We start from the raw sequence: 486,945 nt of genomic DNA on the forward strand, positions 1-486,945 counted from the left end.
TCATTTGGTCTCCCACTGCTATAATGGGGACACTAGATATATAGAAGTGAACGGGACCGCTAGCCTAGGTTCACATGCCAAATTGGCACTGTCTGAACAGATTTTCAAAAGGTAGTTTCTGTACTACTATTGGCGTGCGATTTCCAAAAACTTCTGTGCAGCAACCTGCACAGATGTTTCCGAAGTCCGGACTGGCATGCAGAGGAAAAAAAATAAAAAAAATAAAAAATTAATTAGTAATCCTGGGATCAATGTTTTTTCACAAGCACAGGCCTAGTCAGAAGCTGGTTAAGCCAGTGTTTTTCAACTCCAGTCCTCAAGGCACACCAACAGGTCATGTTTTCAGGCTTTCCATTATTTTGAACAGGTGATTTGATCAGTTTCACTGCCTTAGTAATCACCACAGTCGTTTCACCTAAAGGAAATCCTGAAACATGACCTGTTGGTGTGCCTTGAGGACTGGAGTTGAAAAACACAGGGTTAAGCTACTGACAAGGCCTGGGCTTGAAATCATGGGAGGGGGTACCCACCACACACACCAAATGTCCATTGCCCTTCTAGTCATCACATTGTGGTCAAGCAACCTCTGATGAAGGGGGTGCTCTTGGACCCCCAAAACACATTGGTACTTTTGGATTGTCCCCCTGAATTGCTGGAATAAAGTTCTATCTGGACCTCTTAGTGTTGTGGTGCTTCACTTTCCCATTTTGTTACCTTTACAACCAAGGAGACCATGGCGATCCCTTAAGATAGCAATAGGAGTGCGATAACTACAGGTCCAGTGCTCCCCCCCCACTTTCCTCAAAAATTTAAAATATATATATATATATATATATATATAAATAAATATATATAAAATTTATTTATTTCAATCACACACCCCCAATCTCCATGAAGTTAGGATTGCACCCAAACTTCCGATATGAACCTCCATGAGGTTGGGATTGCACCCAAGCTACAAATGGCGTAAACTGGACTTAAAAAAATTATATATATATCTATAGAAATGTAGTTTCCCCGACTCCTTTGCGGGATGGAAGATCCCCTCAGGTGTGTTATCAGAGGATGTATGAAAAAGGAGGATTACTTACAAGGTTGACTTCTCCACTGTAAAGAAAAAGGGAGGCTGTATTGTACTTCTCTACCAAAAACCAGCAATGGACCATCAACATCCTAAATATGACACAAAAACCAAGGCACTATAATAAACAAAGGCGTTTTTATACATCTCAAGTGCTTTCATGACACATCCACAAAGCCAAGACCGGCATCCGAAAAGTAAATTGTTTTCTTCATACAAGAAAGCAATAAAACAGTATTAAGGATTCGCATGTAACTTTCTCACATCCAGGTACAAAAAACAGGCACATTTTGCGGTACAGTCTTTGAAACACAACAAGGTGTGCTCGCTAGGAGACTATAGAACCACAAGGTTTCCTGATCAGGGTTGCAGAGGTAAACCGTTTGGGATCATGGGGAAAAGCACATGGATGGTGGACCGATCTCTCCGCTAGGTCATCTTTGGCTCTTTGTAGTTGGTTCTTAATATCGGTAGTGTTCAGGTTTGAAGGGTCCCTCTTTGTCTAGGCCGAGGTACTTGGCTTGCTTGTCGGAAAGCTTAGTCAGTTTCACTCCAAGTTTATCGAGATGGGCAGCTGCCACTGCTTCATCAAGCTGCAAAAAGTAACAAAATCGATTAGGAGATACAAAATAACACAACCCATCAAGTGCCCCACGTTTCCAAGCCAATGGTGTGCAATTTCAGCAACGTAGCCAGCTGTGCATATTCATTTGGTCCCATTTAATAGAATCCCCCCCATTACCAATTCCTGAACAAGCTATCCAATACATGTAGTGGGACTGGAATCAATGCTGCATGAGTTAATACAGCAATAGTTGTCATCCCCCCCCCTTAATTATGTTAAAACAATTATAAGGAGCCCTGATAGTGCTATAGCTTGTCCTATCCACAATTACAATTTCCGCACATTTATGTATCCATACACTATTTCCCCCCCCCCCCCCCCCCCCAAGCTAACATTTCTAGTTCCCAGCCAATCTTATAAGCCTGTGTGCAGCAGCGCCTCCCAATACTTACCTGAGCCCCAATGCAATCCATACTAGCTCATTCTGCCTTTGTCTTGCAGGTTGTCTTTTTAAAGAGGGTTTACTCCCTCTTTAATATCACTTTAACAACTTAACCCCCGGACTGTATTGCTGGTCAAAGACCAGAGCACTTTTTGCGATTCGGCACTGCGTCGCTTTAACCGACAATTGTGCGACGTGACTCCCAAATAAAATTGGCGTCTTTTCCCCCCCACAAAGTTTTGGTGGCATTTGATCACCTCTGCGGTTTTTAGTTTTTGCGCTATAAACAAAAATAGAGTGACAATTTTGAAATAATTATATATATATATATATATATATATATATATATATATATATATATATATATATATATATATATATATATATATATATATATATATATATATATATATATATATATATATATATATATATATATATATATATATATATATAAAAAAAAAATTGTGCTATAATAAATATCCCCCAAAAATATATAAAACATTTTCTTTCCTCAGTTTAGGCCGATACGTATTCTTCTACATTTTTAGCGAAAAAGATCGCAATAGGCATTTTGATTGTTTGCGCAAAAGTTATAGCGTTTACAAATAGGGGATATTTAAATGGAATTTTTATAAAAAAAAAAATCTCTTTTTTTTTACTAGTAATGGCGGCGATCAGAGATTTTTTTCGGGACTGCGACATTATGGCAGACACTTGACACATTTTTATAGCGATCAGTGCTATAAAAATGCATTGGATTACTATAAAAATGCCACTGGCAGTGAAGGGGTTAACACTAGGGAAGGGGTCAAGTATGTTCCCTGGGTGTGTTCTAACTGTAGGGGGGGGGGGGTGGCCTGACATGGGGAAAGGACTGATCTTCTGTTCATACATTGTATGAACAGAAGATCAGCATTTCTCTCCCTGACAGGACTGGGAGCTGTGCGTTTACACACACAGCTCCCGGTCCCCGCTCTGTAACCAGCGATCGCGCCGACGTATAGCTACAGGCTCTCGCGCAGGGGAGCCGAGGCGCCGCTGTATGGCGGCTGGTCGGCAAGCAGTTAACACACATCCACTGAATGCACTGCAGCAGACCGCTCTTGCTCCATTTTCAAGGTCCCCCCCCCCCCCCACCTTTCATTTATACAACACATGATTATGTCGCCTTTATGTGCTCATTTAGACCATTACAAAAGATTGCATTACACTTCCCAAGCAACAATTCACGCAATTTTCAATTTTTCTTTGAAACCGCCAGATTCAGCTGCTGTTGAGCAAGACCATTCAAAGCCCTCTAGACTGCTTGGCAGCAACACAAAGGCTATTTCAAAAGCTAGTAGGGTGTTAGCAATTAAGTGGCTATGGGCTTTAATGCAACATGCATTACATGTGTGCTATAGGCACTGCATGGGGGGACAATGTTGACGACAACAATTTCCACCACAACCTGTTCTCCAATTTGATTCCCTTTCATTTTAACACACGATTAGGTTGCCTTTATGTGTTCTTGTTTAGATCAATAAAAAACGGTTGTAGAATATTTCTTAAGCAATGATTCAGGCCATTTCCTATTTTTCTTTAAACCTCCAGATCCTGCTGCTTTTGCACAAGACAACTTTCCTAGTCATTGCTTCGCCTTCCTACGGCGGCAACACAAAGAGGCCACGTAAAAAGTTAGTGGGGAGTCAGAAATTAAGAGGCTATAAAAATAGGAGGTTGAAATATTAAAATTCCCCATTGGCCATAGCAAATATTGAAGCAAAAGCTGACACTTGCCAGACTAAAGTGCCGCTGCCTTTGGCGTTAGAAAATTTACAAGCTGGCCACTAATTGTCAAGGCATGCCCCATTAGAAGGTCCTGCAAGGCAGTTATAGGCTCCCTGGTGGGAACAGCGACACGTGATCATTCCAAGTCTGCGGTGTAATTCAAAAATAATTGAAACCACCATGTTGTATCACCTCGTAGGTTTTACAACCATTATCACACCTTAGGCATTCAGGCAAGGTACCTTTGTACCACTAATGAGGTGTCAGTTTTTGGCTAAAGGTGTTCTTACATCAAGTGCTGACCTAATCTTACCACACAATCTAATTCAGATCAGTTATGCTTGCAACACAACTACACAAAAATCACCTGTAAATTTACTATACTATGTAGCCAGGGCCATCTTTAAGGCAGGGCAAAAGGGGGCAGCTGCCATGGGCCCTGTGACTGCTGAGGGGCCCAAAGCAGCTTCCTCATGCTTGCCAACTATCCCAGTTTAAATTCCCTTGTCCCTTATAGTTTTAGTCCTTTGCCGTGTCCTGATATCTCAGTGTGAAGTGCTGCTACTGATGCTGCCCAGCTCTGCCCTACTGTGTACAGAGGACTCACCTGCAGACCCTGTGTTTACATGTGAATAACTGTTATATGTGTAAATAAAGGGGCATGTCCCTCTGCAGTTAAGAGATGTGCTGTAACCGCTAGTAACCAATCAGTGAGCAGTATTTCTGTACAGTAATCTCTAGCAACCAAGAAGAAATCCATGTGCTGTAACCTCTAGCAACTAATCAGTGAGCCGTAATGTGTGCTGTAACCTCCAGCAGTCAGTAAGTGGCAATTATATGCTGTAACCTCTGGCAACAAATTGTAATAACTGCCTGGTCTAAGTCTAGCTGAAATGTATTGTACGTCTCAGAGCAGGTGGAGAGCAAAATTGCAGGCGTGTTGGGGCATGATGGGAACCTGTATCCAGGGCCGATCTGCCCTATAGGCTCACTATGCAAGCCGCTTAGGGCCCCCTAAATTACTAGAGGCCCCGCCTGGTATGAAGTCATTTTCAGCCCCTCAACCGCTTCTCAAATCATTGGCTGCATGGGAGAAGAGGTAAGAAGTCAGCACCCCCCGCTTCTTTAATATGACATGTCACCGTCGGCAGCGCGCCCCCCCCCTCCCCCCCATGTCATTTTGCTTAGGGCCCCAGGGAGGTCAGGATCGGCACTGACTGTACCCAAGTATACAGAACAGCACTATTTGAAGTCCTTAACAATTCTCAAAACGAAGACAACTAGGCTTTCTGCAGATTTCCAAGTTCCCGCTATGGACATTGACCTCTTTGGCACCTACCTTTTTGGGCAGGAAGTACACCCCTACAGGATATTTGTCAGTGTTGGTCCACAGTTCAATCTGCGCCATGACCTGGTTAGTGAAGGAATTGCTCATGACGAAGCTAGGGTGACCCATCGCACATCCCAAATTTACTAGACGACCTTCAGCGAGTAAGATAATGTGGCGTCCATTTTTCAGGAGGTACCGGTCCACCTGTAGAAAGCAAAGAATTCATTATAAACCTCTTCAGATCCACTTTAATTTGTAAAGAGGAAATCAACACAAGCCGCTCCACACCCAGCCTAAACTATATAGGGCAGGGGGGCCCAACCTTTTGAAGCGCGAGGGCCACTTAAGCGGCTTAGTAACTGGTCACATGTCTGCTCTGCATATGCAAAGCAGACACGGACACAGCTGGATTGGAGGTAGGACACAAGTCCGTTTACATCTGCCACTCTTTGGAGGTGACTGGAGGGTTCAATTGGGTCGGACTGACCGTGTGAAAAGGGCCCATGGCTGCTTTCACACTGATGTGCTGTGGTTTACCCGCACCACAGGTGCAACGCAATGTATTTTTTGGCTTTTCTGCACTTTGCAATAGACCATTATATTCTGCAGGTTTGGTGAAATTTCAGAAAGCTCACCAAACTCGCAGGTAACAGAAGTCTATGGCTCAGTGCAGGCAACCCACAGGTGTGCTGCTCTGCATTAGCGGGTTAGTTTGAATGCAGCCCAGTAACCACTGCAGAACAGATATGCCTAAATATACACTGATTTTAGTAATAAACTGACCTTTAATAACAGTATTCTATCCCAGGCCACATCAGAGGGCTACGCAGGCCACTGGTTGGGAACCCCTGATATAGGGCGACTAGGTACTTGCAATAGAAGTGGTTGTAAACCTCAGACATGAACAGAGCACATTCCTCTATAGTGAATACTTGTCTCAATTAAGAACACACTGGGGTTGATTTCCCAAGACTGCAAAATCTGGTGCAGCTGTGCATGCTAGCAAGCTTCCAACTTCAGCTTCTTCAATGAAGCTTGGGGGGGGGGGGATCTATTTGTGTGAAGGAATTGAGAATTGTTTGGGTACAGTGTTGCATGACCACGCAATTGTCATTCAACTGACCGTGCTAAAAATTGTCATGAAGGGGTAAAAGTGCCCAGTAGGCAAGAGGTTAAGGTCTTTAGTGTTACCGGTGGGCAACAAACAGGTGCACATTAAAAAAAAAAAAAATTGATTTACATTAGTTTGCATGGTCATTCACCCTGGGAAAGTGCATACACACACACTCTACAATTGCAAACCATAAATTGCCCATTAGATGGAGCCAAGTATTATAGAAAATTTATATAATCCTTAGCGCAATCTAGTGGCCAAATGTGGTACTTACACATGCGATTACTGCATGTGCCTATACCATGGATTTAATAACTCTAGGCACAGGTGTCAAACACAAGGCCCGCAGGCTGAATCTGGCCCTCATACCTCTCCTGCAGCTCCAGTCCTCATGACCCTGTACTTTCTGCTTTTAAGCAATACATCCAGCTTTTTCCCCAGCAGCATAAGGAAAGGTAGGTGCACTGTGATGTAAGGGAGAGGGGGGGGGGGGCGGGGACTCATCTTCTGATGGTGGGGTGGTTTTTAACATCCAATGTAAGGGAGGGGGAGAAATACGCTGAACATCTAATCTTTACAGATACAACCGGCCCTTTTGAGGGCAATCATAATGCTGATGCGGCCCACATTGAAATACAGTTCAAGGCTCTAAGGCTACAGCATTAATACATGGCTATGGTTTACCTGTGGCTTGATGTTCACTTTCTTAGCAGCGTTGTCATTCAACCACTTCACGTCGAGTTCACAATCAAAGTGGCCAATGTTGCAAACAATGGAATCATCCTTCATCTGTTCTAAGTGCCTGAGGGGCAAAAAAAAGAGGTTAGCCAAGTTGTGTACAATTGGGGGGGGGGGGGGGGGGGGGAGTGGAGGGGTTGCAAAGGACTACAAAGACAGTGTGCAAGGATCACAACGCAGCAGCAAAATAGTCAAGAAATAACCCCACCTCCAAGCTGGGGCTGTTTGGCACATGTCTGGAAGTCAGATTTACCTACACTAGGGGGGAAAATGGGCCATACATCTTGATTCTTATAATGAGACCTTGGACTCTTGGCAAAGGAGTCAGGACTGGAAGACAAGTCCTCTCACCTGAACCTCTTGGTCCATGTTCCGATACTCTGATTTTCCAACATGGGCCACAAGTGACAGACTCCTCATCCACACCTCCGTGATGTAGTGTACCCTTCTCCTTCCTCTGTTCCCTTAATCCTTTTATTATTTCAATTAAACCCGTACTTAAAAAAAGTACCTACAGGCAAGCTTGTACCGTTTAGGACGCTGCCGCCATTGGCGCATGCAACAGCCCACTTGTGCAGTTTCTTCAGTGCCCGTGATGTCACGTCATCTTGGCTCAAGCCAATCACAGCGTCTGAGCCCGCGAACCCTGAAGTAACTCCAGGAAAGATGTTGGCCCTGTCAACAGTGCGCCGGTCCAAGGTAAGCATTTCACACTGAGCTAGCATGCAATGGTTGCAGGTTGTATGTCCGCATGCGCGTGTTTACAACACCTTTTCACACTGGGGCGGCAGGAAAGCACTGCTATTTTTAGTGGTGCTTTACTGTCAATTTCACGGTGCTAGTCGGCCGAGAACAGGTTAATTATAGCCATGGTGCCCATTGATTTTAATGGGCAGGAGCGGTATACACACCGCACCAACGATGCCGCTAGCAGGACTTGCTGTCCTGCTAGCGCACTGCTCCAGTGTGATAGGGGTCTAAATGTGCACCCAGGTGCACCCAGCACACCTCTGGTATTGGGGGGGGGGGGGGGTGGAGTGCACATTTTTGTGAATCCCATCTTCCGGTAGCAAGATCTTCCTGTTGCAAAAGCCAATGCTGCCCAACCAAGAAGCTATATACTCCTGAGATCACATGAGCAGTGCACCGTCACAGTAATTTTGGTGTACAAGTGTCATGCACCTTAAATATTTGTTTTTTTACTGGCGTCATTTACACCAGAGCTTGCTTTTAAAAACGCAAGTCTTTGCGGTTTCTTACCTGCCCTCTACAATGTCGGTGCACCCTGTTGTGGTGACAAAAATGTTCCCTTCTTTGCAAGCTTCATCCATTGTTGTGACCTCATAACCTGCAAAATAAAAAAAGTTTAGTCTTTGAGATGACAAGTAGAACCCTGCTGACATAGGGGCAGATCCACAAAAGAATTACGCCGGCGTATATCTTGATACGCCGCGTAATTTCAAATTTTGCATCTACAAAACAAGATACGACTGCATCTCGGATTGATCCGACAGGCTTACGTCTTAGTACTCCGTCGGATCTCAGGTGCATTTTTTCTAGGTGGCGTTTCCGTCAATTTCCGCGTCGAGTATGCAAATTAGCTAGTTACGGCAATCCACGAACGTACGTCCGGCACTTTTTTTTACGTCGTTTGCATTCGGCTTTTTCCAGAGTATAGTTACCCCTGCTATATGGTGGCGTACTCAATGTTAAGTATGGCCGTCGTTCCCGCCTCGCATTTTAAATTTTTTATGTTGTTTGCGCAAGTCGTTCGCGAATAGGGACTTGCGTAGAATGACGTCACCGTCGTAAGCATTGGCTTGTTCCGGTTTAATTTCGAGCATGCGCACTGGGATACCCCCACGGACGCCGTTCAAAAAAAATAAATAAAAAAAGCGTTGTTTACATCCGGTCACAACGTATTTACATAAAACACGCCCCCATCACATCCATTTGAATTCTGCGCCCTTACACCGCAAATTCATTGAGGATTTAAAAAAAAAAAAAAAAAAAAAAAAAAGTTGCGGCGTAGTGTATCTTAGATACGCTACGCCCGACGCAATAATGCGCTGATGTACGTGGATCTGCACCATCTGTGTTTTGTTTCACATCATTTAAGTTTCCTTTGCAAGATTCAGGTTGACCGATTCCTCAGAAATACCCATTGACAGCCTTTACAAAAGGCAGTATTCTGGGCTTTACCAAACTACTCTAGTCTTAAAAATGCTACACCCAACATACCTGCAAGATTCATGCATTGGGATGCCCACACAGAACTTTAAGGGGCTGTAAACCTAGATAGATATATCTATACACACACACACACACACACACACACACACTAACTAGCGGCCGGTATCCTGACGAAAATGTTCCCCCGGCGGATTAGGACCCTAAGCGCCGCGCCTTCGCAGTACGAACCTCAACGAGCCTCCAAAAATAGCCGAACACGTAGAGCTGAGAGACAGCTCTACACGGCGCATGCGCAATGAGTATCACATGTGCCGCACGCTCCCGATGCTAGTGCTACTCTGCAAGGGGCGGAAGCGATTTTAACAATAAAGTACACGTCTTAGCGGGGCTTGTTGATGGGCGGATTTGCACATTTAACTCAGATGGCCAACACGCCCCGCTAAGACGTGCACGTGTTAAAATCACCCCTGTCCCTTGCGTGCGGGATATGTGATAGTCATTGCACCGTGTAGAGCCGACTCAGCTCTACATGTTTGGCTATTTTCGGACACTCAGCGCCACGCCTGCGCAGTAAAAGGGTCCACATCGGGCAGAACACCAGCCCCCACCCCCGGAATTTCCCACGGCAGAGACACTCTTCCTCTGCCCTTGATTCAATAGATTAAAGGCAGCACAGCCACTGGCTCCTGCTGCCATCAATCAAATCCAATGACGTGGGCCAAGTTCTGCATTTGTCATCTATGGATGCTGAATGCACACTTCTCCTGGGGGGGGGGTATACAATGCAGGGGAGGAGCCGCTGAGGGACCCCAGAAGTCGAGAATTGGGGCCACTCTGTGCAAAACAAACTGCACAGTGAAGGCAAGTATGACACAATTTTTTTTTAATAATTTAAAGACGAAGCCTTACAATCACTTTAATGGCATCCCAGTATTAGCCTAGTTAAATATTGAGTTGGCCCACCCTTTGTAGCTAAAGCAGCTTCAACTCTGGGAAGGCTGTCCACAAGGTTTAGGAGTGTGTCTATGGGAATGTTTGACCATTCTTCCAGAAATCGCATTTGTGAGGTCAGACACTGATGTAGAGAAGGCCTGGCTAGCAGTCTCCAATTCATCCCAAAGGTGTTCCATCAGGTTGGATTGCATGGATTTTAGATTCTGTACATAACATTATTAAACCATTCAGAATTTAAAGTTGGCGTGTTGTATGGTCCTCACCTTCCATGGCTGCCTGCAGAGCATTGATGGGGTCTATCTCGGTGACGATGACACGAGCACCAAAGGCTCTTAAAGCCTGAGCACAACCTTTTCCAACATCACCATACCCGGCAACCACCGCGACCTTCCCTGCAATCATCACATCAGTGGCTCGCTTAATGCCATCAATCAGAGACTCTCGGCAACCGTACAGGTTATCAAATTTGCTCTGAAAACGTAATTTTTAAAAAGAATGCATCAACAATGGCAACAAGTGAAGTCTTCACCACAACCAATCACGCACCAATTCAGCCTTTAATAAATCAGGCAAAGAGAAGGCATGAACCTACCTTTGTCACAGAGTCATTGACATTGATGGCGGGTACTTTTAAGGTCCCATCAGCTTTCATTTTGTAAAGGTTGTGCACGCCTGTGGTCGTCTCTTCAGAGATTCCCTTAATTCCTACAGGAAAGAGAAAGCATCAAGAGATAGGTCAAGGTCATAGAGGGTGACAAAAGGCTGGCAGGTCTGTAGAGTTATGGTGGGCTGCAGTCTGATAGCTGAGATTTTTTTTTTATTATTATGTGAAACAAGTATATAAAATACTAAATACATTTTTATATCGGTGTGTTTTTCTTCTAACTAAAAAAACAAAAACAAAAAAACAAACAAGGTATAATCCACCTGGATGCACAGAGTAGTTGCAAGTGGTGCAACGGATCGTGACCGATCTGTGATCCGAACGGGTCAACCTGTTCGGATCGCCACACAACGCGATCCGCTGCCTCAGCCTTAGGAAAGGCTGCAGCTTCGGCCTAGCTCTGGATAGGTCGCCCATCTTGGTACACCCAGCAGCTGACTAGGTGCGCGCGCTGACGTCATCACCCCTCCCTCAACTGCTCGTGGATCTTCTAGCCGGCTTCTATTCTGCAAGAGCGTGTCAAAATTACAGCGAGTTTTGGCAATGTTGGACTGGATATTACAGCGATGAGTGGGGGCAATGGTGGATATATTACAGTGAGTGGGGGCAAAGGTGGATATTACAGTGGGGGAGTTTATTTTTTATTTGCGGAGCCGAAAAATGATCCAATCAACGATCCAGTGAGTTTTTTGATCCGTTGCACCTTTAGTAGTTGCTATGATGTGTACGGTTTTACCAACACGTCAAAGTTAGCGAAATGGGGCTTAGGCATAAAGATTATTTATTTTTTACCCTTGGTGTGAAGGGGGTCAAGTATGCATACAAGGGGCTAGATTCACATACCTTTAGGCGGGCGCAGCGTATCTCCGCTACGCCGCCGTAACTTTGAGAGGCGAGTATGGTATTCTCAAAGATTTTGCCACCGAAGTTACAGCAGCGTAGCGTATTAGGGCCGGCGTAAGCCCGCCTAATTCAAATGTTGAAGCTGTGGGCGTGTTTTATGTATATTAAGTGTGACCCCACGTAAATGACGTTTCGGTCGGACGCATGCGCCGTTCGTGGACGTATCCCAGTGCGCATGCTCCAAATGACGTCGGCAAATAGTCAATGCTTTCGACGTGAACGTAAATTATGGCCAGCCCCATTCACAGACGAGTTACGCAAACGACGTAAAATATAAAAAAAATGACGCGGTTCGACGTCCATACTCAACATTGGCTGCGCCATCTTTTTGGTGGTTTATCTTTACGCCTGAAAACCCCTTACGTAAACGGCGTATCTTTACTGCAACGGCCGGGCGTACGTTTGCGAATAGGCGTATCTAGCCGATTTACATATTCTAGGTGTAAATCAGCATACACGCCCCTAGCAGCCAGCGTAAATATGCAGTTAAGATACGACGGCGTAGGAGACTTATGCCGGCCATATCTTAGCAACATTTAAGCGCATCTCAGTTTGAGCATACACTTAAAGTTGCGACGGCGGGGATTCCGACTTATGACGGTGTATCTGATACGCCCGTGGTAAGTCTACCAGAATCTGGCCCAGTATGTCTACCCCATTATACAGCTCAATATAAAGAGTGCAAAAACAGTGCCAAGGTAATATAAATAAATTCAAATACCCCATGCCCTCAACTAGGTGTTGGAATCTCAAAACAATTACAAAAAAACACACAAATGTGGATGACAGACTTTAGGTAGTCACTCCATTTTTCTCCGTAGTACCATTTTAATCGTCTAATTTTTGCCTAGAGCTCAGAGATATATATATATATATATATATATATCTCTCACACCCTTTACAGCACTGTACCCATCAAGTCATATTACATGAGAATAGTAAAAACCAATATAATAGCCTTTCCTGGTTAACAGAACACATTTTATTGTAATTTCATCAGCTAATAAAAGCCATCACCTAAGCATGTATTTAACAGAAAAAAAAGTCTGTGCAACACTTCCACCTAGTGGTAATATTATAAACTGCAACATATCAATGCAAATGGATTGTCAGTCTAATCACCTTTCAGCAGCTCTGGATGTTTGGTGTGAACAAGGTTTGTGAGATCTCCTCCATCGTCAAGGATCATGTTCAGTGGTTTTCCATCGGAAAAATATATGGTTTGCTCAATGCACCAGATGTACTCTTCATCGGTCTCCCCCTTCCAGGCGTACACTGCATGGAAACAGCTGGGTTATACACAATTCCACTTTTGCTAGATAATTAAATTAGAACTGCAATTAACAATGGATCAAGCAAGTTTCCCCCCCCCGTCTGACGGCAGAGCTTGAAAAAATGCCTCGTGTCTGGGGGGGTAGGGAATGTTAAAATGCGCTCATTTAGGGGACGTTCACAGTTCTGCGACTTGAAGCAATAACTAAACTTCAGGTCTATGGGCCTCAACTCGCATCAAAGTCAGACCAAAAGTAGTACAGGGACTACTTTGAAGTTGGTGCGACTTGAAGTTGCAGATATGAATGGTTATCATTGGGAATCAGGGGGTACGACTTGTCATGCGACTGATGTCCAAAGTCACAGAAGGCTCACGCGTGTGAAAAGGAGCCTAAAGCCTCGTACACAATCGGATTTCCATCGGACAAATCCGTGGAATTTTGTGCAAAGGGCATTGGCCGTGAACTTGCATACAGACGTCAGAAAGTTTTCAGCCAACATACACAAAACTATGTGGTTTTTCAGCTTTAGTGCCACCCTTTGGGCAACTTCTGTCAATGTTGAGCTATGGTTAGCATTGGTTTCGGAGCATGCACGTTTGGATTTTTTTTCTTCGCCGTACAGATGATCCAATCGGCACACATTTGTTGTCGGAAATACCGACAATTGTCCGATGGAACGCACAAACCGTCCAATTATCTGACAAAACACAGTTGTCAGAAAATCCGATCGTGTGTGTACGAGGCTTTAGAAGGATTATGCGCAATTGCAAACCATAAGCCTCGATTCACAGAATATCTTCTCTGCCTTACCTGGGACCCCGGTCTTGGCAATGGCTGCAGCAGCATGATCCTGGGTGGAGAAGATATTGCAGCTTGACCACTGTACCTGGAAGAATAAAAAAAAAAAAAAAAAATTATTGTACAGGATCAGGGAAGGTAAGGTGCACGATTATTCGGAGACCGACAACCTGTATGCAAAGTTCAGTCAATGGAAAGACATATCAGCCCTAGACACAGAGCAGCACAGTGACCCATAATGCCATGCTTTCTGCACGGTCTAAACATTTAAAAACTGCTCAGAATTCTGAAATCTGGTTCATGCCTAGCCTTATGAAATGGCGACACCTAGTGGTGAAAAATCAAAAGTGCACAGGTCCAAAGTTTAAAGTGGAGGTTCACCCGAAAAGTTAATTTTTACCCTTAGATTCATGCTCATTTTGTCAAGGGGAATCGTGTAGTTTTTAAAAATGAAGCAGTACTTACCTTTTTAGAGAGCGATCTTCTCCGCCGCTTCCGGGTATGGGCTGCGGGACTGGGCGTTCCTATTTGATGGAAGCCTGTCAGAAGACTGTCACATACATCGCGTCACGATTTTCCGAAAGTAGCCGAACGTCGGTGCGCAGGCGCCGTATAGAGCCGCACCGACGTTCGGCTTCTTTTGGCTACTCGTGACGTGATGTATGCGACCGTCAGAAGCCTGTCAATCAAAATAGGAATGCCCAGTCCCGAAGACCATACCCGGAAGCGGCGGAGAAGATTGCTCTAAAAAACGGTAAGTACTGCTTAGATTTTTAAAAAACTACCCGATTCCCCTTGACAAAATGAGCATTAATCTAAGGTTAAAAAAATTTTTTTCGGTGAACTCCTGCTTTAAGTCATTATTTTAGTTTAGCATTGAGAAAAAGAAAAAAAAAAAAAAAATCATTGGAGGAGTCTATTGTCGGAAACTTTCAAGGACAGGTTTGCCATACTGTTTCAATAGCAATATCTGAATTTGGTTCTCTCTGCACTTCAGGAATCGGTTTTGAAATTAGACAACTTTCTCAAAACCATCTCGTGTTGCTTCAGTTTCCTCTACCACCACAAAGTCCAAAGGCTGAGGAATCTCCCTCTCTCCCCTACCTAGTTGCTCATGAAAGACTCCATAGTAGATTAAAGTCCATTAGTGCAGTTTACTGAGGTAGTCCCGTGAAGGGAAGAAGCACAGGCGCCTCAAGTGTAGCTGTATGGTACAAATTTATTTGAAGTAAATCAGAACTACTCAAGATGTTAAAAGCCGAGTTCCACCCAAAAGTGAAACTTCTGCTCAGACTACCCATACCCCCCCCCTGTGCCACCTTTCGGGGGGGGGGGGGCTACAGATACCTTTGACAGGTATCCTTTCCCACTTCCGGGAGTCTGGGCCATGGCCCCCCTCCTCCACCGGCCCAATAGGAGAGAGGAGCGGGGTCTCATACATGTGCAGTAGGGTTCACGGCGTGAAGCCAAAAGGCTACACTGCCGGTTTCCCTTACCCAAAATGTCAATGGCAGCTGATGGAGACATCAGCTGTGGTGCCGACATTGCTGGACTCCAGGACAGGTAAGTGTCCCATTATAAAAGAAGGAACCGCCGCTCCAGATGATGTACCTCAGTGGTGAATAAAATAGCCCAAAATCCAGTGGGTGCAGGCAATGCACAGAGCATAAATGGGAGAAAATAAATTTTCTCCCATTTATGTCCCATTATAAAAGCCAGCAGCTGCAGTATTTGTAGCTGCTGGCTTTTTATATTTTTATCTGGCAGAACACCACTTTAATCAGGCATGTATGGTCGCAAGTGCACTGAGAAGAGTCCAGGTTTGGGGGGGCACTGTCATCTGTCAGGGTAGGTAGGCAGTCAGCGCCGGTGGAACTCACTGGAAAGACGAGGACGACATCACTTCCTGGTTGCAGCATGAGGATGTGTAGGCTTTGACAACACATTTGAAGAGCATGCGCTTCTTCCTCAGGCCGTGATTTAGCCATATTGGAAGAGGGCTATATGAAAGCACAGCTATGCAGACATTGGGACATACTCCACCCTGGGGTGTTGACCCGTTATAGGACAACACACCCCCAGGCGGAACATGTCCCAACATCAGCATAGCTGCACCCTGATATAGCCCTCTTCCAATATGGTTGCATCAGAGGCTGAAGGCGCGCATGCTCCGCAAACACGTCGCCGAAGCCTACATGTCCTCCCACTGCAACTGGGAAGTAGTTTTGCTTTTGTTTTATCTTACAATTAAACACTCATTATACAGAGAGCACTAGATTGTCTTCATTTATGTTTGTGTTGGAGACAAAGCTCAGGACCTTGATCAACACCTTTGGTATGCTGATCGATTGGATGTTCTAAGTAGTTATACTGGGAATGAGTTACATGCAATGTGACCTAAAATAAGTCGAATCAGTGAGGTGAGAGGCCACTGTGTGCGGTGGAGGGATTTCTGGCCACGTTTGATCCACATTGCATGCCGTCATTTTCATTGTGCCTTTTCACAATCACTTGTGGACCGTTTCTTCTCATGGACATTTTATATTAGTGTTTATATTTAGGTTGCGCTGCACTGCTTTTATGGTTCTATTTGAGGGATTTTATATGAATTTACCTTGAGTTCTGGCTTGCAACCATAATTTACTGTTACATATTTTTCAGCGCCAAATTATTTTCCCATTTACGGGTCAGAGGAGGAGCGTCTGCGGGACAGAGATGACAGTTACTCTTTAAAAATTATGATTTAAATTGAGCCTTTTTACTTGCGATTTAAAAATCGGCTTGATTTTAAAATCAAACCCACCCTGTCTTCCAGTGTGCTGGAAACCCCAATCCAAAGGCTCACTCACACCTAGCAGTGGGAGTGGAGAGGAGCATAAAACCCCACAGTTATGCCATGCCTTTACTGTCCATCCAACCGCTACCCCCTTAGCAGCGCAGGCAGTGGCCACGTGGGGGTGTATACATGCCATGGGAATGCTCAAATGCATGACAGTTTGGGGGGTTAAAGTAGGTGGTAAGAGCAACAGAACGCCTCAATACCCGTCAAATGCTCTCTGAAGAGTGATCCTAATACAGATCACTCTCAAGACAGCTAAGCTAGTGTGAATGAGCCCATACATTTTCCCCAGAGCTCAGCTGTAAATCCAGGGCGTTGGTACCGAGACCTTAACCACTTAAGACCCGGACCTTTAGGCAGGTAAAGGACCTGGGCAGTTTTTGCGATTCGGCACTGCGTTGCTTTAACTGACAATTGTGCGGTCGTGCGACGTGGCTCCCAAACAAAATTGGCGTCTTTTTTTCCCCACAAATAGAGCTTTCTTTTGGTGGTATTTGATCACCTCTGCGCTATAAACAAAAATCGAGCGACAATTTTGAAAAAGATTCAATATTTTTTACTATAATAAATATCCCCCAAAACATTAAAAAAAAAAAAAAAGTTTCTCAGTTTAGGCCGATACGTATTCTACCTATTTTTGGTAAAAAAAAAAAAAAAAAAAATAAGTGTTTATCGATTGGTTTGCACAAAATGTATAGCGTTTACAAAATAGGGGATAGTTTTATTGCATTTTTATTCATTTTTTTTTACTACTAATGGCAGCCATCAGCGATTTTTTTCGTGACTGCGACATTATGGCGGACACTTGACAATTGACATTTTTGGGACCATTGGCATTTTCACAGCAAAAAATTCATTAAAAATGCATTGTTTACTGTGAAAATGACAATTGCAGTTTGGGAGTTAAGCACAAGGGGGCGCTGAAGGGGTTAAGTGTGACCTAATTTGTCTTTCTAACTGTAGGGGGTGTGGCTGTAGGTGTGACGTCATTGATTGCGTTTCCCTATAAAAAGAAACACACGATCAATGACGGCGCCACAGTGAAGAACAGGGAAGCTGTGTTTACACACAGCTCTCCCCGTTCTCCAGCTCCGGGGACCGATCGCGGGACTCCAGCGGCGATCGGGTTTGCGGGTCCCGGAGCTTCGGACCGGGTCGGGGGCGCCCGCGACCCACAGCTAGGCACTTAAGAGGACGTGCTTGTGCCCAGCTGTGCCATTCTGCCGACATATATGTGCAGGAGGCGGTCCTTAAGTGGTTAATAACTCGCTTCATTGCACTGTATAAGCAGTATGTACCTCGGCTCCCATTGCAGTCAGGGTCTCGATGAGCACAGCTGTCTGGAGAGTCATGTGCAGACAACCAGCAATCCGGGCCCCCTTCAGAGGTTTGCTCTCCGAGTACATCTCCCTCATCTTCATCAGGCCAGGCATTTCGTTTTCTGCAATGTCGATGGCCTTCCTGCCCCATTCTGCCAGGGTGATGTCAGCTAGAAAAAAAAAAAAGAGATTTTACTGGACATGATCCACAACAGTAGCTGCTCAATGAGCAACACCAAAACAACTGCAGGTTTTAGGTTGCATTCACATCTGCGCGTTTCCTAAATGCACGATAAGCTAAACAAAAATGCAGGTTGTGCCATGCGTGTCAGAAGTGCCACTATTTGGGTGCCATACTAAGCAGATTTTGCTTCTTAAAGCGGAGGTTCCATAAAAAAAATTTTTGCTTTAAACTCTAGCTTACAAAAAAAAAAAAAAATTTTCTTACTCATCTGGAAATGCCTGTTGCTATGCGGTCCCACGAAATCTGCCTTTGAATCCACCTAGGATTCTGACATCATCTCCCTCTAATGCTCCTGGGAAATGTGTGTCATCATTTCCCAGGATGCAGTGTGCTGCCCAATTATCACTCCCCATCCAAGACTTCCAGGAAGTAAGTGCTTGTAGGCTTCACAATGCCCACAAGCAAAATGACAACGGTGTAGATCTACTTTTATAAACTCTTTTTTGAATATCTATGCGGATCGGCGGCGGATTGTAAAATAGTAAGTGACCAGATTTATTAAAAAAAAAAAAAAAAAATGCCAATTGTGGTTGGAACTCCGCTTTAACAAAATAGGCACTGTAAAAAAAAAAAAAAAAAAAATGGCTGATGCCCCAAGACCAACAAGGTTCTGCTGCTGCTTGGGGCATTTCTTGTGCCTAGGGAAGCTCATTCAAGTGAACAGGATGCCCCTAGGCAGGATCACATGGGGGGGGGGGGGGGGGGGAGAAAAAAAAAAAAGCAGAGTGTACGTTACCGCTACGCTCAGGTGTGAATGGAGCTTTAGGGTGTACAGCACAAAGTTCACAGCTTATAAAGCACACAATACACATTAAATTATTAAAAGTACGAGATCCAATTCAGTAAAATTGATGAGTACAAAATCTTCATTCTACCAATACACTGGTTATAGGCAGGACAGTGTACAGGAGAGGCGGGACATGTTAAGATCGCTGTGCTGCGATCTTACCAGGAAGTGGGAGTGTGTACCTGTCAAAAAAAAAAAATCAGGTACCTGCTCCACCCTCCCCCTCCAAAGTGGCATTGGAGGGTGCAAACAAGCAAAGCTTCCCCTTTTGGGTGGAGCCCTGCTTTAATTGATTTTCAATATTCAAAGTAAACTAAACCTCACCCACGTCTTATGCCAAGGAATCACTTTGAAAAACACCCCTCTAGCATTTACACTCGTGGCCATCCTGAGTAAGGGCAGATGATTCATGTAGCATTTATTACTTGGAAAACCATCTGCCCTTAGCTCAGGCATGCAGGCAGGGGGTGTGCTCAGCAGAAAAAAACCCTCCTGAAGACTCTTGGGATGGATGACATAATTTGCCTAGGCGTGGAAACCAGGAAGTAAGGCTCTAGTCACACCAAATTTGCTACAAAAGCTGCACGACCGGTCTTTACTACAGAAAGTCATACAAAGACAAGGTGCAGTGGTGGTTTTCAAATGAGAAAACACACACAGATTAGAGTGCTGCATGATTAAGCGTTAAGAATCGAGATTCTTTCCCTGGTGATCTTGATTGCAAGGCTTTGTTATTTAAAAAAACATGTCATACTTGCCTCCACTGTACAGCGACCTGATCCTCCTCTTCTGGGTATCCCTCGACAGCTGTTGCAGCTCCTTCCCGCATCGTATCTCCCTCGCATCGCAGCTCCTCCCTGCACCCTTTAACAAATAATTTCCCCGATTCTATGCAGAGTTCTCTGCTCAAGCTGACCCACCCTGTTGATCACCGCTGAGTGGGGAGGGGCTTGTCGAGCGCCACTGTCTCCTATGTAGAGATCGGACAAAAAGGACAGCATGTCCATTTTCATCAGATCCCACCCGATCATAACGCCATCAGTCTGATTTTAGCGGATTGGATGTCAGCTGACATCCAACGCTCCATAGAAGCATGGAGCCGCCATACGGGTCTGCTGAAAAAACCGACAGGCGGACCTGAACTGTCCGGCAAGTGTGAAAGGGGCCCAAGAACATACATACATACTTTTTTAGCAGAGACCCTAGAGAATAAAATGGTGGTGCAATATTTTAGGTCACCATTTGCTCAGAGGTCTTTCAAATGCAAATTCTTAATGGCCCTAAATTGCAGCCAGCATACACACACACACATTTGCTCATGGGGCCAATTGCAGTACAAAAAGGGCACAAAGCTCAAATATGTGCAGGAGCTTCTTTTTTTGCACGCATTGCCTTTAAAGGGTCACTAAAGGAAAAAAAATTTTTTTAGCTAAATCACTTTCTTTTACCTTACTGCAGTACTGGTTTCATGTCCTTATTGTTCATTTTTGCTTTGAAGTTGCTGTAATTCTGCTCTGATCTCCACACTTCCTGGTTGTCTAGCTCCTTATAACCATCGTACTGGGAGCTTTTCACTGTGGTCTAAGCCGTCATTACTGTGTGTCTAAAACTCCTCAGAACCAATCAGATTCATTTTAAAAACAAAACACTGCCCTGGATTTTTTTTTTTTTTTCTGTGGGTCTCTTTACTTCACAGAAACATGAATCCAGTTTAAAACCGAAAGTGAAACTGCAGGCACATTATAGGATTGAATTTAATCATTTTTAAAAGGAATCAGTTAACTTTTATGTCTCTATACCCTGTAAACAGTCATTTCAGCAAAAAAAATTTTTTCTCCTTTAGTGACCCTTTAAAGGCAGCTCATTCAAAAGGATGGGACTGCCCTATGTGTGTTATTGGGGGGGGGGGGGGGGGGGGGGCTGACAAACAGCCTACATATGAGTGCAGCATTAGCACACCCAGCAGATTTAAAGCGGAGTTCCACCCAAAAAAAAAAATGGAACTTCGGCTTTTTGGATTGCCCCCACTCTGATGTCACATTTCAGGGGACAGGAGGGGACAGATACCTGCGCAATTCAGGTATCTGCTCCCACTTCTGGGCATAGATCACTGCGGTGACCTACGCCATGTTTGTTACCTACTCCAACCTTGCGGCTTCACTTCCTGATTCCCTTACTGAAGTTGGTGGCCACAGCACGGATGAGTGCACACATGTTCTACTAGAAAAGAAAGCAACCCACTACCCGTATGCTGAAATTGTCTCCGCTCTGCTCGCACACAGCCCCGCCTCCTCCTAACCCCACGCTGTGATAGACAGAACACATCTCAGCATTAGACCCGTATTCTGTCTATCACAGCGTGGTTAGGAGCAGGCGGGGCTGTGTGCGAGCAGAGCGGAGACAATTTCAGTGTGTTTTTTACCGCGTTGCACCACTAGTCATTATCTGCAATTTATGTTGTTTCGGCATTTCCCCAAAACAGCTATTTTCGGCCGATATGCATCGGTGCATCCCTAGTAATTAGGTGATGTTCAGAACTAGACACCAACTGCATCTGTATGTGGCGGTTTCACACCCATGTGAAGAAAGTCTATGCCAACATCGGTCATGTGCAGGCACAACATATACCCCCCTCTCGCCACGGTGTTAAGCTCAGAGGCTACTGAGGCAAGTGAGAGACCCCGCACATGCGTGGGGTTTTGAATGCAAGCACACGCTCTTGATGGTGCATCATCAATGGCCTGAGAGGCGGCTGAATCCTCACAGCAATGAGGTTCCATTAATATTTAATTACATTGCAAGCTTGATGCTGGTTTCTCGTGTATTTGCAGATGTAAGTGGAGCCCAACGCCCTCTTGGGTGTAACAAACACGGGCAAAAATGATAATTTCTGCAAAATGCATGCAGTGCCTTTTTTCTAAACAGCACCACAAACCAAAAAAAAAAAAAAAAAAACCACATACACACCAATCACGAGCATTCGCAAAACGCTCCTGGCTTAGGTCCAAAAGGGAGGACAGATATAAGTTTTCCAGGCAGGCTGCTGGAAGGGCAAAAACTGCTTACAGCAAGGATCTTCAAACTACGGCCCTCTAGCTGTTGCGGAACTAGAAGTCCCATGAGGCATTGTAAAACTGACATGACTAGGCATGATGGGAATTGTAGTTCCTGAACTGGAGGGCCATAGTTTGAGGACCCCTGGCTTACAGCAATAGCAGGTACATTACTCAATATCATTCCATAGCAATGCAAAATGATTTGATCTACTGGCACTCCTTAAAAAGCACAGGCAGTCTTTTTTTGGCCAACAGTGATAACCCATAACACATTTCTATAAAAAACAAGAACTGTAAGCCAATTATCCTAAATCCAGAATACAGCTTACATAAAGCAGGCAGCCGCGAGCTAATCTCTTGTGTAAGAAAGGTTAGTCTGGAATGCTCAGCGCAGGTCTGCTCTAGTGCTGCTGCCAGATCCTGTTACAGCGTGCCAAGTCATAGAAGCTGCCGGGTGTGGAGCATGCTGGGAAGTGTAGTTTCAGACACAACAGAGCAGCACCCAGCTGATTGTCTACAACACTACAACTCCCAGAAGCCTCTAGGGGGCAGAGCTCGAGTTAGCAGCAGCAGCGTGGAGTCCACATGAAGCAGAACACAGCCATGATTACATCAGGAGCATGAAGACTACAGAGCGGCTCACTGCCTTGTCACCTTCCCTGAGGGGGTCTGTGCAGAAAGCAAAGATCAGCCCTGGATCTCTTCCTTCTACAGCCCCAGAATGGAATCTTCCATCATTGTATAATAAATCATAATATCCCTTCTTCAGCCATATTTTCAAATACAAAGGCATTTCATAATTTAAAAATATTAATTTAGTAAAAATGTATATATTTAAAAATATTAATATATATATATTTTTTTTTCATTGATTGCCCTCTCTATCAGCATCTCTATGGCTGGGCAATTACATAAATCATAGCATGGATCATACATAAAGCACTTTGTAATTAGTGTTACATATGCACACCCATATACTCACTACTAGGGGTCATGGGCAGAATGAAGTCAATACAGATATCCATGCTACACACACACACACACACACACACACACACACACACACCACACACACACACACACACACACACACACACACACAAATTTTCAAACCTCCAAGAGTTGACGTTGAGGCCTCTTACACACTTGTGCAACTGCACCGCCACGATTTCTGCGGCGACTTGAAGCAATTCCTGTGTAATCTTGAGGCCTATGGACCTCAAGTCGCATCAAAGTCGAGCCAAAGTAGCGCAGGGACTACTTTGAAGTCGCACAGATCTGAACGGTACTCATTGGAAATCATGGGATACGACTTGTAATGCAACATTGCAGTCCCAAGTCGCAGCGTGAAAGGGGCCTTAAGGGGGTTGTAAAGGGCCCTCTGATCCCTCCTGTATTGATTTGTATTGTGACTGTACTGTCTTCCCTGATGTAAAGCGCTGCGCAAACTGATGGCGCTATATAAATCCTGAATAATAATAATAATAGTTTTTTCACCTTAATGCATCCTATGCATTAAGGTGAAAAACATCCGACGGTACCGCCCCCCCCCCCCCCCCCGAACCCCCGTTTTACTTACCTGACCCCTCGAAAGTCCCGCGCGCGTCCACGTGATCCTCTTCGGTTCCCAGCCTGCCCGTTGATTGGCTAGGCTGGACGGATTGATCGCAGCGCAGCTATTGGCTGGCGCTGCTGTCAATCACAGTGGATGACGCGGCACGCCGGGTGATACAGTCGGCGGCTACGCCCGCCGCTGTATCACGGGAGCGCGCCCGCAAAAGCTTTCCACCATGCGAGCTTGCATAAAGGTGGAAAGCTTTTGCGAGGAGGAGCCGCCGAGGGACCCCAGAAGACAGGGTTAGGGGACACTCTGTGCAAAACGAGCTGCACAGTGGAGGTAAGTATAACATGTTTTTTTTTGTTTTGTTTTTTTAAACAAAGTTTGCCTTTAGTGACCCTTTAAGCATGTGGCTAAAGTGGGTCAAAAACCCTAAAGGGGTTGTAAAGGTACAATCCCCCCCCCCCCCCCCAAATTGCTTCCTTTACCTTAGTGCAGTCCTCCTTCACTTCATCCTTTTGCTTTTAAATGTCCTTATTTCTTCTGAGAAATCCTCACTTCCTGTTGTTCTGTCTAACTCCACACAGTAATGTGAGGCTTTCTCCCTGGTGTGGAGTGTCGTGCTCGCCCCCTCCCTTGGGCTACAGAAGAGTCAGGACGCCCACTAACACACAGCTCCTTTATCTGCAACGTAGAGAGCGTCCTGACTCTTGTAGTCCAAGGGAGGGGGCGAGCACGACACTCCACACCAGGGAGAAAGCCTCGCATTACTGTGTGGAGTTACAGACAGAAGAACAGGAAGTGAGGATTTCTCAGAAGAAATAAGGACATTTAAAAGCAAAATGGAAGGATGAGGTAAGTGAAGGAGGACTGCACTAAGGTAAAGGAAGCCTTACCTTCTTGTAAGTGCGTTTTGTACAATGTGTCATTAAAAGAACCTCTTTAATACTGCACTTAGGTGGCGCTTCCTTTCTCTACCCCTCTTGTTTACCACACAGTCAGCTCTCTGAGGACAGCAGCCGCCATTGAACAGCCAAATCACCTGCATTTTTAACCATTGAACTGCCTGTTACTATTATTTCTAATGGACTAATCATCACCATACCCCTACCTATACATGCACTTTGTATCTGCGCTGACAGTTAGCCCTCCTATGTGATCCGATTCATGTCCGAACTGTAAGTTCGCAGTGTGATATGCAAGCTGAACTGGGGGGTGTCCTTAAAGCGGATGTCCGCTGAAAAAAAATTATTAAAAGTCAGCAGGTACAAATACTGCAGCTGCTGACTTTTAATATCAGCACACTTACCTGTGCTGGAGTCCAGCGCCGTCCGCAGCAGAGGACGAGCGATCGCTCATCACTCTGCTGCCCCCCCCGCCATCCTCGGTGAGGGAACCAGGAAGTGAAGCGCTCCGGCATCACTGACCGGTTCCCTACGGCGCATGCGCTAGTCGCGCTGCTGATTGGCTCCCGCTGTGCTCTGGGAGCCGAGTGTTCCCAGAACACAACGGGGGGGGCAGGAGGTGACGTCCTGCATGCAGAGTGGCCGGAAGTGGGTGCAAATACCTGTCTTTAGACAGGCATCTGCACCCCCCTCCCCCCTGAAAGGTGTCAAATGTGACACCGGAGGGGGGGAGGGATCCGATCAGCGGGGGTTCCACTTTAGGGTGGAGCTCCGCTTTAACATTGTATGACACTCCCCAGCAGTTGGCATATGGCAGTGTGATCTGCTATGCATGTCGGGTGCGATGCAGGAACCCGCCGGAGCCCACGAACCCGCAGTGAACCCAGCCTAAAAGTGGTAGTAAACCACCAAAAAAAAAAAAACCTGCAAGACAATAACATAATGTGCATTGCATACTAGCACATTATGAAATACTTAGAACCAAGCCCCTGCAGCTCGCCCGGTCACCGCCGAGGGGGGCCGACATACTCCTTGTGTTTTTTCCGGGTTCGTGGGCTCACGGGCTTTGAGGGGCCAGAGTCGCAATGTCACGCCTGCAGGAGTCCTGTTCCGGCAAGAGCCGGCAGCATGCGCCGGTGACATCGGCAGCTGCATGAAGGGTTAAAATCTCCTAAACCGTACAGGTTTAGGAGGAGATAGTCATTTTCCCTACAGGTAAGCTCAGTGCCGATCCGGACCTCCCTGGGGCCCTAAGCAAAATGACATGTCACATTAAAATTTTAAAATTGAGAAGCGGGGGGGGGGGGGGGGGGTGCTGCCTTCTTAACTCTTCTCCCATGCAGCCAGCTGAGGAGCATGGTAGGGGGCTGAAAATGACTTCTCACCAGGCAGGGCCTCTAGTAATTTTGGGGGCCCCCCGCAGCTTTGCGGGGCCCTAAGCAGCTTGCATAATGAGCCTATAGAGCGGATCGGCCCTGGGTAAGCTTTATTATAAGCTTACCGTACCTGTAGATAAAAAATGACCAAGTGGGCAATACAACCACTTTAATGCAACAAATCCTCGGTGGTGCTGCAGCTCCCCCTCCCCCCCCGAGCCCATCCAAGCCAGCGATGTGCACGAGCGCAGCAGCTCCCACCACTGGACAGATTTATATCAACAGGAGAAAGTGGCCCCCACTGCTGTCAATCAAATCTGGCAACATGGGGGGGGGGGGTCGAGTTCCACCGTCTGTGTCTATACACACAGCCCACTAAGGTGCCCCCAGGGAAAGTGGCTTTCCATTGGGGTACCCAATGAAGAGGAGGGGCCTTACTAAGCGGCAGGGGACCCCAGAAGAGGAGGATCGGGGTTGCTCTGTGCATAACGATTGCACAGAGCAGGCAAGTAAAACAGATCTGATGAATCTCAGCCCCCCCCCCCCCCCAATTATCTGATGAATCTATCCCCCCCCCCCCCCGATCCAATTATCTGATAAATCTCTCCGACACCCCGCCCAATCTAATTATGTGATGAATCTCCCCCCCAGATCCAATTATCTGGCGAATCCCCCCCCCCCCCCCCCAATCCAATTATCTGATAAATCCCCCCCAGATCCAATTATCTGATAAATCTCTCCGACACCCCGCCCCCAATCTAATTATGTGATGAATCCCCCCCCCCCCCAGATCCAATTATCTGATGAATCCCCCCCCCCAGATCCAATTATCTGATGAATCTCACCACCCCCCCTCCCCAGATCCAATTATCTGATGAATCTCACCACCCCCCCTCCCCAGATCCAATTATCTGATGAATCTCACCACCCCCCCTCCCCAGATCCAATTATCTGATGAATCTCACCACCCCCCTCCCCAGATCCAATTATCTGATGACCCCCCCCCCCAATTCAAATATTAGCTGAAGAATCTCATCCATCCCCCGGAGCCAATTATTATCTGATAACCATCATCCAATCCAAATATTATCTGCTGGTCACTATTCCAATTATCATCTTCTAATGCAGATCACTGATGAGCCGTCACTCCCTCCCATACTGCACTTATATACACACAATAAGTACAATGTCCGGATTGGCTGGTCTGTGCCCCCCACTGACAGCCATGCTGGTTCTTGTAGTTGGATTGGAGCAGAGGCCAGTGACAGATCGTGCAGCTGTCCCCCATTCTACACCCCACAACCCTCCTCCGTCTGGATCTCCAGCATAGACCGGGCCGTCCCCGGTACAGCGTGCTCGGTGCCCGGGCCGGTTCTTACCAACTTTGTATGGCAGCTTGTCAGACATGATGATGATCGGCGGAGAGATCCAAGAAGCACCACGAGCCGCTGAGCCAGCAGAGGAAAAGGAGGCGTGCTGCTCAGTTCCCTTTAAGAATAACCCGCTCTATGCCATATAAGGTAAGGTAAGGGGCGGGGACAGGACCATCTGACCGCCGGCCGGGGCGTGTCGCCGCGTTGATGGGCAAGAAACCCAGCCAATCAGGGAATAAGGGAATGACAGGCAGGCCCTCAGTGGTGGAGGCGTCTATTGGCTGAGCTGTGGACCTTGAGGCCTGGTGACGTCACCTATCAGTGGGCAAAGGTGCCGAGGAGATCAGAGAGTGTGTGTGTGTGTGCCGATTAATGATTGTTCATCTGTAGTCCCCGGTGGGAGCCAGGGAGGGGTGACATGCCATGTGCTGCTTCTCTTCTTCTAAGCACTGTGGTGGCTGGTGCCAGGGTTGCCAACCTCCCGCAGCATTTTTTTGTTGGTGGGCACATTTTTTACTGGCAACCTGAGAAATTACAGAACTCCTATTGAAAACTAAAACAGTGGGCCAGATTCAGGTACCGCTGCGCACTTCTTACGGAGGCGCAGCGTCCCGTTTTTGCCCTGCGCCCCCGCAAATTATCTGCGCTACGCTTCATTCACGAAGCAGTAGCCACGTAATTTGCGTGGGTGCTCCTCAAAAATGCCCGGCGTAAGGGCGCGTAATTTAAATGATCCCGTAGGACGCGTGGATCATTTAAATTAGGTAGTGCGCATGCTCCGTCGGGAAACTTTCTCGACGTGCATTGCGGCAAATGACGTCGCAAGGACGCCATTTTCTTCAAAGTGAACGTAAATGGCGTTCAGCGCCATTCACGATTCACTTACGCAAACAACGTAATTTAAACTTCGCAACGCGGGAACGACGGGTATACGTAGCATTGGCTGCCCCTGCTAATAGCAGGAGCAGCCTTACGCGAAACCCGACGAACGGAAACGACGTAAACTGCGTACGCAGGGCTCGCGTAGGGTAGTGAATCGGCGTTGGTATGCAATTTGCATACTATACGCTGACCACTACGGGAACGCCCCCTAGCGGCCAACGTAAGAATGCAGCCTACGATATGACTGGCATAAGAGCCTTATGCTAGTCATATCTTAGGCTGCAGTCGGCGTAACGAGGTTCCTGAATCAGGAGCATTCGAAACGCCGGCGCAAGTAAGCAATTGCGCTGCGTAACTATGGTTACGCAGACGCAATTGCTTTTTGAATCTAGGCCAGTGAATATTTGAACAGTATGTAGCGCTACCCCCGCAGGTGCCGCTGATTTGTTGTTGGGATTGGCATATTAAAGTGGAGGTTCACCCAAAAACTCAATTTTTAACATTAGATTGAGGCTCATTTTGTCTAGGGGAATCGGGTGTTTTTTTTTACATCGAAGCAGTACTTACCGTTTTAGAGATAGATCTTCTCCGCCGCTTCCGGGTATGGGCTGCGGGACTGGGCGTTCCTATTTGATTGACAGGCTTCCGACGGTCGCATACAGCGCGTCGCGATTTTCCGAAAGTAGCCGAATGTCAGTGCGCAGGCGCCGTATAGAGCCGCACCGACGTTCGTCTTCTTTCGGCTAATCGTGACGCGATGTATGCGACCGTCGGAAGCCTGTCAATCAAATAGGAACACCCAGTACCGAGCTTGTTGGATCAGAAGATCAGTGCCCTGATTATCAGTGTAGATGTTCCCCTGTCCCGGCTCCAGACACTCACAGCACCGGAGCTCGCGAACCTGGAAGCTGCATACTAGCACATTATACTAGCACAGTGTCTTACAGTTTTTTTTTTTATTCTGCCGCTTTAAGTTTTGACAAAAATAAAATATACTGGAAGCTGATTGGTTTCTATGCAGAGCCGCACCAAATTTTGCACTCCCCAGTTTTAGCAAATCAACCCCTTGGTGTCTTCCAAGAGTGTTTATGCATTTCAAGGGACGCACTAAAATGTTCATTTACAGGAAAATCTTGTGCTACTAGTATGGTGCAACTGAAAGATAAACCACTTAGAACACTGAGCGTAGATAAAGAGAATGCTGACCTATGACATGCATGACGTTGCAGTAGCAAAGTGCACTGCTAAAATAAATCTGTCTCCAAGGATATGTGAAGCATTGTGAAGCATAGGGTGACCACGTGTCCCGGATTGCCCAGGACAGTCCCGCATTTTGCAGGTCTGTCCCGGGCACCTTCATACAGTGTCCTGGAATGAAACTGACACCCCCCCCCCCCCCCCCGGCCAATCTCATGCCCTCAAAAAAGGCCGCCACATCACCGCTTTACTCACTGACAGTACTTGTCCTGGCCGGGAATGTCTGGAGGAGCACAATCCCCGCCCCCTGTTTGTGATTTTAGAAATCATAAATCCCACCTCTTGTGTCCAATCACTGTGCTGTGATTCGTTACAGCACAGGCTGATTTTTGGGAAGGGGGGGTGTCCCTGAATTGTAGTTTGGAAATGTGGTCACCCTAGACATAGGCCTAGTACACACGAGAGGATTTATCCGCGGAAACGGTCCGGAGGTCCGTTTCCGTGGATAAATCCTCTGGCGGATTTTGATCTCATGGTTGTACTAACCATGAGATCAAAATCCCTGCGGAATTCCGTCCGCGGTGACGTGTCGCGCCGTCGCCGCGATGATGACGCGGCGACGTGCGCGACGCTGTGATATAAGGACTTCCACGCATGCGTCGAATCATTACGACGCATGCGAGGGATGGATTCGGACGGATTGATCCGGTGAGTCTGTACAGACCAGCGGATCAATCCGTCGGACTGGATTCCAGCGGATCGATTTCTTAGCATGTCAAGAAATTTTGATCCGCTGGAAATCCATCCCCGGGGAAAAAAATCAGCGGAAAAATATCCGCTGGATCGTACACACCAGGGGATCTATCAATTCCAGCAGATCGATCCTCTCGTGTGTACGGGGCCTAACAGGAATATATTGTAACTGAGGTTTGATAATACAAAACAAGCCTGGCGGGAAAGCAACCCGACCGGGAACACTCACAGCATGTAACAGCGATGTGTCAGAAGAGGTAGGACCCAGGTATGCCAACAGCATCTGTCTCAAGGGGTGGAATGCAGCATGGTCAGTCCGTACCCAAATGGGGAGGCTTCTGGATGGAACGTTAAGCACTTTCCCTGCCAGATGGGTGACCTGTCTCTACTCTAACCACACGTGATATGTGCCCAAGCCTGGGAGCTAGGGGCTTAAAAAGACTCTGCTTGATCCAAGATGGATGCCAGAGTTACATAGGGCACTAGCATCCAATCGGATAAATGTTTCCTGTGACCCAGGAAACCATAGAGGAACTAAGTTCCACTTGACTTCCTCTCCCTCTGCATTGTAGCTGTGGTTGAGTGCCACCTGCAGTGAAGAAAACAGACTGCACCTGCTTACATGCATAACATACATGCATTTATAATCTTATAGGTCTGGTGCTTTAATTCAGTTTACTTGTCAAATTACTGCTTTAATGCAGGGAACAGCATCAATGACCTGTTTAACCACTTGCTTACTGGGCACATAAACCCTCTTCGTGCCCAGGCGAAATTTCAGCTTCCGGCACTGCGTCGCTTTAACTGACATTTGCGCGGTCGTGCGACGTGGCTCCCAAACAAAATTGACGTCCTTTTTTCCCCACAAATAGAGCTTTATTTTGGTGGTATTTGATCACCTCTGCGGTTTTTATTTTTTGCGCTATAAACAAAAAAAGAGCAACAATTTAAAAAATATATATATATATTTTACTTGTTGCTATAATAAATATCCCAATTTTGTTTTTTAAAAAAACAATTTTTTTTCTCAGTTAAGGCCGATACGTATTTTTCGACGTATTTTTGTAAAAAAAAAAAAAAATCGCAATAAGCGACTGGTTTGCGTAAAAGTTATAGCGCCTACAAAATAGGGGACAGAATTATGATTTTTTTTATTATTTTTTTTTTTTTACTAGTAATGGCGGCGATCTTTTTGGGACTGCGATATTGCGACGGACGTATCGCACACTTTTGACACAAATTTGGGACCATTCACATTTATACAGCGATCAGTGCTATAAAAATGCACTAATTACTGTATAAATGTGACTGGCAGTGAAGGGGTTAACACTAGGGGGTGAGGAAGGGGTTAAATGTGTATCCTAGGTGTGTTCTAACTGTGTGGGGGGAGGGGGGTGACTGGGGGAGGTGACCGATGCGGTGTCCTTATGTACAAGGGACACAGATCGGTCTCCTCTCCTCTGACAGCACGTGGAGCTCTGTGTTTACACACAGAGCTCCACGTCCCTGCTGTTACCGGCTGTGTCACTGACGATCGCGTGTACCCGGCGGACATCGCGGCCGCCAGGTACACGCATCGGCTTCCCAGCGATGCGCAGGGACAGTGTTTACCCGCTGCGCGCGGGTAATGCACTTCAAATGACGTCCAAAGACGTCCAGTTGGCACCTGAGAGCCGCGCTGTTGACGTCTTTTGTCTATAGCGCGGGTCTCAAGTGGTTAAATAAATCACATCCAACTGAGAACTAGGAAATTATGGTGAAGATAAAGCAGAAGATACCTGTGTCAATAGATTTTGTGTTTTCCATCTGCTTTCTGTCACACTAGTGAACATCTCTGGACATTGAGCTCTAATGATACAATACACGTTTTTACTGATAACCAGGTATTTTTAATAGCTGTGGAACTCAATTATCAAGATACCAGAGAAAACACGGTCTGGTGCTTAGCATCATGTTTTTACTCCAGGCAGATATATAAGAAGCATTTAATCCAGTTATATGTTCATTGAAAATCATGAAATATATTTTAATGACACCTGCAGAACTGGATCTTTTACCCCCTGACAAAGCAGAAAAGGTTCTCCCGTGGTCTAAACATAAATTTGACATGTACAGAACTAAGCCTGGCCCTATGCTTGCCAAAAAACGTAATTCTATTAGGAAATTGTACAAACGTATCCGACTATGAGATCTCAGTGGTGACCACACATCTGAGCCCTCTAAAATAGTCTCTCAATTTGGAGATTTCTGAGCTTCTGTATATGTCAATCCCAGCTCGTTCTCTCCCTCTAAAGCCTCGTACACACGATCGGACTTCCATCTGACTTTTTCGGGGATTTTGGGCCGAATGGGCGTTGGCATGCAGACGGCAGAACATTTTCAGCCAACTTTCACCAAATCACATGGTTTTTCAGCTCTTTACCGCCACCCTTTGGGCAACTTCTGCTATTGTTGGCTGATGTTTAGCATTGGTTCTGAGCATGCGTGTTTGTACTTTGGACTTTAGTCCGAGAGACTTGTGTACACACGAGTTATCCTCCATCGGACATTTGTTGTCAAAAAGTTTGAGAGCATGCACAGCGAACATTTGCCATTTGAAAAAGCAACAATTGTCTGATGGAGCATACAGACGGTCAGATTGTCCAATAAAACAGGTGCATCGAACCATTGTTGTCAATAAGTCCGATCGTGTGTATGGGCCTTTAGGCTGAACACTTTTTGTCAGCACTTATGCCTTCCCGCCCTCTCTGAATCGGCCTCTGCAGCCCTTGGTGAGGACATTCCTGAGTCTCGAGTATCTGCAGCTATTGAAGCCCTTAAGCCTTCTAAAGCCCCAGGCTCAGATAGTTTTGTGGGACTATTAAAAAAATATTCCCCCTTCTGGTCTCTCATTTGAAAGCTCTTAAAGCGGAGTTCCACCCAAAATTGGAACTTCCGCTTAGTCCACTCCGCACCCCCTTACATGCCACATTTGACATGTAATTTTTTTTGGGGGGGGGAGTGGGGGCTTCAGGAGCAGTGGGACTTCCTGTCCCACTTCCTCCTTCCGCCGAGGGGCTGCTAAGGCAAATAGCCTAATCGTCTTTCTGCAGCCCCTCCCTGTAGGCGATCACCTGGGACACATGACAGGTCCCAGGCGATCGCCTGTCCAATTGGATAACGCGGCGTGGCTCGCGCTCACGCATGCGCAGTGGGTGCCCGGCCGTGAAGCCGAAAGCTTTCACGGCCGGGTACCCACACTTGGAATGAGGACGCCAGCCGGAGAGGGGGGGAGAATAGCGGAGCCCTGGCCGGCGCGTCGCTGGAACGTGGAGCAGGTGAGTGTCTTCATACTTGCCAACTATCCCAGTTTGAATTCCTTTGTCCTGTGATGTTTTAGTCTCTTGCTGTGTCCCGATATCTTAGTGTGAAGTTCTGCTACTAATGCCGCCCAGCTCTGTCCTGTACAGATGACTCACCTGCAGACCATGTGTTCACATGTTAATAATCTGCATTGATCTGTATATAGCAGCGGCATTAATATGTAAATAGCTGCAGACCATTGATATGTAAATAGAGACGGCATTCATATTCCCCTGAGGTCATATCCACCATAACTTCTGCTGAATGCTGCCCACTGGGGAGGTAAAGGGGCATGCTTTAAAGTCCCGCCTACAACTGTGGTCATTAAGCCTAACATCAGGCTGTTCTGCAAAGGTAAGCAAATTGGAGGTGGGACCCTTTTTCAAGGCAAGGGTCTCTGTAGCAACCAATCAAGTCATGTGCTGTAACCTCTAGCAAATAATCAGTGAGCCATAATGTGTGCTGTAACCTCTTGCAACCAGTCAGTAAACGGTAATGATACACTCTAACCTCTGGCAACCAATCACAATCGCTGCCTGATCTATTTATTCAACTGATTTTGAGTCGAGCTGCTATTTATTGTATGGCTCAAAACAGGTGGAGAGCGGAATTGCATGGTGTGGGGGGGGGGGGGGGTTTGGGGGTTGGGCAAGAAAATGTTTGCCCAGGGTCCAATCAATATTAAAGACGGCCCTGACGACACCAGTTCAGACCTATATTTCTGTTGAATGTTGATTTGAAGTTATTAAGTAAGATTCCAGGCAACTGAATTAACAAGTACCTCTGTGCCTTAGTACATAGGGACTAGGGATGAGCCGAACACCACCCCCCCGTTCGGTTTGCACCAGAACCTTCGAACGGACCGAACGTTCGCGCAAACTTTTAGAACCCCATTGAAGTCTATGGGACTCGAACGTTCGAATTCAAAAGTGCTAATTTTAAAGGCTAATATGCAAGTCATTGTAGTAAAACGGGTTTGAGAACCCGGGTCTTGCCCCAGGGAACATGTATCAATGGAAAAAAAAGTTTTAAAAACTATCGTTTTTTCTGGAGCAGTGATTTTAATGATGCTTAAAGTGAAAAAATAATTTGAAAAATTCCTTTAAATATCGTACCTGCTGGGCATGGGCGTCCGCTCCATAGGGCAAGGGGGGTCGTTTGCCCCCCCTGGAATCGCCAAGGAGAGCCAGGAGCAGGGCCGAACTGACCCTGGGGCCGATTTAAGCAGTGACTGCAGTGCCCCCCTCCCCTCTAGTTGTCCCTTATTTAGAGTGCCTGTCCCTCTTCTGGAATCAAATCCATGTGTCCCTCATTCCAAAAGGTTCCTCTTTTAGACCTGAAATAAATATACTGTCAATATAGTGTAGTGTTTCAGTCAAGGGAAAGCGGTGCTGTATAATGTAAAGGGGTCCAGTGGTGCAGGGTGCTGTGTAATGTAAAGGGGTCCAGTGGTGCAGGGTGCTGTGTAATGTAAAATGGTACAGAGCTGCAGGGTGCTGTGTAATGTAAAGAGGGCCAGTGATGCAGGGTGCTGTGTAATGTAAAGGGGTCCAAAGCTGTGGGGTGCTGTGTAATGTAAAGGGGTACAGAGGTGCAGTTTTGGAGAGGGGGTACACAGTAGTAACAAAGATATTGAAAGATGCAGGGGACACAGTGGGGTGTTTTTAAATTTTAACGTGGGGGGGGGGTCGCAGAAAGGCTAAAAAGCGACTGTGTATCGCCGCTGCCGAAGCGCCCCCCTCTGGAAAAATTTCAGCGGATGCCCATGCTGCTGGGTGTTACTATAAGCAAAAAAATATTTAAAACTGCTTTAATGTAATGTCTGCAATATGCATGAAAATCATTGAGAATTTTTTTTTATATAAAAACTCCCATATGACCCCTTTTTCTCACTTACCTGAACCTGCTAGAGTTTGGTGACTGATGGTTTATCACTGCAATCTATGCCAGCCATGACCAGTTCCCCTTTCGTAATGTTACCACACTGCTCAGGATCACACACAGATCCATAGTCTGCTCAAGATTGGCCTCTCCTGCACATGGACAACCTGGGTGCCGGCAGGGGAGGGCTGGGCCAGGGGGCAGGGTGGCAATTGCCTCCCAGGCCGCCCTGACTTGTGTTCAAAATGTCCGGCAGCTGCTGCCCGCTACCATTTTTTTTATTCTGGTCTAGGAAGTTGGGCCGGGGGCATGGCCACGGCAGCCGCCCGATAGCTGTTGCATTCCGGGAGTTGTAGTCCAAGCTCAAGCTCCCGGTGGGTGGAAAACAGAGCTGTGCAGAGGAAACTACAACTCCTGGAAACTGGATTTTTGGAAGCAGGCAGAGGCAGGGTGTGCCAGGGAGTCAGGACGCAGGGCTGGGTGCTGGCTGCAACGTGACCCCAGGGCCAGGAGCATTACCCCCCCAGGAGGCTGTGGCATGCAAGGACCTGCTGAGATCACTGAGGTGAGACCCTGAAACCCATAGCTGACCCCCCATCCCTCCCCATACACCCCATGTAACCTGCCCCAGTGATCAGGCTGCATTGATGGCCACTGGAGTTGGCTGCACTGGTGAGGCTGCATTGAAAAACCAGATGGGCCATAGATGGTGAGCTGATTTGGCGGTTCAATGGCCACTTGACTGAACTTGCCCCCCAGGCCTAAGGCTGCCAGCCCTCCCCTGGGTGCCGGCCATAACAGTCTGTCTCCACTTTTTCATTGAAAATAGGAAAATATCAGCCACACTTTAATTAGCTCTTCTTGCTGTATTTTTAATAATCAGTGCATTGACTGTATACAGTAATGTCTCAAACCCAAAACCAGCCTTCCTAGGGAAGATCCCTATCCTTGTGAACAAGCCAGGAATGGCGAAATGCATCAATAAAGGCCGGTTTTGGGTTGGGGACATTACGGTATGCTGTCAATGCACTGATTATTTAAAAATACTGCAAGAAGAGCTAATTGGAGTGTTCCTTTTATCTCACTGCTGCAGTCTTCTGGAGCCTGAGAGGGCCCCACTGTTGGACAGCCAATTAAAGGTTTACACATCATCAGGCAGTGACTTGCTCACCCGAAGGAGGACCATCCCACTCTGTTGGATGGAAGATAGAAAACTCGGGGCCTCTATACCATGTATCCAGGTTTAGGTAAGGAAAAGGCTTGCAGGTATTATTATTATTTTTTCAATCCAGGCTGCTTTTGTTTAAATTCAAGAGATAATGAAAATATGTTTGAAAAAGACCTATTCAATAAATAGCCTGCAAACATAACTTTGGCTAGACAAGGGCTGCTAAGCCCTTGATCCCTAGATAATATCACAACACTCACCAAAATAGAAAAACTCTGCCGAATAGTTTTAACACAACGTATCCTGAAGTAACCCGTGATATTCTACTAACAAGCTCCAATGAAATCCAGGCAGCTGATCACTCCCTCTTCTGTGTTAATTTTTTACCTTTGTACAGAATTTAAGAAAAACAAGGAAGAAACATCTGATGACAATACAAGGAACTGTTTGGGATTTTTCAATTTGTATTTGTGAATTTTCTTTTTCTTTCTCTGTGTCTATGGGATCTCTAAACTTTGGTCTGCTACAAAATTTCATCTAGTGTCAGTGGCACAGTTGGTCTCTGCTTCCTTCCATAGTCTCTAGAGCAGGTCTGATGGGGGCGCTTATGTAAGAGGAGGGTCTCATGGCGACCTGATGTAAAAGGGACTATGATAGAGAGACACTGGTGTAGGAGGTAACTCTGATGGGGACCCGGAAACCCTAATGTAAGGGAGGACTCTGAAGGAGACACTGGTGTAAGGGGAGACCCGGATGGAGACTCTGAATTTGATGGGGACACTGATGGAAACCCTGATGCCAAGGGGGACCATACGAAGAAGACACTGGTGTAAGGGGGGGGATGTGTTGAGGACACTGGTATAAAGGGGGAATTTGATGGGGACACTGGTATAAGGGAAGAATTTGATGGGGACACTGATGTAAGGGAGGACTCTGATGGGAACCCTGATGCCAAGGGGGACTCTACGAAGAAGACACTGGTGTAAGGGGGGGGGATTTGTTGAGGATACTGCTATAAGGGGGGAATTTGATGGGGACACTGGTATAAGGGAAGAATTTGATGGGGACACTGATGTAAGGGAGGACTCTGATGAGAATGCCTTTTTAAAGTTTACTCTTTTGTTCTGAACCATGCCCTGCTAAGTAAAGTAAATCAATTAAAACAAATTAATATGTAAAACGTATGCATTCATTTGTAAAACTGATCTTTTTTTGGGCCTGCAAATATTTGAGAAATGTATGATGTGGCCCTCATACTGAAAAGTTCGGAGATCCCTGGATCCCTGGTCTAATCAGTCAGTAGCACAGCTGTCAAAAAGCATTTATTTTGCTATTTTAAGCAAGGAATTCAAAGCCACTGTAGTTTCAGCACTGATTTAAAAAGAACAGCACTGAATTCCAGCCAGTATGGGCTGTGAGATGGGAAGAAAGGGGTTATATAATCAGAGAAAGAACGATATGATTAAATGAGAGTAAGAAAGATTAGGATCGAATAAATATCTTTTCTGGGTTTACAGGTTCAAAATATAATAGATGTCAGAAAAAGCTGCACATTGGCCCAGAAGAACACAAGGGGAGCAAAGCATGATGGGGGGCAGGTCTTCGGACTACGGGCAGATAGCCGATGAAAACGGTCCGCCGGACCGTTTCCATCGGATATGTCCGCTGGTGGTTTTTGATCTGATGGCTGTACACACCATCAGATCAAAATCCCTGCGGAAAACATCCGCGGTGACGTGGCCGTGCCGTCGCCGCGACGATGACGGGGCGACGTGCGTGACCCTGGAAGGTAAATACTTCCACGCATGCGTCGAATCATTTCGACGCATGCGAGGGATGGGGATCGGACGGACTTATGCGTCTGTACAGACGACCGGATAAGTCCGGAGGACAGGTTTCCAACTGATAGATTTCTTAGCATGCAGAAATTTTTATCCGCTGGAAAACCGTCGGCTGGACAAATGTCCGCTTGAAAATGTCCGCTAGGCCGTACACACGACCGGATCTATCTGCTGGAACTGATCCGCGGATGGTTCTAAAGCTAAAATGTTTTTTTACTTTAAAGAGTAACTCCACTTTTGTTGAGAAAAACAAAACATTCCCCTCTAGGTGATCTATGTACATTACAAGGATTTAAAAAAAATTGTTGCAGATTCCTACCTTTTATTATTCAGAAGAAATCCCTGTGTGTTTGTCTGTGTCCATGTGGGTAAGTGAGTCTAATGGGAGTGGTTTCATAATTATCCATCAGCTGCTGAACCTACAGGGCTCTAATGAGGAAAGCTGATGGGCCTGCATCCCTTTAGACATGATTTCCTATTGGGAGTATCTCACCAAAAAATGTTGTTGCAGGGGATGCCTGAAATCTGACTTGTATCTTAGCGCAGACTTCTGGGAAAATCAGGGAGCCAATCACACAAGCAGGAAATTATGTTTCTGGGTGGGGTTCACACGATTGGAAATTCCGACAAGAAAACCGTGGATTTTTTTCCGTCTGAATTTTGGCTCAAACTTGTGTTGCATACACACGGTCACACCCAATTCCGACCATCGAGAACACAGTGACGTACAACACTACAACGAGCCGAGAAAAAATAAGTTCAATGATTCCAAGCATGCGTGTTTTTTTTGTGCGTCGGAATTGCATATGGGCAAATGGAATTTCCGACAAGAACTTTTCCCATCTGAAAATTTAAGAAACAGCTCTCAAAGTTTTGCACAAAAAAAAAACTGTAGTGTGTACCAGGCTTAACCCTCTTGTATTGAACTGTATTATACTGTATCTGTATTGTCTCCCTTTATATTGTAAAGCAGTGGGCAAACTGTTGGCACCATAGAAATTCTGAATATTAATAATAATTATTTGTTATTATTATTTTCCTAAAAAGACTCATTTAAAAAATGTGCTCCATGAAAAGAAGACAGTTAAATCTGAAGTTTAGGTATGACAATTTTTACATAGTTATATTGGTCCAGCTTCGACCAATGTACGTATGGATGTGTCATACCTCTGGGATCCCCAGGGAAGATGGAAATCACTCTAGTAGGCACTAGGCATTGAGGAAATGCAGTGTTCCTTAAATGCCACCTGTGCAGCATGAGCGACCTCCTGTGTTCACAGTGCAGCAGGACATCCATTCAGCACTGGATCCAGAAACTACTGGAAGTAGAAGCTAGCGGTACCTACTACAGTGATTTCCAGATTCCACTGAACCCCACAGGTATGGCACATTGACAATATATATATATATATTTATATATATAATAATTGTGTGATTAAACTTACAAGAGATATATATACTAAACAGCGCTCAAATGTATGATGAACACACACATACAACATAAATATAGTGACAAATCAATAAATAAATATTAAATGTCCAAAAACTAAATAGGTGAACCCGTGAATAAATAAAGGTGATAAAACTCAAAAGTTCATAAATGGTAAATAATCTTGTAATCTTCAAAATCTTCCACCACACCAGCAGTGATCAGTGAATCCTCCACCCATCAAAATGGTCACTCACCAGAACGATTTGCCTCACACTCTCGTGTTTTGGCAAAAAAAGCATAAGAGATTTTCCAAATCAAATATAGAATTTTCCAAATCACAATCGCACAGCTCCGTCTACACCAAAGTGATTGGATTGGCTCCACATGGAAATTAAAGAGAAGTGCACAATAGTGTAATATTGCAAAGCAGTTTAATAAAACACCACATACAAGTCTTCAATGGTTAAACTCACAAAAAGAGCCAAATTAAAAGCAGTGATCACAGCAAACTCAAGATTCTCTCCTCATCCTTCAGCTGATGAACTATGGCCTCGGCGGGCCTGCACACAGCTTGAATGAGTCTCACCACTCCACCGCACTGCACTGCAGAGATCCCCAGTCTTGAAAAACCTCCTGCTCTCGTCCGCTGGTTACAAACGAACCGCAACCAGGGCCGGCCCTATGATGGGACCGGGTGGTACCATGGATACCAGGCAGCACTTTTAGGGGGGCAGCATATTTTTTGTGCTATAAATATATATATTTTTTAACTTTTTGCTATAATAAATATCCCCAAAATTTAGAAAAATAAACTATTTTCTTCAGTTTAGGCCAATATGTATTCTTCTACATATTTTTGGTACCAAAAAAAAACAAACACAATTGGCGTACATTGATTAGTTTGCGCAAAAGACATTGTGGCCGCCGGCAATTCACAGGTCCCTTTATACTCCTGGATACATGTATAGAGCCATGGCAGGTCCTTTTATACGCCTATATGCATGTATAGAGCCATGACAGGCCCTCTTTATACATCTATAGAGCCATGACAGGCCCTCGTTATACTCCTTTATACATGTATAGAGCCATGACAGGTCCTCTTTATACTCCTATATACATTTATAGAGCCATGACAGTTCCTCTTTATATTCCTTTACATGTAAAGAGTCTCGACAGGTCCTCTATATACATGTATAGAGCCATGACAGGTCCTCTTTATACATCTACTAGCTGAATACCCGGCGTTGCCCGGTCTTCCTATCTTAACCTTTTGGGGAGGAAAATCATAGTAATATAAATATACCCATCTTTTATATAAGGGTGTAGGTAAGGGTTAATTTAACTGTCATATATTTTTATTTGGCATATAAGTAATATGTGTACCAGGTATTATTGAAATATCTCCAGACGTACAGAAGTTATGTGGGAACATACATTTCCCATTGATTTGCATGGGACTTTAAACAAAAACCCCGACCCTCACAAATAGGGGTAGTTAAGGGATAAATTAACTATCCTATAGTTTAAGTGGACATATAAGTAACATGTGACCAAGTGTTATCGAAATATCTACAGCCGTTTGGAAGTTATGAAGTAACATGTATTTCCCATAGAGTTGAATGGGACTTTAAAGAAAAACCCCGACCATGGCAAATGGGGGTGGGTAAGGGTTAAACCACCTATCCTATGTTTGTTGCTGACATATAAGTAACGTGTGCCACGCCCCAGCTATCATTTGAATCTGTGAACCAACGTGACAGGAAGGTGTGTGTAGCTTTTCGTTTGTAACCAGCGGACGAGAGCGGGAGGTTTTTGGGTAGCAGGGGGATTGTTAGACGCAGAGGGGAGGGAGAGATTGTGGGGTGAAGGGGGATTGTTGGACGCAGAGGGAGAGATTGTGGAACGTAGAGGGAGGGAGAGATTGTGGGACACAGAGGGAGAGATTGTGGGACACAGAGGGAGGGAGAGATTGTGGGACGCAAAGGGAGGGAGAGATTGTGGGACGCAGAGGGAGGGAGAGATTGTGGGACACACAGAGGGAAGGAGAGATTGTGGGACGCACAGTGGGAAGGAGAGATTGTGGGACGCACAGTGGGAAGGAGAGATTGTGGGACGCACAGAGGGAGGGAGAAATTGTGGGACGCGGAGGGAGGGATTGTGGGGCGCAGGGGGATTGTTGGACACAGAGGGAAGGAGAGATTGTGGGAAGCACAGAGGGAGGGAGAAATTGTGGAACTATAGGGAGGGAGAAATTGTGGGACGCAGAGGGAGGGAGGGATTGTGGGAACTGTGGGACGTTGAGGGAAACTGTGGGACGGGGGTACTGTGGGACGTTGTTCAGTGATGTACCCTGGTACCAGCCCAGGCTGGAGGGAGAGCAGAGACCATTAGCCATTGACATGACACACACATATATACTGTATATATATATATATATATATATATATATATATATATATTTATTTATTTATTTATTTATTAATTGGATATTTCGATTACTTTTTAACACATCACAGGCAAGCGTGTACACTCCAGTACACAAAGATTTTGCTGTTTTGACACAACAGCGGACAATGAGGAAAAAGTAGCCACCGCCATGGAGCTTATAGGGTGAAATACAGTATTTGAAATCCGTGACAATGATTTGATGCTGAATTTTTAAAGCATCAGGAAGCCTGCTGATCTCACAAGTTTGCTAATCTGACAGAACACAGCTGCTTTAAAAATTCAACATCAAAACGGTCTGAGAGATTTCAAAATACTGTATTTCACTCTATAAACTCAGTTTACTGGAAAAAATAAGTGTGAAATGCAAGACTTGGCCGGGTGTAAAAAGATGTCCGCTTGCCACCTTCTGACTGAAGGCTTAGGCCCCATACTCACGACCAAACATGTCTGCTGAAACTGGCCCGCAGGCCAGTTTCAGCAGACATGTTTGGTCGTGTGTGGGCGCGAGCGGGCCGAATTCCAGCAAACATTTGCCCGCCGGGCCTTTTCCCAGCAGACAAATATTCCTGGACTTGTTTTAAAACAGCCCGCTGGAATTCAGCCCGCTCGGACATGTACGGTCGTCAGTACAGACCTACCGTACATGTCCAGGCGCCCGCCGTCCCTCGCATGCGTCGAATGACTTCGACGCATGCGTGGAAGCATTTTAAAGGCGGGCCGCCCACGTCGCCGCGTCATTGTCGCGGCGACACCGCGTCATCGACGCGGCGACACCGCGGACACGCCCCGCGTATTGTTTACGCGCGGACTTCTGTACGATGGTGTGTACAACCATCGTACAGAAGCCCTCTGGCAGACATGTATGGTGAAAACGGTCCGACGGACCGCTTTCACCATACATGTTTGTCCGTGTGTACCCGGCCTTACTGTCGACAAGTGCGGGTGTACCAAGATGGCCGAGATGGAACTTCACTTCTGATGCATTTTCTGATGGGTAGCAGTTTTCTGAAAGGACACAGGTAGCTGGTTTTCTTCAGTTGATTCTTTCTGTCCTCAGTAGGGGAGCCATTTTGTTGTAGCAGGAGGCAGCAAAATCATTACGAATAAATAGTAAATGGGAAACAATGAATACAAATAATAAAAAAACTAAGAAAAGAGAACGAATAAAAACAAACAATCCAAAAATATAAATACATAATAAATAAATAAATAGCAAATACAGTGGGGAGAACAAGTATTTGATACATGCCGATTTTGCATGTTTTCCTACTTATAAAGCATGTAGGTCTGTACTTTTTATCATAGGAACTCTTCAACTGTGAAAGACAAAATCTAAAAAATCCTGAAAATCATTGTATGATTTTTAAGTAATTAATTTGCATTGTATTGCATGACATAAGTATTTGATACCTCAGAAAATCAGTACAGAAACCTTTATTTGCAATTACAGAGATCATACCTTTCTTGTAGTTCTTGACCAAGTTTGCACACACTGCAGCAGGGATTTTGGCCCACTCCTCCATACAGAGCTTCTCCAGATCCTTCAGGTTTTGGGGCTGTCACTGGGCAATATGGACTTTCAGCTGCCTCCAAAGATTTTCTATTGGGTTCAGGTCTGGAGACTGGCTAGGCCACTCCAGGACCTTGAGATGCTTCTTACGGAGCCACTCCTTAGTTGCCCTGGCTGTTTTTTTTTGGGTCGCTGTCATGCTGGAAGACCCAGCCACGAACCATCTTCAATGCTCTTACTGAGGGAAGGAGGTAGTTGGGCAAGATCTCGCAATACATGGCCCCATCCATACTCCCCTCAATATGGTGCAGTCATCCTGTCCCCTTTGCAGAAAAGCATCCCCAAAGAATGATGTTTCAACCTCCATGCTTCACGGTTGCGATGGTGTTCTTGGGGTTGTACTCATCCTTCTTCCTCCAAACACGGCAAGTGGAGTTTAGACCAAAAAGCAAAAATGTTGTCTCATCAGACCACATGACCTTCCCTCATTCCTCTTCTGGATCATCCAGTTGGTCATTGGCAAACTTCAGACGGGCCTGGCTTGAGCAAGGGGACCTTGTGTGCACTGCATTTTAATCCATGACGGCGTAGTGTGTTACTAATGGTTTTCTTTGAGACTGTGGTTCCAGCTCTCTTCAGGTCCTGCCATGTAGTTCTGGGCTGATCCCTCACTTGCCTCATGATCATTGATGCCCCACAAGGTGAGATCTTGCATGGAGCCCCAGACTGAGGGAGATTGACCGTCATCTTGAACTTCTTCCATTTTCTAATAATTGCACCAAAACAGTTGTTGCCTTCTCACCAAGCTGCTTGTCTATTGTCCTGTAGCCCATCCCAGCCTTCTGCAGGGAAAAAAGGCGTCAAAAAAGGTGACCTTTGCTAACACAGAACCGTCTCTCAGCCAATCGGCAGGCCCGGATGTAAAACCTGGCACATGATTGCCTGAAGGCAGAAGTAATCCCATTTGGTGCCAAGAAATACAGGAGGAAGACATGCACAACTCGCCGCCTGACTCACCACCATGATGGGGGGTAGATGTGCTGATTATCAGCCCAGCCACAGCACCTCCGATCACCGCGATGCGCACCCCTGTGGGCACATACTGGCTCTGTTATCTTGATCACGTCATATGACGTGCAATCAGGATAAGTAAACCAATTTACTGCCGTCTTTTTTTTGCTATATGGCGGGCGGAAAGTGGTTAATAATATATATATATAGGTAATATATTGTTATTGTTTGCACTAAAATGAATTTGTTCCTTTTTTCTACTGAAAACATGAGTTTGATGACGGATTACACTAATATTGTGCAACCTAAAAAATTGCGGTCAACATTTTATTGCACATAGTCTCTTCTGCTTTCAGAATATAAAGTATATATATATATATATATATATATATATATAACATTTTTAACTCACAGGATTCATTCATCAAGCTTATTTAAGTATTTATTATTAGTAAGCACCATTTCACCCCCCCCCCCCCCCCTTGATAACTTGATACCAGTGTGTGAGAACCTAATTGTTGTGGCTGCTACTGTATTTATTCTTTTCAATCTATCTATTGGTTAACCTAGTTTTATTAGTGCCCTGGATAGGCTGGTTTTGCGCATTGGTTCCCCACATCTATATATATACACACACACACTCTGTATATATTGTATATACAAATAATGTTTTGGGGGTTTTAGTAGAAGGCCTACAATGTGTGGTTTACCACATATGCAAAACAAGATAAAATTTCCCCTAGCATCAAAAAAGTTAAAGCAGAAGTAAACCATTTTTTTTTAAACCTGCAAGGCAATGACATAATGTGCTAGTATGCATCGCATACTAGCATATTTTGTGAAACTTACCTTAGAACAAAGCCCTCCAGTGGTAAGCTGTCACTGCCGAAGGCACTTCCATCTTCACCCGGTCTTTTTTCTGGGTTTGCGAACTCCGACTGTGTGAATAGTCAGAGCCGCGGAGAGGTCTAGAGTTGCCACCCCATCCCTTTAAACCCAAACACATGAATTACACAGGTTCTGAGGCTAATTTAATGCACTCAAGGCCCCAAGTGGGTTTAATTACCACCTTAAGACCCCTTTCACACCGAGGGCGTATTGCAGGCGCTATAGCGTTAAAAAAAGCGCCTGCAATCCGCCATCAAACAGCTGCTCCATTGTGAAAGCCCGAGGGCTTCACACTGGAACGTTGCGCTAGCAGGACGGTAAAAAAAGTCCTGCTAGCCGCATCTTTTGAGCGGTGAAGAAGCAGTGTGTTTACCGCTCCTCCACTGCTGCTGCCCATTTAAATAAATGGGACAGCGTGGCAATGAGCTGCTTCAGCAGCGCATTGCGGGCGGTTTTAACCCTTTCTCGACCGCTGTTCGGGGTTAAAAGTATCGGATGAAATGCGCCGCAAATCCGCCTAGCGTCGGCGGTAAAAATAGCGGCTTTTTACCGCTGATGCTATGGCCGGCTCAGTGTGAAAGGGGTCTAAAGCTGAGGTCCGCCCACCCCATGAAAAATATAAAGTCAGCAGCTACAAATACTGCAGCTGCTGACATTTGATATATGGACACTTGCCTGTCTAGGTAACCAGTGATGTCGGCACCCCAAGCCGATCCTCGGATTAGGTGTCGGGTGCAGCCGCCGCCATTGCTGGTAAGGGAACCCAGCAGTGAAGCTTTGCGGCTTCACAGACGGTTCCCTACTGCGCATGTGCCTGGCGGCAGAGAAAGGAGGAAGGGGGCCGAGCTTTGTCATAGTGCCGTCTACAGAAGTGGGGAAGGGGATCTGTCAAAAACCTGTTGCCCCTGAAAGGTGCCAAATGTGGCACTGGAGGGGGGGGGGGGGGAGAAGACGAATAAGCGGAAGTTTCACTTTTGGGTGAAACTCCGCTTTAATTAGCCACAGAACCTGTGTAATTAATATGTGTTTGGTTTTTAAAGGGATGAGGTGGCAACTCTAAAGAGGTTACTCCTGTGCGCTGGAGCCGCCGTTTACGGCGCAGGACTCTGAAGGAACGGCATGGGTATGCCAATCATTGTCGGTGATGTCACTGGCTGCATCTACTGTAAATATCTCATAAACGGTGCATGTTTAGGAAATATTGTTGTTTGTTTTTGTTATTCGTTATCTGGTATTGGGTAGGGTGACCAGACATCCCCGGTTTCCGGAGACAGTCCCTGGATTGAGGATGCCTTCCCTCGACCAAGTCTGTCCCCGGTTTTGTCCCCCGATTGGATTTGAACAAGGGCTGGGGCAATTTCAAAGACAGTCAGCACACCCCTGCTTCACCGCACCTATTAGCTTAGGGGGGTATATTTTTTCTATTATCTGTGCCCCTTTCTGATGATCATATGCTGGTCAAAACGGAGAAGGGACCATTTCTTCATGCCCATTCAGCTTCACTCGCATGTTCTCCTGCCTTGGCTCAAGTCCCGGCCAGTCACCTGCCTGCTTATCTCCTCGCCTTCCCTGGTGGAGTGAACTTCCTCTGATTCCCACCCAGTAGTAGCCGTGGCCCGGAGCATGAGATATGAGAGGCGGCGACGGGCAGAGAGAGGCAGCTGAGCTCAGCTGACGGTGTCCAGAAGCAGGAACAGAGGGGAAGCGGATCTGATCGCGGGGCTGCATATTTTTAGCACTGATCACTGTATTAGTGTCACTGGTTCCCCCACAGTGTCACTTAAGTGCCCATTCACACCTAGGCGTATATACGCCTGAAGCGCCACGCCGCAGCAGCCCCTGATACGCTGGAGGGGTGAGTTTACATTGTCGGCTATGGAGATGGTTCACATCTCCACGCCGAAGCCGACAATGTTGATCACCCCTCCTGTGTATGTTACCGCGGCGTATTTTACCGCGTTTTGTCACGGCAAATCGCGGGACAAAACGCTGCAATTTGTCGCGGCAATTCGCGGTAAAATACGCTGCGTTGTAGTGTGAATGCAGCCTAAGTGTCCGATTTGTCTGCCACATAATAGCAGTCCAGCTATGAGTCGCTAATTGCCACCATTACTAGTAAAAGAAATGTCCCTGGATTTCATTTAAAAAATCTGGTCACCTTAGTATTGGGTCTCTGTGATAGAAGGAGCACTGGGCACACAGCAATACCCAGAACCACCTGAAGGTCTCACCCACTTACTCACTATCCACTTCAATCAATCACTACTTTTTATTTTTACAGACTAAACTTTATTAAAAAACCAAGCAAACCCCTCTACTTCCGGGTGTGAAACTAGTCCACAATACGCAGGCGCTGGGATTTCCTGCCTTCTTCAACTAAAACTTTATTGGTCCCGTACACCCTTCGCAGTATTGTCCTGTGCGCATGCGCTGTACACAGCCCCTTTTTGGCTGTCGTTTCCTCCTCACACCGGGCGCTGCCATCTTCACCGGGGCGGAAGAGTCGCGGAGAGCGAGGTGTTGGCTTGAGGTCGCCTGCGGGCCCCGGCCGAGTCGTGTCGGGCTATTCCCAGACTCAGGTAAGACGGCCCGGCCTCTGGAGTGTCCTGTTGTTATGGTGAACTCTGTTACCTCAGTGTGGGGGGGAGGGGGGCTCTCTGCCTGGCTGCTTTCCTGTCACAGCACCCCAGTCATCGGGCCTGAGTGTACAGTTATGGTTGTCACCTGACTGGGACCTTCCCAGTGCTCGTACAGTCCTCCATGGCTTCACGTGTAGGTCTTCTTAGTACTGAGCAGAGTGGGTGAGGGTTAGGCCCTCTGCCAGGTTATGGTTGTGTGTCCCCAATGAGGAGATTTACCCCATTATGTGACCTGGTGACCACTGAGACAAAAGGTGATGAGAAATCGCACAATTTGTGAGGGTAACTGACAACGCTAAAATAGAAATTATCTTCTCTTAGGAGAGATTTCCCCTCATTTCCTGTTCTCCAGGAAGCAAAGTGACGTCCCCCCAGGCAGGACCTGAAGGGAAATCCCCCCTCAAGCAGGACAGGAAGCGAAGGGACGTCTCCCCGGCAGTACAGGAAGCAAAGGGAAATAATCCACTAACTGGAAAAGGAAATCTACATTTTCCCAACATAATTTTACAGGATGTAAATAGAACTCTCTCCAGTAGGACAGGAAGTAAAGAGAAATATTCCCAACATTCATTTTACAGGAAGTAAGTAAATAGAAATCTCCCCTGCAGGACAGGAAGCGAAGCGAGATTCCCCCTAACTGGACAGGAAGTAAAGAGAAATGATCCCAACATTCATTTTACAGGAAGTAAATAGAAATCTCTCCAGCTGTGCAGGAAGCAAAGGGTAATCTCTCCAGCAGGACAAGGAAGTGAAGGGTAATCTCTCCAGCAGGACAAGGAAGCAAGGGGAAATCTCTCCAGCAGGACAGGAAGAGCATAGAACTCTCCCTGGCAGACAAGAAAGGGAATTCCCCCTCAAGCAGGACAAGAAGCGAAGGGAAATTATCCTCCAACTGGACAGGGAAAAAAAAAAAATTCAACATAATTTTACAGGATGTAAATAGAACTCTCTCCAGTAGGACAGGAAGTAAAGAGAAATATTCCCAACATTCATTTTACAGGAAGTAAATAGAAATCTCCCCTGCAGGACAGGAAGCGAAGCGAGATTTCCCTTAACTGGACAGGAAGTAAAGAGGAATGTTCCCAACATTAATTTTACAGGAAGTAAATAGAAATATCTCCAGCTTTACAGGAAGCAAGGGGAAATCTCTCCAGCAGGACAGGAAGAGCATAGAACTCTCCCGGCAGGACAGAAAGGGAAATCCCCCTAAAGCAAGACAGGAAGCAAAGGGAAATTATCCCCTAACTGGACAGGAAGTAAATAGAAATCTCTCCAGCAGGACAAAGAAGCAAGGGCAAATCTTTCCAGCAGGACAAGAAAGGGAATTCCCCCCCTAATGCAGGACAGGAAGCAAAGGGAAATAATCCTCTAACTGGACAGGAAAAATAAATTTCCTCAACATAATTTTACGGGCAGTAAATAGAAATCTCCCCAGCAGGACAGGAAGTGAAGCAAGATTTCCTTTAACTGGACAGGAAGTAAAGAGGAATGTTCCCAACATTCATTTTACAGGAAGTAAATAGAAATCTCTCCAGCAGGACAAGGCAGTGAAGGGTAATCTCCCCAGCGGGACATGAAAGGGAATTCCCCTCAAGCAGGACAGGAAGCAAAGGGAAATTATCCACTGACTGGACAGGAACTAGACCTTTTCCCAACATAATTTTACAGGAAGTAAATAGAAATCTCCCCAACGGGACAGATGAAGCGAATCAAAATGTTCCTAACATTTTACTGGAATTAAAGAGAAATCTCCCAGCAGGATAAACAGGCGAAGGGGCATCTCCCCAATGAATGTGTCAGACTGAAGTATCATGTTTGCAGCCATGCCCCTGGGTGTTGATAAACCTCCTATATTTCTGGGTTCGACAAAATCCGGGTGCCCGGAATTGCGACTAGAATTAGCGACCTGGCGCCCGGGGAAGGAAGCTTAGGCCTGCAAAGCCGCGCTCTCAATTTCCTGTGTCTCCGTGCGCCCCCCCGCCGCTCCGGCCTGTAATTGGGGCCGCGGACTTCTACAGGCCTATACTTCCTTTCTGTGATCTGGCGCCATCTTGTGGTGGCCGTTGGCATGACAAGTAAACAAGCAATTCTAATGGTGCTTCCCCAGTATTTTCATTGCCATCTCCTTCCCTCTAATTAGAGCCCCCAAACGTTATATATATTTTTTATGCTAACACCCTAGAGCAGGGGTCTCCAAACTACGGCCCGCGGGCCACATCCGGCCCGCCAGGCCATTTATTCCGGCCCGCAGTGTGAATCCTTAGTTCCCCTGTTAGTTGTGAAACCTGCGCTGCATATTCGCCCCAGGCAATATGCAGCGCAGGTCCCGCAATCCCTCCCGGCGTCTCACTGTGTGTGTTGGCTGCTGGCTGGGACCACGGCATCCCAGCAGCCAATGAGGTGTTTAGGGCAGACCTGTTGCCGCCTCCCTGCTCCCGCCTCCCGCCTCGCTGTTAACCAGTAACGAGTGTGTAATACCAGCGGGGCGGGAGTCGGGAGATGCAGCAGGTCTGCAGTGCACAGCCAGTGACGGAGAGTGGAGACACGCTGGACACATGCAAGGAGGGGGGCTGATACACTTGTGTGGGGGTGGGTTGAATGGCGCTGATGGGGCACAAACATCTGGGGGCTGATGACTCTGATGGGGACACACGTGGAGGGGGTTTTTCAGACTGATGGGGACACAAATTTTGGGGGACTGATGACTCTGCTGGGGACACACGTGGAGGGGGGGGTTGTAGACTGATGGGGGCACAAATGTTGGGGGGCTGATGACTCTGATGGGGACACAAATGTGGGGGGGGCTGATGACTCTGATGGGGACATACATGTGGGGGGGGGGGGCTGATGACTGATGGGGACATAAATGGGGGGGGGCTGATGACTGATGGGACATAAATATGGGGGCGGTGATGACTCAGATGGGGACATAAATGTGGGGGGGGGGGGGGTGATGACTCTGATGGGGACACAAATATCTGTGGGGTTTGATGGGGACACAAATGTGGGGGTGCTGGTGGCTTTTATGGGGACACAAACATGTGAGGAGGGGGGCTGATGGCTCTAATGGTGACACAAATATGCAGGCGGGGGTGGGCTGTGATGGGGACACAAATGTGCAGGGAGACTCGGATAAATGATGGGGGGGCTCTAATGGGGACACCAATTTTTGGGGATAGCCTGATGAGTGATGGGGACACAGATGAATGGGGACACAGATGAATGGGGAGACTGATGGGGAAACAGATGAATGCGGAGACTGATGGGAACACAGATGAATGGGGACACAGATGATGGGGACACAGATGATGGGGACACAGATGGATGGGGAGACTGATGGGGAAACAGATGAATGCGGAGACTGATGGGAACACAGATGAATGGGGACACAGATGGATGGGGACACAGATGATGGGGACACAGATGATGGGGACACAGATGAATGGGGACACAGATGAATGGGGACACAGATGAATGGGAAGACTGATGGGGACACAGATGAATGGGGACACAGATGATGGGGACACAGATGAATGCGGAGACTGATGGGGACACAGATGAATGGGGACACAGATGATGGGGACACAGATGATGGGGACACAGATGATGGGGACACAGATGATGGGGACACAGATGAATGGGGACACAGATGAATGGGGACACAGATGATGGGGACACAGATGAATGCGGAGACTGATGGGGACACAGATGAATGGGGACACAGATGAATGGGGACACAGATGAATGGGGACACAGATGAATGGGGACACAGATGAATGGGGACACAGATGAATGGGGACACAGATGAATGGGGACACAGATAAATGGGGACACAGATAAATGGGGACACAGATGAATGGGGACACAGATGATGGGGACACAGATGAATGGGAAGACTGATGGGGACACAGATGAATGGGCACACAGATGAATGGGGACACAGATGATGGGGACACAGATGAATGGGAAGACTGATGGGGACACAGATGAATGGGCACACAGATGAATGGGGACACAGATGATGGGGACACAGATGAATGCGGAGACTGATGGGGACACAGATGAATGGGGACACAGATGAATGGGGACCCAGATGAATGGGGACCCAGATGAATGGGAAGACTGATGGGGACACATATGAATGGGGACACAGATGAATGGGGACACAGATGAATGGGAAGACTGATGGGGACACAGATGAATGGGAAGACTGATGGGGACACAGATGAATGGGGACACAGGTGGATGGGGAAACTGATGGGGACACAGGTGGATGGGGACACAGATGAATGGGGACACAGATGAATGGGAAGACTGATGGGGACACAGATGAATGGGGACACAGGTGGATGGGGAAACTGATGGGGACACAGGTGGATGGGGACACAGATGAATGGGGACACAGATGGATGGGGAAACTGATGGATTGGGACACAGATGGATGGGGAAACTGATGGATGGGGGACACAGATGGATGGGGAAAATGATGGGGACACAGATGAATGGGGAGACTGATGGGGACACAGATGAATGGGAGACTGATGGGGACACAGATGAATGGGGAGACTGATGGGGACACAGATGATGGTGACACAGTTGGATGGGGAGACTGATGGGGACACAGATGAATGGGGAGACTGATGGGGACACAAATGAATGGGGAGACTAATGGGGACACATATGATGGTGACACAGTTGGATGGGGAGACTGATGGGGACACAGATGAATGGGGACACAGATGAATGGTGACACAGATGATGGTGACACAGTTGGATGGGGAGACTGATGGGGACACAGATTATGGTGACACAGTTGGATGGGGAGACTGATGGGGACACAGATGAATGGGGAGACTGATGGGGACACAGATGAATGGGGAGACTGATGGGGACACAGATGATGGTGACACAGTTGGATGGGGAGACTGATGGGGACACAGATGGGGACACAGATGAATGGAGAGACTGATGGGGACACAGATGAATGGGAAGACTGATGGGGACACAGATTATGGTGACACAGTTGGATGGGGAGACTGATGGGGACACAGATGAATGGAGAGACTGATGGGGACACAGATGAATGGGAAGACTGATGGGGACACAGATGATGGTGACACAGTTGGATGGGGAGACTGATGGGGACACAGATGAATGGGGACACAGATGAATGGAGAGACTGATGGGGACACAGATGAATGGGAAGACTGATGGGGACACAGATTATGGTGACACAGTTGGATGGGGAGACTGATGGGGACACAGATGAATGGGAAGACTGATGGGGACACAGATGATGGTGACACAGTTGGATGGGGAGACTGATGGGGACACAGATGAATGGGGACACAGATGGGGACACAGATGAATGGAGAGACTGATGGGGACACAGATGGATGGGGAGACTGATGGGGACACAGATGATGGTGACACAGTTGGATGGGGAGACTGATGGGGACACAGATGAATGGAGAGACTGATGGGGACACAGATGGATGGGGAGACTGATGGGGACACAGATGATGGTGACACAGTTGGATGGGGAGACTGATGGGGACACAGATGAATGGGGACACAGATGGGGACACAGATGAATGGAGAGACTGATGGGGACACAGATGATGGTGACACGGATGTAAAGCCTCATGCACGCTGGAAGTTTAGCCCCGCTGCATGATGCTCCAGCGTTTAGGTGCCAGCAAAGAATAGAGGAGCACCATTCAATCTTGCTGTCAGCAGTAAGTCAAATTCTATTCTATTCTTCTTCTACTGTGGATTTATTTATAAATTATGTTTCCGGCCCGCGAATATGTGTAAAATATAGAATGTGGCCCTCGAAGTAAAAAGTTTGGAGACCCCTGCCCTAGAGAATAAAATGGCGGTCGTTGCAATACTTTCTGTCACACTGTATTTGCGCAGCGGTCTTACAAGCGCACTTTTTTGGGAAAAAATACTTTTTTTAAATAAAAAAAATAAAACAGTAAAGTTAACCCAATTTTTTTTTTTTTATATTGTGAAAGATAATGTTACGAGTAAATTGATACCCAACACGTCCCGCTTCAAAATTGCGTCCGCTCGTGGAATGGCGACAAACTTTTACTCTTTAAAATCTTCATAGGCGACGTTTAAAAAAATTCTATAGGTTGCATGTTTTGAGTTACAGAGGAGGTCTAGGGCTAGAATTATTGCTCTCGCTCTACCAATTGCGGCGATACCTCACATGTGTGGTTTGAACACCGTTTACATATGCGGGCGCTACTCACGTATGCGTTCGCTTCTGCGCGCAAGCTCGGCGGGACGGGGCGCGTTTTCTGGCTCCTAACTTTTTTAGCTGGCTCCTAGATTCCAAGCAAATTTGTCAAACCCTGATCTAATCTTTATGCTGCTAGCATTAGGAAATACTGTTGGAAGGTATATTATATTTACTTGTTTTAGATATTTTTTTCTACATTTCTTCAGTTACTTCCTGGTTTCCATGCCTAGACAAATGATGTTTCACATTCCAGGAGTCTTCAGGAGGAGAGGGGCTGAGCTTTCTCAGCTAAGCACACCTTATTGCCTAAGCTAAGGGCAGATGGATTCCGAAAAGTAAATGCTACATTACTCGTCTGCCATTATGATTACCACGGCCATAAATGCTATTGTCAGGGATCTTCAAACTGGCCCTCCAGGTGTTGCGGAACTACACGTCCCATGAGGCATTGTAAAGCTCTGCTAGGGGGTGTTTTTCAAAGTGATCTCTCGGCAAAATAAAGCATGGAGACATGGATGAATGGATGGATGGGGGAGCCTGCTTTGAATATTAAAAATGAATTAAATGGTGTTTGTGGTGCTCAGATACAGTGTAGTAGTTCCACTTTACTACCTAAAGGTCCTATTATGGGGAGACATCCATTTCCCAAGCTGAATGAGCTGATGTCTTCTTTAATGTTCCACAAGCTTTTAAAGTTTTTATACTTCTTGAGGGACAGCGCTTACAATTCAGAGGAAAGTATGTACATTAAAATTTTATGTGAATAGATTGTGTAGTACTCTGTGATTCCCAGGACACTGAGGGGGGGGTGACACGTACAGATATTTTGGCTCAGCTGCAGTGTCCCCAGGAATTATTTAAAAGATTGGAAACAATACACCCATGTAGTACTTTTAGGAGCGGCTGTGTGCTTCTGTTGACGGTCGAGTCTTCCTGGTCAGCCATGCTGGTGTTTTCTACAGTATAGTAAATATGTGCTTGTCATGTAAACTCAGTGTTTATGACATTATTAATGTTGTGTGTAATATGAAGATGGTTAGCTGGATGCAGCTGTTTTATCATATTTGTATTGGATTGATTTTTAAACCTTTATTGCCTTTTTTTATTTGATTGTCTCATACTCAATTATTCTCTTTCTGGGAAGCCACGTGATGATTATTATTATTATTATTATTATTATTATTATTATTCAGTTGCAATACAGCACAAAAGAACAAACATTTTTCTGTCATATTGCATCTGGATTATTTATTTGGACTTTACCTCTTTTCCTCCTTGTCATATGAACCTGCCACTGTGCTATTACTCTTATTCTGCTCCTCCCACGCCAACATTTTGATTAGTAGACTTCATCAGTGGCTGCCCCCCCCTCAATGCCCGCTCACTGATATGTCAGCGCCAGATCTTGCACATACACTGTACGAGATCTGGTGCTGTTTGTACCATCAGATTGTATAGTACGTGGCCATCCTAAAGCGGAAGTAAACCCATTATTTTAAAGCGGATGTGCCATGAATTTTTTTTTTAAAAGCCAGCAGCTACAAATACTGCAGCTGCTGACTTTTAATATTAGGACACTTACCTGTCTTGGAGTCCAGCGCCGTCCGCAGCAGAGGACGAGCGATCGCTTGTCACTCTGCTTCTCCCCCCGCCATCCACGGTGAGGGAACCAGGAAGTGAAGCGCTCCGGCTTCACTGCCCGGTTCCCTACGGCGCATGCGCGAGTCACGCTCGCTGCGCCTGCCGATTGGCTCCCACTGTGTACTGGGAGCCGAGTGTTCCCAGCACACAACGGGGGGGGGGGGGAGGTGGTCGGTGGGAGGTGATGTCTGCCCGAGACTGTTGTGGCCGGAAGTGGGTGCAAATACCTGTCTTTAGACAGGTATCTGCACCCCCCTTCCCCCTGAAAGGTGTCAAATGTGACACCGGAGGGGGGGGGGGGTGGGCTGGTTCCGATCAGTGTGAGTTCCACTTTAGGGTGGAGCTCCGCTTTAAGGCCCCTTTCACACTGGAGCGGGAGGTGCGGTGGCGGTATAGCGCCCTTATTTTTAGCGGCGCTATACCGTCGGAATTGCTGCAGTATTCGGCCGATAGCGGTGCTTTTTTAACCCCCGCTAGCGGCCCGAAAAAGGGTTAATACCACCGGCTACCGCGGTGTCGTGTTGTCTTCAATGGGAAGGAGCGGTGGAGGAGCAGTAAACGCACCGCTTCTCTCACCGCTCCAAAGATGCTGCTGGCAGGACTTTTGTAGCGGTCCCGCCAGTGCATCGCCTCAGTGTGAAAGCCCTCGGGCTTCCACATTGAGACTGCAGGGCAGGAGTTTTTCAGGTGGTGTTTAGGCGCTATTTTTAGCACTAAACCGCCTGAAAAACTCCTCTGTGAAAGGGGTCTAAGTTTCAAAAAACGGTTACATTCAAACTGTCAAACCATCCAATGGCTGGTGTCCTAACTGATCACATGAGCAGCATCATAGCAGTTGAAGATCACAGGCCAAGATGGCAGCTTCCTTGGCTGAAGACGATGGGAAGGCTTGCTTCCATTTTAATGTCACAATAACAATCTGCTTTAGACCTACTATCAACTATGTATTGGAGGGGCCTTCCTAGGGGGCAGCTATGAGGCCCTTACTATGTCAGTGGTGTCCTGATGTACCAAGAAGGGGGATTACAGTAAATGTAAGTAACAGAATATTAAAGAGGAGCTCCAGCCTCCCCACCAAAAACGTTCAAGTCAGCAGCTACAAATACTGTAGCTACTGAGTTTTACTATTAGGGCACCTACCTGTCCAGGAATCTCGCTGGGTCCTCATCCCAGCTTATTCTTGAATTGGCTCTTGGATACTGGCGCTGTCATCTTGGGTACTGGCGCTGCCATCTTGGGTAATAGAAACCGACTGTACAGACTTGCGGCTTCACAGCCAGTTTCCCAATGTGCATGCGTTTTCTCATTGAGCCGGCTGATCCGAGGGCCAAATGTCTGGCTGAGTTTGCGGCTGAACTTGGCTGGAAGTTGGAGCGGATACCCCCCACCAGAGGCAGATAAGTGGAGCTTCCTCTAGCTCACTTACTGCTTAAAGGGGTTGTAAAGGAAAACATTTTTTTCCCCCTAAATATCTTCCTTTACCTTAGTGCAGTCCTCCTTCACTTACCTCATCCTTCCATTTTGCTTTTAAATGTCCTTATTTCTTCTGAGAAATTCTCACTTTCTGTTCTTCTGTCTGTAACTACACACCGTAATGCAAGGCTTTCTTCCTGGTGTGGAGAAAGCCTCCTGAGGGGGCAAGCAGGAGTGTCAGGACACTCTCTACTTTGTAGATAGAGAAAGGAGCTGTGTGTTAGTGGGTGTCCTGACCAGTGCTGTGGAGTCTGAGGAGATTTTGGGTACCTGGAGTCGGCAAACAATGCACCGATTCCTACTCCTACTAAATTTAGATTGGAATTAAAAAAGCAAGTTTAAATGTCCCAATTCACAAAAAGTTATAATTAATGACTTCTCTACTGTAAGAATAAAGACCAATGCATACAGTGCCTCACGTAACCGCAAAACGAACACATTAAGTGACCGTGAAAAAGCATGCTTTTCATGTGCTTCACTATATGGCACGCAACGCACAATTAGGAGCGACAATACTTATACATTCGCATATTACTACAGAGGAGTCGGAGTCGAAAGTACAAAAAACTGAGGAGTCGGAACATTTATCTATCGACTCCACATCCCTGGTCCTGACACTCCTGCTCGCCCCCTCAAGAGGCTTTCTCCACACCAGGGAGAAAGCCTTGCATTACTGTGTGTAGTTACAGACAGAAGAACAGGAAGTGAGGATTTCTCAGAAGAAATAAGGACATTTAAAAGCAAAATGGAAGGATGAGGTAAGTGAACGAGGACTGCACTAAGGTAAAGGAAGCTATTTAGGGAAAAAAATTGTACCTTTACAACCCCTTTAAGCAGTAAGTGAGCTATATACATTTTCCTTATTCTCTGTGTAAGTTTCATGTATCTTCTTTCTTGGCTTCATCCCCAGCCAGAAAACCCCTTTTCCATATATCATATCTATCTGGGTCACATCACCCCTGCCCAGGCAAAGTTTGCAAACATGACATGTCTCTACAATGGCACCAGTGGTAAAAGATCTGTGCCACCATAGCAACGTATAATCTATTGGGCCTTGGGCTAGTGATGTAATTGTATGTATAATTTTAGAAAATGTATATAATGCTGACAACAACCAGTATCATTGGATTATTTCTTTCTGAATTGTCTTTTTTTTTTTTGTTTTTTGTTTAATGTTGGATCATTTGCAGCTTAAAGTAGTTGTAAAGACAGAATGTTTTTTTATCTTAAAGGATATGTAAAGGTTCATTTAAAAAAAAAAAAAAAAAAAGACCAAAAAGAAATCATGTCATAATTGCCTCCAGTTGGTTTTGCACAGAGTGACCAGATCCTCCTCTTCGGAGGTCCCTCAGCGGTGCTCCTGGCTCTCTCTCTTTTTGAGTGCCCTGTTGGAGAGCCGCTCTCCCTCGGGCACTGATGCATGCACACTCCTGTGTCCTGCTGCATCCATTGACACAGACGGCAGGACTCGGCCCCGCCCCCCAAGTCATTAGATTAATTTGCCTGACAGCAACGTTGGCCAATGACTGCGCTGGGACTAGTGCTTGGTCATAGCTGAGTTATGACTAAGCACTAGTTCCAGTGCGAAACGCATCAGCAGCCAGGTTTTATTTTTATTTTGCTGTGACTTGTAGTGCTGTCCTTTTAAAAAAGTCTACAATTTGTTCAGAGTGCGGCTGTCCAGAGACCATTTTTGTTCCTACCTCAATGACTGCGCTGCTATCAATCTATCCTATTAGGACCTGAGACACCGGCTGGAGCTGTTGTTATTGTCCCTCGATGGAAAGATCTAGTTTGGGTATGTAAACAGGGGGCTGCATCACAGGAGGTTTTTCATAGAATGCATGATTAAGGTGAAAAACCTTGAGGGTTTACAACCCCTTTTAAAAGAGAAGTATGGGTTTGGGGGTTTTTCCTCCATCATTCTTGTGTAGTTACATGCAGTATCAGCCCGATGCTGCATCAGTCCCCCAGCACTTTTTTGGGGGGATATTTATTATAGCAAAAAGCTCTATTTTTGTTTATAGCTCAAAAAATAAAAACCGCAGAGGTGATCAAATACCACCAAAATAAAGCTCCATTTGTGGGAAAAAAAGGACGCCAATTTTGTTTGGGAGCCACGTCGTACGACCGCGCAATTGTCAGTTAAAGCGTTGCAGTGCCGAATCGCAAAAAGGGGCAAGGTCCTTAACCTGCATATTGGTTCGGGTCTTAAGTGGTTAAATAATAAACATGGAGGTCGGACTTATTTGGTGCCCAAACAAAATTTCAAAGAGTGGGGGCTACTGAACTCGGTACAAGTTAGAGGTAAAGTCGAGTATGGAAACATATATAAAAAAAATTGAAAAAATGTTATTAATACACAATCAATAAAAATGTTTTGGATGAAGGTACTACAGATCTACATATTGCATATCTTTACTAGAGGCTATATTGTAGTTTTGTAAATAACAAACATGTTATACTTTGTTGAAGCACCTTTTAATTTTATTACAGCGCTTAGGCTTTTTGGGGATGAGTCTATCAGCATGGCACATCTTGACAATATTTGCCCACTCTTCTTTGCAAAAACATTCCAAATCTGTCAGATTGTGATGGCATCTCCTGTGCACAGCCCTCTTCAGATCACCCCACAGATTTTCAATCCGATTCAGGTCTGGGCTCTCGCTGGGCCATTCCAAAACTATAATCATCTACTGGTGAAGGGATTCCTTTGTTGATGTAGTTGTCTGCTCTGTAGCAGAAGCCTAAGGCCCCTTTCACATGTGCGGACCGTATGTCCGCATTTTCATCCATCCGTTGCGGATGAAAACGGGACATACATTGGTCCCTATGTGATTGCGGGTGTCAGCGGATGAACAGCCCCGTGTGAAAGGGCCCTAAAGGTTTTGTGCCAATATTGACTGGTATTTGGAACTGTTCAGAATTTCCTCTACCTTGACTAAGGTCCCTGGGTTCCAGCTGAAGAAAAACAGCCCCAAAGCATGATGCTGCCACCACCATGCTTCACAGTGGGTATGGTGTTCTTTTGGTGTTGAGCGGCGGTGTTTTTGTGCCAAATATTTCGTTTGGAATTGCCTGTAGAAACTATAGGACTTTTTTTTTATTTTTTTTTCTATTTTTAGACTGTGTTCTAATACTTTTAAGATATTTCTAGTGGTCAGTGCATGCTGGCTCCAAAAATAATTGCTTCTAGAGGAGTTTTTGCTCAATGTTATCCTGTGTCCATGTACATTGGGACATTTAGAGGCACATTTTTAAAGCGGTTGTATACCTGCAGGACAAAAAAAAAAAACCTGTAAGGCAAAGGCATACTAGCTCATTATGAAATGCCTAGCTTAGAACGAGGTATCGATATCTCATCTTGGTCCACGCCGAGGGAGCCGACGCCCACGGCGTGTCTTTCGGGTTTGCGGCTCTGGAGTTGCGATGACGTCACTCCCGTGTGTTTTCTTCCCGGCAAGGTATGGCAGCGCTGGCCAGACCTTCAGCCGGGCGTTCACAGCGCATGCGCCTCTGTCGTCAGCGGCTGCATGCAAAGTGAATATCTCCTAAACCGTGCAGGAGATATTTATTATAGGCTTACCTGTAGGTAAAAGTAAATAATTTGGGTATTATAAACTCTGCATTTAGAGGCAGAAAAAATCCCTTCTGGTTTGCATTTGTGATTGGAGTTTTCTGGCAGAAAAAAACGCCAAACGCACCTGAAGGGAACTGGCGTATTTTTGCAGTGTGCATGTAGCCTAAAGCTGTTTATGGCATACAAAAATGTTCAATTTACTCCCAAATAGCGGTGTTTGTTTTGTACCTTTTTTCTGTTGAGCAGGCTGAAGCCTGTTTTAGTTGGGACAGAACGCCTCTCCCTGGGCGTGATTAGATGTGCTTACATCATGAAAGTAGTCGGCAAAGTTTCACTCCTGTCATGTCGCTAGCAATTACCACCGGCTTTGCGAGAAGGGAGAATCGGGTCTTCCCTGAGCAGCACCTTCTAAGGATGACACAATAAGGTTGTGAACTTCTTTTTTTTTTTTTTTTTCTCACCTTCAGTCTTCTAAAATGTTTTTTTTTAAATGCAGATTTATGATTGGACAAGTGAAAGTACCTGTAAAAGTGTTTGATGTTGAGGTGTGCGTTGCCATCATTTTTGTTTCCTTAACTCCTCTTTCCCTGTATTCAGTGTTACATATAAAGTGTTGCTGAACTTTTTTCTTTTTTTTTTTAGTATACCTATATTCTGTTAATTAAAGTCTATCACAAAAGGTAAAAAGCAAGCTCAGTGGTGCCTGGACGTTCACATGGAAATAAAACTGGCTGCTGCTGTATTTAGCACAGTAAATTTAGCCGGTTCAGCAGGGGCCAGCTGAATTTCGATCCATTTATTGGATAGCTGGTTGTACACAAGTCAATCTATCGATCGTTTTGTCTACATCCAGACTGCCAGGTTTTTCCCAAATAAATGATTAGTGCTGCTGGCTTTAGTTGGCAACATTAACAATTTTATTCTGCCAGTAGGGAAGGCTTCCTGCTGTCAAAATGCAATACCACAGCGAGAAGGATTCCTCCATTCACATCGAATGTGTGGGTGGGGGAAATTTTGGATCCCGCCCCCCCCCCCCTTTTTTCCCCCCACTTCAACACGCTGGTTTAAGGAATTAAAGTGATTACTAAAGTCTGTTTATTTTTTTTTTTTATAAATAAAATTAAGTTATACTTGCCTGCTCTGTGCAGTGGATTTGCACAGAGCAGCCCAGATCTTCCTCTTCTCGGTTCCCTCTTTGGCGCTCCTGGCCCCTCCCTCCTGCGGAGTGCCCCCATAGCAAGCAGCTTGCTATGGGGTTACCAGAGCCGAGCCACCTTTGCTGTCTCAGCCAATTAAGATGGGATTAGGGGGGCTGAGGAGGGCTTCTGCACACTGAAGGTTTTTTATCTTAATGCATGAAGATAAAGAAAATCTTCTGGCTTTACCACCACTTTATGTATCGTATATGCAAGGTGTTTTACATGCAAAAGGATTTGTATGTCTAAAGAGAAGCAGTGATGAGTTTGTCTTTCTGTCGTTTTGCTCCCTCCTATCGGCATTCTCCTTGTACTACAGCACATCTGATTGGCTTCTTGTGCTGCTTCCCTCCCCCCTTTTTGATCTCTGCTGTACATTCAATTGCAAGAGGTTGCAGAGTGCTGCTGAAAGCTATGGATGCACACAGACTGGACCATTAGCTGTGGCAAGTTTTTATGCAACCAGAAATACATCCTGCGCACAATCTGTATGGCAGCCAGGGCTGGTCATCGCCCCTAATTGCATGTAGCTGATTGAGAGATATATATATATATATATATATATATATATATATATATATATATATATATATATATATATATATATATATATATATATATATATATATCTCAATCTCTATCTCTCAATCTATATATCTCAATCAATGTGTGTGTGTATATATATATATATATATATATATATATATATATATATATATATATATATATATATATATATATATATATATATATATATATATATATATATATATATATATATATTATTTTGAGATTTGTTTTATAGCCGAAAGTAAAATATATTATGTATATATGTATGTGTGTGTGTGTGTGTGTGTGTGTGTGTGTGTATGTATGTATGTATGTATGTATATATATATATATATATATATATATATATATATATATATATACACACACACATATATACATAATATATTTTACTTTCGGCTATAAAACAAATCTCAAAATAATATAATGTATATATGTGTGTGTGTACATACACACACACACACACACACACACACACACACACATATATACATATATACATAATATATTTTACTTTCGGCTATAAAACAAATCTCAAAATAATATTTATATATATATATATATATATATATATATTTATATTTAAAAAAAAAATTTTGTTCACTAGGTTTTTTTTTTATTGAATAGCACCAAAATGAAGCTCTATTAGTTTTGGGGGGAAAAAATTGTATAAATGTTTTTTATGGTACAGTATTACATGACCGCGGAATTGTCAGTTAAAGTAGCGCAATGCTGCATAGCAAAAAAATGACCTGGTCGTGAAGGGGGTAGAAACCTTTTGTAGCTCAAGTCGGTAAATTGACCCTTAAGATGAATTTTGTGATCACCTACATTTCTTCTTCCCCTATTTCACGGCAATGTGATCAGCTGCTTGTGGCCGCAGCAGCGCTCTCTGGTTTAAAATAGTTGTAATGTCACGTGACCAACAGTCACGCCATTTGTTGGGGGTTGTTTTGCGATTATTTACTTAGATAGTGGATTGATTTTTGCAAGTGTACAATGTCATTATCATCCACTATTTGTACCTGGCAAGGCAGGGCATTCAGTCTAAAGGTGATTCTGTTGCATATTGATCAGTCTTGCAGCACAGTATTGGAACAGCAAGTTACAGGGACACTTAGGGGTGGAGACATTCTACTGACCAGGATAAAGGGGTGGCCGTTTTATAAAGGCTCATGCACACGCAGCGCAAACAAGCTGCTCCTACCAGCGTTTGAGCTTTTTTTAAAGGTCTCCTTTTTCTCTGCCTGAAAACCCCCCTCTGTGTTACCCTTTGTGTCCATGCACACTGTGGGCAGTTTCAGGAGTTTACAGGCAGAAAATCAAACTTGGGTTTTTGAGAAGAGCTTTTAAGCTGAAAAGACGCATAAGCATGCAAAAACGTTTTTTTATAAGCGTTCATGCTTCTTCCCCCCCCCCCCCTTTTTTTTTTACTACACATATACAGTGTATCAAGAAAATAGTGTCTATCTATTTAAAGCCCTGTGAGGTACCAGAAGTTCCCAGTTGCCCTGCTGTAGAAATTCTGTGGTCAGTTGTTGTACTTTGGCCATTTTTGTTCTGGCCAAATGTTTCTTAATTTAGACTGGCCACAAGAATTGGCCAAAGGAAGAAACATTTGGCCACAAAAACTGGCCAAAGTAACCAGAAATTGCTGTGGCCAATTTTTGTGGACAGTAATAAAGTACAGTTGTAGACTAGAAGAAGACGAAAAGTGGACCTCCAGCTGTTGCCAATGGCTGCTCTGCTCTCAATCCATCCGCTCTAGCCAATCAGCGGCCAGGTTGAGCGGCGAAGACGATATCGGGACCGCTCGGGACTTTTGAGAGGTCAGGTAAGTATAACGGGGGCTCGGGGGGGGGGGGGGGGTCAGCATTCAATGTTTTTTCACCTTAATGCATAGATTGCATTAAGCTGAACGTTTTTTTTTTTGTTTACAACTCCTTTAACTACCCGCCTGTCTTGCAAATCCAATGTCATTCATAAGCGAAGTGTACCAGCGGGTTGGATGAAAAACGGCTCACAGGTTCCTGCATCCATGCAAGTAATGTGAACGCTGTGTTATTGTATTCTGACAGCGGGGACGCCCCTTTTGACAAAAGACAGTCTAAGGATTAGCTTCTGTTGAACAGACAGGGGAACACACAGATAGAAATTCATTTGCTTCTTGCTGAACTGGCCCTATTTTGATATGTACACCAAGCTTATACTTTTTAGATCTTTTGAATACCAGGCAATTTGGGTTCAGTCTAGTTTCACTTGCAACATACGTGTTTCATGTCAGTGACTCAGTCCAGTGACAGCGTGACAATTAGTGTTTACTGAAGTAGGTGAGTAGTGGAAGCTTACATATTTCTTAGTACATGTGTCCTCTGAAGTACAACTTCAAGTGATACTAAAGGTTCGCTTTGTTAACAAAAAAAAAAAGAAAGTGTCCTACTTGCCTCCACTGTGCAATTGGTTTTGCACAGAGTGGCCCCGATCCTCCTGTTCTGGGGTCCCACGGCGGTTCTCGCGGCTCCTCAACGCAATAGATATCCCCCTCTGGGAAGCTCTCTCCCGAAGGGGTTACCTTGCGGGCGCGCTCCTGTGTCATACACTTGGCGTGCATAGCCGCTGTGTGTATGACTCGGTCCTGGTGCTCGCGTCATTGGATTTGATTGACAACAGCGGGAGCGAATGGCTGCGCTGCTATAAATTTATCCAATGAAGAGCCGAGAAGCAGTGGAGAGAATGACGCGGGATTGCGCCCGCTAAAATTTGGGGCTCAGGTAAGTAAAATTTGGGGGGCTGGAAGGTGCAAGGTATTTTTTTTCACTTTAATGCATAGGATGCATTAAGGTGAAATAGCACTAGGGTTTACAACCCCTTTAAGCCAAAACTTTTCATATTTTGGATAGGGCTCTGTTTTTGTCGTATCCTATATACTAAAGCAGACCCTGCACAGAAAAGCAAGGTCCACTTATGTTTCTGTGGGTTTTACATCCCTTTGTGTGCAGAGTCGTGCAGAAAAATGCATCCTAGCTGCATTCCACACAGTTCTGCTCTGTAACTCGCAACAGCATTTTGGTGCTGATTTGCTTTCTTTGTGCCCTTGCAGAGACCTGCATTTTTTTTTCTAGTGCACATGGTTTGAATGAGCGGTTAAAGCATTTATATAGATAATTAAAAAAAAAATTACAAACATGGTATACTTGCCTGCTCTGCAATGATTTCCCTGCCAGCGATATCTGCTCCTCCTGTTCTGCCCCCAAAACATGCAGCTTGCTGTGGGGGCAGATGTGCCCTCAAGCTGGGCTATGTGTATCCATAGACGCACACAATATGTCTTGATCCCACCCTCCGCTCTCTCCTCACTAATTTTGACTGACAACTGCTGCCATCAGAGCCTCTAGTGAGACCAGGAAGAGGAGAGAAGAATGCAGCAGAAGGAAGGGCACAGCACTGGATCAAGACTAGACTCGTGTAAGTGTTTAGGAGGGGGCACTTGGGGAGCTGCTACTCAAATGTGTTTTTTTTTTTTTTTTTTTTTTTTACCTTAATGTGAAGAATGCATTTTGATAAATAAATAAACATTTTACCTTTTTTAGAACCATTTTAACCACTTAAGGACCCCTCACTGTATATATACGTAATTTTTTTTTTAAAGATGGATATCTCGGTAACGGCAGCAGCCGCTGCCACAACCGAGATATCCATCTTTTCAGTGAGCGGTCCTCTAAACGATAATGGTGGTCTCCGCGGCAGATTCGCAGCGAGATTACCTTTATCGGCGGCGGGAGAGGGGGCCCCCCTCCCGCCATTCTCCCGCACCCGCCGCGGCTTACCGGAGCCGTCGGCAGTGACGGAGGCGATGAGTCCCTCCTCCTGCTTGGCTGGGATACGAGTGACCCGTCTCCATAGCAGGGCGGAAGCGACGTCCAAACGTCACTTCCGCACATGCTTCTTAAAGGAACATTTTCTTGTCATTTTTTTCAAATGACAAATTTTTTTTTGCATATTAGTCTAAATATGAGATCTGAGGTCTTTATGACCCCAGATCTCATATTTAAGAGGACCTGTCATGCTTTTTTCTATTACAAGGGATGTTTACATTCCTTGTAACAGGAATAATAGTGACCCATATTATTATTTTTTTTTTTAATTAATAAAATAAATAGAAAAAATAAGAAAACAAAACATTTTTTTTAAAAAGAGCCCCGCCCTGATGAGCTCACGCGCACAAGCGAACGCATTCGTGAGTAGCGATCGTTAGAGCAATAATTCTAGCCCTAGACCTCCTCTATAACTCAAAAGATGCAACCTATAGAATTTTTTAAACGTCGCCTTTGAAGATTTTTATGGGTAAAAGTTTGACGCCATTCCACGAGCGGGCGCAATTTTGAAGCGTGACATGTTGGGTATCCTTTTACTCGGCGTTACATTATCTTTAACAATATAAAAAAAAAATGGGCTAACTTTACTGATGTCTTAATTTTTAATTAAAAAAAGTGTTTTTTTTTTTTTTCAAAACAAGTGCGCTTGTAAGACCGCTGTGCAAATACGGTGTGACAAAAAGTATTGCAATGACCGCCATTTTATTCTCTAGGGTGTTAGAAAAAATATATTTTATATAATGTCTGGGGGTTTTAAGTAATTTTCTAGCAAAAAAAGTTTTAATCTTGTAAACGCCAAATCTGAAAAACAGGCAAGGTCCTTAATTGGTTAAAGTTTGCCTAAAGGCAAAACATTTTATTGCTCCCCAAAGTAGCTTACGACTACGCTATTTACTTGACTTCTTTCCACTTGCAGTCCACAATGGTTGCCTTCCTGAATTTGCAACGATTAATGTGGCACAGATCTTCTTTCATTACCCAGGTGACATCAGCCCTTTACTAGGACTGCAGTTTTCACCCTGGTATTCTTAGCCCTTCCACAATGACATTCCTATACTGGGGAAACTGCACAGAGAAAAAGATTCTCCATTGTGTAAACAGAGGTGGAGCAAATGACAGTGGGAAACGTAGTTTACTTTGACGCGTCACATGTGTAATTTTACATTCCATAACAGGACCTGTGTGCCAGGGCGACTGCACTCCCAAGTGACGTCATCCTTGGGACCTCTCTGTGATGGGTAATAACATGCTTTCCCCAAAGCAATATAATGCCTTATACTTACCTGGCAGGGGAGACACCATGATCATGAAGGCGGTTCTCCCAGGGCGAGGCACGGCTATTGCACACTCTAGGCCGTGCTGATCGTGGTTGTCTTCCCTGCCGCTTCTCGGCCTTTTGGCTGGGACTGGGTGTGGTATCTGTCCTTATCAGTTGTCAGCGGAGCGCTGAAGCACCTCCTACATGGGGAGGGTGGATGCAATCCAATGACGTCATTGCACCTGGAAGGATGGTTTCAGCAGGGACTACGCCGTGCTGCCCGACAGAATACTGGGGGCCGGCCCATGGTTGAGTCTGAGCCATCTGGAAGGGTGCTCCTGGTGAGGATGGGTGCTGTGCTTGGTCTTGGTCTTTTTGCCGAGTTCTAGTCTGGCCTTCTGGCTGGCTGGTGTAAGTGCTATCTCTGTCGGCGATCCGGTTGGAGGAGCTGGTAATGCCCTGTGGTAGGACAGGGCAGAGCCATGCAAATCCGCTGGGTTGACGGAGGGTCTGGAGGGGCTAGTATTGGTGGAGGCTGCTAACTGGAGCGGCAGTTCTCCCCAAGAAAACCTTGAAGGGCTCTCTAGCTGACGGGGGTGGAGGGCTGCACTGGCCAGTCGGGGGGTCGGATATGGAACGAAAAGCCTATGGTGCATGTGCCCCTGGAGTGGCAGTCCAGGGGTATCTGAAGATCACTGTGTGTGAGGGACACATTGATTAAAGGATACCACGGTCACTGCACCAGATACACGCTTTTTTTAGCACCTGCCTCCTGGGCCGGGCCTTTTGGCTAGGACCGGAGGAATTTTTTTATTCCTGGCCGGAGGGCCTGGTCATTGTTTCACCACAATGGCCACTTCTTTCACTCTCCTCTCCACTATCCCTTCCCCCACTTTAATTTTATTTAAGCCTGTGTTTGTCACTTTTTTGTCTTTTTTTGTTGTGCACGTTTTGTCTCACTGTGTGATTAGTAGGGTGCGGGTCCTCGGGCCAGCCCTGAACGTCTTGGGAGTGGGTGGACATGGCCTTCTGGCTTAGTTCGCCTGCTCTCATGGGGTCTCCCTTCGGGGGAGCCCCACCTAGTACTGGGAGGGTTCTGTTTCGGCAGTCCCTCCGAGGAAGTTGGGTCCGTGTCGGCTTCGGTTGCTCGGACCACAGTACCTCAGTCCCCGTCTGGAGCCTAACGCCCCGGGGGATCAGGGTTATGGGTCCCTCTTCACAGGAGGACCACTTGACGTTGCACCCGTCTGCACGTTTTTGTGAACACTCTTTATGTGTGTGCACATTTTTTCTGCACCGGGTGGAGTTTTTTTGGGTGTGTTCACACGCCATAGGCTTTTCAAAAAAAAAAAAAATATAATGCCTTATGCACACTGGACGTCTTTACAGCTGCTGTTTTTGGCTTCAAGCACTAATAAACTGCAGCTAGTAAACTCTCCAGCATGTTATCTTAGGTGTCCATGCACACATAGGCTGTTATCCGTGTGTTACCAGAACTAGTGTGTTTTTTTTAAGGGCTTCCGGTGCCCTCCGCCGCTTACTGGAGTTGGGTTCTGTCCCTGCCTGGGTATGTAGATGAGTGAGGGGAAGATGGGCCCCCACCCATCTCCATATCGCTGCAGGGTGGAAGTGACGTCAAAACACCACTTCCGCCCAATGCTCTTAATGACATAAAAAATAGGAATGAAAGTGACCCAATTTTTTTTAAGTAAAATAAATAAGAAACAAAAACTTTTTTTTTTTTTTTTTAAAGCGCCCTGCAGTTCTAACCCTAGACCTCCTCTGTAACTCAAAACATGCAACCTGTAGAATTTTTTAAACATCACCTTTTGTCACCATTCCACAACTTTTGAAGCGTGACATGTTGGGTATCAGTTTACTCGGCATAACATCATCTTTCACAATCTAAAAAAAAATTAGGCTAACTTTACTGTTGTGTGTTTTTTTGTTCCTCCCCCCCCCCCCCCAAAAAAAAGCGCGCTTGTAAGACCACTGTGAAAATATGGTGTGACAAAAAGTATTGCAATGACCGCCATTTTATTCTGTAGGGTGATTATATTTATATATATATTTATATTTATATATATATATATATATATATATATATATATATATATATATATATATATATATATATATATATATATATTTTGTTTGGGGGTTTCTAAGTAATTTTCTAGCAAAAAAAACAAAACAGTTTTTAACTTGTTAATACCAAATCTCAGAAAGAGGCTCGGTCCTTAAAGGGGTTGTAAAGGAAACCATTTTTATATATATATATAATATATATATAATATATATATATATATATATATTAGTGTCCAGTATGCATGGGGCCTAACTAGTACTACGTGTTGTTGTTTTTTTTGGGGTTTTTTTTGCGTGCTGAACTTGAGGTCTATAGGACCAAAAAAAATGCACGCACAAAGACACACTTGTGTATTATTTTTCCCAATACATGGCAGGTGTGAAGGAGCCATATATAAAAGAATGGTGATTCTCTTTTGGTGCATTTATTGTGTGTTGGGCAATATGAGTTTTTTTAAAGCACATTTTGTAGGCTGTGTGCCTTGGGCCCTTTGACACGGGCGACTCCGCTTGCAGGTGGATGACGGGGTACGTCTCCACTTACTGAGCAGAGCGGAGACCGACCCAGTCCCGCTTTCCTCTATGGGGCGATTGAATGAAAAGAGAGCATCTTTCATCCGATCCGCCAGACGGATGGAAAATAGGACCACCATCCGCCTGGATTTGCCGCTCCATAAGGGGTGACTGGAGCGTACAATCGGGTCCGCCTGAAAAACTGACAAACGGACAGCCTGTGTGAAAGGGATCTAAATGTCAAAGCTTATGATATTGTCACTGTGAGCATCTTTAAATGGTGATACGTCTACATGGCTATTATTATTTTCAATAACATTTACGGTGTTGAGTGACTTGGCCGGGTGCATTTCCTACTTTGGCCATCTTGCTTCCAAAACGGAAAACAAATGACTAATTCCACAGCTACAGTTAAATGTACAGACCCGTTTACAAGCAAATGCCCAAACAACCAAACGCAATTCCTCTTTTATTGTTCCAGCTGCTCTCAGTCCATTTGATTGGTTGTAAAAAGTAGGTAATTGGCCAATTGGGACTAATTTTATGACCTTTAAGCCTGTGGAACTATTTTAAATGGAGAGGGAATACAACAATGACGTACTCTAGCTCTGGAGTCCTTGTTCTGTGTTTATTGACTCCTATGCCAACTGACAAATAAAGCAGACATGAAGGCAAACAACTAAATCCAAACAAGCAAATATGTATTCCAGTGTCTTTGTAACCTGTGCAATAAATTGAGATCTCAAACAATGTTATCTGCTTTAACTATCTATTGTGAACTACGAAACACACACACTCCTAATAGGACAGTATGGTGAGTAAGTGTTGTCACCCAGGTTCATCAGGTGAACATAAAGGGGAAAATGCCTGAATAAAAGAACTGCAGCTGCCACATCTAAGGATTGGTGGTAAGCTGCAAAAAAATAAAATGTTTTTTTTTTCCGTATGTTTTAATGGCATCCTGCACCATGCAGTGTAATTTTGTGGTCCATAGACTTTAATGGATGCATCTACATGCGTTTTTTGAGTGCGACTTGTGCTGGTTGGTTGGTGGAGGCACTTTCCAGGAGCAGGGATGAGTCGTCTGTTAACGAGCTGCCACCCATCGGTATCCTAACAGCGATGGGTCATGCCTGCTGTCAGCAGAATGTAAACAAAAGGGTCGACATAAAAAAATGGCGTGCGGACGTTGCGAAAGGTCATGCAAGCAGCATCTTTGGTGCGGTTTGGGAGCGCTGCAAAACTAAACTTGTTACCCTTTCTTTTTTTGGCGGGGGGTTAAAAGCCCCCCTCTAGCGGCTGAAAAGCGCCACAAAAACGAGCGGAGCTTTAGCGCTAATGGACGGGTGCTGCCAGTGTGAAAGGGGTCTTAAAGCTGAACTCCCGGATAAGCAAATATTGTCTAAATACAAGAGGCATTATATTCTTATTTGAATCTTGGAGTGTTCCTCCGGATCTGTGCAGTAATCCAGCAGGCAACTTTGCCTCTATTAATAAAGACCGGTCACTGCTGCTCTATATCCATGGGTAGAATGACTAGTCTTCTCTCCACCCCTCATGTTCTGCTCTGCACATGCTATGTGCAGCACAGTGATGATTGCATTTTTGTGTGTGTATAAAAAAAAATTATATATATATGTGTGTGTGTGTGTGTGTGTGTGTGTGTGTGTGTATTTTTATCCTTTAGGTCCCATGCCCAGAGCTCAGCTTTAAACATTTTTCTTTATATTTTTACAATCATTTATTGATCGGCACCCTCTCTAAGCATCTAAATATTGCTGGTGACTGTGTCCCTAGGAACCAGATTTTTTTTCAACAATGTTTTGCCACAGGGGAATTCTTGACTTGTTATGGTATTAAAATGCCAGCAATAAGAAAATAGATTTTCTGTTTTTCTTTCCACTGTGTGATACTTGTAACTCCTGATTTTCTTGTTCTTGCTGGTCTCTGCAACAGGTCACTTTCTGATTCTTTTAACAGTAAGAAAAATTTGAACTGATTTTCTAAAAGACTGACTTGAGCAACTAAAAGATGTGAATTTAGTTAATAGAAAGAGAGTTGAAATGATTAGACAGATTATATCAAAACAGTAAGGCCTGGTTCACACAAGTGCAGTTTCTGATGCAACAGAATCGTTTTATGATTCGGTGATGTATTTGCTGTTTATTTGAAATAAAAGACAACCTACACGTTTTTTTTGGAGTGCGGCTATCCATCTTTCATCTACTTTTCAGAATCGTGCCAAAAATGACAATAGAATTTTTTTTTCTTTTATGTTGCATCAGCACAACATGGCACATTGTTGGAAAAGGTGCCGGTGCTAATTTGGAGGAGTTGCTGCACAATTTTGGATGATAGACTTCAATGGAAATGCACCAACAATGCATGTACATGTGGTTTTGGTTCATTTTTGTCCAGTGTTTTGTGGTGTTGCTCAATCAGTTGCTCATCCCTGCTGTCATTCTGGGATTCCTGGCTGACAGCAGAATGTAAACAAAGGATCCTGCCTTACAATAAAAAAACAAAAGCGGCATCTGAGTCCCTCCACAATCCATACCAGGCCCTTCGGATCTGGTATGGATTGTATATTTTTTTTTTTTTTATTGCATTTTTGAACAAAAATAAATGAACATAAACAACATATCAGTTAGTGCTTAACAAACATACGTATGATTGGCATGCAAAATGTACAATTCATGACTTTAGATATGCATACTCGGGACACAGCATGATACCCTAGTATGTCAGACGTCTCCTCAATATTTGGAAACCAACTATTCCTAATCCGTAACTTATCAAGCTCTAGTAGGTTCCGCTAGCCACGTACACCAGATTTTATCATATTTCAAGGGGCAACCTCGATTTTCAGATGTATCTTTATACAGGGGAAGGCTCTCGTTTACGAGGCGCTTCCATTGATCCAGAGAAGGTAACAGAGGTTTCTTCAAGTGCATAGCTATATTTTTTCAAGCATAAAAGAATAATGACCTAATCAAAGTTTCTCTTTGCAACAGTCGGCACCAGTGTTTCTATCAGGCCCAAGAGGCACAACTCCATTGTCATGGTACTGTGATCGAGGCAACCAGACTGATCAGATTGGTATGGATTTTAAGGGGTAACCTATACCCAAAAACAGTCACGAGGTCCCCCTAAAATCCATACCAGACCCTTATCTAATCATGCAGCCTGGCAGACCCCTGGCGCACACCTTCCCGCCTGAACCCCATAGGATACATGCCTTCAAAGTGGTCATTGGTCAAATATGCACATGCCATACACGGTCAGAGTGACCGTGTCCCTTTTTTTGTTTACTTAAGGCGGTTGTTCACGCTGGTGGGGAAAAAAAAATCATCAGCTACAAATACTTAATAAAAGGATAGATGCTTATCCACAGGTTCAGCGCTGTCCTCGCCTGGGCCGGTTCTTTGACTAGGCTTCAGGTTCCTGGCAACAGCATCTTAATTGTGGGCAGCCAGATATGCTGTTTTTGGATTCACGACCGGCTGCCCACTGCGCTGAGCTTTGGAATGGTCCTGCAGTCGTCTTAAACTTGTGACTCAGAAGGCTGCGGAGAAAGAGGAGAGGGGGAGAACTAGGTACCTGCTTATTCCCCCCCCTCCCCCCCAAAAAATGATATACTAAATATGAAAGAGTTGAGTTCCCCTTAAAAAACCATACCAGACCCAAAGGGCATGTTTTTTATTTTAATGGCTTGATCGTATGAGGAATCCACAAAAAAAGTCATTCAGGAGCACCACATGCTATCTCCAAGGTCATTAAAACGCCAGGCATAGCAGTAAAATACTTTTTTTTTTTTTTTTTTTTGGCATAAAATTGAATATTTCATATATATTGCACAAAAGGTTAAAAGAAGTATTGCCGGCTTGCCAAATCGGAACAAATCAGTCTCATGGTATGTGGTATTCTGGTGTCTGCCAGGGCTTTTACCGCAGCTAACTGTGGACCGGAAGTTACGCCGGTGGTGACCCAAATGTGACGTCACAAGCTACTGGAAACACTCCAAAGGAAAGCCGCTGGACGTGCAAATTGCTGGATGGTCTGACAGCAATCAATAGCAAGTAGATGGATCGAAAAGAACAAGCCTGGTTGTCTTGCCTACCCGCCCCTTCGTCAGGTCCTGCCCTGAAACATGTAGTCAAGACAACCGGTTGTTCTTATCCTTTAACTAAAACTGTAAACTTAGCCTAAAAAAAAAAAAATCAAAGTCTTTGAATTCTTAACCTAGTGCTAAAGGCAGGATATTTTTTACCTTAATGCATTCCCAGCATTAAGGGCCCTTTCACACGGGGCGGATCAGTAATGATCTGCCTCCGTGTGTCCGTAAGCTCAGCGGGGATCGCTCCGTTTATCTGTGCAGGGACCGTCCTGTCTTTTCTCCGCTCTCCCCTATGGGGGGATCGGATGAACACGGACCGTGTGTCCGTGTTCATCCAATCCGATCCGCAGACTGAAGAAAAAATAGGGTTTTCTTCCGTCTGCAAAATCGGATCTTTGCGGAGGCGGGTGATTACAGATGTCACCGGATGTTCATCCACTGACACCCGCAATCACATAGGGACCAATGTATGTCCCTTTTTCATAGATGAAAAAGCCGACATACGGTCCACACGTCTGAAAGGGGCCTAAGGCAAAAAAATATCCCAATAGTTGTATTCCCCCCCCCCCCCATATTCTTATCTGAGTCCCATGTTGATCCAGCGCTGGTCTGTGTTCCAGCCATTGGTTCCTGCTGCTCTCAATCGAATCTTGTGAGGAGGGAACAGAGCCAAGTCATGCTGTGTGCGTCTATTGATGTGGGGAGCAAGCCCACAGGTGTGTCCCTGTTGCAAATGGCTTGCTGTGGGGGGCACACACATGAGAGGAGGCGTCAAGCACCAGTGGGGAACCCCAAAAGGGGAGGTTTCTGGGCTGCTCTGTGAGATGCCTTTGCACAGAGCATGCAAGTGTAATATGTTTATTATTTTAATGAAAAAAGAAAAAAAACTTACCTGGGTGTTATTACAGGAATCAGGAGATCCCCTCCCCCCCCCCCCACCACCACTGCTCCGCCAGGGTCTCACGTCCCACTGGGAGACCCGAGCCACCAGCTGGCGCATTTGCCGGCAGGCCTGGAGTGTCCAATGTAGTAACATGGAGTATGTCGCTTTTTTAACCACTTCAGCCCTTCAACCAGTCCACTTTTTGCGATTCGGCACAGCGTCGCTTTAACTGACAATTGCGCGGTCGTGCGACGTGGCTCCCAAACAAAATTGGCGTCCTTTTTTCCCACAAATAGAGCTTTCTTTTGGTGGTATTTGATCACCTCTGCGGTTTTTAGTTTTTGCACTATAAACAAAAATAGTGACAATTTTGAAAAATAATATTTTTTTGGCTGTAATAAATATCCCCCAAAAATATATAAAAAAAAAACGTTTTTTTTTCCTCAGTTTATGTATTCTTCTTTATATTTTTCATAAAAAAAATCGCAATAAGCGTTTATTGATTGGTTTGCGCAAAAGTTATAGCGTTTACAAAAAAGGGGATAGTTTTATGGCATTTTTTATTAAAAAAAATTGTTTTACTAGTAATGGCGGCGATCAGCGATTTTTATCGGTACTGCGACATTATGGCGGACACGTTTGACACATTTTTGGGACCATTGGCATTTTTATAGCGATCAGTGCTATAAAAATGCATTGATTACTATAAAAATGCCACTGGCAGGGAAGGGGTTAAGTATGTTCCCTGGGTGTGTTCTAACTGAAGGGGGGTTGGACTGACTTGGGGAAATGACTGATCTTCTTTTCATACATTGTATGAACAGACAATCAGGCATTTCTCCCCCTGACAGGACCGGGAGCTGTGTGCGCCCCTATTGGCTGCTCGGCGAGATGACGTACTATTACGTGATCTCGCTCAGCAGAGCCGACCTGCCGCCGTAAAACTGCGGTGGCTGGTCGGCAAGTGGTTAAATCGCCCCATCCCTCCGTGCTCGCGCGACAAAGAAAATAAATACATAGGTCGTGCCCCCAAATGTAAACGGTGTAGTGTTCAAATCGCACATGTAAGGTTTTGCTGTGATTGTTGGAGCGAGAGCAATTATTCTAACACAAGACCTTCTCTGCAACTCTAAACTGGTAACCTTAAAGCGGAGGTTCACCCATGGAGAACACATTTTCCCCTTAGATTCCTGCTCGTTTTGTCTAGGGGAATCGGCTAGTTTTAAAATATGATCCGTACTTACCGTTTACGAGACGCATCCTCTCCGTCGCTTCCGGGTATGGGCTGCGGGACTGGGCGTTCCTTCTTGATTGACAGTCTTCCGAGAGGCTTCCGACGGTCGCATCCATCGCGTCACGATTTTCCGAAAGAAGCCGAACGTCGGTGCGCAGGCGCAGTATAGAGCCGCACCGACCGGCTTCTTTCGGCTACTAGTGACGCGATGGATGCGACCGTCGGAAGCCTCTCGGAAGACTGTCAATCAAGAAGGAACGCCCGCTCCCGAAGACCCATACCCGGAAGCGACGGAGAAGATGCATCTCGAAAACGGGTGAGTACAGCTCATATTTTAAAACAAATAGCCGATTCCCCTAGACAAAACGAGCATCCAGCTATGGGGAAAAGGGAAAAAAAACACAAATGGGTGAACTCCCGCTTAAAAAAAAAAAAAAAAAAAAAAAAAGCGTCACCTATGGAGATTTTTTAAGTACTATAGTTTGTCGCCATTACACGAGCGTGTCATGTTTGGTATCTATTTACTTGGTGTAAAATCCTCTTTCTCATTATACAAAAATGTTGGGCTAACTTTACTGTTTATTTAATTTGTATGTGTGGTGTGATGAGTTCTTCTTTTTTTTTTTTTTTATTACAAATTGCGTTTTTTGAAAGACCACTGCGCAAATACGATGTGACATAAAATATTGCAATTCTCTAGGGTCTCTGCTAAAAAAAATCTCTCTAATGTTTGGGGGTTCTAAGTAATTTTCTAGCAAAAAATACTGTTTGTGTTTTGTTTTTTTTTTTCTCTTTTTTTAGCTAGTGAACAACAAGTGTCAGAAATAGGCTTTATATGCAGAGAATGCAATAAAGTATAGAAAACAAAATAATCTTTGGATTTAGTACCACTTTAATGCTCAGACCTTTTTTTTAATTTTAGATTTGTCTGACCTCCTTTCAGCATGCAGTTTTAGTACATATTCTTCTAGCTTTTCTGATACCAGAATAGAGAAATGGGCAATCACACAGAGTTTAGAACACTGTTGGTAAAAAAACGCATGAATAAATCATTATGTGGCCCAGGCAGAGGATCAGGTATCCGTCTCATGGTACGCTTTTCTAGATAACTAGCGTACTAATAAATGTTGTTGCTTGCTAGCTGTAGATCTGTCTTTCTGTGGATATCCTACCTGTAGAATTCAGATGGCAGCTGGTTAAACATGTAGGATCTCTTTTTATGAGAGGTCATTCTACAAGATGTAAAATCTTATATAGGTTTTAACATGTTAATCTGTAGCTGAACATCTGACGAACCTGCTATGAAGGTTCTTATTCAGGCCATATTTGTCTATGTGACATTGCCCTGTACACCTCTTCTAATTTTGCACCTGCAATGTTGCCTTGTCACACAAGCCTCTGTTGGTGACTATAAGTGGCCACTTCAACATAAATCACACAGGCGTGGTCCACTTTTTTTCACCACTGGGAAACCCACCCGGAGAAATTACATTTACAGTTATCACTGGAATTCATGTAAAGAGTGGCTGCAAAGTGGGATAGCATGCTTTAAAATTGCCTGCCAACAATTGTGTGTTGTCGGATTTTCCGATCCTGTGTACACAAGTTCATTGAACAAAACTCCAAAGTACAAACACGCATGCTCAGAAGCAATGCTCACCATAACACAACATTAGCAGAAGTTGTCCAAATAGTGGCGCTAAAGAGCTGAAAAACTCACATAGTTTTGTGTGCAAAATAAGTTCCTGGCCAACGCCCTTCGGACAAAAGTCCTACACTTTGGCCTAGATTCACATAGGGCGGCATTACGTTGTTTGGGCGTAGCGTATCTTATTTACGCTACGCCGCCGCAACTTAGAGAGGCAAGTGCTGTATTCACAAAGCACTTGCGTCCCAAGTTACGGTGGCGTAGCGTAAATCGGCGTAATTCAAAGTAGGCAGGTCGTGGGCGTGTTGTATTTAAATTAAGCGTGACCCCATGTAGATGCATGGCCGAACGGAGCATGCTCAGTATCGCGTCGTATTTACGCCCAAAGATACGCCGGCTCAATGCCTGTGACGTGAATGTAACCTACGCACAGCCCCATTCACGTACGACTTACGTAAAAAGATAGGCTTGTTCCGACGTCCATACCTTGCATGGGCTGCGCCACCTAGAGACCAGCTTTATCTTTATGCCGACGTATGATCTTGCGTAAACGGCGTAACTAATTGCGACGGGCGTTTGTACGTTCGTGAATCGGCATATCTTGCTCATTTACATATTAGACGCAGAAATCAACGGAAGCGCCACCTAGCGGCCAGCGTAAATATGCACCCAAGATACGACGGCGTAGGAGACTTGCGCCGCTCGTATCTTGACAGAATTTATGCGTAACTGATTCTATGAATCGGGCGCATAGATGCAACGGCGGCCATTCGGACTTACGACGGCGTATCTGGAGATACGCCGTCGTAAGTCTTTGAGAATCTGGGCCTTTGTCCGCAGAAAATCCGATCGTGTGTGTATGAGGCTTTAGACCAGGGATCCTCCAACTACGGCCCGACAGCTGTTGCGGAACTACACATCCCATGAGGCAATGAAAAACTCTGACAATCACAGACATGACTAGGCATGATGAGAATTGTAGTTCCCGCACAACTGTAGGGCCGTAGTTTGAAGACCCGTGCTTTAGACTAATTTTTCCTTTTTGCTCCCTTGCAGCTCTTTCTTGCACAGCAAACTGGCACTTCCAGATATAAGGGAGCATGTGACCTGCTCCCCAGTGACCGTGCCCAGGCCTGGCAGACAATTTGACCTAGGAAGTGACATCCCCCTGGGTTGCTAACACAGCTGATTTTTGGTGCCAAATGCAAAGGATGAAGAAGCAACAAGCGAGCAGAGGAAAGGGAGTATAAAGGTGGACAGGGGATTTTGTTTGCAAAAACACTGTCCATTGAGCCGGTCCACACAGGGGCGACTTGAGATCAGACTTGATGTCGCCCCAAGTCGCGTGACATTAGAAATTCAATGGAAGTGAATGGGCGCCGTCTTAATGTACACTACTGAAGTCACTCCGACTTCAGAAAAGGTTCCTGTACTACTTCAATCCGACTTCTAGGCGACTTGTACCCATTGATTTCAATGGAAGTCGCCTCCAAAGTCTGATCACTGTCTTGACTGAAGCGACTTTCCAGGAAGTGAAAATAGTTTTTAAGGGCAAACCCCTCCCACAGAGCAGATTATTATTTGATTGGCCACTGGCTTTGTCTGTCCTGGAGGCGAATTAAGTCGCGTTGTAAGTCGCGCTGCTGTTCGCGCTCAAGTCGTCTCCAAGTTGCCTGTGAAAGTCGTGTTGCCCCAGTGTGAACCGGCTCTTGCCCTACGTGGGCAAGTTGACAGTGTAAGCAAACAAGTATCCAACACAACATTAATCTGAGAGTCTTTCCTTTATTGTAACAACCTTAAAGGCAATTTGCTAGGGCCGGTACTGTGCTGGAACACGCACTATTATGTGCCATTAGGAAGTACTGCACATGTGATTCACTCTTGTGTTTTGTCAACATTCCTCCAGTATCCATTTCAAAATAATCCGGCATACCTGGCCTGTTAGACTAAATGACAAAACATTTCAGCGAGAGGGCATTCCGACTAGGTGAGGTTTCTATGCAGGCTGGCACATTCACCAATTGCATTTTTATATGACCTGTTTACGAGCTGAAAAACTGCAGAGGGCATTCTTGCTGCAAAGGTTAAAGATAGCTGGGTACAAGCAAATAAATGTTTTGCATATTTTACCTCTTATTATACTAATTTTATGTGCTTTATTGAAGTAGAATTATGTATAATTAAGACAAATATAAGGATTAGATCCGGGAGAATGCACATCTTTGAACTTGTGATCTCAACTGTCAGTGACTAAATAAATACTAATGTTGGTCATGAGCAGCTTAAAATCTTCTCGGAAAAGTTTTTACTGGACTTTGCCTCATACATTGTACTGTTCTATGCTGTGAGATAGCCAGGTACAAGGGAAGCATGTAACCAAAGGGCGGAGATTTTCCTTCTCCTCCTGCTATTGGCTGGTCACCATGCAGGTCATTTCTCATTGGAGTTTTGAGCTACAACCTCCCCATTGCCTTCCTAATATCTTATCTTAAAGTTGACCTCAACTACAGCAGACACATGAGCACAGCTATATAAAACCTTGCCATTACCTACAGACACTACTGAGTAATAAAAGAAAACCTGTAATATGTCAAACTTACACTAATAAAGCTGAACAAAGGGCGCTAAATAAAAAATATATATATATATATATATATATATATTTAGTGTGTGTGTGTGTGTGTGTGTGTATACTTTTAAAGGGGCTGTAAAGGTAAAAAAAATAAAAATCCCTAAATGGCTTCCTTTACCTTAGTGCAGTCCTCCTTCACTTACCTCATCCTTCCATTTTGCTTATAAATGTCCTTATTTCTTCTGAGAAATCCTCACTTCCTGTTCTTCTGTCTGTAACTCCACACAATGATGTGAGGCTTTCTCCCTGGTGTGGAAAAAGCCTCTTGAGGGGGCGAGCAGGAGTGTCAGGACGCCTACTAACACACAGCTCCTTTCTCTATCTGCAAAGTAGAGCGCGTTCTGACACTCCTGCTCGCCCCCTCCCCCATCAAGAGGCTTTCTCCGCACCAGGGAGAAAGCCTTGCATTACTGTGTGGAGTTACAGACAGAAGAACAGGAAGTGAGGATTTCTCAGAAGAAATGACTACATTTAAAGCAAAATGGAAGGATGAGGTAAGTGAAGGAGGACTGCACTAAGGTAAAGGAAGCCATTTAGGGAAACTTTTTTTTTTTTAAGCGCCCTGTGTTCAGCTGTATTAGTGTAAGTTGCTCTAATATTCTTACTTTCCTTTTTTTTTTTTTTTTACATTTTATCACTTTTATTCCTATTACAGGGAATGTAAACATCCCTTGTAATAGGAATAGTGTGTGACAGGTCCTCTTTATGGAGAGATGTGGGATCTATAAGTCCTCACCTCTCTCTTCCAGACTGAAAAGCCTAAGATAAAAAAAAAAATGAATAATCTTAGGCTTTCCTGCCAAGTCCCTGACACTGTTTGCTTCTGCCTGGATTTGATGCCATAACGTCGCGCCCTGGCCTCCGAGAGTCATAGAGACTGCCAGGGATCCTCTGGCCCTTTACTCTATGGTTAACTTCTGGCATTGGCGGATTGCTTTCTTCAGCTCACTGAGCGCGTGGGGGGGTGGGATTGAAAGAGTGACGTTCCGCTTTAAGGATTACTGATAATTTTTTTGTAAAAAAATAAATAAAATGTAAAGTCTAACTTGCAGTTTTTCCCCCTCGGTCCCTATACAGGTACACTTTATTTGGCTATGTTCTCATACTGGCATCAGCACCCCCACATATTGTCTGCTCACATGCCTTCACTGTTGTGCCCGAAAGCGGTGGTATGGGAGATTGGACTGCATTACAGTATTTAATTGGAAAGAGCTGTAGAAAGCTGATAATGGACACGCCTTTAGAATGTGCGCATTTTCTCCCAATAATCACATGTTACATGGCACACTTCAGCCTCTGATTCATGTAGTAGGAATACTAAGCCGCCACGTGACATTGCCAGCATACTTATCCCAGGTAACTGTGTCAGAGCTCTAATAATTGGCGCGGTCATACTGCTACCCAGCAACTTGTCCTCTGGCTCTGTGCATGTATCTGGAACAAGTAATCATATTATGTAGTGGTCTCGGAACTCACGTTTTCTATTATTGAATTTTACCTAAACCCTAGCAGTGAGCCTCTCTTATTTTCAAACATTTGATCTGTTAAATATACCATTGAACATGTTTTGGTATATCTGTTCAATAAGCAGAAAATGTAATTCTTTATGTGAGAAATTCAGAGCTGTCATGTGTGCACTCCTATGTTATCTGAAGGCACATCTTTAGCCTTTCCATCTTGGACCACAGAGCAATTAGTCTTTATGTTGTAGGGAACAGAAGAGTGGGAGTGTTTGATGACTGAGCAGGGCTGACACCATTCAGTCCACAAAATGTGATGTCGGTCCACAATGGGACTACTTTGTGCATTTCTAATAGATCATCGGGTATACTTCTGTACTTGCAGGATCTTTAAAGTGGAGGTTCCATCAAAAAAACAATTTTGCTTTAAACTCTAGCTTACAACTAAAAAAGAAAAAAAAAGGATTTTTTTTTTTTTTTACTCATCTGGAAATGCCTGTTGCTATGCAGTCCCACAAAATCTGCCTTTGAATCCACCTAGGATTCTGACATCATCTCCCTCTAATGCTCCTGGGAAATGTGTGTCATCATTTCCCAGGATGCAGTGCGCTGTCCAATTATCACTCCCCATCCAAGACTTCCAGGAAGTAAGTGCCTGTAGGCTTCACATTGCCCACAAGCAAAATGACAACGGTGTAGATATAGTTTTATAAACTATCTTTTTTGAATATCTATGCGGATCGGCGGCGGATTGTAAAATAGTAAGTGACCAGATTTATATTATGAAAACGCAGGATGAAAGGACATACATTTAAAAAATGCTAATTGTGGTTGGAACTCCACTTTAAATCCTGTGTGTGTGTGTGTGTGTGTGTGTGTACACTATACATTGCCAAAAGTACATGTTTACTTGCTGCCTAATGGAGATAGGCTGAAAACCCCCCTGTTTGGTTCGCTCACGAATCCCCGTTTTTTTTTAATTTTTTTTATGGGAACCCCATGTCAAAATTAAAAACAAAAAGGCGTGCCTCCCCCCAAAATCTATACCAGACCCTTATCCGAGCATGCAGCCTGGCAAGTCAGGAAAAGGGTGGGGGGGAAAGGGGGGAGAGATCAAGCCACTCCTGTCCCAAAGCACCCATCCCCCCCATGTTGAAGGCATGTGGCCATGGTTCAGGTTCCATAGTCGGGTCCTTCTCGGCTCTGTTTACTTCCTGCAGGGGGTCCTTCCTTTGGGTGTCTGTGCAACTGCCTGGGAGTCATGGAAAATTGTTGTCAGCAGAGGGATTATGTTGGACCGAGAAGGGTACTGCCCGCCAAGGGTTAACATGCAACCCTGGACTAGTACCCTTCACTCAACGTCAGCAAGGAACCTGGGAACGACACAGGTGAGTATAATCGGCTTTACCAGATAAGTAAAGCATAATACCGGGCGGAACGCGTTAAAGAGGGCGGAAATGGGTGATGAGTAAAAATTTTGATTTTTGAGTCAGGCTTTGAAATTCAGAAGGACCTGATGTGGCATACTTGGGTCCACCAAAGGAAAATATATCTCATTTTCAGAAATTGGGTTATATCTGTGCATTATATAATGTACCGTACTTCTCTCCGTCAATGGGCAGATGATTCTGTAAAAGCCAACCTCGGCAAAGCGAAAAATATTTTCACGCCTACATATTGAAGCACAATTCTAGCCAGAACCATTTTGTCTCTGCTGGAAAGATGCGTTTTAACCTCCCATGTTGCTGTCTTTGCATATATGCTCTCCAACTACAAAAACACACCTAAAATGTTCACTCGATCTGGGGGGGGTCATTAACTTAACATCAACACCACTAGCAGTTCACAGATTCCAGTGCGCACTATTGTGCAATTCAGGTGTAATGCGGGAACCAGCACTGAATCGCAAGGTTTCCATGATCGCACCGGGACTTTCTGCCAGTGGAAGATTTTTTGCCTATAGGTTCAGTAAATATCACTTAAACGTTTAGGAGATATTTACTTGTGAAGCTGCGTCACCCGCACATACGCTCTGAAGGAACGGCAGTTTACTGCCACTTTAAGTGTTTTATAGACCATAAGGAGGAAGTGGCCACTGTGGTGCCACAAAATGCATTGAAGTTTTTATAATCTTCCATAGTCGGTAAATATCTGGGGGCAGATCCACAGAAAGAGTACGCCGGCGTATCTACTGATACGCCGGCGTACTTTCAAATTTCCTGCGTCGTATCTTTGTTTTAAATCCTCAAAACAAGATACGACGGCATCTGGGTTAGATCCGACAGGCGTACGGCTTCGTACGCCTTCGGATCTAAGATGCAATACTTCGGCGTCCGCTGGGTGGAGTTCTCGTCGTTTTCCGACGATCCAGAAACGTACTCGCGGCCGTCGCATTCTCTTACGTTGTCTCTAGTCGGCTTTTTCCGGCGTATAGTTAAAGCTGCTGTTTTGCGGCGTATAGTTAGACTTGCCATGTTAAGTATGGCCGTCGTTCCCGCGTTTAATTTGAATTTTTTTTTTTGTTTGCGTAAGTCGTCCGTGAATCGCGGGATGGACGTAATTTACGTCCAAGTCTAAACAATGACGTCATTTCGCGCAATGCACGGCGGGAAATTTAGGGAAGGCACATGCGCAGTTCGTTCGGCGCGGGGGCGTGCTTCATTTAAATGAAACACGCCCCCTACCCACCCAACTGAATTCCGCGCCGATTGAGATACACTACGCCACCGTAACTTACGACGCAAAATCTTTATGGATTCGAACCAAAGCCAGGTAAGGTACGGCGGCAGAGCTGCGATCTAAAAAGAGGACACATAACTTTGCCTTGAATGGGTAGAAATGCCCAATGTCTGTGCTGGTCTGGGTATTCCATTTTGAAGTCTTTTATATATATATATATATATATATATATATATATATATATATATATATATATTTATATATATATATATTTATATTATAATTTTTTTTTATTTGTTTTTGTTAATACACATTTGTGGTTCTTTAGTGAGCACTGTAGCCTTAAGCTACTCTGTGGTGTAGATTAATCTGGGTTTACACAGTTCAACAGTTCATAGGTTCTGCCAATGTGACTTGTGCCCGGTAATATGCCAGTGACTCATCCACTCCATCAATATGCATACGGTGCAGGTGGCAGCACAGTCAATATTTATTCATGGCAAGTTTGTTTTTTATTTTATTTTTATTTATTTTTTGTCCTCCTTTTCAAATGGTTGGACTTGCTGTAAATCTCCTGTGCTGTGTGGTTTTTTTTTTTTTTTTTTTTTTCCAAAGTCACTAAAATGTTATCTTTATGCTCTGTTCACACTGCTGTCACATGGTAGCCGACTTGTGGGACCCCCAATTCGCATTACATGTCAGGTTCAATGTTTCCCTATGAGAGCCATCTTAGCTGATGCTACACAAGTTGCTTTGACTTTAGAAAAGGTTCCTGCACTAATTTGGTCTGACTTGGGTGCGATTTCAGCCCTTGTACTGGCTCCTAAATGGCATCCAAGTCGGAAGAAAGTCGCAGGCAAAGTCATTCGACTTTGTGAACAGTGTGAACTGAGCGCATGTTTGCATTTATATTTATTGTAAGCTTAGGAGACACAAACCACCATCGGAGAACAATTTCTGGTAGTGATCAGGTGCTACAGTCATAAACTGTACATGTACACAAAGTCTCAAAACCATTCACAGAAAGCATAAAACATGAAGGGGGTTGAAGCTTGTTGTGTATCCAGTACACACATTTGAGAATTTTGCTACCGCTGTATATGCTCAATATCCCACCAGTCAGCGTGTCACAGATTATACTGTATACAAGAGATCTGTTGTATCATGCTGGTTTCACTGATGGGTTATGTGTTGACACCTTATTGACACTGTTATATTTACAGTTTAGTGCCTGCACACGATTGGTCTTTGCTCCAGGTAATTAAATGTATTCTGTGCTTACATGCTGTAAACAAGACCTTTGAAACCTATATCAAATGCTAGTACGCACCAATGGCAAAGGTTGGTGGTTTTAATTGCTTCTTGCCTCTAGTGTATAAGGATTTGGGCCCCTTTCACATGGGCTGTTAGTTTTTCAGGCAGATCCATGCATCTCTGTGGACAGTCGGGTGTAAACTAACTCGTGTGTCTGTTTTATTACCAGCCTTCCTCCAGGTCCAGTTGGGTCCACTAAAAAAAAATGTGAGAGGACTTTGTCCTCTTCCGCTTGGGTGAACTGGAGTGAAGGACAGTGGGGTCAGTTTACTTCTGCCCGCCAGTAGAGCAGAGTCTGTGACCGCTCTGCATTAACTGAGTGGATATAGATATGTCATCCACCTGCTGTGCTGCAAACAGCACAAGGTATTGGCTCACAGATCCCTTGCTGATGAGAACAGAGTCTGCCCAAAAATCCTAAAAAAAAAGTTTTTTGTTTTGTTTTTAATACTTACCAGAAATAGCGGTTGCTATGTGGAAGTCTGTAATCTGCCTCTTCATTGTCCGCAGTGGATCATCTTCCTCCATCCTAGTCGTGGTGTCTTCTGGTGAATGGGGCGCGCTGCCTTCTGGGAACTGTGTGTACCCCAGAGAGCCCATTCACAAACGGACAGTGAAGCCGCACGGCTTTACTGACTGTTTCCCTTACTGAGGATGGCGGCGCCGGGGACTACTAGGATCCAGGGATTGGCCTCAGGGGGGGGGGGGGGGGGCGCTGACATTGCGGGCGAGTAGGACAGGTAAGTGTCTCTCTCTGCCCCCATAGCAAGCCACTTACAATGGGGGAACATGTGTGAGCTTGCTCATGAGCCATGATGCGTATCCATAGATGGCTTGGCCCCTGCCATTCTCCCTTAACACTGGACTTGATTGACCGAAGCAGGAGACAATGACTCCTGCTTCTGTTCTGTGAGACCAGGAACAGAGAAAGTCAATGCTGCAGAGAGGCACAGCGCTGGATCCATACAGGTCTCGAGTAAATATTTATTTTAATTTTTTTCTTATCCTAATGCAGATAATGCATCCTCAGGTCTTCCGTAGGGTTTATTTTTGGGTATTGCCATGTTTTTTTACCTCTGCTTGCACACATTTTATGGTAAATTAATAAAGATATCATATTTTAATATATAGTTAGTCCGTCATTTTTTTAGATGCATTTGTGTAAGTACATGAATTTGCTCTGTTATTGACCACATGCAATCGCATATACAGCAGGGCTCAGATGGGCATAAGAGCACAAAGAGCAAATCAGTTGGGCTTTAGTGCTGATGTGCTTACAGGGATCGTGCTGATAGGTGGAGAAAGCAGTGTCAGAGATGAGCTCATTGGACTAATGCTTCTCATTTCACTGTCCAGTCACAGGGTGGGAGAGGGACAAGACCTGTTATTTGTGGAATAACAGCAGCAAAAAACAAATGTGGTCTTGTTTCCTAGGCAGACAGAGCTTTGTGAATCTCATGACTGGATGGATAGAAACACAAATCCTTTAGGAGGTAGAACCACTCCTTTTTATATGAAGTTCATCTGTGTTCTTTGCTGTATACCCGGGGGGTTCAAGTTGGCAGAATTAGTCATGCGTCTGATCGCTTGTTTCTTTTTTTCTTTTTCTTTTTTTTTGGAGACTGCACCAACTAGTATTCTGATACTAGCGTACTTAAAGGCATTCCCATTTATGACGGGTTCAACAAGCGGAGTCAAACCCCTTTTTATATGTGGAACTCTTATAAAAAAAACTCATCACCAGAGAAAGGAAAAGAAAGCTATAAGAATCCGGAGGCCAGCATCTATTAAAAACTAAAATATCTGTATGGGTGGACTGACCTTTATCTTTTTTATTCATCCTACTGTAACTGTGACTGTAAAGTTTCATCAGATTGTTCTAAAACTGCTGTAACATGCTTGTTTTTAAACATGTGATTTTTATTTTGTTGCTCCTACAGACATATTTGAAAAGGGGAAATGGATGGTGGTGTCCCAAAACCAGCTGCAGTAAATGGCGTCACCATGAAATCACAGCTTCAGGTTACAGGTTAGTGTTTTTAATGTTTGCTGTAATTGCATTTCCACACTGTTTTCTCCCAGCGTTTATCATAAGTAGACTGCTCTTAAAGCAACTCTTTCACCTTAAAGTGGTTGTAAACCCACTTTTTTCACTTTTACCTACAGGTAAGCCTATAATAAGGCTTACCTGTAGGTATAAAGAATATCTCTTAAACCTGTACGGTTTAGGAGATATTCCCCTCACAATGCGCCACTGATTGCAGCGGCGCATGCGCAGGGGGGAATCCACGGCAAAAGGACCGGCAGCCGCCGGACCTTGCTGAATTTGAATTTAAATCACACGTGCGGGAGTGACGTCATCGCCGCTCCAGCCAATCACAGCGCTTTAGCGGCGATACCTGGAAGACACGCCGGAGCAAGATGACATCTCGCTCGGCGTGGACCAGGTAAGTGTTCTTCACCTCATTCCGAGGTAAGTATTTCATAATCAGCCAGTATGCGGTGCATACTAGCTGATTATGCCTTTTGCCTTGCAGGTTTGAAAAAAAAAAATGTTTTTATGCGGTTTACAACCACTTTAATAAAATGGCAAGCAACCTGCAAAAGGAGACTGGCCATGGATGAATCGATATTTGGCCAGTTCAGCAGGGACTGGTTGAGTTTCCATCAATCTAAGCCCAGTCCGGTTTGTCAGCAGTGGATCTTCGGATCAACTGCTCACAAATGGGCTGCTGGAAAACTTTAGTTGGATCAGCACTGCAGCCTATAGATCACAGTGCCGATCGGTGTATTTTGACAGCTGAGAAGTTCAGCTGACGACTCTGCTGTCAGAATACAATGACACAGTGGGGAGGATTCCCCCCATCTATTGTGTGGAGGGGGGACTCTGTTCAGTCTTTTTTTGGCCTACTAGCTAACTAGGCATGAAGTTTGCACCATGTATGGCCTGCTTAAGGCCTCATTCACACTAGGGAATGAGGGCAGATAGGCTACCTATAGACACAGCAGCACTGTGCTATGGCATGTAGAAACTGTAATTAGCTGCAGCCAGTTTGTGTGCAGCCGGAAATGCTGTCCCTGTACATTGCCTGCGTTAAGGGCTGGTCAGAGTCCCTGACTGCATGTAATGGCTCATTTGAGACATTACATGTGTACAGCAGCAGTGCCTACCAACTAATGGGTAACTACACTGCTGCTATTTACAAACACTGCGCAAGAGGATTTTACTCTGCCAGCAGGAATCCAAGTCTGTGCAGAGTCCCAATGCCAGTGGCCACCTGTGTATATGTGCCCTAAAAGTAGATTTTGTATGTCTATATTGGGCCTTTTAATTTGCATGTTTTTAAACATAGCTGTTTAATCAAAGGGGCTCATCAAAATGCAAACTTACATTTTTATCAGTTTCTCTGGATTCCTGATTGTGGTGACACAAAATAATATTTCAATATGCAGTGCTGTGTTGCCCACTACAGAGTGCTTGTTGATTAAAACTACCTTTTGTATATCTGAACAATACATATGTTGAGCAGCGATGGCAGCTGTAACCCTGCCTTTAGAGAGACCTGTGTGCCAGTTATACAAAAACTCCATCTCTGTTCAGGAAGAAGTGTCCTTGGAGAGAACATACCCATCCCCCCCTCGTATGTTTTTTTTATAATTTCTACGGTGCTTACGGAAAGTATTAACAGCGTGACACTTTTTCCACATTACAGCCTTTTTCCAAAATGGATTCAATTCATTATTTTCCCTTAAAATTCTACAAATCATACCCCATAATCCAGGGCTCGACAAATCCCGGGCGCCAGGTCGCCATGGCGACTAGAAATGGTGTCCTGGCGACTTGGCTTGGAAGGTGGGCCATCTGGTGGTGAGCCGTTGGTATTAAAAGTTATTACCACCAGATGTGTGAGCTGGCGCCATCTGGTGGTGGCCGTTGGTATTACAAGTTAAACAGCAATTCTAATGTAATTTTTCACTGCCATCTTCTTCCCTCTAATTAGAACCCCCAAACATTATATATATTTTTTATCCTAACACCCTAGAGAATAAAATGGCGATCGTTGCAATACTTTCTGTCACGCCGTATTTGCGCAGCGGTCTTACAAGCGCACTTTTTTTGGGAAAAAATTACACTTTTTTTAATTAAAAAAATAAGACAACAGTAAAGTTATCTCCATTTTTTTTTTTTTATATTATGAAAGATAATGTTACGCCGAGTACATTCATACCCACCATGTCACGCTTCAAAATTGCGTCCGCTCGTGGAATGCCGACAAACTTTTACCCTTTAAAATCTTCATAGGCGACGTTTAAAAAAAATCTACAGGTTGCATGTTTTGAGTTACAGAGGAGGTCTAGGGCTAGAATTATTGCTCTCGCTCTACCAATCGCGGCGATACCTCACATGTGTGGTTTGAACACAGTTTACATATGCGGGCGCTGCTCACGTATGTAGTCGCTTCTGCGCGCACGCTCGTCGGGACGGGGTTGCGTTTTATGGCTCCTAACTTTTTTAGCTGCTCCTAGATTCCAAGCAAATTTGTCAAACCCTGCCATAATCACAACGTGAAAGAAGTTTGTTTGAAATCTTTGCAAATTTTTTAAAAATAAGAAACAAAAATCACATGTACATAGGTATTCACAGCCTTTGCCATGGCACTCAAAATTGAGCTTAGGTGCATCCTGTTTCCACTGATCATCCTTGAGATGTTTCTACAACTGGATTGGAGTACAGCTGTGGTAGATTTAGTTGCTTGGACATGATTTGGAAAGTCACACACCTGTCTATATAAGATCCCACAGTAAACCGTGCATGTCGGAGCACAAACTAAGCCATGAAGTCCAAGGAATTGTCTGTAGACCTCCAAGATACAATCATATCGAGGAGCAGATCTGGGGAAGGGTACAAAAAAAAAAACATGACCCGAAGCACACAGACAAGACAACTCTGTGAATGTCCTTAAGTGGTCCAGCCAGAGCCCAGACTTGAACCCGAATAAGCATCTCTGGAGAGACACTGAAACCGCCCAAAATTTGATGCTACAAGCTTGGCACACCTTACTCAAAAGGACTTTAGGCTGTAATTGGTGCCAAAGGTGCTTCAACAAAGGCTGTGTATACTTGTGTACATGTGTTTTTCATAGTTGTCATTATGGGGATTGTTTGTAGAACTTTGAGGAAAATGTAATCCATTTTGGAATAAGGCTGTAACATACAATGTGGAAAAAGTGAAGCACTGTGAATACCTTCCAGATGCACTGTAGCTACAACAAAGCATGGGAATTGTATTCACAGGGCTGCATGCTTCACATGAAGCAATGAAAGAGATGCCATATATGCCAGGTTCAGGAAATAGGCAAATGTAGTGGCTGAAGCTAAGCAAAAAATACATGCATACTGTACACAATAGAAGCATTTTGTTGAAATTACTATACACTGAGTCTTCACTTTTATTGCTTTGGAAGCTGCGACCTCCAGATGAATCTTCCAACAGCTGAAACTTTCAGGCTTGTTGGAGTCAACACCCCCCCCCCCCCCCCCCATCTTCTTTTTTTTATTTTCGTAGGCTGCTTGTCTTTTTTTTTTTACTTCAACCAACTGTTACTTTAAGTACATGTGTCTTGCTCATTCCTGACAAATCAACACATTTGCTCCCCCATCAGCAGCTCATAAACTCCGTCCTTACACCCCCCGACCCTGTGCTTGCCTGCCAGTAGCAAAGAAAAAATCCTGGTACTACAGGGTATATAGGGTAGCATATGACTCACCCCCCCCCCCACCATATGATATCCTTGGCGTTTGGCAGATGATCGGTGTGCCAACATTGTCATATGGAATAGGAAAAGGTGTCTTCAGCACTGTGTAAGCTCCAAATCATGACTTTACACAGTTCACAAAAATGGATAGTCTTTGTTTCTCCCTAAAGAAATGCATACATAACCTCTTTAGGGATAGAAAAAAGATAATTGGCAGTCAGTTTTTTTTATGCTGTCTCCACTATGTGAAAAAAAGTTAGCGTAGCAAAGATTATGTGAGAACTTCTAATTAGTAATAGGTTGAATCTGGTTCCATTCCCCATCTGTTGTTCCACTGGAAGTCTGCGTTGTGTTTTGAGGGAAGCCATGCGAAAAGAATCATAAAATGTGGGTACAGACAGGCTGTTAATGCAGGATTACACCTCGCATTTTAATGACATAGAACAAAAACAATGATGGTATAAATAGATTTCAGAGAGTAGGATATATAAAGATCATAATCTGGGTTGGCACAGGTGACCCAAAAGATGAAGCTCCAATTGTTTTTCCGGTTTCCCTTTGTGAAGATACCGGTGTTATGCCGATGAGTGTCCCCCCAGCGGATTATGGGGCCCCCCCCCATACTGCGCAGGCGCGGTGCTTCGCTCCAAAAATAGCCAAACATGCGGCGCCTGCGTGGAGCTCGCTGTAAGTGGCCGGTCGACCTTGCTTCGCTCAGATGGCTAGCTTTGCTCGCTCAGCCTCCTGGCTCTTTTTTTAACATCCTCCATGTCCACGGGGATGGTAAGGAATGAACCTGGATGTCGGAAGGGTGCGCAGGCGCCGTCTAGCTCTACATGTTCGGCAGTTTTCTGAGGCAAGCGCCGTGCCTGCGCAGTATGGGGGGGGCATAATCCACCGGGGGACCTTTTTTTCGGCAAGGCACTGGCACCCGACGCCGATTAACAAATTGGCTAGGGGTGCCAACACTGTGGTATCCCTGGACAGGTAAATGTCCTTGTATTAAAAGTCAGCAGTATTTGTAGCTGCCGACTTTGAATTTTTTTGGTGTGTGTGTTTGTTTTTTGTTTTTTTTAGAGGCTGGAACTCCGCTTTAATAAAATACCTAGGTGCTTGTCTGGAATGCTGATCCTGTGGTTTAAGTACTTTGGGCCAGATTCATCAATAGATACGCCGGCGGATCTCCCGATCCGCCGTCGTATCTGTGAGACCCGACGGTCGGATCTGTGAGATCCCACGGTCGGAGCTATGCGACTGATTCATAAGAATCAGTTCCGCATAGATCTCCCTTAGATCCGACTGGTGTAAGTGACTTACACCAGTCGAATCTTAGGCTGTAATCTCCCGCCGGCCGCTAGGTGTCGTCGCTTTGTTTTACACGTCGCATATGCAAATGAGGAGAACCGCCGATTCACGTCCGTACGCCCGCCCGTCGCTCTTTTTCAACGTCGTTTGCGTTCGCTTTTTCCGGCGGAGAGCTACTCCTGCTATATGAGGGGTAGCTAATGTTAAGTATGGCCGCTGTTCCAGCGCCGAGATTCAACATTTTTACGTCGTTTGCGTAAGTCTATCGGGAATCCCGATGGCCGCAATTGACGTACCCGCCGCTAACAATGACGTCCTAGCGACGTCATTTGGAGCATGCGCACTGGGCTTTTTCGCCGGCGGTGCATGCGCAGTTAAATCGGCGCGGGAACGCGCCTGATTTAAATTGTACACACCCCCTAGCCACGGAATTTGCATTCCGCCGGGGGGAGTTACGATCCAACGGTGCAATTTGCGAGGTAAGTGCTTTATGAATCATGCACTAGCCTCGCTAAATTGCACCGGCGGATCGTAAACCAGGTAGATCTAGCGGATCTAAAGATCTGCTGAGCTACATGAATCCGGCCCTTTGTGTCTAACCTGAGATAACAATTCTAATTGTTCATGTTGATACTTTTATAGTTTGGTAGAAGTGTTACATCCAGAGGAATAGTGTGACAGCCAGGCAACTAGCTGAGGGTAGCCAGCAATTCCTCTGACAGGTTTGCTTTAAAAGCTCTGGCTCTGACTGACGGGTCATTTTGCACTAAAAGATGATGCTCACCACTTATGCTACTGGTTTCCTCAATGTGAGAATTTAAATTGGTCTTGTTGTTGCTGTGGTTTTTCTCTGAATATTTTCCACGTTCATGCAGTGGAAGGACTGGGACTTTGTGGTTTTGGTGGGAAAAGCTGAGAACACTGATGGGGCATCTTGATACGAGGATGTCTTAGACACCTTAGGAAACATCTGTGATATCCACATTGGATATCCTTTCCTTTCCTTCTGTTCTTTCTCAATTGGTGCCAGTTATATTAATATTTTTTTTTATTGTTTATTAAATATTTGTGTACCATCCACCTTGTCCATTGCTATAAAAGTTCTAGAAATATTTTGCTTATCATGCTTGTATTGAGCTTCCGTTTGTCTCTTCTTAGAATCTGCATTCTTGATTATATCCAATGGTGTTGCAATCCATTTGTAATACTTGCTTTTCTCCCACAGTCATATCGGCTAAGCTGAAGGACGGCAGAAAGAACTGGTTTGGTCCAAGTCCATACGTGGAGGTGTCAGTCGACGGTCAGTCCAAGAAAACCGAAACCAGAAATAACACTCACAGCCCAAAATGGAAGCAGCATCTCACTGTGTAAGTGCTAACCTATAGTTAGGAAGGAGTGTAGACTGGTGGGTCAATGGCATTTTAATGAGTGCAAATAGAAATACATGTTAACCAGTGTCAACAAAGCTTAAAGTGGAGGTTCACCCGAAAAGTTAATTTTTAACATTAGATTGAGGCTCATTTTGTCAAGGGGAATCGGGTAGTTTTTTTAAAATCGAAGCAGTACTTACCGTTTCAGAGGGCGATCTTCTCCGCCGCTTCCGGGTATGGGCTGCGGGACTGGGCGTTCCTATTTGATGGACAGGCTTCCGACGGTCGCATACATCGCGTCACGATTTTACGAAAGTAGCCGAACGTCGGTGCGCAGGCAACGTATAGAGCCGCACCGACGTTCAGCTTCTTTCGGCTACTCGTGACGCGATAGATGCGACCGTCGGAAGCCTGTCAATCAAATAGGAACGCCCAGTCCCGAAGACCATACCCGGAAGCGGCGGAGAAGATTGCTCTCTAAAACGGTAAGTACTGCTTAGATTTTCAAAAAACTACCCGATTCCCCTTGACAAAATGAGCATCAATAGAATGTTAAAAAAAAATTTTTCGGGTGAACTCCACCTTTAAAGCTGGATTTCAGATATGATTTTTATTGCATGGTTACAGCCTGCACCAATGCAAGTATGTATATTTCATACCTGAGCAATCGCTGTCAAAGCTGCACTGTAGTGGTCATGGCTACAATGATTGCAGTGATATTCCGGACCGTGTGCACAAGATGAAATGTCAAGAAGGTGATGTCACAATCTACATTTCATGCAATCAGTGATCGCCTTGTATTCATTGAAAAAATACAGGGTGTTCTGTAAATGGCAGCAGTACTGAGCGAACGACACTCTGTGTTTACTATGCACAAGGGAACGCCCTAGGCACATGACCTGGTTGTTCAGTTCTGCAGCTCGCACAGCGATCACTCAAGTATGAGATATGCATACTTATTATGTAACTATGCAATAAAAAATAAGTCATACCTAGAGTTCAGTTTTTTTAATATTTGCTCTAATTTCGCCCATCTGCTTTATAGGGACTTAGTCATAAGTATGAATGTATCTTAATGACCATGTCTCTCTTAAAATACTATACATGGTGGAATAGGATCTGCATTGTCATGTAGAGTTGGAAGCCCCAGTAGAATCTTGAGCATCAAGTATTGGTTATGTCAGGTGCCAGTGTGTCTCTGCTGATAACTGGGGTTCCACCTATAGGCTTCTATTATCATTTAGTTGTGTTAAAGTGCCCTTCCTGAATTCTTAGTATAGTGCAATGTTTTAGGGCATATTTACTATAGAGGTTATGGAAAATCATGCAAAGGCTCAGTGCCTTTAACATGGCTTGGTTATGGAAATTGCATGCTGAAAAAGCTATTTTTTCTAGTAGTCCTTTTGTAAATTTTTTTTGCATCTAAGTCTAAATATGAGATCTGAGGTCTTTTTGACCCCATATCTCATATTTAAGAGGACCTGTCATGCTTTTTTCTATTACAAGGGATGTTTACATTCCTTGTAATAGGAATAAAAGGGATCCATTTTTTTTTTTATTTCTATATTTTTTTCAGTGTAAAGATGTAATAAAATAAAAATTAAATAAGAAAACAACAAAAATATTTTTTTAAAGCGCCCCGTCCCGACGAGCTCGCGCGCAGAAGCGAACGCATACGTACGTAGCGCCCGCTAATGAAAACGGTGTTCTAACCACATAAGTGAGGTATCACCGCGATCGTTGGTCTAGCCCTAGACCTCCTCTGTAGCTCAAAAGATGCAATGTATAGAATTTTTTAAACGTTGCCTATGGAGATTTTTAAGGGTAAAAGTTTGACGCCATTCCACGAGCAGGCGCAATTTTGAAGCGTGACATGTTGGGTATCATTTTACTCGGCGTAACATTATCTTTCACAATATATAAAGAATTGGGCTAACTTTACTGTTGCCTTTTTTTTTTTATTCAAAAATTATTTTTTTCCAAAAGTGCGCTTGTAAGACCGCTGCGCAAATACGGTGTGACGAAAAGTATTGCAATGACCGCCATTTTATTCTCTAGGGTGTTAGAAAAAATATATATATAATGTTTGGGGGTTTAAGTAATTTTCTAGCAAAAAAAAAAAAAAAACAGTTTTAGTCTTGTAAACGCCAAATCTGAAAAACAGCCAAGGTCCTTAAGTGGTTAATGCATTAAGATAAAAAAACCTGTGTTCAACAGTCCCCCTAATCCTTACCTGAGCCCAGTATCGATTCAGCAATCTTGCATAAGAGCTTAGGCTCTCTGGGACTCTCCCTCCTGATTGACTAAGAGACACAGCAGGTGCCATTTGCTCCCTCTGCTGTTAGTGAGCGAATGAGAGAGAGAGAGAGAGAGAGGGGGCGGGGCCAAGCCACGGCTCCATGTCTGAATGGAGACACAGAGCAGCGGCTTGGCTCAGGTGCCCCCATAGCAAGGTGTTTGCACATTAAGCCAGTGGGGGACTGCATCAAACACTTCCTCTCCGGCATTAAATCTTGCAAGAGACAAAGCACAGCCTCCAAAAGTGCAGTACTGTATAATTTATTGGATAAAGACACTGAATCTACTTGCATATATTCAGAAACGGAGCGCTTATCACATCAAGTTACAAACACCGCTACTTGTCCAAAGCTCTAGCAGGCGGGTGATGTCAGCTCAGGCTCCTCCCACAAAGGAAGATGCACCTGTCTGTGCTGTATAGAATGGATGGAGGAATCGTCTAGGTTTTTTTTTTTTTTTTATTAATCCCACACCTAAGAGGGAATGTCACCTCACTTTGGAGACCTTTCCTTTCACTTTCTGTTATGTCTTTTGGACAGGAAGTGAAGGGAAATCTCCCCTATAGGATACGAATCACAAAACAAAAATTACGGTTTTCATTTTTCCCTGCTCTATCCAAACCCTAAAAAAAGTTTAGGCTTTACATACCTTTTAATACGTTGCTATTTATGCATTTGGGAAATCCTCATTTCAAGAGCTACAGCCTCCAGCAGTAACCTGATGTTGGACACATTACTGGGTGTGTTCTTTGCGTGGTCCACCACTGCACTGTAGTTCTGCCCACCAGCCTCTACTCATTACCTCCTTACTCTCTTATCTGACATCGAGGCCTGCAGGAGAAACCACAGTGTGCTATGAGAGATGCAGGCAACCAAAATTTTCAGAAATGTTTGATTTTAGGATTCTGCTGCTGGAGGCGGCGCCTCGTGACGATGACGTAAAACATGTCAAAGTGACTGGTTGGTAGAAAACTTTGTACACTTTAACCTGTATTATCAATGTATCTGATATACGGTTTATAACTGCTATATTTATAATGATGCATCATCAACTACTATAAACTGCTGATAACTGCTTTGGTTTATGCCTTCTCTTCTTGTTTTGCAGGATTGTTACCCCATTCAGTGTGTTAAATTTTCGGGTGTGGAGTCACCAGACTCTAAAATCAGATGCTTTACTTGGTAGCGCATCCCTGAACCTGCATGAGACCCTGCTTGCAAATAACATGAAATGTGAGTATGAGACCCTACAGATCATGTGCAAAATGTGTCTGGTAGAGATCTCAGTCTGATTCACCCTTTCCACATTTTATAGCTTGCCCTATAATGCTGTAAGTCGGACCCTATTAAGTTGCTGTGGACAACAGTCTTTATTTTGGATGGTGTATTTATGAAATGTATGTAGCGCCCCCTTGCTTTTAGCATGGGCACTACGCTAAAGTTAGTGGGGAATGGGAGAGTTACTTTGCTCCCGTTCGGTGTTTGTCTAAATTTGGGACTTCTGTCATTCCAGAAATGTCCACTGGGTCAGTCCTGTGGTCAGGGGGTGCGGTGCCACCCCTGGCCAGCAGTTGGCGCCAGAGGGGTTCTGACAGAGCAAGTTTTCCCCAGCAGCCAATTAGAGGAGTTTTTCCCTCGCGGGGCATGCTGGGGGAGAGTATATCTGTGACAGGGGTCATGTGTTAAGAAATCTTCGCGGGTACGCGCATCCATGGACCCCGCCGGCGCGGCACACCTGGCCAAAGCTGAAAGCTGCATCGGACCTCATCCTGAGGGAAAAGGGGACCCCAGTGCTTCGCTGTGTTCCAAGGCCTGTTGAGAGAATCCCAGTCTGGGATCGGGTGTCGGGACCACTGACAGGTATGCTTGCTGTCATCCGGGGCCCTATATAGGAAAGTCTACTGGGAGGTTTCTCTCTCCTTATTCACCTAAGTCCTTTATTGAAATTGGCCTGTGGCAGAGGCCCTAGAGCCAGGTCTGTGAGAGAGACCTGTTCCTCCCAGCTAGTTCAGAGTGACACTTCGGGTGCCGGGCCTGTCATGGGGGTCTGTCCAGCGGCACTTTACCCACGCAGAGTGGCGACGAGTTACAGAAAAAAATGGTACTATACAGAGCAGTACTGACTGCTCCATTTGATATCCAGGCCTGATACCGCAAGGTTCTCTTTCTTTCCTTCGTCAACCTTGACCTTCCCAATTTATGTTGATGTTGGCCATGTTTGGCCTGGACAATAAAGCATTGAAAAAACTCTTTATTGGATGTCTGGACCTTCGCTCACTTCCGCTGTTCTCACAATTACACCCCTAGACACCGCCAGGGTAACTTAGTAGGCCGATCCCACAATCAACCAGCGGCTCCTTCGGGGGTGAGCGCTACACGTACTTCAAATAAATTAAAAATATTTACCCATTTTTACATGTCCATAATAAAAAGGAAATTAATCTGAGACCAAAGGAGTTGTAATGGTTTCCCTAGACATCATACTATTGCCTATCAGCTACGATGGATTACGTTTTAACAACTGGGTTGTGTGTGGTGTACCTTTTTTGAGTGCTTTTTTTATTGGGATGGTAGGCTTGTATTATCTTTTGTGTGTGTGTGTGTGTGTGTGTGTATGTATATGTATGTGTGTGTGTATATGTATGTATGTATGTATGTGTGTGTATATGTGTATGTGTATGTGTGTATATATATATATATATATATAATCTGAAGTATGCCCACAAAAAGTGTATAAATGCCTGAGTAATGTGTAGATCTATTCATCATTGATTGTGTAAACACTGAGTCAGTCTATGGGACTATTTACACCATACCATGCATTACAATGCACAATATTGCAATGCAATGTTATTGCACTTCAATGCACACACCTACAGTGTGCTGCAATGCATGTTCACTAAACTGCATAATAATGCACAGCTGCACAAGTTCTGTCTTGTGCTTCAAATAGTCCTGCATGATTGGGTGTATTGACAGCCAGGGCTGCCATCAGGAGGATACAGGCATTACACCTGTAAGGGGCCCCGAATATCCCCAGCGGCCCGGCCGCCCCCTCGTTCGCAGGTCGCGGCTGGACAGAGGAGAGGAAAGATGACACTTCCTTTTGGTTCTCAGCGTGCTCGGCTGGAGAGAGGAGAGGTGAGATGGCACTCAGCAGCACCCGTCCCCAACCCCCCCCCCCCCCCTGTTCTCAGTGTGCTCGGCTGGAGAGAGGAGAGGTGAGATAGCACTCAGCAGCACCCGCCCCTAACCCCCCCCCCCCCGTTCTCAGCGTGCTCGGCTGGAGAAGTGAGATAGATGACTCCTCTATCTAGGAATGCACCTTGTATGTAGTAGACTTATGTAACAAATCTCTATACTGTGCCACAGATTCCCCAATAAATGGTACTCCCTATAGTGGCAACCCTTTCTGCTCCTCCAACTTCCCTGTGTAATTTACACAGCGCAAATGAATGATAAACAACCAATAGTGAGCTCTAGATGCTAGTGTAAACCCTTGACATGTATTATGTACACAATTTAACGTTTTGAGGTAAGTATTTCATAATCAGCTATTATGCGGTGCATACTAGCTGATTATGCATTTTGCCTTGCAGGTAAAAAAAAAAGAAAAAATTATATATGCGGTTTACAACCGCTTTAAGTGAAACATTCAAATTATCAAACTCCCCATAAATCATCCCTATGAAAGTGTACAATAATCAAAAGTGAGACTGATAAATTGATCTCTCCGTATCACCGTAAACGCTTCCCAATGACACTGTGGGCAGCTAGATGCATTGAGGCGGGGACCGGGTACGTACGGGCATCTTGTTGATGGGGTGAACGGTGATACGGAGAGGGTCCACTGCTGGATCCTGCTAGTGCTGGCTTGGGCACAATTGTGTGAGCGGTACATTTTATACTTTCTGTTGCTGTAATAAATGGGTTGCACTATGATCCTGCTTTTTTGTGGTTTACTCCTACATCTGAGGAGGGAGGTACTCTCATCACTACCTATGGTTAAGATTTCTAGGGGCTCTTTCACATGGGGCGGATCAGTAATGATCCACCCAGTGAACCTCCACTTGCTCAGAGGGGATCGATCCGTTGATCCCCGCTGAGGCGGCGGATGACAGGGCGGTCCCCACACACTGTGTCCTGTCCCCTATGGGGAGAGCGGATGAACACGGACAGTCTGTCCGTGTTCATCCGATCCGCAGACGGAAGGAAAAATAGGGTTTTCCCAGTCTGCAGAATCGGAGGAATGCGGAAGCGGGCGAGATCGGGTATCTGCGGATGTTCATCCGCTAACACCCCACAATCTCATAGGGACCAATGTATGTCCCTTTTTCATCTGTACACGGTTAGATGAAAAAGCGGACATACGGTCCGCAGGTGTGAAAGGGGCCTAATGAGCGTTCCAAGACCCACTTCACCCAGGATCTAGGAATATGGTGAGTCATAACTGGATAGGGGGTCGTGGTGTGCACACACGGAGGAGCACTGAGTGAAGACAGCCAGGGGGTTATTTACTAAAGGCAAATCCACTTTGCACTACAAGTGCAAAGTGCACTTGAAATTGCACTGAAAGTGCACTTGGAAGTGCAGTCGCTGTAGATCTGAGGGGGACATGCAAGGAAAATAAACGGCATTTTAGCTTGCACATGATGGATGATAAAATCAGTAGAGCTTCCCCGCATTTCAGATCTACCCCTCAGATTTACAGCGACTGCACTTCCAAGTGCACTTGTAGTGAAAAGTGGATTTGCTTTTCGTAAATCACCCCCTCAGTCTCCTTTGCATGGAGTGTGTAGACGGCACGCTGGAAGGAAGTTTTACACACAGACTTTGGCACTATTAAAGGACTTTTTTAAGTTCATGCACTTTATCTGTTTTTTATTTATCAGTCTCACTTTTAATTATACTGATTATTGTACATCCTTTATAGGGGTGATTTATATGGAGTTTCTGATGTAGCAGACTTGAATCTTCATGCGTAGTGTTTCCCCCACTTTTTTTTTTTTTTTTTTTCTTCTTCTCCTTTTACTACATACTATTTATCCGACTCGTGGAGGAAAACGTTTCATGTACAGCGCTGGTTATGAAACGCGACAAGCTCGGTTTGTCTATTCATAGTTCCTGCTTGTCCCTTAAGATAACATCATTCTAATTTCCCAGTAGTCAGCACTTTCCTTGGTCATGTGACTGGATGTCACACCACTGGAAGATAAGCTACAGAAGAGTAAACTACAGCTGCAGGATTTACATGATTCATAACTCGGCTTACAAATTAACTTCATCAGTAGGTTTTAAAAAAAGAATTTAATCATTAAATGTGCCACTGAATGCAACAGAACTGCCTAAATGTGACTAAGGTCTTATGCACACTGGATGTTTTTCGAACTCTTAAGCCTAGTACACCCCACTGGGTTGAAGGGGGGAAAAAAACTGACCGCTCTGGAGGGAGCTGCTGTACTAACAATCCGATGATGGTACAGCGATCTCCCCCCTGCTGTTCTATTGTGTTTTGATGGGGACGCTACCCCTTCCCACCATTATCTGAGGGTGCTGATCGGGAGGCGGTCGGCTGCTGCATTTCAAGTATGCTCAGTTCAGCCGTCTTCTGTGGGAACGGCTGCCATACGCGCATCTGGATGTCGTCCGACATTTGGTCCGCGTTTACTAGGCTTTAGACTCCTTTCTTGGTGGCAGCAGAGTTTTGGCAGAAAAAATACTCGACACTTGTAAACTCTTGTAAGTTGTAACGTGTTTAGGTGCATCAATCGCTTGAGCACTAATTTATTTCATCGGCCATAATAAATATTTATTTTGGCTGTTCAAATAAATAAATGTGCAAGTGCTAAACGCCCCCTAGTGCTTAGGCATGTCAAGCATTTTTTCTACCAAAACCCTGCTGCTTCTGGACATGCGCTGGCGGTGACATTTTTATGTTTTTCTTTTCCCCTGCCTCTAAACGCCTATGTGTGCATGAACACGTAGGCTAACATGCAGGGTGTTTAGAGGCAGGGGAAAAAAATGCCAAATGACCCTAGTAGGAGCAGAAAAAAACATCCAGTGAGCTTGAGGCCTTCATATTGGCCTCTAGTCCCCTGTACAGCTGTAGGCCAATCAGGTGTGCCGAATGCGAATGCTGGCAAGGTATATACCAATGAGAAGAGAGAGCTGAGCAGAGGGATGCTTCTGTTTCATTGTCCAGTCATAGACGGGGGGGCATATAGGTGACCTAGCTGCATTGCTTCAGTGGCCAGAATTATTTTCTTCTGCTTGTCTGCACATTTTGTTTCCTTTATACAGCTATCCGTGCTCATAGAATCCATGTACTGATTTTGCCCCTTGAAGATAGTTGGTTGTAGATTTAAAACATTTATTTTTTTGTTCTCAGTGGAAGAAGTGGTTGTGAGTTTACAGCTACAAGGTGATCGGGAAACAGTCGGTGACTTATCGGTGTGTCTTAATGGACTGCAGGTTGATCCGGAGATCTTAACAAACGGTGATGTCACTTTTGTATCGGGTAAGAGTTGTATTGTATCTATAATTACAGCGGCTTGTATGGGGTGGGAGGTGTTGGGAATAAAGTTAAAGTGGATGTAAACCCGATTCATGAAATTTGAGCTGGGCATATATATCTGCAGTGTTTTGTTATCTCTCTTCAAAGAGCCATGTCTCTTAGCTCTCTCCTGAACCGTTCCTCTGCCATCTGCCTGATAACTCCTGACAAATTCTCAGACACATCAGATAAAAGCAGCCTGAAATTTCTGTCAGGGGAGGTTGCTAAAATTGATTTGCAGGGAGCTGACCCTGTTACAAAACACCTCAGAGAGTCTCTGCAATCAGCAATTATTTTAGCTATCTTGGCTGTATGCCCCGACATCACACTCTGTGTTAAACAGGAAGAGAAAATCTCCTAACAAAATCTGATCTTTCTAAACTGTATATAAATGTAAAGACAGCAGATCTAGATGTAAAACCTATGTAGGGAGATTTAGTTCATCTCTGTGTATCATCTGAGGCTGTTCACTTCACTGGGTGTATGGAGGGTTTACATCCACTTTAAAATATAACTCCAGTAGAAACCTAAATAAACCCAATCCTGCTCCCACCCCCCATTCTAAGCCTATTCTATCTACCCTATAACCGGAAAGATGCCTATACTTGCCTGAACAGACAGGGCTACACACAGTTCAAAATAGTTTTTGTATGGCCAGCTTTACTTGGTGACTTTTAGAGTATTCATGCCAGTCGTGTAAATAAATGGCTATTCAGGAGGTCAGCAGTTGCAGCTCCATTATTTTTTTTAGTGACAAAAGCAATAGCTTTGGCTATTCAATGATTGCTTTCACTTCCCGAGCAATCCGTGTAGCTCTGGCAGCCAAAGAAAATACTTGGTATTTCTGAGTACGAAGGTGCTCCATGTAATTATACTGGTGCTTGGTATTGGCTGAGCAATGTCGCATGTGGTGGAGCAGTTCAAATGCAGATACTCAGGACAAGGGATGTCTTTCTTCACTCACAGTGGCTGAACAAAGAGGTGGGGAAGCAAATGAAAGTTGGGTTTGTGCAGCTGGGCATTGGGGTGAACTTGCTATGTTTTCCTGCATGGGTAAAGCACGTGATTACTTTAATTCTTTCCGAGTCATATGTATGCAGATCAAGAGAACTCTAGCATTACAGGACAGACACGTGGTAAGCGTTGTATGTAAATTTCAAGAATAATAATTTTGAATAAATAAGATTTTAAATACGGTTTTTATTTTTCATAACCACTTTGCCCTTTTTCTTGGCTTGCATGGCCAGGGCTTTAGGATGGCTTATAGTGTAGTGACAAAATAACTACTTCTTGTGGAATGACAGCCTATGATATGATGCAGTGACTATGGGACCTTGAAAGCATGCCATGCAATGCATGCATAGTCCATGCACAATCCTCATACCAGTTGAGTGCCCAGCATTGGAGTCTGTACCTAGCAACCCTCTTACAGGAATCGCCAGACGAAATACAAAACTATCAGAATCGGCAAGCATTTAGAAGCCTTTAAAATATGAAATTTAGTCATTTGAAAGGTTCTATTTTTTTTGTGTTTATAATTTACGTATCTGTACACCTTCAACTGATTTTTAATATTTCGTGTTTTCGTACTTGGTTCCACAGATAATGCCAGAACTCAGACTGACCCAACTTCTACCAGGCAAGTCTTTTTAGTGTATCTTTGACATGTTGGGTGTTTATGTTTGCTTGACTGGAAAGTTTTAGGCCTATTTTTGATCAGTTGGGCTCCATTTACACCTGGGCATTTCGGGAACACAGCAGAATTTTGCCCACAATTTCAAAACGCAAAATCCAGCTTTAGGTGCCATTGCTTTCATTGCCACCTAAAACAGTGCGGTGTTGCCTAAATTTTTGCACAATTTGTCGCATGGAAATCACGGCAAATGGCATGAAGCTTATCACCCAAAAAAAGATCCTGCTCTTTTTTTGGGCGACCAGCTTCATGCAATGCTATTTGCCAGATTGCCATGCATTAAATCGCATGATAATCGTGGCAAAACTGCTCCACTTTTTTGGTGCCATTCAAAATAATGGCCCCTAAGCCTGCGTTTGAGATCACGGGCAGAATCGGTGATTCTGTTGCAAACCGAAAACGCCAAGGGGTGAATGGCACCTGCATGATCGCATGACACAATTCCATTCCTGACTTTTCTACATCTTTCTGTTGCAGAGTGATTGTTTTTATAGTGTGAGTTTTAATTGAACAGCCACAAAATTCAGTTATGTTAATTTCCCCACTGATTACAAATCAATGGAAGGGTCTTTCCTTGAAGAATACGCAGTCAGTATGGCTTGTGGGAGAAGGCAGGGGCACACCCCAGTGTGGAGGAATGTCACTATTAGGCTCTCCAGGAGATCCTAAAGAATAAATCTATAAATGTGCTACCTAAAAGTTTTCATATCATATATTTTTTTTTTTTTTCAGTATGGATACTGCCGATGGTACAACTCCTAATGATAACATGTCAACCAATGGCACCAATTCACCATCTCTGTCCAATGGAGGCTTCAAACCTAGCAGGCCCCCAAGACCATCACGGCCCCCTCCACCAACCCCTCAGAGGGCATCCATTTCAGGTATGACAGTTATGGCTGGTCTTGGCTTTGTATGCAAGGCACCATCATTTAGGGGCCAACACAGCTTCAATGTTCTCTTTTTCCAGGTAAACTTTATGCTGGTAACATTGCTTCCTGACTGTAAAGCTGGTCATACACTATACATTCTGATTGTTCAACCTTCTTTAGTCCTAACAACTATGTGGTGAAAGGGCCTGCCTGATTGAATACAGCGTGAATGCATTGTTTGTCCGCATGCACCGATTGGCCATAACATTATGACCACTGACTAGTAAAGTGAATAGCATTGATTATCTTGTTACCATGACATCTAAATGTCAGTGGGACATATTTGGACAGTAAGTGAACATGTGTCTGTGTTAAAAGCGGAAAAAAATGGGCAAGCGTAAGGATTTGAACAACTTTGAGAAGGGCCAAATTGTAATGGGTAGATGACTGGCTAAGAGCATCTCCAGAACTATAGCTTTTGTGGGATTTTTCCAGTCTTCAGGAACTATCAAAAGAGGTCCAGGGAAGGAAAACGGATACATTTGCTACAAGTGTCATGGGTGGCCAAAGCTCATTGATGTACGTGGGCAGCAAAGGCTGGCCCATGTAGTCAGATCCAATATTAGAGCTGCATGGTTCAAACTGCTGAAAAAGTTAATGCTAGTTCCCATAGAAAGGTGTCAGAAAACAGGGGGTTGCAAAGCCACAGACTGGTCAGGGTGCCCCTGCTGACCTGTGTCCAAAGCAGCTACAATGGGCATGTGAGCATCAAAACTGGACCATAGAGCAATGGAAGAAGGAAGCCTGTTGTGATGAACACAACGTGTGAGGTGTTGCTTTGGCCTCCAATGTTTCCAGGTCCAGTTGAGCATCTGTGGGATGTTCTGGACAAAAAGGTCTATGGAGGCCCAACCAAGCAGCTTACAGGACTTAAAGGATCTGCTACTGACGGCTTGGTGTCAGATACCACAGCATATCTTCAGAGATCTAGTGAAGTCCATGCCTTGATGGAATATGGTGGGTGGCCATAATGTTATTGCTGTTTGTATAATATCTCCAGGCTCCTACCATGGTGAATGGGAGGTCAGGGCACTGGGGATTGTTGCAGTATATACACTGTGCTCAAAAGTTTATGGACACCTGACCATCACATCTACATTAACTGGTTTAATATCCCATTCTTGAGCCATGGGCATTAATAATGGAGCTGTAACAGCCGCCACTCATTCAAGAAAACTTTTTTTTTTTTTTTTTTTAAGATTTTCATGTCTTGTGAAATCTGTGCTCTTTCAACCAGTATTTGTGGGGTCATGTACAGATGTTGTACAAGAAGACCTGGAATTCAGGCTTGGTTCACACTGCTGCGATGCAAGAATCCGTGCAAATCCAGTACGGGTTCCAGCATTGCATCTCCCCTGCAGGCAGATCACACTGCCCTATGCGAACCGCTGCAGGTGTCAATACAAAGTTAATGACACCCCCAGATTGGTTTGCATATCGCAGTGCGAACTATCAATTCAGACAGGAATCGGATCACATGGGTGTGAACACCCATGCTATCCAATTCTAATGTGGACCAGAAAAAGGGTCCTGCACGACTTTGGTCCAAATGCAATGTGAATTCAGCCATACAATCTGAACCGATGCTGCATCCACCTAGGTAAATATGATTGGGGGAAAAAGACTCCATAATCCACGTTTAATGTAATTGTCAATAAAAGCCTTTGACACTTGTGAAATGTTTGTAAATATACTTCAGTATACCTTAGTAACGCCAGACAAAAATCTATAAAAACTCAAAAGCAGCAAACTTTGTGATAATAATGTATTTAATGTCCTTCTCAAAACTTTTGGCCTTGGTTGTAGTGTATGAGCAGGCTAGTAACTTGGGGGATGAAAGGTTATAGTTCTGCATGGGCAAAGCATAGTTTCACTTGGGACAATACATTATTTTCAACACCTCCGTTTTATAGTTTGGCCTAGATCCTAAATGGTTGTGTCGTTTTTCCCAACTGAAAAAGGAAACGCACATAAGAGAGTTCGGGCTACACCCCAAGATAAATAAGAATGATGTGGGAAGGTTCCCCCAGGGGGCTTTATTGCAGTAAAATAGGTCAAAAGTATGAAAATTATATAAAAATTACAGATACATGTCAGTTTTAAAATATAGACTGTGGTTGGAAGGATACAATAATCATGCTATAATACAGTCAAGCAACCATATGATCATACAGCAGAACATGAGTGGTTGAACTGCATAAAAGTCCCAACTGTGCCATGCCCTTCATACACAGGGCTTGACTCCTTCCATCTCCTTTTCTCCCACACCTTTGCTTGATACACTTACTCAAGCTGAATCTACCTAGGGGTTTATTTCAACAGCCTACACACAGTCGATATCAAACCTTTTTCCATAAATTTCCTCTCCTTTCTGTCTGGGGAGCTTTGGGGTGATGTACTGCAGAATGGTCAGCTGCTTTTGCTCTCTCCCACACATAGTGACATCTTTTTATTCTGCACAAAGTTTTTAGTGACACATCTTTTTATTCTGCACAAAGTTTACTGTACACCAAACTTTCTTTATAAAATCAGGCTTGGGGAGAATTCACATGGTACCAGATACAACCACCCACACGGCTATCTCATACTTATTATGAAGATGCCCAAAACGCAAAGGGTATTGGATTGGGGTTATTAGAACATTAAATGACTTGTATGCTCTTACCCCTGATACTATTGTGTGTATCCTAGGGCACATCAAATCCACTGTGTTGGATGACAATTTAACCTTAGCGGCTAACCATCCAACCGGTTGTATGCTAATGAGAATTTGAACTGTGTGTGTGTGTGTGTATGTGTGTGTGTGTGTATATATATATATATATATATATATATATATATATATATATATATATATATATATATATATATATATATATATATATATATATATATATATATATATATATATAGTGTGTGTGTATGTATATATATATATATATATATATATATATATATATATATATATATATATATATATATATATATATATATATATATATATATATATATATATATATATATATATATATATATATATATATATATAGTGTGTGTGTGTATATATATATATATATATATATATATATATATATATAATTTTATTTATTCTTATTTGAAATAAATATACGTACCTCCTCCGCAATGCATAACTTCATTGTAGTATGGACTACATGAAATTGTTTTTTTTTTTTTCTCTAGCATCTCCCAATGGTGTCTTTCTAAACAACTCGGATGCTTCAGTGAACATACCAGGTAGCAGTGTGGCACCTGAAACAGACCCACCATCTACTGCAGTACCCGTGTCCAGACAGATAGCTCCAGTCAACATTGATAACCAGAGGATTCCACCTGTCACCCAAGGGGCGCTACCGCCTGGGTATGGAGATAAATTGCATGTTTGCATTATTGTAGGCTGTATAAGCTATTAGACATTTGTTCTCTCTACTTACCTGTTTCAGAAGAAATATTAAAGTCCAACTTCTTTTTTTGTTTTCCAAAAAGAGTTGGAACTTCTGTCAGGTTTCTTTACTGCACAACAGTCTCATAACCACCAATGATATTGTATGTGCTTAGCCAACGGTGGCTAGTCAATGGCCAATGTGAGAAAGCCAGCACATCATGTGAATGAAGCAGTTTTTCCTGACCGTCCATAAGAGACCTGACCAAAGTTTTGGAGACGTGGTGGTCCCCTTTATCACGGTAATCTGTGTGTCTGAAATATTGGTCTGGTCCTTTTATAGAACCCAAAGTGGACTTATACCTACCTTCACTCCAGGTCTGCGCTGTCCCAGAGCTCCCCGCTGTCATCTTCAGCTGGGTGGCTTCCAGGTACTGATCTCCAGACACTTCACTTGGTCAGGCCGTGGTGAATGTCACACCTGCACGCACAGGTGTTCAGTAAGCTCGGCATTGCCAAAATTCTGCACTGACCTGTTGAAGCTGACTAAGCACAGGTTTCCACAAGAAAGTTGGCCGAGGAAGTACACACTCCTGGCTTCGCCTTCTATAGTAGCAAGGATTGAGTTAAAAATGCTGCTGCTGATGTAAGCCTTATTTCAGTGGCAGCAAAAGGTTAGTCTAGGTTAAAATGGCAAGTTTCGTCAATAAATTACCGCATTTATCGGGGTATTGCACGCTCCGGCGTATAGCGCGCACCCCTAATGTAGACCTGAAATTCCTGTAAAAAAAAAAACATTTTAATACTTATTTTTGGTGTCTTGCCTGGCGGCCTTGTCCGGTCCGGCGTCCCTCTGCGGCCTCAGTGGTGTTCTCCCGCACTGTCTGAGTCGAATCCCTGCGTCCCGCTCTGTGTTTGAATGCCGCCGCCGACATATACCGGGCGCAGTACACTCGGGCACGCTCTGCTTCTCGCGCATAAACGTCACAGAGCGTGACCACGAGCGAAGCCGAGCCTGGCCGAATGTACCAGAGTGTACTGCGCTTCGGTGTATGTCGGCTGCGGCGTTCAAACTGAGCGCGGGTATCGGCGTATATCACGCACCCACGATTTTCCCCTTATTTTAAGGGGGGAAAAGTGCGCAGTATACGCCGATTAAATACGGTAGGTAGTATTTTTGTCTCTAGTGACCTGTGACTCCTAGCTTTCCTCCGTTCCAGCACAGCAGCCTCTGCCAGTCACTTTGGCACCCAACACTTTTGGGAGTGTTGTGTGTTTGGAAGAACTGCAGCCTGTTGACAGACACATAGGCGTCTTACATTTAGGGAAGTGTCAAATTTCAGTGAGGCAGTAGCGCTAAAACGAAGGGGAGGCAAGAGACGCAGACAGCTGGAGAGTGCATATAAAACCATGTATATTGCAAGGACCTCTCCATTTTGGAGAGACCTCCAATATTTTCAGTTCTGGTTAAAAGTACCTTTCCAAAAAAAGTCAGATGGAACAAAAGCTGAAAGTGGTCAAACCTTTTGGTTTGGGATGGATTTGGGGCTTGTAAATGCAAATGGTTTCATACACACCCTGAATAAAATGGTGGTTTTATTTTATTTTTCATACTTAGAATGTGGCATAGTGAGCCGCATACTTTGTGTTTGTTGTTGACTGTTTTATTGGTGTTTTTCCACAGTTGGGAGCAGCGTGTAGATCAACATGGACGTGTTTATTTTGTGGACCATGTTGCAAAAAGAACCACATGGGATCCACCAGAGCCTCTCCCCCCTGGGTAAGTGTCTCCATATACTAAATATTATTTTTCAAAAGGGTAGATAAATGCCCTTTAATTGTTCGGTTTTTTTTTTTTTCGTTTTTTTTTTACATTTACCCATACATTTCCATGGTCTGCTTATCAATATCATACTTGTTAATTGTTTTTTTTTTTTGTTTTCTTTTTTAATTGCCATACATTCATTTAATATTACAATGGTGGCACAATTTCATTCAGCTATAGCAGTGGCATTCATATGCGAGCATATCTACCAGGCTTCTTTGCAATATGCCTCAGAACCTAAAATGCTAGCACAGGGGTATTGAATTAAAATTCAGAGGTCAGGTTAGTAAAATTTTCTTCCAAACATGTCGGTAACCGTGGTGCTTTTTCGCATGTGCCAAACAGCATGTTGCTGCAGCACCATGCAGCTTGGTTCTGCATGATTTTGGAAAAAAAGGTCAAGGACTTTTATGTTTGTGTTTTTCTTGTGGTAGTGAAGCCCATTAAAATGGACTGACCTACCCACAATGTGTGCACCACATGCACATGCCGAGGACATTAAAAATCCCCAACTTTTTAATGACCTTCAATAAAAGGTTATTTTGATTAAAAAGAAAAAATCTTCCTAGTTATCTAGCTAATTAGAAAAATATATTTTCTGTCTGATGCCCTTGGCTCACATGTGCAACAAACGTTTATATCTAGGTGGGAGCGACGTGTAGACCACATGGGTCGGATCTACTATGTTGACCACATAACACGGACTACCACATGGCAGAGACCTACTATCGAATCTGTTCGCAACTACGAACAGTGGCAGCATCAACGAAACCAGCTGCAGGGAGCAATGCAACAGTTCAATCAGCGTTTCATTTATGGGGTAAGTATCATAGCTACATTAACCATAGAGGGATCATTGTTGCTTTGATATCTTTATTATAATCTTCTCTTCACTACTACAAGAGTTTTTTTTTTTTTATTTCTTGTTTTAGAATCAGGATTCAACACAGAACAAGGAGTATGACCCACTTGGACCATTACCTGGTGCATGGGGTAAATATCCTTTTTAGTTCTATATATAAAGGTGCTCATTTATTGAAACATTATTGGCTGCTTTTGATCACCTTTTGACTTGTCTTTGATTGTTCTAGAAAAGAGAACTGATGCCAATGGCAGGGTATATTTTGTCAATCACACAACGCGGACAACTCAGTGGGAGGACCCGAGGAATCAGGGGTAAGTTTATACGTCTGAACAGGAAACGCAGCCAATAACTAATGGAGGCGCTACACTTAACCAGAGCATTTTTCTGTTTTAGCAATCTTTTATTATATTCTGTAGTTTAGCCCGGCATGTTTTGTCTTTTTTTTTTTTTTTTGGACAGCTCTTGAATAAATTTGCCTGCAATTTTGTATACATATATTTTTATTTCCTAGGTTATTAGTAATCAATAGTAAAAAAATGCAATATCCTGTAATTATTTTATAATGCCAGGATGTAGGTAATTTGCACACCCCCATATATTTACTTTAAAATATAATGCCTCAAAAAAGTCTCCTGAATAAAATCTAGCGCAATTTTTTTTTTTTTTTTTTTTTTAAGGTAGTGGAATTGTGAAGGTCAAAGTGAACGTATGCACTTTAGTTTAGGAGACCTTTAGTCCCCTTTTTGACGCACGCAGCTCTGCCCAAATCTCCATATGAACAGGAAATTCTGTGGCATCACATCTCTTCCAACGTAAACACAAATCTGTGCTGGCAGACAAGGGCATAAGAGAAGGGAAACAATGATATTGTTTTATTAAACCTTTACACTGGTGTAGCATATAAGATACTGATTTCTGTCTTTCAGGCAGATGAATGAAAAGCCATTACCAGAGGGCTGGGAGATGAGATTTACAGTGGATGGTGTCCCCTATTTTGTTGACCACAATAGAAGAACCACCACCTACATTGATCCTAGGACTGGAAAGTCTGCCCTGTGAGTATAAGACCCAAGAAGAAAAATCTAAAAGCATGCCAGTGCTTGGATGTGCTAGTTTGTGTTTTTTTTTTTTTTTTGCTGCTCCTGCATAAATACATTACATGAGTAAGCATTGTAACCCTAGAACAGGATGGCGTGTGATGCACTTGAATGTTTTTGAATGCTACACCCTATAGTCTTGGGCACAAAAATATGTTTAACCACCTCAATACTGATGAAGTATTGGATTGTTAAACTTAAATGTGCACACAATGTTTGTGTGCGAACAATTCCTGTAAGTTCTTGTGCACTGGAAACTGCTGTGCTATGTCTTATGTTCATTAAAAACCTTTCTGATTAAAAAAAAAAATAAAATATGGGCACTTTCACCCCCTTCCTGCCCAAGCCATTTTTCAGCTTTCAGCGTTGTCACAATTTGAATGACAATTGCGTGGTCATGCAACACTGTACTGGAATTACATTTTAATATTTTTTTCCTCACAAATAGAGCTTTCTTTTGGTGGTATTTAATCACCTCTGCGGTTTTCATTTTTTGCGCTATAAACAAAAGAAGAGCGACAATTGTAAAAAAAAAAAGCAATATTTTTAACTTTTTGCTATAATATCCCCTAAAACTATATATAAAAAAAAAAAAAAAATTCCTCAGTTTTGGCCGATATATGTATTCTTGGAAAAATATCAGAAATAGTCGATGGATTATTCTGATCCAAGCGCTCAATGGAAAGATGAAAGACTGTTTAACGCAGTAAAAAAGCAGCTATTATAACAAAGAAGTACTAAAAAAACAATGTATTATTAAACGATATTAACAAGACACTAACAGCGCTGAAATTAGCCTTTAAATTGGCTTATGAGTCAATCACCCATGTGTACTGCAAATATTACTTGAATAAATGAACTTTGGACTATGTGTATAACGGTGGATGCCCCAAATCAGTAATTTACATGGATTCCTTCTCCTCAAAGTCCCATTAATAATAGTCCATACACTTCCTCAGATACCGATTCTCTCAATCTTATTGAAAGAAATCTCAAGGTGTACGCACTGATCTGCTTGAGTGCTGATAAGATCTCTCTGCGATATCCCCCTTAAGATTTTGTACTCACCAGAATGTAGTAAGTTTAAAGCATTGGATACAACCGCTTGCAGTGATCACACATCGGCTCTCCTCCTCTGGTGTATGGTGGTGATGATCTGTATGCTATGAGATGTGTAGCTTGGCAGACATGCAGGGAAGCAAAAGAAACTTTGCATAGTGTAAAATCCTTTTTATTCCAATATTATACCCCTGCTACCCGCTCATGCTTACACAATTAAAAGTAAAATAGGCTTGTCATATGGGCTGCTGCCTCTGTTCACTCAGAAATATGGCTTCAAGGTTTTGGCTCAAAATTCCCTTCGTAAGTCCCGGGTAGAAGCGAAGCTGCCTCACAAGCTGAATCGTTGTGTAGCCACGCCCTTATATGATATATCGATATGTATATATAATACATATCGATATGTATTCTTCTACATATTTTTTGTAAAAATCGCAATAAGCGTATATTGATTGGTTTGCGCAAAAGTTATAGCGGCTACAAAATAGGGGATAGATTTATAGCATATTTTTTTTTATTAGTAATGGCGGCGATCTGCGATTTTTTTTTAACATGACTGCGATATTGTGGCGGACACTTTTGACACTATTTTGGCACCATTCACATTTTATACAGCGAACAGTGCTATAAATATGCACTGATTACTGTATAAATGTGACTGGCAGGGAAGGGGGTAACACTAGGGGGTGATCAAGGGGTTAAATGTGTACCCTAGTGAGTGATTCTAACTGTAGGGGGAGGGGACTGACTGGGGGAGGGGACCGATCGGTGTCCCTATGTACAAGTGACACACATCTGTCTCCTCTCCCTGACAGGACGTGGATCTCTGTGTTTGCACACAGAGATCCACGGTCCTGCTCAGTTACTGGGCATTCACGGGTGCCCGGCGGCCGCGAGTGCCGCGGCGTGTGTCTGCACGCCCCCTAGTGGCTCGGGTGAGGACGTCCTATGACGTTTTCCCGGAACGAGAGGCTTATCGTCCCGCCGTCATTTGACGGCGGGGGGGTAGTCTAGTGGTTAAGTATTCGCATGCAGATTTAAAGTTCGTCTCAATTATTCCCCGTAGTTAAAATGGAAATAAGTCGGTTGAATTTTTATTTTATTTTTTGTTATCCATCCTTACCACCTTCTCTTTTTTTTTTTTTTTTTTTTAATCTATGCAGGGACAACGGGCCACAGATTGCATATGTGCGAGATTTTAAGGCAAAGGTGCAATACTTTCGGTTTTGGTGTCAGGTAAGTACACATACCCACTAAAAATGAATCCATGGCTTCAGTGATGTGTTCACTAAAAAATACTTTCAAAATTATGTGGCCAACATCTGGCATTTATAAGTCGGTGGAGGTGCTGTATTGGCTTTTTCCAATTTTAACATTGGGTGGTTCTATGTTTTTTTCTTAGCAAAGCAATAATTTTTTTGGCATAGAAAAAGATGTAAAAACAAACTCATTGGTGGCCCAGCAGGTTTAAAATGCTGTCCCTGTTGTGGAGCCTGTAATGTTTTGCAAAGTTCTCTCTACCTACCAGTGGCAGGAACTTTATGATTGGAGAAGATGCTGGTCACATGACTGACATTTTAATTGCAAATCTCAACACTTTAGGCCTCATGTGGACTGAGCATTTAGCCTTCATGTGTGAGACTCTGGCATTTTGGTGCTCTGCTGCTGGCAGCCTGTTAAACTATGAGAGGCTGAAAGCTGCTGCGACTGGTCTGGGCTCAGAGTGGTACAAATGCTTAGGGCAGTATGCGCACAGGGAGGAATGCTCAAGATGCAGACTGATCGAGTCCATAAAGTTTAAAAAGGCTCCCGGCAGCAGGGCTGGATGGGTGTATCTGTGTCCTCTGCCAGCACCTAAACGTCAGTTTCATGCACCAGGGCTGAACACCCAGTGTGCATGAGGGTTTTACAGATTTGCTTTTGTTTTAAATCCGCTGTTTGTCAGCATATCATTGCTTTATGAATGGACCCCTTAACGTCGGACACATTTTAAACGTCAGAACCAGTGTGATATTTCAAGCTTAAAGTGATTGTAAAGGTTTGTGTTTAAAAAAAAAACAAAAAAAACTTGTTATACTTGCCTGCTCTGTACGAGGGTTTTATCTTGGCCTGCTTTTCTGGGGTCCCCCAGTGGCGCTCCTGGCTCCTCCTCCGCATCAAGTGCCCCCACGGAAAGCTGATTTCCCGGGGACAATGATGCAAGTGCTCTCCTGAGTCCTGATGTGTACCCCCCCCCCCCCCTCCCGGCTTCTGTGTTGCTGGATATGATTGACAGCAGTGGGAGCAAATGGCTCCTGCTGCGATCAATCTATTTAATGAGGACCCCAGACAGCAGCAGGAGCTGCTTGGCTTGTGCTCGTCGCTGGAACGATTGGGTTCAAGTAAGAAAAAGGGGGGCAGCTGCACCACAAAACCTCGAGACTTTACAACTCCTTTAAATACAATTTTATATTCTAAATCACAATGTAGCAAATCTTTATGTGCTGAACGTGCCATTACAGAAATCCATTTAATATTTATGTATTATTTTTTAGCAACTGTACATGCCGCAGCATGTCAAGATCACTGTCAATAGGAAAACTTTGTTTGAGGATTCTTTTCAGCAGGTATGTGGCCACTTGTTTCACTTTTTTCCTTCTTTTCTTTTTTTTTTCTATCACTTTAAAAAATGTTGGCACTTCTTTTGTGAAATATCACCAATGCATTGAAGCAGCCTTAAAGGATAACTTCACCTTAAGGCCGGATTCACACTAGTGCGGTGCGAATTTCAGCTCTCTTATCTCTGCAGAGAGATAAGAGAACTGTTCAGCAGATCATCTCCGTTTTAGATGCGAATTTGGAGACCTGGCAAAGGGGAGGGGGGAAGTTTGAGGTGAATGAGAAATCCTGAAGAGAAATGAACACATCTGCGAATCAGATGCGTTCCCATAGAAGATAATGGGCCTGAATTCGCACCTGAGCCGAACCGCAATGCCTAGAAAAGGCACCCGTTTTTTGGCAGTGCGAATGCATCACACATATGTGAACCAGCCTCAATGAAAACAATGTATTTTATAATGTTATGCAAATTGGATGCGGTTTAAGCCGCAACCAATTCGCATAGGTGTGAATCCAGCCTTAGGCCCAGTTCACATTTTTTCTGCACTAAAAATGCATGCACAGTTTTTTCCATGTATTCCAATGACTCTAGTTCATACCATGCAGTCAGTTTCCGGTGCAGAAACTGACCGGAACTGACTGTATTGGTGCAGAAAAAAAACGGAACTACATGGAACTCCATCTCATGTGAACTTTTCCTTAGTGAAATTGTCTTTTACTACAGCCATGCAGTCAGATTGGTACTTGCATGTTAATTTAGTAGACCAATATTTTTGTCATAGTTCCCTCAGCTGCATGTTTTCAGTAATAAAAATTAAATTCAGTTTCAATTCAGATGACTAAAATACAATCAAAACTAAAATGGCATTTTAGTCAAGACTATGACTAAATTGAAAATTTTACATCAAAATTAAAGCGGGGGTTCACCCTAAAAAAAAATTCTAACATTACATTGAGCTGACTTCTGACATTGACAGTACGCTGAACCTTCTTTTTTTTTTTTTCGTACGTACCGTTTTATCGCTATTTTACCCTTTCGGGTAGTGAATCCCGCGGGAGTGGGCATTCCTATTCACAGGCTAAGTGATTGAAGTATGACAAAAGCTTCCCATCGGCGCATACGGTGCGTCACATGTTGCCGAAAGAAGCCAGACTGCGAGTCCACTCTATACGTGAGCACCGACGTTCGGCTTCTTTCGGCAACTCGCGAATCGCCGGTGGGAAGCTTTTGTCATACGTCAATCACTTAACCTGTGAATAGGAACGCCCACTCCCGCGGGATTCACTACCCGGAAGCCGGGGGGTAAAATAACGATAACACGGTATGTACGGGAAAAAAAAGATCAGCGTAGTGTCAGAAGTCAGCTCAATGTAATGTTCGAATTTTTTTTTAGGGTGAACCCCCGCTTTAACAGTAGTCAAAAGGCAATATTCGTGTTTCTTTACAAAACTTGGTTTTATTTATAAAGATGGTACTCGATACTGTTTTTATTATTCGCAGAGAACTGATGCCATTGCCCTTATTGTCTGAATAAAAAAATGTTATTACTGCCAATGGAGTTTACAGTTTTTTTTATATTTTAAAGTTGCACTTCTGTTTTAAAATAAATGTTTGTTTAGGACACTGGAGATTTTAGTTGACTAATAAATGACTAAAACAATTCAGATGACTAAAATACAACTAAAATTAAAATGCCATTTTAGATCAGACTATGACTAAAACTAAATCTAAATGTGATGTCAATCAATACTGCCTTCAACCATGATCTTACCTCTGGCATTGACCCAACTGGCCCCTCTTCAGTCTGCCCTATTGTTATCGAAGGGTGAACCATACTGCTGGAGGCTGCTGTGAATTTGACTACCCATAGACATTTAATGCAGAAGAGACGTAGTATGCCTCCTGTGCAATTTTAAAATGACCCTACCCCGATCTGCTAAAAAAAATGTTTTTGCCTGTGTCCAAGTATGAGCAATTTCCTATCGTTTGCTGTCCAGACAGGAAGGTGGGGGAGAGGGGGGTAGGGGTACTCTCCCCCAGTAGGGACACAGATGTCAAAAGCCTAAAATAATCTCTCCCAACCTTTTATCAGTTCTACAGAAAATAAAGGCTTTGGCTAGAACCAGTCTTTACCTTCACTTAGTAGACAATGTTTTCTTTACATAGTAGAACAATGCATGAGTAGTATAAATAGATGTTAGGGCTATCTCACGTTGCCATTTTGGACAATTTTTTTATTTTTTTCATATAGATAATGAGTTTTAACCCACAAGATCTTAGGAGGAGGCTGTGGCTTATTATTCCTGGAGAGGAGGGTTTGGATTATGGAGGAGTGGCAAGGTAATATCTGTGTGCGCGTGCATAATATAAGTATATATTTGTGACTGTTTATTTAACACCCGGCTTATCCAATTTCATCCACAGGGAGTGGTTCTTCCTTCTCTCCCATGAAGTTCTGAACCCCATGTATTGTCTGTTTGAGTATGCTGGGAAAGACAACTATTGTCTGCAGATAAATCCTGCCTCTTATATTAATCCTGATCACTTGCGCTACTTCAGGTTTATCGGCAGGTTTATCGCCATGGTAAGTCTACTGATATTCTGCTTTATCCTCTTATGCATCTGTAATTTGTACTTATCCTGTAGATTTTGGGAGTTCACCAACAACAATTTTACTTCTGGCAAAAAATACAAAATACATACAATGAGACATGAAATACTGGGGGGACATACAAAGATGTAGAAGATACTTATTAAGTTCTAAAAGTGTAAAGCTGTATCTTTACCAGTTTTTTTTTTTTTTTTAACATGCAATGTATTTTTCCCCAGGCTTTGTTTCATGGCAAATTCATAGATACTGGTTTCTCGTTACCATTCTACAAACGTATACTTAACAAGCCAGTGGGGTTGAAGGATTTGGAATCTGTGGATCCAGAGTTTTACAATTCCCTGATCTGGATAAGGTAGGTTTATAAGGTTGAAGCCCTGTACTTGAACTGCAGTTGATGTAAATGTGTGGAGGGAACTTTTATTATGCTGATGAAGTGTAATTATGCTGGACAGCCACACCTTTCTGAAAATGAGTTTGGTACTGGTATGGAAGGATTCATCACCTTCATCTTAGAGTGATTTAAAGAAAATAGACCTGACGCTACCTTGTTACCAGTGGTAATTTGTACATAGGTTGCGACTGTGTTATTTACTTTTCTTGTCCACCTATAGGAAACCAGGAAAATGCCAAGGACAAATATAGGGGGAGCAAAGAGTCACCCCAGATTCACTGAATACCGTGGATATAAAAAGTCTACACACCCCTGTTAAAATGTCAGGTTTCTGTGATGTATAAAAAAAATGAGACAAAGATAAATAATTTCAGAACTTTTTTCACCTTTTTAATGTCACCCATAAGCTACAACTCGGTAAGAAAACAAACTGAAATCTTTTAGGTGGAGGGAAGTAAAAATAAAAAATAAAAATGGTTGCATAAGTGTGCACACCCTTTACTAATACTTTGTTGAAGCACCTTTTAATTTTATAACAGCACTCAGTCTTTTTGGGTATGAGTCTATCAGCATGGCACATCTTGACTTGGCAATATATGCCCACTCTTCTTTGCAAAAACACTCCAAATTTGTCGGATTGCGAGGGCATCTCCTGTGCACAGCCCTCTTCAGATCACCCCACAGATTTTCAATCAGATTTGGATCTAGGCTCTGGCTCCAAAACTTTAATCTTCTTCTGGTGAAGCCATTCCTTTGTTGGTTTGGATGTATGCTTTGGGTCCTCTTCATTTTCAGCTTTTTAGTAGAAGCCTGAGGGTTTTGTGTCAATATTGACTGGTATTTGGAACTGATTATAATTCCCTTTATCTTGACTAAGGCCCCTGTTCCAGCTGAAGAAAAACGTCTCCAAAAGCACGATGCTGCCACCACCATGCTTCACGGTGGGTATGGTGTTCTTTTGGTAATGTGCAGTGTTTCTGCGCCAAACATATATCTTTTGGAATTATGGCCAAAAAGTTCAACCTTGGTTTCATCAGACCATAACACTTTTTCCCACATGCTTTTGAGAGACTTCAGACGAGTTTTTGCAAAATTTAGCCGGGCTTGGGTGTTTTTCTTAAGAAAAGGCTTTGTCTTGCCATTCTACCCCATAGCCCAGACATGAAGAATATGGAAGATTGTTGTCACATGTACCACACAGCCAGTACTTGCCAGATATTCCTGCAGCTCTTTTAATGGTGCAGGAGGCTATTGGCAGCCTCCCTGACCAGTCTTCGTCTTTATATACATTTTGGACATTCAGATCTTTGTAATCTCACTGTTGTGCCATATTTTCTCCACTCTGATGACTGTCTTCCCTGTGTTCCATGGTATATCTAATGTCTTGGAATTTTTTTGTACTCTTCTCCTGACTGATACCTTTTTATCAGTGAGATTCCTCTGATGCTTTAGAAGTTCTCTGCGGACCACGGCTTTTGCTGTAGGATGCGACTAAGAAAATGTCAGGCAAGACCTATTGGAACAGCTGAACTTTATTTGGGGTTAATCGGACAATTTAAATGAATGCAGATGTGTACGGACTCCTTTATAACACTAGTTTGAATATGTTTGGTTAATTCTGAAAACCATTTATAAGGGGGTGTGCACACTTATGCAACCATATTATTTTAGTTTTTTATTTTTACTTCCCCTTCCTAAAAGATTTCAGTTTTGTTTTTCATTTGAGTTGTATGGTTTATAGGTCACATTAAAGGTGGAAAAAGTTCTGAAACAATTTATCTTCGTCTCATTCGTATTACATCACAGAAACCTGACATTTTAACAAGAGTGTGTAGACATTTTTTGTATCCACTGTAAGTAAAATGCCCATCACTTTGTCCCACAGACCAGCAAAGGGGAACCAAACCTGAAGTTTGGTTGATTAATGGTAAAAATAGAAATCTTTTAACCACTTCTGGACCGCCTGCCATCATTATACGTCACTACTTTGAAGAGGAATACCGTTATGGTAGTAGCTAGCTACCATAACTAGGGTTGTCCCGATATCGATACTAGTATCGGTACCGATACCGAGTATCGGTACCCGGGCAAATGCTCCTATGCTTCACCCAATACCTGGGCAGTAGTTGGGTGATTAGTGTGGTGGGAGAGTTACAAGCACTGATCACCCTGTATAGATTTCAAAGTCTGACAGTCGATTCTTTCTCTCTCCCCAAACCCCCCAACCGCGCGGCTTTCAGCGGTGATCGGTGCTTCTCTCCCACACACGATCACCGCTGACTGTCCCCGTATCCTCCAGTCCCCCTCCGTGCTGCCGCCCCCCTCGATCTGTCAGGATGGAGAGCGAAGTTGGAACTGGTAAACCCGGCTCCTTCGTTTTCTTAATGGACATAGTCGGTGATCACGGACTCTGTCCCTTCACATAACTGAAACATTGTAACCTCCTGTGATTACGATGTCTCAGTTAATGAATGAAGAGGAGCTGCTGTCTTCTCTCCATTCATTTTTAGTGCAGCGGAGGCCCCTGAGAAAGGGAATGGGGAATGTATGTCCCTAGTCCCTTTCCCTGTCTCAAAGGGGAGATGTCAGAGGTCTGTTAAGACCCCTGGTATCTCACCATAGCCCTCCAACAGGGCTGATTAAAAAAAAATATATTGCAATAAATAATAAAAAAAAATTGTAAAAAATAATAAACAATAAAATTTAAAAAAAAAAAAAAAACACACTGCCACTGTCCATTCCCACCCCCCCTTAAAAAAAAAAGAAAGCATCGAAATAAATTGTAAATAATAAAAAACTGACACATGTGCCACTGTCACATGGGATTAAATAAAAGTATTGGTATCGGCAAGTACTTGGGGGGAAAAAAAGTATCGGTACTTATACTCGGGTATCGGGACAACCCTAACCATAACCCCGGTATCCTCTTCAGGAGTTTGCTTCAAGATAAAAGTGGTGTCTGTGGCGGATTCGCAGCAAGATTACTTTTATCGGCAGCGCGAGAAGGGCCGCCGCTCTCTGGTGCCCTCCGCCTCCGTAAGCGTTGCCTCTGGTAAGCGACAATCGCGTCTGCTCCCTTGTGTGACATGGAGACAAGGGGTAGATTGCCCACCCGTCTCCATATCATTGCAGGATGGAAGAGGCGTCAAAGCATTTTGGAGCCACGCATGACCCCTTCCTCAGACATGCAACCTCACATGCCTGACGAAGAGGTTCTGCGTGGCTCCAAAACGTTGCACTTTCTTGTTTTATGATGTGATCATACTTCAATTAAAAAAAAACGTTAAGACTCAACTTGAATATCCGTGGTGTGCTAGCAAATATCTACATTGCTCTTTGCTGAGGTACAACGCTCCCTCCTGCTTAAGTCCGAGCTAGGAACCTCCAATAAGGGAGTAATGATTTTTTTGCTTATTGCAGAGTTTGAGGTATGACTCAGCAGAGGGGGTATGTTGGAGCTTTGCAGAGATATCACGGTTTCCACAAAGAGAGCAAAAGTCCTTTTCATTACACTGGCAGAGAATAGGGTTTTCTTCTCAGGCTTTAGCTGTTTTCAGCATGATGCCCCATACTGAGAAAACAGGGAACACAGAGTGTTGGCTTTTATACGGAATGCTAAAAGCCAACACTCTGCGTTGCTAGTAGCTCTAAAATGCAGCTGTCCGCTACAGCTCAGATCCTGCTTTAGAGATCCCACGTGGTGATCACATGCAGGCTGGAGGCCTCAATAAAAAAAAAAAATGTTTTTTGTTTTGCAAATTTAGTAATGGCTTTATTGTCAAGTTAACTCCAACATACAGACACTGCAAAATTTTCAGGTCATCTAGGCATCAATGAGCTCTGGCTGACAAATGGTTTAAACTGATCAAGCAGGATGTGATATGAATTCTAGAACTGGGAAAAACGCGTATGTAGAGAGTCCGAGGGCCGCACACCCCAAGAATTGCAAAAACAAAAATGGAAAGCTCCCCCGGGGTTTTTTTTAGTGACCTAGGGCCATATTCTGAGTAAAGTTACAATGGAGTATCTCAGGATACTCCATCGTATCTCTCTTTTTTGGCCAGTGTATCTATGCGAGTGATTCTTGGAATCATTTTCGCATAGATACTCTTAAGATCCGACATGTGTAAGTCACTTACACTGTCGGATCTTAAATGTAATTACTCCGCCGGCCGCTAGGTGGCGTTTACGTTCAGGTCTCTTGTTTATGCAAATGAGCCTGATACGCCGATTCCCGAACAAATTTGCGTCGCGTAACCGTCATTTGCGTAGGCGTAAGTTTACCCCTGCTATATGCGGGGTAACCTTACGCCAGTCCCACGTAGGCCATGTTAAGTATGGCGTCGGGTCCGCCTCGTGTTTTCCCGTCGGGTACGTCGTTTTACTAAGTCGTTCTTGAATACGACTTTACGTCAATGACGCACACGTCGGCGTCATTGACGTTTTACGCCGAGAACTGGAGCATGCGCACTGGGCTATTTTAAGCCCTGGCGCATGCGCAGTTCGTTAGAATCGGGGGCGCGCTTAATTTAAATAGAAGCCGCCCCCTTGGATTTACGCGGGGATACGCCGGGCCAAATACACTACGCCGCCCCAAACTACGGAGCAAGTGTTTGGGGAATACAGCACTTGCTCCTGTAGGTTGGGGCGGCGGAGTGTAAATGGCTTACGCGCCGCCCGCCGAAAATGTAAGAGAATATGGCCCCTAGTGTGTAGGATTCAAAAGATGAAAATTAATATTAAAAGAAAATTAAAACTCTTTCCTTTTATTATACAATGAATACACGATAATTGGATTATAGTAATCCAACTGTCTTTTATTCATTGTATAATAAAAGGAAAGATTTAAAAAAAAAAAAAAATTATATTTTCATCTTTTGAATCCTACACACTATGTCGCTAAACCCCCCCCCCCCCCGGGGGGAACTTTCCATTTTTGTGATATGAATTCTATCCTATATTGTGTTGGTGAAAGTTGTTTCTGTACTTTTGTTGTTAATGAACCTGGCTGTATTGTTTTCAGGGAGAACAACATAGAAGAATGTGGTCTGGAGATGTACTTCTCAGTGGATAAGGAGATTCTTGGGGAAGTAAAAAGTCACGATCTGAAGCCAAATGGGAGCAACCTCCAGGTGACCGAGGAGGACAAAGAGGAATATATCAGGTAGCTGTTGCCATTTGTAATAAAAATCTAGGATGCATTATAATGTTGTATACAATGCACTCAGTATAGTGCATTCCTGAACATTACTGATCTCATTAAGTTTTATTGTGTTGGATCTGCTCCCGTTCTCTGTAGGCTGGTGGCAGAGTGGAGACTGTCTCGAGGCGTAGAAGAACAGACTCAGGCTTTCTTTGAGGGTTTCAATGAAATTCTTCCCCAGCAGTACCTGCAGTATTTTGATGCCAAAGAATTGGAAGTAAGGCTTGTTAATTACAGCATAATACCAATGTACCGTTAGTAGTTCAATTATTAATAAATCTTTTATATTTTATTCCTCAGGTTCTTCTGTGTGGTATGCAGGAAATAGACCTTAATGACTGGCAAAGGAACGCCATATACCGGCACTATACAAGAACCAGCAAGCAGATTGTTTGGTTCTGGCAGGTAAGAAAGCTGTGTTTTATTTATTTTTTAATAGCCAAGAAATAGGTTTGAGTGAATTGATACATTAATTGGGTGAATCTGATGTTTAATACTTGCTAGAGACAGAGCAAATTTCTTTCCTGCAACTATGAGTTTCAGGAAAGATATTTGCTAGATTTCCCCATCAGCACAGAGTGTTGACAAGGGGAATCCCTCCTGCCGAGCCATTGTGCTCTCCTGGCGAGGGAAGCTGTCCCCACCAGGAGAACAGTGATGATTGCTACTTGGCTATAACAGCTGCTAGCAATAACCACAATAATCTGGTAAGCTGGTCATACCCAAGTTGATCTATCAATAAACTTGGATACATTCAGCCTGCCCATACATGGTTCAAATCTCATCTGGTTACTGCTAAACCAGGTGATATATAGGAAAAGTCTAAGGCCAGCTTAACCCTTACCTGTGAATTGCACTAAGGTTGAGATGAAGCGTCATGCACAGCTTCAGTTTAAACTATACATTACCATTTATGTTGAATGAATTGGACACACCTAATGCATGTGTCACACTAGCAAATTTTGTAACAGCTACAGAATCCTTGTCATTGGTGTTTTTTGTGGTTAGAAAAATTAACTGCAGTCATTAAAGTCTGTGTTGCAAAAATTGCAAGTGATTTGTAGTACCTTTACTGGCCGTTTGATGCATTTGAAGCAATCGCCAGAATCGCCAACTAAAAGTATATTTCCACTGTTGCAGTAAAAATTGAGAAACGCCCACTATGTTGTCATGTGTTCTTGATTAAACGGCATACCTAAAAATTATTTTAGATATGTAACTTTATAGTTTTCTGTAGAGGTTGTTTCTGCCAACTATTCTGAACAATTTGAGGGACAAAGTGGGGACATATGTAGAGAATTGGGAGAAGATGGACAGCCGCACTCCAAAAGAACTTCAGAAAGTTGTCTTTACAAAACAAAACACAGCCACAGACGGGGACAGCCGACATATTTCGCACTATGTTAGTGCTTAGTCATGGGACATAGTTTCCTCTCCATAACATACCCCACTTTTCAGTACACAGACCAGAGCATGTATATAAAACAAAAATGTATCGTATATACTGGAGTATAAGCCAAGTTTGTGTACCTGCATTCTTGACAGGCGTCCATTTTTTTTTTTAAGTCGCAGGTTCCTCCTGGCGTTACGTTTCGTGATAGGCGCTTGACACTGTTCCGCCTATCACGGAGGTTCTCTCATCCTCAGTTTCCCAGCAGAGACTGTGTTCAGTGTTTCGCCAATCACGGATGTCCTCTTGTCTGAGGATAAAAGAATGTCAGTGATTGGCGGAACACTGAACACAGTGTCTGCTGGGAAACTGTCCGAGGACCTCCGTGACAATTGGAACACAGTGTCAAATGCCTATCGCGGAACGGAACGCCAGGCGGAAGCCGCGACTTTTAAAAAATGGATGCCTGTCAAGAATGCATGTACTCGGGCACAGAGTACCATATGGCACAATGAGACTGCAATGGGCACAGGGAGACTGCAAAGGGCACAGTAAGGTGTGCAAATGGGCATTGTTGACCCTCTTTTCCGCTTACATTAGCTGCTGCATTCTCACCCTAGGCTTATACTTGAGTCAATACGTTTTCCCAGTTTTTTTGTGCTAAAATTCAGTCCTCGGCTCATACTCGGGTCGGCCCATACTCGAGTATATACAATATTTAAAGTGAAGCAATACCCTATTTCACTTCTAGGGGGTCAGGAGCTTTAGTGGGGGGGGGGTTAAGGGCTGTGTAGGGGAGGACCATGGGCTGTAGTGGGGGAGGGGGATCAGGGCGTGAAGTTTATAGTACTGTACAGTAATCCACTTGCGTTTTTAGGTAGCATCTCTGTGCTGGCTGACGGGAACTTTGCCTCTTCACTGGTGACAGTTACGCCTCTTCCAGGCCATGCTGCGTGGCGCTGGATTTCTGTACTTGTGAGGTACTTTATGTACACTCACGGGTATGTCCGTACTTGCGAGTGTACGTAAAGTGAGTGTACTTAAAGCGGGCTATGCCTGTACTATCCGGAATCCTAGCCAAGATCTTTAACCCTTTGTTAGGACAGATGGTGTTGAAATCTAGTTTACACCTGATGAGGAGATCGGTCAGCACAGGGCACACAGGATTAATTATGGTAAGAAAAAGAAAGAAAAAAAAAACAGGAAAAGAGGGAAAAAAAAGAAAAAAATAATCATACATTTAACTAAAATGAATAGAAACCACTTGTGATGCGATACCATAGAGGAGATGATATCGGCAAGTGAAACGGGGGCCAGGAGGGTGGTCCTCTCCTCGTCTAATAGATCCTTTTTATCCATGGTTGAGTCTGAAGTGGAAAAAAAAATGGTAAGGATCACCTCCAAAGCCCCCTCTATAATTTTACATAAGGGAAAACTAGGTAGCTAGTTTAGAAATGTTAAAAGTACATCAAATGTAAGCAGTAACTTGTAAGTATTGTTGTGCTGTGTAAATAACAACATGTTTCAAATGTAAAGTACAGGTGGTCCCCGGGTTACAAACAAGATTGGGTCTGTAGGTTTGTTCTTAAGTTGAATTTGTAAGTCGGAACAGGTAAAAAAATTTAAATGTAGCTCCAGCCAAAAAAAAAAAAATTTTAACACCCATGTAACATTTGTTTTGCTGTCTGCCCCGTTCAGAAGTTTTCATCTCGCTTTCTGTCCCAGTGACTATTGCATTTAAAAGATTTTTGGGTTGTTGAGGAAACAAGAATTGGTGGTAAAGCTTTAGAGGAGACACCTTTTTCCCATGATAACGTCTACAGGAGTGAAGTTCCCTTCCTAGGGGTAGATTTCCTCTCACTTCCTGTTGTCTCCTTCCGTTTGTAAGTCAGATTGTTTGTAACACGGGGACCGCCTGTAGATATTATTCCAATTCGGCTGTAAAAGAGGAAATGCATTTAAGGAGTTATCGTATGTGATACAATTGCTAGTGACCATGGCACACAACCGATTTGTAGCTGCTTGGATAAAAATTGTATATAGCTACTGAAAAGACTCTAGATCCAGAAACAAATGGTCAGGGAGAACAGAGATTTGTAGCTGCTATAAATCTTCTGCTACTGTAACATGGCCCTAATAATTCCATCACATATCAGTCTCTGAGTCCATTTATTTACCACTAATCTGATATACACAGCCTTGAATTGTGTATTCATTTCATCAGGAGAACTTATTAAGAAGAGATATATGATGTAAATTTTATTGTGGTTTTTTTTTTCTCCCCAACAGTTTGCAAAAGAGATTGACAATGAGAAGCGCATGAGACTCCTTCAGTTTGTTACTGGCACTTGTCGTTTACCAGTTGGAGGCTTTGCTGACCTCATGGGTATGTAACTGAGCAGTAGTCAGGTGCAAAAATATAACTGCCAAAGCTGTACATTATATTTTAAAGTAAACTGAATACACTTGTTAAAAGATCTGCTGCCTTTTGGCAATTATTATTAATTAGTTAAAGTGGAGTTCCACCCATAAATATAACATTACATCAGTAGTTTTAAAAAAATGTCAGTCCTTTATGAAAAAAAACATTTTTTTTAGATGCCTTCAAAGTGTTGTTGCTAGGCAGAATAGTTAATCTTCCCACTTCCTGCACCTAGTGCTTAAAGCGGAGGTTCACCCAAAAATCCACTTTTTGACATTAGCTGTAGCATACTGCTAACATCTGCAGTATGCTGGTTTTTTTTTTTTTTTTTTACTTGTACTTATCGTTATATGAGCCCTTGTTTTCCGGCTCCGAGCGGGGAATCCTGGGGGGAATGGGCATTTGTAAGCGAAGAGGAGTTGATTGACGGCTGCTAAGGCGCGTCTTGACCTCTGTTTAAGCTTCAACTGCCATGATGCTGCACATGTGATCAGTTATGACACCAGCCATTGGATGGTTTGACAGTTTGGTTAAGAGCACAACCAATGTGACAGTTAGCTTTCCCGGCATGCCAGGAATGTAACTGCTTTTTCAAACTGTTAAATTGATTGGGTTTACTTCCGCTTTAAGGATGCTGGAAAGTTCATTTTGAGGGTGAACCTCCGCTTTAATGCTTCCTAACCTACACAGCACAGACTCCTGGGAATGTAGTGGGTGTAACTTTCCAGGAGTCTGCATTCCCCAGTCTCAAAGAATCATGTGACTTGGACAGCACAGGTGCTGAAACCTGATCTGACACTGCTTGTGCAGCACTGAGCATGTGCGAGATTTGTAAGGCTGAAATCCAGGAAGTCATACAGTCTGGCTTCATGATGCCCACACTTAAGATGGCCCCAGTCAATTTCTATTTTATAAAGTGTCTAAATGCTGTAACAACCTAACAAAACGGACCTTAGTTTACAGACTAACTTTACTAGAATACATTAAGCTTGTGTATTACAGGGGTATTTATATTTAAAAAGTGAAATTGTGGACGGAACTCCGCTTTAAGTCTTATGCTGCTAATCTTTATAACGAGTTGTTTATTATACAACTTTATTGTACAGTCACATGGGAAGCTGAGGCAATTCTAAGTGAATGAAAATGAGACTTAAAGTGGTTGTATATAGATTTTTTTTAACTTTTACCTACAGGTAATCCTATAATAAGGCTTACCTGTAGGTAAAAAAATATCTCTTAAACTTTTACGGTTTAGGAGATATTCCCTTTGCAATGAGCTGCTGACTGCAGCGGGGCATGCGCACAGGGGATACTCGGCTGAAGGCCCGGCAGACGCTGGACCTTGCCGGAAAGAAGTCTCCCATGCGCGGGAGTGACGACATTGTGGCTCCAGCCACTCGCAGCGCTGAAGCCACGATACCCGGAAGACACGCCGAGGCAACATATCATCTCCCTCGGCGTGGACCAGTTAAGTTACCAACACCTCGTTCTAAGGTAAGTATTTCATAATTAGCTAGTATGCTGTGCATATTAGATCATTATGCCTTTTGCTTTACAAGGTTAAAAAAAAAAGTTCAGCGGGTATACAACAGCTTTAATGGGGTTGTAAATGTTCATGCTGTTTCACTTTAATGCATCCTATACAGTAAGGTGAAACAACATCTGACAATTACCGGCCCCTCGTTTTACTCACCTGAGCCCTGGAAAGTCCCGCGTCACGAACACGCTCTTCCTTTGCCCGGGCTTCTCGGCTCTTCATTGGATAGAATGATGGCAGCGCATTGGCTCGCGCTGCTGTCAATCGAATTCAATGACCCGGAGGGCAGGGCTGAGTCCTATACTCGGCGGCTATGGACGCCACCAAAAGAAAGCTCTTGAGGGGGGAGGACACATTCTATTTATAGACGGCATAGAATGAACACACAATTGTCAGTTACAGTAACGCAGTGCCATATAGCAAAACATTGCCTGGTCATGAAGTGGGGGGGGGGTAAATCTTCTAGTGGTCAAGTGGTACTTTTTTTTTTTTCTCAGAGGGCTTTTTCAAAGTTTGTCGGCGAGTCTCCTTGCTGCCAGCTCTGTACCTTGTGGTTGTTGGCTCCTGCTGTGTTGTGTTGTCTTTTGATAACCATAGTATTCTGAGTATTCTTTTGTCATGTGTTAAAAAAAATATATGTGTGTGTATGTAATATATATGTGTGTGTGTGTGTATGTATGTATGTATGTATATATATATATATATAATATATATATATATATATGTGTATATATATATATATATATATATATATATATATATATATATAATCTCAGTTTTAAAAAATGTATAAACTTTGAAAATAAAGTAATAAAAATTCTCAAAGGTATTTTAACTGGACATTTAGCTGCTTTTTAGGGCTGTGCTTAGAGAAAGTAGTTTTCTGTGCTTTCAGAATCTAATTAGAAACTCTAAATGTGGCTATACTCATCTAAACACGGCTAAACCTGCTTTATAGCAACAATTTCTAAACATAATGAAAAATCCTTTGTAGTTGACACATGTCTTTATCAATGCTGCGTATGTCTTCTATATTTTAGGGAGCAATGGTCCTCAAAAATTCTGCATTGAGAAGGTCGGGAAAGAAAACTGGCTGCCCAGGAGTCACACATGGTAAATACTAAAGGAGTGTGTACCAGTCTAAAAGAGTTTTAAAGTGCACCTGTTATTGGGCTACTTTTTGCTGGCTTGTTTGCCAAAATGCTAGTTTTTGATCAAAGAGAGTGCATTTTTTTTGGCTGGAGTCCTGTGCAGGGGGCATGCTGGACCTTTGTAGATGTGACTATTTGCGAGAGTAACAGTCTAGATCTCCAGGGTGCTGCATGCATAGGGAATTTTAGCAAAGGCTGCAGCACTCTAACACAATAAAATAGACGGATCACAGTAATAAAAAAGCCTTTATTTTCATAGAGATCTTTTATTGAATGGGGTCACAACCTAATTCTTGTCTCTCCTTCTTTTTTTCTTTTTTTTCAGTTTTAACCGCCTGGACCTCCCACCTTACAAAAGCTTTGAGCAGTTGAAAGAGAAGCTACTGTTTGCAATAGAGGAGACGGAAGGATTTGGACAGGAATAAGAAGCCCTCCACATATCCTCCAGGCACAATGCTGCAAGTGTGAACACTGCTGATTCCCGTCCCTGGCCTCTTTCCACCTGTTCAAGCCGAGCAAGCATCCATTTTTTTAATCTGTTTCAATTACATCTTTCCAAACATCTCCTTTCTAATGTAAACTTCACACACGTCTCATACCGTGAAATATGACCTGTCCATCTGAACAGACAAGTGCACCAAGGTGTAGATTTTTTTTTTTTTATCAGTCTTCCAGCCATGCCACGATTTCCTCCTGTGAATAAACTCTTTTTACATTGACAATGTTACGCCACAGGATACTCACAGCCCATTGAGCTGTATATAGCCATATTTATTATGCACTACGGGAAGGTGTCCTGTGGAGTAATAGGAGACAGCAAATCATACCAAAAGCGGCACAGAAGATTTCCCCTGGAAACTAGGAAGTTGTCTTCACATCTACAGAAGGGTGCAGTTCCACCCTCTTGGATGTACATCAGGTCAGCAGATGGTGCTCCCCGTGAGTCAGCTAGAACTGATAACAAATGTTGACGTAGTCAGTGTAAGATAAAAAAAAATCCTTTTCCCAAGCTGTGGTTTCGGAAAATGGCAGTCAATATTATAAAAGATTTGTACGGTGAAGTAAATGATATAATAAGTAACATAACGTAAACCAAACCTGTTTTATTTAGAAGGCACAGTGGCCTTTGATCTGAAATGAATTGTTCTTTCTGATCACGGTTCTGTTATTGTCCCCATGAAGAAGTGTTCCATCATGAAGTAAAAGATTCAGCTTATAGGCTCACTTCATGAAGCTTTACATAAGGATATGGATCTTGATTTACAACCATGTGGACTGTAATTTTGAAATCTCATTGCATTCGGCTGAAAATCACTGTTGCTTTTTGAAAATAGGTTTCTTCTCCTGGTGTTTTAGCTGTGTGAATTTTGCAAATTGTGTCTTAATTATTTCTCTAGAAGGATTCAACACTGACTTCTGACATGCTGACCTGTACATTAACTGTGAGACTGCTTAAAGGGAGCATGTTAGAATATAAATATGGGAGCTGCCATTGCTGGGGCTGTCATTCTCATCTTTGCTGGCCTGGAAAAATGGGGGCAATATATTCAAAACTCCTGACCTGTATGCTTATGCTTAGGCAGGTGACTCGATAAAAAGAACGTGTACACTGTTTTAAACCTTTAAAAAGTAACGCTCTGCCTTTAAGGGCTCTTTCACACGGAGCGGACCGTTTCTGGGTCCGCTCCGTGTGTTCGCCAAAGCTCAGCGGGGATCCCGGCTGAGCTGTCGGCGGATAGGGCGGTCCCCGCACACAGTGCAGGGACCGCCCTATCTCTGCTCCGCTCTCCCCTATGGGGGATCGGATGCAGACGGACCGTCTGTCCGTCTGCATCCGATCCGTTCCGCCGAACGGAAGAAAAATAGGGTTCCTTCCATTCGGAAAAGCGGATCCCGACGGACGCTAGCGGATGCTCCATCCGCTAGCGGATGCTCCATCCGCTAACGGACGCGATCCCATAGGGATTCATTACAAGTCCGTTAACGGACTTGTAATGAGCGGACGAACGGTCCGCTAGTGTGAAAGAGCCCTAAAGCAGACAAGGAAAATGTCTGATATTACCTGTATGAACCAGAAACAAATCACATGGTGCTCTGGATTGAGACAATCGTACACTAGAGAGATGTATGCTTTGTTTATATTTCATGTCTAAAGTTTACAACCACTTTAAACATGGTCCAGTGGCAGTTGGCAGAGCTTAGCTGAGAATTCAGGGGAACGCAGGCCGTATTAACAAAGTAGAACTAAATCAGAGAGGGGCACAGAAGAAGCTTTTCTAATAAAAGTATTATCAGTTTACTGTTAAGCCTTGTACATACGATCGGCTTTTCCGACGGGAAATGTGTGATGACAGGCTGTTATCGGAAAATCTGACCGTTTGTATGCTCCATGGGACAATTGTAAGATTTTCCGCGGACAAATGTTGGATGGCAGGCTTTAAAATTTTCCACGATCAATTGTGTGTTTTTGGAGCGTGTGTACAAAAGTCCAAAGTACAAACACGCATGCTCAGAAGCACAACATTAGCAGAAGGTGCCCAAAGGGTGGCACTAAAGAGCTGACAACCCACATCGTTTTGCATTTGTTGGCCAACAATACTTTGCCGTTTGTATGCAAGACAAATTCCTAGCCAACGCCCTTCGGACAAAAGTCCTACGCTTTGTCTGCAGAAAATCCGATCGTGTGTACAAGGCTTAAGGCTCTCTTTCAGAAGTTTGGATTCTCTGCATTAAGGTAAAAAACCTTTTTCATGCAGCTCTCCCCAAGTCCACCTAAATACTTACCTGAGCCTGATACTTGGTCCAGTGATGTGCCCGAGAGCAGAGGCTCTTTGTTCTCTCTATCCTCATAGGCTTGAACTCAGATAATGAGAGCAGGGCCGAGCCGCGCACTGTGTCTTATGGACACACAAAGCTGGCTCGAGAGCCAGCATGCATAAAGTGCCCCCATAGCAAGCGACTTGATGCGTGGGGATAGGTGCCAGGATCCCCGCCGGGGGACCTGGGCAAAGGAGGATCAGGATCAGATTCAGACCATTGCACAGAGCAGGCAAGTATAACATGTTTTGTTTTAAAAATAAAAATCTGCCTTTACAATCACTTTAACCACTTCCTTACTGGGCACGTATACCCCCTTCCTGCCCAGGCGAAATTTCAGCTCCCAGCACTGCATCGCTTTAACTGACAATTGCGCGGTCGTGCGACGTGACTCCCAAACAAAATTGACGTCCTTTTTTTCCCACAAATAGAGCTTTCTTTTGGTGGTATTTGATCACCTCTGCGGTTTTTATTTTTTGTGCTATAAAACACTATTTTATACTTTGCTATAATGAATATCCCAATTAAAAAAAGAAAAAGTGCTATAAACAAAAAAAGAGTGACAATTTTGAAATAAAACACTATTTTATACGTTTTGCTATAATAAATATCCCAATTTAAAAAAAAAAAATGTTCTCAGTTTAGGCCGATACGTATTCTTCTACATATTTTTGGGGGGGGGGGGAAACGCAATAAGCGTATAGTGACTGGTTTGCACAAAAGTTATAGCCCCTACAAAATAGGGGACATAATTATGATTTTTTTTTTTTTTTTTTTTTTTTACTAGTAATGGCGACGATCTGCGATTTTTTTTTTTTTTTTTTTTTTTTATTGGGACTGCGACATTGTGGCGGACACATAGGACACTTTTGGGACCATTCACATTTAAACAGCGATCGGTGCTATAAATATGCACTGATTACTGTATAAATGTGACTGGCAGGGAAGGGGTTAACACTAGGGGGTGAGGAAGGGGTTAAATGTGTACCCTGGGAGTGATTCTTACTGTGAGGGAAGGGGACTGACTGGGGGAGGTGACCGATCTGTGTCCCTATGTACAAGGGACACAGCATCGGTCTCCTCTCCCTGACAGGACGTGGAGCTCTGTGTTTACGCAAAGAGATCCACGGTCCTGCTCAGTTACTGGGCCATCACGGCCCGCCGGGCATGCGCATCGTGTTCCCAGAAACACGGCGGGGGCGCGCCCCACTAGTGGGGGTGAAAGACGAGTACGTCATATGACATCCTGTCAGAACAATAGATCTATCGTGCCGCCGTCAATTGACGGTGTCCGGTAGTATAGTGGTTAAAGTTGCTTCCCCTTCTCTTCAGCTGTGGGTGATCCTCGATGATGCAGAAAGCAGCAGCACTGATGTCGTCCAATCATAATGTTCTTTGAAACATCATTGTATGTGAGCGCAGAGTGCTCTGGTGGGTTCCTGTGCCTGGGCGTCATTCAACCCAAAAGACTAAGAACATCTAGTGGCAGCAATGAATTTCTGCTGGGAACAACCGTTTTGGGACTATTTAATACAGAAAAAAAAATTGACTAGATCTGGGGTTCAATTTGTAAAGGAAGGATGAGATGACGGCCACTGAGCTTGCATCCTCAAAACAAGTCAGCAATGGTAGCTCTACTCTAATAATTAAATCTAATGAAGGCTAAAATTCTACTTTAAACGGCCCCTGCGATGAGCCATCATTAATCTTGGAACTGCTTGTGAAGTGTATCTCTTATTGACCTGAAGCTTTCAAATGACCAAAAGTTGACGGTGCGCTGGAAGAATTTTTTATTTTTTTTGACCATGCTAGAAAACGCCATTGCACAAAAACACTTGTTTGTAACAATTTAAGCCCAAAATGAAACTTAATTTTAAATTGGCTAAATAAATTCCAGGCTCATCAAACGAGGTGTTCAGTGTCTTAAGCCCCATACACACCATCAGATTATCTGCAGATTTTTTTCTGCAGATTTACCAAAACCATATAATATGAGGTCAAACCTTAAGAGTTTCAATTTGTATGCAATCAGGCAGGCCCTTGTACTACATGGTTTTGGTAAATCTGAAGACAAAAATCTGCAGATAATCTGATGGTGTGTATGGGGCTTTAGGCCGGGTTCACACTATTGTGAATTGGAATCTCCACATCCAATTCGCAATAGCAGGAGAATGTGAATGGCTCTCTATGGAGCCGTTTAACGTATCTTCGATGCAGCTCCGGTGCAAATTTGCACAGGGGCCCTGTGCGCCTTAAATTTAGGCTGAAATGGTGAACACACAGGACCCCTGCTGGGAGCCACATTAGCATCCAGTGTGAACTGAGCCTTAACGTTTTGCTTTCTTTCTAAAGCAGACACACCCGGAGTAGAAAACCCTGTACCCTGCCAGCAGCTGCAGGGGGAGGAGCCTTGCTCTCTGTGTGAAATCGGTGGTTCCAATGCAGAGGTCGGAAATTCCGCTGAATCAGACTTGGGTTCCTCACGCGTGGTGGACTTCACCCTTTGATCCACTTGCTCAGCAAGGGATCTGTCTGCTGATTTCTACTGAGCAGGCAGATGACAGGTCTGTGTCTGCTCTACTTGTACAGAACAGACACAACCAGCTCTTCTCTATGGGCAGTTGCATGTAAACAGACTGACCTGACTGCCATCTGATCTGCTGGATGTTTTTAGTGGATTGGATCGCAGGGGTAAACGCACATGTCCCTTTTACACCTGCTGCTCCATAGAGGAGAATGTAGGTCAGGGATATGCAATTAGCGGACCTCCAGCTGTTACAAAACTACAAGTCCCATCATGCCTCTGCCTCTGGGTGTTATGCAAGTGGCTGTCAGAGTCTTGCTATGCCTCATGGGACTTGTAGTTCTGCAACAGCTGGAGGTCCGCTAATTGCATATCCCTGATATAGGTTCTGATTGGGTTCATGTGAAAGGGGCCTTTATAGCTCTCCAATAGACAAAGCTCATGCTCCCTGCGGCTCTGATTCTTCGTGGAGCAAGTTGGATCCCTGCAGAGAGATCACTGCTTCCCCACAAAGAGCCCCACTTCACAGCAGCTGGCAGGGGAAAGGCTTTACTACACAGGCCAGCCTGATTTATGAGGACTGTGTAAGATTACGGATGGAATATTTTTTAGGTAATTAAAACTGAAAGTTTAATTTGGGCTTTACTTTGCTAAACCACTGAGATTCTCACATACTACACTAGAGGCTTTGCCATATCGGCTCATTTAAAGCCAGCATGAGTAAAGGAAATCTATCAAACCATTTTTCTTCTTAAATTTTAATAATTTTGCACATTTGCATTCAGAATCTGCCCATATGGTTTTTCTCCTTTTATGTATAGAAGAAATCTGATGATTAGTTTACTGTTGCATAGATTGAAATCCATTTTTACGTTTGTTAGAAATTGTTAATCTATTATGTGAATAAGTGCGTGCTTTCTATGTTAGAGGACCATTTTTAACGACTGCTGGTTTAAAACATTACGTAAGCTTTAGGTGTCACGTCCCACGGTCTGTCCCTAGGCGTGTCCTGTGTATTCTTGCTTGACATTCATCACCTGTATTCTGTGCATGCTGACAAAGCATGCATGTGACTTTGTGTTGTCAGTGTAACATGGCTGAATTTACAATCTCTCCTTTTTACCATGCATGGTGCACCTTAACGGCTGGCATTATAGCAAATTCATATAGCTTTACTACACGTTGCAATCAAATTCATCTCCTTAAAGGGGAGTTCCACCCACAATTTCACTTTTTAAATATAAATACCCCTGTAATACACAAGCTTAATGTAGTCTAGTAAAGTTAGTCTGTAAACTAAGGTCCGTTTTGTTAGGTTGTTACAGCATTTAGTTAGTTTATAATCTAGAAATAGACCGTGGCCATCTTAAGTGTGGGCATCATGAAGCCAGACTGTATGACTTCCTGGATTCCAGCCTTGCAGATCTCGCACATGCTCAGTGCTGCACAAGCCGTGTAATAGGTTTCAGTCAGGTTTCCATAGCAACAGGAGTGTCAGAGGAAGTTGCCGCCCTTCTCTATGCAAATAGGCTATTTGCAAGGACTACTGGGATACATGATGCCTATCCCAGAAACCCTTGCGAATAGCCTTGTGACTTATTAGCCTAGGCTAATAAGGAGGAGGAAGTAATGAAGGACTACAAAATAAAGGTATTTACAAGCAGCAAAATAAATAAAAATTGTCCATTCTGAACACTATGAGATTAGGGCATGCAGCACAGACAAACATAAAAAAATGGGTGGAACTCCACTTTAAAATCTACCCACAGCTATTTAGTGCAACAGCCTGTCTGATTGGATAGTTTAGTTAAGCCTAGAACACAAGGGCCGGATGTCTAGCATCATCGGCCGGTTCAATAGAAACGGGCCGGCTTCTGTCAATGGGGCATGACAAAGGTCTGCCGATCTGCGCTCTCGGCCAATGTCTGAGTGTTCTGGTGGGAGGGGGCGGGGGTGTCCCCCTTTCAGAACACAATAGCACAGCAGAAGAGAAGGATGTACTAACATTGCATGGTTAGTACAGCAGCTCCGATGCAAGCAAAGTGGCCAAGAAAGAGCTTCTTGGTAATCCAAGCTAAGAATCCATTTCCACTCCTTACCCAATGAAAAGAATGCTTTAATGATGGAAGAGGAAAAGTCCTTGAATATACGGATGCCTTCAGTGCCTCTTTGTCCCATTTGCCCTCACTTGCGTCTGTCTTGGTTCAGACGGAACTGAGCTGGTAAAACACTTTTAAAGTGGTTGTAAACTCTTAAGCCCTGTACACATGATCGGTTTGTCCGATTGAAAACAGACCGATGGACTGTTTTCATCGGACAAACCGATCATGTGTGGGCCCCATTGGTTTGTTTTCCATCTGTGGGGAAAAAAAAAAACATGTTTTAAATTTTTCCTGTGGATAGAAAAAAATGATCGTCTGTGTGGAAGTCCATCGGTCAAAAATCCGCGCATGCTCAGAAACATTGAACTTCATTTTTCTCAGCACGTCGTAGTGTTTTACGTCACTGCGTTGGACACAGTCAGATTTTTGACTGATGGTGTGTAGGCAAGACTGATGAAAGTCGGCTTCATCGGATATCCGACGAAAAAATCCATCGGATTAGATTCCATCAGATATCCGATCGTGTGTATGAGGCTTTACATATACCCAGTGAAGTGACTGGCCTCAGGTGATACACAGAGATGAAAAAAATCCATCTACATAAGTTGTACCTGTTTATTTGCAATCCTCTTTTTTTTTTTTTTTCTTTACATCCACTCTAAGTCCAGCATTTATAAGCTTGTCTGAGCTGTCAGTAAAAAAAGGGGGTGGGTAGAGTTAAAATTCCACTTGGAGCTGATTTGAGGGAAGGGACACCCCCCCCCCTCCCTTTCACACAGCACCCAGGAACAGAGCTGGGGCTGTCAATCAGCTGGAGCTCCCTCCCCTGTCACCATTTTTCTCTTGGTGTCAGGAAAACTTGTCATAAGTGATTCATGCTGATAGTAGAGGAACGAAGCAGCAGAGAGAAATTACACTTGGTGCCCTTAATTGAGACACGTGCGCACTATAGAGGGATATGCTTTTGTTTATATTTCATGTCTGAGGTTTACAACCACTTTAAGTTCTATGAAGATTGCACCTGCCAGTTTGTGTTTTTTCTTTTCTTTTGGGTCGACATCAGAAAAGGGACAGTAGGACAAGTTCTGCTGCCTTGTGTTCCTTGCTGACTTCAGGTCTGGACTGACAAACGTGTGGCTTGAGCACTAGTGTGTCTGACACTATGGAGCTCAAAGAAGCCCCTTTTTCTAATTAAATATCGATATTTATTAAATGCACCTTCTGCACTTTTTCCCCAGGTGAAATACTGTGTGGTTTCCACATTTATTGCACCGTATTTACCGATGTTTAGCATAATGTGCGCAGTTTTTTTTTTTTTTTTCTTTTATGCGGTGCTACCATTTATGCTGCTCTTCACACTGGCAGGTGCTCATCCTATAGGATTACTCTTTTAGGACACAGGCATACTGTAGTTGTTGAGTCACATGACCTCTAAACACAAGCATGAGTTAAGCGCAGTACAACAGACCTAAACAGCATGTCGGTGCATGTCTGAGCCAATCAAAACACTCCATTCCCACACCATACTTGTATCTCCAACTCGCCATTAGGCTGCATTCACACCTGAGCGCCGGTCGTTTTTTCCGAAGTTTTTATGCTTATTTGCGCGTTTGCATACAGCGTCGTCCGACGTTTTTGTACTTCAACGTTTTTTATTTTAGCCAATAGGAAAAATGATCATCTTTTCATCACTTGTTGCTATGTTGGTCGATTTTTTTAATCTTCTACCTGGGTGAAAAGTTCTATTGATTAAAGCGACGAAACGCTTGTTGTCGCGCTAGTCGCTTGAATCGAGCGTTTCCATTACTTTCAATGGGAAACGCTCAAAAACGACCAAACCGCCCGATACGCGCGACAAAAAAGGGTCCGGAACTTGTTTGAGCTTCAGTCGTTCGGCGTCAGGCGTATTGGCGTGGAGATGTGATCCATCTCCGTAGGGAATAATGTATTTTTTCCCCTCTTGCGTATTTGAGCGTCGCGCTTCAGGCGACAAAATGCTCAGGTGTGAATGCAGCCTAAGCCTGTGGAACTGTTGTGTTTTTTTTTTTTTTTTGAAGGTGTGTTTTTTTTTTTTTTTTTTTTTTTTTTCTCTTTCTTTTCTTTTTTGTGTGTGTGCGTCTTGTTACCTTTAACCTTTTTAAACTCGCCCACTAATTGTTCCGATTTAAGCTGCATCTAACCTATTTTACCAAATGATGTGAAAAACAGTTGTGTAAATATTAAGCAGGGCTTTGCATCCATGTCCGTTTTTTTTTTTTCTTCTACTCCGCTCTAGGTCTTTAACCTCTTTTTAAGTTTTAAGGTGCATATCTTATAACGGAGAAGGGGGACTTCTATGATAAACGTCTAACTTGTAAATCATTTGCAGATAATATACAGAGGCTCTCCACCCTATATTTTTAACACAAAGCTATAATTAATATGGACATCTCCCTAGTTCTATAGGGTAGGCTCCTACACTATTTTTATGACCGATGACCTAGGAAGACTTTAATTGCTTGTAAATATATAAATATAAATATATATTTGGGTTTTTTTGCCCCAAAAAGGGGCGGGGGTTGGGAGATGGACTTTTTTTAACCCCTTAATTGCAAGATTCCGTCTTGTAGGTGAGGTGTTGATTCCTTTTCAGTAGATTTTTAATTGGATCCCTCTCCCTGCTCCCCTTTATTGTATGAAATACTGTCTGATTAAGGAAAACAAAAATCTGTTGGAAAACAATATACCAATGTAAAAAAATAAAATTAAAAAAGATTTTTGCTCAGTTTCACTGTGTTGTATTCTTTGTTTTGCTTTGTGTTTTTACTTTGTGAACGGGTATACAGCCGTGGCCAAAATTTTTGAGAAGGACATAAATATTAATTTTCACAGTCTGCTGCTTCAGTGTTTTTAGATCTTTTTGTCAGATGTTACTATGGTATATACCAGGGATCCTTAAACTACGGCCCTCCAGCTGTTGTAGAACTACACATCCCATGAGGCATTGTAACACACTGACATTCACAGACATGACTAGGCATGATGGGAATTGTAGTTCCTGAACAACTGGAGGGCCGTAGTTTGAAGACCCATGGTATATGGCCCTTTGCTAGCCTTTATTCGGCCCTTGGGGCTCAATTCCTTCCACTGATATGAGGCACTATTCCTCCCACTGACACCAACAATAAGACACTATATCTTCCACCGATCCCAATAATGGGATACTATTCCTCCTACTAATAGGGGGAATACTCCTCCTATTGACCACCAACCCTAAGGGCATATTCATTCCCACTGATGCCGGGCCCGTGACATTTTCTGCCCCTGCTGGGCACACTCTCCGGCCCTCCTAAAGTTTAAAGGATAATAAAGTGGCCCTTTGTTTGAAAAGTTTGGAGACCCCTGGTATATACTAAAGTATAATTACAAGCATTTCATAAGTATCAAAGGCTTTTATTGACAATTACATGAAGTTTATGCAAAGAGTCAATGTTTGCAGTGTTGACCCTTTTTTTCAAGACCTCTGGCATGCTGTCATTCATTTTCTAGGCCACATCCTAACTGATGGAAGCCCATTCTTGCATTATCAATGCTTGCAGTTTGTCGGAATTTGTTATTGTTTTTTTTTTTATTATTCACCCGCCTCTTTGACCAAGTTCTCAATGGGATTAAGGTCTGGGGAGTTTTCTGGCCATGGACCTAAAATGTTGATGTTTTGTTCCCCAAGCCCCTTGGTTATCACTTTTGCCTTATGGCTCCATCATGCTGGAAAAGGCATTGTTCCTCAACAAACTGTTCTTGGATGGTTGGGGGAAGTTGCTCTTGGAGGATGTTTTTGTATCATTCTGTATTCCGTGTTCTTCGGCAAAATTGTGAGTGAGTCCACTCCCTTGGCTGAGAAGTAACTCGGCACATGAACGGTCTCAGAATGCTTTACTGTTGGCATGACACAGGAGGACTGATGGTGAAACCCTGTACACACGCTCTGTTTTCTCGGCGGTAAAAAGACCGCCGAGAACCCGGCAGGAAAACTGCCATGGAGCTTTGGCCGGGAATCCCGGCCGTGTGTATGCTCCATCGGCACTGCCTCGCAGTGTTTCCCATAGGAAAGTAGTAGATCTGGCGGGGAAAAAAAACACCGGGAATACGACGAGAAAATGGAGAGCAGGTTCTCTATTTTCCCGACGGGATTCCCGGCTGTTTTCCTGATGGGGAAAACTGTGAGGAAGCATACACACAACTGTTTTTTTCCAGCCAAAATCTCTCCTAGGAGTTTTCATGCCGGGGAAAACCGTCCATGTGTACAAGGCTTAAGGCTCACTTTTTCTTCTCCGGACAAGGTGTTTTCTGGATGCCCCAAACATTTGGAAAGGGAATTCATCAGAGAAAATGACTTTACCCCAGTCCTCAGCAGTCCAATCCCTCTACATTTTGCAGAATATCAGTCTGTCCCTCATCTCTTTCCTGGAGAGAAGTGACTTCTTTGCTGCCCTTCTTGACACCAGACCATCCTCCAAAAGTCTTCACCCCACTATGCGTGCCGATCCATTCACACCTGCCTGCTGCTGTAATTCCAGAGTTAGCTCTGCACTGGTGGTGCCTCAATCCCGCAGCTGAATTGTCGGAGACGGTCTTGGCACTTGCTGGTCTTTCTTGGGTGCCCTGAAGCCACCTTCACAAATGCAGCGAAAAAGGTGTTTTTATGTGATTAACCACTTAAGGACCCATTCACACCAATATACGTCGGCAGAATGGCACAGGTGGGCACAATCGCGTACCTGTACGTGTCTCTTTAAGCCCAGCCGTGGGGTCGCGAGCGCGGCGGCGGCGGCACGCTCGCGACCCGGTACGAAGCTCTGCGTCCGCGGGACCCGATCGCCACCGGTGTTCACGCGATCGGTCACCGGAGATGAAGAATGGGGAGAGGTGTGTGTAAACCAGGGATCCTCAAACTACGGCCCTTCAGCTGTTGTAGAACTACACATCCCATGAGGCATTGTAACACACTGACATTCACAGACATGCCTAGGCATGATGGGAATTGTAGTTCCTGAACAACTGGAGGGCCGTAGTTTGAAGACCCCTGGTGTAAACACACCTTCCCCGTTCTTCATTGTGGCAGTGATCGTCTGTTCCCTGATATAGCGAAAGATGATCACTGACGTCACACATCCAGGCCCGCCCCCCCTACAGTTAGTGACGCATATGAGGTCCGGAAAGTATTCAGTGCTTCACTTTTTCCACATGTTACAGCCTTATTCCAAAATGGATTCAAATCATTTATTTTCCTCAAAATTCTACAAATAATACCCCATAATGACAACATGAAAGAAGTTTGTTTGAAATCTTTGCAAATTTATTAAAAATGAAAAACAAAAAAAATCCCATGTACATAAGTATTCACAGCCTTTGCCATGACACTCAAAATTGAGCTTGGGTGCCTCCTGTTTCCACTGATCATCCATGAGATGTTTCTACAACTTAATTGTACTCAACCTGTGGTAAATTTATTTGGACATGATTTGGAAAGACACACAGCTGTCCCACAGTTAACCGTGCATGTCAGAGCACAAACCAACCCATGAAGTCCAAGGAATTGTCTGTAGACCTCCGAGACAGGATTGAATGGAGGCACAGATCTCAGGAAGGGTACAGAAAAATGTCCGCAGCATTGAAGGTCCCAATGAGCACAGTGGCCTCCATCATCTGTAAATGGAAGAAGTTTGGAACCACCAGGACTCTTCCTTGAACAGGCCATCCGGCCAAACTGAGCGATCGGGGGAGAAGGGCCTTAGAAAGAGGACCAAGAACCTGATGGACACTCTGACAGAGCTGCAGTGTTTCTCTGTGGAGAACCTTCTAGAAGAAGTACTATCTCTGCAGCACTCCACCAATCAGGCCTGTATCGTAGAGTGGCCAGACCGAAGCTACAACTCAGTAAAAGACAAAACAGCCCACCTGGAGTTTGCCAAAAGGCACCTGAAGGACTCTGACCATGAGAAACCGAATTCTCTGGTCAGATGAAACAAAGATTGAACTCTTTGGCTTAAATGTCAAGTCTGAAAGAAACCAGGCACTGCACATCACCTGGCCAATACCATCCCTACTCAGTATGGTGATGGTAGCATCATGCCATGGGGATGTTTTCAGCAGCAGGAACTGGGAGACTAGTCAGGATCGAGGGGAAGATGAATGCAGTAATGTACAGAGACATCCTTGATAAAAACCTGCTTCAGAGCGCTCTGGACCTCAGACTGGGGCGAAGGTTCATCTTCCAACAGGACAATGACCCTAAGCACACAGCCAAGATAACAAAGGAGTAACTACGGGACAACTCTGTGAATGTCCTTGAGTGGTCTAGTCGGAGCCCAAACTTGAACCCGATTGAACATCTCTGGAGAGATCTGAAAATGGCTGTGCACTGACGCTCCTCATCGAACCTGATGGAGCTTAAGAGGTCCTGCAAAGAAGAATAGGAGAAACTGCCCAAAAATAGGTGTGCCAAGCTTGTAGCGTCAAACTCAAAAAGACTTGAGGCGGCAATTGGTGCCAAAGGAGCGTCAACAAAGTATTGAGCAAAGGCTGTGAATACTTATGTACATGAGATTTTTTGTTTTATTAAAGCGGGGGTTCACCCTAAAAAAAAAAATTCTAACATTACAATGAGCTGACCTGTGACACGGACATTATGCTGTTTTATTTCGTACATGCCGTTTTATCTGTATTTTCTCCCCGGATTCCCTGTGGGAGTGGGCGGTCCTATTCACAGGGTAAGTGATTGCCGAAAGAAACCGAACGTCGGGTCGGCTCTATACGGCGCCTGGCAACTCGTGACGCGCTGTATGTGCCGGTGGGAGGACCATCAATCACTTACCCTGTGAATAGGAACGCCCACTCCCGCGGGGAATCCGCAGAGAAAATACAGATAAGACGGTGTGTGCGAAAAAAATAAAAAAAAAAGACCAGCATAATGTTCGTGTCACAGGTCAGCTCATTGTAATGTTAGAATTTTTTTTTAGGGTGAATCCCCGCTTTAAACAAACTTCTTTCATATTGTCATTATGGAGTATTGTTTGTAGAATTTTGAGGAAAACAATTAATTGAATCTATTTTGGAATAAGGCTGTAACATAACAACAAAATGTAGAAAAAGTTGATGCTGGTTCCTATAGAAAGGTGTCGGAACACACAGTACATCACAGTTTGTTGTGTTATGGGGCTGCATCATTGCAGATGGGTCAGAGTGCCCATTGCTGGCCTGTGTCCAGAGCCCAAACCACCTACAATAAGCCTCAAAACTGGACCATGGAGCAATAGAAGAAGGTGGCCTGGGCTAAATTCAAGAGTGATATGTAACCTCTGAGGGTGTGAAAGGTTAACACTTTTAAGGGGGCGTACCATCATCCATGATATAGATATATAAAACTTGGTTCCAAGGTCCCCAAACCAAAGAGCCAAGTGGGGTTTTTTTTTTTTTTGGGCCATTGTTGGACTATGACGGTACTAGTAATATATGTAAGTAGTGTACAACAAGAACAAGTGAATAATAATAAAAAACTATTTTTATTGAATAAAATGTCGATAACGACACAAGGGGGATACAGAGTTAAAAAATACACAATATACGACCAACATAGCGCCAGTATAGTAGTCCCCAGGAGGGGGAGAAGCATAGTGGGTTGAAAGTCATAACAGGACATCTTAACTAGTTTCGTGGCTACACGCCACTTCATCAAAAGAGTCTAAAGTTAAAAATGACATAGGTCAGACAATAATACATGAAACAACAAATACAAAAAATATACATTGGGGAAAGGGAGACTCGGCTGCTCACCTAAAACCCCCCCCCCCCCCCACATAGGGCCAGCGGGGAGGGCGGCCACCACCTCGGAGGGTCCCGTGTGACGACCATGGGGCACGTGTATGGGCGAATGGACCTCCTTCTCGGATATATAGGGTGAAAGATATAATTAATATATGAGGCCCAGGTTGTGACTAAGGAAGGTAGGTGCAGCACACGTGATGTAGACCAGTGGTGCAAATTCACAATGAGGAGGTTTGAATGGTGATGTGGTGTGGTGATAGGGGAAAAAAAGGAGGATAAATGAGGGAAGAAAAGAGGGAAAGGCAAGGCGAACAAAAAAAGGGGGTGAAAAAAAGGTGAAAAGGGTACCTTCAATACAAGGAAATGTAGTGCAAATAGGGGGCCCCGTGAACGGAAGCCCGGGTAGGGATTTCTCGGGCCACTTGTAGCCTCCACAAGGAGGAGTCCATGGTACTGGACCCCAGAGGGAGGGGGACCACATAGGGTCCCATGGTGCCGTCAGGGGGTAATGACGCCTACCAGTGATACCTAGGTAGAAAAAATAAAAAAAAAGAATTAAAAGTGATAGTGGTGGAGGAAGAGGAGGGGGGGGGGAGAAGGGCGGTGTGGAGTGGTGAATAAGAGGGCTGAGAGCAGGTGAAGAGCTCAGGGTGAAGAGTTAAGTGTCTTACTGTGAGCCAGGTAGGGCCACAGGAATCCCAGGGTCCAACATCCATTGCACAGAAAGCAGGTGGATGCCTGCTTTTGAACCCCCGGGCCGGAAAGGTGATGAACGTGGTGCGTGCATGACGTAAGCACGATGGTGCGTGCGTACGCCATGCAGAGGTGTCTCGCGATGTGAGGGCGGAAGTCCAGGGGGAAGATCTCCATTTGTTTTGTAATAAAAAAAAAAAATGTAATTTTTTTTATTTTAAGATTTTTGAAGGTGTTTTCCCGCCTCCCCAGAAGTGTGTGAAAGCCCCACTGCTGTTGTTGCCATGTTAGTGGTAGCAAAGGAGCTTCCTATAAAACTCCAGTTAGATATAAAAAAAACTCTGAATATTTCTGCACATGCTCAGATAACATTACTGCTGACAGGCTGGGTTTCTAGAACACAAGAGGTCTCTTCTGTCAAATGTCCCCCCTGCCTGTCCAGTGGCAATAGTATCTGAGCATGCGCAGCTCAGACCACATTTACAGCCTGCTCTGTGTGTCGCGACAATGTGGCTTCTGTGCCCATGCGTGGGAGTGATGTCACTGCGGCAGGAGATATGGAACCCGGAAGACCAGGCGAAGATGGGAGCGCCGGGGACCAGGGAGAGCCGTGACGGCGCGGTGCTGGAGGGTTTCGCTTGCAGCAGGTAAGTCTGTTATAATGTCTCAGACATGTGCAGAGCGAAAAAATCCGATTCCATTTGGTATTTACATAAATTTGTTTAAATTTTGTTTTCGGAATTTGTTTTGTTCGAATCGATTTGAATTTTCCGAATTTAAACTTTAAAAGATGGTTATATTATTTCTGTTCCATTCTATTGTTTTTTTCTATTCTAATTTCTGTTCTTTTTTTCTGTTCTATTCTATTTTTTTTCTATTTTCTATTCTGTTTTCTTCTTTTTTTATTCTTCTTTTTTCTGTTCTATTCTATTCTTTTCTATTCCACTATTTGTTCTGCTTTATTCTTTTCTATTATATTTTCTGTTCTGTTTTATTCTTTTCTATTCTATTTTATTTTCTGTTCTGTTCTTTACTGTTCTGTTTTATTTTCTATTATATTTTCTGTTCTATTCTTTTCTGTTCTGTTTTTATTATTTTCTATTATATTTTCTGTTCTATTCTTTACTGTTCTTTTTCATTCTTTTCTATTATATTTTCTGTTCTGTTTTATTCTTTTCTATTATATTTTATCTTCTGTTCTGTTTTATACGTTTCTATTATATTTTCTGTTCTATCCTTTACTGTTCTGTTTTATACGTTTCTATTATATTTTCTGTTCTATTCTTTTCTGTTCTGTTTTATTATTTTCTATTATATTTTCTGTTTTATTCTTTTCTGTTCTGTTTTATTTTTTTCTGTTCTGTTTTATTCTTTTCTATCATATTTTCTGTTCTATTCGTTTCTGTTCTGTTTTATTATTTTCTATTATATTTTCTGTTCTATTCTTTTCTGTTTTATTCTTTTCTATTACATTTTCTGTTCTATTCGTTTCTGTTCTGCTTTATTCTTTTCTATTATATTTTCTGTTCTATTCTTTTCTGTTCTGTTTACTTCTTTTCTATTATATTTTCTGTTCTATTCTTTTCTGTTCTGTTTTATTTTTTTCTATTATATTTTCTGTTCTATTCTTTACTGTTCTGTTTTATTCTTTTCTATTATATTCTCTGTTCTATTCTTTTCTGTTCTGTTTTATTCTGTTCTGTTTTATTCTTTTCGATTCTATTTGTATTTATTCTATTTGAAAAACATTTTTCTTTCTATTATTTATTCTGATTTTTTTTCCGATTCCATTCTTTTCTATTCTTTAATTTGGAATGGATCGAACATGTCTAGTGCATACTAGTACATTATGACCTAAACCCGCAGGGGGGGGGGGGGGGGCTTTTTCTTCTGGTGACTTTATTACCACTTTAATACTTACATTGATTTATTTGTTTATACAAGCATGTGAATCAGAGTTGCTATCAGCCCTCGTCAGTCTGTACAGCAGAGCTCAAATTGGGAGAGGAAGAAGCATCACAATCGGCCAATCTGATGTTCTGCAGTGCAAGCAGCATGCTGATAGGAGCAGAATGCAAAGTGACAGAGATGTGCTCATTATTCAACTGTTTCTCTTTTCACTGTCCAATCATAGACAGCTGAGGGAAAAGACTTGGAAGTATTACTGAAAGTGTACCTAATGAAAAACCTTCCCCCCTTTTGAATTGAGTACGGGAGGGTTATAACCATCATTTATACATTTTTTGTGGTGGGGTTGCAATCTGTGTCCCATTGTGGAGATTCTCTATCACTTCCTGTCCCATAGCCACAACAGGAAGTGAGGAAATTCCCGGTTATCCACAGAACTAGTGTCCCCATTGGAAGATTTCCCCTTACTTCCTGTTCCATAGCCACAACAGGAAGTGAGGGAATTCACGGTTATCCACAGAACTCCCCATTGAAAGATTTCCCCTCACTTCCTGTCCCATAGCCACAACAGGAAGTGAGGGAATTCCCAGTTGTCAGCAGAACTAGTGTCCCCATTGGAAGATTTCCCCTCACTTCCTGTGTCATAGCCACAACAGGAAGTGAGGGAGTTCCCAGTGATCCACAGAACTAGTGTCCCCATTGGAAGATTTCCCCTCACTTCCTGTTCCATAGCCACAACAGGAAGTGAGGGAGTTCACGGTTATCCACAGAACTCCCCATTGGAAGATTTCCCCTCACTTTCTGTCCCATAGCCACAACAGGAAGTGAGGGAATTTCCAGTTATCAGCAGAACTAGTGTCCCCATTGGAAGATTTCCCCATCACTTCCTGTCCCATAGCCACAACAGGAAGTGAGGGAATTCCCGGTTATCAGCAGAACTAGGAAGATTCCGCTCTATTGCTGTTCTGCTGTCGAATTAAAATTTGGGATTTTCTTTCCTAAATCTCTGGCCAGAAATACAGCTCTTTGGCAGGTAAAACAGCCTCCTTCCTGTTGTGCGTCTGCCTGAAGCTCAGCTTTAACTGCGCCCATTTTGCCAGTGCCTGTGTCAGATCAGCTTTAGGGAGTGCGCGGTGGCTTCGACAAAATGGCTCCTGCACCGAAGACGCATGCTCTTCCAGCGAGCTGCTATTGGCTGCTTGCTGCCCAGCTGTAAGGGGCGGGGCAAGCGAGGGTTTGGTCGCTGGGGGGTGACGCCACTTTGTGCGCATGCTCGGTTTGATTTGGTGACACCGGGAGACAAGGCGGCGGACATGGTATGTGATGGGATGCTTGGTGGGAAAAACGTTACCGGGAAGCGTCTCAAGGAGCCTGGGGAGATCTTACATGACGGGAGGGGAGAGTTACTAGGGGTGGTGACGTCAGCTGGCTTTATTCTATGATTGGTTCCCAGCTATATGAAGCTGCTGCTTTATGTCCTGTGTGTATTGTCATGTCATCGCATACAGAAGCTGGGCCAGTGCGTTATTATTTATATATAATTTGCCCTTCTCATATATATATATATATATATATATATATATATATATATATAATGTGTGTGTGTGTGTGTATGTATGTATGTATATATATATATATATATATATATATATATATATATATATATATATATATATATATATATATATATATATATATATTTTGAACCTCCTCTCATTTAAAGGGGAACAATATGGGGGACAACACTTGGTTGCCATGCTACAACTTCCCTGCAGAGTGTTTACTTCCTGTATATCTAACTGTGTACATGGGGGGGGGCAGCCATATTTGTTTTTGTCTGACCCCTCTTTATCTAAGTCTAGGTTCACACCTTGTGCATTTTCCCGACATGCACAGAAACGCGCTGCCCTTTAACAGACATGCGGCGGTGCCATTAATTGTTAGTCTTGGATCGCTTCTGTGGGTGGCGCACTCTCCCGGACTCTTCAGTCCCATCGCGGAGCTCGGGAATGCCGGTGGCGACGGCTGCCCTGGCGCTCCCCTTTTCTCTGCGACGCTCCAGGTTGTGCTGCCTGTCCTCATGTACATTGCAGAACTTTTGGGCCTGCATTGTACATGATGGAAGTACCGTCCAGAGCACCAAGGGGAATCGGTCGCACAGCTGACAGGCTTCATCTACGAAGGAAAGAGCAGAGGGACCACCTCACCAGTTAGCTGCTGCCCTTTCACTGTCCAATCAGAAGTCTGGGGGTTTGAAAGGGGACAGTGCCATATTCTTAGCTGTGTGGCAGAACTGTGGAAATCTTAGGAATGGATGGACAGAAATTCATATTCTTTGGCAGGTAAAACAGTCAGAGTGCAGAGAGCAGTGACATCTCTCCTTTATCATGTATGATCATTTAGATCTGAGCACTGCATCATGGGAAGAAGTCGCATGCCTCGATTTGGGGACCATGTTTAGCATTGTTTTATACTTTGTTTTGCAGGCGGACGTTGAAGAAACATTAAAGAGGATCCAAGGCCAGAAAGGTGTACAAGGAATTATTATTGTCAATGCAGAAGGTGAGCGGACAACCGGGGAAAGAAACAAGAAAGTGTCAATGTTTTGTTAAAGCGGAGTTCCACTCATCTTATTCCACAACTGGGACCTTTCTGCGGGGGAGGGGGGAAAGGATACCCGTCTTTGACAGGTATCCTTTCCCACTTGTGGGAGTCCCTTCTGCGGAGCTGTGACGTCACTGCGGGGCTTCCTCCTCCTCCCCCTGCTGCCGGGCCAATTGGAGAGAGGAGCGGGGCCTCGCACATGCGCAGTAGGGTTCCCAGCTTGAAGACTATTTTATCTTTATTTTTTGGGGGGCGGAACACCGCTTTAACCACTTGCTTAATGGGCACATATACCCCCTTCCTGCACAGGCAAAATTTCAGCACTGCGTTGCTTTAAATTAAAATTGCGCGGTCGGCGACATGCCTCCCAAACAAAATTGACATCCTTTTTTTTTCCCCACAAATAGAGATTTCTTTTGGTGGTATTTGATCACCTCTGCGGTTTTTATTTTTTGCGCTATAAACAAAAATAGAGCGACAATTTTGAAAAAAAAAACACTATTTTTTACTTTTTGCTATAATAAATATCCAATCTTTTAAAAAAAAAATATTTTTTCTCAGTTTAGGCCTATACGTATTCTACATATTTTTGTTAAAAAAAAAAAAAAAATCTCAATAAGCGTATAGTGATTGGTTTGCGCAAAAGTTATAGTGGCTACAAAATAGGGGATAGAATTATGATTTTTTTTTTTTTTTTACTAGTAATACGGCAATCTGCGATTTTTGTCAGGTCTGCGATATTACAGCGGACACATCGGACACCTTTGACACATTTTTGGGACCATTCACATTAATACAGCGAACGGCGCTATAAAAACGCACTGATTACTGTATAAATGTGACTGGCAGGGAAGGGGTTAACACTAGGGGGTGAGGAAGGGGTTAAATGTATTCCCTCATTGTGTTCTTACTGTAGGTGGAGGGGGACTGACTGGGGGAGGTGACAGATACTGTGTCCCTATGTACAAGGCACACAGCATCAGTCTCCTCTCCCTGACAGGACGTGGAGCTCTGTGTTTACACACAGAGCTCCACGTCCCTGCTCTAAAACTGCCGATCGCGGGTACCTGGCGGACATCGCGGCCTCCAGGCACGCGCATCGGCATCGCGGTGACGCGCCGGGCGCGCGCCCCCTAGTGGCCGGAGGACCTGAGGCCGTAAAAAGACGGCCTCCTGGATTTATAGAGCCACCTTGAGGCCGTCTTTTTACAGTGGCCCGGGTCTGAAGTAGTTGATGAATGTGTTTGTTGGCTACAGATCTCTCTCACAGGCCATTTCTGCATTGCTGGAGAGCGAGTTTTATGGCCTTGGGACTTTTGCTGTGAGCAGGGTGGATATAATTCAATGATTTAAAAAAAAAAAAAAAAAAAAAATCGGATTTGTTTTGATTTAAATCGATTTTTTTTAATTCAATTTCTTTTTAATAAAAGGCTTTTGAAGTAAACATCTATTTACATATATTTTCTATTTAACCACTTCCATACCAGGCACTTACGCACCTTCCTGCCCAAGCCACTTTTCAGCTTTCAGCACTGTCGCAATTTGAATGACAATTGCGCGGTCGTGCTACACTGTACCCAAATGAAATTTTTATCATTTTGCTCCCACAAATAGAGCTTTCTTTTGGTCTGCGATTTTATTTTTTTAAATTCTGCGATTTTTATTTTTTGCGCAACAACTAAAAAAAGACCGACATTTTTGAAAAAAATGAATTTTTATTTAATTTTTTTCTGTAATTTTTTTGGTAAATAAGTATGTTTTCTTCTTCAATTATGGGCACCCATGAGGTGGCACTGATGGGCACTGATGAGGTGGCACTGATGGGTGGCACTAATGGGCACCGATAGGCGACGCTGCTATGCGGCACTGATGGGCACTCATAGGCGGCACTGATGGGCACTCATAGGTGGCACTGATGGGCACTCATAGGCAGCACTCATGGGTGGCACTGATGGGTACTTATGGGTGGCACAAATGGGCACTGGGCATAGATGGGCACTAAGGGGTGGCACTGATGGACACTGGGTGGCACTGATGGACACTGAGGGGTGGCACTGATGGCATTGCTGGGCATCATTTGAGTCAGTGCCCATGTTGCCAGTCAGTGCCTATTTGTGGGCACTGATTGGCATTGATTGTGTTTGTTTTTTTTGCTGTATTGAGCACCTGGGGGGCACTCCCTGGTGGTCCAGTGTTGGCATCCGAGGGGGGGCTGCGCTGATAAACAATCAGCGTGAACCCCCCTTGTCGGGAGAGCCGCCGATCGGCTCTCCTCTACTCGCGTCTGTCAGACACGAGTGAGGAAGAGCCGATCATCGGCTCTTCCTGTTTACATCGTGATCAGCCGTAATTGGACACGGCTGATCACATGGTAAAGAGCCTCCGCCGGAGGCTCTTTACCGAGAACGGAGATGCAGGGTGTCATACTGACACCCCGCATCACCGATCGCCGCGATGTGTGCCCCCACGGCAATAGACGTCCAGTCAGGATTTCACAACCACTTCCTGGATGTCAATTGTATATTGACTGGGCGGGAAGTGGTTAAGATACATTAATAATTTAGTTAAACAGGAAATGGAGTTTGTAGATGCTATAACTTTTACTCAAACCAATCAATATACAGCAACAATAATAGACCTCCACCATGTAAAAACATATCCCCCAGCAACCGGCATCAATAGACTTTCCAGCACCCCTTGCCGAACGGCGTTCCTCCACGTTCCCGCTGAAAAGAAGCCCCGTGGTGTAAACAGGGGTCTTACAATCTGAGGCTGTAGCTGCTGCTTCCAGAGAAAAGAGGACAAGACCATGTTTGTTCACAGCGCTCCACCTTTAATTAGAAACAACTTTCATTATCATGATTTCTTTTCATCTGCTTCTCAATAATGCATGTTATTTCTTTTGTAGGAATTCCCATTAAGAGTACTATGGACAATGCAACCACCGCACAGTATGCAGGTCTAATGCATCATCTAGTGACAAAATCCAGAAGCTCATTGCGGGATATTGACCCCCAGAATGATCTGACATTCCTCCGGTTGCGATCAAAGAAAAATGAGATCATGATTGCGCCAGGTAAGATCTCTACATAACATGCATCCAAGGCCGATCATACTTGGGTACGAATTTCACACCATTAGTGGGCTACAGCAACGGCCGATTTTGTCTATTGAATTTGAGTGACCGGACATGTTGGAAATTCTTTGAAAGACGAACGGTTTTCTCTAATCAATGATGGGAGAATCGTGTGAGAAATATAACCGGAAAAAGAAATGCGCATGAGTGCAAGAAAAAAAATATTCCCGGAAAGAAAAGAAAATTCCCGGCCGCGAAAATTCTTTTCTGTAGCAACGTGAAATTAAAGGCTTGGTTGGTCAAATTTTTAAATCAACGGTCGTGATTTACCGTATTTATCGGGGTATTGCGCGCCCCGGCTTATAGCGCACACCCCTAAAGTGGACCCGCATTCCTGTAAAAAAAAACATTTTAGTACTTACAGTTTTGGTGTCTTGCGCGGCGGCCTCGTCGGGTCCGGCGTCCGTCTGCGGCTTCGGTGGTGTCCTCCTCGTCGGGTCCGGCGTCCTTCTGCGGTGTTCTCCCCGCGCCGAGTTTGAACCACTGCGCCGGCATATACCGAGCGCAGTACACTCGGGTATAGTCGGGCAGGCACGGCTCCTTTCGCGGTCACGTCCAGGTCGTGACCACGAGAGGAGCCGAGCCTGCCCGACTATACCCGAGTGTACTGCGCTCGGTATATGCCGGCGCAGTGGTTCAAACTCGGCGCGGGTATCGGCGTATATCGCGCACCCATGATTTTGCCCTGATTTTCAGGGCAAAAAAGTGTGCGATATACGCCGATAAATACGGTATTTGAATCACAAATGCACGATTTTTCTGATTTTCAAAAGTATTATTTTTATTATTATTTTTTTTTTTTTTATTTAAATCACAAATGCACAAATTTTCTGATTTTCTAAAGTAATATAATTTGGAATTCGACCCATGTATGGCTTGCATTAGTCTCGTCAGAGATTCTGCTTTTTATTTTTTATCTATGGTAACACTTTTTTTTTTTTTTTTTCTGAGCAAAGGAGAACCCGTTAATTTTATTTAAATTTTGTATTGTTTTTGTCTATGGATTGCATAATAATTAACCACTTCAGAAGGATTTGCCCCCTTCATGACCGGGCCATTTTGTCGCTTTAACTGACAATTGCGCGGTTGTGCGACGTTGTGCCCAAACAAAATTTGAAGTCCTTTTTTTTCCCCACAAATAGAGCTTTCCTTTGGTGGCATTTGATCACTATATATATATATATATATAATTAGTGTGTATTCATCTGTTTAGGCCTGTATTCTTCTACATATTTTTGGTTAAAAAAAAAATCGCAATCAGCGTATATTGATTGATTTGCGCAAAAGTTATTGCGTCTACAAACTATGGGATAGATTTATGGACTTTTATTTTTTTTTGTTATCGTTTTTGCTAGTTATGGCGGCGATCTGCAATTTTATTTTTTTATCGGGACTGGGACATGGTGGACAAATCTGCCCCCAAATGACACTATTTAGGGACCAGTGACATTATTACATTGATCAGTGCTATAAAAATGCACGGGTCAAAGTAAAAATGACACTGGCAGGGAAGGGGTTAACACTAGGGGATCAAGGGGTTAATTGTGTTCCCTTGTGTGTGTTCTAACTGTAGGGGGGATGGGCTCACCAGGACATGACAGAGATCACTGTTCATGATGACTGGGAACAGAAGATCTTGGACATGTACCCTGTCAGAATGGGGATCTGCCTGGTTTACACTGGCAGATCCATGTTCTGCCTCTGTACTAGGTGATCGCGGGTCACCGGCGGACATCCCATGCGCCCGCCTGAGCCGCCGTTCAGGTACAGCGATTCGCACAGGAGAGCCGACCTGCTGCAGTGTATTTGCGTGGTTAAAGCAGTGTTACACCCAAAAGCAAAACCTTTTATTATATTGCAGCTTACCAATTTTTAAATGCGATGGCTGCATTTGTATTGTGTGTTCTTTTTCTTTCTCTTTTTTTTTTTTTTAGGCTTTCTCTCTTTTATATTTTTACCTGGTGATCTAGTCAGTTTGTTTTTCAAAAGAACATGCTCTCCCACAGATGTATCAGTTACAGGGATGAGACAAACCATTTAACACTGATGGATGCTTATAATGATCAGATTTTGTTTTATTACTATGTAAAACCTTTATCCCTTTAAAAGGAGAAAAACTGTTGTAACCGCTCAGTGTTAGCTGGAGTTTGGCTTCAATTTGTTAGTGTATCTAAATCTGCTAGTACATTTAACACTCCCCTCCCCCCAGGCTGACAATTCTGCTGTCCAAAGGTGCCCCGCTGTGCTCATGGAATGTTTAGGAATGCCTCGAATTGCCCTTTAACAATAATCGTTGTGTTTATTTTCAGATAAAGACTACATGTTGGTGGTCATCCAGCAGCCGTCGGAGTGATCACGCCATTGGTCGCAGCAATCCTCCTTTTTTATTATTGAGTATGCCGCCTCCTCCGTATTTATTGGTTTGTGGACCTGCCTAGAGCAGAATCTGAATGGTGAACACCAAGACCCCCCCACAGATCACGACTACATGTATGCCTACTTCTCACACCTGCTGTCCTGGGTACTCTTTGCAGAGAGGAATACAGTACATTGGCCTGCTGTTCTATAGCACTGGTGCTCGTCTCCGGTCCTCGGGGCCCCTAACACTGTGCATGCTTTTCTCTCCCCATTACTAATGAGAACGTGTTGCTCTGTTATGCTGAACATGCAGTCTCTTTTTATATTTGATCTGTCCAAATTACCAACATTTGTGTAAATGTGTGGGGTTTACTCATTGTGTATGGATTTAGGTCTTTTCACTACTTGTTTCTAGTTTTTAACGCCGGCCCTTTAAAGTGTTTTGTAAAGGCTTGTTTATTATTTAAATAATAAACGTATCTGCTCTATGCAGTTGGTTTTGCCCAGGGCAGCCCAGATCCTCCTCTTCTCGGGTCCCTCTTCTGTGCTCCTGGACCCTCCCTCCTGTTGAGTGCCCCCCACAGTAAGCAGCTTGCTATGGGGGCACCCGAGCCAAGCTGCAGCTCATTGTGTCCATTCAGACACAGAGCGGCTGTTCGGCCCCGCCCCCTCTACCCCCTGATTGACTAACTGACTTTGAGTGACAGTCAATGGCGCCACTTCTGTGTCTCAGCCAATCAGGAGGGAGAGTCCCAGACACCCATGGGATTCTTGCTCTGATGTCAACTCCCATTTTTTGGGGGAATTCTCCTTGTTTTCTGTCTCTTTATTGCGGGGACACAGACAACGATAAAAACTCAACTAACTCTACGACACTCTAAAAATTCCTTTTACATATACTTTACATACCAGAATACATCTAGCCATTTTCAGCTCAGTCCAGTGGGATATGAAAATTCCAATTGCATGTGAATAATAAAGATCTGTATCCTTGTGTTAAATCTTTGTGAATTGAGCCTGCAGTCCAGATGCCAATGGTTATACAGATAAGCTGGGTACCTGTGCCCCAGTATAATGAGAGACATGCACTGTTAGAGGACACTGAGGGCCAAACTGAGTACCAGTGTTCTGTAGTATGGAACCCAACAAGTCCCATAATAAATAGCTGTACTGGCTGGGTGTGTATTGTGCTTTATATAGACTGTAACCTTATTAATATATTAAAGAGCTTCTGACATTTTTGTAGCCGGCTTAAGTGCATGGGAAAGTCTTTATATAAACCGATGTCCATGATGAACTGGCGCATGGACTTTGTTAGCGCTGCATTAAACACCTGTTCCATTATATCTCCGATTTTATTTTTTATTTTTTGTGTATGATCATTTCAATATAGGGGGCGCTCCTACTAAGACAAATATAAAGTGCAACTGTGCAATAATATATCAATTCGTATCTATAATCCATATTCAAATGATCATACTATAGTGCAAACAATTGAAAACATACAAAGATGACTTGTGCAAACCATTTAGCAAAAAATCTGAAATTTACACACACTTAAAGAATAAATCTCCATAGGCAACGCTTTGAAAATGTTTACAGGTTACCAGTTTAGATTTACAGAGAAGATCTAGTGCTAGAATTGTTGCTGGCACGCTAACGCACGCGGCGATACCTCACATATGTGGTTTAAACAGCGTGTCGGCGGGACTTATGTGTGCGTTCGCTTCTGCGCGCGAGCTACCGGGGACAGGGGCGTTTAAATTTTTTTTTTATTATTATGTTTTTTACTTATTTATTTTTTTACACTTTTTCTTAATTTTTTTTTTTTTTTTTTTCACTTTTATTCCTATTACAAGGAATGTAAACATCCCTTGTAATAGGAAATGTGTGTGACAGGTCCTCTTTATGGAGAGATCTCTCCATAAAGAGGACCTCTCCTTCAGGCTGGAAAGCATGAGATCGGTGAAAAAAATTTCACCAATCTCATGATTAGTGTTGCTTACTAGCCGCAATCGCAGCTTTGTTCACTTACGGGTACCCGGGCGTGACGTCATCACATCACGCCCAGGCCTCCGACGGTCATAGAGATGACTGGTCATCTCTATGCTTCCTGCCCCGGACGATTCTTTCTCGGGCCCCCGATGGCGCGGGAGAGCCCGGAGAAGCCCCGGATGGCGGCGGGAGGGGGGGGGGTGTCCCCTCCCGCCGCCTATAAGAACGATCAAGCGGCGGAACCGCCGCTATTATCATTCTTATGTTGCACAGAATCGCCGGCACTAACAAATGATATCTGAACGATGCCTCTAGCTGCAGGCATCATTCAGATATCCCCCCACAAAGCCCAGGACGTCATATGACGTCCACCCAGGATGGGAGATCCCATATGTGGACGTCAAATGACTATGGGCGGGTATTAAAGTGGTTAAAGAAATTACGGCTAAAAATCTGTGCAGACAGCACAGACGTGTGTGATATTTGTCCAACAAATTCTTAGGCCCTAAGATATCACTTTTTAACAGACCTAACCTTTAATTGGACTCCATATGATGATTTGGGTTTATTATTATTATACAGGATTTATATAGCGCCAACAGTTTGCACAGCGCTTTACAACATCAGGGAAGACAGTACAGTTACAATACAATTCAATAAAGGAGGGATCAAAGGGCCCTGCTCGTTAGAGCTTACAATCTAGAAAGGTTTATTAAGTCTAAATGAATGTACTTTGCCTATCCCTAAGATTTTGGATACAACTTCATTTCTCAAACACTGCTCTGAACTGAAGATCATTTTAGGCAACACTTTTTTTTCATGAAGTTGAATATTTTAATACCAACAGAAATCTGACTCCATCGTCAGTTATATTTAGATATCACGTGCAACTGTATTCTGTTAATGTCAAAATAACGCAGGTCTATTTCACTATTCCACGTCTGTTATATTCACAAATCTACATTATTCATGCAACCCTTGTCTCGCGCTAAGGGGAATCGCGTTATACATTTCTATATTTGAATTGTACTGAGTGCAATGACCTTCATTTTCAAAATAATGGGTCGGATTACTGTTCTTCAAACTTTAAGGGGGAAAAATATCCTGGTGTCAGTGGGAGTAAACAGTGTAGGAATAGTGCCCCATCATTGGGGTCAGTGGGAGGAATAGTACCCCATCATTGGGGTCAGTGGGAGGAATAGTGCCTCATCATTGGGGTCAGTGGGAGGAATAGTGCCTTATCATTGGAGTCAGTAGGAGGAATAGTACCCAATTGTTGGTGTTGGTGGAAGGAATAATGCCCTGTCATTGGTGTCAGTGGAAGAAACAGATCCCCATCGTTGGAGTCAGTGGGAGGAATAGTGTCCCATCAGTGGGAGGAAAAGTGCCTCATCATTGGAGTCAGTGGGAGGAATAGTACCTAATTGTTGGTGTTGGTGGAAGGAATAATGCCCTGTCAGTGGGAGAAACAGATCCCCATCGTTGGAGTCAATGGGAGGAATAGTGTCCCATCATTGGAGTCAGTGGGAGGAAAAGTGCCTCATCATTGGAGTCAGTGGGAGGAATAGTACCTAATTGTTGGTGTTGGTGGAAGAAATAATGCCGTCATTGGTGTCAGTGGGAGAAACAGATCCCCATCGTTGGAGTCAGTGGGAGGAATAGTGTCCCATCATTGGTGTCAGTGGGAGGAATGGTGCCCCATCATTGCTGTCAGTGACAGGAATAGTGTCCCATCATTGGTGTCAGTGGGAGGAATAGTTCCCCATAGCTGGTGTCAGTGGGAGGAATTTTCAAAACAACGGGCCAGATTACTGTTCTTCAAACTTTAAGGGGGGCAGACTGTGGCCAGGGGCACAGAACATTTCCTGGTGTCAGTGGGAGTACACAGTGCCATCTTTGGTGTCAGTAGGAGAAATAGTGTCCCATCATTGGTGTCAGTGGGAGGAATTGTGTCCCATCATTGGTGTCAGTGGGAGGAATTGTGTCCCATCGTTGGGGACAGTAGGAGCAATACAGTTGCAACAACTATTCCCCAAGGGCCGAAAAAAATTACACAAAGGGTCCCGGGACACAGTTTTCATCCTCTCTATTTGTACCCTAAAAGTGAAAGAAAATGCCAAATTTTGGATTGTCTCCAGAACAGGAATAGAGAGGACATTTTCCAGTAGGGACACAGGTTGATGACCAGGGATATCCTCACTTTGAAAGGAAGTCCTTTCATTTTCTGGCTATGGGACACAGGTGGAAAAAATAACTGACAATCATTATAACCCTCCCTCTATCCAAAATAAAATTGTGTTCAGTTCTACTTTAAAGATTAGATTTTGTGCCATGGACATATTAGAAACTTTTTTTTTAAACTTTTAGGCCCCAAATGCCCCACGTTGAGGACTACCACATGCCCAAGGATGTGTCATCAAGCCGGCCTAGATTGACAGTAGAGCTAAACAGAAAAGCACTCAACTGCACTTTATTATATAGACGCTCTTCTATACAGAAGAAGGAAAAGCCAATGTAACACAAGAAAAGGAAGGACACTACAGCCGTGGCCAAAAGTTTTGAGAATGACACAGGTAGAAATTGTCTACTGTCTCAGCTTTTATGATGGCAATTTGCATATACTCCAGAATATAACTTGTATGACCCAATAATTTAAAGAGCCAAGAATGTTATGAAGAGTGATCAGATTAATTGCAAAGTCCCTCTTTGCCAGGCCTGGATTTACTCCCTTTGCTACCCCAAGGCCGGGTCCTTCAATTCCGCCCCCCCCCCCCCACCAAAAAAAACCTCAAAGTCCCCCAACCCGTGCCCATCATTGCCACCTCACTGTGCCCATCATTGCCACCTCACTATCATTGCAGCCTTACTGTGCCCTTAATCGCAGCCTCATCATCACTGCTGCCTTACTGTGCTCTCATTGCAGCCCCCCTCACCATCATTACAGCTCCTCTCACCATTATTACAACCCCCCTCACCATTATTACAGCCCCCCTCACCATCATTACAGCCACCCCTCACCATTATTACAACCCCCCTCACCATAATTACAGCCCCCCTCACCATCATTGCAGCCACACCTCACCATTATTACAGCCCCCCTCCCCATCATTACAGCCCCCCTCACCATCGTTACAGCCTTACTGTGCCAAACAATGTAGCCTCACCAGTCAGTGTGTGCATTATGCACATCGGCATCTCCTGCTCCTGCTGTGTTATGGAGCTCACTATGAAAAGTATGGGCGGGCTGTGATAAAAGTCCCACCCTCCTCCTAGGAGGAGGGTTGGACTTTTATCACAGTGAGCCCGAACTTTTCACAGTGAGCTCCGTGATACAGCAGTCTACAGCTATGTGTTACAACCAGCACCGCCCCACATCCACTCCACTGCCGCCCCAAGGCCTGGCCTCATGGCCTTGTCGGGAATCCGGCCCTGCTCTTTGCCATGAAAATGAATTTAACACCATAAAAAACATTTCCACTGCATTTGTGAAGAAGGTTTCAGGATGGCCAAGAAAGTCCAGGATGCGCCAGGACCGTCTCCTACAGTTTAGCTGTGCGATCAGGGCACTACAAGTGCAGAGCTTGCTCAGGAATGGCAGCAGACAGGTGTGAGTGTATCGGCATGCGCAGTGAGGTGAAGACTTTTGGAGGATAGTCTAGTGTCAAGAAGGTCAGCAAAGAAGTCACTTCTCTCCAGAAAAAACATCAGGGACAGACTGATATTCTGCAAAATGTACAGGGATTGGACTGCTGAGGATTGGGGTAAACTCATTTTCTCTGATGAATCTCCTTTCCGATTGGGGCATCCAGAAAAATACCTTTTTCAGAGAAGAAAAGGTGAGCGCTACCATCAGTCCTGTCTCATGCCAACAGTAAAGCATCCTGAGACCATTTATGTGTGGGGTTGCTTCTCAGCCAATGGAGTGGCTCACTCAAAATTTTGACTAAGTACACCGCCATGAATAAAGAATGGTACAAAAACTTCCTCCCAACCATCCAAGAATAGTTTGGTGACGAAGAATGCCTTTTCCAGCATGATGGAGCATCTTGTCATAAGGCAAAAGTGATAACTAAGTGGCTTGGGAAACAAAACATCAACATTTTGGGTCCATGGCCAGGAAACTCCCCAGACCTTAATCCCATTGAGAACCTTTAGTCAATAAAGAGGCGGGTGAACAAAAAAAAAACCCACAAATTCTGACAAACTCAAAGCATTGATTATGTAAGAATGGTCTGCCATCAGTCAGGATGTGGCCCAAAATTTGATTGATAGCATGCCAGGGCGAATGGCAGAGGTCTTAAAAAAGAAGGGCCGACACTGCAAATATTGACTCTTTGTATAAACTTCATGTAATTGTAAAAAAAAAAAAAAACGTTGACACTTAGGCCCCTTTCACATTGGAGCAGGAGCCGGGGTGGCGGTATAGCGCCGCTAAAAATAGCGGCGCTATACCGCCGGTATTGCCGCAGGAATCGGCCGCTAGCGGTGCGGTTTTAACCTCCGCTAGCGGCCGATAAAGGGTTAATATTGGCCGCTAGCGGGGGTTAATACAGCACCGCTAGCGGTCGATAAAGGGTTAATACCACCTGCAATGCGCCTCTGCAGAGGCGCATTGCGGGCGGTATTGCCGCGGTTTCCCATTGTTTTCAATGGGAAGGAGCTGTGAAGGAGCGGTATACATGCCACTCCTCTCACCGCTCCAAAGATACTGCTGACAGGAGATTTTTTTCTCTCCCGCCAGCGCATCCCCTCAGTGTGAAAGCCCTCAGGCTTTCACATTGAGTAGGCAGTGAAGGAATTTTTCAGGCGGTATAGCAGCGCTATTTTTAGCGCTGTACCGCCTGGAAAAACTCCTCAGTGTGAAAGGGGTCTTATGAAATGCTTGTAATCCGTATAATACGCGCCGGCGTATAACACGCGCCCCAATTTAAGAGGGACGTTTCAGGAAAATATTTTTTTTTTTTAATAAACCACTTTGAAGCAAAATTATGGTATCTGAGCATCAATGCAGCCTGATCTGTACCCATCTGCAGCCTCAATGCAGCCTGATCTGTGCCCATCTGCAGCCTCAATGCAACCTGATCTGTGCCCATCTGCAGCCTCAATGCAGCCTGATCTGTGTCCATCTGCAGCCTCAATGCAGCCTGATCTGTGCCCATCTGCAGCCTCAATGCAGCCTGATCTGTGTCCATCTGCAGCCTCAATGCAGCCTGATCTGTGCCCATCTGCAGCCTCAATGCAGGCAGATCTGTGTCCATCTGCAGCCTCAATGCAGCCAGATCTGTGCCCATCTGCAGCCTCAATGCAGCCTGATCTGTGCCCATCTGCAGCCTCAATGCAGCCAGATCTGTGTCCATCTGCAGCTTTAGTGCAGCCTGATCTGCAACATTGCTCCTCACTGCAGCCTGATTAGTGCCCATCTGCAGTCTATACATTTACCAAAATGCCCTGCCTGTTCAGTGCCCATCTGCAGTCTTACCTTTCATTGTCAGATCATCCCTGCTGTCTCCCAGGGAAGAGGGGGAGCGAGCGCCACTGAATTACATAGAGCCGTGATCTCCTTCCTGTGTACCCGGCGCTCCGTCACCACGGAGTGGCTGTGCACGACAGAGTGCCGGATACACAGGAAGGAGATCACGGCTCTATGTAATTCAGCGGTGCTCGCTCCTCTTCACTCAGACAGCATGGAACAGCGTATAACACGCACACGCGATTTCCCCCTGATTTTAAATACGGTATACTTCAGTATATCATAGTAACATCTGACAAAAAAAATCTAAAAACACTGAAGCAGCAAACTTTGTGAAAAATGTATATTTGTGTCATTCTCCAAACTTTTGGCCACGGCCGTACTCATCATGTGACCAGATGGAAGACACGTGGATTTAAGGTAGCCATATGTGAAAAAATGATTCTCATGCAATAATTTCCATTCTGGCAGTCCTTGCCTGCCAAACTTTGAATGGAAGATACAAATCTAAATAATGACTCTGATTTTTTAAATCTGATTTGTAGGCTATTGGCCATTAGTGGGATGAGTCACATATCATCAGTGTTGGAAATGCGGCTTCTGTTTACAGAGGTAATTATCTGCATTATATACTTGTATAGTGTCAATAATTTTTCTTGTTGTGCAATGCACTATACTTATTATCTATAAATATATGATTGCTTTGTCAGCATAAATGTCTGCTAACCGAGGTAAATTGGGTGCCTGGAAATGTTGTGATATGGCAGAAAATATGGGACAGATTGCCTGGAAATGCAGCCAGTGGCCCCAATTGAGTTCCAGTAATTACCTCCTTGTTATACAAATATGTGTTGTAAGATAGAAAATATTACTGGAGGTATTCTGAAATAAGTGGGCCTGTGTACATAATCATAAGTTGGGCCCCTTCCTCAAGACTAAGCTATGACACTCTATGCATAACTCCCAACTGTCCCTTATTTAGAGGGACTGTCCCTCAATCAGAACAAAGTCCCTCTTTCCTCCTCATTTGTCCCCCATTTTGGTCTGATCTATATACAGTGGAACCTCGGTTTAAGAGTAACTTGGTTTGAGAGCGTTTTGATTTGCAAGCCAATTTTTTTTAAAATTCTGACTCAGTTTGCGAGTGTTGTCAAGCTAAATTGTCCTGCAGTACTTAATTTGGCCTGTGGTATGGGGGCGCAGAACCCGAGCAGAGACGGAAATAGGCCTGCAGTACCTCAGTTGGCCTGAGGTACGGGGGTACAGGAGCTGAGAAAAGCCGAAAATTGGCCTGCAGTACCTCATTTGGCCTGAGGTACGGGGGTACAGGAGCCAAGAAAAGCCGAAAATTGGCCTGTACTACCTCATTTGGCCTGAGGTACGGGGGTAAGGACCTGAGAAAAGCCGAAAATTGGCCTGCAATACCTCATTTGGCCTGAGGTACAAGGGTACAGGAGCCGAGAAAAGCCGAAAATTGTCCTGCAGTACCTCGTTTGGCCTGAGGTATGGGGGCGCAGAACCCGAGCAGAGCCGAAAATAGGCCTGCAGTACCTCATTTGGCCTGAGGTATGGGGGTACAGGAGCCGAGAAAAGCCAAAAATTGGCCTGCAGTACCCCATTTGGCCTGAGGTACGGGGGCGCAGAACCCGAGCAGAGCCGAAAATAGGCCTGCAGTACCTCAGCTGGCCTGAGGTACGGGGGTACAGGAGCCGAGAAAAGTCAAAAATAGGCCTGCAGTACCTCATTTGGCCTGAGGTACGGGGGTACAGGAGCCGAGAAAATCCGTAAATTGGCCTGTACTACCTCATTTGGCCTGAGGTACGGGGGTACAGGAGCCGAGAAAAGCCGAAAATTGGCCTGCAATACCTCAATTGGCCTGAGGTACGGGGGTACAGGAGCCGAGAAAAGCCGAAAATTGGCCTGCAGTACCTCATTTGGCCTGAGGTACGGGGGTACAGGAGCCGAGAAAGCCGAAAATTGGCCTGCAATACCTCATTTGGCCTGAGGTACGGGGTACAGGAGCCGAGAAAAGCCGAAAATTGGCCTGCAGTACCTCATTTGGCCTGAGTTACGGGTGCGCAGAAGCCGAGCAGAGCCGAAAATAGGCCTGCAGTACCTCAGTTGGCCTGAGGAACGGGGGCGCAGGAAACAAGCCAAAGTGTCCTCTGGCCTATTCGGCCATTTTCGACCCACGCTGTGGGGCAGGAAGTGAAGGGAAATCTCCACAATGGGACAGGGATGGTAAAAAATAAACTGACAGGGGCTATAACCCTCCCTCACTCTGTCCAAAATGTCTGATAATTTTATGGAGAGGACTAAGAAGATATAACCATGCCAATGGTACAGCAGAAAACATATAGCACAGTGAGGAAGGTTTGTGGTCCAGGATGATAGGACAGTCAAAATTTGAAGCGGCAACCCCCCCCCCCCCCCCACACAGTTGCGGAATGCCGGTTGCCCACATACTGGAAGCAGAGCGGCTGTTTTAAGGGGGTGCTAGACTAATTTGCCTAACCGTGCAGTGCAAGCCGGTGGGGACTTGTTTCATGCCGCCCCCCTGCAAAGTGCTGCCCTAGGCCTGGGCCTTGTTGGTCTAGGTCTGGACACAGCGTTGCCCTCCCTCTCATGTGTCTCGCTCTTGGCTCATATCCATTATATGCTGCCTCGCTAAACAATAGTTTGCTGTGTGAATTAATAATGAGGCCCTCCTTTGTGGCGATGGGGCGATAGTGAGATTCAGGGGGGGGGGGGGGGCAGAATGGACCTGGTCACCTGTTTCAAGAAACGGATATTGACATAGCTGAGGGTCTCCAGGCTGTTATGATGATGTGCAGATACACGGGTCACCTCATGGAAGGATTTCCCTCCAGTAATGTGACTCAATCTGCCTTCTTGCTTCGTTGACCTCCCCTGACATCTACACCTAGTCAGTCTTTGGCCACCTGCCACGTGACAGATGGGACATGCAGGAAGTGATCCCGGACCTGGAAGGTGAAGCCATTCAAAAGATCACAAGTTTCTGAGAAAGGAAGCACCCAAGTGAAGGAAAGTGAAGTGGGATGAATTTTGGGGATGTTGCAATCAACCGTATTTCAAATTACACGCCAAATATGGGTGGTCTAAAACAGGGGCCTTCAAACTGCTGCCACTGTCGCCACTGTGCCCATCAATTGTCGCCACTGTGCCCATCAATTGTCGTCACTGTGCCCATCAATTGTCGCCACTGTGCCCTGTAAAATGCTGCCAGATTGCCCCCTCACCCGGCACTTAGCTTTCTGGGGTCAGCCATCCTCCTTCCACGGTCCCTCAATGTCTTCTCCCACCCTCGATGACGCTTCAGCCAATCAGGTTACCGGTAACCAGAACCGGTGAACCTGATTGGCTGAGACGCCTGTCAGTGTTAGCCAGGGAACGCACCCCCCTTGCGTCCCCTGGTTAACTATTTGGAAGCCGATTACAGCCTGAGGGGCCGCTGGCTCTGATAGGCACTTCCCAAGCCAACCAGCTGCCGTTATTCAGGTGGCCGGCACTCACCAGGGCGCAATGCATGAATCTATGTATTGTTGATCAGTGGCGGTGCAGGAGAGAGAGGGGGCCACGCTCCTGCGCCCTCTATGGACGCACCGCCACTGGGCGGGAGGCCTGGGAAGAGCGGAGGGTGTTCCCTCTCGCTCCCCTGGGATAACAGCTGAGCGGTTTTTAGCCGCATCGGTTGTTATCCTGAAGAGGCGACCGCTCCGCTCTAAAAATACGGTACCGGAAGATGCCTGCAGCTGTGGGCATCGTCCCGGTATAACCCCCTAAAGCCGAGGCCGCATATGTGCGTACGGGCGGCGGGAAGGGGATAAAGTGTAATTTTTCAACAAACAATTGCGCTTGTAAGACCGCTGCGCAAATACGGTGTGACAGAAAGTATTGCAACAACTGCCATTTTATTCTCTAGGGTGTCTGAAAAAAATATATATCTATATATAATATTTGGGGGTTCTAAGTACCGTATTTATCGGCGTATAACGCGCACTTTTTTCCCCTTAAAATCAGGGGAAAATCGTGGGTGTGCGTTATAAGTCGATCCCCGCTGTCTCTGAGCCGCTAGCCTAGAGCCGCAGCCGAGTTTACTGTGCACTCGGCTAGGCTCGGCCACGCTCGGCTCCGCCCGCAGCCACGTGAGAGGAGCCGAGAGAAGCCGAGACAAGCCCAACACACAGGAAATCCGGCTCCTCTCGGCTCGCGCCAAATCCAAAAACGAACACTGGACATGCTGGACAGAGACGGACACCTGGATGGAGGCCTCAGACGGACACGTCCAAAGCCGCAGACGGACCCCGCGCAAGGCCGCAGACGGACGCCGGACAAGGCCGCCGATGGACGCAGGGCAAACATTTACGTTTTCTTTTTTTTCCCTCTCTAAACTTGGGGCGCGCGTTATACGCCGGTGCGCACTATTCCCCGATAAATACGGTAAGCGAGTCTGAAAATTGGCCTGTGACCGACTCAGTACAAGTTAAAATCTTTTTTTTTTTTTCTAGAAAATTACTTAGAACCCCAAAACATTATATATATTTTTTCCAGACACCTTAGAGAATAAAATGGCGGTCGCTGTAATACTTTCTGTCACACCGTATTTGTGCAGCGGTCTTACAAGCGTAATTTTTTGGGGAAAAATACACTTTTTGAATTATAAAATAATACAACAGTAAAGTTAGCCCAATTTTTTTTTTATACATTGTGAAAGATAATGTTACCCTGAGTAACATATACTGCCGCCCTGCCGCCCTGCCGCAGTATATGTACGTAGGGCGGTCCTTAGGCGGTTAAGAAACAATGGGCCAGATTCACAGAAGAAGTACGCTGGAGTATCTGCTGATACTCCGGCGTACTTTCAAATTTGCCGCGTCGTATCTTTAGTTTGAATCCTCAAACCAAGATACGACGGCTTCTGGCTTCGATCCGACAGGCGTACGGCTTTGTACGCCTTCGGATCGTAGGTGTAATACTTTGGCGCCCGCTGGGTGGAGTTAGCTGTTTGCGGCGATCCACGAAGGTACGCACGGCCGTCGCATTCTCTTACGTCGTCGCTAGTCGGCTTTTCCCGGGTGTATAGTTAAGGCTGCTATTTCTTGGCTTATATTTAGACTAGCCATGTTAAAGTATGGCCGTCGTTCCCGCGTCAAATTTAATTTTTTTTAATTTTTTTTGCGTAAGTCGTCCGTGAATAGGAAAGGACGTAACGCACATCGCCGTTCAAAAAATGAGGTCGGTGCGACGTCATTTCGCGCAAAGCACGGCGGGAAATTTCAAATTGGAGCATGCGCAGTACGTTCGGCGCGGGAACTCGCTTAATTTAAATGATACATGCCCCATTTGAATTAGGCGGGCTTGCACCTGACGGATTTATGCTACGCCACCGCAAGTTTACAGGCAAGTGCTTTGTGAATCAAGCACTTGCCCGTAAAACTTGCGGCGGCGTAACGTAAATGCAATACGTTACGTCGCCGGAATTCTACGTGAATCTGGCCCAATATATCTGCAGCCTTGCACCAATGTAATATTTTATTCTTCAGGTTAGTTTCATGTTTTGCTCGAGCTGGGAATTATTTTATCTTTGCAGAATCACTTGTTCCGAGATAACAAAGCATATGAAATAATTGTGAGGTAAATAAATAAAAAGGCGAGATGGCAAAGCATATGAAATAATTGTGAGGTAAATAAATAAAAAGGCGAGATGGCAAAGCATATGAAATAATTGTGAGGTAAATAAATAAAAAGGCGAGATGGCAAAGCATATGAAATAATTGTGAGGAAAATAATAAATAAAAAGGCAGTGCCCCGATGGCAAAGCATATGAAATAATTGTGAGGTAAATAAATAAAAATGGAGTGCCCCGTGTGAGGATCGAACTCACGACCTTCAGATTATGAGACTGACGCGCTACCTACTGCGCTAACGAGGCGCTATATGTTGCAATGAACCTGTATATTTTAGAGTTTTACAAGCAGGAATATATGACTTTTCTCTGTTATATAGTTTGAATTCTTATTTTTTTTTTTTTCATTAGAACTATTTATTCATTTCATCTATTCCCCTTAGTTTAAATGCAATCGGTTTATTATACTTTATACTGCCTAATAATAAATGTGACACTTTTGCTTCTCCTTACATTCGTTTGAAGAGCTGGGTGAGCGTTCTGATATAAGTAGCGGATGGGTTGATGGTATATTTATATATACACGGTTTATTTATAATATGGTTATAAATAGGATTAGATCGGTTATACAACAAGCGTTGGGGAATGGAAGGTTGTAAATCCGCAGAACGGCCATCAGGTGGCGGCAGAGGCCGGCTCCGCTCCCCGGTGACGTCATACGGTTGGGTACATTGTCTCCGCACAGAGGGAGATCAGAGAGTCGGAGGTTGTCACTCGGTGCTGGTCGGGGGAATCGGGACGAGGAGATCGGAAGGGGTACAGAAGAAGAAAGTGTTGAGCCCGATCTGAGGAATCGGCCGGTGTGTGAGCGGAGTCGGGGCTGCCTTCTCAGGATGCCGTCAGAGCGGCCTTTTAAACACCGGAGGAGCTTCGGTGAGTCTGACACGTCTGGGAGGATTAGATTGTTATTGTTGTTCCCTTCTATTCTACACATCATGCATCCCTCCATAACAAATCATAGGAATCTCTCCGATCCTCCTCTCTTTGTCTACCAGGGATCCTAGGGGGAGGGATGTTGCCCCTAGCAACCGATTTGCATACATCCCTCATCATCACAGCTGATTGGTTGCCATGGGCAACAGCAACCGACTCACTGGGGGGTGAGCTGGAGTAGCAGCCAATCCGCTTCCAGCTTTTATTTTCAAAGCCTAAACTGAAGAAGCTGATTGGCTGCTGCTCCAGTCTGAGGCTGGCCATACAAGCAAGAGAAAACCAAAGAAAAAATCGGGCAGACCGATCATTCGACTTTCGTATGGCAACAGTCCATTTCTATTACAAGAGCGAAAGTAAACAAACTATTTTTTTTTTTGAACAAAGTGTTTTCTATTTGTTTGTAGGTCAGTTGTTGGGGGGGGGGGGGCACCATATGCTCGCTGGAAGATTTCCAATCCAATGATTGGGCCCATTGAATGTTGGCTGGAGGATTTCCAATCCAATGATTGGGCCCATCGAATGTTGGCTGGAGGATTTCCAATCCAATGATTGGGCCCATTGAATGTTGGCTGGAGGATTTCCAATCCAATGATTGGGCCCATCGAATGTTGGCTGGAGGATTTCCAATCCAATGATTGGGCCCATCGAATGTTGGCTGGAAGATTTCCAATCCAATGATTGGGCCCATTGAATATTGGCTGGAGGATTTCCAATCCAATGATTGGGCCCATCGAATGTTGGCTGGAGGATTTCCAATCCAATGATTGGGCCCATCGAATGTTGGCTGGAAGATTTCCAATCCAACGATTGGGCCCATTGAATGTTGGCTGGAGGATTTCCAATCCAACGATTGGGCCCATTGAATGTTGGCTGGAGGATTTCCAATCCAATGATTGGGCCCATTGAATGTTGGCTGGAGGATTTCCAATCCAATGATTGGCCCATTGAATGTTGGCTGGAGGATATCCAATCCAATGATTGGGCCCATCGAATGTTGGCTGGAGGATTTCCAATCCAATGATTGGGCCCATTGAATGTTGGCTGGAGGATTTCCAATCCAACGATTGGGCCCATTGAATGTTGGCTGGAGGATTTCCAATCCAATGATTGGGCCCATTGAATGTTGGCTGGAGGATTTCCAATCCAATGATTGGCCCATTGAATGTTGGCTGGAGGATATCCAATCCAATGATTGGGCCCATCGAATGTTCGCTGGAGGATTTCCAATCCAATGATTGGGCCCATTGAATGTTGGCTGGAAGATTTCCAATCCAATGATTGGGCCCATTGAATGTTGGCTGGAGGATTTCCAATCCAATGATTGGGCCCATCGAATGTTGGCTGGAAGATTTCCAATCCAATGATTGGGCCCATCGAATGTTGGCTGGAAGATTTCCAATACAACAATTGGGCCCGTCGAATGTTGGCTGGAGGATTTCCAATCCAATGATTGGGCCATCGAATGTGTGTTTTTTTGTTTTTTTTTATATTTTATTTTATACTTCTCCATGGCCAGCGGACCATAGATTTGTACAAATCCCCCAAAAATTTGTATGAGGCCAAACGATCATTCAATATTTGAATGGTTAAGCTTATTTCAACTTTCGACTTCCACTATTTGACCCCAAAAAAAAGCCAAACGATCGTGTTTTTTTTTCTGTACAAACTATTAGTTCTCTGCGTCTCATTCTGCAGATGGGAGGACAATGGGGCTCTCCTTGGGCCAGATTCACGTAGAATCGCGGCGGCGTAACGTATACGTTACACCGCCGCAATTTTTCATCGCAAGTGCCTGATTCACCAAGCACTTGCGATGAAAACTACGCACGCGGCCTCCGGCGCAAGGCGGGCCAATTCAAATGGGCGTGTGCAATTTAAATTAGACGCGCTCCCGCGCCGGACCTACTGCACATGCTCCGTTTCCTAACTCCCGCCGTGCATTGCGCGCCGTGACGTCATTTTCTTGAACGGCGACGCGCGTAGCGTACTTCCGTATTCCCGGACGGCTTACGCAAACGACGTTGATTTTTAAATTTCGACGCAGGAAAGACGGCCATACTTTAGACAGCAATACACTTGCTGACTAAAGTTAAGGCACCAAAAAAAAAGTGTAACTTTGCGACGGGAAACTTGACTACGGACGACGTAGCGAACGCGAAAAACCCAGTCGTGGATCCGCCGTAACTCCTAATTTGCATACCCGACGCTGGTTTACGACGCAAACTCCCCCCAGTGGCGGCCGCGGTACTGCATCCTAAGATCCGACAGTGTAAAACAATTACACCTGTCGGATCTTAGGGATATCTATGCGTAACTGATTCTATGAATCAGTCGCATAGATAGAAACAGAGATATGACGGCGTATCAGGAGAAACGCCGTCGTATCCCCTTTGTGAATCTGGCCCCTTCTTCTCAGACAAGGCCGGACACTTCTTTGTTCCCTGGGATCGGTGTTCTCATGTGATCCAGGTTGGCCTCGGCTTTCTCGGAATCTTATCATGGTAAGGACTATGGTTGGGTTGCAGGGACCGGAGATGGAAGCTTCAGCCCTCGGTGATTGTTGAGTATCACGAGTCCCTTGTTTACCATGTCAGATGTTCTTCTGCTCGTTCCAAAGTCTCAGATTTGGTCACCAGAGGTCAGAGAAATGTTGATTGCTCAATGGGGCCGCCCATGTAGGAGAATACTCTGATGTTGGTGCTCATGCAGTCTTTCTGAACCCTTTACCCCGGAGGAACCCTTTTCCGGTCCTTGGGAACCCAAACAATAAATTGGTGTGATTAGTACATTGTAGATGCAGGGGGGGAAAAAAAAAAAAAAAAAAAAAAATATATATTTTTTTTTTTTTTTTATATATCAAAAGCAAATCATTGTAAGCCACCCTGTTGCTTTATATCCCTATTCTCCAAACTATGGCCCACGACAACTGTCCGTGAAAATACACCAGCTGGCAGCAGTCTGTATGGGAATATGGAGATCAGAGCATCCCCTGCCAGCCAGAGAGCCGTGACCTTTCCCCAGTCTCCACTGCAGTTTCCTCTCCCCCTTGCCGTGACGCATTACTAGAACCGCAGGAGTCCTAGCAACCAATTATGTGTTGCCTTGCTCCTGCTATTTACAGGAGAACTGGAGTTCCTTTCCAGACCCGCTCCACCTCCTGGCTTCTGTCCCCGGTACTCTACACCTATAGCAGTAAGGTTGACTCTGCTGTGATGGGGCACACATAGATGTAGGCGAGGACTGTGCTGGGCACGCATTAACGCAGGAGGGGGTTTGTGATGGGCCCTCCTGGATGTTAGGCAGGGGCTTTGATGGGCATATGATGGGCACTCCCAGATCCTGGGTGGGGTTTTGCTGGGCACTCCCATATGTTGGGGGACGGACTTTAAGTGCTCCCAGATGTGGGGGGAGTGGCCCTCTGGGCACTCCCAGATGTTGGGAGAGGGGGGGGGGGACTCTGATGGGCACTTCTAGATGTAAGGAGAGATTCTGGGGGGCTCAGATGGGCACTCGCAGATGTTAGGGGGGGATTCTGATGGGCACTTCTGCACATAAGGAGGAACCCTGATGGGCACTCTCAGATGTTCGGTTGGGTAGGAGACATGTTTAGACATTAATGGCTGTGTGTTGAGTTATTTTGAGGGGGCAGCAAATTTACACGCTGTACACTCACTACTTTACATTGTAGCAAAGTGTAATTTCTTCAGTGTTGTCACATGAAAAGATAGAATAAAATATTTACAAAAATGTGAGGGGTGTACATAATTTTGTAACATACTGTAAAGCTGGTCACATGTAAACAAATGCCGTTTATCGGCACTAACTTTTCTCAGCGCTGAGTGAGGAAAGCCGATAATCGGCTATCGTGGGACATTTACCCTGATAATCGGTACCCATCAGTGCAGCCTCATCAGCGCACATCAGTGAAGAGAAAAAATTACTGTATTTATTGGCGTATAACACTCACTTTTTTTACTCTGAAAATAGAGGGTAAACTGTGCCTGCGTGTTATACGCAGGGGGCTGTGGAAAGTTTTTTTTCCTGAAACTTCCCTCTTAAAGTTAGGGGGGCAGATCCACAAAGATCTGCCCCGGCGCATCGTATCTGAGATACGCTACGCCGCCGTACCTTACCTGGCTTTGGTTCGAATCCATAAAGATTTTGCGCCGTAAGTCACGGCGGCGTAGTGTATCTCAAGCGGCGTAACGGCGCGGAATTTAAGTTGGGCCGGTAGGGGGCGTGTTTCATTTAAATGAAGCGCGTCCCCGCGCCGAACGGCGCATGCGCCGTCCCTAAATTTCCCGCCGTGCATTGCGCGAAATGACATCGCAAGGACGTAATTTTTTTGGACATGGGCGTAAATTACGTCCATCCCGATTCACGGCGCAAACAAAAAAAAAAAATTCTAATTAAACGAGGGAACGACGGCCATACTTAACATGGCAAGTCTAACTATACGCCGCAAAACAGCAGCTTTAACTATACGCCGGAAAAAGCCGACTAGAGACGATGTAAGAGAATGCGACGGCCGCGCGTACGTTCGTGGATCGTCGGAAATAGCTAATTTGCATACTCGACGCGGAAAACGACGAGAACTCCACCCAGCGGACGTCGAAGTATTGCATCTAAGATACGAAGGCGTACGAAGCCGTACGCCTGTCGGATCTAACCCAGATGCCGTCGTATCTTGGTTTGAGGATTCAAACTAAAGATACGACGCGGGAAATTTGAAAGTACGCCGGCGTATCAGTAGATACGCCGGCGTACTCTCTTTGTGGATCTGCCCCAGGGTGCGTGTTATACGCCGATAAATACGGTACTTTTTTGATTTTTTTTTTTTTTTTTTTTTTTTTTTTTTTTAAAAACCTGAATGAATAAAAAGGGTTAGGTATGCTTTTCGTTTATTTAGCAAAAAAATGTAAAAACCCCAGTGGTGATTAAATACTGCCAAAATAAATCTCTATTTGTGTGAAGAAAATTATAAAATCTTTCTCTTGGGCACCATGTTGCATGGCTACGCAAGTGTCTTTCAAAATGTGATGCCGCTGAAAATTGGCATGGGCAGGAAGGGGGTCAAAGTACCCAGTAGGCAAATGGTTAAAAAAAACTGGCTCCTAACTTTTTTTAGCTGGCTCCTAGATGCAAATTAGTCAAGCCCTGGATTAAATATGTATTTCCTGAATGTGGATAAACGCTGATGCACAGAAGCTTCGGCATATTCAAGATCATGGCCTTTCACTTGTATGGCAAACTGTATGCAGCTCCCCGGGTGTCGGAAAACGCCTGGCACTTTACGCCCCCAGCATATTTTTAGCCTACCGTGTTTCCCCGAAAGTACGCCCTACCCCGAAAATAAGCCCTACCTGGATTATTGGGCGGGCTGCAATATAAGCCCTACCCTGAAAATAAGACCTAGTAAATCTCCGTAAAAAAAAAAAGTTTTAAAATGCTGGCTATTGTCTCCGGTATATTTAAAACAAACATTTGCACCCACCACTGCCCCGCCGGAGGTCCTCTTCTCTCCTCCCGGCTGGTTTCTGCTGCTGCTTCCTCTTGTGCGCGCGTCAGCCGGGTATCGCAGCTATTCTCTTCCCTCCCCCTCCTACCTCCAGATGCGGTCTTCAGCGCACTGACGTCAGCGGCAATGTCGGCTCTTCTTTTTCTTTCTCTCCTCTCGCTGACGTCTGCGCCCCCCTCCCTCTTTACTGCACGGAGCGGGCTGACGTCACCAAAGCCGAACTCTTCTCTCTAATCATCACCTCAGATCTCAGTGAAGAATAAAATCTGTTAAACTGGTACCATACTTTTACCGTTATACCAGTAAAAAACTGCTCTGAACCTCATTCCGGTACAGTAACAGAAATAATGATCTAAAAAACAGACTCCTGACCTGACAAGAGGGGGTGGGGGGGGGGGGGACAGAGGACACAGAATTTTCAGATTTTAACAGGTTTTTTAGAAAATAGAGAGGGATAAATGACACAGCATAAACACTGGGGCAGATTCAGGTAGCTGCGCCCCTTCTTACGGCGGCGCAGCGTAAGTTTGAGAGGCAAGTGCTGTATTCACAAAGCACTTGCCTCCTAACTTGCGGCGTAGCGTAAATGGGACCGGCGTTAGCGCGTGTCTTTCAAATGATATTGAGGGGGCGGGTTTTATACCAATTGGGTCGACCCCGCGTATTTTACGTTTTTTTACGAACGGCGCATGCGCCGTTCGGGAAAAAATCCTAGTGCGCATGCTCGAAATTCCGACGCAAATCGTCATTGCTTTCGACATGAAAGTAAATTACGTCCAGCCCCATTCAAGGACGACTTACGCAAACAACATAAATTTTAAAATTTCGACACGGGAACGACGGCTATACTTAATATTGGTTGCCCCTCATATAGCAGGGGCAACTTTACGCCGAGCAAAACTAACGTAAACGTCGTAACTTCACTGCGTCGATCGCGCGTACGTTCGGGAATTTGCGTATTTAGCTAATTTGCATACTCGACGGGGAAAACGACGGAGGCGACACCTTGCGCCAAAAAAAAATTGCATTTAAGATCCGAAAGCGTAAGAGCCTTACGCCTGTCGGATCTAATGGATATCTATGCGTAACTGATTCTAAGAATCAGTCGCATAGATACGACGGCCCAGATTAGGACTTACGATGGCGTACATTGCGTTGCGCCGTCATAAGCCCTTTGAGAATCTGGGCCTGTGTTGTTTATCATGCTTTAAAGGAACAGGATTTTTATTAATGCAACAACCAGTCAGACAGACTTGAGACCTTTTGCGCACTTTATGCCGTAATGTACATACCACAAATAAGCCCCACCCTGAAAATAAGCCCTAGTGTGTTTTTTGTGACTAAAATTAATATAACACCTGGTCTTATTTTTGGGGAAACACGGTATCTTTATCCATGCACACGAGGCCTTGCGATCTACCATGGGTTTACAGTCAGGAGGTTTCTGGATTATCTAGATATTATAGACATTGTTTATGTCCTCTACATGGGATCACTGGGTACGGCACAGAAAACAACCCTGTCTAATCCGGTCCTCATAATCTGCCGTCAGAAAGATCACTAGGAATGTGGTAGAAATTGGGCCCGTCTAATGATCTCCTGACCATCTGCTTCTACAGAGAAGTCATCTTTCAGCCCTTGTATTTACCAACAGGCGGCATAATTGCATCATTGGGGTTAATGATTGTGAGCGGTGTGATAAATATACTGAAGGACGGAATGTTTTCTCCCAGCAGGTGATGGCTAATAACAGGTGTCCCCGTCACGTGATGTTTATTCCCTGGTCACATTGCTGTACTCTATTTCCTGTGATTCATCAGTTATGGAATCTAAAACGGTTAGATTAGTTTAGATTGAATAACATGTATACATTTCCAGTACTGAGAACCCAGTGAGAAAGCCACCTGGCATGCAGTCCTGGACCTAGGGCTACTTATATCTTGGGGTAAGTGCTTGTAAATAGGTCAAGTGGAACACCGGGCAGTGCAAAAACTCTGGAGGTTTTAAGTCGGTCCATCTAAAGCAGGGGTCTCAAACTGGCGGCCCTCCAGCTGTTGCGAAAACTACAATTCCCATGAGGCTTTGCAAGGCTGACGGTTACACGCAGGACTCCCACAGGCAGAGGCATGATGGGACTTGTAGTTTTGCAAGAAAAAGGAGGGCGCACCGACCTAGTGCATTACTGATATAAAAGTTTTTATGAAAATTAAATAAAAACAATGGCCCGGATTCAGGTGGATCGGCGCATCTTTCTGCCGGCGTAGCGCATCTCATATGCGCTACGCCGACGTAACACAGAGAGGCAAGAACAGTATTCACAAAGCACTCGCTCCCTACGTTGCGCCGGCGTAACGCAAATTCGTCTGCGTGAGCCCGCCTAATTCAAAGTAGGTGGAAGGTGGGCGTGATACATGTAAATGAACCGTGACCCCATGCAAATGAATGGCCGAACGAACGGCGCATGGGCCTTTCCGTGGACGCTGCCAGTGCGCATGCTCAGAATCACGTTGGAACGAACGCCTAAGATACGTCGAATCACTGAACGTAACCTACGCCCAGCCCTATTCACGTAGTACTACGTAAACAACGTAAAATACAACGGCTGTACCGTCGTCCATACCTTTGCATGGGATGCGCCTCCTATAGGTGGAATAACTTTATGCCGGACGTACGCCTTACATAAACGGCGTATATTACTGCGACGGGCACAAGTACGTTCGTGAATCGGCGTATCTCAGTCATTTGCATATTCCAGCGTAAATATGCCCCCCGGAATACGATGGCGTAGGACACTTACGTCGGTCGGAGGAATCCAAATTTCAGGCGTATCTTGCATTAAGAATCCGGCGCATAGATACGACGGCGCATCTGTGCACTTACGCGGCGTATCTAGAGATACGTCGGCGTAAGTGCTACGTGAATCCGGGCCATAGATACTACGCACAAACAAGCATATGTAAAGGCTTTTCTATCAGTCGAACTGCATCCCTTGGCACCTGCAAACAGGACCTGATGACAGGAGGATCAGATAGTGCCCTGAACGGCTGACGCGTTTTTCAGGGGCGCACCCCTTTCTTCAGAGTCTAAGCGGTCAGTGGCTCCTCTCTCCTGTGTGCCCCTATATATGCGCAAGTGTGACAAGTTAGCGCTGATGAATATTTTAGTTCTAGGGAGGTGCATAATCTAAACCCAACAACCTAAGAAATTTTCGTATGAAAGGCCGGAATCGGCTGTGGAAGTTGTGTACACGCTTTTAGAAAATCATACGATCGTTCCTCGGATGAGCATGTTCGCCTGATTTTCTTAGCGTGTATGAGCCTTAAGACTGGGATGCCAATAAATTGTGCGTGTAAAGGCACAATACTTTTGGCAATATAACTAGATGAGCAAACACTGCAGCTGCTGACTTTTTTAATATTGGTATACGTACCTGTCCCCGGATCCCGCGACGTTGGCACGTCAGACGATTATTTATTTATTTTTTCCTCAGTCGTCCACATAGAGGTCTCCTGGACAAATCCTGGGTAAAAAAGTTAGTGCCGATAACGGCATTTGTTTACATGTGACCAGCTTTACAGTATCTTACAAAAGTGAGTACACCCCTCACATTTTTGTAAGTCCATGCAGACTCGTGATATTTTTTATTTTTTTGTTTATACTTAGAATAAAGATCGCGATTCTCACAGAGTAAAATCTTTCACATTCTACCAAAAAAATTGGGCTAATTTTACTGGTGTGTGTGTTTTTTTTTTTTTTTTTTAATTCATTAATTTTTTTTATTAATTTAATGCAAGTAATTGCATTTGAAAGACCGCTGCACAAATACAGTGTGACATTAAATATTGCTATATATATATATATATATATATATATATATATATATATATATATATATATATATATATATATATATAAATTTTTTTTATATTGTGACAGGAAGTCAGGTAAATCTGTGGGTGTTGTCACAGACATACATTTCTGCCTTGTTTAAACAATACACCAATTGTTATTAGGCGTCGGCTGCAAACGTAGCCAGAAAAGGTCTAAGAGCGTTGGAAGACTTCAGCTGTTCAGAATGAGGCAATTAGGGCCTCTATAAGTAATCGAGAGGATTACCACTGTTTTGCTGCGTCCTGAGGCTTTCTGAGTGAAAGAGAGCAGTAGCTGAAAGTCTTCTGAGGAGGTGAGGAGGATTGATTTTTCTGTGTGATAAAAATCAAAAGACTATTTGTTTCTTCTGCTGTATGACCAGCAGTGTCTGCCCAGCACTAGGCTGTGCCAGACTCCATAGATAGGTTCCTGTGTGGTGAAGGTAGACGCCCCAAGTGGCTAGGGTTTATTTTATGTTTGATTTTGTTTATGCTGTTTTGGATGCTTGCACTTGTTTCCAGCAAGATGGAAGAATAAACCAAAACCTTTGTTTTCAACCGTTTTCGACTGCCTGTCTGTATAGATTCAGTGTGTACTGAACCCATCCAAGGGGTCACACACCCCACTACCGAGCTAACCCCTTAATATAAATATATATATATATATATATATATATATATATATATATATATATTGTTTTGGGGGTAGTAATTTTCTAGCAAAAAACAAAAATTAAATGATGATTTTTAACTTGAAACGTTCCTCATTTACACACCAAAGTCTATTCCTTTGATCTAAAGGAAAAATTGTTACAATGTTTATACTTGGTTCCACTGCTAAAGAATGTTGTGATACTTGGCAGACTGCTCGGTTTATTTTTTCCTTTCTTTTGAGGGCTGGGGCTTCAGCAGAGAATTCTCTACGTAGAAAGAATTGGGAAATACTTTGTCAAGATCGCAACAGGGAAAAAAATTGCGGAAATTATTAATCGTTTAGTTCTACTGTCCATACATGGTTCGACTCTTGGCCGTTCCCTGCTGGTCCCCTTTTCGAACCGTCTATGGCCGGCTTAACAAATTTAGTTTGGCCCTCCAGGTATTGACATTAACCTCCCCTTTTATGTGTCAGCCTTGCACGGTTGGTGGTGAGTTCTCAGACACCTTAATGAAGCCTGTTGAAAAAGGTAAGCCAATATCTATTGTTGGTGACCTTTGGGATACATTATCTTCTGAATCCCAACACCGTAATGGGGAAAAAAAGGGACTGTGGTAGGACAGTTGTGCATAGGTATACAAAAGCTCTGATAAAAGGAATGATAGCAGCTGGCTTGCAGGGCTTTACTGGGAAGGGGAGGTCTTTTTTTTCCTTTTTTTTTGGCCTGGAGCTTGACATCTGGTAAGCTTAACCACTTAAGCCCCGGACCATATTGCTTTTTGCGATTCGGCACTGCGTCGCTTTAACTGACAATTGCGCTGTCGTGCGACGCGGCTCCCAAACAAAATTGGCGTCCTTTTTTCCCCACAAATAGAGCTTTCTTTTGGTGGTATTTGATCACCTCTTCGGTTTTTAGTTTTTGCGGTATAAACAAAAATAGAGCGACAATTTTGAAAAAAAATTATATTTTTTACTTTTTGCTGTAATAAATATCCCCCAAAAATATATAAAAAAACTATTTTTTTCCTCAGTTTAGGCCGATACGTATTCTTCTACATATTTTTCGTAAAAAAAAAAAAAAAATCACAATAAGCGTTTATTGATTGGTTTGCGCAAAAGTTATAGCGTTTACAAAATAAGGGGTATTTTTATGGCATTTTTATTAATATTTTTTTTTTTACTAGTAATGGGGGCGATCAGCGATTTTTTTATTTTTTTTATATTTTTTTTCGGTATTGCGACATTATGGCGGACACTACGGACACTTTTTGGGACCATTGGCATTTTTATAGCGATCAGTGCTATAAAAATGCATTGGATTACTATAAATATGCCACTGGCAGTGAAGGGGTTAACACTAGGGGGCGGAGAAGGGGTTAAGTATGTCCTTGGGTGTGTTCTAACTGTAGGGGGGTGGCCTCACTAGGGGAAATCACTGATCTTCTGTTCATACATTGTATGAACAGAGGATAAGCATTTCTCCCCCTGACAGGACCGGGAGCTGTGTGTTTACACACACGGCTCCCGGTCCCCGCTCTGTAAGGAGCGATCGCGTGTGCCCGCCCGCGATCGCACCCATAGGTGCGCGCGCCCCTAGTTGCCTGCGAGAGAGCCGACGTAGAGCTACGGGCTCTCATGCAGGAGAGCCAACCTGCCGCCGTAGAATGATGGCGGCAGGTCAGCAAGTAGTTAAAGGGTTTGTAAAGGTTAGTGTTTTTTTTTTTCCACCTTCATGCATGAAGGTGGGAAAAAAAACTGGAAAAGCGCCCCCCCCCCCTCGTTTTTAGTTACCCGAGCCTGAATCTGCTGTGCGCTCCCCCAGGGTCCTCTTCTCTTCTGAGTCTGGCTGTCGATTGGCTAGATTTGCTAGATTCATAGCAGCGCAGCCGTTGGCGGGGGGCGGGCCGCGTTATACAGTCAATGATCTATGGCCGCCGGCTGTATCACGTTGGCGCACCCACAAGCTAACCCCCTTGGGAGACAGCTTCCCTAAAGGGGGTTGGCTGATGCGGGGAGGGGCCAAGACAGCCACCGAGGGATCGCAGAAGACCAGGATCGGGGCCACTGTGTGCAAAACGAGCTGCACAGTGGAGGTAAGTATAACATGTTTGAGATTGAAAATATATATATATATATATATATATATATATATATATATATATATATAATTTTTGTACTCACCGTAAAATCCATTTCTCTGAGTTCATAGACGGACACAGCCTTCTTTGACATTAGGGTTATGCTTCTCCTGGTAGGAAGAAGCATAACCCTAATGTCAAAGAAGGCTGTGTCCGTCTATGAACGGAAGAGATATATATTCTTAAACAAAAAAAATGGTGTCTGTCCCTTTTTAATGAAGCCTGTTGAAAAAGGTAAGCCATTATCTATTGTTGGTGACATTTGGGGGAAAAAGGGACTGTGGTAGGACAGTTGTGCATGGGTATACATAAGCTCTGATAAAAGTAATGATAGCAGCTGGCTTGCAGGTCATTGTGGCTTTACTGGGAGGGGGTCATTATTTATATTTTTTGGTCTGGAGCTTGACATCTGATAAGCTTAACTCCATGTGGTAAGCCTGTTGGGTCCTCTTGTAGGTTGAGCTTCTGGTGTAGTAGCACTGCCTGCAGAGACCATAGCCTTTGTTGGTGGAAAAGAGAACAGGGAAAGTTGCAGAAAAATGAGCACAGCCGGAATGACTTTCTTGGTTAAACTGGGACAATGAGATCTGGTCATGGGTTACTTATTTACAGACTGTTCAAGTACATTGCTTGCTGTACATGTTTATCGGCACTAGGGAATCTGTTATGAGGTTTCATATGTGAATCGGGAATCTTCGTCCCTTCAGAGGTGTGTAGCTGGAGGTTCTGGACTTTTAACGGGGTCCAGAATAATTGGCATTCCCATAACTTAAAGTGATACTATAGGTTCAATGTCATACTTGCCTCCACTGTGCAGCTCGTTTTGCACAGAGTGGCCCCCGACGCCGTCTTCTGGGGTCCCTCGGCAGCTGTCTCGGCTCCTCCCCACATCAGATAACCCCCTCTGGGAAGCGTTCTTCCAAGGGGGTTACCTTGCAGGCGCGCTCCCGAGTCCAGCATTTGCGTCCATAGACACGAATGCCGGACTCGGCCCCCGGCGGCCGTGTCATTAGATTTGATTAATAGCAGCGGGAGCCAATTGCTGCGCTGCTATCAATCTATCCAATGAAGATCCGAGAAGCCCGGGCAAAGATGCAGCTCGTTCTCGACGCAGGACTTTCGAGGGCCCAGGCAAGTAAAACGGTAATAATTATCAGATGTTTTTTTCACCTTCATGCATAGGATGCATTTAGGTGAAAAAACAGGAAGGTTTACAACCCCTTTAATGATATCTGGAGATGTTTTTCCAGACTGAAGTTTCAGTAATTCATGGCATTTATGTTGTGTCTATGACCAGTGTGTACAGATGACCTCCAACCAAAGCTTTTGTCTTAGGTCGTTTGCGTTCGGCTTTTTCCGGCGTATAGTTAAAGCTGCTATATGGTGGCGGACTCGATGTTAAGTATGGCCGTCATTCCCGCGTCGAAATTTTAATTTTTTTACGTCGTTTGCGTAAGTCGTTCGCGAATAGGGATTTGCGTAGAATGACGTCACCGTCGGAAGCATTGGCTTGTTCCGGTTTAATTTCGAGCATGCGCACTGGGATACCCCCACGGACGGCGCATGCACCGTTAAAAAAAAAAAAACGTTTACGTCGGGTCACAACGTATTTACATAAAACACGCCCCCATCACAGCCATTTGAATTCCGCGCCCTTACGCTGCCAAAGATACACTACGCCGCCGTAACTTACGGAGCGAATTCTTTGAGGATTCGAAAAAAATCTAAGATACACTACGGCGGCGTAGTGTATCTTGGATACGCTGCGCCCGGCGGAAAGATGCGTGGAGGTACGTGAATCTGCCCCAAGATCTGTAGGAAGTGAAGCGGAGGAGGGATTGACTGCAGGGACTTTTCATTTGAGGGTGAAGATCCACTTCACGTTAAGTGTTACATAGCAGCAAAAATGAGAGACATTCTAACCTTTCTCTCCTCTATCCAAAAACCCCAAAACATTTAAAGGTAGAAGTATTCCAGACTTGGGCATCTTCCATTTTAAAGTCCATTCGGCTATTTTTTTTTTTTCTTAAAGCGGAGTTCCACCCAAAAGTGGAACTTCCGCTTTAAGCACTCCTCGCCCCCTTGCATGCCACATTGCATTTTTCAAAACACACTCGAATGCGTAAAGTGTAGGGGCCCATTTACACTGTAATCCCCATGTTTGGTGTGCAGTTCTACATGCGCATTTACATGCATTTTTAATGTGTTTTGCAGTGTGTTTTTGTCACGTTTTGGAGTGCGTATTTTAGACATTATTAATTTTGTTGTGTTGCATTTATGTGCGTTCCTATATGTTTACATGTGAGAAAAAATGCATGTTGAATTTTTTTTTTTACTACGCACATACAAGTGTCACATGGGCTCATTGAAATATATTCCCTCCCCCTTCTTTTTTTTTTGTTTTTTTTTTTTTGCATATGCGTTCGACTGCATTTAAAAATGCAGTCAACTGCATCTGGTGTAAACATTCCCTAAAAGCAGTGGATTTCCAGGCAGGTGTGACCCCAGATGTTCCCATTTAAGTCTGAGGAGTGTGTTTTAGTTAAAGGCGTGTTATGTAATTTTTGAAGTTGAGACGCTGGCAGTTCTATTTGTGACCCCAGAGTCAGTTCGGCCGTGACACGGCGTTCAGGGTTTTTCTTAGAACCTTGCAGTGTTTACACCCGAATTATACACAGAGAACATGGCTGCCCTCCAGGGCATGTCCTTCCTCCAGCAGAACATGACGCCCTCCTCCTCCCTTCCTCCCCTCACAGGCTATTTTCATCTCCGGCTCTCCTCACTTGTTTGTTCAACACGAGAGCCGTTCCATCTATTAAATTCTATCTATAGCCGCAACACTTTTATTCAGCTTCATATAGATCACAGAAGGGTTCGATTCTCGGCCTTGTTTTCATTGCTGTCTGTGGCCTCGTTGGGAAGATTTCTCCTCACGTCCTCTGTCTGTGACGGTCACCAAGACAGGAAGTAAGGGGCAATTCCCAGCGGGGACACAGACAACAATAAATGGCTTACAAAGGTTCTGGCCTTGTCCTGCTCTAATTGCAGAGACCTGTGGAGCCTCAGGAAGTTATTATAAGTACCTCAACTCTTTTCCAACAAGGCCAATTTTTATTTTTTATTTTAATTTTTTTAGCTAGAAGATAAATTTAACTCTTTCACTGCCAGAGCGTTTTTGTAATTTTTTTTTTTTCCATTTATACACACATACCCATGTCAGTCCCTGAAATTGTGTGCGCCCCGTGAAATGGCAGCAAACTTTGGTACCCTTAGATTGTTTAGACCCTACAGGTCACTTCTAATGACTGTAGCAATAATTAATGATTTCGATGAGTTGCCTGTTTTCACAGAAAACTGATAGCGTATACACTAGGGTAAACCATATAAGTGGACATTGTTAGTCCACCTGCTAGCAACGAACAACATGGTCGCCTCTAAGGGGATGACAACTTTTTTCCTCTGAAAAAAGTGATTAGTGTATCCTCTATTAGATACGGCACCTCATCTGATCTGATGGTGTTTTGGTATAGCGCTTTTGGGGCGACTTCTGGACTCCTTCCCGTGATTGCATGGACACCCAAGGGCTTTGTTGTCCACTGACACCTAGCCCGCCCTCTAGCCACGCCCTGTGTCGTCCCCTCCTGTTTTAAAGCGGGGGTTCACCCGAAAGACAAATTTTTAACATTAGATTGAGGCTAATTGTGGGAAGCACAATCGTGTTTTTTTTTCAAATCCATGCAGTACTTACCGTTTTAGAGATAAATGTTCTCCGTGGCTTCCGGGTATGGTCTGCGGGACTGGGCGTTCCTATTTGAACTCGTGACGCGCTGTATGCGACGGTCGGAAGCCTGTCAATCAAGTAGGAACGCCATTCGACAGTCAATTAATTCGTTGACTGTTGAATGCTGAAGAGTCTGATGGAGGCTGCAGTGCTGGAGCCGATGAAAGGTTCCAAGGCTTGTACGAAGCAAAAGATTTGACGGTGCCCTGTGTAGAGAACTACTTTGCTGTGAGGTTCTGTAATCGGGAGCGGTGATCAGCGTCGTGTCACACACAGCCCATCTCCCTACATTTAGAACACATGCCTAGGACACACTTAACCCCTTCAGTGCCCCCTCCTGGGTAACCCTTTCACTGCCAGTCACATTTACACAGTAATAAGTGCATATTTATAGCACTGATCGCTGTGTAAATGTGAATGGTCCCAAAATAGCGCCAAAAGTGTCTGTGTCCACCATAATGTCGCAGTCGCATTAAAAATCGCTGATCGCCGCCATTACTAGTGTAATTTTTTTATTTTTTTATAAAAATGGCATAAAACTATTTCCTATTCTGTAGACGGTATAACTTTTGTGCAAACCAATCAATAAACGTTTATTGCTATTTTACCAAAAATATGTAGAATAATACGTATTGGCCTAAATGTTTGTTTATATTTTTGGGGGATATTTATTATAGTAAAAAAAAAATGCTATTTTTTTTTTTCAAACTTGTCGCTCTTTTTTTGTTTTATAGCGCAAAAAATAAAAATCGCATACCACCAAAAGAAAGCTCTATTTGTGGGGGAAAAAAAAAACGTCAATTTTGTTTGGGAGCCACGCCGCACGACCGCACAATTGTCTGTTAAAGCGACGCAGTGCCGAATTGCAAAAAAGTGCTCTGGTCTTTGGCCAGCCAAATGGTCCGGGGCTGAATTGGTTAAAAGCCTTCTCTGCCTTGACAGCACCTGACCCTGCACTGGACAGGAATATGTGACCAGAGGCTGCAGTCCTGCCCAGAATCACTGCTAGAAGGCTGCTGAATCTGGTTTCATTAGGATTTGTGGTTTCTTTGATGAAAAGTAAATTGAACGCATTTCCACAGCTGCCGTGTAAAGATGAATATTAAAAAAACAAAAATTAAGATTTATTGCTAATGCAAGCCTAAGCCTGCAGGCTAAATGTTATTAAAGTCACGCTAACCTATTTTCAGCTATTACTGTAAGATGCACTCAGCAGGTGGGACGGCGTGTCTTCCTTGTGTTTTCCCGAAATGTGATGAGAGATGAGAGATCTGTATAATGAGTTTTCAGGGATGGTTTACCTTCTTAACCACTTAAGACCCGGACCTTTAGGCAGCTAAAGGACCCGGCCAGTTTTTGCGATTCGGCACTGCGTCGCTTTAACTGACAATTGCGAGGTCGTGTGATGTGGCTCCCAAACAAAATTGGCGTCCTTTTTTTTCCCACAAATAGAGCTTTCTTTTGGTGGTATTTGATCACCTCTGCGGTTTTTATTTTTTGCGCTATAAACAAAAATAGAGTGACAATTTTGAAAAAAAAACAATATTTTTTACTTTTTGCTATAATAAATATCCCCCAAAAATATATATAAAAAATGTTTTCCTCCGTTTAGGCCGATACGTATTCTTCTACCTATTTTTGGTTAAAAAAAATCGCAATAAGCGTTTATCGGTTGGTTTGCGCAAAATGTATAGCGTTTACAAAATAGGGGATAGTTTTATTGCACGGCGGGGGACACAAGCATTGCATGGAGGGGGACCGGAGCAGAGCACGGTGGGGGACACAAGCATTACATGGAGGGGGACCGGAGCAGAGCAGGGCGGGGGACACAAGCATTACATGGAGGGGGACCGGAGCAGAGCAGGGCGGGGGACACAAGCATTACATGGAGGGGGACCGGAGCAGAGCAGGGCGGGGGACACAAGCATTACATGGAGGGGGACCGGAGCGGAGCACGGCGGGGGACACAAGCATTACATGGAGGGGGACCGGAGCAGAGCACGGCGGGGGACACAAGTAGTACATGGAGGGGGACCGGAGCAGAGCACGGCGGGGGACACAAGTAGTACATGGAGGGGGACCGGAGCGGAGCACGGCGGGGGACACAAGCATTACATGGAGGGAGACCGGAGCAGAGCACGGGGGGGGGGGGGGGGGGACACAAGCATTGCATGGAGGGGGACCGGAGCGGAGCACGGCAGGGGACACAAGTAGTACATGGAGGGGGACCGGAGCGGAGCACGGCGGGGGACACATGCATTACATGGAGGGGGACCGGAGCGGAGCACGGCGGGGGACACATGCATTACATGGAGGGGGACCGGAGCGGAGCAGGGCGGGGGACACAAGTAGTACATGGAGGGGGACCGGAACGGAGCACGGCAGGGGACACAAGCATTACATGGAGGGAGACTGGAGCGGAGCACGGCGGGGGACACATGCATTACATGGAGGGGGACCGGAGCGGAGCAGGGCGGGGGACACATGTAGTACATGGAGGGGGACCGGAGCGGAGCACGGCAGGGGACACAAGCATTACATGGAGGAGGACCGGAGCAGAGCACGGGGGGGGGGGGGGACACAAGCATTACATGGAGGAGGAGCGGAGCATGGCGGGGGACACAAGTAGTACATGGAGGGGGACCGGAGCGGAGCACGGCGGGGGACACAAGCACCACTGACAAAAGTATCGGATTAGGCATCGGAGCATTTGCCCGAGTACAAGTACTTGGGCAAATGCTCGGTATCGGGACAACCCTACCTAAAGCCTTACTACCTCGCTGCAATGCGGCCCTATTCACTTAAATGGGACTCGTTTACTGGGAGGTAGTGATCGCTGAACACGGCAGGAGTGTAATTCCTTTTGCAGAAAAAGGATGAGATTTTGGGATGGTAAAAATGTGGCTGAACCCCTCTCCCAATCACAAATGTAAACAAGCCCCAAGAGTCAGCCCAGGCCTGGAGGTGATTCTAATATCCACCAATATTGCCTGCAGCCCCCCAGCTTTGAGAACATCTGGCCGCGCTCTAACCTGGAAGATGCATTGCCTATTCAGCTCCAAACATCGCCCTCTAGTGGTAAAAGTGATGTTTTACTTTAAAGTTCCAGTTAGTCCAGCTAGTGCAGATTTTTTTCCTTTGTTCCTATTGTGTATCTTTCCTGCTCAACTATTTGTACAGTTGCCAATGTTTTTGTCTTTCTTCTTTTAGCTGAAAGATGCGCAGAAGTTCTCCAGATCCGCGAGCAACATCCCAATAAAATCCCTGTAAGTAAACAAATCGTACTAAAGAGAACCTGCCGCTGTTTGTAAACCCAAAGAAAAGCCTACAAAGAAAAGGGTCCATTCCTACCCCTCCTACCACCCATGCCACCAATAACTGCTGATTTCAGGAGCTCCGCTGGCTAATAAGTCTTCTGCATCCGTCGCATCCAGGAGTGTTGGATTCCTGCTCCCCCGCTGCTCGCTGTGGTCGCTTCATGCGGACCCTACATCACTGCAGGACACAGTAGTGACCCCGAGTTGGAGGGAGGAACCACAGCGCGCAGCTGGGAATCCAGGCATCTGGCATACCCAGAAATGTGTTCGGTGCTGAAGAGGTTAACAAAAGTAAGGAAAATAGCTGCTCAACCCTATGGACTTCTCGGAGTTGGAAGAACCTGTGCTCTGACTGGAGAACAGTCCATGCAACAAAGTAAAGTCGGCAACCAGGCATCAGCCTTGGATACAATTATTATTATTATTATTTATTTATTTATTTATTTTTGGCTACGTGGTGAGTTACAGTTCAGAGGGCTAACAGGTTTCGGCTACAGAGCCTTACTCCTAGCTTTAACCACTTGACGTCTGGAAGATTTACCCACTTTCATGACCAGACCACTTTTTGTGATTTGGCACTGCGCAGCATAGCCGCCTTGCCTCCCTATATGCAAGTCATACGATCGGCAATCAGTTAAAGCGGTTGTATACCCAATAATTTTTTTTTTTTTGTACACCTGAAAGGCAAAAGGCATAATGAGCTAGTGTGCACCACATACTAGCTCATTATGAAATACTTACCTTGGAACGAGGTGTAGAGAACTTACCTGGTCCACGCCAAGCGAGATGTCATCTTGCCTCGGCGTGTCTTCCGGGTATCGCCGCTCCAGCGCTGTGATTGGCTGGAGCGGCGATGTCGTCACTCCCGCGCATGCGCGTGGGAGACTTCATTCCTGCAAGGTCCGGCGGCTGCCGGCCCTTTAGCCGAGGATTTCTGCTGCGCATGCGCCGCTGCAATTAGCGACGCATTGCGAGGGGAATATCTCCTAAACCGTACAGGTTTAGGAGATATTCTTTATACCTACAGGTAAGCCTTATTCTAGGCTTATCTGTAGGTAAAAGTGGTAGTAAAGACTTTACTACCACTTTAAGTAAGACTCTGTAGCCGAAACGCGCTAGTCTTCTGTGCTGTAACTCGCCATAAAATCAATAAAAGATTTGTAACCACAGATGATGCCTTGTTGCTAAAGAGCTTAGCCAGCGTACCTCCTGAAGGCTACACGGGCAGCAGAGAAGGGTAAAGCTAGCCACGCATTGTTCATATTTTGGTTTTATTTTTTTTATTTCAGCCTATAGACTGAATTCAAAAATACTAACAGATTCCTCCATTTACAGAAAAAAGGAATCCCGGGACACTGTATTCTGTCAGTGGGACTGGTCGACAATTTTTTTTTCCAACATGTCACTTGAGCACAGATGGCCATACACTGCTTAGACCTTGGCTGGTACCTGCTGATTTTTTTTTTTTTTTAACAAAAAGGTTTTTATTTATATAAAACAAAAAGAACAAAGAAACAGTTGCCAGACATTGTTCATACAGAAATCAGCAGTAATTGCAGCAGCATACCTGCTGAAATTTTAATTGGTGTATGGTCAGCTTAAATGTTGGATAGCATGCTTTAAAATTGTCCACCAACAAATGTGTGGTGTCGGATTTTCCGATCGCGTGTACACAAGTCCGTCGGACAAAACTCCAAAGTGCAAACACGCATTCTCAGAAGCAATGCTCATCATAACACAACATTAGCAGAAGTTGCCCAAAGGGTGGCGCTAAAGAGATGCAAAACCACGTCGTTTCGTGTTTGTTGGCGCCTTGCAGGCAATTCTTTGCCGTTTGTATGCAAGACAAGTTCATGGCCGACGCCCTTCGGACAAAAGTCCTACGCTTTGTCTGATGGAAAATCCGACCGTGTGTACGAGGCTTTGGACCCACACCTCTGGCCCTAATGCTGACCTCACATGCTACAAACAATTTTAATTTCCACCAAATCCACAAAAGTGAACGAGTTCTACTTTCCTTTTTCAATCTGTTTTAACTGATCACATTGAAGGCAAACCAATCAGACTAGTTGGACTGATTATTTTATTTTTATTGACTGAGGTGGTTACATTGCAAAACTCATTTTATAGCTGAAAACAAATACCCTTTGCAGTGCAGAAACCCCCCCTCTAGTAGGACTCGGGCACAAAAATAATACCCACTGGGGTAGATTCAGGTACATTTGCGCATTTTTTACGGAGGCGCACCGTTTTGCCGCTGCGCCTCCGTAAATTACCTGCGCTACGCTTGATTCACGGAGCAGTAGCTCCCTAAATTACGTGTGCGCTCCTGCAAAATGCCCGGCGTAATCGTGCGTAATTTAAATGATCCCGTAGGGGGCGTGGATCATTTAAATTTGGCGCGTTCCCGCGCCGAGCGTAGTGCGCATGCTCCGTCGGGAAACTTTCCCGACGTGCATTGCGGTAAATGACGTCGCAAGGACGTCATTTGCTTCAAAGTGAATGTGAATGGCGTCCAGCGCCATTCACGATTCACTTACGCAAACGACGTAATTTTCAAATTTCACGACGCGGGAACGACGGGTATACGTAGCATTGGCTGCCCCTCCTAATAGCATGGGCAGCCTTACGCAAAAACCGACGTAAACTGCGTACGCAGGGCGCGCGTACAGTTGTGAATCGGCGTTAGTATGCAATTTGCATACTCTACGCTGACCACTACGGGAACGCCACCTAGCGGCCTGCGTAAGAATGCAGCCTAAGATATGACGGCATAAGAGCCTTATGCCAGGCATATCTTAGGCTGCAGTCGGCATATCGAGGTTCCTGAATCAGGAGCATTCGATACGCCAGCGCAAGTAAGCAATTGCGATGCGTAACTATGGTTACGCAGACGCAATTGCTCTCTGAATCTACCCCAATATTTTTGACCTTGCATGCACATTCCAGTGGCATTGGAGGCAATAGACTCAAATGTCGTGTCCTGAGGTTTACAGACCAGAAGCGCCTCGGGCTGCCTCTCTGAGCTGCACACAGTATATTTTCATAGCCACTTCCAGGAAATTTGGTTTGCTTTCTGAATGGGAAATGTTCCACCAGCATGATGTCACCCAACACACGTCCAGCCACTGATCTGGTGACACATTCTGCTCCTCTCTCTGTTTTCTAGGTCATCATCGAGCGATATAAAGGGGAAAAACAGCTTCCTGTTTTGGACAAAACCAAATTCTTGGTCCCGGATCATGTAAATATGAGCGAGCTGGTGAAAATTATCAGGTAAGCATGAGAAATATCACCAATGTCACCACTGAGATGCATTGTATACAATGTTTGTCAGATTTGTGAAGATTTACCCCCGACCAGGTCATTTTTGGCGATATGGCCAATTGTGCGGTTCTGCGACACTGTACCCAAATAAAATCCATGTGCTCTTCTTCTTTTTTTTTTTTTTTTTTTTTACACAAATGCAACTTTCATTTGGTGGTATTTGATCATGCTACGTTTATTTTTTTTTGTTTGCAGTTTAACCACTTAAGAAATGCCTCCTGCACATATATACGTTGGCAGAATGGCACGGCTAGGCACATGCACGTACCTATACGTGCTGTGTTGTCCAGCCGTGGGTCGCGGGCGCGCTCCGGGACCCGATCGCCGCTGGAGTCCCGCGTTCGGTCCCCGGAGCTAAAGAACGGGGAAAGCCTTGTGTAAACACGGCTTCCCCATTCTTCACTGTGGTGGCGTCATCGATCGTGTGATCCCTTTTATAGGGATACATAATCGATGACGTCACACCTACAGCCACACCCCCCTACAGTTGTAAACACACATGAGGTCACACATAACCCCTACAGCGCCCCTTGTGGTTAACTCCCAAACTGCAGTTGTCATTTTCACAGTAAACAATGCATTTTAAGCTGTGAAAATAACAATGGTCCCAAAAATGTGTCAAAATTGTCCGAAGTGTCCGCCATAATGTCGCAGTCATTATTTTTTTTTTATAAAAATGCAATACAACTGGAAACCAACCGATAAACGCTTATTGCGATTTTTATTTTTTTATTTTTTTTAATTTATTTTTTTACCAAAAATATGTAGAAGAATACGTATCGGCCTGAACTGAGGAAAAAAACTTTTTTTTAAAATATTTTTGGGGGATACTTATTATAGCAAAAAGTAAAAAATATTGCATTTTTTTTTTCAAAATTGTCGCTCTATTTTTGTTTATAGCGCAAAAAATAAAAACCGCAGATGTGATCAAATACCACCAAAAGAAAGCTCTATTTGTGGGGAAAAAAGGACGCCAATTTTGTTTGGGAGCCACGTCGCACGACCGCGCAATTGTCAGTTAAAGCGACGCATTGCTGAATCGCAAAAAAGTGCTCTGGTCTTTGGCCAGCCAAATCCTCCGGGGCTGAAGTGGTTAAGTGGTTTAAAATGCATGTTCACCTTCAGACATATTTCCCAAAAAGCCCCCTATGTAATTCCATATTCCCTAAATAAAACATACCAGCACTCACTTTTCAATTGCAGCACCTGCCGCCCCATTACATATGCAACTGTGGAGGAGGGGTCGGGGGTCGGTGGAACTATACAAAAAAAACGCTGACCTGGGAAGCCTGTATTTTTCATGACGGGTGTACTTGAATCATATGAGCTCCAAAGCCATTTTTACATTTCCGTTACTAAATCTGCAAAAACTTTATTACTTTTGAAAAAGTTAAATTTTATATTTTCATTGGTAGAGTGCTAAATTATCGTGTAAACTGTATGGAAATAATTTTTTAATATTTAGAAAAAAAATAAGGTATGCATTGTAAGGAAACTTAAAAAAAGGTTTTATGCATTGTAATGTATTAGAGTGTGTTAGTGATAACAAGGGGTTAAAAGTAGGGTTGTCCCGATACCGATACTAGTATCGGTACCGATACCAAGCATTTCCCCGAGTACTTGTACTCGGGGGGGGGGGGGGAAATGCTTTGTCCTTCACCCGATACCTGACTGTCCCTGTATCCTCCTCCAGTTCCCACATCCGTACCGCTCTCCCCCTCCGCGTTTTGTGTCCCCCTACATGCCGCTGCTGTCCTCCGTTCTGCTCTTCCCCTCCATGCTCCGTGTCCCCCCCCTCCATGCCGCTGCTGTCCTCCTCTGTTCTGCTCTTCCCCTCCATGCTCTGTGTCCCCCCTCCATGCCGCTGCTGTTCTCCTCCGTTCTGCTCTCCCCCTCCATGCCTCTGCTGTCCTCCTCTGTTCTGCTCCCCCCCCCCCATGTCACTGCTGTCCTCCGCTGTTCTGCTCTCCTCCTCCATGCTCTGTGTCCCCCCTCCATGCCGCTGCTGTCCTCCTCTGTTCTGCTCTTCCCCTCCATGCTCTGTGTCCCCCCTCCATGCCGCTGCTGTTCTCCTCCGTTCTGCTCTCCCCCTCCATGCCTCTGCTGTCCTCCTCTGTTCTGCTCCCCCCCCCCATGTCACTGCTGTCCTCCGCTGTTCTGCTCTCCTCCTCCATGCTCTGTGTCCCCCCTCCATGCCGCTGCTGTTCTCCTCTGTTCTGCTCTCCCCCTCCATGCCTCTGCTGTCCTCCTCTGTTCTGCTCCCCCCCCCATGTCACTGCTGTCCTCCGCTGTTCTGCTCTCCTCCTCCATGCTCTGTGTCCCCCCTCCATGCCGCTGCTGTCCTCCTCTGTTCTGCTCTTCCCCTCCATGCTCTGTGTCCCCCCTCCATGCCGCTGCTGTTCTCCTCCGTTCTGCTCTCCCCCTCCATGCCTCTGCTGTCCTCCTCTGTTCTGCTCCCCCCCCCATGTCACTGCTGTCCTCCGCTGTTCTGCTCTCCTCCTCCATGCTCTGTGTCCCCCCTCCATGCCGCTGCTGTCCTCCGTTCTGTTCTCCCCCTCCATGCTCTGTGTCCCCCCTCCATGCCACTGCTGTCCTCCTCTGCCCCTCCATGCTCCGTGTCCCCCCTCTGTGCCTCTGCTGTCCTCCTCCGTTCTGCTCTCCCCTTCTATGCTCCGTGTCCCCCCTCCGTGCTGCTGCTTTTCCCCTCCGTGCTTGGTGTCACCCTCCATGTCCCCCTCTGTGCTCCGTGTCACCTTCCATATCCTCCTCCTCACCCCCCCCCCCCCTGTCAGGATGGAGAGCAGTGGTAGGAGCCACTAAACCCGGCTCCTACCTTTTTTGAATGAACAGTGTCAGTGATCACTGTGTTTACGATGCTTCAGTTTATGAATGGATAGGAGCCTCTGTCTCCTGTCCATTCATTTTCAGTGCAGCTGAGAAAGGGACTGGGGAATCTGCGTCTTTACTCCCTTTCTCTGTCAGAGGGGAAATGTCAGAGGTCTGTTAAGACCCCTGATATCTCATCTCACCAAAGCCCCCCCAACAGGGCTAAGAAAAAATATATTGCAATAAATAATAAAACTAATTTAATTGTAAAAAAATAATACAAATTAAAATAAAAAACACACTGACACCATACACCCCCCCCCCCTAAGAAAGCATTGTAAAAAAAAAAAAAAAATAGTAAAAAATGTAAATTTGTAAAATAAAAAAAAATACTGACACATGACATTAAAAAAAATGTATCGGTATCGGCGAGTACTTGGGGGGGAAAAAAATATATGTATGGGTAGGACTATGGCGGGAAACCTCAAAACCTAGTTTTTATTTATCTATTTTTTTATTTATCTTTTTTGTTTTGTTATTGGCATCTCCTGAAAAGTGTAGCTAACTACGATATACTAGTGTATTTTATTTACATTTTAACAAGGTTTGACCATACTAAGGGCAGCTTTGCTACATAGATCCGCTATCAAACTGAAAGGATGTTTACCTAACAGGAAGATACTAGGGTGTATTTCTTAAGTCTTTAACTGATTAAAGAGAATATAAAGTGTTTTGTGTGTGTGTGTGTGTGTGTGTGTGTGTGTGTGTGTGTGTGTGTGTGTGTGTGTGTGTGTGTGTATATATATATATATATATATATCGTATTTATCGGGGTATTGCGCGCTCCGGCGTATAGCGCGCACCCCTAAAGTGGACCCGCATTCCTGTGGGAAAAAAGTTTTTTGTACTTACAGTTTTGGTGTCTTGCGCGGCGTCCATCGGCGGCCTCATCGGGTCCAGCGTCCGTCTGCGGCTTCGGGTGTCCTCTTCGTCGGGTCCGGCATCCTTCTGCGGTGTCCTCCCCGCTCGTTTCCCACGCCGAGTTTGAATGCTGCACCGGCATATACCGAGCGCAGTACACTCGTGTATAGTCGGGCAGGCTCGGCTCCTCTCGCGCTCACGTCCTGTACGTCCAGGACGTGAGCGCGAGAGGAGCCGAGACTGCCCTACTATACACGAGTGTACTGCGCTTGGTATATGCCGGCACAATATTCAAACTCGGCGCGGGTATCGGCGTATACCGCGCACCCACGATTTTGCCCTGATTTTCAGGGAAAAAAAGTGCGCGGTATACGCCGATAAATACGTTTGTGTGTGTGTGTGTGTATATATGTGTGTGTGTGTGTGTGTGTGTGTGTGTATGTGTGTATGTGTGTGTGTATATGTGTATATATATATATATATATATATATATATATATATATATATATATATATATATATATATATATATATATATATATATATATATATATATATACACACATTTTTTTTTTTTTAAATAACATTTATATATTTCTTTCATTAATTTTTCTTTTTTTTTATTGCTTTTCAATCAGATACATGTGAAAATATTGCATAGTAATACTACATTTTAGTACTTGCTGTTGGCAAGCTTCAGACAAAAGCAGTAGCTTTGCATTGACTAATGTGCATCTATGAAATGGATCTAAAGAGCAAGAGAGATCAGAATACACACACTATATGGAATACGTACTCACCCAATGGGTTCAATATGTACACTAATAGGGGGAGATTAAGGCCCTGTTCAAACCTGAATGATTTTTCTGCTTGTAGCTCTAAAACGCTCAACAAGCCAAATCCTGTTCATTTCAATGGCCCCTGTTCACATCTGAGCATTCTGACGCATGATGCAAAGTGTCAGTCGCTCTAATAAATGAGCTTCTTTTTGGCGGATTACAAGCGTTTTTGGCCCCATAGACTTCAACAAAAAACAGCAGCTCTCCACCTCTACATTCCTCTCCCCCTCCTCCCCCTTGTGCTCTCTAAAACGCTCAAATAAAAACGCCATAAATCGCTATGCTCAGGTGTGAATGCAGCCTCTGGTGCAGCTGTGCATAGTAACCAATCGGCTTCTGAGGCTGGGTTTGCAGTCTGGAGCCCAGTTTTGGGCAAAATTTATGAAGAAAAATTACAAATTTTCTAAAACATTTTTTTACCGAAACAAAGAAATTATTTTTTTTACAGAATTTTTTTCCTTTTTTAAAGCGCAAAAAATGGTGATTAAATGCCACCAAAAGAAAATTTGTGTGAGGGGGGGAGGAAACAAAAATGTAATTTGGGTATGGCTGAGTAATTGTCATTCAAAATGTGAGAGCACCGAAAGCTGACAATTGGTCTGGTTATTAAGGGGGTTTAAGTGCCCAGTTGTCAAGTGGTTAATGTCTAAACCGCTGGCAACAAAAGTGAGTACACCCCTAAGTAAAAATGTCCATATTGGGCCCAAAGTTTCAATATTTTGTGTGGCCACCATCATTTTCCGGCACTGCCTTAACCCTCTTGGGCATGGAGTTCACCAGAGCTTCACAGGTTGCCACTGGAGTTTCTTCCACTCCTCCATGATGACATCACGGAGCTGGTGGATGTTAGAGACCTTGCGCTCCTCCGCCTTCCGTTTGAGGAGCCCCACAGATGATCAATAGGGTTTAGGTCTGGAGACATGCTTGGCCAGTCCATCACCTTTACCCTCAGCTTCCTTAGCATGGTAGTGGTCAGTCGTCTTGGAGGTGACCAGTATGAGAGAGTGAGAGCGATAACACTAAATTTAACACACCTGCTCTCCATTCTCACCTGAGACCTTGGAACACTACCGAGTCACATGACATTGGGGGATGGTTAATTGGGCCCAATTTGGACATTTTCACTTAAGGGTGTACCCACTTTTGTTCCCAGTGGTTCAGACATTAATGGCTGTGTGTTGAGTTATTTTGAGGGGGCAGCAAATTTACACTGTTATACAAGCTGTACACTCATTACTTTACATTGTAGCAAAGTGTAATTTCTTCAGTGTTGTCACATGAAAATATATAATACAATTTTTACAAAAATGTGAGGGGTGTACTCACTTTTGTAGGATACTGTATGTGTCTAATTAGCTCAGAAATCTCTGTAATTGATTTAATTCCTGTGATCGTCGGCTCCATCTAGTGGCCAGAAGGAGGTATTGTATTCAACAATACCTCAATGCGAAAATATATTGTATTTTGGATATATTGCAGTAGATTGAGCTGATGATCGTAGGAATTCATCCATTAAAGAAATTACAGCCAAAAATCTGTGCAGACAGCACAGTTGTGTGTGTGTGTGTGTGTGTGTGTGTGTGTGTGTCATTTGTCCAACTCATTTTTAATAGGCCCTAAGATATCACCTAACCTTTAATTGAACTCCATATGATGATTTGGGTTTATTAAGTCTAAATGAAGGTAATTTGCCTATCCCTAAGACTTTGGATAGAACTTCATTTCTCAAACACTGCTCTGAACTGAAGATGATTTTAGGCAACACTTTTTTCTTGATGAAGATGAATATTTTAACCACTTAAGGACCGCCTCCTGCACATTTATGTCAGCAGAATGGCACGGCTGGGCACAAGTACGTCCTGTGCTAGTACCCACCTGTGGGTCGCGCGCCCGCGACCCGGTCCGACGCTCCAAAACCCGCGGACCCGATCGCCGCTGGAGTCCCGCGATCGGTCTCCAGGGCTGAAGAACGGGGAGAGCTGTGTATAAACACGGCTTCCCCGTTCTTCACTGTGGCGGCAGCATCGATCGTGTGATCCCTTTTATAGGGGGACACAATCGATGACGTCACACCTACAGCCACACCCCCTACAGTTGTAAACACACTTCAGGTCACACATAACCCCATCAGCGCCCCCTTGTGGTTAACTCCCGAACTGCAATTGTCATTTTCACAATAAACAATGCATTTTAAATCCATTTTTTGCTGTGAAAATGCCAATGGTCCCAAAAATGTGTCAAAATTGTCCGAAGTGTCCGCCATAATGTCGCAGTCACGATAAAAATCGCTGATCGCCGCCATTAGTAGTAAAAAAATAATAATTAATAAACATGCAATAAAACCATCGCCTATTTTGTAAACGCTATAAATTTTGCGCAAACCAACCGATAAATGCTTATTGCGATTTTTTTTTTTTTTTTTTTTTACCAAAAATAGGTAGAAGAATACGTATCAGCCTAAACTGAGGAAAAAAACGTTTTTTTTAAATTTTTGGGGGGATATTTCTTATAGCAAAAAGTAAAAAATATTGAATTTTTTTTTTTAAATTGTCGCTCTATTTTTGTTTATAGCGCAAAAAATAAAAACCGCAGAGGTGATCAAATACCACCAAAAGAAAGCTCTATTTGTGGGAAAAAAAAGGACGCCACTTTTGTTTGGGAGCCACGTCGCACGACCGCGCAATTGTCTGTTAAAGCGACGCAGTCCCGAATCGCAAAACCTGGCCGGGTCCTTTAGCTGCTTTTCGGTCCGGGTCTTAAGTGGTTAATACCAACAGAAATTATATTTTAGATATCATATGCAGCTGTATTCTGTTGCTGACAAATGGCAAAACATGTGAGGGGTGCACTCACTTTTGTGAGATACTGTATATAACTAAAATAAATAAATGTGTAATAAATATATATATATATATGTGTTACACATAGTCTTAGAAAAATGTTTTATGTGTGTGTGTATGTATGTATGTATGTATGTATGTATATATATATATATATATATATATATGTATGTATGTGTGTGTGTGTGTGTGTGTGTGTGTGTGTGTGTGTGTATATGTATATATATATATATATATATATATATATATATATATATATATATATATATATATATATATATATACACACACATTTTTTATATTGTTATTATTATTTTTCTTTTTTTTTTCTTTTGTGTGAAGTATGCTTGAGATTTAAGCATTTTGTCCTAATCTTTCCCTAACCTAGACGTCGACTGCAGCTGAACCCAACTCAAGCTTTCTTCCTGTTGGTGAACCAAAGGAGCATGGTCAGCGTCTCCGCCGCCATCTTGGACATCTATGAGCAGGAGAAGGACGAGGACGGCTTCCTCTACATGGTGTACGCATCCCAGGAAACCTTCGGCTAGTTTCACTCGTCTGATTTTCCCCAGTGTGTGCATTTCCACGCGTGTGCTGATAGGAGCATGTATGTGAATCTGTGCGCACTGCCATCAATGTTTGCACACGTTTTTTCTTCTGTAGTCCAACCAACACTCGTGTTTTTATTTTTCCTTCAGTACTGTGCATAGACATTCCACATGCCTTGGCACGCCTGCGTGTCTGAATCATTATTCACCCGCAAACACTCATTCCTACATACACCTCCGATGACATATCACACGTATCTCCTACACTACTCACTGTACACAATCATTGTAATGCTGTCACGTTATAATTATATGTATTGCCTTCCACTGTAGGCCGCAGGAACAATAAGTTAGGTCTCATCTGAAACCAGGACTATCTGTGTTGGGTAGGACAGCCAATCGGCTGTGTTTTTTGCTTTTTTATTTTGTGTTATTGTTTTCATTGTCTAACCTGTTTAAGCATCCTAAATGAAGGAATACTGTTGCTATGGGCAACACAGATGATTCACCTTTCATCCATTTTCAGAATAAGGCCTGCAGCCATATTAAAGTGTATCTCCAGCCTTAACCTTTTCCATTAGTCTTGAATAGAGTGGGATGGGAATTGGAACCCCTGGCAGGTTTTTACTGTTAACTGGGGCTCCATTAGAGAGATTTCCTCTTACTAAGCCTGCTTACACAAGGGCATGTCAGTGCGGTAAATCCAGGTGGTTGAGGTGCAATTTTTAACCACTTGCTGACCGCCCACTGTACATATACTGCGGCAGGGTGGCTGCTCTGTGCCAGATCACATAGCTAGTATGTGATCTGACATTTCTGGGTCTGGGGTGCACGCGTGTGCCGCCGCTGCCCCGCTCCCACTGCACAGTGGGAGAACAGCAGCAAGTATCGTGAACTGGATGTCCATCGGCACCCGCCAATTATTCAGTACAGGGGCAGAACCACGATCTGACTATGTAAACAAGGCAGATCGTCGTTCTGTGTGGAGGGAAAGGCGTTGAGCCTGTGTTCCTGCAAAGCAGGGACACGGATCTCTGCCTTCCCTTAGTGAGAAGACCTCCCCCACAGTACACAAGTGAAGGCTAGGAACACATTTAACCCTTTGATCGCCCCTGATGTTAACCCCTTCCCAGCCAGTGTCATTAGTATGGTGACAGTATTTTTTTAAGCACTGATCATTTTTATTTTTTTTAATTGACATCTGTGCAGAAACCTACACATATGTTTCTGAAATTGCCCTCGAAGTCGGGACTGACATGAAGGAATGAAATTGTGCGAGTTCCGCAGTCCGTGTGAATCATCAATATTGCAGTCTCCCTATAAGTTACTGATTTCTGTCAATACTAATGAAAAAATAAATCCCATAGTTTGTAAACACTATGGGCCAGATTCTTGTAGAATCCGCGGCGGCGTAGCGTAAGCCATTTACACTACGCCGCCGCAAATTACTGGAGCAAGTGCCGTATTCTCCAAGCACTTGCTCCGTAATTTGCGTCGCCGTAGTGAAAATGGCCCGGCGTAAGGCCGCGTAATTCAAAGGGGGCGGCTTGTATTTAAATTAAATTAAGCGCGCCCCCACGCCGATCGAACTGCGAATGCGCCGGGCGTTAAATTTTTTTTCCAAAAATATGTAGCAGAATACATATTGGCCTAAATCTTTCTCTTGGTTGGTTTTGAAGAGTTGCATTCACTTCCTGTCTGTGGAAACCATTGTCACCAGAACAGGAAGTAAGGGAACAATTCTCTAACGGAGCCCTGGACAACAGTAGAGAGATTTGATGGGGGTAGAGTCCTTCACCAGGCCACCCAAAAATATAAGGATTTGGCTGGGGACACACACTTAAAGCAGTGCCACCCACGACAACCTATCAAAATTCACAATAGTTGTCGCTGTACAACTGCTAATTGTACTTCACACCCCACAAAGTGTTGTGTTTTTTTTTTGTTTTTTTTATAAGCCAGCAAATGTTTATAACAAACGCCATACCTGTATTCTCAGCCTTTTTTGTGTCATAAGAACTTTGTGTACTTGTACCCACACCCACCGTCTCGTGAAGTTACCCGAGGGCCTTACACACATTCACTTCCTGTTTTATCCTCCATTTATGACATATCGGAATTCTAGAAGGCACCAGGCGTTTTAAACTGGAACTTGACGCAGGTTCTGAAATCTCTGAAAGATGTTGTAGAGCAATTTCTGCCAATGTTTATTCGATGTGAGCGCTCTGTTGCCAGGTGGCCTTGCCGTTTTACAAAACGCTGAGAGATCATTTTCCAGCAATACGTTCGATTTGGAACTCATTCAGGTTTACACACCTTTTTTGCATGTCGTTATTATTATAATTTTTTTTTTTTTTTAATTGGCCGCTAGTTGGCCTCATGAGTTTTCCGTTTTGCGTGGTAAAAATTTAAGACAAACCTTTCGAGGGGCACATTTTAATGGTTTTGTACAGGTTCAGAACCCCCCAACCTTGATGCTTGTTCTGTTCTGAAATGTATGAATTTTATGTAGCGTTTTTAACTTTATTTTTTTTGCCGATTCTTACAGGTTATTTTACATTTACTAAAACTTACTGTGTGTATCTATAACCAGCAACCCTCTCAAAATCTGAAAAATGTATAAAAAAAAAAAAATTATATGTGTATAAAAGCTGATGTGTATATACAGAGGGATGTTCCATGTGTATAAAGATTAAATACAATTATGTGGCAGACCATTTCTTGCGAGTCTGATTTTTAAAAATTCCACAATTTGCTATTTTTTTGGGCTGAAAACTTTGCGGGTTCATTGCCAGAAATGAGGAACAACCCATAATGCAGTGCAGAGCCCTTGGGTCCCTTTCACGGGGGGCAGATCCATTGGACGGACTCTGCTAGCTCAGCAGTGAATCGCTCCATTGATCCCTGCTGAGCAGGCAGATGACAGGTCCGTCTCCGCTCACTGTGCAGGGACGGACCTGTCAGAGCCTCGCTGTTCTTTATGGGAGATCAAATGAAAACGGACAGCCTGTACATTTTTTTTTTTTTTTATCCGATCCGCTGGATGGATGGCGAACGTATCGCCATCCGTCTGTTTTGAGCGGATCTTATGGGATGGCAGGCAGGTGTCAGCGGACACATTTCTGCTGACTTGCGCCTGCCCATAGAAGTCAATGGGTGGCCCGCTCAGATCCACCTGCAAAAACGGACAAGCTGATCCGAGCGGGCCGATCGTGTGAAATGGGTCTTGGCCTTGGTCAGCTGAGTCACGTAAAGCCAGTATTTTAAAGCTGAACGCCTGTGGAAAACAAAAATGCCTTTTTGTAGTGGACCACACTGCAATGGTTGCATGCCCATTTAGGTCTAGGGCAGGGTTCCCCAAACCTTCTAAACAAAGGGCTAGTTTAATGTCCTTCAGACTTTGTGGGGGCCGGACTGTGACATGTGAGTAGAAAATGCCCTGGCATCAATGGGAATAAAAATTACCCATCATTGGCATTAGTGGGAGGCATCGTGCCCCATCATTGGTGTCAGTGGGAGGAATAGTGCCCCATCATTGATGTTAATGGGAGGAATAGTGCCCCATCATTGGTATCGGTGGGAGGAATAGTGTGCCATCATTGGTATCAGTGGGAGGAATAGTGTGCCATCATTGGTATCAGTGGGAGGAATAGTGTGCCATCATTGGTATCAGTGGGAGGAATAGTGTGCCATCATTGGTGTCAGTGGGAGGAATAGTGTGCCATCATTGGTGTCAGTGGGAGGAATAGTGCCCCAAGGGCCAGATGCAGAAGGCAAGCAAAGCCCCCTTCAGTGCCTGGCTTTATTTCACTGCAATCACTCCCCAGTCAACAGTTGCTGAAATAAAATCTCATCTACATACAGTAAGAACAGCATTGTTTACAAGGACTAAGGTCTGACTGGCATCTGAGAGTGGAACAGAAAAAAAAAAATAACCTTTGTACAGTGCTAAGCAAGACTGCATACTATAAACATTGCCCGGGTGCATACAATGGTTTCTTCTTATTACAATTGTTTTAGATCTTAAAATTGTCGCTGAACTGATTTTTCAAAGTGACCATTTTTTCACCATGGCTGCACCAAATTTAAAATTACATTTTTTTTGTTAAAAAATAAAATAATTTATACCAGCCTTAAGTTGGCGTACAGAGACAGGCAGAGTGCCTGTCTCTGTACACTGTCTAGCAGAAGGCATGTTTGCCACTGCTACCCCCTCCTCTCACTGGTTGTCAAGGATGCTGTTGGCCTTACAGCTGACAGACTCCTAGCAACCAGTGATGCTGACAGTGGGTGGTGCCCGATGAGAAAGCTGGTGGAAGGTCTGTTTTTTTTTTTTTTTTAATAATAATTTAACCGCTTGCCAACCGCCTCGCGCAGATATATTGCGGCGGAATGGCCCAGCTGAGCAAAACCCCCGTACGGGTACATCATCCCCTTTAGGCGCTGCCATTGGGCACCCACTGTAAACACACAAATCCCTGTTCTGTCAGGAGAAAGGAGACCTATCATTTGTTCCTACTAATTACGAACAACGATGTGTCTCCTCCCCTAGTCAGTCCTATCCCCATACAGTTAGAACACACATGAGGGAACACACGTTTAACCCCTTCCCTACCAGTGACATTTACACAGTAATCGGTGCATTTTTATAGCACTGATCGCTGTATAACTGTCAATTGTCCCAAAAAATGTGTCAAAAGTGTCCACCGCAATACCGCTAAAAAACAGATTGCCACCATTACTAGTAAAAAAAAAAAAAATATATATATATAATATGCCATAAAGATTTACCATAGTTTACAGACGCCATAACTTTTGCGCAAACCAATCAATATGCGCTTATTTCGATTTTTTTTTTTTTTTACCAAAAATATGTAGATGAGAAAATATATATATCATTTTCTTGTCTACATATCTTTGGTAAAAAAAAAAAAAAAAAAAAATCAAAATAGGCGCTATATATGTGTGTGTGTGTGTGTGTGTGTGTGTGTGTGTGTGTGTGTGTGTGTGTGTGTGTGTATATATATATATATATATATATATATATATATATATATATATATATATATATATATATATACATATACATATACACACACACACACACACACACACACACACACCTAAACTGATGAATACATTTTTGTTTGTTAAAAACATTTTTGGGGATATTTATTATAGCAAAAAATATATATATTTTTTTTAAATTGACGCTCTTTTTTTGTTTGTAGCGCAAAAAATAAAAACCGCAGAGGTGATCAAATGCCACAAAAATAAAGCTCCATTTGTGGGGAAAGAAGGACGTAAATTTGGTTTGGGGACAGCATTGCATGACCGCGCAAATGTGATTTAAAGCAACGCAGTTCCAAATTGTAAATAGTACCCTGGTCAGGAAGGGGGTAAAATCTTCTGGGGTTGAAGTGGTTAATTTAATATTAAAAATTAAAATGTTAGTTACAATTTAACAAGAGAAAAAAAAAAAATATATAATATATATATATATATATATATATATATATATATATATATATATATATATATATATATATATATATAACATTTTCTATATTTTAATATCAGATAGGACAGCCAAATATCACCTTCTGTTAAAGCGGGGGTTCACCCCAAAAATTTTTTACCATTACATTCAGCCGAGTTGTCCTAATGACAATCGGCTGTTTTTTTTCCCACCGTACATACCGTATTTTCACCGCCGCTTCCGGGTATGTCTTCTGCTGGACTGGGCGCTCATATCTGATTGACAGGCTTCCGATTGTCGCATACAGCGCGTCACGCGTTGCCGAAAGAAGCCGAACGTCGGTGCGGCTCTATACGGCGCCTGCGCACCGACGTTCGGCAACTCGTGACGCACAGTATGCGACGGTCGGAAGCCTGTCAATCAGATAGGAACGCCCAGTCCCGCAGAAGACATACCCGGAAAGTCGGTATGTACGGGGGGAAAAAAAACAGCCGATTGTCATTAGGACAACTCGGCTGAATGTAATGGTAAAAATTTATTTTTTGGGTGAACCTCCGCTTTAAGTACGGGTTTTACTGAAATAGTAATGTATTTAAGAACATCGTGTTTTGTGGCCCCTTACACTAGGGATCGCTTTCATGTTGGGTGCCGTCTCAACAGAATGGTAACAGGTCAAGTGATTGAATGAGCCTATCCCTGTAATTATAGACGTGTTCTGTTACTAGAGATCATTAACCTTTCTGCAGCCCTTACCTTCACAAGCCTGCATTAACCATTACCGTACCACACCCGTCAAAGGCCTATATGTAACAACATACGACAATATAACCAAACATGTAAATGTATTTTATTGGGATTTTATGTGATAGACCAATGGTCTCCAAACTGCGGCCCTTTGCTTGCCTTTATCCGGCTCTTGCGGCACTATTCCCACTGGCACCAACAAGGGGGCACCATTCCTTACACTGATGCCAACAGCGGGGAACCATTCCTTTCACTGACACCAACAGTGGGGCATTTTTCCCTCCCACTGACACCAGTGATAGGACACTACTGTATATCACCCACTAATACCAATGATGGGGCACTATTCCTCCTTCAACTGACTATAGGCACTGTCATTTTATTTATTTTTTGCTGGGGAAATCTCTACTTTTAATGGCTATAGTCTGACCACATTTCAGTCTGACTTTGGGGGCGACTTGAAAGACATCTGTGCGGGGACATGCATCCTGCAGCCCCCCCCAACCCTTTTCTTACTTGAGCCCAATCCGATTCCGTGTCTCTCTCCTTATTGGACAGATTGATAGCAGCTGCCAATCAAATTATGTGACATGGGAGTGGGGACCGAGTCCTGCTGTCTGTGTCAAAGAACACAGCAGCAGGACTCAGGAGCGGGTGATGAGGATGGTAACCTTTTAGCCACGTTCCAACCGCTGCACGCAGATTTACGTCGGCAGAATGGCATGGGCAGGCAAATGGGAGTACCTGTATGTCCCATTGAATTTGACGCCTAGCAGGCGCACGCCTGCAAACTCGCAGAACGGGGAGATGCTTATGTAAACAAGGCATTTCCCTGTTCTGCCTAGCAACATGACAGGGATCTACTGCTCCCCGTCATCGGGAGCAGTGATCGTTGTCATGTTGTAGCGAGACCATCCCCTTTACAGTTAGCATCACTCCCTAGGACACACTTAACCCCTTGATTGCCCCCTAGTGTTTAATGCCTTCCCGGCCAGTGTCAATCTATACAGTAATCAGTAGCCATTGATAGATCTGATCGCTGTATAAATGACAATAGTCCCAAAATAGCGTCCGCCATGACATAGGGGGGGGGGGGGGTCAGAGGAAGAAACCATACCATGCAAGGGGGGGGGGGGGGGGGCAACAACTTCCTTATGTGAATTCCAACTGCATATTTAGCCGTTTGCCTGCAGGTCACCTTTAAAGGGAAACTAAAAAAGAAACGATGTGCAAAGATGGAATTTTTGAACCTATTTGCAGCATCATCATCATGACTATCCACTCATAATAATGTGAAAGCAAAATAACAAGTCTCTGGTCTGCCCTCGCATATGTCTTTATTCAGGTCCCACATCCCACAAATAAATAAAAATGTAGAATTTTAAATCAAATAAAAAATTCAGTGCAGACAGGTACTCTTAAAAAAAAAAAAAAAAAGCATGATAGACATTTTCCAGAGGCCATGCTACTCACAGCATATCAGAAATCCACCAGCAGAACTTGACACACCGGACACCGAGGGGTGATGTCACTGGCCCTTATCAACCAATCACACTCAACTCCAGTCCCCTAGGTCCACCAATAACTAGTCACGCATCTTTATCTCCAAGATCTAGGGATTCCTATAGAACAGAATCCTGTGCTCCTCCTTGTCATGGTCTAAATATATGACATTAACAACTTGCCGACCAGCCGCCGTCGTTTTAAGGCGGCAGGTCGGCTCCCCTGCGTGAGAGCACGTAGCTATACGTCGGCTCTCGCACAGGCCACCAGGGGCGCGTCCCCGACTCCCGGGCACACGCGATCGCTCGTTACAGAGCGGGGACCGGGAGCTGTGTGTGTTTCGGTCCTGTCAGGGAGAGAAATGCTGATCTTCTGTTCATACAATGTATGAACAGAAGATCAGTAATTTCCCCTAGTGAGGCCACCCCCCCTACAGTTAGAACACACCCAGGGACATACTTAACCCCTTCACTGCCAGTGGCATTTTTATAGTAATCAATGCATTTTTATAGCACTGATCGCTATAAAAATGTGTCAAAAGCGTCCGAAGTGTCTTCCAAAAAAAAAAAAAAAAAAAAAAAAAAATTGCAGATCGCCGCCATTACTAGTAAAAAAAAAAAAAAAAAAAATTAATAAAAATGCCATAAAAATACCCCCTATTTTGTAAACACTAACTTTTGCGCAAACGAATCAAACGCTTATTGCAATTTTTTTTTTAACGAAAAATATGTAGAAGAATACCTATCGGCCTAAACTGAGGAAAAAAATGTTTTTTTATATATTTTTGAGGGAAATTTATTATAGCAAAAAGTAAATAATATTATTTTTTTTTTCAAAATTGTCGCTCTATTTTTGTTTATAGCGCAAAAACTGAAAACCGCAGAGGTGATCAAATACCACCAAAAGAAAGCTCTATTTGTGGGGAAAAAGTACGCCAATTTAGTTTGGGAGCCACGTCGCACGACCGCTCAATTGTCAGTTAAAGCGACGCAGTGCCGAATCGCAAAAAGTACTCTGGTCTTTGACCAGCAATATGGTCCGGGGGTTAAGTGGTTAAACTCTTGTAATAAAAAAAAACCGCACCATATATGGCTGGCTTAACAGACCGGGTTATGCAGATAGAGAGTTTTGACTTTTCTCAGATTCTCCCGACGTAAACACTTGATCCAGGTCACTGACACAAAGTATTAAGACATAACAAACAAGCAATTAACATTTTCGAAAGGGGGGGTCAGCAATGACTGTCCCCAAGTTTTACTAATGAGATGCCAGTCCTGGAGCAAGAGCTTCTTAGAAGAGAATTAGACAGTGGCGTCAAATTATGACAGCTTTATTTGTAAAAAGTACCAGGTTCTCTTTATCACTATTATGAAACTAGTTGATTATGAGCCAACTCACTTATTGAAAAGTCTCTGGAATGGTCTGGAACCAGCTTTAAAATCTGCTGAGGATCTATGAGTACTGTGAGGGTTAGCATGCCATTAACTGAGATCTGAGAGTGGAGAATGCAATTGTTCTTCGGCAAATCAATGCAGTACACGTTATATCATTAAACACACCAATACTGTAAGTGTAGGATGTTCAAGAGCAGGGGTGTCAAACTCAATTCCATTGTATCTGGAGTGCACTACATAGAGTGCAGGGTTGTGGAGTGTTGCATACAGAGCTCAGGATTATGCTACGTACAGAATGCAGCGTTCAGGAGTGAACCATGTACAGAGTGTAGGGTTTAGGAGTGTGCAACTCCTTCCCAAAAGCTTCCTCCCATCTCTCTCTCTCCTATCTTGCTTGTCTCTAGTACCTCACCTATGTAGGCGGCTCTGCCTCGCCTTGCAGGGAGAACGCTCTCTCTCAGATTCTGGAGATCTGTCCCGCCCTAAGTGTGCGCAGAGATCTGTTAGTTGTGGGAGAAAAGTTGTCCCTTGTAAACACAGAAGACTTTTGTGTTTACAAGTGACAGCAGGACATGGGAGGTGAGAGTGAGAGATGGCAGAATGGGGGCCCACCAGGTTCCAACTGAAAAACTGGGTGCAAAGGGCCACATTGACAAGGCCTGGAGTGCTGGATTTGGCCCACAGGCCTTGTGTTTGTCATTCAATACATTTGACAATATAGTGTGACGCCTGCCTTTACACACATATGAACTTTAATGGCATCTCAATCTAAAGCAGGGGTCTCCAAACTGCGGCCCTGGGGCCAGATGTGGCCCTTTGCTTGCCTTAAAGCGGTTCTCCACCCTAAAGTGGAGTCCCGCTGATCGGAACCCTCCCCCCCTCCGGTGTCACATTTGACACCTTTCAGGGGGGAGGGGGGTGCACCCACTTCCGGCCGGGCAAAAGACGGGCATTCCGTCACCCCCCCGTGGTGTGCTGGGAACACTCGGCTCCCAGCACACAGCGGGAGCCAATCGGCGGGAACGGCGCGACTCGCGCATGCGCCGTAGGGAACCGGGCAGTGAAGCCGCAGCGCTTCACTTCCTGGTTCCCTCAGCGTGGATGGCGGGGGGAGCAGCAGAGAGACGAGCGATCGCTTCGTCCTCTGCTGCGATCGGCGCTGGACTCCAGGACAGGTAAGTGTCCTAATATTAAAAGTCAGCAGCTGCAGTATTTGTAGCTGCTGGCTTTTAATATTTTTTTCCCATGGCACATCCGCTTTAATGCGGCCCTTGGGGCATTATTCCATCCAATTTAAATGGGGCATAATTCTTGTTGCTGACACCAATGGGGCACTATTCCTCCAACTGACACCATCAATTCTTTCCATTAACACCAACGATGGGGCACTAGTCCTCCCACTGTCACCAAAGATATGGTATTATTTACTCCCACTGGGCAGCTGGACATTTTTTTACTCCCAATGGTGCTAGTCTGGCCCCCCTAAAGTCTGAAGGACCGTAAACTGGCCCTTTGTTTAGAAAGTTTGAGGACCCCTGGTCTAAAGGCTCGTACACACGATCGGATATTCCAACAACAATTGTCCGATTGACGTGTTTTTGTCAGATAATCCGACCGTCTGCTCGCGCCATCGGACAATTGTTGTCAGAATTTCAAACAAATGTTGGACGGTCATTCTCTCAAATTGTCCGACGACAAATGTGTTCCGTTGGATTATCCGATCGTGTGTACACAAATCCATCGAAATAAAATCCACCAGGATTTTTATTATCCCTCGACGCAGAGAAAGCCTTTGACAGGATAGCCTGGGATTATATGCATGAAGCACTAAAAGCTATAGGACTACAAGACAGAATACTTCAATTCATTCAATTATTATACTCATCACCCACGGCTAAGGTCAAAGTTAACGGCGGACTGTCAGAGGCTTTCTCTGTGTCGAATGGAACAAGACAGGGATGCCCACTTTCTCCAATAATTTTTGTACTCATATTGGAACCTTTTTTATGTAAACTCAGAATGAACACGGATGTCATGGGCATCACTATAAATGATAAAACTTATAAATTAGCTGCTTATGCAGATGACATCCTATTATTCCTATCTAGTCCCATCACTACTATTCCCAATTTATTAAAGGACCTTTCTCTATTTTATAACATCTCTAATATGAAAATTAACTTCGCCAAATCTAAGGCTCTGAATATTTCTCTGCCAGGTTCTGTTGTATCACTTTGCCAACAAAACTTTCCTTTTAGTTGGGAAAAGGAATGCCTGACTTACCTAGGGGTTAATTTAACGCCTAACGTGAAAGACTTGTTTGATAAGAACTTTATACCACTACTTACCACAATTAAAGCTGATCTACTTAAGTGGGGCTCGAATTTCTTCTCATGGTTTGGGAGGGCGGATATTATTAAAATGAACGTTCTCCCAAGATTTCTATACCTGCTACAAACTATACCAACGAGAGTTCCATGCACATTCTTCAGGACCTTCAAACGAATGTGCCTGAAATTCATTTGGAACATGAGACAACCTAGAATAAAATGGGATAAGCTCATAGTCCCCAAACTTTTGGGGGGAATAGGTTTGCCGGATTTACAAAAATACTATTGGGCATGTCATTTGACCCGTATTGCAGACTGGCATCTACATGCACATGTAAAAGATTGGGTTAACCTGGAAGAATCATCTTACTCGCAACTTATCCCCCTAACACACTTGCCTTGGATTCATCCCAGTAAAATCCCTAAAAGAGTTAACTCCCATTTAATCACTGGAAACACATTACGCATTTTCAAATCTCTTTGTAAAAAATTTGAAGTTTCATCGGTATATGGTCCTATGACTCCTTTGCTTCACAACCCAGAAATACATTTGGGAGGATATTATACACAGCCTACTGGCCCGTGTCTGAATGACACATTAAGAATTAACATGCTTTTTAAACACGGTGCCACTGTATCGTATGAGTCCTTTCTTGCAGATCACCCAGACGATAATATATCTCAACATGATTTTGAGATTATCTGTCAATTTGCGAATAAACCACACCCTGGCTACAACTGGCACAGACTGAAAACCCCATTTGAAATTTTATGTCTGAAAAAATCTCCCCAAAAACATTTGATTTCTACACTACATTCTTTATTCTACTCAGGATTTGATATAAAAACTGATATATCTAATCTAAAATGGGAGGAAGAATTAAATATATCTCTCTCTTCGGAACAGTGGGAAACAGTGTTCCGCAGGATACACAAGGGATCTCTGAACGTACTTACCCAAGAAAACGGATACAAGTTGTATTCACGATGGTACAGGACTCCCCATGTCATTAATAAATTTAGCCCAAATGTATCCCCCTTGTGTTGGAGATGTAATTCGGAGGTAGGTACACTACTCCATATATGGTGGGATTGTAAAAACATCAAACCATTTTGGGAACAAGTCCACGATATGATATACAAAATCACTACATATGCTCCGGATTTTAACGCTCAACAGTACTTGTTGCATCATTCTACCTTGCCAAATTCGGTTTACAAAAATTCAATAATCTTACACCTAATAAATGCAGCTAAACTCTGCATTCCCGCAAAATGGCTTCAACCTTCTCCTCCATCTATTTCTGACTGGTTGAGAAAAACCCAACACATAGCAAATATGGAAGATTTGATCAGTCAATCTTCGGATTCCTCCGAAAAGTTTTACAAAAAATGGGCATGCTGGTTGCAATTTATAGACTCTGGAGAATTTAAAAATATGTTAGACAATTGATATTGTTAGTCTGATACATGAATCTCTTTATATTAATTTAATTTCTTATAGGAATATAACAATCGGATATATTGTCTGTACACAATGAGCTTTTCCTTCTGTGCTCTTTGGTCATTACCCTTCTTAACATGGATAAACATTGTCTTTTTCTCCCCTTTCTCCCAATCCCCCGCTTTACCCTCATTGTTTAGAGTGTTAGATTACACTGTTGTTAAGCCTCCACAGTATAGTATTTACAATGTTCTTCCTCATTGTTTGTACAATATATCTCTTTTTTGTTGAAAAATAAGATGCTATAATATGTTGTGTTAATCTGTACTTATACATTTTGAAAACCTAATAAAAATATTTGAAAAAAAAAAAAAGAAATAAAATCCAAAGTACAAACACGCATGCTCCAAACCAATGCTAACCTTAAGATAACATTAGCAGAAGTTGCCCAAAGGGTGGCGCTAAAGAGCAGAAAAAATATGTAGTTTCGTGAATGTTGGGTGAAAAAGTTCTGCCGTCTGTATGCAGAACAAGTTCACGGCCAACGCCCTTTGGACAAAAATCCACGGATTTGTCCTATCGTGTGTATGAGACTTTAGTCCGTAGGATCTAATACTGAAATGGCCTACCCAAAGTCCATAAAGACATGGATGAGCGAGTTTGGGGTGGAGGAACTTGACTGGCCTGACCTCAACCCGATAGAACACCTTTGGGATGAATTTGAGCGGAGACCGCAAGCCAGGCCTTCTTGTCCACATCAGTCCCTGATCTCACAAATGCGCTTCTGGAAGAATGGTCAAACATTCCCATAGACACTCCTAAACCTTGTGGACAGCCTTCCCAGAAGAGTTGAAGTTGTTATAGCTGCAAACGGAGGGCCAACTCATTATTGAACCCTACGGACCAAGACCCCATTAAAGTTTATGTGTGTGTAAAGGCAGGTGTTCCAATACTTTTGATAATATAGTGTAGGTGTTCTAGAGCCAGGGAGGGCATCTCAGCATTGAGGTCTTTTTTTTGGCTTCGACAGATAAAAGCAAGCGGGTGAGGCTTTCGGCATCTGCCCAAAATAAAAAAAAAAAGACGTGGCCTATCCTTTTAAAACCAAAGTATACCATAGCATGGGTGAGAATACATGGGAGCGTTTGGTTCAGGGTGAATGACATGTAAATTAAAAATAGCTAGAACTGCTTGTCCTTTGCTTTTGAAATCTAAAAAGGCACTGACCCAATCAGTACCCACAGCTGACCCGTCTGTGCCTACCATTCATCAAAACATTGTATTGCCTTGCATTCAATGCTGGCTCTGAATTACAGCTTACAAGTATTTTGATCAGTTGTTGTACCAGCCAAAAACATTTCAGCCGCTCCTAGTACAGACATAACAGCTACTGTGAACACATACAGTGCCCAAGGTAAATTATTTAGTCCATGACCTTTCTGTTAAAAAAAAAAAAAATAATTATTTAGTCCACAGTGGCAGACAGCAAAGCCATAGGCAGCAGAGCAAATATACAATATCATTTATCCGGTTGTTTCTATACATGTATTCTGCAAAGCAGCTTTGTATTTTCAGTTATTTGGCCATTTAAAGCGGTAGTAAAGTCTGTGTTGTAACTTTTACCTACAGGTAAGCATTATTTTTACCTGCATTTAAAGGAGGATGTCTGCTGAAAAAAAATATATATTAAAAGCCAGCAGCTACAAATACTGCAGCTGCTGACTTTTAATATTAGGACACTTACCTGTCCTGGAGTCCAGCGCAGTCCGCAGCAGAAGACAATTGCTCGTCACTCTGCTGCCCCCCCCTCCATCCTCGGTGAGGGAACCAGGAAGTGAAGCGCTCCGGCTTAACTGCCCGGTTACCTACGGCGCATGCGCAAGTCGCGCCACGCCTGCCGATTGGCTCCCGCTTTGTTCTGGGAGCCGAGTGTTCCCAGAACACAACGGCGACGGGAGGTGACGTCATGCCCGCAGTTTACCCGAGACTGTGTGGGTGCAAATACCTGTCTTTAGACAGGTATCTGCACCCCCCTCCCCCTAAAAGGTGTCAAATGTGACACCGGAGGGGGTGATGCGGTTCCGATCAGTGGGAGTTCCACTTTAGGGTGGAGCTCCGCTTTAAAGTGATTTTAATGGTTGCCATTTTTTTTTTTTTTTAATAACAAACATGTCATACTTACCTGCTCTTTTGCACAGAACAGCATCAATCTTCTTTTCAAGTCCCCCGCCGGCAGTCCAGGCTCCTCCCCCCTGCCAATAGCAAACCTCTTGCTATGACGGCGCTCCCGAGCCACACTCCTGCGAATGGACATTGCACACCGCACCCTGTTCTCTCCTCATTGACAGCAACATGAGCCAATGGCTCCAGCTGCAATGCGAGTCAATGAGAGAGACCAGAGAGAGACCCGGAAGGGTCACTGCTCTCACGCACATCACTGAATCGAGATGGGGCTTGGGTAAGTATAAAGGGGGGAGGAAGTACACACAGGTGTTTTATTTTTTTTTTAACCTTCTATGCATGGAGGTATAAAAAAAAAAAAATCTGCCTTTAAAACCACCAAGGCTGGATTCACATCTATGCATTTTTAGTGCTTTTTGCACTACAGAACGTGTTCCATAGGAAACCATGTTAAATGGACTGTAGTGCAAATCTGCAAAAAGCACCAAAACTGCATAGGTGTGAATCCAGCCTCTTATATTTTGTAATCCCAGTGAGGTTTTGTGTTCAAGGGTAACCGTTTCCAATACTCACCAAAACTGCCTATAGACTTTAGAGCTAGGATTTCAGTTGCAGACATCCCTTTCTGCCATAGTCAGCTCATGTTTGCGTTTGCTCCTAAGGGTCCATTCAGACTTTTGCATTGCAGCAACATGCATTTTTGCACCTTACATGCCTCCAAATTCACTGTCATTCATTAAAAGAGAAGTATGTTTTTTTTCTCCCCCCTAGAGTCATACTTACCTAGGTGGATGCAGCATCTGTCCCCCGCCAGCTGCAACACTGAGAACCGAGCGATCCAACACCACCGATCACGCAGTCATCAGAGCTCCCTGAGCAGAGAGCGGGGGACTGTCACCCACTCTCTGCTCCTCCACCCCTGTGCTCATTGGAGCACTGGGCTGTGGAGGGGACGGGAGCGGCCAGCTCAGGCTGTCAGCGGCTTGCCGAGAGGCTGAGCCGGGTGTCGGTCCAGGCATGTGGACAGATCCCAACTTCATTGTCGCAATCTTTTCCAAGCCTGGACCGGCTCTGTGGTGTCAGCCGACAGAAGCCTTCAGCCCGCTGTCTGCTGAAAATGGGTCACAGGGGTGCAAAATGAACCTTGTTTGGCTGTACTTCTTTAAAAACGACACACTATAGAGTAGCAAGCAACAGACCTGCACTGCATCACATCAGTGCATTGTGTGTGTACAAAGTTACCCTATTGAAGTAAACCTGTGTTTTGAAAATGCAGGGGGAAGTAGCAGATTTACCAAACAGTGGGCCCAGCAGCTGCTTACTTCACCACTTCATTCCTAGAGCAAAAGAAAAATATTTGCTGCTTCCAGCTATGAAAAAAAAAAATCACGTGATTCCCTGCCCTACCAATCCTGTGCTGTATGACTGGCTGTTCATGCTGTCACATTGGGGCAACCGAAAGAGAAGGGAGCATCCACCTAGTACATTACCTCAATAGAATTTATTTTAAGAATGTCAATCTCTCTCCCCCCCCCCCCCCCCCAAGCAAGCACTTGGGAGGTGGGGTCTGCTCATACAGTATATGAGTCCAAGCTCGACCCCCCAACTCCTTGGGGGTGGAGACATTGCAGCTGCATGTGTATATATGAACATTGTAAAAGTTAGTGGGTTATTCACTACCCTGCTTCTGATGAAGAGGGCTCACCCTTGTAATGCGTCAGCCATTTTAGGACGCCTCCTGGTCTTCGGCAGTGCCGATGGACTTGATTAGACCTTCAGGCAGTCTATCTCACTTGCTATGATATGCGTTTACACATTATATTGCGAGTATATTTATTGCTGGTTTTATCTTGAAAAATGTGCACTTGGTTGGCGCTTCCCTTCTCTTTCGATTGTTTTTAAGTCTGAGGATACCCATTGTCCTGAGAGGTCAGCATTGGCGTTAAATGATTTTACACGGTGTACCTCTGGGTCTACCACTGCGAGCGCAGGAGAATGCTTGTATGTCACATTGAGACAGAGTTCCTAGCTTATGTAAGCTCCAAGTCATGACTCACACAGGGCTGCCTCTGATTCTTCCTGGTGGCAAGGCCACCACAGCTGTACCCATTTTTCCCTGCATGGGCGATGCACAGGCTTGCTTTGAGAAAAACCATATAGAAAATGGGCTGTCATTTTCCAGAAGCATTCTCTACACCCAACTTGGGATTTGTCCAGCCATGCAATAATGCCGAGTTACCATTTTAGAGATTATTAAATGATAAAAGAAAGGGGGGGGGGGGATAGTTCAGGCCTCTCCTTGGTTACAAAACTAAAATGAAAGATGGGAATCTGGCTTAGAAAAGACCCGTTGATGACATCACCAGGTGCCACATTGCAGCAACAACTGTCCATCAACCTCCATCCCAAACATGCTGCACTGTATTGCATCTGTAGGATTTTTCATTCATAAGAAATTTAGTACTGGGGCTTAAAGGAGCCTACACAAAACCGGCTTCATACTGGACAAATGCACTTGTCTGCTCATCGGCTGCCTACTTGCCTTTTTTATTCATACCATTTTTTTTCTTCTTCATCAGTGCTTCATGCTTACCAAACAATCATATTGCAACATGTTTGTTAGAAGGGGGCAGGATGAGATCCATGCTGAATAACCTTGTCAAGATTCACTGTACTGTTAAAAAGTAGTAATAAAGAGTTCTCCCGCTTGTCCTTTAAAATGTTGCGGAGGGACAGGCTTGAGCTGTGCCTCTCTGCTCCACAGGAGGGCACTGCCCTCCATCAAGCCACTTCCCTGATCCGAACATACAAAGTTCCCCCCATGGCTTTATTTTAAAACGAGAGTGGCTTCAGTTCCATCCTTCTTGGTTAGGTAGAGGCCGTGATGGAGGTGGTATTCTCTCCGAAGGAAGGCGTAAAAGTAATCGGACACCAGGAGAATCTGAAGGAGGAAAAACACAAGTGCGTGAAAAAACGATTTTACTCCACGGTCAATGAAATTAAACGTTTAAAAATCGGCTCATAGTTTGCCTTCCCTGGTTCCATCTCACCCCCTTCAACAACATGCCAATAAAATATTGAATAAAACCTTTCCATCTTCATGTAACAAATAAACAAGGACTGCACACCGGAAGAAAAAACCTGCACCCAATTTATACCCAGCTGCTGAACACATAGATCCATTCACATCAATCAGGTTGAAAAATAAACAGTGAAAGCACAGCACTAGGTGTGAGACTGCTCAAAACCCCAAACGTGCAAAATTTTTACCCAAAAAGTTATTTTCGCAGGAGCTACCGGTAACGGCACAAGCGAGCCGTTTCTTCAGTACACATGTGGCGAGGACATTGGCGGATAACGTTAATATCTCCTAAACCGTGCAAGTTTAGAAGAAATTCATGGCACCTACAGTTAAGCCTTATTATAAGCTTACCTGTAGGTAAAAGTGGTTCTACAGGGTTTACAACCACTTAAGGACCTTGGGTGTTTTTCAGATTTGGCGTTTACAAGACTAAAACATTTTTTTTTGCTAGAAAATTACTTAAAGCGGATGTTCCACCCCAAAAATATATTAAAAGCCAGCAGCTACAAATACTGCAGCTGCTGACTTTTAATATTAGGACACTTACCTGTCCTGGAGTCCAGCGCCGTCCGCAGCAGGGCACGAGCGATCGCTCGTCACCCTGCTGCTCCCCCCACTATCCACGGTGAGGGAACCAGGAAGTGAAGCGCTGCTGGTTCCTTCACTTTTTTAAATTAAAAAAATAAGACATTAGTAAAGTTAGCCCAATTTTTTTGCATATTGTGAAAGATAATGTTACGCCGAGTAAAATGATACCCAACATATCACGCTTCAAAATTGCACCCGCTCTTTTACCCTTAAAAATCTCCATAGGCGACATTTAAAAATTCTATAGGTTGCATCTTTTGAGCTACAGAGGAGGTCTAGGGCTAGAATTATTGCTCCTGCTCTAACGATCGCGGTGATAACTCACTTGTATGGTTTGAACACCGTTTTCATATGTGGGTGCTACTCACGTATGCGTTCGCTTCTGCACGCGAGCTCGACGGGGCGCTAAAAAAAAAATTTTTTTTTTTGTTTTATTTATTTTATTCTTTTTTTTTTGTAAAAAATAAGGATCACTTTTATTCCTATGACAAGGAATGTAAACATCCCTTGTAATATAAAAAAGCATGATAGGTCAAAAAGACCTCAGATCTCATATTTAGACTTAAATGCAAAAAAAAAAAAAAAAAAAAAATTTGAAATAAATGACATTTAGAAAATATTTCTTTAAGAAGCATGGGCGTAAGTGATGTTTTGACGTCACTTCCGCCCTGCTATGGGAACCATCTCGCCCTCACTCGTATGCCAGCCGAGGAAAGGACCCGATCGCCTCCGTCGCTACCTACTGGCCCTCTCCTGCCGCCGATAACGGTGATCTTGCGGCGAATCTGCCGCGGAGACCACCGTTATCGTTTACAGGACCGCTCACACTAAAGATGGATATCTCGGTTGTGGCAGCAGCTGCTGCCGTTACCGAGATATCCATCTTTAAAAAAAAAGGACGTATATATACACATGAGCAGGTCATGTATCTGTCCATTTTTATTGCTGTCTGTGCCTCCATTAGGGAGATTCACTCTCTCTAAAATTGTCCCGTTTATCATTGAAAGTGAAAGAAAATCCCAAGTTTTGGGTTATCCTCAGTAAAGTAAGAGGGCAAAACTTCCAATGGGGAAACTAGTTCTGGTGTCCTAGGGGGACTCCAAGAAATTCCCTAAATTTTCAGGGATTTCTACTCACTTCCTGTTCTGAGTATGGGAAAGGTGAAATCTCCCCAATGGGACACAGAAGTAAAAAAAAAAATTATAATAATATCCGACGGGCGTTATAACCCTCCCTCGCTCTATACAAAAATCAACAACAAAAAAAAAAAGTTTTTCCTGTAGTTCTACTTTAAATCCAGTGGGCTGTAAGAAAAACTTAACAGCCTATTATCTGGTTTATAGGAGATTTCTAACTGGATGGCTGGAGCAGATCGTCAAATGCGTGCTAGATCTGCTAGCGCATACAGGAGTTGTGATCTAAGCCAATCTGGGACTATGCTCCGTGACAAGACTTACCTGGCCCACGTTAAATGACAGTGTGATGGCATAGAAGAAGTTTGAGTTGGCGCTGCCCGCGTATATCCACAAGTGCCAAAGAACTGGAAAGAGAAGTGAACATACCACCAACATGCAAGAGACTATGAAGATGTTCCGCAGGACTATAAAAAAAGAGAAAAAAAAAAGGTAAAAAACAGCACAACATTGAGATAAAACATATATACATAGAGATAATACACAATATAAATGGTTCTCTGTTCTGCAGTTGATGCATTTCTTTGACATTGAATGCGTATAGACAGTAAATGAGAGGCTGAAGGCGATCAACAGGATCGAAATACAAATCAAGGGAAAAAGGCAGAAAAGTAATAAGAAACAAAAAAAGACAGTGCGAGGAAAGCCAATCAGTGGCATCTCCTCGCAGGGGAGACCTGTACAGGTAATCATAAGCCCATCCCAACATGCCAAGGTCCTAGGAGTAGTCCTGGACTCTGAACTCTCCTTCCAGCCCCACGTCCAATCACTGTCCAAATCTTGCCGCCTCAACATCTCCAAAAATACGCCCCCTCTAACCAATGACACAACAAAACTCCTAATTCACTCCCTGCTCATCTCTTGCCTCGATTACTGCAACTCCCTCCTCATTGGCTTACCTCTACATACTCTAACCTCCCCTTCAGTCCATCATGAATGCTGCGGCCAGACTCATCCACCTTACCAACCGCTCTGTGTCTGCTGCGCCGCTCTGTCTCTGCTACTCCCCTCTGTCAATCCCTCCACTGGCTTCCGCTCGCCCAACAAATTAAATTCAAAATACTAACAACTACCTACAAAGCCATACACAACTCTGCCACCAGCTACATCACTGACCTAGTCTCTAAATACCAACCTAAGTGTTCTCTTCGTTCTTCTCAAGACCTCCTGCTCTCTAGTTCTCTCATCACCTGCTCCCATGCTCATCTCCAGGACTTTTCCAGAGCCTCTCCAAGCCTATGGAACTCCTTACCCCAATCTGTCCGTCTATCTCCTTCTCTATCAGCTTTTAGAAGATCCCTGAAAACCCTCCTCTTCAGAGAAGCTTATCCTACCCACACCTAACAACTGTATTTTCATTTTCGTTTCCAATATTTTTTATTAAGTTTTCAAAAAAAAAAAATGAGGAGAGGGGTATACAAAGAAAATTGGGGGGGGGGGAGGCACTCACAGTCAGCATCTGGAGGGCCATTCAACAAATACAGATTATTGCAAGTATACACATAACAGTTACATATCTTGTGTCCATGAGCACTCCCTCTAGGGCCATCCCCAAACATGGACTGTATTTTCATTTTGTTCATCTGATCATCCCCCACAGCTACTACTCTTTGTTCCACTTAACCCTCCCTTCTATATTGTAAGCTCCAATGAGCAGGGCCCTCTGATCCCTCTGTATTGAATCTGTAATGTCTTCCCCGATGTTGTAAAGCGCTGCGCAAACTGTTGCCGCTATATAAATCCTGTATAATAATGGCACTGATCATCAGTGCAGCCCCAGCAGCGCAGCCAGTCAATGAAGATCTGTGATGCCAAATTGCCACCAATTTGTGCCCATCAAAAATGCCAATCTCTGGCCATCAGCGATGCTAGTCAGTGCCAACTTTCAGTCACCGTCAGTGCCTGCCCATCAGTGCCGCATATTAGTGCCGTCCATTAGATGTCATTTGGGTACAGCTTTGCATGACCACGCAATTGTCATTTAAAGTGTGACACAGCTGAAAATTGGCCTGGGCAGGAAGGGGATGAAAGTGCCCGGTTTTGAAGTGGTTAAAGCGGTTGTATACCCGCATTTTTTTTTTTTTTACACCTGTAAGGCAAAAGCCATAATGAGCCAGTATGCAAGGTTTAGGAGATATTCTTTATACCTACAGGTAAGTCTTATTATAGGCTTACCTGTAGGTAAAAGTAAAAAATGTCAGTATACAACCACTTTAAGATACAACATTGCAGTAAGCTTGTCAGAGACTTACATCTGGACAGGTGGGCCCACATAGGTAGCAGAGCCATGTAGAGTGCCACATCTCCCACCGTAGGGTATGACTTGAAGATGCAGATAATGGCCAGCTGTACAAATATCAGGAACATAGGATGCTCTCTACAATAAAAAAAAAACAACAGAAACAATTGTGAAAATCAATATGCAAAGTTGTAAATAGTCTACATCAACCACTCAAGGGGTCAAAAAAGAGGCCGTGTTCAAACTGAACAAGATTGAAAATGTTTGTGGTGGGCAGACCAGGTTCATCTTGGCTCTGATAAGTTAGAACTGGTAAAAAAAAACAAAAAAAAAAAAACAGTAAACTGTCGGCAACTTACTTTAACTTGATGGTCAGAGGCACAGTGTAAAAGAACACATTGATCTGGAAGACGCACACAAAAAACAAGCTGAAATGTTCAAACATCTCTGCGAAGAAGTACCAAAACAAGCCAATATTTGGAGTCAAATCCGGGACAGAGAGTCTAAAATGGTAGATAGAAGAGATAAAGGTCACATATACACATCTTGTGAATTTGTCATCATTCTCTACAACAAGCTGGACATGAACACTAAATGGTGGTCAGATGTGCAGACAAGATTCGACCACCCTAGATCATGTAAACTCTTAAATGGCAATACCTCGTGCACTCTTTTGCATGTATGCCATGCCAATTCTAAAATTGAGAATCTCTTAAAAGTGGAAATAAACCCACCTATCCGCTTGTTAGCCATGGAAACTGCCATCTTAGCTTCTGTTCAATCTGCAACTGCCATGGTGCGGCACATGTGATCAGTTATGACACCCGCCATATGATGGTTTGACAGTTCGGTTGAGAGTACAAACAAATGTGACAACAAGACCCCTTTCACACTGGAGCGGTGTGCAGGCGCTATTGCGCCAAAAATAGCACCTGCAAACCGACCTGAAACTGCGTTTGCTGTTTCTCCAGTGTGAAAGCCCTGAGGGCTTTCACACTGGAGCGGTGCGCTAGCAGGACCTGGGCATGTATGTCTGTCAATGTCTGTCAATGGAACTGCTTCTCTTGTATTTATTGATAAAGTGACCGCTGACAAAAGAAGCAGGATGCATTCTAAAGTGTTTCGGGCAATATTATTTAACAAGCAGGAACTGAAGACAGTTGCAGTAGAGGCCTGGCAGAGCATCACTAGGGATGAAACCCAGCGTCTGGTGATGTCTATGCGTTCCAGACTTCAGGCTGTAATTGACTGCAACGAATTTGCAACCAAGTATTACAAAATGAAAGTTTGATTTATGATTGTTAATCTGTCCCATTACTTTTGGTCCCTTAAAAAGTGGGAGGCACATATACAAACTGTTGTAATTCCCACACCGTTCACCTGATTTGGATGTACTGTATTTATTGGCGTATAACACTCTTTTTTACCCTGAAAACAGAGGGTAAACTGTGCCTGCGTGTTATACGCAGGGGGCTGTGGAAAGTTTTTTCCTTCAAACAACCCTCTTAAAGTTAGGGTGCGTGTTATACACCTGTGCGTGTTATACGCCGATAAATACGGTAAATACCCTGCAGTTAAAGCACATCTTGTTTGTTTAATTTCAAATCCATTGTGGTGGTGTATAGAGCCAAAAAGATTAGAATTGTGTCGATGTCCCAGTATTTATGGACCTGGCTGTAGGTTGAATAGGGAATAACATAGCATTTGTCACTTTACTGCCACATAAGCACACACAATTTGGCTTACATTATACAAGCAGTGCCACATCCACTTCATAACCCCCAGTTAAAGCGGAGCTCCACCCTAAAGTGGAACTCACGCTGATCGGAACCCTCCCCCCCTCCGGTGTCACAATTGACACCTTTCAGGGGGGAGGGGGGTGCAGATACCTGTCTAAAGACAGGTATTTGCACCCACTTCCGGCCACACAGTTTCAGGAAAACTGCGGGCATGACATCACCTCCCCCCCCCCCGTTGTGCTCTGGGAACACTCGGCTCCCAGAGCACAGCGGGAGCCAATCAGTGGCGCAGCGCAACTCGCGCATGCGCCGTAGGGAACCGGGTAGTGAAGCCGGAGCGCTTCACTTCCTGGTTCCCTCACTGAGGATGCTGCGGACGGCGCAGGACTCCAGGAGAGGTAAGTGTCCTAATATTAAAAGTCAGCAGCTGCTGTATTTGTAGCTGCTGGCTTTTAATATTTTTTTTTTCATGGCACATCCCCTTTAAAGTTCAAGGCATGCATGAAAGATAATTACAATTGCTTTTGCCCTCAACTGAACTGTCAAGTCCTCTTTAACGGCTGGAGCCAAAACTGATCACATTCACAGCAGCTGCAGATCGAACAGAGGCCAATGTGGCAGCCTCTGTGGCCGGCAAGTATAGAAGGGTTTAGTTCCTCTTCTAGTACAGTAAATGTTGCATAGGAAAACAAAAATATGATGCTCACATGAAGCCATAAATAGAGTGGATGAAGTCCCAAGAGTTTAACAAGAAGAAGGAATGACAAATTAAAACTGTGAGGCAGCCCAGGTACAGCGATGAATACTGAAAAGTGAAAAGCCAGAAATCCGTACTGGACATCTTCACTGGAATGAACTGTCTCTAAAATAAAACAAAAAACATATACATGTTAGTACCAGCTTAATCTGCTTGTGTTACTATGGTCATAAATGGTATCAAGTGGGTACCTGCAGTAGATATAGGAGTGCTGAAGTAAACAGTGTGATTGGGTACAGGGATTGGTATGTAGCCAATGACAGGAACACAGCGCTGAGAAGCGGACTACCTAAAGAAAACCAGACAAAAAAGTAAAAAAAAAAATTATGTGCTAAAAATGTTGCCAATGTAGTAAAATCTAAACACTAAAATGTAGAATAGACTGCTCCGGTCTTAAGGTGTATTATTAAATATGGTCACATTCCCGAACCCCCTACCTTCAAACTGCCCTCCATTTACCCGATTAGCAGGGTATTTCTCCTGCAACCTTCCATTTGTATATTGAATTTGGTGTGGATGTGTGTGGCTCCTCCCACACAGTCCATTTACAAATGGAATCTGGGAATGGAAAGACTACATGTCCCATCTGACTCAGGCAGAGGGACTCACAGATCTCAATGGAACACTAGTGCTGACCTTGTTGAGTCTACATTCAATATTGCCCCACAGGGCATTTGTGTTTTTATTGGCGCCGCATTTTTTCTTTATACTTTGTTTCACAGTTTTTCCATGTTGTGCTGGCAGCCTTACACATTTTTTGATTCACATTTTTCCACCAACACATTGTAATATAGCGCACTATTATTTATATTTTTATTCACTAGTGCAGTGATGTCACGAATGAAGAAAAACACCCAATCCAAAGAGTGGGCAAAGTCGGACTTTGAGGCACGTGGAAGTATAAAAAATACGATTTATTACAATAGATATAAAATGTACAAATAACAGTGGTATATTGGAATGTGGGTAAATTACAATCACAATACAACCATCTGGATCAGAATTGTATGGATAGTGAGTAAATCCTATTGAAGTCGCCTACGCGTTTCACCGTGGGGGCTTCTTCAGGACGAAAAAACAGGATTTGTGCTGATATACAGCTATTGTTTCACAATCTGATGCACTACAGTGGGTACATCCATCCAGGAAATATCCAATATTGAACAGAGTATCTGCCGATGATGTGAGATGATTAACAAGTCACTTTTAATGGTATCGGGGAGGGTCATCAATAGTCCAGGCCATGTGTGTCTAAGATGACATCAACGAATGAGTGCTTCAATCCATGTATATGGAAGGGCAGGCATAAGGAAGGGGGGTGTAGGTCGAAAAGCAAATACCCCCTGGACAGTCCACCGGGGTACTTAAAAACTGGGGCAGGGAGCAGCTCAATAACTGAGAGCCTAGGATAGCCAAAGTGTCCTAAATAGCAGGGATCGTCTGATAAAATGCTTTTTAGCAGCGCAGCGTCCGTGTATGCCCCAGGGTCACAGCCTGTGCTGTGTCACCACACTTGCTGTCCACTAATTACTTCCTCCAGCCCCATAAATGGTAGGTCTGTACCTCCATACAGACATAGGGCCGAGATGTAAACAACGCAGAAGCCTGTGCACTGCACCCCCTGCGATGATCTGTAGTCTTTGATGAAAATATTCAATAAATGCACATTTTTATTTTATTTTTTTCTTAAATCAGGAAAAAGGGAAATTCTGCAAAGATTCTAAAAAAAAAATGTTTCTTCCTATATCAGCCCCAGAAAAGTAAAATCTATACAAACGAGACTCACCTTTCACAGTAGCCAAGATAAACAAGGCAATGATCGCATTATTGATGGCACAGGTAGATTTGGCCACGCAGGATAAAATAGTATATGGATTCAACAAGTAGCTGCAAGAAAACAAACTTCAATTAATTTCAGCTTTTTCACCGATTAAGCATTTAAAATAGATCATGGGGGTATAGGTATGATCAACCTTCAGAACCTCTGGCCTCTACCCCCGTGGTAGTCACATATTCTGTTAAAAAGTTTAAGGTTTTTCAACAATTTTAAACAGCACAAGATAAGTGCCAATGAGGAGGTGAAAATGGAATGGACAAGTAGATATCGAAGGAAAAAGGGCCAAGGAAAACTCCAAGCTCACTTACCGACCAGCCCCACAGACAACCAAATGAACCCAACAGTATGCATTAAAAACAGGGATTTTTTGCAATGGCCGGTGGCTCTTTTTGCAAAGATGTTGAAGACATCAAAATAAGGAAGACACTACAATAATATCAGATAGGAGTGAGTATAGCTGGGTCTGCACCTCCTACAATATAGGGGATGAGATAACTTAGGGCCACTTGTCAAGCAAGCGAGCAATAGGACTGAAGGAGCAACAAACAAAAAATAAAAAAAAGAAAAGAGAGAAAGAGAAAAGAGAAGAGAGAAAGAGAAAAGAGAAAAGAGAGAAAGAAAAAAGAGAAGAGAGAAAGAAAAAAGAGAAAAGAGAAAGAAAAAAGAGAAAAGAGAGAAAGAAAAAAGAGAAAAGAGAGAAAGAAAAAAGAGAAAAGAGAGAAAGAAAAAAGAGAAAAAAGAGCAAGAAAAAAGAGAAAAGAGAGCAAGAAAAAAGAGAAAGAAAAAGAAAAGAGATAAAGAAAAGAGAGAAAAAGAAAAAAAGAGGTGATCAAATACCACCAAAAGAAAGCTCTATTTGTGGGGGAAAAAAGACGCCAATTTTGTTTGGAAGCCACTTCGCACGACCACGCAATTGTCTGTTAAAGCGACGCAGTCCCGAACTGTAAAAACCCCTTGGGTCTTTAGGCAGCATTTTGGTCCAGGGCTTAAGTGGTTAAAGGGGCATTAAATACTAGGATTGCATTACATACAGAGTGCAGAGTTCAGGGGGGTTACACACAGAGTGCAGAGCTATCACATGTAAACACAGAAACCAGACGTCTGTGTTTATAAGTGATTGTGGTGAGCAGGCACCAAAGGGTCTGAGCCAAAGGTGGTGGAACTGAGTTCCCCCTGAAAAAAAGCCCTGCTTATGACTTGTACAGCGGTATTGTTACAGAACAGTCAAACAATAGAGAGACTGCAGGTTAGGAGACACCTATGGCAATACTTTGTTACAAACAACCAAAAAAAGGTGTGGTTGTTAACTTTACCCAAACCGGAAAAACCTACGTTAGATCTACCGGTAACGGTATTTCTACGAGCCTTCCAGGACGGCACACCAGAGAGATAAGGGCTCCTCCCACAGGAAACACAATCAATTGACAAGTTTGTTATAAGTTCCCACCCACCCCCTTGCTCCTCAGTATTTAATAAAGTAATCTTGAACTGGTTCACAAGGGGCACCCCATCGGTACTTACCATTTAGCATATAGCTTACCTTTCTTTACATAGGGTGGGTAGTAGGCCTGCCGTCCTGGAAGGCTCGTAGAAATACCGTTACCGGTAGATCTAACGTAGGTTTTCTCCTACGCCTTCCAGGACGGCACACCAGAGAGGATATAAAAGAACTCAGGCCTACTTTAGGGTGGGACCCTTGCCTGCAAGGTCTTTCTGCTAAATGTCAGAGTCTGACTTTGTTTCACCACCTACACTACCTAGTGTGTGATGAAGGTATCCTAGCTGGATCATGTAATTGACCTGCAGGTCCGCTCCACCTATGTCCCTGTCTCCATTTCGGATGCAGGACCTAGGTGGCATGTGCTCTTAAAGAAAAATCTGAGAGCCTGTGAATTATTTAAGATAGAAGGATTGGCTGTGCCAATATTCTAGCCATCGTGGTCAATAATGTCTGCAATTGCTGCATAGGATCATCAAAAAGTTTAATCAGAGATTTGTTCTGTGGCACAAGGAACTACTCTGATCGACCAAGAAAAAACATCTGGTTACAAGCCAGTGGTCTGTTCAGGAGAATGGTTTAGAAAAAAAGGGTCTCCTGACGGACAATCCTTGTGGGTCCCCTTTCTTGTCCGCCATAGTCATGGTGAAACAAGGAAATCAACCCACTCAAGGATACTAGATTATGGAAAGCTTATTTCCTGGACTCAAATGACTGGGCAGGTATGTACCCAAGTAGGGCATTTGGTGTGTTCCTGCACCTTCAAGGAGGGGTGGTTCCCCTTCAGTTCACCTGCCCCCCTCCATTCATCAGAATGCATGTGCCTCTATAGAGAGGACACCTACTGGTCAGTGTCAGGTCCACAGGATGTCTTGGCGTGGCTCACTCCTGCGCCCGTCCCACTTGTGCCGACCAACCCCCTGTCTCCAACGCACACTGCTAGACAGGTCAAAAACGGCTGCTATGCAAGCCTGTTGGCAAGTAAGTCCAATCACCCCCTGGTCATTTCCAACTTCTGGTTCTCTTCCCATCTGAATGCTGACATGTCAGATGTGAATCTGTTCTATATCCCCCAGCTCCTTATAGTCCTGCTGGCAGATGCGTTAAACTATGCATGAAGGAGCCTGGTAAGAACTGCGAGTAACCACTGCATTTTTTGGCATATAAAACAAAAGGTATCAGGGGAAGCAACTCTCCACAGCACCCCTGTGCACAACCCGCAGGCACAATTCGCCCTACACTCTCAGGGCAAATTACGTGAGTGCCGCACGCCAACCAAATACAATATTTTGTAAATACACGGCGTCTGAGTGCATAATCTACTCCAGGCACCAGAAGTGCCAAGTTAAGCAGATCCCTACCATAGGGTTAGTTCTATAGTAGGAGTAAGAAACGAATATTGGTTAGTCACATCCAGTTCGTCCAATGGGGTGACCTGAAGGATACATACCGAGCTGTAAATTTATCGGATTGGGTGAACTAGTCAGATAAGCTCTGATGTTGTATCCTCAAGCAACCAATTTCTAACAGCGTAACCCCTCTTTTTTATAACCATGATAGGTGATTTTTATGACCTTCTTCTAGTGTCCTATAACCCTACTGGGTTCCGGTCTAGGGCATGTCTCTGGCATGCCTAGATGTAAAGGACTGAATCTTTTGCCATCAGAAATCCTGTTCCTTCCATGTGTATGGAAAATAAGGTCTGAAATAAAATGACAGATATATAATTAATATCACAGATCTACAGGTCATAAATCTTAAATTTCTGAAGGGTAGCCAGCTTAGGTTTAATATGGAACATTAAAACAGGAAGACACACCCAGCTTTCACTGTTATATTTTCTGATATACAGTCACCTGTAGGACAAAGAAGACACAAATCAAACTTAGAATGTTGTGTATTTCTAATATGTAATAAGATACCATGTAACCTAAGCAAAGGGAAGGGACAGAGGCTCCAATGTGAGCTTCTGATGCTTAATGGGTTAGGGTCCTTCATCCAACTTAAAGGACAATAGCAATTATGGCGTTTTTTTGAGTAATTAAACACAGAAGACACGGGCACCTTCCAATGCTGTGTTTTTCTGATGTACAGCAAACTAAGGTAATAAGTTCAAAAACAGGAAGACAAGGACAGCTTCAGTGTTGTGTATTCCTGATACCGACCGCAGTACGGTCCTATAACCAACAGAAAAATTACTAACACCTCTTGCGTATTTTCGATGGTCAGGAAAAAGCAGTCGCATAGCCAGTATGACCACACCAAAAGACATATGTGCCCCCCAACTGTGTATTGCTGGTGCTAGACCACCTGCAGTCATGACCAGAGAGTGGCACCAACACACTTCAAATCATTAACAGGGTATGGGACCTAAGACAGAAACGTTACCAACAATAACATTGTGCATTTCTGTTTAACAAGACAACCCCGTCATATACCCGGCAGAAATGTCACTTAGTAAAAACTCAATGCTGTGCGTTTCTGCCAGTAATGCTGTGTATTTTTTGATTAGAGAACCTGCACAGCTATACCACAGAATGTTGTCGGCCACTCAACAGAAAAGTCACTAGCCAGACGCCCAATGCTGTGCGTTTCTGAATAGCAACAGTATACAGTTACTGAACCCACAGAAGTGTCATTCCCAGCAATACAATGTTATGCATTTTTTGATTAGAAACTTGTACAGTTATATGACCAACAGAATGTTGCCGACCACTTAATGTGTTACTTAATGCAACCTTGTAGGGTCATCTAATCAACAGAAATGTCACTAGCAACTGAAAGCTTAATTCAGTGCATATCTGCATAGCCACCGTGTACGGTCACTTAACCTACATAAATATCCACTACAATATTGTGCGTTTTCTTGATTAGCAAAATTGTACAGTCATATAACCAGCAGAAATGTCGCTATCAGTCACTCAAAGACATGTGTTTCTGATAAGCAGTAGTGTAACATTACATAGTCAATATTATGCATTTCTGATGAACCATAGGATATTTATATAACAGAAAAGACACAAGATAAACTTCCAATGTTGTGCGTTTCTGACTAGCAACCTTGTAAAGTCGCATAACCCACAGAAATATTACTATCAGTAAACTATGTTGAGCATTTCTGAATAGCAATGGTGTATGGTTATATAATAGAAGTGTTACCAACATTTCAATGTTATGCGTTTTGGTAAGCAACTGTGTGCCATTACATAATCAACATTATGCATTTCTAGTGAGCCATAGGATAGCATTTCTGATGCGGTCAGGCCAACAATCTATCCTAGGCAGAGCCTGAACTCCAGATACTAATCCTTCCCTCAGTGGAGGAATATGGTAGTTCCAATAATGGAAGTCTGAGGTGTGTGATCATACCACAATAGTGGTAGCTGCTATTTTACCATGCATAAGTCTGAGTAGTTGTAGCTGATCCATACACACAGGTGGGAGCGAGTCCAGGCCTTTAAGGTCTTAACGAGCACAGACCCAGCGATCAATTAGATCTCTAATGCAGAGGTGATCACAATCTTAGGCTGGAGGCAATCAGCCACCTGTAGGGCTTCATACTAAATACAGGCTAATTTTCATAGCCTTAACACAGAGGTTTGCAGAGAAAAAACTCTTAATTAAGGGTTTCAGGCTCACATTTTCTGCTTCTCATACAGCCCTGGTGGTTTTGTTGCCTAAGCCACCAGAGGTTTATTGATTAACTCTTATACACTGATAGATATAGTAGCAGTGTAAGGAGGAGATGATAGGCAATCAGACACCTGTTGGAACTTGGGAAGATGTTGCCTCTAATAAGCAACCTCCTCAAGGGTAATATATATACATTTAAGATGTCCCTTATGAGTGCCTGTCCACCCCCCTTTAAGAGTTTAGGAGGTAGGTTTTTGCTGGGCTAAAAACCTCTAACAGCACCATTGTAAGCTGTCAGGTTCATGGCAGTTGGCTCTAATCCTTTAGGGATTAATGGAGTGGATAAAAAAACCACCACCCTGGATTGAGCCTTGCTCAGGCCTTTATATGAGATTATTCTAGGGACTTCTATAAGGTCCTCAGAGGCCGATTTTTTTCCCTGCAGAAGTCCCCCCAGATCCACTAGGGTGAATGGGGCGTCCTATTCTACTCGGCTCCCCCTTAACCTCCCTGTCTTCCTTAGTTTCCTTTACTGGACTAGAGGGAATGACTGTGAAAGTGGGGGGAAGGGCACTAGATCCCATTCAGACAAGGCCTTCCTGGGAGGATGTGTCCTCTCTAGGGATAAGCTCCTCTATGTCAGACCTTAAGTTACTGGCTGCCTGGTGGCTACACGGAAAGTTTTTAAAAGATTCTTAGCAAAAGGGCTTTGGGTGGGAATTTATCCTTACAGTACCCACACATTTATTTTTAGAGTAGCTTTGCCCTGTAGCGGCAGGAGATTGTTTATCTGGGTCTCCTGGGCTCCGCTGGGGAGATTAAAGACAAGAGATATACACTTTACTCTGTCCTCCCCTAGGACTGCAGGTTTGTACTGGGGAGGGGAAAGGGTGTTGAGAGGTAAACTCCAGCCTGTTCTGGCTGGCTCCGGGATCCCAGACCCCTGAAAGCCAGGAGCTCTCACTCCCTTTCCTCCTCCCTTTCCAAGGGGGATTAGTACTCACCACACCCCGACCTGGATCTGCCTGCAGTCACATTTGCCTTCCTCTCCTCCTGTTCCATGAGGAGGTTGGCTGGGTCCTTGGCTTGCCGGTACCTGTGTTAGGGTTTATCCGCCGCCGACCCCACCGCTCCACGCTGCTCTCCACGCCGAAGCGTCACTTCCGGGTTGCCCTGTAAGGAAACGCCCACGCTCCGGTGGCGCGGTTCCCGTTTCTCTCAGAGAGAGGCTTGGAGCGCAATGCTCCTTAGTGGCAACCCCCCCAGGAAGGAGAGAGCAGTATCGTGGTGGCTTTTTTGCAGAGGGACGATGGCTTTTTCACCACAGCTCAGAGCGCCCATGCATATCTTTGTGGCGACCTGTGAGCGACCGAAGCCAACAGGTTTAGTTCAGCTCTCCCCGGCCTCCCTGAACCTGCCTCAACAGGGGTACCCTTCGACCTCACCGTCTCCAGGTAATATAAAACAACAAACGTGCCGCTGTGTTCGGGAGAAACACAATCAAAATACTGGGGAGCAAGGGGGTGGGTGGGAACTTATAACAAACTTGTCAATTGATTGTGTTTCCTGTGGGAGGAGCCCTTATCTCTCTGGTGTGCCGTCCTGGAAGGCGTAGGAGAAATCCAGCTCTAGGTGAAGATTGGCATGTTAATAAAAAACGGTCATAAGAAAAATATGGAAGCGGCCAATGATGATGTCACCTGAAAATACAAACTGCCTGGCTTGAATACTCTTAGTACACACGATCGGACATCCCGACAACAAAATCGTGGATTTTTTCCCCTGACGGAATGTTGGCTCAAACTTTGCACATACACACGGTCATACAAATGTCGGAAATTCCAAAACGCCATGAGCGCGGTGATGTACAACAAGCCGAGAAAAATGAAGTTCAATAGTCAGTGCGGCCCTTCTGCTCGATTCCGACCATGCGTAGGATTTTTGTGCGTCGGAATTGCATACACGATCGGAATTTCCGGCAAGAACTTTTGTTGTCAGAAAAGTTGAGAACCAGCTCTCAAACTTTTTTTGGTCGAAAATTGACAGAAAATGTCCGATGGAGCCTATACACGGTCGGAATATCCGACCAAAAGCTCACATCGAACATTTGTTGTTGGAAATTCCGATCGTGTGTATCAACTGGGAAAAGTTTACAACAGATTCGGCTTCTGACGGCTCTCGCTGCAAGCCGATTTTGGGTCAGTGACTCAAAGTACTGAAACCAGATGGTAAAAACCTTCATTGAAACACCGGAGTCCTTCCTATGCCTTCAACACACACTTTTTGTTCACACATTTTCATTATATACATAGAAACAAGTAGGCCCAATGTTGTCTCTAGATTCTCCCACGCATTAAAGGGATGGTGGCAAGCAGGGCCAGTATGACCCATACCGCTAAGCTCAATCACTAAAATCTCATGTTAACCCCTTTCTGCCCAGCCATCTGTAAGGCCAGTTTACACCACAGGGAGTCCAAAAAAAAAAAAATGCATGGTAAGTAGGTTATATGGTTTTCATTGGCATAGTTTACACTAGGGCTTGCAGTTCCAGGAAAGAAAGAAAAAAAAAAAAAAGAAGAAGAAAAAAAAGAAAGAAAGAAGAAAAAAAAAAAAAAAAAAGAAAAAAAAAAAAGAAAAAAAAAAAAAACAAAGAAAAAAAGAAAAAAAAGAAAGAAAGAAAGAAAGAAAAAAAGAAAGAAAGAAAGAAAGAAAGAAAGAAAGAAAGAAAGAAAGAAGAAAGAAAAGAAGAAAAAAAAAGAAGAAGAAGAAAAGAAAGAAAGAAAAAAAAGAAAGAAAGAAAGAAAGAAAGAAGAAAAAAAAGAAAGAAAAGAAGAAAAAAAAAGAAAAAGAAAAGAAAAAAAAAAGAAAAAAAAAAAGAAAGAAAAAGAAAAAGAAAGAGAGAGAGAGAGAAAGAAAGAGAGAAAGAAAGAAAGAAAGAAAGAAAGGCACTGAACTGCATGAAAACCGCACATGCAGAAAAGCACCGGGAACGCATCTGGACTGCGTTTCTACAGTGTGGACTAAGCCTTAGGCTCCATTCACACTTGTGCAAACTGAAAGTCATGCGACTTATACGCGACGTGAAGCAATACTTGTGTAATCTTGAGGTCTATGGACCTTAAGTCGCATCAAAGTCGGACCAAATTAGTGCAGGGACTACTTTAAAGTCACACAGATATGAACGGTACTCATTGGAAATCATGGGGTACGACTTGCCATGCGACTTTGCAGTCCCAAGTCGCAGGACAAGTGGCACAAGTGTGAATGGGGCCTAAACTGGGCTATTATGCTCGGGGGGCAGGAAGGTCTACCCAATTATGTAAATACTGATCAGCTGCCACAGTGGTCACATCATCAAGAGCCAGTCTTGCTGGCTCCAGATAATTATTAGAGATCAGGTGATGCCTTCGACTGCTCAGTCACTGTATTAAGAGTGTACTCCCATGGACACATATGAGACACATATGAGTGGTGTGTGACCGTTACAGCCAACCCGCTTTGCTGCTGCAAATATGTGTTATGTGGGTGCTTTAATATGTGAAGCAAAAGAACCTGCTGATGCTGCAATGAACGTCTTTGCTCAAGCACTTCACACTATGCAAAGACAACCGTCTTCCAATTATGGTTCTGCATTGCCAACCTGTCACATGGTAGAGACTCCAAACAGCAATGCCAACATTGTGAAGGCGTGGTCTGCTTTCCTCGCTATCAACAAAATATGTAAAAAGGCAACGAGGATGTGCAGCCAATGCTTGAGCAACAGCACTTAGAGGGGAAATGGATAGAGGAAATTAGCAGCACTAAGATGCAAAAAATAAAATAAAAATTGACGGAATTTAAAAAAAAAAAAAAAAAAAAAAGGCAACACCATACAAAAAAAATACAAAAAATAGGATTTCAATCTACTTTATGTTTTTGACAGAATGTGCAAAGATTTAAACTTATATAAAAAAATACTGTATATACTCGAGTATAAGCCGAGTTTTTCAGCACATTTTTTTGTGCTGAAAATGCCCCCCTCGGCTTATACTCGATACACCTTTTTGCGCCTGATCTCCGGGACTTTCTGGACCCCAAACTTGGCACACATGTAGCCCCCCTCTTCCTCTACACGTGTGCAAAGTTTGTTGTCCGGAGGACCTACAGCCCGGGAGCACAAATTTTTCAAAGCCGGCACCCCTTCCATAGACTCCCATGTTAAACGGTCATTTCTCTGGTGACTTTGAGGACCCGGTACCAGCCGGTCGTAAGTCCCCTGGCACACATGTAGCCCCATTTCTCCTCTAGAAGTGTGCACCCCTTTTCAAAGCCGGCACCCCTTCCATAGACTCCCATGTTAAACGTCAGTTGAGGCATGGACACAGCGAGGCATGGACACAGCGAGGCATGGACACAGAGAGGCATGGACACAGAGAGGCATGGACACAGAGAGGCATGGACACAGAGAGGCATGGACACAGAGAGGCATGGACACAGAGAGGCATGGACACAGAGAGGCATGGACACAGAGAGGCATGGACACAGAGAGGCATGGACACAGCCTCGCTGTGTAAGTTTTCCCAGTTTTTTGTGGTACAATTAGGTGCCTCGGCTTATACTCGAGTATATACAGTAGGTCTATTTAAAGTAGTTCTAAAGGCTGAAGGTAAAAAGAAAAAAAAAAAAAAAAAAAAAAACACACTTCAGTGTTCTGCTTCTCCCTCATAATACTTAGCCGAGCCTGATCCCGATCCAGAAATATTTCACAAGAGCAGAAGCTCTCCTTGGTCTCTGCCTCCTCAGAGGCCATCACTGCCATCAATCACAGCCATTGAGGTGGAGCGTGGCCACGCTCTGTGTCTCAGACAGAGGCGGCTTGGGAGCGAGCACATAAGTGCCCTCAGAGCAAATAGCTTGCAGTGGGAGCACTCAGCAGGGGGGGGGGGGGTTGGGGATCAGAGTTTACGAGTGCCAGCAGGGGAATCAAGAAGAGAAAGATTGCACAGAGCAGGCAAGTATGATATGTTGGCTATTTAAAAAAAGTGTAAAGAATTGGGTCAGATCTATATAAAGAAAGACTTACAATATTGCCACTTTTAGTGGAATATAGTACATTTCAGTCGGTACTCTGAGGATTTCTGCGGCTCCTGGTGAATACTTCTTAAGTTCCAAGTACAGTTTCTGCTGCTTGAACTGTGAAGAAAGTAACAAATTTGTCATTAAATACACAATAATATTGATAAATGACCAGAACAGAAATCAATGACCTAAAACAGAAGGTAAAAAAAAAAACATAAATTTGGTCAAGCTGTGCAATTCTTTCAAAGGAATTACCGGTAAGTGTATTTTTACATACTAGCAAAAATGACTGGAAAGCTTTAAAGTAGACCATTAGACTTACCCCTATATTATAGATGAGCTCATCCCCACATGCAGCAGCCCTTGCAACGTACCCCCATATACTTGAGGCTGCTTACAGCAACAGAGCCACCCACCAAATGTGACATGCTGTTTAATTGCTGCAGCCTGTGTATGGCCCCAAGCAGTTGCATCTCCTTGTTCAGGTTGGGGAAGGGGGGGCTCAACTGCCTGCTTTTACTTTCCTCCCACCCAAAGGTGAACAAGCCCTTACACACATACATACATCTATTGCATCAGGAATAGTATTTCCTTCCAACTATATTTTCCATGAGTAGTGGCAATCAGCCAATCAGATAAAAGCTTCCATTTGTGACTGCTGCATTTTGGTAAAAATTTCAACAAAAATGCACTTTCCACAGGGTGCAACATATACGTAAAACAAACCTAAACTGCATTAGGAATGCACTGCAAATCTCATGCATGACATTTCATGTCATGGCTTTTTGCGCCATGACATGAAACATCAGAAAAAAAAGGTAAGATCTTGTAACAACTGATATAAAATAAGTGCTAATATTCCATACGTCCTGACGAAGATCCGGTGGGTGGGACGAAACATGTAGATGGACGGGCCCATATCTCCGTGTCACTGCTTGCCTTAATTATTCCGATCCCATTTTACCTGCTCGGACTAAGTGCTCCTGTGAACCAGCCAGCACCATATTGGGGGGGGGGGGGACTAGCTTCCAGCAGAAGGGATACTTGGAATTACTGTCACCACAGTCTGAACCATCAGCATTGCAGAGGGGGATCGAGTCTCCAGAGCGTGCATTTCTCAAGGATTAAGTTGAGACAGATATCACAGATGACGGCTGGTGGACATTAGGATTAGCCTACACCAGTGGTTCTCAACCTCAGTCCTCAAGTACCCCCCAACAGGCCATGTTTTGGGAATTTCGCTTAGATAAAATAGCTGTCCAAAATACCAAGCCATTGACTCAGATTTAAAGCACCTGTGCAAGATGAAGGAAAACCTGCAAACATGGCTTGTACTTGAGGGCAGGGTTGAGAACCGCTGGCCTACACCACATAGACCCCAGATGTACATGTATAGGTCATATCAGCTGTAGTTATACTTTGGGTTAGGTTACCCAACTCCACAGGACAATCTCTACACCAGTGTTTCCCAACTCCAGTCCTCAAGGCACACCAACAGGTCATGTTTTCAGGCTTTCCATTATTTTGCACAGGTGATTTGATCAGTTTCACTGCCTTAGTAATTACCACAGCCGTTTCATCTGAGGGAAATCCTGAAAACATGACCTGTTGGTGTGCCTTGAGGCTGCTCTACACCACAGGCCGGACCTCATGCCTGGAGAGTCTTCAACCCTCTAGTTTGTAGATGGCAGGTTTGAACGGCTTCTACAATCTTTACCTTAGCTTCACCACCATGACTGCATTTGTAGTTCAGCAGCAGCATACATACCATATGAGGCGATATCCACCCTCGCTGTCCATATGCTCATTGGTACCTGTGACGAGATCCTTCCTCGCCCAGGTCCTGCTCTCCCGACACTCCTCTGCTACCAGTGAGTCAGCTTGCAGATTGCAACGTCTGATGGTCCAGTCATCCAAGGTTCCGGGATCCGAATTACAGCTATGTGCCATTCGGACCCATTAAGAACAAACACCAGGCAGGCTGTATGTAAGTTCCAACAGGACTCTTTATTTCAAGTACACAGCACACTTTTATACAGAATTTTGGAACATCCCACTCCCAACAACCGCTTTCCTATTGGTCAATTGTAAAGTATATCCAGTCTTCACTCAAGTCCTCCTTGACCATGCAAATGAGGACTTGAAATTGTCAACAGGGATTGGTCCAATAGCTTGGATAGAAAGACTTGTGTATTGAGACAGAAGCCCCAGGGGGTAATCAATGTACACAATAACCCGGGCTACTTAATTACTACCTCTGAGAGGTTACATTGCTTTAGACAATAGAATGCTAATTCAATACAGCTGACAGGAGGCTTCTGACCTTTAGAACAATAAACACATACATCTTCACACATACATTCTAGATTCAATTAACCTTCAATCCATAGTTTTTTTAGCCAGACGGAGTGTCTCCGACACCCGCTCTTAGCCTGCAGAGCACAATAAAAGGTATTTCTCTAGCTGGTTCCACTTAGCATTTCAATAGCCGGTGTCCTTGCATTGAATGTCCCTCTCCTGTGTAACAGATGTCAAGTAGAAACACTTTAATATCTTAAGATCCATGACAGTACCTTACACTGTTTTACTAATACATGTTCAGCAACACCTTTACCTCCATACTGCGGATCTTGTGACCGTTTTTTCCAGCAGGTTCACTGGCCCTGAACGGTTCATTATCTATTTCCTTGGGCACTGAAGGATTACCTACATCTGGCATGGATCAAATGTTGCCTTTTATTGGTAAAAGTTTTCAAACACCACACATCGCAGCAAAAAACAGGGGCATGCAACTGACGCGTTTCACACTATTGGTTAGTGCTTACTCATGAGTAAGCACTAACAAATAGTGTGAAACACGTCAGATGCATGCCCCTGTTTTTTGCTGTGATGTGTGGCGTTTACATTTTTTTACCAATAAAAGGTAACCGAGGGTTTTTTTCAGAGTGCGGCTGTTCAAACATTTCTTTCTACATTTGCTTCGTGCATTGCCGACACCTGGGTTTCTCTGAGAGGATACAGACATATCCATATACCCATCTGGGGCGGTGACTATAATTTCTCTGGCCTGGATCAGTATGGTTCTGTCCCCTAGGAATTCAGAACTCCATTCACCCATTGAGGTTTTAAGATGGGGTCCTGGCTCCTCAGGGGACGGGGATCCCTTTTTGGGAGGTTTATTCACCAGCTCCCACTTGAGTGATATATGTACATTAGGTACTGTAGATGGTTGGGAAGGGGTTTAGTCCATGGGTCTTCAAACTCTAGCCCTCCAGTTGTTTAGGAACTACAATTCCCATCATGGCTAGTCACGTCTGTGTTACAATGCCTCATGGGATGTGTAGTTCTACAACAGCTGGAGGGCCGTAGTTTGAGGATCCCTGGTTTAGTGGGTTAGGCAGGATCTCTGGGCAAGATGCTGATAATTACCGTATTTATCAGCGTATACCGCGCACTTTTTTGCCCTGAAAAAAGACGGACCCGACGAGGCCGCCGATGGACGCCACGCAAGACACCAAAACGAAGTACAAAAAAAACTTTTTTCCACAGGATTGGGGGCCACTTTAGGGGTGCGCGGTATACGTGGGAGCGCGTTATACCGCAATAAATACGGTATATGTGGTTTTTGATAAAGATTTTTAGAGAAGTTTACTCAACAGGGTGTGTGGATTGTACTTTTTTGATCGTTGTTCTGTAGATTACCACCCTCCACATTATGGAGGTGAGCACCTCTCCCCCCTCATAGGAGTTACTAAGCAAGGCTCCCAGGACTATCCTTGTTTTTGCTAATGTTCCATTGCCTAATAAACTTTAAAATACAGAATCATAGCTTGTCTCACAAACAGGCAATCTTGAAGCTATTAACAATTTATATGCTGTAAAACATTTATGCCAAGGTAGTACAGTCCATGAAACAAAGGATAGTCAAAAAATATCTTACCGATACTTTGTTATATTCTTGAACAGCCAAATAAAGTGCAAAGGCTGTAAGTGCATCTGTAAACTGAGAAGAAGCAAATCGGGTTGAGTAAATTAACATTCCATGTACTAGAAAAATGTTTGCTTACAAAATTTTAACTACGGTATATTAGTTTATACTACATTAAGGCTGGGTTTCCCTGCATCCAATTCGCATGACAAGAGACCGACTGGCTCTCAATGGAGCCAGATCACAAATCTCAGGGGCAACCGCGGAGCACACAGCAGAATAGTTCTGTGCTTCTTTGGCTCCATTTCAGGTCCGAATTCAGCCAAAAATTCTGACCTAAATCGGATCTCCAAATTCTGAATGGGGACGCACCGGACTCCCTGCTGTGCCCTGCGGCCGCATAGTGTAAACCCAGCCTGAAGTGGTTGTAAACCTCCGACATTAATTATGAACAACACGGTCCGCCTGAAAAACTGATAGGCAGATCTGATCGAATCGCGTGTGAAAGGACCCCAAAACGTAAATTGGAAGGGGACCCAATATTACAGATGAACAGTGTGATACAGAATTGCCACTTAAAGCGGGGGTTCACCGCGGGAGTGGGCGTTCCCAATCACAGGCTGCGATTGGCATGCTTCCGACCGGCGCATACTGCGCGTCACGAGTTGCCGAAAGAAGCCGAACGTCGATGCGGCTCTATACGGCACCTGCGCACCGACGTTCGGCTTACTGTCGGTCTCATAGGTCGGCTCCATGCAATGTTAGAATTTTTTTTTAGGGTAAACCCCCGCTTTAACCTTTTTCTGACATTTCTTACAAATAAAATCAATATTTTTTGCTAGAAAATTATTTAGAACACACACACACAAAATATACATCCACGCACATTTTATTTTTTTGCAGAGACTCTAGAGAATAAAATGGTGATTGTTGCAATATTTTATGTCACACTGTATTTGCGCAGTGAAAGATGTTACGCCGCAAAATTGGTTCTCATTTTAGCCAGAATCGTGCAGCTCTACTGTCGGGGGAGCAGGTAACTGTCCCCCTTTTGGAAGATTGCACCACATCGCTATCACTCGGAAGTTCAGGCCTCCTCTCCTCCTTCTCCTGCCGCTCCTAGTCTTGCCTACTGTGCATGCGTGCTTCATGCATGCACAGTAGGGAACTGGCTGTTGAGCTGAAAGGTGGACCCGGGAAACAAGATTATGTATAGGTATGTGATTTTGCACTGAAGGGCCACCCTACCCCAGTATATATGCATGCGGCTGTCCGGAAGTAAAAAAAAAAAAACATTTAAAGCCCCATGCACATAAGTAAACAATTGTGCCAATATCATGTGACATAAAAAAAAAAAATGCAACTACTGCCCTTCTATTTTTCAGTGTTCTGCTTTCAGAAAATATATACCGTATTTATCGGCGTATAACGCGCACTTTTTCCCCCTTAAAATCAGGGGGAAATCGTAGGTGCGCGTTATACGCCAATGTCATTTTCTTTTACCATTGGGGGGGCGGGGATGTCGTGCCGGCCGTCCCACCTCTCCCGGTCTTGGGACAGCCCACCGGCGTACTAAAAAGATAAAAAAAAAAAAAAAAACGATGCGAGTCCCTTCTCTCCTCTTCTTGCTCCTCCTCCCCCTCCGAGTGTAGTTTCAGATTGGAGGAGGAGAGTGGTCACATGAACACATCAGAGGAGAGCGATCATGTGACCAGCCGAGGGAACACAGTATGTATGAGAAGGGACTGGCAGTGCTTTTTTTAAAACTTTACAGTACGCTGGCAGTCTCCTGGGAGTGCAAGGGGGCTGTGTACTGTGCAGGGGGAAAATGCTGTGTAGTGTATGGGGGGGGGGGGGGTTACGTAATGTGCCGAGATCTGTGCAATGTGCCGAGATCTGTGCAATGTGCAGGGGGGCTTTGGAATATAAAAGGGGCCGTTGAAAGTTTTTTTCCTGAAACTTCCCTCTTAAAATTAGGGTGCGCGTTATACGCCGATAAATACGGTAATTTGTGGAGATTTTTAAAGTGTGCAAAAGAATGCAAAAAAATGTTATGGCAGCGAATGATATAATGCCAAAAGCTCACTTACCATATACACGATTTCTACATAGTCTACAAGGAAATGGAAGAGATAGACGATGAGAGGAGTCTGTAGGAGAAAAGACAGTTTGGAGTAATTAAAAACATTCAGATTTTCCGCATGACAAACTAATAATTAAAACAAGGAATACAGTGACTGTGGCCCTAGTGATTACTTCCTAAAAATAGTACTTAGTATGTTATGGTGTTATTTGTTCTTTTTGTTTGTGCCTACAGTTTATGTTTTAGATAAAAGTAAAGTTATATGCTGGGCTACATTACTTAAAGCGGAGCTCCGCTGAAAAAAAAAAAAATATTAAAAGCCAGCAGCTACAAATACTGCAGCTGCTGACTTTTAATATTAGGACACTTACCTGTCCTGGAGTCCAGCGCCGTCCGCAGCAGAGGACGAGCAATCGCTCGTCACTCTGCTGCCCCCCCCCCGCCATCCTCGGTGAGGGAACCAGGAAGTGAAGCGCTCCGGCTTCACTGCCCGGTTCCCTACGGCGCATGCGCGAGTCGTACTACGCCTGCCAATTGGCTCCCGCTGTGTACTGGGAGCCGAGTGTTCCCAGAACACAACGGGGGGAGGACGGGAGGTGACTTCATGCCCGCAGTCTGCCCGAGACTGTGTGGCCGGAAGTGGGTGCAAAAACCTGTCTAGACAGGTATCTGCACCCCCCTCCCCCCTGAAAGGTGTCAAATGTAACAACACAGGGGGGGCGGGGGAGGGTCCCGATCAGCGGGAGTTCCACTTTAGGGTGGAGCTCCGCTTTAAAGAGACACTGTCACCAGTCCAAATGTTGGATGGATTATTGTAAACAAAGAGCATGGAGGCTGTATGCAGGAATGTGGCTGCCAGTTGCAGCTTCAGTGCCATGTGTTCAGAAGTCGTCCTTTCTGCATTCAGCCTTTGCAATGTCCCCTTCACAACTAATGAATACTGATAGGCTGCACTGATGGGCTGCACCAGTGGGCACTCATGAGGCACTGACAGGCTGCACCCCACCTCTCCACCCTAAACAATTATCTCCTCCCCACCCTAGGTTTTTTGAGATGAAGAAAAAAAAAAATCGGCCTATAATATCGGCCGCAAAAATCGGCAACACATATCGGCCGCCCCGATTTCCAAATATCGGCAACGGCCAGAGAAAAACCCATATCGGTCGAACTTCAATATGAACGGTACTCATTGGAAATAATGATGTACGACTTGTCATGCGACTTTGCAGTCCCAAGTCGCACAAGTGGAAACCCAGCCTTAAACTCTCATATCCAGCAAACACTCAAAATTACAGATACTCACTTCATGAAAGACATCTCCTGAGTATGGCGACACACCAAGATCCAACAAGGCCATCCCCTCCACAACTGGAAAATAAAGGGTACAATCAGGAACTAGAATACAGACTAAACTTACATTGGAACCAATATCTGTCCACATCCTATCAGTCTGGGTGGAATGTCTGGAAATTCTACAACGCGTCAGGAGGTGTGGTCATTCAAAGATGGCTTCTCCAGTCCTGTGCGCAAATCAACCTTTTGGGGTCTAACCACTTAAGGCCCATTGCTGCCATTCGTTTATAATTTTAGCATAGCACCCAACTAAAAAGTCAATATAAAGGAATATTAGTGGTAAAAAAAGTGAATTTAACCACTTCCATACCAGGCACTTACGCACCTTCCTGCCAAAGCCAGCTTTCAGCGCTGTCGCACTTTGAATGACAATCGCGCGGTCGTGCTACACTGTACCCAAATGACATTTTTATCATTTTGTTCCCACAAATAGAGCTTTCTTTTGGTGGGATTTGATCACCTCTGCGATTTCTATTTTTTGCGCAACAACTAAAAAAAGACCGACATTTTTGAAAAAAAATAAGTTTTTATTTTTTTCTGTAATTTTTTTTGTAAAAACGTTTTCTTCTTCAATTATGGGCACCGATGAGGCGGTGCTGGTATGCTGCACTCATGGGCAACACTCATAGGCGAGACTGATGGCATTGCTGGGCATCATTTCAGTCAGTGCCCATGTTGCCAGTAAGTGTGCATTTGTGGGCACGGATTGTTAAAAAAAAAAAAAAATTGTGCCCATTTTTGCTCTATTGAGCACCAGGGGGCACTCCCTGGTGGTCCAGTGTTGGCATCCGAGGGGGGTGCTGCGCTCAAACAATCAGCGCAAACCCCCCCTGTCAGGAGAGCCGCCGATCGGCTCTACTCGCGTCTGTCAGACGCGAGTGAGGAAGAGCCGATCAACGGCTCTTCCTGTTTACATAGTGATCAGCCGTAATTGGACGTGGCTGATCACATGGTAAAGAGCCTCCGCCGGAGGCTCTTTACCAAGATCGGAGATGCAGGGTGTCAGACTGACACACCGCATCACCGATCGCCGCACCCCCACGGGCGCGCGCCGACATGTAATCCTGCAGGACGTTAATAGACGTCCAGTCAGGATTTCACAACCACTTCCCGGATGTCAATTGACTATTGACCGGGAGGGAAGTGGTTAATTAAACTTTTTTTGGGTTAATTCTCCTCTAAAGGGGTGCGACAGGGGGCGTGTCCTATGTCTACATACGTTTGCTAGAAGGTGTCCCTCTTTCCCCATCTTTAAATGGAGATCATTGCAATATTTCATGTCACACCGTATAGGAGAATTATTTTGGGGGAAAAAAAAAAATTGCAAAAAATAAACCCAGCAAAGTTAGCCCCATTTTTTTGTAAAACGTGAAAGAAGACGTTACGCCGAGTAAATAGATACCCAACATGTCATGCTTCAAAATTGCACATGCTCGTGGAATGGCAACAAACTACAGTACTTAAAAAATCTCTATAGGCTATGATTTTACTTCTGTATGGGTGCCGAGTGTTTCCCCACCAGCTTATGTCTCTCCGAGGTTCCAGGGGGGCGATTTGCCGGCCAGACGGTATTCTACCCCTTTGTACTAAACCATGAAGAAGCTGAACTACACCGAACTCCCCATTTGTCTACAATCCTATGAAGAATCTTTCAGGGGGACATAATATAATCAATGTTCAAAATAAAACATCGGATGCCAGGTGTGCCAACCCATAGAAACCAAGAGTTCTGATGCCAAATCAGGGATTGAAAAACATATAATAAAAAATATGATGATGAGTGGAAGAGGCGGCCATAGACAAATTATATGCATCTCAAGTCTTCAGTAATCTCCTGTGATCAGCTTCCTCCCTGCTGTCCGAAGAACCCATCTCACCCCCACCCAACTGTACCCAGAATCCTCCCCTGCCCATCACACCCTTCTCCTAAACACACTCAGCCTCTTTGTCCTTCTACTCAGCCTTCCTGTCACCCCCCCCGTCGTCGTCGTCGTCCTCCTCCTCCTCCTCCTCCTCCTCCTCCTCCTCCTCCTCCTCCCCCATGTCAATCATCATCATCCTCCTCCTCCTCCTCCATGTCTGTCCCCAGTCCTCCCCCCATACACCTGTCCACACTCCTCCCTGCTCACACCCCTACCCATTGCCCTCCTCCCCCTCCATGTCTTCCCCAACCTCCAATCATCCTCCATGTCTTCCCTGTCACCCCCCCTGCCCCCCATGTCTGTCCCCAGTCCTCCCCCATACACCTATCCACACTCCTCCCTGCTCACACCCCTGCTCACACCCCTACCCACCACCCTCCTCACCTCGGAGATGATAAGGCGGCCAGGCTGGAGTGGAACAAACCCCCCCCATCATCATCATCATCCTCCTGGTCAACCCCCCCCCCCCCCCCATCATCACCTCCTCTGTCATCCTCCATGTCTTCCCTATCATCCTCCGTCACAATCATCATCATCATCATCATCCTCCTCCTCCTCAATGTCACCCCCCCCCCATCATCATAATCTTTCTCCTCCTCCATGTCACCCCTCCATCATCATCCTCCTCCATCTCACCCCCCCCCCCATCATCATCATCCTCCATGTGTCACCCACCCCATCTCATTCCTCCTCCATGTCACCCCCCCAATCATCATCATCACCCTCCACCTCCATGTCACCCCCCCCCCCCATCATCACCATTTTCTTCTCTGTCATCCTTCATGTCTTCCCTATCATCCTGCGTGTCACCCCCCCATCAATGTCACCACCCCCCCAATCATAATCTTTCTCCTCCTCCATGTCACCCCCCCCATCATCATCATCCCCATCAATGTCACCACCCCCCCCAATCATAATCTTTCTCCTCCTCCATGTCACCCCCCCATCATCATCCTCCATGTCACCCCCCCCCATCATCATCCTCCTCCATGTTTTACACCCCCCCCCCCATCATCATCCTCCATGTGTCACCCATCATCATTCTCCATGTCACCCCCCCAATCATCATCACCCTCCTCCTCCATGTCACACCCCCCATCATCACCAATTTCTTCTCTGTCATCCTCCATGTATTCGCTATCATCATGCGTGTCAACCCCATCATCATCAACCTCCTCCTTCTTCTTCTCCATGTGTCACCCCCTCCCCATCATCATACTCCTCCTCCATGTGTCACCCCCCCATCATCACCAATTTCTTCTCTGTCGTCCTCCTCCTCCTCCATCATCCTCCTCCATGTCACCCCCCCCCCCCCATCATCATCCTCCTCCATGTGTCACACCCCATCATCGCCATCATAATCCTTCTCCACCTCCCTGTCAACCTCCCCCATCATCATCCTCCTCCTCCATGTCACCCCCCCCATAATCCTCCTCCATGTCACACCCCCCCCATCATCATAATCCTTCTCCTCCCTGTCAACCTCCCCCATCATCATCCTCCATGTCATCATCCCCCCATCATCATCACCACCCTCCTCCCTGTCAACTTCCCTCCCATCATCCTCCTCCATGTCTTCCCTGTCATCATCCTCCTCCTCCATGTCTTCCCTGTCATCATCCTCCTCCTCCATGTCTTCCCTGTCATCATCCTCCTCCTCCATGTCTTCCCTGTCATCATCCTCCTCCTCCATGTCTTCCCTGTCATCATCCTCCTCCTCCATGTCTTCCCTGTCATCATCCTCCTCCTCCATGTCTTCCCTGTCATCATCCTCCTCCATGTCTTCCCTGTCATCATCCTCCTCCTCCATGTCTTCCCTGTCATCATCCTCCTCCTCCATGTCTTCCCTGTCATCATCCTCCTCCTCCATGTCTTCCCTGTCATCATCCTCCTCCTCCATGTCTTCCCTGTCATCATCCTCCTCCTCCATATCTTCCCTGTCATCATCCTCCTCCTCCATGTCTTCCCTGTCATCATCCTCCTCCTCCTCCATGTCTTCCCTGTCATCATCCTCCTCCATGTCTTCCCTGTCATCATCCTCCTCCATGTCTTCCCTGTCATCATCCTCCTCCATGTCTTCCCTGTCATCATCCTCCTCCTCCATGTCTTCCCTGTCATCATCCTCCTCCTCCATGTCTTCCCTGTCATCATCCTCCTCCTCCTCCATGTCTTCCCTGTCATCATCCTCCTCCTCCTCCATGTCTTCCCTGTCATCATCCTCCTCCATGTCTTCCCTGTCATCATCCTCCTCCATGTCTTCCCTGTCATCATCCTCCTCCATGTCTTCCCTGTCATCATCCTCCTCCATGTCTTCCCTGTCATCATCCTCCTCCATGTCTTCCCTGTCATCATCCTCCTCCATGTCTTCCCTGTCATCCTCCTCCTCCATGTCTTCCCTGTCATCCTCCTCCTCCATGTCTTCCCTGTCATCATCCTCCTCCATGTCTTCCCTGTCATCATCCTCCTCCATGTCTTCCCTGTCATCATCCTCCTCCATGTCTTCCCTGTCATCATCATCCTCCTCCATATCTTCCCTATCATCCTCCCTGCCCCCCATGTCTGTCCCCAGTCCTCCCCCATACACCTGTCCACACCCCTACCCATCACACCTGTCCCCCAAACACCCTCTTCCTCCTCCTCCTCCTCTCCCGGCGCCCCCTCACCTCTCTTCCATGAGTTGAGGGGGGACACGACCTCCACCCGCTCGGAGATGAAGGCGGCCAGGCTGGAGCGGAACAGAACAGCCCTGATTGTCACCGCTACCAGCATCACCAGCACCAAAGGCGCCGCCATCTTTCCCCAGCCCAGCCTGGCCAGATCGCGCCGAGGCTCACGGGAGAATATGGGACTTGTAGTTCTATGAGGCGCCCCAATGACAGAGGAGGCGGGAGGGAGGACTACACTTCCCAGAGTGCACCACGGGACGGCGGTGCTCTTTTCCGGGATTGGCAGGAGAAGCTGAGGTACGGCGGCTGGGATGTGACAAGTCGGTTCGTTATATAGACGGTGAGCGGAGTCCTCCCTCATAGAAGGTGTCTGACTGAATAATGAGAGATACAGACTGCCATGGTCAAGCTGGCCAAGCTGTTCCTCCACACATAGTAAAAGGTACATTTTAGGCCTGAATATTAGTTAAACCACTAAACATAAGTGAAAGCAGAGACCCTGAAGACGAAAATGGTGCCATTTTGTCATGTCGCGGTCGTGCGATGTGTTTTTTTCCCCCCACAAATAGAGCTTTTTTTTGTGGTATTTGACCACCTCTGCGGCTTTTATTTTTTGCACTAAAAACAAAAATAGAGCGACAATTTTGAAAAAAAAACAATATTTTTTGCTTTTTGCTATAATAAATATCCCCAAAAAATCCATAAGAAAACAACATTTTTCCTCAGTTTAGGCCGATACGTATTCTTTCTGGTAATGGCATTTTTATAATTTTTTTTTATTTTTTGTACTAGTAATGGTGGCGATCTGTGATTTTTATCATGACTGCGACTTTATGGCGGACACATTGGACACTTTTTTGATGCTATATTGGGACCATTGTCATTTTTACAGCGATCGGTGCTATAAATATGAAAAAAAGGACACTGGCAGTGAAGGGGTTAACCTGTAGGGGCGCTGAAGGGGTTACGTGTGCCCTAGGGAGTGATTCTTACTGTTAGGGAGGCGTGGCTACGAGTGACACGTCACTGATCGCTGTTCCCGATGAGAGGGAACAGACAATCAGTGACCGCGTCACTAGGCAGAACGGGGAGATGCTTGTTTCCACTTGCCTCTCCCCGTTTTGCAGCTCTGTGACCCGATTGCAGGACACCGGCGGACATACTGCCAGATTCACGTAGGCGGGCGCAACGTTAGGCAGGCGTAGCGTATGGCATATACGCTACGCCGCCGTAAGTTAGAGAGGCAAGTGCTGTATTCACAAAGCACTTGCCTCCTAAGTTACGGCGGCGTAGCGTAAATGGGCCGGCCTAAGCGCGCCTAATTCAAATGTGGAACAGGGGGGCGTGTTTTATGTAAATGTTTGGTGACCCGACGTGATTGACGTTTTTAACGAACGGCACATGCGCCGTCCGTGGACATATCCCAGTGTGCATTGCTCCAAAGTACGCCGTTTCGACGTGAACGTAAATTACATCAAGCCCGATTCGCATACGACTTGCGCAAACAACGTAAAAAGATAGGTTTGTTTCCATACCTTGCATGGGATGCGCCACCTAGGGAGCAGCTTTATCTTTACGCCGGCGTATCTCTAACGTAAACGGCGTAACTAATTGCGACGGGCGCACGTACGTTCGTGAATGGGCGTATCTAGTCATTTGCATATAATACGCCAAACTCAACGGAAGCGCCACCTAGCGGCCAGCGTAAATATGCACCCTAAGATACGACGGCATAGGAGACTTACGCCGCTCGTATCTTAGCCTAATTTAAGTGTATCTGGTTTCCAGAATACGCTTAAATTTACGACGGCGTAGATTCAGAGTTACGACGGCGTATCTACTGATACGCCGGCGTAAACCTATCTGAATCTAGCTAATAGAGTCCACGGTCACGGAGCTCGCGGCAAGGGGCGCCGCCAGTGGGTATTTCAAAGTGACGTGTATATACGTCGCTTTGCCCAGCCGTGCCATTATGCCGACGTACATGTACAGGAGGCGGTCGGGAACCGGTTAATGACCAGGCCATTTTTTGCAATACGGCACTGTGTTACTTTAACTGACAATTGCGCGGTCGTGCGACGCTGTACCCAAACAAAATTTTATCCCCCCTCCCACAAATAGAGCTTTCTTTTGGTGCCATTTGATCACCTCTGCAGTTTTTATTTTTTTCGCTATAAACAAAAAAAGAGCGCCAATTTTGGGGGGAAATTTTTTTTTTTTACTTTTTGCTATAATACGTATCCCAATAATAATAATAATACAAAAAAAAAAAAGATTTAATTAGTTTAGGCCAATGTGTATTCTTCTACATAAATTTGGTAAGAAAAATCGCAATAAGCGTTCAGTGGAACCTTGAATTACGAGCATAATTCCGTTCCAGGAGAATGCTTGTAATGCAAAGCACTCGCATATCAAAGCGAGTTTCCCCATAGAGGTCATTGTAAACAAAGATAATTTGTTCCACATTGACTTCTATGGCATGCAATACCGCATGTGGCCAGAGGTGGGGGGGTTCCGGAGAGACTCGGAGACCGTTTGGCTGCATTTGGAAACACCCGGGAAAGGAGTATTTGAGTGTTTTCATTCATTTTTTCTGAATGGCTCAGATCGGCTCCGGCGCCCCCTGCATCTCTGGCCAAATGCGGTACTGCATACCGGAGAGACTTGAATCCTGCTAGTTTTGCGGGACAACACTTGCAAACCGAGTCAGAATTTAAAAAACATAATTGCTTGCATTGCAAAACTCTTGTTAACCGCGTTACTTGCAGTCCGAGGTTCCACTGTATATCGATTGATTTGCACAAAAGTTATAGCATCTACAAAATAGGGGGTAAATTTAGGGCATTTCATGGCACTAATCAGTGGCCCAGATTCAGGTACCACTTGCGCATTATTTGCGGAGGCACAGGGCAACGATTTTGCCCTACGCCCCCGCAAATAATTTGCGCTGCCCTCGATTCACGGAGCAGTAGCCCTGTAAATTGCGAGGGCGCGCCGGCAAAATTGCCCGGCGTAAGCGCGCGCAATGTAAATGATCCCGCCGGGGGCGGGAATCATTTAAATTAGGCGCGCTCCCGCGCCGAGCGTACAGCGCATGCTCCGTCGGGAAACTTTCCCGACGTGCATTGCGGCAAATGACGTCGCAAGGACGTCATTTGCTTAAAAGTGAACGTGAATGGCGTCCAGCGCCATTCACGATTCACTTACGCAAACGACGTAAAATTCGAACGTCGCAACGCGGGAACGCCGGGTATCCTTTAGCATTGGCTGCCCCTGCTTTTAGCATGGGCAGCCTTACGCTAAAGATGCCGTACGCAACCGACAAAACTTGCGTACGCAGGGGGCGCGCAACATTGTGAATCGGCGTAAGTATGCAATTTGCATACTATACGCTGACCACAATGGGAGCGCCCCCTAGCGGTCAACGCAAGAATGCAGCCTAAAATCTGCGTGGCATAAGAGCCTTATGCCACGCAGATTTTAGGCTGCAGTCGGCGTAACGAGTTCTCTGAATCAGGAGAACTCGTTACGCCGGCGCAAGTCAGCAATTGCGCTGCGTAACTATGGTTATGCAGGCGCAATTGCTACCTGAATCTGGGCCAGTGATTTTTTAGTGGGACTGCGACATTGCGGTGGACAGATCGGACACTTTTGATACTTTTTTGGGGACCATTGACGCTGATTACTGTATAAATGTCACTGGCAGGGAAGGGGTTAACAGTAGGGGGTGATCAAGGGGTTAAAGCGGAGCTAAAGTGGAACTCACGCTGATCGGAACCCTCCCCCCCCTCTGGTGTCACATTTGACACCTTTCAGGGGGAGGGGGGTGCAGATACCTGTCTAAAGACAGGTATTTGCACCCACTTCCGGCCACACAGTCTCGGGCAGACTGCGGGCATGACGTCACCTCCCGTCCTCCCCCCGTTGTGTTCTGGGAACACTCGGCTCCCAGTACACAGCGGGAGCTAATCTGCAGGCGTTTAGCGTGACTCGCGCATGCGCCGTAGGGAACCGGCCAGTGAAGCCGGAGCGCATCACTTCCTGGTTCCCTCACAGAGGATGTGTAAAGGTTTGTGGGTGTTTTCGCTACCATCTTCAGATACTCCGGTTCGTCCCTCTTGGGATCACTTTCCATCCAGCTGTATGTGCCCCCCTTTCCTGCCCTGCCGCGTGTTTCTATGGTCGATCTTTTTGCCCCTCCATATGGACACCCAAGGGCTATACTATGTCTAGCCCGCTTTCTGTCAGCGCTTTCGCCGTTTAGGCGTCTGGTCTCCGCCCCCTCCGCTGGTCACCATGCCTTCCCATTGTGTTGGTCCACTGGAGGCTTCCCTGTTCATCTAGTGGGAGGTCTCTCCACCTGGGCGGGTCGTGTTTTGCCCTGACGCGCCGTATGTGTGAGGGATTCCCCACTTATCCCCTCCTATCTATCGCAGGGGAGTCTGGGGATCGTAGGCGCGGACACCTCAGCGCCACTTGGCACATGCGCATTGACACTGTGTGTCCGCTCACATCCGAGGTTGTCATACGCTCGGTCGTGTGGGAGGGGAGATGGGGGTATTTAACCACTTCACGCCCGGCCCATTGTCAAATGACGTCCACAAAGGACCTCTACCGATCCGGGTGGACGTCATGTGACGTCCTGGGCTTTGCGGGTGGATATCTGAATGATGCCTGCAGCTAGAGGCATCATTCAGATATCCTTCTCTTCTGCCGGCGATTCTGCACAACGTAAGAACGATCATAGTGGCGCTAGATCGTTCTTACAGACGGCGGGAGGGGACATCCCCCCCCCTCCCGCCGCCATCCGGTGCTTCTCCGGGCTCGCCCGTGCCATCGGGGGCCTGGAGAACGAATCGTCCGGCGCTGGCAGGAAGCATAGAGATGACTGGTGACCAGGTGGTCACCAGTCATCTCTATGACCGTCGGAGGACCCGGGCGCGATGTGATGACGTCATGCCTGGGTCCCCGTAAGTAAACAAAGCCGCAATTGCGGCTGCTAAGCAACAGTAATCATGAGATCGGTGAATTTTTTTTCACCAATTTCATGCTTTCCAGCCTGGAGGAGAGATGTGGGGTCTTATTGACCCCGTATCTCTCCATAAAGAGGACCTGTCACACACATTCCTATTACAAGAGATGTTTACATTCCTTGTAATAGGAATAAAAGTGATAATAAAAAAAAAAAAGTGTAAATAAATAAATAATGTAAAAAAGAAAATATATTTTTTTTTTAACGCCCCTGTCCCCAGTAGCTCGCGCGCAGAAGCGAACGCACACGCAAGTCCCGCCGACATATGTAAACGCCGTTTAAACCACATATGTGAGGTATCGCCACGTGCGTTAGAGTGCCAGCAACAATTCTAGACCTCCTCTGTAAATCTAAACTGGTAACCTGTAAAAAATTTCAAAGCGTTGCCTATGGAGATTTTTAAGTACCGAAGTTTGGCGCCATTCCATGAGTGTGCGCAATTTTAAAGCGTGACATGTTGGGTATCTATTTACTCGGTGTAACATCATATTTCATATTTTACAAAAATATTGGGCTAACTTTACTGTTTTGTTATTTTTTTTAATTCATGAAAAAAAAAATCCAAAAAAAAGGCGTTTGAAAAATTATTGCGCAAATACCGTGCAAAATAAAACGTTTCCATGACCGTCGTTTTATTCCCTAGGGTGTCTGCAAAAAAAAAACATATATAATGTTTGGGGGTTCTGCGTAATTTTCTAGCAAAAAAATTATGATTTGTACATGTAGGAGAGAAGTGCCAGAATAGGCCTGGTATGGATGTGTGTATAAAAGCCTGGTATGGAAGCGGTTAAGGAGGCAGCCCTGTACGATTCATTTGTGCTGCATGATTGCTGTGGGGAGACATTGGCCCAGATTCAGTAAGCAATTGCGCCTGCGTAACCATAGGTTACGCAGCGCAATTGCTTACTTGCTCCGGCGTTACGAATGCTCCTGATTCAGGAACATCGTAACGCCGACTGCAGCCTAAAATCTGCGTGGCATAAGGCTCTCATGCCACGCTGATTTTAGGCTGCATTCTTGCGTTGACCGCTAGGGGGCGCTCCCATTGGGATCAGCATATAGTATGCAAATTGCATACTAACACCGATTCACAATTGTTGCGCGGGCCCTGCGTACGCAAGTTACTACGTTTCCATACGGCGTGCTTAGCGTAAGGCTGCTCCTGCTAATAGCAGGCGCAGCCAATGCTAAGGATACCCGTCGTTCCTGCGTCGCGAAATTTGAAATCTACGTCGTTTGCGTAAGTGATTCGTGAATGGCGCTGGACGCCATTCACGTTCACTTTGAAGCAAATGACGTCCTTGCGACGTCATTTGCCGCAATGCACGTCGGGAAAGTTTCCCGACGGAGCATGCGCTCTACGCTCGGCGCGGGAGCGCGCCTAATTTAAATGATTCCCGCCCCCGGCGGGATCATTTACATTGCGCGCGCTTATGCCGGCGCGCCCTAGCAATTTACGGAGCTACTGCTCCGTGAATCGAGGGCAGCGCAAAATATTTGCGGGGGCGCAGGGCAAAATCGTTGCCCTGCGCCTCCGCAAATAGAGCGCAAATGTACCTGAATCTGGGCCTCTGTATGCTGAGTCTCCATACCAGGTAGGAATTGTGTTTACTCTCTTATCCATTGGAATCAAATACAATGGTGTTTTCTGCTGTTTTGGCTTCTTGTATTGGGCCAATGATTGTCTGACTCATGGAAATCAAGTTAAATTTGGATGAACTTTTCCACTGAACTTGACTTAATGCTATTTATGTGGACCTGATGTGCTTCTCAGGTCCAGATGAAATTTAAATGTCTAATTAAATCTTGCTTCTCTCTTGCCTCTTTATCTGAACCTTTCTAACTGGTTTTGTTTAGGATCTGGGCTGATTCCAGCCTTTGGCTCTCCCTGTTTATCCTGAGGCCTCGTACACACGGCCGAGGAACTCGACGTGCCAAACACATCGAGTTCCTCGGCGAGTTCAGCCCAGAAGCCGCCGAGGAGCTCGGCGGGCCGAGTTCTCCCATAGAACAACGAGAAAATAGAGAACACGTTCTCTATTTTCTCGACGAGTTCCTTTTTTTTTTGGGGGGGGGTGCAAATAAACTGAAATAAAAAAAAAAACACCAAATGCTGCGACTGTGTTCACCAAATGCTGCGACTGTGTTCACCAAAGGCTGCGACTGTGTTCACCAAAGGCTGCGACTGTGTTCACCAAAGGCTGCGACTGTGTTCACCAAACGCTGCGACTGTGTTCACCAAACGCTGCGACTGTGTTCACCAAATGCTGCCAGTGTGCCCAATGCTGCCAGTGTTCCCAATGCTGTCAGTGTGCCCAATGCTGCCATTGTGCCCCAAACATTGCCCCCCGCATGCCCACCGTCTGCCCGGCTCTTACCTTGTCTCGTAAGTTTTGTAGTCTAGAGCACTTAATAGCACAACATAACAGCGCACAAGTACACCCATTTTTAAAGGCTCCTACTATTACTTCTAAACGCTGCACCATCATTTTCCTTGTCAAAGTATTTTATTGAATGAATATGGCAATCCAAGTACAAATCTTGTTTTATACATGTTGTAATAAGTTATCCAACTTACAACAGGTTTTAAAAAAAAATAAAAACTTCATGGTCCACTATATATGTACAGATGATAAGTAAATTATATGAACTCAACAGAAAATAGAAAAGTAAATAGATCATTACATCAAGATATTCATGACTGTAGTTGGAAATACTATTTATCATATAAATTGTTTTACTTGGACCTGGAATATTGAAGTATAATTATGTAAAGCAGTACTTTATTACTGTTTAAATAAAATGAGTTCTAAAATAAAAATAAAAGGATAGACAAAAAAAACTAAAATAAAAATGCATAGGATAGTAGGAAAATAGAGAAGGAAGTGTAGAAGTCCACTGAGATGGTTCGAGTAAGTTGGCCTACAGCCTGAGGGCTAGATTCGGAGAGAGTTACGCCGTTGTAACTCTGAATCTACGCCGTCGTAAATTTAAGCGTATTCTGGAAACCAGATACGCTTAAATTAGGCTAAGATACGAGCGGCGTAAGTCTCTTACGCCGTCGTATTTTAGTTGCATATTTACGCTGGCTGCTAGGTGGTGCTTCCGTCGTTTTCGGCGTAGAATATGCAAATGACCTAGATTCCAGCGATTCACAAATGTACGTACGCCCGGCGCTATTTTTTTACGTCGTTTACATTAGGCTTTTTCGGCGTAAGGTTGCTCCTGCTCTTATGAGGCGTACGCAATGTTAAGTATGGACGTCATTCCCGCTTCGAATTTTTAATTTTTTACGTCGTTTGCGTAAGTCGTTCGCGAATAGGGCTGGATGTAATTTACGTTCACGTCGAAAGCAATGACGTCCTTGCGGCGTACTTTGGAGCAATGCACACTGGGAAATTCCACGGACGGCGCATGTGCCGATCGGGAAAAACGTCAATCGCGTCGGGTCACCAATAATTAACATAAAACATGCCCCCTTATCCTCATTTGAATTACGCGCGCTTACGCCGGCCCCATTTACGCTACGCCGCCGTAACTTAGGAGGCAAGTGCTTTGTGAATACAGCACTTGCCTCACTGACTTACGGCGGCGTAGCGTAAATACGATACGCTGCGCCGCGCCATAAAAATGCACAGATGTACCTGTATTCAGCCCACAGTTTGAACAGAACACTATCATGATAATGAGTAGGGTAACACCCAAGCTCTAGAAATTTGGTTTTGTAAGTCATTTATTACCAAATGAATCTTTCAGCTACCATGGCATAATAATTGAGTTATCGCGGAATGAGGGAAGGTGATAATTAATCCAATCACCTTGCAAAGCGGGCACTAGGGCCGCTCGTCCCTGATCCCGACGCGAGTGCAATCACCGCCGGGCACCCGCGATCACTCGTTACAGAGCGAAGACCGGGAGCTGTGTGTGTGAACACACAGGTCCCAGTCCTGTCAGGGGGAGAAATGCCTGACCGTCTGTTCATACAATGTATGAACAGAAGATCAGTCATTTCCCCTAGTGAGTCCACCCCCCCTACAGTTAGAACACACCCAGGGAACATACTTAACCCCTTCCCCGCCCCCTAGTGTTAACCCCTTCCCTGCCAGTGGCATTTTTATAGTAATCCAATGCATTTTTATAGCACTGATCGCTGTAAAAATACCAATGGTCCCAAAAATGTGTCCGAAGTGTCCGCCATAATGTCGCAGTACTGAAAAAAAAACGCTGATCGCCGCCATTATTAGTAAAAAAAAAATATTAATAAAAATGCCATAAAACTACCCCCTATTTTGTAAACGTAACTTTTGCGCAAACCAATCAATGTGTTTTTTTTTTTTTTTTTTTTTACGAAAAATATGTAGAAGAATACGTATCGGCCTAAACTGAAAAATCTTTTTATATATTTTTGGGGGATATTTATTATAGCAAAAAGTTAAAAATATTCATTTTTTTCAAAATTGTCGCTCTATTTTAGTTTATAGTCCAAAAACTAAAAACCGCAGAGGTGATCAAATACCACCAAAAGAAAGCTCTATTTGTGGGGAAAAAAAGGACATCAATTTTGTTTGGGAGCCACGTCGCACGACCGCGCAATTGTCAGTTAAAGCAACGCAGTGCCGAATCGCAAAAAGTGCTCTGGTCTTTGACCAGTAATATGGTCCGGGGGTTAAGTGGTTAATGAAATTGTTCATGGTTGACATTTCATTGATACAATGCACACTCTGATTCGATTATCATTGTCCGGAAATCATGAACCTGTGAATGCCATCCTACCCATCAGCCTGTCATTTTGTGTTTGAAGTGTTTTGTGAAACGAGGCCTGTGAAGCTGGGAACTTCCTAATCTGTCTGTTTTTGGGAAAAAATCCCAATAAGCGTATATTGATTGGTTTGCACACAAGTTATAGCGTCTACAAACAATGGAAAATTTGTATTTATTTTTCTACTAGTAATGGCGGCGATCAGCGACTTATAGCGGGACTGCAATATTGCGGCAGACAGTCGGGACACTAACAGACACTGTAATACAGTGATCAGTGCTAAAAAAATATGTACGGTCATTGTACTAATGGCAGAGAAGGGGTTCACATCAGCGGTGATCAAAGAGTTAAATGTGTGCCTGACCAGTGCATTACTGCTGTGGGGGAGGTGCTTGTACTAGGAGAAGACATGGATCAGTGCCCCTGCTTAGCAGAGACACAGGATCTATGGCCCAGATTCTCGTTGAATGCCGTAAAACTCAGTGGGTGTAACGTATCTGATTTACGTTACGCCGCCGCCGTCGCAAGTTTTACAGGCAAGTGCTTTATTCACAAAGAACTTGCCTGTAAAGTTGCGGCGGCGTAGCGTAAATCACCCGGCGCAAGCCTGCCTAATTCAAATTAGCCGGGTAGGGGGCGTGGCGCATTTAAATTAAGCGCGTTCCCATGCCGAACGTACTGCGCATGCGCCGTCTGGAAAATATCCCAGGGTGCATTGCTCCAAATGATGTTGCAAGGACGTCATTGGTTTCGACGTGAACGTAAATGGCGTTCAGCCCCATTCACGGACGACTTACGCAAACAACGTAAATATTAAAATTTCGACGCGGGAACGACGGCCATACTTAACATTGGTTGCCCCTCATATAGCAGGGGCAACTTTACGCCGCGCAAACCTAACGTAAACGTCGTAACTTCACTGCGTCGACCACGCGTACGTTCGGGAATTCGCGTATCTAGCTAATTTGCATACTCGACGGGGAAAACGACGGAGGCGACACCTAGCGGCAAAAAAAAAAAAAAATGCATTTAAGATCCGACAGCGTAAGAACCTTACGCCTGTCGGATCTAATGGATATCAATGCGTAACTGATTCTAAGAATCAGTCGCATAGATACGACGGCCCAGATTAGGACTTACGACGGCGTACATGGCGTTGCGCCGTCGTAAGCCCTTTGAGAATCTGGGCCTATGTCTTCTGTTTAGTAACAGAACGGCGATCTGCCTTGTTTAAGTAGGCAGACCGCCATCCTGCCTGTGTACTGAGGCATCAGCGGGTGCCGGCAGACATTGAGTCCACTGTATTTGCCAATCAGCTCCCGCTGTGTCTAATCATAGTGGAAGCGGGCCACTGGCAGCACACGTGTACGCCCCAGACCCGGAAGTGCACAATCACATACTAGGTACGTGATCCTGCGCATGGAGAGACACCTTGCAAATGTGTATATACAGTATACGGTCGGCAAGCAGTAAGGTGTTAATAAACCCAGCACTCAGAACATGGAAATGCAATAGTTGTGGTAAATATAAACTGCTAAATAACTTTTCTCATTAGCGGTTAAAGCTGTCTTGTGACTTCTATCGATGTCTGGTTAAAACTTTTAGGAGGAGTTTTCATTCTGCTAAAAAAGTTTTCTCCATTGAATTCTGTGAATGGATGATGCGGATGTTCAGGCACAGCTGCACCCAATCTATAAAATGACAAGAGCCTTCATAGAGAAAAAAGCCTGGATTCAATAAAGGGGGTGGTTTAAGGGTGGGGGGGGGCCACAGAGCGTAACCAGGGCCACCATCAGAGGGGTACAAGCAGAACACCTGTAAGGGGCCCGGAGGTCCCCGGGTGCCCAAATGAAAACCCCCTTTTTTTTTCTTTTTTCGTCAGTATACCTGTAAGGGGCCCGGAGGTCCCCAGGTGCCCGGATGGCAACCAAATAAATAGCCTCTCCCAGTAGGCCAAGGGACTAAAGAAACCCCTGCCAATTGGCTGAGACGCCCCATCCATTCATGATCTGTCCTTGCTATGTCCTCATCGATCTAATGTCACCAGCCACAGTGCCACCTAGTGACAGAAGAGAAATGGTGCAGCAATTCCAGAATTAGAGAGGAATCAGTGGATCTTCTAACAATTAGCCAGGACAATTACTACCTGGTTACCCTGCCTAAAACACCAGGGTGCTACCTCCAAATATTATATACTGTGTTTTTTTTGTTTTTTTTTTATGTTTTAAAGCAGAGGACCTAAAAAATAGCTGCAGGCATCATTCTGGTATACCCACTTAAAGCCAGCGACGTACTGGTAAATCGCTGGTCATCAACGGTAACATCCAAGCAAACGTGTTTTGGGGCCGACGCAAGACCCCCTTTCTAGGTCACATTCCTGATAAAGGGGCCCTGCATGGCTCTGAAACGTTGCTGTTCTTTGCTGTAATGTGATTGTTCAATAAGAAGTTGGACCCTTTATATAGTTCCTTGCTGTGCTGGTGACAATTCCTTTGCTCCAGTCTCCAGCCATCGGTTGCTTCAGCACCCACTTACCTTACAGCCTCTTACAGGAATGTGTGCTTTGGGAATATTGGGCCAGATTCTCGTAGAACTCCGGCGGCGTAACGTATCGTGTTTACGTTGCACCGCCGCAAGTTTTCAGCGTAAGCGCCTGATTCTCAAAACACTTACCTGTAAACTTGCGGCGGTGTATCGTAAAGACGTCCGGCGCAAGCCCGCCTAATTCAAATGGGCGTGTACCATTTAAATTAGGCGCGCTCCCGCGCCGAACGTTCTGCGCATGCTCCGTTCGCAATCTTCCCGACGTGCTTTGCGCGAAATTGCGTTGCCCCGACGTCTTTGTGAATGGCGACGTGCGTAACGTACTTACGCCGGAAAAAAAAATGTAAAATTCGAAGCGGGAACGACGGCCATACTTTAACATGGCTGGTGTAAAGTTAAGCAATGAAAAAGATTGTTAAGCAACGCGACGCGAAAAAATTACGTTACGCACGCGAGTCGGTTCGTGTTTTGCCGTAAATGCTAATTTGCATACCCGACGCTGGAAAACGACGCGAACTCCACCCAGCGGTGGCCGAAGTATTGCAGCCTAAGATCCGAAGGCGTACGAAGCCGTAAGCCTGTCGGATCTTAGCCAAAAGCCGTCGGATCTTGTTTGTGAATCACAAACTAAGATACGACGCGGCAAATTTGAAAATACGCCGGAGTATCAGTAGATACTCCGGCGTATTTGTTCTGTGAATCTGGCCCACTGTTCTTGATTTTAGGAAAAACAAGTGCATTTGCTGGAAATGTATCCAGGTTTTTTGCTAACACACACAGCATTTGAAAATACTGTTGCATTTGACTACTGAAAGGCTGTAGGTGGCGCCATTTCTCTTTTGGCATGAACCTGCCCAGTAGTGGAAGACAGGGTTTTTTTATTTTATTTTATTTTATGAGAGACAGATATTGATGTGTAATGACATGTTTATCTATAGATGTCATTCTTCTGTGTAATTTAATTGACTTTGTGTTGTTTAGTTTGTTAAATAGCTTTTGGAAAAACAAAAGGCCTAGATAGCTGGTGACTAAGAGGAATGGATCTACACCCTAGTTACACCTTCAGCACTTATCAGGCAATGTGCTTGCTTCTGAATGACAGCTGAAGGGAGTTGGCTGCGATGGAGCTAAACAATGGGGTCTGTGGATTTACCAAAACACTCTTAAAAGTGCAGGACTTAAAAATAAGAAACGTACATACTGATCTAGGTCCAATGCTGCATCTGTTCCTTGCTGACTCTTAGGGCTCTTTCACACGGAGCGGATCCGTATTGATCCGCTCCGTTAGCCCGTTTGGCTCAGCGGGGATTCCTCCATTAATCCCTGCTGAGCTGTCGGTGGACATGGCGGTCTCTCCTCCGCTCTCCCCTATGGGGAATTGGATGAATACGGACCGTGTTCCCACCGGACGGAAGAAAAATAGGGTTTTCTTCCGTCCGCAAAAGCGGATCTTTGCAGACGCGGATGGTTGCGGACGTTAGCGGATGCATCATCCGCTAACGTCTGCAATCCCATAGGGATACATCACAAGTCCGTAAACGGACTTGTAATAAACGGACCGTTTGTCCGTGCATGTGAAAGGGCCCTTATGCCGAGTACACACGACCGTTATTCATGTCATTGAAAAAAACAACGTTTTTCTCGACGTGATTCCTCTCAAGCCTGCCTTGCATACACACGATCGTGAAAAAAATGCTCGAGCAAAGCGCGGTGACGTACAACATGTACGACGGCACTATAAAGGGGAAGTTCCATTCAAATGGCGCCACCCTTTTGGGCTGATTTTGGGCTAGATTCATAGAGAGTTACGCCGGCGTATCAGTAGATACGCCGTCGTAACTTTGAATCTACGCCGCCGTAAATTTAAGCGTATTCTGGAAACCAGATACGCTTAAATTAGGCTAAGATACGAGCGGCGTCGTATCTTAGGGTGCATATTTCCGCTGGCCGCTAGGTGGCGCTTCCGTCAATTTCAGTGTAGAATATGCAAATGAGCTGGATACGCCGATTCAGAAACGTACGTGCGCCCGGCGGATTTTTTTGCGTAAGGCTTTTTCCGGCGTAACGTTACTCCTGCTATAAGAGGCATAGCCAATGTTAAGTATGGACGTCGTTCCCGCGTCGAATTTTGAAAATTTTACGTCGTTCGCGAATAGGGCTTTGCGCAAATTACGTTCACGTCGAAAGCATTGACTATTTGCGACGTGATTAGGAGCATGCGCACTGGGATACGTTCACGGACGGCGCATGCGGCGTTCGTGAGAAACGTCATTTACGCGGGGTCATGTTTTGTTTACATAAAACACGCCCACCTCTTGACAATTTGAATTCGGCGCGCTTACGCCGGCAGACTTGCGCTACGGGAAGTGCTTTGTGAATACTGCACTTGCCTCTCTAAATTGCGGCGGCATAGCGTAAATAACATACGCTACGCCCGCACAATTTTAAGTCACCCGACCTGAATCTAGCCCTTTGTGTTAAAAGTTTGGTGAGAGACGATTTGCGCTTTTCAGTCTTCGTGCTTTTCAGTCTGTTACAGCGTGACGAATGTGCTATCTCCATTACGAATGCTAGTTTTACCAGAACGAGTGCTCCCGTCTCATAACTTGCTTCTGAGCATGCGTGTTTTTTTCCCCCTCATTAAAGCCTTCACATGATCATGACGACCCCCATTTTTCTCGTCGAGAAAAATGCTCTGGAGCCCACGCACAATCGTTTTTCACGACCAATTTAAAAAATTGAATTTTTCTCATCATCAAAAACGGTTGTGTGTACGCGGCATAAGACTGAGAGATGAGCAATTAAAGACCTCTGATCACTCATCTCTCAGTCTTCAGTGAAGTCAGGATCCCTCCAGAGTCTGGACCGGCTGAGTGCTGTCAGCAGACTTTAGCCGCAGTTGGTTGAATATGGGTCACAGGAGTGCAGCACTAAGTACATTCTTGTGACCCACAGGAGAAGTATGGCCAACAAAGCTTTGGCCCTACTGAATTGTCCATCTGTTATCTGGTACCTACGTGTCATGCTTTACCCAGTGTCTCTCAGCCAGGGTTCTGTGGAACCCTATTGTGCCACCTCATGTTGCTAGGGGTTCCCTGAAATAGTGAGCAATGGATGTCTTGATCTCCCGCACTGAGCACCAGTGCAAAGAGGCAATTTTCCACCGAGCACCATTGTAAAGCTGATGATACACTGATCAAATTCTGGCTGGTCTCTGATGAATTGTCCGAAATTAAAAAATTGGATGGTCCTGCTGGCACCCTACAGCCTGATGTCTTTACAATCCAGAAAACTGAAGGACCCAGCAGATAATGCTTGGCCAGACAGGCACAGGGACCGTAGCCAATCATGGACCATGTGTCCTACCTCTACATAGTTTTAATTCACATTTAACACTTCTAGGAGCCTGATTATGTCATACATCACAGTTCCATCCTTCAACACTTACGCCACTACAGGATGGAACCACAACCCATGGTGGGGAATAAAGAAGCCTGACACTCCAAGAAGTGTTGAATGCCAAAGAGACTGATGGCAGCTGCATCGCTGGAACAGAGGGAAGGTAGACCAATAGGCCATTGGAGTGGAAAGTATCATCTTTTGCAGGACACTTTTTTATCTTGATTTAAATTTTTTTTTTGTAAATTGCCAGGATTGATTTAACAGATGGTAAACTTCTGAATTTTTTCCTGTTTGCACTACCTTATGCCGCGTACACACGATCGGAATTTCCGATGGAAAAAGTCAGACGAAATTTTTTCATCGGATATTCCGACCGTGTGTATGCCCCATTGGACTATTTCCTTCGGAAATTCCGACGGACTTAGAAAGTGAACATGTTTCCTTTGGAGATTCCCCAAACTATTTAGGTGCTGAAATGGAGTAATTCAAACTTGAGCCCGGATTCAGAAAGCAGTTACGACGGTGTATCTCCAGATACGCCGTCGTAACTCTGAGTGTGGGCTGTCGCATCTCGGCGTCTGATTCATAGAATTAGATACGCCTCAATGTTGCCTAGATACGAGCGGCGTAAGTCTCCTACGCGGTCGTATCTTAGGGTGCAATATTTACGCTGACCGCTAGGGGCGCTTCCCTAGACTTCTGCGTTGAATATGCAAATTAGTTAGATACGCCGATTCAGAAACATACGTCCACCCGGCGCATTTTTTTACGTTGTTTACGTAAGGCTTTTTCCGGCGTAAAGTTACCCCTCATAAAGCAGGGGTAAGTCATGTTAGGTATATACGTCGGAAACGAACGAACAGCGTCGTATTTTACGTCGTTTGCGTAAGTCGTTCGCGAATAGGGCTGTACGTAAGTTACGTTCACGTCGAAAGCATTGACAGTTTGCAGCGTAATTTGGAGCATGCGCACTTGGAAACGTTCACGGACGGCACCTGCGCCGTTCGGAAAATACTTTAAATACGTGGGGTCTCAAGTAATTTAAATAAAACACGCCCACATCATCCACATTTGAATTGGGCAGGCTTACGCCGACACATTTACACTACGCCGCCGTAACTTAGGGCGCAAGTTCTTTCTGAATACGGAACTTGCGTCCTAAGTTACGGCGGCGTAATGTATCTGAGATACGTTACGCCCGCGGATGGATATGAAAATGTATCTGAATCCGGGCCTTGGTGTTCACTTTTTCACATGAAATGGATCCTATTACCTGCATATTGGTTTATACTAATTCTGCAAACTTGGATCAGTAGACCATAGATGCTCTTAGAAGCTTGTTGCTTACCTATAGCAATCTGAAGCCTCGTACACACGCTCTGTTTTCTCGGCAAGAAAGCTCTGCCAGCAGTTTTCTTGCTGGTTCTTGCCGAGTATATCGTGCGTGTGTACGAGGCTTTCAGGTTTCTCGTCAAGAAAACTGCCTAAAATCTAGATGAGAAAAATAGAGAACATGTTCTCTATTTTCTCGTCGTGATTCTCGGCAGTGTTTTCCTGCCGAGAAACCCGAGAGTGTGTATACTTACCTGTCGCCATGGAAACCCGTGCATGCTCGGAATGACTTTGACGCATGCGCTGTAGCTTCCTAGGCATAGGTAGGGTGCAGCAAGATGGTGGCGACGGCATTGAATGTGACGAGCGCATGCTCGTTGTACGTGATGATGTCACCGTGTTCTTGCCTTCCAAAAGAGCCGCGGTTCTTTTGAAAGGAGTGTTTGTACACTCGGACGGCAAGAGATTCTTGCCAAGAATCTCGTCGGGGAAAAACAACAGTTTTTTCCTGATGAGATTCTGGGCCACGTGTACAGGGCTTGAGACTTGGAAAATGGGTTTTTCCTATCTCAACTCACTGTTGGCAAATAGCTAAAAGAGGGGCACTCTGTTATTTTTCGAAACGTATGTATACTGAAAGGGGCTGTCCAGTAAATGTTCAGAAAACGTGGGCTTGCTGATTAGTAAATTAGGCCCAGATTCTCAAAGGAGATACTACAGCGTATCTCCAGATATGCCGTCGTATCTCTGAGTCTGAGCCGTCGTATCTATGCGCCTGATTCTTAGAATCAGTTACGCATAGATTTCTATTAGATCCGACCGGCGTAAGTCTCTTACACCGTCGGATCTTAACTGCATATTTACGCTGGCCGCTAGGGGCGTGTACGCTGATTTACGCCTAGAAATATGTAAATCGGCTAGATACGCGGATTCACGAACGTATGCCCGGCCGACGCAGTACAGATACGCTGTTTACGTTAGGCTTTTCCCGGCGTAAAGGTACCCCTGCTATATGAGGCGTACATGCGGCGTACCAATGTTAAGTATGGACGTCGTTCCCGCGTCGAATTTTGAAAATTTTACGTTGTTTGCGCAAGTCGTCCGTGAATGGGGCTGGACGTCATTTACGTTCACGTCGAAACCAATACGTCCTTGCGGCGTACTTTGGAGCAATGCACACTGGGATATGTCCACGGACAGCGCATGCGCCGGTCGTAAAAAGCGTCATTTACGTGGGGTCACTGTCACGGAAGCATGAATCAGACGTACAACAACGGATAAATGAAAATAGGAAGGCTTTATTAAAAACCAAACAGCAAGGTTAAAGTTCAAACGGATGATCAAACAGTCAGCAGAGTCTTCCACCGGAGCCAGGGTCGATGGCCAGGAATGGGAGTCAGCCAAGCCGGAGTCCGTAGTCAGAGAGAGGTGGTGAAACGAAGCCGGGGATCAGGAGCCAGTAGGATAGTCCGAACGAAACCAGGGATCAGGAGCCAGAAGGATAGTACGTGGAAGCCGGGTTGGTAACCAGAATCAAGCAGCACAATCACAGGAGAGTGTAGACGAGGAGGCCCAAGCAAGAGAATGCTGCAGCAACCCTTATATATATATATATATATGTGGGGGAAGGAGGAGCCGCAGGATGTGGTAAGTATAAGAACCCCAGGAAGCAAGATGGCTGCCAGCACATGTCAGTGATAAGAAGCCTGCAAGGAGGTAAGACCATGACAGTCACATAACCTTTACATAACACACGCCCACATCTTCCAAATTTGAATTAGGCGGGCTTACGCCGGCCTATTTGCGCTACGCCGCCGCAACTTACGGAGCAAGTGCTTTGAGAATACTGCACTTGCCCGTCTAAGTTGCGGAGGCGTAACGTAAATAGGATACGCTACGCCGATCTACGAGAATCTGGACCTTAGACTATAGGCCAATTTCACATGTCTGCTGATCTGAGTAGAGCGGGAGGATGACAGGTCCGTGTCTACTCAGTTTATACAGAGTGGACAAGGACCGAGCTGCTCTGCTCTATGGGCAGGATGGTGTAAACGGACTCTGCTGTCCATTTACAATATTTTTTTTATTTTTTTTGAATGGACTGGATCAGATTGGAGGTAGGTGGGTGTAAACGGACACAAGTCCATTTACATCTGCTGGTCAATAGAGATTAATGGAGGGTCCAATCAGGACCACCTGAAAAACTGACAAGCGGGCTGATTGGACCCTTTGTGTAAAAGGGGCCTTACGTTTTACCCGATCTCTGACAGTTGTCTTGAGTCAATATGCTGGTGATTGGAGATAACTATGAGCACTCTGTCCTGAGGGGGGCTGAGTGGGCTGACAAAAGGGCTGAAAATAAACACACAAATGACTGGTTACTTATGTTTAATGTTCATTGTACATGATAAAATTGCTGAGTTTTAACATGATTCCAAGATGTACTCTGAAAACCTATTGTTCCCATGTACATTTTCACCACCCTAGCTACTTCAACACATCTTGCATGTGTCTTTTTTCAATATATTTATTCATAATGTTGTTTATAAAACGATTAAAAAAAAAAAATTAGATAAAATACACCTTATTTGAAGAGAAGAAAATTGGCTTTCACAGGATGTTATGCCGCGTACACACGATCATTTTTCGGCATGAAAAAAAACACAAAGTTTTTCATCATGTAGAAAAAACGTTTTTTCCAACTTCATCATTAAAACGATGTTGCCCACACATCATCGTTTTAAAAAAATGATCTAGCAAAGCGCGGTGACGTACAACACGTACGACGGCACTATAAAGGGGAAGTTCTATTCGCCTTTGGGCTGCTTTAGCTGATTTTGTGTTAGTAAAAGACGATTCGCGTGATGAATGTGCTTACTCCATTATGAATGGTAGTTTTACCAAAACGAGCGCTCCCGTATTATAACTTGCTTCTGAGCATGCGCAGGTTTTTAACGTCATTTTAGCCCACACACGATAATTTTTTTTTTAAACCCGAAAAACGACATTGTTTAAAACGATGTTAAAAAATGCAGCATGTTCGAAAAAAAATATTATTTGACGTTTTTCAGAACCTGAAAAATGATGTGAAGCCCACACACGATCATTTTAAGGCGGGAGTTCACCCGAATATTTTTTTTTTTTTAACCTTAGATTAATGCTCATTTTGTCAAGGGGAATCGGGAAGTTTTTTTTAAAATCTAAGCAGTACTTACCGTTTTAGAGAGCGATCTTCTCTGCCACTTCCGGGTATGGTCTTTGGGACTGGGCGTTCCTATTTGAATGACAGTCTTCCGACAGTCGCATACATCGCGTCACGAGTAGCCGAAAGAAGCCGAACGTCGGTGCAGCTCTATACGGCGCCTGCGCACCGACGTTCGGCTACTTTCGGAAAATCGTGACGCGATGGATGCGACTGTCGGAAGACTGTCAATCAAATAGGAACGCCCAGTCCCGCAGCCCATACCCAGAAGCGGCGGAGAAGATCGCTCTCTAAAACGGTAAGTACTGCTTAGATTTTAAAAAAACTACCCAATTCCCCTAGACAAAATGAGCATCAATATAATGTTAAAAATTAACATTTGCGTGTGAAAAAAACTTTATAAGGGCATTTTTTCAAAACGACGTTTTTTTCATGCTTAAAAAACGATCGTGTGTACGTGGCATTAGTGCTTCAGTTGTGTTCCTGAGTTCTGTATCCTTGAATGACTCTAAACAGATATCAGTTGTGATTGGATTTAAATACTATTATCCTTGCCACGCATACGGTATATGCTGTAGTAGATGAATAGGCAGGAAGAACAGCCTGGTTGTAATGCCATGATACTACTGATTCATAAAATAGGATTTCCTGCATCCACATGCCATGCATCACTGCCCGCCTTGCTGATAAATACTACTCCAGTGAATCATATGTTTTGCACAGTATGGACGTCACTGTGTGTTAAGTGTTGTTGTTTTTTTATTCATTTAACAAAGAAAACATGTTGTAATAACTGGAACAATCCTGTGTTGCTCAAACTACAGTACCTAAGAGATAATCTGATAGCATTGCCTGTAGCAGCCAGCTTGCTATCGCTGTTTTGTATTTTAGGTAGTCTGGGTATTACACAGCACTGTATTCATAGGGGACCTTCAGTAATCGCAGAAGCACATCCTCATTTGGTTTTTGGCTGTTTAGGAAACAAAAAATGACATATATGCTGGAGTTCCCCTGTAAAGCTGGCTATACACAGTTTAAATCTCGGCCAGTTCACTAGGAACCGACAGGCTGAATGTACCAAGATGTTCGATTGATCAAGAGAAAAGGGATCCGCTGCTCCTGATGTGTGCATTACCTCAATTGGAACCAAGTAGGGGTGCTAGCCCCGGCCCGCCTCTGTGCAAAAGGTTAACGATTAAAGGGGAAAAAAAAATTGCCTAAAATTAATGTCTGCAAGGTAGACAGCCAGAATAGTGTAATGATTCTGTTAAAAAACGAGTAAATACCTATTAAATTCCTTCATCTATATCACCTCCGGCATTCTAGTTTCTGTTCTATCATTTACTTCCTGGTTTGCGGCGCTCGTTCATGTAAGAACTACATTTCCCAGTATGAATTGCGGCACACCCAGTAATTCACACCTCCTTGAAGTCTCTTAACACATAGAGAGCGTCCTGCCACACAGATGTGGTTCCCAGGAGGGGGTGAGCACGTTACTGACCACCGCAGTAAAGCCTCCCATCACGGTGGTCAGTAAAATCAGACAAGCAGGAAGTGAACAGAACAGAGAAGAAATAGAGCAACTTCTGAGCAAAAACGAACAATGGGGAAGTGAAAAGAGGAATGTTTGCAGGTAAAGGATGCTTATTATGAAAAAAATAATTTCCTTTACAACCCCTTTAAGCACATAAAGAGGGTATGTTTGGGACTTTGAATGAGGCATATGATGAACAAACCTATTTCTCCATCCCTATTATTAGATAAAAGAGGGGGGTTTAGGACTTTAAATGAGATGTGTGTTTGAACAGTAAACAATTGTTTCAAAAATACACTTTAAAAACATTTTTATTCGTAATTACATAAATGGCACATGAGACATAGTACATAGCAAATATGACAGACTGATGTGAATTATAGCCCAGACAATTCAAATATTGCACATAATAAGTAAACTTCCTGTAAAAGATGGGATATAGACGCATAAAAAACTGCATTAAAAATCTTGACGCGTTTCGTGGATATCATTCCACTTCCTCAGAAGCAAATGCAGAATGCATGTCTAAAAATAAAGATAAAGATATTCCAAATTACTAAAAAGGACAGGGGGGATGAATTAAACCAACCACCCCAAAAGATTACTTACATAACAGCCCTATGAAGGGTCATAAGATGCTGGGAGCTGGAAGTTTACGGAAGGCTGGGGAAGGTCCCCGTTGGGAGCTGAGGGGACGTACATCCATGGATAGCCAAGGCGGACAACCCCACACCGGAGGGGAGGAGCGAAGGAAAGAAAGGTGTCCAGGGAAAAGGACATGGCGATGCCTGGCAGCACCTCACGAATATGAAATGGTGATGGAGAAATTGAGGGAGATGGGACTTGAAAGGAGCAGACAGCCTGTGTGATAGTGAAGAAAAAGAGTGAAGAAAAGACAATTGGAAGACCACCAGCTGACCTGATTAAGCACATGTCAGATGTGTGAAACGCGTCTACGTGACTAATTCCTGGTGTCCCTGGGGTATCCTGGTCGTTTTCAATAAAAGGCACTTTGTTTTGGAACTCTTGGATGTGTAGCCATTTCTTCTTTTCTCAGGATTCATTGATCGACTTGGGGCAACCAGCCTGCCAGATTCTCTTAGGATTAGCAACAGCTGCTAGAGATAATCACTACCCCCTCCCCCTGTCGGGAGCAGACAATCGCTCAGCAGGAGGGATTTCCCTGTTGCGGTTTGGGGGGGTTGTAAAATAAGGCGGTTTGGCTGCAGTTTTACCACCCCACACTGCCCACCTAAACTAAGGCATGCAGCTGCTCAAGGTTGTACACATGGCACACTGCAAAAATGAAATGGCATTTAACTTCTGGTAGGCGGTACTGCTGCCAAACACAACCCATTCAAGTGAATGGGGCCGGGCTGCAACCGCTGTGCTGCCGCATGCAATGCACATGGTTGAGGTCAGCATTTTGAGGGTTAACTACTTGCCGTCGCCGCACCGTCATTTTACGTCCACAAGGTGGCTCTCCTAGGCGAGACCACGTAAATGGACGTCCTACCCTTTAGCCGCCACTAGGGGCGCACGCGCGCCGCCGGAGGCGCGCGCGCGCGCCCCCCGCTCGCCCCCGACTCCCGTGCGTGTGCCCGGCGGGCGCGATCGCCGCCGGGCACACGCGATCGCTCGGTACAGAGCGGGGAACGGGAGCTGTGTGTGTAAACACACAGCTCTCGTTCCTGTCAGCAGGGGAAATGCTGATTTTCTGTTCATACAATGTATGAACAGAAAATCAGTGTTTCCCCAAGTGAGGCCACCCCCCCCCCCACAGTAAGAACACACCCAGGCATACTTAACCCCTTCCCCGCCCCCTAGTGTTAACCCCTTCACTGCCAGTGGCATTTTTATAGTAATCTAATGCATTTTTATAGCACTGATCGCTATAAAAATGCCAATGGTCCCAAAAATGTGTCAAAAATGTCCGAAGTGTCCGCCATAATGTCGCAATACCGAAAAAAAAAATCGCCGATCGCCGCCATTACTAGTAAAAAAAATATTAATAAAAATGCCATAAAAATACCCCCTATTTTGTAAACGCTATAACTTTTGCGCAAACCAATCAATAAACGCTTATTGCGATTTTTTTTTACGAAAAATATGTAGAAGAATACGTATCGGCCTAAACTGAGGAAAAAAAATGTTTTTTTATATATTTTTGGGGGATATTTATTACAGCAAAAAGTAAAAAATATTCATTTTTTTCAAAATTGTCGTTCTATTTTTGTTTATAGCGCAAAAAAAAAAAAACGCAGAGGTGATCAAATACCACCAAAAGAAAGCTCTATTTGTGGGAAAAAAAGGACGCCAATTTTGTTTGGGAGCCACGTCGCACGACCGCGCAATTGTCTGTTAAAGCGACGCAGTCCCGAATCGCAAAAAGTACTCTGGTCTTTGGGCAGCAATATGGTCCGGGGGGTAAGTGGTTAAAGCAGGCGATAAGGAGGTGACATAGTCTCTCCTCACCACTTGTCAAAGTGCGTTCTGCTGAGGATCACTTTTCGGAGAGACGGTATAATCGCTTATATGAATGAGACATTACTCTCTAATCCTAACTGGCAAGGGTCTCAAACTGGCGGCCCTCCAGCTTTTGCGAAACTACAAGTCCCATGAGGCATTGCAAGGCTGACAGTTACAAGCATGACTCCCTCAGGCAGAGGCATTGTGGGACTTGTAGTTCTACAGCAGCTGGAGGGCCACCAGTTTGAATCCTAACTAGAGTTCCACTGTTGGCAACGTGTTCTTTTCCCAGCATTTTTCAGGCTATGGGTTGAAGTTGATAGCATGTCTCTACGTCCAAACAAGTGTATTTTTTTTGCAGTTGTATTATTTTTCAATCTCGCTTTAGTTTTGAAACCCCGCTGACCTCATTCCGTCACAAAGCTCAGTATATCCCCCTTGTCACTCGGGGTCACAATGCAGCGGATCCCTCGAAACACTTATACAGAACATGCAGAATAGGACTGTCTTTCCTAATCATACTTTTGACACTAAATCACTTACATTTAAATGAAAGCAAGGGTCATTAGATGATTTGGACTCTTCCTTGTCCTCCGAAGTGGTTTTAACCAGTTTGATTCCAGTTGTCACGGGAGGGATTGTAAAAGTATATGTTAGAATACATATTTATCTTTCTATATGTCTTCTGGTTTCAGATCCGCCGGCGGAACCTGCAGCTGTACGGACTATTAGGGTCATACTATCACGTTTCTATGGAAACAAATCTTGTACCCTAAAGGTTGTTGTACACTCAGTAGCGTCCAGGGCGTAGGGCAAAGACAGAGGCTTTAAAGGTACATTGTATTTTAAAATGTATCCTTCTTTTTTTTTTTTCACTATAAGAGAAATTCTGATTCAATTAAAAGATGTTTTGAAGTCACTAAATAGCCAATTTATAAGTGCATGTTTAACATACCATTGTTTCTTTATTATCAAGGCAAATTGAGGACCCTTTCACACTAAGGCCCCTTTCACTCGATCGGAAGTTTCAGGTCCGCCTGTCAGTTTTGACGGCGGACCTGAACGTTGCATGTCAGCGTAGACATGTCCACTGACCTGCATTCAGCAGTCCCCCTTCTAATGCACTGATGCCCTGAGCTGACAGGTATCGGGCTCTTTGCCATTCCCAGTGTCCAGGATGAGGTACCAGCAAGGGGAGGCTTGCGTATCTCCTACTTCCCCCCCATCAGGAGCATGCAGGTAGCTTTCCCCTCCTAGGTGAATGTTTTTTCAGGTAATAAAATAAAAAAACGAATTTTCCCATCTCTTTTTTGTAAAGCAAACAATTGAATGACTTTCAGCCTTTGTGTTCTTTCAATAATTTATGCTTTAAGTTCCATAATTCAAGGTTGTAGTTCTGCACTTTCTAAATATAAAATGCATCTGCACCAAGATAATTAAAGTTTGTGAGGAAAAGGCTCTTTCATCTTAGTCTCATAATAACAGTGGTTGAGTCTTGTAGTCATCCCTCAATTATACGTCCATTTTGTTTTCATAATGCATGCCCTCACCACACCATTTTTCATTTGGTCCTTGATTAACAAGCTTTCAAAAAGCTGTTTAAAAAGCTCTTTTTCTTTTACGACAATAGAAAGGACGCCTTAATTCAGAAATTCTAGGCCCCTAAAGCAAGCGAAACATTTTAAAGTCTTGAAACTCTTTTGTTCATTTCAAAATTATTGCTGGCACGCCATACTTAAAGTACCGGTAGATGAAAACCTAGCTTGCCAAAGCACTGTGTATTATAAATGAGTGCCTTAAAACTAAATTGTTTAATCTTTTCTTGCATCTCAGTGCTGCTGATCTCAACATTGTGCTCCAACGATGGATGTGTGGCATTTCTTAGTGCTGGTTTCCTGATGGGGACAACAGTGGACCATGCCTGCATAATGTATTGTAAATTGGCCACTTGCAGTCTCTATCAGAAATCCCATGTGACAGGGTGACAACATAGCAGCACAGTTGGGAGTTCAGGAAGTGCACCATGTATTATTTAATGAAAGCTGCAGATTTTTTTTTTTTTTTTATGTAATCTTTATTTTAGACAAAGAACGGTCCAACATAGATAAAGCCAACTCCACAAAGATCATAAACAGATGCAAGACAACTTGGTACTATAACAAACACAGGTAGCAGGCAGGCAGGGTCTTTTTCAAAAGGTACATACACAAATTAAATCGGAGAGTAACCAAGTCGAACTGGCCTGTGACCAAGCCTGAGCATTGAGATAAAAGAGGGAGGCTGGTTTACCCTCAAATAGTCTATGGGGCCCATGAGTTGGGGGGCTTTTGAATTCCTCGGGAAAAAAACCTTCAAAGAGTGCCATAAACTATGACATCAGAGAGAACAAATGACAAACACCATCTTGTGCATAAACGTTTAACCTCTGCTAATTAAGGTATAAGAGGGTGTCACCCTCCATGGAAGGAACTCTGCATATTCTTGCGTCCTATATTATTCAAACTGAATGCTAGTCTACTGCAAGAAATTAGCACACAGCGCAATCTGAGCGAGGGATCTGCCAGCTCTAGCAAAGCGACATACAGACTAGACAGAATGTGGCCAGGATCAGAGGTGTATTGTTGCCACACCACCCAGATACAATTAAAGCACCTGCGTGTACCCTTACAGGTCGCTACCCAGTCCTCAACATCCTTAATCTTGTTCACCTTTCCCATCCACTCCTCATGGGTAGGGATGTGAGCTTGTTTTCAGTAGATTGGAAGTAATTGTCTAGCTGCATTTAATAGGCGTGGTAGGACACATCTCTTATAATGGCTGAGCGGAAGGTGATATCTAAGTCAAATATTGTGAAGCACGTTGACTGCAACCTCACCGGCAAAGGCCGGAGGCGGAAGGGTAGTTTTGCGACAAAGTAGCAGGTACACAATACAAATGCAGCAGTATCTTAGAATTTGTTTCTTGAGTTTTGGAATCAATTAAGCTAGAGTGGGTCAATTAATATAGGTGAGTCAATTGCTCTGTGAAAAACTCTAGCTTGAGGTCCCGTTCCCAGATATAGGTGGGTTTGACAATGATGGGTGCAAAGCTCAACAGTTGATATAATTTGGAAACCCTGTGAGGAATGGGCTCCTCAGATATTAAAAGGCACTGAAATGGAGTAAGAGTAGACACAGCCATAGGTAGCAAAAAAACGATGGCGTTACTTGTAGTGCCAGAATTCCATTGGAAAACTACCATGGCATGCCCTAAGTGTAAGCAGCCTATAGTTCTCCATGAATTTGCCACAACTAGTGTTCCCATCAGCAGCCCACGGCCCAAAGAAGGCCATGTGTTCACTGGGGGGAAACCACAAAAAACACCCTAGCGAAGCCAACGGGGACACAGAGGGAGCCAGGAAAAAGAGATGATTGACACGGTCCCAAACTCGAAGAGCATGTGTCGTCAAAGATTTAGCATCCGAAAACCCTCTACTCCTCGGGCAGCCAGGGACGAAGGACAAGTTCAGCCCTGTCATACATTTCTCCAGGGGGACCCAAAACTTGGTCTGAACATGGAAATGCCAGTTCAGGATTTGCTGGAGAACAGTAGCCCTATAATACTGTTGAATATCAGGAATTCCCAGGCTTCCTGCCTTTTTACAGTGCTCCAGCACCTTCATAGCTATTCGTGGTCTCCGCACATTCCACACAAACCCAGAAAGCATATTCGTGAGCTGCAAGAAGAAACTTCTAGGCAAGGGCACAGGCACCAAGTGCAGGGAAAAAAATAACCTGTGGGAGGATGTTCATCTTAATGATGTTTTACCTTTCTTAGCCAGGTAAAAGCTGTCTTGATCCAGGTTGATACTATACTCAGTAATGTGGGGTAATTTATAAGTGTAAGTTTTCAAAGCGATCTGTGAGTTGGATACCCCAATAATTTAAGGAAGATTTGGCCCAGGCAAAGGTAAAGGCTGCCTGGAGGTTGTTTGCAAGATCAGAGGGTAGCTTAATGGGTAAGGCTATAAATTTAGTGTAGTTGATCTTAAAATTGGAGAATGCACTAAAATGTTTAAGTTCCTGTATCACACTGGGGCGGTGGGGGCGTCAGCAGTAAGGCGATTTACCGTCATCTTTGCAACCGCTAGCGGGCGCTCTTAGCCCCCGCTAGTGGCCGAAAAAGGGTTAAAACCACCCGCAAAGCGCCGCTGCAATGGCGGTTCGGCGGCTCTACCCATTGATTTCAATGGGCAGGAGCGCTTTAGGGAGCGGTGTATTCACCGCTCCCTACAGTGCCTCAAAGATGCGGCTAGCAGGACTGTTTTTTTATCGTCCTGCCAGCGCACCGCTCCAGTGTAAAAGCCCTCTGGCTTTCATACTGGAGAGAAAGGAGTGTCTCTTTCAGGGCGCATTGCAGGCGCTTTTTTGAACACTATAGCGCCTGCAAAGCTCCTCAGTGTGAAAGGGGTCTTATGGAGGATATAAGAACATGTCTTACAGCATGTTTTTATCATGGAACAGGAACAAGGAGCATACAACTAAATACACTGAGAGAGATAACGCTTCCTCTGATTCCATTAACATAGATACACACTACAGTGCCACCTGCTGGATAGATAGGTATAATGCATACAGTATTGTCAATTTATTAGCAACCGTGCTGTTATTCTTTCAACAGGGGTCAGGCAATACTGTTTACCAAACGTTGCCCATTCAGTTAAATGGGGCTGTGCTTTTAGTGATAAATCAGACGGATAGGAGACGTCGCTGTCATAATAACTAAACAGTGTCTTCATCTGATTGGATGCAAGCACTGTTCGGCCAACAATTTGCCAATAGACTCTTTTGATAAAAGACAATAAACTTTTGTCTAGCCGAGTGGAGCTCCACACATGGACAAATATTCAAGTTGTTTTATGGCAGCTATTTGTGCAGCACATCTAGCCCACAACCTTTGGGCAGCACATCTAAGCAAGAAGCAGACCCTAAATTTCACATGTACAATTGTTTTCGTTCCAAAATTATTTTTCAATGAAATTCGACAAATTTGTTAATTCTGAAATATTCGAATCAACGAAAACCCATTTTATAAATTTTTCCGAAATTCGAAAATGAGAAAATTCTTAAATACGAAAGTTCAGAAATTCGAAAATTCAGAAATTTGAAAATTCAAAAATCAGAGAATTCGAAAGTCTGAAAAAAAAAAATCCCAAGATCAGAAAACCCGAAAAAGGGTTAAAACCACCCGCAAAGCGCTGCTGCTGGCGGTATGGCCGTACTGCTCATTTATTTCAATAGGAAGGGGCGGTGGGAATTTGGTTCACCACTGCAAAGATGCTGCTTGCAGGAAATTTTTTAACGTCGTGCCAGCGTACTGCTCCAGTGTGAAAGCCCTCTGGCTTTCACACTGGAGTGAATGCAGCGGCTCTTTCATGGTGCTTTGCAGGCGCTATTTTTAGGGTTATAGCGCCTGCAAAGCGCCTCGGTGTGAAAGGGGTCTAACTACTAAATTATAAGTATTGAAATTTGGCTGTTGGTGAACTTAATGAATACAAATTTATCCCACGTTACGAATTATCCGAAATCACGAATGCCGCATCTAAATGAATGGGATGTAACAAATTAATAATAATAAATAATAATAATAAAAACTTTTTAATTTTTATTATTATAAATTTGTTATGTTCCATTCGTAAATTTGGATACATTCATATTTGTTATGTTCACTAACAGCGAACTTTAAAAGGGGATTCCAATACCTATAATTTAATAGTTATTATTATTTAGTTAGTTATATTCAGATTTTTGAATTTCGCATTTCTGAATTTATTGGAAATAACACATTTTGATAAAAACAAATGACCTGAAAAATGAATGAAACAAATGTCTTCCCTACATGTGTAATTAGCAATAATCACTGTCCCCATATACTGTGTATACAGTATATGACTACAAATCTCACCTAGAAACCAGGTTTTTAAACCAATATCCAACATTGATAATTATGTTTATGTTAAATGTATCACTTTTAAAGTATAGCCAACAACAACAAGAAAAAATACTATAGTATACTTAGCCCTGGCTCACACTGATGCGACTTGTCAATGCGATTTGACAGTTCAAAGTTGCATTACAAGTTAGCACCCTATTTGTGCCTATGAAGCTGTTTTAATCAGTGCAACTCCGAATTGCACTGATTTTAAAAAAGATTCCTGTACTATTTTTGACAAAGTAGTGCAATTTCACATTCAGTGTGAACCCGGGCTTAAAATAAAGCACTATTTAAAAAACTATAAGGATAAAATAAAAATGTATGAATGGTAAAACTTTTTTTTAGTTGTGGATAGAGGGTAGAAGGGTAACCCTCTATTCAAAATGTTGATGATGACACTGTCCTATTTGAGGAGTACTGTATAATTGCTGTAAAGCACATATGCATTCGCTTCTGCACGCGAGCTCGGCGGGAGGCGTATACATTTTTTCCCACTTATTTTATCTTTAATTCAACATTTTTACACTGTTCTTTTTTTTAAAAAAAATGGGTGACTTTTATTCCTATTACAAGTTATCTTGCGGTGAATCCGCCGCAGAGACCACTTTTATCTTGAACCGGACCGCCGGCTCTTGAAGAGGATACTGGGGTTATAGTAGCTAGCTGCTACCATAAAAACGGTACTCCTCTTCAAAGTAGTGACGTAAAACAACAACGGCGGGCGGTCCGGAGGTGGTTAAGAAATTTCATTCATTCCAAAATCGAATTTTAAAAGAGAACATTTTTAAGTACTCTCTAACATTCGATTTTTTTTTTGTACAAATGTTGCTACGAAAGTCTACCATTATATGGCCAGCTTAAGCTTCTTTTTCAGTTTTGGAAAGAGTGGAGAAATGTTAGACCAGTGATGGCAAACCTTGGCACCCCAGATGCTTTAGAACTACATTTCCCATGATGCCCAACTACACTGCAGAGTACATGAGCATGGGAAATATAGTTCCAAAACATCTGGGGTGCCAAGGTTCGCCATCACCGTCCTTGTCGGGGAGATTGACCCTCTCTATATGCCATGGTGGCCATTGTCCGGATGCTGTCTGCAATAAAGGCTCACAAAGACCTGGCATTCTTGCCAGTATTCTACATGGCCTCATTCATTTGTGCAGAAATGGGCACACCCTCATCCCGAATTGGTACCAAACGCTCTTTATAAGGGAGTTAGCTGCCTCCAGAGATTGTTTGTTGATCTTCAGCTCTCCAGTGTGCTTGTTCCTGTAAACCTTCTATCTGTGAATTCTCCGTTGGCAACTTGGCTTGCTCTTGGACCTGTCTTCTGCCTGCCTCCCGGCTTGCTGAACAGGCTTGCTTTTTCTGCTCTCCTGTGTATGACCCTTGCTTGCCCTCCTGACCACGCACCTGGTATCTGACCTTGACTTTGAACTACTCTTGAACTATTCTTCTGGTTTCCATTCTACCTGTGACCTGCTACTTCCCCCGGGGCACCACCTGCCTCACTGCTCCAGTGCCTTGGATGACTACCTGGACTCCTTACCCAACAATGCTCCAGTCAGAAAATCCTGAGCAAATCCAAGCAGTTCCAACAGGCGCATGCTTCTTTTCTTTTAGCACCTCCTGTTCCCTACTTCAGGGGTGCCTGAAGCTTAGCCGCAAGGGAAGCCCTCTCACGATTTGGCCTCCAACCAGGTACATGATACTTATGTTTTAGAGTTCTCAAGAGGTGAAAAGAAACCCTTCTGGTGACAACTGTCAATGGTGAGAATTACCCTTACTTTTAGGAGGTTTCTTCTAACTACCTGTTGCATCTTTAAGACAGGAAGTGAAGAGAAATCAATCACGGCAGAAGGACTCTATTCAGTACTAAAAAAAAAAACAGTTTTAGCTTTACATACAGTACATTTGTATACCTAACCGTCTGTCTGCACTACCGATCTTCAATTTCTTAAACGGTTACAGTGGCTGAAGAATCTTTTGAAATATAACACACTTCCAGGTATGTTGGATGGCATGTGCCCCCCCACTGCCCTCTGTGGTTCATTCCACCGTCCCTGATGTTAATACTGTGTTGCGTAGTGACGTGAAGGTTGCTGGCTGGAACCACAGAGTGCAGTGAAGAAATTCTTCAGCAAGCAAATCTCTTTAAGAGAAAGAGATTTAGGGCCAGATTCACGTAGAAGTGCGGCGGCGTAACGTATCGTAGATACGTTACACAGCCGCAAGTTTTCATCGCAAGTGCCTGATTCACAAAGCACTTGCAATGAAAACCTACGCCGGCGGCCTCCGGCGTAAGCCCGCGTAATTCAAAGGGGCGTGTGCCATTTAAATTAGGACCTACTGCGCATGCTCCGTTTCAAAATTCCCGCCGTGCTTTGCGCGAAGTGACATCATTTTTTCAAACGGCGACGTGCGTAGCGTACTTCCGTATTCCCGGACGTCTTACGCAAGAATTTTTTTTTTTGAATTTCGACGCCGGAACAGCCATACTTTAACATGGGCTGTGTAAAGTTAGGGCAGCTAAAACGATGACTAACTTTGCGACGGGAAATTAGACTAGCAGCGACGTAGCGAACGCGAAAAACGATCGTGGATCGCCGTAAGTACTAATTTGCATATCCGACGCTGGTTTACGACGCAAACTCCCCCCAGCGGCGGCCGCGGTATTGCATCCTAAGATCCGACAGTGTAAAACAATTACACCTGTCGGATCTTAGGGCAAACAATGCGTAACTGATTCTATGAATCAGTCGCATAGTTAGGAAGCCCCTAAAACAGAGATACGACGGCGTATCAGGAGATACGCCGTCGTATTTCTTTTGTGAATCTGGCCCTAAGTGACAGGAAAGTATTATTTCTATTATTTGCAAGCAGGGCTTTGAAGAGTAATTTTAAATGCAGATTTCACTACTGACCACATACTTTGATAATCTCAGATAAATTATGTACTTACATTTATACTACTCTTTCAAGCAGTTACTTACCAGCTGTTTACAGCACAATACAAAACCATGTCTATTATTTATAAGTGCACTCCATTGCAATATATACTTCAATGTGTTAAGGGAAAAACTTTATTTGTGAATATAGGTATGGAAAATACTGTATTTATATTGATGGCTTCAATGTTCTCTTGAAGAACAGAAATCTCACCAGTGGGAGCTCAGACAGCAAAAAAAAAAATACTAGGAGAAATTTGAATCCTTCTGCATTCCAATCAAATACTAAAAAGCTTCCCTCCCTCCGGGGCTGAAATAGGCCACACTTGATGAGACAGAGGTAGCTAGGCAAGTGATCTGCAGCCAGGAGTGAGGCCCTGCCCTGTCAAAACTGGTGCACAGGCACCTGAGCCAGAGCCGAATAGCATGCAGCTTCCCTGAAAGACCCAGCTACTGTTGGGAGCACAGTAATGATATGTTTCAATAATTTGTATTAAAGTTTTCGAAAACAAGGTACAAAGATCTCATCTTTTCATTGCGCGGTATATAACACATTTAGAGAGGCATACATGAAATATTCTAAAAGGCTTGAGGAATCCACCTTGTATAACATACTTGAACCGTTATCCCATCCCAACGTGGGCTGTAACACATCCGCTCAATTAAGTATGGTACATGTACCTATCTCAACCAAGAATCTTAAACTGGACACTGTAGCCATGATTTCTATGATTGTGTCAACTATGACCTAGCATCTCAGCCCAGGAAACTGATGCCGCTCCTAGATAGGGATGGGCCGAACACCCACCAGTTCGGTTCACACTAGAACACCACAAACAGGCAAAAAGTTCTAGTGAACATGCTAACCCTAGTCTATGGGACACGAACATGAAAAATCAAAAGTGCTAATTTTAAAGGCTTATATGCAAGTTATTGCCATGAAAAGTGTATGGGGATCCGGGTACTGACCCAGAGGAAATGTATAAATGCAAAAAAAAGTTTTTAAAATTACCGTTTTTTTCAGGAGCAGTGATTTTAATAATGCTTAAAGTGAAACAATAAAAATTAAAGATTACTTTAAAAACCTTCCCCTGGGGGTCCCCTTAGTCTGCCTATAAAGTGGCCCATCTGTGAGATGTGTAGAACAGTGCCGCCGCAAAATGACATCTCTAAAGGAAAAAATGTAATTTAAACTTGCTCCCGGCTGTAATGTATTGCTCCTGGCAATATAGATAAAAAATCAAGGGAAAAACGGCGTGCAGTGTCCCTCCTCCCCAGTCCCTACTAGGCCCTTTTGGCTCTGGTATGGATTTTAAGCGGAACTTCATGCCATATTAAAAAAAGAAAATTGGCGTGGGGGTCCCCCCCAAAATCCATACCAGACCCTTATCCATGCATGAAGCCTGGAGGTCAGTATAGGGAGGGGACGAGCGTGCGCCCCCCCTCCTGAACCATACCAGGCCACATGCCCTCAACAAAGCACATTGTCCCCATGTTGATGGTGACAAGAGCCTCTTCCCAAAAACCCTGGCCATTGGTTGTCGGGGTCTACGAGCAGTGGGGCTTATCGGAAGGGGACCACCAGATCCCACCCCCCCTATGTGAATGGGTATCAGGTACATTGTACCTCTGCCCATTCACCAAAAAAAAAATCTGATAAGCCCCCCGCCTGCAAACTCTGACAACCAATGGCCAGGATTGTCAGGAAAAGGCTCGTCTTCATCAACATGGGGACAAGGTGCTTTGGGGGGGCAAACGGCCTGGTATGGTTCAGGAGGGGGGGCACTCGCTCATTCCCCCCTTTCCTCGCCTGCCAGGCTGCTTGCTGGGATAAGGGTCTGGTATGAATTTTGGATTTTTAAAAAAATATATTTAAATTTTTGCCGTGGTGTTTCCCTTAACATTTATACCAGACCCAAAGGGCCTGGTATGGATTTTGGTGGGACCCCATGGCGTTTTTCTTCTTAATTCTGTCTAAGGGTTCCCCTTAACCACTTCAATACACTGTATTATATACTCTGCTCTATATACCATGCACTGTAAATATATACTACATTGCCTGCACTGTCTAACTCTATATAGTCTAAAATGAATGCACTATATATTTATAGTGTGTATGTGTGATAGATATATATATATATATATATATATATATATATATATATATATATATATATATATATATATACATACACATACATACATATACACACACATACACACACACTAACCTGCCTAATCTAGCTCAAGTTCTTTCAATTTCCACATTATCGTACTACATACTGCTGCCAGGTAAGCAGACTTGTATAGTGTGGGGCATGGACTTAGCCCTCTGAACCATGTTTGGCCCTAGGCACCCTGCCTTAGGCCAATCATGACTGTCATAGCAGATCGCACTGTGATTGGCCAAAGCATGCAGGTCAGGTGCATGCTTTGGCCAATCAGCAGCCGTCAATGCACTGCGATCTCGCAGTGCATTTTGGGGCGCTTCGCAGCACTCAAATTTGCAGCAAACTCCCCATATGTTCAGTTCTTCTGTGAACAAACGAACCCCCGATGTTTGAGTTGAACTTGCATTCGATTTGAACATCAGGGCCATCCCCACTCCTGGATAGGGCCTGAACAGAACATCAGATGAACATTTTCAGGGGGAGTACTTACTATGATCTCTGTGAGAGGTAATACCTGTAATATTCACATATTACTTAGCATGTATGTACAAAGCTTAAAAGAAAAACATCATATACATTTGGCAAAATGCTATATTAAAACAAAGGCAGTCAGTCTATCATGGTAAATTCAACCTTTAAATTGATCATCCTCTGCTTCTAGTTTGATATTTCTTATAGCAGTAATTTTTTTATTTTTTTTTGTAAAATGAGAGTGAGAGATCAAAATAAAATAATTAAAATAGATAAAAATAAATCCCACATGGTCAAACAAATCATATTTCTTTTAAAGACGCTTTTTTTGAATATCAGGTGGAACATTATATACAAATGTTAGTACCTGTATTATTTAGGTAAGTATTTGTGTACCTTAGACACGATTAAATCTTTTCAGCTGTACATTCTCTCTTGCACCCCCACTGATACTTCAGTAAACTGTACACTTATAGACAAGTAATGGCTTCCTCCCACATCTACACTGTAGGGTAAAATGTGCTGTTTATAAAGGAGAAATGGCAGAGTTAACACCATTTTCTATACAGCTTGCGCTTTGTGTAGGTGGCATGTAAGTCTGTATGTTAACCCACAAATCTGTATACTGAACCTGTGACAACTTAGACTAGGTTTTAGCAACCTTTTCCTCATTAAGAGTTATTTTACAAGCGATGGACAACTGGTGTGCCAGTAAACAATAGTGTGCCATAGCTGTATAGTTTGTTTTTGGATTGCTGTGCTTAAAGTTGTGTTGCTAATGGCAAATTAAACTCATTCTGATCAGCCCCAATTCATGCACTTTCACAACATCTATTAGCCCCAAATCATTCACCTTCACACCTCAGATCAGCCTTAAAGTGATTGTAAAGGTTTAATTTGATTTTTTTTAAAATAACAAACATGTCATACTTACCTCCACTGTGCAGTTCATTTTGCACAAAGTTGCCCCGATCCTCCTGTTCTGGGGGCCCTCGGCGGCTGTCTCGGCTCCTCCCCGCAATAGCTAACCCCCTCTGGGAAGCTCTCTCCTGAGGGGGTTACCTTGCGGACGCACTCCCTGTCATACACTCTGCATCCATAGACACAGAGGGCCAGATCCACGTACCCTGGCGCATATTTCCGTCGGGCGTAGCGTATCTCTGATACACTACGCCGTCGTAACTTACTTTTTCCCGAGGCGTCTTTCAGGACAGCACCTTGAGATATGGTGACTCCTCCCACTCCATCAGGAAACACCTTCTTTCCAATCTTTTAAAAGGGAGGTCCTTCCTTGTACCAGTCAGTTTTTGTGTTTCCTCCTCCGGAGGGGGCATCTTCTTAGGAGGGAGTCTGATATCTCAGGGAGCTCCTGAAAGACGGACTCTTTTTTTTTGTACTCCTACCTTTCTTTTTCTTTTAGCGGCGTTTCGTCGCGGAGACTGTCCGCTCTCCTGTGCCACCCGCGCGGCGGTGATGGTATTCAGGCTCCTCTCTTCCCCGTGCTCAGTGGAGCCAGCAAATCTGGGGCCTGGCATTCGATTCCCCGCGTGTGCGCGGGGCGCCGCCATTTTTGCGGAGCCAGGCTCCGGAGACGCGCGTCACTTCCGGCGCGCCGGGAGGAGGGGCAGGGCGGACGCTGGGGCCTATTTCCGCTTCCTGGTCCGGCGCAGCGGCGCTTTAGGAGTCCAGGAAGCGCTACACATGCCACAGGAGTAGCGCTGTCGTTTCTGCCATGGAGAACGCAGAAGATACAGCGAGTGGAACAGGCACTGGCACCAGCAGGACCTCGGCGGGAAGCAGTAACGTGAGTCTGTCTTCCTTAGGGGTGAGGGGGTCTTATTTTCTCTCGGTCTCCTTATTTTTTTCCCCCCAGTGGCATGGGGGCCTGTCAGGACGCAGGTAGTGGTCACTTTCCTTCCTGGCGCACCTGGTGAATGGGGGGGTTTCCTTTTCTTGTCTGAGACCGGGTCTCATTCCGGACCCCTTTATTGTTTTTCTTCTCGCCCGTTTCCTTAGGTCAAATCGGATACTAAGAGAAGGTGTCCTGCTTGCAGGACTAAATTGGGGGAGGACTGGAAGAAACCTTGGTGCAAAGCATGCATCGCGGCAGTAGTGCAGGAAGAGTCAGCTTCTATTAGAGAGGAGTTAGTCTCTTCCGTTAAAAGCGAGTTACTGGCCTCATTCCAGTCAGTTAGGGGATCCCTAGCTTCTACCCCCTCTACTCAGCCGTCCACCTCTCAGTCTTCCCAGGAGGTGGTAGTATTATCTTCTGGGCCCTCGGTCTTCGAGGAGGTATCTTTAGGGCAACCTCAGGACCCCTCTAGTGGGGAATCGGAGACTGAGGAGGAAACGGGGTCTTCCGCAAAGTTTAAGCTTTCCTTAGAGGAGGTGGACAATCTCCTTATAGCCATTTACGCTACCTTAGGACTGGGTGAGGAGAAGAGGGACCTAAGTTTGCACGATCGAATGTATGCTGGTCTCTGCGAGCCCAAGGGTCGTACCTTCCCGGTACATTCAGTTATTTCTGAGACTATTCTACGGGAATGGCAGGAGCCGGAGAAAAAACCCTTTTTTTCCAAGTCCCACAAAAGACGCTTTCCTTTTGGAGAAGATCCATCAGCTATCTGGAACAAGGTTCCAAAGCTGGATGCAGCCTTTTCGCAGGTCTCGCGTTCCACGGACTTGTCCTTTGAGGACATGGGTCTGCTCAAAGATCCTATGGATAAGCGTATGGATCTTCTCCTTAAGAAAGCCTGGCAGTCTATTTTGATCAATCTGAAACCAGCCATGGCTACCACTTGCGTGGCTCGTAACCTGGAATATTGGGTGGATCAGCTTAAAGCACATATTGAGGCAGATTCCCCGAAACAGGATATTTTGGATTCTTTTTCCACCATAGCTGCAGCAGTTGCCTATATGGCAGATGCCTCGGCCGAGGCGATTAAATTTTCTGCCAGGTCCGCAGCCTTAGCCAACGCAGCCAGGAGGGCCCTTTGGCTCAAGACCTGGCCAGGAGACGCAGCATCCAAAAGTAAATTATGTGGAATCCCGTTCTCGGGAGACCTACTGTTCGGCCCTGAACTAGATCGTATCCTGGACAGGACGGCAGATAAGAAAAAGGCTTTCCCAGTAAAAGCGAAAAATCCTCCCCCTAAGCGTTTTTTTCGGGCCCATAAGCAGCAAAATAAGGGTAAAGGGCCACAAGGAAAGAGAGGTTGGTCAGCGCAGAAGGGTAAAGGTAAGGGAGTCCTTTTCAATCCTCCTGCGCAAACCAACAAGCCGCAATGACTCAGCCCCAAGGGTAGGCGGAAGGTTGGAGAATTTCCTTCCGCAGTGGTTGGCAGTGTCAGACAACCGGTACATTCTGACCACTATCGCCCAGGGTTACACTATAGAGTTCTCGGAGGCCCCACCAACAAGATTTTTGGTAACTCAGACCCCAAGAGATCCAGTGAAGGCATTGGCTTTAAAGTCCTCCCTGTCGGAGCTTCGACAGCAGGGAGTATTAATCCAGGTTCCTCTGGTAGACCAGGGCAGGGGGTTTTACTCTCATGTCTTCCTAATAAGAAAGCCCACAGGAAAATTCAGGCTAATCCTGAACTTAAAACCTCTAAACAGATGTGTAAAGTACAGAAGATTCAAGATGGATTCAATATTTTCCATCAGGAATCTTCTGACGCCAGGTTGCTTCATGGCATCGATAGACCTGAGGGACGCGTACTTACACATTCCTATATCCCCAAAGTCGCAGAGGTTTCTCAGGCTAGCTGTAGAGTTGGAGGGCACAGTGCAGCATTTCCAATACAGGGCCCTCCCCTTCGGGCTCTCATCATCACCCCGGATCTTCACCAAGGTGCTGGCAGAGGCCTTAGCACCTTTGCGGCTTCAGGGGATACAGGTCATCCCCTACCTGGACGACCTCCTCTTCTTTGCCCCCTCCAAAGAGAGGTTGTTGGCAGATCTGTCTCGGGCACAAAGTCACTTGGAATCCCTGGGCTGGATCTTAAATCTTCAGAAGTCCGCCCTAGTACCCTCACAGGAGATTCGTTTTCTGGGATTCCAGGTGAATTCACTATGCCGGAGAATATTTCTCCCTTTGGAAAAGACAACCAAGGTCTTAGATTCCGTTCGGTTGTTGCAGGCCCACCAGACACTAACCGTCAGGCAGGTTATGGCAGCGCTGGGAGTCTTGACTTCCACCATGCCAGCCGTCCAGTGGGCGAGATTGCATTTCAGACCCCTGCAGGCTTTTTTGTTAAGAGCATGGGATCACAAGCCCAATTCCCTGGACTCCCAGGTGAAGATTCCAGCCAGTGTAAAGAGATCCCTATACTGGTGGAAAAATCAGAGAGTGCTTGTGGAAGGTCTGGAATGGTTCTTCCCAGTGGAAAAGAGGCTTACCACGGATGCCAGCGCCTGGGGATGGGGAGCCCACTTAGACGAAAGGTTCACTCAGGGAAATTGGCTAAAGGAGGAATCCCTGCGTTCCTCAAATTGGAGGGAACTGAAAGTAGTCGCCCTGGCCCTAGTGGACTTTGCTCCACACCTACGGGGTCGCCATGTTCAGATTTTGACAGACAACTCCACGGTAGTAGCCTACTTAAACAGACAGGGGGGTACGAGAAGCCGGATGCTTCAGTCCCTTGCCACAGAAATCCTGCTCTGGGTAGAAAGCAACTTACTTTCCCTGACGGCCCTACATCTGAAAGGATCACTAAACCGGGTGGCGGACTTTCTAAGCAGACACCAGATTCGGGAATCAGAGTGGTCCCTGAATCCAGAGGTTTTCCTTCAGATCACCGACAGATGGGGTCTGCCAGAGGTGGACTTGTTCGCCTCGAAGGAGAACTCCCAGGTAGGAAAGTTCTTTTCTCTGAGCCAGGGGGATGGCTCCCTAGGGGTGGATGCTCTGGCGAATCCCTGGGAATTTCGCCTTTGCTTTGCCTTCCCCCCGTTTCAGCTAATTCCCTTGGTTCTGAGAAAGGTCCAGAAGGAAAGGGTCCCGGTCATCCTCATCGCCCCGTTTTGGCCCAGAAGAGCATGGTTCGCGACTCTCCTGACGATGGCAGCCGAACCTTGTTGGCACCTGCCCCTCAGGCGGGATCTTCTAGCACAGGGCCCGGTCTCTCACCCGGAAGTGGCACGACTTTCCTTGGCAGCATGGCTTCTGAGAGAGAAATCTTAAAAAATAAGGGGTTTTCTGACCGTCTAGTTTCCACCTTACTTAACAGTAGAAAAAAAGTGACCCGAGCTATCTATGCCAAGGTTTGGAAGGTATTTTCCACATGGTGTAGCTCAGCGGGCCAGGACCCTAGGGATTTAAGTTCCATCTTGGAGTTTTTACAGGAAGGGGCAGATAAAGGCTTAGCTATCAGTACCCTAAAGGTGCAGGTATCCGCACTCGCAGTGTTCTTGGAGAGGCCTGTAGCCACAGAACCCTTAGTGGGTAGGTTTTTTAGGTCTCTCACGAGATCCAGACCACTTCGGTTACAGGGGTTCCCGAAGTGGGAGCTCTCAGTGGTACTTAGATCCCTGGCAAACAAGCCGTTTGAACCCTTAGGGGAAGCATCGCTTAGGAATGTTACCCTAAAAACTTTGTTTTTGATCGCTATTACCTCGGCACGTAGGATCAGCGAATTACAGGCCCTGTCTATTAAGGAGCCTTATTTATGTTTATTTACGGATAGGGTAGTGCTTAAAACTGACCCTAAGTTTTTGCCAAAGGTAGCCTCTAAGGCAAATCGTTTACAGGACATTGTCCTTCCCAGCTTTTGTTCTAGTCCTTCGGGAGAGAAGGAATTATTTTTTCACATGTTGGATGTCAGGCGGACTTTATTAGGTTATTTGGAGATAACAGGTCCGTTCAGACGCTCGGATGCTTTATTTGTCCTCTTTGGGGGTATCAAAAAGGGCCAACAGGCATCTAAGGGGACCCTAGCTAGGTGGCTGAAGCTGGCTATCCGGGAGGCTTATTTACAGGCAGACCTGACCCCACCAGAAGGGGTTAATGCCCATTCAACCAGAGCTCTTGCAACTTCATGGGCAGAAAGAGCTGGTGCCACGCCAGAGCAAATCTGCAGGGCAGCGACGTGGACAAGTTTTCACACGTTTGTGCGACATTATAGATTGGACCTCACCTCGGCCAGTGAACAGGCATTTGGCAGGAAGGTCTTACAAGCTGTCGTCCCGCCCTAAGGTAGTAAGTCTCTGTTATCCTCTCAAGGTGCTGTCCTGAAAGACGCCTCGGGAAAATTCAAGTTAGTCTTACCGGTAACTTGTTTTCCAGAAGTCTTTCAGGACAGCAACGACCCGCCCTATGAGTGTTAAATGAACTATGCTGTGACTAACGTATGTGTTTATGTGTTCCAGCCGGGGCCGGAGGTTTTTCTCTATTACAACTGACTGGTACAAGGAAGGACCTCCCTTTTAAAAGATTGGAAAGAAGGTGTTTCCTGATGGAGTGGGAGGAGTCACCATATCTCAAGGTGCTGTCCTGAAAGACTTCTGGAAAACAAGTTACCGGTAAGACTAACTTGAATTTTTTTTTGTATCCTCAAAGAATGCGCGCCGTAAGTTACGGCGGTGTAGTGTAACTTTGGCAGCGTAAGGGCGCGCAATTCAAATGGATGTGATGGGGGCGTGTTTTATGTAAATACGTCTTGACCTGACGTAAATGACGTTTTTTTATCTGTGGGGCTATCCCCGTGCACATGCTCGAAATTAAACCGGAACAAGCCAATGTTTACGACGGTGACGTCATTCTATGCAAAGCCCTATTCGCGAACGACTTACGCAAACGACGTAACATTTTCAAAATTCGACGCGGGAACGACGGCCATACTTAACATAGGATATGCCTCATATAGCAGGGGTAACTATACGCCGGAAAAAGCCTAACGCAAACGACATAAAAAAATGCGCCGGCCGGATGTATGTTCGTGGATCGCCGTATCTAGCTAATTTATCTAGCTAATTTGAATACTCGACGCGGAATTCAACGGAAACGCCACCTAGCGGCCAGTGTAAATATACACCTACGATCCGACGGCGTACTAGGACGTACGCCTGTCGAATCGATCCCTCATTCAGTCGAATCTTGTTTTGTGGATACAAAACAAAGATACGACGCAGGAACTTTGAAATTATGCGGCGTATCAATAGATACGCCGGTGTAATTCGTTTGTGGATCTGGCCCAGAGTGTATGACTCGCTCCCGGCCCCCGGCGGCCACGTCATTGGATTTGATTGACAGCAGAGGGAGTCAATGGCTGCGCTGCTATCAATCTATCCAATCACTGCTGAGAAGTTGTGGAGAAGAGTACACCGGGGGACGCGCACAGCAGGTGAACGGGCTCATGTAAGTAAAACAGAGGGCTGGGGGGCCGTGACAGCAAGGTGTTTTTTTCACCTTAATGCATAGGATGCATTAAGGTGAAAAAACACAAACCTTTACAACCCCTTTAATTCAGGCAATTTTAGATCTCAGATCATCCCAAATTCAGACCTCAAATCAGCACCACTTAAGGTATATTTAAACCTCAGATCAGCCTCAGCCCCTCATTTCAGCACCTTCAAACCTCAGATCAGCCAGAGTTCGAGCACTTTTAGACCTTTTTTTTCCCACAAGAAATAACCTTAGATCATCCTTAATTGGAGCACCTTCACACCTCGGATTAGCCCCAATACCTGCACCTTCATGCCAGGGTCAGCCCCAATTTAAGCACTTTCAAACCTCAGATCATTCCTAATGCATGAACCTTTACATCCCAGATCAGAATACAGGCATCTTTAGATCTCAGATCAGCCCTAATTCAGGCAACTTCAGACTTCATATCAGCTCCATTTCATTCAACTTCATACATCAGATCAGTCCCAATTCATGCAACTTCACACCTCAGATCATACATTGGATCAATCCCAAATCATGCATCATCATAAATGGTGATACATAGGCGAGGGCAATAAATGCATACCTGCTGTAGCTGGCAGTTTCACTTAGAACAGAAAGAGGGTTCGGCAAGTGGGCATCTTCACGTCATGCAGACAGATGGGGGTCTGTTCCCAATCTGTCTGGTGGATCAGATGGCAGTTGGGTGTACACGGGCAGGCGGTCCATAAAGGAGAGCAGGCTGTGTCTGTGTCCACTCTGCATAAGCGGAGCAGACACAGACCAGCCATCTGTTCAACAGGGATCAGAGGACAGATTGCTAACTAATCAGGCTGATCAGACTCCAACGGAGCCCACCCCGTTTGTGAGGGGCCTAATCGTTTCCTTGTTGCCTTTCGTCTGGTGAATGTAACAGCCCTAACATTTGATTCTAAGAGAAAAATAGATTTAAGAACATTCGACCATGACAGTCAATAAGATAAGAACATTCAATCATCAGGGGACATAATATGAGGGAGACTTCTGCACTGTGTGCACTCTATGGAGAACCCTGTGCAAACCGCCAAAACAAAGGGTGTTTGACCAAATGAGCCAGAGTGAACTAGAATGAACCAGAGTGGAGTGAAACATTTGGCAGTGGTATTACTACTATTGCTGAATGTGACAGCTTCCTCCTGGTTGTTAGGGTGCTAGCACCCACCAGCGATCTAACAACCAATAACTTATCCTCGCCGACGCTTTCAGCTGTCAGCTGAGGATTCCTGACTGACAGGTGAATGTAAATGAACAGCTGGGAAAGTGTAAAAAATAAAAAGCATATGGTCCCCACTATAGGTCTGGTATGGATATGGAAAAAATGGCATACCACCCCCCCCCCTCCCCCCAATTACTTTGAGTCTGGTGTGGATTTTAAGGGGTAACCTCACTCAAAAAACAAGAAATAAAAAGAGTGAGGTCTTCCTCATATTTCATACCAGATCCTTACCTGAGCAAGCAGCCTGGGTGATCATAAAATGGAGGGCCAGCGTGTGCCCCCCTCCGCCATACTAGGCCACATGTCTTCAACATGAAGGGGTGTACCCTGCAAGGATGCACCGCCTGGAAAAGCACCTTGTTGCCCCCATGTTGATGAGAAAAAGGGCCTCTTTCCCGCAACCCTGACCCAGTGGTTGTGGGAGTATGCAGACATGCCTGCTCAGAATCTAGAATCTCCCTTTAAAAATAAGGGTGCACAAGACACCACTCCTCCCCATCCCATCTCATACTATAGAAATAAGCAGACCCAAACATTTGTCAAGTCCTTTATAAAAGAAAAGTCGCACAATGTATTGCTAGCCATGTCATCCAGGCATTCAGGCCCACATCGATCTTAAAGAACGATACCCGCCGAAAGAAAAAACCTTTACCCCCCTTTAAAAACAAGACATATCCTAATTTGGTTGATGTCACTGAGTAAATAGATACCAAACATCTCACACTTTAAAATTGCGCACGGTTGTAGAATGGCAACAAACTATGATGCTTAAAAATCTCCATAGGCGACGCTTTAATTTTTTTTACCTGTTTAGTGTTAAAGAGGCGGTCTAGCACTTGAATTAGTTTTTATCACTTTTATTCCTATTACAAGGCATGTAAACATCCTTTGTCATAGCAATAGGGGATGACAGGTCCTCTTTATGGACCTCAAAGACCCAAGATCTCTCTTTGTTATCTACCTTATAGAAAACGATAAAAAAAAGTGATCGTTTGCTTAAAAGAAAAAAAAATTGTTTACTTATGTCCTAGAGTCTAGGACATAAGTAAACAATTTTTTTTCTTGGAGGACCGGAGCAACGCCATGACATCATTTCAGTCTAGGACCTAGACTGAAAGTGATGTCATGGCGTTGCTCCAGTCCTCCAAGACCATAGAGGCGATCAGGCACGATCTGGTCTCTAGTAACCTCTATGGCCAGCCGTTTGACCAGTCGGATCGTTTCTTGGGCGCTCTGGTAACACTGGTGAGTGGCAAGCGGGAGCTCCTTTTGAAAGCAATCCAGCGGTTAATTAGACGCTTGGACCTCTTTTATGAGATAGCCAGTCGCCGGCTTTCTCAGCAGACCACTTGCAAACTGCAATGTATATATATGTATTTCGAGCGGCAAGTGGTTATCTATGCCCTACTGTCCAGTTATTTCTGTCCACCAATTTCTGTCACTGTGATGGAGCACTGTGATAATTCTATAGGGATAAGACCTTGCTTGGATGCGACAGTTTAATGTATGATGAAAGCCCATAACCAACATCCGTAACTATAGTTTGGGCTCTTACAGATGTTGTGTTATAAAAATTCTCCTGCGCTCTGGTGTTTCGCTACACACGGGTAGTGTAGTTCAGTCTTAAGGTAAGGTCTAGAGTCTTGCAGCCCTCCTCAGAACAGTGGGTGTTCATACGGCTAGAAAAATTAAAGAAAAGAGGGCGCAATGACCTAGTGCATTACCACTTAGAAGTTTTATTAAAAATAGAATAAAAGCAATGATCCTACTCACAAAGGGAGCCTAGGGAAGTGCTTTTCTGACAGTTAAGCTTGATCTCTTGGCACCTGCCAGCAGGACTTGATGACAAGGAGAATCGGATAATACCTTGAACGGCTGACGCGTTTCTGGGGCGCACCCCTTTCTTCAGAGCCTAGATGGTCTTCATCTAGGCTCTGAAGAAAGGGGTGCGCCCCAGAAACGCGTCAGCATTTGAGGTATCATCCGATCCTCCTTGTCATCAAGTCCTGCTGGCAGACACCAAGAGATTAAGCTTAACTGTCAGAAAAGCACTTCCCTAGGCTCCCTTTGTGAGTAGGATCATTGCTTTTATTCTATTTTTTAATAGAACATTTAAGTGGTAATGCACTAGGTTGGTGCTCCCTCCTTTTTTCTTTTCTTCTAGATGTTGTGTTATTACATATGTTGTAACATCCAATTTGAAGAACCACATGTAATGTCCTGCATGCTATTATTGCATTCATAAGAGGGGTTTATATCATTATACGACGTATAGCTGACAGTTGTTTTTTGTGCAACTTTAATTTTCCATGTACAGGTCCTTCTCTTTTTCCATTACCCGTCAGGTCTTTCAAATGTTCAGGTCTAATTGATTTGTGCAGAAGTGTGTTCAAGTGTTACTGTAGGTTGACAATCCTTGTCGTCATGCTTTAATACACACAGTGGGATATTTGTGGATAGTGATTTACATTCAAGCTGTTAAATCACGGGAATCAATGAAGTATTGCTGACACTATTCCCTTATGCAATTTGTTTGTTATCGCACATGTTGCTGGTTTGGGATTTACTGTTTATAATTGTAGCGATATACATAACAAGTGTTTAGGATGCATACCAGGCACTGCTGGGCAGATAAATCTCTTGCCTGGCAATCCACCACCGATGTCACTCGGCAACCACTGTCACTCCACTGTCATATAAGCAACCCACTGACACCACCAATTAGCTCCCAAGGACCCCAAAGAAAAAGAGCACTAAACCATTGACCACCAATTTAAAGGGGGTACTACAATTACCACCAATGCAATGAGGGGGACTACACTGACCACTAATGTAACATGGAATTGACTAAACCTCTATATGTACAGTTGTGCTCATAAGTTTACATACCCTGTTAGAATTTATGATTTCTTTGCCATTTTTCAGAGAATATGAGTGATAACACACAAGCTTTTTTTTCACTTATGGTTAGTGTTTGGCTGCAGCCATTTATTATCAATCAACTGTGTTTTACTCTTTTTAAATCATAATCACAACAGAAACTACACAAAATTACCCTGATCAAAAGTTTAAATACCCCAGTTCTTAATACCGTGTATTGCCCCCTTTAACATCAATGACAGCTTGAAGTCTTTTGTGGTATTTGTGGATGAGGCTCTTTATCTTCTCAGATGGTAAAGCTGCCCATTCCTCTTGGCAAAAAGCCTCCAGTTCCTGTAAATTCTTGGGCTGTCTTGCATGAACTGCACATCTGAGATCTCCCCAGAGTGGCTCAATGATATTGAGGTCAGGAGACTGATATGGCCACTCCAGAACCTTCACTTTATTCTGCTGTAGCCAATGACAGGTCAACTTGGCCTTGTGTTTTAGATCATTGTCATGTTGGAATGTCCAAGTACATCCCATGCGCAGCTTCCTGGCTGATGAATGCTAAGGCCGCGTACACACGATCGGTTAAACTGATGAGAACGGTCTGATGGACCGTTTTCATCGGTCCAAATCGATCGTGCGTGGGCGCAGTCGGTTATTTATCCATCGGTTAAAAAAAAGCCAACTTGTTTTAAATTTAACCGATGGATTCCTAACCGATAGCTAAAAACCGATTGTTAGTAGGCACAACCATCGGTTAAAAATCCGCGCATGCTCAGAATCAAGTCGACGCATGCTTGGAAGCATTGAACTTCGTTTTTTTTCAACACATCGTTGTGTTTTACGTCACCGCGTTCCGACACGATCGTTTTTTTAACCAATGGTGTGTAGGCGCGACTGACCATCAGTCAGCTTCATCGGTTAACCGATGAAAACGGTCCATCAGACCGTTCTCATCGGATGGACCGATCGTGTGTACAGGGCTTAAATATTTTTTTTTTAAATAATCATATTTTATTAAGTATTTTACATTTACATAAGTTCCACTTACAGCACATATAGATCATACATACATCTTTATATCCTTATTGTTAATTTACAGCTCTGATTCTTCATTTATAGCTACTCATATAAGCACAAAAAATAAATATATATATATATATATATATATATATATATATATATATATATATATATATATATATGTATATATATATAATATATTATAGGGCCAGATCCACAAACGAATTACGCCGGCGTATCTATGGATACGCCGCGTAATTTTTAAAATGCCCCATCGTATCTGTGTTTTGTATCCACAAAACAAGATACGACTGAATCTGGGCTCGATCTGACAGGTGTACGTCTTAGTACGCCGTCGGATCGTAGGTGCATATTTACGATGGCCGCTAGGTGGCGTTTCCGTCGAATTCCGCGTCGAGTATGCAAATTAGCTAGATACGGCGATCCACGAACGTACGTCCGTCCGGCGCATTTTTTTACGTCGTTTCCGTAAGGCTTTTTTCGGCGTATAGTTATCCCTGCTATATGAGGCGTATCCTATGTTAAGTATGGCCGTCGTTCCCGCTTCGAATTTTGAAAATGTTACGTCGTTTGCGCAAGTCGTTCGCGCATAGGGCTTTGCGTAGAATGACGTCACCGTCGTAAGCATTGGCTTGTTCCAGTTTAATTTCGAGCATGCACACTCGGATACCCCCAAGGACGGCGCATGCGCAGTTGAAAAAAACGTCATTTACGTCAGGTCAAGATGTATTTACATAAAACACGCCCCATCACATCCATTTGAATTGCACGCCCTTACGCCGCCTAAGTTACGCTATGCCGCCGTAACTTACGGCGGAAATTCTTTCAGGATACCAAAAAAAAACTGTAAGTTACGGCAGCGTAGCGTATCAGAGATACGCTACGCCGGACGGAGGAATGCGCCACGCTACGTGGATCTGCCCCATAGTTGTTGTTTTTTTGTGCTGTCAAGTGGTCCTCGTATGCCAGTCTCTGCCCCATAATAAGACAAAGACGAGAGAGCAGAAAAAAAGAGTATAGAGAGAAAAGGAAGAGAAGAAGCCGAAGGAGAAAAAAAACAAACATACTGCATTCATCTTACCATCAATTTTGACCAAATCTCCTGTGCCTTTGTAGCTCACACATCCCCAAAACATCAGTGATCCACCTCAATGTTTCACAGTAGGAATAGTGTACCTTTCATCATAGGCCTTGGTGGCTCCACTCCAAATGTAGTGTTTATGGTTGTGGCCAAATCGCTCAATTTTCTCATTACTCCAAATTACTTTGTGCCAGAAGGTTTGGGGCTTGTCTCGGTGCTGCTTGGTGTATTGTAAACGGGATACTTTGTGGCATTTGCATAGTAATGGCTTTCTACTGGCGACTCGATCATGCAGCCCATCTTTCTTCAAGTGCCTCCTTATTGTGCATCTTGAAACAGCCACACCACATGTTTTCAGAGAGTCCTGTATTTCACCTGAAGTTATTTGTGGGTTTTTCTTTGCATCCCAAACAATTTTCCTGGCAGTTGTGGCTGAAATTTTAGTTGGTCTACCTGACCGTGGTTTGGTTTCAACAGAACCTCTAATTTTCCACTTCTTGATTAGAGTTTGAACACTGCTGATTGGAATTCTCAATTCCCTGGATATCTTTTTATATCCCTTTTCTGTTTTTTATACAGTTCAACTACCTTTTCCTGCAGATCCTTTGACAATTCTGTTGCTTTCCCCATGACTCAGAATCCAGAAGTGTCAGTGCAGCACTGGATGAAAGATGCAAGGGTCTGTCAGGAGTCCAGAAACTCATTGACCTTTTATATACACACACTAATTACAAGCAAACAGATCACAGGTGAGGATGGTTACCTTTAATAGCCATTCAAACCCCTTTGTGTCAACTTGTGTGCATGTTATCAGGCCAAAATCACCAGGGTATGTAAACTTTTCATCAGGGTCATTTGGGCAGTTTCTGTTGTCATTATTATTCAAAAAGAGTAAACAGTTGATTGATAATAATAAATGGCTTCAGCCAAACAATAACCATGAGTGAAAGAAATGTTTTTGTGTCATCATTCATCTGAGAAATGGCCAAGAAATCATAAATTTTGCCAAGGTATGTAAACTTTTGAGCACAGCTGTATATACAGTTGCAGGTTCCCAAAACTTTTTTTGTTGCCAACATCCTGCAATAGCGTAATTCAAATTTATTTTTTGTGTACCATACAAATCAAACAAATTAATCATTTAAAAATCAAAGATATGTTGAAATATCAATTTAAAATGTAGGATTCTGCTGAGAATTGTATCACTTGGCCATCAATAATAATTACAAATAATTTCGAAATTTAAAGGGGAGTTCCACCCACAATTTCACTTTTTAAATATAAATACCCCTGTAATACACAAGCTTAATGTATTCTAGTAAAGTTAGTCTGTAAACTAAGGTCCGTTTTGTTAGGTTGTTACAGCATTTAGATAGTTTATAATCTAGAAATAGACCGTGGCCATCTTAAGCGTGGGCATCAGGAAGCCAGACTGTATGACTTCCTGGATTTCAGCTTTGCATATCTCGCACATGCTCAGTGCACAAGCAATGTAATAGGTTTCAGTCAGGTTTGCAAGGACTACTGGGAAACATGATGCCTATCCCAGAAACCCTTGCAAATAGCCTAGGCAAATAAATAGGAGGAAGTAATGAAGGACTACAGAATAAAGGTATTTACAAGCAACAAATTAAATAAAAATTGTCCATTCTGAACACTATGAGATTAGAGCATGCAGCACAGACAAACATAAAAAAATGGGTGGAACTCCACTTTAATAATGTCCACCTCACAGCTCACAAAACCACCATGTCAAATTTGTACATGCGATACATTATTTCATCATTTGCTTCCCCAATAAGTGAACTTTACTATATAGGGCCACAATGAAGTATGAACATCGTTAAAGCTTTTTCTTACAGGTTTGAGCTTGAACTCAATGCATTTTGAATCAACTTGTTCAGGAGTAAGGAGGTGAGATATTTAAACTTATAACAATAAATTCTGATTTATTCTCTGCAGATTCGAACATTCACTTTCCAACAGAAAAACCAGAAGGAGCGTGAAGAGATTATAGGGGAAGACCTTAACATTTAGCATATGCTGTTACAAGGTATGTAGTGCCCTATCATAGCTCTGATTAGGCCTTATTTCATCTCAAAATCTGGGATGTAAAGCATATAACACGTCTTCCAGGTCTATTGTAAGTTGAAAGTGATATACTTTATTCAACTAGATACTGAACTTAGGCTTCATGAACACTCGGCCTACTTTGACTGCCGGCCGCAAGAAAACACAAAACGCGGAAAATTCTTTCTGATCCTGAACACGATTCTTCTGTGTTCAGGAGAGGGGGATTGAGGGAGGAGGAAGATCCCCTAACTGCAGCAAATGCCCAAAACTCCTAAACTCAAGTTTAGGAGCTCTACTGTACATGAAGCCCTTATGCCCCGTACACACACGATCCGAATATCGTACGACTTTTTTCGCTTAATAGTCACAAGTAGAACATACAAATAGTAGCGCTAAGTGATAATAATGATGAAAAAATCAAGTGAATGATATGTGAACAAAAAAGAGGGGACAAATATAATAAACAAGTCAGAATATTAGATGGTGAAAAAACTTAATTGATGTATGAGCTGGGTGAATGTTCCCAGACCAACGGTGATTCACTCTTGAACGTGATGCACACTAGTGATATACCCACCACCAATAAAGCAGAGGCTTACCAAATGTGTTGAACCCTAGTGAGCCTACGCCCAGAGGGTCAACAAAGCTGAATGTATACAAAGGCTGTGACCATGCAGGATCCGATCTTCATATGGCAACACCACCAAACGAGAGGAAGATGTCCAATACTAAAGATGGTACCTCCCAAACGGTCAAACCAAAACACTGATGTATAAAAGAAAAGCGAAACAGAAGAAGCACATAGCGTAATAACGTAGGCACTGAGCTTTTAATAATGGTTAGAAACACTTACAAGGAAGTGGAGGAAATTGGCATATCGATCAATATGTGCGTGGCAGCAGTGGCGTCACCCGACGTGTTTCACAAAAACTTGCTTCGTCTGGGCGTCACAAGTAGAAATTTAATATGTTATTAAAGTCACGAAAATTCTCATACGACAGATAAAAAATCGGAAAGTGATGTCATGTGTTGTAATGAATTTGTATTGTATTGTATTTTTGAACGACAACTGTACTGACTAAACAAAAATCGAATGATCTGGTACTAGAATTTTTTTCGTGCATGTCCAATAAATGAACTGTCATGTTTGGCTCTCGAAAGCTCTGTATTAACGATCTGATTATCATGCGATTCTTCCTCGGACGACATTTTTCGTACGATATTCGAATCGTGTATACGGGCCAATAGACTCCTGTGGGTAACTAATTATGGAGACACCCCCTGAATTCATTAGCATAATGCTATTGACCAGGGTTTCTCAGCCAGAGTTCCAGGGAACCCTAGGACTCTTCCAGAGGTTTCTAGGCATTCCTTGAGCAAAGAGTAATTTCTTTCACTCAGATAAGTTCCCGCTGACATCATTGATCTTTTTAGCTATCTGTAAGAGTGTTATTCTTCCCAATGACCACAAGTATAAGGAGCATTCTTTCCACTGACCATCACACTAATGTAATATGCGTTGTAGATAAAGTCATTTTTAGCAGGGGTTCCCTGAGACCAGAAGGTTATTTCTAGGGTTCCTGTTGAAAACATTGGGAAAGGTTGCTATAGACTCTCAGAATAGGGAACTACAATGCTTTGTGAAGGTGTACACTAAATGGTGATCTATAATCCCTTGTTGCTCCTTCTGGTGTATCGGTTGGCAAGTGGCTGCCTGCTTTCGCAGAGAATAAGTCAGAATTTATAATTTTATATGTCTCACCTTCTTACTCCTGAAGAAGTTGATTCATTATCAATGAAATGTGTTGAGTTGAACCTCAAATCTGTAAGAAAAAGCTTTAAAGCGGGGGTTCACCCGTACATGATACTTTTTCCCCTTAGATGTATGCTCGTTTTGTCTAGGGGAATCGGCTAGTTGTTTTAAAATATGAGCTGTACTTACCGTTTACGAGATGCATCTTCTCCGCCGCTTCCGGGTATGGGCTGCGGGACTGGGCGTTCCTATTTTGATTGACAGTCTTCCGAGAGGCTTCCGACGGTCGCATCCATCGCGTCACGATTTTCCGAAAGAAGCCGAACGTCGGTGCGCAGGCGCAGTATAGAGCCGCACCGACGTTCGGCTTCTTTCGGCTACTAGTGACGCGATGGATGCGACCGTCGGAAGCCTCTCGGAAGACTGTCAATCAAGAAGGAACGCCCGCTCCCGAAGACCCATACCCGGAAGCGACGGAGAAGATGCATCTCAAACGGTAAGTACAGCTCATATTTTAAAACAACTAGCCGATTCCCCTTGACAAAATGAGCATCCATCTAAGGGGAAAAATTGTTTTATGGGTGAACTCCCGCTTTAACTATGTTAATACATCATTGCAGCCTGAAATGGTAAAGTTCATGTACTAGTGAAGCAAATGATACAATTATGTATTGCATGAATCAATGTGACATAGTAGCCTATTAGCTGTGAGGTGGATAATATTACATTTTGTAATACATTTTTAATTATTGTTGATGCCCAAGAGGTGAAATCCTCAGCGGATTCCAACATTGGTAAAAAGTGTATTTCAATAAAATATTCCTAAGATTTTAATGTTTGGTATGCCAAAAAAAATACCTATTACTTACATAAAGAAATTAGGTCGGTGAAAAAAAGGAGCACTAATATTCACCACCAGTGTAATGGGGTACACTACAATGACTATCAATGTAACAAGGGGGACAAGGCTGACCACCAATGTAATGGAAGGGACTACACTGATAGCCAATGTAATGTGGGGCACTACTGACCACTTACATTGGTGGTCAGTAGTACCCCACATTACATTGACTATCAGTGTAGTCCCTCCCATTACACTGGTTATCAGTCTAGTCCACCTTGTTAAATTGACGGTCATTGTAGTGTAAGGGTTCACTATAATTTTCACTCCTGAGTTGCTGTTCTAGTAATAATTATCAATTTATTTTTATTTTATGGAAATTCTATTAATGAATTTTTTTTTGTTGCATTCAAGAAAGGGGTGTTAATTAAATTGATAACAACCGTACACTTTTGTGCTCTCCCTTTTTTTCACATTGTTTTTCCTGCCTTTAAGACTTTTTGCTTCAGCAAAACAAAATGGCATTTAAATAAGGTTTCATATAGTACCTGCTAATATGAGATTTAAAAAAACCGCAGGAAGTAAGTTTTCAATGTCTTTGTGTTTGTCATGAGAAAAGACTCTATTAAAACTGACATTCCTGCTGGGTCGCCTGTATTATGCAGCCTTCATGAAGGAATGTTAAAAGATACCTTTTTATTCATCTGTACAAAACAATTTTTTCAACACATTAAAATTAATCTCTAAAAATGAAAACAGTTTCTCCCTTGTGTATAAAGCAGGCTAATTATAGCTGATATTCATCCTGTCCTCTTTTTATAGTACGCAGTTGGATGTGTAAGGTGATCAAAAGTTTATGAGATGGGTCACATTACTGGCAAGTTGTTTTATACTCATGAAGAAGCTAAAACTTGCAGAAGGCAGATTTTATTTTTAATATAGAAGACTTCATGTAATGTGTAAAAACAATTATCAATCTGCACTATTATCACAATGCATTCTATGCATTGAGGTGAAAAACCTCCTGTAATGCTGCAGCCCCCCCCCCCCCCCCCCGAGCCCGTTTTACTTTCCTGTACCCTCTTATTCTCACCCTGTGGACAAGCACACCAACAAAAGCCGGATGTCTTGGGTCCAAATTCCTAATTGGATGGATTGATAGCAGCGCAGCCATTGGCTCCCGCTGCTGTCACTTAAATAAAATGGGAGCGGTGCCGAGTCCTGCTTTCTGTGTCAATAGATGTAATAGCAGGACTCACGGGTGTCTCGGAGGAGAGCGCTTCTCCGACAGGCACTCAAGAAGAGGAGGAGCTTCTAGTTCCGCTGAGGGACCCCAAAAGAGGAGGATTGGGGCCACTCTGTGCAAAACCAACTGCACAGAGGAGGGAAGAAGGACGTGTTTGTTATTTAAAAAAAAAAATGAAGCTTTTTCAACCCCTTTAGAGAAGGTACAACATTTAGCATAATATTACTACACTTATGCCGAGTTCACACGACCATTTTTCACGATGTTAAAAATGTTTTTTTTTTTAATGTCATTAAAAACGATCGTGTGTGGGCTACAGAGCATTTTTTGCAACCTTTAAAATGGGCATTAAAAATTTAGAACATGCTCTAAATTTTCGCGTCGTTTTTAACGTTGTAAAAAATGGTCGTGTGTAGGCTTTAACAACGTGAAAAAAATTAGCATGCTCAGAAGCAAGTTATGAGACGGGAGCAATCGTTCTGGTAAAACTAGCGTTCGTAATGGAGATAGCTCATTCATCACACAGTAACAGACTGAAAAGCGCAAATCGTCTATCACCAAACTTTTACTAACACAAAATAAGCAAAGTCAGCCCCAAGGGTGGCGCCATCCGAATGGTACTTCCCCTTTATAGTGCCGTCTGTCATGGATATGCAACAAAGTCTGTCTGCTTACCTGATCTCCATGTGTTCGTTAGAGGCCTGACCCTGTTCTGGTTCCCCTTTTTATCACTTCCTCTTCCTGTATGGCCCCACCCAGGTCATCCCAGGAAGTCTATATTAACCGTTGCTCTACAGGTCTGCAGTGCTGTTCAACAGTGTTCCTATGCTTAGTTCCTGTCTGCAGTGTAGTTTGCTAGTTCCTGTTTGCAGTGTGCTACGATCATCTTTCCATGTACCGTTTTGACTTGTTCCTGACTTCTGCTGTTTGCCTGTGCCCCTGACCATTTGCCTGTCCCACGGTTATCCTTGTCTGCCTGTTGCCCTGACCTCGGCCTACCCATCACCACCGTTTTTCCTGCTGGCTGCTTCCCCTCTCTCCCTGCGGAGTGTGACCTAGGGAATCTCGGGGGTCGCGACCTGGATCCAGTTGTGGCCAAGGCCATCCCCACCATCAGGGGCTCTGGTGAATACAAAACTGGGTCTTAGACTCCGCGCCCTGAGTGATCTTGGGTTCACACTTCGTCTCTGCTAGCAGTAGTCAGCTATAGGGTTCACTACCCTTGGGTGCATCCCTGACCCCAACGGGGTGCACTTGTCACCTGACACCGGGTGACCTGACACCGTCGTACGCGTTGCATGTCACCGCGCTTTGCTCAAGCATTTTTTTTTCAAGATCGTGTGTAGGCAAGGCAGACTTAACAATAATCGGGTTGAAAAATACTTTTTTTTTCCTAGACCATTAAAAACGTTTCTAATCCCCTTGTGGAGGCTTCCATTTGTGGATAGACCTGTTATGGTTAAAGGGGTGGTTCCCCCTAAAACAAATTTCTAACAATACATTCGTAAGACTGCTTACACTGCGGGTAGGCTGGCTTTTGTTTTGTTTTTTTAGTACATACCTCGATATCGCCGTTTCGTTACTAGTTGATTGACGTTCCTCCGACGGGCACATACGTGACGTCACGACTTTCCGAAAGAAGCCGAACGTCGCTGCGCAGGCGCCGTATAGAGCCGACTCTATACGGCGCCTGCGCAATGACGTTCGGCTTCTGTCGGAAAGTCGTGACGCACAGTATGCGCCCGTCGGAGGAACGTCAATCAACTAGGAACGCCCACCGCCAAGGGACGAAACGGCGATATCGAGGTATGTACTAAAAAAACAAAACAAAAGCCAGCCTACCCGCAGTGTAAGCAGTCTTACGAATGTATTGTTAGAAATTTGTTTTAGGGGGGACCACCCCTTTAAACAACCTATTGCATTGCTATAATATTTTTATACAGACTATAACTTGAAGGACCTATGAATAAATGGTTGTGGAACGAATCATCCGAGTTTGGATTACAAGCATGTTTCTGGAACGAATTATGCTCGCAATTCAAGGTTTTACTGTATATATATTTATAGTAGATGCTGCTGACAAATGTTTAAAAAAAACGATTGACTTAAACTCCCCTCCCCCCAAACAATTATTGCTTTTCTTTAAAACAAGTGAGACCACACAGTTCCTCTACACCAATCTATGACTATTTAGTTGCTCATTTCTGACATCAAATGGTCCGTTTCTAGGTTACTAAGATGTATGTGAATATATATTTAATGGATAAATTCTGCTAATACCTCTAATTGGTCCCATCATCTTAGATATGAATACCTCTCTTCAGCATCAATTAAAGGAATGAATTTCACTCCACAGCACTATATTATTACAGCAATTATCCCTCTCCTGTGAGGTCCAGTCATATGATTATATTAACTCACCATTAAATGACAGCTATCAACATGAATTAACTTATCATACGTGGCAGAATATAAGAGAATATATATAGGTTAACAAGTAATTTTTTAAAAATATTTAAAATCCTTTCACAAGCAGCAGTCAATGGAGCATGGTTGCCCAGACCAAGTTTAGCCGTGTCAGTTTGTGTCGGTTAACTTGACAATAACTCTACAACTAATTTGCCTACCTATAAAGCTTTTATTTCCTACAGTGTTCTAAAGCTAAACTCCAGGCAAAGAACAAAATACACAGATGAAATACATACACTATATGGGAGCTGTTTTACCTTTACCTGTCAAAGGATTTGTAGTTCTCTCAATCCAGTCCTGAGATTTCCACATCTCTGCCATGTAACACAGCCCTGTTTAGCTGTTCCTAATGAACTGGCTGAAATTTGCTTAGTGGGTGGTCCTGTCAGCCCCCTCCTGCCTGACATCCTTCAAATGAAAACTTTGCCAAAGCTACCTCCTTCTCACCCATTGATTGTCAAGGACTCTGTCAGCTTCACAGGATTACTATGGTACATGTGTAGCGGGGTATCACCCTTCCTGATGTAATACAAAAGACTACATTTGCTGATCGTGAAGGATCTCAGCACCCTCCTGTGGCCGAGTTGGGTTAGAGCCACCTGTTGTTTACAATTCATCCAGGTACCGCAGTGAATGTTGGGGAATTGAGTTCAGAAGGAGAAGAGACTCCATTTGCCCTGGCCTGTAATGAACTACATTACCCAGAGAGCAGCTGGGCCACCCCAAGATGCTTTGCCTTCCGCACCGCCTGTTAAGGGAGGTAATTTAAGGGAGAGGATGTGTTTGGCGCGCTCTCTTGGGACCGCCTCTTCAACCCAGGAGGACACTGCGAGGAGTGTCTCCACGGGGAGTAGGCCGCAGTTGAGGCCTACATACACCCGGGCGGGGCGGCTTTGAGAAGGAAGGACAGAGTTTCTGCCGGAGTCATCGGACGAGATCCCAGTAACCCTGCGACCTGTCTGTGGACCCGAGACTGCTGACTGACCAAACGGTGTGCCGCAGAAGGACAAGGCCTGAACCAGTTGGGTGAGACGGGCACTTGCCTGAAAGTACAGCTTGTCTTGCAGAAGGGTGGATCGTTGACATCCATATTTATGGTTTGACTATCCAGGAGATTTTAACAGTTTGCTGTTACCCTTTTGGATTATAAATTGTTCTTTGCGCGCCATCGCATGCCAACGAACAAGTCCACGAACTGTTAGCAAGAGACTGTATTGAAGTTTGGCCTGGGACACCAGGTCATCCTAATTAGCTATAGCTATAATACCCAAGGGTTATCTGTTTAGAGTTGTATATTCATTATATTCGTTGCATTGCTCGTTGACCGAGCAATCAGCTCTGTTACTTTTATCAGTTCTACTACCTTATATTGTATTGTATAGAGGCCTAGAACTGGGTGAGGTTTGGCAAGAGGGCGCTTCAATGTATATGTTTTGTTGAAGGGATCCCCCTTGCTGTCTGCTCACACAGGTCTATTTGATGTTACAGCCTAACTTTCTCTAAAGCCTTAATATTGTTGCTGTTACTGCAGGGATCTGCGAATAGAGTGTCGGGCCCCGTACACACGGTCGGACAAAACCGATTAGAATGGTCCAACGGACCGTTTTCATCGGTTCACCTCTGAAGTGGTCGTACGGCCTGATATGTGCACACACCGTCAGTCCAAAATCCGATCGGGTCAGAACGCGGTGACGTCAAACACACAACGTGTTGAATAAAATGAAGTTCAATGCTTCCAAGCATGCGTCAACTTGATTCTGAGCATGTGCGGGTTTTGAACCGATGCTTTTCTGTACTGACCATCGGTTTGGTCCGATCGGGCAGCGGTCCATCGGTTCGGTTTTGAAGCATGTTTTAAAATTTTGGACCGAAGGAAAACAGACCGATAGCCTATACACGCGGTCGGTTTGGTCCGATGAAAATAAACTTCGGTTCATTCTCATCGGACCAAACCGACCGTGTGTACGGGGCCTTACTGTTTTACTCATGTTCTTTGTTCTTCTTTAAGTAAAGCATTGATTTGGTTATCTTGAAGTCTGTGTGCAGCCTATCTTTCGCAAATGCAAGATCCTTCCATTTAAGGCAGTGGTTCTTAACCTTGTTGGAGGTACTGAACCCCACCAGTTTCATATGCGCATAGGCTCTTTAACTGTACGGCTGGAAATTAAGGTATTATATCCTGTGGCAGAGGATTCCGGACTGTTCAATTTGCTCTCAATCAGTCTGTGGCAGAGACTGTTATCGAACTGGTTCGTGCTTCATTCCGGCTGCTAGGCCAGGTGAGAGGGGTCTATCTGGCTGAGCAATACCCACTCAAGAAGGAGGGGTGAATGACTTTGGAGTATAGAGGTTTTTCCCCAGTGATATGTACCAAGTACCTGAACCTTTCCCTTCACCCTTCATCCTTCTACCTTCTTCATAGGTTTTATACTTTTTGCTCAAAACTTAACAGTTCGAGTTTTACATCTTGGACATTTGGAGTTCTTTCAGACTTTCTTCCCCTAGATGACAAATGTTGAGGTAACGTGCAAGGCCCAAATCTAAACCAGCAGCTCCTACGGGGGTAGTGCTACATAAAGTTCTGCGTAAATTGTGGCACTATATAAATAACAAATAAATAAATAAAATTGTGCGTCTGTTGCAAAGTTTCCTGCCAGTAACCGCACTTCCTGTTTCTGGCTGACTATGCTAAGCCTCTGCCTCTACACTAAGGCCTCGTACACACGGACCGTTTTCATCGGACATGTCCGCTGGGATGTTTTGGTCTGATGTGTGTACACACCATCAGACCAAAATCCCCGCGGACAGAGACTGCGGTGACGTATACGACACCGACGTTCTCTGACGCAGAAGTTCAATGCTTCCACGCATGCGTCGAATCACTTCGGCGCATGCGTGGGATTTCGGGCGAGCGGACATGTCCGGTGAGTCGTACTGACCATCGGACATGTCCGGTCGTGTGTACAAGGCCTAAGAAGCGGTGTTGTCAGCTTAGAACAGAAACACACACAGATCCATAGCTCTGCTGAAGACTGGCCTCTCTTGCACATGGACAACCTGGCTGTCGGCCATCACAACTCGTCTCCACTTTTCATTGAAAACAAGAAAAATCAGCCGCACTCCAATTAGCTCTTCTTGCAGTAATTTTAATAATCAGTGTGTTGATTGCATAAAATGTCTAACCCAAAACCAGCCTTTCTTGACGCGTTTCACCACTCCTGGCTTGCTCACAAGGATAAGGGACGTTCTCTGTTAAAGTAAAAAAAAAAAAGGAGGGTTTAATATCACTTTAAAAACAAAAAAGCACTGCAATGCTCTGTAACAAAGCTTTACACAGCTCCTACACAATGCACACCAACACAGATCGTAGTCTTTGTGAAGTCTCACCACTGGAAGGGTTAAATGCCTTTATGTTAATGTGCGCTCTGTAGTGTTGCCACCTCATCCCTTTAAACCCGAACACATATGAATTACACAGGTTCTGAGGCTAATTTAATGCAGATAAAGCACCAAGTGAGTTTAATTACCACCTTAATCGGCCACAGAACCAGTGTAATTAATATGTGTTCGGTTTTAAAAGGATGAGGTGGCAACCCTAGGTCTTGGAGATATACTGTGCATACGGTTGACTCATATAATCATGACACATTACATAACTGTGAGTCTGTATGCTGCTTTATTATCTTGCCTTGTGTAATGCAATATGTTATTTTGCTTGTGAAGCTACACGGTTGGTGCGCCATGTTCACATTGTGGTTATAGTTCCCACATCATCTCTCATAACAGCTCCACTTAGAAATTGTCATAGTTCCAGGTTCCAGGCGCTGAAATTAGGTTAAATAAAGGGGATGTTTTTGCTGTAGTACAAAGGTTATCCACTATTAATAAAAGTATGGCGGATGCTTATCTGCCCGCCTTTTGTGCCTGTTTGTTTGCTAAATTAAGGCAATTCTCCATAATACTAAGAATTTGCGAGTCACCTGTTCACTACATGAGAGCGGTGGTTTATACAAAGGGAAGCTGAGAACAGTCCTACACTCTTAAAGCTGGCCATGCACCTTACAGTCTGTGCACAATATCCTTTTATCACACCTACATAATATTACAGCCTACCTATACAATCCATTCAGTTGGTATCTCATTAGGCAGAATGCTCACACTACTTATGCCGCGTACACACGACCGTTTTTCATGACGAGAAAAATGCAATGTTTTTAATTGGTCGTGAAAAACGGTCGTGTGTAGGCTCCAGAGCATTTTTCCTTGACGAGAAAAATTGGCGTTAAAAATTTGGAACCTGCTCTATTTTTTCTCATCGTTTTTCACGTCGTGTGTACGCTTTAACGAGGGGCACATGCTCAGAAGCAAGTTATGAGATGGGAAATTAGCATAAGCAACCCAAAGGGATGGAACTTCCCCTTTAGGGCCCTTTCACATGTACGGACAAACGGTCCGTTTATTACAAGTCCGTTTACGGACTTGTAATGGTTCCCTATGGGATTGCAGACATTAGCGGATGATGCATCCGCTAACGTCCGCAACCATCCGCGTCCGCAAAGATCCGCTTTTGCGGACAGGAGAAAACCCTATTTTTCTTCCGTCCGGCGGAACGGATCGGATGAATATGGACACACGGTCCGTATTCATCCGATTCCCCATAGGGGAGAGCGGAGGGGAGACAGGGCGGTCTCTGCACAGTGTGCGGGGACCGCCCTGTCCGCCAACAGCTCAGCGGGGATTTACGGTGGAATCCCCGCTGAGCCAAACGGGGTAACGGAGCGAATCAATTACGGATCCGCTCCGTGTGAAAGAGCCCTTATAGTGCCGTCGTACGTGTTGTACGTCACAGCGCTTTGCTCAAGCATTTTTTTTCACGATCGTGTGTATGCAAGGCAGGCTTGAGAGGAATCGCGTCGAGAAAAATGTTGGTTTTTTTCCATGACATGAATAACGGTCGTGTGTACGCGGCAATAGTGTTTGCTAGGTCTAAAGTAGATTGCACCACTAGATCGTAAAGTTGGCCATACATGGCTGCAATTTTGGCAAATTTCTGGCAAAATTCGAGCCTTGGCTGGCGCTGCTGACACCATTTGTCTTACCAACCTTATTGAAAGAGCTGAGCAGAGGAAAGTCGACTGAACTGTGACTGCAGCCAATCGGTTGCAGGCACTGTACGGGTATTCTGACAGCCACCACCCTTAGCTACAGTCACTGTTTGGTCTACTTTTTATACAATAGAAATATACACTATACAATACAATAACCAGAATTGGGAGATTCGTCCATCCGCGTTGTTTACATAAATGTATAACAGGAAGTCAGCAATTATAGGGATAAAGCAGCTAGCAAACAAATATGTTTGGTACACATATTCTAATGTGAGATATAGAGAAAATAAATGTGCAGCACCAAACTCTCTCATGGATACAATAAACAATAAATAAACAACATCAATCTCAACAAAAAAAAAAGGTTTTGAACATAATCAATTAAATGTCCAATATATGTCTTAAATAATAAAACTAAAAATAAAGTCCAATACATTTTTTTTTTTAAATGTGTAACCACCACCGTGTCCAATCAGGATTAATGCATTTTGTGAATGTCCACACCACACCTTTAAGTGAATTATTAGCTCACCAGAAGGTTTTGCTGCAATAAATACAGCCAAGCCAGCTCAAATAATATTCAAGTAAATTGTTCTTCCACTGTCATCACCGTTTTCAAGCAAGGTTACTGCCCCTTTAAGACTCCAGCTTGCAACCAGGAACACAGCAAACCTGCAGATCACTATGTCAGGAAGAAAGCTCAGCATCCAAACAGATAGAATAAGATATAATAGACTGTAGTATTAATTAAAGTGATTGTATAGGGAAAAAATGTGTTAAAAAAAAAAAAAAAAAAAAAACATGTCATACTTACCCGCTCTGTGCAGTGGTTTTGCACAGAACATCCCCGATCCTACTCTTCTCGGTTCACCTACCAATATACTGGAAAGCATAGCTCCCAACTGTCCCTGATTTCGAGGGACTGTCCCTGATTTCGAGCCATGTCCTTCTGTCCCTCATTCCTCCTCATTTATCCCTCATTTTGGTCTGATCTATATAGTTATATATAAAATGCACTTTTTATCTATCAAAAAGTGTTTCCCAGTGCCAAACCTTTCATCTGACTTCAAAATGGCTGCATTTGTAAATTCAAAAAGCCAATATAAAGGAACAGTAGTGGTTAAAAAAAAGCACTTGTGGGTTTAACTAATCTTGTTTTTTGTACAATTATCTTTTAAGGGGGCGTGGCAAGGGGTGTGTCCTATGCCTGCATACTTTTGCTGATAGGTGTCCCTCATTCCCATCTCAAAAAGTTGGGAGGTATGCTGGAAGGTGACTACTACACATACAGTAGCACAGACTTGGCTATATGGCACTTTGCATGTGCAATAACAAGGACAGGCCAAAGATACTCTATCTTTCACAAGGATTTAGATATACACTCAGCAGCAGCAATTCAACTATTATCTCATATGAATACTTACATAATAGTCCCTTCTGGCTTGGGGTTTAGCAGTATGGACAGGATATGTGGTTAAGACTTTCTCAACTTTGTCTCTCATTACCTCCTCTATCTGGGGTTTCAAATCCAACAGCCCAGGGACAGGAAATTCATACATAATATTTTTACAAATTCAGACACTAGAGGGCAGCAGATTCCTACACTAGCGTCTTCTTTGTCAACATTTTGTGCATGCAGCAGAACATGATTGGCTTTGAGTATTGATCCCCTCTGCTTAAAGCGGAGTTCCACCCATTTTTTTAATTTATTAAAAGTCGGCAGCTACAAAAAACATAGCTTCTGACACTCACCTGTCCCTATGGTCCAGCAATGCGGCCTCACCTCTCCTTGGCGCCGTCATATCTACTGTGAACGACGGCCATACTTAACATTGGCTGCGCCTCATATAACTTTACTGCGTCGGCCGCGCGTACATTCGGGAATTCGCGTATCTAGCTGATTTGCATACTCGACGTGGAATTCGGCGGAAGCGCCACCTAGCGATCAAAAAAAAATGCAGTTTAGATCCGACGGCGTAAGACTTACGCCTGTCGGATCTAATGGATATCTATGCGTAACTGATTCTAAGAATCAGGCGCATAGATACGACGGGTCGGATTCGGACTTACGACGGCGTACATGGCGCTACGCCGTCGTAAGTCCTCTGAGAATCGGGGCCTCTACACGCAGCTGGATCCTCCTGGAACTGGGTGCAGTCAGGAAATGTAGTTAAATGCAGTTGCTGTGGCTGTAGGGACACAATGGCATGTCCTAATTTAACAGGCGGTGCGTAGTGAGTGTCTGAAGGAAACCTGCACATTTGTGATCAGTATGAATTGGGAGTTTGGATGATGATGATGGCATTAGGAAATAAACTCTCCCAGATGACGGTAGTGGAAAAATCCCATTCACTGGTTTTACAGTATTGCATACATTTTCCTTGTTCATCACATTACCTAGAAACCTAGTGCAAGATCCAGACTGAGTCAGAAAATGACTGCAGATCGCTGACTTTTGTTTGTGCTTTTTGGTATTTTTTCTGTTGTAGTGACTTCAAAGGAAAGATTTTCTCATTCCCTCTAAAAGTAAACAGTCTCCAATCCCGCACAGATAATCCTAATGTTTGACATTATCCTTATAAGGGTATCCCTAATGACCTAATCATGCAATCCAAGGCATTTGTTTTCTGCTGTGTGCCACTAATAACTGAAATTCTAAATGTCACATTATCATACACTCACTGGCCACTTTATTAGGTACACCTGTTCAATTGCTTGGTAACACAAATTGCCAATCAGCCAATCGCATGGCAGCAACTCAATGCATTTATGCATGTAGAGGTGGTGAAGAGGACATTCTGAAGATCAAACCGAGCATTAGAATGGGAAAGAAAGGGGATTTAAGCGACTTTGAACGTGGCATGGTTGTTAGTGCCCGATAGGCTGGTCTGAGTATTTAAAAATACTGATCTACTGAGATTTTCTCCCACAACCATTTCTAGGGTTTACAGAGAATGGCCCGAAAAAGAAAAAAAATCCAGAGTGGCAGTTGTGTGGACAAAAATACCTTGCTGATGTCAGAGGAGAATGGACAGAAGGCAATAGTAACTCAAATAACCACTCGTTACAACCAAGGTATGCAGAATACCATCTCTGAACGCACAACACATCAAAGCTTGAAACAGATGGGCTACAGGAGCAGAAGACCACACCGGGTGCCACTCCTGTCGGCTAAAAACAGGAAACTGAGGCTAAACTTCGACGATAAAAGAATGGAAAAACGTTACCTGGTCTGATGAGTCTCCCATTACAGCTGCGACATTCAGATGGTAGGGTCAGAATTTGGCGTAAACAACATGAAAGCATGGATGCACCTTTTGGGATGTGGTGAAACAGGAGATTTGCATTATTGATCCAACAAATCTGCAAGAACTGCGTGATGCCATCATGTTTTTATGGACCAAAATCTCTGAGGACTGTTTCCATCACCTTGTTGAACCTATGCCGTGAAGAATGAAGGCAGTTCTGAAGACAAAAGTGGTCCAACCCGGTACTAGCAAGGTGTACCTAATAAAGTGGCCGGTGAGTGTATCTTAACCACTTCCCGACCGCCGCATGTAGATTTACGTCGACAGAATGGCACGTACAGGCACATGGGCGTACCTGTACGTCCCTGCCTAGACGCGGGTGGGATTCCCGCGGGGAGCAATCCGGCAATCCGGGACGACGGCGCGGCTATTCGTTAATAGCCGCTCCGTCGCGATCGCTCCCCGGAGCTGAAGAACGGGGAGAGCCGTATGTAAACACGGCTTCCCCGTGCTTCACTATGGCGCTGCATCGATCGAGTGATCCCTTTTAAAAGAAAAAACGATCGATGATGTCAGACCTACAGCCACACCCCCCTACAGTTGTAAACACACACTAGGTGAACCCTAACTCCTACAGCGCCCCCTGTGGTTAACTCCCAAACTGCAACTGTCATTTTCACAATAAACCATTGGCCCAGATTCAGTAAGAATTGCGCATAAATTACGGAGGCACAGGGCAACGATTTTGCCCTGCGCCTCCGCAAATTTGCGCCGCTGCCCTCGATTCACGGAGCAGTAGCTCCCTAAATTGCGAGGGCGCACCAGCAAAATTGCCCGGCATAAGCGCACGCAATTTAAATGATCCCGCATGGGGGCGGGAATCATTTAAATTAGGCGTGTTCCCGCGCCGATCGTAAAGCGCATGCGCCGTCGGGAAACTTTCCCGACGTGCATTGCGGCAAATGACGTCGCAAGGACGTCATTTGCTTCAAAGTGAACGTGAATGGCGTCCAGCGCCATTCACGAATCACTTACGCAAACGACGTGAAATTCAAATTTCACGACGCGGGAACGGCGGGTATACTTTAGCATTGGCTGCCCCTACTATTAGAAGGGGCAGCCTTACGCTAAAGACGCCGTACGGAAACTCCATAACTTGCGTACGCAGGGCTCGCGCAACATTGTGAATCAGTGTTAGTATGCAATTTGCATACTATACACTGAGCACAATGGGAGCGCCCCCTAGCGGTCATCGCAAGAATGCAGCCTAAAATCTGTGTGGCATAAGAGCCTTATGCCACGCAGATTTTAGGCTGCAGTCGGCGTTACGATGTTCCTGAATCAGGAGCATTCGTAACGCCGGCGCAAGCAAGCAATTTCGCTGCGTAACTATGGTTACGCAGGCGCAATTGCTCTCTGAATCCGGGCCAATGCAATGTAAATGCATTTTTTGCTGTGAAAATGACAATGGTCCCAAAAATGTGAAAAAAATCGCTGATCGCCACCATTAGTAGAAAAAATAATAATAATAATAAAACTATCCCCTATTTTGTAAACGCTATAAATTTTGCGCAAACCAATCGATAAACGCTTATTGCGATTTTTTTTTTTTACCAAAAATAGGTAGAAGAATACGTATCGGCCTAAACTGAGGAAAAAAAATTTGTATGTATGTTTTTGGGGGATATTTGTTATAGCAAAATGTAAAAAATATTGATTTTTTTTCAAAATTGTCGCTCTATTTTTGTTTATAGCGCAAAAAATAAAAACCGCAGAGGTGATCAAATATGACCAAAAGAAAGCTCTATTTGTGGGGAAAAAAGGACGCCAATTTTGTTTGGGAGCCACGTCGCACGACCGAGCAATTGTCTGTTAAAGCGACGCAGTGCCGAATTGTAAAAACCCCTTGGGTCATTTAGCAGCATATTGGTCCGGTCCTTAAGTGGTTAATGAGGTGAAATCCTGATAGCCAGAAATCTTGATATCCTCTAAGCCTACAGTCACGCTAGGATACTTGGATCCTGATTCATCCATGTAAAGTGAATTTTGATGCTTGATCTTCTTTAAATTTAACGTCTTGACAAGGATCTCTTGTCCCTAATGCAAACGCCCCTGTCTATCTTCTCTATGGCTAATGTATAGAAAAAGAAGAGCACTATAGAGTATGGAGATGTTTATCCAGATTGCTAGTCTGTGTGTGCATTCTTGCACTGGGCACATTCTAGACAGCAAGTGCAAGCAATCAGTAAAATTGTCATGCTATCCAACAAATGTTGCAACTGTGATAAATTCAGAAAGTCCACCTAGTTTCCCTTTTACCTCCGTTCTGTGCAATTATGCAGAACAATTCTACAGCGCACCATGCAGTGCTTAGATCTGCTTTCTACAGCCTATGGGCTAGATTCACAAAGACTTACGAAGGGCGTATCAGTAGATACGCCGTCGTAAGTCCGAATCTGCGCCGTTGTATCTTTAAGCGTATGCTCAAATTGAGATACGCTTAAATGTTGCTAAGATACGTCCGGCGTAAGTATCCTACGCCGTTGTATCTTAGGGTGCATATTTACGCTGGCCGCTAGGTGGAGCTTCCGTTGATTTCCGCATAGAATATGCAAATGAGCTAGATACGCCGATTTAGAAACGTACGTGCGCCCAGCGTTTTTTTTTACATAAGGCTTTTTCCGGCGTAAAGTTACCCCTGCTATATGAGGCGTAGCCAATGTTAAGTATGGACGTCGGGACAGCGTAGAATTTTCCGTCGTTTCCGTAAGTCGTTTGCGAATAGGGCTTTGCGTAATTTACGTTCACGTTGAAAGCATTGACTATTTGCGGCGTTATAAGGAGCATGCGCACTGGGATACGTTCACGGACGGCGCATGCGCCGTTCGTTAGAAACGTCATTTTACGTGGGGTCATGCTTTATTTACATAACACGCCCACCTCTTCACAATTTGAATTTGGCGCGCTTACGCCGGCACATTTACGATACGTCGCCGTAACTTCGGGCGCAAATTCTTTCAGAATACGGGACTCGCCTCTCAAAGTTACAGCGGCGTAGCGTATATGAGATACGCTATGCCCGCCTAAAGATAGGCGGTTCTTACTGAATCTAGCCCTATGTGTATCCAAATAATCATATTCACACTACCAAGGAAGGGTTGAGACTGAAACTTTGGGGTACTATAAACATCTGGCTTGATGTTATTCAAGAGAAAGCACTGAATTGGCAATGGATGCCATTGAGAATAGCTCAGTTAATAGCCTTGGTTATCTGGGAACAGGGGTTCCCAAATAGCCAAAGGGTGAACTTACATACTACCACAACCCCAAACAGGTAAACTGTGTATCTTGTATACTTTGACAAAAATACCTTTAACCAGTTGCTGACCGCCCACAGTACATTAACGTCATTACTTTGACGTTAAATACAGTTGTTATGGCAGCAGCTAGCTGCCATAACTAGGGTTGCCACCTCTTGCCTTTAAAACCAAACACCTATTAACTACACAGGTTCTGTGGCTGATTAAGTTGGTAAATAAACTCAATGGTGCCTAATATGCACGAAACTAGCCTCGGAACCTGTGTAATTTATATGTGTTCGGGTCTAAAGGGATGAGGTGGCAAACCTAGCCATAACCCGGTATAATTTTTATCTGGGCAATTTGGCATGTGATCCTAGGGGGGGATTCGCCATGGGATCACTTTTATAGGTGCCAGAAGAGGTGCCCCTTCCTGTCGCTTCCGTGTTCCGTTGGTAAACCCGGAAGCTATCCAATCCCTCTGATGGCTAGGCAGGAAGTCAAGTGAGGGCAAGATGGCCCCCCACTCGACTCTATGCCTTTGGGGCAAAAACTTTGACATGAGTTATTTACTAACTAGCAAAAATTATTCATCAACCATAATCTATAGGGGTACATGGTTTAAAGGGATAAAGTACTGTATCTTTATTTTATATATATATATATATATATATATATATATATATATATATATATATATATATATATATATATATATATATATATAAATGTGTATGTATATGTATATATATCTCTTTATTGCACTTACTACTTATTTATGTCACTTAAAATATACATGCAACTTACCCTATACCCTACCTTGATGTATGTGGTATACTGGATAATAAAATACTTTACATTTTCCTTGTTTCATTTAACTACTTACGGACCAGCTGCCGTTGTTATACATTGCTACTTTGAGGTTAAAGCTAGCTGCCATAACCCTGGTATTTTTAAAAACGTCCCCTTTAGATAAAAGTGGTCTCATCGACAGATTCGCCGCAATTCGGTCTGGAGGCATCGGTAGCGGCGGAGCCGATCGTTTCCTCTCCCCTCACTGCCTGGATGCCGAGTCAGGGTAAGATGGCCCCAGCTCGGCTCCATAGCATTGGAGGGCAGAAGCGACGTCAAACGTCACTTCCGCCCAATGGTCTTAAAGGTTTTTTTTTTTTTTTATTACATTTTTTAATTAATTTTACTTATTGCGTTTTAGCGTAAATATGAGATCTTTTTGACCCCAGATCTCATATTCAAGAGGTCCTGTCATGCTTTCTTTCTATTACATTCCTTGTAATAGGAATAAAAGTGACCCAAATCTTTTTTTTTTTTTTAAAAAAGGACAGTGTCCAAAAAAATGTAAAACAAATAAGAAATGTTATAAATTTTAAACCCGTCCCACCGAGCTCGCACGAAGAAGCGAATGTATACTTGAGTAGCTCCCACATATGAAAATGGTGTTCAAACCACACACAGGAGCTATCGCCGCGATCGTTAGAGTGAGAGCAATAATTCTAGCCCCAGACCTCCTCTAACTCAAAACTGGTAACCTGTAGAAATTTGTAAACATCGTCTATGGATAATTTTAAGGGTAAAAGTTTGTTGCCATTCCACGAGCGGGCGCAATTTTGAATGGTGACATGTTGGGTACTAATCTACTCAGCGTAACATTGTCTTTTACCATATAAAAAAAATTGGGCTAACTATACTGTTGTCTTATTTTTTTAATTAAAAAAAGTGTATTTTTTCCAAAAGTGCGCTTGTAAGACCACTGCGCAAATACGTCGCGAAAGTATTGCAATGGCCGTCATTTTATTCTCTAGGGTGTTAGAAAAAAAATATATATAATGCTTGGGGGTTCTAAGTAATTTTCTATCAAAAAAAATATTTTAACTTGTAAACACATAGGCCCGGATTCACATACATCGGCGCATATTTATGCCGCCGTAGCGTATCTCATATACGCTACGCCGACGTAGCGCAGAGAGGCAAGCACTGGATTCACAAAGCCAGTGCTGCCAAATCTGCGCTGGGTTTCCTAGGCGTAAGTCGTCATAAGTGGAAGTGGGCGTGAGCCATGCTAATGAGGCGTGACCCCATGCAAAGGATGGGCCGAGCACCATAAAGATACGAATAACGAACGGCGCATGCGCCGTCTCGTGGACGCATCCCACTGCGCATGCTCAGAATCACGTCGGAACTACTCCCTAAGATACGACGGATCACTGCCTACGACGTGAACGTAACCTACGCCTAGTCATATTCACGTACAACGTAAGCCCAGGTTCACACTGGGTACGATTTCCTTCGATTTGAGATGCGATTTCACATGTGAAATCGCATCTCAAATCGGTGGCATTTGCCGCCAATTGTCGGCAATGACACTGTCCTAATTGGTGCGACGCCGCATCTGCGGCGCTGCACCGATTTCAAAAAGTAGTTCCTGTACTACTTTTTGCGATTTCGGGCCGCAATTTACATAGACATCTGTGCAGAAACCTGCACATATGTCTCTTAAATCGGGACTGCCCGCTGGAGTGAAATCGTGCGAGTTCAGCTGAACTCGTACGGCTTCACTCCCGCAGCCCAGTGTGAACCAGGGCTCAACGACATAAGATACGACGGCTTCTGTTCCCTGGTCCATACCTTTTGCATGGGTTGCGCCTCCTATATGGGGAATAACTTTACGCCGGACGTACGACTTGCGCAAACCGCGTATATTATGCGCCGGGCGCAAGTACATTCGTGAATCGACGTATCTCCCTCATTTCCATATTTGAATAGGAAATCAATGGGAGCGCCACTTGCGTCCAGCGTAAATATGCGCCCACGATATGCTGGCGTAGGCAAGTTACGTCGGTCGGATGAAGCCTATTTTTAGGCGTATCTCGGTTTGTGGGCACGGCGCATAGATACGACGGCGCATATTTGCACTTACGCAGGGTATCTCGAGATACGTCGGCGTAAGTGCTTTATGAATCCGGGCCCAAGTCTTAAAAAATTGGACCGGTCCTTATGTGGTTAATCAGAATTGCGGTACATAAAATGTAATATTTTTTTTTTGTTTCCCTGTAAGATACATTTCCAGGAAGGGAAATTTCCTGGGGCTAAGCTCCAAAATGTAGCTGGCCTTAGAAACCAAAAGTGTAAATGCCAAAGGGATGATTTGTAAACAGAAGCTTGTAATCCAGTGTTTAACAAAATGCTGCTTCTGCCCAGCAGGCTGACTATGTACGAATGAAGCTGAATTTCCATCAGGAGAGAATGTGAATAAAGAGTGATTTGAGGCAGAGGAAAGGAGGAGAAGAAAGAGGGGAGTAGGGTGAGTATACAGATTGAGGGAGAGACAGAAGTGGGAGGGAAATGATAAGAGGAGGAGAGATGGTCTATAAGAATAAAGATAGGAGAGCAGAGGAATACAATCGGGTCCAGGCTAGCTTGCCAACTGCTTCCATTCTACCTCTGCAATACTATCCTGGTCTAATTACTTCTCTCTTCTGCGCTGCCAAGAGACTCTGATTTTGCCTGAACTCTATGTACAGCTGAATACATCTGGAGCTACTGACTTCTGTTTGTTTGAGGACAAATTTTGGCTTCGTTTTCAGTGCAAAGCAAACACTCCACCGTCCCCTTGCTGTATGGGAAGGAACTAGCCTAATAATGCTCTTCAAAGAGTGATTGCGCTAAGCGTCTCTGTAAATCCCTTATCTGCATTTAGTGTTTGAATTGCTTTCAATTTGCCACAGAAATATCCTTGTTTGCTCAAGGCTCAAAATATTTACCTGTAGATGCATGCTTTGCAGCGCCAATTGTGGTGTGGATCAGAAAGATGTTCCTGTCCTTGAGTTAAGAATTGTACCTCTCGTCTTTTTTTTTGCTCTTGGATAGAGAAAGCCTACCCAATGGATTCTTGACTTTGAGTTTGTTGCTACATTTGTTTCTCCAATGCTTGAAAATACTTCGACCACTTGGAATTGCAGCATCTGCACCACCTCTCTGCTTGGGGATGTCTGTAAGATTTCCGTCATGGTGTTACTTATCGTGACAATTACAGTGGGAAATGTGTTGTGTCTACTGGTCTTTGTGAGGACTAAGCATCTGAGGACCTCTCAGGGACTCCTGAAGACCTCTTTAGCCTTTGCAGACCTGGCAGTTGGAGTGCTAGTAGTGCCTTATTCTGTGTACGTGGAAGTAATGCGTCTTCTGCATGGGCTGGATAATGTTTCTAGAGATGTCCAGTCAGACATTAACACCCAGATTCCTTGTTTCATCATGGGTCCCATCTTTGCTGGCTGCACGTTTGTCTCCATCTCCACCATATTCTTGATGTCTGTTGAGAGGAGCATTGCTGTACTGAAACCTCTTCATAAGCGGGTTGTAATTACTAGAAGAAGGACCGGGTTCCTTGCCGTATTCTGCTGGATCTTCAGCTTTGTTTTTGCCATGTTGCCCATGATCTCCAGTCGGAACTTAACTCTGGAGTACAACACATGTAGCAAGATGTGTACTTATGCCTTCATTACTGTGCCACCAGAAGGTCCTGCCTTGAACATCATGCTCATCTTCCCAGCATTTGACTTTTCCTTGTTAGGTGGCACCTATGCTATAAATTTTATAACGTTTGCAGCCATTAGGCAGTACAGCAGGGTCAGAAAGCAGCTCGAGGCGGACTCTCAGAGCACATGCAGCAAAGTTTCATTCTCGGACATCACAGCGGCCAAGACCATCGGAATCCTCACCTTTGCTTTCTCAGCCTCTTTTGGTCCCATTGCTGTGTTTGTAATGGGCAATGTCTTAGGTTATGACTGGTGTGAGTTTTCTTTCTATGCATTCTGGATCCTCACCTCCAACAGCTGTTGGAATGTCGTCATCTACAGTGCCCGTGACTTGAAATTCAGGCAAGGGGTTCGCGAGCTATTCAGCAGACAGGCGCTCAAGTCCCCAAGCCACCAGCCTAGACCTCAGTGCACCGTTAAAGAGGCTAGCTCCTCTCCTTGTGTAGCTGTTCTCAAAGAGATTTTCCGACCAGAAACGGCTTGAATTCATTTTATATTCCCCGAAGGGTCGAGGGACGGTTTTGACAATCAAAAACAGTTACAGTAACTGGTTAATTTATGCTGAGCTTTGGACCAGAAGTTTGTTGAATGTTCATTAGATTTCGGCTCATGCATTACAGAGGTTCTTGGAGGTACAGATTTGAGTCCCTATGTGGTTTCAAATGATGTGATCAGACCATTTAAACTGCAGGCAAAGTTGAGTTAAATCTTATGTCTTTTATTTATTTATTTATTTATTCTTGTGGGCTGCTAAAATAACAATAATAATAAAAAAAATTATATATATATATATATATATATATATATATATATATATATATATATATATATATATATATATATATATATAATTTTTTTTTTTTGTATTTATATTCAAGTTACTTACTATCCATTGTAGATATTTTAAGCATTTCCTTAAATTAGAAAAATAAAAATCTGAAGATGGACACTCGGCCGCTGCCATGTCATTGGTCAGTTTTGTTGAAGTCTAGATGAAATGCCTCAAGAGGATGAGCTGTACCGCTGCTCAAGCGCCATTAAAACCGGTGTCACATGTGCACAATACCAGGGAAGGATGTCAGGAAGACACACTGTATTTATTACCACCTCTGGCACTTAACTCTTGCAATACATGTTGGCATAGCACTGGAAGAAGAACATTCAGCCAGGGCATTGCAAGTGGGAAAGCACTTTTATTCTTGGTCTGTGTTGCTGCATGTTAAATTATAGGATTGTTTTTTACTAGTGTTAGCCTATGGGTGGTAAAAAAATGATATATGGAAAAATTAGATATAATAAAGCAAATATTCTTTTAGATATGTCCAGACTGTTTCTTTTGTCTTGTCTCATCTTTGTCACTGCTGCTTATTGTTCCATATCTTTTTCTGTTATTTATGTAATGGACCAGATCAGAGAATAGCGTTGGTTGAAGTATATTGGTATCACATACACAGAATTAGCTGGGCAATTACGTTTGAAGCTTCACGTTTTACTTCTCTTGATGTCAGATGTTTCGCTTTCTTTCTGTTGCGTGATCTGTTGCTATTGTACACTCTCCCTGTGAAGTATTTCATTATTATGTTGTTGAACCCAGGGGTTAATGTCTGTGGTGGCATATGCCGCTCTCAGACACTAATTAAAGGGAATGGACTCAAATTAAACCATGCTTAGAGGAAAACGTGCAGAGTACAGTGACGCATATCAAGCAATAAAAAATCATCTCTTAAAGGGTCGGTTCAATCATTATTTATATTTTAGACCTTTGTGGATTAAGAAGAAAGAAAAATTGAATGGAATTCTTTTTATTGGTGAGATGTCTGTTCTTGAGTTCCTGGATCTGGTGTGTCCATTATAGGATGCTCCCAATCTCATTGTTAACTTTTATTTATTTTTTATAGTATTTTGAATGCACCTATTTTTTTTTTTTTTACCGACCGCCAGGGCCGTCTTTAAGGCAGGGCAAAAGGGGAAGCTGCCCTGGGCCCTGTCATTGTTGTGGGGCCCAAAGCAGCTGTCTCATACTTGCTAACTATCCCAGTTTAAATTCCCATGTCCTTTAAAGTTTAAGTCCCGTGCTGCGTCCTGATATCTCAGTGTGAAGTGCTGATACTAATGCTGCCCAGCTCTGCCCTATTGTTGTGTACAGATGACTCAACTGCAGACCCTGTGTTTACATGTAAATAACCCTCATTCATATGTAAATAGCTGAGGCCGGCAGCATTCATATGTAAATAAAGGTGGCATTTATATGTATATCATGCCCCTCTGCAGTGAAGAGATGATGTACTGTAACCTCTAGCAACCAATCAGTGAGCAGTATTACTGTACAGTAACCTCTAGCAACCAATCAACAAGAAGAAATCATGTGCTGTAACTTCTAGCAACTAATCAGTAAATTGAAGGTTTATTGATTGCTGTAGGTTACTGCTATTTTCACTACTTTAATAGCAAAGTACAGCCAAAGCTCACTTGGCCGTACTTCTCCTATGGATCACAGGATTGCAGTCTGTTCTGCAGTCCTGTGACTAGTTTTCAGCAGACAGCGGGCTGAAGCCCGCCGCTGGCTGACATCACTGAGCTAATCCAGGCTTGAGCAAGTTTGCGACAACGAAGTCCCCAATGAAGGGCTCGTCCCCACCCTCTTTCCTGACCGGCCGGGCTGGTGCTCGGATAAGGGTCTGGTATGGATTTTGAGGGGGGACCCCACACCATTTTTTGGGCGGGGGTTCCCCTTAAAACCCTTACCAGGCCGATGGGCCCGGAATGCCAATGAAGGGGGAACCCATGCCGTTTTTTTTTTTCCCAAAAAATATTTGAGTGAAGTTCCCCCTAATTATTGGGGGATCAAAGTCGCAGAGCTCTGTATTGTGTGACTTTAGATCTGCTTTTCAGAGCTCAAAGATGCTGTGTAAAATGTATGTTTTCGTAGACTGTAGAGAGAAGACTGCAGATAAACAGGAACAACGTATTTAAGAGAATTCGTTTCATCTGTGTGTATAAACTGAGGCCATTCACTTCATAATTCAAGCTTTAGAGCAAACTAGGGAATTCTTGTTGTATAATGGGAGACAAGATTTGTTTTTTCTTCTAGTCCTATTTGGCTTAGGACCAGAGGCCACACTCCATTCTTCCACATGTGTATCTGATGGCTAGGAGCCCAGTTACGACGAGCAGTAAACCAGGTTTTTACTTCTATGAATTTTCTCCAGGGTCCGTAAATGGTTTGTTTCACCTCTGTAACTGATACATCTGCAGGACAGTTTGTTCTTTAACCACTTAAGACCTGGACCTTTAGGCAGGTAAAGAACCCAGACAGTTTTTGCGATTCGGCACTCCATCGCTTTAACTGACAATTGCGCGGTCGTGCGAAGTGGCTCTCAAACAAAATTGGCGTCCTTTTTTTCCCACAAATAGAGCTTTCTTTTGGTGGTATTTGATCACCTCTGCGGTTTTTATTTTTTGCGCTATAAACAAAAATAGAGTGACAATTTTGAAAAAGTTTAGGCCGATGCGTATTCTTCTACATATTTTTGGTAAAAAAAAAATCGCACTAAGCGTTTATCGGTTGGTTTGCGCAAAATTTATAGCGTTTACAAAATAGGGGATATTTTTATTGCATTTTTATTAATTATTTTTTTTACTACTAATGGCGGCGATCAGCGTTTTTTTTTTTTCGTGACTGCGACATTATGGCAGACACTTCGGACAATTTTGACACATTTTTGGGACCATTGTCATTTTTAAAAATTCACTGTTTACTGTGAAAATGACAATTGCAGTTTGGGAGTTAACCACTAGGGGCGCTGACGGGGTTAAGCGTGACCTCATCTGTGTTTCTAACTGTAGGGGGGCGGGGCTGGACATGTGACATCATTGATCGTGTTTCCCTATATCAGGGAACAGACGATAAATGACAGCGCCACAGTGAAGAACGGGGAAGCTGTGTTTACACACAGCTCTCCCCGTTCTTCAGCTCCAGGGACCGATCGCGGGACTCCAGCGGCGATCGGGTCCACGGGTCCAGCGGTCGCGGAGCTTTGGACCGGGTCGCGGGCCCGCGACCCACGGCTGGGCACTTAAAGAGGATGTACCTATACATGCTTGTGCCCAGCCGTGCCATTCTGCCGCGGTATAAAAAAACGACAGACCTACTAGCTGGATCACCAGATGAAAACAGAAGAAAGAAAGCCTAAAAAGAAAACAAATGCAGCCATCACATCTAATAATCGGTGAGCTGCAATATAATAAATGTTTGCTTTTGGGTTTAATACCACTTTAACCACTTGCTTACTGGGCACATATACCCCCTTCCTGCCCAGGCGAAATTTCAGCTTTCAGCACTGTCACGCTTTGAATGACAATTGCGCGGTCGTGCGACGTGGCTCCCAAACAAAATGTATGTCCTTTTTCCCCCACAAATAGAGCTTTCTTTTGGTGGTACTTTATCACCTCTGCGGTTTTTATTTTTTGCTCTATAACTAAAAAAAGCTAACATTTTGAAAAACAAACCCCAATTTTTTTTTCATTTTTTTTTTTTTTTTTCTCAGTTTAGGCCGATACGTATTCTAATACATATTTTTATAAAAAAAAAATCGCAATAAGCGTATAGTGATTGGTTTGCGCAAAAGTTATAGCGCCTACAAAATAGGGGATAGAATTATGACATTTTGTTTATAATTTTTTTCTTTTACTAGTAATGGCGGTTATCTGCGATTTTGGTCAGGACTGTGATATTACGGCGGACACATCGGACACGTTTTTGGGACCATTCACATTTATACAGCGAACAGTGCCATAAAACTGCACTAATTACTGTATTTATGTGACTGGCAGGGAAGGGATTAACACTAGGGGGCGATCAAGGGGTTAAATGTGTACCCTGCTAGGTGATTCTTACTGTGGGAAGAGGGGACTGACTGGGGGAGGTGACCGATTGGTGTCCCTATGCAGTGCCGATCCTGACCTCCCTCGCTTCTCACTTTAAAGTTGAGAAGGCGAGGGGGGGGGGGTGGTTGCTGCCGAAAAGAGAAGCGGGGGGCGCTGCAGACAGTGACATGTCACAATAAAGATTAAAGTTGAGAAATGCGTACCTTCACATCTTACATTAATGTGAGAAGCGGGGGGTGCTGACTTCTTACCTCTTCCCCCCATGCAGCCAGCGAGTTGGGAAGTGGGGTGAGGGGCTGAAAATGACTTCTCACTAGGCGGGGCCTCTAGTCCTATGTACAAGGGACACACCATCGGTCTCCTCTCCCTGACAGGATGTGGATCTCTGTGTTTAGAGATCCATGTCCCTGGCTCTGTGACTGCCGAACTCGGGTACCTGGGCCAGGCACGCGCATCGGCACCTGAGTGACGCACCTGAGTAAAGCTTGTATTGCTTGCTTTATGTGAAATCCCTGGTGTTCCTGCCAGTCCCTCTGCTTTCAAATTAAAACCTGACCACACCCCCCCCCCCTCTTTCCCTTTCCTCTTCCCCCCCCCTCCACACTAGACACTAGACCCCCTGAGGGGAACTTTTCCCCACGAGGTGTCAACCCCTCCTAGCTCCCCGAGCTATGCCTCGGAACTGCTGCTATATGCTAACTTTCCTTTTCTTCCTATTAGCTACTTCTCAGAAACTAGGAAAATGTGGGCAAGCACACGGATCCTTGACCACAAGAATTTGATGGGAATGTATGTTTGACTGAAATCCACTATACTTACATGTTTAACATTGACATTATGTTTTGCACTTTTATTGTGATCCGTGCGGAAACGCTCATTGTGGTGTATAAATAAAGAATTTTGAAAAAAAAAAAAAACCTGACCACACTTAGCGGGAGAACACATCGTGGTCAGTTCTCTAGCTAGTCAGACTTGTCCTGACACGCCCACGCTGCACAGCTGGGGGCTACTTCTCCCCCTGCCAGCTCTTATGCAGCTGAGAACAGAGGGAATGTATATAAAAAGGGGGGAAAAGGGTATTTATCTTTTTTTTTTTTTTTTTATAGCTATACAAAAATGTTTTGCTTTTCTTTTCTATTTTAAACTGAATGGGTTGTTTTTACAAGTTGACCGTTTTAAAATCACTTTAACTCTAGCCAAATTTTATGTTGGTTTTGGATAGAGTGGGAACGATTTACAGTGTCAGAATGCAGGGGTCAGGAGTAAGTAAAGCACAGAGTATAGGAGTCAGGTGTAAGTAATGTACAGAGCTCAGGGGTCAGGACTCTAGAAGGTAGTGTATTTGTATAGTACATGACATGCACTTGCAACTTTCAACCCATGGAATACATAGGCACAGAGTCACATACATACGGAGGGCCAGATTCACGTAGGGAGCGCGTATTTGTGAGCGGGCGTAACGTATTTGACAGGCAAATGCTGTATTCTCAAAGCAAAGTTGCGGCGGCGTAGCGTAAATAGGCCGGCGTAAGCCCGCCTAATTCAAATATGGAACATGTGGGCGTGTTTTATGTTAATGTATTGTGACCCCACGTAAATGACGCTTTTTACGAACGGCGCATGCGCCGTCCGTGAAAGTATCCCAGTGCGTATGCTCCAAATTAACCTGCAAAAAGCCAATGCTTTCGACGTGAACGTAAATGACGCACAGCCCTATTCGCGAACGACTTACGCAAACAACGTAATCGACGAAAAATTCGTCCATACTTAACATTGGCTGCGCCTCATATAGCAGGGGTAACTTTATGCCGGAAAAAGCCTAACGTAAACGGCGTATCTGTACTGCGACGGCCGGGCGTACGTTCGTGAATTGGCGTATCTAGCTGGTTTACATATTCTAGGCGTAAATCAGCGTACACGCCCCTAGCGGCCAGCATAAATATGCAGTTAAGATACGACGGCGTAGGCGACTTACGCTGGTCGTATCTTAGCAAAATTCCGGCGTATCTGATTCTTTGAATCAGGCGCCAAGATACGACGCCTCAGACTCAGAGATACGCCGTCGTATCTCCTATGTGAATCTGGCCCATACTGTACATACACATACATACAGTACATACACAATCACACATACATATAGCCTCTTCAAAAAACAACACTTTCATCATTTATACTCCGCTGACCCAAGCATCTTGGCTGGCTTTTTCTCTCAGGTAAACTCAGCCAGGTACGTGGCGAGTTTCAGCATTGCATGGTAGAGGTTGGGAGACGAATGACTAGGACTCAAGTGGTGGAGCAGCAAGGACTACAGCCTTCCTTCTTTCCTTTTTATGCTGGCCTTGGGGAAGCTTCTGGGAACTGCTTTAGTTATCTGTGTATGGGGCATCCAGGGACAACACTGGGAAGGCTTATTTTGCAGGGAGAAACTACTTTGGAACAAAACAAGAACTGTCCCTAGAAAATTGGGGAAAAATGGTAACCATATTTCTAGACCATTATCGCCAATATAGTTGTTTCCACTGGAAAATTTCCCCTCTATTCCAGTTTAAGTGACAACTGAAAATTCTTAATTCGTCACCAGAACAAATAGAGAGGGGGGATTGCATCAGGTGTAGGTTCTAACCCTTCACCACACTTAACCGTAACCAGCTTTAGATACAATTTAAAAATTGTCTATTTAAACTGATTTAGGGGTCACAGTTTACTTTCTTAGTGACTCTAATTTCCAAAGCATTAATCTAGGGCTGTTACTGATCAAAATGTTTGTGTTCGATTAATCGATTTTTTTTTTTAAATCTTTTAATCGACTCATTTCGATTAATTATAACGCATATACAGATCCAACTACTTTTAGCTGATCTCCTTGCAGGCTGATTCCTAGTGCAGCTATCAACCATGGGAAAAATGGATAGCAGGATACAAAAAACACACAAAGGCAGCGCTGGATGGGAATTAAAACTTTTATAGTCTTCAAGTAGGTAACAAAATAAATATTGCACTGGAGATAAAATCGATGTAGCTACATAAACTGTAAAAATGGTGCGAGTAATAGCAAACGGTAGCAAAAGCAGTCATAAAAACATGTATCTAAGTATGATATTGGTATAAAAATGTGTACAACGATACCACTGCTGAATCCAGATACGGAGAGGTTAACAGTCCATCGGCATGTAGATGTCCCGTGAAAGGGAACTATCACAACTTCCAGTGGATGGCTTTAGAATCCCAGGTTGATAGAGGGAAGTGATAGAGGGAAGTGTAACAGCCCTTGCGTGTGGCAGATAGTACGGTCCCGCCGGCATGAAGATATGAAGGCACAGCAAAGGAGCCCTTCAGATGGACACGGCAAGCCCCGCCGGTGTCCGTGATGTTACTGGATCTCCGACGGAACTCCCTGAAGGCCCAGAAGCCAGCGGAGAGGTGAGTACCAATCAAAATAATTTTGATTGATCAAAAAAAATTTGATCGATCAAAAAAATTTAAGATTAATCGATGAATTAATAGTTAATTTCCACAGCCCTACATTAATCATCTGCATCTGACGGCCATAGCAGCTAAATTCCCATCATGCCCGGTATCCTGAACATCCGAACGAACCTGAATCTGATCCAGACATGTGGCCTAATACCTAGGCATGACCTACGAGATTAGTCCTATAAACCGTCACGCCTGAAAAGTACTACAGCATCTTGTCACATGATTCTGTGCTGGGTATTATCCTTCTCTGAGGACTACAGAGTGCGGTACTTGGAACACACAATAGCCTACATTTTCCAGGCTCAGAAATGTACTGTCAACCACATGGATTTAGTAAGTGCACCAGCTGCGCACAATGAATGCCAAGGTGTAAATTACAGCCACTCAGCAGCAGGCTGTGTCCCCCAAGTGAGACTGAACATTTCATTTTTATCTTTGGCTGGAGTTAACCTTTGAAGAACACAAACCTACTTGAACAACAGTAGTCATCTGGCTTTATTCTTTAAACAACATTAAAGGTCCCAGTGCTCCAAATTCATTACATACAAATCCTTTATATATACTGAAATATATATACTCAGCTTGTTCTATTCCTCAGTCTTCTCTCTTCTTCAGATGGCGAAGTCGGGTGAGTATCAACAACTCTGTGATCAGTAGGGTGTCCCTAGATTTAATTTAAAAGATTTGCAAGATCAATTTTTCATTAGATTCAGATTGTTTTCATATCATATTGTGTGTAACAGACACAGCTGCCTGGATCCTGGAGATTAAGCCCCACAATACATTGATGAACAGTGTTGCCAACCTGCCAGATTGAAATTTACTGACACGACACACAAAATGTACTGGCATTTCCAAAAGTTACAAAATTACAGTTTTAAATGCAAATTTTCCTGTATTTAGGCTACAAACAAGTACAATATGAAATTAGCAATGTGATTTAAAGCGGAGGTTCACCCTAAAAACATTTTTCTAACATTACATTGTGCTTACTTCCAACATTGACAGTATGCTGATTTTTTTTTTTTTCTGTACATACCGTCGTATAGCTATTTTCCCCCCGGCTTCCGGGTAGTGGCTCCCGGGGGAGTGGGCGTTCCTATGCAGAGGCTAAGTGATTGACGTGATGACAAAAACGTCCCCCCTTCGCATAAGGCGCGTCACCTGTTTACAAAAGAAGCCGAACGTCGGTGCGCAGGCGCCGTATAGCGCCATATAGAGCCGACTCGCAGTTCGGCTTCTTTCGAAAACTCGTGACGCGCCTTATGCGCCGGGGGGAAGTTTTTGTCATCACGTCAATCACTTAGCCTCTGCATAGGAACGCCCACTCCCGAGGGAGCCACTACCCGGAAGCCGGGGGGAAAATAGCTATACGACGGTGTAATGTAATGTTAGAAAAATGTTTTTAGGGTGAACCTCCGCTTTAAGGTAGACATTAAAGCAAAAAGCATATTTCTTATTTTATTTTCAATTTAGTAAGTAAATGGCTAAGGGACAGGACTCACACATATGAAATCGAGCAGTGTGCAGTAGCACAGATCACCAACACGTCACCTCCTGAGTCACAGTGACAGTCTCTCTCCATGCCAGGTTGTCCTCTCAGTTCCCTCTAGTTCAAACAGCCCTAACAGTCCCGCTCCCGGCTTGCCTTGCTTCCATCTCTCAGACCCAAACACGGGGCTCTGGCTGCTCCGCTCGGCTTCCTTGCACCATGTGCGTGTAAAACCAGGACATCCATGTATGCCCTCCCAGCAATGTAAGCCCACCCTGTAGCGGTCTTTTGGCTATAGCGTGGGCATCAAGTGGTTAAATACCACCAAAAGAAAGCTCTATTTCTCAAAAAATTATAACAATTTCATATGGGTACAGTGTTGCAAGATCGCGCAAATGTCATTCAAAGTGCGATAGCGTTGAAAGCTGAAATCTGGCCTGGTCAGGAAAGGGGGGGGGGTATAAGTGCCCAGTAAGCAAGTAGTTAAGAATGAAATGGAGCGTCAATTGGAGGATTGTTGGTTAGGAGTCTGAGTTGATACCATTGAGCATATTGGAAGTATTGCATTATAGATTGTTGAGTTTCTGCAGGCAATGTTTAAATGAAAGATTCCCAAACATCGAATAATTTTTCAACCCATACTTTTTTATGCAGGGAGGCCTCCGTCCATTCCATGCAAAAAAATGTAAGCTCATTTATTCATAAATAGATAGTTGGGGGTAGGGCCGAAACAACTAATTGATTAATCGACAACTAATCGATTAATTTCATAATCGATTACTATTTTCATAATCTATTAATCGGCCAGTAACATAATGGGGTTAAAAAAAAAAATATCCTTTAGTACAAAAAGAGCAAATCGCTACTGTAAATATTACTTTCACTGTACCACAGTGAAAAATGAACCCCTTACAGTAGCGATTATTTGCTTTTTACTCTTTTTTTTTTTTACCCCATTATGTTACTAAACATCTCAGGCCTGGGTTCACACCTCTGTTTTTTGGTGCTTTTTGCAGAAACGCACTACAGTTCATTTACATTGTTTCCTATGGGACACGTGAACATCCATTCTTTTTTCAGCTGCTGCGTATTTGTAAAGGGCAAGGACTTTTTTTATTGCACACCTGTGCTATTTTGTTTTTTTGCTTCAATATACTTCAATGGAGAAGCTGCAAAAAAAGCATGTAATATGTTTTTGCAGCAATTTGTGTTTTTTTAATCTACCCAACAACAAATTGGCCAAAAAAAATAAAAATGCAAATCGCACCAAAATTTCTTTTTTTTTTTTAAGGTTATTAACCGAATAATCGATTAATCAAAACAATAATCGGCCAACAAACGATTATGAAAATAATCGTTAGTTGCAGCCCTAGTTGGGGGTTCAAGGTAGATCCGCATATAAAAATAAATTATGCCACAAAGGAAGCGATAATAACTAGTTTCTTAAAGCCCCTTGAGACTTTAATGCCCAGGGTATTGAGTAGGCCTACTACCGCTACTTTCAGAATCTCGCTATGGCAGTGACATATTACGCCAGTTCTCAGATAAGGAAACTGGTAGTCATTAGGACCAACTCTGAGCTGACGTAAAAAGGTACGCCAGTACTCAGAGCAGGCTGCACCTGTGCTAAGAAGCCTTCGTGTCTGTGACATCATTTCACACAGTGCTGTATCCCGGTCTCATTCAGCTGTTGGCTGGGAAATTCCCTGGCCGGAAGCTAAATGTAATCAAAAGGGGGGCCAGTGATACAGCTGATGTCATTACGCAATTATGGTCAGTGTCCAAATTTGGGAAATTACTTGTCATTGTGTGGGTGGAGTCTGATAGGGAACTGAGAGACTAGTTCCCCATCAGGTCATCTTTACTTTTGATCGACAGTGCACTGCGGTGGGTGGATTTCAACTGAATTGGACTGAATAGTGGCTATGGATCCATCCACTCCCGTGCGCTGTCAATCAAAAGATCAAAAGTAGAGTGGACATAATGGGGAACTAATCTCTCAGTTCCCTATCAGACTCCACCAACCCTAGTATAAAACTCCTTTGCCAGTGGCTTGGGACGGAGGGCAGATGTAAGCGCAGGAAGAAGTGTGCAGTGTGAAAACTTCTTCCACAGTGCAGGCGTGGACATGAATTGGGTGCAAGGAATGACACTTTTTGTGCTCTGTCCTGTTGGAACCCCCCCCCGTTATAAATTCCCCCAACTATGTTACATAGTAGGTTAGGTTGAAAAAAGACACAAGTCCATCAAGTCCAACCTATGTGTTGAATGTTTCTTCTCCATTAAAGCATTCTTAACTGCTGCATGTGCAGACCAGTGTACAATTTTGTCATCTGCTGAGATGAGTGACATTAGCCCAGCCCAGCCAATCAAAATGGCGGAACCTGGAAGAAGACCATTCAAATATGTCAACAATCAGCAAGAGACTGCATTACTGGAGTAGAGGCGAGTATACTTCCGCTTTAAAACTGTACATAGAGAAAAAAAGGAGACATTTGCTTGATTGCCAGGGCCGGCCCTATGATGGGACCGGGTGGTACCATGGGTACCAGGCAGCACTTTTAGGGGGGCAGCATACTGATGCCCGCCAGCCCGTTCCAACAGCTCCGCTACCCAAATAAAATTGATGTCCTTTTTTTCCCACAAATAGAGCTTTCTTTTAGTGATATTTGATCACCTCTGCTGTTTTTATTTTTTGTGCTATAAATATATATATTTTTTAACTTTTTGCTATAATAAATATCCCCAAAATTTAGAAAAATAAACTATTTTCTTCAGTTTAGGCCAAAATGTATTCTTCTACATATTTTTGGTACCAAAAAAAAACCACAATTAGCGTACATTGATTAGTTTGCGCAAAAGACATTGTGGCCGCTGGCAATTCACAGGTCCCTTTTATACTCCTGGATACATGTATAGAGCCATGACAGGTCCTATTTATACTCCTATATACATTTATAGAGCCATGGCAGGTCCTCTTTATATTCCTTTACATGTAAAGAGTCTCGACAGGTCCTCTATATACATGTATAGAGCCATGACAGGTCCTCTTTATACTTCTTTATACATGTATAGAGCCATGACAGGACCTCGTTATACTCCTTTATACATGTATAGAGCCATGTTAAGTACTCTTTATAGTCCTATATACATTTATAGAGCCAAGACAGGTCCTCTTGATATCCCTTTACATGTAAAGAGTAATGACAGGTCCTCTATAATGTAAAGAGCAATGACAGGTCCTCTTTATACTCCTTTATACATGTATAGAGCCATGACGGGTCCCCTTTAGTTATCATGATATAAAATAATGAATGTGGGGTCCTTTTGGTTAGCGTGATTTTTTTTCTGGGGGGGGGGGGGGTAGCAGCATTTCATTCTTGGTCCCAGGCAGCACAATGTCTTGGGCCGGCACTGTTGATTGCTATTGGCCAACAAAGACAGTTCTTTCTCGGACACTTTAAAGAATCTACTCATTACTTTTAGATACCGTATGTAATGCCATTTGTAAAACCAGTCATTTTTATCAATGATCATTGCATAAATATTCATAATCTTGTCCAAATTTGGGCAGTGATCTCACAAAGAACTGTGCCAGTGGTGGGAACTTCCTACATGCCTAAACAATGTTTGATTAGAGAGAAACGGGGGACTTGTGTGGGCACTGGACATTGCTGGAACCTAGAAGATAAATATTAGTAAAAATGTATATACTATGTTTCCCTGAAAATAAGCCCGGGTCTTATATTAATTTTGGCAGCAAAAGACCAAGTAGAGCTTATTTTCGGGGTAGGTCTTACCATGTAATGTGCTGTCTTTTCTCCCCCTCTCTCTCCCTGCCTGACAGGAATCCCCAGTGTAAACCGAGTTAAAATGCTTGTAAAATCCTACAATCCACTCTATTACAGTAGTATATAATGAACAATGTGTGTATTTCTGCAATATAATTGTGCCAAATACCTTCGTTATAGCACTGATTTGCGCTTCTGTGACCCACCGTAGCTCTCTTCCCTTCAATCATATTACAGAAACGCACACATTGTACATTATATACTACTGTAATAGAGTGGATTATAGGATTTTTCAAGCATTTTAAACTAGAACTTATTTTCGGGGTAGGGCTTGTATTGCAGCCCTCCTGGAAAATAGCGATAGGTCTTATTTTTGGGGTAGGTCTTATTTTCAGGGAAACACGGTAGTACACAACTAAACCCTCCAATATCCTTTGGATTTGGGGTCTTGCAATATCTTGACTGGTCGGGTAAAGGTGACATAACTCCTTCACGTGCACATAGGAGTTACTCCCAGCACTGAGGTGTGCAAATGTGCAGCTCACTCTACATTCTATAGCATCTTGGAGAAGTCGGGTAAAGGGCCTTTATTGCAGAAGACGCATAATTCAGACATTATCAAAACTGGAGTAGCCAGAATCTGGAGCAACTGAGCATGGCAATCAAACCGTTTCTATCGGCGAGGATTCCTTCCAGGCCTACTGCTGAAGCTTGAGGCATGCGGCCCAGCAGCAGACTCTGGAGGATCCCTAGTGGGCCTTCCATGTGGGTGCTGGACCCGGGTGGTATGTGACGGGCTCAAGCGCTCAGAAAGGCGAACCCTCCTATCACATTTGAAAGCTGAGGCAGAAGTAGCAGTTGAAGGATCAACTCCCAACACCCCTAGTATGTCTGTCAGCTGCTGCTGAACCCATTGTGGACTCTGAAACTACAGCTGCAGCCTTGACCTGGTCCAACAAGACCTCAAGGTTGCTCATCCTGTCTGTCTCTCCACAGCAAAACAGCAGTAAGAAGCTTCCAAAGTTTCCTCTTTGCCTGAACATTTTGGAATAACTATCCAGCTTATCTTGCACAGAGCCCCTTGCATCTGTACTCTGGCCCTTGACCCCCAATTAGGTAAGAACTTTGCCCCCTTTTCCAAAACTAATATAGCTGACCCTTCCCTGACCCTGTTCCTCCCTCCTTAGTCATGCTGACCCTTCATCCATTCTATCTTCCTGAGGTCTGACTTTCATTTTAGCAGTTTGGCTGCCATACACCGCTCCAAATTCTGCTGCTCCAATTGTAGTAGACCCCCCCCACCATAGTATATCCCTTCAGCAAGAATAAAAATCCTGCTAAACTGATTAACCAGGGAGGGGGAGACAACCCACTGCAGGTAGGTGGTACAAAATCCTCCCTTGCCAGCACCCCCTCCTAGGAACCAATGGTGCTTAAGAGCAGGTGCTCTTTAGCATCATGCACCAGTGCTGAAGAAGGGAACACCAATTTGTTAATATCTCCCACCTAGTGTATTCATTTCTAGTGACAGTGTAATAGCTTATATAGAACTTTAATACAAAGAGTAATCATGTTTACTAAAGGCCACAGTATTAAAAATATGCCATCCTGACTTGAAAGGAAAATATTTTTATACCACTGAGAAATGGGGCTATATTCTTTAAAAAGTTTCAATTTGTTGCCCGATTTTTTTTCTGTAGGCACTGCATTTTTCTGAGCATCTAAACCATTCAGCCTCCACCTAAGTCACTGACTTAGAACAAGTACACAGATAAAAAAAAGTCAGAGTGAAGTGAGGACTATTGAGCTGTATTTGTTTTGGTTACATATTGCAGAGTTACATTGATCCAGCTTTAACCTATGTAAATATACATATAAATATATACATATAAAGTACATATAATGTACTGGGGTTTTTTGCATTAACATAGTCGCCATGCTACTGGAGTTTTTGGAAAGAAAGGTCAGCAATAGCTGCCTCCATTTTCTCATAGTCACATTTCCTTTAAGGTCCATCTCTGGCGCTGACTATTCCTCATATACTCCTTCCCCTGCTCCCACCATTCAGCATTTTTTTTAATATACTTCATATATTTCAGATGGAAAACAGGAAAGGCGTTTACATATTAAGGATTCTAAAAAGGTCAGAGATGAAGGGAAGAAAGGAGTTAATAAGAACTAATTATGACTAACTAAGGGATAATTAGGGGGTCCTAATAAAACTGAAACTATGTGCTCAGAACAATAATCTTGAATTGCACGTAACCTTTGACAAAAATTATCATAACCATAGTGTTACAATATATTAATTACAGCTGAATTCAAGGTATGTATTTTATTGCATAGTTGCATTGTTCCAATGTGGACTATTGTGACTATACATATGCCATACCCATGGGACCGAGGGAGAAACAGAGAAACACTGTAGTAGACCAGGTCCTATGCCATTAACTGCCCTGCTGCATAGTAAAAATTGGGGGGTCACTTGGGCATGGGTGCCGTTCACAGAGTGCCTTGCATTCTTCTCAGTGAATGCAAAGCACTGAGATGAAGAACTGGAGTAGTGATGTCTAGATCTCCGTCTTTTTCAGTTAGGGAACACTTACCGTATTTATCGGCGTATACCGCGCACTTTTTTGCCCTGAAAATCAGGGCAAAATCGTGGGTGCGCGGTATACGCCGATACCCGCTTTCCCGCGCCGAGTTTGAATACTGCGCCGACATATACGGAGCGCAGTACACTCGGGTATAGTCGGGCAGTCTCGGCTCCTTCCGCGCTCACGTCCTGGACGTACAGGACGTCAGCGCGAGAGTTGCCGAGCTTGCCCGACAATACACGAGTGTACTGCGCTCTGTATATGTCGGCGCAGTATTCAAACTCGGCGCGGGAAACGAGCGGCTAGGACGCGAGGACGCCGCAGAAGGACGCCGGACCCGACGAAGAGGACACCCGAAGCCGCAGAAGGACACCGGACCTTGACGAAGAGGACACCCGAAGCCGCAGAAAGACGCCGGACCCGACGAAGAGGACACCCGAAGCCGCAGACGGACGCCGGACCCGACGAGGCCGCCGATGGACGCCGCGCAAGACACCAAAACTGTAAGTACAAAAAAAACTTTTTTCCACAGGATTCGGGGCAACATTAGGGGTGCGCGGTATACGCGGGAGCGAGTTATACCGCGATAAATACGATACATTTAGTGTGTAACATGCAAGGCATTCCATGAATGGCACCAATGCCTAGAAAGTGACTCCCTGTTGTTACTGTGCAGTGGGGCACTCGACCCAGGCAAACTGTGGTGGCCAATGTAGTAGTGGCAACGAACTACAGTGACTTTCTGCTTCCGCAGTGGTTCGACAAGTATAGCATATGTATATTTACATAGATTAAAGCTGGATCAATGTAACTATGCAATAACATCTATACCTGAAATTCAGCTTTAAGCTTTGCAGATAGTGTTTGCATGTCGTTCATATAAGCTGAAACTCAGAATACATTGTAACAATATTATTATAACATATTTATGGATGAAGCTTGCAACTGGTTTTAGGTTTCATTCATACAGGAGCTGTCAGCTGACCAAGACCCGGCTGTCAAACTGACAGCCAAGCTTTGCAGATTTAATTTGGCAGATGCTCAACTGATATAATCTTCCACCACTGCATTGTCTCGGAGCAGCCATGGTGGGGGACATTCATTCTTGCATCCTGTTCCCGGATATAGGTGAACAAGAAGGGGACACAGATAGCAATTTTAACCTGGCAAAGACTCTTAACCTTTCCAAATTCTATCCAAAAAAAAAAATATTTTTTGACTGGAATTTATCTTTAATGGGAGTCCCGGCTGTGGCTATACCAATCATTTTTAAGCTTCATACGCATTTAGAAAGCTCCGGGATGCTATCAATGTAAGTCCTGCTGGAACTGGTGACATGGCTAGCAGGGTCCTCTTCCTGTACAATTCCTTCCTTTCACTGGGCTGTCCTAAATGATGGAGAGAGCCTCACTGACATAAAGAACATCAGCTCTGTTCTCTGCATCATTATAATGTGATGAGTGCAGGGTCCCACCTCGATGCTCCGGGGAAGGGTGGTGATGAAACCCTTCACTCAGGAATTGGGTTGAAAGGCGCTAGGCATTATTCAAGCCAGAAAAAGAATGGTGCTGGATCAGTGAGCTGAGTCTGTGGGAGACAGCACCGGAGAGGACGTGACTATTGCAGTGCTGGGCTGTCAATTATTTTTACCAGCAGTGGATTGTTTATTAAAAAAATCGAGTTTATGCGTTTGAAATGTCTATTTAATCTTGCCTGATGTCTTCTAAACATGATGCAAAATTAAAACACACGTACACATACATACACAGGCATGTTAATATTGTGCTTTGATGTTGCCCTGGGTGCCCAAGCTGCCTTTTGGGTTAATCAGACCCATAGACTACTGGAGTATAGAGGTGAATTAAAGTTTACCTACTGTGCTTGCTTCAAATTACACCTCTTCTTTTGCCTCCTACAGGGAATGTACAGATTTGCTTTAACTTGCTTTTCATGGCTTTCAGTTGTCGTGTAAAAATCATTTATGTATTGTACTGAAAATTACTGGAAATACAGATTAATTAGTATGAATGTTTTTTTTCTAGACTCGTTATTTTTAGTTAATTATGTTTTTATTATTATTATTATTATTTTTTTCCAGTGCTGTTATATACGTTACATACATAAGTAATTATGTAACACTATGTAGAAATGTGACATGCCTTTTCTTCTGTAAATTGGGTGTTGTTAGCAAGACAATTTTAATTACAATTTCTAACCAGTACTTTATAGTATGTTAAGCCAACAAATTTTAATAAACCGTCAAACATATTGCTTAAGACATTTATAGAACTGGTACATCCTGAATACTAGATGCTCTCTTCCACTAAAGTACCCGTTTAAGTATTTGTAACCGAAAGTTCTACCATGTTTCATATTAATGTCCTTATAAGAATGATGAGGTTCTTTTACTGTCCATTCAACAAGCTGGGGGTGTGTCTTTGACCAAGCTTCTTCTAAGCCTAGTACACATGGGCCGAATGTTGGTCGGCATCGGATGGTTCAAAAGAAACCAGCCGACATTTTGGTCCATGTGTATGGCAGCCGGTCCGACAGAAGCCAGCCAAACGGGAAGGCTAATGACCGAAAAAGGTCTGCCCACCAGCTTCTAATTAATGTTCTCAGCCAATGGCTGAGAGCGCTGACCTTAGTGTTCTGGCGGGGTCACCCCCCCTGTCAGAACACAATAGAACAGCAGGGGAGATTACTGTAATAACATCAAATGGTTAGTACAGCGGCCCTGACCTGAGCTGTCAGTTTTTTTTTTTTTTTTCATTCAACTCGCTGTGTTGAACCAAAAGAACTAGTGGTGTGTACTAGGCTTTACTTTACTGCACTGGAGAAACATAGAGATCAGGAAACTGACTAAGTTGTCTGGCAGAGGTGTGTAACGGTACCCCCATAGGGGCTGCTGAGTGATGTGGCCCACCTGTCATCCTGCCCAGCACAGCATTCACTTCCAGACACTCCAAGACAATGAACAGTCCATTAGCTTTGTTTTTGTATTTTATTGGGGGATTAAACTTGGATATGGTTAAGGAATTCATGGGATGCCCAGAAAAGATTCTTGCATGGCTTAGGATGATATAGATACTCTCATCCTGCACAACAGTTTCTGCAGACTATCTCTCCTTCTCCCTCCAGCATGAATCTTCAGGAAACAGCTAGCACAGGTTTAGGCCTTACACTGAACTCAGCCAGGCCTTAGCAGAAGTGACCTTTTACAGGCAGGTACCACGAGCCCCTAAGGTGTAGCAAAATAAAGTTCTGGTGCTATCTGCCCTCTTTGGTGGACTACTGACTGCAGAGGCCTGACTTCAATGGCAGTAACATCAGTCTCTCCCGCTGGCTCTACAGTCATCTCAGACTGCACCTCTCCCTACTCTCCCGACTGTGCCTGTCACTCACTGACACCTGGTGAATCCCTCCTGTAGACTTGCCTGGAAGTATTCCCGCTGTCCTCTCCTGCTCCTGTTCAGGCCAACCCTTGGGTGGTGTGGAGTTCCTGTACAGCTCTAAGCTCCTGGCCCAAGGTCACCACCCCCCCCCGACAGTCTAACACTCCATCTCCAGTTCTTCCACCCGAACAAATCCTCCCCAGCTGGGCTGACTCTAGGTATTTAAGGAGATCTGCTTCCTGCCAATCCAGGTTGGGGATTGGTCAGGGCTCCTTAGGACACTACAGACAGCTCCACCTTTTTTCCACTCCTTCCATCTAGAAGCCTCTTGACACAGAAGGGAGGTAACCAAAAGATGAAGCTAGCTGTGAGTCCCCAGCCTACTCTAGGCCACTCCCAGCTCCACAGATCAAAACAAACAGGCCTGTCTAAATTTACCTGCACTCGAAAATAAACTATCTCTAGCACCTACCTAAGGTGGAGGGTGCTACAGGGGCCTGGTACATAAGACTGGCTTTTAAAATTGTTTTAAATATATTGGCAGGTAAGACAGTTCACATATACTGTATGTATTTTAACTATGAGCCTGATGATTGGACAGCGGTAGCCTCAAAACACTGGTCCTTGCCTGCTCTGCTCTCTTAAGTAAAGGAACACGGGCATGCAAAAGAGCCTGAATGATGCAATTTCTGTCCCTACCTCTCTTTATCCTTTAGATAGCCTGCCAGCACCCTCCTGCCCAATACCCCTTGATTTAAAAAATCTAAAGAGCCGAACAGTGCCTGCATCCAACAGATGTAAGCACTGTTTAGGTATTTTGACAACCATTGATGATGATTGCTGTCAGAATACAATGACTGCAGCGATAGATTCGTCCATCCGTGATACATTTTAACCAATCTTTTGGCCCAATATACAGTAGATGTGACTTTTATTATTTCAAACATCTAAAAAAAAATGGTGGGCATCCTTATGTAGGCAGGTGCCTACTAGCAACCACTTTCCAACATGCACACCACATTTTGATCAGCCTAAACAAAAATAAGTCAAACTTACTGACATCACTATTTCATGGTCCTTTTTATTGTTATTTCCATCAAATATATTTTATAACTGAAAATAAATGATTCATCCCCCAACAATGCCTTCCTTTAAAAAAAGAACCAACAATAAAAAAAACAGAAGAATCTTTGTCAAGGTTACTACTAAGGACACATTGTGCAAATCTACAATAGAGAGCGTTATAATTACAGTATCTCACAAAAGTGAATACATCCCTCAAATTTTTGTCAATATTTTATTATCTTTTTATGTGACAACACTAAAGAAATTCCACTTTGCTACGATATAAAGTAGTGAGTGTACAGCTTGTATAACAGTGTAAATTGGCTGTCCCCTCAAAATAATTCAACACACAGCCATTAATGTCTAAACCGCTGGCAACAAACGTGAGTACACCCTTAAGTCTTCGATCTCCTTTGGACTTGTATTTGGCTTTGGGTATTTGGAGTAGGTTTTGATTTCTGGATCGCAGAATGCGATTTGGGTTATGAGCTTTTATTTTTTCGCATAGATATTGGGGGGCATTTCCGTGAATACACTTTTATGCGTTAGGCAGAGCGCCTTGAAAGTGATTCTGTCTTTTACTGGCAACCAATGAAGGGATCTCCGTGAAGGTGAGATTGATTCCCATGTTTTCTTGCCAGTCACTAATCGAGCGGCCGTATTTTGAATGACTTGCAGATGAGTGATTTGGTATTTGGGGAGTCCTAGATAGAGGGCATTTGCGTAGTCCAGTCTGGAATTGATGATTGTTCCCACTACGACTGCAATGTCCTCTTTCGGGATAAAGGGGACGAGTCGGCGTAGAAGGCGCAGCAGATGGTGGGATCCGCTGACTGCTGACCCTATTTGTGCATCCATTGTCATGTAGGAGTCAAAAATGACTCGGAGACTTTTGACTTTGGTGCTAGGGGTGATATTTTTACCCAGAATGGCGGTGGGGTCCAGGTTGACGCGGGGTGACTTTTCCGGTTTGCGTGAAACAGGAGAAGTTCTGTGTTTGAACCATTAAGCTTAAGATAACTGGATGTCATCCAGTTATCTATTAGAGTAAGGCATTTCTCGAGTCCAAGAGAATGATCCTTTTTGTTGCAGTTGCGGAAATACAGTTGAGTGTCGTCTGCATAGGAGTGGTAGAGTAACTTCTGGTTCCTGATGATTTCAAAGAGGGGGCGGAGGTAGATATTGAACAATAGGGGTGACAAGGGAGATCCCTGAGGGACTCCGCATGATACCGTACGTTTTTTAGAAGCGAAAGATCCCAGTTTCACTGTTTGTGATCGGTTTTCCAAGAAGGAGGAGAACCAGAGTAAATGACCTTCCGCTACTCTGGCCACTTCAGCTAGCCTAGCTAGTAGTAGTCTGTGGTCTACAGTGTCAAAAGCCGCGCTTAGGTCCAGCAGGATCAGGAGACAAGATTCTCCTTCATCTGCGGCCTCTAGAACGTCATCCCATATTTTGACCAGTGCCGTTTCTGTTCCGTGACCCGGACGGAAGCCTGATTGGAACGTGTCGAGTAATTTATAGGTGTCTAAATGCATTTGCAGTTGTTGTACAACTTCTTTCTCCATTATCTTGGAGAAAACATTTAGACCTGTTATGGGCCTCCGGTTATTTGGGTCTTTGGGGTCAAGGGCGTTTTTTTTTTTTATTTAGGATTGGTTTTATTGTACCTTGTTTCAGCAAGGTGGGTACCATGCCCTCCTTGAATGATTGGTTTATGAGCTGCGTGATAGCTGGTGCCAGTATATCGGCACTTTCTTTCAGTAGTTTTGTGGGAATTATATCATTGGGTGCTGTGCTATTACGCAGAGTCCCAATGATGGTTTTAGTGGCATTGATGGTAATGGGTTTTAGAGTGAATTTTGGTGGTTGCGGCAGGTTTATGAGGGTATTAGGTTTGGGATTTGGGGAAAGGTTAGGGACGATTCCATTTTGCTGAATACTTTCACAGATTTTTTTCAATTTTATTAATGAAATAATCTGATAATTCGTTGCAAAATTGTTGTGAATCAGAATTGGGGGCCTCTAAGCACGCTGGATTCATCGTCTGCGAAACCAGCTTGAAGAGTTCACGGGGGCGGTTCAGGGCATTTGCGATTGATGTTGGAGAAGTGAATTTTTTTGGCCATAAAGATTTCTTTGTGATATTTCTTTGTTATTATCTTGTAGATAGTGTGGTTTTTATCTGAAGAGCTCCTTTTTTCCAAGCAGCTTCTTCGACCATTCCATGAATAATTGCTTTCCACATTTTGTTATTACGAAAATCAATAAAAATGTATTGAACCATAAAATATAGAAGGGCCCTTCTCATAAGAGCGTACAATCTATATTTGTTACCATCGTCTTCTGCCATGTTTGACAGAATAATGAACTCCTAACAGAGCTTTATGGTGTTTCCTTCTCTTTAACCACTTGACCACTGGGCACTTAAACACCCTTAACCTCCCTGGCGGTATGATTCTGTCTGGAATTACGTACCAAAAGCGGTACATTTATTTTGCAAGGAAATTGGTGTTTTATACTGTAGGCCTGTAATTTTTAGAAATAACTCACTTAAATCTGACCAAGCAAGAGTCTTGTAGGCATCCCGGGTATGATTTTTTTTTTTTAAAACAAAATTATAAATTATAATATAATAAATAATTATAAATAATTATAACAAATAATAATATAATTATAATAAAAATTATTCAATAATGTAATCAACTCAAAATCACTGAAATTTGCAGTTGCAGAATTGTCGCTGTCATTATTTTATTTTTTTTATGACGAATTTCCCCGCAAATCGCTATCGCACAATTCTGCAAGTGATTATAATTTATTATCGCTGTTTTCTAGCTGATCTAAAACCATTTTTGACATAAAGGGACACTTTTGGACAATCTACAGTTTGCAGGCAGAAATGACATTTTTTATTATATAAAAGTACATGCAGGACACTGGGCAGACCACTAGGGACAAGGGGTGTGTGTATTTTTTACATACAGTACTGTAATCTATAAGATTACAGTATTCTGTATGTATAGTGTTTGTTTACTTTTTTGAATTTGGCGCCGTTCTCCGTCCCCGTGCGTCGTAACGTCGCAGGGAACGGAGATCGGCGTCACACGGGGACTGTGAATCGAGCGAGGAGGTCCCGCTCGCTCACACAGCGGGTGGCATCGCTGGATCCAGGGACAAGGTGAGTAAACCAAGCCTGTGGATCCAGCGAAAGGTAAGCCCGTCCAGCCCGAGCGCGACTCGGGTTTGCCGATCCTAACATGTAAAACCAACCCCGAGTCGCGCTCGGGTTTACCGTCAGGGGGGTTAATAACCAGACCAATTTTCAGCTTTCGGTGCTCTCACATTTTGAATGACAATAACTCAGTCATACAACACTTTAACCAAATGAAATTTATTGTCCTTTTTTTCCCACAAATAGAGCTTTCTTTTGGTGGTATTTGATCACCTCTGCGGTTTATTTTTTTTCCGCTATAAATGAGAAAAGAACGAAAATTTAGTAAAAAAATTCATTTTTCTTCATTTCTATTATAACATTTTGCAAAAAAGTAATTTTTCTTCATAAATTTGGCCTAAAATGTATACTGCTACATATGTTTGGTAAAAAAAATATTGGATATTATTTAGTCTGGGTGAAAGTTATAGGGTCTACAAGCTATGGTACCAATTACTGAAAATTGATTAATTTGATCACACCTGATGTACTGACAGCCTCTTTCATTTATTGAGACCCTAACAAGCCAGTAAAGTACAAATACCCACCAAATGACCCCTTTTTGGAAAGAAGACATTACAAGGTATTTAGAAAGAGGCATTGTGAGTTTTTTGAAGTTGTCATTTTTTCCCACACTTCTTTGCAAAATCAAGATTTTTATTTTTATTTTTTTTCCCACAAAATTTTTATATTGGCAGGTTATTTCTCACACACAGCATATGCATACCACAAATTACACCCCAAAACACATTCTGCTATTCCTCCCGAGTATGGCGATACCACATGTGTGAGACTTTTACACATCGTAGCCACATACAGAGGCCCAACATGCAGGGAGCACCATCAGACATTCTGAAAGACCCAGACCAATTCTGACATTCCTCTCCTACATGGAAAAATCATTATTTATTTGCTAGAAAATTACTTTACTCTAGCAGCAGCTCTGGAGATATAGCTGCATGGAACTCTGATAATATCAAATAAAAACTCTGATAATATCAAATAAAAAGGGTGACCTTGTAGCCTTCCTAGGTATAAATTTAATTATTTTTAGATATTGGAGCCAAACTGAAGCACCTTCTTTAGCTTAATAGGTATAAGAGGTAATTTTTGACCCATTGATTCCCGCTGAGCATGCGGATGATCCCGCTCTCCTCTATGGGGAGATTGGACAAAAATGGACCGTGATTATGTTTTAAAAAGAGAGTAAACACAGTTGATTGATAATAAATGGCTTCAGACAAACACTAACCATGAGTGAAAGAAAGGTTTGTGTGCTATCATTCATATTCTCTGAAAAATGGCCAAGAAATTATAAATTCTGCCAGGATATGTAAACTTATAAGCACAACCGTAGCACCTTATATCGCTGAAAAGATTTATACTGAGCAAAATTATAAACACAACTCTTTTGTGTTTGGCCCTATTTATCATGAGCTGAACGCAAAGATCTACGACTTTTTTTATGTACACAAAAAGGCCCATTTCTCTCAAATATTGTTCACAAATCTGTCTAAATCTGTGTTGGTGAGCACTTCTCCTTTGCCAAGATAATCCATCCGCCTCACAGGTGTGGTACATCAAGATGCTGATGCCTTTATAAATTTGTTCTGATGACTCAAGTTCTGAAGGGGGGTGTGGCTGTAGGAATGACATCATCGATCGAGTCTCCCTATATAAGGGATCACTCGATCGATGCAGCGCCATAGTGAAGCACGGGGAAGCCGTGTTTACATACGACTCTCCCCGTTCTTCAGCTCCGGGGAGCGATCGTGACGGAGCGGCTATAAACGAATAGCCGCGCCGTCGTCCCGGATCGCTCCCCGAGGGAACCCGACCGCCGCATGTAGCGGGGGGTCCCGATCGGACCCCCCACCCGCTAGAAGGCAAGGACGTACCTGTACGCCCATTTGCCTGTACGTGTCATTCTGTGGACGTACATATACATGCGGCGGTCGGGAAGTGGTTAAACGCTGTTACTTACAACACTGAGTATTAACCCCCGCTAGCGGCCGAAAAAGGGTTAGTACCGCCGGCAATGCGCCTCTGCAGAGGCGCATTGCCGGTGGTATTACCGCAGTGTCCCATTGTTTTTCTCCCGCCAGCGCATCGCCTCAGTGTGAAAGCCCTCGGGCTTTCACATTGAGAATGCTGGGGCAGGAGTATTTCTGGCGTTATTTATGTGATATTTTTAGCGCTAAAACGCCTGAAATACACCTCAGTGTGAAAGGGGCCTAAGGGAGAGGACACATTGGGCGCAGTGAAGGGATCCAAGGATCTATTCAGATTGCTTTTGAGAAAGACACACATTTGATGGACTTTATTAATTAACCACTTTGGATTTAATAAGGACACATTGGTTATATATTTACAGCCCTTACAGCAGTGTTTCTCAATTCCAGTCCTCGGGCCCCCCCAACAGGTCAGGTTTTCAGGATTTCCCTCAGATGAAAAGGCTGTGGTGATTACTAAGGCAGTGAAACTGATCAAATCACCTGTGCAAAATAATGGAAATCCTGAAAACCTGACCTGTTGGGGGGGCCTGAGGACTGGAATTGAGAAACACTGCCTTACAGTAAGGGGCGATTTTAGAGTTATTTTAGAGCATATTGGTTTTGATATATGAAGATTCGCTTTGATGACAAACTCTAATTAGCTTTATTTTAATGTGGGGGACCCCTAGGCCCGAACACTCACCTTATGCTTCCTTACTCTTGCTTATTTATCTTTATCCTCCTCTTTTCATATTTCTTCTTGTTATATGAGGTTTATCGACTTGCTGTGATGTCACTCTGGGATCAAGTGTGGTAACCCCCTTTTGATTACTTTGAAAACTTTTTCTTATTAAAAAAAAATAATAATAATTTAATGGGAAAAGATCTATATTCAAATATGGATAGATGATTCATAAACATGATTCAAGCTAGAATTTCCAGTTGAGAGATGATACCGCTCTAAAAACTGCTGATCCCTTGGCTTTGCTTCCGTCCCACTAAACCAAAAAGGTGCTGGCGGCTATGCACAGATCCGTTGGATAGAAGAAGATCCTGGACTGCCGCACGCCTTATAATGATGTCTTTATTGTACAAATGAAATCCAAAAAACAACCAAAGCGATACAGTCAAAATGAATTGAACAGGAAAAAGGTGCCGGACATGTTTCACATCATGTGATGCTTACTCGTAGCTAGTGAGCATCAAATTACTGTATCGCTTTGGTTGTTTTTTGGATTTCATTTGTACAATAAAGACATCGTTTTTAAGGAGTACGGCAGTCCAGGATCTTCTTCTATAGAATTTTCAGTTACAATGGAAAAAATGGGAGGTCGCGGGTCTCTTTTTACCCAGAGTGTACAACATTTTCTCTATCTGTCCCACTTGCCTAATTTCCACTAAGTGGCCAAGCAGCATGGCGTATAGCCAAGACAACCCAAAACGTCAGCCAACTGAAAACTGAACACTACTGACACATACAGTAGCTGTCATTAGGCCACTTTGTTCTAAAATATCTGGGATGGAGCTTCTGCTAAGAGCAGGTGTCTCTGTGACACGTGCCTGTGCTAGCAGATGTCTGTACATCTTCCTGACTGCGCAGTTTCTGGCAGCCAGAGCCATTGTCACGGTGCGCTGATTCAGGAGGCTGGGCACCCCCAGGACTCTCAAATTAGAATTTAATGTTTAGGACATCAAAAATCTCTCAACTGTAAAACAGTTGGGTACAGTGGCAGAAACCGCATGTTCGGCACAGTGACAGGAGAGACTGGGCTATGAATAACTACAATACAGAACTGTAGTTCCTGAACAGGCTGAAGGGTTATAAGCATTAGGAAGAACAGCGATCACAATTAAATCAGCATAGCTATGTGAAATCATTGGAAGACCTATGGATAATATGTAGATGAGCCAGGCAACAGTAGCACACCTGTGGGTGCAGGAGGTATAGCTAGATAGGTGGCTGTGATTTTAAATTGATGGGGTAGATAGGTACAGATCACAAAAGTCCCACAGCTTCATTCTATATCATTTCCTTTTATTTTTTTATTTTTATTTTTGTCGTGATTTGTTTTTTTTATTTTATTCTTTTTAATATGTACATATTCATCGTATATCTGTATGTGATTTACAATAAGTACACCTTTAAAAGATGATGTTTAACCACCTGACCTTTGAAAGGTTTTAGCTCCTTCATAATCAGGGTATTTTTTGTTATTCAGCACTGTGCTACTTTAACTGGCAATTGCCTAGTCATGCAACATTGTATGCAAATTCAATTTTATATAAAAAAATGTCCACACAAATATAGCTTTCTTTTGGTTTTGGGCTTTTTGCATTTATGGAGATACTTTCTACCAAAGTTGGACAACAGAAGATTGGAAAACATTGCCTGGTCTGAGTCTTGATTTCAGCTGCGACATTCAGAAGGTAGGGACAGAATTTGGTGTAAACAACATGAAAGCATGGATCCATCCTGCCTTATATCAACGTTTCATGCTGGTGGTGGTGGTGTAATGGTGTGGGGGATATTTTCTTGGGCACATTTTGGGCCCCTTAGTACCAACTGAGCATCGTTTAAACACCTACCTGAGTATTGTTGCTGACCATGTCCATCGCTTTATAACTACAGTGTACCCGTCTTCTGATGGCTCCTTCCAGCAGGATAATGCACCATGTCCCAAAACTCCAATCATCTCACCACTGGTTTCTTGAACATGACAATGAGGTCACTGTACTTCAATGGCCTTTCACAGTCACCAGATCTCAATTTAACGGAGCACCTTTGGGATGTGGTGGAATGAGATATAGGCATCATGGATGTGCAGCAACTGCATGATGCTAATATGTCAATATGGACTAAAATCTCTGAGGAATGTTTCCAACACCTTGTTGAACCTATGCCAGAAAGAATTAAGGCAGTTCTGAAGGCAAAAGGGTGTTCACCCCGGTATTAGCAAGGTGTACATAATAAAGTGGCCGGTGAGTGTATACTTACCCTAATCCATGGTCCCGTGACAGCCAGCATCTCAGTCCTCCAATCTTTACTGCGGCAATGTGGAAGATGAACTACTGGCAACATCCATGACCCATTCTGGTGGCGTGGACCCTGCCCATTTGCTTTGCAAACTCTCACTCAGATAGTCCTGAACTGATTACAGTGCTGATGTGATCACATCGACATGAGGGGCGCGGCAACAAGACCGGTCAGCTGCAAGGAAAACAGCATACAGTCTGGCTTCAGATGACTGGTCACCTTATCCAGAATCAACACTCAGAATATCACAGTTTAGCTCTAAGGCAGGGATATGCAATTAGCGGACCTCCAGCTGTTGCAGAACTACAAGTCCCATGAGGCATAGCAAGACTCTGACAGCCATAAGCATGACACCCAGAGGCATAGGCATGATGGGACTTGTAGTTTTGCAACAGCTGGAGGTCCGCTAATTGCATATCTCTGCTCTAAGGGAACCTGCCAGGATAGACATTTAGGCCCAGATTCACAGAGAGCAAGGCGCACATTACGCCGCCGTAGAGTAACCAATGTACGCTACGCCAACGCAGCGCAGAGAGGCAAGCAATGCATTCAGCAAGCCAGTGCTCCCAACGCTGCGCCAGCGTGGCGTGGGATTCAAAGGCGTACGCCGGCGTAGGTGGAAGTGGGCGTGACCCATGCAAATGAGGCGTGACCCCATGCAAATGATGGGTCGAGCGCCAGACAGATACGTATCACGAACTGCGCATGCGCCGTGACGTGGACACATCCCCCTGCGCCTGCTCACAACCACGTCGGAACTGCCTAAACTACGCCAGATCACTGCGTTCGGCGTGAACGTAACCTACGCCCAGCCAGACACACGTCCAAGGTAAAATACGCCGGCTTGTGTTCCCTGGTGCAGACCTTTGCATGTCTGCTGCTGGGTTGCACCTCCTTTATGTTGAATAACTTTACGCCGGACGTACAACTTACGTGCACCTCGCGTAGCCTGCGTCGGGCGCACGCAGGTTCGTGAATCGCTGTATTTCCCTCATTTGCATGTTTGAATAGCTAATCAATGGGAGCGGCACCATGCACCCAGCCTAAATGTGCGCCCACCCTACGCCGGCGTAAGCAAGCTACGTCGGCGAGGTGTAGCCTGGTTTTAGGAGCATATCTGTTTGTGGGTCTGGCGCACAGATACGACGGCGCACATTTGCACTTACGTCAGCGTAACTTGTTATAAGTCGGCGTAAGTGCTTTGTCAATCTGGGCCATAGTCGCTACAATTAGCAATTTGTCAATTCTAAGGTTGTCATCCTTGTCCTTTCTACTCACTGACCTAAAACAAGCCCTGACTTGACTGCCCATGTCCTTGTTCTGTTCAATGTCATGTGTGAATAAGCTGTGAAGCAAGAAAGATGCTCCACAAGCCCTGCACCTTACAAGTTTAAAAAAAAAAAGTCAGGAATGGCATCTCTCCTATCTGTAATCTGATAGTGCCTCCATTCTGTCTCAGCAGGGGATTCTAGACTTGATCAATAGAATGATCGCCTGCTAAGTCAGATTGGAATGGATATGGATTTAACATATGTGGTATTCATGTCTATTTTTTTAACTCCATCCTGTGTTGGATGAAAATTGGACCTATTCTGACTCCGATTGTTGTGAAGCGATCTATCCCTTGTGAGACCTCTATGCCTGCCCTGTATAAGCAGATATAATCACTGAGGATAATCTTCATCAGATAGCATAGCTTGAACTCACCAAGTACCGATTCTATTCACAGAGATGCTTTTATTCCAGACATCGGGTTACAGCAGATGACAGGGTACAACAGATGAATAGGTTGTGGTACTGATGCGGTCAAAAGATGATATTGTCTGTAGCTTACTATGCAGAATACATGTGCCCATGTTACATGTGGCCTGTTAGCTGTCTCCATTACACAGAAAGTACAAAACTCAGGAAGAAGCGTGGAGCATTACATGGAAAGGAAGTGTGTCATAAATCAGACAAAAGAAACATAGAAAATAGGTGCATTACCACAAAAGGTCACTAGATGGGAGCATGTGAGCTAAACATAACGTCCATAGAAACTGGTTCCAAAAAAGAAAAGGATTCCCCTAATCTAGAAAAATGTGTTACACAATGTTGTATATGAAAAATATTTATTTATAACAACAAAATTAAAAACATGGATTGGAATGTATACAAATCTGTATAAGAAGCATCAATGTTGAAGCATGAAATCAGATGTCGTCTGTCACTCAATAGAAAATGGTTCAGAGAAACAATCTACATAACCATTCTATGCCCCTTTGGGGCGGCACAGGACCCATTTAATCCCTATGAATGATTTAAAAGGCGATGCATCTGCCTATATCTGCCCACATTCGGTCAGGTCCACAATAACATATGTGTCTTGCTGCAAAGTTACAATGTTGCAATGTGATCAGTGGGGGAGAGAAGACTGACTTAGGCCCCTTTCACACAGGCTCCGCTAAGAGTCCGCTTGCTCAGCAGGGGTTCTGTCTGCTGATCCCGGCTGAGCAGGCAGATGGCTGGTCCGTGTCGGCTCCGCCTATGCAGAGCATACACAGACACAGCCTGCTCTCCTCTATGGGTGGTTGAATGTAAACAGACCGCCTGGCTGTTTACACCCGCCTGCCATTTGATTCACTAGACCCGGGTTAGGCCCTTTGTCTATTGTGATCTCAGTGAGTGAATGAGATTGCAGGAGCTTCTGGTATATTTATTTGGGTCTTCCCCACTTCTTGCCTCACAGCCAGGAACAAGGTATTTCCCGCAGCCAGGTGCACACTCACTTCCGCTCGTTACTCCAATAACCAGTCTGGGGGTTTTGTTTTTGTTTTATTGGCGAACTTGGGTAGGGAACATAGTGAGGTTTTTTAAAATTGAACTGGTAAAACTTGACTACAGACCATGGGCGTCCGCTCCATAGGGCAAGGGGGGTCGTTTGCCCCCCCTGGAATCGCCAGGGAGAGCCAGGAGCAGGGCCGAACTGGCCCATAGGCCGATTTAAGCGGTGACTGCAGCGCTCCCCTCCCCTCTAGTTGTCCCTTATTTAGAGTGCTTGTCCCTCTTCTGGAATCAAATCCATTTGTCCCTCATTCCAAAAGGTTCCTCTTTTAGACCTGCAATAAATATACTGTCAATATAGTGTAGTGTTTCAGTCAAGGGAAAGGGGTGCTGTGTAATGTAAATGGGTCCAGTGGTGCAGTGTGCTGTGTAATGTAAAGGGGGCCAGTGATGCAGGGTGCTGTGTAATGTAAAGGGGTCCAGTGATGCAGGGTGCTGCGTAATGTAATGGGTTCCAGAGCTGTTGGGTGCTGTGTAATGTAAAGGGGTCCAGAGCTGTGAGGTGCTGTGTAATGTAAAGGGGTCCAGAGGTACAGTTGTGGAAAGGGGGTACACAGTAGTGACAAAGAGATATTGAAAGATGCAGGGGGCACAGTGGGATGGTTCAGAGAAACAATCTACATAACCATTCTATGCCCCTTTGGGGCGGCACAGGACCCATTTAATCCCTATGAATGATTTAAAAGGCGATGCATCTGCCTATATCTGCCCACATTCGGTCAGGTCCACAATAACATATGTGTCTTGCTGCAAAGTTACAATGTTGCAATGTGATCAGTGGGGGAGAGAAGACTGACTTAGGCCCCTTTCACACAGGCTCCGCTAAGAGTCCGCTTGCTCAGCAGGGGTTCTGTCTGCTGATCCCGGCTGAGCAGGCAGATGGCTGGTCCGTGTCGGCTCCGCCTATGCAGAGCATACACAGACACAGCCTGCTCTCCTCTATGGGTGGTTGAATGTAAACAGACCGCCTGGCTGTTTACACCCGCCTGCCATTTGATTCACTAGACCCGGGTTAGGCCCTTTGTCTATTGTGATCTCAGTGAGTGAATGAGATTGCAGGAGCTTCTGGTATATTTATTTGGGTCTTCCCCACTTCTTGCCTCACAGCCAGGAACAAGGTATTTCCCGCAGCCAGGTGCACACTCACTTCCGCTCGTTACTCCAATAACCAGTCTGGGGGTTTTGTTTTTGTTTTATTGGCGAACTTGGGTAGGGAACATAGTGAGGTTTTTTAAAATTGAACTGGTAAAACTTGACTACAGACCATGGGCGTCCGCTCCATAGGGCAAGGGGGGTCGTTTGCCCCCCCTGGAATCGCCAGGGAGAGCCAGGAGCAGGGCCGAACTGGCCCATAGGCCGATTTAAGCGGTGACTGCAGCGCTCCCCTCCCCTCTAGTTGTCCCTTATTTAGAGTGCTTGTCCCTCTTCTGGAATCAAATCCATTTGTCCCTCATTCCAAAAGGTTCCTCTTTTAGACCTGCAATAAATATACTGTCAATATAGTGTAGTGTTTCAGTCAAGGGAAAGGGGTGCTGTGTAATGTAAAGGGGGCCAGTGATGCAGGGTGCTGTGTAATGTAAAGGGGTCCAGTGATGCAGGGTGCTGCGTAATGTAATGGGTTCCAGAGCTGTTGGGTGCTGTGTAATGTAAAGGGGTCCAGAGCTGTGAGGTGCTGTGTAATGTAAAGGGGTCCAGAGGTACAGTTGTGGAAAGGGGGTACACAGTAGTGACAAAGAGATATTGAAAGATGCAGGGGGCACAGTGGGGTGTTTTTACATTTTAACATGGGGTTGTGCTTTTAACCCCTGCTAGCAGTCGAAGAAAGGGTAAAATGCGACTGTGTATCGCCACTGCTGAAGCGCCACCCTCTGAAAAAATTTCAGCGGACACCCATGCTACAGACCTTGGCTTAGAGCACAAGAGGGTATAATTGTTTAAGGATTCTTAGGGTATATGTTCTCACAAGGCTCCTGAAGCACTCTTCTCTATCCATGATACCAGACCAGATGCACTGTAGACTCTCCATCTATCGGCTATGGTAGGACCAGTGTCAGCCACGCAGACTTCATGCCCTCAGGTCGCCCACCTAAGGCCACATGGCAGCAAGTGTCAGGAGAGGCAACGCCTCTCCCCTAGCCTGGTGCAATCCTCTCCTAGGAATGACCAAGATCCCATGCTCCTTGAACATAAATACCAGCACCCAGCATGCCTAGGGGCAACTCCCCTTACAATTGGTAAGGGCTGTGTGCATATTAATGCTGCTCATCTGCCTAGTTCATAGCTCCCAACTGTGCCTGATTTCGGGGGACTGTCCCTGATTTGGAACAAAGACAGTCTTTCCTCCCCCTTCACTTTTTTGGTCTGATCTATATAGTTGTATATAAAATGCTCTTTTATCATTTCAAAAAGTGTTTCCCAGTGCTAAACCTTTCATCCAATTTCTAAATTGCTGCATTTATAAATTTCAAAAGCCATTATAAAGGAATAGTGGTAAAAAAAAAAACTTGTGGATTTAACAATTTTTTGGTTTGTTTAATTCTCCTTTTAATGGGGTGTGGCAGGAGGTGTGTCCTATTCCTACATACTTTTTCTAAGAGGAGTCACACATTCCCATTTTCTTGTGGGTTTAACAATTGTTTTGTTGTTTAATTCTCCTTTTAATGGGGTGTGGCAGGAGGTGTGTCCTATGCCTACATACTTTTGCTAATAGGTGTCCCACATTCCCATTTTAAAAAGTTGGGAGGTATGCTAGTCTCCACCTATCACCCAGAACCGTCCTAGGTTGCTTGGGCACAGGGACACTCACACAGCACCAGAGCACAATGAGCAGCCTACACTATCCAATCACAGCTCTCTGTTAAGCAGACAGAAAATACATTTACCTAGCTGTCTCTCTGTTAAGCATAGAAACCAAAAACTATAATACTCTAATCCTAGCACCTACCTAGGAGAGTGCTACACAGCACGGAAAGTGATTGTAAAGTCTTGTTTAAAAAATAAATAAAAATAACAAACATGTTATACTTACCTCCTCTGTGCAATTGGTTTTGCACAGAGCAGCCCAGATCTTCCTCTTCCCGGGTCCCTCTTTGCTGCACCTGGTTCCTCCCTCCTATCAAGTGCCCCCGTAGTCAGCAGCTTCTTATGGGGCACCTGAGCCGAGTCACAGCTCTGTGTGTCCATTCAGACACGGAGCCCCGGCCCCGACCCATCTCTCCCCATATTGGCTGACTGACTTTGACAGCCGAGGGAGCCAATCAGGAGGAGTATTCTTAGACATTCTTGGACATCGCTGACAGCCGACAGCTATCCTGAGAGTCTGCAGGAGCCTGACAATGCGCCTGTGATCTGCTGATCATGGGTGCAATGCTCTCCAGGCCCCTTAGTAAAAAATAAATGCACTTTTTTTTAACCTGCATTTATATATTTTTTTGTTTTTCAAAAGGGGAACTTTGCCTTTATTTAAATGGAGTTAAAAATAAAAAAACGGATCTATTGGATGGGAAATCTGAAAATCAGTTAAAAAAACAATATTACAGGGGGGAACTCCTAGGATATTTCTGAGATATATCAGATAAAAAAAATACTAGAGATACAGTCACATCTGCAGGTAGGAAATATTGGGAAACGCATAAAAAGGAGCCTGAAGTGTCACCTGCTGTCTTGACAGGAGAATACAAAATATTTAATATACAAAAAAAATATTTTTTTTGTTTAAATTCAACCGTTCTCACCATGTTTCATCCACTGATCGTGGTTGCAATGCTTTGCAGGATCCCTTGCAAAAAATATAATACAAGCACATTTTTTTTATTACTCAATATGGGTGCTTTATTTTTTTATTTAGATTTTTTCTAAATCACAGTACTTTTCCCTTAAAAGAGACAATTCCGCCATTGCTTCCTGGCAATGGTCACCAGAACAGGAAGTGATAAGAAATCCAAAACGGTACAGTTTTCACCAGAGCATGTGCTGAAAAATAGAATAGGACAACATGCTGATTTTTTATGTGACGCACATCACAATGCGCTAGGGTGAATGAATAAAAAGTAATTTTTTATACATTTCAATAAATAATAAAAAAAAAAAAGTAAACAGTGCCACTGCATTACAATATACAGCACCATGCTGCTCCTTTACAGCGCACATTAGCATCCACATGTTATGTCCTTCACAACGCACACTGCTGAAGTTAATAGGTCTTCAGCCTACTGCATCTTTTGGGACAGATAGTAAAGGGAATTCCCCATTGGGGCATAGAGCGCAAAACAAAACAAAAAAAAAAAGCTGAAAGTAGGCAATAAAGTTGTACATACATACTATGCCTTACAAAGTATCTTTACAGAGCTGTATGTGCACAATGAGAGAACAGGGGCAGTTGTGCATTATGGAATATGCCTGGGGTCTGCGTTTTTCTGGATTGTCTGAAATCCACACGGGGAAGATCCATGTATAGAGCGACCATTTAAATAAATGGCTATAATTCGCGATCTATGGCTTATTGAAGACAGCGGGAGGCAAGGCGTTAACTTACTGAGTACATCAGCATCTGGACCCGCTCAGTGGTACATAACAACGTTTAATCCTTATCTCAGCTTAATTAGTGTGCGCTCTGATTAACGCCAGCATACAGCAGTGTGCAGGTCCTATATACAGTGCACTGGCAATATTAACCCTTCAGCATGACAAAGGCTTTGTATACAGACTACGAATTTCTGTACCTGTCTAATCATCAAAAACTGGGACCCCAAATATAGTGCAACATTCTTCAATAGGGATGAGCCGAACACCCCCCCGTTCAGTTCGCAGCAGAATAGCAAAAAATGAGTTTGAACACGCGAACGCTGTTAAAGTCCATGGGACACAAACATGAAAAATCAAAAGTACTAATTTTAAAGGTTATTATGCAAGTTATTGTCATAAAAAGTGTTTGGGGACCTGGGTCCTGCCCCAGGAGACATGTATTAATGCATAAAAAAGTTTTAAAAACTGACGTTTTTTCAGAAGCAGTGATTTTAATAATGCTTAAAGTAAAACAATAAAAGTGAAATATTCCTTTAAATTTTGCACCTAGGGAGTGTCTTTAGTATACCTGTAAAGTAGCGCATGTTTCCCGTGTTCATAACAGTCCCTTCACAAAATGACATCGCAGCTATAATGTATTGTCGGGTCCCGGCAATACAGATAAAAGTTGAAAATTGAAAAAACCGGCATGGCCCCCCCCCCCCCCCCCCCCCAGTCCATTACCAGGCCCTTCAAGTCTGGTGTAGATTTTAAGGGGAACCCCGCATCAAAATAATAAAAAAAAAATGGCTTTGGGTTTCCCCAAAAATCCATACCAGACCCTTATCCGAGCACGCAACCTGACAAGTCGCAGGAAAAGAGGGGGGCGAGAGAGTGTCTCCCCCTCCTGAACCATACCAGGCCACATGCCCTCAACATGGGGAGGATGTCCCCATTCTGATGGGGACCAGGGCCTCATCCCCACAACCCTTGCCCGTTGGTTGTGGGGGTCTGTAGGTGGGGGGCTTATCGGAATCTGGAAGCCCCCTTTAACAAAGGGGACCTCCAGATCCCTGCCCCGCCCTATGTGAATTGGTAACGTGGTACATTGTACCCCTACCATTTCACAAAAAAAAGTGACAAAAAAGGTAAAAAAACACACACATAGTTTGGGACAAGTCCTTTAATAAAAAAAATTGAACTAAATTTTTAATAGCCATTTTTAACGTTGCGAAAATGCTCTGGAGCCCACACACGATCGTTTTTAATGACATTTAAAAAAAAAAATAATTCACATCGCGAAAAACAGGTCGTGTGTACGCGGCATTAGATGTGGTGAATGCATTTGTTTTCTTTTTTTGTCTTTTCTTTTTTGCCTGGTGATCCACACAGTAAATCTGTCCACAGATTTCTCGTTTTTTTTTTTTTTTTCGATCGAAAAAAAGAAAGAATGGATTCTCCCATCTGCACATGTGAGGTGGATGGAGGAATCCTCCCCACTGTGCCATTGTATTCTGACAGCAGGACTTCTCCTCCAGAATACACCGATCAGCAGCTGTAGCCGGTTGGTAGGACAGGTATGGCACATACATATTTATATTGGTCCAAGCTGAACTAAAATAACTACAGTATGTAAAAATTGCCGTACCTAAATTTCAGCTTTAACTGCAGTAGAGAAAAGTGTGGTCACCAACTTGGCTGTGGTGGCTTTCAAAGCTGTCTGGATCACAACCTTGGCAGAACAGCAGAGTTACATTTATTACAACAGGTAAAGCAGTTCACATTTCCGCTGTATGTTTAACCATATAGTTGGAGTTCTGCTTTAATTCACTTTAATAAACAGGGTCCAGGGACATTGCCAAGACTGTGACAGACCTTGGGCAGCCCTGGGCACTTCAAGGAGAAGAATGCCACCTTGCGCCTGGTACATGGTAGCAAATGGTGGGTGTGGTCTTACTGGTCTGACAGTGGGAGGGGCTTGCTTAAATAGAACCTGAGCCTACTTGCTGTATTCACAGCACACATATGCCACAGTCCTTATACCCATAAAATAGGCTTTAATTATTGTGCCACAAGAGAGAGTTTCAAAGACGCATATAAACTTCAGCACAATCATTAAAAAACCCTAAAACTCTTATATTACATATGCTTTTGTGCACACAGAATATAGACATAGAGCGAACACGTTTGAACCTACCTTAAAGAAGCACTTGAATAATTTACAGTAATCAGTGACTACTTAGCAACTAGTAACTGTTGAGACAATGACAATGAACACAAGAGTATGCGATTACAATATAGCATATACAGTGCATCAGTCAGAGGTGTAAAATTTACAGAGTGCAGTGATTAGAAGTACCGTATTTATCGCGGTATAGCGCGCTCCCGCGTATACCGCGCACCCCTAAAGTTGCCCCCAAAATTCCTGTAAAAAAAAAGTTATATGATTTTATTACTTACAATTTTGGTGTCTTCCCAGAGTCCATCGTTCGCGGCCTCGGTGGTGTCCTCCCGGCTTCTCCAGCGCGTGCCTCAAGTCGAGTCCCCGCTTCCCGCGCTCAGTTCGAACGCCTCCGCCGACATATACCGAGTGCAGTACATTCGGCAAGGCTTGGCTTCGCTCACGCTCTGTGACGTTTATGCGTGAGCACGAGCGAAGCCGAGCCTAGCCGAATGTACCCGAGTGTACTGCACTCGGTATATGTTGGCGCAGGAATTCAAACTGAGCGCGGGAAGCGGCTATCGGCGTATATCGTGCACCCACGATTTCCCCCTTATTTTAAGGGGAAAAAAGTGCGCGATATACGCTGATAAATACGGTATGTTATGCATAGCCCAGCATACAGAGTGCAGGGGTAATTACCGTAAAAAGATATGTAGCGCACAGCATACAAAGTATGGTCAGTAGTAATATGTAATATACACTGTACATTACATAATCCAGACTGCTGCCATCTGTATGCTATGTCATATGTTGCAAACTCCTGACCATTACCCCTGTATACTGTTTTGTAAATTATATATTCCTGGCCTTGTTCTCTTTACATTAGGATGTGTATATTATACTTTTGACCACCGCACTCTCAAGCTGCACTGTGCAGTGCATGCTCCTGACTGCTGCACTCTGTATGCTGTGGTATACTTAGCATATACCTGACTGCTACACTCCCAGAATACAGAGGATTATGTAACATATAGCTCACCATACAGAGTGAAGTGTTCAGAAGTATGTAACATACCTATATTCCCTATCTGTGATGCTGGGCTGTATATCCTATCTGTGATGCTGGGCTGTATACCCTATCTGTGATGCTGGGCTGTATACCCTATCTGTAATGCTGACCTATATACCCTATCTGTGATGCTGAGCTATATACCCTATTTGTGATGCTGGGCTGTATACCCTATCTGTGATGCTGAGCTATATACCCTATTTGTGATGCTAGGCTGTATACCCTATCTGTGGTACTATAGGGTACTATAGTACTAAAATGTATTTGCAACAATAAGAGGTACATATGTAACATATTGTATAATAAAGCAACAATTCCAAAAGTAACCATTCACTGATAACCTCCGCACATATTTTCCCTGCGCACCTCTGTTACCCCATCCACAGCTCACCTCTGCACTTCCTGTCCACAGCTCACCACCAGGACCCCCCTCCGTCCACAACTCACCTCTGCATCCCCCTAAGCACAGCTCACCTTGGCACATTTTCTCCACAGCTTATCTCTGCCCCCCCGCTTCCATATATCTCCTTTGCAACCCATGTCTACAGCTGACTTTAACCCCCCCCCCCAACAGCTCACCTCTGTGTCCCCCTATCCACAACTTACCATCATGACCCCCTGTCCACAGATAACATCTGTACTCCCCCCCCCCCCCCCACAGCTCAACCCATCCTCACCTCTGCACTTCCCATCCATCCACAGCTTTCAACGTCTGCACCCCCCTCCATCCACAGTTCTCATCACTGCCCCTAGCCCTCCCTATCCAGTCTGCAGCTGTCACTCCCAGACAAATTTAATTTTCCAAAAAATAGACCAGCAGTATCAGGCCTCATACTTCCCTCACCCCCCTGAGCACAGTTCACATCCGCACCCTCCCTCCACATCTCATCTCTGCCCCCCCTTCCAGATATCCCTTCTGCACCCCATGCCTACAGCTGATTTCCACCTCCCCCAACAGCTCACCTCTGCGTCCCCCTATCCACAGCTTACCATCATGACCCCATGTCCACAGATAACATCTTCAGTCCCCTGTCCACAACTCATCATTACACCCTTCAGCTCATCTCTTCCCCCTTCCAGATATAACGTCTGCACCCCCCTGTTCACAGCTCGCCTCATCCACAGCTCTCACCTCTGCACTTCCCATCCATCCACAGATTTCAACATCTGCACGGCCCTCTATCGATAGCTCTCACGTCTGTCCCCCCCACCTCCATCTACAGCTCTATCGTCGGCACCCCCTACATCCACAGTTTTCATGTCTTCACTCAGCCCTATCTATCCACAGTCTGCAACTGTCACTCCCAGGCATTTTCCAAAAAAAGACCAGCAATAAAAGCCTCTTGAGCCACTTAGAGAAAGAGAGCCTTGACTGATAGGGGCATGGCCAGGTGCAGGGAAATGTGACTGAGTAGTCACCAAGGGTTGGTTGTTTATGGGGGATGGGATGGGCCTGAGCTCTGTAAAGTATTGCCCCAGGGAATTCTGGATCTTTTCAATGAACGTGGTAGAAGAGCTGCCCACCCTCCCGCCTTTTTTTCTATGGTACTGTATGTCACAGCTTGCTGCGGTTTCTTGACCTTGCCAGCATAAAATGGCTGTAATGGGCTATGCCCTTTTTGGAATTGTGTGCACACAGTACAACTGTGACTGTCACCGGTTGAAAAGTATTCACATGTTATGTGTTGGTTTTTAATAAAGCTGTGGCCTTGCCCTTTCCAACCTAATGGTTGTAAGTGTGTTTTATTTAATGGGTTGAGGGGGCAAGGGGGGAGGTTTTTTATACAGCTATATTACAGTTAATTGTACCTGGGCCCATTGCGCCTCAACAGTCATGGCAGGCCTCATACTTCCCTCCTGACAGAGTCACTTTAATAAATGATTCAGAACCAGTATGCAGATTAGGGGTGCTCACTTTCCTTGATTTGCATATTGTCCCAAGTCAGCATGAGGTACTGCATGCACAGATAGCTAGGCAACATTTTCAGAAGTATTGGTCAACAATGGCTGCCTCTACAGTATATCAATACAAGTTCCTATTATTGCATTTTCACGGATAACCTACATCCAGGAAAAAGACAGTTTCTTCAACACTTAAAGGGGTTGAAAAGGTAAATGTTTTCTCATCTTAATGCATCCTATGCATTAAGGTGAAAAAACATCCGACGGTACCGCCCCCCCCCCCCCCCGAACCCCGGTTTTACTTACCTGACCCCTCGAAAGTCCACGTGATCCTCTTCGGTTCCCAGCCTGGCCGTTGAGGCTGCATGGATTGATAGCAGCGCAGCCATTGGCTGGCGCTGCTGCCAATCACAGCGGATGACACGGTGCGCCAGGGGGCGGGGCTGAGTGATACAGTCGGCGGCTATGCCCGCCGCTGTATCACGGGTGCGCGCTCGCAAAAGCTTTCCACCATGCAAGCTCGCTTGCATGAAGGTGGAAAGCTTTTGCGACGAGGAGCCGAGACAGCTGCCGAGGGACCCCAGAAGACAGGGTTAGGGGACACTCCGTGCAAAACGAGCTGCACAGTGGAGGTAAGTATAACATGTTTGTTATTTAAAAAAAATGTTTGCCTTTAGTGTTCCTTTAAGAACCAATGAAATAGTTAAAGGGAAGACGTTCCCACAAGGAGAGGGCGACCTCAACACCTCAAATGGAATAAGACGTTCTTTCCACTATGGCAAACCTACTAATTAAGATGCATTAAGGACCTCTGCTGCTCCTGTCTTTTTCACAATCCAACAGTGCAATGAAAACCATGTAAATGGACAAAGATATGAATAGGATGTCTTTACAGAAATGTGCTGAACTGCTCTGTGGGCAGAGAGTGGAGGGCAGACCAGGGCAAATCTATGGGAGAGAAAGTAAAAACTAGAGGCGTTGAGAGTCAGAGGTTTGCTTTATGTCTTATGAGTCACAATTTAGAAATACAGATGAACTCTTGAAGTCAAATCCTGTTAAATTATTACATCACGCGTGTTTAATAAGAAGCATATATAATAAAGAATGTGGCATACCTAATGTATTAGGCCCCGTACACACGAGGAGACATGTCCGATGAAAACGGTCCGTGGACCGTTTTCATCGGACATGTCTCCTGGGAGCTTTTGGTCTGATGTGTGTACACACCATCAGACCAAAATCCCCGCGGACAGAGAACGCGATGACGTAGAAGACACCGACGTTCTCAAACACGGAAGTGCAATGCTTCCACGCATGCTACGAATCAATTTGACGCATGCGCGGGATTTTGGGACGCTGGTTACACGTCATAACCAGCGGACATGTCCGATTAGGTGTACTAACCATCGGACATGTCCGACGGACATGTTTCCAGCGGACAAGTTTCTTAGCATGCTAAGAAACTTTTGTCCGCTGGAAACCTGTCCGCTCGGCCGTACACACGGTCGGACATGTCCGCGGAAACTGGTCCGCGGACCAGTTTCAGCGGACATGTTCGACCGTGTACGCCGCCTTACACTTGACAGGGCCGATCCTAGGGTCACAGGTGCCTGGGTGCAGAAATTTTTCTGGCGCTCCCCACATGTGTGGTCATTTTACTAACTCCTCCCCTTTACAAATGTTTCTATGGCAATGACTCAACCACAGAGATGCTCCCCAACAAAATCTTCATTAACCTGGGATCCCTACATGATCTCTTAAAGCGGAGTTCCGGCCACAATTTTAAATATAAAAACTTTTTAAATATAAATACCCCTGTAATACACAAGCTTAATGTATTCTACTACAGTTAGTCTGTAAACTAAGGTCTGTTTTGTTAGGTTGTTACAGCATTTAGACACTTTATAAAACAGAAATTGACTGGGGCCATCTTAAGTGTGGGCATCATGAAGCCAGACTGTATGACTTCCTGGATTTCAGCCTCGCACATGCTCAGTGCTGTACAAGCAATGTAATGGTTTCAGATCAGGTTTCAATAGCAACTGGAGTGTCAGAGGAAGTGACAGGGGTGGGTGACGAGGAGGATGGAGATGACAGGGGTGGGTGACGGGGAGGATGGAGATGACAGGGGTGGGTGACGGGGAGGATGGAGATGACAGGGGTGGGTGACGGGGAGGATGGAGATGACAGGGGTGGGTGACGGGGAGGATGGAGATGACAGGGGTGGGTGACGGGGAGGATGGAGATGACAGGGGTGGGTGACGGGGAGGATGGAGATGACAGGGGTGGGTGACGGGGAGGATGGAGATGACAGGGGTGGGTGACGGGGAGGATGGAGATGACAGGGGTGGGTGACGGGGAGGATGGAGATGACAGGGGTGGGTGATGGGGAGGATGGAGATGACAGGGGTGGGTGACGGGGAGGATGGAGATGACAGATGGAGATGACGGGGAGGATGGAGATGACAGGGGTGGGTGACGGGGAGGATGGAGATGACAGGGGTGGGTGACGGGGAGGATGGAGATGACAGGGGTGGGTGACGGGGAGGATGGAGATGACAGGGGTGGGTGACGGGGAGGATGGAGATGACAGGGGTGGGTGACGGGGAGGATGGAGATGACAGGGGTGGGTGACGGGGAGGATGGATATGACAGGGGTGGGTGACGGGGAGGATGGAGATGACAGATGGAGATGACGGGGAGGATGGAGATGACAGGGGTGGGAGATGGGGAGGATGGAGATGACAGATGGAGATGACAGGGGTGTGTGACGGGGAGGATGGAGATGACAGGGGTGGGTGACGGGGAGGATGGAGATGACAGGGGTGGGTGACGGGGAGGATGGAGATGACAGATGGAGATGACGGGGAGGATGGAGATGACAGGGGTGGGTGACGGGGAGGATGGAGATGACAGGGGTGGGTGACGGGGAGGATGGAGATGACAGATGGAGATGACGGGGAGGATGGAGATGACAGGGGTGGGTGACGGGGAGGATGGAGATGACAGGGGTGGGTGACGGGGAGGATGGAGATGACAGGGGTGGGTGACGGGGAGGATGGAGATGACAGATGGAGATGACGGGGAGGATGGAGATGACAGGGGTGGGTGACGGGGAGGATGGAGATGACAGGGGTGGGTGACGGGGAGGATGGAGATGACAGGGGTGGGTGACGGGGAGGATGGAGATGACAGGGGTGGGTGACAGGGAGGATGGAGATAACAGATGGAGATGACAGGGGTGGGTGACAGGGAGGATGGAGATAACAGATGGAGATGACAGGGGTGGGTGACAGGGGGGATGGAGGTGACAGGGGTGGGGCTGTATATTGGCGTAGCTCTAGCAGGCAGCACACACATGGTTTGATCTCTGCTAACACTGATGACAGGCTGGACACACACCCCCGGCTGCTGTCATCTTCATCCCAGCCAGCCGGCATTGAGGAGCCCACACTGCCGCACGGTCCCCCCCTCCCCCCCTCCTGATACCCCGCCCACATTCGTCCAGCGGCCAGATTATTGCTGGGATCCTGAGAGTGACAGGGGGTGGGGCCGCATGTGTCAAAGACAACCGCTATGCTTACCTTGGCGGTGGGCGGGGCTGTTAAACATCTCTCCGCCTCCGCCCGCCCTCCAGCCCGCCCCCTCCAGCCCGCTCGCTCGAGCTGAAACAGCGGCGATCCTTCAGCCCTGCCTCCTGGGATTGATCACAAACATGTCCCAGGATGTATAGCAGCGCTGCGCCGCGGCGGGAGAAAGAAACTCACGGCGATAACAAAGTGAGTTTTTAAAATAAAAAAAAAACACATGCCAAATATGTTTAAGGGGGCAGTATGCTATACAAAGCTTTAAAGTTAAAAAAGAGGGTGGAACTCCGCTTTAACAATAAACAAAATACAGGAAGAGAAGCAGAGTACTTTATTGGGACCTGGAGGGGTGACTCTCTTGTGCTCGATCACGTATCTAGTACGTGATCTGGCACTTCCAGGTAAGGGTGCATGCTGGCTGTGCTGTGATTGACTGTTGGAACCCGCTGATTGGAGGAGGAAGACAGCATAGAGCACTGTCAATGAAAACAATACAGAGCTCTGTCCTGTCAGCGGGGATGTGCCGATTTTTTAGGGAATAAAAACTGGCATATGCCTTAGTGAAAGCACCTTACAGTACACACATAAACACTGGTTGTGCATACAGTTAAGCCTTTTTATCGCCCTAGATGTTAGCCCCTTCTCGGCCAGTGTCATTGGTGCAGTGACAGTGCATATTTTTAGCACTGATCACTGTATAAGTGGCACTGGTTCCCACTAAGTGTAAGTTAGTGTCAGATTGTCCACCATACTATCACAGTCCCACTATAAGTCGCTGATTGCCGCCATTACTAGTATAAAAAAAAAAAATAGAAATTCCAAAATACATCTTATAGTTTGTAGACGCTATAACATTTGCATAAACCAGTATACACTAATTGGGATTTGTATTTTTAAATCTTTTTCAAAAGTGTGTACATAGACACCAATGCCTGCGCAGGGGCTAACCTTGGCAAACCTAAAACATCTGCCAATGGACAGAAAACAACTCGTGTGTGTGTGTGTGTGTGTGTGTGTGTCCCATATAATCAGGTAAAAGGCTGAGCAAGATAACTGATTGCCCCCAGGCTGGTCAGCCCCCCCACACTCTTACCAACAAAGGAGTTCAATTGATAAACAATTTACAATATGGGCAGTAAATTTGAGATTTTTTACCAACAACATGTAGCAGAATTCATTCGAAATTCGATTATTTTTTTTCATTGAATATGTTTTATAGCAGAAAGTAAAAAAATAATTTTTTCCCCCCAAATTTTCGGTCTTTTTTCATTCATAGTGCAAAAAATGTAATACCCACAGTTGATCAAGTACCACCAAAAGAAAGCTCTATTTGTGTGAAAACAAATTGTATGAATTTCAATTATGTACAGCATTGCATGTGCAATTAATTGTCAGTTAAAATAACATAGTGCCATATAGCAAAAAACGGTCTAGTCATGAAGGGGGGTAAACCTTTCAGAGATCAAGTGGTTAAAGGCTCAATATTGGTTTCTAAGAGCTTATAGTTTTAAAGAATATTGAACATTTTAATATGTGTGTGATGTTTTAAATTTATTTAGGATATTGATAACGAGTAGAAAATTTTCTCAAATGCTTGCACTGAAAATGTATAAATGGAAAAATAATGGCGGCATTGGCGGCACTGTGAGAGATATTCTGGTCCCGCTGGAGTAGTTCCCCACTGTTCAGCGAGTACAAGCACAGCGTGACCTTTATTATGCTTTGATAATAAAACAGAAAGAAAGAGTTCCCGCAAAGGCTGCTCCACTCTGCAATCATTACAAATAACAGAACTTTATTTATTAATTAAACACCCACACACCAAAATGGCACACAAAGAGACACACCAAAGAGAAGTTTATTAAGTCTCTTTTATGTGTCATTTTGTTTTTAAATGGGTTTTAGATTGTCTGCATTTACACTCACTGTTTTGCTATTTGAGGAGGTGGTATCAGCCATTCTATAGTTGCATACTTAGTATGCGAGGTTGAAAAGACACAAGTCCATCAAGTCCAACCTATGTGTATGATTTTATGTCAGTATTACATTGTATATCCCTGTATGTTGTGGTTGATGCTCCCCCGCTAAAACCACCGCCTGTGGAAGAGAATTCCACATCCTTGCTGCTCTTACCGTAAAGAACCCTCTACGCAGTTTAAGGTTAAACCGCTTTTCTTCTAATTTTAGTGAATGGCAGCGTGTCTTATTGAATTCCCTTTTGCAGAAAAGTTTTATCCCTATTGTGGGGTCACCAGTTTTGTATTTGTACATTGAAATCATATCCCTTCTCAAGCGTCTCTTCTCCAGAGAGAATAAGTTCAGTGCTCGTAACCTTTCCTCCAGTCGCTTTATTAGTCTTGTTGCCCTTCTCTGGACTCTCTCCAGTTCCAGCACATCCTTCCTGAGGACTGTTGCCCAGAACTGGACGGCATACTCCAGGTGCGGCCGGACCAGAGTCTTGTAGAGTGGGAGATTTATCATTTTATCTCTGGAGTTGATCCCCTTTTTAATGCATGCCAATATTCTGTTTGCTTTGCTTGCAGCAGCTTGGCATTGCATCAAGATTCTGGCCAGATTTCCCGACGAGAAACCTGAAAGCATCATACATACGCTCGGTATACTTGGCAAGAAAGCTCTGCCAACAGTTTTCTTGCTGAGAAAACTGAGCGTGTGTACGAGGCCTTAAGAGCTTGTTCACATGGGTGGCCAAGGGGTGGTAAAAGCACACGGTTGCACTTTTACTGCCCCTCGACTGCCAACCTAAACACAAAAATGCATGTTGTCTTAGCTGGTTTTGTAATTGAACTGAGAGTTCTAAATAAAACCTGAAATTGTGGCAGGCCCTTTATTTTTGGCTTACTTTTATGTAGCCTGTGACCTCATTGCAGCCTGGAAGTGACCTCATTGCAGCCTGGAAGTGACCTCATTGCAGCCTGGGTTTCTGGGTTGTCCGCCAATGTCCAGAAATGGGTGCACTGTCCACATGCAACCCCCTGCAATAAAACCCAATTTGCCAGATCTTTGGTGTCGATTTTTTCTTCATTAGGGTTGATTTTCTCCACTGTAATGTTCATGGTTTAGCATGAACTACCACCAGAACCGACTTTGAATTTAGTTTCCTATTTACATAAGGAAATAGCTGGGCTGGAGAACAATCAGCAGAGAGTACAATAGATTGTGTACTCAGTAGGGTTGTCCCGATACCACTTTTTTTAGGACTGAGTACGAGTACCGATACTTTTTTTCAAGTACTCGCCGATACCAAATACCGATACTTTTTTTTTAAATGTGTCCCCAAATGCAGCCGTGTCCCCAAATGCAGCCATGTCCCCCCACAAATGCAGCCATGTCCCCCCCATATATGCAGCCATGTCCCCCCCCATATCCAGCCATGTCCCCCCCATATCCAGCCATGTCCCCCCCCATATCCAGCCATGTCCGCCCCCATATCCAGCCATGTCCGCCCCCATATCCAGCCATGTCCTCCCCCATATCCAGCCATGTCCCCCCCCCCCCATATGCAGCCATGTCCCCCCCCCATATGCAGCCATGTCCCCCCCCCCCATATGCAGCCATGTCCCCCCCCCCCCATATGCAGCCATGTCCCCCCATATCCAGCCATGTCCTCCCCATATGCAGCCATGTCCTCCCCATATGCAGCCATGTCCTCCCCATATGCAGCCATGTCCCCCCATATGCAGCCATGTCCCCCCCATATGCAGCCATGTCCCCCCCATATGCAGCCATGTCCCCCCCATATGCAGCCATGTCCCCCCCATATGCAGCCATGTCCCCCCCCATATGCAGCCATGTCCTCCCCATATCCAGCCATGTCCCCCCCCATATATGCAGCCATGTCCCCCTTACTGTACATGCCGCATCCCCGCTGCCGTGCCGCATCCCCGCTTGGTTAATACGGGCGTGGAACATTACAGCTTTGAATAGCTATAGTCTTTCGCGCCGCGTATAGACACTCCCCCTTGCTCGGGATTGGACAGTTCACCAGAGCAAGGGGGAGTCTCTATACGCGGCGGGAAAGACTACAGCTATTCAAATGAATGCTGTAATGTTCCCCCGCCCATATTAACCAAGTGGCGGCGGCAGCGGGGATGCGGCGTAGCGGCGGGATGCGTTGGCGGGGGGGGGGGGGGTAGTATTCTATTTCGGTATCGGGGGTATTTGCGGGAGTACGAGTACTCCCAAAAATACTCGGAATCGGTCCCGATATTAGTATCGGTATCGGGACAACCCTAGTACTCGGCAGTTATATGAAAAATTACACTTTGGAGAGGACAAGTTGGACCAGCACGTAAGACTGCTCTGTCTAGAAGTGTTCCTGTTTCATTTACGGCAAACTAATACAACCCAGCTGTCTCTCCTGTAGGTTACAGAATCAAATTTTTTTTTTTTTATTTCCTACTCGGCCTAATCGATACAGTCGATGATTGTGTACAGGCAAAATAATACATGTCCAGAAAAATATTATTTGGTTTTCAAGGAAGGCATATCAACATATTTTATTGTTTAAATGCAGCATTATACTTTTAAGGCAAATCTGTATAAATAAACAGTAACCACTGGCTATTAGTTCCATGTTATTATTGTTCACATGGCAGATTTATTTTCACTTGCTGCTAGTTTTTTTTTTAGCACAGTCTCTGGCGCCCTCTGCTGGTGATTGACATTACTAGGTGTCATACATTTTAAATCCTAACTGAATGGCATTTGGGAGTTGATTGATTTAGCCTGCTTTCACACTGAAAGCGTTGGCCGTTAGCGAAAAAAGCGATGCTCGCTTTATCGCTGTTTAAGCGTCACATTTCCACCGCTTTTCTCCCGCTAGAGGGGGGGGCTTTTTACCCCCAAAAAAGGGTAAGAAGTCCAGTTTTGTGACGCTTTCAAAGCACTTTTAAGATGCTTTGAAAGCGCTGCCCATTCATTCCAATGGGCAGGACGTTTTGGGAGCGCTAAATACAGCACTTCCAACCCACCCCAAAGATGCTGCTTGCGGGACTTTTTGGGAAAGCCCCACAAGCGCACTGCCCCAGTGTGAAAAGACACACTGGAATGAATGGGGGGCGGTTTTCAGGGGCTTAGCAAAGGCTATTTCTAGCGCTAAAGCGTCTGAAAAACCACCCCAGTGTGAAGCTGGTCTAAAGGCAAATAGACTATTTCCTTTGCAAGTGCAGTTGCACACATTTTTCTTAGTAAATGTATAAGCTTCATGAGGGCAGGGACTGATGTGAATGTACATGTACATACAGGGGCGGACTGACAACTCATGGGGCCCCCGGGCAATAGAAGATTATGGGGCCCCTGGGCTTACAGATGGCCACCATGCCAGGAGGCAGTGCAGAGGAGGGGCAGCTAAAATCTCGGGATTTTCACATCAGAAGCATGTTGGTATCGGACATATCAGGGACAGATGTAAAAAAAAAAACATAGATTTTTACATACTGTCCCTGGTTTTACTGAGCCTGGCAACCCTGATGGGGCCCCCTAGTGACATGGGGCCCTCGGGCAGTTCCCGAGTGACTCAATAGTCAGTCCGCCTCTGTGTACATATTTACATACAATGGCCCAGATTCATGTAGGAGGGCATATTTATGAGCGGGCGTAACGTATCCTATTTACGTTATGCCTCCGCAACTTTGACAGGCAAGTGCAGTATTCACAGAGCAAAGTTGCGGTGGCGTAGCGTAAATAGGCCGGCGTAAGCCTGCCTAATTCAATTATGGAACATGTGGGCGTGTATTATGTAAATGTATTGTGACCCCACGTAAATGACGCTTTTTCCGAACGGCGTATCCCAATGAGCATGCTCCAAATTAACCCGCAAAAAGCCAATGCTTTCGACGTGAACGTAAATTTCGCACAGCCCTATTCGCGAACGACTTACGCAAACGACGTAATCGACCGAAAATTCGACGCTGGCCCGACATCCATACTTAACATTCGTACGCCTCATCTACGCCTCATATAGCAGGGGTAACTTTACGCCGGAAAAAGCCTTACGTAAACGGCGTATCTGTACTGCGAAAGCCGGGCGTACGTTCGTGAATAGGCGTATCTAGCTGATTTACATATTCTAGGCGTAAATCAGCTTACACGCCCCTAGCGGCCAGCGTAAATATGCAGTTAAGATACAACGGCGTAGGAGACTTACGCTGGTCGTATCTTATACAAATGCTGGCGTATCTGATTCTTTGAATCAGGCGCCAAGATACGACGCCTCACACTCAGAGATACAACTGCGTATCTGGAGATACGCCGTCGTATCTCCAACGTGAATTTGGGCCAATATATGTAAATCGCTGTGTAAATTGACGGCGCTATATAAGTACCTGTAGTAGTAGTAGTAATAATAATAATTAAAGGTTCATGCATTTCTTGTTATGAGATGACAACCTCCCAGCTGTTCCCCTCTACTGTATTGTCAACATGTCAAATGTACCCCTGATGGAAACCATAGGCAGCCATACCAACACATTGTATATTACACAGGTATGGTCCACCGATGCCTCTATGAGAAAGTCAGACCATAGCAATCTTAAAACACACACTGGAGTGAGTGCATGCAGACAGGAGGTGGCTTAAAGAAGATGGAGAAGATTAGCAACACTTAAAGCGGTGGTTCACCCTCAGTGACACGATTTTACCATCGAGACAGGCATTGTAGCGCGAGCTACAGTATGCCTGTCCCGATTTTTTTACCCCCGTACTCACTGTGTATTCGTACATTATAGATTTCGGCTCCCGCGGGGAATGGGCGTGCCTATGGAGAGGGAGGATGATTGACGGCCGGCCCTGGCACGTCACTCTCCCCGAAGACACCCGGAGTAGGTCTCGGCTCTTCACGGCGCCTGCGCACAGGCTATGCGCAGGCGCCGTGAAGAGCCAAGCCTATTTCGGCTATTTCCGGAGAAGCGTGACGCGCCAGAGCCGGCCGTCAATCATCCTCCGTCTCCATAGGCACGCCCATTCCCCGAGGGGAGTCGGTATCTTCGATGTACGAGTACACGGTGAGTACGGGGATAAAAAAATCGGGACAGGCATACTGTAGCTCGCGCTACAATGCCTGATTTTATGGTAGAAGAAAAAAAAAAATTTTTTTTGGGGTTTATAGGGTGAACCCCCGCTTTAAGGAAAAAAGGTCAAAATAGTTACAGAATCAAAAAAAGCAATGGCAGTTGATAATGAAATACAGCACTTTAGCTGTTATCCAATGAATGTTTCGCTCTATTTTTAAAGAAAGCGTTAGCCTCACTGAGGCTAGTTTCACACTAATGTGAATTGAATGCGGGTTTCCCCGCATTCAATTCGCATTAAAAGGAGAGTGTTACCGTCTCTCAATGGAGCCGGTTCACACACCTCTGGGGCGGCCGTGGTCCGACTGGAAAAGAGTTCTGTGTGTCTTTGGCTCCATTTCAGGTCCGAATTCAGGCACAAATTCCGACCTGATATGCCCCTGAAACAGAGAACAGATGCATCGGACCCCCTGCTGTGAGCTGCGGCTGCAGCAAGCCTAAAAACTGAAAATCGTATATCAAATACTGTCAGCCACCTTCGGGTAAGGCCCCACCCACCCCCATGCTATTAGGACCTAACTCATAAATTTGACACCCATGCCCTGAATGGCATTACGTAACTAGAATTTTGTCCATAGGGTAGGAGTCTGCACTTGCATGTAGTTCTTCAGGACAGAAAATTGCGGTAAGTATTTGATATACAATTTTCCATTTTCCTGACAGCTCCATGTCTGAGGTTTACAATCGGTCCTTTTCACTACCAATTTGTCTGCCTGCTCTTCGGGTTAACAACCTCACCCAGGGTCTTTCCAAGGTCCTGCTGGCAGTGGTGGCGCATCTGAGGAAATGCAGGATTTGCATTCACCACTCCCTATCCGACATCCTGTTGCTGGACCAAGACGAGGACAAGTTGCTGTCATCACAACCCTTCAACAGCTCGGGCGGCTCATAAACTGGGAGAAGAGCCAGTTAGATCCGTCCCAGTTGCTGGTCTACCTGAGCGCAGAGCTGGACACACAAAGAAATATGGTGTCCCTGCCAGAAGGGGAAATTCCCCTTATCCTAGAACAGGCAAAGGTCGGCCAACTGTCTTGCCACCAAGACCTGCCTCCAGCTGCTGATGATGATGATGTCAGTAACACCCATGGTGAAATGGGCCCAGTGGCATGCTTGTCCATTCCAGTATGGGGTCCTCCGGCAGTGGGACTCCCAGAGTCTGTATCAGAACATATCACTGACACAGTCCATGAGACAGAGTCTGGCCTGGTGGGAAGAAAAGAGGAATCTGCTGCAGTATCACTTCTTCCTCCCAACATCCTGGATAGTGATCACCTCAGATACCAGCAAGTCAGGATGGGGAGCCCATTGCGAAGACCAGTGGGTGCAAGGCAGATGGTCTCATCCACCTTAGAATATTGTGGCCAACAGGTTGGAGCTGAGGGCGGCATATCAAGCTCTCCTGGCCTTTGCCCAGGTAATCCGTGGTGACTCGCCCCTCCTAAAGATGGACAACATAACAGCCGTAGCCTATATCAAGAAGCAGGGAGGCACGCAGTCTGTCCCTCCTGGAAGAGGTGGAACCCATAATGAATTGGGCCCAGGAGAATCTGCTTTGCCTCTCAGCAGTATATATACCTGGACTTGCCAATCTCCAGGCCATTCAGGGCGTGGGGGTCAAATTTATGAGTTAGGTCTTGATAGCATGGTGGTGGGCGCGGCCTTGCGCGGAGGTGGCTGACATAGAGCTGTCAGGAAAGTAAATTTTTCACTTGGCTGATGATTCATTCTCTAAAAACTCTAAAGCCTTGTACACACGCTCGGTTTACTTGGCAAGAAAACTGCTGGCAGAGCTTTCTTGCCGAGTATATCAAGCGTGTGTACAAAGCTTTCAGGTTTCTCGACAAGAAAACTGCCCTGAATCTAGACGAGAATAATAGAGAACATTTTCTCAGGAAAATGACGACGACGACGAGAAAATGGATAAACCCGAGAGTGTGTATACTTACCTGGTCTCTGTGGAAATCCGCGCATGCTCGAAATTACTTTGACGCATGCGCGGTAGCTTCCTATGCATAGGTAGGGTGCAGCAAAATGGCGGCAACAGCATCGAATGTGACGAGCGCATGCTCGTTGTACGCGAAGACGTCACCGTGTTCTTGCCTTTCAAGAGAGCCGCGGTTCTTTTGAAAGGAGGGTCTGTACACTCGGGCGGCAAGTGATTCTTGCCAAGAATCTCGTCGGGAAAAACAACGTTTTTTTCCTGACGAGATTCTGGCCCGTGTGTACAGGGCTTAACACTTGATATCACCATTTTCCATGTCATAGTCATTTATGAGGTTCTCTAGCAATGGATTAAATAGTGAGGCGGAAATATTCTACGCAACTGAGTCTAAAGCAGGTTCTTTTTATTTAGAACATAATAAGGGTACGAAACTGCTTTTATCAACAACAATGGGCAAGTCTTTTAGGCAGTGTGTTCAGAACAGCCAGAGCTGAATGAAAATAAATCTCTATTAGGCAATAGAGATTTTTTATACCTTTTAGCCTTTGTATCGCATTCACACTCCTTAGACGTTCAAGACAGGAAGTTAATTAAATTAGTTGGCATAGCTTCATTCATTTTTGTATTTTTTGGAATATGGCTCAGGCTGTTGGTATGGTAGAATCTGTTCAAGATGAATTCTAGATTTTTTATAATTCCTCTTATTTACACAAACTATTTGAATTATGAGTTGAATTGAAGACTGAGCACTTTCTTTGATTCAAACCCCCTCACATGCGCTTTCCATCATCTGATACAGTAGCTTTGAGCTCAGCATTTGAGAGCTCGCTCCTGTGATGGCGAAGGTGAACAGTAATGCTGCGTACACACGATCATTTTTCGGCATTGAAAAAAAACGACGCTTTTCGGCATGTAGAAAAAACGTAATTTTTCCAACTTCATCATTAAAACGACGTTGCCCACACACCATCGTTTAAAAAAAAAATGCTCTAGCAAAGCGCGGTGACGTACAACACGTACGACGGCACAATAAAGGGGAAGTTCCATGCGGATGACGCCACCCTTGGGGCTGCTTTAGCTGATTCCGTGTTAGTAAAAGACGATTCGCGCTTTTCAGTCTGTTACAGCGTGATGAATGTGCTTACTCCATTACGAATGGTGGTTTTACCAGAACGAGCGCTCCCGTCTCATAACTTGCTTCTGAGAATGTGCGGGTTTTTAACGTTGTTTTAGCCCACACACGATCATTTTTTACAACCCGAAAAACGACATTGTTTAAAACGTTGTTAAAAGATGTAGCATGTTAGAAAAAAAAAATTGGCGTTTTTCAGAAGCCGAAAAATGATGTGAAGCCCACACACGATCATTTTAAATGACATTTTTTTAAACCAACTTTTTTTTCATGCCGAAAAATGATCGTGTGTACGCGGCATAACAGCTAGGAATCTCTTAGCAAATTCCTAGGATTTTTTCAGTCAGGCTTCATGAGGTACATACATGACTTGCATCTATAGCAGTGGTTCTCAACCTGGCTAGTACAGTGACCCTTTGATAAAATTTCCCAAGTTGTGGGGACCCCCCAACAGTAAAATTATTTTCGTAGCATTGGTTGTCAGCATTTTAGGATGTACCACTCTTTCTTTTTGTTCTCCTTTCTTTCCCTTTCATCTCTTTCTATCCTCATTTTTTTTTCCCCCCCCATCCCTCTCTCTAGCTGTCTTTCTTGATCTTTCGCTCCCTTTTTCTTTGTTTCTCGCCCTCTTTTCCTCTCCCTTCCATCTTTTTTCATTCCATCTCTTACTCATTGGTGGGGGGAATGGAATGAGTGGCAGTGCTGGGGGAGTTCTGATCGGCCAATTTAGGTGGTTGACGAAGGTCTTCTGCTGATCTGAGAAGTGTAGTGGGGACTTTCAATGGAAACTATAATCACAGATAGTGTTACTCACTGTGTCTCCCACTTTGTGGTGTCTCATAGCAGTGACACCTATGCCGAAATCAGGAGATAGTGTCTCCTACAGCCCCTCCCACATCACATTCCTCACCAGTCAGCTGACCTCTAGTCTCTGCCCCCCAGCCATGCCGTGAACTTATAGGGCAGCTGCGAAGAAGCTGCAGCTGGGTGGCTGCAAAAATGCTGGGAGAGCGGTGAGGGCGTCAGGGATAGCATAGGATTCGGTGACCCCTGGCAAACCATCATTTGACCCCCAGGTTGAGAACCACTGATCTATAGCAAGGGCATTATTCAACTTTGGCAAAGCTGCACAGTTTGTTTTTAATCTACAGACGCTCAACTGTAAATGCTAATTAAAAAAAGAATACTAAACATGTCATAATTACCTGCTGTGCAATAGGTTTGAACAGGGCAGCCCTGACCCTCCTCCTCCTCCTCCTCCTTTCCTGGCTCCTCCAAGCTGCTTGCTCTGTGATTGACAGCAGTGGGAGCCATTGGCTCCTGCTGCTATCTTTGAGCCAAATAGGAGTAAGAGAAGTGAGAGAGTTGCTGCTCTAATGCACATTTCTGGATCGAGATCGGGCTCAGGTAAGTATAAGGGGGGCTGGAGAAGGAAAATGCATGCGTAAGGTTTTTTAACTTAATGTATGCAGAGACTGTATTAGAGTAAAAAAAAACTTCTGCCTGGTACATCACCAGTCTTCAAGTGGTTGTGGTGAGATGATGCATGCAGCTGCAGGCATCACCACGGTACTGTTTTTTAGAGCCGGCGGTTGTCTCTCTTGTACTAGCAATTGGAGTGCCTTACTAGACACTTCATTGCTTTTACAAGCAGCAGGAGGGGATGTACCCTCCTCCAGCTGCCTTCTGCTGCTTGCTCAGGCTCTCCCTTCCCAACGGGATCGGCTCTTCACAATAGTAACCCGGAAGCAATGACATGACACTACTTTCCTTTTACCCTGTCAACAGCACCATTTAAAAAAAATGAAAGCATTCAAAAACCCAGATCTGTCCATGAAGTGTACCTGTTACATGCCTATTGCTGTCACTAGAAACTGATTGGTTACTATGCACGGCTGCACCAGTTTTCGTAAATCTCCCCCTTTGTCCCAATTGTCTCTGCCAGCACACCCACCCTCAGAAATGTCATCCAGCTACTCAGTAAGGGTTTACATCTACTTTAGAGGGGAACTTCACTTCCCCTATTCAACCCCCCATTAACTTTTTTTCATTGGGTTATGCACAAAAATATACTTACACGCCTAGCGTTCCAACAGTACTCTGCAGGGATGCGCTGCTGCACACCCTGTCCCGTGCCACCATCTCCTTCTCTGAGATTATCTTGCAGCTGACCCCTATGATGGCACCAGGAAGAGACAACAAGCCCTTGATGATTTGCAGCAGAGCATGCCCTATAGGGTTCCCCAAGACCTCCTGGGATGTGTGACATGGGTTTCCCTGGAGGCTGTGGGCAAGAAATACGTTATTGTCACTCAGGTGATAGAATTGCTTCATAGCTGCAGCTCAGTGAGCCACTGAGACAGGGGGGGCTATAAAACCACAGGTCTGCCACCTGTTTTTATAGCCCCTCTGGCGACCAGTGTGAAAAAGTGAAAGCGCCCAACCGTACCATTTACACATTACATTTTAAGGCTTGGGAAGGATTGAAGTTAAAGGGGTTGTAAAGGTAAATGCATCCTATGCATTAAGGTAAAAAAACATCCGACGGCAACACCCCCCGAGCCCCCGTTTTACTTACCTCACCCCTCGAAAGTCCCGTGTCCATCATCCTGTTCGGTTCCCAGCCTGGCCGTTGATTGGCTAGGTTGGACAGATTGATAGCAGCGCAGCCATTGGCTGGCGCAGCTGTCAATCACATCCAATAACGCGGTGCCCCGGGGGGCGGAGCCGAATGATACAGTCGTGGCTGTGGCCGCCGCTGTATCACGGGAGCGCGCTCGCAAAAGCTTTCCACCATGCGAGAGGGAGCTTGCATGAAGGTGGAAAGCTTTTGCAAGGAGGAGCCGAGACAGCCGCCGAGGGACCCCAGAAGACCAGGTTAGGGGACACCCGGTGTAAAACGAGCTGCACAGTGGAGGTAAGTATAACATGTTTGTTATTTTACCCCCAAAAAATTCTTGCCTTTAGTGTTCCTTTAAAGATGAAAATTCTCTTAATATTTATAATATTTATAAAAGATACATGATAGAAGGAAAATGTATGAATATCACATAGAGGTTTAGTGACAAGAAAAATATAAGCCATTCAGAGGTGTGAAATATATTACTGTGCTTTGCTTCTAGGTCAGGGAGTTCACTTTAACCTTGAATGAATACCTTCTGAGCTGAGCATACCTCATACAAAACAGCTGTTCAGTAAATATGTAAATGTTTTTTATATAGCGTTTCATTGTACTGCTCTTATAACATGTTCAGACCTGTTCTCTAGAACCTGACTAATCATTCCTGAGAGAATCATAGGCCTTCTATTGTACGATAAGAAATTGTTTGCATTGTAACTGCTTGGTATTGGAGATCACTTGTATAGTAAGGTGACCAGATTTCCTAAATGAAATCCAGGAACATCCTTATTGTGCTATATGCACTTGTTTAGTTCCTGTTCCATGATAAAGACATAATGTAAAGATATGTTCTGCTAATCCTCCATAAAACCAAAGTTATTGCTGCTAACAAGAAGCTTCCAGCGCATTATTTCAATACTCTGACAACAGATTATGGGTCCAGGCATTTGAGAGGGAACCCCCACTGCCGATGCACTGACCAAGCCTTTGTTGGAGGAACATCATAGTTATATCCAGAAGAAGCTGAATGTAATTTGACAAAGCACATGCTGTTGAGAAGGGGTGTTGAAAGAACAACAGCAAGTAATGTAGAGTACTGTGAACTATACATATGCATTATACCTGTCTATACTAGCAGGTGGCACTGCAGTGTTATAGCATGTATTTTGTGATATAATGTAATCACAGGATGTACCTTCCTTATTGTGTTATATACACTTGTTTATGTTTAGTAAAGATATGTTCTGCTAATCCTCCATAAAAGCAAATCTATTGCTGCAAACAAGACGCTTCTTTTTCAATACTCTGACAACACATCATAGATATACGGCAGCAAGGCGGCTCTGCTGCCCCAGATCACGCACCACAAAGCATTACACTGTGTACACATAAACACTGGCTATGCACACATTTGACCAAGTTAAATTTTCTATAGGTACCTTTCATATGGGCAAGGTGTCCTGCCATAAAAGGTTGTTTCAGGTCTAGTTAGCTGGCCAAGAACAGAAATGATGGCAGGGTCATCTCAATATTTGAATATTATAGCCCTATAACTAAAATATCACTTTTGTGTGTGATGACCCTTTCATGATTTCATAGTTACCAACAGTCCCAGGTTTTCTGGGACAATCCCAATTTTCAGACAGCTGTCCTGCCATGTCTGTATTCTGTGGTGTGTCCTGGCATCAGGGCATCAGGTCTCTGTCAACACTGTGCCCAGACTCCTCCTTTCTCCTCCTTTCTCTGTTTAGAACAAAGCTCCTTCTATCTTCTCACTCTGTGGTTAGTCTCTACACGCTGCTAAGACTCCCCCCTTCTTCTGCCCCACTCTCTCAGATTATGTATTCCTCACTTTTGTGTCCTTTTCCGCACTGCTTGCATGAACCAGAACAGTGTGGCTGGGTAACAGTACTCATCACAGTGCTGGGGGTGGGCACAAAAGTTCACTTGCACTGCATCTGTACTTGGGGGGGGGGGGGGTTCTACTACTGAGACGCCTGTACTGGGAGGGGATGGGGTGTCTGTACCAAGGGGTCTGTAGTGGGGGGAAGGGGGGTTTCTACTACTGAGAAGGTCTGTACTGCGAAGCCGGAAATAGGGGGGTTCTGTACTGAGGAGTCTGTACTCAGGGGGAGGTTTCTGTACAGGGGAGGCAATTCAGTACTGAGGTGTCTGTATTGATGGGAGGAGTGGATTAAGGAGAGGGGTCTGTCCTGGGTTGTTTTTTTCCCCAGGAAGGAGTCTCTGAGGGCTCTCTGTTGGGGGGGGTTGTTCTGTGCTGGGGAGTCCATCCGTACTGAGGGGTCTTTGCTGGGGGTGTCGTTCTATGCCAGGGGTGCATTGCTGGGGGCAAACAAAAAGAAGAAAAGAAAAAGGTGCACCAGCCTAGTGTGTTACTGGGGGGGGGGGGCAATCGGTGCTGTGGGGGTCAGTCTGTGCAAAGGTGTTCTGTGCTGGGGGTTAGTTTATACTGGGAGGAGAATCTGTACTGAGGGGTCTGTGTTGGAGGGGTCTGTACTGAGGGTTTAGGCTGGGAGAGGGAGATTTAGGGATGTTAAGGGAGATCTGTACTGTGTGGGATGATTTGCACTGAGAAGAGGGGGCCGTATTCTGAAAAATGTCTGTATGTTTTGTACTCCTGACTCCTGCAATGTAGACACTTAGGGCCCATTCACACTTGCCCACACACTAAACCATAGTGGTTTAAATTGGTTCTAAAGGCTCAAGGGTTTTTACCTTCATTAATTCTATATGCATTCGAACATGGTCAGCACACACAAGGGGACACAGGAACTGGCAGGATCAACCAGTTATTTTATATATATATAGATATACATCGTCAGAATGGCACGGCTGGGCACAATCCCGTACCTGTACGTGATTGTTAAATGCCCAGCCATGGGTCGCGAGCGCACGCCCTTGACCCGGTTCGAAGCTCCGCGGCCGCGGGACCAGCGGACCCGATCGCTGCCGGAGTCCCGCGATCGGTCCCCGGAGCTGTAGAACCGGGAGAGATGTGTGTAAACATACCTTCCCTGTTCTTAGTTGTGGCGCTGTCATTGATCGTCTGTTCCCTGATATAGGGAAAGGCGATCAGTGACGTCACACGTCTAGCCCCGCCCCCTACAGTTAGAAACACATATGAGGTCACACTTAACCCCTTCAGCGCTCCCTAGTGGTTAACTCCCAAACTGCAGTTACCATTTTCACAGTAAACAATGCATTTTTATAGCATTTTTTGCTTTGAAAATGACAATGGTCCCAAAAATGTGTCAAAATTGTCTGCTGTGTCTGCCATAATGTCGCAGTCACGAGAAAAATCGCTGATCGCCGCCATTAGTAGTAAAAAAAAAAGTGCAATAAAACTATCCCCTATTTTGTAAACGCTATAAATTTTGCGCAAACCAATCGATAAACGCTTATTGTGATTTTTGTTTACCAAAAATAGGTAGAATATGTATCGGCCTAAACTGAGGAAAAAATATTTTTTTTATATATATTTTTGGGGGATATTTATTATAGCAAAAAGTAAAAAATAGATTTTTTTTCAAAATTGTCGCTCTATTTTTGTTTATAGCGCAAAAAATAAAAACCACAGAGGTGATCAAATACCACCAAAAGAAAGCTCTATTTGTGGGAAAAAAAGGATGTCAATTTTGTTTGGGAGCCACGTCGCACGACCGCGCAATTGTCAGTTAAAGCGACGCAGTGCTGAATCGCAAAAAGGGGCCTTTAGCTGCATTTTGGTTCGGGTCTTAAGTGGTTAAAAGAACAGGATCTTTTTTTTTTAGGGCTACAACTGCTTTAACTAGTGCAATTTGACCACACGCTTTATTTCTTCTGATGTATTTTTGAGGGAGGTTAAAAAATGTATTGGCCCTGCGTGCCAAATGTACTAGGTATGCCACTGAGTTGGGGTCTTTGGAAATTCATTTGAATTATTGGCAACTATGCAATTTGTATAGTCAGTAGTGTCAATAGTCAGTAAGGTGTTAATGGTGGGGCAGATGATTTCTTGATCTATTATTTTATTAGTCAGCACTGCAGCCCTTTAGAACCCAGGAAATGTGGGTATTAATTAGTCAAGGAGCTTGTTCGACGAGCCATTCCTGCTCTCAATACTGTCATTGTACATTATTGGGAGCAGGAATGGCTTGTCTAACAAACTCCTTCATTAACACCCACATTTCCTGATGCAACACAGAGAGGTGACACCAAACATGTGATAGTCCACCTGACAACATGTATAAAATGATATTAAATGGTTAAGTGCAGGTCTGTATTTATCATCCAACATGCCTAAAGACATCATGAGTAGACTTCCAATAACTTTACAGATAAATAGGATACCTACGTGATTATTAAGTTGCCTAATTAATATAATTTAACCTTATACATTTTTTTCAAAACTGTGCTGGCTAAGACATTAATTATAAAAGACTGCAATCGTAAATAATTTATAGAGAGCCATACTCACAATGGACATAGACAAAGTTTCTTTGAGGTTAAAGGGGTTGTAAACCCTCGGGGCCAGATCCACGTAGCGGATCGTAATTTTAGTCCGGCGTAGCGTAGTAACGCTACGCCGCCGCAACTTGGAGAGGCAAGTGCTGTATTCACAAAGCACTTGCCTCTAAAGTTACGGCATCGTAAATCTGCCGGCGTAAGGGCGCGGAATTCAAATGTTAAAGATGTGGGCGTGTTTTATGTTAATTTTACTTGACCCAACGTAAATGACATTTTTTTTTAACGGTGCATGCGCCGTCCGTGGGGGTATCCCAGTGCGCATGCTCGAAATTAACCCGCAACAAGCCAATGTTTACGACGTGAACGTCATTCTATGCAATACCCTATTCGCAAACGACTTACGCAAACGACGTAAAATTTTCAAAATTCCACGCGGGAATGACGTCCATACTTAACATAGGATACACCTCATATAGCAGGGGTAACTATACGCCGAAAAAAGCCTTACGGAAACGACGTAAAAAAATGCGCCGGCCGGACATACGTTCGTGGATTGCCGTATCTAGCTAATTTGCATACTCGACCCGGAAATCGACGGAAACGCCACCTAGCGGCCAGCGTAAATATGCACTAAGACGTACGCCAGTCGGATCTAGCCCAGCTTCAGGCGTATCTTGTTTTGTGGACACAAAACAAAGATACGCCGGAGCAAACTAAAAGTTACGCGGCATATCAATAGATACGCCAGCGTAACTTCTTTGTGGATCTGGCCCTCAATGTTTTTCACCTTATGCATTAAAGCGAAGTTCTACCCAAAAGTGGAACTTCCGCTTAAACCACATCCTTTGGCATGTAATTGCCAAAGGATGTGGATGAGGGGGAGTGGGGGCTTCAGTAGGAGTGGGACTTCCTGTCCCACTTCATCCTTCCGCCCAGGGACCGCTTAGGCGACTCGTCATATCGCCTTAGGTGGTCCCTCCCTGTAGGCCATCACCTGGGACACGTGACAGGTCCCAGGCAATCGCCTGTCCACTCAGGGAGCGCAGCGCCACTCGCACATGCGCAATGAGTGCCCGCTGTGAAGCCGAAAGCTGTCATGGCCGGGTGCCCACAGTTGGAATGTAGGCGGTGGCAGAGAGGGGGGGGGGGGGGAGATGAGCGAAGCGCCGGGCGGCCGCGTCGCTGGACAGTGTGTAGCACTACCCCTGTAGGAGCTGCTGGTTAGTTTTGGGCCTGCACAGTACCTCAGCATTCGTCATCTAGGGAAAGATAGTCTGAAAGAACTCCAATGTCCACACAAGATGTAAAACCTCTAGCTGTCAGGTTTTATTCTTTTGCTCAAAACTTGTGAAGAAGGTAGAAGGATGAAGGGGGAAGGGAAGGTTCAGGTACACAGTACAGATCACTGGGGACTGCTGTAGCTGCTGACTTTTAATAAGGACACTTACCTGTCCAGGGAGCCCGCGCTGTCGGCCCCCCGAGGCTGATCCGTCCATCGGCCTGGGTGCAGGCACCGCCATTGTAACTAGGGGAAACCAGTTTTCTATTGCACATGCGTGAGTCGCACGGCGCTTTCTAAATGGCCCCCATCGTCTTCTGGGACACGCACATGTCCCAGAAGGCAGCAGGAGGAAATTATGCCCTGGACCGCGGCTGCCCCTGCAGGTTAATGTCATTATGTACCAGCATGCTCATTGGCACACTTAATTGCCAAATTTTCATGCATGATGCACATTCTGTACCTTGTATTTTCTATCTGTCGCCCACGTGCTAACTTCAATGTCCCATCTTTTGTATAGAAATGCAAAATGTATCTCAATATTCAAATAACTCAGGTATTTTGAATAGTAATGCATAGTAATCCATGCACTGGCAGGAAATTTGAAACCGAACACCGGTAATGTCACGTGGCTCAATAGATTTTATTCAGCAATTCAAGCAACACAGCTCATCCTCACCTGGAGACTGTCCCTCTCTGACCCTTGTGTGGTTTTCCAACGGTGGTTATCTCTTACATGCACATATTATAAAACAGTTATACAGAAGGACGCTGTGCTATTATATAAGGATAATTTTTGCAGTATGGAGAGTGGTTATATGAAATTGACTGAGCTTAGACTGCAGGCAGCTGGGCCTTCTTTTTATTCAATAAAGTCTCTGTTATGAACAGTGAGCTTTCTATTAAAATATAATTAATAACACTGCGATAAAAGGTATCCCATCAGCTGTTTAATCATGAATTATTACAGGAACGATTAGATGAATAGTCATGTTGAAATATGCTGTACAAGAACAACAAGGCCAAGGTTTATAGCAGGGTATAACATAAGGTATTATAGCATTAATAATAAAATGATAATAAAGTGTTTTTGTTTTATGTAATCATAGTGTGTATGGATAATTTATGAAGATTGTGTATTCATAATTTATTGACTTTCATGTTCCCCTGAGTAGTAATTGGTATTGTGGACTGTGGAAAAAAATCTTTCATTGAAAATAGCATTGAAAGAGTGAAACAGCCCAATTATGCAGTAAATCCTTCATATTCTTGGTACTCATATGTCGGCAAGACAAACCTAATCAACACCTGGCCATGGTCGTGGGTGTGAAAGCTAAAATCCAGTTATTCATTGTAAGGAAGAACAAGTTAAATACACAGACTGCATAAGACACGGGAGGAGATTTACTAAAGCCACACTATTAATCAGAGCCGCTGTACTAACTATGCAAAGTTAGTATAGCGATCTCCCCTGCTGAGCTGTTGTGTTCTGACAGTGGGACCGCTCCCCTTGTCAGAACAGTCCTTTCAGCGCTCTCTGCCATTGGCAGAGAGTGCTGATCGGGAGTTGGGACGGCTGCTGGTTTTCCTTATGGCGGCTTCTGTCAAACGGGTGACATACACACTGACCAAATGTTGACCATTTTTTTTAACCGGTTGATGTCTCCCCACATTCGACCCATGTGTACGAGGCTTAAAACTGGTGCACACAGAATCTGGTGCAGCTGTGCATAATAACCAATCAGCATCTAGGTTTTTGGCTGGGTTCACACTGGTACGACACGACAGTCATTCGACTGTGGACCCGATCCTGCGACTTGAAGTAGAGCTGAAATAGACACGAAGATCCGGTAGCGCCAGTCCACTACAATGGCCCGGAAGAGTGAGTGTCGAACCCAGCCAGCCTGGGAAGGGCTCCCCCCCAAATAAAGGTCCCCACGCACCGGTCTACATCCTTAAAAAAGGAATTGGGCATACAAACAATGGAATTTGGGAAGAAAAATATTTAAAAAAAGTTAATACGGCCCATGAGATTTAAGGGCAGAGAATTGCACGAGGCACACCTCTCCATAAGCTAAGCAAAAAGTGGGAACACATTGAGTTTGAAAAAGCTTGCCGGGTCTCTCTGAACCTCGATGCCCAAATACCAAAATTGTTCTACCCACACCAGCTGAGTGACCGAGGCATCAGTCCGTGTCCAGGGGAAATAACATGGTCTTGTCCTAATTAATACGAATCCCTGAATAGTTCACAAATTCATTGAACAGGTCCAAAGCTGCCTTAAGGGAAGCATCTGCACCCTGCAAGTAGAGGAGAGCATTGTTGGTGTAAAGAGATATTTTCTCTTTGAGGGACCCCACCTGCAGCCCCTTAATCAACCAGGAATGTCGAATAAGATTGACCAATGGCACCAATGCTAGGACAAACAGAGGGGGACAGAGAACAACCCTGCCGGGTGCCACGCTGTAATGGGAAATGCTCAGACAGTCTATCGTTAGTACGAATCCTAGCCCTAGGGGCACTATATAACATTCTTAACCATTCAAGAAATCTGGGGCCAATCCCAAATCTGCTCTTTACTTCCCAAAGAAACCCGCACTCCACCGAGCCTTTTCTCATGTAAAATTGAAAGATTCAGAAAGAGGCACAAGAGGGTAATGTCAGTACACTTCCCAAGCACGAACCCAGTTTGGTCAACATGTATGATGTTCTCAAGAACCTTAGAAAGAAATTTGCGCCGGCCGAACCTAAATTTGAAGGCGTAAGCCGTTGTAAGTGTAAGTGGGTGTGAACTTATGCAAATGATTGTCTGAGCGTGGTGCAGTGGATTACGCCCGGCCTATCTTCAACGGAGCATGCGCAGTGATGTCGAACTATGATCGCTTCCTTGTGCGCATGCTCACAACTAGGCCGGCCGAACTTCCCGTTATACGCCGGCCTACCGGCTTGCGACAAGCGCATAAATACGCCCAGACAATCGTCCGTCCGACGCAAAATTACATCCTGCTTTTCCCCCCCTGAGCAAGGTAATTTTGCTGTTCGTTTGGTATAGCTTCTTTTGCTGTACGATGGCTGCTCCCGTCAGCAAAAGGAAGAAGAACTTTTCTACACAGGAGAGGGCAATAGTTATTGCTGGTATGGAGCAGTATGATCGCTTATTAGTGTCAAGGACCAAATAGCCCTGGACCAGAGCCAGCAGACCCGGCATATGGGGGAGATAGCCGGGCACCTGCAGCAGATTGCTCATAACACTGGCCAAATCCATGAGGCAGTGCTGGATGGCAGTTGTAACAGCTCTGCAGTGCCCACCTGTGTGGTGGACCTGCAGGCTACCACTGTCAACCTGGTGGACAAGGTAGATAGCCTTATTGAGGCCGTAAATGCCAACACGGCTGCCATCCAGGAGAAGGGGAGACAGCGGCAACGCACTCAGCGGCATAACATGACCCGGCAGCTGAGGATGCAGGCCCGGACCAACGGATTTCTGAGGCGGATTGCGGTGGCCTTGGAGGGCAAGCAGCCATCACCTGCCAGGAGTGGCCCACCCGGGGATGAGCCACCTCCAGATGTCCCACCCCCCCACCCCAGGCTCCCCCCAGGCAGCTGAGGAGCCGCCGTCAGGCAAAATAACTGCCTTTTTTTTCCTGGACTTTTATTTATATGCTCAGGTGATGAGTTTTTTTATTTTTATATGCTCAGGTCATGAGTTTTTTTTTGGAAAGCACACAGTGAGGAGTGCTGCTACAGTGTGACTGGTGTGTGAATGTGGGGGGTGACACTCCTGCCAGTAAGGGGTGTCACCCTCAGTCGTTGGGGAGAAGTTATCCCCACGACCCGTGTGAATGGTGTATGAATGTACAGCAACATAATTGGGGCCTTGGCGCGGCGTTGCTGCTCCCAAGTCCTGATTGTTGGACTTGGGCTAATCCAATGTAATGTGGATGTGGGGTGTGTGCTAGGGACCACAGTGGTGTGCATGCATGCATTCTCCTTGTGTCATGATGAATGTGTGTGTTTAACGTGCAAACATGTCTTCTGTGAGGCGTCTTCTGACTGCTGCTCCCTCAGAAGACGGCTAGCCTCGGTTTGGGGGGGATTGTGTGGTTCGGGGGTCAGGTCATCACGTAGGTCAATCTCCAGGCCCTTTCTCATGGCGTAGTTGTGCAGAATGCAACATGCACCAATGATCTGGCACACAAAGTTTGGGGAATACAACAGGGTCCCTCCAGACTTATCCAGGCATCGGAAATGGGACTTCAGGAGGCCAAATGTGCGTTCCACCACTCCACGGGTACGTATGTGTACAGCATTGTAGTTTTTTGTTCTCCTGGGGTTTGGGGAGTCCGGTATGGAGTCATGAGATGGGGTCCAAGTGCATATGCAGAGTCAGGGAAAAGACAGGAGGATGTTAGTCGTGCATGTGCCCCTCGTGATGTCTGCATCATGGGGTCGGACAGTCATGCCTGACACCCATGTCACTCACCAACCAGCCAGCTGTCCCCATACACGTTCTGTTCAAAATCTGTTGGGATGGTGCTTTGACGGTATATGTAGCTGTCATGGCTGGACCCTGGGTGTTTGGCACGGACGTGCCATATGAGGCATTGGGCATCGGCTATCACCTGTACGTTGATGGAATGCTAGTGCTTCCGATTGCGGTAAATGTGCTCTGCGTCACGGGGGGGCTGTAGTGCCACGTGTGCAATCAATGGCCACCACGGTGCATGGGAATCCTGCAATTCTGTAGAAATCAGCCATTGCCCTCTGCCGCAGGTGCTCCTGGGTGGGTCTGATGAAGTGGTGGGACATGCATTTGAGGATTGCGGGGACAACATGGTGCACACATCTGCTCATGGTGGATTGTGACATCCCAGCCACCACTCCACTTGTACGCTGAAACGACCAGTGGCTGCACTGCATGTGCACGGTGTGTCTTGCTGGTGATGTCATCCTGCAGGGTTCTGGCTAATTCCTGGATGGCTTCAGGGCTGAATCTGAAGATGCGATACACCTCGGAAGCACCCATGCCAAAGATGTTCATGCGCGTGCGGTATATCCTCTCCCGAGTCGGTGGACCCATTAGTAGTGCAAGGAGCACGCCTGCCCCTGGCATGTTGGCACACAGATGTGTTGTCCTGCAAGTGTGGGTGCTCAGCTTGCTCAGCTCGTCCGTAACGCTGCTGCTGTAGCTGCTCTCCAGCTGACCTGTGCCCGTCTGGTGCAAAGTTATTCCACCTTTTTGATGGAATAACTTTAGGCCTGACGTACGACTTGCGCGCACCGGGCTTAGCCTGCGTCGGGCGCACTTGCATGCGTGAATCGGCGTATCTCTCTCATTTGCATATTTGAATAGGAAATCAATGTGAGCGCAAGATGCGTCGAGCGTAAATATGTGCCCACGATACGCTGGTGCAGAAAAGTTACGTTGGTCGGAGGAAGCCTATTTTCAGGCGTATCTTGTTCTGTGGGTACAAAACAAAAATGCGCCGGCGCATATTTACACTTACGCCGCGTATCTGTAGATAGGCCGGCCTAACTCTTTCCGAATCCACCTAAAGGTCTGTACTAGTCCCCGAGTCTAGGCAAGGCAATTCTGTCAAGATAAGTGCATAAGTCTGGGGTAGTATAGGCCACACAAGAAGAATATAAGAGTCGGTAGTAGTGAAAGAAACGGTCATTAATGCTAGTGGGTGACCTCAAAAGTCTACCCCCTGGGTCTTTAATCCCACTAATGTGTGTTGCAGAAAACTGGCCCTTAGCTAGCCATGCCAATAGCCTACCATTCTTATTGATATGTTCAAAAAAGTCTCTGCACAGTAGTTAACATAGACTTCTGAGTCATGTCTACCCAAAGCAAAGATACCTGTCTAAGAGCATATTACCAGGCCCCATAAGTAGTGGGGCTAGGGTTATCAACATGAGCAGCCTCCCTCTGACCAACTTCCCTTTCCAACTCATCTAGGGATTGCGCAGATGCCTTATGAGCAGCTGAAATACAATCCTATGCATTAAGGTGAAAAAACATCTTACGATTACCGCCCCCCGTTTTACTTACCTGAACCCTGGAAAGTCCTGCGTTGCGAACATGCTCTTCCTTTGCCCGGTCTTCTCAGGTCTTCATTGGATAGATTGATAGCAGCGTAGCCATTGGCTTGCACTGCTGTCAATCAACTCCAATGATGCGGGTGCCGGGGGTCCTGTACTCGGCGGCTATGGGCGCCGAATACAGGGCTCTGGAGCGCGCGCGCAAGGTAACCCCCTTGGGAGAGCGCTTCCCAGAGGGGGGTTATCAGAAGTGGGGAGGAGCCAAGACAGCCGCCGTGGGACCCCAGAAAATGCAGTTCGGGGGTACATTTGGCAAAACGAGCTGCACAGTGAAGGTAAGAATGACATGTTTGTTATTTAAAAAAAAAAAATATTCGAACCTTTACAACTACTTTAAAGCCACACTGAACTGCATCTAGTGTGAACCAGCCATTAAAACAGAACTTTAGCCTAAGCTCATTTGGCTGTACTTCTCCTATAGATCACAGGAGTGCAATCCGTTTTTAGCAGAGAGCGGACTGAAGTTGGCTCTCTGCGGACGTTGTGGACTAACACCCGTCTCAGGCTCTCAGCGAGCAGATGAGAGCCTGAGACGGCGAGGTGACTTGTCGCTAAGGTTCCCCTATCGAGATGGTTCCTGTAAGGACTGCGCAGGCACAATCCTTGCCGACGGAAATTTTCAAACCTCGGCCGGGATCCAGGCTCATTCCTTAACATCCCCGTGGATTGGAGGATGTTAAAAAAAGAGCCAGGAGCCAGCCGTCCGAGGACCAAGATGATAGGTCCTTAAATTCCACGTCGCCCTGGATGCCGGCCGAGGTTCGGAGATTTACGTCGGCAAGGATTGCGCCTGCGCAGTCCTTACAGGAACCATAGCCGAAAGCCGGAACCATATCGTCAAATCACCGGTCCTTGCCCCTCCACAGCTCAGTGCTCCAGTGAGCGAGGAGGAAAAGAGCGGAAAGCTGTGACTGACAGTCTACAGCTCTCTGCTCGGGGAGCTGTGAGGACCGAGCCATCAGCAGTGTTCGATCGTTCGGTTCTCAGTGCAGAGCTGCCGGGGGACAGATGAATCAACCTAGGTAAGTATAAAACTGAAATAAAAAAAATTATTTACAGTAAGAACAACAAAAACATTTCCCGGAGGGCAGTTCTAATAAAATATACTAAGAAAATAATAAAGCAAGTTTACTCTCATGTTATATAATTAGTAAGTAGCATTCTGTTTTGTTTTACTGCCTGCATGAGAGTGGGAGCGTCAGACTTTGGAATGTGACAGAAGTTTGCAATGAACCCGTTGACTTTGCTGGAAGCTGGAAAGGTGCCAGGAGAAAGCAGCGTGTATTTGTAACACTTGCTTGTATTCATACACTGCTAGAACGTTCTCAGGCCTTAACTTTATCTAAAAAAGCTGCCTGTATGCCCCCTAAAGCTTTGTATTCAGTGTCTCCTTCTACTTATATAGTAAAAGATAAACCAATGAGAAAATGTAATGTAGAGCATAAAGTAAATAATTTACTAAATTACATTTTCTTGATAGCTCAACTCCTGAACCCAGGGCTGCTGTTAGAAATCATAGGGCCCCATACAGCCTAACTGACAGACCCCCCCCCCCCCCCCCCCCCCGCTAATCCTGAAACTGATCCCCCTGTGTGCCTGCAGCAGCTGCCAGCAGGAGAGGATGGAAGCTGACGGCGCTGCAGAGGAGGGGGCCCAGACAGCAGGGGGGTAGAGGCACAAATATTGAACTGAGGATTGGTTTCTTCAGCAAGGCAGTACAGGCCTTGTACTGATAAGGCAGTACAGGCAGCCAGCCCCCGCCAACCACAAAGATACATTAACCACTTAAGCCCCGGACCAATATGCAGCCTAATGACCCAAGGTGTTTTTACAGTTCGGGACTGCGTCGCTTTAACAGACAATTGCGCGGTCGTGCGACGTGGCTCCCAAACAAAATTGGCGTCCTTTTTTCCCCAGAAATAGAGCTTTCTTTTGGTGGTATTTGATCACATCTGCGGTTTTTAGTTTTTGCGCTATAAACAAAAATAGAACGACAATTTTGAAAAAAAAGCAATATTTTTTACTTTTTGCTGTAATAAATATCCCCCAAAAACATATATAAAAACATTTTTTTTCCTCAGTTTAGGCCGATACGTATTCTTCTACCTATTTTTAGTAAAAAAAATCGCAATAAGCGTTTATCGATTGGCTTGCACAAAATTTATAGTGTTTACAAAATAGGGGATAGTTTTATTGCATTTTTATTAATTTTTTTTTTTTACTACTAATGGCGGCGATCAGCAATTTTTTTCGTGACTGCGACATTATGGCGGACACTTCGGACAATTTTGACACATTTTTGGGACCATTGTCATTTTCACAGCAAAAAATGCATTTAAATTGCATTCTTTATTGTGAAAATGACAGTTGCAGTTTGGGAGTTAACCACAGGTGGCGCTGTAGGAGTTAGGGTGCACCTAGTATGTGTTTACAACTGTTTGGGGGTGTGGCTGTAGGAATGACGTCATCGATCGTGTCTTCCCTATAAAGGGAATGACGCGATCGATGCGCCGCCATAGTGAAGGACGGGGAAGCCGTGTTTACACACGGCTCTCCCCGTTCTTCAGCTCCGGGGAGCGATCGCGACGGAGCGGCTATAAACAAATAGCCGCGCCGTGGTCCCGGATCGCTCCCCGAGCGGACCCGACCTCCGCATGTAGCGGGGGGGGTCCCGATCGGACCCCCCACCCGCTAATAGGCGAGGACGTACGTGTACGCCCATGTGCCTGTACGTGCCATATTGTGGACGTATATGTACATGCGGGGGTCGGGAACTGGTTAATACTTACCTCTTTCGTGCTGTCCTACTGTTCTTTGCCTTCGGGAGTTTTGAGTAGAAACCCCTGTGTAAGCTCTTTTTTTAAATATGTTGGAGCTTACACAAGACTTAGGCCCCATACACACGAGAGAATTTATCCGCGAATACGGTCCAGCGGAACGTTTCCGCGGATAAATCCTCTCGAGGATTTCGGCGGATTTTCATGCGATGGAGTGTACACACCATCGCATTGAAATCCGCGCTGAAATCCTCTGGCGATGACGTGTCGCGCCGTCGCCGCGATTATGACGCGGCGACGGGCGCGACGCTGTCATATAAGGAATTCCACGCATGCGTCAAATCATTACGACGCGTGCGGGGAATCCCTTTGGACGGATGGATCCGGTGAGTCTGTACAGACGAGCGGATCCATCCGTGGGATCCGATTCCAGCGGATAGATATTCTGTGCATGTCGACAAATATTTATCTGCTGGAATTCGGAAATATCCGCGGATAAATATCCGCCGGAGTGTACACACCATAGAATCTATCCGCTGAAACCCATTCGATGGGATTTATCTGCGGATAGATTCTATGGTGTGTACGGGGCCTTACAGTAAAACCTTGAATTGCGAGCATAATTTGTTCCAGAAACATGCATGTAATTCAAAGCACTTGTATATCAAAGCAAATTTCCCCATAAGAAATAATGATTTGTTCCACAACCGTTTATTCATAAATCCTTCAGTTTATAGTCCATATAAAAAGATTATAGCAATGCGATAGGTTGTGTAACCATAAAATGTCCATCCACAAATGGAAGCCTCCACGAGGGGATTAGAAGCAAAATCCAACAGGAGCTACAGAGTATAAAAGAGAAGAGAGGCGCCTCTAAGTGTAGCAATATGTTGCTAAATGTTATACCTTCATTAAATGTAATCATATTGCTACACTTAGAGGCGCCTCTCTTCTCTTTTATACTCAGTTGTGACATGAAACTACTTGTATATCAAGACATTGCGTGTATTTCTTGCAAAACGCTCTCAAACCAAGTTACTCTCAAACCAAGGTTTTACTGTATAGCCTTATTCCCTGACTGTAAGTAACAATGCTCATGGCAGTGACTAATAACCTAATGTGTTACTAAACCCACAACAGTAAAATCAGTCTGTATATGCAGTGAAGCATGCTTGGAAAGCCGCGTACACACGATCAGTCCATCCGATGAGAACGGACCAATGGACCGTTTTCATCGGTTAACCGATAAAACGATCGTGTCAGAACGCGGTGACGTAAAGCACAACGACGTGCTGAAAAAAACGAAGTTCAATGCTTCCAAGCATGCGTCGACTTGATTCTGAGCATGCGTGGATTTTTAACCGATGGTCGTGCCTACTAACGATCGGTTTTGTCCTATCGGTTAGGAATCCATCGGTTAAATTTAAAACAAGTTGGCTTTTTTTTAACCAATGGTTAAATAACCTATGGGCCCACACACGATCGGTTTTGACCGATGAAAACGGTCCATCAGACCATTGTCCTCTGTTTAACCTATGGTGTGTACGAGGCCTTATACTCACTGTGAAAGCTAAGGGGTAATCCTCCACATTGTGTAAAAACGCTGTCTTCTCTGATCCTTTCTCCTTCCACTGACTCCTAATAATTTCTTGATAACACAGAGTCTATGGAGTCGGGCTGCAGATGCCCAGTTTGGTGTGTATTGCTAGAGACTTTTCTTTTGTTGGTATATACATTCTTCTAGTCATAAGTGTTACCCATTTGCTCTATCCACTCCCGCACTGTAGGGGGTTCTGTTGATTTCCAATGCCGTAAAATAAGTTTCCGGGCCTAAAAGAGGGCCCTGGCTATCGCCTGCCTGGGGGCCTCCTCGACAAATTCATCATCTATACAATAATACCTAACAGACATGGTTTAGGATCTTTTTTAATATGGACCTGGACAGCTCAGTTATTAACCATGTAGACATGTAATTTGGGGCAGTACCACAACAGGTGTATCGGGTCGCACATGCAGCGAGAACATGAGGGATCATCGCGTACTCCCATTCTAACCAACCTGTCAGGAGTATAATGCACTCGCAGAAGTATGTACAGCTGGGACAGGCGCTGGGCAACGTTTAGAGAGCACTGAGAGAGCGCCTCCTTACATTGTTCCTCCTCAAAGGGCCCAACATCTCCCTCCCATTGGGATATCACCTTTTGGTCAAATCAGGTAAGGACAGATTAAGTAGCATAGCGTAGCTGCAAGATATGAAAATAGAAAAAACCAAACGGTTAACGCTGCGCTAAAGTAAGTAATATTGAAAAGTATCCAAATATAAACAGCTGCTAGCACTAACAATTTAATAAAACATAAAAAAGAAAAACAGTGCAGCGCTAATAAGTGATGTATATGCTTCATAAAAATTGATGATTATGCATAAAGTTCATTCTCTCGTGTTCCGATGCTTCACGCTACTCAGTCAGGAAACACAGCCGGCGTTCAGGACGGAACGCGATGACGTCACGGCACCCTACGATCGTTTCGTCGCAATAGGACTTCAACGGGGGATTAGCCGGCTAATCCCCCGTTGAAGTCCTATTGCGACGAAACGATCGTAGGGTGCCGTGACGTCATCGCGTTCCGTCCTGAACGCCGGCTGTGTTTCCTGACTGAGTAGTGTGAAGCATCGGAACACGAGAGCGGAGGCGCTTCCTTCGTCCATTACCAATGCTGTACTTTTACTACTCAATTGTAAGTGCATTACTTATTAAACCTTCCCCTCTGTAAAACGTTATACGCTATGAGAGGTCCTTCTTTTTCTGTTATATGATTTCCTGGATTATATGCTGAGTTCCATTGAGACCATCTAGACCAGTGTTTCTCAACTCCAGTCCTCAAGGCGCCCCAACAGGTCATGTTTTCAGGCTTTCCATTATTTTGCACAGGTGATTTGATCAGTTTCACTGCCTTAGTAATTACCACAGCCATTTCATCTGAGGGAAATCCTGAAAACATGACCTGTTGGGGCGCCTCGAGGACTGGAGTTGAGAAACACTGATCTAGACGGTTAAGGTACTGGGAGACCAGACTTCCCACAAGCCCTATGAGACTGATGTAAAGCAGTCTTTTTATCCGGTAAGCAGGCAATCTTATCCTATCTCACGGGTGCACTGGTGAAATCTATCTCACAGCAATCAAGAGTTTTCCACATTGTTTGCATAACAGCTTTCTCCCACAAGAAAGAACGCTGGATTAAGTCACTTGAACTTTCACTTCACGGCTTCTAAGGACTTTTTCTTTAATGCACTAATTTTTCTTTTCATTATTCTGGTTTCTTAATTTACTCCAGAATGAACTTTATGCATAATCATCAATTTTTATGAAGCATATACATCACTTATTAGCGCTGCACTGTTTTTCTTTTTTATGCAAGATATGAAGCCCTTATAAGACGATACCTCTGACATGTAATTAAGCGATCTGCGATTTTTATCGGGACTGCGACATTGCGGCAGACAAATCTGACTTTTTGGGGACCAGTGTTGTTATTACATTGATCAGTGCTATAAAAAATGCACTGATCAATGTAAAAATGACACTGGCAGGGAAGGTGTTAACACTAGGAGGCGATCAAGGGGTTAACTGTGTTCCCTTGGTGTTTTCTAACTGTAGGGTCTCCTGTCAGAATTGGGGATCCGCCTTGTTTACAAAGGCAGATCCCCATTCTGCCTCTGTACTAGGTGATCGCCAGTCGCCAACGGACATCGAGTCCGCCCAACTTGCAGGCACGCTCCCGCAGCTTGCAGTGGGCACGAACGCGTGTAACTGCATCTGGGTGAGCCAACGTACAGTGACAACGATTCGCGCAGGAGAGCCAATCTGCCGCAGTACAACTGCGGCGGGTGACGTTAACTGGTTAATTACAGTTGGGAGGGATATGTCTCTACTAACTTTGCACATCTAGACTTTGCAATATTTGCCCACTCTTCTATGCAGAACTGCCCAAGTTCAGTTAAAGCGGTAGTAAACCCAGATAATTGTACCATAAAATACAAATAAGGAATTACATGTACCGTATTTTGAAGCAATGTGCCATATAGAGAAGGCAAATGGAACGCTTCTTACTTGATAAAATAAACTTTTTTTTGCAAAGCTCCTGCTCTTTTGCAGCCACCGCCATTATAACTGCTGTCCAAATAGCCGTTTATTTTGGCCCTTACTCGCTCTCCATGGCCATAATCACACACGTGCGCAGTAGATCACAAGCCAAGCCTCGTTTTTGTTAATGTTTTACTATGACAACCGCGTTCAGCGAATAGGAGCTTCTGATTGGGGAAGTATATCGCAGGGTCACAGGGCTGACACCAAGCTAAGGAAATTACTTAGCCCCGCCATGTAATCACCATTTTCCGGCACAAAGAGCTTGCCGGAAAAATGGGACTAAGGCCTGGTTCACACAATGCAGGTTGCAGTTTGCATAATTCCATGTGCATTTTGCATTTTTCAATACACATTTTGGAACCATTAAATGGGTGGTAAAGGATTTTTTTTTCCCTAAATAGCTTCCTTTTCCTTAGTGCAGTCCTCCTCCACTTACCTCATCCTTCCATTTTGCTTTTAAATGTCCTTATTTCTTCTGAGAAATCCTCACTTCCTGTTCTTCTGTCTGTAACTCCACACAGTAATGCAAGGCTTTCTCCCTGGTGTGGAGAAAGCCTCTTGAGGGGGGAGGGGGTGAGCAGGCAAGTCAGGACTGTAGCGTGTTTCTGCAAAACCAAAAGCGCTCAAAAAAATGCATAGGTGTCGTCATTGCTCAGAAAATTAAGGATTACAAGGAAAGGAAGAAGGTAGGAAGCCATCCACACAGAGCACACAATTCACTAGCTTTCAAGGATTACTATGGCAGAAATTTAATAGAATGGGTATAAAACTGCTTTAAATTTGATGGTGACCGTTTGTGGACTGCAATCTTCAAGCCATACCACAGATTTTCAATGGGGTTTAAGTCTGGGCTCTGACTAGGCCATGCAAGAACATTCACCTTTTTTCCTTCAACCACTGTGTGATAATTTTTGCTGTGTGCTTTGGTTCATTGCCATGTTGGAAGGTAAACCTTCTTCCCATTTACAACTTTCTGGCCGAGAGCATTAGATTTTCCCAAAGAATTTGATTGTATTTTGCCCGATCCATTTTTCCTTCTATCCTGACAAGTGCTCCAGTCCCTGCTGTAGAGAAACACCCCCATACCAGGATATTACCACCTCCATGCTTTACTGTAGGAAGGGTGTTATTTGGATGGATTTCCGTCAGACATATCGTTTGGTGTTGAGGCCAAATAATTCTATTTTGGTCTCATCTGACCAGAACACCTTTTTCCATGTTGCCTCAGAATTTTCAAGGTGCATTTAAGGTGGTCAGATGAGACTGAAATGGAATTACAGTAAGTTTGGTGAAAGGCTAACTATGCTTAAACCCACTCCCACCCCCATTCTAAGCCCCATGCTAACTATCTTGTGTAAAGGACAGATGTCTACACTTACCTAATCAAACGGTGCTCCGGTCCGGTCACGTGATTGACTCCCAGAGCAGGCTTAAGGGGCGAGGATGGACAGTCCGCAACGGAGGCTCATGGTAAGCCTATGTGTGACATCACAGCCCAGGCTCTGGGGAGCCCAAGCTGGCTGCTGGGGAGGTCACGTGACCGGACTGGAGCACCCTTAGATTAGGTAAGTATATACATTTTTCCCTTATGTAGTAGTTAGTATATGGCTTAGAATGGGGGTGAGAGCAGGCTTAAGTTTAGTTTTGGCCAGACTGACACTTTAAAGTGGGATAATCTGTTGTTGAGTTGACTCTCAACTCTGCTCTCTGTCTTTTATACATTAGTTCATCTTAAATTTCTATTCTACCCCTACTACTGTTCTCCACTACTGTGAATTTTGTTTGCCCGCCTTTGCTGCACTGTACCCCACCCCTCACATTCCTTCCTATCATATTCGCACATAGTTCTCCTTCCTGTGCTCCCTCCCTCTTTGTGTACATGCATATATTTACTTTCTACATGCAGAGTGCGCAAATTCCCAGCCTGTTTACCTCAGGCTCACCCACGATATTTATTACCACTAATCCATGTCATCTGAAACTCTAACTTTGTGCCCAGCTGTACAGTAACATTGCCGTCATGTTGCCCTTTCAGGCAGCATAAGTGTTAAATGTCGGGGGAGAGAAACCAAAATAGAGGAATATGCTAACATTAGAAAGAATACTATGTTATTAACACTTGGCCTTATCCCTGCTGTTAAAGGAAACCTGTTATAACTGAAATAAATACCGACATTGCTGAAATTCATCTGAAGATGCGAGTTGTCTGGCTGCCATGGTTAACATTGAACTGTATGATTGATTAAGGTTACTGACTCCAAATGTTCTGACACCAATAGGTCAACACAACAGCTAGTCAGCAGGAATTTTCCATAGGAGTTCAGCAGTGCCACCCCCCCTGTATTGCTTATAACAGGTTACTTTAAAAACCAATGACTTGAGTTGTGCTGGGTTTGCCCTTATAACATCAATGTTCTCTTAGAAGCCCCTATAGTCAACAATAGTAAGCTAGCCCAAACGCAAATAGTATTTACTTGAAAGCATTCAAAAATTAACTCAAGACAACGGTCATTTGCAGTGATGAGTAAGTAGATGTGGGTGCTGAGTCAGCACTGGGTCTATCTACACAGGGAACATCCATGAAACATACTGGATGCACTCTGGCACTCAGTGGCCTAGGACTGTATTAAGCTAGATAGCTAGTGTAGGGACCCTACCATAAGCTCGAATGGCCACTAGTCCAAATGTGGTGTTTGCAGCTAGGCTTAAGCCTCGTACACACGGCTGGTTTTCTCGGCAAGAAAACTGCTGGCAGAGCTTTTTGCAGAGAAAACCGGTCGTGTGTATGTTTTCTCGGCGAGAAAACTGCCGGGAATCTCAACGAGAAAAATAGAGAACCTGCTCTCTATTTTCTCGTTGGGATTCTCGTCGGCCTGTTTCCCCAACGAGAAAACTGTGTGTATGCGGCTACAAGCTTACCTGTCCTCCTGTAAGCCTGTGCATGCGCGATGAGACTTTGGCGCATTCGCCGTAGCTTACAAGGGTAGTGTAGGGTGAAGCAAGATGGCGGCGACGGCATCGAATGTGACGAGCGGTTCTTTTGAATGTGCCGTGTGTACACTCGGCTTTGCAAGAAAAGCTTTGCCAGGAATCTCGTTGGGAAAAGCAACGTTTTTTATCCGACGAGATCCCCGGGCCGTGTGTACGAGGCTTCAAGCTATCCCGAGTTTGTTTGTAATTGTTATCTGGGTTTATTCCGTTTTTTCCTGAGCCCAGGACATTGTTCCCTCTACTTAGAGGTGTACAATGATGCAGGCTGAGGAATAAGATAAATACTCAGGGTGACCTTCTAGAAGGGTCCTTACCTTCCAGACTTTGCCGGGAGAAGATATGTGTGCAGAAATATCCACTTTTAACCTCCCAAGCTTGTTGTCTGGAGAGTAAGTCCTATGCCTTTCAGGTGCTTTGTAAAAGAAAGGAAGCTGAAGCTGGAGAAAAAGGGTGGTGGCTACCCAGAAAGAACATCTTCAGAAGAGTCTGCTTTGGTGAAGGGTGTCCATGAGAGCTTTGGAGAAGCTGCTGCCGGATGGACATTGCATAGAGACCTAATTCCTTAGTCCTTTAAGGTATCCTGCATAGTCAGTTATCATTCTCGGCCTAAATGTCCACAACCTTCCTGTGAGTATATCCTGTTGAATATATTTAAAGTTAGCTGTCCATCTGGACTACCTAACATACATTAGCTTGTGGTAGAGGCAAAATATACGTTTTTGGGTATCCTGTACCCCCAACCCTTTATCCCCTACACTGGTGGTTCCCAGCCCCAGTCATCAAGCCATTGACATTGAGGCGATATTTGAGTGGTTGGGGACCACTACCCTAGACTTTGTGGCAATAAAATAGCAAGAAGAAGATTGACGAAATGGAAGTCAGTCTGTTGGTCACCGCTAGTGAGTTGGTGAGACTTTTGGGACAACTGTAGGGCAGATCACTGGTGAAAAGGCTTGGAAGGCCCAAATAAATCAACTGACCCTTCTGGGGTGAATGCTACACTAGATACATATGAGTGCTGAGAGGACTTGTCTCAAATCACAGCAGATGAGAACATGCAGTGTCATGTTGCAGAGCATCACCATGCCCTCTCACTTTCCTAATCCTAAAACCAAAACTTTAATTTTGGAAAGGGTAGAGAAGTAGTAAAGCTGAATTTTAGGAGCGGCTTTGTGAGAACGATTTTACAAAAAGGAAGAATCCTTGAGGAGTGAAAAATAAGGTAAATAAAATATATCACCTTTTCCTTACCCCCAGACCAGTGGTCTCCAAACTGCGGCCCGGGGGCCAGATGCGGCCCTTTGCTTGCTTTTATCTGGCCCTTGAAGCAATATTTCATCCACTGATACCAATAATGGGGCATAATTAGCCCCACTGACAACAATGAAGGGACACAAATCCCCCACTGACACTAATGAACAGGAACAATTCCACCCAATGGCACCAACGATGGGGAACAATTTCTCCCAATGGCACCAATGTTGGGGCTCAATTACTCCCAACAAAACCAACAATGGGGCCCAATGACGGGGTATAATTCCTTTCACCGACACCAAGATGGGGTATTGTTTTTTTCCCACTGATGTTGGGACCTTTTCTATTGTCAATGGCCAAAGTCCGGCCCTCCTGAATTCTGAAGAACAGTAAACCGGCCCTTTGTTTAGAAAGTTTGGAGACCCCTGCCCTAGACTAAACAAGCATTTAAGCCTTGCAATGTGAAGAGGGGTCCACTACAGGGGTACCATTTTTCTGTAGTCTAGAGTTCCTGTCTAAAATCCCTTCCAGGTTTTTATGGCTTCCTCTAACTCACCCTCTTCATTTGTCCTGGTGACCATTGCCCCTGGGAGAGAAAGTGATGGTAAAGTGTATATCAGTGGAAAGTGTCCATCATCTTAAAGTGTCAAAGCTTTAACCTATTTTGATGCCCTACGCCAAGAAAGTAACTGTTGGTGCAGTTTACTTGCATGTGGCTGTGTTAGTTGAGCTACAAAAGGCAGATTGTTCATAATTTTCAGTGATGGATCTCCTTGTTCTTGTTTCTGTCACTCCACTCCCGAACCCATTCCCAGTTTAAGCTCATACACTGTAAAAATACACTGTAAAAATAATCTCTCGGCTCTTTTATGTGGTCAAAAGCCTGTCAAAAAACTCCAATGCATTGTTCTTAACCTGCCCTTTCTTCAGGGCTAAGGTAAAAATCAAAATGTATAATTTTAATAGAATAACATTTTTTAATCGAACATGTAACTAATTTCTTAAATAGTTAAAAAAAAAAAAAAAAAATGATTTGTCTATTTAAAATGTATCTTTATAAAACTTGGTGTGCATATCTTGCAAATATGCATAACAATAAATAAAAACGTAATAGAAATGTTAATAATTTATGGGCCTTCATACATTGAAATTAAAATTGACATTAAAACAAAAGCCACCAATACATAAAAGGAAAAACATGTGCTTATTAAATTTAGGGTGCTATTCCAAACAAACAAGTAGTGAGCAATGTATGAGTGAAAATGACAGGAATGTGCAGGACAGACATCGATCATGGATTATGAATGGAAATTGTAAAGTATGTTGGAAGTTCACTTTGGCTGAATTTCAACTTTCAATGCTAATTCAAGCTTGTTGTCTTTCACACAATCAAAGTGAACCTCCTTTTTTTCTAATGCAAGGCAAAGCAATAGGTTCACATTAAAGCGGGCCCCCGCAGCAGCTTAAAGTAACTCGCCTTTTAATCTCCTGCTACACACTTAAAGCAGAGGTTCACCGTTTTTTTAATCCAGCAGCTACAAATACTGCAGCTGCTGACTTACCTGTCCAGGTCACCCGCGACGTCGGCAGCCGAAGCCGAGCTACTGCTCGGCTCTCGGCTTCCCCCACCGCCATCCTCGGTGAGGGAATCGGGAAGTAAAGCGCTGCGGCTTCACTGCCCGGTTCCCTACTGCGCATGTGCGAGTCACGGTGCGCCGTCCTCGCTGGTCCCCGCTGTGTTCTGGGAGCCGTGTGTTTCCCAGAACACATCGGGGGGGGGGGGACTGACGCGAAGGGGCGGACTATACCCGGAAGTGGTGCAAATACTTGTTTTATACAGGTATCTGCACCCCCTCCCACTGAAAGGTGCCAAATGTGACACCGGAAGGGGGGGAGGGTTTCGAAAAGCGGAGGTTCCATTTTGGGTAAACCTCCGCTTTAATCGATGAGAGTGGGGAGAAAAAGGCGTTAAATAGATTTGAGTTGGAGCTTACACAGGGCTTACACAGAACTCTCTCCTTGCCTCCATACAGTATAATGCAGGGGTGTCCAAACTTTTTTCCAAAGAGGTGTGAGTGTGTGTATATGTGTGTGTGTATATATATATATATATATATATATATATATATATATATATATATATATATATACACACACATATATATTCTTTTGTGGCCCCCAAGAAAACCCCTGAGCGCCACTAAGGATGAGCTTGAGTGTGTTATTTGGATATACCATATTTATCGGCGTATAACACGCACCCTCATTTTAAGAGGGAAGTTTCAGGAAAAATATATATTTTTTTTAAATAAAGAACTTTGAAGCAAAATAAGGGTTACAGTCCATCAATGCAGCCTGATCAGTGCCCATCTGCAGCCTCACCATTGTAAATGAATGCAGCCTGCACATCCTTGCTCATCTGCAGCCTCGTCAGCGCCGCAATCTCCTATGTACCCGGCGATCTGTGACACACAGTCCCGCCTGTGATAGACAGAACAGTGGTCCAATCCTGGGCCAGGAGCCAGGAATGTGTGACTGATCGCCGGGTACACAGGAGATCGCCGCTCTGTGTAATCCAGTAGAGCCCACCCCTCTTCCACTCAGACAGCAGAAATCGGCATGATTTTCAGGGGGGAAAAGTGTGTGTTATACGCCAATTAATCCTTTGTGGCCCCCATGGCACTCAGGGATTCGCTGGGGGCCGCAAAAGATGATATATATATATATATATATTATAGCCAAACTACTTTTGGGACAGTTTGAAACCGGAACGTGGGCCGCAATTGGCCCGCCGGCTGGACTTTGGACATGCCTGGTATAATGGCACCGATGCTTGTGCCATTGATTCCCAATGACTCAACAAAAACAACAATAAATCACCTAGTTTAAAAAACTAGGTGCCCCACTATTGCCCCACTATTAACCACTTGCTTACTGGGCATATATACCCCCTTCCTGCCCAGGCGAAATTTCAGCTTTCAGCACTGTCACGCTTTGAATGACAATTGCGCGGTCGTGCGACGTGGCTCCCAAACAAAATTGACGTACTTTTTTCCCCAGAAATAGAGCTTTCTTTTGGTGGTATTTGATCACCTCTGCAGTTTTTATTTTTTGTGATATAAACAAAAATAGAGCGACAATTGTGAAAAAAAAATGTTATTTTTTACTTTTTGCTATAATAAATATCCAATAAAAAAAAAAATGTTCTCAGTTTAGGCCGATACGTATTCTTCTACATATTTTTGGTAAAAAAAAAATATCGCAATAAGTGTATAATGATTGGTTTGCGCAAAAGTTATAGCGCCTACAAAATAGGGGATAGAATTATGACGACTTTTTTTTTTTAATTTTTTTTTTACTAGTAATGGTGGCGATCTGCGATTTTTGTCACGATATTGCGGCGGACACATCGGACACTTTTGACACATTTTTGGGACCATTCACATTTATACAGCGAACAATGATATAAATATGCACTGATTACTGTATAAATGTGACTGGCAGGGAAGGGGTTAACACTGGGGGGCGAAGAAGGGGTTAATGTGTGCCCTGCATAGTATTTCTAATTGTGGGGGGAGGGGAGTGACTTGGGGAGGTGACCGATCGTTCTCCCTATCTACAAGGGACACACAATCAGTCTCCTCTCCCTGACAGGACATGGATCTCTGTGTTTACACACAGAGATCCATGTCCCTGTCTCTGTGACTGCCGATCGCGGGTGCATGGCGGACATCGCGGCCGCCAGGCACGCGCATCGGCACCTGAGTAACGCGGTGGTCGTGCGCGCGCGCCCCCCAGTGGCTGGAGGCCGTATATAGACGGCCTCCTGGCAATTAAGATCCACATTGCGGCCGTAAAAAGTCATCTGTATAGAAAAGTTTATTATTCGTTTCCAAAATCCATTAAAAATTAAACACCCATTATTATCTAGAAGCCCACTGCACGACATAACAAAGCCTGTATTAAAATTGCTAAGAAAAACTTTTTATCCCCAAACCTATACCACCAGCCTGAAATGGATATGGTTTGATCAAATAATCCTGGGACATGCTATGAGCCCTTGAATGGTGTGACCCAGGTCACAACACAACAAACATTCTATGCATTAAGATAAAAAAAAACGTTCTGTGTGCAGCAGGCCGTCTCAGCTCCCCTAATACTTACCTGAGCCCCATCTCGGTCCAGCAATGTGCAAGAGTGCCTCAGCCGTCCGGGACTCTCCCTCCTGATTTGCTGAGTCACAGCAGAGGTGCCATTGGCTCCCGCTGCTGTCAATCAAAATCGAGGAGAGAGAGAGGGGCAGGGCCAAACCACGGCTCAGTGTTCCGAATAAATGACTTTCATCATCCAATCATGTGCGAGCAAAAATTCAGTTTTTTATTTCCCTTGCACGTGATTGGACATTCTTTGCAAGAAATCACCAAGCTCTAGCGAAATTTCCCATTTAAAGTGCAACTTCCCTTGCAAAACTAAAAGTCTATTTGTTTTTAGGACGGGGATATGCAATTAGCGGACCTCCAGCTGTTGCAGAACTACAATTCCCATGAGGCATAGCAAGACTCTGACAGCCACAAGCATGACACCCAGAGTCAGAGGCATGATGGGTCTTGTAGTTTTGCAACAGCTGGAGGTCCGCTAATTGCATATCCCTGTTTAGGAAATCAACCCCATTGAATCAGCACTCATTATTGCACCCAGAAGTTTTCCAGCTTTTTGGGAGATCTCCATGCAGTAACAACAATGCTTCTCATTGAGAAGCACAGAAGAGAGATTGAATGCTATCAGACAGTATACAATAGACTTCCAGGTTGCAAGCTAATATTGTAGAACAACATATTTTTGAGCAGTCATTTTATTTTCCCTATATCAGTAGAAAAGTGTGCTTGACTGTGCGGATAATGAATTCTATATTCATGTAATGACATTTAATTTGTAAATCTATTGCCACAGTAAAGGAACCGAATGGCAAGTGTCCATACATGCAGACAAGTATAAATAACACACCCACACATTCTATATATAGATTTGTGCACCTTTCTTTATTTTTTTTACAGCATTTTGTATTTGAGTCTATGGCAGGGCCATCTTTAATATTGATTGTACCCTGGGCAAAAATGTTCTTGGGACCCCCCCCCCCCCCCCCCATGCAATTTTTCTCTCCGCCTGCTCTGAGGCATACAATAAATATCAGCTAGACTTCAAATCAGTTTAGTGTATCAGATCAGGCAGTGATTGTGATTCGTTGCCAGAGGTTACTTACTGACTGGTTTGTAGAGGTTACAGCACATATTACGGCTCACTGATTAGTTGCGAGAGGTTACAGCACATGATTTCTTCTTGTTTGGTTGCTAGAGATTACTGTACAGTAATACTGCTCACTGATTGGTTGCTAGAGGTTACAACACCATCTCTTCACTGTAGAGGGGCTTTCACACTGAGGCGATGCGCTGGCAGGAGAGAAAAAAATCTCCTGCAAGCAGCATCTTTGGAGCGGTGAGAGGAGCGGTATGTATACCGCTCCTTCACCGCTCCTTCCCATTTAAAACAATGGGATACCGCGGTAATACGCCTCTGCAGAGGCGCATTGCGGGCGGTATTAACCCTTTATCGGCCACTAGCGGGGGTTAATACCACACCGCTAGCGGCCGAATCCCGCGGCAATTCCGACGGTAAAGCGCCCGCTATTTTTAGCGGCGCTATACCGCCACCGCGCCTCCCGCCCAGTGTGAAAGGGGCCTTAGTCAGCAATTCTGTAGTTAGCTCCAAAAGGTCAATCACTCAGTGACTTGGCTACAAATTGCTGGGTTTTGGGCAGTGTGTCTGACAAATGAACACAAGCCAGCAGTCCCTAATCACTTCCATTGCCTATTAGGATAAGTGCTGAAATGTCTTGATGTACTTGATGAGCGTTACACCCACTGCCTAAATGTTTCCTGCCAAACATTTCAACATCATATTTAAATATTTGAATTAGAAACTGTCTTCTTCAGTAGTTCTCTATCACTCATTGGCTTAGTGTTCTTGCACGTAATGCCAATTTATACTGTACATATTGAATAAAAAAATGCTTTAGTATGTACACAATGCACACAGAAAGTGTTTTCTTAACTAATCAATGTACATAATCTAAAATCAGGAATAAAAATAGACCCTGCGTTTTCATCTTCTTCCATTAAAGTGGTAGTAAACGCTGTACTACCACTTGTACCTACAAGGAAGCCTATAATAAGCCTTACCTGTATGTACTGTGAATATCTCTATCTTGTACAGTTTAGGAGATATTCAGAGTGCATGCAGCCGATGACATCATTGGCAAATGCGCTCTGAAGGTCCGGCTTGGCTTACAGTGCCGGACCTTCAGAGCCCAATGCCGTAATAGACGGCTCCCGCAGGCATGCACGGGGGTGACGTCCTTTTGGCTGCGGCAAATCATATAGTCGGAGCTCGCGAACAAGGAAAACAGATGGGGGAACATGTTGGCCCTCTCAGCGGTGACTTTACAGTGCTGGAGGGCTTCGTTTCGCTTTCATAATGTGTTAGTATGTGATGCATATTAGCACATTATGCCATTGTCTTGCAACTTTTCCTTTTTTGAAGCCGTTTACAACGGCTTTAAGGGTTCAATCCAGTACAAATTGATATTTCACGTGATCCTCACTTGCTTCCAGGTCCCGTGCTGAGTGGCCAACCTGATGCATTGTGAACACAGGAGGATGGCCACTCAACATGGAGCCCATTCAGTAGAAGTGTCTACTTCATCCATTTCCAGCTCCCAGTGATTAGCTAGGTATAGTACATACAGTATATAGTTGCATTGGTCCAAGGTAAAAGTCCCACCTCTGAGAAGAGCATGAAGAAGCACCAAACCATCCTTCCAACTGGAACCTTACATCACCAACCACCACAATTCCTGTTCCGTCAAATGATAAACTCTGTGTTGTTTCTTCATTTTACTTACACTTTGTTCCCTTTTATAGCATACAGCGTAAGCACCCAGCACTTCTCTATTCAGTGTCCAGACCAGACCAGGTTCTTTTGAATAAACTGAACTTCTTTTCCGAAGACCATATCTTAACACGTTATACATTGCACCAGCACAGTTCAGTTCAGAAGAATTCTTGTTTCAGTAACATCCCTGTGACAACACTTTACAGATGTAGTATAAATACTTAGAAATAGGGCTTATCTGTGACAATGGCGTAGACCAGGGGTCTCCAAACTGCTGCCCGAGGGCCAGATATGGCCCTTTGCTAGCCTTTATGCGGCCCTTGGGCACAATTCCTTCCAATGATCTGAGGTTCTATTCCTTCCATTAACACCAACAATGAGGCACTGTATCTTCCAGGGATATCAATGATGGAATACTATTCCTCCTCCTATTGACCACCAACCCTGAGGCCATATTTATTCTCACTGATTTTGGGCCTGTGACATTTTCTGCCCCTGCTGGCCACAATCCGGCCCTCCTAAAGTCTGAAGGACAATAAAGTGGCCCTTTGATTGCAAAGTTTGGAGACCCCTGGCATAGACTGTGGCAGTGGTGCACGTACCTTTTAGAGGAGATGCTTCTCATTCACTTTGCTATTACAATTCCAACGGTATAGCGCCGCTGTACCGCCACCGCACCTCCCGCCCCAGTGTGAAAGGGGCCTTAGTGTCTACATCGCAGAATCTATGGCCTTCCTCTTACTTTCCATCGCTTCCAGCCACCCATGGAACCACTTCCTACCACTTCTCCTACCACTTATTATTATATTATACAGTTATCTACCCTTTTAACCAGTGGTGTAACTACCAGGGTAGCAAAGGTTGCAATTGCAACTGGTCCTGGTGTTCTGCCTCTGTTTAAAAGAGTAGATAAGTGGTAGGAAGTGGTTCCATGGGAGGTTGGAAGCCATGGAAAAGAAAGAGGAAGCCATGGATACTGCGATGTATATACTAACATTGAGTTGAGCTTGCATGAGATGGACCCGGAGTTGGGAAAGCTACGAGAGACTGTTAGCCAAGTCGTAGAAAGGGAAGCCTCGTACACACGACCGTTTTCCTCGGCAAAAAACGTCAAGAAAACTGCTGGCAGAGCTTTTTTGCAGAGAAAAACGGTTGTGTGTATGTTTTTCATCGAGAAAACTGTCGTGGATATCGACGAGAAAAAAAGAGAACATGCTCTCTTTTTTCTCATCGGGAGTCTTAATTTTCTCATCGGGAGTCTTAATTTTCTCATCGGGCTGGTTTACGACGAGAAACACGTTCTTGTGAATGCTTAAAAACCCGAGCATGCTCAGAATAAAGAATGAGACGGGAGCGCACCTTCGGTAAAAGTAGCGTTTGTACTGTAGATAGCACATTCGTCACTCTGTAACGGACTGAAAAGCGCGAATCGTCTCTCACCAAACTTTTACTTAACACGTGGTAACATGAGATTAGCAAAAGCAGCCCCAAGGGTGGCGCCAGTGGAATCGAACTTCCCCTTTATAGTACGTGTTGTACGTCACCGCGTTTGAGAACGACGAGATTTTGTCTCGACAGTGTGCATGCAAAGAAAGCTTGACAAGAATCTCTTCGAGGAAAACACTTCTTTTACGATGAGAGTTCTCGGTCGTGTGTACGAGGCTTAAAGTGGAGTTCTACCCATTTTTTTATGTTTGTCTGTGCTGCATGCCCTAATCTCATAGTGTTCAGAATGGACAATTTTTATTTATTTTGTTGCTTGTGAATACCTTTTATTTTGTAGTCCTTCATTACTTCCTCCTCCTTATTAGCCTAGGCTATTAAGTCACAAGGCTATTCGCAAGGGTTTCTGGGATAGGCATCATGTATCCCAGTAGTCCTTGCAAATAGCCTATTTGCATAGAGAAGGGGCGGCAACTTCCTCTGACAATCCCGTTGCTATGGAAACCCGACTGAAACCTATTACATCACTTGTGCAGCACTGAGCATGTGCGAGATCTGCAAGGCTGAAATCCAGGAAGTCATACAGTCTGGCTTCATGATGCCCACACTTAAGATGGCCACGGTCTATTTCTAGATTATAAACTAACTAAATGCTCTAACAACCTAACAACGGACCTTGGTTTACAGATCAACTTTACTAGACTACATTAAGCTTGTGTATTACAGGGGTATTTATATTTAAAAAGTGAAATTGTGGGTGGAACTCCCCTTTAAGAGGCTTGGTTCACACTGCTGGGACTTTGGCAGAACTTGCTTGCGACTTTTGTGATTTAACACTGCAGTCTATGGCACTTAAATCACACCAAAGTGGCAAAAACGTAGTGCAGGAACCTTTTTTTGATTGATTGCAATGAAAGGCTTGATTGAAAGTTGTGCAATGCAGCAAAGCTGCACATAGGGGTTATAAGAAGCCGATATCAAGTCAAATTTAGCTACTCATTCTGCTTGTTTTTAACAAAATACATTTAATAATGGAATAATAGGCACTTAGCTGCATTAATCGGTGTCCTTTATATCTGCCTGGAGTTTAGTGTTAAATTACTTCTAAGATGCATACTTATACAAGGGAGTTAACAGACACTGACAATCAGCCTGATAAAAATAGAACAGCAGTTTAACATATGATAGTGACGGGATTAACAATGAGAAGACTTATTTGATTCATTATTATTACATTCCTGTATAAATCAGTCATATATACGTGGGTGACATATATTACAGACATGCCAATAGCGCTGCATTGTAAACATGTTGCATAACCACACGGCTGTTTGTTGTTATTTTGATACTTGATGCATGAGAACCGGGAGGAACAGGTGCGGGAGTGATGATATATGAATAGGATACAGTACAGGAAGAGACTAGGACATATAGAAAGGACACAGAACTAACACACACTATATTGTCAAAAGTATTGGGACGCCTGCCTTTACACGCACATGGGGCCAGATCCACGAAGCGCGGTGCTTCTATCCGTCCGGCCTAGCGTATTTCTCTGATACACTACGCCGCCGTAACTTACAGCTTTTTTTTGTATCCTCAAAGAATTTGCGCCGTAAGTTACGGCGGCGTAGTGTAACTTTGGCGGCGTAAGGGCGCGCAATTCAAATGGATGTGATGGGGGCGTGTCTTATGTAAATACGTCTTGACCCGACGTAAATGACGTTTTTTTTTAACTGCGCATGCGCCGTCCGTGGGGGTATCCCAGTGCGCATGCTCGAAATTAACCTGCAACAAGCCAATGCTTACGACGTGAACGTCATTCTACGCAAAGCCCTATTCGCGAACGACTTGCGCAAGCGACGTAAAATTTTCAAATTTCAACGCGGGAACGACGGCCATACTTAACATAGCAGGGGTAACTATACGCCGAAAAAAGCCTTACGGATACAACGTAAAAAAATGCGCCGGCCGGACGTAGGTTTGTGGATTCGCGTATCTAGCTAATTTGCATACTCGACGCGGAAATCGACGGAAACGCCACCTAGCAGCCAGCGTAAAAATGCACCTTAGATCCGACGGCGTACTAAGACGTATGCCAGTCAGATCTAGCACAGCTTCAGGCGTGGATACAAAACAAAGATACGACGGAGCAAATTAGAAGTTACGCGGCGTATTAATAGATACGCCAGCGTAACTCGTTTGTGGATCTGGCCCATGAACTTTAACAGCATCCCAATCTTATGCCGAGTACACGCGATCGGATTTTCCATCGGAAAAACCTTGGATGATTTTTCTGACGTAATTGCGCTCAAGCTTGGCTTGAATACACATGGTCACACAAAAGTTCTTTGAACTTTTAACCGTGACCGTCAAGATTGCGGTGACGTACAACACTATGATGAGCTGAGAAAATGAAGTTCAATGCTTCAGAGCACGCGTCAAGTTTTTTCTGAGCATACGTCGGAATTTTGCGTGTCGGAATTGCTACAGACGATCGGATATAGGAATTTTTTTTTGTCGGAAAATTTGAAAACCAGCTCTCAATCTTTTGTTGGCGGAAATTCCGACAGCAAAAGTCCGATGGAGTCTACACACAGTCCGAATTTCCGTTCAAAAACTGACATTGGACTTTTGCTGTTGGAATTTCCGATTGTGTGTACGGGGAATTTGTCTGTAGGGTTTAATATTGAGTTGGCTCACCCTTTGCAGTTATAACAGTTTCAACTCTTCTGGGAAGGCTGTCCACAAGGTTTAGGAGTGTGTCTATGGGAATGTTTGACCATTCTTCCAGAAGCGCATTTGTGAGGTCAGGCACTGATGATGGACAAGAAGGTCTGCCTCGCAGTCTCCGCTGTAATTAATTCCAAAGGTGTTCTGTCGGGTTGAGGTCAGGACTCTGTGAAGGCCAATCAAGTTCCTCCACCCCAAACTCGTTCATCCATGTTTTTATGGACATTGTTTCGTTTTGTTTTGTTACCAAACATGTAATATATTGCAGCTTATCAACCATTAGATGGCTGTATTAGTTTTCTCTTTGGGATTTTTTCCCTTCTGTTTTTACCTGGTGATCTAGCCAGTAACACACCTTCTGTATTAGAATGTTCCCACTCTGGATGATGCAACACAGGAGGCACATTTGGACAGCAGCATTGTCAGTCTGGGAGGGTTAAATACACTAGCAGATTTAAATACACTAACAAATTGAAGCTGACGCTTAAAGCAGAGCTCCACCCAAAGGGGGAAGCTCCACATGTCTTCTTCCTACCCCCTCCACTCCCTCATTTGCCACTTTTTGGGGGGGAAACAGGTACCTGGTTTTGACAAGCACGCTGCGGCAGATTGAGCTAGAAGTTCGCCCCCCGCCCCCTCTTTCACCCGCAGCCTTCTGGGACACTTCACAGGTCCCAGAAGACTGTGTGCTATTCACAAAGTGCAGGGCGTATCAAAAATGCGCTGTAGGTAGCCGGGACCAGCACCCATTGGCTGATTGAAGGGGGTGGTCTGGAGCTCTGCTTTAACCACTTGCCGACCGGATCCACGTCGCATGACCGCGCAATTGTCAATTGTGCCGCAGTGCCGAATTGCAAAAAGTGCTCTGGTCAGCCAAATGGTCCAGGGCTTAAAGTGGAGGTTCACCCTAAAAACGTTTTTTTTACATTAAAAAGTACAATAGTAAGGACATTACATTTCGGCAGTTTTTTTTTTGCTCTGTACTTACCTTTATATCTGGATTTTGTCCAGGGCTTCTGCGTTCTGACGACTCTGGGGGCTGGGCGTTCCTATCCCTGCTTCAGGCTTGCGGGACTGGGCGTTCCTATCCTTTCGTTCGATGATTGACGGCTTGTGAAACAGGTGACCTGTCGCACAACGTGCGTCACCAGATTTCCGAAAATACCCGAGCTAAGTGTCGGCACTATACGGCGCCTGCGCCCGCCGTGTAGAGCTGGCTGCGCAGGCGCCGTATAGTGCCGACTCGCAGCTCGGCTCTTTCCCGACGTCTGGTGACGCGCGTTGTGCGACAGGTCACCTGTTTCACAAGACATCAATCATCGTACGGAAGGATAGGAACGCCCAGTCAAGCAGTCATCGGAACCCGGAAGCCCTGGACAAAAACAGAATATAAAGGTATGTACCGAGAAAAAAAAAAAATGCCGAAATGTAATGTCCTTAACATGCTGGATCTGCTAGATGCAATTAAAAAACTATTTTTTTTTGGGTGAACCCCCGCTTTAAGGCCTCATTCACACGAGGCAGAATCCGTCGCACTCCGTTGCTATGGAGTCTGCCAGCTCAGCGGGAGATCAGTCCGCAGATCTCCGCCAAGCCGACGGATGACAAGCTCCTCTCTGCTCACTGAGCGGGGAGGGGCTTGTCGGGCACCGCTGTCTCCTATGGAGCGATCTGATGAAAACGGACAGCATGTCCGTTTTCATCAGATCTTACCCGATCCGATCCGCATGGACGGATGGGGACGTGCCCCCTATACGTCTGTTTTTAGCGGATCGGATAGGGTCGGATGTCAGCGGACATGTCTCCGCTGACATCCGACGCTCTATAGGGATGCACGGAGCGGCTGTTCAAGTCCGCCGTCAAAACTGACAGGCGGACCCGAGCGGCCCGTCCGTGTGAATGAGGCCTAAGTGGATAATAAGCAGTTACAGCAACAGGTTTTTCCTTGGGGAATGAAGGTTTTAAAAATAAAAGCTGATAATTGTAAGCACCTCTGTCGGTGGTAAATGGTTTGTCTCATCCCTGTAGCTGCAAGAGAGCTGGTTCTTTTGAAAAACAACAGACTTACCGGCCTGTTGAAAATAGAAGAAAGAAAGCAGCTACACAAATGTAAACTAATGCATCTATGGTGGATGATCCACCACATCTAAGGACCGATTAAATGCAATATATTACTTTTTTGTTTTTGGGTTTAGAAACACTTTAACTGATCCTGTAGAAGGAAGTCAGCCCGTGGATACAGCAAAGCATGGTTAGAGCATGAGCAAAGTGCAATCTTAAGCTCTTCTTTTCAATATTCATGATCTCTGGATGATTGGGAGATAGATATTGGTCATGTGTGATCGATGCATTGCCACAAAGGACGGTTCTAGTCCAGTGATTTACAGCACACTAACTTGATATTTACAAAATGAATTGCTGCTTTGAATGTCATAAACTGCCATGAGAATTAGATCACTAAATTGTACATTCTAGTGAGCTGTATACGAGGTAAACACATCCTGCCACATGTCTATGTAATGATAAATGGCTGATGTATCCATGTGAGAAGTGCAAATAGGGATGGCATTAGGTTACATGGCACCAGGTGCAAGAATTTTGTTTTTTATCATTACACAATTCCTAGCAAAAAATATCACATAAAGTGCATCCGGGAAGTATTCACAGCGCTTCACTTTTTCCACATTTTGTTATGTTACAGCCTTATTCCAAAATGGATTAAATTCATTATTTTCCTCAAAATTCTACAAGCAATACCCCATAATAACATGAAAGACGTTTGTTTGAAATCTTTGCAGATTTATTAAAAATAAAAAACAAAAAAAATCACATGTACATAAGTACCGTATTTATCAGGCTATAACGCGCCCCGGCGTATAGCGCGCACCCCCGAACTTGAAGGAAGATTCCTGCAAAAAAAAAAAATACTTAGTTTGGATGCCCCTCGTCGGTGTCTTGCCCGTCGTCCATCGCATTCTGCCCATCGCATCCTGCCCATCGCATCCTGCCCGTCGTCCATCGGTGGCCTCGTCCGGTCCGGCGTCCTTCTGCGGCCATCCCCGCTCGATCCCCGCTTCCCGCGCTGTGTTCGAACCACTGCGCCGACATATACCGAGCGGAGTACACTCGGGTATAGTCGGGCGGGCTAGGCTCCTCTCGCGTAAAGGACGTACAGGACGTGACCGCGAGAGGAGCCGAGCCTGCCCGACTATACCCGAGTGAACTGCGCTCGGTATATGTCGGCGCAGCGGTTCGAACAAAGCGCGGGAAGCGGGTATCGGCGTATATCGCGCACCCACGATTTTGCCCTGTTTTTCAGGGCAAAAAAGTGCGCGGTATACGCCGATAAATACGGTATTCACAGTCTTTGCCATTAGGCTAGGTTCACACATATGCGAATTGGATGCATTTTGAGCGGCATCCAATTCGCATGACATATGAAAGAACATTGCTTTCTATTATGCCTGTTTACATATTTCCAGTGCAGCCGGAGTGTTGATTCAGTGGGAATTAAAAAAAGTCCTGTCATTGCAGTCCGGCTCAGGTACGAATTCAGGCTCATTGACTTCTATGGGAACGCTTCTGAATCGCATATGACATTTAGGCTGGGTTCACACTGAAACGACACGACAGTCATACGACTTTCATCCTACTTTGCTCTATGACAGGGGTCTCCAAACTTTACAAGCAAAGGGCCAGTTTACTGTCCTTCAGACTTTAGGGGGGCCGGGCCGTGGCTATTGAGAGTAGAAAAGGTCCCAACAGCAGTAGGTAAAAAACAACAACCCATCTTTGGTGTCAACGGGAAGGATTATGCCTCATTGCTGTTGTTGGGCCACATTGTTGGTGTCATTAGGAGGAATTGTGCCCTATTGTTGGTATCATTGGGAGGAATTGGGCCCCATTGCTGGTGTTATTGGGAGGAATTGGGCCCTGTTGTTGGTGTCATTGGGAGGAATTGGGCCCTGTTGTTGGTGTCATTGGGAGGAATTGGGCCCCGTTGTTGGTGTCATTGGGAGGAATTGGGCCCTGTTGTTGGTGTCATTGGGAGGAATTGGGCCCTGTTGTTGGTGTCATTGGGAGGAATTGGGCCCTGTTGTTGGTGTCATTGGGAGGAATTGGGCCCTGTTGTGGGTGTCATCGGGCACCGTTGTTGGTGTCATTGGGAGGAATTGGTCCATATTGTTGATGTCATTGGGAGGAATTGGGCCCCATTGGTGTCATTAGAAGAATTGTGCCCTATTGTTGGTGTCATTGGGAGGGATTGGGCCCCATTGTTGGTGTCAATAGGAGGAATTGTGCCGTTTTGTGGGTGTCATTTGGCCCCATTGTTGGTGTCATTAGGAAGAATTGTGCCCTTTTGTGGGTGTCATTGGGCCCCACTGTTGGTGTCATTAGGAGGAATTGTGCCACTTTATTGATGGTGGTGGTGGGAGGGGGGGGGGGGAATTATGTTCCATTGTTGTCGTCAGTAGATAAAATAATGCCCCAAGGGCCGGATAAAAGCACGCAAAGGGCCACATCTGGCCCCCGGGCCACAGTTTGGAGACCACTGCTCTACGACATCAGTCCTACATCGGTCCTACAATGGTCCTACATACATCCGACTTGAATGGACAGGATACTACTTTGATCCAACTTTGTGATAGTCTGACTTGTCCTTTGACCAATCAAAACAATCCCAGTGTGAGATAAATAAGATGGCTCTCATTGGGTAACATTGATTTTCACACGACATGAGCTCCCAATGTCGGAGCGTTTGTCAGACCAGTGTGAATTCAGCCTTCGTTATGAACAGGATAAAATCCTGACTTGGTCTTGATGTAATCCTGACCTGATCCAGATAAAAAACTGACCTGAAACCCTGAACAATTACTTTGTCAATTAGCTGTGAAAACGGAGCTTCAGTTCGCACCGCACATGTGTGAACCCAGCCTGACACTCAAAATTGAGCTCAGGTGCATCCTGTTTCCACTGATCATCCATTGAATGTTTCTACAACTTGATTGGAGTCCACCTGTGGTAAATTCAGTTGATTGGACATGATTTGGAAAGGCACACACCTGTCTATATAAGGTCCCACAGTTAACAGTGCATGTCAGAGCACAAACCAAGCCATGAAGTCCAAGGAATTGTCTGCAGACCTCCAAGACAGGATTGTATTCAGGCACAGATCTGGGGAAGGGAACAGAAAAACGTCTGCAGCATTGAAGGTCCCAATGAGCACAGTGGCCTCCATCATCCGTGAATGGAAGAAGTTTGGAACCATCAGGACTCTTCCTAGAGTGGGCCGCCTGGCCAAACTGAGCGATCGGGGGGGAAGGGCTCTAGTCAGGGAGATGACCAAGAACCGATGGTCACTCTGACAGAGCTCTAGCATTTCTCTGTGGAGAGAGGAGAACCTTCTAGAAGAACAATAATCTCTGCAGCACTCCACCAATCCAGTCCAATCGTAGAGTGGCCAGATGGAAGCCGCTCTGCCAAACTGAGGGATTGGGGAAAAGGGCATTAGTCTGGGAGGTGACCAAGAACCTGATGGTCACTCTAACAGAGCTCCAGGGTTTCTCTATCGAGAGAGGAGAACCTTAGAGAAGAACGACCATCTCTGCAGCACTTCACCAATCAGGCCTGTGTGGTAGAGTGGCCAGACTGAAACCACTCCTTAGTAAAAGGGTAAGTGACAGCCCACCTGGAGTTTGCCAAAAGCCACCTGAAGGGCTCTCAAACCATGAGAATCAAACTTCTCTGGTCTGATGGAACTCTTTGGTCTGAATGGCAAGTGTTATGCCTGGAGGAAACCAGGCACTCCTCGTGACCTGGCCAATACTATCCCTACAGTGAAGCATGGTGGTGGCAGCATCATGCTGTGGACATGTTTTTCAGTGGCAGCACCTGGGAGACTAGTCAGGATTGAAGAAAAGATGAATGCCTCAATGTACAGAGACATCCTTGATGAAAACCTGTTCCAGAGCGCTCTGGACCTCAGACTGGGGTGAAGGTTCATCTTCCAACAGGACAACGACCCCAAGCACACAGCCAAGATAACAGAGGAGTAGCTATGTGACAACTTTGTGAATGTCCCCGTATACCTGCATACTTAGATGCGCCTGTTTTAATCATCAATCATGTGAGTTTCTAAATGTTGTACGTTGATTAAATATAACCATATTGCTACACTTAGAGGCGCCTCTCTTCTATTTTATACCCAGTTGTGACATGACGCTACTCTTATATCAAGACATCGCTTGTATATCAAGTCAAAATGTATTAAAAAAATTAGCTTTTCTTGCAAAACACTCTCAAACCAAGGTTTTACTGTAGTCTAGGTATGCCCCATCTTTTATATCTAAAACATACTGAAGGGGGGACATAATACGTAAAGGAGGGTAGAGATCTAAGTGGAATTATACAATTTTTTTTGTGATTTACATAGCACTTGGACTGCTAGAAATGTGTGTGCTTTGAGGCCTCTTTTATATTAATAATTATTACTATAGACAGAGAGCACTATTGGTCCCTTTCATTGTTTTGACATGCCATTTATATTCCTGAATGGTGTATGTGATGAGGATAAATTAATACGTTTAACATCTGATTTCAAAGTTTACCCTAAGAGTGGCAGAAAGTGCATTTTGACCTCCTTTTACTCCTAGAGGTCCAAAATGGAGGTGAGCATTTAATTTACAGCACGAAACGGATGCACGCATGGCACAATAGATGCATGAATTTTGGAAGACTTTGTGCACTATTTTCGCGCTGGTGGTTGGAAATATATATTCTTCATGGACACTATTTTATTATGGACATTTGGAGAGAGATTTGCTAAAACTGGTGCACTCAGAATCTGGTGCAGCTGTACATAGTAACCAATCTGCTTCCAACTTCAGCTTGTTCAATTAAGCTTTGACAATGAGCCCTGGTTCACACTGGGTACGATTTGGAACGATTTGAGATGCGATTTGACATGTCAAATCGCATCTCAAATCGGCGGCAATTGTCGGCAATGGCACTGTCCTAATCAGTGCGACACCGCATCTGAGATTTCAAAAAGTAGTTCCTGTACTACTTTTTGCGATTTCGGCCCGCGATTTACATTAAATTGCGGCCGAAATTGCCGCAAAATCGCAGCCGCAAAATCGCGCATTTTACCGCGATTTTGAATTCGCAGCAGTGTGAACCTAGGCTCAGGCCCCTTTCACACTGGGGCGGGAGCCAAGGTGGCGGTATAGCGCCGCTAAAAATAGCGGTGCTATACCGTCGGATTTGCTGCTGGATTCGGCCGCTAGCGGTGCGGTATTAACCCCCGCTAGCGGCCGATAAAGGGTTAATACCGCCCAAATTGCGCCTCTAAAGAGGCGCATTGCGGGCGGTATTGCCGTGGTTTCCCATTGTTTTAAATGGGAAGGAGCGGTGAAGGAGCGGTATACACGCCGCTCCTCTCACCGCTCCAAAGATGCTGCCGGCAGGAGCTAATTAATCACTCTACTTTAAATCCTACCCAGTGTGACCACAGGTTTATAGGGTATATGGGGATGATTGGTTTTTCAGCGGGCGATGGGCTTCTCTGTAAAAGCAATCCAAGCAGCGAATTAGTTGCTGGATTGCTTTTACAGGCCGCGGAAAGGGGTCCTCTCCACATGCCGCCCTCTGTTGCTTCTCCGGGCTCTCCCATCCCACCGGGGAGTCCAGGACTGAAGCTTTCTGTCCCGCCGGCTTACCATAGAGGTGATCAGGTACTGGATCTTCCCCAATAATATCGTTTTTGCAGTTGTTCCCTGAAACCTGAAAATTACTTCAAGGGTTCCTAAAGGGTTGATAAAGTCTGTTCTAGATACGTCCACTGTAATGATCGCCTTCTTCTTTTCTTTTTAACCTGATCAGCCCATTTAACTGGCAAGTTCATTGTTTGGTGGTTGCTCCATCCTCCTCTTCCAGTAACACCTTTTACTTATTGGTCTCAATTACTGATAGTTAATAATAGGCTCAATCTCTTTTCCTCTTTGGTTAACCTTCCTATTCACTCCCTTTCTCCCCCCTCCCCCATTCCCAGATCCACTGGTTCTTCCTGTTTTTTGTCTTTTGCAATGTTGTGTCTATATCAGTAAAATACTCTCCATCAATGTCTATACTACATTTGTCAATTGTTATTTCCAATTGTCAATTGTACTTCAGCTATACGTGAAATGTTGCGTGTTTGAGCACTGGAGGATATATTCTTGATGAAGCAGAAATAAAAATGATATAAAAAGATAAAATGTGGCTGATCTGAGTAGATCTTTATATTGTATACCAAACACAGCCGATATTTTAGATTTACTGTGCCCTTAGTAGAATTTGACCTTCCATCTCTATCTAATGCAATTGTAAAGGAGAACTGCTGATCTGAATCGGTTATGAAGAAATATGCAGACTGATACAATCTCTAGGAAGTGTTTCATCAGCTTACATTTTATAACTAGGGCTAATTGCAAGACAGTAGCCGCAGCTTGTCTGTACAGGTCTGATCAGTGTTCTGTCCCAGCGGATCATAGAAAAAGAGACCCCCACCAGCAGAACACTGTCCTTCATAGTCAAGGAATAGATAGCATGTCTAATGTACTCTCATCAGTGGCGGCTGGTGCTCAACATTTTTTTTGGGGGGGAGCAAACAAACGGAAAAAAAAAAACATCAATTGCCACCACTGTGCCCATCAAATGCAGCTACTGTGCCCATCATTTGTCGCCACTGTGCCCATCAAACACAGTCACTGTGCCCATCAAACGCAGCTACTGTGCCCATCATTTGTCACCACTGTGTCCATCAATTGTCGCCACTGTGCCCATCAATTGTCGCCACTGTGCCATCAAACGCAGCCACTGTGCCATCAATTGTCACCACTGTGCCCATCAATTGTTGCCACTGTGCCATTAATTGTTGCCACTGTGCCATCAAACACAGTCACTGTGCCATGCCATCAAACGCAGCTACTGTGCCCATTTAAGTACATGTAGTATTTTATTGCAGGCAGGAATTCTGTATTAGTACATTGAATGTATGCAGGTATTCTACATGCACTGTGCCCATCAATTGCCACCACTGTGCCCATCAAACGCAGCCACTGTGCCCATAGGTGTACAGTGGATTGTATAGGTGTACAGTGGATTGTATAGGTGTACATCGCATTGTATAGGTGTACATTGGATTGTATAGGTGTACATTGGATTGTATAGGTGTACATTGGATTGTATAGGTGTACATAGTATTGTAGAGGAGTACATTGGATTGTATAGGTGTACATTGGATTGTAGGGGAGTACATTGGATTGTATAGGTGTACATTGCATTGTATAGGAGTACAGTGGATTGTATAGGTGTACAGTGGATTGTATAGGTGTACATTGGATTGTATAGGTGTACATTGGATTGTATAGGTGTACATTGGATTGTATAGGAGTACATTGGATTGTATAGGTGTACATTGGACTGTATAGGAGTACACTGTATTCTATAGGAGTACAGTGGATTGTATAGGAGTACAGTGGATTGTATAGGAGTACAGTGGATTGTATAGGAGTACAGTGGATTGTATAGGAGTACAGTGGATTGTATAGGAGTACAGTGGATTGTATAGGAGTACAGTGGATTGTATAGGAGTACAGTGGATTGTATAGGAGTACAGTGGATTGTATAGGAGTACAGTGGATTGTATAGGAGTACATGGTATTCTATAGGTGTACATGGTATTCTATAGGTGTACATTGGATTGTATAGGTGTACATTGGATTGTATAGGTGTACATTGGATTGTATAGGTGTACATTGGATTGTATAGGTGTACATTGGATTGTATAGGTGTACATTGGATTGTATAGGTGTACATTGGACTGTATAGGAGTACACTGTATTCTATAGGAGTACATGGTATTCTATATGAGTACAGTGGATTGTATAGGAGTACAGTGGATTGTATAGGAGTACAGTGGATTGTATAGGAGTACAGTGGATTGTATAGGAGTACAGTGGATTGTATAGGAGTACAGTGGATTGTATAGGAGTACAGTGGATTGTATAGGAGTACAGTGGATTGTATAGGTGTACATTGGATTGTATAGGAGTACATTGGATTGTATAGGTGTACATTGGACTGTATAGGAGTACACTGTATTCTATAGGAGTACATGGTATTCTATATGAGTACAGTGGATTGTATAGGAGTACAGTGGATTGTATAGGAGTACAGTGGATTGTATAGGAGTACAGTGGATTGTATAGGAGTACAGTGGATTGTATAGGAGTACAGTGGATTGTATAGGAGTACAGTGGATTGTATAGGAGTACAGTGGATTGTATAGGAGTACAGTGGATTGTATAGGAGTACAGTGGATTGTATAGGAGTACAGTGGATTGTATAGGAGTACAGTGGATTGTATAGGAGTACAGTGGATTGTATAGGAGTACATGGTATTCTATAGGAGTACATGGTATTCTATAGGAGTACATGGTATTCTATAGGAGTACATGGTATTCTATAGGTGTACATGGTATTCTATAGGTGTACATGGTATTCTATAGGTGTACATGGTATTCTATAGGTGTACATTGGATTGTATAGGTGTATAGTGGATTGTATAGGTGTACATTGTATTGTATAGGTGTACATTGTATTGTAGAGGAGTACATTGTATTGTAGGGGAGTACATTGGATTGTAGGGGAGTACATTGGATTCTATAGGTGTACATTGTATTGTAGAGGAGTACATTGGATTGTATAGGAGTACATTGCATTGTGTAGGTGTACATTGGATTGTATAGGTGTACATTGGATTGTATAGGAGTACATTGGATTGTATAGGAGTACGTGGTATTCTATAGGAGTGCATTGCATTGTAGAGGTGTACAGTGGATTGTAGGGGAGTACATTGGATTGTATAGGTGTACAGTGGATTGTATAGGTGTACATTGTATTGCATTGTATAGGTGTACAGTGGATTGTATAGGTGTACAGTGGATTGTATAGGTGTACATTGGATTGTATAGGAGTACATTGGATTGTATAGGTGTACATTGCATAGGTGTACATTGCATTGTATAGGAGTACATTGGACACTATGGGATCATACAAAGTGTAGTGGACGCTCCCCCCCCCCCCCCCCAATGACGTCACCGGGATTACAATACCGGTTCTTTTCTGCCCAGGCCCCGCCCCGTCTTTCATCAATTTACACTGCAGAAGGTGACGCCACGGGCGGGGGGAGTGGCCGGGTGACGTAGCCGTCAGCTGTTGAAGGCTGATTGTTGAGCAGTGAGATGAGCCGGCAGAGGCTGAGCCGTACCCCGCAGTCTGCACCTACCTCAAGCCGGGCTTCTGTATAGCGGCGACTCTAGGACAGGCTCGCTCTGTATCCTCCTCCTCTGCTGCACGGTAAGGTAATGCACCTCCAGCCTTCCTCTTCTCTCTCTGACCTGTACACTGCATTCCTCCTATCACAGGGGTCAGGGGTGGCTGCTCTTTGTTGTGTCCAGCAGGACAATGGTTAACTATGCATGGTAAATAAGTCTTCACCCCCCCTGGAGAGCTGTGACCCCCCCTGCCATCACACCAGCCTGGAGGTCACAGCTCCCCCCAATCTGGAGGTCACTGGTCCTGTCCAGGATCAGACACCATAATTGGTAGGCTGTCGTCACCCCCTGCTCTGTGATGTCACCGGCTGGGGACAGATGTCATAGGTGATGGTGGATGGCCAGTGCGGGGGAGGGGTGGACATAAGAGGTGCCTTTGTATCCATAGGATGATCCAGGCTTTGTGTAGGCTCCAAGACAACGCAGAACGGATATACAAGAGGGAGGAGGAGGGGTGATTACCGTGTCCCCAGGTCTAACGGATATACATGGGGACATGATGGCAAAGATAACAAGCTGAGCCCATGTATATCCCTTATAGGGGGCACAATTGTGTCCCCATGTATATCCCTTCTTAAGGCGGATGATATGCATGGGGACACCATGGCATCAGCGATAACAAACTGTGTCCCCATATATGTCTTGTATGCAAGGGGACACATGATAAACCTAATAAGGAGGATAAAGGGATATACATGGGGACAACCAGGGCATCGCAATTACTAATAATCAGAGTGTGTCCGCATGTTTGTCCTCTATACATAGGGACACATAGTAATTATATCATTTATTATTAAACGTGATGGAGGGATATACACGGCGGGGTCACAATTGCTAAATGTCAGTGATAACAAACCGTGTCCCCGTGTATGTCCTGTATACAAGGGGACACAGGGAAATCATCTTTTTTGTGTGTATATATATATATATATATATATATATATATATATATATATATATATATATATATATATATATAAAAAACCATGACATCACAATTCCCCAAATAGAGATCACTTGTGTCCCCATGATTGTCCCTTATACATGGTGACAGGTAGAAATCATGTATATCCTTCCTGTATTACGGAAGAAGGGATACCTACAGGGACAGGTTGTATTTATATCCTTCCTGTATTACGGAAGAAGGGATACCTATGGGGACAGGTTGTATATCCTTCCTGTATTACGGAAGAAGGGATACCTATGGGGACAGGTTGTATATCCTTCCTGTATTACGGAAGAAGGGATACCTATGGGGACAGGTTGTATATCCTTCCTGTATTACGGGGAGTCGGGGACAGGTTGTATATTCTTCCTGTATTGCTGAAGAAGGGATACCTATGGGGACAGGTTGTATATCCTTCCTGTATTACGGAAGAAGGGATACCTATGGGGACAGGTTGTATATCCTTCCTGTATTACGGAAGAAGGGATACCTATGGGGACAGGTTGTATATCCTTCCTGTATTACTGAAGAAGGGATACCTACGGGGATAGGTTGTCTATCCTTCCTGTATTACTGAAGAAGGGATACCTACAGGGACAGGTTGTATATTCTTCCTGTATTACGGAAGAAGGGATACCTACGGGGACAGGTTGTATATCCTTCCTGTATTACGGAAGAAGGGATACCTACAGGGACAGGTTGTATATCCTTCCTGTATTACTGAAGAAGGGATACCTACGGGGACAGGTTGCATATCTTTCCTGTATTATTGAAGAAGGGATACCTACGGGGACAGGTTGTATATTCTTCCTGTATTGCTGAAGTAGGGATACCTATGGGGACAGGTTGTATTTATATCCTTCCTGTATTACGGAAGAAGGGATACCTATGGGGACAGGTTGTATATTCTTCCTGTATTACTGAAGAAGGGATACCTACGGGGACAGGTTGTATATCCTTCCTGTATTACGGAAGAAGGGATACCTACGGGGACAGGTTGTCTATCCTTCCTGTATTACGGAAGAAGGGATACCTACGGGGACAGGTTGTATATCCTTCCTGTATTACGGAAGAAGGGATACCTACGGGGACAGGTTGTATATCCTTCCTGTATTACGGAAGAAGGGATACCTACGGGGACAGGTTGCATATCCTTCCTGTATTACTGAAGAAGGGATACCTACGGGGACAGGTTGTATATCCTTCCTGTATTACGGAAGAAGGGATACCTACGGGGACAGGTTGTCTATCCTTCCTGTATTGCTGAAGTAGGGATACCTATGGGGACAGGTTGTATATCCTTTCTGTATTACGGAAGAAGGGATACCTATGGGGACAGGTTGTATATCCTTCCTGTATTGCTGAAGTAGGGATACCTATGGGGACAGGTTGTATATCCTTCCTGTATTACGGAAGAAGAGATACCTATGGGGACAGGTTGTATATCCTTCCTGTATTACGGAAGAAGGGATACCTACAGGGACAGGTTGTATATCCTTCCTGTATTACTGAAGAAGGGATACCTATGGGGACAGGTTGTATATCCTTCCTGTATTACGGAAGAAGGGATACCTACGGGGACAGGTTGTATATCCTTCCTGTATTACGGAAGAAGGGATACCTACGGGGACAGGTTGTCTATCCTTCCTGTATTGCTGAAGTAGGGATACCTATGGGGACAGGTTGTATATCCTTCCTGTATTACGGAAGAAGGGATACCTATGGGGACAGGTTGTATATCCTTCCTGTATTACGGAAGAAGAGATACCTATGGGGACAGGTTGTATATCCTTCCTGTATTACGGAAGAAGGGATACCTACAGGGACAGGTTGTATATCCTTCCTGTATTACTGAAGAAGGGATACCTATGGGGACAGGTTGTATATCCTTCCTGTATTACGGAAGAAGGGATACCTACGGGGACAGGTTGTATATCCTTCCTGTATTACGGAAGAAGGGATACCTACGGGGACAGGTTGTATATCCTTCCTGTATTACGGAAGAAGGGAAATACATGGGGGGCACTTTGGGGGAGATTTACTAAAACTGTAGCACTCAGAATCTGGTGCAGATGTGCATGTTGGAGGAATAGTGCCCCAAGGGCCGGATAAAGGCTACCAAAGGGCCACATCTGGCCCTCGGGCCGCAGTTTGGAGACCCCTGAATTAGACTTTGACAATAAAACCTGGAAGCGGATTGGTTTCTGTGCTGAACTGCACCTGATTTTGCCCCGTGTAGTTTTAGTAAATAACCCCCTTTTTGTAATTTTGTTTTATTATAAATTGATTTCACATCTGCCTTAATCCCTTAGAGTTAATTAGTGTTCTATTCATGTCCAGTGACTCCGGATCTTCTAGTTGACTTTGAGTCTTTTTTTTTTTATTTGTTTGTTAATTTTGTTTATTTTTTTGGTTCTGTTTTGAATTGAATTTCCTATCCTTGATGACCAGCGTTTGTTGTCCTCTTGCTCTCTTGGCAGATCTCTGTGTCGCCTCCCTTGTTTGTTTTTTCCTTCTCCATATCCTGGTCCTGCCGTCTCTTCCTGTCTTCTCCTCCCTGTGTAGTTCTTCATCTTCGTTCCTCCATCTGTACCTCTCCCTCCCCCCTCCTCCTCCTCCTCCTCCTGGTCTCTCCTCCTTCTCCCTGAGTGAGCTCTGTGTATCCTGTTCCCTTGTCACTGACCCCCTCCTCCTAGTAGGCCCCTCTATAATGAAGGGGGGAGGGGGGGTGACCAGCTTGTGATTTCATATAACCGATAACTTATTGGGTTGATGTGTTAATAACCGTCCCTGCCTCCCCCCCCCCCCCTCTCCTTCTGCCTAGCTTGCTCTGTCAATATGCAAATCCATAATCCCGTGTCTGCTGAAAGCTGGGACGCTCTGCGCAGGGGGTGGGGTGTCCTCTGCCGGGGAATTGTGCTCGGATTTTTAGTCCTTCTATGGAAATGGGAAATTATTGTCAGGTGTCTTGTGTGGGGATGGCGGTCCGAGCCTAATAAGTCGGTACAGATTTGCCTAGACGTCAAGACGTACGCTTGCTGGTGACCTAAGGGTTAATATCCTCTGGCCCTAGGCTGTCCCCATATTGTGCTCCTTCACTTAGATGACTATGTGCCATTTAATTATTAGGATCTGTGACTTGATAAAAATATTTAGGTCAGATTTAATGAACCGCACTTATCTTTATTTTCGGAGTTTCATCATGAAAGATTAATCCCTTCTTGGAAATGTGCCTTTAAGCTCTAAAGAGTGTTAAAGGGGAAAAAAAAACGTATGTGGAACGGCGCAGGAGATCAGTGGGAGGAGCCTGGGAATACGGAATAACCGGATATATTGTAGGTAACCATAAGACGAATCGGAGGGGGGGGACGGCTAGGGTCGTATTTACTGGCTGCTCCATTAGTCATTCGAAATATGCCATGTTAAGTCTCATAGTGTGCAGGAATTTCACCCGTCTTATTTTTCACATGGATGCACCCGGTGACGCGGGGCTGATTTGCATATGACATTGAGCGTCACGCTTTCTCAGACTGTCCTCTGTTGAACTACCAAGATGTAATGAGAATCTCCCCGCTGCACCGCTATATAAAGGTGTTTACCTTTCATCCTTTCGTTGCAACACGGATATTCTATCCTATAGATGTGCTGGTCAGATGTTCAACCTGGGGGACATGTCACTGTAGCTTTTCATGGTGGCCTCTGATGAAACACAAGTTCTGCAACACTTGTGTGACTACAGGTTGTTCCTTGTTCCATTTGTATCTATGCTGAATATATATACTGTGGCCCAGATTCACGTAGGAGAGCGCATCTTTGTGCGGGCGTAACGTATCCTATTTACGTTACGCCTCCGCAACTTTAACAGGCAAGTGCAGTATTCACAAAGCAAACTTGCGGCAGCGTAGCGTAAATAGGCCGGCGTAAGCCCGCCTAATTCAAATGTGGAAGATGTGGGCGTGTGTTATGTAAATTTATTGTGACCCCACGTAAATGACGCTTTTTACGAACGGCGCATGCGCCGTCCGTGAAAGTATCCCAGTGCGCATGCTCCAAATTAACCCGCAAAAAGCCAATGCTTTCGACGTGAACGTAAATGACGCCCAGACCTATTCGCGAACGACTTGCGCAAACAACGTAAAACGTGAAATTCTACGCTGTTCCGACGTCCATACCTAACATTGGTACACCTCATCTACGCCTCATAGAGCAGGGGTAACTTTACGCCGGAGAAAGCCTTAGGTAAACGGCATATCTGTACTGCGACGGCCGGGCGTACGTTCGTGAATAGGCGTATCTAGCTGATTTACATATTTCTAGGCGTAAATCAGCGTACACGCCCCTAGCGGCCAGCGTAAATATGCAGTTAAGATACGACGGCGTAGGAGACTTACGCTGGTCGTATCTTATACACATTCTGGCGTATCTGATTCTTTGAATCAGGCGCCAAGATATGACGCCTCAGACTCAGAGATATTAAGACTCGGGCTTATTTTCGGGGAAACGCAGGCCCAGATTCACGTAGGAGAAGTTTGGCTCGTCGAGTTCCTCGACAGTTTCCTCACTGAAAAATGTACACTCGACCGGTTTCCTCGGCAAAAGAAATCTCCCACCAAGTTTCTTGATGGATTCTGCCGAGAAAACCGGTCGTGTGTACGAGGCCTGAGACAAGCTTATACATTTAGCACTTTGAAGAGATGTAGAGAAGAGAAGACTGCAGATAGACAGGTACAACCTATGTAGGATTTGTTTCATCTCTGTATCACCTGAGGCCAGTCTCTTCACTGGGTATATGGAAGGGTTTACACCCACTTTAAGGTGTTTATCTCACAGCCTTCTCACACATTGCAATTCGAATATTCATCCTATAGACATGGCGATTTGATGTTGATATTGTAGCTTTTCACTGTAGCCTCTGACGAGACAAAAAGTTTGCAACACTTGAGAGGCTACAGATTGTTCCTTGCTGGCGTCTCTATTCTTGATACATTGTATCTCTGCTGGTCACATACAGGCAATAAAGCTTTGACTGCTATGCCCACTCTGCTCCGCTATATAAGGCTCCATTCACACCTAAAGCGGAGGTTCACCCAAAAAAACAAGTATATAACATTACATTCAGTATACCCCAAACATGTACAGTATGCCGTTTTTTTTTTTTTTTTGGGGGTGTACATACGGTATTATTGGTATTTTCGTTCTAGTTACTCGCTCCCGCGGGACTGGGTGTTCCTGTGCAGTGCCGCAATGTCATCTGGGACTTCGCCCATATGATTGACGTGCCTGAGGAAAAACTCCCACCGGCGGATATGGCGCGTCACGACTTTCCGAAAGTAGCCAAACCGCGCGTCGGCTCTATACGGCGCCTGGGCAGTCAGCTCTACACGGCTCCTAGTCGGTGCGCAGGTGCCGTATAGAGCCGACGCGCGGTTTGGCTACTTTCGGAAAGTCGTGACGCGCCTTATCCGCCGGTGGGAGTTTTTCCTCGGGCACGTCAATCATATGGGCGAAGTCTCAGATGACCTTGCGGCACTGCACAGGAACGCCCAGTCCTGCGGGAGCGAGTACCCGGAAGCCGTAACGAAAATAACGAAAATACCGATAATACCGTATGTACACCCCCCCAAAAAAAACGGCATACTGTACATGTTTGGGGTATACTGAATGTAATGTTATATACTTGTTTTTTGGGTGAACCTCCGCTTTAACTCGAGTGTCTTTGGTAAAAAAAAATTAAACCTCATTTGTACTGGTGTTTTTGACCTTTTGCTTTTTTCATTATTATTTTTAGGTAATAGGAAGCTAGTTACTACTTACTAGGCAAGGAAATGCACAAAAAAAATGTTTTTCAGGCTCTCCTATTGAAATCTAGTGGGGTCAAAACACACAACTCTTCATTAAAAGTTTGTGTACTTTTTTGATCAGAGAGCTTCAGGTGACGCTGCCCTCAGGTGTGAATGGGCACCACTGAATATAATGGTAATCTTTGAATATGATTGGAAATCCTAGTGTTGAAAGTGTTACTAAACTCAGGACTCTGCATTCACTATATCCGGTCTCCAACAGTACACAGAACATGGAAATGCAATTATTTTAGTAAATAACTGCTAAATACCTTTTTATAATCAGCAGTTAGAGCAGTCTTGTGATGTCTGAGTGCCTGGGTAAAGCTTGTAGGAGGAGTTTTCATTCTCCTCCGACTGTCCTATGAGGCTGCAGGACCCCTCTGCCTGGACAGTGCTGATTGGCCCTGTGATGATCACACGCACTCTCCCAAGAAAAATAAAAAAAACTCTCCAGCAATACACACCAAACTGAGCATGTGCAGCTTGTCCCCTAGCCTCTGTTTTATCAGTTTGGGGATTGTAGAAGGGGTGGAACAGAGAAGACAGGATCAAACATCCTCTTCACACATAGGACAAAAATTCAGTCCTGTAGATGTGGCAATCGGATGTTCATGTCACTCTATAGCTATTCACGGCCTCTGATGAGATGCAAATTCTGCAACATTTGTGTGGCTACAGGTTGTTCCTTGTTGGTGTCTCTATTGTTGATACTTTGTATCCCTGCTGATCATAAACAGGCCGTGGAGAAGACAAGGTTTTGCCCATTGCAACCAAGAATTGAACTTTGCACATACTTTTTACACGTGTGGGTGGCAAGCAAGTGATTAAAAGTATTTCCATCAGACACCCTTGAAAATTGTAATTGGTGTTTGATACCAATGAAATCATTTGCGCTAAAGGTACTCAGGACAAGTCGCAATATATGCACATTTCCAGAGAAATATTTGCTCTATTAGGCTGCATTCACACCTGAGCGTTTTGTCGCCTGAAGCGGAACGCTCAAAAACGCTAGAGGGGGAAAAAGTTCAGTTTTTGAGCGTTTCCATTTCCCATAGAAAGTAATGGAAACGCTCGAATCAAGCGACCATGAGCGTTTGCTACGGGCGTTTCGTCGCTTTAATCAATAGAACATTTCACCCAGGCAGAAGATTAAAAAAATCTACCAACATAGCAACAAGTGATGAAAAGATGATAATTTTTCCTATTGGCTAAAATAAAAAATGTCGGACGACGCTGTATGCAAACGCACAAATAAGCATGAATACGTGCGACAAAACACCGGAAAAAACAAAAAACGACCGACACACAGGTGTGAATGCAGCCTTAATAAGATTTTACTTTTTGCAGCCAAAGATCGCAACAGTCGAAGGTGGCAAATGTTTGATGCATGGTAGCAACTTCGGGGGGGGGGGGGGGGGGCTCATGCTTTTGTACATATGTCTTAAAGCGGAAACGAAACTCCCGCTGTAAAAAAAACTGTGATTAGGCAGGCGCAGCCCAGTTTACAGTGCCCAGCCAGTCTCCGAGTGCCAGGATAACGGCCTCCTGCACATGCGCAGGAGGCCATCATTCCCCACTGCTCAAAAAAGAGGCCCGAAGACTGGCACCCAGAAGAAGATGCCGGACCATTGGATAGATAAGTTTGGAGACTTTAGTTCCGCTTTAAAGAGTAGCTCTTTGTTCTCCGTGATTTTTTATAAATTCTGACTGGCCAGTAAATATATATATAAGTTCTCAGAACTTGTGTACTATGTGGATTTCAGTTCTACCTACCAGAGGAGGAATGTATCTGAAAATAAATTGGAGTTTCACTTTAAAGGCGGAGAGTCAGGATGACGGCCAGTTATCTAGCATCTGGAGAATAAGATGTCGGCAATTATAGGCTCTTAATCTCGTTAGTTTGTTGGGCATTCCAAGTTGACTGAACTCCAGCTCTGTCCCTATATGTACAAAGATTGGCTTGTTGTCAATTTGGACATAATAGGCTCAATTCACAAAGCTTTAACACAAGGACAACAAGCTTTATTTTTAAACTTTGTAAAGTTTTTTTTTTTTTTCATTTATTTTTTTAAAGTAAAAACCATTATCCCGGTTTGTTAGCTTTGCGAATTGAGCCACAGACCTGTCTTTGAATGGGCAGGGCCAGAGCTGGGATCAGCTGTGTGTAGTCAGTGCATACTTGTAATGTTTAGCACACATCTCATACAAGGTGTATTGTGTTTAAGGTGTTGGCTTCAGACACGGAGATCGCTGTTCACGTAGGAACAATCTAGTTGCTCTGGAGCCACCCATAAACAAATAGGCCGCGCTTGCTGATTACTAATGGAGGACAATTGGCCAGCCTAGTGATGATGTATGTAAAAATAATTGTGTCAGGTGTAAACTGGTATTTGAAAATTATTGTAATTATATTTATAGTAATTACGTTTTCCATTTTTACAGGGAAGCTACATTCATAGTACATAAGAAGCCAACTCTGTATTGAGGTTTTCCTGTTTGGAAAAGTTTCATCTCAATATCTGCTGATGCTCTGTCAGTGGAATAGGAAGTGAGGGGCAATATCTGTAAAAGGTTAGAACCTGTAAAAGTTTGTCCCCACTATAGCCGCAGTCAGCATGTGGGGCTCTCTCATGCCGCCCGCTCGCAGCCCGGCTGCAGAAGTGCCGCGGCCCGGTAGTGGGCGGCGGACTGGGGTTGACGACCCCTGCACTATAGAACTTCTTCACTTCCTGATTCCAGATCAGGGTGTGACCAATTGTCACCGAGACAGGAAGTGAGGGGAAATTCCCCTCACCACTAAAAAGGACACAGAAATAACATTTAGAAGAGGCTCTATCCTTTCCCCAAATACAATTTTAAATTAAAACATATGAATTGCCATCATATTAATGAACTTTTTTTGACATAGGACTATTTAAATATGCTGAGTGTAACGTAACATCAGATCTCATTAACAAGCATGCATAGTTAACAGCGGACATGTTCGGTCGTGTGTACGGCCGACCGGACAATTTTCCGGCGGATCGGACAGGTTTCCAGCGGACAAATGTTTCTTAGCATGCTAAGAAACATGTCCGCTGGAAGCCTGTCCGTTGGACATGTTCGGTCATCTGTACAGACTCACCGGACATGTCCGCTCAGCCGAAAGCCCTCGCATGCGTCGAAGTGATTCGACACATGCGTGGAAGCATTGACCTTCCAGGGCGCGCACTTTGCTGCGTCATCTACGGCGCGGCCACGTCACCGCGTATCGTGTCCATGTGGATTTCTGTTTGATGGTGTGTACAACCATCAGACAGAAATCTCCGAGCGGACATGTCCGATGAAAACGGTCCGGCGGACCGTTTTCCTCGGACTGTCCGCTTGTCTGTACGGGGCCTTAAAGCCGCGACCCGATGTCTCCTAGCAGGTGATCGACAGTCTCAGGTACAGCGGAACCGGAGGGGGGGGGGGGGGTGTACGGGATAGGAGGTCCAGTGTAATTTCATCTTACAGATTTTCTGTAAATATGAACTTATCCTTTAATATAAGTCTTGCATAATGTGCTAGTGTGTGCTTCATACTAGCACATTATGCATTTGTCTTACAGGGGATTTTTTTACTTTTTTTTTTTCAAACTACTTAAAAAAAAAATAGGCAGACAAGCAGCCAGCATTTACAGAGGTTGGTCGGCAGCAACAGCCTACTCTTTTCTTTCAGGACATGTCCTTTTATCCCTTTCATGGTCCATAGCTTTAACCTTCTAATGTTGCCAGTGCAGCTTGACAACACTGTAACAAAGGCCGCTCTACAATCGATCCCACCAGCCTCTCGTGTGTACTTTGTTTTCCCAGGCATTGGCAGACAGCTCTGTGCAGTTCTGCCTTGGCCCAGGAACTGGTAATGTAGTACCAGCCTGCCGTCAGGTAGAAGGTTAATATTGTACCCTAGAGAGCCTATTTTTAGAATGTCGGAGTCCGTTTTCCGATATGCGAAGGTTTATTCCAAGACCCGCCACCTTGCTAACTGCACAGCTGAGTGTCCGCTCAGGACATCGTGTTCCGCACCTAATCTCATTATACCAGAGTCCACCTCCTCCATGAAGGACAGGACACTGCTACTGTTTATAGGAAGCTATTTCCGACGTGTGAGAATTCTATAAACATTCCAGATTGGTGGGCATTTAATGGTTAACATTTGCCTCCAGCCACGTCTTTGGTACCTGTCCGAGAACTTGACATTCTTATGTTTGTAGAGCAGAGGTGACTGTGTAAAGCGGTCAAAGAATTGTAGGTATGTCCTGTCTGTCCTTAAACTGTACTCTCCGATTTCTCACTTGAGTGCCAGTAGGTGCAATATTATTAGATGCAGAAGGACCTCATAAGTGTCTTAAAGCATAGGTCCACCAATAAAAAAAAAAATTCTTAAAAGCCAGCAGCTACAAATACTGCAGCTGCTGACTTTTAATAAATGGACACTTACCTGTCCAGCTCGCCCGCAATGTCGGCAGCCGAAGCCGAGCAATTGCTCGTCTCTCGGCTGCCCCGCCACCATCCACGGTAAGGGAATCAGGAAGTGAAGCGTTGCGGCTTCACTGCCCGTTTCCTTACTGCACATGCGTGAGCGGCGCGGCGTGTCCTCACTGGTCACTGCTGTCTCCTGTGACCAGTGTGTTTCCCATAAGACAGCGTGGGGGGGAAGGGGAGTGACTCCCGCGGGAGTCTATTCCCGGAAGTGGGTGCAAATGCCTGTATTATTATTATTATTATTATTATTATTATTATACAGGATTTATATAGCGCCAACAGTTTGCGCACACTTTACATCAGGGAAGACAGTACAGTCACAATACAAATCAATACAGGAGGGATCAGAGGGCCCTGCTCGTTAGAGCTTACAATCTAGAAGGGAGGGTCAAGTGGAACAAAGGTTAGCTGTGGGAGATGATCAGATGTACTCAAATGAAAATACAGTTGTTAGGTGTGGGAAGGGAAGGCTTCTCTGACGAGGAGGGTTTTCATGGATCCTCTAAAAGCTAATAGAGAAGGAGATAGGCGGATAGATTGGGGTAAGGAGTTCCATAGGCTTGGAGAGGCTCTAGAAAAGTCCTGGAGATGAGCATGGGAGGAGGTGATGAGAGAGCTAGAGAGTAGGAGGTCTTGAGAAGAACGAAGAGAACGATTAGGTTGGTATTTAGAGACTAGGTCAGTGATGTAGCTGGGGGCAGAGTTGTGGATGGCTTTGTAAGTAGTTGTTAGTAGTTTGAATTAAATTTGTTGGGTGAGCGGAAGCCAGTGGAGGGATTGACAGAGAGGAGTAGCAGAGACAGAGTATTATACAAGTACCTGCACCCCCCCCCCCCCCCTCTCCCTGAAAGGTGCCAAATGTGACACCGGAGGGGGGGAAGGTTCCGAAAAGCGGAGGTTCACTTTTTGTGTGGACCTCCGCTTAACCATTCAGCCAATCAATTCTCTTCTTCAATATTATAGCTTTCTCACTTGACAGTCTTTATTTTTTATTTTATTTTCTGCAGAATTGAAGGTTAAATCCATTTTAATGGATTCCTGTGCATTTCCTCGCTCTGTCAGAGATTACTTTTAAGACCAGGCTTTTTTTTGTCACGTTTTGTTTACAAGTTTAAATCGCTATTTAAAATTACTTATAACCCATAAACATTATGGCCCAGATTCTCGTAGATGGGCGTAAAACTGCGGCGGCGTAACGCATGTCATTTACGTTGCGCCGCCGCAAGTTTTACAGGCAAGTGCTTTATTCACAAAGCACTTGCCTGTAAAGTTGCAGCGGCGTAACGTAAATCACCCGGTGCAAGGGTGGGTAGGGTAGGGGGCGTATAGCATTTAAATTAAGCACGTTCCCGCGCCGAACGTAATGCGCATGCGCCGTCCCTAAAATTTCCCGATGTGCATTGCGCTAAATGACGTCGCAAGGACGTCATTGGTTTCGACGTGAACGTAAATGGTGTCCAGCCCCATTCACGGACGACTTACGCAAACAACGTAAATTTTAAAATTTCGCAGCGGGAACGACGGCCATACTTAACATTGGTTGCCCCTCATATAGCAGGGGCAACTTTGCTCGTCGCAAATCTAACGTAAACGTCGTAACTTCACTGCGTCGACCGCGCGTACGTTCGAGAATTCACGTATTTTGCTAATTTGCATACTCGACTTACGCCTGTCGGATCTAATGGATATCTATGCGTAACTGATTCTAAGAATCAGTCGCATAGATACGACGGCCCAGATTAGGACTTACGACGCCGTACATTGCGTTGCGCCGTTGTAAGCCCTTTGAGAATCTGGGACTATACTTCTTTTTTTTTTTTTTTTTTTAGCAGAGACCATAGGGAATAAAACGGCACTCGTTGCAGTTTTTATGTCACACGGTATTTTGCAAACGCAATTTTTCGGGCAAAAATGCACTTTAATGAATAAAAAAACAACAAAAAAAAAACACAATATATATACCCTAATTATTTTGAAAATGTAAAAGATGATGTTACACCGAGTAAATAGATACCTAACATGTCACGCTTTAAAATGTGCGCATGCTCGTGGAATGGGGACAAACTATAGTACTTAAAAATCTCCATCGGCGACGCTTTAAACGCCTTTACAGGTTTCCTGTTTAGCGTTCGAGGAGGTCTAGCGCTAGAATTATTGCCCTCGCTCTAACGTTCACAACGCACATGTGAGGTATTTTTTACTGCGAATACTGTTTACCTATGTGTGCTTGACTTACATATTCGTTCACTTCTGTGCGCGAGCATGGAGGGCGGGATGGGGGTGCTTTAAAATAAAATAAAATTATCTTATTTAACTTTACTTTTTATTTTCACACTGTCCCTTTTAATCATAATTTTTATTCTTATTACAAAGAATGTAAACATCCCTTGTAATAGAAATAATGATGACAGGTCCTCCTTTATGGAGAGATCTGGGGTCAAAAAGACCCCAAATCTCTCCAAGGCAATAGAGGTGGTCAAAGAGGATCTACTTTGATTACCTCTGGGACTAGCTGGCCACACCGTCGGATCGTTTCTCAAGCGAACCAGTGAAAACGGTAAGTCCAAGGAACAGCGGCTCTTCTGAAAGCGTTTCAGCAGCTCGTGAGCCGCTTGGAATGCTTTTATGGGAGAGCCAGGCTCCGGCTCTAAAAAATCTCCTGATACGCCGTCGTATCTCTGAGTGCGGTCGGTCGTATCTATGCGCCTGATTTCAGAGAATCAGTTACGCATAGATATCCCTAAGATCCGACAGGTGTAAGTGTCTTACACCGTCGTATCTTAGGCTGCATTTTCAGGCTGGCCGCTAGGTGGCGCCTCCGTATGTTTACGCAAGGAATATGCTAATTAGGTAGATACGGCGATTTAGAAACGTACGTTCGGCCGCGGCATTTTTTTACGTTTTTATACGTTAGGCTTTTTTCGGCGTATAGTTACCCCTGCTATATGAGGCGTAGCTAATGTTAAGTATGGCCGTCGTTCCCGCGCCGAGTTTTGAATTTTTTACGTCGTTTGCGTAAGTCGTTCGCGAATAGGGCTGGACGTAATTTACGTTCACGTCGAAAGCATGACGATTTGCCAACGTCATTTGGAGCATGCGCACTGGGATACGTCCACGGCATGCGCCGTTCGTTAAAAACATCAAAAACGTGGGGTCACTACTATTTTACATAGTACACGCCCCCAACCAGCCTATTTTGAATTAGGCGGGCTTAGTTGTGAATACACAACTTGCTGCTCAAACTTACGGCGGCGTAGTGTATCTGAGATACGCTACGCCCGCCTAAAGATAGGCGAAGCTCTCTGAATCTGGCCCTGTGTGTCTAAAACCCCTCAGCACCAATCGGTTTCGTTTTCCAAACCATCACTGCCCTGTATTGGCTCTGTGGCTCTGTACAGCAGAGAGGCAGGAAACAACATGCAAAAACGAAACTAGAAACTACAGATGCATTATATGATTGATTTTTATCTATTTTTAATCATTTTTAAAAGGAATCGGTTAATTATTATGTCTCTATACCCTGTAAACAGTCATTTCAGCAACTCCTTTAAGTTCCCACAATGCTCCCAATAGCCAGCTGCCATGTACGCCTGTCCTATATATAATCTTGCATGAAGAAAACGATTGGATGCAGTATACTGTATATCAACTATCATATTTTACTAAAGAAAAAGCATTTTAGTTGACCTGAGTCTGCCTGTTCTCTGCAGCTTTGCACATGATCAGAGATAATATCTTCACAAACAGATGTCTGTCTTCAGACAACAGATTTTAAACCGGGTGATTCGGTTCACATGTTTCCCACGATGCTTTTTTTTTATTTTTATTTTTTTTATTTAAATGAATACAGATATATATATTACACACAGTGGGCCAGATCCACATACATTTAGATCGGCGCAGCATATCAGAGATACACTACGCCGCCGTACCTTACCTGGCGTATATTCGAATCCTCAGCGAGTTTGCGCCGTAAGTTACGGCGGCGTAGTGTATTTCTGGCGGCGGATTTCAAATTGGGCGGGTTTCATTTAAATGAAGAGCGTCCCCGCGCCGAATGAACTGCGCATGCGTCGCGAAATTTCCCGCCGTGCTTTGCGCGAAATGAAGTCGCCGTCGTATCTTGGTTCGAGGATTCAAACTAAAGATACGACTCAGGAAATTTGAAAGTACGCCGGCGTATCAGTAAATACGCCGGCGTACTCGCTATGTGGATCTACCCCAGTATCTCACAAAAGTGAGTACACCCCTCACATTTTTGTAAATATTTTATTCTATCTTTTCAACACTGAAGAAATGACACTTTGCTACAATGTAACGTAGTGAGTGTACAGATTGTGCTCGTAACCCGAGGTTTCCACTGTATATTGTACATTCACATCAGTCCCTGCCCTCAGGGAGTTTACAATCTAAGGCCCCTAACTCCCATTCATACATACACATATTGGGGCCAGTATTAATAGGAGCCAAGTAACCTACTAGCATGTCTCTGGAGTGTGGGAGGAAACTGGAGTACCCGTTCTAGGAATCGAATGCAGGCACAGGGAGAACATGCAAACTCCAGGCGAGTAGTACCATGTTTGGGATTTGAACCGACAACACCAGTGCTGCCCACTTAGCCCTGGTATTGTGCACCTTATGGAGAATGCGGCACAAGGAGCAAATCTTGCTTGCTGGTGAAGGAAACCTTGGGCGAGGAAGACATCCATTGCCGGAATAGAAGACCGTAGGTAGTTCTGGTGTCCGCCCAGGGCTGTGGAGTCGGTAGATAAATGTTCCGACTCCGACTCCTCAGTTTTATGTACTTCCGACTCCGACTCCGACTCCTCTGTATTAATATGCGAATGTATTTTATACATTCCTTGAGTGAAAGAAACGCAACCTACCACAGGACTACTGGTTGGGAAGCCAACAGTCTACTGTATTGCACAGTTTAAGCAAAAGACAAACACAATGAAAACAATCAAGTGACTGGATAGTAGCAGCAGGCATAAACATCAGGAACAGGATCTTTACCAGTTCAAAAATACAAACCACATTATTTGGTTGTTTTAGAACAAAAACAAAGCTTATCTATAATGAACCAAAAACAAAATCTGTAAAACCTAGAAATGGTTTATATTAATCTTGAAATGTAGTTGTAGGCTTAGCAAATGCAAATCAATTCAATGTAGAGTTCTAAGGAAGAGAATTGCCTCTGCCAGATCCTCTTTCATAGAGGCTCTTAAGTCCGACTTTATTATTTTTAGGGCTGAAAATAATCTTTCGACACTGACTTGGGTGGGTGGCATTGCAGTAACTATTCTGGCCACATCACTAACGATCTCTGGATAAACAAGGATGGCTTCTTCAACAGTAAGTTTTGATGAGCGATCATACTTTTCAACTTCTTTTAGTGCTTTATAAAACTCCTGTTGGAATTTTTTTATTTGGACACTTACTGGTTCTCTAACATGCGTTCCCTGTAAAAGCAGAACACAACACTATGGAAAGTATAAGTATTGCCGCTCCTAATTGTGCGTTGCGTGCCATATAGTGAAGCACATGAAAAGTATGCTTCTTCACGGTCACTTAACGTGTTCGTTTTGCGGTTACGTGAGGCACTGCATGCATTGGTCTTTATTCTTACAGTCATTAATTATAACTTTTTGTGAATTGGGACATTTAAACTTGCTTTTTTTTTTTTTTTTTTTTTATTCCAATCTAAATTTAGTAGGAGTCGTGCATTGTTTGCCGACTCCGACTCCAGGTACCCAAAATTTCCCTCGACTCCTCCTCCACAGCCCTGTGTCCGCCGTAGACTGACACCTCTTTTCAGTGGGTTTATTCTTTGAAATGTTGCAGTTTTTTTGTTTGTATTTATGGGGTGTGAAGACTTATGCAGAACAAGATCTAAAAATATGTAAAAGGCATGAAGAGCTACGCCTTGTGCACAGCCCATGAATATTGAACGCACTGAGGTTGCATCAGTACGCCCTGTTTTGCGACACATGAACTTTCACCTACATTGTGTTTCTGCAGTTGGCATGTGTACCTTGTAAACAATCTTCTTGGACACAGACATAAACATGCAGGTCCTGAGCACAGCAAATGTTTGTCAACGCATACCAAAGGGTTGCCTTGTATGTATGTTTATGTGCAGAAGGTGGATAGGATCTTTTTTTTTTTGCACGTATAGAGTGATCTTTTTGCACGTATAGAGTGATCTTCTATCTAAAGTTTTTTAAATAATAATATATTTAGCATATAATATATTTTCATTTCCAGCCAACCAGTGGAGTTCTAGTTTCCTTTTCACCTGTTTTCAGGATAGCATTACTTGCTTTTGCTAGAAAAAGTGTACAGAGCTCAATAGCTGAAGCTGAATGTTATACCAAAGCAGGAAAGCCAGTCATGGATAGAGCAATTTTTTTTTTGTCGATTTCCCCCATCAGCACAGTCAGTGTTCATAAGATGCCGTCACGCACCTACAACTGCCTCCTATCACCTAGAACAGGCGAGCAACAAGGGGCCTAGAGTAAACTAATATAACTTCAGATACTTTCGTTTTGGGTCAATAGCAGCCAGGCAACTGGCATTTTGTTAGCAATAGCAGACCCTGTATATCTCTCATGACAGGTTGCAGCAAACTCTGATAATTGCTTATATAAGAGGCCTACATATCTGTATAATGAGATCCATCAATACGTGATATGAGTAGTCCAGGCACCCTGACTCTCTGCCATCAATCAGTACGGACTCAGGAACAGCCCTCAGTTTCTTGGCTTGTAGCGGCCATGTTTCTCAGGCTTCAGATTAAGCAGACGAGGGCCAATCCGCCGGTCCTGTCTCCTTTAAGGCCAGACTGATGACTTGTTTTAATAGGAGGTTTCTGTGCCGGTCACGGGCTCAGGAGTAAGGAGATTAGTGAAGCTTGGTCTTTGCTCTACATAGATATGCCAGTCCTTGACTACTGAAGACAAACACTGGAACTTGGTGACCTGTCTTATTATATTTATAAATGTACTGTGCATTCATTTGTCCATATTATAAAATTGTGCGCATGGTAATTTTGGTTTAAAAAAATATATATTTAAAAAGTGTGTGTATTTAACCACTTGACCACTGGGCACGTAAACCCACTTAATAACCAGACCAATTTTCAGCTTTCGGTGCTCTCACAATTTGAATGACAATTACTCAGTCATTATATACAAGAACAAGTCTCCTGCGCTCTGATATTTTATAGGGAGTACTATGAAGTGGTGCGGTTCAATTGAAAGTTATCATCTAGAGTCTTGCAGCCCTCCTCAGAATCGTGGGTATTCATGAAACTATAAAAGAGAAGAAAGAGAGCGGAGGGCGCACCGACCTCGTGTGATACTGATAACAAATATTTATTCCAATAATAAAATCAATGGTTATACTCACAAAATTGGAGTTAAAAACAGGCTTTAAAAATGAGTACAGCAGATGTCCAGCATCGTCAGTGGAACACGAATAATCGTTTGAACCAATCAGTAGATGTAAAAGCTGACGCGTTTCGGGGGCGTACCCCTTTCCTCAGAGCTAACGTGGTCTGCAGTGCTCCCTCGCCGTGGTGATTATGGGACTATATATACATACACACACACACATGCACATAACCACACGCCCACACAAGTGGGCAGGCAGACCTATGTTGATAGGTCAATGTCAGGGTGTACTCCTCCCAGGTAGGAGGGGGGCGTTTTTTCAGGGACCACACCTCTACATCCTCAGAGCACCAATCCCTTACATGAGGGTGGTCTCAAAGCAGTAATGCAGTATATGTTGTGTTTTTTGGAACTGTCATTGCAAATGTACACTGGCTCCCATCTTTGGCTAACAATGCATATTTATTTGTTTGGTTAGTTGATTAATTATAGGCCGAGTGTGTGGAGGAGTGCTCATATGCTTTATCCCCGTGTGGAGAAACAATAGGGGCTTACCTGACTGCCCCTTTGCGCTTATCTCCACTGGATCGATGTTAAAGCTCCATGTGAGTCCGTTGGAACGCACGCCAGCCATATAGGACAGCAGTGCGTTCCAGCGATTGGTGCGCGTGCGCGCGCCGTACTGTTCGTGGCGCGCGCGCACGCCGTACTACGCGCGCCGCGCGCGCCGCATTCGCGACGTACCGCGCGCCGCGCACTATGCCGGTGAATCGTCTCCCTATGCGCAGAGGGGAGACATACTGCTCCAGGCTCTGCAGCATAGGGCCTGTGACGTCACTGCGACTCTATGGTGGCATAGTACTATGGATGGTGGACCTTGATGTCTGCCCTCTAGTGGTGGAGGGTGCAGAGGACACTTGTACTCCATAATAGTGAGATCCTGAGGGGAAATTACCTTGATGTCCACCCTCTAGTGGTTGGAGGGTGGAAAGGTAACATTAGAAACACATTAATTTTCCAGATAGGTGCTTTTAGCCGAACTCCACAGAAGCTTAGATGGGGCTGCGTACAAAGGGAAATACAATTGAAGCACTGTATCAATAGTGATGTGCATATCTGTGCCCATGCACAGACACCCACATCTCACAAAGTGGCTAACATAGGGGGGACTGCAGACCATCAAGACATCTACATATTAACAAGATGCAACATACAAATAAATAGTGACAAAAAATCCCTCAATGATGTTACATTAGTGCCCTACATGGTATTTACTGTTTTGTATCTATAGCTACTATAATTGAAATTATTTTACATAATATGGTGTTAAAAAAACTTAATGTATCTATCTACTCATACTAATATATTAATGTTTAATTAAGTTTATGATGTATAATCATATGCATCAGAAACGAGAGGGGGAAGAAGCCCTAGTGGTGGGGGACAAAAAAGGCAGGAAGGATGTAGTGTGATAATAGGTGGACTTGAATCAAGTCGACCTCTTTCATTATTGTCCCACTGGTGTACAGATACTCATGTCACAGTGTGCAGTTCGATCTCTTCATTTAACCCATTCGGGACCATACTGCCCAGGGTGAAGATCCAGTAGGCCTCTCTTTTACAGAGGATCTGGTATTTCTTCCCACTGTCCAAACCGTTTTGGATGGCTTCTATGCCAAACACTTTTAGGCCCTCCACTTCACTACCATGGGCTTCTTTAAAGTGTTTTGGTATAGAGCCTTTGTCTTTTTTAGTTAGAATACTACTCCTGTGCTCGTTCATCCTAGTTCTTAATTGACGTGATGTACGTCCCACATATAGTAGGCCACATGGGCATATAATGCCGTATATCACAAAGGCAATTCCGCAATTGATGAACTGTTTAATCATGTGGCGTCTTCCATCCACCCCGATGACATCTTTTTTCCTGTGTTGCATATGTGTGCAATTGCCACAGGTGTTTACACCACATTTGTAGCTTCCTTTTTGATCAAAGATTGTGGTCCAGGGACTTTCCAATCCTTTGTTTTTGTTGATGTTTTTCTTCACCCTGCTTGGGGCAACCATACTTCTTAGATCCTTAGGTCTTCTGAATACCAGATTGGGATGGGGAGGGATACAGGTCTTTAGAAATGGATCAGCTGCCAGGATTTTCCAGTTTCTTTTGAAGATTTTCTGAATGGTTGGGGCTCTGTTATTATATCTAGTGCAAAACCGTACCGTCTGGGTTTCATTCTCCATATGTTTTACGTTTTTTTCACCTGTTGTCCCATCTTTCTCATAGAGCTGGAAATATTTTTGGAATGCTTCCTCAATATGTGATTCACCGTACCCTTTTTCCCTGAATTTTTCTCTTAGAATGATACTTTGTGCTTCGTAATCTTCCTTCTGAGTGCAAGTTCGTTTAAGACGACAGAACTGTCCAAATGGTACATTTTTGATCCATCTTGGATGGTGCTGACTTGAGGCGTGTAAATATGAATTTCCTGCGCTTGGTTTGAAATGGGTCTTAGAGAGTATCTTACCGTTCTCTTCTGCCCTTAGCTCTAAATCTAGAAATATCAGTGACTCTTGGTCCACTACATATGTGAATGAAATTCCGAACGGGTTGTTGTCACAATGTGTCAGGAAACCATCCAACTCTTTGTCGCTGCCATTCCATATAATTAGGATGTCATCTATGTAGCGGGAGTATAATATCAGGTTCTTTGCAAATGGGTTGTTGGCCCATATGTATTTGGACTCCCAGTACCCCATAAATAGGTTTGCGTAACTGGGAGCAAAAGAAACTGGAAAATCCTGGCAGCTGATCCATTTCTAAAGACCTGTATCCCTCCCCATCCCAATCTGGTATTCAGAAGACCTAAGGATCTAAGAAGTATGGTTGCCCCAAGCAGGGTGAAGAAAAACATCAACAAAAACAAAGGATTGGAAAGTCCCTGGACCACAATCTTTGATCAAAAAGGAAGCTACAAATGTGGTGTAAACACCTGTGGCAATTGCACACATATGCAACACAGGAAAAAAGATGTCATCGGGGTGGATGGAAGACGCCACATGATTAAACAGTTCATCAATTGCGGAATTGCCTTTGTGATATACGGCATTATATGCCCATGTGGCCTACTATATGTGGGACGTACATCACGTCAATTAAGAACTAGGATGAACGAGCACAGGAGTAGTATTCTAACTAAAAAAGACAAAGGCTCTATACCAAAACACTTTAAAGAAGCCCATGGTAGTGAAGTGGAGGGCCTAAAAGTGTTTGGCATAGAAGCCATCCAAAACGGTTTGGACAGTGGGAAGAAATACCAGATCCTCTGTAAAAGAGAGGCCTACTGGATCTTCACCCTGGGCAGTATGGTCCCGAATGGGTTAAATGAAGAGATCGAACTGCACACTGTGACATGAGTATCTGTACACCAGTGGGACAATAATGAAAGAGGTCGACTTGATTCAAGTCCACCTATTATCACACTACATCCTTCCTGCCTTTTTTGTCCCCCACCACTAGGGCTTCTTCCCCCTCTCGTTTCTGATGCATATGATTATACATCATAAACTTAATTAAACATTAATATATTAGTATGAGTAGATAGATACATTAAGTTTTTTTAACACCATATTATGTAAAATAATTTCAATTATAGTAGCTATAGATACAAAACAGTAAATACCATGTAGGGCACTAATGTAACATCATTGAGGGATTTTTTGTCACTATTTATTTGTATGTTGCATCTTGTTAATATGTAGATGTCTTGATGGTCTGCAGTCCCCCCTATGTTAGCCACTTTGTGAGATGTGGGTGTCTGTGCATGGGCACAGATATGCACATCACTATTGATACAGTGCTTCAATTGTATTTCCCTTTGTACGCAGCCCCATCTAAGCTTCTGTGGAGTTCGGCTAAAAGCACCTATCTGGAAAATTAATGTGTTTCTAATGTTACCTTTCCACCCTCCAACCACTAGAGGGTGGACATCAAGGTAATTTCCCCTCAGGATCTCACTATTATGGAGTACAAGTGTCCTCTGCACCCTCCACCACTAGAGGGCAGACATCAAGGTCCACCATCCATAGTACTATGCCACCATAGAGTCGCAGTGACGTCACAGGCCCTATGCTGCAGAGCCTGGAGCAGTATGTCTCCCCTCTGCGCATAGGGAGACGATTCACCGGCATAGTGCGCGGCGCGCGGTACGTCGCGAATGCGGCGCGCGCGGCGCGCGTAGTACGGCGTGCGCGCGCGCGCCACGAACAGTACGGCGCGCGCACGCGCACCAATCGCTGGAACGCACTGCTGTCCTATATGGCTGGCGTGCGTTCCAACGGACTCACATGGAGCTTTAACATCGATCCAGTGGAGATAAGCGCAAAGGGGCAGTCAGGTAAGCCCCTATTGTTTCTCCACACGGGGATAAAGCATATGAGCACTCCTCCACACACTCGGCCTATAATTAATCAACTAACCAAACAAATAAATATGCATTGTTAGCCAAAGATGGGAGCCAGTGTACATTTGCAATGACAGTTCCAAAAAACACAACATATACTGCATTACTGCTTTGAGACCACCCTCATGTAAGGGATTGGTGCTCTGAGGATGTAGAGGTGTGGTCCCTGAAAAAACGCCCCCCTCCTACCTGGGAGGAGTACACCCTGACATTGACCTATCAACATAGGTCTGCCTGCCCACTTGTGTGGGCGTGTGGTTATGTGCATGTGTGTGTGTGTATGTATATATAGTCCCATAATCACCACGGCGAGGGAGCACTGCAGACCACGTTAGCTCTGAGGAAAGGGGTACGCCCCCGAAACGCGTCAGCTTTTACATCTACTGATTGGTTCAAACGATTATTCGTGTTCCACTGACGATGCTGGACATCTGCTGTACTCATTTTTAAAGCCTGTTTTTAACTCCAATTTTGTGAGTATAACCATTGATTTTATTATTGGAATAAATATTTGTTATCAGTATCACACGAGGTCGGTGCGCCCTCCGCTCTCAATTACTCAGTCATACAACATTGTACCCAAATGAAATTTTCGTCCTTTTTTTCACACAAATAGAGCTTTCTTTTGGTGGTATTTAATCACCGTTGGGTTTTTTATTTTTTGCGCTATAAGAGAAAAAGCCTGAAAATTCTGTAAAAAAAAAAAGAAATTTCTTTGTTTCTGTTATAAAATTTTGCAAATTTAGTATTTTTTCTTCATTCTTTTGAATAAATGTGAAAGATGAAGTTACGCAGAGTAAATAGATACCCAACATGTCACCCTTCAAAATTGCACACGCTCGTGGAACGGCGCCAAACTTCGCTACTTAAAAATCCCCATAGGCGACGTTGCAGGGTATTTTGGGGTATTGCAGAGTATTTTGGGGTATTGCAGAGTATTTTGGGGTATTGCAGAGTATTTTGGGGTATTGCAGAGTATTTTGGGGTATTGCAGAGTATTGTGGGGTATTGCAGAGTATTGTGGGGTATTGCAGAGTTGGGGCAGGGATGGATGGCTGGATCTGTGACTGCATTTGTCACAGATCCAGCCACAGCAGCTGCTGCTGCTGCATCCGCTCCCTCCTCTCACACTGTACCGTTCGGTACAGAGAGGGGAGGGAGGAACCGGCTTCATCACATGACGCCGGTTTGTTTACAAGTGATCGCTCCGTCATTGGACGGAGCGATCACGTGGTTAACCGCCGCTATCAGCTTGATCACGGACATTCCCGGACGTCCATTCCATGGACGTCCTCCCAGAGTTAAGCAACCGCCTTGTAGACGTATTTCGTCTATAGGGCGGTTGTTAACTGGTTAACCATAGGATTGAATGTCGGCGGCCACTCCATAGAGGAGACTGAGGGGTCTGATTGGGTCCGCCTGAAAAACGGACTGACCCAATCGGTCTGTTAAAAGGGGGCGTTAGATTTTGAATAACTTTAACCCCTCCTCCTGCAATCTTCTGGTGCGGTGGGCATGGACAGGGGAGGATTTTACCGAAGGGCTCATGTTCACTAAACTAAACTGAGTTTAGGAGCTTTCTGCCTAAACTCGACTCCGTTAAAGCCCATGTGTCCATGTACACATGGGCTTTTACAAGAGTTTAGAAGCTGCCGCGGTTAGGGGAGGTTCACCCTCCCTCTTCCGAAACGCAGAACACCAGCCACAAAATGCAGCAAAATTGTGCTGCGATTTAAACATAAATATTTGTTATCTTAATACATTCCTTATATTAAGGTAAAACAATGTTTAGGCATCGGCACAGTAAAATCAGTCTGTATATGCAGTAAAGCATGCTTGTTATACTCACTGTGCAACCTAAGGGGTTAATTCTCTGCATTGTGTAAACAGGCTTTTTGATCCTCCCCTCCTTCCACTGTCCCCTGATAGTTTCCTGATAACACAGTCTAGAGTCAGGCTGCACATGCTCAGTTTGGTGTGTATTGCTAGAGAGTTTATTTTCTTGGGAAAGTGCATATGATCAGCACAGGGCCAATCGGCACTGTCCAGACAGAGGGTCAGGGGTCTTGAAGTCTCATAGGACAGTCAGAACACTCCTCCTACAAGCTTTAACCAGTGCTCAGCTGGACACTGATAGAAGTCACAAGACTGCTATATACTGCTGAAAATGTATTTAGCAGTTTATATTTACTAAAACGATTGCATTTCCATGTCCTGTGTACTGTGGGAGACCAGATATAGTGAATGCAGGGTCCTGGTTTTAGTAACAAAGGCCCATAGTAGAAATGTACAAATTGCTTCAGGCTGCAGGAATTGGGGTGTGAGAGCTGAAGTGGTTAATTATACAGTGAGCAGTATTCAGCTGTTACGTGATTGTAAAGGCTTGCTATTTTTTTTTTTAACCACTTAAGACCCGGACCAAAATGCAGCTAAAGGACCTTGCCCCTTTTTGCGATTCGGCACTGCGTCGCTTTAACTGACAATTGCGCGGTCGTGCGGCGTGGCTCCCAAACAAAATTGGCGTCCTTTTTTCCCCACAAATAGAGCTTTCTTTTGGTGGTATTTGATCACCTCTGCGTTTTTTTATTTTTTTGCGCTATAAACAAAAATAGAGCGCCAATTTTGAAAAAAAATCTTTTTTACTTTTTGCTATAATGAATATTCCCCAAAAATATATAAAAAAAATTAAAAATTTCCTCAGTTTAGGCCGATACGTATTCTTCTACCTATTTTTGGTAAAAAAAATCGCAATAAGCATTTATCGGTTGGTTTGCGCAAAATTTATAGCGCTTACAAAATAGGGGATAGTTTTTATTGCATTTTTATAAAAAAAATGTACTACTAATGGCGGCGATCAGCGATTTTTTTCGTGACTGCGACATTATGGCGGACACTTCGGATAATTTTGACACATTTTTGGGACCATTGCCATTTTCACAGCAAAAAATGCATTTAAAATGCATTCTTTATTGTGAAAATGACAGTTGCAGTTTGGGAGTTAAACACAAGGGGGGTGCTGATGGGGTTATGTGTGACCTGAAGTGTGTTTACAACTGTAGGGGGGTGTGGCTGTAGGTCTGACATCGATTATGTATCCCTTTAAAAGGGATGACACGATCGATACTGCCGCCACAGTGAAGAAAGGGGAAGCCGTGTTTACATGCGGCTCTCCCCGTTCTTCAGCTCCGGGGACCGATCGCGGGACTCCAGCGGCGATCGGGTCCGCGAATCCAGCGGTCACGGAGCTTCGGAGACGGGTCACGATAGCGCACAGCTGGGGTGCGCCCGCCCGCGACCCCACGGCTGGGCTTAAAGAGCAACGTACCTATACGTTGATGTGCCATTCTGCCGACGTATATCGGCGTAAAGGGGTCCTTAAGTGGTTAATAACAAACCTGTTATACTTACCTCCTCTGTGCAGTTGGTTTTGCACAGAGCAGCCCAGATCCTCCTCTTCTCGGGTCCCTCTTTGCTGCTCCTAGCCCCTCCCTCCTTTGAGTGCCCCTCAGCCAGTAGCTTCCTTTGGAGACACCAAAGCCGAGTCACAGCTCCGGGAATCCATTCAAACACGGAGCCCCAACCTGGCCCCACCCCCTCTCTCCCCTGATTGTCTGACTTTGATTGACAGCTGTGGGAGCTAATGGCGCCGCTGCTCTGTCTCAGCCAATCAGGAGGAGTGTACTGGATGGCTGAGGGTATGGTGGACATTGCTGGAGAGAGAAGGGACTCGGGTAGGTAATTAAGGGGGGGGGGGGGGCTGCTACACACAGAAGTTTTTTTTTTTTTTTATCTTATTGCATAGAATGCATTAAGAAAAAAAAAACAACAACTTTTGCCTTTACAACTCCTTTAATGCCTAATATCAGCCATGACTGTCAGTGTGCTCCTGGAGCAAAGGATTCTGGGAGAAGCAGCCTGACCACAGCCGGAGGGTCGAATGTTACAGATCAGTGCATCCCTCCATATATATGTTTCTTCTGACACTGGTGAGCCCATTATAAGGGCCTGAGCGTTGCTCTATACAGAATGCAATGTGATAGGTGAGCGGGGGGTGGGGGGGACTGGTTACATAGGCCTGGGATATCCTTCTCATCTCTTATGTTTTTTTTTCCTGCAGGGCTATTTCTCGTTATACAGAAGCTCAATGTTTACAATCCCTTCTGTGGGACTTTGCTGACCCCCAACACACCACATTAGCCAATCGCCTGCCTCGCTGCGACTTCCCGTCCAAGAAGAATCTTCAGTGTACTTCCCCGGGGGGCCCATCCAATCATGTTCCAGCGACTGACCCGTCTATTCTTCAGTGAGGGACCAGCCTGTGAAGCCGAAGAGCCCAAAGATTTTGTCTCCGAGGAGGAAGATGATGGCTGGCTTATTATTGACATCCCAGGTGAGACATATAGGATGGTGACATTACCCCCCAATCCCCCCTCCCCCCTCTTCCCTTTCCCAGCCTAGCTTCAGTGCTTGTTCTCTTGGGCTGCAGTAATTAACATTCCTGGAAGCGCGCTGCGGAGGTTTGCCTTAAATTTAGCTCTGGGCCCAGTATGCGCCTGCTGACTGTCACATGATACCGTGTAATGGAAAATGGTCAAGGAAAAGCTACCCATCACTGTTTCCAGGCAAGATATCTTTCCCAGGATCAGCTTAAAGGGAAATCATCACAACTGGGAATATTTCAGGCCTAAAGCTGAACAAAAGCTCAGATGGAACCAATCCTAGTACGCTGAATTGGTTTAACCACTTAACCCCCGGACCATATTGCTGGTCAAAGACCAGAGCACTTTTTTGCGATTCGGCACTGCGTCGCTTTAACTGACAATTGCGCAGTCGTGCGACGTGGCTCCCAAACAAAATTGGCGTCCTTTTTTTCCCCCCACAAATAGAGCTTTCTTTTGGTGGTATTTGATCACCTCTGCGGTTTTTAGTTTTTACGATATAAACAAAAATAGAGCGTCAATTTTGAAAAAAAAATATATTTTTTGCTGTAATATCCCCCAAAAATATATAAAAAAAAGTTTTTTTTTTCCTCAGTTTAGGCCGATACATATTATTTTACATATTTTTCGTGAAAAAAAAAATCGCAATAAGAGATTATTGATTGGTTTGCGCAAAAGTTATAGCGTTTACAAAATAGGGGATAGTTTTATGGCATTTTTATTAATATTTTTTTTTACTAGTAATGGCGGCGATCAGCGTTTTTTTTTTTTTTCCGGTACTGCGACATTATGGCGGACACTTCACACGTTTTTGGGACCATTGGCATTTTTATAGGGATCAGTGCTATAAAAATGCATTGATTACTATAAAAATGCCACTGGCAGTGAAGGGGTTAACCCTAGGGGGCGGGGAAGGGTTCAAGTATGTTCCCTGGGTGTGTTCTAACTGTAGGGGGGGGTGGCCTCACTAGGGGAAATGACTGATCGCTGTTCATACATTGTATGAACAGAAGATCAGCATTTCTCTCCCCGACAGGACCGGGAGCCGTGTGTTTACACACACAGCTCCCGGTCCTTGCTCTGTAACGAGCAATTGCGGGTGCCCGGCGGCAATCACGCCCATCGGGCACGCGCGCCCCTATTGGCTGCTCGGCGAGATGACGTATAGCTACGTGATCTCGCCCAGCAGAGCCGACCTGCCGCCGGCGGCTGGTCGGCAAGCAGTTAATGCCTTACATTGCTTTGCGATTTTTGACAAAATTGAGCATTCAATTGATCAAATTGGTATGTGTATGGCCACATGTATTTTTTTTTTTTTTGGGGGGGGGGGGGAGTTGGAGGAGACATTGATGATGATATGATTTTTAGGAAGAGCTTTATTATCTTCTATATCATATCATGGTTTTGATGGAGTGGTTGGAGAAATTGGGGAGTTTGACTTTTTTTTTCTGTATGTGTATCACTGGGCTGTTGTAGCCCATGTATGTTGTAGGGTCAGCTTTTGCTATAGTTTTACACTAGATGGCCAAAGGTTTGTGGACAACTGACCATCTTGTATGAGCTTGCTGGACATCCCATACCAAAATGGTGAGCATAAATATGGAGTTGACCCCTGCCCCCTCCTTTGCAGGTATAACAGCCTCCACTACAAGGCCGTCTTTAATATTGATTGGACCCTGGGCAAACATTTTCTTGGGGGCCCCCCTCTATTCAATATCACTCTCCACCTGAGACATACAATAAATATCAGCTAGACTTAAAATCAGTTTACTGTATCAGATTAGGCAGCAATTGCGATTGGTTGCTAGAGGTTACAGCATATGATTACTGCTTACTGCCTGGTTGCTAGAGGTTACAGCACACATTACAGCTCACTGATTAGTTGCTAGAGGTTACAGCACACATTACAGCTCACTGATTAGTTGCTAGAGGTTACAGCACACATTACAGCTCACCGATTAGTTGCTAGAGGTTACAGCACATGATTTCTGCTTGTTAATTGGTTGCTAGAGATTACTGTACAGTAATATTGCTCACTGATTGGTTGATAGAGGTTACAGCACATCATCTCCTCACTGCAGGGGGGCATGATATACATATGAATAGGGCTGTGTGATTTTGGCCAAAAAAAATCTACGATTTAAAAAAAAAAAACACTCGATTGACGGTTCGAATTCACGTTTTTTTTTCCTGATGGACACCACGCCGGCAGGAGTTTTTAGGCGAGGCTTTGGCCTAGCCCGCCGCGATCCTGGGAAAAGCCTGCGGACTAGGCTGAAGCCACGGCCTCGCCTAAAAAATCCTGCCCGCAGCTCACTGCGATCCTGGGAAAAGGCTGCGGTTTTTTCCAGGATTTCCAGGATTTTTTAGGCAAGGCTTCGGCCTAGTCCACGGAGGGCCGGTCCTATGAAAAAAAAAAAACGATTCAGTCAAAATCAGAATCAATTTTTTCCCCCCCAGCCCTACATATGAATGCCGCCTTTATTTACATATGAATGCCGCCTTTATTTACATATGAATGCCGGTTATTTACATGTAAACACAGGGTCTGCAGGTGAGTCATCTGTACACAACAATAGGGCAGAGCTGGGCAGCATTAGTAGCAGTACTTCACACAGAGATATCGGGACACAGCACAGGACTAAAACTTCAAGGGACAAGGGAATTTTAATTGGTATAGTTGGTAAGTATGAGGCAGCTGCTTTGGGCCCCCCAACAATCACAGGGCAGCTGCCCCTTTTGCCCTGCCTTAAAGACGGGCCTGCTCCACTATTCTGGGAAGGCTTTCTGCCAGATGTTCAGTAGGGTTGGGGGTCAGGGATCTGTGCAGGCCACCGAGTTCCTCCACACCAAAGTGGTCATAGTCGGGTTGAAAAAAAGACACAAAACCATCTAGTTCAGACAATAGAAAAAAAAAAATAAGGAGTGGTCCAACCGTGACGTCTTTATGGAGTTGGCTTTGTGCACAGCCATACTGGAACAGAGAAGATCGCCCCCGAAACTGTTCCCAAAGCACACAATTGTAAAAAAACTGGAAGAGCACAATTGTCTAATATGTCATTAACAGTACACTTGAACCTAATTATTTTGGAGGGGTGGCCACATACAGTACATTGGTAGGTGCGATGGTCAGGTGTCCATAAAAGTTTAGCCATATAGTGCATGTCCTCAGATTGTACCCAGAAAACGTAAGAGCAAATTTTAAACATCAAAATGATTTGTATAGTTATATTTGTAACTAATAACTTCTCCATCATTTCTCCCATCCCCCCCCCTTTTTTTTTTTTTTGAACACTGTGTGTATGGTACTCCATCTGTCTTTGTCCCATGGCTTGTGTACTGCCTTTCTCCTAACATGACTCCCTCACCATATCAGAAAGCTACACATTAACCTCAAGCAGGGACGATGTGGCAGAAGGCCAGGAGGACAGTGATGCTTCCAGCCCACTGCCACACTCCTTGGGTGATAGGATCGGTTGGTCTATTCCCCCCCGCCCGCCCCACTCGATGGACGAGAGCTGGTTTGTTACCCCTCCCCCCTGTTTTACTGCAGAGGGTCCTGGCCAAACTGCGGTGGGAAGCAGTCCACTGGAAGACCTCCTTATAGAACATCCCAGCATGTCGGTCTACATCACAAGCGGAAGCATCGTGGTGGGGCGAGACGCCACGGAAATCACAGTCACCAGAGACAGGTAAGTGTTGTACATACTCATTATCGATAATGAAAGCGTTTAGTAATGCGTAAAGAAGTATTAAACCCAAAAGCAAACATTATTATATTGCAGCTTGCCAATTCTTATGCCACGTACACACGGTTGTTTTTTCAGCGTTTTTCCAACTTCATCATTAAAAACGATGTTGCCCACACACCATCGTTTTTAAAAAATGATGAACAAAGCGCGGTGACGTACAACACGTACGACGGCACTCTGAAGGGGAAGTTCTATTCGCCTTTGGGCTGCTTTTAGCCGATTACTTGTTAGACAAAAAAGTGTGAATCGTCTTTTACTGTTACAGCGTGATGAATGTGCTTATTACTCCATTATGAACGGTAGTTTTACCAGAACGAGCGCTCCCATCTCATAACTCGCTTCAGAAGCCCAAAAACTATGTGAAGCCCACACACCATGAGTTTAAATGACGTTTTTAAAAATGTCGTTTTTTTTCATGCCGAAAAACGTCCGTGTGTACGCGGCATTAGATTATGTGGTGGCTGCTTTTTTTCCCCTTATTTTAGGCTCCATTCACATCTAGGCGGACGAAATCGCGGCGTTTTGTCCCGCGAATTGCGGCAGCAAATAGCGTCGTTTTGTACCGCGATTTGCGGCGACAAAATGTCGCGATTGTCCGCCTAGATGTGCCCCTAGGATGTGCCCCTCTATGGAGATGGTCCCCGAACGCCGACAGCCGCCTGAAAAAAAGGTCCGGGACCTTTTTCAGGCGGCAGGCGACAGGCGTGGAGATGTGAACCATCTCCATAGAGGGCAATGTGTTTCCAGCCCTCTGGCGGCAGCGGCGTCACACTACAGGCGACAAAACGCCTAGGTGTAAATGGGGACTTAATCTGGTGATAAAGCCAGTACACTGTATTTCAAAAGAACAAGCTCTCTTGCAGATGTAGCAGTTACAGGGATGAGACAAAATATTTACCACTGACAGGGGGTGCTTTATAATGATCAGCTTTTATTTAAAATAAATTTAAAATATAGAACCTTTCTACCAAAAGGAAAACAAAACTGTTGCTGTAGCTGCTTATTAGGTGTGAACTGAAGTTTGGCTTTAGTTTGTTAGTATATCTAAATCTGCTAGCCCATCTAACTCTCCCCTACTCCAGACTGACAAGTCTGCTGTCCAAAGGTGCCCCCTGTGCTCATTCATTCAGAGTGGGGGCGCTCTAATACAGGATTTGCTGCTCAGTTGAAGCACCAAACTAAGAGGAAAGAGTTGATAGTAGTAGTTAAACCGACCATAGCTGATGTGATTGCGGGGCTGGAGTTGGGGCACAGGGGGGGCATCGTCCTTGCCGGGGGAACACAGTAAATATTGCTAGCGGCAATACCCAATTCAACAATTGAATTGGATACAATCAGCCTGCCCATAGTTAGTTTGAATCTCGGCCGGCTCAGCAGGGATTGGCCAAGATTCCAACCATCTATGGCCGCCTTTAGTCACATTAATTTGGACTTGTTCTATATTGGTGAAGACATTGTGCAGCTTACCCAAGCCACTTCTTTAGTTCCAATGAGTTCCAGGAAGTTACCCCAGTATTTAAATCCACACCTTAATCCAATCACTATTGAATGTGTGGATGTTGATTGCCCAATAACAGGATGGGAGGTGTTTAAAGTTGTGGGACCTCCCTGTTTTAGTTACATAATCCCATTGTTGGTCAGGAAACCTTTATAGTTCCTCGATCTACATGGCTAAGGCTCCATTCACACTTGTGTGACTTTGGACACTAAAGTCGCATGACAAGTCACACCCCCATGTTTTTCAATGGCAACCATTCAAATACTTGTGACATTAAAAAAGGGCCTAAAGGGGTTGTAAACCCTTGTTTAAAAAACAAAAATGTCATACTTGCCTCCACTGCGCAGTTAGTTTTGCACAGAGTGGCCCCGGTCCTCCTGCTCTGAGGTCCCTCAGCGGCACTGGTGGCTCCTCCCCACATTGAGTCAACGTTGGAGAAGCGCTCTCCTTGGTGGACAACCGTGGGGGCGCGCTCCTGTATCCCTTTAAGGTGCCATAGATTGCAATGTAAACCCTCAAACGTTGTTGCATGAATGTCAAACCTGAATGTTATACATTTGACCGTTGTCCATTATTATTGGTCAAACCCAAAGTTGAATCCAAGTCCCACCCACCCAAAGTTGCATCAAAATTGCACTCTGGAGTGGCACAAGTGTGAATGAAGCCTAAAGGTGTGAACTGTCACATCACCATGTAGGCAGGAGAAGTAATTGTCATTACATGACCATCGTACCAGGGTCTCAATTGCATTCTATGAATGCAAAACTAAATCAACAGCACGGAATGAGAGGTCTCAAGCTTGTTATACCAAAATGCAACAACGGTAGCACTTTACTTTATAAAATTAGGTGATACAGTTAAAATGTACATTTATGCAAACTTTACTTTGAGACTATGGGCCAGATTCTCGTAGATCTGCGTATCTACGAGCGGGGGCGTAGCGTATGCCATTAACACTACGCCGCCGCAACTTACTGGACCAATTGCCGTATTCTCCAAGCACTTGCCCTGTAATTTGCGGCTGCGTAGTCTAAATGGCCCGGCGTATCCCCACGTAAATCAAAGGGGGCGGCTTGTATTTAAATTAAGCGCGCCCCCGTGCCGAACGATCTGCGCATGCGCCGGCCTTAAACGTAGGCCACTGCGCATGCTCCGTAGTACGCCGCAAATACATTGTTTGCAACGTGAACGTAATTAACGCACAGCCCTATTCGCGACGAGTTACGTAAATGGCGTAAACGACGGAAAAACCCGCCGCTGTCCCGACGGCCATACTTAACATGGCATACGGCGGGCCGACGTAAGGTTACCCCTCATATAGCAGGGGTAACCTTACGCTTACGGAAACGACGTAAACTACGGCGAAGCGGCGCAAAAACATTCGGGAATCGGCGTATCGGCTCATTTGCATATGCGCCGCTGAAATCGACGTAAAAGCCACCTAGCGGCCAGCGTAGTATTGCATTTAGGATCCGACGGTGTATGTGACTTACACCAGTCGGATCCTAGCCTAATTCCGGCGTATCTTGTTTTGAGAATACAAAACAATGATACGCCGGCGGAATTTTTGAATTACGCCGGTGTATCTGTAGATACACCGGCGTAATTCTTTTGAGAATCTGGCCCTATAAGTTTCAATGTACAAAGAAAATAAATCTAATGTAAGGTTTGAAAATCTTTTTAAATAACTATACTGAGATGAGTTGTTCATAATGCATCACTGCCTTCTTTCCAGGTCACCGAGCAAAACCAGAGTGGAACGACGCACACCTCATCACGCCACCTCTGTCTCTGCCAAAGCCGCCATATTAGGAAAAGTGGGTCAAGTCTCACGGATCCAACGCGCCAAAGCTCAGGTGGACAAGCGCAAGCTGGGACGTAAACATCTGCAACGGCAAAATCTGGCACAGGCGTTCCAGGGCAGCAATGCAATGCGACACTGCAAATTTGTGAGCCAGCCTAGGCAGCGCCAGTGTAACCACTGAACTACTCTTTTTAGCTGTTTACATGAACAAGGGCATTATCTATCCTCAGAACCCCCGTCCGTCCATCCTGCCTCATGGTTTGTCAGTACCGTCTCTTGCCTCTACTGTCCCCTACCCTAAGCACAAGATCACCATCACCCTTCTCTCTTGCTGTTTTGGTGCTGAAGAAACTCCATTGTAGTGGAGAGTTTTAAGTCGCTAATAATGGTAAAGTGAGGAAGGGTGTTGGAGGCTTCCTCTAGGTAAAAAGCTCACCAAACCCTCAAAAGGCTTTTTTAATGTACTTAGATTTTAGCTGCTTTTTAACACATGTTTTTATTATGGCCAAGTTTCTGTTGTTGAGGGTATTGGTTTTTGTCAATAATCCAGGCTTTATTTTCCAGGTACTAAAGAATGGTTTGGAATTTTTAAATTGCTAACTTTAAATCCACACCCTCACTACTAGAAGTGAGCATCTTTCAGAAACCTCTTTGAAGCTCATTATCAGGGAATTAGACCAGACAACACTGGAAGGATGTGTACAGTGCATTATTTAAAAGAGGTATGAGGTTTGGGTTTTCTGAATTATACTTGCCTAGCTGCATCTGGGCCCCGCCAGCTCTAACACTGAGAACCGAGCGATTAAACACCGCCGATCGCTCAGTTCCTAGGGCCCTTCGAGCAGAGATCTGGTGACTGTCAGCCACAGTCTCTCTGCTCTGTCCACCCCTTTGTTTAAACGCTGGGCTGTGGAGGGGGCAGGAGAGGCTGGCTCAGGCTCTCAGCGGCTCGCTGATAGGCTGACCTGGGTACCAGTCCAGGCATGCGGGCGGATCCCAACCATATGGTTGTGATCCTTTCAGAGCCTTCACTGACTCGTGACCTCAGCCGACAGCGGGTTTCAGCAGAACGAACTGCACTCCTGTGGTCCACAGGGGAATCTGTGGCTGTGCTTCTCCTTTAGTCCAGGTTCACACTATAGCAATGTCAGACATTGCATGGGATTCACACCCGCACCGCAGGTGCTGATCCCATGCAATGTCTGTACAATGCAAGTTCAGCCATACAGTTGTGCTGGTTCCTGCATCGCATATATGTGAAACTAGACTAAATGTAGAGCAGTAGTTTGTCCTATTAAATAAAGATCCAAATCTCGTACAAGGCTTTGCTTTGCACTGTACACATAAGGTTGGTATGAAGACCATACATGGCTCTATCAATCACATCTCTTGCCAAAGGGACCTGCAATGCTTCACATTAGTAGAAAGTAAGAGCAGGTTTACGATGGCAAGTGGATGTAGATGAATGGGTATGGAGAGAGTGGACTTCTGTTAAAGAAAAAGGCAATCGGTAATGGAGTTTTTAAAGTAGGATGGAAATATTGAGAGTGTTAAATGGATAACAAGTAGGGTTGCTGGAAGGCCAATTTAATAGAGAAACAATTCTGAGTACATGTGTATATAATATTCTTTTTATTTATTTGGGTTCCTGCTTCTCCTATGTAGCTGTGCTACCATTCGGTAGAATTGATCTTAGTGGGTTCAATCCCAAACATCCTATATTTAACCAATCATTGAGATCTGTGTAACGTTAAATTGGGTGAAGTCTAGATGCCGCTTGCAATCCCCCAACCATTCTGTCCACCCTCTTGGTTATATATCTGGGTCACATAATGCAACAGGGAGTTGGTGTCTGTGTGCAGATGACCACCATTTTGCTAAAGTCACTGGAGCCTGACAGGCCAATCCCCTTTTTTTTTTTTTTTAAGAAAACCTTAGGCAAGCTTCAGCACTACGTAAAACAAATGGAAAGCCTGTAAGATACATAAAAGTAAACAAAAAAAGGCTTTAAAGGTTGCCACTGATGATCCCAATAAGGAAATAAGTGCTCAAAATGTATATAATTTATGGTTGCGTCTCTATTCTTTACATTTTTCTGGGTGGTAGACGCCCCTTTTTCTTTCAATGAGACTTAACAACCCGCAATAATCCCAATTTTGAATGGTTGCGTCTTTATATTCTTTACAGAAAGCCTGCAAGAGCTGAAAGATGCATTAGGAAAGCTGCTGAAAGCTTGTTATATATGCACTTCTCTTATACACACTGCAGTCTGTCTGTACAAAAGGCCTTATAGTATCTGAAGGCACCACAGCTCAGCCATAAGGGCAACACAAGACTGGTGACTACAAACAGGTCCTGTCTTTCTTACCTTTGATTTTATTGGTTATCAAGTCCCTTTTTTTAGATTTTTGTTTTTTTAAGCTAAATACGTGAATTAGGATTTCTGGGAAAATGAATTCAATTGAAGAAATACGATACTTACTGAAGATTTACATTTTAAATGCATTTCTGTTTTGTTTTCTGTGTGGGGGATTCTGAATTTGCATTGCTATGTTATAAAAAAAAATGAAAAACCCGAAGCAGATGTAAACTCAGTGCTTTAGAAAAATGGAGGCATTAGGAAGGCAGGTTGGCATTCTCAAACTTTTTAAAACTTCAGTAGGAAACGCCAAGTCCCCGTGTTGGGTCAGATGACCCACAGCAGCTTTATATTTAGGTAAAGTCTTCAAACACTTTATCATTAAAGACTCTGAAATCCTCATTTCATGAGTGCACTGCTGCTGCAACTTCACCACCTGCGAGCGGGATCTGAAGGACCTGCTGGTTTGTTTTTACAGTTTGATGGGCCCAACGCTACTTATCTGCCTAATGCCTCAGTAGTTTTCAGAGATGGACCTAAACTCTGAAGTTAGGTTAGCCTTAAGACAATAAAAATGATATAAGCCGCTATTTCAGGCCAGCAACCCTACTCTGATAGATTAGAACTGCGCTGAAGCATTGCAAGTCCCTTTACTGGTCACTAGTAAATATGGGCTATGTGCAATGTACAGTAACCCATGTCAATCAACCAACAGTCTTCTCTCACTGTTCCACTGCTGGAGGTGGAATCCAATCTAGTGAACTGCTCTATGTACTGCCTTATTAAGTAAGCCTGCTTGCTAGGTTTCAGGTACTTACAAACTCCTAGCCTCCAATTCCTTTCAGTAAAATACTGAATGTTGATTGCCTAATGTGTTTTGGTACACGGATCGGTTACTGAGCATTTGCACATAATCCATATATATTACAGAACACTGAGATTTCCTGAATGCAGATGGTGACCACAGATTCAGATTGTCATGATGTTTAAAATAATACTACTGCTCCTTTTTATGTATTGCGCTTTTCAAAGAGGTTTGGTGGGAATAAATTAAAATGGCAAGAAACAATTTTAAAGGAAAGCAGTTGGGATTCCTGGCTGTCACGCTGATCCAATGGCTTCAGTACCTTTTTGAAGTCATCAGGAACCTCACTCCGAACTTGATTTGCATGCTTGTTCCAGATCCATGTCTAAAACTACCAAAGCCAGAGACATCCACACAACTAATGGTTTAAGAATCTGGCTGCTTCTGTTTTTCTTTCAAGATAGTTGTCCTTTAAATGGAGGGTGATTAGGATGTTTGCTGTTAAAAGTTTATACTTTCTGTATGGATCTGCAGCCTGAGCATTGGTTACCTTTAATTTTCTCTGTCTTCTTCCCTTTGTGTTCGGTAACTATATCGGGGATATAGAAGATTCAGTTACGCTAACTCGTAACTTCCCCTTTTAATTTAAGACAGAGTGGGTGAGAGTCAGAACCTCTCAAGTTTTTATTGCTGCACATGTCTTTATTGGGAAGATTTCCCACTACTTTCTGTCTCCGTAATACCAGGACAAGAAATTTGGGTGCATGTGACACAGGAGACCCAAAAATCAACAAACAACCCAACAAGTAATCTAACCGTTCGTCCAGACAGAAAGTGAGGGCAAATATCCCCCCAATGGAGCCACACACAACTGCAAAACTTGATAAAAATTCTTACCTTTCTTTCCTCTATCTAAAACATGGCTTTGGGCTTTCAAAACCCTTCCTCTATCTAAAAAAGAAGATTTTGAGTTTTTTTAAACCCGTCCTCGATCTAAAACTAGGATTTGGGCTTTAAAAACCCCTCCTCTATCTAAAAAAAGATTTAGGCTTTTAAAACCCTTCTTCTATCTAAAACTAGAATTTGGGCTTTGAAGACCCCCTTCCTCTATCTAAAACTAAGAGGAGTGTTTTTGGAAACCCAAATCAATCTAAAACGAAGATTTAGACTTTTAAAACCCTTCTTCTATCAAAACCTTGGATTTGGGCTCTCAAAAACTTTCTTCGACCTAAAACTAGAATTTGGCCTTTCAAAACCCCTCCTCTATCTAAAAAAGAAGATTTCAAGTTTTTGCAAACCCTTCTTCTATCTAAACCTTGGATTTAGGCTTTCAAAACCCTTCCTCTATCTAAAACTAGGATATGGGCTTTAAAAACCCCTCCTCTATCTAAAAAAAGAAGATTTGGGCGTTCAAAACCCTTCCTCTATCCAAAACTAGAATTTGGGCTTTGAAGACCCCTTCCTCTATCTAAAACTAAGAGGAGGGGTTTTGGAATCCCAAATCCAAGGTTTTGATAGAAGAAGGGGTTTAAAAGCCCAAATCTTCGTTTTAGATAGAGGAGGGGTTTTGGAATCCCAAATCAATCTAAAATGAAGATTTAGGCTTTTAAACCCCTTCTATCAAAACCTTGGATTTGGCCTTTCAAAACCCTTCTTCGATCTAAAACTAAGATTTGGCCTTTCAAAACCCTTCCTCTATCTAAAATTAGGATTTTGGTTTTCAAAACCCTTCCTCTATCTAAAACTAGAATTTGAGCGTTCAAAACCGAACAGCTTATCTTCACAGTGAAGCTTTGGCGGTTAGGTATAAACCCTCGCTTCAAGTGCCCTCATCACCCTCCAGAACTTGATCAATGACTTTATGTAGAGCTTTGTATTAACTGTTAACATTTTCAGATTACGGCTAAGAGACGGGTTATAGGACAAAATGACTGAGAAAGCATTTACCCTGTCACCACTGTTTAGTAACCCACCACTTTGTAATCCAACTTGTACATAAATCCTAAAAACAAACAAAAAAAAAAAAAAGGTGCTTAATAATTTTCTTTAACAATGTGTAAATATTTTAGAACACTATTGAAGCATGTGTGAGTATTTGGTGACAGTGTTTTTACAACTGGGAACGTGCATGGTTGGTGTCATCCATTCTGTATAGACACAGAGACACCTCACGGCTATAAGATTATCGTTTTGCTCCATTGTGTTTTGTAACAGATTGACTTTTATAGAGCCGTTCAGGCTCTTTTTGGAAGCATATGTGATTTAGAGCAAATCTGTGTGGACTCAGGGACCCTAACAGCTAGTGATAAAAGGCAATTTGATGTGCATGTTTTATTATGGTGTACGTTGTGCAGGGAGACTTTTAAGCACATTTGTATCTTATTTTAGGGTCGCTTTCGGAGGGAAAACCGCAGTGAGCAAGTATGTTGGCCGCCTTAGCTGATCTCTCCTGAAAATTTTAGTATTAGGACTTGATGCTTTCCAAAGCCAGCCATACGTGGATCGAAATTCCGCTGGTCCCTGCTGAACTGGCTGAATTTCGATCCGTGTATGGGCACTATGGTTGAATGAAAAAACAAAAATGATGAATGTATGGGCTGCCTAAGTTGCTTATGTGTAACAGATTTGTACATTAGCAGCTCCTGGCTGTGACTTCTTCCAGGCCAGTGCTCAAGGGATTGCATCCACAGGCTCCCGAGCAACTAGCTTTTGTAGGAAAGTGCAAGCTAAAACATTGCTAGCACTGGGGAATTCTGGCAGGTTGTCTACCCTGTGGCATGTATACTACAGTTCCCCAGCCTAGCTTGGTCCAATAGAAAAAATTCAGATAAAGAAGGAAGGGACATGTAGATACATGCTATACATCAGAAGGTTTATCATAAAGTTGGATGGCTCATATCTGCATTTCACACAAGTTCTTAATCATAAGGCTTTACGTCAAGGTCTTTTATTCAGATCTTTACATTACAAGCGATGCAAACACACAATCCGTCACAAGAATAACACTACACATAGTGACATAGAAAACAAATATGGTTAACCACAGGATGGATGGGATAAGTCAAGGTCTTTAAAGGATGGAAAAGGGCAGTTTCCTGCCATAAAAGACATATTATACTCACCTCTCTGGTGGCCCATGTCTCATGTCTTACCTCCGGTCCAGTGCTGCAGCCACCATCATTGTCTTCAGCATTCAACACTTCCATTAGTGTCAGATGCCTGTGCTCCCTCGCCACGCACCATGGTTCCCATCCTTCGATCCATGTGCCACTACAGAACTTGGTAGTGATGTTGGAGTAAAGGGTCATAGTTGGGGACAAAGGCATCGGATACTCCCAGAAATGTTGAATTTCGACTACACTGAGGCTACAGCACTGAAACCGAAAGAAGGTGACAGATATAGGCCACTGGAGAAACACGTATTTGTAGGAAGCAGCATGTGATAATCACTTATTTGAACCATCAGAGTTTATAATAAATCCTACTGATGTTTGGCGCACAACTATGTGGACCTTCTTTCCTCAATTCTACATAATTTGCAGGTCAGCAATGGTCAGCTTCCAACTGCAGGTTTCCTTAAGGCACAAACAAGCTTTGTGCCTCGGGACTTAGAGATGTTCCTTGTGTATGGACAGCTGTCAAGACTTCCAGCATCATTTGTACCCAGGCCGGAGGTGGACTTGGCCAGCCTGTTTCAGGAGTTGGTCAGTTCCTCAAAAAGCTGAGACAATGGTGCTTCTCTCTCTCTCTCTCTCTCTTTAATTATGAGCTTTAGTATCTGCTTAGACTTTTCTGTCTATTTTATTTTAGCATTTTAATCCTAAACAACCATGCATCTGTTCACTTATTTTAAGACTTAATCTGTAGATTGTAGCTACAAAATAGCCGCCATCTTGATTACATACATATGATATTCTAGAATAGTGCCATGGCTCGTTCCATGGCTATGCTGTGTGTGTGTGTGTGTGTGTGTCTATATGTTATCGTAGTGCAGAACATTCACATTTAATCTAAAACCTTTTTACCTATTGTAGACTATGGGCTTGATTTACCAAAACTGGAAAGTGAAAAATCTGGTGCAGCTCTGCATGGTAGCCAATCCGCTTCTTCAATGAAGCTTTGACAAAAAAAATTGGAAGCTGATTGGTTTCTATGCAGAGCTGCACCAGAATTTGCACTTTCCATACTTCGTAAATCAACCCTTCGTGTCTATAGTGTTATCAGCTCAGCCAGTGTGGATGTTTACGGTCTCCCCAGAGCAGTGAGAGGCTAAGGCCCCGTACACACGTCCAAGAAACTCGACGGGCAAAACACATCGTTTTGCTCGTCGAGTTCCTTGTGAAGCCGCCGAGGATCTCGGCGAGCCAAATTTTCCCATTGCCCAACGAGGAAATAGAGAACATGCTCTCTATTTGGCTCGACGAGTTCCTCGACGGGTTTCTCGGAGAAAAGTGTACACACGACCGGTTTTCTCGGCAGAATACGTCTCCCATCGAGTTTCTTGCTGAATTCTGCCGAGAAAACCGGTTGTGTACGGGGCCTTATTCCACCGCAGAGAAACACTAATGCAACATGAATGCAGTTGTCGGTGCTTACTGACACTTTGCTGAGAAGTATTTGAAATTTGCTGGGTGATCAGCCTAATTTCACCCTATTGGTCACCCACATTCACTATATTCTGTAGCGAATCCTTATAAACTATGCTTACCATCCATTATTACTTACTAAGAGGACCCTCCTAAAAATATATACATTATATATAAAAAAATATATATACTACAAGAATATGATCCCATTTCATTGCATGGCATGGTCCAGCTGCTGAAAACACAGCATTTCTTTTGAAGGACCTCTGTTTTTTTTTAATAAATGCTCTGCAAAACCAAATTCTATTATCAGGTGGCAGTGCTTGGAACCCCTGTAACTGCAATTAATGATAACTGCTGGATATGCATTAAAATGCATTGGCCTATTCAGTTGACTTGAAAGATAAAATGCAACAGGCAGGCTCTGTTAACACATCTGATGAAGTTGTGCTGCTCATGTTGCTACGCAGGCAGAAGTCACAAAACCATTTTTGGAGAGATCATTCCATCAATGCATGCCCTCGGGGTTCATGTAGTTGGTGAAATAAAGATTGAAGCCAGTGATGGTGAACCTTGGCACCCCAGATGTTTTGGAACTACATTTCCCATGATGCTTAACTACACTGCAGAGTGCATGAGCATCATGGGAAATGTAGTTCCAAAACATCTGGGGTGCCAAGGTTCGCCATCACTGATTTAAGCTGTAACTTTTATACTCTAATATTAAACAACAAAATCTAGGTGCATATGAACAATCTTCACAGCTATCAGTTTGTAGTTAGTATTATGCTATTACGTTTTATAAATTAAACATTAATCAGCAATATTCACAACATTGCATTGCAGCAGCGAATAAATTGAAAGGCTTAGGCAGGGTTCATACATGTGCGCATTGGATGCTTTTTTTTTTTGTGACATCCAATTCGCATGACGGGAGACTGTGACCGGCTTTCAATGGAGCCTGTTCATACAGCTCCCGGTCCGCACTTAAAAAGGGTCATGTGCATCTTTGGTTCTGATTCAGATGCAAATTCGGGCAATAATTCTGACCCGAAATGGTGAAAAGGGACGCACCGGACCCCATGCTGGGAGCCACGGCTGCAGCATATGTGAACAGAGCCTTAAGCCGTGTACACACGATCGGTTTGTCCGATGAAAACAGACCGATGGACTGTTTTCATTGGACAAACCGATCGTATGTGGGCCCTATCGGTCTTTTTTTTTTTTTCCACCTTTCTGACCATGTTTTGTATAATACGCATGTTTAGGGGGCAACATCAAACGTGGTCACATTCCCAAAACCCCCATCTTGAGGCCCCTTTCACACAGGCTGGATCCGTTCTCAGCAGGGGATCTGTCTGCTGATCCAATGGAACGGGCGAATGACAGGTCTGTGTCTGCTCATGCAGAACAGACACGGACACAGCCCTCTCTGCTCTATGTGCAGTTGGATTTAAATGGCCCAGCTGTCAATTTACACCCGACTGCCCTCTGATCCGATCAGACAGAGAGGAACGGATCCCCTTCTGTTTGTTTTTGCCGGATTGGAGGCAGGACACAAGTCATTGAAGAGAATGGAGAGTCCGATCGGGTTCACCTGACAGACAGCCGGACCTTCTAGGATCACTTGTGTGAAAAAGGCCTAAAAATTCACCCCTTTTTCCCCATTTACCTGAATTGCATCTGAATTCGGCGTGGCTCTGTACGCACAGCCGTGTCACCCATTCACAGATCCATGCGTTTTGTATGACTGCTTACTTGCGTGAACAATATAGGCCCATCTTAATGTTTCTCAAAAATGCTGCAACAGGGTCACATGTAAAATTGCTGATTTATTTCACCTTCGAATATCCAGCCTTTTAGATCTGTCAGGTGACCATTGATATGCCATCTAACCTCGTCGCTGTGCGTTTTATTTTGTATATTGCTGTATGTACGTCATTAGATGCAACCCAATATCACAAAGCTTTATGGTGCTTTTTCAGGTCAAAACGATATCAAAGTTTTTTTGTTTTCTTAAAAATTGCACCAGATTCCGTAAGGAATAAAATCCTTCATGGCGTAGATCTGGTGTCATATTTTGGGTGCTAGTTTTGATATTTTGCAGTTTTTAGTGGCTATGCTATCTCAGTGTTTGTGGGTTCAGATCATAAAACTATAATAGGAGTCTCCAAGTCCAAACAATAGTTTTGTGTGCAGTGAAATCAATTGCAGCAATATGAAAGAAAACAAAAAAAATGGAAAAAAGATGCACTATGTAGTAGTTGTTCATCTCTGCAGTATATACAATGCATGTGCCTTTCTAGTCATTTTTGCATGTCACAGATTATGGTGAAGTATTGGACTGGTTGATGTTCTCTAGCAAGAACACTGTATGCGTCCGACTGCATTGTGAGCAAATGAGTTTTATAATTTAAAAAACAAATAAACTGTCAATATCCCTTTTTATAGGGTTAAAACCAGCAACAGGCAGAGCGAGAGCTTGAGAGTGTGTGTGTTAGAGACCGGGATGGACTGGCCATTGGGACTACAGGGAGTTTCCCGGCGGGCGGATGGCTCAGTGGGCCAGCTTCAGTGACAGCGGACCACCGCCCCCCTCCCCCCTCGCTGTCTCTCCCTTCCAACAGCGCTCTCCTCCTTTCCCTCCCCGCAGCGCTCACCTGGGGGGAACAAAGAAGCAGGGACGACAGAGGAGCAGGGACAACGACAGAGGAGCATGGGGGAGGGGACAGACAGCTGACTCAACAGCTATGGCTTGGGAGTTTCTCACTTCTGCCTAATCTTGTCCTATAAGGGGGGGCACCAAACTGATTCTTTGCCCCGGGTGAAATAATGTCTAGCTTCCCCACTGGTACTGCCTATAAGAGTACCAGCCGTTCTACTCTAATAAAGTAGAAGGGCTAGTGAAGGGGGAGAGGGGGCTTGGGTGGCTATATATAGCAGTGGGCATTTTATAGGTTTAAGTCACAAGACCAGCCTTATAAATAGAAGACACTACTGACGTTTCTAGAGACGCAACACAATATGGACACAGTGAACCAAATGCTCTGCTGTGTATAGGTGGAAAGTAAGATCTCTTCAGTATGGAAGCAATGTAACCCATGGGTGCTCAACCTTCGGGCCTCCAGCTGTTGCAGAACTACAATTCCCATCATGCCACTGCCTTTGGGAGTCATGCTTGTAACTGTCAGTGACTTGCAATGCCTCATGGGACTTGTAGTTCTGCAACAGCTGGAGGGCCACAGGTTGAGCAACCATGATGTAACCCATCACTCCCCGGTAGAGCTCTCTGCCCTGTGTGTGTGTATGTATGTGTAGTTTATGTTCTGGTAATAAGAAGCGTAGTGCAATTAATAGAATATACAACATTCATCCCTGCCGTGGCAGGCGGTGAAGCCTTTTAAACCCATTGTATGCCTTACAACAGAACATCATTTCGGAGGATGGACATAAAGGGTTTGGCAGGCACTGTTAAAGGAGAAATAGAAATCTCTCATACTAGCAGCTTCCTGCAGCGTTTTCCTCGCTGTATACAATTGTCTCCATGCCTGTTAAGTGACCTCCTTTCATTTCTGAGGTTCACATTTTTTTTTTTCCCTGTAGTAGTTAAAACAAGCCATCCGCTGGCACTGAGTAACAAGTATGTGTTCCCTGGATGTTACCGGTTTACAGTGAGTGTGTGTTTTTGTCTCCCTCGTAAAGGGAAGCGAATGTGATTCTATATATATATATAGTGTGTTGGCTATTGGTGTGCGCAGATGTAAGATAATGCATTAATCACTAGTGAGTAAGATGGCTGAGTACAGCGGAGTGTAATTCATTTATTCTGGTATGGCTGTATGCAATTTAGAACTGTATTTTATTTTTTCCCCCTTTTTTGAAGTGAGTCTGTTCTACTGTAACATGTCACTGACAAAAAAAAAAAGTATAAAAGGATAAAATATAAAGAAATAAATAAAATATTAATTTATTCTATTTTCTTGGCTCTTTGCATTTATTTACCAGTTTATGAAGAAGCATCATGAGAACTCCAGGCAACACTTTTTCTAGGTTTGGATAGTGGAGAAGGGTTGTAACCGCTGTTCACTTTTATTGTGTCTACACCAGAAAGAGAAGAATAAACTGCATGTTACCAGCACACCATGAATCCGGAATTAATAGCTGGAGCAGGGCTGGTGATCTGCCGAGCTGGTTCCGGCTATCGTGAAAGTTCCTGCGCAGGCGCAATCTGATCTGCCGAGATGGTTCCGGCTAACGGGAAAGTTCCTTCAAGGACTGCGCAGGCGCAAACTTGCCGACGGAGATCTCTGAACCTCGGCCGGCATCCAGGGCGACGTGGATTTCGAGGTAAGTGGCCAGTCGGCCTCACGGCCTCGCGCTCGCTCGGCCTCCTGGCTCTTTTTTTTAACATCCTTCAATCCACGGGGATGTTAAAGAATGAGCCTGGATGCCGGGCGAGGTTCGGAGATTTCCGTCGGCAAGTTTGCGCCTGCGCAGTCCTTGAAGGAACTTCCCCGTTAGGGGAACCTTAAGGACAAGTCACCGGTACAAGGGGTTAGGCGGAAGCTGCACCTGCTTGCAAAGACGTGCCTAGTGCACTCCTGCACCCCTATACAAGCAAAGGACCTGGTCTTCGCTCCCCTGTCGGTCAGGAGGAGAGAGGACCATAGAGAGCTGCTGGGCGAGAGGAGGGGCCAACCAGGCAGTCAATAACAAAGAAGCAGATGGGCATCTATGAATGAATGAATCGGCTAACTCGGGCAAAGAGGAGAGAAAGCCGAGGGGATTTCAAATCCCCAGACTGGTACAGCGGCAATACGGGTGTCCAGTGCAAGTTCACGTTACAGATTTTCTGTAAGTTGAACTTACACCTTAACTATTTGCCGACCCGCCACAGTACATATACTGCGACAGAGCTGAAGTAGTGTATTGTAGTGTTGTATTGTTTTTAAGTGTTTTCTGGCTTTCCCCGGGGGGTGCTGGGATTGCAGTCGCTGCTGTAATTAATTCCAAAGGTGTTCTATCGGGCTGAGGTCAGGGATCTGTACAGGCCAGTCAAGTTCCTCCACCCCAAACTCGCTAATCCATGTCTTTATGGACCTTGCTTTGTGCACTGGTGTGCAGTCATGTTGGAACAGGAAGGGGCCCTTCCCACAAATTTGGGAGCATGAAATTGTCTTGGTATGCTGACGCTTTAAAAGTTCCCTTTACTGGAATTAAGGGGCCAAGATTAACCCCTGAAAAACAACCCCACACCATAATCCCCCCTCCGCCAAATGATTTGGAGGAGTGGCCCAATACTTTTGGCAATATAGTGTGGATGAGCAAGTTTGGGGTGGAGAAACTTGACTGGCCTGCACAGAATGCTAACTTCAACCCAATGGGGTTAGAGTCGGAGAATGCGAGCCAGTCCTTCTTGTCCAACATCAGTGCCTGACCTCACAAATGCTCTTCTGGAAGAATGGTCAAACATTCCCATAGACACACTCCTAAACCTTGAGGACAGCCTTCCCAGAAGAGTTAAAACTGTTATAGCTGCAAAGGGTGGGCCAACTCAATATTGAACCCTACGGAGTAAGACTGGGATGCCATTAAAGTTCATGTGCGTGTAAAGGTAGGTGTCCCAATACTTTTGGTAATATAGTGTATGTATACATGGACACACAGGCTTTTAGAGCATTGGCAAAAGCACCTAAACTCAAGTTTAGAAGCTGCAGTGTACATGGAGCCTAAAAGGTCTTTGTACCTAATGCATTCTCCTCATGAAAAAACCTTGCACTACCTGACCCCCCCAACACTTATCAGAGTCCTCTATTGAGCCAGCGCAGTGCCTAGCATTCTCTCCCATCCCAGGCTTTGCTGAACGCAGCGGGTGTCATTGGCTCTTGCTGCTGTCAAATCTAATCCCGTGAGTAGAAAGAAGGGGGCAGTGCCGAGGTGCACTGTGTGTGTGTCTATAGATGCACACAACCCAGCTCAGGAGCAGGCCCCACATGTGTTCCCCCATAATAAGTGGCTTGCTATGGGGGCACTCCCCTCTTCAGTGAGTGCCAGTAGGGGACCCCAGAAGAGGAAGTAAGGGGCCTCTCTACAGTACCACTTTACCCTGAGCAGGTAAGTATGACAAGCTTGTTATTTTAATGCAAAAAATAAATAAAAATGAGGCTTACAACTGCTTAAATCAAAGTATTGCAGCAAGTTTTTTCTTTATGTTCAAAATTTTTTTTTTTATGGGGGGCTAAAGTTTTTGTTCTAAGCACAAAGAATTTTTGTTCTGGATTGTTTGGAAATCACATCCTATAACATTTCTGACAGGAAAAACAGAGATTACAGATGGAAACTTCCACCGCAACAGGAATGGAAACTTGACAGGTGCCAACTTCACTACATGGACACAAGCCGTTTCCTAAAATCAAAGCTAGTAGGAAGCGGCGCAGATCGCTGTATCAGACTTAAGTGTTCTTATGTCTATGAGCTTTGCCAATCAAATCCGCATCCTTGCCAATGACTTACAGTAAGGAGGGGCCATTCTACTGGAAAATAGAAACAAAGCTTATAAAACATGACATGGCTCCTTTTTTTTTTCGTACAAGCTTTATCTGAATTGTACAAAACGTACACTTCATTCACTATAATATTGAGTAGCGCGATGCATGGCGCTGCCCGACACTGCAGTGCAATTCGCCTTGATGCACTGTGATAAAATGCAGCATGTCTGCATTTTAGTGCAGCACTAGGCTGCATTGCAGTGTGAATGGGACACACGTGAAACAGTTTCCAGCGTTTCCCTGTGGTGACAGACGTTTCACCATGCGGTAAAACATGTCACTGCATAGTGTGAATTGGCCCCAAGTAATCGTATGCATATTCCATACCGGTCTGATTGCATATCCCCATTCTAAGGAATCAGTGGACCTCCAGCTGTTGCAGAACTACAAATCCCATGAGGCATAGCAAGACTCTGACAGCCACAAGCATGACACCCAGAGGCATGATGGGACTTGTAGTTTTGCAACAGCTGAAGGTCCGCTAATTGCATATCCCTGCCTTAGAAGAAGAAAATGTAGTTGGCCACCCCTACTACAGCGATCCTCTATGTCAGGGATGTGCAATTAGCGGACCTCCAGCTGTTGCAAAACTACAAGACCCATCATACCTCCGCCTCTGGGAGTCATGCTTGTGGCTGTCAGTCTTGGTATGCCTCATGGGACTTGTAGTTCTGCAACAGCTGGAGGTCCGCTAATTGCATATCCCTGCTCTATGTCTTCTGTGTCCTGTGCCAAGCAGCTGCCCCGCTGCATGGTAACCACAGGGGGTAGCCTGCTCAGCATGGGCACCATTCAGAGAACACAAAGCATTCAACACTTTCTCTTTTTGGACGATGTGAAGATTGTGAGGTTACCACCCACCTCATCTAATAATGCTTTATTTAAAAAAATAAAAATAAATACAAGGCATTCTCTGAATGGCACTCATGCTGAGCGAGCAAACGGCTGTAATCACCATGCAGGAGGGCAGCTGCACAGGACTCGGAAGACAGCGAGGATCATTGAAGTAGCAGTGGATGCTACCAAGATTCTCCACTTCTACAGGATCTGCCAGGTATGGAATATGTATACATAACATTAGTACAAGCTGAGCCAATGCAACTAGGCAAATAAAAATAAAATACCTGGAATTCAGCTTAAAGACTAAACAAAGATGTTCATATATGTGTATAAAAGCAGTACAAAAAAACAGCTATTAGAATCACATCAATACACCTAAGGCCCCTTTCACACGATCGGACCATTCAGGTCCGCAAGTCAGTTTTGTCGGCGGACCTGAACGGGCGCTCCATGCAGTCCTATGGATCGTTGGATGTCAACGGAGACATGTCCGCTGAGATCCGACCCGATCCGCCAAAATCAGACGGATGGCGATACGTCCCCATCTGTCCATGGCGGATCGGATTGGGTGAGATCTGAAGAAAAACGGACATGCTGTCAGTTTTTATCAGATCTCTCCATAGGAGACAGCGGCGCTGCACAAGCCCCTCCCCGCTCAGTGAGCAGAGAGGGACTTGTCACCTGCCGGCTCAGCGGAGAAATCTCCCCCTAAACCGTCAGACTCCGCCTTGTGTGAAAGTAGCCTAAAGCTTAAAGTGTTACTAAACCCATGACCCTGCATTTTACTATATCTGGTCTCCCATAGAACTGCAAACATTTTATTATTTATCAGTTCCTGGTAAAGCTTGTAGGAGGAGTTATTATACTGCGCTGAGCTGTCCTATCAGGATGCAGGACCGCTGACCCTCTGTCTGGACAGTGCTGATTGGCCCTGTGCTGATCACATGCACGCTTCCTAAAAAAAAAAATATAGCAATACACACCAAACTGAGCATGTGCAGCCTGACTCCAAAGGCTCTGTTCGATCAGGAGATGGATTGGGGATAGTGGAAGAGGGTGAGGGTCAGAGAAGGAGGTTTAACCCCACAGTGGGTATAACAAGCATGCTCTACTGCAGGGATCCTCAAACTACGGCCCTCCAGTTGTTGAACTACACATCCCACGAGGCATTGTACCACACTGACATTCACAGACATGACTAGGCATGATGGGAATTGTAGTTCCTGAACAACTGGAGAGCCGTAGTTTGAAGACCCATGCTCTACTGCATATACAGACTGATTTTACTGTTGTGGGTTTAATAACACTTTAAAGGGTTAGTGGTATACACTTACATATCCGTAAAAGTAGAAGCAGTATACTTGTCTTTCATTGTGTTACATAGTGGGTGAGGTTGAAAAAATATACAAGTCCATAAAGTTCAACCTATGTGTGTGATTATATGTCAGTATTACATTGTAAATCTCTGTATGTTGTGGTTGTTCAGGTGCTTATCTAATAGTTTCTTGAAACCATCGATGCTCCCCGCTGATACCACCACATGTGGAAGGGAATTCCACATCCTTGCCACTCTTACAGTAAATAACCCTCCATGTAGTTTAAGGTTAAACCTCTTTTCTTCCAATTTTAAACTCCCTTCCTCAAAAAAGTTTTATCCCTATTGTGGGGTCACCAGTATTGAAATGGCACAGCTTCGTTGCTCCCCTGCCACTGCAAGTATTGGGAGGATTAAATAGCCGTTACCCCTGCCACACACAATGGTTCCTCCCAATGGCTGTATGTGACAGCGAGCGGCGGGGAACACAGCAATTGAAATGAAAGACGTTATCGCTGTGTTCCCTGCGCTCTGATCATCCGGGTGGCTCTCCTCTCTCTTCCCCTCCGTGACCGTAGGGAAAAGAACTCCCATTCAACTCAGGCTGCCGGCGGTGCTCGCCCCCCCGACTCCCAGGCAGCCATAGCTCGCCAGCCCTCAAAATTCAAGCAGGCGAGTGGAATTTTTGAGGGCTGCCATAGACAGTTCGAATCTTGACCAGCTCAGTAGGAACCAGCCGAGATGCGAAACATGTATAGGTAGGCTGCATGTACCCAAGCTGAACGATCAACCAGCCTGTGGGATTTTTACATGGAAATTACTGCTAATGGCTGTCATAGCTGCCAGCAGTAATTTCTGTGTTCCCCAAGTAGGGATGGCTTCCACGGGAGGGATTCCCTCATCAGCACTGGCTGTGTTAATGGGGGAATCAAGCGATTTTCTTTCCTGCAACAAAAATCACTCCATCTATGGTCGGTTTAAGTTGGTCACAATCCTTATTCTTGCATTTATTCTTATTGTTTGAATTACTGTTTACACCTACCTGAAATATTGTCATAAGGGGTTCACTGAGACCAAAAAGTTATTTCAAGGGTTCGTCTGTGTTAAAAAAAAAAAAAAAGTTGAGAATGATTGCTCCAGAACATTCTACAGACACCCAATTATTGTGGAGGGACAGAAGTTCCAGTGGCGTCACTAGGGTTGGTGTCACCCGGTGCGGTAAAACATGGTGTCACCCCCCCTCTGTCTAGGCTGCCCGGCACCAAGCAGGCAGGGCACGAGGCGCACCCCAAACCAGCCCCTGTAAATGATAGTATAGGGCAGTATAGTGGCAGGTTAGGGTAGTATAGCGTGGTATCGTGGCAGGTTGGTGTAGTGGGGTGGTATAGGACAGGTTAAAATTCAGGGGGGTGTAATGGCGCTTGCAAATAATAAAATATGCTAATAACAGTATAAAATATGATCTTCCAAATAATCCAAATACCAAGTGAAAAAATCCCACATTTGATGTGTGTCCAAAAATGTGTTCCACTCCAGATATAAATCAAGGGCCACCGCCCAACATCAATGAATAAATGTGGGGGGTGAAGAGAGTGAAATAATAATTAAATTACCTAAAATCAGGTAATCAATAAGTGCCAATAAAAGCAATCAAAATTAACCTTTTAAAAAATCAATACATAAAACTAAATAAATATATATTAATAAGTGAAATCTGTCAAATAACTTAATAACACTACAAGTGCATAATTGCCAAAAAATATATAAATATAAAATATAAAGTGAATGAGGTCCAATAAAAAGAGTCCTTAAAAAATAAAAATGTCCAAAAACATGCATAGGTGATCAATATCCAATCAATAATAATGAAGTGAAAAAATATACGTGTGTAATAACCTAATAAATTTCACCAAATGATACAAAAAAATGTGTCATGAAAAAATATTTAAAACGTGTGTCCAGTGCACAAACCGCGCAGAGTAAAAAGAAAAAATGTCTTAAATAACAGGAAGCATCAAATCTGATCATCAGGTATATTAAGTGCATGAGTGCTCCAAACAGTCCATAGACAATGCTTCAGTGCAAGAATGTAAACATGCACACGTGATTGAAACCACCAACGCCAGCCTTTCCTCAGTGTGGAAAAGGTAAGGCTTAAATAAAGCCTATATGAATGCTGTTATATGCGTGTCCAGGCACCTCTCAGCAGATCCAATCCCACGATAGAAGGCTCACAGGGTCCCAGCTTAGGCACTCAAAGGGAGAACAAAGGAAGCCTCCATAGTGTAGCTTAGTTGCCATTGGGTAGGTTGATTTGCGCATTAGTTCCCCCCTTTTTTCATAGGACAGGTTAAGGTGGTATAGGGCATGTTGGGGTGATATAGGGTAGTTTGGGGTGGTATAGGGAAAGTTAGGGTTGCATAGGGCAGGTTGGGTGGGGTTGTATAGGGCAAGTTAGGGTGGCACAGGGCAGGTTGGGGTGGTATAGTGCAAGTTAGGGTGGCATAGGGCAAGCTGGCATGGGAAAGGTTGGGGTGGTACAGGGCAAGTTAGGGTGGCATAGGGCAGATTGGGGTGGTACAGGGCAAGTTGGGGTGGTACAGGGCAGGCTGGGGTGGCACAGCGCAGGCTGCGTGGTACAGGGCTGTTTGGGGGGGGTACAGGGCAGGCTGGGGTGGCACAGGGCAGGCTGGGTGGTACAGGGTAGGCTGGCATTGCACAGGGTAGGCTGGGGTGGTACAAGGTAGGCTGTGGTGGCACAGTGCATCTTGTAACTCTATGTAGTGACACTGCAGAGTAACTTACTTACATAGCATGAATGCAGATGAAGACCCGGGCTTGTGGGCGGGGCTGCTTTGGCCTCACCTCTAGCTGCTTGAGCTGCAGCATCATCGATGGTGAAGGAGTCTGTGGGAGGAGAAGAGGAGGCAGCCACACCCACAGCTCCGCCCACCAACTCCGCCTCACACGGGGATAGCCTGACTGAGGAATGTTACAGGCAGCCTCCCCGCACGGCTAGATGCCCTGCTCGCACCGCTCCAATCAATACAGTACGGTGTTTAGCGGTGCGGCGGCCCCGGTGTCACCCCTCTGGTGGGTGTCACCTGCTGGGCATGTCAGCTAAAAAAAAAAAAAAACGGGATGGTGTCACCCCTCTAGCGGGTGTCACCCGGGTGCGGACCGCACCCCCCTAGCAAATCAAACACAATAGAACAATATGCATTAGATTCACTATTTGATTCAGATACAGCAAACTTGCAGATAAAGATCATTTATATATATATATATATATATATATATATATATATATATATATATATATATATATATATATATATATATATATATATATATATATATATATATATATATATATATATATATATATATATATATATACACCCACACACACGCATTTACACATACACACGCACGCGCACACACAAAAAAACATAAACTGAGCTGTTTCAGTAAGAAAAAAAACATTTAATTTTAAAACATCAACATATTTGTTACAAACATTGTTTCAACTGGTCCAATTCTACAACAAATTAACCATGATTGTTAAAATTATTTACAACATTTCAGTCTCCTAGCTGATATTTAATAAACTCTGCTATATAAATACAGTACTTTGACAAGACGAAATAAAGGGGTGTTCGAATTATTCAATAAGAAATCTATTACAAAAACCAAAGGGGACACAACCATTAAAGTTCTGCTATTCTGTGGTCTTGTTTAAAGGAAATCACCGGAAGTCTTTATACTGCTGGATGTATACTACAATATGTACATGTTCTGTTAAAGTGTCCTCATCGCCCTTTGCGGTACAAGGCCGCCATTTATTTGACTTAAACGACTTGAATTTTTAGTTAGGAAATACCCAAGATCGATTCTCATATTAAGTCTAAAAAAATGGCGACATGCGTTTCATTTGGCAATGAGAAAACTAAAGCAGATGCTTTATAATAAATTTAATGACTTCAGAGGCTACTATATATAAAACTAATATATGCAACAATGAATACATATGAGCCGCGACCCTGCGGGTGATCCAGTCTGACTCTTTTCTGAATCACTGCCCTTCAGCTAAGGTGTGCAGTGTATCCAGTTACCCATTGGGGGTTATTTACTAAAGGCAAATCCACTTTGCATTACAAGTGCAAACTACAAGTGCAAAATGCACTTGAAATTGCACTAAAAGTGCAGTCGCTGTAGATCCGAGGGGGACATGCAAGGAAAATAAAAAAACGCATTTTAGCTTGCACATGATTGGATGATAAAATCAGCAGAGCTTCCCCTCAGATTTACAGCGACTGCACTTCCAAGTGCACTTTTAGTGCAATTTCAAGTGCACTTTGCACTTGGAGTTTTCACAAAGTGGATTTGCCTTTAGTAAATAACCCCCAATATGTGAATTAAAATAAAAAATGTGTCCATTCTGCCCCAGAATGCTTTGTACCGCTAACCTATGCGTCCAGATACTGAGGCTCTCTGCATTCTATGTGCCTGGCCAATCTGAGCTGAAGATCAAGAGAGGAAGAGTGCGACCTCAACACCATATGTACACTTTCACAACACAATTACAGTAAGTGTGTGAAGAAAGACGGTTCCATCAGATGCTCTGCATTGCACCACAGCAACCAACCAGACCTCACTTTGCAGCAAAATAGAATGCGATTGGCAAATGTGTTGGTAAGGTATACAAGTACGTCCCTGTTTTGTTTTTGCTTCAAGTGTGTGGTGAACTTTTGGCCACAACATCCGTTTTATACATATATAATGTGTAATATGTGTGTGTGTGTATGTGTAATATATATATACACACACACACACACATAAAGTGTGTGTGTGTATCTCTATATCTCCGTATAAAGCTGCAAAAGGTGCTCAAGGCACTCAACAGACTTCCCAGAGAGGAGGATGATGATGGTACAGTCACGTTTACTATTACATGCATATTGCCCTGAGAAAGGTGGGCTGTGCCTCGGTGAAATGTTGGTGTAATAAGGCCACTATATGGTCATCATCGTTCCATGGAAGTCCTTTGAGTGCTTACTATACCTTTTGCTGGAATATTCCCTTTATAGAACTAAGGCTATATATATTTTATATTATATATATATATATATATATAAAATTAATATGCCCGTAGCTTCAGGAAAAGCCAAATGTCCTTATGGGCATACTTGTTCTGGGTCAGCAACTCGGAGTAATGAAACCAGTGGTTTGGCAGTTGCAACCTCCCATGTTCATGTAAAAAATGCCATAGGTATTCCTACTTCAATCCTGGTTTCCTTTGTGTATTTCTGTGCAGTATTCCATCATGAAACAACATCTGCACTTTGCCTTTGTGCAGGAGTTTCCTGTAATGAAGACCAGTCACTATTGCTCTCTCAAGCCTCGTACACACAACCAGGTTTCACATCGGGAAAACTGCCATGAGAGCTTTTTGCCGGGAAAACTGGCCGTGTGTATGCTCCATTGCAGTCTTCCCGACAGGAAAAAATAGGATTTTTGTACTCACCGTAAAATCCATTTCTCCGAGTTCATAGACGGACACAGCCTTCATTGACCTTAGGGTTATGCTTCTTCCTACCAGGAGATTTAAACTCTCCTAGTGAAAGCGGATATAACCCTAATGTCAAATGAAGGCTGTGTCCGTCTATGAACGAAAGAGAAAATAGGATTTTTGTACTCACCGTAAAATCCATTTCTCTGAGTTCATAGATGGACACAGCCTTCATTGACATTAGGGTTATATCCGCTTTCACTAGGAGAGTAAATCTCCTGGTAGGAAGAAGCATAACCCTAAGGTCAATGAAGGCTGTGTCCGTCTATGAACGAAAGAGAAATGAGAACGTTTCCTTTTTTCCCGCCGGGATTCCTGGCGGTTTTCCTATGGGGAAAGCCTGCGGGGGAGCATACACACGGCCGGGTTTCCCGGCCAATGCTCTCATGGCAGTTTTCCTGCCAGGGGGAAAAAGCTGCTGAGCCGGTTTTCGGCTTTCCCCTCGGGTTTCCCGGCAGTAAAAAATCCACCGGGAAACCCGATCATGTGTACGAGACGTTACTGTGTCAGGTGACTGGTCGTGCATCCTTACCCCATCCGCCGTTTTTTTTTCAGCTGGGTTCCTTCCACAGCACTGCTCTCGGGGTTTCTAGATGCATTTGGTACACACACGTTGGTTTTTCATATTCTTGTGGCTTGTGGTCTCCAAACTGCGGCCCTTGGGGCACTTTTCTTCCCACTGATAAAGGACACTATTCCTCCCACTGACACCAACAATGGTCGTAATTTCTGCTACTGACAGCACTAGATCTCCTATTGGCACCAATGATGGGGCACTATTACTCCACCCAATACCGAAGACGCATTGTTTACTCTCACTGAAGCCAGGACAATTTCTTCTCCCAATGGCCACATTCCAGCCCCCCTAAAGTTTAAAAAGGACCATAAACGGCCCCTTTGTTTAGAAAGTTTGGAGACCCAACGCTATAGAGGAATACAGTTAAATAAAAATGTATGTGCCTGAAGTTCAGATTTATCCAACTGACCACTATTGGGGTAATGCAAACCATGTGAAGATTCTTCCCCCAGACATCTTGATTAATAAGGCCAACAAGTTCTGACCAATGACGAGTGATGATGTAACCAAATACCTTGTTGTGTTCTCCCAGTGGAGGGTGGAAAACTAAAGATGCCACCTGTCTGTTGCTATTGTGACCTGTTTGCTAAAATGATACAAACTGAAAAAAAATTAATTAGTCTCCCAATCAGATCTTTTGATTAATGCCAAAAGGGGTATAAGTGGTCGTTTGAAAGAAGGCATCCCATAGCAGCCAATTTTCAACATCTAAGAGGAAATGAGACTTGGGGCCATATTCTTATAGATCTCCGGCGGCGTAACGTATGTCCTTTATGTTACTCCGCCGCAAGTTTAACTGGCAAGTGCCTGATTCCCAAACCACTTACCTGTAAACTTGCGGCAGCGTAGCGTAAAGTCCACCCGCGCAAGCACTCCTAATTCAAATGATCCTGGTAGGGGGCGTGGATCATTTAAA

General features: G+C 44.4%; 7 protein-coding genes and 2 non-coding genes across 12 annotated transcripts; 6 read left to right on the top strand and 3 right to left on the bottom strand.

Annotated features, from left to right (window-relative positions):
* Positions 1–1,200: 1,200 nt before the first annotated feature.
* On the bottom strand, positions 1,201–27,404 carry AHCY (adenosylhomocysteinase). Its single transcript, XM_040330385.1, has 10 exons — positions 27,293–27,404; positions 17,967–18,157; positions 13,842–13,917; positions 12,880–13,032; positions 10,783–10,895; positions 10,454–10,661; positions 8,304–8,391; positions 6,990–7,107; positions 5,201–5,395; positions 1,201–1,674 (listed from the first exon to the last, which is right to left on the bottom strand). Exons 1-10 carry the CDS (start codon positions 27,318–27,320, stop codon positions 1,543–1,545), a joined length of 1,302 nt encoding a protein of 433 aa, XP_040186319.1. The 5' UTR covers positions 27,321–27,404; the 3' UTR covers positions 1,201–1,542.
* Positions 27,405–48,070: 20,666 nt separating this feature from the next.
* ITCH (itchy E3 ubiquitin protein ligase) lies at positions 48,071–133,738 on the top strand. 2 transcript variants are annotated; one of them, XM_040330386.1, is made up of 24 exons: positions 48,071–48,218; positions 88,633–88,721; positions 94,979–95,120; positions 98,529–98,653; positions 103,809–103,937; positions 105,576–105,612; positions 106,399–106,550; positions 109,800–109,977; positions 111,683–111,778; positions 112,469–112,643; positions 112,756–112,816; positions 112,915–112,999; positions 113,615–113,743; positions 116,008–116,080; positions 117,379–117,450; positions 119,695–119,783; positions 119,868–120,027; positions 120,273–120,406; positions 125,469–125,609; positions 125,745–125,865; positions 125,949–126,053; positions 129,328–129,424; positions 132,038–132,110; positions 132,474–133,738. In XM_040330386.1, the coding sequence occupies exons 2-24, from the start codon at positions 88,652–88,654 to the stop codon at positions 132,571–132,573; spliced, it is 2,544 nt and encodes an 847-aa protein (XP_040186320.1). In that variant the 5' UTR covers positions 48,071–48,218; positions 88,633–88,651; the 3' UTR covers positions 132,574–133,738. The 2 variants fall into 2 exon arrangements, with proteins under 2 accessions (XP_040186320.1, XP_040186322.1); XM_040330388.1 differs by lacking the exon at positions 48,071–48,218 and adding an exon at positions 61,551–61,652.
* Positions 68,142–68,300, top strand: LOC120919645. The gene has a single exon (XR_005744607.1). It is a non-coding gene; the product is annotated as a U1 spliceosomal RNA (small nuclear RNA).
* A 17,427-nt stretch (positions 133,739–151,165) lies between the features above and the next one.
* DYNLRB1 (dynein light chain roadblock-type 1) lies at positions 151,166–158,515 on the top strand. The gene is made up of 4 exons (XM_040330389.1): positions 151,166–151,311; positions 152,482–152,557; positions 155,508–155,675; positions 158,045–158,515. Exons 1-4 carry the CDS (start codon positions 151,309–151,311, stop codon positions 158,086–158,088), a joined length of 291 nt encoding a protein of 96 aa, XP_040186323.1. The 5' UTR covers positions 151,166–151,308; the 3' UTR covers positions 158,089–158,515.
* Positions 158,516–171,438: 12,923 nt separating this feature from the next.
* Positions 171,439–171,511, bottom strand: TRNAM-CAU. The gene has a single exon. It is a non-coding gene; the product is annotated as a tRNA-Met (tRNA).
* A 396-nt stretch (positions 171,512–171,907) lies between these two features.
* Positions 171,908–203,344, top strand: MAP1LC3A (microtubule associated protein 1 light chain 3 alpha). Its single transcript, XM_040330390.1, has 4 exons — positions 171,908–172,138; positions 191,370–191,425; positions 194,646–194,752; positions 202,617–203,344. Exons 1-4 carry the CDS (start codon positions 172,099–172,101, stop codon positions 202,774–202,776), a joined length of 363 nt encoding a protein of 120 aa, XP_040186324.1. The 5' UTR covers positions 171,908–172,098; the 3' UTR covers positions 202,777–203,344.
* Positions 203,345–220,364: 17,020 nt separating this feature from the next.
* On the bottom strand, positions 220,365–251,605 carry PIGU (phosphatidylinositol glycan anchor biosynthesis class U). Its single transcript, XM_040330391.1, has 12 exons — positions 251,425–251,605; positions 246,790–246,854; positions 245,494–245,553; positions 243,416–243,478; positions 239,480–239,589; positions 229,236–229,336; positions 227,641–227,738; positions 227,400–227,554; positions 225,313–225,456; positions 224,967–225,091; positions 222,979–223,121; positions 220,365–220,792 (listed from the first exon to the last, which is right to left on the bottom strand). The coding sequence occupies exons 1-12, from the start codon at positions 251,552–251,554 to the stop codon at positions 220,679–220,681; spliced, it is 1,308 nt and encodes a 435-aa protein (XP_040186325.1). The 5' UTR covers positions 251,555–251,605; the 3' UTR covers positions 220,365–220,678.
* A 141-nt stretch (positions 251,606–251,746) lies between these two features.
* Positions 251,747–470,902, top strand: TP53INP2 (tumor protein p53 inducible nuclear protein 2). 3 transcript variants are annotated; one of them, XM_040330394.1, is made up of 5 exons: positions 251,747–251,869; positions 302,862–302,952; positions 456,052–456,324; positions 459,750–460,065; positions 463,359–470,902. In XM_040330394.1, exons 3-5 carry the CDS (start codon positions 456,207–456,209, stop codon positions 463,606–463,608), a joined length of 684 nt encoding a protein of 227 aa, XP_040186328.1. In that variant the 5' UTR covers positions 251,747–251,869; positions 302,862–302,952; positions 456,052–456,206; the 3' UTR covers positions 463,609–470,902. The 3 variants fall into 3 exon arrangements, with proteins under 3 accessions (XP_040186328.1, XP_040186326.1, XP_040186327.1); XM_040330392.1 differs by lacking the exons at positions 251,747–251,869; positions 302,862–302,952 and adding an exon at positions 428,645–428,813; XM_040330393.1 differs by lacking the exons at positions 251,747–251,869; positions 302,862–302,952 and adding an exon at positions 428,645–428,808.
* On the top strand, positions 324,960–325,973 carry LOC120918370 (adenosine receptor A3-like). The gene has a single exon (XM_040329913.1). It carries the CDS (start codon positions 324,960–324,962, stop codon positions 325,971–325,973), a length of 1,014 nt encoding a protein of 337 aa, XP_040185847.1.
* Positions 470,903–486,945: the final 16,043 nt, after the last annotated feature.

The sequence above is a fragment of the Rana temporaria genome, chromosome 12 (genome assembly GCF_905171775.1).
Source record: "Rana temporaria chromosome 12, aRanTem1.1, whole genome shotgun sequence".
NCBI classification, from domain to species: Eukaryota; Metazoa; Chordata; class Amphibia; order Anura; family Ranidae; genus Rana; species Rana temporaria.

Bases quoted from the DNA above. Each gene is read 5' to 3' on its own strand.
- AHCY (XM_040330385.1), bottom strand. From the start codon at position 27,320: ATGTCTGACAAGCTGCCATACAAAGTTG. The intron at 10,896-12,879 runs GTGATTAGACTG...TCTTTCCTGTAG, and splicing joins ACATCCAGAGCTGCTGAAAG to GAATTAAGGGAATCTCTGAA. The intron at 8,392-10,453 runs GTGAGGACCATA...TTTATTTTGCAG, and splicing joins TCTGCAGGCAGCCATGGAAG to GTTATGAGGTCACAACAATG.
- ITCH (XM_040330386.1), top strand. From the start codon at position 88,652: ATGGATGGTGGTGTCCCAAAACCAGCTGCAGTAAATGGCGTCACCATG. The intron at 111,779-112,468 runs GTAAGTGTCTCC...GTTTATATCTAG, and splicing joins CCAGAGCCTCTCCCCCCTGG to GTGGGAGCGACGTGTAGACC. The intron at 116,081-117,378 runs GTAAGTACACAT...ATTATTTTTTAG, and splicing joins ACTTTCGGTTTTGGTGTCAG to CAACTGTACATGCCGCAGCA.
- DYNLRB1 (XM_040330389.1), top strand. The intron at 152,558-155,507 runs GTGAGCGGACAA...TTTCTTTTGTAG, and splicing joins TATTATTGTCAATGCAGAAG to GAATTCCCATTAAGAGTACT. The intron at 155,676-158,044 runs GTAAGATCTCTA...GTTTATTTTCAG, and splicing joins TGAGATCATGATTGCGCCAG to ATAAAGACTACATGTTGGTG.
- MAP1LC3A (XM_040330390.1), top strand. From the start codon at position 172,099: ATGCCGTCAGAGCGGCCTTTTAAACACCGGAGGAGCTTCG. The intron at 172,139-191,369 runs GTGAGTCTGACA...TTCTTCTTTTAG, and splicing joins TAAACACCGGAGGAGCTTCG to CTGAAAGATGCGCAGAAGTT. The intron at 191,426-194,645 runs GTAAGTAAACAA...TCTGTTTTCTAG, and splicing joins AACATCCCAATAAAATCCCT to GTCATCATCGAGCGATATAA.
- PIGU (XM_040330391.1), bottom strand. From the start codon at position 251,554: ATGGCGGCGCCTTTGGTGCTGGTGATGCTGGTAGCGGTGACAATCAGG. The intron at 245,554-246,789 runs GTGAGTATCTGT...TTTCTCCTACAG, and splicing joins CAGGAGATGTCTTTCATGAA to ACTCCTCTCATCGTCTATCT. The intron at 243,479-245,493 runs GTAAGTGAGCTT...GCTTCTTCTCAG, and splicing joins ATGTAGAAATCGTGTATATG to TTTACAGATGCACTTACAGC.
- LOC120918370 (XM_040329913.1), top strand. From the start codon at position 324,960: ATGGTGTTACTTATCGTGACAATTACAGTGGGAAATGTGTTGTGTCTA.
- TP53INP2 (XM_040330394.1), top strand. From the start codon at position 456,207: ATGTTCCAGCGACTGACCCGTCTATTCTTCAGTGAGGGACCAGCCTGT. The intron at 456,325-459,749 runs GTGAGACATATA...TCACCATATCAG, and splicing joins GCTTATTATTGACATCCCAG to AAAGCTACACATTAACCTCA. The intron at 460,066-463,358 runs GTAAGTGTTGTA...CCTTCTTTCCAG, and splicing joins ATCACAGTCACCAGAGACAG to GTCACCGAGCAAAACCAGAG.